Genomic DNA, 545888 nt, shown 5'->3' on the forward strand with positions numbered 1-545888 from the left:
CAAAATATACTTGTAATATATCTTAATGGAAAGAAGAGTCTAATGCCTCCTTTTCAATCCTGCTTGCAATTTCCTGAACTGCCTTCCCTCCCATTTGCCAATTGCATATACATCCCTGTGGCCACTTACAACACTTTCTGACAAGGAAAGTAATAGTAGGAAAGTATTTAATACAATTTTAACCATCTTTTAATGCAATATAGCAGCTGGAAACAAGAAAAGAAGTCAGCATATATCACCAGACAGCTCTTCCCAGGTGATCACATTTTGAACACCACTGGTTTGAAGTATATTCCTTTTTGCTCATGAATTTCTGGATATTAGAGGATCTCTCTTAGGTGTCTGTGCCCATTGTCTCTCCTAATTGCAGCATATAATACATGTTGCTTGGCCTAGTTCTAGAAACCGCATGCACAAAGTTTAACCCCAGTTGTCACTGCATCTTTACAGTCGCTGGGAAAAGCATTGACAAAGCAATGAATGCAAACAAAGATGTAATGAATGAACAAAGCACTCCATTTAGAACTCATTCATCCAGATAATAATTTGACAAGAATCTATTTGGAGTAGAAATAGAAAATGGCTCGAAATCTCCTTTTAACAAGAATAAATAAATATGACTTACTGAATAGCTTCCACAAACAAATGGCAATACAGACAACAGTGCTTATTAGTTATTGGTAAGGGACTGTATCGAGGCTTTGACATTCTAAATCACCACCTCAAATCTGATCCTAGATAGGTAGAGGTTGGGAGTTGTTACCACCTGATGACTGCTTAAATGACTTCACATAGGCTCAGGCCCTTTGCTAGAAAACAGGTGATAACCCTAGAAAAATTACAGCTGGAACCTTTGTCTCAATCTAGACACCAGTGGCTTGAATGGACAGGGAGAGCTGAAGCACCTTTGCTTGTCTGTATATATAAAGGAGGAGGGGTCAGTGCATGGATTTTGCATTGCTGCTGCATTTGCTTTGCCTAAACGGCAGACTTCAGTCTCCAGGACAATCTGGGATCTTTCAGCCAAACAAAATCCACTTCATCTGATCACTGCAGATTTCTGCTTGTTGTTCCTTAGCTGCTGGTGGTAGTGCACAAGTGTAAAAACCAAACAAATAAAACAACTTCGTAAGCCGGTGGGGGCTTGCTTTCCATGACACCATCAACCTTTAATTCACCTCTTTGAGTCATTATTCAAGCTTTGAGACTAATGTGGTCTTGAAGTATAGAAATTTAATAGCAAAAGCAGGTTAAGTTCACTTCTTCAGTGCCATAGTAATGCAGGCTAAAATCTCATCAGTTCTCACGTGCCCAGTAAGGTCGAGCCTAGCCAGTAACTTGAATAGGAAAACTCCAAAGCAATCCTAGGTTACAGAAGGATGTTCTGTTGATGATTCAGCAGGTGGTACTCTTTCCCCATGGAATCATATTGAATTGTTATCCCAGCCTGGTGCTAGGGGATCATGCATGTGGAGATGCCTCAACAAACCATGGTCCTTTTCATAAAGACTAGAAATATTAACCCTATCACTTGAGTAATTAAAACCTATACAAATCCCACTTTTAAAGTACTTAATTATCTACAGTATTCATCCCCCCCCCCCCCCCGGTCCCCGCACACACACTTGTTGTATAGGATAGTGCTACTGTGCACTATAAATAGTATTTGACACTGGTGCAACTACTGCTGGAACACTGTGTCAAGTTCTGGTGATCACAATCCAAGAAAAATGTTGATACATTGGAGAGGGTTCAGAGAAGAGCCATGAGAATGATTAAAGGATTTGAAAGCATGCCTTATAGTGATAGATTGAACTCCTCGCGTCTATTTAGTTTAACAAAGGGAAGGTTAAGGGGTGACATGATCAGTATATAAGTACCTACACGTGCAATCTAGCAGTCTAGCAGAGTAAGGGATAACCTGATCCAAGAGCTGGAAGCTGAAGTGAGAGAAATTCAGACTGGAAATAAGATGTAAATTTTTAACATTTAGGATAATTAACTGCTGAGACAGTGTGCCAAGATTTGTGGTGGATTCCCCATCACTGGCAATTTTTAAATTGATTGGATTTTTTTTTTAAAGGTATGGTCTAGGAATTATTTTGCGGAAACTCTATGGCTGGTGTTATACAGGAGGTCAGACCACAATGATCCCTTCCAGCCTCAGAATCTCTGAATCTAGGAACAGCTGTTATGTATTACCCTACATTGGGTACATTACAGTGTTTGGTGATATGTTGTAAATACTATGCAGAAATAGTCTGTAATTCTGTAAAATACTGTGAAGCCTGGATGATTACCCTATATCAATCAATACTTACAAACACAAGCACCGATTCAGGAAAGGATTGATTTCAATGGCGCTTAAACATGTGCTTAAAATTAAGCATGTGTAAGTGGTTTTCTAAATTGGGACCTTAGAGTGTAAATTCTCTGGGACAGGGTGTGTCTCTTACTATATATTTATACGGCACCTAGCACAATGGGTCTCCTATCTGGTTGCTTCAGTAACATAAACAGTAATAATCATGATCCCACTAGGAGATCTTGTAAAAATAATGAAATGAACACTGGAGTACCACTTTACATAGTGGTAAAGTGCCTAACTGGTTTCTTAAAACTATTGCTAAGTTGGGTTAGTGTTCCCATCACCTTCTTTTAAGTAACATTCACAACAGACCTGCAATACAATATCATCTGTCATGAACAGTCATTAAGATAAAAATTTCTCTAGTGGAGTAATTAAGAAATAAAAGTACATTATGTTATAAATCTAAAGAAGAAATCATATTCAATCATATAGCTCTTTTCCTTTAATTGAATGTAGTAAATGCACTGTATTTAAAAATATAATTGTGGAATGTTTATATCTTCTTAAGATTTTCTGACAAGAGAAGGATAACAAAATCACTGGTTAAGCATTTCCTGGTTGTTAAATGGTTTGGAGGTGTTATTATTGATGAGATTTTTATTGGAGCTATTTTCCCAAACAAGTTCTCAGTGGCAGTCCACTAGAGTGCAGTTAATTCATGAGAACAAGAAGAACTTGAGTTAAATGCATTATAGATGAACTGTTCATATGTAATAAGGTCAACTCATGCCCAGCAATTCCTTGCCCAGTTATTCAGAACTTGCTGTAGGATCCTAGCAACAAATTCCTTTGTTTTTCCTATGCTTGAGATGATTCCTGTACAATTATTGACTAGCTTTGCTTAAATTCCCTTTGCTGCTTATGCAGAGCAATATTTGTAAGTCTAAACATATGATTCTCTACTAAATAAAAATCCAGGGTCCAGCATTGGGCTCAAAGAGTGGGGTTTCATACCCAAAGTTTGATATTGTAATGCAATACTGTTGGTATAGATGAGATGATTAAATTCTACTTGACCATCCACCACCAGGGGTTTGATTCCATTGATTTTTTTAATAAAACAGAGGATAATGAAAAAAGAACAGATAGTGTCCTGGCTAATACACCTTTGTGAAGGTTGTGATGTCCCAAGATCCAGGATAATATTTGAGTAGCGCTCACGGCATTCCCAGGTATCTGCATATTTGTTTTTCCAACCCATGTGGTAGAATATAAAATACATGAAAACTTGATTTTGTACTTGTCTTAATCATCTTGTATATATTCTTAGACAGATGCATTTGAACTTCAGTGGCGATATGCTGATTTAGAGGATCTGCCCTATAAAATGTACTATACAAGTTACAATTAGGAACAAGAACCACAATTCCAGTAATAGGAATATTACCTTTGCTACTGCATCAGAGAGATGCTAGGCTTAATTAGCTGTTTGCAAAGGAGCTCGAAGAGGTAAAGAGTTATATCAATGCTAAAGGTTAGCTGGGTGTATTCTGAGTCTGATCTTTGGGGGAGGATAGGGAGAGGAAAAATTGGAGTCAAGATATGCTGTGCTGGATGCAAGAGGAGAAATTTACTCTTATCAAAAAAGCATGACAGAGACAGCTGTGTACGTGCCTTTCATGGTTCTGTTATTTCACAGCGGAGAAGTCTTTAGCTGGAGCTCTGAATAGTAAGGGTCATCCCCAACCCAGATGTCCATGGAGTTTTCAGTTCCAAATTCAAACTGTTCTTTTTTTTCTCCCCTCCCCCTTTAAGCAGAGTGTTATAATAACTAGCGTTGTGAGCCTCTTGCATCTCTCTCCCTGAGTTTTGACACAATAGTATGGACCCAAGCACTGGAATGGGTTACCTAGGGAGGTGGTGGAATCTCCTTCCTTAGAGGTTTTTAAGGTCAGGCTTGACAAAGCCCTGGCTGGGATGATTTAGTTGGGGATTGGTCCTGCTTTGAGCAGGGGTTTGGACTAGATGACCTCTTGAGGTCTCTTCCAACCCTGATATTCTATGATTCTATGATCTCTGTCAGCTGCTGAAATTATCAGCTTTCATGGGAAGACAAGTGAACGGGATCGGGAAGGGGAAGATAGTTTCTTCCCTGACTGAGACTTATTGCCAGTCAGGTTTCAGAGTAACAGCCGTGTTAGTCTGTATTCGTAAAAAGAAAAGGAGTACTTGTGGCACCTTAGAGACTAACCAGTTTATTTGAGCATGAGCTTAAGTGAGCTGTAGCTCACGAAAGCTCATGCTCAAATAAACTGGTTAGTCTCTAAGGTGCCACAAGTACTCCTTTTCTTTTTATTGCCAGTCAGTTTCCCAGAATGGGGTGTAAATTCATAACTCCTCCTTCACTTTGGTTCAGTGAGCTATTTCTGAAAGAACATGGGAATTGCCATTTATGACATCATCAGCTATCTAGTCAAGTAATCTGTGTCCAGCAATTCCCAGCGCCAGATAGTTCATGGGAAGGTGCAATTATGAAAAAGACCTGCTCACCAGGAAAATATCTTCCAAATCCTTAGAAGCTGTTTTATGCCTTGAAGCAAGCTCTTAAAAAAAAGCCCTTTACTCTTATTGTTGTGGGTGTTCCCATTGTCTATATAAATGTCAAAGGTGTAAAAACTGAGCTCTGATTAGATTATCCAGTGGTCCCTTCCGGCATTAAATTCTATGAAACTATGAAATACTTTTCTGAATCCTGCTAAATTCTTGGTATCTCAATGGTATATTGCTTCTGGCAATGAGTTCCACAGGTCAGTTGTTCATGGGGTGAGAGAATATTTCCTTTGTTCAGTTTCAAATTTGCTGCCTTTCAGTTCTCATTGACTGTCCTTTGTCCATGCAAAGTGGGAATGGAAGTGACTGGTCTACCTTCTCTTATGCCATTAATGTATATATCTCTATTGTGTTTCTTCAGTTAAAGCAAACAGTCCCCAGTCTCTTCAACTTTCCTTCCTAGTGATGATCTTAATGTTGTAGATGAATTCACAAACAGGGAGGAGGAAAAATTAAAAATATATAAAGTGGTAGTCATCCCTGAACTTGCAAAAACAAACTGAACACCATGGCTGATCCCTGCAAGAGATTAGCTCTGTCGTTTTAAATTGCTTAAGCTATAATGTGATGAAGAAAACAAAATGCCATTCTCTCAATGTGTCTTCCAGCAGGATGTCTTTGGAATTCCTCAGCAGCACTTTCTGTGTCCTCAGAGACGTCCAGTCATGTATAATGTGCTGTAACAGAGCTAGCTGCTAAACTAACCCTGATAAATCCAGGCCCTCAGAGACTGCCTCCGTGCTCGTAAGGCATGGACTAATTCCCTATCAGATACAGCTTCCACAAATGCTGCTGAGGTAAAAATCATGCCCAATTACCATGTTGTCTAAGGAGTGCAAAAGTAGAACAACAACAACATAAAAATGATTCTTTTAATTAAGGATAGTTTAGAAAAGATCCAGATGCGTCTAAAGCAAGACCCAACCTTGATGCCTTATCCTGGTTTAAGGATGTGACCATGATCCAACTGTCTGATCTCTATGACTCTAGAGACTTTGCTTTCTTATAAGTTAAGGAGAGTTCTAAAGTGGCAGGAGCTTGTGCTTTTGAGCCTTAAGTCCCCAAGTTCCCACTGATGGCCATGGAAATTGTTCCTTATGAAATGGGACCCCAGATGGGATTTGAACGACTGTGCAATATTTGGGAGAAGCTCGTTCATTGGGGTGTGTATGTTAAATGCTGGCCTAGTGTCTGTGGCCAGGGATCTGTCTAATGGTTTGTTCCAATGGCCATGTGAAGCCTCTTACTTTTTCGCAGCAAAAGGAATTTTCTGTAGTTCAAGTGGTATGTTTGGTACTGAAGATTCTGGATTTGATACCCTCTGTCTCTGTGTGAGTGAAGCCGTGACTTGTTATCTCTGCATTAAATGGGTACTCAGTCTTGTGCTTGCTGGATAGGTTTGTTGCGTCCCCCAGTAAGGCTGAAAGGGGGAGGTGGATATTTAACAGTGATACTGCCTTTTAACAGCTTGCATCTTTCTACTCAGATACCATGGTGATGAGTGTTTTATGCACAAATGTCAAGCTGGCTGAAAAATGGTAGTCCTACTCTGTGAAAAAAGTTTTGGGTTGTTTTTTTTTAGACCAAGTAGAAGTTTTCCCCCTTCTACTCTAGTGAAACTTTTTTTTTGGCAAAATTTTGAAATTTTACTTTGAAAATCTTTGACCAAAATGAATTTTTGTGTGAAAAGATTTGTGGTTGAAAGAGTATTTTCCATCAAAAAAGGAGTTGAGTTATAAACATTCTTTACCAAGCTCTCTCTAAATGTTTAGATAGTATAGCCCATTATGGGGAAGGCAACTCAGCACTCAGTCTCCAGCCACCTTCAAATTCTAAGATTGTTAATCCAGACCTTTTCACCAGATCTAAATTCATTTAATCTTCAGAAAGGGAAGATTCATCCATTATAGAGAGAGGCATTTTTTTAAAATTCATTAGCTTTAGGGATATTTAAGCTAGTAAACTGTATTTATCTAAAAGACATAAAAGGGACAAAACGAGCCAGGGGCAATGAGGAAGCAGTCATGACAATACTAGTTACTGACCTTGAGTTAAAGTAAACATGGCATTGTGAAAGCTATTGTGTGTATTGTAGACTGCAGACTCTTTAAAGTTTAGCTAGGTACTTTTCCTATGCTAAGTTCATTTCAGTGGAAATTTTAATTATTAGTGGAGTTAGACTGATCCAGGTTTACATCTATTTTTAGTGAAAGGGGCTGGTCAAGGGTACCAAATTATCTCTCCTGGAGCCTTAAACCCTCATACCCTTCAGAACAAAAACATGTGCAGAATGATGCAATGTTGGCATAAGATTTTTGCACGCATTATTCCCTATAATGTCTGGCCATATAAACACCACTACAGGAGGGTTCAATCCCTGGTATGATTTGGATCTTTGCTAAGACTTCCATTTAAAAAATATAACAAAACACGAGTACATTTTTGTGTATGAAGTAGTGATGATGGGATGGTATCCCCCGGTTTACATGTTCACATGGATTGCATATTTCAGAACATATTTCAGAATATTTCATTTTTAGGGTAGCATGGTTTATAGAGCAATAGATTTCCGCTTTCTCCATAAGTAATATAGGGCAAAGTAAGGTTAATGTTACACACATTTAGTATCCCACATCAAAAATCTTAGTGAAGGTGATGTTAGGATGGCAGGCATCTATGATTTGGTTTGAATGTGTATTACCTTTCAAAAATGTTAGTTTATAAACTCGTGATATTCAGATTCAAGGTCAACCCTGCAAAAAAATCTAGCTCCTTGAAATTATGAAAATTCATAGTTAAAATTAAATTTCTCTTTGGGGAGAGGAAGAGAGGTAGAACTAACACACGAGACACATGCTAGACATGTCACTCAATGCACTTCTGGAAGGTGCTCAGAAATTGGTGATGAGGGCCATAAAAATAGACTAAGTCTGCAAACTACCTGTACCGTACTCATTGCTATGAGGTAGCATACTCTATTAGATAAAGGCACCAACAGATTGTATTTTTCAGTCTTGTTAACTTGACTGGCTTGGAAGTAGCGAGCTAGAGGCAAAACACTTTATCCTATTTTTAATCTCCTGAGTAATGAGAGGTTGGGAGGGTGTCTGCTGTTCTACCTAGCGTCAGGTCACCATGACACAGTACTGCTGCAGTTGGAATCCCAATATACCTGACTTCACAATTGATGTACCTCTGAAAACTTTCCGAATCATGCTCTCTTCCCCTCTGCCCCCCGGGACAATTCATTCTGATTCCTTGTTAGTGAAAGATGTTTTGCTAGTCTCCTTTCAACTTTTGACTGTCAGCAGCATACCTCAACTAGTTCAAAAGGTAGCATCATGCTGTTGCAGATCAATGCACACCCCGCATTTCTGTCTTACTGTGCACTGCTCTTTTTGGACCAAGAAAAAAAAATCAAGTTTGAATACTTGAAAACATCTCGTAAATACTTGCTGTAACTTTGTTTCTATTCTTGGACTGAAATAACCTAGACTACAAGACATTAGAGAAACTAAGTCGTAGAAGGAAAATTCATAAAAGCTTTGAAGCCCCCTGCCCCTATAAATTGTGGAGCCGGGGGTTGCCTGTTGTTTTTCTTTCTTTTAAGAAATTAGTTTAAGCTCTGAAAAAAGTCTTGAACTCTGAGATTCCAAAGTGAAGCTGTGATTCTACAAGTAATTTCTAGTCACAAGATCAAATCTGTCAACTTTTTACTCTGATAACATTGTGTCAAAATTCCAAAGCAACTTTAACTCATCCTCTACTGTTAATTGAACTTGTGATTTCTGCACATAGAAAAATATGTCTCTCTCTCTGTGTCACCCTGCTATAGCCTCTGGAACTTGCTTCCTTCCTGGGTCTGAAATAGTCCAAATTTTGTGACTTTCCAAGTATGCTGCAAAATACCTCTGTTTAGAGAGTTTTGGGAGTAATGATAACATTTCTAACAACAGCACTTTTTATTACTAGATCTCAAAGTGCTTTAAAAAGGAGGTTAGTATGATTATCCCCATTTTATAGATGGGGAAACTAATGCAGAGAGAAAGTGACTTGCGCAAAGTCACCCAGCAGGCCAGTGTGAAGAGCCTTATAGAACCCTCCCGGTCCAGTGCTGTACCCATTTGGTCATACTCTTTGCTTTCCAGAGCAATGAAGTGGGGGAAGACTGAGTTCCATGAAGTTGTTACTGTAATGCTACTGGGATTTTTATTGTGATGTTGATGATGCTAGAGCATCTACATCCGTTGATATGTCTCTTTTCATACTTTTAAAATCTAAATAAATAAATATGCACTTGCAAATACTAATTTGTATGTACAAATGGCAATTAATACATTTGCATGTACAAACTCTGGGTTTAATGGGGGCTAATGCATTTGCGTGCATAACTGCCGGTAAAAAATTCAAGTGCATGAGTGTTCAGAGACAATAGCAGGCAACTCTGTGCAAGAAAGCTATTCCTTTCATGGATGCCATAGCTCCTGTTAGCATAAATGGGAAATCATATGCATGCACCAAGATGTACACAATCCCTTTACACATCTTAATTAATTAGCCTCTTTCTCCACCTTTTCATGTTCTCTGTATGTGTGTGTGTGTGTATATATATATATATCTTCTTACTATATGTTCCATTCTATGCATCTGATGAAGTGGGCTGTAGCCCATGAAAGCTTATGCTCAAATAAATTTGTTAGTCTCTAAGGTGCCACAAGTACTCCTGTTCTTTTTGCAGATACAGACTGACACGGCTGCTACTCTGAAAACAATCCCTTTAGTCTACAGCAATATTGTATTTGTTCTACATATTTAAAGGATTTTACTACAATGTGGAAAATTTGCCTATGTAAACAATGCCCTATACACTTCCCCATAGTAAAAGTAATTAATTACCCATAGTTTTTTATTTATCATGCACTCCATTTTTTATGAAAAAACTTCTTTAAATATAGTTGCTTTAATCAGCACTTTTTAGATGTGTGTTTCCATGTTCCCAGTAGATTATCAGTAAAATTGGTCTTTACATTATTTTAAAGGAGCGGGGGGATGCTTGCATATCTATACAATCTGAATTGGTGGTGTTTTTCCTCTTGTCCCTATATCATAACCACTGTATAATGATATGCCTACAAACCAGAGGTCCAGAAGCAAAAGAGAAAAGTTTGCTGTGGCTCAGAAGAGGGGGAATGCATTTGTAGAGCTATGGTTGAGGACCTTCAGGACTGGAATAGCTCAGGAATTGTAGACCAGGTTTGAAGAGCAATGGTAGAGTTGTACAGAGAGCCCAGGACTGGAGTAGCAGAAAGTTTTGCAGGTCAGGTAAAGAGGGATGAGGAAAGTTTGCACACTACCCATTTGCACTATGTGTACTAGTTCTTTACTTTCTTTGAAATCACACTGACATCTAAGAAAAGAAAAATTAAATTAAAAAAATAGAATGTAATTAGCTTCCATGAATCAATAACTCGTGTTATTTAACATGGTTAAATTCTTTGTTGGGTCTCATTTGTATTTGCCCGATTCCTTCTGATGCTGCTTCTGTTTCACTGTAAGGGACTGGGGTGGAGCTGAGGTATATGGAACATTCTATGATGACCTCAAAGGTTAAAGAGTGGGGACAGAAAGTCAAGGCTTTTCAATTCTATTCTTGGCTATGACAGTTAGTGGCAGTGGAAAATCATTTTACTCTTTTTCCTTGGTTTACTCATTTAAAAAAATATATAACATTGACCTATTTTTGGAATTGTAAAGCCTTTGAGAACTTTGGGTGAGAATTGATAAAGAAAGACAAAGAATTATTGATGCTTTCATTGCACCTGGGAATCCATACTTTTGAACTGTCTAGTTTGAGATCCAAACTTCCTTCCAAGTGTTTGATGGGTGTGGACAGGAAGGATGGACTGTATATTGTAATAATTGATATAATCAGAGTTCAAGGCCAGCAGGGACCATCAGATCAGCTTGTCTGACCTCTTCTATATCACAGGCCATTAAATTGCACCCATTTACCCCTATAAAAAACCAATAATTTATGTAATCTGCAGGTTTAGGGCTAGGAATAATGGAATGAAAATACAGGCTGAATATTAGAAAACATTTTTCTAGAGGTTGAGATCAATATTTCAGGGGCAAGTTAAATAGGAGCTTATAATTTTAAAGTGCCTCTTTAGCAGTGTAGCATAATATGTTCAACCCCTGTAATACTGTGCATCTCTCTAAGTACCACATGGCTGCCAGTCTGGAAAATGCCAGTATCCTAAGAGTTAACGTTGCACATCTTTCAGGGAGTATGATCACAGTGGTTTCAGGGGCTGTGCTGAAATGGAAAGCCCCCAGCATCTTCCTGCTCTGCAGGCTATGATGTTCACTAGAGCAGGGTAGGCTAAAAATGGATGCAAAGGGAGCAGAGTGTTTGCAAAGAAGATAAAGTGTAGTTCTTGTGACAGTGGGCTGGTATTTTCTGCCCTGCTTTTTCAACTGCCAGTTTATCATTCATATTCACCACCCCTCATGTAACAATATTGTATTCTCTGAAGGTTTTGATTTTTTTTTATGCTTAAAGCTTCTCCAAAGTTCACGCTGCTCTTATGGAACTCTCACTTAACCTTTAAGAAACAAGCTGAAGGCTCGGTCTATGACCTTGAAGAATGGGGGCAGAGGAGGTATGAAATATCACTGCATTTTGCTAAAGACACCTTTAGAAATATCTAACAAGGCATTTAATCTAAACTGGGAGAAAAGGATACTTACTGTAAATGATACCATCTTTTGGAGTGGGAGAGGGGGCATGCAACAGTGACTAAAAACAGCACCTGAGATGAATGGTGCCACAGACCTATGAAAAGAAATTAAGTACTGGGATTTTAGTCTGGTGAAGTTGTTTCAGGAAAGGATGCCAGAGAATTGAGGCTAGGAGCAACACATGCACAGGAAAGAATGAAAGCCAGCTTATGTGGCAAGATGATTTTTATGACAGATGTAAGGTTACCAGTCCTCATGTTTCCAGGCAATAAAGTAGTCGCAGGCTGTGGTCAGGAAGAAATAGCGCTCCCTTCTTTCTCCCTCCCCTCTCCCCTGCAACATGATACTGCACAGTAAGTTCACACCTTCCTTTGAAACATCTGGTATTGAGCCAGAATACTGAACTGTGTGGCTAATGGATCAGTCTGGTATAGCAAATTCGTAAGGCCTTTATGAGATTTCTGAGTTTTTGGCTCTAGCGCTTGATCCTCAGCTGGTGAAGTTATAGTACTCAAGGAGAGAAATGAGAGAATCATCAGTCTTCAGCACCATTCGACTGAACAGCGACTTTAAAATAGCTCTCAACACTGCAGCAGCTGGGCACCTCCCAGTCATTGGGTTTTGGGGTTTTGTTTGTTTGTTTGTTTTTAATGCTCACAACAACTCTGGGAGGTGGGGAAGAACAATCCTCAATTTGCTGATGGGGAACTAAAGCACAAGGAAGACTAAGTGGCTTGCTCAAGGTCACACAAAATTTGTGGCAGCGCTAGAAACTGAATCCCAGTCTGTTATGTCTAAGTCCAGAGGCCTATCCAGTTGGCCACACTGCCTATCCTTTCTGTGTCTCCAAAGAGCTCTGCTGACCTAACGAGGCCATAGTTACAGGCCTACACTTCCTGTGAAGGGTACGGTGCCCCCCTACAATGCAATTTTCCCCTCCACTTGTTGCATCATCATCCCACCCAGCCATCATCGGCCCAGGAGGGAGTCAACTGAAATCAACTTTTTTAACTCTCTTGGCTTGGCACAAATCTATTGATGCCCCCACGCACACCCGCCGTTGCATCCTCCCTCAGGAGAATGCAGAGTGGGAGGAATCGGTCAACGCTAAACAAAAATCCGTGTTATATAGCTGCTAATAATGACCATCAAAACATTTTACATTCCTCAGTGTCTGCTCTCCACTTTAGTTTCAGTGCAAGAACTACCTGCTTCACAATCATAAATACACTGCACCTCCTTGTAGATCTATAATTGAGTTAGGAGGGTTTCCATAGCAACTGCTGTGATTAATTAAAATACTTGGGCATGGTAAGTTTTATAGATGCAGAAAATATTTTCGTGTTTAAATAGTGCAATCTGTTTATACTCAAAGGATTTCTCTCCCCCTTTCTTGCTCCCAGTCTCTACTGAGAAATTGGGCTGTTTTTCCTTTTTGGTGTGGATAAATCATTGTGTTATTCCCCATAAACTCTATAAATAATTCCCAATGATTACTGTCCACTGAAGGCCTGGGGATAAATATGGTGAAATACAGAAATCTGTGTGGGACTTAAAACATTCAACTATTTGCATGAGGAAAGAGTGCAGACTGGGGTTAGCGGACGTGGGCAGCTGCCTACCGATATGAGTACATGTGCCTGCCATGGGCATGCTTCCATATGCCCTTCCTTGAACGTCACATCTGCACCACAACTCTCCTATTGTTTGAGTAGGCAACATTGTCCAGTGGTTAGCACACTAGACAGAGTTCAGTTCTGTCCCTCACTCTGCCACTGACTCACTGTGTGACCTTGAGCAAGTCAATTAAGGTCAGACTGTGATCCACTCACTTATAGTAGTAAGAAGTTACTTTGAATCATGGTCCAATATCTTTGCTGCCGTTAACCTAGCTGAACTTCTCGTCACTGTGGAATGAGCAACAACAGAACAGCGAGTCCATCAGTAACAGAATTATTTTCTCCAAAGAAAAAGAGCCAGGTTTTATTTGTTTTGTGTCCTTTATCGGCCTGCTGGCAACAACCTTAATCTCCATTCTCTGAGATTAAAAAAAAAGGAAGGAGAAATACTGACGGACAAGGCCTGATTGACAGTCATCTCCTCTAATCTCTGGGGTGTGTGTGAATGTTTTCCTCTTGTTTATTTTTTCCACTGGAAATGATGACCTGTTGTCAGCTGTCAGCATCAGACAGAATGCAATTGGGGGACAATATCATGAGTTAGTACAGCAAGAAATATGGGCAAGGTGAAGGTGAGACTTCCAAACAGAGTGACCAGTCAGACATTAGGAGCTAGCAGGTTTCATGTGTGATAAGGAAAGGAAATTGAAAGGTTATAAAATATAAGACTCCTTTTTTTCTTGTGCCTGTCAGATTGCTTCCTCTTGTACAAACCTCATTCTCTATTCCTGCTTCCAAGTATATTAACAGGCACTGCTGACTGGCCTGCTTCACTGGGTGATGTTAATAATGATATTCTGTTACTTCTAGGCTAGGATAAAAAAGCAACCACTGACAAAATCTCGGTTGCATACAGAATTGCCATCCTAACGTGGGGCCTCCACTGCCTCACGTCTTGTCCAGTCATTGACATCTCTGCAATTTGGGTATATAACTCCATCCAATCAGATCAGGGTGTAGCCTTTCACACTCACTTGGCACAGGTGTCAAGACTGCACAAAGGACAGGGCACTGGAGAATCAGCCCCAGTTACTGCAATTTTTAATGCAAATGACCAGTTAATGTCTATTTGCATATGCAAATAATCAAACTTCCCTGCATAATTCTGTGCAGCCCTGGGCTTCTGATTAATCTAAAAATCTGGCCAGCAGGTTTTTATCTCGGGATCTCTAAGTGGTTAAATAAACATGGTTTATTTAAGCCTCACAAACAACTGCCTGTAACCTTGTTTAGGTATTTCTGTTGTATCATCTCCACCTTGCAGGTGAGGAAACTGAAACACAGAAATGGGAAGTTGTCACAGTTCCTGAGTTAACTGCACTTCTGACCCGCTCCTGGTTTCCTTAGGGGCACCGCACTTGGGTCTCAGGCCTCTATCTGGCACCTTTCTCAGGGCAGAAACTTGCCATTCACTCCCTCCAGTGGGGACTGGTTGGCTGCTGATTCCTGCTATTCACTGTGATCATCCCCTAGCAGATCTAACTGCAGTTCAGCACTTCCAGGGCTACGACAGGATTAGTGACCAGCCAGATCTCATAAAGCAATGTGCTATTTATTCAGAAGAAAAGCATTTCAGAGAAAACATACTTTAAAAACCAAAAAAGCCCAAACCCCTCTGATGTATTCCCTAGCTTCCCAGGTCATCACCCATCTTCCACGTAGAGACCCTGGAAGCTCAAAAGTATTTCAGGTCCTCACTAGGGCCCTGTTTCTTGGTCATGGTCTCATACCTGTCAGAGTTCTAGGATAGAGTCTGAGTGACCCTCTCCTCTAGTCAGGGCTGATATTTTGAACAGTTTCAAGCTCTTTGTCTTCTTAGGCCTTTTGATCCAGGTCAAACAAGTCTATGCTATTCCCTGGGGGAGGAGAGAGGGGAACTTCAAAAGACTAGTTACCTGCATTGCTTCAGCATTGGGGATTTGCACTAATGAATCCCCATTGACTTTCGTGCCCTGCCCATAGGAAACATCCTTCATTTTATCAGTTGAGCTAGGGATACAATCCTTAGCAAGCCCATAAAGACACATGTCACATTTATAACATTAATAAAATAACCTTTTGAATATTCCATGTTTTCACAGCATTACATTTATCACAGAAGTGACTTGCCCCATGGTCAGTTGGTGAAAGAGCTGGAAACAGAACCCAGGAGTCCTGGCTCCCAGACCCCAGCTTGAACCAATAAATCAGACTTTCTCTTTATGTTTACTTTACCTTCAATATCTGCTAATGTAAGATATACCATCCTCCTTTACTGTGTGGGGCTGGGAAAAGACTTTTCACATGAGTATGATACTCTGTTACGGCCGTGTTTGCATAAGTGCTGGACCCCTACAACTCTACCTGTAATCTGGCCCCATTATGGACATTGGGTGCATGGTGGGTGCTCAACTTTTTTCAAGATCTGGCTCCATTTGGGTTTTACCTCTTTGTGGTACCAGCCATTATGAGACACCTGACACCAGACATAATGGGGCCAATGGTTTGATTCATACTGGTAATTCCCAGCTATGTTGCTATGTGACCTGGCTGATATAGGGAGCCCCTTATTAAGTGAGGGTCAATGTAACTGAAAACCCTGGAACTGAATATACTGCATATTAATCAAATCTGCTTATCTGGTAGAAAGGTCTCTACCAACTGTCAGCTAAATCAGAGGGATAAAGGCAGAGGACTATTGAAAAGATTGAGCTTTATGCACTAGGTGCTAACAATATTTTATTCAAATGAACACAGAAAAAGCCCTCCATCAGCTTCCATTTTCTTGCCCTGTTCCTGTAAGTTTATTCAAAAGAGTTATCAAAGCACAGAGCATAAACAAACTACGTAGTAAAATACTTCCAGCATCTAATGCAACAAATTGTTCAGTACTGTGTGAACAGATGTCCATTTGCAGGCTGAAAGTTTCCTCATTGAGGATGAGAGGTGAGGTTGCTGCAAATGGAGCTGAGAGGGTGTTAGGAATCCCAGGCTGAGTAGCAATCACTGGGTAATCGGGTCACCCACAGCCACCTGGCACATGGAAATTGTGCAGGGTGTATAGTCTCAAAGCCAGGCCCTACAGCAGTGGTTAGATGAAAATGATGATTAGCTGCCATCATACCTGATAATGAGATATCAGCATTCCGCACTGCTGCAAGAAGCAGAAGCACCTGTTAACACACAGCCCTGTGGCTGCCCACAAATGCATACAGAATGGACCTGATTCATCTTTACCATGGTGCCCCTTGGTGTGCAAATAGGTCATCGAGCTGGATTAAGGCCCCACCAGGATCTTTCTGCTTGTCACAGCTGGCTGTGCTTCCACAGCAGCTTCAGGAGGCATTTCAGGGTCTGGGGGCAGGAAAAGGAGGCTGATCAGGATATCAGATGAGCTGGATACAGAACTCCTGATCCTTACCCTCTTCTTAATCCTGCTCCAAAATGTGGGGAAGCTCTGATCTCTACCTGTGGCCAAACCATGCAGCTTAAGGCCTTTCTTGACAATGGGCTTGGATCTGAACATCCTTGAACTCGGAAAAAGTGTGTTTATCCAAAGGCTAATGTTGGGCCTGGTGCTTGTCTCAAATCCTGTAATTGAGAAGAACGCAGGGAAGGAGATAGCAGAGAAATAGGAGGAACATCTTTTTTGTGATCCACTCTTGTGGAACATTGCTGCCTGGAGGGCTAAGGGATCAAGCATCCTGCTGCCCTGAGGACTGCTGGACCTTGTCATAAAGTACATTGTTCCCACAAGCACAGAGAGAGATTCTGTTTCCTTCTTTATGAATACTCTGACCCCAGTATATACCATTCAGAGCCACTGGTTAAGGGTGTCACTGGGGCACATGAATGGACAGGAAAGAGGAGAGAAATCTGCATGTTAAAACACTATTTTGTAACAGGTTTCAGAGTAGCAGCCATGTTAGTCTGTATTCGCAAAAAGAAAAGGAGGACTTGTGGCACCTTAGAGACTAACAAATTTATTTGAGTATAAGCTTTTGTGAGCTACAGCTCACTTCATCGGATGCATTCAGTGGAAAATACAGTGAGGAGATTTATATACACAGAGAACATGAAACAATGGGTGTTACCATACACACTGTAACGAGAGTGATCACTTAAGGTGAGCTATCCCCCCCCACTCTCCTGCTGATAATAGCTCGCCTTAAGTGATCACTCTGGTTACAGTGTGTATGGTAACACCCATTGTTTCATGTTCTCTATGTATATATATCTCCCCACTGTATTTTCCACTGAATGCATCCAATGAAATGAGCTGTAGCTCACAAAAGCTTATGCTCAAATAAATTTGTTAGTCTCTAAGGTGCCACAAGTACTCCTTTTCTATTTTGTAGCAGGTCACTTGTACACCCGGCACCACGCTTGCCATCAGCTCTGAAGATCTGAGAGAACATGGGAAATAGAAATACCATAGCCAAGCATAACCATCTTCTATTAACAGGCTAAGAAAGGGAAGTTTTCTTTCTGTTACACTTCCCCTTCATGATTCTTAATGGCATTATGTGAGTGTTTCTACAAGTTTCTGTAGCTGTTAAATAATATCTGAGTATGAATTTAACACAGTTCTTGACATTCATTAGCAGACATGGTTCCATCTATCTCTGTCACTATTCTGCTCTGGGAGCCATCCTTGCATTGCAAAGAAATGTACGCAGAGACTATAAAGACCTGATGATAGAGTGATAGATCTTTTTTAAACACTGGGGCATTACACGGTTTTATGATGCAGTAAAATCTTCTCCAGGCATGACAAGTGCGGACTGACAGAGACCATTTTATCTATAAAGCATTAAAGTATAAGTGCCACATTGGACAAGCATAATAGAGGGGAAAAATAATCTCCAAGAAGACGAGCTCCTGCAGCAACAAAACAAATGGACAGGGATGTCACTTAGTGATGGAGCAGGCAACTCAGAGCTTGCTAAATTTCTAAGGACATGGCTGACAGTGAGAGAGAGACATTTTCTAAGAGTGCTTTTGTTCCTTCAAATTATTGTATATATTGTTCTTATTTCTTGCTTAGGATTTGATAAAGAAAGAGGAAGTCAGCTGTGTCATGAGGGAGTATATCTCGGTTTATCTCTTCTATATAGAGTATTTTCCAAATGAGATGGGCTTGAGTTGATGAAGATGCTCTTGACTGGAGTTTGAGAGAGACAGAAGTGTGATATAATGCATTTTTCTCTCCAGAATCTCTGCATGTGAGTCTCTATACTTTGGGGAAAGTGAAGTTTTATTTTTCTATGCTCTTCTCCAGTCCTCCCTATCATTTAGCCATTTTATTTATCAGCTTGTAGTCAAATGCACTGGGGATTCCTAAATGGTGTGTAAAGTGAACATCTGTCCACTGGCAAGATGGGCACATCTGAACCCACTAATTTTTCATCATTTCCCAATATTAGAGGTCAGCTGTTCACAATATAGTAATGTCCTGGAGTCTTTCACTGGTGGTTTTAATGTGTCTGAAGCGGATAATTCTAATTACAAGATGGTGTTAAGAATGTTGAAGCATCAAATACAGTCATATATCTCACTCATTATAATGCTTCTTATCTGAGGATATTGGAACACTTAGTCTTTAAGTTGCCACCGGACTCCTCGTTGTTTTTGTGGATACAGACTAACACAGCTACCCCTCTGATACTTGATATTTGGCTAACAGATTTATTTGGGCATAAGCTTTTGTGAGTAAAAAAACCACTTCAAAAGTGTGGTTTTTACCCACAAAAAAGTGGGATTTTTACCCACAAAAGCTTATGCTCAAATAAATCTGTTAGTCTTTAAGGTGCCACCGAAGTCCTTGCAAAATATCAAATTAACTAAGCTTCTCAGCACCCAGGAAAGGAATGGTTATTGCTCCAGTTTTACAGATGTCAAACTGAGGCTTCCTACGCAACCCAAACGATTGAACTTGCTTGCCTTATCTGCCCTCTGTTTAAACAAAGGATCATCAGCTTTCTTATTAATACAAGCAATTATGTCTAATGTTCCTAAGCACTGCCTGTACCATAGATACGTCTCCTTGCTATTCCATTCCCAAAGTTAATAACTTTTTTCTCTTTCTTTGGTCTGAAGTCTGCTAAAGAGCCGTTAGCTATATTATTATTACCCCTTTCCTCTTCTTTTCTCCTCTTCCACAGTAGAATTGCAGCACAGGTTCCTACTAGCTGGCTCGCAAACCCTCTCTTCATAAGGAGCTCTTCTGCTTTGCTTCCTTTCAAATGGCCACGTTACGTGGTGCACATCTTGCAAAAAGACAGCTGTAGGTGATGAGTTATAAATGTACTAATAAATGTTTACTTTAGGGCAGTGGTGGTATTTAAAAGAGAGAGAGGGTGAGAATCCCCCCCCTCAATATTACCCTTGTATACTCAGCATAGTAAGAATCCTTTCATAGGAACCATGTCATGTTAATTACAAATCTCATGGTGTATTAAATATCTAAAAACAACTATTGATTATTCTTCTACATGGAGAGCAATAAAAGCCATGGGCTGGGAGGGGATGGAAGCTACTGTACTTAACAAGAAAAAAAAATCAAGACTTGGACATAGTCCCAGCTTTTCACTTTTCAGGAGGGCAAAGGGGGATTAACAGATTTCACAGACAGTAGTGAAGTAAAGAGGGCTTTTTATTTTATTTTGCTATGCTTCACAAACCTGTGCTATCTTTGCAGGATCTGCTCAGGCTCTTCCTCCTGGCTTTGCACCATGCACTGCAAAGAAGAATCTCTTAAGTGCTGAGAAGTTACTAAAAGTCTTATTTGCAAATGTTTGACTTCTGTGGGCAAAGTCAAAGTCAACGGGCCCTAACTTTTACTCAGAGAGGCTCTTCTTTACCTCCTCCTTTTTTTCTTAGATATGTCTGAAAAATCTTAGACCTACTTTGATAATCTCTAATTCTTTCTTGTTTGGGCTTTGTTTGTGGGGGGGAATGCTTCTGGCACTCTTATAAATACATTTTTTAAAAGCAGCACACGCGAGCAGCCGTACAATAACAAACTGGCGTGGGTGTGCAGAGTGAATGGAAATTCATTTGGCGAGATGGCTTTCCATGTTGGCCTTGGAGAAAGTTAATAATTAAAAATTAAAACAGTAAGAAAAATGATTTTATAAGTCAGGAAAAAATGACGACCGTGTCCTTTGAATGACACTGCTCTCTCCCTCCCCCATCTGTTCATGAGTCTCTGTGTATGTGACAGGGGCCCAGATTCAGCACAGCTCTTGAGCGTATGCTCTAACTTTATGTGTGTTCTTCATTCCTAGTGAACCCTAAAAGTGGAGTTTGGGTGGCTGTTGCTTTAGTCTGCTCTGGGACGGGTACAATATCCTGGAGAAAACCCCCCTCTCTCCAGATTGTTCACCAGGTCTTTGGGAGAACAAAAGAGAAGGGACTGTACTCCTGAGAATGCTGCCCAAGTTTTATACTGGACCCAAAGCACGCTGAAGACAGGACTTGAGATTTAGATCTCAGGGCAGGGATGGTTCTTTAGCATATGTATGTACAGCTCCTTGCACTAAGGAGGCCCTGAGCTCAGCTGAGCTACAATAATCTAAATAACAGGGGGAGTTTATTCAGTGCTTTGCTGATGCTCCTAAAATGCAGAGACTATCCATAAAACTTGTAGTTATGCATCTCACTAGCGACTCCTGGTGCCTTATTTAAGGAACCACACAATAATATAAGAACTAGCACTTACCTGAGCACTCCCATTCTTTCCCCTGCCACGGACTGTATGCTTTACTATGTAGGAATTAAGTGGCGGAGCAGTTTGTCTTGGTGCACATAGGCAGAGAAAATATCGCAAAGGTCACCCAGCAACAAATGTATGTTGAATTTCAACTGTGTACTTGTTTAAAAAAAGAAGAAAAAAATAACCCCACACTAATTTGCTACTTGTTCAGAATGTTGCCTCAAGGTAGCCCCAGTGCCTGGAGCATGAGTTGGAAGACAAACTCTGGAAAGTTGAATGCCTTCCTGGATTGTTTATTCAGCCAGTAAAAGAAAATTATCCAGGCAGGGAAAGAATGAAAACAGAAGGGACCAACCTATACTTAGACTTCTGCAAGATATTTGACTTCATATCACACTACATTTTGATTAAAACACTAGAAAGAAATAAAATTAACATTGCACACATTAAATGGATTAAAAGCTAGCTAACTGATAGGTCTCAAAATCTAATTATGAATGGGAAATCATTATTGCCTGGGTGCATTTCTAGTGGAGTCCCACAGGGACGCATTCTTGGCCCTTTGCTATTTAATACTTTTATTAATGACCTGGAATAAAATATAAAATCACCACTGATAAGGTTTTGCAGTAGTAAAAAATTGGGGGAGCAGTATATAATGAAGATCAGAGTAATCTGGTACAGAGTAATCTGGATTGCTTGATAAACTGGGCTCAAGCAAACAGGGTGTTTTTAATATGACTAAATGTAAATGTATACACGTAGGAACAAAGAATGTAGGCCATACTTCCAGGATGGAGGACTCTATCCTGGGAAGCAGTGACTCTGAAAAAGATTTGGGGGTCATGGTGGATAATCAGATGAATTTGAGTTCCCAGGGCAACTCTGTGGCCAAAAGGGTTCCTGCAATCCTTGGAGGCATAAACAGAGGAATCAAGTAGGTGTAGAGAGGTTATTTTATCTCTGTATTTGGCACTGGTGTAACTGCTGCTGAAACACTGCATCCAGTTCTGGTGCCCACAATTCAAGAAGGATGTTGATAATTGGAGAGGGTTCAGAGAAGAGCCATGAGAATGATTAAAGCGTTAGAACACCTGCCTTATAGTGAGAAGGCACTCAATTTCTTTAGCTTAATAAAGAGAAGGTTAAGAGGTGACTTGATTAGTCATTAAGTACTTATTTGGGGAACAGCATTTAATATTGGGCTCTTTGATCATGTTATACCTTTCTCAGCTAGCTTAAATGGCTGGAAATTGAAGTTAGACAGGACATAGGGTGTACATTTTTAACAGTGAGAGTAATTAACCTTTGGAAGCACTTACCACAGTTTGTGGTGAATTATCCTTTACGGGCGATTTTTTAAATCAAGATGGGATGTTTTTCTAAAAGATCTGCTCTGGGAATTATTTTTGGGAAATTCTCTGGCCTGGGTTATGCAGGAGGTCAGACAAGATTACCATAATGGTCCCTTCTGGTCTTGGAATCCTTGAATCTGCTCCTACTAAAGTTGGTGGCAAAATTTCCATCTAATTCAACAGGAGCAGGCTTGGCCATAGACAAATGCACTCAAATCATGCACACATCCTTCACTCAGATTGTAAGATCTTTGGGAGAGGGGCTGTCTTTGTGTATATTGAATACTGTATTAAAATTACATGCTTTTGCTCTAAATGTAAGGTATTTCCTGTTCCTGCTTGCAGGCTGAGGGACTCTGTAGGGAAGCATGGGATACGGTTCTTGAGCATCAGTCTGTAAAGAACCAGCCTAGAACAAACTGGGTTGAGTTGTGCATCTCTGCCTTAGGGAGCAGCCTGCTTTATCTCTTTCTGCTTTTCATTATTATGTGTTAGGGTTCTGGATTCTAAGAAACAAAGTAATGTTACATTGCAACCTTCCAGAAAAAAGTATTTTGTTTTTGTATCCAATGTCTCTGTTTGCATGTTGTGAACATAGGTCTTGTTCAGTATCTGTACAGATCCTAGCACAGTGGGGTCCTGGTTCATGAGTGAGGCTTCTGGGTGCTACTGAAATACAAATGAATAATAATAATAATGAGAGGGGATAGATTTTCTTGTGGTTAAGATGTTGAACTTGGCTTCAGAAAATGTGGTTCTGCTACAGTCACAGCTGTGTGACCTTGGAAATGTTACTTAGCCTTCCTGTAAATCACCTGTAAACTGAGGCTAATAATGACCTTCCAAACCTGACAGAGGTGCTATGAAGGTGAATTAACGTTTTTGAGGCTCAGGCACTAGAATAAGAGTATGTTTGAGAGACATCCTGTCTGCGCCATCGCAGAATCTCACTCAGGGTGGAAAAAGAGTTTTCTCTGCACTTCCGGTCAGTTGGAGTAGCCTTTGTATATCAGTTTTGCCTTATCTGCTCCCTCTCCCCATTGCATTTCAAACATGAACTTGAAAGTACCTTTCCTGTACCTGCTACTAGTGATCTCCCTTTCCCTTTGCTATTATCTCCATGAACTCTGGAAAGTGCTTGGGGTTACAGTGTATATTAGAAATGCCGCACAAAATAAGCGTGTGTCTGCGCATACCACACAGTCATGTTGGTGTCTCAGTATCCAATTAAATAATCTAGGATTGCCTTTTAGTTAAGTTAGGACCTATTGATTTGGGGATTCTTTGATTTATCATTTTTAAGAATAAAAGGTTGGTCTGGGCAAAACCAGGGAGTAGGTTTTGGTTTTGCAGATGCTTCAGCTCCAGGTCAGGAACATTTCAGAATCCAGGCCCTATTTTATCCAAAACCTCAAAGTCTACAGGTGGGACCACACAGCTCTAGCTCATCTCTATCAAAATGCAAACCAATATCTCTCCCTCCATTATCTACAAGCTGTTTTAGATAAAAACAATGCACAGCTACCTACAAGTCTAGCCATCAGGCCTGGCTCTGACTGAGGGGGCATTTCTGCACTGCCATTTCAAAAGAGAAAATAAAACAGTTTCACCATATTGTGCTAAGAGCCTAGAGGTTAAAACAAGAATTCAGTCCCTTCGTTTCTCTACATCTGTTAATCTTGCACTTGACATTTAATGACATGCTTGGTCCCATGTCAGAGAAATGAATGATCACATCTTCTTGGCAACCTCTCACTAGGCTCTTCTCCACTCCCTCTTTATCCCAACCTCTCTGCCAGATGTCAGCCTAATGTAGGAATAACAATCCCTGCTGGTGAGACTTGAGGTGATAAATATTTCAAAGCGGAGAAATTGTTCAATCTCGTTTTCATTTTCTTTCCTATAATTGTGTGTAAAGAGCAACGTCTTTTCATTTAGCAGGGTCCCAGTGATGTTTTTCCCTGATATTTGGAACATTTAAATAAACAAGAGCTCCTCCCCCCTAGACCTACCCCTCAAAACCACATGTGTTGCTCATCTTAAAGAGATGGGAGTTCTGTATCATGTTTAGGGGTACCTTTCAGAAGGCAGATGCAAAGAAATGAGTGGGGAGGGAGTGCTTGAGTATGAAGCTTCTGATCTTTCTGTAAAGACAAGGAAATGACAGCCACTTGGGAAAAAAACGAGGCGGCTGCTCGTTGCTGTCTGTGTCAGTTTTCAGTTCATGAACAGCAGGACGAAGTTTGCTTATCGCAAATGTTCAGTTCACACCAGACTCTGGTGTTATTTCTGCTGGGAAATCTAAGAGGTGAACTGAGCCAGAGTTTCCACAATGTAGCAACGTGATGAGCCTAAATGACAAAACACTTGCACTTCTGAATATTTAAAAAGGTGTCAACTACTTGTTACTTTGGGAAAGGGAAGGGGAAAAAACAAGCCCAACACGTTTTGTGTTGTGTTTTAGCCTTGAAACAAAATGAGCAATGGGGCCAAAGTGTAAAAATTTACAAGGGGGACGGAACTTGATCAAGAATGGGATGTGGATCTTTTTGCTTCTGGATCCTCAGCTCCAGTCATAGAATCATAGAATATCAGGGTTGGAAGGGACCCCAGAAGGTCATCTAGTCCAACCCCCTGCTCAAAGCAGGACCAATTCCCAGTTAAATCATCCCAGCCAGGGCTTTGTCAAGCCTGACCTTAAAAACCTCTAAGGAAGGAGGGATGATGTGACCCCCTCCATGAGAGTTGATTGGTAGCCTGTGTTAATAAGCTTATGAGAAGAGAGTCTCAGGCCAAATGTTTTCAGACCAGGTGTCCAGATCAGATCTGTCCACCTTGTTGACAACAAGGGAAAGAGCGGAATGAGCCCTTGAGACTGAAATGGCCTCACAGTTGCCATTCCACCCAACGCTAACACCAAGGAAATCTTGAATTGCCACTTCCCATGCTGGATCTGTTCTGTGTAGGAAGGACTGTAATCTACACAACTTTCACTAACACAAAACTCACTTAAAATTTGGTTTGTAAAGTTCCATAAATCTATAGTGTGATTGGCAGTGGGGCTGGATCAGAGCCATGTAAATCATTTGCCCAAGAATCTATAACTTAGCTAAAATACTGAGTCACAAGTGGTTTTATGTAATGGAAGTATCAAGTTGTAGTGTCCCGTATGGAGATGGGGAGCCATCTGCTGACTCACCCAGTTAAGCCAGATCTGGATGAGTCTGATCAGCTCCAGTCAGGAATGTATGAAGCTTGAGTCTCTGGGGCAAGAGAGAAAGGCAGGAGGTCCTTCAGAAAGAGATCATAATCCATTGCCTTAAGAGGAAGCTTACATTTGTAAGTATAGTTCTCCCCTTGGGACTGGGCAGTCTCTCGTGTGTGTGAGTCTGTGTGTGTGTAGCTGTGTTAGAAGAGGGATGGGAACACTACCAAGTTACGCCTCTGTTCACAATCAGTAGAGATGGACCAAGCCCCTCCGCTTCTCCAAACACCTCTGAACTCTGGGAAAGTTCAAATTTGGATGGGAATCTGAAGGCTGCAGTTTGGGCTGTTGCTAATCAGCAGCTGCTTGATTAAAGCAGATCAGGAACAGTAGTCTGTGATCAGCAGGCCCTTCATCACACACATTGAAAACTTCATTCTCAAGTGCTTTTCCTAGTGGGTTATTATTATTTTCATTTGTATTATCCTTCTCGGAAGCTTCAAGAAATACTTTTAACTGGAACAAAGTAGGAGCTCATTCCCTGGCATGCAGGTCTGGCAAAGGCTTCCAGCATGGCCGAGACCCCTACAGAGATATGCAAGCACATCAGGACACACTTAAGTCCAACCCCTTATGGCCAACACAGAAACAGCTTTGATAGGCTGAGAACAGAGGATTGCTCTGCTGGGCTCTCCTCTGACAGCAGGGTAGGCTGACCTGCTGTAGGATCTTTCCTAGTGGAGTCAATGAATGGGAAAATCAAGGAGATCCCAGTGGATTCCCTTTATTTTTGAAACATAAAATACAGTTTCCTGCTCTTTCCATTTATAAAACAATTATGTAGCTTTTGGGGTCCTGGTCGATGACTGGGGATCTTCAGCACAACAGCTGTACAAAAAATAACTGGGACACTGGAAGGAACTGAACCTCAGGACCTCTGGCTGCAATGCACAGATTCCTACCACGTGAGCTGATGAACTAAGGCCATTGGAAAGTAGCTACTCACTCTGTAGTTGATCCACAGGGTTGGGGACACACATGCACTTGGCTAGTGTGGTCTGATGATTTCTTCCAGCCCCTTCTGCTCCAGAAGGAAATGAAGCCCGTGCATCGGCTCTATGCCATGTCCTGTCTTGCTTGTATAGTCAGAATCATCAGAGATCAGCAGGAGCATTGCATAGCTCTGGGAATGATTTTAATTATTTGTTATTGAACTGTCCTACACACAGTATGTATAGCTACAATTCTCAGAAACAGACAGTGGAAAATGGAGAGGACTTCAGTTTCTACTATCTGCCTCTGTCTTCACCAGCACTGACTTCGGGGGGGGGGGGGGGGGGGGGGGGGCTTGAACCGAGCCTGCTTGTGCTTCCCACACCCAGATTTGAAATTAAGTGTGCAGCTCAAAATCTCTTTTGTGGTGAGTCGAACGCAATACCCCCAAACCGACAGTCTGCAAGTGGAGGCACCATAAAGGGACCCTGGTTTTCAGAAGGTGGGTGCTCAGTAAAATCTCAGGTGAGGCATCAACACTTATGGAAATTTAGGCCACATCCACAATCAAGCACAGACTGAGCACATGTCAAGCCCACTTCCTCATGTCATTCTTGGCACATGCAAGCTACTCTCGCTCATCTTTGAGAATCTACTGGGCTAAAATCTGTTATCGAACTTGTGATCTCACATGACTTTAATTTCTCCAGACTGGAAGTTTCATTTCCAATACGACGGCCTCACTTAGAGAATTAATTTAATTTTTGTAAATCATTAGACTGAGGACCTTTAGGTGAACTATCAGATGTATTTAATTTCATTTCTTTTATGTAATCAACAGTCCGTAATGAATAAGTGACCAAATTTCAGGCTTTGAATGGTTGAAATTAGATGATAAAGACTTGGTGACCTTTTTGGTGAAACGGTCAAAGGTTAAAAAAAAAAAGTGTCCCTTCCCTACTCACCTCCTTGTATTCAGCAGCCTGTACGTGTAACATAAAATGACTCAATATGTAACTAAAATGTCAATATATGAGTTGTACCAAACCTCAAGATGCTAGCTCAATGGCAACATGGAAATGAATTGTCAGTCATTTCCCCATTATGACACTCTGAATAGTAATAGAGAAATTCCGCACCCTAGATCAGACAAGAGACCCATCTAGTCCAGAGGGTCTCACAACAAAAACTTTGGTGGGCTCAGTGTGTGGCCACCAACTCTTGCTGGTGGCCACTCTGACAAATTTTCCTAAAATACTTAATTAAGTTTAGGAAAAACAAATAAATATGTACATATACATGTCCAAATCATTGTCATTTATTTATGTAGGGTTTTTTTGTTTTGTTTTTTTGCAGTATCAATAATAAAAATAATGTACAGTTGTATTTAGGTGCCTTTGGCCCCCACCCACCACCCCCCTGGGCTCTCCATCCCCATCCCCTGGGCTCTGCTGCTTCCTCCTCCCCCCCGCCATTGCTCCGAGATCCCTTCTGCAGTTTTGCACCCCAGGCTCACCCTGCTCCTTGCCTTTTGACCATGGTGCTCAGTAAAGTGGTCCCTGCTGTAGTCCCACCACCCTGGGGTGAAGCCCAGAGTCAGACCCTGGGGAGGAGTCTGGAGCTCTTCAGCTGAAGGGGGTGGGGGGGCCTGAAGCATAGAGCCTGCTGCCAGAGCCCCAAGGCTGAAGGGGAGAGGGGGATTAAGCCCACCCCCTTTTCCCCACTGTTTAGCCAGGGATGGGGGGAGAAGGGGCTAAAGCCTGCCACCAGAGTCTCCAGCTAAAGCTGGGGGGAGCGGGAGGGTAAAGCCTGCTGCCAGAGCCTCTGGCTGAACCAGGGAAGGGGGCTGAAGCACCCCCTTCCAAGTCTTGCGGCTGAAGATGGGGGGCCTGAAGCCCTTCCCTAGAGCCCCTGGGCACTGCAGGGAGGGCCGCAGCTTTTAACCTTTCCCTGTCTCTGCCCATGAGGCTGTAGTGGCGGCAGGAAAAACACCTGGTGGCTGCATTTGAGAAATACTGCTCTAGTCTCCTGTCCTTTCTCTGACCATGGCCAATACCAGATTCTTCATAGGAAGATGCAAGAAAGCCTGTAATAGGCAATTATGAAATAACCTGCCCCTAGGGAAAGTTTCTTCCTAACCTCTATTAGTTAGAGGTCAGTGTATGCCCTGAAGCATGACATTGAGAGATTTTTCAGTGTTGGGTTTTCAACAGTGTGTGTGTGAGAGAGAAGTGTTTGTGTTCTGTAGAAAACTTGAATTTTTCATTGAAAAACTGAACATTTGATAACTGGTTTTTTTGGGAGGGGGGGCGGGGGGAGATGTGAATTTCAACTGAAAAATCAAAATGTTTTCACTGGAGCTTTCTGCAGTGGGAAAAAAATACTTTTTGACTAGCTGTAGTCTGGATCCAGATTTTTCCTGGATTTGGCCTATCCGAGAGGAAATTTTGAGCTGCGCACTTGGTTTCAGATCTAGGTGTGTGACCCACACAGGTCCTAAAGGGGTTAACATGAGCCTCAGAGGCCAGTTATGGGACCTGGCTGCACCTGGCGGTTAGCCAGGCTCATGAAGCCCAGCTGAGCAGGAGAAGGCTGGTTAGTACCTGCAGGGAGACTGGTCTGTAGTCACTCCCTAGAGGGAAACAGAGTTGGCTAGTAGCAGAGTAAGTCCTGCAGTTTTGCCCTGGACTGGGGCAGGAGGCTGAGAAGGGTGAAGTAACCACAGAGAGCAGAGGAATTGCTGGTGGTAAACCCCACAGATAGGCAAGAAGATAGAAAGGTGGGGTTGGCAGTAGCCCAGGAAAACAGCACCAGGGTCTGAGACTGAGCAGACCTGGATTGCTAGTCATAGGATTCCTGGGCTGGAACCTGGAGCAGTGGGTGAGCTGGTGTACCCTGCCAGCCACTGGCAAAGTGGCACAGGGCCAGGCGCGGGAAGAGAAGACTACCTGAGATGGCATACAGACAGCTTGTCTGGGACTTTGTTAACCCGGAAGGGGGACTCTAAAGTGACCTGGCTGGAGGACCAAGTCATGGAGGGGAAGTACCCTGAGTCATGGAGAGAGAGGGGCCATAGCATGACCAACCGATGGAAGGAGCACCAGACGGAGTGAGAGCTGATTCCCAGACCCAGCCACAAGAAGGTGCATGTGCGGTGAGTAGAATCCCCTTTACAGGGGAGCACAAGGGGCTTGCTTCAGGGGATTGTATGTAATTAGTGCTAGCAAAGACAGAATCAGATAAATTATGGTGGAAATTGAAGTCCTTTCCATTTCAAGGGTGTGAAGAAACAAAAAAACCCAAACCCTCTTTTTCTACCAGTTGTTAACCAGACAAGCAAGGAGGGACACTGGAATATATCAGGTTTCAGAGCAGGAGCCGTGTTAGTCTGTATTTGCAAAAAGAAAAGGAGTACTAGTGGCACCTTAAAGACTAACCAATTTATTTGAGCATAAGCTTTCATGAGCTACAGATCACTTCATCGGATGCATTCAGTGGAAAATACAATGAGGAGATTTATATACACACAGAACATGAAAAAATGGGTATTACCATACACACTGTAACGAGAGTGATCACTTAAGCTAATACCAGAAGGAGAGCGGGGGAGGGAGGCGGGGGGAGAAAACCTTTTGTAGTGATAATCAAGGTGGGCCATTTCCAGCAGTTAACAAGAATGTCTGAGGAACAGTGGGGAGGAATAAACATGGGGAAATAGTTTGTGTAATGACCCATCCACTCCCAGTCTCTATTCAAACCTAAGTTAATTGTATCCAGTTTGCAAATTAACTCCAATTCAGCAGTCTCTCGTTGGAGTCTGTTTTTGAAGTCTTTTTGTTGTAATATTGTGACTTTTAGGTCTGTAATAGAGTGACCAGAGAGATTGAAGTGTTCTCCGACTGGTTTTTGAATGTTATAATTCTTGACATCTGATTTGTGTCCATTTATTCTTTTACGTAGAGACTGTCCAGTTTGGCCAATGTACATGGCAGAGGGGCATTGCTGGCACATGATGGCATATATCACATTGGTGGATGTGCAGGTGAACGAGCCTCTGATAGTGTGGCTGATGTGATTAGGCCCTGTGATGGTGTCCCCTGAATAGATATGTGGACACAGTTGGCAACGGGCTTTGTTGCAAGGATAGGTGCCTGGGTTAGTGGTTCTGTTGTGTGGGGTGTGGTTGCTGGTGAGTATTTGCTTCAGGTTGGGGGGCTGCCTGTAGGCAAAGACTGGCCTGTCTCCCAAGATCTGTGAGAGTGTTGGGTTGTCCTTCAGGATAGGTTGTAGATCCTTGATGATGCGTTGGAGAGGTTTTAGTTGGGGGCCGAAGGTGATGGCTAGTGGCGTTCTGTTGTTGGGCCTGTCCTGTAGTAGGTGACTTCTGGGTACTCTTCTGGCTCTGTTAATTTGTTTCTTCGCTTCAGCAGGTGGGTACTGTAGTTGTAAGAATGCTTGATAGAGATCTTGTAGGTGTTTGTCTCTGTCTGAGGGGTTGGAGCACATGCGGTTGTATCGTAGAGCTTGGCTGTAGACAATGGATCGTGTGGTGTGGTCTGGGTGGAATATATCATGCTCTCCATTATGAAATGGAATTACTTATGATTGCTTGTTTTCTTTTCCTCACCCTGACCCCACCACATCTCTCCCCCCACCCCCAACCAGAAGCTTGACAGAGTATATTTTAGTTACTCCAAATTCATCTGCCTCTTCTAATCCTTAGCTGTCAGTTCTGTGCTTTCCTCAGGAAGTAACCTCCTGCTCAGTGACAGATTAACAGTATCTTCTTGTCTATCCGTCCTTCCTTCCCTTGTAAATTGCAGCCTATGGGGGTCCAGTGGCAAGTCACGTGTTTGAGTGAGGTCAAGAGTCATTTTACAGTATCTGCCACTCTGGGTGGCAGGAGGGCAGGGTAGCAGACAAATAAATAACCACTATCAATTAAAATAAATGAGAGAAACTTTTAAGACCTGAAGTTACAAACTCAAGAAGAAACACACTCAAACCATAAAATCTGCCTGGCATTCCAGAGCTTTCTCTATCGGCGCCGTGAGGGGCTCCAACTTGATCTATTGTGGCATCCATAATACATTTTATAAAGCCCAAGGTCCTCACAACTCCAGCCCCAATCTCAAAGTGTGTGTGTGTGTGTGTGTGTGTGTGCGCGCGCGCGCGTATGTGCATCAGGGAGGGAAGGATTTAAGTTTAAATGTTATCTACTGTCACCTTGGAGACAACAGCAGAAATAAGCAGATGCAATTTGTTACACTTGCACTGCTGACGAGATTACCATGGAATGCTATGGGCAAAGACAACAGCGAGGAGCTTACTTCTTCTGCCAGCCATTCTGTGTCTTCGGGGAATGTGTTTATTCACTGAGTTGACTGAGCAAAGCCATTTTGCAGAATGTATGAATCTTGCCTTAGATCCAGGCTCTTAATAACAACGTTGGGGATTGTGTTCTTGGTGTTGCACATGTCCTGTAACCTCGTAACAGCACTTTCTTACGCAGGGAAATAACTTTGTCTCCACCCACAGCAATGGCTAAGCACTTGTTTGCTCCTTAGGTGCAGACACCATGTAGTACAGAGATGGGGAAGAGCTCTGAGCAGCAGTGGCATTCTGGGTATGGCTGACAGGCAAATGAGAGAGGTTGGAGCTCTGAAGGATTATATAAATTAAAATACAGTTTTTAATCCTTAGGAAACTGTCATTTACACTTGAAGGGAAGGAGCCCTGTTTCTTGGATTTTAGGGAAGTGCTAATAGGACACTCAGATACCAAAGTGGTGAGCACAATATATACATAGACAGCTAGGGAATGCAGATAGTGGATGCAGGCCGAGAGGAGGGATTATAATCTGGAACCTTCCCCTCTGTCCCTTGTTTCCCTTCTGCTGGAATGCCTCTCCTCACAGTGTGGCCTGTTCCTCTTGCTGATAGAAGTACACGAGCCCAGCAAGAGGCATATTCCACGATAGTGGATGGTCCACATAAGAGGATAGGAATCTACTACTGATACTAGCAATGAGAGGTTATTCCTTTAACTCAGGTTTGTGCTTTTGGTGCTGGAGTTCAAACCTTGCTGACGACCCAGGCATTTACACTGGGAATAAGCAGCAGGAGCAGATACATTGCTAAGCAACAACCTTGTTTCTATGCGAGTGTCCCTACCATCACTCACAAGTGTTTTTTGTTTTTTTTTAAAGTGTGTGTATACACACACAGATTATATAAAATATATCATCAGAATAGCATCTGTATAAAATGTTCACCTAATTCCCTCATTGCTCTTTTAGAGAGGATCTATATTTATAGTATGGTTTTAGCAGCCTGTTTCATGAAGCTCAGCTTCCTTTTTACTCCTCTATAAAGGGGGGATAGAATAGTGTATACATGACAGGAGCTATGTTATATATATGTGTGTGTGTGCGTGCACACGCATGTTTCTGGCTTCCAACCACTGATATGTACTATTGATTCTCAGTCAAGAGAATTCTCCATGTGTCTAGCATGCTATTAAATAATATGTACACTACTTATGGTAGATGTAATAGTGAGAACACATTGACATTGTTAAAGTTAATGATCCGAGACATTACCACTTAACACACCTTTTGAAGTTCACTCAATTGAATTAATTGCATTATTGAAGAATGCTGAGTGCATTGGTTCCAGATGTCCTATAGCACCATTTAACTGGAACTTAAATGATAAAGCAGCATCTACTGCTACTTTTGGAAGTTGCTGAGGGGGATTTTACTTTTTTCTGACTCTTGTAGTTTGCTAGCACTCTGAATAATAATGATAATAAATATTTTTAAAAAGAGACTGTAAAGAATGGTGAAGATTTAGTGTGAACAGGTGCACTGGTTTCCTGGCCCATGAAATAAGTCAGGCGGTTCTCAGTTAGTTGTGGTCCCTTCTTCCCAGGGACACCTTTATGAGAATTTATAGAGAGTCCAAACAGAACACAACCATCAGGAACAAAACACAAACTTCAACCAGCAGTTTCCCCATATAGATCTTTGGGTGGGACTCTGCTGTTCCCCTCTACTACCTCCCAGGCAGTCCTTTGGATTTCCCCTGCTCTCTTGTAGGTCAAGGTTAACTGGCTGTTGCTTTAACCCTTTAGGGTCTGGGCTAGGAAATGCCTTGCAACCTGTCACATTTAACTTTATTTAAAAAAAAAAAAAAGATGCTTGACTGGTACTCACAAGACCGGGATTAAGTTCCTAGCCATAACACCTACTTTCTGTGTGACCCTGGGCAAATCACTTAATAGCTCTCTGGCTCAACTCCTAGTATATAAAATGGGCATCGTACGTTCTACATGGGCCCCATTACCTTAATATCCGAGTACCTCAAAATCTTTCATTTATCCTTATACGATCCCTGTGAGTTAGGGAAGTGCTGTGGTCTGTTTCACAGGTGAAGTATTGAGGCAGCAAGAGGCTAAGTAAACTTGCCCAAGGTCATATAGCAGGCCTATGGTAGAGCCAGGACCAGAACCTGGTTTTCCTGAGTCCCATGCCAGCATCCTAACCACTGGACCATCAAGCCTGTGTTTCTTACCTCCCAGATAAAGGTGGTTAAGTTAGCTACTGCTTGTGATGTGCTCAGTTGTTCTACTGAGAGTTATAGAAATGCAAAAATATAAAATGTCTACAACATGGCAGCAACCCAGCAAACGTGTGCAAACCTATGATATGGTGTGCCTGGCATACACAAGAGCCCCTACAACAATGAACTAATCCATGCATTCAAGCCCTAATGAAGAGCGTGATATGCCAGGCATACACAGATCATTGCAGGCCTGTCTCAGCCTACCAAGATTTAGCCAGTGCAATTAACAATGTTAACATAGCTTAGGTCCCGTTTTTCTTGTTTGCCTGTTCTAAATTATTTTCCCCTCAATACCTGATGCTCAATGCTCAGGCTCAGAGTGCCAGCTCCCCCACAGCCTCAAGATGTGGAGAGACTCAGGGATTTATCTTTCTGGTGCAATCTTTTCCCCTGAAATGAGATACATGTTAAATAATGTAGGGACTGTGCAATTTATTTAGATTCTCTCCATGAAATCAGAACTTCACTATAATCAAGACTTTCAAGCGTCAATTTGCTTCTCATTGTAAAAGCTCAGGGCCTCACAGCTCCTCTAGAAATGAAATCTTATGCATGAGTAATCAGGAGGTGGAAAGTGCTCCAGTTTGTGGTTTTTTCACCTAAAAAGAAATGTTCTGGTCCAGGGTGAAAAGTTACAACCTGCTATTTAAAAAAAGAAAAGGAAAGAAAGGAAAACAATTGAGTTTGTTTGTATTCTGTTTGGTTTCTGCATGTCAGAAATGACAAGCCCTCTGCAATATCTAGCTTAACCCCCTTCTCAGAACAGAGGGCTTCTATTGATGAAATTAGTACACAGCAATCAATCTGTTGAATATAGATTTTTTTTTTTTTTAAATTTTTTTTAACACAAAGTTCAGCAGGAGTATTCCTAGTAAAGCCAAGTATTGTGATATGAGTTCTGCATATCATCAGCATCCTTGGTTAATTGTTGGGGGCTTTTTTTCCCCCATGTTTATTGATCTATTACTCATAAATGCAGAAATATGACAAACTTTATTTTCTTTCAAATATCATTTTGAGCTATGCAAAACTTGTCCAGTGAAAGTTATTTTCCACGTGTCCCTTAGCTAGATGAGCATCAGACATAGGAGGAAGGCATAGTCTGTGGTTAAGGCACTTGGAAGATTAAGGTTCAGATTCTGGTTCTACTAGATTCCCCTGTGTGACCTTGGGTAGATCACTTCATTTCTCTCTGCCTCAGTTTACCATCTGTTAAATGAGGTTAATAATCCTGTTTTTCTCGCACCCTTTGTCTCTTCTGTTTAGGCCCCAATGTGTCCACATTGGTGGCTTCCCATTGAAATAAAAATTAGGAAATCCATGGTCTTCAAGCTTTGGAGCCTTAACTGGGAAGCTATTTGGTGCAAATGTGTGTGTATAGAACACTGATATCTAGAACCTCAAATTATGTTCTCAAAATACCAGCATATGTAATTTTCAACTTGATTTACCCGATTTTTCAAAAATGACCTGAGATGCTATAAATATAACTGAGAGCAAGCCTGATTTTCTCCTCCTCCCCCCAATGCGAAGACTTTGCCTTCCATAGTTCAGTTGCCGATAGGAAAACACCTGCAATACTTTGGAAGCTTTGCGCCTCTTCTCCCTAACTCCTTCGCCTCCTGTCTTGATTTGTGTTTGCTGCTCAAATGTCTTCAAAGGTGAAAGCAGGTAGAAAAATCTGTCTTGTTTTCTGTAGCTACTGCAGGTAAGCACACCAGCATGCAGTGCTTCCCAAACGGCTGTGAAGCCATTTGGCGTATCATGAGTAGATAAGACCGAAAACTAGGACAGGTCTGGATTCCTGACAGAATTGCATTAAAATGTATTCTACTTTGAGAGACACTTAATAAACTAGGAGTTGCAAGTAACAGGACATTGTGTAGAGGGTCCCCCTAATAAAACTCTGTGTATATTAGCAATGGCTCCTATAGAGGTTGAATGTGACGTTTAGAAATTGAACCATGTCTGGTTAGCTTGAAGTTTACAGCTCCTGCTTTTCTGTTACACACAGATCATAAATATAACCCCAAATGCTCTTAGTTACCTTATTGGGGCTGCCAGTATATTTGCTGTGGTGTAAAATAAAAGAGCTGATAATCATAAGTACATTAAAGGGGGAGGATGAGTTCTGATGCTGACAAATGCAACTCCAGTGCACCTTTAATTCAGGCCACCTCTGAAGCTTCTCCAGTGCATTTTCCTGAGGATCCCCTGCAGTGCCACAGGGCATATATAAGCACCACTAAAGAAGTGGAACCAAGATACTGTTAAGTGCGAAATACTTTAACTGAAGAAGAATAGGACAGACAAAGAGGCAACTCCTCACTTTCGGGGTGCTTTCAATCAATGCAATGATGTATTATTTACACAGCGTCTCTGGTCCATTAGATGCACACAAAAACAAGGTCGCTGCCCTGAGAAGCTTAGACCCCAGAGCCTCCATATTTTCCCCGGCAGCAATAGATTTGCTTCTGCAAATAATTACACCTATACTTCAGGGCAAACATACAACCACTTGAATGCATAATTCTTTGATCTGCAAGGGGACTACAAAAGTAGAAGATGCTTTTGAAAATCAGGCCTTAAAATTATCTACCTCAGCTGTTTCCATCTCACCATTTCCAATTATTCATCAGTTTTCTGTGGCTGACTTGATGGCAAAAATACATTATCCTAGTAGTGCCAGCAACCGAGGTACCCAGATAATGTAGCAGGGAGCAGCCAATGGCTCAGCCACATTTCCCAGCTGCCCAAACATCTAATTGGTTTCTGCTCAGCATTCCAGAACCAAATTTTGACAAGAAGCCTCCAAAGCTCTCAACCTGCTTGATTTAATTTAAAGACATCAGTTAGGTTCTGAGTTTGAAAATTAACATATTTAATCTGTCGACCGCCTTTAATTTTTACAGTGATGTATCACTTTAAGACAGTGATGTTCCTCTCTTTTTTTTTCAAGGATACTGTTTCAGTCAACCTATAAGATTAACAATTAATGGTCAGATTTCTAGGATGGGGTTTACTTTGATTTTAATAAAAGGCCTCGAAGGAAGGGTCAGTGAACTGTAAGGAATCAATCATGTATAAGCAGTCTTTGGTTCTCGTTGAAATATTTATGAACGATAAAGCTATCTTGACAAGGCAAAGTTCAGCACAGGGGCCACTTGTGACAACATGACAAGGTTTCATAACAGACAATGTGTATAATTAAAGCAAGAATGTAGAATGAAGGCAGAAGGAGATGTGTCCATTTCATTACATAAATCTTCAAGGAGCAATAATCCAATACGACTGTGTATAGCAAGAAGCTGTTCTCCAGTTAAATCCAATAAGGTTACCCAAAGAATATAACGGAACAAGTGAACAAAAGCCCCCTATCCATTTACACTTGTGTCTAATACTTTTTAATGATGGATGAGCAAAGAAGTTTTAAAAACTGCAAATGTATCTAACCCAATTGAGGTTTTGCATTAAAAGGCGGGGTATTTTTTAATCATATATTTTTGGATGGCGTAAAACTATTGGGTGACCTTAAAAACAAACAAACAAACAAAAAAAACCACCCCTCTGAGATAGCGTGGTGTTCCCTATTCTAGAATAAAATTAAGTGAGTTACCCTAGGTCACTCGAAGTCTGTGACAGAGCTTTAAATTAGAACATAGATCTCCTGAGTCCCAGGCCTTGTGCCATTAACTGCAAGACTGTGATGATCCTGTCAGCTGTGCAAAGGTCTATATGTGATGGGATAGGTCACCATTTCGTCCTGTCCCCAATACAGTCATTTAAGCCCTGAAGTATGAAGCTCAATTTCCTTTGTCTTGTAAAAAGAATGAAAATATAGTTAGTGGTTATAAAATATTCCCATCCCTTTTAAACATGTTGTGGCAGTATTTGATTCTGCAAAGTCCTGTGACACTCCGTTCCACAGGCTAAATATAAACTGCATGAAGTATTTGCCTTAAATGCTGGGAAATTCGTGTTAGAAAAGTAAATAAATCAGCCAGCTACTAACCCCCTCACAAGCAAAAACATTATTGCCCTGTAGCATGATTATTATACTAACAGCTTTGTGAAATCTCTTGTCATGTTTTACATTTTGTACAGGACTCTGTGCAAGTCTGTTCAATTTAATCTCTGCATTAGGCTCTCGAAGTAGCTATCTCTCAGCCCTAGAATCTCACCAGCTGGTACCAGTGGCAGGCTTCAAAGTGCCTGTAATTGGTGTGTCACACTGGGCAGCACTAAAGTCAATGGGAAAGAATGAACGGACGGAGGGAAGGTCTAAATATTTATAGCTACACCAATAGCCACTTTAAGAGTGTTTACCTGCTGACAAATGCTCAGACTGTGCATATACTTTTGGTGCATTAACACTAATTCTCTGTGGGATGAGAGTCTGGCATTCACATTTGATTACATTTTTAAGATCCTGGAGAAATGCTTGCATTAAAAGACACATGCGCGCACACACCTGTCTACTCATACAACTGGGCATCCTACTGCTGGTGGCCTTTCTTTTACTCGGATCAGGCTCTCACCTCTGCTACTGCTGCTTAATATTTGTATAACTTTTTGTTTTCTATTTCTCTTACAAAATATTTTTATTATATTTGTTTTTTCCCCTTCTTTTGTAAGAGAAATAGAAATTTGTCTCAAGATAGAGCAGAAGGTTAAAAGAATTTTGGAAGAATGAGGTAACTGAAGTGACAGATGATATTGAGAGTCTGGCCAAGTCTCATTTCATGCTCCCAGGCTCAAACCTGTCCCACTTAGCATGGAGTTTCCTTACTCCTTACCTCATTGGCATGCTGCAGGAGCCCCCTGTCATTCCACTGAGCACTGCTTTTCCAGATCAGCTCTGCCCTGCCCCGTCACACAAGCTTCTCTTCCTGCTTCACCATCTCCCCCTGCTCTCGGCTACCCCAGCACAAACGTGCCTTGCCGTGCTACTGCTCTTCTAGGCTTTTCTTCCCCCTTCTGCATGCTACACTCAAACTAATGGATTGCGTCTTCCTTAGCAGGTATTGTGGGAAGCATGGCTTTGATCCAGGTTTAAATTGTAGTCCTATTGATTAGTGGAATTGTCGGGGCAGCTAATCAGCCTGTCTGCAGGGGGCTGGTTGCCGTTCTGGTGCTTTCCCTTCAGTGTTTGGGAAACTGGAATTAAGCAGAGAAACTTCTTTTAAACTAAGTTTGCATACGCATACTACCTAGAGCTACTTTCACATTAAGAAACGGTGAGTATGTCTACACAGGGATAAAAAACCCACAGCAGGCCTGGCTCAGCTGGCTTGGGCTTGGCCTCTGGGGCTGAAAAATTGGTGTCAATATTTGGGCTCAGACTAGGGCCCAAGTGCTAGGACTCTGCAAGAGGGGAGGGCTGCATGCAGCCCAAGCCTGAATGTCTACCCAGTGATTTTTAGCCCAGCAGTCTGAGTCAGCTGACCCCTGCCCATCACAGGTGTGCTGTGGGTCTCTTATCTCTATGTAGATGTACTCAATGAGGTCTAACTAGATTCTGGTTTCATTAACCTTTAAATATGGAGAAAAGGGAGTTGTAAAAGTAATTTGCTGCCAGGGCCGGAAAATATCCATTCTTAGACTGTCCTGTTCATTTTGTGTGGTTTCACCTGCCACTTTGCAAAATGTTCACAAAATAAAACGTATGTCTAAAAGCCCACACAGTGCACATTAAGCATGATATATGGACTGAAAGGAGAGGAAATCTTTTGAAATCTTTTTTTGGCATTATAAAAAGTATTCAACATGTACAAAGCTTTAAAATAACAGATAAGGGAGCCTGAAGCTTGATGTCACCTGAATTTAGGTCATCATAGCTATATCAGTTACAAGGGGGAGGGAACCACGCCCCTGACGAGCATAATTACGCAGACCTAACCCACAGTGTAGTTGCAGTTGTGTTAATAGAAGAATGCTTCAGTGGATGAAGATAACACCATCTCCCCCAAATAAAGTTACTACCCTGATAGAAAACCCCCTTCCATTGGTGTGGCTGCATCCACGCTACGGGGTTATGAGAGATAGCTACACAGACATAGTTATGCTGCTGTAGTCTTTGTAGTGTAGCCACAACCCACTTGCTACTCTGAAATTTGTTATAGCTGTCATTCCCACTTGTGCAAAAGCGGGAGTTAAAACACTACCAAACCAGAATGGTCCCAGTTACAACCAGTGTGCGCTGGAGGTAATGATTGCAGAGGGGAAGGACGTAGGTGAGAATCAGGCCAACTATTTTTGCTTTGTCATTTTGGTTACTTAAGCAAGAGGGGAGACATGATGATAAATGTTAGTCAGTAGGTAAAAGTGCATGTCTTCATTTGAAAGTTGATTACCCACCTGAATGACATTAGGAACAAAGGATGTTGAAATCAATGCACAAAGGAGGGTAGGAGAGAGCCAGCTAAATTACATTATAAAACACAATCTACATCACAACAGGAATACATTAATTTAGAAGAAAATTAGCAACCTTCCACTAACAGAATAATGAATACTTACAAAGGTTTATCATATTAAATTGAAAAAAAGGCCTAATTGTGTTCATTAATTCACAGCCTTACCACTATTGTGGGGGAAAACTAAATGTGAACAAAGCAATAATCTGCCTCATATTCTTGGAAACCAACACTAATTCTGGTTATCCATTACCATTATTTCAGCACATCCCATTTTAATTACAATGAAAAACACAGAGAATGAAAGAGCCATTTCAGTTTAGACAAAGCTATTGGCTGCCTGAGCTACAGCATCTCAGAGTCCGTTGTTGCCTCCTTCGTATCAAGACTGATATACTGGCTCGGAGAACAAATGGCTAGTTAATTAACAGTACCCAAAGTTTGACCTGCTTTCATATTGTTATAAACTAGTGGGGGATTTTCTCCAGAATTTAAATAGCATTTTGTCCAGAATCTATAGAACATTTTTCTCTAAACTGCTATCTTTCTCTCGCCCAAATTTTATTTGTATCAAGAATATGCAACTATGGGGAGTAAGAAGAGAAAAATTTTGATTTCTGTCTCATTGAAATTATCACCATTTGCTGACCAGTTTTAATCTGTCTCCCTGATACTGTAATTTAATGTTGGCACCCATTGTGTAGCATCTGAGTGCTACCCACATACTAAGAATAACAAGGATATGGTTCTCAACTTCTTGCTAGCAGGGAAGGGTAACTTTTAGGGCTTGTAGTTTGCAATCTAGCTTATAGCAAAGGTTAGGGTTTTGTTGTGGTGCTACAAGGAGGAAGTATGCAGTCTGTCTTTGCACTTCAAATTCAGACTGACATAGCTGTGTGGCTCAGTGGTGCAAAAAATCCACATCCCTGAGAGAAGTAGCGATGCCAACCTAACCCCTGGTGCAGACACCACTAAGGCAAGGGAAGAATCCTCCTGTGGCGCTAGCTACCATCGCTCAGGGACATGGTATTCCCACATCAACTGAGGGATAATAAAGCAGACAATGGATCCATTAGCTGTCCTTGGAAAAGTCTGGTCTGATAGCTCTTAACGTTCTGAAACAATTATATATGCGGTAGAGCTCCTAATGTCTCTCTTATTTTGTTTGAAAGCAAGTTGTTGTGCTTTTATAATCTCTCTGTGCAGGCCATGAAATGCCCTTGATCCTGACTTAGAAAGGTGCAATTTTTATCTTGCTCGAATGGCTTGGAAATAGGACATATGGTCGGCATAACTCAAGGCATGGAGTGCTACATGACATAAATGAGAGGCTGTGATGAAAAGATGTGGGAAGTGGGAGCAAGGACAGCCATTTGGTAGAAATAATAGTTTTTAGTCAAAAACTTTAAACTAGAGAAAATCCTGAATAAGTATACTGAACCCAATTCTGCTTGGAGTGGGTACTCATTTACACCAGAGCAGTTACTCCTGATTCACACCAGTGTCATTGGGAGTTGAATTTTGTCCATTGGCTCTCATGAGGGCTCCGTGAAAAGAAACATATGCAGAATACACCAAGAAAGCACCCTGAGCAGTTTGGTCTGTAGAATTAAAGTTCTCTCACTGATGCATATAGCTTTATTCTGCTTTCACAGTGTTGTGAATCAGGAGATGGTGTAACAGATGAGAATCAGGCCCACAATACAGAAAACTGTGACTATATAAGTGGCATATGCACAGAGCAGTCTGACCACCCGCTCCAAAATCTGTCGCTCTCTCTACAGGAGAACTCTCATAATGGTTGGTGGTAGTAGCACTTCCCATATTCTCGGGGGGAGGCCCAACTGATGAAGCACATGCACACAAAGACAGTACATTGCCCCAAGACAGCTGCACTGAAAATTCTTACAAGCCAAGAGCCAGGAAGAACAGCCACAAAAGTTCCTGTAGCAACATTTGCCGAAAATACCACTTCACAAGTTGGACTTGATCAGTTAGCAGCTCTGACTTAGATGCTACCCATCACAGAAAGATGGCATTTCTTTCCTCACTGTACCCAACATGAGAGAGAGGCACAATCCTACTCTCCACATCACTGGGATGCATGTCAGTAACTTTCTTAAGGAAATGCACTTCTCCTGGCTTGCTAGCACATCACTCTTGTAACTTGGTTAATTTTAACCAGTGGGCCAGAAACACCCATTCAAGCTGTAACTGTTTAAAGGCATCACTCAGGAAAATATAGCCACAAATCATCCCCCAAAATAAGAAGGTCAACCAGTATTAATTTAACTCATTTACAGAACTCACTGGAATTAGCAATGTGTTCTTAAATTGCTTCTTGATTGAGGACATTTGTTTCATTAATCCTAAATAACCTGTGAACACCATTAAAGTCTAATAGAATGAGTGAGATTAGAGAGCGTGCACACATACTGTACTACAGAAAGGAACAGGCTACTTGGTAGTCTACAAAAAATTCCTCTTTACAGAGCCTCCCTTGTTGTGAATGCAAGAGCTAGAAGTCTCCTGCTTTGGATGGCTATGCACAGGCAAACATTGTCACGGTAGTTACTTGGGGCAAGGTGTTAAAAATGACTTTTAAACATGAGTTGTCTGGGGCCAATATAGTTGCTGGTTTGCAACTATAATGATTGGCCCCAGATGACTCGTGAAAACCACAGACCTGTAACTTGAGCATGCTGGAACCCACTTTGAAAATCTGGTCCTTTGCCAGGCAGAAAGTAGGGGTAAGCAAGAGGCAAAGTTAGGAGAAGAATATGGTACGATGATGTCGCTTCTTACTTACTGAGTCTGATTCACTGTTGTATTGCACCTTGTGTAGCTATTTACATCAGGCGGTGTCACATGTAAAGTGCTGCTATTCCGATTTGGTACCATTTTACACTGACTTTCCACTGGTGTAAATGAATCCAGTCCCCTAAAGCAGAAGCACACTAGTCTAATGTCGTCAGAGAAGGGCTGATCCTATATTTCCAGCCTGGTGGGTTCTGACCAGTACAGAAACCTGGGCTAATAATGTTCTTACATACAACTCTGTTCATGCAGAAGGCTCTACAGGCATTTAACAAGCATGGACATGCTTCCCTGGTCACTGGAAAGCAGTCACCTCAGAAGCACTGTTGGACGGATGCCAGCATTCTGCACCTCTTTCTTCTTTTAAGAGAAGGAGAATGCCATGCTCTCACCAGACTTTCCTGGGTCGCCTTTCTCTCCCCCCCCCCCCCCCGAAACTTGACTGGGTAGAAGAGGGATGTACTGACCCTTAATTCCAAATCTTTTTGGTGGGCATCTTCCTCAGTAATTTGCAGTAGCAGCCAAACACCCCCACTAGCTTATAAATGAGAATTAAATATATTTCTGCCCCCATTCTGAATTGTGGTGTTTTTCCCCTTGTCTTCCATCTTCAAGTCCTGTACTCTGATTGCCAGCCAATCTGTCCAGGTTTGATAGCACTGAGACTGAGGGGGTTGTGTAAGCTGTGCAGATATCTGCTAGTGTCGTCCGTTTCAGAAGCCGTGCCAGCTTAATGGTGCAGTATCATTTAATTTCCTCATGCCATTTATTTATATATTTATTGCTTCTCTCTCTTTGGAAGAGGTGAGAGCAAGAGAGAGGTCTTGCAGCTTCTCTGATATCTGAATCTCATGCCAGTTTAGTCAGGCATTCCATCCAGATGTGCACATACCAACAGTGAATTAACCGCATGTTGTTATGACTCTAACCTTTCTCCTTCCTCACCTCATTTCCCTGACGCATTGTGTGTCACTTTGACCCACAGTACCACATCTAAATTAGACTATAATTCTTCAGCACAAGGAGCCAGTCTTTTTAATCTGTTCTCTAAAGCATCTAGGACACTTTTGGGTGCAGTAAGAATAATGATGATGAGAGGGTGCTTCCCTTTCTGTGTACTACAAAGATGCTGTAAAGGAAGCAATAGGAAGAAATGCTACTTGAGGGATTGCCACTTTAATTGACCCATGATCAACAAGAGATTTCACTCAGCTTGTCTAACGGCTCAGGAGAGGCGACATCCTTCCACTTTCACTCTCCCACCTCCCATGCCTCTTCAAAATCAACATATTTGAGTTGATTGCTTCTGCATATTCCTCCACAGGTAGGGTTGTCTTTTTTGCCATAAAAAAAAAAAGACATGTTTTCAACCCTGCAGGGGACAGACCGCATTACCATCTGGCCTCATGTTGAGTTATTAATTTAACCAAAAATTTCAATTTCAGATAGCCCGAGGTTAGTCTTCTGCATTGGTAGCACTCTCATCATTCCAAAAGTGTCCCCAGTAATAACCTTTGCCTGCCTCATTACCTTTTTGCATGAATAATAGCACCACGTACTGTAGGATTAAAATAACCCTGGGTATAAAATGGTGCACAATTGCACATAATATTTTACTGCGGTCCCCTCGCCTGCTTAGAAAATGACAAACCGTTCAGCACAAATACTTGTTGCTCAAAGATTATCAGTAAAATATACAGTATTGTTTTTGTTTTATGGGCATATCCTCTTGCACATCCAAAATCTCTGTAAAACGCTATTGTATTTATTTTAATGAGGCTGCTATTTGCAAAGCCTCAGTCTGAGCATATAAGTCTATAGCCAGCCTTTGGAAGAAGAGTCATTAGTGAAAGAATAAATCCAAGGAAAAATCTCAGCACATTCTTCTTTGTATGTTAATATTTTAATTTTTTTTGATGCAGCACAAATTTTAAGAAGTTTCCATTTTTATTCCTAACTTTGAGATCTAGAAAAATAGAAGTACTGGAGATTGCATGACTCTATTACAGCTCCATACTTTGGTCACAGCAGATTCTTTCTTTAAAGACCCACGCAGCTTCATGGAAAACTTTGTAAATCAAGCCATTTATTTTGGTTTCTATACTCTGTGTTTAATACATTTAATCTTTCCTGGACTATCCTTATTATTGGCTTTTCCATAAAGACAGGGTATCTGTTGCTTATTTCCCACCATCTCAATTCTCTGCATCTCACTTTTTTTTTTTTTTTAAATAGGTGGCTAGTAGAAGACCATGGGGATGAAAAATCACTAGAAACAGACAAGCTTCTCAGCAATAAAGAAGCAAATGTTTTCATGTAGTGAGGGGGGCCATGTATTTTTTTTTTTTTTTAAATGAGGAAAGAGCAATGCAGGGAATTGAGGGACACACTTTCAAAAGAGCTCAGCACCCACACCAGGGAAGGGGGGGGTGTCAGATTTTTCAAAAGAGCTCACTCCTTTATTAGGCCCTAAATGAAGGGCCAGATTTTCAAAGGTGGTTGGCAACCCTGCAGCTCCCACTGTCCACAAAAACAGCACTGTTTTCTAAAAACTCTGATGTATGGGTTGCAATCTGGGTGCTGTGCTTTTTGGACTTGCCAGGCGCCTCTTGGGATGCTAGGGAGTGCTGTTCTTCCACATGGGTGGGGAAAAAAAATGAAAGGTTTTATTTTGATTTTTTTTATCCATTGTTAATATTTTGAATTATTCTGATATAAAATTGAAGGAAACTTTGAAACAAAAATGTGCTTTGAGCCACAACATCAAAATGTTATGTTTAGAAAAAACATCCTGAAATGTTTCCTGATTCCCAGGCCAGAGCTTTAAACACACAAACATCCATCCTCCTCCTTCCACTGTAGCTATATATAAGTGTGTGTATTGTGTATTTTGATATTTAGACACATGCTTAATTTTTCCATTTATTTATATTATAAACATTTAGGATCCTTTTCTTTTTTCTTTTATATTTGTATTCTGTATAGATAGAATAATCTCATTTTTCCTTTCAGTAATGACTCTTCAGAGTGCTGGCTTTTCCTAGACATCAAAGATCCCATTTTCATGCAAATGTCCCTTGGTAATAACTAAACGGGGGGTGGGGGGAATCAACAACCGTGATATATGCACAGAAGCAAAAATGTTTTTACACAGAATGGTTTGGTTTTCTTTCAGACCTTTCCATGAGGCACCTGCCACTCATTTAAGGATCAGGAGAAGCAAAGGCCTTAGAGGTTAAGTCTTCAACATCCACACGCCGTCAGAGTCAAGCAGTGTAGTGTCCCCTTTCAGGGCCGGCCCACAATGTTTTGGCACCTGAGGCGGAGAGCTCAAATGACTCCCCCATACCCCCTCACTTGGGCCCAAACTTTGAAACTCTGGGTCCTAGTGGCACCCCCCCCCCCCCACAGTCTGGCACCTAGGGCAGTTCGCGTCATGGTAAAGCCAACCCTGTCCCCTCTATCCATCTATATTGCCAATCTCTGGAAGCTTGGTCTGCTTCTGCAGTGGTGTTCGATCTCTTCCATTGCCCTTGGAGAAGAGCAGTTCCTCCCCACAGAGTACAGAGAGCAAGAGAGCATCCTGTCCATTCCAAATCCTTTAAAATCGTAGGTTTAACCTTTAGAGAGCAATATGGCTACAGCCAAAAAATTGTAAGGGTAAAACGGCAAATCCTAGCACAGGGATAATGCCAGTGCCACAGTCAGCCTTCGGCTATGTCTGCCTATGGACCTTACAACGGCACAGCTGTGTTGCTGTAAGGTCTCCTGTGCAGCCACTCTACTCTGTCAGGAGAGACATCTCCCGCTGGCATAATTGAACCACCCCCAACGAGCAGCAGTAGCTATGTTGGCGGGAGACGCTCTTTGTGTAGACAGAGCCTTGGTATTGTAACATCTCAATATGATGATTTGCTTGGTGTCCAGGGCGAACTACTATACTGCTAGGATAGGAAGCATTGTCAAGCACCGTGGAGCCATGTAAATGGAACACTCCCACAGGGGCACACCCTCACTGCTGGCTCTTCTCTTGTTTCTTGTGCAAGTAAACTGAACCGTGTCCTTACTGAACCACTCAGTGAGGACCAAAGTGCAAGGGTCAAAAATAGGAGTAACAATTTCAAGCAGCAAAGTTCCTCAGTCAAGACCTGGAAGGACTAAAAGAGGGAATGCAGTCTCCATACCTTGTTCAGATCTTGGCCTTTCCCCCTAATGAGACCACCACAAGGTGGGGTCAGTGGGTGATGTGGTGGTGGGAGTTATACTGATGCTTTCCCACTTGGAAAAGGGCACCAACAAGTCATCAGATCTAAAACTTTCAGTCATTTACACAGTGGAAGAAAGGACCAGTTGAACTGATGTCCTGGAGGTGAAAGATTCTGTAGCCCATTCCTGATCATCTTGAACAAACATCCACTTCAATTCAGTTTAACGGAATGGCCACATAAAACACACACTATCCTTTTCCTTAATGGCTTCACTACGCTTCCATGTTCCACTCTGGATTACTAATTGATCAGCTAATCACATTGCTTTACAACAATTCACATCCTGAAGTCACTGCTACAAAAATAGCACTTTTCTATCTCTCTTTAAAGGTTGACAAACTGGCCAGGTCTGCTTTGGCTTAGACATGTCGAACTCTTTCTGGTCGTCAATGTTCTCAATGACTTTGGCTCCAGATCCAAACTCTGCTGGTGTCCTGAGAACCGATAATATCAAAATTGTTCTAAAATGATGTATCCCCAGAGAGCTTTTTGCCTTAGGTTTAATAATACTAATAAATGAACCAGCGGCAAGAGGCTTCTATGGATAATGTTTGCAAGAAATAAAAAGACAAACTATTATTACAGTTGAAAGAGATTATATTAAAATCTCAGTTATTGTACCTTTCATCTCCTTAAAATCCCCAAATGTTTTACATTCCTTGTAATAGACAGTACTTGCCCATTACTGAAATACAGCCATCTCTCCTGCTTGGATTCCAACTGGTATTTTCAAAAGCCTCTAAGGAGGTTAGACACCATAATTCAATAGGATTTTAGGCATCTTGAGTTCCTTGGGGTGAGCTCTTCAAAGGGGTGTAACAGCCTGCACAATGGTTTAGGATAGGAAGTGAAGGAAAATACTGTCTAGCTTAAATACTACACTGTTTACTTGCACATTAAATTATTTCTTCAGATTTGCATATTGTCCATGATTCTAAAACACTTATTTCCCCATTTTTTCAAAATCTCAATGTGCTTAACTTAATTATTGTAATGTTTAGCTATATGATTCATATCCAATGTCCCAAGCTGCCCAATCTATTATTTCCTTAAATTGTTTGCATCATTTTCATTGCCAGTGTTAATTTGACAGATGCATTAGTCAGGTTTTAAATTTTGTGCCTTAGCGATTTGCAAAACCATTCTATTTTGGGGTCTCACTCCAGTATCAGAAATATCAATGACGCTTCACAGCATCACTCTGAGATGATTGATGCAGTAATGGCCCTTGATTATATTTTCTCCATTCTACAGATTGGTAAACTGACAGGGAAAATGTTGAGTGACTTGCTCGAAGTGTGTCAACAAATCAGTGAAAGACACAAGACTGGGAACCCTAGCTCTCCATCCCCAGCTCAAAACACTTGGTCACATCCCTTGCCAGACTGAACATTAGCTGTATTAATTGCAGCTACTTTGAGAGAGGCATTGAGGAGACAGCTCAGTTCCAATGGTTGTGACTCTGCGTTCCTCATTCACTTACCAGCACATACTGCTGAAAGAGAATTTAGTATCATTTGTAGTATACAGTGTGAGGATACTCTGTTACCATCACTAAGCAATAAAAGGAAGGAAGGTAGGCAGGCAGCTCCAAGGACCCAGGTTAATGGAGTGCCAAGTCTGTCTGAATCAAGGGAAAAGTAGCTTGAATTATAAAAGGTTTTTAAGCTGGATATGAATTTACTCTGTTAGAATGTACCTTGTTATCTTTCCTTCTAGTATCTTCAGGCTAGCTGCCAATGCCAAGCTTTTTGTAAGGGGACTTCCAGAAGATTCTAAAGGCTTTGTTTATCTATTAAACCTTCCATGGATGGAGGCCTGCGGATCGGAAAGAGATTCTAGTTTTTATATTTTTGTGTCTGCTGGTTTTCGTTGCTGCCCCCTAGAGAACCAGATCTAGGAAGAAAATTGGCACTTAAGCTTGACAGGATATTGGGAAGGTGTTTGTTCAGTTTTAAAAGAGAATCTCTGGGGTGAACTAGGTTTTTGTTTGTCCGTCCCTCCCCTCCCCCCCCCCCCCTTCTTTAAAGAAATCAAAGTGGACAAAGAAAACTGTGATGCTAACAGGGAAAAAGCAAACACCATTCATTTGGAAGATAGCAGCCATTGCCAAAAGAAATGAATGGTCCATCTAGTCAATGATCCTTCCTTAAACAGTGGCTTATACAAGATATTTCAAATAAAGGCCAATACATGGTGCATCTCTGCTGACTATGAAATCCTATATGATGTAGAAGGTGAGAAAAATGCTCTAAAAATACCCACATAGGAATCTGTGTGAATGAAATTCACCCCTTTAAGGAGAGCCAGCACAAGGTCTAGGCACCACTTACTGTCTTTTTCAGGGGTTAAGGGGTGGTTGGGGTGAATATAATCCTTTATGCCCACAAATACATGGATGTGACAACCCATAACTTTGATCTTTAGTTTCCTTTAAATGTGTATAAAATACTGTGGTGAGTGTTTTCACATACAAAGTTTTATAATAATCAGTGCAAATATTAGAAAAACTAATTAATATGGAAGAAAGAGGAAAGAATAACATAAAACTGGAGGAGTCTCTACATTCAGTCAGTTTGTTCCACATTGCCTTGCAATCTATACATTACCCACTCATATAAAACTCTTTCAATTAATGTGAACCATTCTTCTGTGCTCAGTTTTGGCTGTTGTAATTTTTGGCCTAGCTATCATAGTGTAATTGTGTGGATACTATTCTTATTCGCTATATAAATGCCTGTTTGTAAAATGCATGCTATCTGCTGTGCAGAATCAATTTAACAATTTCACCCTCTTAACAATTGCTGTGTGCATCTCCCCAGTGAGTTGCTGCCTTTTATTATGCCTCTTTTTAAGTTACTTTGTTTTGTACAAGATGTTTTTCTATGGAGTCCTTCAGTGCTGTGCAGGAGACATGAGACTTTGTGGCTATATTTATGTGGCAGTTGCTGATGTCTTTCCTAGTTGGCAATCGGTGACACATCATTTAGAAATTTACACTTCACCCCAACAGAGCATCTCGGCTTTTTTCCCCTTTGCATTGGGCCACTTCTGTAGAGGTGTCTCTGGTTTAATTTTCTTGCCAACCACACAGGCTGTTCAGTGGAGCCTGAAGCATTGGAAGGACGTGGACTTATGGCTCTGACCAAGCCTGCGAGGCTATCCATATGTTGCTTTGCTACTACTCCGGTTCTGATTGACGAGGGAAGATTGCCGGGGCATTGGGCAAATGTTTTCAGGTGCTCCTATTGGGGGATAACTCAGAGTTGCCTAATGAAGTCAAAAAGTTAATTTGTAGCTGCTAGCTGTTGAAATAGGAGTTATAAAGCACTGGCAGAGTGCGGCACTACCAAGCAGAGAGAGCACACTGAGGACTTCGCATAAATACAATCAGTGTGGCCAGCAGAGAAACTCAGACAGTTGCCAGGTGGCCTCTTGGAAGAGAGAGAATGGATATAATAGCTATAGGCGACTCTGGTTTTAGGATGGTTTTTTATCTCAGGGGAATACGGTGCTGTTTGTTTTTCTGTTCTGGCAAAAAGTGTGTAACTCTAGCCTTATACCCTCCAGAACTGGCTTGTGCCAGGCTTGATCAGCCTCTGTTACTGAACAGGAAACAGACGAAAGTATTCACTGGAGTTGGGATTTGTTTGGGTGGGTTTTTTTTTTGGTTTGGTTTTCTTGGGGTTGTTTTTTTTTTGTTTGCCCTGCTGGTGATTTTAGGCCTTTCCCTGCACTGGAGATTTGCCCCAATTTCAGTTACCCGCAACATCCATCAGTACTTTTAAACCTGGGCTGCACCAGTGCACCTCATGGCTTACAGGAAGTCCTTCTGTCTACAGTAAGAGTGTGCACTAGATCAGAGACATTGGAGATTTGCCTTGATTTCAGCCGTCAGTGGCTGGACACCAGTATAGACCAGGCCCTAGAGTCCTTTTATCCGTCAACTGGGCAACCCTTCACTGGCATTTTCACTTTCTTTTGCATTGAGGGATAGAAGGGAATAGAGAGTAGCAGATGACTATGTATGTGCCACAAGAGAATAATTTCAACCAGTCAAAATGCAGAAAAATCCAATACTATTCCTCCTTGTAAACCGCATTCAGTCTTTGTGGACACTCTGACTACACAGGCTTCACGGACACTTACTGGTCATCACAACACACCATAGAGGTAGCTAAAGTATTGTACACAAGCCCAAGGTCCCCAGTACCTGAAACTGCATTAGAAAACCATTCCCAGCCCTACATATGGACCATACACACACACACACACACACCTCCCCTCAAAGAGGGAGTCAGTGTGGTCTAGTGGACTACCTACTGGACTGAGACTCAGGAGACAGGGAATATCTAGTGAAAAGGACTAAGACTTGAGACCTGGGTTCAATTCCCTGCTCTGCCACAGGTTTTTTGGATGACCTTGGGCAAGTCACTTAACCTCTCTGTACCTCTGTTCCCCATCTGTAAAATGGGGATAATAGCACTGCCCTCACTCATTAAAGATTTCAAGGTACTCCGATACTATGGTGATGAGGACCATAAAAGTACCTAAGATAGAGACCTGGATTCCTGTTCCCCAGTTCAACCACTGACTTGCTGTGTGACCCTAGGCAAGTCATTTCCCTGTACATATGCATATATTCACCTGACCCTCCTTGTTTCCCTTGTCCACCTTAACTGCTTAGGCTGTGAGCTCTTCAAGAGAGGAGTTCTCTCTTACAGTCCCTTTGTACGGAGCCTGGCACAATGACCTTGAGCTTGGTTGCAGCCTTTAGGTGCTCCTGACAGGCTAGGGTTGCAATACAGCAGAGCTTGCTTCTTTCTGTGTAAGGAGAATGTCAATGGCTTTGAGACCTGGGCTTCAAGTTGGCATTTAATCATCTGCAAACCCCATTTATTGCCTCGTATAATACTCCACTGGGAGCATTATTCCTTCAGGGGACAGTAAATAATTTGGTATATATTTTCTCACCTGCCTGCATTCTGCCTCTTTACTGAGTCTTAGATCCTGCCCTACTCCAGTGTAGCCAAAAAAGGAGTGCCCTTGTGGCATGGTGATAGGAACATTAGAAATACTTCTTCTGAATAGATCAAAGTCAGATGTCCCATATTCTTATCCTCTTCTTTTCAAAACTTTCTGTAGGTCCAGTCTTTATTTCATACTTGATTAGCACACAACTGAGCTTCACAGACTCTCTGATCATGTGGGTGATTAGCTATTTTCTTTATGGATTCAATGGCCCATGAAGCACTTATAGGGGCAATGATTCATGTAGGGTTTTATTCACTTCCACGCAAAAAGACCAGTGCAAGGTCTATGAACCACTTATGCCTCCAAAATTACAATATGCAGAGTTCTTATTGTAAATAGTTTTTTTTATTTTTTAATATTTTTTAAAAAAGATATAAACCCAACTATTTTAGGGTTTAAACCAATCTCCAATTAATAGGGATTAGGAGGAAGCAGTTTATGGCATAAACATCTACTACAAGATTCATTAGACATTTTTCTAAAGCAGCTGATAATGACCATTGCTGAGACCAGATACTGAGTTAGAGAGACCCCAGCCTATTCCAGCAAGGAAATGCCGATATTCCTAAAGCAGGCCTTGTGCTGACCCTCAAGGGGGGATTTCACTTTCAAATCCTACACCCAGTTATATGGACTTACATTTGCAGAGAGGGTTTTGAGCACTGCGTTGACACTGGAAATAATCCAGGACTAGCTGGTGGCATTAGGGAAACCTCTAATTGCCCCGCACTCAGCTCTCTGTTCATACTGTGGTGATGTAAAGGTGCTTGCAGCCCAGCTGCTCAGACTGGTGTGTTGAAAAATGTTGAATAATCAAATAGGCCATTTCTGCTCAATTGCTCTAATTTATTATCCCACCAAAGCCAGGTATTGTGAATGCTAATGAAAAAATACCTATCACTCCAGCCCATGTCATTCTGTTTTATGACCTTATTAAATTGTACACTTTCTTAGCGCACAGTGACAATTACTGGAGTCTAGGACAGGACTCCTTCACCGCACCAAGCAGGGCGCATACACTTTTCCTTGTCACTGCTACAGGCGGAATGATTTAGGCCAAATGAGCAGCTCCAAGTGATATTTTCATACCCTTGACAGGATTATATAACTGGAGAAAGGCCATTAACAAATACAAAGGAATAAGCAGAAGGGAGAAGGCAGGTGAAAAATGGGAAAGTAAATCTTTAGAACTGTCACTTCATAATAAAATACCTTCATGTTAAGATTTAATGAGCTGGTTATCCCGCTAAAGAGAGAGGAAAATACTGTCATCCCACATTTCCCAGGGATTTTCTGCACAATATGTATCCACTTAACAAATAAGATTAGGATGTGTGTACACACACACCCCCACCCCAGGCGAACTGACTTACTCCCCTTATTAGTGTGGCATCTGTGTCACTAAAAAGCCCCATACCGAAACCTCAGTATCTGCAGACAAACAATTAGAACAAAACTTAGGTGCTCTCTATAATGGCACAGCAAGAATAAAAGATTTATGAACAAATGACCTCATTTTATTTTTCTATATTCCCAGAAAGCTATGTTGCTTCCGTTTCAGCATGCGAGTTTGTTTTTTAACTGTCTCATTCGTTTCAGTAGCTATGCCTCAGCTTCCCCACTCATTAATTCTTTGGGAGAAGTGGGTCTAGTGGTGTGTGGGACTGGGAGTTAAGACTTCATTTGCACATGGCCTATGCACAAGATTTTTGTGAGTTTTCACTAATAGCAGATTTTGAGGCATCTGTGATATTCCATTGTTCAGGCCAAAAAATTAAAAAGGTCTGACATGAGGAGGTAAAATTTTACAAAGACCAATTTTTTAAAATTGATTTTTAACTTGACTAATTGTTACTCTTTGAATATAGAAATCAATTTTTAAGCACTGTAATTTTAGAGAGCATGTTGTTTTATTCCACACATAACAAACACAGGTTGTTTTAGGTGCCACACTCAGCTTACCCCAAAATATGGAGCAATGACCAAACCTTCATGATGATATTACTTGTAATACAGATAGTGAGACGGTCCCATTGTGATAAGTGCTTCACAAACAGGACAGTCCATGCGCTCAAGAGTTTTTACAGACTGAAAGACATATGGTGATAGACTAGAAGGATTAATACCCCCATTTTACAAACGCGTTAAACGACTTGGCCAAGACCACACAGGAAACGTGTGGCAGAGCTGGGAATTGAACACAGACCTCCTGAGTCCCAGTTCATCTTAACCACATGAGAGTTCCTTCTGTCTCCTATTCTAGCTTTGTCAATGGCTTGAGATGCCTTGGGCAGGTCACTTCTCTTCTCTTTCTTTTCTTCACACTATGAAATGGGGATAACCTTCCCTGTATTACCTCTTGGAGGGTTTAGGCTTTTTTAGCGTTTGCAAATGCTTTGCGCTTCTTGGATGGAAGATCATGTAGGGGTGTTTGTTTTACATGAATTGGTATATGGTAATGAGCTAAAAGGCATTAATATGTTAATCTATAGGATAAAAGCACCCCAATATTATGAGCATGAGGAAGTTAGATATGGACATGGGAGACTGGACATCTGAATGAATATTCATGATAGTCCCCAGACCGTATAATAGGCCAGGCCACCACGTAGCTGGGGTGAGCTTTCCATCATTGACTCTTCATTGTTATCATCTACCTTCGGGGATTAGCGTCTGAACCATTAGACTCATTTGGCATGCCAGGTACAGGGCTCGTCCTTTGCCTCTTACCACCAGATCCCCAAGGAAGGGTGTGAATACATAAGTAAATGAGCATATGCGAGGAATATATCCAAGATATCCCCAGTATTGTATTGTTGCTATTTGTTTGTGGTTTGAAGCTTTCCTGTCTTTCCTGGTGGTATTAATAGTAGCTTAAGCTTTGCTTTGTCCTCAGTGTGTCACTGCTCTACACTCAGGGTTCCCTACAAGATAATCATAGAATCATAGAATATCAGGGTTGGAAGGGACCTCAGGAGGTCATCTAGTCCAACCCCCTGCTCAAAGCAGGATCAATCCCCAATTTTTGCCCCAGATCCCAAATGGCCCCCTCAAGGATTGAACTCACAACCCTGGGTTTAGCAGGCCAATGCTTAAACCACTGAGCTATCCCTCCCAGTTTTAATTCTGGTGCGTCCGATTCTGGGACTAAAATCCCATTTCCCCCAGTTCATTAATTTAGTATCAATTGGCAGCCAATACAATTATTAATCATTAAAGAAACAGGCTAGACCACCATTGCCATCAACCACTGAAGCTATTCAATCCTTTCAATTTTTTCACTCTTCTAAGCTCTCTGCCTGTGATATCCTTTATGGTGAGTCCTGCTCCCTCAGTTATCTAAGGATACATCTAAACCGCAAAAATAGCCCCCCTGATCAACTAACTCAGGCTTATGGAGCTCATGCTACAGGTCTAAAAATAGCTGTGTAGACTTGCCTGGTTGGGCTGGAGCTTGAGCACTTTGAAACCTGGTGAGTGGGGAGGGTCTCAGAGCCTGGGCTCCAGCCCAAGTGGGACTGTCTGCACTGCTATTTTGGCCCCGTAGTGAGCCTGAGTCAGTTGGGGGACCCTTCCTGAGAAGAGAGCTCCATGGAAAAGGTCATACAGCTGCAGGCAGTATTGAACTTTGAGGATAAGTTGCAAAGTGCTGGGGAGAGTGGTGTGCATCACCCCATCCACCAGCTCTGCCCCTCACCTACGCAGTCTTTTCTACTTCCCAACACTGGGACCAGAAGAGAAGAGGCCTCCCTGAGCTGGGGAGCAGTGCCATGGAGACAGTTGAACCCCCTTCCACACAGGAGCAGGGAGTCTGGCACACAGAGGGCCCCCCCCCCAGCATACCCGGGCCTTTAATAAGAATTCCCACCTCCCAACCCTACACCACCAAATATTACAATAGTGCTCATTTGGCTCTAGGTGACTTATTAAGGCTCTACTTTCCTCTGAGGCTACATGTATGGGCCACTGCTAGAGATATGGATCTAGGCAGCACATAAGCCATGCTGCAATAGTTTAAGCCACCAAAGTAAAAATAAATCTAAACCCAAATAAAGGCAACATGGCCCTGAAACTGAGCAAATCCTAGATTCAGCATTTAAATAAATATAAACAAACCAATATTTCCCATTTAAAGGGGAAACAAACAAAAAAATGCACAAAACTTCTCAGCAGAGGACAGCTTGGGATTTATTCAGTTTAGCTGAAATTAGTCTGTGGTATTTGTAACCGAGAGTAGCTCTCTACAGAGCTGCCTCCTGTCACAACAGAAGGGATCGAGGATTTGAGTAAGCAACCAAATGGCCTTAAAACAAACAGACTCATTCTTCCCCTGGTGTCCCCCTTCTCCTACCAAAGTTGCCCCTCTCACCAAACATTCTGCAATAGCTTCGTAAACAGCTGCTTGGAACATATTGTAACAGAGTCTTTGGCTCTCCACCACGGGGACTTGTAGAAAGTTTATGTCAATCATGAATCACAGGGGGTTCATTCAGCTGACTCTGTAAGTGACCATACATGCTATAGTTGTGAAAGCAGCTCATTTCCCCCCATTCATTATTTCTCTCAGGCTCCATGGGGAAGGATGGAAAAATTGAAAACTGGAGAATCTCACATCATTATATGTTTGGTTAAAACTGAGTCTCTGCCTATCTGTTCCTTACATCCGCTATCGTTCTTCAAATGAACATACAACACAGAAAGAATATGTTAAACATTGTATTTTCTTTGTTGGGGGACGGAGCAGTTAATATAATCTATTGCAAGTACAGTATTTCAGAGTTTAGAGTAGTAGCAGAAATCCAGCATAGTTTTTACTGGACATAGGGAGTAATCTTCAGACCAGGTTTACTGCTCTTATAAAATATTTCACTTAGTGCGGATTTAAGAACATTGAGATCTTTCAATATTTATGGGCAAATATGTCAGACTGAACATTTTTTTTTCATCAGTTTAATTTCAGGACTTGATTTAGAGGGCATCTCTGATACAATACTTAACCATATTGTTGTTCCTTTGTTTAAGACTGGAGCTTTTAAAGCTTTTAAAAAATTAACAAGATTTTAAACTGTTTTTTGAAATTTTGACAAGAGTTGAAAATTGAAAATTTTCATCTATCTCTATTTAACATCCTCCAATCAGCTTGAAAATAACCAGGTCATTTTTAGTCCTTTCCTAATTTGGGAAATATTAGTTTAGTTTTCTGCATTTTCAGTAGAGCACAAACTAACAGCTTCTCTTCTGTTAACTTCCTTCATTGCTTGTCAACGGTGCACATCTGAGCATAGACTGGTAAATTAACTGGTGCTCCCCCTAGTGCATGGCTTTTATCTGCTGTGAATTTTACAGTCACATGCTGATGAAATTAGAGTTGAGGATATTCCTGAAATGGATTTTCATGTAGTTTGTTTTATGGCAATGAAAAGGCAGGATTCATTAGCAATTAATCTCTTATGAGGCTGATTACAGATCAACCCAGTTCTTCACTTTGGCTCTCAAACTCCTTAGTGTCATCTTTAGTCTCGGACAGTACTATGTGGTTTTTAAAAAGGGACTTATTACTGCACCTGTTCAGGGTCCTCAAAACTTTCCCTTCACTCCCCACACAGATCTCTACTGAGAGCTACATATCTTCAGTTTTTAGAGACTGAAATGGATTTGCTAGTCAGTATCAATGGGCCCCTCAACATATGAAATAAAGGTTATTAGTTGTTTGCATTCCAGTTTATGGCCGCCTACAGTTGTAGGGTACTGATCTTCCTCTGGTAGTGCCCAAGGGTAACCCTGTCTCCACTCTCTTCTTAGATGGATCAATGTGGTATCATACTTGAGCCTGTGCATTAACATTCCATGAACACTGGAAACAGGTATCTACCAACAGCATATGTTTTAATCAGCCTTAATACTCCAACAATTCCTAAGTACCTACAACGTGTGAGGGATGAGAATAATTGTGTTTTTAATTACATCAGTAAAGATTACCTCCTTACTCTGGTGGGGAAAGATGTCTGTCTAATATTGGATTAGATAAAAGGCTGTTTAAAAGAGAAGAATTTAGCCTTCAAAATGGTAACAGATTTAACCTGTGGTCTTTTTTCTCCTGAGTGATTCTGGATATTAAGGGCCTGATTCACTGTTGCCCAGCATCTTGAGTGGTCATTTGCATCAAATGAGAATGGTATTATTTATATATAGCAGATCAGTGCCCTGTTAAGCTAAATGGGTACAAATACATGGTAAGAACCAATCTGTTTCTTTAAAGAGAGTTTACAGTCTCAATAGACAAGACAGGCAAAGGGCGGGAGGATAAACAGGGATGCAGAGAAGTGAGGTGACTTGCCCAAGGTCACACAGCAGGTCAGTGGTGGAGCTGGGAATAGAACCCAAGTCAGTATCCCAGTCTGTTATCCTATCCACTGAATCATGCTGCCTCTTAATGGTATTGTTTCAAACTCACTTCACACTAGTGTAAAAGATGACAACACTGCGCTGGACCTTAAGTCTACAGGTGTATAGTAAGTTTCTCCTTTGGGATACAGATGGGAATAAAAGTCTATGACACAGCTTGTAAACATTTCAGTGGTCAGTGAACTGCCAAGATAAATGGCATAGCGTGTCATTATGTCACCTCCTTCAAATATTGAAGACGTACATGGATGAGATGTGAACCGCTAAAGGTCTGGACTTGGATTTGGCCAAACACCTCAAGAGTCACATAACTGGGACATTGTAAGTCACACAAACTGGGGCTGGGATTTTAGGTGATTTGGGTGGGGGTGGAGGGGCACAATTCCACTGCTTATGGTTTGGGCTAGAAATACCAGAAGAAAATATCATTTCACTAGGACCCATTGGTTACATTAAACTTGCTGACCAACGTCCTCCCCATCCGTTTGCCCCACAGCCCTTAGATTCTTTCTTCAGTGACTAAAGTTTATTAATGCTATTTGGAATTGGGTGCAATAACCGTAAAGTTTTACTGTGAGGAACACTGGGTAAAACTTTCTAATAAATTGTTTTTTATATGGCACCTTTAATATACTGTAATCTATTGCATTGGTAATACTAAAAGGGAAAATCGGAGGTGAGCTAGATTTTTTTTTTTTTAACACAGTGATAATCTGGTTCCCAAACACTCAGACTTTATGAGGGAAAGAAAAGCAGATTAATTTATCCCAGAAAGGGCATTGAACTATGATCAGGAGAAAGGAGCTATCTTATTACAATGATTTTATAAGCCAAGTGTAAAAAAGCAAGTTAATTTTACTAACACAATAACTTTGTTTTCTGCCACCCCCCTTTGAGACTCAGGAGAACTGGGTTCAATTCCTGGCTCTGCTGTTGGCCTGCTGTGTTACCTGGGACAAGTTACTGCTCCGTCCCTCTGTCTCCCTATCTTTCAAAGGGGGGATACTGATAGGGACCTTTGAGATCTATAGATAAAAACAGCTATATAACAGCTGGGTATTATTATTGGTATGTCTACATAGCAGTACTAAACCCATGGTTCAAGCTCAAGCCTAACCCCCTCTCCCTCATATACACAGAAATTTTGCTAACCGAGGGCTCAGACCCAGTGTCCCAGGACCCCTCGGGGAAAAGGGGTTCAAGCCCTACTGGTTTGCAGTATAGAAGCAGACCTACTGAACTCGTACTCTGGGAGTTGGCCAAAAGTATCCGTAATCCCACGGCCCAACTTTCTTCATCCTCTGGACGGTCAAGTTGGGTGCACAGTCAAGATTTCCCACATTGCACCATGAACAAAGGGCTAGAGTGGCCACATTTTGGGAGGACGCTAGAAAGTCTGGGTTATGGGCGGCTGGTCTCAGGCCTGAGTAATGCAATGTAGATGCTGGAGCTCCAGGTTGGGACCCAGGCGGTAAGAATTCCTAACCTAGGGGTCACAAATGAGTTAGATGCTGGGCATGAGCGTCTACACTCAAGTTCCACTAACTCTGGTCTTATGTTGCAATGTGGACATGGTCCCCCACCTGGCTTTCAAGCTGAATCCCCCAATCCTTTTTCTGCTTCCAATTAGAGTACCTCATTCTTCTATTCCCTTTGAGTCACGTACTCCTACCTAAACCTGTTGCCTCCATGTAAACCCCTCCCAATTAGTATTCAAATGATAATTAGCTTGAGTCTTTCTTTAACAGCTATTTTAGGGAAATGTTAATAAGAAATTACTTATTTTTTTGCTCCGTTCAACTCATCTGTCTGCTATTGCACTGTACAGCTCAGATATTGACCTCTTGAATGTTAGTATACTACAGTATCAGGGCCAATTAAAGTGGCCAAATAGTGGGAAATTTTTCACCTATGCCATGATAGGCATCGGAAACCATATTTTAAAAAGTGCTCCTCTCCCAGAGTGTAGGAGGCGGGATCTCCTGGAGCAAATGAGGGCTCCCCGGTTGTCTCGAAAATCTGGCCATGTATGTCAGTGCTTGAATGGGAGCTGTTGAATATCTGGCCCTGGTGGATTAAATATGGGCTAATGAGCTGTGTGCACGCACAGAAGGGATGTGGCATGTAAATAATGAGACTGCCACCCCAGTTCTTTGTTCAGCAGAGCCCATCATTCTATTGAGGAATAATCTGACAGCAACCTCCACTTGCAGTATAATTTCTAAGTGGCTGTTCATTAAACCACAATACAATGGACTTCGTACAATATTAGACACTACCTCCATATAAACATAATTAATCATGATTAATACTACAATGAATATCAAAGGCATTTACGATGATGGCTCCATTTATTATAAAGTGTGGCCATTACATTGTATGGCATATGATAGCATGGTTGATAATAACTTAAATGAATGTAATAAAATATTTGAAGAATGTCTTGATTTATAACAGCTTGTCCTAGCATCCTCTGTTAAGTATGCATTAATGATGCATTTTATAATCACTTACTTAAGCATTGCTGCATCCAGCTATTCATAAATGTGCTGTGCTGATCTATTAAATGAATGACACTTAATTTTACATGTTAATGAAAACATTGGAGATCCTTTGGTACAATAGACCCAGAGAAAACGCTTGGTTCTATTAACTTGCTGACAAACAGAGCTTCTGCTCTCTGGTGCCCATCACAGGATAGCAATGGCCTGGCAGGGTGCGGCACTGGTTCTGTATTAAAGATCTGGAAGTTGGCAATAACAAAACAGAACCTCACTTTCTACTCCACTGTCTCAAGTAATAGGAAAAGGGTGAGGTGTCCGGAACTAACAGGCATGAGAAAAGACTTTCCATCACAAAGCAGACACGTAAAACTGTACCTGACCCTGAGAGAAAGGAAAAGTTGCATTGCACTGTGTAGCAACCAGTCTCCAGATCTGTATTGGACAACACTGGCAAATTGACCCGGGGGTTCAAACACTGGGTAGCCCTGTCCTGGGTTGATTTTACCTACCTGTGACACATAACTGGAGGTATCTGCCCCTTCTTTTTAAACTTTGCCTATGCTTGTCTAGCTCATCATACCAATAAAATCTTACTAAATCATGCAGCAGGCACAGCAGTGAGTTAGCATTGCCTAACACAAATGTATCTGTGTTCTCAGAGTACTAACGGCTAGGAGAAATATGCTCAGAATTTGTGGGAAGAAGTAGTTTTGCTTATCATGATACGGATTTAGTGTGTAATAGAAAGGGCTATTTCTATAATGGTACTACAGTGTGTATCACACTCACCCAAGGCTTCCTTACCAGGGGGTTGTGTGTGTTGAAAGGGTTTACCGTTTGCTATGGATTTATTACGGGCTAGATTCGGCCACCCTGACATGAAGCAATATTGCGCCTTTGAAAACAATAGGGGACTATTAAACTTGAGGGAAACAGGACTGGACCTTATATTTGCTCAGAGGATATTTATCTGTTCTCTGAAGTGGGATAAATGATAGCTTACTTTGTGAATATTAATCTGTGTAATGGGTGGCCGTTTCATGGCATGGGCAATTGCTGACAATTTCATAAATGAAAAGGTGTGTGCGTGCAGCAGAGGGGAAAGAATTTAAGGAGCAACCACTAATTGCTCAGGCAGTAGAGGAGATAGCTGAAGCCCCAGAAGGAATCTTCAATATACACACAGGCAGATATTGCATATTCCAGCTAGTGTAAGACCGATAACAGTGCGTGTGTTTGTACAGCGCCTAGCGTGAGGGTGCCCTGGTCTGTGACTAGCACAATCAGATCCTGATCCATGACAAAGATTCCTAGGTGCTGTGGGAATATAAACAATACAAGCAAGTTCATCATACGATGTCTTCAATGATGCATTCATGTTATGGCAGAACCCACTTACTGTGATCTTTTGATACAGGAACAAATTCAAATTATTTTGAAGTCACCAGAAAGTCTGATGACTTAAGCCCACAGTGAATCCTGTAATGAAAAGTAGAATGATATTCTTGGATTGTTTCAATGTACTTACTATTATTATGCTGTGTGAACTTCAGTTCTAGTCAGTCATGTAGACAGCATGTATATGAGGGGGAAAGTGTCTTTATAAGAAGACCCCCACTGTACTCCATTATCCCATCTAAACTCTAACAGATTCTGTCTGAGGCTCACTGTAAAACCACAAAAGTATTGGAGCTCTCCTACTGGAATGTCTTTCTTTATCTCACAAAATTAATGTGCCACTCGTAGAGTAATCTAAGATGTCAATAAAAGACTCTTTATTCATAAATAACTGATATGCAGTAATTTAGGTCTGTACAGTTATCTCAAAAGGCTATAGCCAGACAATTTTTGCAAACTCTACATAAAACATCCAAACTGTCCATTATTTTGTTTTTTCAATACAATATAACACAGCTGTTTGGCATTACCAAATATATATATATATGTATGTATATATATGTATATTTATGTACACAGATTGAAAAAAGACGCCAGTGCAGCCTTTTCCAAGGAGTCTTTCCCAAGTATTGACTGTACAACATTCAGAATTTATATTGATAGTACAAGGCACAGAAAGTGTGGTATGAAGCCAAGGCCATGCGGTCGCTTGTTGATCTTCTGGCTCATTTCCTCACTCCTTCAGTTTCATGTTAAAGAAAGCATTCAAACTTGGGCTCTTTTTTTTTCAGTACCAAACACACTTGAAAAGGTGGGAGGGGAGAGGGAGGAGACAGGACCAGTTGCTAATTTTCAGACCCTGTTCAATGCAGAAACGAAGGGGAGTAAGAGAGGAGTACCTTTAGAGTAGGGCTGGTTGAAATTTTTTGAATTTTGAGATCTTTATCAAAACTTCAGAAAAATTTGGGGAAATAATTACATTTTCATGAAATTCCTCTTTCCCCTCTCCACCCCCTTTTTGTTAGCTAAAGGGCTGGTCAAAGATTTCGAATTTTTGATAAATTTTCATTGTTCTTTCAAATGGACAGAAGGGAGGGGTGATTTCATGGACATTTTTGCAAATTCCCGCCATAACACTCCTTTTTCAACTTGCTCTACTTTGCACGAAACTTCTGATTTAAGCCCAGATACGACTGAGTGATATCAAACTTTACATCCCCAAAATTGATTAAATGTGTGTATTTCGCACTTCTGTATTTAGATGTAAACTGAGATGAATTTAACTCAGAGAAGGCAAAAAGCTGCTGTATCTCCCAAGTGACAAATCCCATGAGATCAGCCTTTCCCCATCCCAAAATATCTTCTAGGAGCATGCCATCTCCCCAGTGTAATTTGGGACAGAGGTAAATTCATCTTCCAGTCAAGAAGTGGGGTTAGTGATGCATCAAAGAATTTCATTGTAAGATTCAGTAAAACGTTTTTTTTTGAAAGTGGGATGTGTGTGTGCTGGGGGGGAATAAATCTTGGGTGACTTTTTTTTTTTTTTTTTAATTGCAAAATTTAGATAAATTGAAATTTTGGAAGTACCATTGAAGTAGTCTTTGCAGAAATTTTCAATTTTTTTTAACCATCTGTACAGCTAAAATTTCAAACTTTACTGGGGGGAAATAGGGAAATTAAAAAAACAAAACAAAACAGTTTTTGGTGAAGGTCAGAATTTGTCAGGATAGGTTTTTCTTCTTTGGGGCAGATCTTATTTGCATCTGCATCCAAACCCCCTTCAAATCAAAAACCTAACACCAGCCTTGGTGCACAGCCCCCGAAACTTCAGTTTTGTGCTGCATGTTTCCTTTTGGGATCAGGTGGTGGGATATACACACACACACACACACACACCCCGCAGGCAATGTGGGTTGACATCTTACTGTATCCACAAAGGACATTCCAGATCAGGGTCATCACACCAGAAGGCAGACAAACTAAGTAGCTGCTAACAAAACCACAGTTCTACACTAGGTGATTGTATAGTCTTGTTTGATTACGGTACACTACATGACAATTCCGGGGTGGCTTTCTAACCCACCCTATCTATCCCTTAGTTAAATTTTTCACAAGTGACTTTAGCTCTAGTTATCCTGTGACAGCAAGGCATGAAGGCTGCTAACCCTCAGATCCCGGCTCCCACAGACTCCCTTGTAAAGCACAAACCAGCTATTCAATACAACTGAACAGCATTTAAAAGCAGCTTTTGCAATAGCTTGAAAAGTACAATACAACCCTATCAACCCCCTAAACACACAAAACACAATCAGAATCTGTAGTATTTACCTCTAATACAAAAAATATACTGTCAAATGTCTAGAATTTATTTTAAAGAACAGTAAATAGGGAGACCACGTTTTTTCTTTCCATTGTGGCTCTTGACTATAACATCAGCTATGCTATGATTAATAATATCAAAGGACTCTTGAAGAGTTTGCCATAATCTTAAAAGTAGTATTTTGTTTCCTCTTGTTGGAAAGTAGATGTCACTCCTGTTCATACCAGTTTGGATAAGGTGAGAGTAGAGCTCGATTGTATATTAAAAAATAACTCCTGAATAGTTCTGCAAATAGGAGTGCTGAATCTGGTTTGCCACTACACGTATTAGAGTTGTTATACACCAAGAGGGTTAGGATTACAGTATTTGTTGGGGAATCCCTAAAGTTTTCACAAATTTTAGCATGATAAATGAATATCCATACAAAAATGCGTGCGTGCTCTTTGTCAGGTTGCTACTTCTCTATATTGAAAAGTTTTTCTCACTCCCTGAGCAATTATGTCACATGACCAAGTCTGCCCAATTACGGACCACGAATACTCCACATGAACAACCTTCATGGGGAAAATTTTTCAGCAAATACTAACAGGAAAAAAGAGTGAAAATTGTCAATGAATGACTAGCTCTACAACTATGCGAAAAGCGGAGAGTAAATTCCTTAGGGCTGTGTATATAGAGAGAAATCATTCAAATTAGGGACCTATTGGACTAGAAAGACGTGTGTTCAGATCTTTCCTGGTGGTTGTGGACTTTGAGATGAATTCCCAACTAATTACCATTCACACCATAATACAGTCCTTTGTTTCTGCGTGGGGAACGCAAACCGAAAAGAAAATTGGCAGCAAAAGCTCACAACTATTTTTATTTTCATGTTTCAACACCATTTTGTATCAAGGCTGTGCTTTTGGCAGTGGGAAAGCATTATCTGGAATTAAACAATTTACTGTATATTTCAAAGTGTTTCCTGTGGCATTGTCTTTCAAAGAGAAAAAGAAAGGAAGGGACTTTATTATATGATGTATAAAGCTTTTAATCCTCAGAGGCGACCTCTGCTTTAGTGATCAAAGCTTAGTATCGTCTCTCAGAATCTGCTGAAAGAAAACTGTGTACAGGCCACATAGAAGGATAATACCTGTTGTCAGAGATAAAAATAGTTCCTGTCTTTAAAGAAAACTGTGTGTCAATTCCTTTTCATCCCTTGGAAAAAACAATTTGGGGGGGGGGGGGGGGGATGGAGCACCATCCTATTTTTATGGGACTTCTTACACTGGTAAATGAAGTTTGCATTTACATCTACAGAGGCCTTCCTTTCCTTGTGGCTTAAAGGATTTTAATGTAAACTAGTAGGACTGCAAAAGCAATGTTGTAAAAATTTAACTTTATGATGCTGCAGTCTGGTGAAGCTGTGAAGTGCACCATTTTGGTCACATAATTGTAAATCATTTTAAAAGCACAACTATTAGTCTTAAATAAGCCACAGCACTGAATGATCTAGGGAAAAAGTGTTTAGTGGGAGGAAAACACATAAAGGCAGATACTGTACTCAAGCGTTGTAAATTGGACTTGACTTTTTCACCAGATCAGAATCTAGCCCACTAGAGAGAACTTTAAAGTTCTATACAGGATTAAGTCTCCATTTTTTGCTCCCCATAGTTCATTCTTCTTCTCAGAGCAGCCTGGTCTATAGATTAGAGGAGATGATTTAATTTGGGTTCTAATCCTGACTCAGACACTGATTTGTGTCCTTGGTCAAGTCATGAATGGCCAGATTTTCAAAAAGGCTTAGCACCAATCTCGGCATCTAAATAAAGTGTCCAAAGTGCTCAACACCAGAAACTCCCATGGGTCTCAACACATGCTATTTGCATATGAATTATATAGATGATGGTTCTATAGGAATACTGAACTACAATGTATCCTATATCGTCTTTCCATAAAAACAACCCTCTGACAAGAGCCAGCCTCCTGTTTTCTGTAGCATAAAGCACTTCACATGCATTATTTATGCTATGTAAGTAAAGATGCCGTTAATGAGCTGCTGGGTACTTCATTTATGTAACCAAATGGGAGCTGAGATTTTTTTTATCATTTTAAAAATCTGCTCCTTAACTTCAGTTTCTCCATCTCTAAAATGGGGGTAATACACACAAGAAGGGAGGAGACTTGAGGAAATTAGCATATGTCAGTAAAGCACTTTGAAGATGAAAAGTGTTTGCTCATAGATTCCAAGGCAAGAAGGGATTATTGTGATGATCTCATCTGACCCCCTATATAACCCAGGCTGTTGAACTTCCCCAAAATAATTTCTAGAGCAGATCTTTCAGGAAAAAAACCAATCTTGATTTTAAATATTATTCCACTGGTTAATTACTAAACGTTTAAAAAAACAAAAACCTATGCCTCATTTCCAGTCTGAATTTGTCTAGCTTCAACTTCCTGCCACTGGACTGTGTTGTACCTTTCTCTGCCAGATTGAAGAGCCCATTATTCAATATTTGTTCCCCATGTAGGTACATATAGACTCTAACCAAGTCACCTCTTAACCTAAATAGATAGACTCAAGGAGCTCAATCGCTGTATGGCATGTTTACTAATCCCTCCATCATTCTCATGGCTCTTCTCTGAACCTGCACCAATTTATCAACATCCTTCTTGAATGGTGGGCACCAGAACTGGACACGCTATTCCAAAGTGTGTTTACCTCTGTATTTGGCAGTGGTGCAATAACTTCTCTACTCCTCTTGACATCCCCCTGTTTATGTATCTAAGGATTACATTTGCTCTTTTGGCCACAATGTCATCTTGGGAGCTCATGTTCATCTGATTATCCACCACCCTCCTCTCCTACTTCAGAAAACTATCTGATAACATTAACACAAATGATCACAAGGAAAGAATCGCAGTAAAGCATCAGAAAGTATGTCTTCACTGCAGGGTGATTTGCACCCATATCTGGGTTTAGCCTAGTACAGGTAAGAGCAGCTATACTGCGAAAGTCACACACAATTTATTGTCCTGTCACTGCTGTTGCAAACAGCTGTGTTTCTTGCTTGACTCCTGGGGACATATCCCTTGGTGCTGCAGTGGGCTGAGCTGCTTGGATTTTTTTCCCCCAGTGAATTGTGGAGGAACTTGTCTAACCTGTGCATGTGATAGAATTGTTGGAAGGCACAGGAGGACACTCAGCACTCTAGGAAGTTAGCCTGAGTCCTTAATGAAAAGGGGGTTACAAGCCCGAGCAAAATCGGCATCTATGCTCTAATCTATACCCCTAGTTAGGCCAGCTAGCTTGTGTTTAAAGAACCACTAAGCTCAAGTGTGAAATGGTTTACTGGGTGAACAGGGAGGGAAGATAGGTCAGGCTTTTGCCTGATTGTTCTAACTCAGCAGAGAAGACATACCTGGACTGTTTTCTGGGGCTGTTCTTGGTTGTGTTCCAGTATTGCTGGGTAAACATCAGTCTAGAGGAGATGATTACTGGGACTCTCTTCTCTAAAACTCTTTGGTCTGGAAATGCTGAGATTTCCAGCACCTTCCTGCTTTTGAGTGATTTGGAAAAATACTGTCAGTGATGGCATTTCCATTCCTCGTAATGGACAAAACGATGGAAGTGGAGAGGGGCACAAAAATAAGTGACTATAATTTGCAAATATCAAAACGTGTTTTTTTGGGGGCGGGGGTGATTTTACGTATGGAGGAAAGAGGTCAGGAGAGATCATTTCATCAGAAGTGTCTCATTCTGTTGTGACTCTGACATGCTGCCAGATAGGGTCACATTAGAGATAAAGCTGGCCAGGAATCTGGTTACCACTTTAACCTCAACTCTGAGATCAGCAGTCAATTTTTTTCCTCATTCTGTGGCATTTCCATTTCCAGCTTCCTTGATGTTACAAGGGCATCAGAACCACTGTGCATTTAGAAAAGGTTGGCATTCTTAATTGAAATGACTCTCAAAAGACAAACAAGGAAATCTGGCAAAAATGAGTAAATAGGGTCGAAACCACACTAGACACAGTCTTTTAACTGAGGCAAGAGCCTGAGTTTCATGTATCTAAAAGATTGCAAGAAACTGACTTTCAGAGCTGTTCCTCTTCAGGTGCATAATCTAAAGCCCACTGAAATCAGTAGTGGCAAGACGATCATTGACCTCAATGGTCGTTGGATCAGGCTGTAGATTTTTGGTTTACACCCCAGCTCCCTTTAGTATGAAGACCTTCTCCAGAAGTGCTTTTGAATAACTCACAGTGCATGTTCTCGGAGTTCTCTCACTCCCAATAAGGGACCAACTTTTGCTAAACAGACTTCACAGGGCATTCAGTAACCTTATCCACATGATGAATGTCAGTAAGCAGGGTTCGGCTGCTCGGTGTGGCATTTCTTTTAGAAACAGCTGCAGTTCTATACAGCAAACCCTAAATTTTCTGAGAAAAGCTTTATACTCCAGATTCCCGGTAGCAGCTGCCTCTATCCCCTATATGCTTTGTGTGCATCAGACATATTTGTAAATCAACAAGGAAACATTCAGAACATTTGGAATGACAAATACATTACTGCATATAGAGAGAGACTTTAGGAATCTTTAGTTTGATTGCTTTTTCAAATTGGCTTAGGTTAGTTACCAAAATGTGTGAATGGCTAGAAGTCGAGAGAAAAGTTAACGGCTGGAAATATACTCTAGTATGTTTTGAAGAAAACTACAGTACATATTTCTTTTCTCTTGGTGTCATGGCTGAAACTTTTAATCCCTGACTCTTTGAATTTTGTGTCTAGTAACTTCAGTTCCTCCTCTTCTGTATTAAAGAGAGCGCCATGTGCTATGACAAGTGATAGGTTTGCTACTTTCTTGAGGAATAGGCTGGAATTTTGTTAGTTTTAAGCACATTTAAGAGCCACTGCTGCTTCCCATTGCCAAAAGAAAGGTATCTTAAAAAAAAAAACTCACTATGTTGCTTGAAATGAAATGCAAGAAATATTTCAGGCCCATGTCTCTCAGTGGGGTTGTCTAAGTATTTATTCTGGACTGCTGAGCAGGGGAAGCAAGGAAGGTTTGTACTGGAGATCAGTGAAAATGAACAGTTACTTGCTAAGTCACTGCTTGGAAGGGGGTTGTTAATTGTACAACCACAACTGCAATTTTATTTGAAGAAATGGCTTCAGATAATCATTAGGGTGCATGTTCTGTAAACTACTTTTTGGTTTGTCAGGCTGCTCCCAGCCCCCTCTCTAAAATCTGCCGGATTATAAAAAATTAATTTCTTGCATCTTCTTGAAACTGTTACAATAAAATGGGCTCCAATGACTGATACTCCTGAACTACACAGATTTGTGCCCACACCACCAATACTGATGATCTGTTTGCCATAATTGGCACTTGAGCTGATTTAAAACAGATGTCATGGGCAGATCTTGTTCTGCACCATGTCCATTAGAACACACATGAGAGAGACAGCCTTTTTGGTTTGTGTAACTTATTGTAGCTTATTTTTAAAAGATAGGGAACTTTCTCTGGTTTTCCACCGTTTTGTTGTTTGCATCAACATCACTAAACCAGATGAAACGCAGCAGAGCTCAGATTGTGAAACTCTGCCACAGTTCACAAAACCTTTAGGATGAAAGTGGGCCAATTTCTGGGTGTGCCCTTGGATTTATTGTTTCTGATTGCAGTTTTGATTATCAATGTTTGGCTTGGTTTCTATTTCCACCTGAAACCAGGCCAAAGTTACACTGCCTTGATTGACTGTCTAGGCTTAGCCCTGAAATTAGGAGCAATGCAAGAACGTACAAATTTGCTAAAACAGGTGTGGCTATTCCCAGTACTGCAGTTGGTTGTTATAAAAGTGCTGCTTTTTACTGCATTAAACTTGGAACAACTTCACAAAAAAGAGTTTGGGGGACTTTTTGCTATTAGAAGGACCAGGAAAATTCTACAGCAAATGTGTACGTTAATTACATGATCAAATTTTGAAGTGGATTGGCTGCTTGAGATCAGTTACATACATAAAACTGTATAGGTTCCAATTCCCAGGATGGCTGAATACCCTGGGTCTGATTTTTTTCTGGAGCCCTGCAATATATAGAGTTCACTTACACCAGTATAAAGCGAATGCACAGTGCTACCACATCAGCATGGTAGTATTTTATACCCTCTTAATTGTAAATTGACAAGGTGCAAGGCAATGGAGAATCAAGCCATGTGGTCAAATCTTGGAACCCAGAGATTCTAGTGGCTCTAAATATTCAATAACTTCTTGGTCATAGAGCATCCCCACTGCCTCCTTTTATTTTTCTCTGGGTTACATTACTGTTTCATGATATCTACAGCTTCCCCACCCTCTCAGCCCCTGGGAATCATAGAAAAGTAGACTTTATTTTCAATACTCTGACATGAGTTTTAATTCTGGGAGGATTGTGGAGTTGCAGAGATGATTGCATTTGCCTTGTTACTGTGCTGATTTACTCTGGGGTTTCTTCTGCTCCTCCAAATAAAAAACAGGTGGTAGAAATGAAGGTCTAATTCCCTGTATGCAATGTGCATAAAACCCTTCTTTCCTCCCTGCTAATGTCAAAGTCAAATCTGGCCATCGGTTCTTGGATGGAAAAGAGATGACTAAAGTCCGTTTTGCCTGCTGTAGCTGAAGTCGGTCTCCTCAATCGGAGTTTCTGTAATATTTGAGACTTTGGAGTGTGTCCGTCCTATCTCTTCCAGGGCACAGGCAAGAGAGTCAAGGTCACCATCATGCTGATGTCGGGCTTCCCACAGGTCCAGAATGACAGCAGATGGGCTGCTTTGTGTAGCAAAGTAAGAGAGATTCCTAAAAAAAAAAAAAAGAGGGGCAAGGTAAAACAAAAGGATTAGAAAGGAATTTATGCTGTTACTTCTGTGAATGTGAAACTGACCTTCTATCTATCATGTCTTGCTACAGATACATTTTTAGACAATGAAGTGAACTTCATGGACATTAAAGAATCTGGCAGCTGTCCCTCAAAATGCCAGTTTTCTTTACAATCTAGCTTTGTTTCTCTAAAACAATTTGAGACCCCCACCCCCAAAAATACAGGAGTTGAATAAGTGGGAGGGAGTAGTACCACAGGGAAATGCATTGCTGTGCCATGGGCTCAGTTTATCAGAGGAAGGATAAATGAAGAGGTGTGCATATAATAAGAATTTACCTATACTGCCTTGTCGAGTTGATTTGCTGCCTAAATTATGTAGCATTAGTGGCCATGGCAAACTTCATATATGTAATATATTTGTGTGTATACAATTGAGTGTCAAGAAATTGACTTCTTACTGATATCTGTGGTGATGAGTTATGGGTATCATTTGTTGGGCTGGGACTCTTCACTTGTACATTTTGATTTTCTTAAAAGATACATGCTCATGATTTATGGAACTTTGTTCTGCAAACTGGTTTTTAAATTTGTATTGTCCTAAGCCTCTGCCATGATACCTCAGTTTGACACATCCACTTGTATATTTGCTTTTCAGACAATTATCCGCGTATATCTATGGTGCTGACACACACACACAAAAAGATTAGGTACATGTATATGCGTAATATACACACAAGAGCAAGGAGAGGAAAGTGATTAAATCATAGAATAGAAATGAAATGTTACGGTTTGATAGACCTATTTATTTCTATAATGAAATGTCAAAACTGTAACTCAGATGCTTATTCCAAGTACTGCTGGATCATTTCAGTAGACTGCAATTTCATATGCTGCCTTTCCCACTGGATTTTTTCTAATGCGAATCCACTCATCTGATGAAACCGTCACGCATCTTCCCTAAAATTTAAAAGGCCCGCATCCCAATTATTACATACCATTGAACTCCCCTCCGCTATTGCGGACAACAAAGGAGCTTGGCCATCAGGAGGCAATCCTCTTAAGTAATTACCCATAGATCTTTATCACATAATTCCTGCCAAAATGTTATGACTAAATCTTCTGGTATTGGAGTTTAAATCAATATTTACTGATGAAAGCCTGCTGAAAAAAAATCTAACCTGATAATGAATCAACACCCACATCAGGTCATCTTTGCTCAGTTCCACCTGTGCATGTGAGAAAAGCCCTCGCTGTATCCTATAGCAGCTGAGGGAAGCATTTCCCTTGCTGAGATTATTTCAGTTTAAGTAACTGTACAGTTTGTCCTAACGACCCAACCCCTACTTGCAAACTAGAGTGGAGTTAATTTAAACTAACAAAGCACATCTGCACTTTTTATTTCTCTTACATTCAAAGGTGGAAATGGAACTTCCTATAATCCCCCTTCTCCAAACAAAGCACAGTATAGCTGAGTAATTTATCATTTTAGGCACAGCTAGAAAAACCTTTGCTCAAATGTTTGCCACCAAACACCTGGTGTTCCCTCTAACCTGTACCCATGTGCGCAACTTGCACAGAAGAAATGTTTTGCGCGCATGGCCTGTCAAAAATTAGAGGGAACATTGCACAGGGGTAGAAAAAGAACAGGCAAAACCCACTTCTTTTCACAGGTTTTTTTTTTTTTTTGCAGTATGTACAATGCTTTTTTAAATGGCAGAATGTTATACAGGAATAGTGAACTGTGTGTGTATAGACAGAGATGACTAATTCTACTTCACTATAGAGATTTTTTTATATTAAGTAACTTCTGTACATTGTCAGGTGTAGATTAATATCCATCTCAGAGTTAAAGCCAGATTGTTACTCATCTAGAATAATACCTGACTTGAATAGTTCCAGTGAAGTCACTATGCTACTTGCTGAGTAAGATACTAACTATTTTTATCCCCACAAAATTTCACAACTATATATTTAAAAAAAACAACTTTGTGTGTCTCTTTCTGACACCCCATCTTGGTATGATAGTCTCTCCTGCTCTCTTCCCCACCTTACTGCTACCAGAGAGTTTCCATTTAACCCTGGGTTCTGTGAGTCACTGCCTTTGAAAGATGGAAAGTCCGCATTTGTGTGTGTGTGAACGAGTGGCTGTACTTTAAAATTGCCAGATCACTGCCTGCAGACAAGTTGTTGTATAAAAGGCAGGTATACACGATGAATGTTAGCATCAGGGCTTTGATACACAATGTAGAGTTTCAGAGTAGCAGCTGTGTTAGTCTCTAAGGTGCCACAAGTACTCCTGTTCTTTTTGCGAATACAGACTAACAAATTTGAGCATAAGCTTTCGTGAGCTACAGCTCACTTCATCGGATGCATTCAGTAGGGAAAAAAAAGTTAGCAAAAATACCCTTGCAGTTAATGAGGGAAAGTAGTGTACAGTGACCTTGTTCATGCTTGTTGCTATGCTGGTGTGCCATTAGTGTATTGTAGACTGGAATAATAACTATGGCTCAGGTAAATGCTGTGTTCTGTCTGCTGCCAATGCTGGAATCACTCTTTCCAGTAGTAATAAAAATCATGCAAAAGAAATAACAAAGTGAAGCCCCATGTATTTGTTTGTTCCAAAAATATATCTCCATGTAAACTGCAGTGTGCTAGCCATTTCAAAGAGACAGACACCATTCTGGGATGTATTGGCAGGAGTGTTATAAGCAAGACCTGAGAAGCAACTCTTCTGCTCTACTCAAGCCTCAACTGGGGTATTGTGTCCAGTTGTGGGAGGATGTGGAGAAAATCCAGAGAAGAGTGACAAAAATGACTAAGGTCTAGAAAACATGACCTGTGAGGGAAGATTGAAAAAATTTGGTGCTCTTAACCCCTGAGGATAGGACAAGAAGCAATGGGCTTAAATTGCAGCAAGGGAGATTTAGCACTGGAATAAATTGCCCAGGGAGGTTGTGGAATCTCCATCATTGGATATTTTTAAGAGCAAAGGAGTGGTCTAGATAATACTTCCCTCTGCCATGAGGCAGGGGACTGGACTCGATGACCTCTCAAGGTCACTTCCTATGATTTATTGTGCATGGACTAGTTAAAAAAAACAAACAAACCAGAGGCAAACTGGAGTTGGAAAGACATGCCATTTCTCAGTAAGGTAGGGTCAGCTATTCCAGTTTGAGATCCTAACCTGCGCTCAAACTGGGAGCTCGGACGCTTCAAGTGATTGGCTGACATTAATAGAAAACTAGTTTGAAAACAGCAAAAATTTTCAATGGGAGCTTGTTTTATGGAGAAGCACTGTTGATTAAAACAGTGTGTTTCATTAGCAACCCCTGTGCTTTCAAATTCCCAATAACAGACACTGACCTCATACACTTCACAGAAGGACAACGACTGCTCCTAAGGGAAGATCATCTACCATGCTCTGCCAGTGCATCCTTATTTCCTCTAGCCTATTCTTCGGATGCTAATTTTAAATGAGTTTCCATCCCACCCCATGGATTATTATTCTAGTCTCAAAGTCAAATGAATATATGTAGATTTGTTTTTTATAGCACAGACTACCTGAGAGAAACTATCTAATAGTCTCTAATGAACAGGAAACAAATACTTTTTGAGGAGGCACTATACTTGTAATGTTTTCAATTCCCCCTTGGTACCATGAAAAATATTAATGTCTTCCATATTGCACTGGTTTCATTTAATGAAAGCCACTTATGTGCCCAAAAGCAAGTAATTGGAGAGACAAAAACTGCACTTGATTCAGTCTGGTTTTCATCTGAAAACCAGACTGAATCGACTCTCAGTGGTATCTAAAAAACTGCAGAGCAGCCTCTGGTCACGCACACACAGCTTGTTTCTGAATTTTCTCCAGAAGTGATGCCTGGCTTAGTTTAACATGAATCCTGCTTGTACAATATGTGACTATGGTGAATACAGCTCTGCAGTCCCTAAGAACCCAATGAATCATACTTTCTTCCTTCACTAAGTACATGATGGTTCAGTCTTATCTGGTTTCATGACTTTAGAAACCCGTGAAGAATAATCCAGTAAGGAGCTCAGTCTGACCTGACTTTGTTGGTGTTTTACTTAAGGCTAGATCCTACAAAGGATAAAGACTGGGTAATGTGAGAAAGCAGTGCACTGAGCCACTTGTAGGTTTGCCGCTGAGTGTGGTGCTTTAGTTAAGTATGAAGTACGAGAATGGAAGTTTCAGGCCTGAACGAAGGTTTTATTTCAGAGATACAGATCATAAAGTATGTTGTGCAAAGATACTTTCATTCTTTGTCTACTTACAATGTGTCTGTACAGCCCCTAGCACAATAAGATCTTGCTTGGAGCCTCTAGATGCTATCCTAATACAAACAATGAACAATACAAGTTGCCTTAGAAACTGGGATCAGGGGAAGAAGTCATGTGAGCCACCAATAGTCAGAAATACCTGTTAATCACTGCAAAAAGATACCAGGGAGGTCAAGAGTTTAGCGGACTTTACGTTTAAAAAAAAAATAGAAGGGCAATAAATCCTCATGCCATAAGAGAAACACTAACTGATGGAGGTTAGGAAGGAATTTTCCTCATGGGCAGGTTGTTCTATATTTGTCCATCATGAGGTTTATTGCACTGAAGCAGTTGGCAGTAGTAACTGTTGGGGAAAGCTACTAGAGTAAGTGAGTCACTGCTTTGGCCTAGGCTGGCAAGTCCTGTGCTGAGTGAGCAGCGTCTCCTAGTTCACACCACTTGCACTCACTGGAACACACAGCAGTGCCAGTGTAGACGTTTTCTCACCCTGTTGAAGGCTGGTTTGCGTTTCTCTGCACAAGTGTTCAGTGGCTACTCTGAATGGAAGGGTGAATTTGTTTTGCCAGTAAGACTACTTTATCACAATGATCTCAATCTGTGCAGCAGTGCTCCACTCATTAAATAGGTTAATTCTGCTGACTTCTCATTTTCTACTATGGCTAGACACCCAAGGTAACTAACTTAAAGCTCTCTGGGGCAGGGATCATCCTTTTGTTCCATGTTTGTATAGCACAAGGGAGTCGTGGTCCATATCTGGGGCTCCTATGGTAATACAAACAACATTAATAAGCTGGTTATCACAGTGTTCTTGATAAGTGGAAGAAAATATTGTCTAAAAGCCACAGCATTAACTGGTGTGTGTGTATCTACTCTCTCCTAGAAAGGTTAATGTCTTATAAAAACCCCAATGTATTAATTTCTTTGATTTCTCAATCTTTATTTACTCAACTGATCCTGACAAAATGCCTCTCTTCATTGTGACTCTACTAAAAAGTGACTCAAGCACCCATTGTGAATGAACCAGCACGTTCTCCAAGCCACTGTTTGTTTAATGGATAACTTGCATTTATAGCTGGCTGACTAGCTAAAAAAACCCATAAATATTAAATGGGCTAAGCACCCTGCACAAAAGAGGATGAACATGACACTCAGCCACAGTGGTCACTAATGCATTGACCCAAGTGTATTTCTGAAGCAAATGCAGGCATATAATACCATGTACACACTCTAAATCATCCCTTCCTTACAAAAAGAGGAGCTTGTTGCTTATGAGCTTTTACTGAGTACCAACTCTATGAGGAACAACCCACTGTTGGAGCAAGGGAGATGTCGAAAAGGTTTTATAAAAAAAAACCAAGCTGAGAAGTATTTTCCAAGTAGGAGCAGTTTAAATGAAAACCAGCTCTACGTATTGAAAATGGGAATGTGAGCTTCACCTAGATTGGGGGGCAAGGTGGGAATTAGCACAAGGACTACCCTGAATATCAGCTATACAGAGTGCTGCAAAGTTAGGTGAACTATTGGGTGGTTTAGATCTAAGATTTAGGCTTTATAAAAACAAATTCTGCAAAGACTTTCCACTAAAAAGTCAAGAGTTACCATACACTGTCAAGCATTTGTAGGCTAAAACACTCTTCATCAGATAAAGCCTATGCCCAGATAATTTTGTTAGTCTCTAAGGTGCCACAAGGACTAGACTTTATACAGTTATTTCCTGTTCCTAACTACGGGGAAGGTATATGCATGTATCTGAGCCCCCCCCCCACAACGTAGTACCTGATTCCTCACATGGATATAGTGAAGCAAAGAAAATAATCTCTCAAGTCCTCATTTGTAAAATGGGAGGCTAATAAGTGACTTACTAAGAGCATAGGTGGCAGAATTAGTAACTGAGCCCAGATTGCTGGAGTCCCACTCCAGGGTCTTAACCATCCTGCTTCTCACTAGCCTTCTTAAATTTTGCTTTTATTAGATCAATGTAAACAAGTTATTTGGTCATATTTAAATATTCTCCTGTACTATTTTCCTGAGAAGCAGAAAGTAAGACACTGACTTTTCCACTTGGACTAAACAAGCAAGCAGCATAAATTTTGATATTTCCCCACTCTAGTTCTCTCACGCTTAATAACGCTGTACTATTGGTAGGACAGATGGGGAAGTTTTTTAAACATACGTTTGTCAGGTTAAAAAAGCATCAGTTAATGTAATTTTTTCTTCACATTCCAATTCAAAATAGTCTGTGGAGAGAAGAGGCCAAACAATTTTTTCAGTGCGTGTCAAACCCTAGGGGACATATGATAGCCTATCTTTGTATCATACAGCAATGTAGAAATCTCTCTGCCTTCTGCAATTACCTATTTTGCTAAGCCACCATGTGTATGTGTTGGAGAAGACATTCCAGAACATAGATAACTTGAAAGTTCAGACTTCCTTAACATCATGCAGGATTGGCCCAAAACAGCAACTGTTTTCTCCTCCAGTTAAACTATAGTAATTCTTATTTGAATATCTTTTATAAACAGGAAAAAAAAATCACAGCAGCAGATTATTCCCATTGTGTATATAAATGTTCACCTTTCCAACTTGCCTTTCATTACCTGTTGATGCTGTTTTTCTGTGCTAACATCTGCCAGTCTTTGCCTTTAGCATTAGGTGTGTCAAATGTCGCACATATTCTCTGTCTAATGGAGTATGGGATTTTGAAGGCTTTTGGACCAGTTTGTGCAGGGAAGTTGCTGTCCTCACGTGCAAACAAAGTGATGGTTTCTCTCTCATTCTACACAAAAGATAAAAAACAAAACTGTTAATAGGTCAGTTGGTATCTAAGGTCCTTTTATAGTACACGTATGCTGCCTAGCACCCCTTTGAGGTACATCATTGCTATTATCCCATTTTATAGATTGTAGTCCACCTCTGACATCATTATCCAATTTGTTTTGATTGCAGGTTGCATTATCACTAGTGGTGATATTTGGTTTGGAGGCAGAGAGAGCCCAGCTTGATCTGGAGATCGAGTTGATGCTGTCAGCACTACAAAGTGGCACCAGACCCTGACAGAACAACAGATGCAAAACCTGCATATGTAAGTCCACTGCTACAGTGACCAACCCTGCCCCTCACATGTGGTATACCTCATCCAGTGCAATGATTGCCCCAATACCAATTATGTGGGTGAAATCAGACAATCACTATGCTCTCACCCATGAGTGAATGCTTTTCATAAAGTGATCACTCTATATCTGACCTACCAGTCCTCATAGGAAACCTGCGAACTTAAATTCATTTCTGTGCTAGACACCAAAAATGATGGATTGAGCAGACACACTCTGGCTTAGTACAACAATCTGTAACCCACTAATCTCCTCTTTGTCCTATGACAGCAGAGGTGTTAACAGGCCACTCTACCTTGAATGGTCTCTTGCTAACTAAACAGTCTGTTCCAACTTACATTTTCTTGTGATGCTGGGAGTTTCTTTCCCAGAACTAAAGAAGAGCTCTGTGTGGCTCAGAAGTCAGTTCAATAAAAGATATTACCTCGTCTCTCTAATATCCTGGGCCTGACACAGCTACAACTATACTGCATACTATAAAGTCTGTTATTTCCAGATCATATTGCCTCTGTTTTACAAATGCAAATACAACTATACTAGTTTTTCTGACTTAATTCACATTTCAACAGGGTGTCCTCTTCCCTCTGCCATCTTCATCTCTTTTCAGTTTGAGACTTTAAACTGTACAGGTCAGGGACTGTCTGGTTTTGTAGACATCTGAATTGAGGCCCTACTGGATGCTACTGACGTATAAATACTATATGAAGATACTAGTAACATCACTATAATTTAATATTTATGATACATCCTAGAAAGCATCCATGCAAAGTAATAGGAATGCTGTAGATACATTACTGTTCTTCTGCATGTTTAATTTAAACAATCAGAAAAGGTGGATTTTCATACCCTGCGCTTCTGAGATAAGCCACTGCTGTGGGAATTGTAAAGCAATGAGAAGTTCAAGTATTCAGTTCCCCCCCCAGTCAAGTTAGCCTCATCCTTCCATCACTTTTGCCATATTTAGAATATTCTCTATCTCCAAGTTTTCTTAGTCTAACATGTACCTGGGGTTTATGGACAGCTAGTCCTCCTCAAAAAACCCACCACTGCAACATTTAACTGAGGAAAAATAGATGACAGACATCTGCAAGAAGTTATGGCAAATAAGTAGTGTTAAATAATTGATCTGAAATTAGGGCAATCACAATACTGTTGGACTGAGTCATGTGGGGGAAACAGACGCAAGAAAAATCCCCAATAGCATACAAGGGAGATACGAAAAAATTACTCCTATTTATTATCTGTGTGCTCCATTATGCTAGATGCTGTACAGACACAGTCCAGTGGCCTGAAGAGCTTACAATGTAAATTGACATGACAGAAAATGCCTCCATTATCCCTATTTTATAGGTGGGAAACTGAGGGTACAAAGAGATTAAGTGACTTTCCCATGCAAGGAGCCAGGAACTGAACTCAGCGTCCCACTTCAATGCATTAGCCACAAGGGCTTCACCACAATGTGTAAATTGTTGCTCTGTACTTGTAAGAAACCACTATTCTCATATCCTTGAAAGTTTCAACATTCTCTGTCTAATATTGATAACCTCTTCCACAATTCATATTCCTTCTCTGAAATCCAGCACTAAGACTATGTATTATACATATCACAAGGCTTCAGAGGAGAAGCCTGATTATTCAGGACAGGTCCTTTCCAATGCTGATCACAAACTCACTCTTGCTGAACATTAATGCAAATCGAGACCCAGCATCTATCAGGGGTTTTTAAAAAATACCTGTTAGCCCTGAACATGATGATCTGTAAGACTTTGAATGCCCAAAATAAAAATCCAGCACTGAATCCAGAAACTGAGTTAACATGATAAAGCCACAATCCTGCAACAGCTAACTTCATCTAGAGGGGGAGGAAAGGACAGCCTTGTGGCTAAAACACTTAAATCTGTCATTGCGTTCATCTGCACAACACAATGTGCCTTACCTCTTCCCCTTTGAACACCTACTTACTTCAGGCCAATCTATCATTGGCACAGTAAACTATCGTTGTGTGGTATTATTACTTATTGTTGACCACCTCAGTTCAATGACTGGTGTGGGTGTGTAAATAAACCAAGTTACTTTTATAATATACCCAAACTCTGCATCAAAGACCTCTCCTTCACTGGGAAGCTGAGCTGAAAGCAGCAGCTCTCCAGAGGGGAAATGCTGGCTACAGATATAAAGGCAACACTATTTTACATGGGGTAAACTGAGGCAGGGTTGTCTCCAATGTTACACAGCAACTTAGTGACAGAACTAGATGAAGAAAAGTTACCTCTAGAATAGATGTCTGGATCTGTAGGATCTGCTCATGGCCCTTGACTTGCCGAACACAGATCTTGCAGGACAGGTGTGTGGTTGCGGGAGTGTAACGCTCCAGTGAAAAGGCACAGTGCAGTGGCTGCTGGTTACTGCACCACACACGAGAGAAAGGAACTTCCTGTGAAAGAAATACATCCCAAAGGAGAGAGAAGCTGTGACAACTGCAAAGCAGGAGACAAATAATAATTATATACACGATTTTGCTGGAATTGCTTTTGTAATAATGTCCCTGTGAATGTCGAGTAACAAAACTAATTAATGTCAATTCCAATTGAAAACTGCAATGTTAAAATTACTGCAAGCTTAAATTTCACTCAGCGACATGGATGACGAGAGAGAATTAAACTCCTCTGAGTGAAATACATTTATTACCCCCATCAGACTCCAGAATTCCAAATTCTTGCCACACCCTGGAGCTCTCTGGTTTTCACAATAAGCATTATAGAATCCTTGAAACTGGAGATGGAAAAGACCCCTCCCTTAGGTCAACCAGTCTTGCAGGATCAATCCGCACAGCACATTTTCCAGTGCCACCTTTAGTCCAATTTTAAATCTGAGTGATGGGGCTTCAGCCACTTCTCTTGAGAGACTTATATACAGCACATTACACCTCACAGTTAGGGAAATGTCTCCTGCATTCAACCTGTTTTCCTTTCTACTTTAGCCTATCTTGTTTTTTTCTTTTTGGACCATCTCACACTGCTCCTTTTTCAGAATTAATACCATCTATGAACAACACAGCCATTACTGTAATGGGTCAGTATAAAACTTCAGGTATTCCTGGCTACCCTGATTTCCTAGGACAATGAGGGTCTGGATATGCGCAGGAGAGCACATGCCCAATAGGAGCAATTAGAACTTTAGTGTTGTGAAAGGGATCCAAAGAAAACTATTACCCCACTCAGGGAAAGTTATTACAGGAGTCTTATATCCTTGCCTTGCAATCATCTAAACAGGGAAAAAGAAAAGGACTACTTGTGGCACCTTAGAGACTAACCAATTTATTTGAGCATAAGCTTTCGTGAGCTACAGCTCAGCTCACGAAAGCTTATGCTCAAATAAATTGGTTAGTCTCTAAGGTGCCACAAGTACTCCTTTTCTTTTTGCGAATACAGACTAACACGGCTGTTACTCTAAACAGGGAAAGTAATTCAAACAGTCCATTAATTTAAAAATATTTTAAAGTCACAACAAATTTACAAACTAGAAAGTATGCGTGTGTGTGTGTGGGGGGGGGGGGGGGGGAATAAGCATTAAATGGCTCAGATGAGGCATTATCTTAACATAAAGGAAGAGAATTGGGTTTCAAAGGCAGATTTAAATGTATTATTTTGCACCAGTGTTGGTTACCCTGCCAGTGTTCTCTTTAAATTTTAGCTCCGTAAATACTGAAAGAAAGACTTGATTTAAGAAGTGTGCGGAGCTGGCCACTGAAAGAAAGAACAGAAATCAGATTTAATTTGGTCATACTTAATATTATGGTTCCATTTGTAAAGCATTAATAAATTAATTGATGCTAAAGCATATTATAGACATGAGTGTGTTTTAAATGGCTATACTCATAGATATGATGGTCAGAAGGGACCATTATGATCATCTAGTCTGACCTCCTGCACAATGCAGGCCAGAGAATCTCACCCACCACTCCTGCAATTAACTTCTCACTTATGTCTGAGCTATTGAAGTTCTCAAATCATGGTTTAAAGACTTCAAGGTTCAGAGAATCCTCCAGCAAGTGACCTGTGCCCCATGCTACAGAGGAAGGTGGAAAACCCCAGGGCCTCTTCCAATCTGCCCTGGAGGAAAATTCCTTCCTGACCCCTGAGCATGTGGGCAAGATTCACCAGCCAGATACCCAGGAAAGAATTCTCTGTAGTAAGTCAGATCACAGGCCATTGGGCCTATTTACCATGAATACCTAAAGATCAATTAATTGCCAAAATCATGCTATACCATCGTACCATCTCCTCTATAAACTTATCGAGTTTAATCTTGAAGCCAGATAGGTCTTTTGCCCCCACTGCTTCCCTTGGAAGGCTATTCCAGAACTTCACTCCTCTGATGGTTAGAAACTTTCGTCTAATTTCAAGTCTAAACTTCCCGATGGCCAGTTTATATCCATTTGTTCTTGTGTCCACATTGGTAGTGAGCTTAAATAATTCCTCTCCCTCTCTGGTGTTTATCCCTCTGATGTATTTGTAGAGAGCAATCATATCTCCCCTCAGCCTTCTTTCAGTTAGGCTAAACAAACCAAGCTCCTTGAGTCTCCTTTCAGAAGACAGGTTTTCCATCCTACCATAGGCTTTGCACCTCCTGCCATTACAAAGACAAAAAGCAACACAATCAGCTCACCTCCTTCTCCCTAATACACAAAGAGGGATCTCACATCAGTAGAAGATGTTATAGATGACTATAAGCAACCATTTAGCTGCTGGACTCTAATCAAGTGTTTATAATTTAATCCTCATGTATTAACCCTCTTACAAGCTAATTATAAATTGAACCTTAAAGTGTGACCTTTAATATTTCATTTCAGTGGAAAACACATGAACTACTCTTCCTTACCTCCCTTCTGTACACCAGTTCTATCCAAGAGGAGCCCCTTTTTCATCAGTAGATAAGACTCGGTGCACGCACAGAAACCTATATCCCTATGAAACTAATTATATGATGATACTTTGTACATCTACCGCCCGCTTCCATTGGAGACATCAATTCACTTTCCAAACAAAAATATCATTGCGCCTTTCTGAAGGCTAATACAGATTAGAGATAATTTTACTCACCCCTGAAATGCAGCTAACTCTGCATCTTCTCAAGACTGTCAGGGTTTACACAAAATGATGCACTAAGTAGTAATTAGAAGAGCTATCTTAGCTCCTGAGTCCGTAGCAGTAGCAAGATACCAATGGTGATAAAGAAAACATTAAAAAAATATTAAAAATGGAGCAACTGTAATTAGATTTTTTTCCAGAGTAATCATCTTTGCTTTCATTTGGAGTGGAGAGGGACTCATGTGGGAACTCACTGAGCTGAGAAGAATTATGTGAAAAGTAATACAAGAGGACAAAGTATTGTGAAGTTATGAGTGTTGTGGAAACATTTTTAGTTTGATTCCCCATTATAATTAGGCTCCTAGCAGATGGAGAGAATGTAAATCATCTCCTATCAGGAGACAGGCTCTGGATCCTCCAAGACACAGAAGGTGCTGGGAAAAACAGCTGCTTTTTACTTAAGGAAGGTGGCTGTCTGGCTTCATACCTTGTTGGTCTGAGCTTTATCCTGATCTGACACTCACCGTCTAGAGGGGTTTCCCTATCATTTGTGAAAGTGGTGGGAGGGAGCCCCAGCTTTAAGTGTCTGCTTCTGTGGGATAGCTAACATGACCAAATGCAGCTGGTATATTACAGGAAAACACTCCCCCTGATACTGTTGGATCTTTTGGGGGATTAACCTCTACTGCTTTTCCTTTTGATTCACAATTTGTAAAAAGCATCCTACCACAGGTTTTGCGCCTCCATTGCAAAGACAAAAAGCAACACAATCAGCTCACCTCCTTCTCCCTAATACAGAGAGAGGGATCTAACAGTGTGCTTGCTGGGCACGACTCTGGCAGTGCACCATGGGGTGACACTTTATGATGACACATTGCCATGGCATTCGGTTACTTGATAGAAAGATTTTCTAAACTGGAAACCCGGATACGGGTTCCTCCTTCCTCTGAATTTCAAGTGGGCGGAACTGAGAGCCCATATACATACTGCCCCGCCTCTATATTTTCTGATTTAGGTTCAACATCCTGTTTTCCAGGCAGTTGTGCAGGTGACTGTTGCAAAACACAAGTTAAAGCAGCCACAGTCTAGGCAAACCTGGTGGTCTTAGGGCATCACAAAAGCTACCATAAGGGAGATGGGGCACAGCTTTCAGCACTCCCAGACCATGCTGCATTGGGATCTCATCATTAGGCAGGAATCGGGTGCCTTTTTTGCCGGACAGGAGCCTGCTCTGTCTGGGTGCTAAGTATGACATGGACATGCGCCTTATCTCACTCCCACTTCCAAGCCTCTTGCATACTGCCCACTCTGCGAGGAACAAAATCCCTGTCTGCTTATGAAGCCACCACTGGGTCATCATTCAAATCCCTTCCAACTTTGCCACGTGCTCTCCAAGAACTGAATTATTTCTCTCTCTCTCTCACACACACACACAATTGAATGGAACAATCAAGATGCACACACCAAACCCAATTATCTGCAAGTTAGGAACATGGGAATTGCCAGTCTGGATCTGCCCTAGGTCCATCTATCCAGTGCTACATTTAGCTCCTGAGTCAGTAGCAAGATACCAATGGTGATAAAGAAAACATTAAAAAAATATTAAAAATGGAGCAACTGTAATGAGATTTTTCCAGAGTAATCATCTTAGCTTTCATTTGGAGCACTAAATGTAGCATTTATAGACTTACTTGTGTGTAAAAACCCGCAGGAGGCAGACATGGCATAATATACTTCCCACAGTATGCCTCATTCTGGTCTCTGATGTAAGAGATTGGTTTACGGCCTGAAGTATAAGATTTTATAATCCGTATCTGAGGTATCAGTAGCAGTCATCCTCCTCTTCCACAAAGTCCGGTACCTTCCCCTTGTTGGGTCACATCTACAAAGATTGTAAGTTCTTTGGGACAGGGTCTTTTAATAGCTCTGTAAAGTGCCAAGCACACACTGAGTGCTGTCAGCATGAGCCTCTTTCAGTCCTCCTTGGTTGGGGGGAAAATGTTGAAGGTGGGACATGAAATAAAAAGGGAGTCAACATTGGAGAGAAATTTGCAGAACCCTGGAGAAACAGATCTTAGGGCTCGGGCTCACGCTTGGGCTTTTAGAGGACAGAAATTGGTGACATTTATTTGTTCACGCAGGGCCCAAACCTAAGCTGTCAGATGATCTAAAGATTCATCACAGACCACGTTTCACTGAGCAGAGAATATGAAGTTAGTGCAAATTGTGCTGCAGTTCCTATTAAAAATAATAATAATTATTTCTCAGCCATCCAAGTCGTTCAAATTACACACAATTATAAAATGCAAATATTTATTTGGCTTCAGTATCATCCTGTCAAATCCATTTCAATGACAAAGGTTTTGCAGACATTTTTGTTTGCCGCCAGTGCGGCGATTGTGGTTAATCTGAGCACTACATGTAAAATTCTGCAGGTTCCTGATCCCATCCATCCCAGGCTGCACTCATTACTTAAATGCTGCTATCTGGGATATGACTCCCTCATCTGATATTTTTATCTCTCAGCAATACATTTAATAGTTATTTTGGAGGGTGCCACTCGCATTAGATCCAGCGAAGTGAGGCCCTTACAAGCCATAAAGATAAATATGGAGAAATTTGCATGGCTATCAGGACTTATTTTAACAGCACCCTGCAGCTCAATTTGGCTTGGAAGCGCCAGAATATTGCTTGCCAGCAGAGTACACACATACCTAGGTTTAACACACCATAAACAATGTATTTATTCATAGAAATTGTACGTGGCGTTAGAGAAAGTGCTGAACCACACACAAAATGCTTTGGGGCCTCCAAGTAACTCTCACCACTTTGCACATACTCACATCCAGCAAGGAGATAATATCCTACAGACATCATTCTGTAGAAATAAACAACCACAAATAACTCTCACCAAAGTCTTGAAATACACAGAAACATGGGGAAGAGAGTTGGAAAGATCCCAGTGGGTCATCCAGATTATCCTTCCCTGGCTAGACTTTATCATCCAGTCTAATTTTAAATGGCCGATTCCTTCTCTCTTATGTAACTGCAGCCCCCCACTGCAGATGTCCATGCAATAAGCCACATCAGTGCTAAAATGTAGAATTCTGTGAACATTGAAACTACAAGCATTTGCACTGACTGCTCAGTATAGGAGTATGGGAACATACAGCCCTCTCAACAGTAGCATTATCTACCAATAACGTTGTTGAAATGAGTTGTTTTGCTGCACTAGCTGTGACCATGGGGACTGAATTCTCTCCCTTGTAATGTGTTGGCTTTGCTGTAGGTGCCAGGGTGTGCAAATTCATTTAAGCCACACCAGTGTCACCATGAGATCTGCTCTTGTGTACACTGGACATTTAAATGATACTAATTCTTTATAGTGGAACCTGTGAAAGACACTCCACCCTCTCTTACTAAAGCAATCTGAAGAGACCAGCACAAAGTACCCCAAATGTATTGTGTGCAACTGCATTCCACCTTTATTAGAAGAGTCTTCTGTAAGCAGGATATTTCTAATGGTGCCTTGAATCATTCTTGATTGTACTGCAAGGTTTTTACTCTCTGGGACGGGTTAATCAGGAGGTGATGTAGATTTGATATTAACTGAACTCTGCAGTGCCTTTGTCTATGGGTAAGCAAACCCTAACCTGTGATTAGCTGAAAAGTTTAGTAATGCACATAGAACTACAGATTTTAATGTGTGTTTAACACAAGTGGGAGGTGTGCCTATAGATTATGATAGGTTTGTTTTGTAAACTGTAAAATAAACAAATGTAATAGAACAAGATACTTTGATACTTCTTCAGAGCAGGTTGTGGGTAAACATTCTCTTTCCTCCTCCACTGAAATTACGTGGCATAAATTACCTTCATGCTCTATTATCTGTATTTCTAGCATAGAGCATGCATTCTGGCTCAGTTTCACTGATATTTAGGACAATCTGCTTATACATTTAGGGCTACTTTTGCCCAGAGATCACAAGAGACCCAGCTTTCCTCTTCTCTGCCTACTTGTTTGCAGGGTGTGTGAAATGACATACTAATTAAGCTCCTTTCTTTTATTTTAACACACTTTGTGCCAATGGATTGCATACCATTTTCAGGGACGAATGCATTTGATAGGCTCTTCCCATCTTAGACAGCCTCTTTAATTAATGCATCACAGGCAGGAGAACTTGCTGCTCTATCATTTCTGAGCCTAAATGGATACATGCCATGGTTTGAACCCATGACATTCAAATGCATGCAGACATGCACTCCATTTCAGCTGATCATTCACTGTTTGCATTAAGTCCAGGAATGACAACTCAATTACTGATATCGAAAACCTGCTCTTAACGGGAATGATGATGTTGAGCCTGAATGTAGGGAGTTAGTTGGGGCCAAATGCAACGTGGGGGGAAATAAAAGCATGTTTCTGTAAGCTGAGAGAGATTTACAACCACTGTGCTTTCCATGACATGTTTCATTCCTCATTTCTCACAATCATCGTTGCATTTTTTGTTGGCTGCTCAGAGATTAAATCCACGCTTTTCTTTCGAAAACAAAATAAAAGAGGCAGCTGCTTTGCCTGCACTCTGCTTTTACTGGTAAAAACTCATACTGCCTCTGAATTAAAAAAAAAAAAAAAAAGTAGAATATTGACAAGTACCTGACATGCAGTAAATGGTTTAATTCTCCAGAGGAAAGGGGGGATATCAAGAACAGAGATCTGAAGACTAAAGGTATTCCCTTTGAAATGCAGCAACTTAGGTTCCTCCAGCAACTGTCCTCCTTGTTGTCTTTCACCTGAAACTACTTCCTACAGGAGGCGGGAAGAAAAAACAAAACAAAGATGAGGCTTACTGGGTTTTTACTATTGAAAATATCAATATTAACACATGTGCATGCTCGTTAAAGGTGCTAGACAGACAGCCGTGGAAAATGAATCCATAGTGCTGCATGGTCCTGATAAGGTGAGTTGGCATGGATATGTAGGGACCACATTTTGACAGTGGAGAAGGGGGAATTCGGTCCCTGTGCCTCTATCAGTCCTTTATTCCCTGCTTGGATGGTGGCTCTTGTGACCTGGATGCCAGTCCCCCGGGATTTGGATTGAGCACATCAACCTGTTTCACACAGAAATCAATGGAAGTCAGGTACCTAGGTACTTTTGAAATTGCCACTGGGTTCCTAGCTGCATCTTTAGGCACCTAAATACCTTTATAAATTGGGCCCTGGGAGTTTTGCCATTGAATTGAGTGGAACAAGGATTGCACCCCATGTGTCAAGTACCACATGCATCCATGTTCTACAGAAAGAATAACACATGTCAAAGAATAGCAGAGGGGAAACATCTGATGATTCCTTTGGTTTGGGTCCTGTCAAAACTGCAGCATCATACATCTGGACTGGGCTGGCTGGGACCTTTTCCTATATGTCAGCCCCCTACACTTCTATTATTATTTTTATAGGGCTAAGTTGTGACCCAAGGAGAAGAGAAGGGTGCACCTGTGGAGACTGCCCAGATCAGAGTCATCGCATGGCTGCCACTCCTCATCCAATGGGGGAGCATTTACTCTGTCCCCCACATGCTGGCCAGAGCAGCTCAGGCAGAGCGTAGGGGGAAGCGAATTGTGCATGGAAAAGTGCTGGCACAGTTTACTTCCCTGCTAGCAGAAGGGGGAAATCAGAGATTGAATCTCGACACAGTCACAGTTTGGTCCCTGGAGCAGTGCAACCTTACTCAGGGCTTGCGGTTACTCCATGATGTAGCCTTTAGTGTTGATGATACTCTTGGCACCATCTGAGGTACAAAGAGAGACTACTACTGCCCCGAGGAGTTGTTATACCTCCCTACTGTATGTTCCACTCCATGCATCTGATGAAGTGGGTTTTAGCCCACGAAAGCTTATGCCCAAATAAATTTGTTAGTCTCTAAGGTGCCACAAAGACTCCTGGCTAAAAACACCTATGTTAAGTGAAGCAATATCTTCATTTTACAAATGGACAGATTGAGGCACGTAAGCTTGTACCCAGCAGTCCAGACTCAGACCAGCACTTCTATTTATCTATTGCTGACATTTTTTCTGATAATTACTCAATTTCTATATTTAAAAGGAAGCTGGCACTGAACTGACATAGGATATTTATAGAGAAAATAGAATTTCATAAACATATAATAGTCTTATGTACAGACAACGTGTGCTGGTTTCTATAAGTGGAAAAAAATGGTAATTATTCTTAAAACACATTTTTTTAAAAAATATCAAAATCTAAAGTATAAATAGACGTGTCTTATTCATTTATTTTCATTAACATTAAGGGGGAAAAACCCTCTAGTCGTCGTCTTTGTTTTTTTCTGAATGCAGCAGCAATTTTTGACCCAAAATGGTCCAAATAAATCAAGCTTTTTTGTTTGTTTTCTTTCAGTAAAGTGCAGGCTGGATGAATCATTCAGCAGGAGAATAGCATGCTATAAGAACAAGTCTGAAAAAACTAGTAGTAGGTTGCTTTTGCTCTGGATAAGACAAACTTGTTTCTGGTTTTCCCATATGTGCCATTTTCACAGTTCCTCTGTTGCAGAATACTGGTTTCTGGAATTTCTGCTTGCTAAAGTGCTTTGAAGCCCTGTAGTATTACTGTTTTGAACATTCTTTATTATGGCATACATGCACACAACAATGGGACAGACTCCGTAGCCAATTAACATTCTTGTAGCTCCGTTGAAGTCAGTGGACTACACAGATTTATACCCGCTCAGTTTCTGACCCAGTGCAAGTTAGGGGTGTGTATATGTGCCTTTGTATGCAAGATCAGAATTGGGGCCTTAGAATTTCACCCAGATTTACCAAGACAAATCTTACTAGACATTAGTTGTACATACCATCCATCTTTCAGCAGTCAGTGCAGAGCTACCACACTTCTCTAGCTACCACTAGCTTTTCTTTTGTTAAAAACAGAACTATATGAGAGCGTGCTTTGTTAAGAGCACCATGTTTCTGTGATGTAAAATAGGAATGGGGGAAAAAAAATTAGCTGTCTCAACTGTCTTCATCTCTATTCCCGAAAGACATGTCTTTTATTCCAGTTGCAGCCACGGCAAACTCCAAATAAGGCAATTTTTACAGAAACACCATGTGAAAAAAAATTTGTATTAATTTTGATTAACTACTACAGGGTTCCATTTGAGGTTTTTAAAAGATATTAGGCACAATTATTGTGCAACTCTTATGGAAAGGGTCAAAAAACACCGACCAATTCTTGCTGCAATTCAAAAAAAGGGAGACATGACTAATGAGAACGTAAAGGTTAATGATCCTGATAAATATGACACATCACAGGGTAAGTGGCTGGTATTTTAGTATCTGTATCACAGTAACACCCCATTGTACTTGCTGCAGTGCAAATGCATAATGAAAGAGAGTCTCTGGGCAAATCACTTCATGTCTCTGTGTCTCTGTTTCCTCTCCCACACTTTAAGTGCTTTGGAGCAAAGACACACTGCAGGTCAGTGGATGGGCCAGGAGTAGCGTCCTGGTCTCCGAAGTTCCAGTCCAGTGACCTCGCCAGTGAACTAAATCACATATGATGAGTGGCAGCATAAAGCTCCATGGGGCAGGAACCATCTTTTTGTTCTATGTTTATGTGGGGCCGAGCACAACGGCCATGACTAGGGCTTTAAGGTGCTACAGTAATACAAATAATAAACAACAATTCTGTAGAAAAATAACTACAATAAAATTCACGAGTTGAAATAATTTACCTGAAATGCACAAGGGGTGTTGTCCATACAGTACACTCTCAGACTGTAATCCAGCGAATTGCAAGACATGCAGCCAAACACTGCCACTTTCAGCTGTTTAACCGCGCAGTCAGAGATGGGCTCCCCAGCGAGCGCGTAAGTTCCAAAGCGGTCTAAGAGAATGTGACAGGCATAAGGATCCAACAGGCAGTAGCAGGAAGTAGTTTCCTCTTCCATGGACATCACTTCCTATGTAATGAAAATCATATTTCAAAATCAGAAGGCTTTTTAGAACAGGTGCTGGGACATTTCTGTTAGTTTCTTTTCATTTTTTTTCTAATTTGTTTGAAACATAAAATACTTTGTGGGCAAGGTCGCATAGACTTTACTCATTCAAGTATTCGCAGTCTAGCCCTGAGTCTGCAGCAGCACTTATGGCTGTGTGCAGAATCCATTGTGTGCAGAATGTAGTAATAATAATGATGCATAAGCAATTTTAGCATCTTCTTAAGTGTTCTTGGATTTCTAGCTAATTTTTCCTAATGTCAGGTTAAGAAATTACCTTGAAGAAGGAAGTCAATAAGCAAACCTTGAAAAACAGTCTGCAGCTAACATCCTCTTATAGCAACTATCAAGATAATGTTTATTCTGATCCAAAAAAATACAACATTTTGTCTTCACGTACTCTTTTGCCATGTTGTATTGTCATTAGATAAATGGTTTGGGGAATTTGCACTGCAATATTTCATTTTTCCTCAATAGTCCTTGAATACTGGCAACCAGTGCTGATGAAACTGACCGAGTACTGAATGCAACGGCATCAAGTATAGAAGAACTATGCTGAACTTGAAATGAGGCAGAGAAGTGCAACAAATAGGATAAAATCCTTGGGGAGGGGCAGGCAGAGAAGGTTAAGAAAGTCATGGATGGTTTTCCTGTTGGGCTTTCCCACAGCGTGAGGAAAAATGGGAAAACTCAATTGAATTGACTGATACTTTGAAAGCTTTTGAACTGAAAATGGGAACTACTTTATGCAGCATATAATAAACCCGTACACATTACTGACACAGGTTAATCCAATGAGGCAACCAATTAAATGGAATATAAAATGGCATGAAATATGTAGACCCAAGAAGACTACTCTAGAAATGTAAAAATATTAAACTTTATGCTTTGGTTCTTAAGGAATTCCTTACCTTTCTTTCCATCATGGTAAAGTTTTGCCCAGCTGGTCAGGTTTAGCTATGGGTGGGTCTCCTAGCAGAGTTTAGACCTACTTGAATTTCTTAATGGCTTAGAAACAGCAGACACAACAGTTGGGCAAAACTTTACCTGTCATAAGAAGAGGAGTACTTGTGGCACCTTGGAGACTAAAATTTATTTGAGCATAAGCTTTCATGAGCTACAGCTCACTTAAGCTAAACCTAAATCGTGTGACAGGGACAAGATCATAAAATGCAGTGACATTTTTCATCAGTTTTGAATTGCAGTGGGGGAAAATGATTTTAAAAACATCTGGATTCATCTCTTCCCACCATCCCCATTTGACTAGCTCTAAGTTCAGCCTGGATGGTTGTATCGTATATTTTTGTCGCCAGTAGGGCCTTTGGAAAGGGGCAGTTTAAACTTACCTCCCATTTTCCTTGTTGTGTTCTTTTTTTCAAGTGAATATTCCAATGTTCAGAATTTACTTCTGCGCAATGCGGTATAGTCAAGGCAAAAGGAGTGGTGACAGTCACATCTAGAGGGCCACATGTGACTTCTGGACCAAGAAGAACTTCTGTGCCTTCTGGCTGTAGACTTCACGTGTCAATAAATATTAGAAGGAAAAAAAAATCTCAAAGTATTTTTTAAAAGGAATGAAAACTTTTCTAGCATTTTTTTTTATCAAAATGGAATTGATTTATGTTAACTGCAATACACAAATATTTAAAATACTTGTAGCCAAAATCTGAGTGCCTCATCCATCTGCCACACAGACAAAATGGAAAGCCAACTGCTGTGCTAATTTCAGTATAGAATCTGAAGCTGGATATGAAAGATACTTATTAGGTCACATATAAGCTATCCTCCACTGGTCAGTTCAGGATTTTGTTTCTTTAAGTACTTTTCTATTTGAATAAATCAAATACAACATTAATATTACTCTATGTAAGTAAGGCCTATTTTATGCACCAGCTGGCAATATCACCATCTAATTCTTTTCTTGTCATCAACAATATTTTCATAGTAGTAAAGATAAACAAATTATGGTGTAAAAATACAGCCTCTCTCAAATTTTCCCAGATTGAGTATGATTTCCCTGGTTTGAGAACACATTTATATTCTGCCAATAGAACAAAATAGGTAATAGAGAGATAGCAGACATTAAGTTATAAATTTACAGTATCTGATACGAATCTCTTTCCCTGCTCATCCATTCAGAGCTAAATTTAACCTCCATCCCACACAAATCAATTTTCCCTCACTTTCTGTATTGTAAACACATATGCAAAACAATGACATTGAAGTGATAGGGTCCGATTCAATTTTTAGACAAAAATGACATTGTTTAAATGTTATGCCCTGTCTTTATTTTATCTGAGGACTATATTTTGGGTCCAGTCTCAACCTTGTGGATTGTAAAAAGAAAAGGAGGACTTGTGGCACCTTAGAGACTAACAAATTCATTGAGCATAAGCTTTCGTGAGCTACAGCTCACTTCATCAGATGCATTCAGTGGAAAAAATGCATCCGATGAAGTGAGCTGTAGCTCACGAAAGCTTATGCTCAATAAATTTGTTAGTCTCTAAGGTGCCACAAGTCCTCCTTTTATTTTTGCAAATACAGACTAACACGGCTGCTACTCTGAAACTTGTGAATTGTGTTTTTATTACTAATGTTATCATAACTGCTGGCCAAAATCTGCCCATAGAACTGAAGACAGTGACGTTGCACAGACATAAGTCAGGAAAGAATTGGCATATGCATAACCTTACTCATGATTTTTATTATTATTTATATCATTGAAGCACACAGGAGCCTGGTCAATGACCTCTGTACAAACACAGAACAAAAGGAGGGTCCCTGCCCCCAAACAGTTGACAATCTAAGTAATGTCAGTTAGACTACTCACATGAATAAACTTAGATATGTGCTTGAAGGATCAAGCCTAAATGGAAAAAAACTGGGTGGCTGATTCTGCTCTGCTGTTACAAGAGTCATAATAATAATTGTTCACAATTATTTGTGAAAGTGTTCACGAATCCCCAGAGTTGAGAAATCGTTACATTTGTTTATCTAAAAAGTCAAGCAAGAAGCGCATAATTCGGTACGTCTGCCATTCTCCTCTGTATAAAGTCTGTCATCCAACCAGGGAGCAGAAACCCACCACCACCAAGTGGCTTTGATCACCAATAACACAACACAAATAGGCCCAGCTTCAGTAAAGTATTTAAGCACAAGCTTAATGTTCCATATGTCAGTAGTCCCACTGAATGTAAAAATAAGCATATGCTTAAGGGTTTTGCTGGATTAAGGTCATAGCAAGTATTCCAAATGAATGGTTCAGAAACAACCCAGAGTTTCAAAATGTATTCATCTAAAGTACTTTAATTATGCTTGTGATTACTACATTTTTTCAAGAATCATGAATGGTTCACAAATAATTTACTACTATGAAAGTAAATAAGTATTTTCTCACATATTTCAATTTATTTATTTTCCAAGTAATAAAGAAAGCATTTGAAAAATTAAATAAATGAAATCAAGCAGCAAGCAATGCTACCCTTTACCAATCACATCTGATTTAAACAGCGATAAATAAATAAACCTAAGAGTACTGTGAAGAAACCCTCTCTACAGCACAAAACTTCATTCATAAACAACTTTCATAAAAGATGCACTGAGTTTCTTGCAAATTCATAGAAATGGTCTTGGCATTATTAGAAACCCTCAAGACAAACTGCTATTTATTTATTTTGGGTAAGTTGTTCAATTATTACTCCCTTCTCTGCTGTAACTCAGGAACGACTGGTGCATTTTATCTCCTTATCTCCATTTTGATGCTGCTGCAGGAAGTGATAACAATACCATATTTCCAGAGAGTGAGTTAAACCCTAGTTATTTAACTTGGTAGGTGCATCTCTCTCCTATCTCACTCACAACAGGCACACGTCCTTCAACTCCTGCCCTCTATGCCAAATGGATGCTGCTGACAAATGCACAAAATACAGGTGCATGGGGGGCAGGGGAAGAGAGGAGGGAGTTTGCCAAAGTTACCTCCAGCACAAAGTTGGACAATTCATTTCCGATAGTGGGAACAAAATATAGGTTAAGCTGCAAACAACACTACATTTACCCTCAGGGGCTGTGAATCGAGAGTTTTAGTCATGCTACTGGTGAGGATTCCCAACAAGTCACATTTTTTAAGTGTCAAGAAGAAAACAAAACACTCTCACAAAAAGAAAGGAAGACGTCTGTCCGGAGGATGATGTGAAATGGACTGGGACAATGCACCTGTGGCCTGAAACTCCCCCCCGAAGAAGTAAACTGTCACTGAAACAGAATAGCCTCAATAATAGTCACTGGCAGCCTTCCATGGTCACTGTGGCTCAGTGTAATTGCTGACTGAGTAATAGTAGGGATGTGTGTGAATGACCAGTGACAAGCTCTTCTGAAACAAGCAATTTAATTGCTTTCAGAGAGTCATTCCCGCTGTTGCACATATTGTACAAACATGGGAATTCTGGGAATTATTTAATGCCAAATGAACTGAAATCAACTAATTAGATGAACTTTCACACTTACTGCAAATAGCAGGAGTCTTTTCTATAATAACTGGCAAGGTATTAGGAATCTGATGCATTTCAGAGCTATTTATTAAGCAAGGCAGGGAAGGGAAACATTACAAGATGCAGGTATTTAAAATTCCCTTGGGTGCATAGTAAACAAATCAGTAACCAGATCTAATCCTTCCAAATCCATCAAAATCAAGAGCTTCACAGATTTCCAGTGAAGGAAAGAGAAATAGGCAATGGAGCTCTGCACAAATAGGAAATTATTTTCTGTGAAACTACATGAAAAAATGGCTATTTTATTTTACAATATTCTGCCTTTTGCACAGTTCAGAGGAAATGCTGGATTTTTGGTTGTGGGGGTTTTTTTTGGGGTGGGGGAGGCAACTCAATTACAAATTTGGAATTTCCATATTTTAAGATCAAATTTGATCATCAAAGTAAAATTTCAAAATTTGAAAAATGTCATTTCCTTTCTAAAAATAAAGGAATATCTTTTTGCTGAAATTGGAACAATTTTTTAATTTTACAAATCCCTACAAAACACGGCAAGGTTTGGCTCAGTTCTGTGAAACTCAAAAAAAACCAAACAAAAAAAACCCAAAGCAGCAACTACTAGGCCAAAGAAATGAACTTGCATTTTGTCGATTTCATATTAACACTACGTAATCTTCATATGATAGGTGCCAGAGGAAATCCAATATTTTGTGAAGCGTCATTCAGTGTTCACAAAGTCCTTATGAGGCAAATGTTATTCCTTCCCATTTTACAGAAGGCACAGAGAGGTTAAGACTCAAATGGAAAGAGGTGGCCTCAACTTTTGGGTGGTTCGGGTTTTGATTTCCCAATACCGACACTGATTTTCCAGGGGCACTGTGCACCCAAAACTCCAAATAAAGTCATTCGGAGCTCAGCACCTCTGGAAATCAAGCAAAAAAGTGTTTCATATTGGGCATCAAAAACAGAGGCACCCAAAATCTGATGCTAACAGTCTGATTGCATTGGTATAAACGATGACCCTGAGTTCCAGGCAATGATTAAAAGTTAGTTCACTGTGCTACTATTCCCACCTGGTAGCATCTTACCACCCAGTCTGCACTGGTGTAAACAACTATGCATGGTGAAGAGAAATGATGAATTGTGGCCTAATTGTGGTAGAGCAAGAGAGAACTTTGGAGTCCTCACTCACAATGCCTGGCTCCGCCCACTACACTGGACAACATTTCCCGAGTCTTCAAACATTGCACAATGTGTTTCTGCTCATATTAATTCATAAATAAAGAAATCTGTGGTTCTTCTATCTCTTTCTATGCTGTGGTACATAACTGCAGCATAATATTTTCCTCTTATTCTAACATAGCTGTAGGGTAGATTAATGCTGATCTGATCACCTTTCTAGCCCAGCTTTTGGAACCACATGCCTATCCGCAGTATAAAGGTAATTTTAATATGCTAAATACTGTCTTGATACAGAACACCATATTCTAATGGCACAGACACACAAGCAGATCAGAAGTGAGGCAGAAATTAGCCCTAAGAAATACAATTGAAGGAAAAGATGACTCCCAGGAGTGGGTAGACTTCCAAATTCCACCTACAGAGGAAGCAACCATAGATATCCCAGAGAGAAACTTAACAGTAATTTTTGCCACTGATTTTCCAGGCCCTGCAATAACTCTACATAAATAAGCCAACGGTGTGTGATTATCACATTCTTTACAACCTGAAAAAGACATTGAGCATAGCTGAGGATCTGGCCTTTAATTTTATTTTACCAGCATGCCTTCCTCAGTGGCTACATTTAGACTTGGCAGAAATTGATTTCTTTTTTTTTAATCATTTCAATGGATAATGTTTATTTTAAGTATATTTTCATTTTTATTGATGTAATTTTCACCATTGCACCAAATTATGTCTTAAGAATTTTTTATTTTTAATCCATTTAATTTTCACAACTGCGAGAAATTATGGGGAGGTCAATTAATGATGATTTAATAGTTGACATTGCAATATGGAAAGTTATTTCTATAACAGTTTAAACAAGCTACTTTGATATAAGGATATCTGCCAACATCACATGCCAAAATATACAAACACTATTACATACTAAAGTAACTTTTTACTTTGCCTATCTGTACATTTTGATTATTATTGAAGGAAATATTTTTTCATCAGTTAATGTGCGTTTGGTAAGATCAACGTTAACCGACATTTACTGAAAAATCTAATCCTTTCAAGCCTAGCTACATTGTCCAAGCATTCACCCCAGTGACTACAATCAGCCAAGTCATTCCCAGTACTTCTGCCTGCTTGTTTGCGGCCCATCCCCTGTGACTGCCATCCTAGTGCTCTCTCACTGAAGCTGATGCTGCCATGTTTTGAATTATTGCCCACAGGGTATGTGTGTGTGGGGGGGGGGAGCAGTTTTTAAGATTTCCTATTACAAAAACTAATAGTCTGTATTTCAATCTCCAAGCTACAGAGCTGGGAGATCTGGATCTTGAAATGGACTTTGGCTTCTAGGCTTGAAGTCAGTGTGAGGATGTTATGGAGAGGATTTAGCTTCCAAGAGAAGAATTGGCGCCCATTAAAAGCATGGTTTATGTTGGCTGTAGAAGTGGCTGCTCACATATCTTCTAGTGGGAAGGCAGATCATCAGCAGGGGCTACAGGCCAGATGTTCTTCTCCCCTTACACATTGCAAAGGCATTGAAACCAGAAAGATGGGAGTGGTGCTAAAGACGTGCGCACCCTCAAGCCCTAGCAGGTTCTTTACTTTAACTCAGTGTGGTTGGATGCAGGGTATGTTAGTGGAGGAGGAGAGGAGAGGAATTACGCTTGACGACTCCTATTTTTCTATTTTATTGCTACCAGCTAAAAACAGACCAGCAATCAATGTGATATGTAAAGGTAACAGAGCTGACGGCATCTTGGCTCTGAATGAACCATAGTGCCTAGAGAAAGGAAGCCAAAGAACTCCAGCTCTGTACATGGAGGGCCAAGATCTGTGCCTTGAATCTGGATTTCCCATGGTAATCCAGTCTCTGGGTGACAGGAATGCTAACTTTCATGTTACTTCAGACGCATATATAAATAAATAAATATATTCATATATACACACACACACACACACACACACACACAAGCCATTAAATATAAACAACAGAGCTGGTTTGAAAAAAAAAGGACGTAAATGAATTATTTAAAAAAATCCATTTAAAAATGAATATTTTGAGAAGTTCAACAAACAGCAAAATATATGCAATATGCAGTCACATGCACAGTTTCCTTTACAACAGAAATGTGATGATTTATTGTTTTTGGGGCAATCAATGTGGTAGGGGGTGAGGAATTTTGCCCATTTAGTGTAAAGTTCTACATTAACACAAGTCAACAGAAATATTGCATGTTATATATTATATCTAAATCTGAATTAATCTGTCTTCTCACACATTTATGGAGAATTGATTGATTTAACAAATTAGATGCTTAAAAACTACATGCAAATCAATTTTAAAATGGCCAGTTTATACACACAGTGTAAAGCAGTGTCCATACCTTACATGGAGGTTAGGAAGTAACAATTTAATGAGTATCTGAAATACATTCAGTTTTTCATGCAGTGTGGGTTACTGCATTTGATTATCATGGAATCATCACATTTCTGTTGGAATGCAATCAAACCAGAATGTCAGAGAGAGAAATAGACAAATAGAACCTTGAATTCTGGAATTTTCCCTCCGCCACTTTTCTTCTTCTAATCTTTTCAATCAGCTCCTTTCCTCCTCTACCTTCATACTCTGACCTCATTTGAATTCATTCTACTCCAGTCTGGGATATCTATAAGCATGTATGTGGGTGGTGTTTCTGGAAACAGTGCAGCTTTAGCACCAATAGTTTAATTTACACTTTTTCAAACACGTAAAAATGTATTTAAGTATATTACTACTTATGGTAGCACCCACAACTTGCTAATAATTTTCCAAACAATTAAGGAACAGTGGCCCCTGCTCTGAGTTCACAATCTAAGGAGCTGACCTGACCTGTACAGGGTATTTTATTTTAAGTGATACAGGCCAGCTATACTCAGATAATATGGTAATGGAAACTATACCAGTACCTAACACAGACAGATACATACATTTTCTCCTCCAAGTGTCTTTAGAGTCAGACGGAGCATTGTTCGAGAAAGGTGGGCAATTCAGGTATGGGCCACTAGACTTGTGTATACACAGCCCCGTGCCTTAAAATTCTATTACTCCTGCCAAATGTTTCCTGCTTTGTTGGGAGAATTCTATGAACACTTAAAACACAAGTCCACTGCCCTGCCAGGAAAGGAATGTCTCAAAACTCCAGTACTGTGTAGTGAGTGATCCTATTTCCTCCTTATATTTGTATGTGATACATCCATCTCTAATCTGAGCACACACCATGGTATTCATTTATGTGCCCTGTTTTCAATGTGGAACCAGCCACCTCGTTTGAGGAAATGACAATTTAAATGAGCACCATTTTGTATTTGCTACAACTAAGATAATGCAGTAGTTACTGGGTCCCATGTCACTCAGCAGTCTTTTGAAGCACAGAGTTCTGGTTCAACAGGTGAGAAGTTCTTACGTTTACTACTTTAACTATGCTGCAATTAACTGGAGTAGAAATGATGTTTATGATAAATCACCTTAATAGGACTTGCTATTTCTTCCAGAAGAACTGGCAATAAACGAAAGGATGCACACGAATAAGGCCTACTTACACTATGTGGAGCCCCTTTTCAAAATGCAATCGGATTTGCGAACCTGTGGTTTTCCCCTTAGTGAAGGAAGGTTCATGTTATTCAAACCTCTTCGTGAACACAAGCCATGGTTATCTTTTCAGCTGCATCTTTAATTAAGACTCATTTGGGCTATTCTCATCACTTTCATATTACAATCAATGTGGTATTAAAATACACTGTTAAAATTATAGCAATTTGGACTGTCAGAGGGATAAAGTTTGTTTAAAAATAAAAAGAGAGAAACCTAAGAAAATTGTGACCAGACAAGATTTGAACACTTGGGGGCAGAATCTGCCCCAGTAATAATTGGGTTAGCCCTATTGTTTGCATTTGGCCTATATTCTGAGTTGAGTAACTTTCTATTACTCTAATCTGGATAATTGTAGGCTAACAATATTTTGTACTTTGATAGAACTTTCCAGTTGAGCATCTCATAGTACTTTACACACATTAATTAAGTCATAGAAATGGGGAGGTATAGCAAATTTGCCCAACTCTTCAAAAGTGAATCTATCGCAGAGCTGAGACTAGAACACAGAAGTCCTGAGGGGCCCCCCTATAACCAGTAGATCCCACTCCTTTCACTATGCTGAGAGTTTGAAGTCTCATGCTTCAGGTTGTGAAATTATCACAAAAGATTCGCTCCTTGCATGTCATTTTCCCCATGCATGTCAGGTATTGGCCACTTCTGCAGGTAGGATGTTAGTCTTGGTGAATGAGTGGATTGGTTTTGCATGGCATGTCACACTCGGTTCCTCAACAGAGCTGAATAGCTGTATTCATTAGTTTCAGTTTTTAGTCTTCCCACTCCCTTTTAATTGTTTTTATTCACAGCATTGTGGTTCTGCCACAAGAAACAAAAGCTTGAATGCCAAATTGTCAAGGCTATGCAAAAACCATTAGCGTTTTGAGTGTTTTTATTACAGCAGTTGTCCTATTCTTTCTGAACCCCAATAAGAGATGGTATTGACTATTGAAAGTGCAGTGCTGGAGGACACACAGCCGGCAAACTTCTCTCTCCTCCCCTCCCCACCAAACTAATTGAATTCCAGCATGTAATTTTTATTTATTTTTCTTTAAAATCTCTCTGGGCTTGGTGTTGGCAGCAGGTTGTTTTGGAGTATTAGTATGTGAGAGACAAGAGGATCACACAAACTCTCCTCTCCCCCCAGTCCCTCTGCATAAACTGCTGTGAAGAGTGTGTGGGGTTCAGGAATCAGCTGCTGTGAAAGCAAGCACAATTTTTAGTCAAAATCTTACAGTGGATAAGGGGTTCTTAAATCATTTCCGTGCTCTGATGTATGGAGCTGCTGTCACTACTAATGAAGTACTGTTTAGCATTTTGTGACCTAACATGCTCATCTTGCTTCTTTTTTGAGAGGGGCTTAGAGGTTGTTGTGTAAACCCCTCAGTAAGAGTGAACCTATCATATAAAGTAGTCAAAAACCACTTTGAAATCCCATTCCCCACTGAAACCCCCCCTTAAAAAAACCTGGGTCCTGGATTTCCATCAGTCTCTTGCCAAAAATACTCACAGCACTGCCAAATTTCATTATCTGCTAAGAAATCCTGTTATTCCTTATGATCCAGACTACCCCACTACATCTGGCTTTCCAGTCCTACAGATTCACTTCCAATCCTTAAACATTACTGCTGATGAGGACTCTGGCACATCACTGGCTATTCCCAAAAGTAAGGGTAAAGGAAACTTATGCTGCTCCTAATAGATCTATTATTTCTCCTTTAAGTGTGTGCAAACTCTTTGCATGGAGAAACAAGTAGTCTGTATAGATCAGTCTTTTGCTTCTGAATGCAGATAATTTATTATTTGTATTGCAGTAGTATGAAGAGGTGCCACCTGAGACTGGACCTAGGGTTGCCAAGCCTCCAGGGTTGGCCTGGAGTCTCCCAGAATCAGCATAGATCTCCTGGTGAATATTGAAAGCAATGCAGGAGATTTTAATAGGATATTTTAAGAAAATAACATTACATCATGTTGGGGGGTGGGAATCTCCCAGAATTGCTTCAGTCACAGTTGGCAACCCTAACCAGATCCCTATTCTGTTAGGATCCCAGTAGGAGGTAGTCCCTGCCCCAAGGAGCTTAAAGTCTAAATGGACAAGACAGACAAAGAATAGGAGAAAGGATTCATTATTTCCAAGGGTATGTCTACACTGCACAGTGAAACTGGGCTCTTACCTACGTTTTAATCATAACACCCCCTCCTCCCTGCCATCCACACAGCAAAGCCTCTGACCCAGGTTTGGAGGTCCCTAAAACCCAGGTTAACTGATCCTGCTGGACAGGGGGAGGGGGTTTGTTAAAGCCCAGGCTCCACTGTAACTTGGACTGGAATCCACCTGCACTGTAGTGAAGATGCAGGGAAAAATCACTCATGTGCTGATAGTCCTCCAATGCGCTTCCCACAATTCCCCCAGCCATTGAAACAATTGCCTGGGAAAGAATCCCAAAGCGTCTCAGCACAAAGAACCATTGGCTGTGTCCCAGCCATACTCAGGCGGGAAGCAGTGAGGACGTACTTATGCAGATATGGCTTTGCAGTGAGGATGCTCACACCTGCATGCCAGTCTCACCTAGATGTAACTGTAGATGTAGCCTATATTACCAATGAGAAACTGAGGCACGGGACAACTAAGTGACTTGTCCAAGGCCATAAAGAGAATCGGTGACAGAGCTGGCATTGAATCCAGATTTCCTGTGTCATCCCTGTCTCCATGTGCCTATTAATTTATTTCACTAGGAGAAATCAGCAGTGGGCTGAGATAATAAATCCCCAGCACTGTCAGGCAAACAACATATTCCTAGCTGCACTACCTCCAGCCAGCCACAGTTCCCGGCTGTGTGTGGGTAAATCCAGTGAGGTGGCTTTTTGGGTCAGGGAGCAAAAGCCACCAGATTGCTGCCTTTTTTTTTTTTAAACAGTATGGCTCCTGCTCAGTGTTAGCGGCTTAAGCAGGTTTAAAGAGAGAGAATTAAGCAAGGAGGCAAGAGATGTTTCACTCTAATTCTCGCTAGGGCCTGAATCAACAGGGTTTTTGTTACTTTCTAAGAAATCAATATCCAGTGCATTTTGCCAGCATCAAAGGAAGTATGGTGTTTTGAGAGCAAGCTTGCCTATTTCTTTCCTCTCAGGGAGCCCTTCAATGCATACGTTATAAAGCCCCAGCAGCCAGCCCCATCCTTGAGGCTCTACGTGACAGACAAAATATTTGTGATCATCATACCTTTGGCTTGGACTCCTTTTAGAGAGATCACCGGTTCCATGGCTGATTTGGTCAGGAGTACTGTACTTCAAGACTCTGGAACATTTTAAGTTGTGGATTTCTTCTTCTTCTAGATTTAGCACAAGACCCATGTTCCAGAGGATTGTATGACACCAATTCACAGCTGACACAGATGATTTGTGATAAGAATTGGTATATTGCACAGATGATGGGGCAAAAAATTGTGGTTTTGTTTTTTAAATGATAGCAATGGAAACAGAGCAGGGGAAAAGATCCAGGCCTGATTCAGAATGTCTTTTAATGTCTACCTTCTCCCCACAGGGGCTGACAGAAGGAGGTGATAGTAATGATGAGTAGTCCATTATACTGAACAAACTCTGCCTTAATCAATGCATAAGATGACATGACCCCGCCCCAGATGGCTTCTTGGAACCACACATTAAAGGGCTAATGCAGCCCCTCATTCTTAAGAGGTAGATGCATCTGTTCATTCACCTAACGTAGACAACAAATTAGACTGTGATATCTGAAAACCAGGGAGGGTGGACAGTCTTTTGGATGAAACTTTCCTAGAACTGCTATTGAATCACAAATGATTACACAGAGCAGTCCTTTTGTAAGGAAAAGGGAACAAACATCCTTAACTTCAACCCATAATTTAACCTTTCATCCACTTCTGTATAGTGAGCTGTCCACATGGCTGATGACTTTCACTCGAGAGGTGGCTACTTAATGCATATGGTCAGTAAAGTGATACAGAACTGTAACTCAGTATTAACTCTGCAGAGATTACAGCTCCTTCTGCCATGGGAAACAAGAAACTTAGGAGCAACAAAAGGGAATCAGGTTTCCTGCATATCAGTACAGGATGCTGCGGCTGCTAAACTAGTCTGTTTTATTCCAGCAAAGCTAAGATGGCTGTATCACTGCTGTCCCAATTATTCGAAAAGGAAACACTGCCTGTATTATAATGGAAAAATAAATCTGTGTTTGCATTTGTTTCATTTGATAGGATTGCATGAAAAAAAAGAAAAAGAAAAAGAAAAATCTCCCTATGGTAATTTTCTGGTCCGGTTCTCACCACCCCTGTTTCTGCCCACAAAAATAAAACAGCAGGCAAAATCTGCTACTTGTATTTAATTAACCCATTTTAATTCACTTCTACAGAATCCTTGCAGATGAAACAGCTGTTTTTTTTTCCTCCTTCCCTTCACGTATCTTAATCTTTCATTGAAAATGATCAAAATACCATGGCAGCAGATGGGGATGGAATATAAAAGTTCTCACAAAGGAGTTCAGATATCAGAGAAAAGCAGAAAAGGGTTTCAGAAAATATCCCCAGACTTTAAAATTCACAGACAGCTCTTTCTCTTGGCTTTTAAAGAAAAACATCTGCAATTATTTAGCTATCTAAGCTTCTGTAACCAAATATTTACTTTATATGCAATAGTTTTCTTTTTTTACATCACTTCTTTTTTGAAATATTGTCCACTTTTCCTGTACCTATATTCAATGTAAAGGGTCTATCACCCCCCACAAAGAGAAGAATGACTTTGTTTAGGAATCTGGGACTAAGTGCTCCATTCCTTGGACACAAGAGCCTTCTCCATCTCCACTAATGCTTCACGGCGACAAACCTCTACGAATTGGCCAGTCTTGGACCACTATTCAAGTGTTAAAAATAGGGCTTGAGAGGTACATAAGCCTGCTTCTGGCCCCTCTTTCCAGGGGGTGCATTCCCGTCCCCCTCAAAAAAAAAAGAGAGCTTGAAATTCACCACCTAAATTATTACTGCAACCTGTCTGTTCGGCTCAGTTTGGAACTTAAATTATGAAAGCACAGTTGAAGGAAGCTAAAGAAACATGCAATAAGTGGGAGCTTATTTAATTACACTGTAAGAATGTTGTTTGGAATGTCCCACTGCATCTTGTACAGTGGTAGTGATGGAAAGACTAACCAATCCAATCCTCACACCTACTGAGCTAAAGCAGAGAAATTTGTTGGAGGCCTCAGGCAAAGATTGAAGGGGGGTTGGGTTTCAGAACAGTTCTTGGTAACACAGACTGAGAAAACAGAATTTGCGCTTAATGGTAATGGACCAGATGATAAAATATGAAAACAAGTCAGAAAATTACATGATGAAGTATAAATAGCATCAAGCTACTCTATGGAATTAACCAGTTGTGCTCTAGAGTACATGGGTCAGATCCCTATGCCAGTTAACACCAGTTGAGGATCTGGGTCCACATGTGTGTGCATGGACATACACAAGAACGACATAGACAGCAACAACATCCCATCAACTGTTGAACTGGGAAAATTAGGACCATTCATCTGAAAAGTCTGTTCTCTAAATGTTTAAATCAAGCGTGGATTTTTTTTCTAAAATATGTTTTCTAGGTCAAACTGGAATTAATTCATGGAAGTCCTATGGCCAGTGTTATACAGAAGGCCAGACTCAGTGATCACACTGGTCCCTTCTGCTTTTTAATCTCAAAACTATTCAGTTTTAAAAGTAAACCCTCCTTCCTTAGAGGTTTTTAAGGTCAGGCTTGACAAAGCCCTGGCTGGGATGATTTAACTGGGAATTGGTCCTGCTTCGAGCAGGGGGTTGGACTAGATGACCTTCTGGGGTCCCTTCCAACCCTGATATTCTATGATTCTATGATTAATACTTTGTTGGATGAAAAGCAAAAGGGAAGTGCAATCTCAAAGGACTTAGCACTCTCACCACTAGTCCAAGAGAGGTAAATGTAAAAGGGATCTATAGGAACCACTGCACTCACCCCTGAATCGTAATCATTGCTGGAGTGGAACACAATTGCTACTCAGCAGCATAGACAAACTCTACGAAACAGTCTTAGGACAGTGAGCACACAATACTATATACACTTGAAACTGAAAGGGAAAGTTAGGCAGTAGGATGTAATTCCACAGGTTTTAAATCAGGCAGGATGCTGGGTTAACATCCCAATCATTGCAAGAAGTTGCCATAATATCTTTAATGACTATAAATGGCAAGGACCTTTGCTGTTAGTCTTCTTTGAAAGGTAAGCCCTGCTACAACAGCAAAGCTTTATCTAGCAACATGTCAGGGCATTGTTTCAACACTAATTCAGAGAGGAAAGTGAGGCATAGGTGATTTGAGCAGGTATAAAAACCTAAACTGCCAACACTGTTCCCTACAGTACCTTAGAGATCTCATATCCAAGCACTAGGCTGACACTGCTTAGCCAGAGATTTGTCAGGATCACAAGATAAAGAATCTTAGTGTAAACAGTAGGAAAAAAAGGAAAGTTATACTCAGCAGAAGTGCAAACAAACCCTTAAATGATACATACTGTGGCTTAGTAGTAGGAGCAAAAGGCTGAAGTTAAGATTTTAAGTGTCCTGGGCTTACTGATTTTTATCTTTAATCTTAACATTATTTAATGATAAAATCAAGTTTGCTTAATTTAGAAAAATACTCCTCAGTAGTATATATTAACCAGAATTCTTGTGACAAACTCTCGATTAAAATATCACCGGGGAAACTAAGTGACAAGTTATATTTACCCAAGAAGCTAGAGTAACTCTAAGTCAATATATACAGAAAAAGGGGAAGAAAACAACCACTAACATGCCAGTTTGTCATGTGCATATCAAATACACTCAAATGGAAATATGTGGAAAGGAAAATAACTCATGTGTAACAGTGGTGGCACTAAAGGTAGGAAGTGTCTAGCAGTTAGATAACACTTAGCGCTGTTGAAAGTCCAGAAGGCCCTGAGTATTGTCTAAAGACTAGAGAGTAACTTAGAGTCAGGGATGGGTGTGGGTGTTTTTCCCCCCGTCTCTCTTCCACCATTATGATTTTAGGCAAGATATTTAGGAACAAGTTTTCAAAAGTGCTTTCATTCTGGATACCCAATCTAAAACTCCTCAATCCTGATATTTGGAGGTGCTGAGCACCCACATATCCTACATTTATTAAGTTGGGCACCTCAAATTAGTAGACACACGTGGTCTTATCTTTCCATCATAATTTGTCCACCTTTTGAATGCGTGTAAACTCGTCTGCCTTACTAAAAAGCTTTAACTAATGAATGTTTGAGAACCTGGGATGAAACATGCAAAGCACCCTAAGACTAGTGCAGTTCCTAAGATCTGCCAAGCCCCTTCAAGTCACAGATATCCCCTCAAGAATTACCCTGCTGAGACTCAGCTGAGGGACAAGGACCCAAAAGGAACCACACAAGAAAAATAATGCAGTAGCAGGATTATTTGACTTGGAATAAACATCACGTAGAAAGTCAATACTGTAAACTGGGTTCCTGACATAGACCTGATATTATTTTGTTTCACAATTTTGCATTTGAGGTAAAAGAAATTTGGGCTCTAAAAATGAAGGATTATCTTGTAATTAGTGACAGTTGAGAGGTAGGGCTAGCACCCTACCCACTTCAAACTTGCCTCCCCTCAAATCCTTGTACTAGCATTGCAACAATATGCTACATTTGTGACCTAAGTCTGCTCACTTCAGTTACTAGACCCTATTAAGTAAAATTTCACTTTGTAACTCTACTGAGTCTCCTGGTTTGAGAGCAAAGTTTCCAGACAGTTGTTTTTCAGAGCCCGATGGATTTTGTTGATGTGCAGTGCTAAGTCTGGCAGAAGTTATTTTCTAGGTTCTGCTAAGTTCTGACTGGTAGAGCACTGTGATTCTTTATAACCCATGTTGTGTGAAAAGTTAAAGCCACTGGGAAACAGAAAATGCTTTTATGGGAACAGCTATCAAAATCTGCTAAAACCATCTGTTTTCTCTGGCTGTTTTCCTTCATAACAAAGGGGAAAAACTAATCTGAGGTAAGATATTGGTCAAATTCTACTTTCACACTGATGTAGATCTGGAGAATCTCCACTGGTTACAATATAGTTACTCCTGGTGTAAGTGATAGCAGAATTCAGACCTTCCCCCATGTCTAATGGCCACCTCGTTCATGAAAAGGTCCAAAAGAGTAGCTAGAAACATTTTATGTCGCAGAGAAAATGGCAGGATATATGATACAACTGTACAAAAAACAGCTGTCTGGACTTACCGAAAGCCTAGTAACAACTTTCCTTTTCCTTCTGTTTCTAATTCTTTAAAGTGATTGTAATGGTGCTGGACTGAAAGCCTGGGAGAACCAACTGCTTTATTTATCCACAAAAGGGAAATAATGCAAGGCAAAAGCACTTCAAACACCCTGCCAAATGCAGCGCAGAAGGACCACACTTCTAATGGTCAAAGGGCAGTTCAGTTTCCATGGTCCACTCAATTCTTGCTGGGACAGTGTGACAGTATGTCATCACAGACAGCCAACAAGGGAGCAGACTCTGACAGTGACTTCTAGAACAGAGTTATCTATAAGTTAGGAACTGGACTATCTATGCACTAAGAACTTGAATGAGAACCCATTCATTCATTTCACATAGGCCACCGAATGTCCATAGGATGGTGATAACTATTCATCAGCAATGGGAAGAGTCAGACTGATAACCTAGAAGTGCAAGATTCCTTAGGGGAACTGGGTTTCTAGTGAGTTATCTAGTCCTTCAACAGAGTTCTCATAACTGAATGTGTTTTCAGAGTGGTAGCATACGCTATTGCTTACCCTAGTAATTCCTATGAAGTCAATAGTTATAGCAGGGTAGAAGATGGTGGAATGAGACCCACATAATCCAATAATTGGTATGATGGCTATCAGAAAAGTATTTGCTGGGATTATGCTTTTTTTGGGGGGGCGGGGGGGATGGTATTGCCATGTGATTTTTATTGGTTTCTCACCTGGACTCCCCTTGACAGATGGTAAGATACATTTCCCATGAGCTCTCTTCAGGGATAGCTCCATGCGGTATCAGCAAACTGACTCCTACAACAGAACAAGTTTAGAGGTTATTGTTGGACTTCCCAAATCCAAAGCTTCTGGAAATATTTTGGATGTAAAGAAAAACCTCACAAATTGCTTCTGAATGATATATAGCCCCTTGAAATGTATATTACCCTGGCAAAAAGCCTGTTTGAAAATGGTAGTACAGGGTGTGCCATTATCAAATTAAGGAAATACATCTTATTAAAATGGTTTGTTTGTACTACAGTATTTCCCAAAGGCCCCTATCAGGATCAGGTCCTCACTTGGCTAGGCTTTATACAAACAGGGAGCAGGCGTCCTGCCATCATATGAGTTTTTGAAAGAGCAGACTTTGAGGAATTTTTGCACCAGTGAGTGTTGTAGGACAGAGGTTCTCAAACTGTGGTCTGTGGCCCACAAGCTCCGTTCAGGTGGTCTGTGGATAGTTTAAGGTGAGAGAATGAAGGGCCACCCACCTAATTAGTGGAGCCACACAGGCATGGCTCCACTAATTAGGTGCCTGGACCCTGGAGAAGATAAACATGTAAGGTGAGGTTGTGGCCTTGGGGAGAGGGCAGTGGGATGAGAAGAGGGGGTGGGGGGAATTTGGGATGTGCAGGGCTGCAGCGCCCAGAGAAAGATGGGACTTCCCCCAGCTCCAGGACTGCAGCTGCCAGGGAGAGACAGCTCTCCTTTCCAGCCCCAGCTCGGGGGCTGCCGCAGCGGGGGACAGAGGGCTCATCCATTGCATTAGAAAGGTAAGACTACGGATATTAAAATATGACTTGTGTGCTTTTATTTATAGAACAAAAAATTTTAATTATTGTTAAGGTTTTTTCTTTAAATACAGTGCTTTTATCCAAAGCTCTTTACAATAGTTAGCTAACAGTACAAACAACATTTGGCTAGATCATTAAGTGGTCCGCTGAGACCCTCAGCAATTTTCGAGTGGTCCGTGAAAAAATAAGTTTGAGAACCACTGATGTAGGATGCATAGCCTTGATGACTGAACTCCTCTCTTCATCCCTAGGTACAGAAAGACTTCTTGCCCACTCTGCCATCAATGCCACCTGCACAGGAGGGACTCCTTTATGGAAATGAGAGGATTTCAGTCTCATGGGCTCATTCAGACCTTTGCTCCTTTGCTGAGACTGCCAGCAAAGGTTCTGTTTAGTTCCAGTTGTGAGGGTGGTCTCAAACCCATTTCCTAGTGGGGACATAATAAAACCACTAACTTATTTAACGCAGCCATCAGATTCAAACAACTTTCAATCACTTCTGAACTAGGTTTGAATGCAACTCCAGCCACACAAAGGTGAAAGACTCTGTATACCATTAAAAGTCCTCAGAGCCATCCAGTCCCCTAGGGAATGTACTTCTGTCATTGACTTTATTCTTAAAAGCAATGCCCTGTATGGTCAGATGGTATAGCTATTAAGCTTAAAAGAAAGAATCCAAATTTAAAATCCTCAGTAGCTTTTTCCAAGGTGTATACAGTCCATTGCAAAGCCAAGGAAGCTCAGCCCAACCCAGCCCCACAGTTCATGTGGAGTTCCTGAGCTTTCTTTTCTCTGTAGCAATTGCTTTGAAGTAAATCTTTTACATCAGCTAACAGATAAGAGCCCACAGAGCACAGTGCTTCTCTTTAATGCATCTTCTTGTTTATGATAAGAAATGAGCTGGTTACGCATGACAAAAAAAATCCTTTGCAAAAATAAAACCTCAGGGTTTCTTCCTCCCCCTCAAATAATGAAGCGCTCACCCTCTCTTTCATCAGAAGAACCAATACTAGAGTAGAAAAGCATACAACTTGGTGATTATAATTTCAGTGAAGAGATGGCATCCTTCTAATAACATTACCGATGCAGAGTGAGCTGCGCTCCTGTAAGCCCAAGAGCTGCTGTACAGTCATGCAGCCCAACGCTCGTTATAAAATAAGTTATTTGTGCTTTCAATTTATGAACATTATTCAGTAACATGCTGGTTATCATTATAGTCTCTTTTACTTGTGCTAAGAATGAGGCACATTAAAAAACCCCTGCTCGGAGCCTCCTGTCAATGAGATTCATTATTAACTAGGTTTTAATATCAATACTAGAGAGGCACAGCCATCATTACATTGGACAGACACCGTGTTTGTCATAATCCCCTAGGTACTGCTCTCCCTGTATTGTTATAGGCACGCACTTTGATAGTTAGGGCTCACTTTAGGGCAACGATTTTCCTCCATTTGAATGGGATAGAGAGAAGTTAGCTCTTTTGTGATGTTGAGAAAATCCACACGTGTTTAAGGGGGTGGATTTTCAAAGGCACAAAGTACAGTTTAGGCAGCTAATTCCCAGTGAAAGTGGATAGTGGTTAGGTGCCTTCTGTGCTTTGAAATTTTCCAGTTATGAAGCATTTAAAAATGTCTGCCTCTTTTCAGGGTGAACCCCTTTGGACAACAGTGAGTTCTGGTGAAACACACATACACACACCCTTCCTATAGGATAGGAAGAAATTGAAAGGGCCAGGACCACATTGTTGGATGTGCACAACAGTATTTGACATTCACAAACTTAAAGTCAAACGTCACTCAGATAGAGCTGGAAATTGAGTCTGAGCTTACTCACAGAGCTCAGAGGTGGCCTGAAATTATCACAGCTTCACCTCAATCAAAGATCCGCTACCATCTTTCAACCCAGAAGGAAAAGCACAGGAATCAGAACACAACGAGTGAATGCAGCTGAATATCTGTGCCATCAAAAAGGGAGCTCCAAGTTATGAAGTAAAAAAGGTAGATTGTCTGTCTAATATCTTGACGCTCTAGGACCTAAAAAAGTCTCTTTTTTGACATGTCACTCCAGCAATTAGCTTTGATTTGGGCAAGGGGAGGGAAACACCTGCTACCTGACAGCCTTTTATTTGATCTGACAACAGAACAACCTGTTCTGAGTTCTCTATTTAGTATTTTTTTGCATAACAAATGCATGCACGATTTTCTTAACCTTTAAAATGAGCTCTCAAAAAGCTGTTGCAGTAAACCAATTATTAAAAATTACATTATCTGTGCATTCTTTTTTGCCCCCAGGTTATCCACCTAAATATCTATTCATATTATGAATCTTGTCATCTGTAAAGCTCGTTATAGTTTGCAAAGCTCAATTATTGTTTAAGGTTTCTTTAAGCACCTTTACTCAATGCTACATTGGCAAACATTTGTCTTTAAGTTGAATCTGCTGGTACTTTTGATCAGGAGAAACTCATAATGGAGAAATCACTTACAAAAACAAACTGGATTTATAGAGCTTTTCATTTCTTTTTGTTCATACTCACAACAGCCATTGCAGCTTATGGTTTGATGCTCCTCTTACTTACAATGGTGTAAATTGGAACTTACTCTACTGTGGCCATAATTGAGTTACACTGTTGTAAAGTCAACATAAATGAGGGAGGAAAGAATAGATTCTAGATTCTTTCAATATGTCACCCTTGCATACCTTCAGATAAATAGTGAACCATTGAGATGCTACTGTGATTTGCAATTGTCTGCAAGATTTTATTTCAGCCTAGTGGTAGAGGGGGGGAAAGTAAATTGCATGGACCAAATACACCTTGAATTTATTTGCTTTGTGGGATGAGCATTATTTAAAGTAATTTGATGCATAATAAGAATTCCTTTGCCCATCATCACTTTTGATAGCTACACTCCCTTGATATCTTTGTAATGTTCATTCCTGAACATACAAATCCTCCATGGAGAAACAACTGCCTGGAATATATCATGCATTTCTGTAGGCTAAATATTATCACTTTTAATTACGTATTACTATCAATCTATTCTAAATATACTATGTTTTTGATGCTTTTTTTTTAAAAGCAGCAATGAAATACGAAGGGGAAGGCTGTAAATGCCATTTCATTCAAATAAACAGTAAGAGACAGGCCTGGATGCACAGAACAAAAGTTGTCAAGTGAAATCAAACTCTAGTCAAAAGTGAATCTCAACTCTAGGATCACTAGAATCTAAAAGGTGCCCAATTAGCTGGAAAGAGTGGCATCAGGCCAGTTCTGACACACATTCCATTTCACAATACCAAAAGGTGTAGTCAGCACCACATAAATGCACTGGCACAATGTAATAGGCTGCAGAGATGCAATCTTAATATCCTTTATTTGATTCTAATTTGGTTTCACACAGTGGCTGCAAGTTTAAAAAACTTCATTTCCTTTTAGCAACTAGCAAGCAGAGCTAAGACGAGAATCTCACGCTAAGTTACAAAGCTCAAAAGTCACAAAGCAAACTTCATCTATTAGTAATGCAAATTTAGCCCCTCCATTTTAAGCGAAGGTCTGATGCTCAACCCAGTACTGAGCTGGCAGTTAACTTGGAAGTGATGTACTCTGGAGATGTCCTTTCACAACAGAGCTAAGCTAGAAGGAAAAAACAACAACCTTGGAAAATCCCAAAAACAAACAACAAACTGATTAGACCCCAACAGGTGTAGCCACGCACAGCAGTTTTCATTCAGAACAGTGGCTGTCCTCAAAGGTCTCTCATCATTATGATATCCCACAGATTTTTCTGTCGCATCATCCTGATATCCATCAATGTTCACTGGGTCAGTCATTGATATAATTAGACCGTGAGAGACAAATTGGAAAGGGGAATCTAAGACCCTGATTCACCAATGAGCTCCTGAGAGGAGATCTATGGTGGGATCAAAAACCCGGTAAGAAAAAAAGGGAGTCTTCTACACTGGCATAAGTTTCATACTGAGGAGTCATGAGAAGGTGTTGGATTATAACAGCTCAGACACAATGCCGACTTATCAACATGTAATAAACCCCCATCTCTGAATTTGGCCCTGGCTGTAATCTTATTAAATGATCTGGTAGTAACAACTGTCTTCTGGGCGAACAAGATTCCTGTAATTTTCACATTTCCCAATAAGTGAGCTCCTGTCTTCTTTATATCATGATATGCTATAAAGCAAAAGGGTTTAAATCACATCTTTCTTGTGTGCTTTAAAAAGTAAATGATCGACCTACCTGTGTTTGGCATCACTAAACGGCCACCCAGGTGGCCAAAAATGCCAGTCGTTCTCAGCTCACTTCTTGTTGAAAGAGATGACAGATTCTGAATGTATGTAGTTTTGTTCCTGGCATGGATTGTCGTAAAGCCTCTGTTGTTCCCATGGGGAAATGTTCCAGAATGTGCCTTTCCGTGATACTCGGCCCGCTCTGTCACCCCCAGGGAAACCATGAATGAACTCTGAACTTTGACTTTGATGTCTGACAAGGGATTAAAGAGCGAAGATTCTGTCATGAGCTCCTTGTCCATGGGGTCCTGCAGGCAGATGGGTCCGCTGTACGTTCTGCTCACTGTCAAGTCAGGCTGCATGGATGAGTTCAGAAGCAGGGAGTTACCTAATGAAAGGAAATTGATTGAGTACTCAGTTACCATTTTACATGCAAGGGAAACTGTTATGTGCACAGTGGTTCCTAGAAAAATGCCTGCGTACCAGGATTTAATCTGAGTAATGGAAAAATAGAGGAGGGAGGTGGAGTTCCACACCCAAACAGGAAAAAGTCTGTTTATCCACCTTTCCATTTTATGTTGTACCTTACAATTTTGGAGTGTGGCCCAGTGGTTAAAGTAGGGGGCTGTGTGTTAGTTGCAAAATCAGGGATAGAACCTAGGATGCCTGATTCATTGTATGACCTTGGGCAAGTCACTTTAACTGGAATTTTCAAAAGCACCTTAGTAACTTTCGGTTGGGCTTGTGCTCATAAGTCACTGAGGTGCTTTCGAAAATCCCCCCTTTCACCTTTCTGTGCCATGGTTTCCCTATCTATAAAAATGGATAGCATTTTCCTACACAAAGAGGAGAGTTGGGAGGCTTAATTAATGTTTGTAAAGTGCTCAGAGATCATTAGATGAAAGTCGCTGTACTAGAAATGCACAATATACTTTTTGCAAAGGCTGTTGTACTAATTCTTTTGTTATTCACTTTAGCCCAAATTATAGGTTCCTTTAGGGTACTAATTCAGTGGCCAGTCTGGAAAACAACGGTGTCAGCTCTAGATTAACTACAAAATTTTGGGCGCCTGACTCTTACGTGGTATAACTCCTTTGGCTTTAGTGAAGCAATGCTGACTCACATCAGCTGAGGATCCGGCCCTTGATATCCATGGGCATCTAATGATCATTTGTTGCAACATATCCATCTCATATATTGACAATAAAAAAAACTGCTCTTAGAAGATAATGTGTCTCCCTCTTCTGTTTGCAGTTAAACTTTTAAAAGCAATCCAGGCAATATAACAAAGAATAAAATCAGAACAGATGCTGGAAAATTATTCTGTTGGGCTTCACAAATGTTAAAGCAGAATATTTTCTGATCTAGTTCCTTATCTTGCAATGAGCTCCATATAGGTAGATATAGGTAAAAAAATCCCAAGCCCACATGGAACCTCAGTCAAGTGGATATATGCAGGTGCCTAGAATCGGCTGGTACAAAGTCCATTGAAGGATTTGTGCTTCTTGCCAGATCAAGTTAAACTTTAAAACAAGCCAGCCTCAGAGGCTAAGAGATGTCTGAAAACATTCAGAGTCTGAGATGCAAGGTTTTATCCTTGTTTTGATAATTCCTAGAGAAATGTGCATGAATTCATCACATTGGCATCCTCCTTCTGATCTCTTCACTACCACCCATCCAGCTTTCCTCTCGTTTTCCAATGCTCTCAGAAATCAGAATCACGTGGCAACGTCCCAAAGGAGATGGAACAATGCAATAGATCTAAAGGATACTTGAACACCATGTTTTCCTATGCTCCAGTCGGTGTCAAGGCACATGTAACCAAGGAGTCAAATGTACATCAAATGAAAACATGTCTGAACACAACTCTTTTAGTGAGCCTATCGGAAGGTATGGATTCCGGCTTGAAGGAAACTAGGTTGACTAGACATGTGGGACCACAACTATTCAGAAAAGGTTGGCTCCAAATCTAATTCTGGGTGCTGAATGACTCAGAGAACACCCGGTGAAAGAGGAGGAGAATCAATAAATGTAAGGCCTAAATTTTCAAGAAGGACTTGTGATTTTTGGGTTCCCAACTTTAGACGTTTAAAAAGCATCCAATTTTCAGAAAGTGATGAGCCTACCCACCCTTTGAAAATTAGGCTCTTTTAATGTGTCTCAAGTTGGACTGGTAACATCACTAATCATTCTCAAAAAGTGTCGAGTTTGGATCCCTCAGAAGCTCCATTCTCACGTACTAGCAGATCCTTTCATTTCACGCTTGGGTCAACAGATCCGTGTCTAATCCGCTACAAAAACTTGAATTGCAGACAAATGTCCTCCTGCAGTTCTAGCATCCACTGAATATTTTCATCAGCACCACTGATAAATAAGGCAATAGGCATTTTAGCTGCTTACTCATTGTGGGTAATGACTGCTCTAATGCATATTTCTAACCAGATGCTGCTGCCTTTGGTATGATTTCTCTTTAGATGAAAATAAACATAATTTTTAAGCCTTTCTTTGCGGCTCTCAGCATCTTAAAAAAGAGGGGGGAGGGAGTCATTCCAAAGACCTAGCTTTTGGTTTTTCTTTTTTAAATGATGTTGCAGTCAGTATAACACAGCAGCAGAGATTCTTACTATATTTTCTCCAGCTCAGATGGTATTAAAGAAACGGGGTGTCTTTGGATGTTTGTGTATAACTGATTGTTCAGAATGATTAGATTCAAATGTAAAAAGAATTCCCATGCACACCAACTCTGTCCTATCCAAAAGGTGGCAATTAAGCAAGTTGCACCATTTCTCAATTAAACATGATAGACAGATTAGATAAAAACTTCTAGGCTTCTCTAAGCATAATGTACTTAAATTCCTCCTACTGCTAACCTCCAGCGTGCTAATTCAGAAGAACTAGTCTCTTCCTCTAAATGGATTAAGGATTACTAAAAAGAGATTATTCTAAACTAGAAAGGTTAAGATTTGGGGATATCACATGAAGCTGTCAGCTGAAGAAATCAAATCATGAATAATATGGGATGGATTCTCCTCTGCCATATTTGGGTCAAAATGATTATCTGGGCCAATATGCAACTACTTCAGCATAAAACAGAGTTGCCCAAAGGCTGCTCTAGTTTATGCCATATGGCCGTTGTTCCCAAAGGAGCATTCAACAGCTAAAAATTGCAGATTAGAGCTGCTCTTTCCCCTCACCTCAGATACCTCTGACATGTCTCTTACATCTTGGTACGGGAACGGAGTACACTGGCTTTACTCCAGTTAAAAGTCACCTTTCCACACAGACTAATGCCAGGTTATGACTTCTTTGAGCTACCTGTATCATTCCACAAAGCCAGTTTGGGGAGATAGAATCTGGCTCTACATATTTAGGGTTTCCAGTTTTAAAATTTATGCCAATAAAACCCCACCAAAACAATCTGCAAGAGATACACTGAGGAGGGGAAAAAGAACAAGCCAGATGTTTTCTGTTTTTTCCAGTGTTTGAGAGAGGATTCTATAGTCCCTAGAGGTCTCTCTGTCTAGATTTTTATATCATGCTCATCACCATGTTATCTGAGTATCTGAATCTCATTCCTAGCTGTGTGGAATTCTGAAGAAACTAAAGCTGTAATTGGCATAAGAACAAAAACCACAAATCAGAAAATCATATATGTACCTAAGTTCTAAGAGCCAGATTCCAAAGCCACTCAAGTTAATGCAAAGACTCCCATTGAGATCAATGGAGTTTGGATCCAAGACTTAAAACCCAGATCCACCAAAGCATTTAAGCTTGTGGCTAAAATATTTTAAACAGTGATTTATAGGTATGGCTGAGGGTTAGAATACATGTGAAATCTCAGACCGTTTTGGGGCTTTTTGTTTGTTTGCAAGTATTCATTTTAAAAATTCCCAAAACATCCAAAGTAGCTGCAACTGAACGAATGCATCCTAAAATAAAAGAAACTATCTGTGTGGGCATTTTTAATGTGCCTCCGTGAGGTGTCTGTGAACATTAAAACCAAACCAAAATCTCCCACACAAAACCCAAAACAAGATTTTTATAACAAATTGAGTTTCCAAATGGAATAAGAAGCTAATCTCAGATAATGTGGAAAAGATATAATTGCAAATTATATACCACTCCTCACAGGCAACTTGAACTTCCAGATAAATGAGTAAAGTTCCTCTGCATCCCAAAGTTTTTATTTATGCTCTGTGGAGCATGTCTCTCTTGGAAAGTAGAATGAATATGAGAGAGAGAGAGAGAGAGAGAGAGAGAGTGTGTGTGTGTGATCACGCACATACATACACACACCAATTGCAACATTTCACTTTCCTAAAGAGAAAAAAAATTGGGCCACTTTCACACCAACCCACCCACAATAAGGCCAGCATCTAGTTTAGAATACTGGTACCGAATCAAGAAATATAAGATTTTATAATGATCACCACTTTAGTTCAAAATCTCATTTTTTTTGGCCAAGGAAATATTCCAGGAAATGGACTGCTTTTTAGCATGGGGTTTTATTTATGTCTTGGAAAATCTACCAGTGACCTTCTAAAGTCCTTTAACAAAAAGAAGCAAATAAATATATTTTCACAACTGTGCGTCTTCGACTATTCTATATATCTTAGAATATAGAAATTTGCATGCAAACAATGTAACATAAAATACTTGAAAATTAGTTGTTTAAATTAGGAATATAACAAATGAAAATTTAATCACTTTCAGTTGGGAAACAGAAACAGAAGAAGTAGGAACTGAGCAGGAATTTACTAAATGCTAACGATTTCTGCGTTTATTAGTTGTCAATGCAGTAGGAGAACCTAATAATATACTCAACTTCTAACACACATACAGAGGGATAAACTGAGGCAAGCTGAGATTAGTCACTTGTCTGAGTTCATACAGAAATTGGTGGCAGAGACAGGAAAAGACCCCAGAATTCCAACCGCTGGGCCCAACCCTGGCCATGAGACCACACCCCTTGCTCTGTGCAAGCCAGCTCCTGTGGCGGTCTCATGCAGCGAGATGCTGCAATGCTCTTTCTCAAAGAAGCTGTGAGGGAAGAGGATGAAATCACAACACTAACCTTGCCGGACTGTTTTAAAATTAAATGTCTGGAAGCCTCCTGTCAGCGCAGATGAATCAATCACGTCCACGCCGTACTCGCTCTGGCTCCGTCTATAGAGCGTAATGCCGACTACCAGCACAGCTACAGCAATGACGGCAGCACCCAGACCTGAGTACAAGGCGATGTCACTGGCGTTCTCGATATCTGAAAGGAGAGAATGTAGGCACCAGATTAGCGACACACACTCGCATCGCCTCCACTGCCCCCAAACTGCCCACACGAGGATTGATTGGTGCATTTGGGAAGGTAAAAATTAAGCTGGGCTCAGACTAGATCTTAAAACTCATTTTTCCCAGTGAGGAATACGCTGAGATTTTTGGATGCTGTGTAGTGAGGGCATAGAGTGCCCTCTTGCCCAGCAACGTTGCCCTGCATGGGCATTGGTTTAATTTCTCTCCCTCTGTTTCACGCTCATAAACCTTCATGATTATTTAACACATGGGGAAAGGTGTTAAAAAAAAACAACATAACAGGAAACAACTGGAACATTAGGTGTTTCCAGGAAATGGCTGGCAAGTTGTCTGACGTTTTGTGTGACTGGAGGGTTCAGCATTCGCAGGTCCATGAGTGAAGAGAACTGAGCGCAAATCTCATCCGAGCTGAGTCCCCACCCAGCAGTGTATTCCACAGGTCGGGGGGAGGGGGGGAGTACAGTGGGGTTGACAAATATCATTCCCCATTCCAGCCTAGTGGAGATTAAGGGCTGAGTTACATTGTCTTAGTAAAGGGGAGACTCCAGAGCAACTATAGCTAGGCTAGGCGCTGTTAGGGAACAAAACGCCTCTTATAGAATCATAGAAGATATGGGTTCGAAGAGACCTCAGGAGGTCATCTAGTCCAATCTCCTGCTCAAAGCAGGACCAGCACCAACACCAGCTCTTGTCTCTCACTGGTCTCCAGGGACATGTAGGGTTTGGGGTTGAGCCCTGATGCTCATTCAGGAGAGAGCAAACTTGATGGAATGATTGGTGAAGTAAAGATTTCATATTTCACTCTCTCCTGTGGGCTTTACTTTACTTTACTACCTCTCAAACACAGAGCAAAGCTAAGGAGTCAGCCTACAGGGTTTGATAGCGTCCTACTAAGCTGATGGAATCTGAGACATCATCTGGAATCCCTGCAAGTGCTCTCTGCCATTAAAAACAGATATGAAACCAAACAGTGCTTATGTATGGGCAGCTTATGACCAAGTTTTTTACATTTTAAAACTTTGGTAGCAGGTGAGAGTAGCCCAGATGAAACCTGCAATAACAGAGCTGTCTGGGTCCAACTATGCATGATTGGGTGGGAGTTGGGACCAAGAACCGTGAAATTAAATTACTTGGCAAGACACTTTGTGGGCCCTTAGATAATTCCCCTTATGCTGAACTCTGCTTTAGAGAAAGAAATGGTCATGTATTTACTCTGTGCAGCGTTTACTGTCTCACAATATGGTGGCTGCATTATCAAATGCTTATTGGAAGAAAGCATATTATTTTAAACAAACAAATCATCGTGAAAATAAGTATGAATTGGAAATTCAGACCGAACTATTTCAATAACTGAGCAGTAAATAGAGAATACATTGTGAAGCATTGTAACAGCATAGAGGAAGAATGCAGTATTGTATAGAAAGCCAGTAGATGGCCTTGCACCACTTAATTCTTAGTCTGAGGGTTTATGTAGTGCATTATCTTGTGCCGAGCTCTGCACAGGTGGGAATTTCACCCTCACACCCTATACTGTATGCAAGAAACAGATGGCCAGACAATTTTAAGAGAAAGAGGACAGAAGGATGCTGATGATGTGTGTTGAGAAATTGTGAGCAGGGACCTAATTTGTAAAAGTTGCTTTTTCTGGTTTACCACTTAGTTATTTAAACTAGATGTTGGACACGTAACTTGCCAGGAACGCACACTAGCTATTCAGCCAAATGCGCCAGAGGAATACTGGCAGCCGCCTCATTTCAAGGGAGCTGTATAATAGGAGCAACCAGCAGCAAAAAAAATTGGAATTAAGATATGCGCTGCTACAAGTAGGCTGAAGCAAGTGGGCTAGTGGTTACCAAGCTGTCCTCTACAGAATGCAAGCCAAGTACTTAGAGATATAAAGCAAACTCTGCTCACAGAATCTCCATTTCCCTTAAACCAGTTCTCCTTGGATTGCATTACTTACTGAAGAGAGAGAGACTCTCAGGGCTTGTGTTTACAGTGGCCACTCCAGAAACAGTGGCAGAAAATCTCCAACATGTACGTACTCGTGCACCTGAGCTTAAAGGGGATATACCCATAAAGATTTCAAGCTTATGGTCCAGGAACATCTGTGAAGTGTTCAGATCTGTTGTATGAAGGCATTTCTCCTACTCAGGGTGGCTAATAGTTTCTGGGACTTTCAACATCCAGCTCCACAAGGGATATTGTAGATGCAAAGTGATGTATTGAGGAAACTTAAACACTATAACACAAATAAAAAAAATTCAAGGTCTTCGTAGAGTTTAATGTCCTGACATGATCATTCATTTATTGTATTTCTATCAGATGCCACCCTTGTTTTGAAAATTGCTGGCTCACTACAAAAGCAATTTCCCCTCTCTTGGTATTGACACTTCTCATCAATTATTGGGAGTGGACCACATCCACCTTGACTGAATTGGCATTCAACATTGGTTCTCTACTTGTAAGGTAACTCCCTTCTCTTCATGTGCCAATATAGATTTATTCTTGTATCTGTAATTTTCACTCCATGCATCTGAAGAAGTGGGTTTTTTTTACCCATGAAAGCTTATACCCAAATAAATCTGTTTGTCTTTAAGGTGCCACCGAACTCTCCGTTGTTTTTGTGGATACAGACTAACACGACTACCCCTCTGATATTTGGCACCTTTGTTTGACTTTCATAACTTAATGCCCCTTGCACAAAACATAATTTTCTTTTGGGTCAGAGTGTCCACATGCAAAAGAAGGCCGATTGTGGTGGCAGGGGAGACGTAGGCTATGACATAATGTTGACGATATATGGAGTACACTCAGTTATTCATGAAAGTAACCTTCAACAGTCTTACTTGTAGATCATCATTTCTAGCTAATTAAATTGCCTCTGCAGCACAAGTTCTGGAGGGTAGGTTTTTTTGATACCTAGTTTCTGTTGGGATAAGGCTTGGGGCAGTATCTTCTTGACTGAGGCTCTTCTGAAGGAGTTCTTCCAGGAAGGGAGTTGCATCAAAGCCCATTGCTGGTTGCTGTGAGGGGAACAGTGTCTCTCTTCTGAGTTGAATTCAGAGTTCTAGCTCCTGGAGAGGGCCAGGACACATTGAAGGAACTTAAAGTGAGCGACTTCTGTGTATGGTTCGTTCTCTAGTTCTTTGCCAAAGCTCTTGGAGTTTAGTGTCTTTCTGCTTGGACTGATCTTTGATGCCGGACATGCCTCTCTCATTAAGCATTAGATTGGATTTTTCAGTGCTGCTTCAAAATTGGCTATGGTAATGGTGTAAGAATCTGAGCTACCAAACAGAGCAACCTCAGGGTACAATCTGACCATGTTTAGCCTGTGCTGTCATTGGTTTGACAATGTGCCACAAAATGGGACTTTTTAAAAAAGAACATTTAGAAACAAGAGATGGTCAAATTATTCTTGTCTACACTTTTCTTGATTTTGTATGTGTGTGGAGGGTGGGGAGGAAGGCTGTTAAAATCAGAACTAGATTTCTTTTGCAAAAAAATTCTGTTTAGTTGAAAAGCCATTTTTATTTGTAAAAATACAAATTATATTTATTTTTACAATTTTAATATTTTTGAGGGGGAAAATATTCCTTTTCCAAGTAGCTTATTAGAAATAAAGCTCACGTGTTACTGTATAAGTCATTAGCACTGGTTGAAGTTTTTGACCAACAGTAGAAAGAGAAAGAGACAGAGCATGTATGTTTTCATATTTAGATGGTGGCAAAGGGGAAAAAGGGATATTTCAGGAGCTCCTGGGTTCTAAAAAAGACGAAAGAAAAATATTTCTGGAAACACAGCTCCAGTTTGTTAGCAATCTTTGGTCAGCTTCTTCCCTGGGTAATATATTACTGATGCAGATGGAGAAGAATATCTCTATGACTAAGAATAGATCAGCTATAGAGATGCTTAAGAACAGATGTGGAAAGGAATAGGAAATGATCAAAACAAGGATGACTTTAGTCATCCTTAAGTTCATGATGTTTCTTAACAGATTTTGTAGTTTACAAAGAAAATAATCATTAATCTTAGTCAGAGATCCCAGTTAGTCCATCTTGTGGCACAGGTTGTCACACAGTTTAAAAACAAAACAAAATCACCGAATTGACCCCTGACTTTTTTTTCTTGAAACTTTTTTTTTTTTTAAATTTTGGGTGAAATCAAACCCAAACCCACATAAGGTTTAAAAATACCTGGAAATAATTTTATAATGAACATATGATATCTTTAAAACATTTGATTCTTTTATATCTACTAAATTTTTCTTTCTACACAAACAGAAATTGTTGCTCTTGCTGTGTTAGGAAATGGGTTGGCTTTCTTTCCTCGCGTGATTGGAGAAGTTAGCATTTGTTGGCAGTTGTCATACAGAACAGGAAATGGAGGGAAGCTTTAACCTGCTATTCAATGGTCAATGTTTGCAAACCACCACTGTAATTATGGCATATGGTCTTAGGCAAGTACCCAGTTTTGACCCATGATTTGCCCAAACTTTTGCCATAACTACAATGAAAATGTTTCAAATTCTGCTCACACCATTTCTTGGAAAGTTTGTCATGCTATAAAATTTACAATGGAGTTTTGAGTCTATTTTATTATGAATTATGTTGGTGCCGAGAGGCTCAGTCATTATCAGCACCCTCTCCCCCTCCCCAGTATGGTAGGTGACATACATAAAGAGAGTAAGAGACATTTCCTGCCCTAAAAATCTGACAATCCAAATAGACAAGACCAACAAAGGAGGTATCATTATCCCATTTTTACAGATAGGGAACTGAGGCACAGAGAAATCATGCGACTTGCCCAATGTCACACAGTGGTAGAACCTGGAATTGAACCCAGATCTCCTGAGTCCCTGCCATTAACCACAAAAGTAACCCTCTTTCCTCAGTTTCAATCTCTAATACCAGGGTACAAGAAAGGAAGTCTACAAATCAACTACATTTCAATTTCTTCTCACTTATGTGTCCCCAAGCAATCTTTGTTGTTAGATAATTAACTCTGATACTCTATTCCTGACTTAACTTTTGTGGATAATCGGTACGTTGGGTAAGCCAGGAGATGTGTTGTTTATTATGAAACATCCTGGAGTGGTATATATCTCAGAGGGTACAAGTAATCAGTTAACAAGTGTTTGAGCTCCCCACCTCCACATTCCCGTCCTTTTGGGAGCTACATTGACCTATCCACTAGTTGTCTTAAACATATAAACTTTGTAAAAACTATCCCTTTTATACAGAAAAAAGTGGAAAATCTTAATTTGTTCCCTCCTCCTTTACAAATAGGTTAAATTCTGATCTAAACATGCATACCCCCGCTAATAATAAAAATCCGCAGCTGCCAGAGGTGTACAGGTGACAATAGACGTATAGTGCAGGAATTCAGAAGTTATTCTTCACTGTCAAAACAGGATATGTAAAACTGAGAATATTTTAAAAAGCTGTCACATTTTAAACACTGTTGGGGTAAAAATCATTAAGAAAATCCCTCAGCTATGTTACTAATAGTAATTCATAATTCTTAATTCTTACATTATTCAAACAAATTTACTTAGATAATTTACATTCTCATTTTCCACTCATCTTAGACAATAAAATACATCAGTCAGTTTCATTTCTGGTTTCAGCACAAGACTGCCATGTTTGGATTACAAGTGCTGAGGAGAATATTCAAATACTAATTAAAAAGGTTTGGGGGGAAAAAAACCCAACAGCATTAGAAAAACAAAAACAATTTACATTAATGAAAAAATATATATTTTTAAAAACACAACTGGGACCTAAATTTGATGGTTCTCTTCTTGGTATAAGGTTTATTTCTAGGATTCCTTATCTTTAATAAGATATTCAGTGTTCTGGTTTGTTTGTTTGGTTTTTTTTTTAAGACATGACCTGAAAGTGATACTCAGGTATTCACACAACTATTTCTTAGTCAGGGATGAAAAGACATAACAGCAAAACTACAAACAGTTGAGATTCAGGGGGGAAAAAAAAGAATTCACTAAGTATGACAATTTAAAGAAGCAAAATGGTACTAATTTTGTTCCAAGGGAAAATGCTGCTTATAAAAAGATGTGTTTATTCTTTCATTTCTATTCACACCACTATTATTTGTTTCCAAATAACAAATGAAAATGAAAAAAAACACTTTAATCTCTTTTTCCATTCTCACCTTTTATGCAGAATTTCTTTCCTTTGGGAGAATGGAGATTCAAGAAAAAGGAACTGTGGATTTTTTTTTTTGCTTTGGTACTTTGTGTTTTTTTCCAGATGCGATTCAACTGAAAAGAACACTTGAAGTCAACCAATTATTATTTAATGAACTGCATCTTCCTGACCCAGAGGAGGCAGTGACTTTCTTAAAGCAATAAGTTTCTGTGATTTTGTTCCAGGGTACGTGTTTGTGGTAATCATAACTAATATTTCACTCCATCTCCTGACACTGTTACACAACATTTATTGAAAGCATATTTGATGGTAATGAAGTTTCTATTAACTATGATTAAGTTTCATAAAGCACCTGAAGATAATTTAAGATGTGCACGAGCAGAAAATGAAACATTTGGTTTAGTACATTAGGAAATGTAATTGATTAAATTATCTCATTTACAATAAGTGCTTTCCATGAGCCATAGAGGGCACACATTTCCTCCAGTTTGCCATTACAGTTTGTTAGGAGATATCAAAGATTTCTCTAGCTTTTATTCTCCGTCTCCCTTCACTTTGCTCTCTTTTTGTACCCTCCAGCCTCTGGAAATCTCTCTCTCTCCATACAATCATTCTTTGAGCATGTGAAAGTCTTAACAGATATGAACCCAGTCAAAGCCAGAGAACCATGCATAAGGCTATTTTGCAGAACAGGTTGTTTCTTAATTATCTTCATAATTGATTGATTTCACATCAGTGATGATTCATGTAGTCTTAAACTAAGCCCCTGTTTTCAATGAACAGCAACAAGCTGTATTTATATAATGTACTTCTAGCCTCACAGATTAAGGAAACACCATTTAATTCCCTAGGAGCCTCATGCACTAAAATGGACTCCATTAAGGTTTTATTTTTAATAAATCAGAAATTAAAGCTGTTTGACAGATTCACTTTTATGATCCAATAATTAAGTTGGAGGTGCATAGATGAAAATGCGACAGTTGCTCAAGATAAGTTACAAAATAAAAGAGTAGTTCAGGGCAGAACGGGGATGGTCCCATTAAGACAAATTTAGAAGGGCATGATAATGCAAGCCAACCATGGAATGTTTTACAGTTTGCTTTTGATTTTGAATATCCATAGAAATATTTCATAATTGGAAAAAGCACAGGGGAAATGCTCTTATTCAAGGACTCTGCGCAACCCAAGCAATAAAATGTAATAACGATCGTTATATGTAGGACACCCACAGAACTTCAATGTGTTACAAGATGAGAAACTGAAGGCCAAGTTCCTTCAGCCTGCCAAGAGGTGCAGCTATCTAGGAGGATAATTATTCTTCTTTATTTTTACTTTTATTGCATCACATTTTTGAAACTAAGTTATACATCCTCAATCTGTGTGGATATTATAAGTATCAGTGGACAAGATGCATTATGAAAGAATAATTTTGGTTATAAATCCCTGTTTTTTAACATAGCAAAATACTCTGAACTGTGTTTACTGAACTTCCCATTATAAAACCCCATGAAAATTAACTGTCAATTTGACATCTAAAGCCTACTGCATGTATTCCTAAGAATATATACCTTGGGCTGGGATTTCCAAAAGATTGCCAAATAGATGGCCAAACCTCAGTGAATTTTAAATGGGATTTAAGTGCCTAATTCACTTAGGATCCTTATAAAACATGGCCTTCATGTCTGGGAATTTCAAATAAATAATATGCACTCATAGGGAATCTTTCACCAGAAGAATTCAAAGAAATGTTCACACATTCAGACACAGAACTAGTGCTTCTCAGAAAATAGATTTTCCCCCACAATATAATTAGGTCAAAAATATAATCAAAATATCTTCACTGAAATTCTGGACATTTGGGGGTGTTTTTGTAAAAAGGGAATTTCAGCTGGTTGGGCAAAACCTTTTGTTTATATAGAAATTTTTCATCTGGTCCTGTTTTAACCATAAAGCCACAACAGACCTCAAGAGAGCAATTCTAAGATAAGCATTACTGCAGAAATGGCCCACAATTTGATTCATAACTGATGAAGAATAGTCACTTTTTTATATTTAATCTAAAATCTATGATTACTAAGAAGAGGCTTTTGTTAATCCATTTGCCTTTCATATAACTTTGTTTTATTTAGCTCCTAAACAAATAAAGCAGAATGAAAGAGAAAATGAAAAAAAAAATTACAAGACAAAAAACAACTTACTTTGGGGTTTTATTTCATGAAGAAGTTTTTTATCTAAAAGAGAGAGAAAGAGAGAGAGAGAGAGAGAGAGACACAAAGTTGCACTTAATAAATTTACATGGAGTGTATCTATTTCCCATATCACTTTCTGTCTTGCTCTATAAATGAAAAGTTTTCTCCTTGTTTGCTGACAATATGAATTTTTTATGTTGTCCATATATTTTCCTTCATCATGTAAAAGAAATCTCTTCCGAGGTATTTCTTTCCAGTTATTTCTCAGTTGGTTGTTTTAGTTTCTTTGTTACGTCTCTTGGTTATTTTACACTTACATACATACATACATACACACACACACACCCACCCCTCCTCTTAACTAACTCCTGGCGAGCTCAGATGAAGTTAGTCAAGAATCCTCTATATTTCTCAATGAAGGATGATGTAATGAAATAAAAATTTAAAGGAAAACTGATTAGTTAAATAAAAATAAATAAAAATAAGCATGGTTAATATTCATTCTTATGTACCTGTATATGCAGCACACACAAATACAAGCGTGTGTGTGTGTATATCAGTCTATATTATATTAGTCATTCACACAATACATTAATTATTAATTTCCTTACTGATTTTAGAAATTACTGTGCTTACTTCCTCATTAGATGAAGAATAGTGCTGGTCTCTCTCTCTCTCTCACACACACACACGGCAAGCACTGCAATTTAGGGCCCACTCTTACCACCCTTAACTCATATGAGTATCTCATAGAATTCAGAGAGACTATCTGCATGGGTAACTTTCATTAAAGTATTTTTTATAACCAGTACGTAACTAAATAGTGCAATTCATGGCTGCAAGATATAATTGAGGCCAAGGACTTAGCAGGATTTTAAAAAAGACATATATGGCTAGGATGAAATAATCATGGTATGGGTATAAATCTACCTCTAGCTTCCTGGCATTGGGAAAACTTTCTCAATAAGTGAGCTATTCCATAATTTTCCATTATAGGGTTTCTTCCTCTGAAGCAACTGGTATTAGCCATTGTCAGAGTCAGGTTAACAGTCTAGATGGACCATTTGAATGCATGATAAAGAAAGGAAACTGGTTATGAGGTGGTTTCCGTTATTTTTATTGACAATAAAAAGGGTCAGTGCTACAGTGATTGAACAAAAGTCCACCATTATTCATGTTGAAAGACTCATTTTTATGTCCTGTAATTAAATGCTGAGCCCCTATGGTACAGTTTTCCTTTAAAAAGCTTTATGATGGGAAATTGGGTGCATAGATGGTGAATGAACCACAAATCATTGAATTTGAGATGGAAACAAACATACCCCTCCTGCAAACACAGATTACAATCTACAGTAGATCTGAATAGAAATGAAATGAGTTTGGTGTTCTCCTCCTGCTAAATGGCAGAACCAGAAGCCATCTGGCCAAAATCAACATGGCTGGCTGGCTGAGGTATGGAAAAGCAGAATGTTTTGGTGTTTATGATGCACTGGCAAAGGATGCTTGTAGTGCATCAGTTTGTAACCTGGCAAGCTTTTGTGGGCACTGGGAAAAAAAAATCAATGTTTTCTTCGAGATAAAACATGTAACTTTAAAGCATATAGATAAAAAGTAAAACACACACACACACACACACACACTCCTTCTCATTGGATTCTACATAAAAACCCACCAAGGAAACTATACAACAGAGAATAATAGTATGGAGTGACCACTGAAATAAGCAACATATGCACAAGAAACTGACAAAAACTTAGGACTGCCTCTAACCAAAGTGATCTGTCATTTTTGCTTTCACAAGTCAATCTCTGTTTTTCTCAAGCTTGGTGATGCCATGGCAACCTTTTCTAATTAAAAACACGCACGTGTGTGTGTGGGGGGGAGTAAAAAACCCCACAAAACTCCACCCTTATTCTGTTCATGAGGGGAAGGCAATCTGCTGTCTAATTTTTAAAGACTGAGAGAAAATGGATTAGTGCATAGCTTCTGCACTTGTAATGCCAACCAGGCATTACCCATCATGTTGTATCTTTACTTTACAAAAAACCGGTGTCCTTTTAGGCAAGAAGATTAGGTGCAAATGGAGAAATGAACCTTCATTTAGCTGGCAAATACTTCATTGATTTGCTGCTGTTGGTCTGAAAGCTTGTTTTAGAGTCACATCCTTATTGCTGGACCTCACTGGCCATTTTTGTACCCCTGACAATTAGCAATTTTTGAAATATAACTGTTCTGGTCTCTCCTAACTACTCTACATAGTTCTTCATGATAAACTCCTTCTCCTGACCTAGCGTGTATGAATTTGGTATTAATAGATGTCTTCATGTCATGTTCCATGACAGACAACAGATGAAATTTTTGCACTTTGGCTATGACTGACTGGTCTGTGAATACGGCCAAAACACACTCACACAGTATGGTATATTACCATGCACGCTATGGGGCAACTTGATATGGGTACTTGATGAGACCCCCAACATTAAGTATTTAAGAGGAGATTGGACCAAAAACGTATGGGTTTAGTATACTGAAAAATTCTGTGCTATTGATGTCAAATAGAATAGATGACCAAGGAATTATTTTCCAACAATTGTCTTCTATCATACTTATTTATGCAAACATTTAACAAAAGGTAATTTTAACTTTCCAGATGGTCGAAATGGTTAAACACAATCTGCAACTCATGTGAATTTGGAAAACAGAAAAAATATTTTATTGCTGAAGACAGGTTGATCAATCATTTGCCAAACATACTGTAGACTCCAGAAAAGACAGGTGGTGGATACAAAAATGACACCAAAAATTAGGACTTGATAAGTTCATATGCACTTATATTTAGAACTCCTATTAATACACCAGCCTTGCTCATTCTGCACTGCCCTTTCAATCATCAACATTCATACTGGTTATCATTGTGTAAACCTAGCATTGTACTCCTAACGGAAAGGGAAAAATGAATTCTGGAATAACACATTTACGTCAAGATCCAAAATGGGTTTAGTTTGGTGAATGTCAAGGGAATTCGCGGGAAAGGTTAGTTTTGTTCCCCATCTCCAGCACCTACATTTCTATTAGGCTGCCTCCCTGCCAATGCAGCACGGTTCTCCACAGCATAATATCCAGTCTAGTTTTAAACAACACAAGAAAGCTTCCAAACTTCCCTTGGGAGACATTCTCCAGTGGTGAGATGGAACAGTGGAATAGTTTCCTGCTAATTCAGCCCCATTTTAACCCTATCAGTTTACTGTAATCATTCAGTCTCCCTCCAGGGTTTTTAGACCCCTTAAATAGCTAATATTTAGCCTTGCTTCTCTTACTTATTTTAAATGAGAGCTGTGTAAGCAATAAGTATAGACATCTTCAGAAAACCATATTCACTACTGTTTGTCCAAAGTTTGTGTATTACCATGGTTTGGATTCGTTTTTTTGGAGGGAAGGTCCTTAGTCCACTACTTTATTCCTTGTTCCACCTCAAAGATTTCACTTCCTGGAGAACAGTTGTTTCAGCTGAGAACTGGACTCCCATGAAATCTACCTAACCCCCCAACTGGTCACTGAAATTTTCATTTAATGAATGAAAGTTTGAAAATTCTTTCTGAGGATTAGAACTTTTCCTACCTAGAAAGAACTGCTGGTATCTGCAAGAACTGCAATCCCCATCTGCAATTTAGGGTTTCCAACCTTGCCTTTGTAAGAGTCCATACTTCTTAAGCACAGAAATGTTTCATTTCTATTTTTGCCTCATGAAAGGAACAAAGTTAACAAGTTGTGCCTGAGATAAATAACCTCCAAGAGATTAGTTTTCTGAAGCACTGCACTGCATTTCCCTCACAATTCCCTGTGGGATGTAAAGCAGAGCTGGTAAGGCACATATTGGAACACGAAGGAAAATAAAAACCAGACGGGATAATTGCATCAATTCTTATTAGCTGAGAAAGCAATTATGGCCCTAAAAATAATTTGACATAACTATATACATACAGCATGACCCATAAAGGAGTAATATCACATCACACTCCAAGATGAAAGAGACAAGAGACACTTAATATTTCAGTCTAATTGAATTAACACATATGGAGATTCAAGTTTTGGAGCAAACACATGCTCCCCACCACCTGCCATCCCATCAAAACCAGGAGAGCAACCTATTTAAAAAATGAAACACATAATGGGCCAGACCTGATCTCAGCTCCACTGGTATACACCTGGAGTAAATACTTTTAAATCATTGGGCTTCAGTCTTCTTTCTCTTACAACAGCTTGGCATCATCAGCTTTCAGTGCAGTTACTCTTTACATAGAATGATAATACTGAGAACAGACTTGACCCCAAATTTTGCTACCTCAGGTACAACACCTATGGACCGGTTTCTGACCCCAATGTTGGGTGAGCAATCACTAGTGTGTGCAACAAAAAGAAATCTGCAGTTACAGTTTCCTCAGCTCCTTTTTCTCCTTGCAAAAAGAGTAGAAACCATAATCTATACAATGAGAGATCTGCATGCACATCAACCCACTATAGATTTTTATTTTTCCAGGTTAGGCATTATTCAGTGCCAGCCAAGAGTTTAATTCTGTTCATTTAAATAATATCACTTTGATGTCAATACCTATGTTCCTAATAGTCTTCTACTTAAGACTCATTTTAATTTCAGTAATCTAGTTTGCTTTTCACAATTAATCCCATTTATCCTTTTCAAATAGCTAGTTCATTTTCACTGTCCAAGCTGCACCGAACACTGTGTTAAATTTCATTTACTTGTGTTCATTCAAATACATGAAATAGAAACTATTGTTATTGTGACTTGCTCCCAACAATGATTTAACAACTCCTCCCCCCAAGCATACAAAGAGACCTCCAACTCATTCACATATTTCAAAATTATAAAAGAATTACTCACATAACGTTTTTAACCTTATTCTCCCATCACCACCCAATTTTTCTTTTTTAAATAAAGCTTGCATTTAGAGCCTAAATTATTTCACAATGCCCCTTTTCTCATTCAAATTTGTTGTGTATACTATTTTACAGACTTTGTAACTCACAGAATCATAGACCCATAAGGTTAGAAGGGACAGCAAGGATCATCTAGTCAAATCCCCTGCCAAGATGCAGGATTTGTTGTCTCAACCATCCAAGGCAGATGGCTATCCGGCCTCTTTTTGAAAACTTCCAGTGAAGGAGATTTCACTACTTCCCTAGGCAGTTTGTTCCATTATCCTACTGTTCTTACAGTTAGGAAGTTTTTCCTGAAATTTAATCTCAATCGGCTATAGTGTAGTTTGACCCCATTGCACTTCTCGTCCTGCTTTTTTTTTTTTTTTTTATGGCAGCCTTTCAAGTATATGAAAACCACTATCATGTCCCCCTTTAATTTTATTTTTTCCAAACTAAACGTACCCAGTTCCTTCAGCCTTTGCTCCTATGACTTCCATTCCATCCCTTTGATCATCTTTGTTGCTCACCTCAGGATCCTTTCCAGTTTCTCTACATCCTTTCTATATACTGGTGACGAAAATTGGACACAGTAGTCCAACTGAGGCCTAACCAGTGTCAAGTAGAGTGGTACTATCACCTCCCATGACTTGCAGGCTATGCCTCTACTAATGCAACCCAAAATTACATTTGCTTTTTTTTGCAACAGTGTCGCACTCTTGACTCATGCGAAGTCCCCTTTTGCAAAAAAACGATCTGCTTCAGAAGCAGAAGATTTTTGCTATGCTACAAACGGTTTGTTCCCAGGCCTACTCTATTTAGTTAATTACTGGACAGAAGAGTTTGTGTTGTTGTTTTCAAGAAAAATAATTATACAAAAAATTTAGTGTATAGAGTCACTGTCTCTTTAAATGTTAAGCCACATGGAAGTACTAGAATTCTGTGGGAAAAGGCAAGATAGCCTAAAAATAATTGCACTTCAGTAAAGTTTGGCAATGCATTTTTTTTCTGTTTACTGTAATGCAATTAGCCAGATGAGGCAGACATTCTAAAATTATTATTTGTATTGCAGTAGCACCAATGGGCCCCAGGCATGGACCATGATCCAGTTACGCTAGGCACTCTACAAACACAGAACAAGAGGCTGGTCCCTGCCCCAGAAAATTTACAAACCAAGTAAAGTAAATGAACCAAAATACACTAAATAAACCAGGGCATTACTGAACAAATGTTGTTGCCATGTCACAGCTTTTTGGCAGTCCACGTGAAAGGAGCTGCTGCGTTTCTTTCCAGTTTTCAGTTAGATAAATGTCCACGTTGTAAAACCACCATCAGTGACATTCACTGATCCCCTTGCCTGGGGACTGAATGGGCCTGGGATCTGAACTTCCTTTTACCCCTGAGAACTAGAGTTCCTCCTGGTAAGCACTGGGGCACATTAACAGGGTAGTAGAGTGAATAAAGCAAAAACAGTTAAAGCTGTACCATATCCATTCTGTGGATAAACAGAGGACTTGTGTCTCGCCCAGGGTTGTCAATATGACACCTTTCATTTAAATTTAATAAGAGAAAAAGTGGCTTTGCTGCACTGTACCTGCATCTGTAATCAGTGGTCTTGTATCTTGAAGCATAAGCACTTTTAAAAAAATATTATCATTATGTATTTGTTTCCCGACAAGGAAGATGGATTGGCAACAGGTTCTTTACATTCTGAAGTTTCTTTGCTTTCAATCACAATTGTGGAATTTCCTCAACTCAGATCTCTGCAAAACCAAAGGTGCTAATCCCTTCTAAAGGAAATCTGCTTTATCTTCAGGACCCAAAACTACTGGGTTTGTAGCTGCGGGAACAAGTAGAAAGAGTCAAACTCTCTTTTGTATGAGACTAGGTAAAAAGCACCATTCAGAACTGCCCACACCCCAAGAACCTTCTGTTTCTGCCAATGGGATTTACAATCAAGCTCTTCTCTAAAGGTACAGTCTATACAGATTCCAGTCTGAATGCCATATTACAGGGTACAGCAGCAGATGAGTGCATTACAGCTAAAGGTAGGTCATTAAAAGAAACTGGACTCAAAGAGCACGTTTTCAGTCAATTAACTGAGGTACCTAAGTGTGTGAGATTCACTCTGCAGAATCTTACAGATTTCTGTTTTTTGATGTGGAAAACATTCCCGCTTGACATGTGTCTGGTTTTCAGTGGTTGTTCCTAAATTTGAGAACTGGGACAGTGCAGAGGCTAAGCAAAAAGTCCAAGTTTCCTGGGTGTATCGCTGCCAGGTCCAGAAATAGAATTCAAATGTAATACGAGACAGATTCCCCCTCATCGACCATAGAAATGTGTCTGAGGAGAGTCTCTTGTCTGCTTCTACACAAAGCTCCACCAGTGCATTTTTTTGAAGACATGTTTTTTAAAACTCCTGGAGTCACTATCAAGTATCAGGTGTGGTCCTCAGGAGACACTTGGCTGGCATAGCCCTACGTTTCTGTGTTCCTGCAACATCTAAGAGGCACTTGAACCAATATTAAAGTGATAATTCACTGCAGACAGTCATGATAGGGTTCATTGTAATAAAATCTCTTCTGGCAAGGGCATTCAGAGACAAGGCTACAGATTGCAGCTAGATGGACTGCTCAGAAAGAACCAGAATGCCTAAGAAAGGGGAAATTAACCCTTTGGAAATGGTTGGAAAAGCCGCACAACAGAGACCCGTCAGATAACATGCACTATTAACGATACACCAATACTCAGATGCTCCAGTCAGGATCTGTGCCCCATTGTGCTCGGCCCTGTACAAACCACAGGGAGATTGTATCCTTGCCCTGAGATCATGAAACTACCACAATAAATACAGGTAAATTTATCAAGCAGTGATATTTGTGATATGCTCTTTTGACAAATTTAACCTCCCCTCAGACAATGAGCTCCTTTCCACACTGTCACGAAAACTCTAGGAGGCATCTCTGTCCCTCCATCTTTAATGCATAAGTATGGCATGGCACACTTTAGGCAAGGTACTGGTATTATACTGCTCAGTGTAAGTGGAGGGAATTATCATTGCAGCTTCCGGAAGTGAAAGCGGATCCCTTTACCTTTCTAGCAAAACTTCAGTAAAATCAACAGTCTTTAGGGACACTTTCTGTAAGAAACATCCAGATACTACTGATGAGGGCCACAGAATAGCTAGCAGGCCACCTGCATGACTGCCATAAACATGGATACGTACTGCAGTGCACAGCTACATCCTTGTATGCCCCTTTCAGCACATACTTCTGACAAGTCACACCATGGTAACAGGTTGAGATTGATTTTCAATGGATATACTAATATGCATATTGTAGAAATACGCAGGAAGGCATGCAGGACGTAGCAAGCATCTGTGGGGAAGGGCGTTCATCTCATGCATAGCAGGGAGAAAGAACAACGAGCATCTTACATTCACCACAGGTTGAGCCTCAAACGCTGAATGAATTCTGTATCCCACGGATTCTCACTCACTATTCTGCTTATACCCAAGAAAACAAATAAATCGTAAATCCTGCCTATGCCCTCTTAACCAGTTAATGGTTGTTAATTTAATGTCTCAGAAGCTGGACGGACCGTGCTGTAGGACTGGAAATCTCAGCTAACGAATGAGCGATAACATGACTACATTTAAATAAAAAAAAGCCAGGCCTAGGATCTTTAAAGTCTAAGGGGTGTAGGCACTGAAATACAAACTCTTTTGAAAATCCTATCTTAGATAGTGAAGCTTAAGGTATAAAATTATCTACAAAGGTTACTAATGGCCATAAAATAAAAGGTAATCAAAGCTCATGCTGAAAGATGAGCTGTTTCCCAGATGGGGTCCATAAAGGTACGACTTTCTTCCCATCAAACGTACACCTTTGTGCAACTGGTTAGGCACAATATACTTTTTTCTTTAATTCTTCCTTTGAATTTCTAAGTAGAGTAGTAGGCATTAATGGAAGACAGACACCAGTGGAAACCACCATACCAGATCAGAGTATTGCTCTCTCATTCAGCTAGCAGATGTTGGGCCTATATAGAGAGGATGTCCTACTAGGCAGAGGCATTTTAGACATGGTGCTGAGAAGGGGAAGCAGTGCAAGCTAGAGACTTCAGGCCGACCACCACATCCGAACCGGATTGTAAATGCCATTGAATTCAGCAGATCTGCACTAGGGAGGGATTTGGCTGCTGGGTGATGAAGCAACACTATAAATTTAGAGCAGTCTGAAAGAGCTCAATGCCACAGGTAGCCACAACAGCCAGTGCCAGTTCTGTGCAAGGCATGTTGCTCTACAGGGGATGGACCTACGTGGGAGACGTTCCCTTTATCATCCAATAAAACTGCAGTAAACTGCTTATAAACTATAGTGAATAAAAGGTGAGTTCAAACACGGAGTGACTAACACAGATGTCAGGAACCCTTTAGTTTTAAAAAAAGCAATAGATCCACAGTTCTCAAAACACTTTGCATAAGGAAGGTCATTATCCCCACTTTACAGATGGGTTACCCAGCAGGTCAGTGGCAGAACTAGGAACAGAACCCGTGTCTCCTGACTCCCAATCCAGTGCTTTAGCCACCACAGCACACTGCCACACTAACTGGATTAGATTGGAGCCTGAGCTCTCCACTTGTCTTGCTGTGACTAAGGAGGGAGGGGAAGACACTTCCATGGAAACAGAAACAAAGGAAACTATTTAAAAATAAAACAAACTTGGTTTGTTTGTTTTTTCAATTCACTTATTTCAGTCCTAAAGTCCCTGATTGTTCCCAAAGCTGCCATTTTATTGCTATAACGGGATGAGGTGACAACATTGCTTCATGGAAATGGAACTGAATGTAACAGAGGAATAAACTTGTTAATTTCTCATTTATTTCAAGAATATGCAGCTGTCCCAGATGTTGTGCACCTCTAGGTTGATATTTCAGCTGCAGGCCTGATTTTTCTTGGATCCTTAGTTGTTATGGCAGCAATCACAATGTGCTAAATGCTTTCCAAATGTTCAAAAAGCATCAGGATCTTGTTGCAAGGGGTTCACACTTACCATGCAGAGCTTAAATTAGCCCTTAGTTACACCTTTGAAATTTTACTGAGTTGCAAAGGTGCAAATGAGAACTGAATCTGACCCAAAGTATCTAAGGCACCAACAAGACACATGTTGGTGCTTCACCCATTTAATCCCATGAGAAGTTGGAAAGCTAAAGGACATGTTCCAATAGTGCGAGATACACTTCTGCTGGGTGACTCACTGGGGCAAAACTGTACACATACGAAGAATTTTTACATGGCTCACCAGAATCACCTGGTGCTGTCTATATGAAGTGAGCCTGGCCTGTACAGGTTACACTTCCTAAATCCTGATAAATTATTCACTTTGGGCCTAATCGAGAGGCCCTTGAAGCCAGAGTGAGCCTTATAATTGACTTCAGGGGGCTTTGCCTCGGGCCATAACGAAGAGCCAAGAGTCAAATGAATTTCAAATTGGCAGATACATAACTCCCTGAAAATGTATTCCAACATCTGTAAGGATTTCAGCCATGAGCCTCCTACGGATTTAAATGTGAGTGATGGTGTTGCATTCTAGAGCCCTGCAGTTGGGCATCTCTTTCAGAAGGAAATGCCTTCAGGTCACTGTTAATTGTCATGTCACCTACCTTGAATACAAAGCCCTTCGGTGCAATTCTCAGATTCTTGACTAAAGCCCTCACAGAATTTTCCTCCATTTCTTGGAGGTGGAGCTGTACATTCCCGAATTCTCAGATGCTCACATTCCGGGCTGCAGACTGACCATTCGCTCCACACCTCCCAACTACCGTCCACTAAAAAGGAAGAAAAGTAAACATGATCACTATGTGTTATCTGACCAGCCGGTGTGATCAGACTGTACTGTACTGAACGCTACCTGCTCCACTGGTTATTCAGACGTGTTCAGGGTTACTTTTAAAGAAACCTAAGTCCCCCACTCAGGGGGATTTAGCAACTGGAGCACACACTATCAAACTCAAGAGATGTCTGTACAGAAGATTAGCTTTATTTCTGGATAAGAGCTACATAATACTGATTTTAAAGATGCAGGCCATGTCTGATGACACATATCTAGCATCTATTATCCAGAAAGATCCTAAAGATCTTTATGATTCTAATTGTCTTCTCTCCCATATTATACACACAGATCTCCACCACTGAAACACAGCCACCTCTGGGGTGGAACGCAGCATCTTTCTGAGGCTATGTCTACTCTAACACTTCTGCCAGTAAAACTTATGTTGCTCAGGGGTAGGAAAAAACCACCTCCTGACCGACATAAGTTACACCGACGGAATCATCGGTGTGGACAGCGCTATGTTGGTGGGAGATGCTCTCCAGCCAAGTTAGCTACCACCATTCATCGACTGTGGTTTAATTATGCTGGCAGGAGAGCTCTCTCCCATCAGCATAGAGTGGCTACATGGGAGATCTTACGTGGCATAGCTGCAGTGGTACAGCTGTGCTGCTGTAAGGTCTCTAGTGTAGACATAGTCTAAACAGATTTCAGAGTAGCAGCTGTGTTTGTCTGTATCTGCAAAAAGAAAAGGAGGACTTGTGGCACCTTAGAGATGAACAAATTTATTTCAGCATAAGCTTTCGTGAGCTACAGCTCACTTCATAGAATCATAGAATATCAGGGTTGGAAAGGACCTCAGGAGGTCATCTAGTCCAACCCCCTGCTCAAAGCAGGACCGATCCCCAATTAAATCATCCCAGCCAGGGCTTTGTCAAGCCTGACCTTAAAAACTTCCAAGGAAGGAGATTCCATCACCTCCCTAGGTAACGCCACCCTCCTAGTGAAAAAGTTTTTCCTAATATCCAACCTAAATCTTCCCCACTGCAACTTGAGACCATTACTCCTTGTCCTGTCATCCGCTACCCCTGAGAATAGTCTAGATCCATCCTATTTGGAACCACCTTTCAGGTAGTGGAAAGCAGCTATCAAATCCCCCCTCATTCTTCTCTTCTGTAGACTAAACAATCCCAGTTCCCTCAGCCTCTCCTCATAAGTCATGTGTTCCAGTCCCCAAATCATTTTTGTTTGCCCTCCGCTGGACTCTCTCCAATTTTTCCACATCCTTCTTGTAGTGTGGGGCCCAAAACTGGACACAGTACTCCAGATGAGGCCTCACCAATGTTGAATAGAGGGGAACGATCACGTCCCTCGATCTCCTGGCAATGCCCCTACTTATGCATCCCAAAATGCCATTGGCCTTCTTGGCTACAAGGGCACACTGTTGACTCATATCCAGCTTCTCGTCCGCTGTAACCCCTAAGTCCTTTTCTGCAGAATTGCTGCCTAGCCCTTCGGTCCCTAGTCTGTAGCGGTGCATTGGATTCTTCCGTCCTAAGTGCAGGACTCTGCACTTGTCCTTGTTGAACCTCATCAGATTTCTTTTGGCTCAATCCTCCAATTTGTCTAGGTCTCTCTGTATCCTATCCCTACCCTCCAGCGTATCTACCACTCCTTCCAGTTTAGTGTCGTCTGCAAACTTGCTGAGGATGCAATCCACACCATCCTCCAGATCATCGCTGTAGCTCACGAAAGCTTATGCTCAAATAAATTTGTTAGTCTCTAAGGTGCCACAAGTCCTCCTTTTCTTTTAGTCTAAATAGAGTTCAGCAGCAATACTTAACAGTTTAGGGCAGAAAGTAAAGACCATCACTGACAGCCAATAAAAAACTGCAAGAGGGAATCTGATAGATATTTCTTCATAATGCAGCTATTAGCTCCTAGTGTTCATCCAAAATTCAGCTCCAAAGAGGCTGACGTGTGAAGGTTTCACACAGCTCTAGAGCAGGAACAGTGCTGACATTTACAAAAAGAGCATAGATGACTTTGGTGGTCTCTCTTTAATGCCCTGAGTGAGATCTAGGATCAGTATGTCTCGGACTTATCTGTAGTTCTCTCCGTCCCCACTCACACCCTAAAAGCATTCCACAGTCCCCTGTCTACACTTCTCACACACAAGTCAGGTGAACACAGGCACTTAAGATTCTTTTAAATCCCAAATCAGTAAATACTGGGCCAACGCCTATAAAAGTTAATGGAGAGACTCCCAGCAATTTAAATGAGGTCAGGTTCAGGCCCAACAAAAATATTAAATCCTAAAATTATACACACACACACCAGTTTTATTTACTCACATGTGTTGGACATACCCTCACTTCCCCCAAATCAGACAAATAGTGTTTCAGGTGAACAAGAGAGGCAACACACTGTCTCAAGGGACATAACTATTCTTCAGTTATAACCTGAGCTTGGTATACAAAGGGAAAATGCATTTTAAAGCAAAGCATTTGAAAACCGAATTATCTTTTATTTACTCATTATGTCCCGAGTTCAGGGTTCTGTGTTTCTCCTGCTAAAGTTACCAACATCACTAAGCCCTACATTCAGGAGGTAAGGAATGGAGTGCTGTGCCAAGTTTTAAGGGGGACCAGTCCTTGAATACGTGGAGACCTCTCTTTATATCATAACAATCACTGTTTAGTGCCTAAGCACCCAGGTGAATTCACTGGGCACCAAGCACCCTACCAGATCAGGTCACAGTTGATCGTAAGTCTTTTGCTATTGCACAAAAAGATAAAAAGCACAGACTATGAACTTCGGTCTAAACAAATGCCTTCCCATTTCCCTTTTGATCCCAGTAGCTCTGCATAGCACAGGAAGCCACCGAGCACTTCAGATGGAGAGAATGCTCTCTTGGTGTCACATTTAAAGTTAGACTTGGATATCTCACCAGGGCAAAGTGAAGTGCAGGTAATTTTCTGCACTGACATTCCCTCACAAAAAGCACCCCCGTTGAGCGGAGCAGGGTTGGTACAGGTCCGGGATCGCTTCTGCCAGCCTCGGCCACACCGCACATTGCAGTTAGACCACTCAGTCCATGACGACCAGCCTCCATTCACTGCAACACACATGCATGGCATTATGGATGGCATGGTAAGACTTAAGCATCAAGTCTTTATTTCTGATCCCTTTGTTCTCAGATTTTTCTTTTTTATATATTCTGCAAGATAAATTCCAAGCCCAAATAGGGGCATCACCACCTAAATAGCACCAGGATGCAATTACATAAAGGACACGGTGTCAAAGAACTGCTGTGTTTGCCTTTGGTGGGTTTATATGCCAGAAGGTGTAATGACTGACAGTGAGACTCTAAAGGGAATGTGGAGGCAGGCACCTCAGTTCTCTTCAAATGTGCTTCACTTAAAGGATAAACACAATCGTTTTTTTAAAAAGTGATGGTTTAGGCATGCCTCTGACTTCATCGATAAAATGTCACTCTCCAGTTTAATGAACACTGTAAGCAACAGGGTGTGGTAAAAATAAAAGTTTCTGCTTCTTTTACCAGTGCCATACAACATTTAAGGGCTTGTCTTCACTACCGGGGTAAGTCAATCTAAGTTACACTACTCCAGTCACTTAGGTTGACTTCCTCCTTACTCTTCTCGGAGAGGTGGTGTACCGGGGTCAACCGGAGAGCACTCTGCCATTGATTTATCGGGTCTTCACTAGACCTGCTAAATTGACCCCTGCTGCATCAATTGCAGCAGTGTCGATCTCCCCGCAGTGAAGACCAGCCCTTAGATTCATTATCCAGTGTTTGTATAATGCTACATAGGTCCAGTTAAGGGAAGCACTTGAGCATCTCTCTATTCAGAATGCTATTTCATAGAATCATAGAATATCAGGGTTGGAAGGGACCTCAGAAGATCATCTAGTCCAACCCCCTGCTCAAAGCAGGACCAATCCCAAATTTTTGCCCCAGATCCCTAAATGGCCCCCTCAAGGATTGAACTCACAACCCTGGGTTTAGCAGGCTAATGCTCAAACCACTGAGCTATCCCTCCCCCCCATTTAGACATGTGCTTAAGTGCTTTCCTGAATTAGGGCTTAAGAGCACCACGTGTAAGGCTTATTTCTTTGGCCAGGCTTATAAGTGGACCTTATTAATAACTGGAACAAGGATTATTTATTATTTTTGTCCTCTTGGAGTGCCTGGAAGCCCTCATCACAGGCAAGGACCCCCTTGTGCTAGGCACTGTACAAACAAATATGATCTTTATTTGCAACCCACTGGTTATTACGAATGCAAAGAATCCAGGCAGTAAATATTACACGTTTCCACTGACCATACACCACGACTGTCGCAGACATGCTCCTTCTCTTGGCCACTATGTTGGCAGCCATGCAGGTATAGTTCCCGGAATCAGACAGACGGGCCTGGCGGATGATCAGGTTGTGATCTGCCCTGGTGTCGATGTTCTCATCCTGGTTGGAATCGATGGGCTCCTCATTCTTAAGCCATTCCACCTGATGGGTAGGGAGATGAGAAGAGAATGAAGCAGAACAGCTGGAGAGAAAGATGCACAGTGAAAATAACCATGACCCAGGGATAGTTATTGTTACTGCAGAAGCTATCTGCAAGGCACTTGGACTGTTTGACTGACATATTAATTTAAGGCATGGTGAATTGGTGTTTTACAGAACTGAGAAACTAAAAACAGAAGTGGAATCTTTAGACCCTGTTAAGAGGCTGAACAAATGTGTCTCATTTTTATAGATAGGTTTTTCAGACTGAAAGGAGGTAGGGTTGTGTCCTGAAGTCAAATACCCTTCCAAGTCTCAGTTCAGATGGATAACCTCAGTTGGGAACTTGTGGAAGGACTTGCAACTTTGAGGTAATGAGCTTATGGATTTGCAGACTACAGGCATTCATTAGCACACTGTTCTATGCAGATGGTCTGCAATTTGTAGATTTTCCAGTTTATAAACAAATCTGCAAAAGCAGACCATCAAAGCCAATTAGATTTCATGCCAGACAGCAGGTTCCTCTTCCAGTACCATTAGTCATTTTGGTTAGCTGGGGACAGAAGGTGTGCAACTGACATACCTATAGTTCGTAACATCTCTGCAAGATGGCACAGTCAGATGGAAGCCAGCCTTTGAAGGGAGATGGGGTTTATGGCAATGTTTTTCTTATATGATACCCATGGATATAAGAAATTTATTGACAAGTATACAGGTCTACTAAGCAAGGGACTGGATGCACATTTGAGCCATATGACATATTTTATAAACACAATAGCTGAAAAATTCAAGCGTGGGGTACATTTCCTCCTCTATTTTTAACGTATGCTATTAGGCAAAAAAGAAATCACAGCAAGATGAGTTAAAGATACAGCATCATTGTTAAGTTTAGCATTAAGCATTCTAAACACTTCTATGTATCTAGGTACTCATAATGCTCCCATCACCATAACATTAGTTATGTATTTTGTGTTTCAAACCTTACCATTATTTAACATTGTTCCTTAACACACTCTTTCATGGAAACTAAAGGACAGTTCCTGGGACATATACTTGTGTGCTGCACGTGAGACCAGACAATGTTTAGAGAGAAACTACACAATGTTGGATGAACATCTAAGGTATGTTCTGTCACAGCCTAGAAGCCACCTCCTCTATTGGTCAGTCTTGATAGCAATCACATAGTTATAGACACCTTAATTCATCAGTCCCACTCCTTGCATTTATTCTCACTGGTGTTTCAGCTGACAACTACCCCTGAACAGAATCACCTCCCTTTTACCAACGCCTAATTGATAAGGGCTTGTTTCCACTTACCAGGGGATCGATAAGCAGCGATCGATGCATCGGTGGTCAATTTAGCGGGTCTAGTGAAGACCCACTAAATTGACCGCAGATCGCTTCCCCCGTCGACTCTTGTACTCCACCAGATCGAAAAGAGTAGGGGGAGTCAACAGGAGAACATCTCCCATCAACATCGTGTAGTGTGGACCCCGTGGTAAGTAGATCAAAGCTACGTCGATTTGAGTTATGCTAGTCACATAACTCAAATTGCATAGCTTAGATCGAATTTCCCCTGTACTGTAGACAAGGCCTCAGGCTCAAGTTCTGGCCTATTCATTTTACTGGGATTACATAGGATGTGTAAGCAGTATTTGTGTAAGCTTATGCTCAAATAAATTGGTTAGTCTCTAAGGTGCCACAAGTACTCCTTTTCTTTTTGCAGTATTTGAATGTACCTGTTAAGGTGTCTTCCTCATTTTTAGCTTTAGGGGCTATCCTTCCTTGTTTTACCACCTATGGATTATTTGATCATACTCTTCCTCCATCAATGATTATTCTTTAGACGGATTTACACAGGTTTATTACAGTTCCCTTTAGTCTGAGTGAGGTAGGAAACTATCAAGTGAATTGAAATCCACATCCTATTCATTTTCCTCCATGCAATTAACTTCAACACTTGCAATCAGACTATGCCTCATCAAAGAAACTAGGAATCCAAGTTAAACTGTGGAACACCAGAACAAGATAAGTGACAGAATTCCAATGGCCACAGTCAGAATTACATTCACTTTATATGCAAGGAAATGACAAACATGTCTAGTAATATTAAATGAAATGACAAATGTGACTAGTGCTAGTGCAGACTGGAGTTCATGATTTTACACCTATATATATTTTACATTGTGACTCTCTCACCAGATCAATTTTTTTTTAGTTCCAGGTTTCTGTTACAGCAGCACTTTTGGACTTCACGCTATTTTTCCTTTAGACAACTCAATATTTTCCAGGAGAGAGAGAGAGAGAGAGAGCGCGCGAGCGCACTGTGATCCATTGTTTACTGAGCCTGAGATTGCGAATGAAAAACGTTTACATTAACGCAAAGCATTTAAAAGAATGATGATCGGTGTGAAGGGAGAACATTAAACAGACGGAACATAAACGTGAAAACATTGAGAGATGTGCAATCAAAAGATGATTTGTAAGCGAGGGCATGCAGTGCCTTTTACTTTTTATCTGCATGTTTGACAGCACTGTGAATTCTCCTCACTAATCCCAGCCACCACTGCAAGACCCCCTTCTCCTAGAGAATTACTTTCTTTAAAACGGGAAGGTGCCTCTGCCACATCTGATTAATACTTCTAAAGCAGCAGGAGTTTAGAAAGCAATTTTTTAAAGGATGAACTGCTAACTTGGCTTTTTTTATTTTACCATTTCCAGTGATCTAGGTTCCCTTTAGATAACTTCTCCACAAAGGACACAAAAAGTAAAGGTGTGAGATAATTCACACATTTCCATATCCAAATGAAACCCTAACTCTGAATTTTTAACCTGGAATCTCTAAAGAGTTGACTTAAAATTCATTAGCATTTAACTTCCCTTGCTTTATCATCAGTGGATGTCATGCAATTCATTATAATGTGCTGAAAATAGCTGCCTTTTTAAGGATTAGACTGTCTGAAGATCTTTAATACTTGACTCATGAATGAAGTTTCAGAATGACTGTCTATAATGCAACTTAAGTTTTTATATATAAATGTTTTTTTCCCCCTGAAATCATGCCTGCTCAGAATTAAAATGTTCCCATAAATTTCCACCAAAGGCTAATCATGTAATGATCTACAAAAGAAATGCAGGGGCAGATATGGATTAACTCAGCTTTTCTACATTGGGTGGCAGAGGATGAATTAGCATAATCATAAATTTGTTCCAATTACAGAAGGCAATTATCAGAGACCAGCTTACAGCACTATCAAAATGAAATCAGTTAAGCACAGAATATCGCAGGTAGATTGTAGTGGGAGTTGGTTATTTTTAAGACAAAGAGTTCAGTAACTAAAAAGCTCATCCCTTTTTCTATTGAAAATATACCATAAAAATATTTCAGTGCCAACTTCATAGGCACAAAACACACGTGAGATGCTTTAAGTGGTGAAGTCTAATAATGCTTAGCCTGTGCAAAAAATTTAATCAAATTAATGTATGCATATGAATCGTATTTAAATATGTACCCGTATAAATATTATGGACACGCATCTTCCAATTTCCCGATTACAAATTCAGAGTACCCTGGGGACTTGTAAATGTCCATCAGAATATTAATGAAGGCAGCAATACAGATGAGGCAGACATTGCAGAGAAGAGTTAGGAAAGGTAGCATGACTCTTTTAAAACGCTGTCCTTTTCAAAGGTGCTTCTCATGCATGAGATGGCACAATAAAAAAACCTTACAGGCCAAAATCCTCAGTGGGTTTTAGAGTCTGATTCAAAGATCACTGAAGTCATTGGGAGGCTATCTGCTGCCTTCAAAGGGTGCTGGATTGGGAGCTTAAACAGGCATTAACCTGTTCGCTTCAATGATCTATGCCAATTTACACCTGGGGAGCTCTCTATTCTCCTTAGAGGAATATTTCAAGAGGGTGATGCAGACAAAAGTTTTTTGCACACAGCCCTGTGTGGAGACTGGCTATTTGTATGTCTGTTTAAGTAGCTATGTCATACTGGATGGGTCTTTGTCTGAATAAGAAACAGGTTTGGGAAGTGTTACGTTCAGAAATCCTTATTGAACTATATAATTTCATTCAATACATTGTAAGGTCTTTGGAGTAGGGACAGTCTCTCTTACATGCTTGATGGACAACACAATGGGGTCTGGTCCATGATTAGGTGCCACTACAATACACATAAATAATACTTCCCGTTGGGCTCAGAAATACTTCAAGCAACTGTCTATATAATTCAATAAAATGAGCAATATAAAAATAACAGCCCCAAGATTATTAAAACAAAATTATTAAATACCTAATTTACACAACATCTTTTTTGCATTTTATTCAGCTTGGACAATGAAGAATAGAATGATCAGCTTCCCCTTGTTCTGGTTATTTGCACACACTGGTTCCTAAGCACTGTCCCCACCTTGCCATATTCCAGTTTCACAGGATTTCAGGGGACACAATTTTTAAAATTGCCATAGGAAGTAATAATGGGAAAAATGATTTTAATAGATTTTGTGTGCCACACACCACTGTTGCCTCTCCACATTTTAAATTTTAAGCCAAATCTCCATTTTGAATCTTAAATTGGTTTGTGCAGTATCCCTTCCACACCAATTAGTATAGCTTATTCCCCTGCAGGACTGACGGATATGCCTGGATTTTATGTTCTCTCTCATGTATCTTGTTTGAGAATATATAGCCATTTAATAACCAACAGGAACAATGCAGACTTGAGGTCCTTTGGGCACAAATGATAATTTTATAGGTCAGAATACAAAAGACCTCAGTGTACCTCTGCATTTAGATTAAACTACCCTGCCCTTTACCTACAGCATCTGACTTTCTCATTTGGTCAATAACCCGGGTACACATATACCAGAGATAATATAGTTAGAATGTCAGCTCCCCTTGAAGAGAGAATCAATTGCCTTCTGGATCCAAGATAAATGCTGTGCAATCTTAAGATGGGAAAGGTCAACATCTGGCTAATAGCTGCAACAATATTTCCTATTACCTTGTCACTTTACAGTTTTTAAATAGACTCCCTTCTAAATTGGGAACATTAGTAAATATTCCCTTAACCTTCTACTATCAATTAAGCCAACACCATTGCTGCCTCAAGTCCTTACGAAACAAGCCATCATTTGCATCTTCAAAAGTGCATTAAAATTTTTGGATCAGTTTCATGCTTTAAAGACAAATCCATTCTATCAATGCTTGGACATTATGGTGGAGTGCACTTTAGAGAAACACTTAGCTATATTGCTGCTTGTGAGATGACTGCTGCTAATTACACTCATCACAACTCTCTCTCAGTTACCAGGGAGACACAACGGATAAGGCAAAATGTATCATTTGTTTTATACTTAGATTGTAAGCTCATTGGAGCAGGGTCTGTCTTTTCATGGTGTGTGTATAAACCTAGGCAGCACAACTGGCACTAAGATCACACAACAGTTTCACAGAAGACACTGATCAAAGAAAATCCTGCAGATAACTTTTGGCCACTCCTGACTAAAGACTAATTTAAAATCACTGACCTATGGATGAAAGGCTCCATACCTCACATCACCAACCCCCTCATCCCCAGTTCATCCACTCTTCACGCTTTGTTTTGTCCTGATTTACAACTCCCCCCCACAACACAATTTTTGTTTTCACATTACACACACAATATCAGATGGAATTATAGTTAGAAAGCAACTCTATGTAACTGTGACATTGCCTCTAACTTTGTATTCATTGCAGGAATCAAACCTAAACGTCTGGTAATAAATGGCACCAAAACACACAGACTGTTCTGTAGGAGAAATTATGTTTAATGTGTCCACTTTAAAAATATTTACACATGGTAAAAGCTAAGCACCATGAATCCTCTGATATTTACTGCAGTTTTTTATTGCAATATGATTCAAAATGGGGGAGAGGGGGATAGAATGATGAAATGCAAAGGCAGAGACCATACAGACAACAAAACTACAAGAAATAATCACACCTGCATTCTTTGTCAATAACAAAGTACTTCACACTGCCTTCTTTGTCAATAACAGGTGTTCCATCTATCAATCATCCATTTTTTAAATAACCCCCCAATGATAACTTTCAAATCAATGGTATAAAGTTGGCAGATATAATTTTGAGCTAGCACCATAAAACTAGCCAAAGGCTACACAAAATCAGAAACCAAGGGTCTTGGAGGCGTGTCTCCTTCAGTTCTTCATTCTACTTGCCTTCCTGTAACAACCACTGCAGAACAGCGAGCACCATTGTGAAGCTGTTTCAAGTGACACTGTCTCTGCATGGGTATTAGTTTGTCTGATATAAATAATACAAGAGATGCTTATACCAGAGCTCTAGGCACCCTATCAATTAACTAATATGACAACTTAATGCCTCCAGAAGAGCTGTGGGGAATATTTTTTGCCCATTGAAAATTTTGACCTTCCCTCTCTCCACAAAAAACAACAAAAATGTTGGCTGAAAACTGCCAGTAACCAAAAATCTTGGTTTTCAGATGAAAATTTTTGTTTTTCTATCTATAGTTGGACAAACAAAAATTTGAGAGAGAAAGAGAGAGAGCAAGCACAAGTAAAACAAACACTTCCCACAAGAAAACCAGTTAGTTGAAAGCAGAATTTTCTGCCAAAAGAAATTTTCACCAGAAAATTTTCAACTAATCCTAACCTAGCATTAAAAATGAACATTCAACAATCCACCTGGCCAGCCAGTCAGCAACTACCAGAAAAAAATAAAACAAGATTAAAAAAAATTGATTTTCTACTCTACTCCCCATCATTGTTCTGAGAACCATACCCTCTACCCTCTCCCCAAACTCTACTAAATACACGTCTTTTGTAGAATCCCCAAAGGTCACCAAATTCAGGCTATTTTGGATGAAGGGGATGGACCAAGCTCCAGAGCCCCTGGGCTGCCAATAGAGCACCATGCATTGCCCCCATCCCTCTTATAATAAAGGGGGGTCTGGCTCTAGAGTCCCTTACGACTGCACAGTTACAATGGGTGAGCACAGGCACATCAGATACTCTAATTACTGAGACCTTTAAGGAGATCCCTCATGCCTCGTTTCATTTTGTTTTTTTCTTTTAACCTAAAAAATCCAACAATTGTATGAAAAAGCCTCGACATCATAAATCATTGTAGATGATTAATGAAAAAAAAAGTTTGCCAGATCAACCCATTCACATCTACCTTTATGATCACATTGTTATTTCATCAGTTCAATCAAAAGGCATTAACCTTCATTGCAAATCCCTAGTATAGGACTGGGTCAACTATACCTACTGCATTGTCTAAATTATTTCATGGAGGGAATGCTGTTACCAAATCAGTTAATCATGGTGCCATCATACTGTTCTGGTAAGCATATGTTTCTGTCATTAGACTGAATGTACAATCCCATTACAAAAATCTGATGTGCCAACTAACTCATAAATCAGACTGGGCTTTTGTGTAAACTGCAGGGAGGCGGTGTGGGAACCTTATCTCTGGAAAGATATTATGTATGGTTTGGTGTAATAGTGAGAATTCTAGAAGGCAAGTGCCTGTGTAGGTATTTTCCTACACTGTCAATTTTCTTTATATTGACCTTTAACTGGCCCCCAGCTATTACATTTTCGTAGAAAAGACAGAGGATGGTGATGCTCAGACACGACACATGCCATGCTGCCCACACCTCCCTATCTCAGATACTGTGTTTCACCCACTTCATAATGACATATTTACTATTACACAGCAAGGGCACTGAAATCCATCACCAAAAATGAATCCATCCACAGAATGTTCCAAATGGACTGGAATTAGGGAGTTGGGGGGGAGGATCACAAAAGATAGCCATAAATAATTTCAAACATTGTGACCTGTTAGCTCATCTTTAGTTGCAATGTTCTGGGTACGGAGGTATTCAGTGTTGACTAAATCACAGCATTAGGACATTGTCCTGTAGGTTCTCAAGACAATCAAATTGGAAAGCAAAGAGTCAACTTACTGGCACCTCTCCTTTTGCAGGAATAAGAATCACATTTGAATTGGAATTCCATGCCTTTCCTTCATGTAAATACTGCACAATGACACAGCACTAATAAAACCAAAAATTATTATGTGGGTTTATATGGTACCTTTTCCAGTAAGGCAATGCTCATGGATCATTTGACTTTAATTATTTTCTGGTGAGCAAGAAATAAATGACCTGGCTGACACTGAAACCCGAAGTCCCCTGACTGTATACAGCTCAGGTGAATAGGAGAACAAATTAGGTGAGGCTCTTTTGGTGCTAGATAGCCTGCAAACAAAAGATATATAGCGATTCACAGACCTTATTTTAAAAGGGTACAATGTGTACTAAAAGTATATTTCTTGATACTGTGAATCAGGATTGTTTGAAAGATAGACAAATAACTCAAGGCTCCGGAGATGCTGTCCATGGTGCTACTAGTTGGACTTCATCTGTTTTTCAATGCATAGGCATTTACAAGGTAATTATAAATGTAGCTGACACAAAAACATTTTTAGATAAGAATATTGGGGAGTGTTCTTTACAATGTTTTGCAGATGTCATCCCAATATGCAACATCTCATTTTTACCAAGCTCTTGGAGATAAGAAAATCACCACAGAACACACATAGTAATTGAAACCAAAAGCTATAAACAAAGAGATTGCAGTGTCTTTTCCTTTTATATGCTTGCAATCAAACATTATGATGTGGCATTAAGGAAAACAAAAACAAAACAACACAATTCCTCCACTCTCCACCAGTTTATTTCTTTCAAGAAAATAAAGAATAAAGGCCTAATCCTTTGAACAATTGCTATCAAGTGTAATGCTCACATCCTACAGTGATGAGTATGGCAAAAAGATTCTAAATAAAATAGACTCTTGTGTATTTGTATTGTTTTCAACAGGAATTGTCATGGTAGTAATTGTCACAGCTCAGGATTAGCTGCACTTTTGACCACTTTCTGGTCTCTCTGAGAACATCCCCTCAGGTGTCAGGCCCTCTCCTCTCCTGAGGTGGAATTCCGCAAGTCTCCCACTCTTAGAGTGGACCCTGGGCTATTGCCCAATGTATCAACCGTGCTTACCCAGCAGGCCCAATTGGGTTTGACCCCTACAGTTCTACCCTTTGGGAGTCTGTGAACAGTGCTGTATATAGTGACCAAACAGCCTTCTTTAAACCGCAGTATTGTTTATTTTGCTGCTGAAACCAAACATTTAGATTAAAAAGATCTTAAAACAACAACCCACATGCATGTCTATCCCCTGATGGTAGCCTAGGCAGGGGAAACCTTCTTCAAACATCCCAGTGGGTCCTGTATGTCAGTCTGGTTCCCTCAAAGAACTTCCCCCATCTTCAGAAAGTTTTCCTTTTTAAACTATTACTGCCCTTTTGATCTTCTGGTTCCCAGACCTTGTCCATGCTTATCAAATCCAGTTTTGTAAGCTGGAGCCAGGAGGTCAAATCTTCAAAGATAATAGTTCAGACATGTCTCTTAACAACTTCTAAGCATTTGCCAAAGGGTAGATTATTTTTAGTCAGTGTTTCCCTTCCTGTTTGTTTTTTCCTGACAGCTATCCCCCTATTAAACTAAACCAACATATTCACGCTGTAAACAAGACAGGAACCAGGTCAACATACAGTATTCATAAATTATTACAGAGCAGCTCCGGTATCTACTGAAGCAACCACTATGCATGCCTGTGTTTTCAGGATCACATGCGAATATATCAGTCTGATACATTTAGGTCCATATATACTATTCAAGCAGAACAAGGATAATATCACTATTCAATCTATAGTTAGAATATAAAAATACATTGTGAATAGGAACCATTGACCCTATTAAACTTAAGAGGAAGAAGGGGAAAAAATCATTAAATGAAGACAGGAGTCTTGTCAACTCAAATTTTTTTTATCAGAACCATCAACTTGATTTCATAGGTCATGAACTTTGAATGATTTAGATAGTATGCAAGTTTTCAGAGTCAACATTGAAAATAAATACCTTTTTTTTTCATTTAACCTTTTATAACTTTGCCAGAAAATATAGAGATTAGGCAATAATGTTTCTGTTTTAAAATTCATCCCTTCAGCATGTTAAATGCCTGTTGCTTGTGTATCCTTAGCAACATGAAGAAGCATTAAGATAGAAAACAATTGGCATGTATTAGAAAAATAAAAGGGCTGTCATACTGTCGCCCACAAAATGGAACCTATTAGGATTGCACAACAAATTTCTACTTTTGATTCCCCCTGCCTTGCAGCGAGTGTCATTGTTAAACTTCTGCAAAGAGAGTGTAAGACACTCTGATTAATTAGCATTACACACCCATTTTTCATGAATTTTAAATAGGTGCAAGGCAGTGAAGAAGCAAGCCCATTACCTGGATCATCCGATATTGTTGAGAACTGGAGGGACTGGGAGACAAAACATCTTTTCAGTAATAAGAGGTGGATCAGAATTAACATTTAAAATTTACTCTAACAAAGCAGGGTAAGTAGTGACTGTCTTTACCCTGACTTTAAACATAATAGTCATAGGTTTAAGTCTTGATATTGGGACTTGTTTCTGCACCATTCAAGTCAATGGGAGTTTTAACAATACAACTATTACCTATACAGAGCACTCGACAAAGGAGGTGAATGACATTATCCCCATGTTGCAGCTGGGGAAACTGAGGCATAGAGCAGTTAAGTGACTTGCCTAGAAGACTAGTGGTAGAGTCCAGAGTAGAACTCAAGTCTCTTGAGTCCAAGTCCAGTGTCCTAACCCTTGGGTAACACTGCCTCATTTTGCTATTGCTCTCACTGGAAGCAGGCTTGCACTCTTCTCAACATTTGTCTTTCTCAAAGCAAGAGTATGAGAATCTTAAAACTATTTAATTCACGTTTACTTGATTCTGCTGGTTTTAAAAATCCTAGCAATCTTTCTGAAGTTTTCTTATGAAGCTGACAAGTTCATTAACAAGTAATATTTATTCAGATGGTTGACCTACATATACCTGCAGTTCAGAAACAGGATTGTTAACTCTAGCACTCTGTAGCATCGTGATAAATGTACTGGGACCATAGGCGATAAATTACTTCCTTTGGGTTGTTTGTGTGGGCCCCTATTCTTGATTACAGCAGCAACTTTCAATACTTCTGCAGTGAGTATAATAGCACAAGGGACTATATATGTATTATTCTCAGAGTTATGGCTTAACTGTTACGATGCCTGATACAATGCTTCTTTGGAAAACAGTAATCTTCAAATATTACCATTTTTTTAATAGAATACTGTAGGTAAGATCTTACTAATGGAACCATCATTAAGATCCACTAATGAATCTTTCTCCTATGCATGCTGGGAATAAGTATCTGAACTCAGGCACTATATCTACAGCTGAAGAAATACAATTATTGGTTAACAAATGAGTTACATTTAGAATATGTGTCCAAATGCATACTAAGTGCAAGAGAGCATCAGATTTGCTGCTAGAATAACTTTAGTGTTTTTTCCTGCAACATTCCCCTTGTAATTTAAACAGGCAAGGATTTATGTTTGGAGGGGGGGAAAACCTCTATATCTGTAATGCTACAACATTTTAGTTTTCCCTTTATTTTTATTAAGCTTACTCCTGATTGTTTACTAGCCAAATACAACCATATTGCATCTGCAGAATGGGACCACAGGAAACCCTTCCTATATGGAGACAAGCATAAGGTGTGTAGTTTAAAAAAAATGCAGCCAGACCTCACATGACAAATGTGTCTGCCGTAGAAAGTGGCTGAGCACATTAAGGGGAAAAGCTTCAGTGCACAGAATTATCTGCCACACTGTCCTTGCTTCGCTTTCCCACACTGGAGAGTTTGAATTATTTTTTCAAGTTAAACAGAAACCCTCCAAACCACTGTAATTATAAAGGGCCGTTTGTTGAAAGGAGAGAGGTTTCTTCCCTTACAAACCAAGTTTTTTTATTATATTGTTATTATTATTATTATTATTCTCCATCTCTCTGCAGTGAGGCAGAAAATGATGATGGTTCTCACTTCAGAAGTGAGAGACACAAATAGAATGAGATGATTTTTGTAAGTTGGGCTGCCTCTTAACCAGTTTTCTGCAGCAGTCTCTCAGCCCCAAATGCTTCAAAAGTGACAGTGCATCTCTGATGCATTTGAAAGTTCCAGGTTTCTATACTTGGGACCATTTAGTTATATTATTATAACACACTTTGTTCTATGGCCAACACCGAGTAAACACACTTAGATTGTTGGCAAAGAGTCCTGTGGCACCTTATAGACTAGCAGATGTATTGGAGCATAAGTTTCGTGGGTGAATACCCACTTCATTGGATGTAAGATTGTTATTACTGAAGGACATGAAAGCCGGTCTGCTCAAAGACTTTCAGAAAACAAGACTCATTGATGATCACACCATGCTAACGGCTCAATGTCCTGCTGATGTGCTTCAAGTTTTTAGTATTAACATTTACAGAAGTTAATTACCAGCCCATCCAAGGGACCTTCTGGATGCTTTACCCAAAAGACAGTAAACAGTTCTGTCCTTGCTGATCTCAGTTGCCACTCTTTGAAAACCTGTAACTCTGGTGCCTTCTCATCCTTAACACACATCAGAGCAAACTTATGACATCCTGTTAGGTGAAGCTCAAGACCGGTTTCCTCCTTGGTTTTGTGCATGGTTTATTGTTAATGTTGGTTTCTATTGCAATTTAGGAATGTGTTGGACCACGCTGCTTTAACATGCTCACATATATTTGTTGTTATATTTTGTTGAGTGTCTTTCACTCTCCCTTTTTTGAAGATTAGATATCATGGAATATCATTTTATATTGGAAATCCGATGTAGTGATGCAGAACAAAAGCATCAGATATCCCTCTGTTGCAGCTTTGCTAGCTATGACAGAGTGACCGTGGACTGATGATGGTGTAGCTGAAAGCAGAATTTGGCTCAATATCCCTAGTTGTTTCAATGCACTGAAATGCAGAAAATGGGATTCCAGTTACAGTGAGAACTCACTGTATAGTGTCAATGTTCGTTTTAGAAAGTATTGTATTTTGATTTACCCTTCTTCTTTTGCATTAGGAATCACATAGGTTAATATGAGTCAGGATGAGCCTAGTATTCCTTAATTGAACACAATGAATTAAATGATAGATTGATCACCTTGGATAGAGACACCACTGCTTCAGTTTACTAAAATACATCATGTTAATATTGCCCCTAAACAGGAAGGTAATCCATAATCTGAACCCAGACGAACCTTGATTTTATCAGAAACAGGGTTCCCTTTAGAAGAGAGAAGTTACAGGTCTAATCCAACAAAGTGCTGAGCACCTTCAAATCCATTTGAATTCAATGGAGGGAGAAGGTGCCTAACACATTTTAGAATCAGGCTCCGTAGGTGAAATCCTAACCCCATTGAAGTCAAATGGGAGTTTTGACATTGATTGCAATGGAGCCAAGATTTTACCCTAAATAAATAAATTTAAATGAAGGAGTGTCCAAATGACCTACCCAGCTTTAAAATCCTGATCCAAACCACATGGAAAACCTCAGTATCAGCAATGAAGACCTCTCAGAACAATACACAAGCAATATCCCGAGTTACCCACCTCCTGAGAAGGTACCTGTGAATGCGACAAATTCTGTTGTTCAATCTGTCCAGAGCCTTGGAGAAAAATGGATGCATTATAGTCTGAGTCCCCAGTGGGTGATCATTCATGTGCTCCCACTTCTTGGTAGAGACATCTGCTGACCTGTTGCAACCTCACTGAATAATGGCAGAGTGCTCCTAACGGAGGAAAAAGTTGCCCTGAATACTTAAAACATCTTTCTTGGAGCTGACGAAGTGCTGGAGCAGAAACAAGATTCTACAGAGAAAGCCTTCTATTGTTCTTTAAATTTATCCTTATCAAATTTTGACCCTACACTTAAAATTTATTGGACTAAATGGGAAAAAAAAGTCACTATTTTCCACTCAGAAACACTGATCAGAATTAAAGCCCTTAGGTAGGAAAGGGGACAACATTTCTTATACAAATAAGTGGATATTTACTGGCAGTATTTGCCAATACACACCCTTATTGCTGAATATTCTAGTTTGTCCTATCTGGTTCTGACCCATTGGCACACAGACAGAATCAGGGATTCTGTAAAAAGATAGCAGTGTAGAGTACTACACAAACTATAAATTCTTTTCCCCACTAGCTTTGACAGCAAAAGAATGTTCCTCTGAGGAGAAGTACTACAGAATTGGCAAGTACTATTATTATTACATAAACCTATGATATATTAAGGTAAGTATTACAACCCCCATTTTACATATGGGGAAACTGAAACACACAGACCAGTTGAATGACATGTCCAAGGCCACACAGCGTATCTACGATGGAGATGGGAACAGAACCCAGGAAGTTCGACGTTTTCTTTAAATACTACTTAATGTTTCCTGTGTGCATGTTCTCTAGTTAGCCTGGTCTGTACTGAGCCGTGGTTTTGTAGCAGACACAGAAATCCCAGCAATTTCCCCTGTACTAGCCCAACAGGAAATTGCAGTATACGCTTGGCTGCTGGGAGATAGTGTTAGGTGCTGTGACATTAAGAATCCTACGTTTTTTCTGCAAAGGAAATTCATGTACAAAAGTATTTGATGCTATCCCCCCCAAGATAAGCCTGTATCTTAAAAGCCCAATTTTGCAGCTGCTCCAGATGGGACACCCAGGGTATGTCTACACTGCAATTAAAAACCTGTGGCTGGTGCATGGGCTCAGGCTAAAGAGCTGTTCAATTGCGGTGTAGCAGTTCTGGCTCAGACTGGAGCCTGGTCTCTAGGACTCTGCAAGGTGGGAGTTTCCCAGAGCTCAGGCTGCCGCCCAAGCCCAAACATCTACAGTACAATTAAGCAGCCCCTTAACCCAAGACCGATGAGCACAAGTCAGCGGGCACAGACCAGACATGGGATTTTAATTGCAGTGTAGACATGCCCCCAGTGACCTCAGAAAAACACAGCTTCGGAAATCTTTAGAGCGCACTGATTTATTTAGGTTCCATTGCGACATGCACATCGATTATGCCTACTGTATCAGAACCGTAAAGTACTATGTACACTTGCAGCCCCTTGGGTTTGGAATGGTGACAGGAGATTCAGGCAGTGATGTCACACACTCTTGGAAATGGGTCATTAGAAAGAGAGGTGAACAGATACTAGCAGTAGTAGTTGAAACAAGGGAATATGATGCGGTCACCTAATGAAAGTGGGTTAAAGGGAAAAGGGGGCTGGAGAACAGGCCACACATTTGCAACATTGTCAATAAATATAGGGAGAAAGGGATGGAAGAGAAGTTGCAAAAGATTAAGCTGTAAGAGAGCAGCCTCAAGGTAGCATGACGAGGACTAAGCAGCACAGGAGTCCCAAAAACCAAGAGAGAAGAGGAAGGCGAAGAGCAATCAGCATAGGCATCTAACAGACCAAGAAGCACAAGTGACAAGGAATGCACAGGTTACACTTTATCAGGGCATCTGCCAGCATCTGACCTTCAAACCTGCAGTAAAATGCTGTGGATATGGAAATGCCCTTCTCCAAGGGCATTTAGCATCTTCACTCTAACTCCCCTCCTTCCGAATGAGAGGACTAGTCACAATTGTAAGTAAACTAACTGTTCCTGCGACCACCATGCAATTTAGCAAAATGGGAGAGGATCAAAAATTGCTAATGTAGCCTGACTTACTGCATGAAATATGCACTCAAATTATGGTGTTGCCCTGCTTTGGTATCAGTCCTCTGCCAGAGCCTGCCCTAAGCCTAGAACAGATTCAAAGGAGTTTGTTGCCTCTCTCACTCTCCTTCAGTTAACCATGGACCTCCTTTCATCCATTGTTCTGACTGAAACAGTATAGTATATTCCTGACACCGTACAAGGAATCTCCAACTTCTAAGCCCTGCTTGGAGACAGACTCCCTCTGTAGCTTTATCCTCTATGGCTCAGTTTCCCTATCCATAAAATGGGAGTGTGTGAAATAGTACACAGATGTAAAGCACTATTTACCTGTAAACAACAGTCCTCCACCTGAACCTCACCCATCTTTGCAATCTTGTTTCTTTCACACTGGCCTTATCTTCCCCGACTGACATGACTCAGGCAAATATTCCCCCAGTCAATGCCACTTCACCAATTAACCAGAAGAGAAGCTGAAAGAACAGCCGCCCCTCCCAAAAATCATCTCAATGACATGGCTGAGCTCCAGCAGCAAGAAAAGCAATCATGCAGTGTTGGCTCCTGAATCCAATCGCGTTATGTGGCAGTACAACATGTTTGTGCAGGGGGTGTCCCCCATCAGTGGATGCTTAGAGGATAATAGCCTGCTGCTTCTACCAGCTAATGGATTTAATCCTTTAACTCAAGTGACAGAGGTCTGTTTATGCTTTCAGTACTGAAGGGCGGGTGTTCAAAACACACTGAAAAGCCATCCAAAGAGATATTAACATAGTTCCACAGGAAAGAGGCCTAGATGCTCTTTGCAAATTCAGAAACACAGTTGAAGTGTTAAATTTCAGCAGGAAATGTAAAGTTGCCATATGTCCTGAAGGTCTAAACCTTAGGTTTCAGGGATGGAGCCACAGGCATACTGGGGCTGAGGCCTCTAGGTGCTTCCACAGTATTAATTAACAACTCCCCTGCCTCTACGTGTCCCTGAACAGAAGAACAGCTCTAGATAATGACCTCAGCAGTGTTTCCCTGTCAAACGCGAGCACAGAAATCTTTCGTAAATCCTTATAGGATTACTTCACACAATTTCCTATAGCTTCTTTTTATTTATAACCTTTCAGGACTAAATGACATCTTCTTATGAATTAAGAACACTTATGAAAAGAACAACATCAGACACACACACATAGGTCAATGCAGGACTGGAAAAAATTGAATCCATACAGCCATAAAAGGAGCTATCTAGTCAGATTGGAACCACAAGGTTCTCTCTCTCATTTTAGCAATCCCATTAAGCAGGAATGTGTTTTGCTTCAGCATTTCTGTTTTGTGACCTTTACGCCTCCTTTGTGTACTGACTTGCTTAGTGTGAATCAAAACTCAGAAGTAGAAATGTGCTCTCTACTGCAAGGAACCACAGGTGTAATGTTCATTTGCTTGCACGGAATCCAGAATCTACCTATATCTCAGGAGGGAACATACATGAATGTTTCAAACAAAGAACATGTTTGTAGAGACTAAGATGTATCCAGGAGCTGCAGTATTAACATACAAAAGCAGCAAAACAGCCAGTAGTAAATAGCACCGAGGACCCAAGCATAGAAGGGCTGATAAATACCATTGTACCAGACATCTGTGGTGAGGACAGATACCACAATCCCCCGCATTTGACAGAGCAGGGGAACAAAGTGCCATGAATAATCTAGTTCAGCCTAGTAGTCTAGTGGCAGCCACAGAAGTCATTCTGAGTTAGTCTCAGATTCTTCCCACTTCAGGTTGGCAGGGGGCCATAATTACAACATTCCTGTAAAGTAGTTGCTTCCTTCCCTATTGGCTGGCTGACTAAAAAACAGGATCAGTCTTTTAAATGCTTGGCTAACTATTACGACCGGTTTGTACGTGGTTTCAGTGAAGTTGCATCTGCTACTACAAAGGTGTGCAAAAAGACAGAGCCAAATAAAGTAGTGTAGACAAAAGCTTGTCAGAAAGATCTTGGCAAGGCAAAGAAAATCTTCTCAGGCAAGCCTGTCCTGGCCAGTCTGGATTTTGGCAAAATGTTTTAACTGTGTACTGTTGCATAGACACAGGTTTCGGTGTGGTGCTGATGCAAAACAGGGCAAAGTAACAAAAAAGCATCCCATCACTTTAACTAAAACGCTGACACCCACTGAACAGGGTTGTTCTGTCAGAGAAAAAGAATGTTATGCTATTGTGTGGGCAATGAAGCAGTTAAGACTAAGTATTTAACATAAAAATTCAGGTCCTGACAGACCATTTTCCATTGGTAAGGCTGCACCAAACCAAAAGGTACCAAGTCCAAACTGCTATACTGGAGCATTCTCCTCCAGGAATATGACTCGGAAATTGTGCATACTAAAGGAAGAGGGAAGGAATATCATGGGACACGCCTTGTCCAGGCAAGAGGGTTATGACCCAATGCCTACAGATCATCTAGTAGCTGACCCTGCTGCATCATTGTAAGAGGGGAGTTGTGGCCCAGAAGTCTTGATGTCAACTGGCAAGGGGTTTACAAGAATCTCCTGATTCTGGTCTGTACATTCTGGTTCACCAAAGAATGTCATTTGAGGTCTTAAATGAAATCCAGGGTCACACTGGTCATTGATGTCATTGTGAAACGTACGTACAGATAGTATGTAAGGAGTTATATATATAAACTGAAAATATGTTCTTAGATTCTGTATCACAGCAGACGTGGAGGAACAGGTTCTGTGAGACAAAAGATGTTTATTCACCTGTCTCTCTGTCTGATGTAAATTTAGCTTTGTAAGATAACGCAACGGATGCCCATTTACATATGAAGTTATAGAAGATATGTGAAAGCAACAGGGAAGAGCAGATAGGAAAACCAAGCAATGAGGAGGTGTTCCGCTGCCCTCTGAGTAAAGACAATAAACTAAGGGGATATAAATAGAAGGCAAAGACGACACCCTCTTATCCTGCACCTAGGAAGTAAATGGACAGCGTTTACATTAATTGAAACGGGATCTCTGCTACCTTGGCTGAAGTCACCTGCAAAAGGATTCGGGTGAGAAACTTCATTAGATAAGAGGTAGACCTAACAGTTTGGAGTATAGAAAGTATTTTGTTTTATATTTAACCTTTTGTTTCAAATGTCTTTGCTCACTGTCACATGAATACTGAACCTTTGGTACTAAACATATTCTTGTTTTCACTATAAATATATCTAAGTGCTATGGTATTAAGCAGGGGGCTGATGCTGAGGCGGGACAGTAGACTTGGTAATTCTGAGCAGCCAGTGTCAGGGGCTGGATATCACAGGTAAATGCTTCAAAGGAAATTGGTGACTGGGGTATATCTATTATATAACCTGCAAGGCAAAGTAAGTGGCCCAGAGGAGGGTGCTTGGGTGGCTAATTGGCTGGTGATATTAGGGAGATGACACCCACTTAAGCACAAGCAAGTCTCCCTCATGCTGGAGGTGGGGTGGGGAGTCACAAGGTGAGTCACTGTCCTGGGTACCCCGAGAACCATCACACTGGTTCAAATCACAGGTAACAGCCTGCTACTGCTGCCAGCTAAACAAGTTACTCCTTCTACAAAAGTGGCAGAGTTCTGTGTTGCAATGAAGGCTGTCCCCGACCCTGTAATGACAGACTTTAGTTGACCTAAGAAGTGATACAACTAACTCAAAAGAGAGGCACACCATTACTTTCTGCTAGGAGTAGGTGTTGCACACACTAGGCCCTTTGATGCAGTGAGGAGAAAGATCTTTCCAAGACAAAACATTACGTGCACTCCTGTAGCTTCCATATCCTAAACTGACTGCTCTCATCATGGCATTTTCTGAAAACGTGGTGCACTGCCAAATGACAGGCAGGTTGGCCAAGTCCCTCCAGTTCCCACCAAAAAGAACAGGAGTTTCCACTGGAGCATGATATGCAATAGCCAGAACCAGGATAGCTCGATTCCCAAGATAGACCACGAAACAACATGCTTTCCTAGAATTTAATTATCTTTTCACTAGGCTAACAACTTTGCTACACGATAAGCACATTTCAGAAAAAAGTGCCTCCAAGATATCAGTGCACTTCACATTTCCCCTGACTAGAAAACATGACTGGGACACTTGATTAGGCCTGCCAGATACAGGAAGGCTTGGGTTCAGCCACAGAAAGAATTCAGTGCAAGAGACAAGAGCATTACAGATTCACAACTGGATTTGGTCTAACACAAGCAGATCTCAGAATAAATAGTTTGGATCTAGGCAGTTCTTTGGCTAAAGTGCTACAACTCTGATTGCTCTCCTAGAATGCAACAGATTTTGTGTATGAGGCTGTGGGGAGAGGAAAGACGTTTATGATGAGCTGGAAGTCTGGAGAGTGATGCTGAATGCATGTAAAGTGTAAGGACCTTCACGAGGCACCAGTTAGAAATCCATCTTCTGACTCATACTCAAAACATGTTTTATCTGGGTAAATCTATGTTCTAGTATTCTTCCATTTTAAATATGATAAACCCTATGTCAAAATGCTATGAACAGGCTGGCTAAAATCCATCAAAAGCAGAGTAGCTTCGAGAGACGACTAAAAGGATGACAATTCCATTTTCCTGCAACTTTTGAGGATTAAAAATGTTTTGTTCCATACGGGAATTAAACCAAACCCTTTCAAATATTTTCACAAAAAGAGAAATGCATACATGTGTCCGTGTTCAGTTGGGCACATCCCAGGACTACCACCAGACGACAAAGAGCTTCTCTCTCATGAAAACGTCATCCATACTTCTGTGCCTCCATAAAATGTTTTGGGTTGACAAATCACCATATTTCAGCCAAATTCCATTAAGCAAAAAATGTTCCAATCAGCTCTTGAAGATCTCTGTAAGCTTGCAATGGTTTTATTATTAGGTATGTATTACAAATCAACAATGCAGGGAAAAATACATTTGCCGACATTTCACTACATATGATCATATCTTCCATCCACAGAGAACCTTGAAATGGATTCCTAGAATCAGCACTCCTGTAACGTGAAACAAGAGAAGAAAATAACTGGAAACTTAGTGAACCAATTATTCTCCCAATTAAACTGGTGGACACTGCAGCTCAGTGCATAGGGTACAGAATGTACGGTCAGGAGTCCTGAGTTCTATTATTGGCTTTGTCAGTGACCTGCTGTTTGACCTTAGACAAGTGCCTTCACCTCTCTGTGTCTAAGTTTCTCATTCGGTACAGTAAGAATAATGATACTTCCATTTTTTTTTTGTAAAGTGCTTCGATATTTATGAGTGAAAACACTATATAAAAGCTAAGTATCATTATGATTATCACAAATTCAAATGTACTGTGGATTTACACCACAGAATTTGGCTGAGTGTCTCTTTAAAGGTAAAGAGTTGACATCATCAAACTCAAGCAACTCTACACATGAGTAAATTCTAACAATAATTTGCATATAAGCAATAAGTATATTCAGTGCTTTACACGCAGAGAAGGAAGGATATGCCCCTGAGCCTAATAAAATAAAACTAGATACCGAGCAACAAGAAAAGGCACAATTACAGATATACCTGAAAGGGCTGTGGTGTAGATATGGTTTAGTTTGTTGCAGTATGACTCCATGGACATCAATGGCACCACACTAGAAATGGATATAGCTAAGACAGTTTGAATTGTTCTATACCACAGACTAAATTAGTCGTAGAAACAAGTATGAAACAAGTTCTTGTCTCCCCATCCCCTTCTTAACAGCCCTATTGCACAGATAGGGAAACTACCATGTTAAAAATAACAGCATGTGGTTGGTGAAGAGTTAAATTGCTTGTAGTTGCTTTTGAGCTGAAATGAAATGCCTCAAAAACAGCACTGGTCTGAAGGCTCCAACCATCATGTGAAGGGAAGATTTTTAAATATTTTTAAATGACTTATTGTGTTGGGGGTGGGGCATGGTATAAAAAGAGAGAAAAAACACCCTACACAAATAACCGGAAAACATCACTTCTATTGACATCCTATTTGCAAGTCATTCAAACTGAAGTCATTCAAACTCATCACACAATACACTGGAAATGACTTAGAACCATTCCAATAGCTGATGCTTCTCTGCTCCAGAAAGAGATCCAAACAAATACAAAATTCCAGCATAGATATTATTCAGGACCAGATCCACAACTGGCATAGAGAGGCATAGCCCCATTGATTTTAATGGAGTTTTAATCTTGTTAACATTTTACTACAATCAAAAGAGAAAAATTAAGAGCCCTGCAAATCGCTTCCATGTATGAAAAGACCCTTGCTGACGTGTGTGGGGAATCACACTCTTGCAGCATATCTGGCTGTAAGGTTATGTTTTACCGAGAACATGTGATTAGCAGTCACAACAAAATAATTGTAGCATTGTTTTGTTTTAGTGTTCATCCTTTTAGATGTTGTGCCCACGGGATGAGCTTTGTGCCATTTCACAGCTGCTGCTGCCCAGCGTGATGGGAACCAGCTTCTCAATAAAACCCTGGAAAACGTAGATGAGTCAGGGGGTGATAACAGAAAAATCATCTGACCATTAACTAAAGTTGCACCACCGGTGCCAAATAATCTATATCACGGCCCGTACTGCCCTGAATTATATATTGCTTAAACAAACAAAAACAAAACCCTAAGAAAACAAAATGCTCCTTGTAACATTTAAAAAAACCCAAAAAACTATCAGTGCTATGCAAAAACCTGTCCTTGCTTCAATCAGTCTCGAATTATACTGCATCACTATGAAATCTAACCCTTTTTTATTTTATGATATTGAGAAAGAGTATTAAAAAAGCTTCTACAAGCATTGGTGATCAGAAGACTTTTGCCTTTTAAACCTAGCTCTCTGTTTGAACCTCTACAGAGTATTACTCCAGGCTCTTTGCTGCGTCTGCTGTTGTAATACCTAATCCATGATTTAGGTTGACTAAAATATGCTCAGGGTATTAAAGATGAAGAGCTTTAGCAAGAAAATAAGAGAGAAAGATAGCACTGTGGCAGACATTTCTTTCAAAGGATACAGGTGATGAAGTGCAAGGAATGTAGGTCAGATCTGACTGAAGATGAAACAATATATAAAATAAATAAAAACTCAGCGTTTTATTTTGCCTTGGCCATCTTCCTGTGAATGCAGCCATCTCTCATTTATAAGGCTTAACCCAATGTTTTAGTTTAGCAAATGTCTTACAGGTAAAGAGGGGGCCACATGTTGTTAAATGAAGACTGCTGTACCCTTAACCAGCCCATGACCAAGACACTATATATTATCCACAATGGCTATAAATTGCACACTCTCCACTGTACATGTAGGCAACTGTAAAAAAAAAAATATGATGAAATAGTTCTTAAAAGTAGCTGAGGACATGCAGTGGCCTGCATGCGAGGTGAATCAACCAAAATTAGAGCAAGAATTACTGGATGCATGCATCCGATGAAGTGAGCTGTAGCTCACGAAAGCTTATGCTCAAATAAATTTGTTAGTCTCTAAGGTGCCACCAGTCCTCCTTTTCTTTTTGTAGAATAATTAAACTGAGCGATTAAGCTGTTGTACTGATTTGGTGGAGTAGAATCCATGCTTAAAGGTCACTGGGTTTCATTCAACAGGGTGTGTAGAATGTGGATAAAAGGATGTGTGGCTAGAACAAGGACTAATCTGATGTTTCTAAACACAGCAAGGACTCAAATAGATCTTGGCGTTCTAGATGGTTTCAAAACTGCTTTGGCCATACTTGCAGTCTGTCAGTTTTATTAGTCTAGTAACTTCTGCTGTGATCTGCGTGCAGCCTTTACTGCTGTACATATAGTGGAAGGTGGCCTAATAATTTGAATTTCTTAGGATTCTTAGGTGGAAGTACAGTAATTCTTTAAGTGGCAAAGAACTAACTGAATTAATGGTGTATATTCCTTAAAGAAAACCCCACCCTGACTAAACCAATAGCTGCCACTCAGATTGAAAGTGGTGCTCTGGTGAACTGAGATTTCTTTTCTCAATGATATGTTATTTTGTGAGCTATCAAATGGAAAAATAAATGAATAAGCCAACCACCAGCAACTGACAACTCAATCTAGAAAGAATCATGACCATTCAGAGGTTCATGTGATACACATTTACCCACTGGACATGCACCTTAGACACAAGTGTGTGTGTGTGTGTGTGTGTGTGTGTGTGTGTACAAAGCTGTTTATTTCTTTACATGAAAAATATTCACATCTGGAGTCCTACATGAGAACATCCATCCATTAGATATTTATTTGGCATCAGCTTGCATTTATATAAATAATCATTGAGACATATTGCATGCCCTGAGTTCACACCTGAAAGTACAATGTCTTGGGTGAAAAATGACACACACTTATTGTATTTGTAACTAATGTACCTTAGAAGTAAAACAAATATTGATATTCCAGACACACGAGACCCAGGATCTATAACAAAGCGTATAAAATGCATGCTGTTCACATTTAGTAATCACACTCTGTTTTCTATAACTGGAAACAAAGTTCAATGAGGCAATAATTCACAATCCTTTTTTGCAAGCACCACATTGTTTTATTACAATATGGTTATCCTGCCATAATACATTTTACAGTATGTCTACAGGTCCCATAAATACAGCACTCGGTCTAAAATATGCAGCAAGGACTCACTACTTTGGGGATACTTGCAGCTTTTGCATTTTATGTAGATTTCATGTTTTGTTGATGTGTTCGCAATGGAATATGTACTGCCCAGAAGAGAAATTATTTTACATTTCCATTAAAAGCAACAGCAGTAAATAAACCATCAGAGTTTATTCAGACACTCTCTAGAACATCTATAACAGTCCATTAAAATGTCAAAACCTATGTTAAAAATTTGAAAAAGCAGCACTTGTAAGGCACATTTAAAACTTTAAAAAAATTAAATGACAAAGATATTTTACAGTACTGTACAAACCACTGCACAGCATTCAAATCAACAAAAGTTTATGTTCATCAGTAATACAGCTATACATCTGAGCACAACAGATGCCCTTTTATAACATCAAAACTCAGACAGAGAAGAGGAGGAAAGATTTGCAAGTTATCACCGATACTCATGGACTATTGTGGGTTTTTCCAAAAATTTGTATGTGAGAGATTGGTTATCTATAATAAATGGGATTTAGAATCACCAATCAGCCAATTTCTGCCCTGATTTATGTCTCATGCAACCCAAACAACTTTAGTGGTATTACACAAGATGCAATTCAAGTTGGAATTTGACCTCTGGACTTAATCTTGCAGTCCTTCCTCACATCAATACGTCTTATACTGGGCAGGGAAACCACAGAAGTATTGCACTAGTAGAGATGTGCAAATTCCAACCCATCGTTTTATACCTAACATGTAGGACTGGCAAGTAAAGTACGACTGGGAAGTTTGCAAAAGTTAATCACCAAATCTTCATGTTTAGTTTGGAGTTTCAACATAAAGGGTCCATAAATCAGGGATATCTATTGAAGTTAGTGGAGTTAAACCAGTGCTAAATCAGTGTAGGAGCAACTCCGCTGATTTCAATGGGAGATAGAATCATAGCAGGACCAACTCCAACTAAATCATCCCTGGCGGGGCTTTGTCAAGCTACACCTTAAAAACCTTTAAGATTGGAGATTCCACTGGAGATAAAACTGTTACCCATGTGAAATAGGAGTATCAGGCCCAAACTGCTTTAAAATTTAAAGATTCCCCTAGGTTGATATTTTTAACCCAAGGCCTGATTCAATTCCCAAAGAAGTCAATGCAAAGAATTTTGTGGCAGCTGATTTGTGCATAGAAAGTCTGATCCAAAGCCCCATGATGTCAAGGGGAGCTTTCAATTGATTCCAATGGGCTTTGTGATGAACTCTTTAAAACATCAACAACATACAATAAGCTGAGCATTTCAAAGCTATGCTGGGCTTTGAGCCACATAACTTCCATTAAAATTGATGGAAGATGTGTAGCTAAAACACCCTGAACTGCTCTGAAATCTTAATTATTATACATATGGGAGGGAACCAGAAAATGATGGTAACTTGAAACTGAGGGAAGTGTTGTAGTTTTGGCATTTCAATCATTTTGGAGGAAAATTAAGCTGTATAAATGATGGAAAAGTACATTATATTTATAAATGTTATTTTACATCGATAGTGTTATTAACATAGAGGATTGTTGTGTCTTTGGCTCCCTATACAACATTAGGCACCAGGGTTAATCTAGCCGAGGTGAGAGCTTGTCACTGCAAAGTCCTACCCGTGTTACTGTGTCCTCACTATTTCTACACTCATTTGTGTTTGTCTGGGGGTTTATCCTATAGTTCTTTATACTGAGATGCTCTCAGACTTCTTCCCAGTAAATTGCAGGCGAACCTATCTGTCCTTTAAGGGGCATTTTGGGAAGGCACTGGAGGACTATCAGCTCTCAATTTATTTAGCCTGCATGATCACTGCAAAGTAGACAGGTACCTGCCTGAGTTACAATGGTTCTAATCCACACCCTGAGCTGGGTATGATCGCTCAGGTTAAAGCCCCCCCCACACCCACATCAGAATTTTCTGAGTGGACAGTAAGGGAGGATTAAGACTAAAACCTGGAAAGAGGTTCACTGTGCAACGTAGACATAACCTAAGAATACGAGGAAACCACATGGACCCAATTAGGTTCCAAATAACCATGTTTACAAGCTATATATAAATCTACAAGAATCTAGCTACATAGACACACTGTAATAGAAGACAGGGAGGCACACTAGGGGGTTCCCCAAACTATTTACATGTTCTACCCAGTTCCTATACATTACAACAAAAACTTTTTGTGGCTTAAAATATTTAAAATCCTATTAAAAACAGTGGATTACTACAAAAACATGAAACAGGTGTACCTAATTAAGTATCTATGACAGACAGATAAGCAGCTACCAGATGAGTGTACTGTCTGCTTATTTGAACATCTAGACGCGTGTATTGAAGATTTAATATTTATATATATTCTCTGTCACATGCAAAAAAAAAATCACTTTGGTCTTGATTAGGTGGTGGTGTAAATATACCTCTATAATACACACAGTACCGCTTTGATGAGATTAGCTGAAATAACAAACGGTTGATTATGCATCACAAAGATAAGGCCAAACAATGAAGGGATCCTGCAGGTCAATAAAACTAATGGAACACTGCACACTACAATGTTAAACACATTCTTTGCTCCTATGGTCAAAGAAATAAAGATTTTGCTCAATGAAATAGTAATAAGATGAAACAAACAAACATGGAGATGACCCAAAACTTGATAAACTGGATATTGACCAGGTGTTTTCTAGCTCATGGCTCAAGATTGGTTTGACAGCAACCACAAAACGGAACATCATGGCTATCACAGATCAGACAGTCAGAAGGAATTACCATCAATGAACCAGAGAGGATGTGATAATTTATCCTATTTGCTGACTCTATCACTAGGAGCCAGAATCCATTAGTCATATTGATTCCGGATGTTCCACCTTAGCTGATACAGAGCTGCAAACAATGACAGAATCAAGCTGTCCACATACTTCATTGTTTTACTTTGAAAGTAAATGAGTTTGTCACTGAAACACAGTTGTGCCAACATTCACTATATCCTTCAGAACCAGAGAGATAAAAGATCCTTTGGCAAGAATATACCAACACAGACTATATCCCCAGTACTTTGGATATTGAAGTCTCACCAAGTTGCTTTACGTAGTGAAAATAATAGATACGAACATCATATCATTTAAGGGTAAGACTGCAATGCATTGAGCATTTCAGTACACTAGGCATTTTGCAAGAAGTTGGGTTGGATATGCATTTAGAAACTAAGGGCCCAGTTCACCATTACCTGTACCTTGAATAGTCATTGACGCTGCGATTTTCAAAGAAGTTTAAGGTAATCTGACACTCAGGTGTGCCAAAATCCCTTAGACACCTTTGGAAATCCCAGCTTTCATTCTTGTAAATTTTTAAAAAATGGATGCAGGAGAACAGCAAATCCCAAACTAAGGCCCCAGTCCTGAAGTCTGTCCCATGCAGATACTCTCTTGCACCCATAAAGACTGCTATTGAAGCCAATGGGGCTTTCCACAAGCACCTGGATCCAACTGAAAGAACAAAAGCACAATATTCTAAGTGAACATTATTTACACTTAAGGGAGGAAATGTCAAAGAGAACATAAGAGAGACACAAAATGTAAATATTCAGCACACACAAGGGTGAGAGGTTTGCCAAGTACAACAGCAAAGGAAACAATACAAGGTTTTTGGTTTTTTTTTTCTTTTTAAAGAAGAGGTGTTTCAAGAAATGCAACAACAGAGTATGAAGTACAGAGAACACCACCTAGAGAAGGGGCCAAAGTAAAGGGGAACTGCGGAGACAGACTATATCAAGGAAATTCACTTGAGTGGATGCGTGTGAAAGGAAACAAACAGTTTTATTATATGTTTTACTCTACAGAAACAGGGCACTTCAGCAAGAATATATGAATTACATGAATAGAAAGATGGATGCAGTGAAAGAAGGTAGATCTTTACTACTTGTCATCTGAACCATATGGCAATTCTGGCTTCAGTGTAATACAATTTAAGAAATATGAACAAAAGGTTGTTTTTTATTAATTATTATTATTATTTTACACACAGCTACAGTACAGATCCTTTAATGAGCTGAAAGTCACTAATAAATATACGCATCTCAGCAGAGTTTAAGTTCAGGGGAAAATAAAAATAGCCATGCTGGGAGAAGGGTATCTACAGACATTCCTTTGCAATGACTCTTTGGTTACAGTGTTCATGATAAAAGAAAAGGAGGACTTGTGGCACCTTAGAGACTAACCAATTTATTTGAGCATAAGCTTTCGTGAGCTACAGCTCACTTCATTGGATGCATATACTGGAATGTCTGAGCACCAGATAAGTACATGTTACTAAGAGAGTAGGCGCTATACATAATCACTTTTAAAACAAGTACACTGCAAAAACCTCTGTTGATAAACCATTTCCACCACAACTGGAATGATTGGGGGGGGGGGGGGGGGGGGGGATCCGAGAATTTGGGAAAAGACGAGCAGAAGACTCCAATGAAATATATTGAGGATCACACCATCTTTTGGACCCTTATCAAATTATGATGAATTGCTGTGACTGATATGAATAAATGTGGTAAGCATGAGTTTGGTATGCCTGAACTTGCTAGAGGATTCTGAGAGCAGGATTCTCTTAGCATTATATAAATGGTGTGGAAAATTACTGGAAATGTTAAAACTGAACCTGTATGGTTAATAAAGGCTCGATCTGCATGTATGTTTCAACATCAAACTTTGGAATATATCAGCCGGGGGGGACCAGCTCACAAAGTAAAGAAAATGTAAAAACGCGATCAGTGGGCTTGGTACAGGCCGACCTGAGTCAAAATGACCATTGTGGATGGCATCACACTAAGAGCTTAAGTGAATGATTGGTGAGAGGGTAAATGGCGATTGAGCTTTGGTCTGTCTGCTTTGCAGTCCCTTCTAAAATATTAGAGAAAACCAGTAATGAACACGCACAGGGCATATTTCTGGGACATGTGACTCCTTTGGGAACAAAAGATATAAATGCTAAGCAAAGTAAATTAGCTAAGTTAGTTCCCCAATTAACATCTGAAGACACTGTGAGACAGAGGGCTTGGGGCAACCTAGGACTTGCTTCAAGAGACCTTTGTGAGATTCTAGAACCAGAAGGGCTCACGGTGACCTAAACCCTGCTTAGGGGGATCCTTGACAGACCAAGTACGTGGGAGGGGAAGAAGAGAAGTAGTCTCCCTCTAGGTTTGGTAGATATACCTGCTTTGTTTGCCAATCAGGATACTGTGTAAAGCCAATATAGTTACTGCGGGTTTATGCGTGGGGAGCTGCGGCTTATTGGAAAAAAATATATACTGTGTAACCTTAACTGCTTGTGTGATTCCTTCTCAAATAAATTATTATGCATTAATCATACTGTACCCGAGTTTTTCACTGCTACTGGTAACAATCTGCCCAGCTGTGGGCCACTGAAGAGCCATTTTAACACCATCCAGATCTAATGTACCTGTGCAGTGCTAGATACTATGGTTGTAAAGTGTTATGGAAAACTCTAAGATAGATATATGTGGGAATATGCCATTTGTCTAAGCATCATGTCTGAAATATTCTCCAGAGCCACTTATTTGAACATTTGCAAAATCAACTCAGCCCTCTCGCCTTCTGCAATAAATAAAAGAATTCTAATGTGCATGTTGAGCTGACTAGCTATTGATAAAGATTCTCAAAGCTCTTCAAGAGTAGGTGTTTGCTCATGCAATCCTGGCTAAAAAATTCTCTTCTCTACACCCTATGCTGTTGTGCAGTGGGCTGAGTGTTCACAGGTACCCAATGTCATAATGTACAATTCTTTTTTTTTTTTTTTTTAAACGAGCAAGATTTTATTTACATTAGTATTATTAAATCTTGTGCTCTGGTACAGAACATGGATGGAATGCTGGAGACTTGAGTATACATTTTACAGTATCAAAAATGACACTTACAAATAAAATACCTTCTAAATAAAGCCTAGCTATAGCTATACAGTAGAACCTTAGGGTTATGAACACCTCGGGAATGGAGGTTGTTCGTAATTCTGAAATGTTCGTAACGCTGAACAAAGTGTTATGGTTGTTCTTTCAAAAGTTTACAACTGAACATTGACTTAATACAGCTTTGAAACTTTACGAAGAAGAAAAATGCTGCTTTTAACCATCTTGATTTCAATGAAACAAACAAAAACAGTTTTCTTATCTTGTCAAATCTTTTTTTATTAAACTTTCCATTTTTCTTTAGTAGTTTACATTTAACAAAGTACTGTACTATACTTTTTTTTTTTTGGTCTGTTGCTGGTGCCTGATTGTGCACTTCTGCTTCCAAATCAGGTGTGTGGTTGACTGGTCAGTTTGTAACTCTGGTGTTTGCAACTCTAAGGTTCTACTGTAATATCATCTGGAGCATTAATAACATAGCACCTCTCTGTTTGGGTTGTCAGTGGGGATGGAACCCAGAACACTCTCATCAAAGCACAGATCTTTACAACATTCATTAGCTGCGAGCAGTAGCAGGCAAGTAGTCTCTATGGGTCAACTATAGAATGGGACTACAACATAAGACTGAAGGGGGGTATGATAGTGGTCTTCAAATACTTGAAAGGCTGCCATTAAAAAGATGGAGAAAAGTTGTTCTCTCCTGCCACAGATGGCTGGACAAGAGGCAATGGGTTCAAACTACAGCATAGTAGATTTAGATTAAATTTCAGGAAAAACTTCATAACCGTAAGAATAGTAGGACAATGGAACAGACTGACTAGGGAAGTAGTGGAATCTGCTTCATGGGAGGTTTTCAAAAGGAGCTGGATAGCCATTTGTTTTGGATGGTTTAGACACAACAAATCCTGCATCTTGGCAGGGGATTAGACTAGATGACAGTTGCTGTCCCTTCTAACCCAGAGTCTATGATTCTATGAATATATTAAGCCTGGAATTTGTTTTCCTTCTCACTCTTAATAGTCTACAAGCAAGATTTTAAAAGGCATCTTATTAATGGAGTTAGGGTAACCAATTGGCAAGAAAAAATTCTTTGCTTCCATGCATTAGGCATATATCTGGTAGTCATCACCAGCATGAATGTACATGCTTGTAGTGGTGCAGTTTTTCTATATCATGTAATGGATAAACATCATCAAGCATCCAATTTGAAAAAAATCATAAAAGTCACAAAAAGGGACATAACCCGAAGATAGGCTAATTTTGACCAAAATTGGCAAAAAGCTTCTAAATACAATTGATAATGTAACTATGTACTCAAAATAGTACACTGTTTTGGAAAGTTTGAGAAATATTTAGCCTCAGGTATGATATATTATGCATTCTCCTGTTTTTTTTTGGGTTTGGTTAAAGCAAAAGTCTGTAGTCACATGACAGTATGAGCTTGTTTGTACCATATATGGTACATCGAAATATTTGTCATTATTTGTAAAATGGACTGATTTGAGAAATATGTGTCTGCTATTCTATGAACATTGGCTATTGTCCTGCACCAGCAACTGACATAAATACAGCACGCACCATGATGAAATATTTTAAGGAACATCTTTAAAATATTTTAACCAACATCTACACTGCTTCAGTCATCAGCCATGCTGTAAGAGGGAAAGCACATAACTGGGATATTAGAATCCACAAACTTGTGAATGAGGAAATGAATTGCTTGAAATGGGTGGCACTTGGTGATTCCATGAACAGTTACATTCTCCCAGAAGATCACAAGAAACATCTTGGAGAAAGCTCCAATGTGCCCTGAAGCATCTGAAGATGTGGGGAAGGTACACAGAGAAAAGAAGAGAAGCACAGATTGATCTGGTAGACTTGATGAACAGTACCTAATGGCTCTGCCAGCTCAGGGACACTTACATTACCTAAGGAAAAAACAACAACTATTCATATACTTTTCTGTTCTGGGAAAACTATATAACGATTTCTCCCAACTACTGATGGATTTCAAAGCAGCAAAGAGAGACAATAACAAGTCCATGGAGCTTTTGACATTTGCAGAGATGATTCCACTTACCTTCTAGTGGGGTCATGTGAATTATGCTAGATGGGGTTGTGTAACTATAATAGAATCCAGACTTCTGGAGGAGGAGAAGCCAAATATACCCTACTTGATAATTAGGGAGCAGCATACCAGACTGCCAGACCCTAGTGTATGGCACGACCTGACTATCGAGCAATCTCTCAACAAGGACTGCATCAGGGTCTGTACATGGGCAGTCTGACCTAATGGGCGAAACCCAGAGAACAAGCCTGGTCAGGAGTCACACCCATGGTCACAGCTAGAGTCAGTCAGAGCTAGAAGCCATGCCAGGGTCAACCCAGAGTCGGAGCCAGAAGTCATGCCAAGCATCAGGTTGAAGGAGCAGGAGCAAGACAAGGTAATGGAAACAAGGAGTGTGAACCAGGCAAGGAGGTATGAGCTTGATCTTAGGAGTCTAGTCAGTGGCAGACCTTGCAACTAGTGGCTCAGACAAGGGGTGTGGCAGGAAGAGAAAGCTTTGTCTTAGAAAGTGACCAAACAGCAGCTGACTGCTAGTCAGCTAATCTTGCTGAGTCAGAGAATGCAGCCTCTTTTTTGTGGGGTATCATCTGAAGTTCCCCTCTCTGACCTTGTAACATGGTGATGCAAAGAGTAAAGCTCCTCTTCAGCAACTCTGGGATTAAGAGCTATGGTGCCTGACAGACCGTGGGAAGCATCAGCATCTTTGCACAAAGATAAGGCTCTGACCGAGTACTACATTTTAAGGCAGCTGTAACAGATATGACGAAACAAATGTGATCTCAGCAACAGATCTCCACAAAGAGGCTACCACCAAGGACATGGCTGAAGACAAAACTTCTGTCCAATATAGTATAGAAGTTGTGACTGAAAAAAAAAATGCCAAATCATTTTAGCATTAAACCTGGAACAATCCCAGACAACAGAGAGCCACTTGTGAACATTGCAACGTCTACTGTGGCCCCACCTGAAACTGCAGGAAGTTTGTGCATGATAAGACAGAATGGCACACAAGAAATGAAGCAGCTTGTAACCAGATTCCATAAACGGCATAATCTCAAATAATTTAGTAATTTTAACAATACTATCGAACAAACAAAAAGAAGCAGACAGGACAAGTAATAACTATTAATCGTCAGATAGTCAGCAAGCTGACAGTTATTACCCAGTCCAGAGACATTGCTATCCAGGGTTTGATGAAGCATGTGCTGGCACCAGTCCCACTTTTCCTCTTCAACTTGGATGACTCTCTAAGACAGACCCAAAAGAGCAACACACTGTCTTGGCTAGAGAAAAATCTGTCAGTGATTGAGCTACCAGCATCCGATGAGCCAACATTAGTTATTATTGACCTCATGATGCTTCTGCAGATGGCGTGCACTGACATTGCCAAGTGGAAAACTTTTGGGGAGCTGTATGATCAGCTGCTGAACATTATACTTGGACTACAATGTCAATATTCTGCTTTTGTTGGTGACAATTATGCAAATGACAAATCAATCAAAACAGCGAGAGAACCTTCCTGGAGAATGTCCAAAAGAAAGAAGTTTGGAACCCCACTGCAATACCACTATTATCAAAGCAATGCTTGAAGATGATACCAGTTTCCAAAGTTAGATTTAGTCTTTGATCGTAAAGGGTGAACAGAGATTGTCACCTGGTTGAAGTGCACCTTGCTGGTGGGTTTCATGACATTGCCCTAGCAGTGAAAGAAGTGCCTGGCAACTATTTTGCAATACCAGACCTTGAGGCAGATCATGAGGAAACTGATTTGCACATGTTCTGTAAGTCGTTCATGCAAAGCAAACACTGAGGGTAAACAGGGCGCTAATATGGAACTTGGGCACAAAGATACAATCTCTGAGTCCAAGATATTGCCCTCTTCTTGGGGTAGATGAATTCTATTTCAAAACTGGAGCTGGCCAAAAGAAGAGGTTGATTCCCAGGCATAGAGTGGCTGGGGAGCTGAGAACAGACATGTGCTTTATACTGCCAAACATTCATGCTGGCAATGGACGTGACTGTACTTCAGCTTTCAGTGGCATGGGGAAAAAAGAGATGGCTGAAGACAGCAGCTGAGCGCCCACTGAAATGAATGGAAAAGGAGTTTAGAGCTCTTCTCCCCACCACCAAGGAGCAGGAGTGTGGGGGAAATGGGAGTTCCAGAATGCTTCTCTCACACCCCCATTTGAACACCCCAGCCTGCAGCGTCAGGGCTCTGTGTCTAGGGCAGACATTGAGACTGCCTGTCCGCAATTTCCCACACTGGTGCTGGGTGCAAAGCTGTGGCCGGTGCTGAGGGTGTCTGTTCTGCATTCCCCACCCTGATCTCAGTGCTTGCGGCATTCGCAATGCATGCCCATTCTCAGCTCTATCATTTAACAGACAGCTTGCCAAGGTTACGGCAGCTGCGGATTCAAATCCCGCCTCTGCTCTTGATAAAGGACTTTGAACAGGCATCTCCTACAGCCAGGGTTTGTGCTCTAGTCTGTGGTGTATAATAAGGGAGGGTCTGTGATGTAGGGGTACCCTGCCTCAATTTCCCCCTCTGCCTGAGGCAAAAGAATTTGAAGAGGGATCTCCTAACGCCCACCGAGGGCCCTAATGATTGGAATATGGGAGATAGCAATGAGGGGGGCTCCTTCAGTCTTGCCTGTTAAAGCTGTTCCACTAGAATTAATTATTATTTGGGCCACATCCCAACTGAGTACCCTAATCCTGTTATGAAGGAGACCTGCTCCTTCTTTCAGCACACCCATCTGAGAGGTGGCAGATCCCTGTTCAAATCCCTTTTCCTCAAGGAGGTAGAGAGTGGAAACTGATCCATGCTGTCCCATACCCTGGTGGATGTGCTCTAACAGAAGTTGGAGGATTCATCTTCTTTAGCTGGTAGCACAGACGGATGCAGTCTGCTATCCAATTGGATATTTTCTGGATAGAGATGGATTTGCCTCTGGATCGTCCTGTGATTGAAATGAAAAGTTTCGGGGAAGTCCTAAAGGGCTTAGTCCTATCCAAATAAAAGGACAACGCTCTGCACGTCGAGTGTCTGCATTGGTGCTTTGAACATGTTCACACGCGGTTTAGGAAAGAGGGTTGGTAGATGGATAGGTGCATCTCTTAAAACCTGGCGACCCAAGCATAGTATAAACTGTCTGTCTGACAGAGTAAAAACTGAGAAGAATTTTTTTTTAAGAGAAGAAGGGGGAAATAAAACTTATTTGACTAAAAAAACTAGATAAACTGTATAAAACAACTAACTATCTAAAGCGAGAAATAACTGAGCAAGACTGCTGAGCTCTGTCTCACGCCAGGGACGGTAGAGAAGGAACTGAGAAGCGCGTTATTTCGGCATGTGAGGCAGGCACCGCGTGTGCAAGGCCTGTGCGAGTACTGCTGGAAAAATCTCTGAGTGAAGGCGCAGGGGAGCATCAACACCTGGAGTGGAGCACCCACAGGGACATCTCTCGAAGAAGAACATAGGCAGCTAAGGAACGTTTAGAGCAAAAACTTAGATGCCAAGTGAGTTTAGGGGGCTAAAGGAGTGGGTGGCAGCTGAGCAGGGGGGTTGCAAATCCCATTGTTGACTAAATCTGGGATTTAGGTACCTAGGGCCCTTTGTGTGCCTATGTTGCAGACTGAACGTACCTGTTCTCAGCTCCCCTGAATTCTGCATTGTGGGCCTGTGGCCCATACTGAGCACATTCATTCTCAGCTCAGTGCTGCAGCTCCGCTGCCTGTCCCTTCAACTAAAAATCTGCTGGATTTCCCTGGGTAGTTGGTCCTATTATAAAAACAGGTTAGGGGACAGGGGAGGATCTTGTTATCAAATGGCCCCCCAAATTGTACCCCAACTGGTATTTTGGGGCTTCAGCTGGCATACCAGTTTTTAAAGCATCCTGGCTCTGCCTTTGCTTTTTAGACCACTTAAAAATTAAAACACAGGTTATTTGCCCGGAGGGGAAGGGAGCTGTATCTCAGGAGCCGCTTGACCATGACCCCAAATTTGCACTACAAATGGTACCCAAGGCCTTTGCACTGCTCATAAAAATTTCCAAGCCATTCTGACTCAGTCTAGTGTTGCCTTTGTGTGTCTTTTGTACCTGTTGGAATCCCATGTCTTGCTCCCAACAGCCCCACCTTGTAGAATCAAAGGGAAAGTCTTAATAATATTTTGATTGTGGGGTTTTGGAATTGCGGGTTGGTCAGATCAGGGGAAGGCTAGTCACATATGTTCTGTGTGCATACTGCTTATTCCCCCCGCACCCCCCCAGCTCTGTGCAAAAGAAAAGTGATTTCTTTCTATCCCAAAAACAAGCTTGAAAGATCAGCTGTGGTGTGTCAGTAACCTAACTGCATGTTGTCATTTATAAGACTGTTCCCCTTACGTACACTCTGAGCAGTTTTAAGAGCAAAGAGCAGAAACACTCAGACATGGTCACACATCAAAGATAATCCAACAGTCCAAGAGGTACCTCTGTCTCTGGCTGTTGATAGCTTTATGAATTAGGACCTTTATTTTGAACTCATGGCATGGACAGACCTGATCTAACTAAAATGTTAATGGACCAAGCAGTAGCTGAATCAAGTAGTCCAGGCTCAGTACCAGTAGCAAGATTTGAAGGCAGGTAGCTTCAGTCCAACCCACTTCAGCTTTTTTTCCCAACTCAGCAGCCCACTAGTATCATTATTTTACAGTGGTAAGCAGCAAGGGTCTCTGGATAACGTGTGTCACAATTTGGTTGCAAAGAAGAACAGAACAAGTGAGAAACTGCCACCAACAATAGCCTCTTTCAGGCAGCGTCTGAAATCTGTAAATTATCAGTCACGCACATGGAATCATGCAACAGTTCAGTATCTTCATGTGTCTTCTTCCTAAATGATGGTGCTGGTACCAGCTCCAGAAGCCTTCTCCCCCTTGTGTAGTGTGAGCGCACTTGTGCAACAAGGAGGTGCAAATGCCACACAGAAGTTTTGGTGTGTGCTGATGCATGCAACTGTGACAGTGATTAGCCGAGCAACAGAGTATTGAACACATCAGAGACAGATTATGAGGGGGAGTAAAAATGTTTCAACTATCTGCAAATGACTATTTTTGTGAGTAAATATAGCTTGAAGGGGCGTTGCATTAAACATTTAGTAGCTGATAGTTACATGTAGGGGTTATTCACATAATACAGTCATACAAGACAGTATACAGCCCTTCTGCTACTATTATTCCTGATATATAAGTAGTTTACATGTATTGTCATTGTATTCAGAGATAGTAAGAAGATAATCCCAGTTGTACCATATGTGTGTTAGACTTATGTCGCCAGCCAAGGAGAAAACATCAAAAAATATATATTTTATAATTTGGGGGTAGGGATCTTATCTGCATAACTTCATAAAAATAGCAGACTGACATCTGTTCTCACATCAGTCCACTCTACAAATGACGACAAAAATCTTGATGTATTACATGGTACAAACAAGCTCCTACTGCCATGTGACTAGATACTTTAGCTTTAACTGAAGGCAAAAAAGTAAAGGAAAATGCATAAAATATATCACCTGGGGCTAAATATTTCTCAAACTTTCCAAAACAGTACTATTTTGAGCTAATGGCTGAATTTTATCAATTATATTTAGAAGCTTTCTTCCCATTTTTGTCAAAATTCGACTATATTTCTACAAGTTCTGGCTCTTTTTTGTGATTTTATGATTTTTTTCAGATTGGATGCCTGATAATGTTTAAACATGATGTTATATAGAAAAACTACACCTCCTCCAGCACCTACATCCACCCTGATGATGACCACCAGATATATTCCTAATGTGTGGTACCAACGACATTTTTCTAGAGGATGGGTTACCCCTTAGTGCCCAAAATGGGCCTGGGCTGGTAGACAACAAACATGTAAGGCTTCGTGCCTACATGATGGATGTTTTCAGCTGCGGGCACCCTTCTATTACCATTTTTTTTTTTTACTCAATAGCATTCTAGCTGTCTAAGCTAGTTATAGACAGCTGTCTGATAATAAATGGTCACCTTATTTGAAAGGGTTCTTTCTAGCTCCGACTGGCTGTTTATTACTAGCATGGTGGCCTATGTGTCTTCACAGAGGTCTTGCACTTTTCTGTATCGTGCAGTCTTTGGAATACTTTATATCTGCCATCATTGCCTAGCCCCTATAATCTTTCTATATCTTGTGTTCATTTGAATTAGCTGAAAGGATGTGGAGCGCCAGCCCTGTCCTTGCTGAATGCCGGGATATATTTCGCACAACATTTTACAACTGACCTAGAAGTAGCAGGCTCAGCATGAGGGACGCAGCATAATCTGACATGGTGCTTCTCGGATAAAGGGTTTTGTCAAAACAAAGAATTCAGAAATAGTCAGTGAGCAGTCAAACTAGATTACAGCCAGACGACCTGTTTTCAAACAGACATGCACATAAACCGGATTCCCTGTGCATGGATAGCACAGCATCACTCCAGTAAACTGTTCTTCTGAAAAGAGTAGAAAACTTACAGGACAATAAATTAGGATAGTTATTGCCGACTTCTGTTTTCCAGATAGTGAACACCTATTTCAGCCTGAACTGTATTTCATGTGCCAGAGACAAGTGTGGACCCACGGCCACATTTCCCTTCTCATGGACTCAGGGCCTTGGCTAATATTGAAAACAGCGTGTCTTTCATGCAAGGTTGTACATTTTTTTAGCTTGCCCTCAGTAAATGATGGAAAACATAGCTCAGCCTAGGCAAGGGGCATAATCTAAAGGTCCGCTCAAGTTAATGCAAACGGCGCACAGTGTGAACAGTGCAAGGGACTTGTCCACCAATAATGCAAGGAAGTAATAATTAATAATAAGCGTATAAAATGCAACACACACAGCCAAGCACAGGCACAATAATACACTACAGTTAAAACCTCTTTAAAAACAAAAACAAGTATAAAAACGTGAATAAGCTCATGACACTGTTTAAACAGACGCCAAGGACAGTCTTATGCAGGGGCTGACAGACATGAACACAAGCATATTTGTTACTATTTAGGGATGGACTGATAAGGATATCCAAGGGGCGAGTGCGAGAGGTGGTGTTCCAGACCCTAGAATGCAAGCACTTCCACTCTCAAGGTGCAACCAGGGTAGAACTCCTGGATGGGCAACTAGTGTGACAGCAAAGATACCCCTGCAGGGAAGGACTCAAGCAGGATTCCTTGAATATAGCCATGGCCTATGCCATTCAGGGCTTCCAAAGCCAAACAGAGCCGGATTAAAAATCAGTCCGCCACTTCGCTGGCGAGCTCTGTTTCCTTTACACTGATTGACTGTAAGTGAAGAAGCGATCCAACTTTGCCTACAGGATGCTTCAATCTGCTACTTCTGCTCATCCCTTTGAAGTTATCCTTTAAGTTAACTCCATGGCAGGCTCCATTTCAGAAACCACAAGGGCTTCGAGACAAAAAGGGGCTGAATTTGTGTTTTAACAATCCGTTTGGTGCCTCATAGGATCTCTTACCAATAGAAGCTGACAACCTTCTGTGTTAGCAGGTCAGGGTTGCCTACTTTCACCTTCACCAGGCTCAGGATGTTCATGGCATTGGTTCTAATGCACACCTTGCTATCAGGAAGGTGTCACACACACGCGCACTCTCTCTACACCTTGAACTTGTATTCATGCACTGGCACTGGGGAAGCTTCCCTACTGGTTCTCATAATACATCAGGCCAACGGTAGCAAGGTCAGTAGGACAGAGACTAGTCAGATCACTGGGTGAGACAACTTCGTGTCATTTTACTTCTCATGGAGCAGACAGTTTGCGTCACTGTCACACGGAGTGTTTGAAATGTCACTGGAGCAGAGAGAAGTTCTTCCCCGCTCTGGGTATCTGCAGCCTACATCACAAAGACACAACTGTGGCGAGCCGTCTGCAAGCACTGATAGCTGTGTAGTGAGTGGATAGGTCTGAATGATGAAATACTGGCAAGGATAAAGATGTTGCTCTGGAAAACTAAGTTATCGGTCCTGCGGCTCAAGGGAGAGAACTGAGCCTCATTTCCCCTTCACAGCCCGCCAGGGTAAATCAAGAGTAGCTCCACCGACATCAGTGGGGTTTAACAGTATAAGTGAGAGGAGAATCAGGACCACAGAGTTAATTGAGCCCAACCTGGCAGCCTAATAGCACCACCATTAGAGTGTTGGGTTTGCTCCCACAGTGTACAACAATTGCAATATTGCAGGGACTCCAACCTAAATGAGGCCCCTATTGCTCACAATTCCTAAGCATATCTATGGGGAGAATCTATTGTGGGGATTGGGAGCCAGAACTGAGTTTTCCATGGGCCAATTCAGAATCAACAGTGAAAGGAATGGCTCTAGTCCCGCCATGCTCGTGCCAGCAGAGACTCTGTTATGTTTAAATCAACATTTGCCACCGCAAAGGATTATCAGATGTTCATACTGACACATAAAAAAATAATAATTCACCATTCAACTCTCATAAAAACTGCATCGATTTGGGTTGGGTGCTGATGCCTGCAGCGCAGCTGCTCACCAGCTCCATTTTACTTGCTGTGCCAGTACATGCGAAGAGGATTTATTTTATTTTGTTTTAATTCTCCTAATGCAGTGGCAACGCACCAAGAATGCCCACAGAAATCCAGCTACCTCCCAAAGAAAGGGGCACAGAGTTTACCTCACCTTATCCGAATAATGGGGACACAGCCATATGCCCAACTGGGAAGATGGAATGTGTGCCGAATGCTGAATGTGCTGGAAGTTGAGGAAATGTAATTCCTGGAAGCACATGTAAAGCCCTTTCCAAAGACAGTACATTCTAGGAACAGAGCTAAGTTGCTCCTGGACAGATGGTGCGTGGGCTTTTCTTGTCACATCTATAGGCAGAGGCATATGGTGATGGTAAACACCCATCTCTACTGCTGAAGAATTTAAAATGTCTTTATATTCTCCTGGGGCCATCTAACCTATCTAAAATGAGAAGGCAATGGGTAATACACAAGTTATTCAGTTTTCTTACCACCTGTTGCTGCATGAGGTTTTTAGCACTATTAATAACAGGCACATTCCATTGCATCTCATATGCAAAGGACTACTTTCGTTCCATGTAGTTCGCAATTGAGTTCTTGGGAAGAAATCACATATTTAAAGAGATGCTCCTTTATATAATTTTTATTTAAGTCCTGCCTGACACTGGCAACTGAAATGAATCAGGACAGGGTAGTATAGTGCATTTTGAAGCAACATTAAAATCAATGCTGCCTCAGCAGGATTTGGAGCTCTTGATTCATCCCTGTGCAACGTTAAAGCTGAATTATAGTACCGCAGTTCCTTATTTGCAGGCTTACCTGATTATTTGCTTTTACTAATGTGTAATTCAGCTTAAAGACTATTTACTAAAACTAAACTGTGTGAACACACAGAGCATTGACAATGCTACATTAGCTTCTTTTATTTGTAAATTAATTCGATACAAGCAAAACACATATTCCAAATCTTTTGAAATGTGTTCTCCCAGCTCCTCCTCCTGGATATTAACATTTGAAGTATACTTAATCTGGCACCTTTCTCCAACAGCCTTACACACTGCACTCCTGTTTATCCATGGAAGAGGTGTTGCATGACCAGCAAAAATACATGCTTCCCCCAAACAATTTCAAAGCTGGTCTGGGAGAACTCTCTCTAAAGATGAAAGGCAGTTTAGTCACGATACCCACATGTTCTTTGGCCTTTTCATAACCCCATAATACTTGGCATCTCTGCTAAAGCTGCCAATCAGTGCTACTTAGTAATGCGAACATAAGAACATAAGGAAATGCACAGAGGAAATAAGAACATTAGGAAATGCACAGAGATCCACTAACTAATTTTTCACATAGGCAAACAAATAGCTAGCATTAATTATAATCACTTGGTTGCAAGCAGCATGGGGCAGGGAGAAGGAAGGATCATGAAAAGGAGAGAACGTCTCCTCATCTCCCAAAGCATCACATGCATCTGTCCTGATTTTTCCTACAGAAGCATGACAACTGCTGTCATGGAGAAACCCTGCTTTCCATTTCCTTTGGGGAAGGCGACCACACATAAGTGGTGGTTTGGGTCATTTCTGGCAAGAATGCTTACTTTTAACACCTCCACACTTAGCTGTAACCTTTACATTGCAGAAGAAATAATTCTAGAGATGAAGATTTATATTGCTGGCAATGGACATGCTCAAATGATTAACTGAACTGGATTTAAATTTCATTCCAGTTGTAAAGCGTTTGCTTTCTATTCAAGAGTGTTGCATGATCAGAGGTTTGATTATATCAGTCAGTCACAGAAATAAAGAGATCAATAGATTATCTGGGAACTAGCTCAACCACACGACATGCTGGCTCATCAGAAAAATAATAGTCCTGAATTTTCACCTCCTGGAATAGAATAATCAGAACCTTTTATAGGGGATTTGGCCAAATACTGGCATGATGATAGGAAATGGGAGTGAAATCTCTTTTCTACATTGTTTTCTATTTGGGTTCAGATCCATAAAGTTTCCTTGAAAAAAAAGAAGTGATGTCTGTACCAAGAATATATAATACTATTAGAAAAATGATGATACATGCAACTGTGGAATTTCTAATGACATAAAAAGCCTAAGTCTGTCATAGATTATAAAGCTAAAAGGGACCATTGTGATTAACTAGTCTGACCTGCTGCATAAACCAGGCCACAGAACTTCCCTGGATTCATTCCTGTTTGAACTAGAGCATCTTTTTTTAGAAAAAGACATCCAGTCTTGATTAAAATTGCCAATAATGGAGACTTTACCACAACCCTCGGTAAGTTGTTCCAATGGTTAATTATCCTCACTTTTACATGTGTGCCTTATTTTCAGTTTGAATTTGTCTAGATTCAACTTTAATCCAGTGGATCATATTATACCTTTGTCTGCTAGGTTGAAGAGTCCTCCATTCTCAAATATCTGTTCCCATATAGGTATTTATGGACCTGGACCAAGTCACCCCTTCACATTCTCTTTGATAAGTCGAGCTAAATAAATTGAGCTCCTTGAGTCTCTCTCAGTGAGGCAGGTTTAACAATGGTTTAATCAGTCTCATGGATCTTCTCTGAATCCTCTCCAACTTTTCCACAACCTTCTTAAATTGTGGACACTGGAACTGGGCACAGTACTCCAGTAACAGTCATCCTAGTGCCAAATACATAAGCAAAATAACCTTCCTCATCCTACTCAATATTCGGTGTTTGTACATCCAAGGATGGCACTTTTGGCCACAGTATCACACAGGAAACTCATGTCCAGCTGATTAATCATGACCCCCAATTATTTTTCAGAGTCACTGCTTCCCTGTGCATGCTTACTAATTTGTCCAAACTTCACCTTGTTACACAGGGCCTAATCAAAAACCCTGGAAAATTACAAAATTGCTATGAAACACACTTTGTTTAAACTTACATACCAACTTTGCTTAGTTGGGACAGATTTGTTGTGGCTACCTGCTTTCTGAATACCTTAGTAGCCCATTGACTACTTATAGTTACTTTGTGGCAACAGGAATTTTGAAAAAAAAAACTGGTAAAGATCCTTACTGTTTCTAACATCCTAGTTATTTATCCAATACTTCCCTTTCTTCAGAGTCCATTAGGTTTCTGTAACAATGTTAGACATTCTAATCAAATACTAATTATTGAAAAGGTCACCACTGCCAGATCCCTGATGTAAGGTCCATTCTCCATTAGTCCTCCCTGCTGTAGCTACCTCAGATTACAGTAATGTACAGCCTTCTCGTTGCAGTAACATTCTGGAAAGTATCATCCCACTCAAAGCCCCTAAGCCCAAATGAATGAGTTTTCATGCACAATCTGCACGAAAGCTTAAACTGTTTACAAAGGAATTATCAGGTCCTTTGCAGCATGGGATAAAAGGTAACAGGCTCCCCAAGAGGAGCTCAGCCTAACACATAACAGCTTTATAAAACATTCAATAGTAATACAACCACAGCCCTCCCAGTCTAAAATAATCCTACTGACTCCCACATTGCAGATTCCACTTAACAAATTACCCTTCTCGCATTCTTTGACTTCAACACACACATCTTCACGTCACTCCCCTTCTGATCTAGTACTAGTCTCTTCTCTATTCAACTGGTTGGTCCAAGAGTCTTCTCCCCTGCAGCTACCACTATTTGGAATAACTTTGCCATTTCTCTCACATTCATATTAGTTGGGACAGATTAGATTCATATTAGATTAGAAGTGCATACCTTCTTCTCTGCCTTGCCCAAGCCCCTGAATAAATCACCTATCCTGTGTGTTCTTGGGTACAATGTCCTTCTGAAAATCTGCATCCCCCAAATCCTTTGCAGAGTAAGGGAGAGATTTTCAGGAGCACCAATGGAAGCCTCTCTTTTACCGGCAGTTGTGCGCCTTTGAAAATCCCCGCCTTCTCCCTCACATAAACAGCTTTAATAGAAAAGAGGCTCAAAATTAGGCTTCTGTTAATGGGTAACTCTGCCTTTATACAGGACTTGGCTATTGATTTATTTATTAATCCCATCTGAAATCCCTTCTATTTATTGAGCTCTGAGTACTACACATTACCAGGGAAAGCGATGCACAATCCCCAACGGGCTGCAGGGATCAATTTATGAGCCTTTTGCCCCATTCTGCAAGGAGCTCTTTGCAGCTTCCGAGCCATATTTAGCTCTTTTAATCATCCCTTATATGTTAAACTCAGCTAAGATGCCAAAAGGAAACTACAAATATTTGAAGGGTGTAAACATGAAGGATGGAGAGGAAATATTTGGGGGTGGCAAAAGGGGATTCAAACTGGCAGTAAGAGGATGAAATTAAGAAAGGGGAAAATTAGAGTGAACCTTGATGATGGGTGCAGCGAGGACTTTCTGACAGGGAGAATGCACTTGATCAGGAAATAATCACAAACCCATCTTCCTCCTTCAAATCCCTTCTGAAAACTCTTCCTGTGCTATGTTGCCTACAAAATACTCAAAACTGCATGGCACATAAAGCAGCAGGCACAGCACAACAGCTGCCTAACCATCTTTGTGCTTTTCCTGTTCTATCCACCTATTGTCTTCTGTCCATACTTGGAATGTAAGCTCTTTGGGGGAAGAGACCATCTCTTTTTTGGGTGTCTTTATAGCATCTTAACATTGTGTGGTCCTGGTCTACAACCGGAGAGCCTCAGCATCCCTGCAAAATAAATAAATAATAGCCTCCCAATAGCTCCCAAGGGAAGCAGTGGATGCACCAGACCTTGGAAAATGTTCAGTCCAACTTCAGAAACCGTATTTCGGTGAACAGTCCTGCATTGACTGGGAGATAAAAATCACAGGAATTGGAGTCAAGGTTGACTGAATAGGAGCTATTGAAATTGGATCTAATAGGTATTTTCCCCTCTCTGAATCCAACTCTCAGTGCTGAAACAGGAAACTGTCACCAAAACATGGTGCAAACCATATAAATGTACTGAACCTCTGATACCATTCAGGAAGATTTGGCTGCTTCTTAAAAGCTTCCCATCCAAGTGCTGAACAGCCCTAACCCTTCTTAATGCATGAGAATTAATAAATAATAATAATTGTTTGTATTTCTGTAGTGCCCAGAAGCCCCAGTCGTGGACCAGGACCCAAAAAAATAGACAGTCTCTGCCCCAAAGAACTAATGAGTTTACAGCCACAAGGGCTATTGCCACAGACCATGATCTGTTGCTGGTTTGAATTTGGTACCCAGTTTCCAAAGGCACTGAATTATTTTAAATAGGCTGTTTACCTTCAAGTGAATAGAATTAGCCTTACACAATGAGCCTTTATATGAAGTTTTATTGTCCAAAGCAAATATGACCTGTTAAGATTTATAGGCTTTATTAACAGCAATAACCATTTTACAATCAACATCAGTAAATCAAGGTTTATTGAGAGCTGTACAATTTTAATGTGTGGAAAACCATTAAACTGTCAGCTTTTCATCTGATATAATTCCTAACTTTGCATGAAAGAGATTTTCCATTTAATTGGGGAGTATAAAGCAGCACAGTTTGGAATAATGAATTGTTCTGAAAACAACAAATAGGTTTTGTCTAACTAATGATGAGTATCAAATGGTGAAATGGTTATCTTTAGTTAGTACCATTCCCATAAGCTTAAGGTAAATAAAAAGTATAAACCCAGGCAAATTAGTCATGTAATAGTCAATATTCTGCATGGCCTGGCTCTGAACTTATAGTGATATTGCCAACTCTTGCAATTTTATTGAGAGTCTCACTATACTTAGTGTTTTCTTAAAGCCTCAGTGTCCGAAATCATGAGATAACTTGAGAATCTTAGCTTGTATTAGGGAAAAAAAATGTAAATTCCTAACTCTTTCGTGGTTATGGAGAAAAACTTCAAAATGTGAATCATAAAGCCTCAAAAACAGGAAGGCAAATAAAAAGAACCCAAATTCTATTTCTTTTAAGTCAATCTCATGGATTTTTGGAGCCTAATTTGTGAGTTTTGAACACCTGGGGTCATCTGAACACCAAAGTCATTCAGTTACTCCTGCCTCCACCCTGAACTGCCCCAACAACCTTCCCTGATTTTACATTTTAAGATTTGGATTTAATACTGGGACAGCTAAGCAGCGGAACAAGTTACCTAAGGCAATTTTGAAACTCCAGTCAGTTAAGGTTTTTAAGACTAGGCTGGACAAACCCCAGTCAGAGATGGTCTAGGTATACTTAGCAGTGCCTCAGCACAGTGGGATGGACTAACCATCTCAAAGTCCCTTTCAGCCCCACATCTCTATGATTTAAGGCTTCAGCTTGTCAATTTCTACTTAAGGATGGGGAGGGGGGAGGGAAAGAATGCCTATAACAAAAACTCTGAGTGCCATAATAAAAAATAAAAACGTACAACACTGATAAAGACCAGCAGCATTAAATTCTAATATACAAATAAATGACCTGAACAACTGGAATGACACGATTAAACCCTTCTGCTAAGATTCACCCCAGCACTCCCAGATGGCCCCAAAGCAGATATACTCTCTTCTCTCCAGTCTACACTGCTGGCGGGGACAATAACATCTAAAGCCTTGTCCCACTCTAAGATTCATATGATGTACATCCTCAAAAGGCAAGGGTTTTTTTAAAATATGCTAATCCAAGCCTTTAAGTGTTACTATAGAAATTTACTATTCTGAGCAATCATTTTATTCAGGGGGGAATTCAATATTGGTAACAGAAGCGTCGCTATGAAGTTGAACAGTCAAAAAAGAACATGCTAGTGTGTCTAATCTTTAACGCTTTAACAATAGAGATGGCACAGTGTGAAAATCCATTGGAATTACATCAGGGACATCTTTGGCCCAGTTTGTTTTAAAAGGCAGCAATTGCATAGAAATGAATCACCAATTACTGACCATGATCACACTTTCCAGGGTTGGATATCTATTTTCAAATGGAAAAGTGCTGATAATTCTCAAATCCTCAATAAAATTCAACACATGTCGGCTCTGAATCACCATTATTTCTTATCCCCTTTCTTTCAAATTACTGAACTCCAACAGTGAAAATGGTCTTTGACTGTTTAGCTATCTGCAACGGGAAATAGCCAAACTGATATAATTGTTCAGTCCAGCATACCATACTCGCTGGGTTGGAAAGCATTTATTTACCTGGTGGGTTAAAATTTGTTTCTTTTGTTTCCAAAGAAAATGCCTGAAATTTGCATAATTTTTCACGTATAAACTTTTTGCTCACTCTGGAGCCGATGTATATGGAGAATAAACGGCAAAAAACAAGTCTCTCAAGGATGTGATATAGTAAACTGAGTAGTGGGTGAAATTAGATACCATTGAGGTGGATGTAGTAGCAGAAATTCTCTTGATAGAGAAATGAGAGCTCTGTATGTAGATACACATTCCCCTCCTCCTTACCCTTATTTCTAAGCCAGCCTGCAATATCTGTTCATTTGTATCCCGATTCGCCTAATTTCTTAACTCTTCCTGGGTTTTTGACAGCATCTGTCCAGCCTGCTTTCCATCTAACGCAGAGACTGTGTGTTTTCTTTCTTTGCAGTTTATTTTCCCTGCTTCTTTTGTCCTGCCAGTTAGTAGATACCATAGTGATTTGAACCGAGATGAGAGACAAACAACTTCTAGTTGATACCAATTTCTCTGTTTATCAAAAGGATGCTAAATAGCAGCATCACAGATGCAGCTCTGGCATTTTTGAGAGTAAATACAGCACAGTACAGCATGGGCAGGCCCCCAGACTCTTAGCTCTGAGCCCAAAGGTGGATTAGCTAGCTAGCTAGTATTGTAATTCCCACAGGAGTTACATAGCCGCGTTTACTGATGTATCATACATGGAGTTGTGAGACCGCTGTCCACCCCTGCCGAGCATCCTGCTATTCAGAAAGGGAGGTTCCATCTATAATACAACAGCACTCCAAATAGCTACACCAAGCATTTCACTAGGCATCATTTAGTTAGCCCACTGCTTTACATGGGCTATTAGACAAGCCTTCCTCTGTACCAGAAGCAGAGAAAGTAACATCAACAGGGCCAAAATCATCATTAGTTCGAGTCCACTAACCTCAATGGAGCGACACCAGAGTTTATATGTAGAGCATCTACTGTGTCCCAGGCATTTTGAAGACGGGACTGAAGACAAGTGCTTCACCCTCATGGACGATGCACACACGCAAGAGGAGCAGCATGAAAGCAGTGAGATTGAACAGTGCTATTCCATGTGAATCTTGTTAGAGTCACCTTTTTCCCCCCTATATCAGGCACAAATTTTGGCCCCTCGCATATTTTAAAATAAAAACAGACTGGGATTAAGAGAAGGGGAGTATTCACATGAGGTGCTAACTATTTGACCCCCATACTGCGTGTGCTACTCCAAACTGCTCTTTTGGAGGTGGGTGGTTAAGTGATGGGGAGGGAAGAGAAACGTTCAGATAAGCACTTGTTTTTGTTAAGTAATTACAGTTTTCACCTGAAAAAAAAGCCAACAACCTAGAAGCCTCAAAAATCACCTGCCACTTCCTTCTGAAGGTGGGATCATTAAATAACATCAAGACAAAGGCTTTAAAAACAAAATTCTTCAGAATGGGTAAAAAAAAAAAAAAGGTAAAACAATCAGAAGTACCAAACAGAGCGTTTTACCCAGCTGCACTACTGGACATAGCTGAGTGTCCAGCCAGGTCAGTGTTTGCGCCGTGCTTTGAACGCGGAGGATGCTAAAGTGCTAAGTATTGTCGTTATTATATTCCATCCGTTCTTTATGCTCACGTTTCACCATTTCAAAGCAGAGGCTACCATCTGTTTCTCTGCATTTGACAGGTAAGAGCAGACTGATGCCTCAATGTCATGCAGTCTCACATATTTAGTCTCTAAAACAAATATTTAGATCCAGTCATCCTCGAACTCTCATGGGTGAAAAAGCCAGTTCTACTGATATCGGTGCCTTCGCCTCCCCGTTACTCTACTACTTAGGCACAACTTCATTGACAATAAAAATTAGAATTAGAACTGGCTTTAACAACAACATTTTAAGAGACCCTAGAGTAGAATATTGTAATGGCACTGGACTTTTACAAACACCCGGAACGGGCTTTAGTTGATAACTCCCCACTTCCCCTCCAAATATATCCAGTCCAAAAGAGACTAGCTAATAACAGTGATGTTAAAACCAGCATCTCCTCTCTCACCTCAGCTGCAGGTACTCCCTCTGGTGGCCGACAGTGCAGAACAATCATCCCTTCAATAGGAACTTCCTTTCCTTGTGGGTCTTGCTCAAAGTTTTTCCGTAAATCTGAAAAGAGGTAAATGCAGTTGTTATATCACCAATACAGTTTATTTGAACTAATGTCAAGCTCAACTGCTGGGATGTGAGGTTTTCTAAAAGCCATTCTTCATGCTGTTTTATTTTATATATGTTGTGAAAGATACTAACAATAAGGCTTATTAATTTTCTACCACTATGTTTGTTCAAAGCACTTGACAAACAATGACTAATATCCTCTCTGGAAGGTGGGTGTATAAATATTTTTATTCCTATTTTACACATGGGGAAACAGAGACAAAGTAGTGACTTGTCCAAGGCCACACAAGTGAATCAGGATTAGAAAACCTCTTTTCTCCCACCTTGTATGCATCCCCCCCAAGCCAAGTCAAGCCATTCTGGCTTTCAAAAGGTGCAGAATAATCTCCAGGAATGCTATGTAGTGACACTGAAACAACTTTAAAAACATCAGTATCCACTGGAAAAAACTAAGTCAAAGGATATTATTTTAAAATAAAACAAATGAAGCTGATCTGTATTTTATGGCAATATGATTAATTAAAACTTAGAATCATAGAATATCAGGGTTGGAAGGGACCTCAGGAGGTCATCTAGTCCAACCCCCTGCTCAAAGCACGACCAATGCCCAACTAAATCATCCCAGCCAGGGCTTTGTCAAGCCTGACCTTAATAACTTCTAAGGAAGAAGATTCCACTACCTGCCTAGGTAACGCATTCCAGTGTTTCACCACCCTCCTAGACTTATACAATATCAGGGTTGGAAGGAACCTCAGGAGGTCATCTAGTCCAACCCCCTGCTCAAAGCAGGACCGATCCTCAATTTTTCCTAGTGAAAGTTTTTCCTAATAATCCAACCTAAACCTCCCCCACTGCAACTTGAGACCATTACTCCTCGTTCTGTTATCTGCTACCACTGAGAACAGTCTAGATCCATCCTCTTTGGAACCCCCTTTCAGGTAGTTGAAAGCAGCTATCAAATCCCTCCTCATTCTTCTCTTCCACAGACTAAACAATCCCAGTTCCCTCAGCCTCTCCTCATAAGTCATGTGTTCCAGTCCCCGAAACATTTTTGTTGCCCTCCGCTGGGCATTTTCCAATTTTTCTGCATCCTTCTTGGAGTGTGGGGCCCAAAACTGGACACAGTACTCCAGATGAGGCCTCACCAATGTCGAATAGAGGGGAACGATCACGTCCCTCGATCTGCTGGCAATGCCCCTACTTATACAGCCCAAAATGCCATTGGCCTTCTTGGCAACAAGGGCACACTGTTGACTCATATCCAGCTTCTCGTCCACTGTAACCCCTAGGTCCTTTTCTGCAGAACTGCTGCCTAGCCATTCGGTCCCTAGTCTGTAGCGGTGAGTGGGATTCTTCTGGACTAAGTGCAGGACTCTGCACTTGTCCTTGTTGAACCTCATCGGATTTCTTTTGGCCCAATCCTCTAATTTGTCTAGGGCCCTCTGTATCCTATCCCTACCCTCCAGCGTATCTACCTCTCCTCCCAGTTTAGTGTCATCTGCAAACTTGCTGAGGGTGCAATCCACACCATCCTCCAGATCATTAATGAAGATATTGAACAAAACCGGCCCGAGGACCGACCTTTGGGGTAACTCCACTTGATACCGGCTGCCAACTAGACATGGAGCCATTGATCACTACCCATTGAGCCCAACAATCTAGCCAGCTTTCTATCCATTAACTTCCATCATTAACTATCCTCATGTGTGACTGGATTTGCTAATACAAAAATATTTACTTATAAAACATTGTGTCCAAACGTTCTTTGGAAACTTGGCAATAAATACACAATTAAAAAGGAGGCACAGTACTGTAACTAGCAATCTGAAATCTGTGCAGACACTGCAGCAAGTTATACCATTTCCCCCAGCACTAGACAACATGCCCAAGATAGACACCATTACAAACTGTCTGGTCAACAATTTAGTGGGTTAGAACTTTAAACAGTATTAATAAAGGGCTGACGGAAGAATAATCGTACTCTATGGGGACTGGCAGGTTTTTAAAAACTGTTTTAAGCCATTGTGGATTTTGTTTAGATCTGGCTATAGCTATGCTCAAGCATTGGGACTCACTAGGAAAATAGGGGGCGGGGGAGGACAGGAAAGAAGGTACACAAGTAACCCATCCAGTCCCAAATGCACAAAGAAACACCCACACAACCTCTCTTCAACAGCCAACCAAATATGAATGACAAGGAAAGAAAAGCAACTTGAGTCTTGCTCAGAAGGATTCCACTAAAGTTTAAATTAGGATAGTCATAATGGATGAAATTCACTCTGTACAGTGGGGCCAGCACAAGGTCTAAGCATCACTTAAGTACCACTTACATCATATTTTGATTACTTAAATGGTGCTGTACCTCTGCACCGCATTTTTATATCCCCGTATGTGTGTTTTAACAACCATTTTATGCAATACTCCTTTGGTCCTCCTTGGATATTGGGACATAATTCCACAAAGGCAAATCCTGATCTTACTTCTACAAATGCAAAAAGGAACTGCAAAGCGCCACTGTGCAAAAGGAAGGTCTGCAGGTGGGACGCATGGAGGAATGCACACCACTGGCACAGAGCCCACGTATGTGGGGACTCCACCGATGGTCATGCTTTAGGTTTGGCTGGGGGAAAAAGGCAGATGTAGCCAGCGGATTCACTGTTGGAAAAATTTCTCCATTCAAGCTGTGTTGTAGGGCTACAGGCTACCCTCTTAGGGTAGAGTTGCATCCATCACTTCTCCACACCCTTGGGAAAGTTTTCCACCTCTTCCCCAAGGAGATTCCCAGGTGACAGGTAAATCTCCTATTGCACAAATCCTCTAGTCCTTCTTCCCAACCTCTCCCATGCTAGCACTGCAGAGGATACTTGATTAGACTGGAGCAGCCTCCCCAAGTGGTTCCACCACTGATGTTCAGCCTTGGGAAAGAATCCCCTTACCCCTGGAGATCCCTGAGCCAGAGTCTGGATTTGCCCGGTAATAGATGACAGTCCTTGCAGCCATGCAAGCACGTGAGAGACTGAACAGAAGGAAGGTTATTTACAGCATGTACTCCAAGTGAGGATGCTTGTTAGAAAAAGTCGTTTTGTTTAAACAGAGTGCCTCAAATTCCACAATGTGGATTTATTGATTTAATTTTCTCCAGTGCTTACAACTGCAAGAAATATGTCCCCCTTAAGCAGCAGAGGCCCTGAATCAGTTACACTTTTATACATTTTATAAATACATTAAGATTTATTTTTAGCAAGTCAGCCACTCACTGGAAAAAGATGCAAATATCACATTTATGATTCCCTTTTCATGTTGTTTTTTTCCCCATGTAGGGCACTGTAAAAAGAATATTGGTTACCTATTTAGAAAGTTACCCATTAATACTTAGAATACAACTGTGTCCATTACAATACAACTGTGTCCACAAGGGCTTTTATCAGTAGAAGAATGGGAGCAAGATCCATCTTTTTGTTTTCTCTGTCTTCCAAGTTGCTCTACAAAAATAGCTCCCTGCTATTTCAGAGAACTATAAATTGCAATATTGCTTTAAACTTACGATTCAGAATCACAGGTTCTGAGTGAAACAGAAGGCCACATGAACTGGTGTAACAAGTACTGTGAGCCAGGTCTGAAATGAAATACTAGTGCTCTCTGCACTATCACAAATATAAGATCTGCACGTTCTCATCTGTGGTCCCCTAGGGGATATTCCCGGAGTCAAAAATCCATGCTCTAAATTAAGCAACTGAGTTGTTCATCAGAGACAGCCTGAGACAGGTCCATGACAAAGTGAGCTCCTGAAAACACTATCTATGGGGAGATAGTACAGAATCCTATTCAGAGACCATTCATTTTGCTTGTCTGAACTATGCTCAAGGTCCCACCATCTTTGATGCTCTAATTTCTGGAAGTGTTTTTGTGCTGTCCATCCCACCCCCCAAAAACACTAGTGCAAGAAAAGACATCAAAGGGAATGGTCAATGAAGCAATACCATTCTCAGGTGCACATCTCTACTGTGGTCAGTATATTACAGCAAACAGAAATGGGGAAGAACATGGTCCGCAATGCTTGCCAAATTTGTAAAATATCTGATATTACTTATGAGAGGTAGGCATGCATTATGCAGATGATCAGATACCACAGTGATTGGCATAATATATATATAAAACCAGACAGCTAAACCAATCCACCTGCTTCAGTTCATTCCTTGTTCTTTTTTCCACTCTGCCACGTTAGGGGGAGAGAAAAAAATTCATAGCACAGAGAAAAGTCAATAAAAATTCAATTCAGAATAATAGACTTTTGTAGCTCAGCAATAAGGGGGAATTATCAGCTCATTCAATGTTATGACAGTTAATGCAGTGAAATAAAAATTGAATTTACACATTCAAACTAAATCAGTCAATGAAAAATCAGTCACTTATAAAAATCAGGGGGTTGGTATGTTGTCCTATTAGTTTGTCCAACTGTTTTATTTAAATTGGTCCTGCCAAAGAAGCATAATTGTAGAAGCAAACTCCAAAACAATCTTCATCTGGGCCAAAAGGGAATACACAAATTTCAATGTGTTTGTAGTCATTTGAGTTTATGATGCTTACTTAATTCTGCAGAGCATTTATGGTCCTTGGATCAGAGAAATATTGTACCCATTTTACAGCTGGGTAAGCTGAAAGCACAGAAAGGAGAACTAGTCTGTCTGAAGTCACCCAGTGAGTGGATTCTGGGAACAGAATCCAGAAGTTCTCACTCCCAGTCCCCTACAAGAATCCTAACATAATAAGTGCAAATCAAAGCTGCACAATTGTTTCCTTCTTTTACAGACCTTTTTACTTACTTATTAATTAACAATGTAGGATATTTGCCTAATAACCAGAATTAGTGATTTAAAAGTAAAAGATAAACTGGGACCACAAGTATATTCCTGAATCCTCCACTAAGACCAATTCTGCAAAAACACAGCTCAGACCCTTCCACAAGGAAAATGCACCAGATGTAACTGTAAAGTGAAAACCAGATGAAGCTTTGAGTACCTCCAGTCGTATAACATTCTGTATTATAACACTCATATTCGGGTACTGTCCTTTTGGCCATTGGATTTTAATGTTCCTCCTTGCCAGAATGCCGTTTATTGTGTTTCCTACTTTCTCCTGCATCGAGATAATGATCTGTTGATTGTGAGTGATAACACTGCAGTGTAGCAATTCTGATATGAGGAGCAGAGATGGGCTGAGACAGAAATAGCTTCCCAGACTGAGGGAAACTACTGCCCGTTCTCCCCAGTATTTTACAAATACTGGCATTATGCAACCTGCCTGGTAGCTATGTTTCTTCTATACCGTTTGGGCAGTTAGGACAATTCATCTCTAATCTACGGTACAGTGGCTGCCATTAAAAGAAATTAACATTTGTCAGCCCAGATGAGCTGTATCTGCAAAACCACAGCCTTTCGCTATACTTATTACAAGAAAGAAAGGCAATGTACGTGCTAACTTGGCAAATAGTGAATTTTCAGTTGTGACTATTATAACTACACTGACTTTAGTGAAGTAACACTAGGGATGAATCTGGGATGAATTTAACCTTCAATGCAACATCACTAGCCTGAAAAGAAATATATTCTAAATTACTTTGCTTCTCTGCACATTGGAGTGCCTTTCACGCCCACCTTCGGGCAAGAAACTGACATATATGGCATGTTTTAGACATAGTTTAAACAGCAGAGCCTAAACTATACAGGCTATTACAGCAGGTCAGAAAACAGTTAAAGTTTTTAATGAAAAATACTGGAAGTACACTAGAACTTCAGAGTTGCAAACACCTCATTATGGTTGTTCTTTCAAAAGTTTACAACTGAACACTGACTTAATACAGCTTTGAAATTTTACTGTGCAGAAGAAAAATGCTGCTTTTAACCATCTTAATTTAAATGAAACAAGCGCAGAAACTGTTTCCTAATCTTGTTAAATCTTTTTTTAAAACTTTCCATTTATTTTTTAGTAGTTTATGTTTAACACAGTACTGTACTGTATTTGTGTTGTTGGTTTTTTTGGTCTGCTGCTGCTGCCTGATTGTGTACTTCCAGTTCCAAATCAGGTGTGTGGCTGACTGGTCAGTTTGTAACTCTGGTATTCGTAACTCTGAGGGTCTACTCTATTTAAAATTTTGACAAGCAGAACAAAAAATTTTTGACCAGATCTAATATGATACGCACATCTAGAACACAGAATTCAGCTAGCCTTGGCAAGTTAGCCAGATTCATAACAATGGTATTAATTTACAGTATAGCTGCTCAAGATGATTACTGTTGGTTACATTAAAATACAAGTTTTGATCCTCTTCACAATGTCCTCCAATCTGGGAAGCATATGTAGTGCTTGTCACTATCCCTTAAGTACAGCAGATGGCATGACCTTAGGAGCAACAGCTCCTGGTTTTCCAAGCCAATGGCAAAATGTGAAAAGAGCAAAAGAAGGAACAACTTCCCCTTGCCACATGAAGAAAGAGGAAGTTATTCCTAAATCTCTATAGAACTAGTTCAGAGGATAAATCCAAGCCACCTGATAGAGATATAACTGCAGCTATGTGGTTAGCAGGCAGTTAGTAGACTACTAGCCCAGTTCACAAATGAGATGAATAACCTCTTAGTTAGATGTACCTGACCTTTTCTTCAATGGCTTTTTTAATGTCTTAAAAACAAGGGCTCTTTTATAAAATGGTAAATTATATGTTTATTCCCATAGAGGACAATCTCTTCTTTCCAGGGACTCTAAAATGTCTGGCAGGCTGTACCCTAGTCTCAGTTCTAATAGGGATGTTTTTATCCCCTTTCTTTGTAGATTTGTCTTCTCATTTGGATTTGTTTTCTGCTGACTGTGTAACTAAAAAAAAATCACCCCATTTTCCTGTTCTCATCCTGCTTCCCCCACATCAGCCCACACAATCAATGATGTGTTTCAATATTCAAAAGCAGATCTGGAATAGCAGAACACAAAAGCCTCTAATGTATTCTTGCATATTTTTCTGAAAAATGTAGCAGACATACATTGTTAAATGCTTCTGCAGATGTCTTTAGACCTTTGCCATCAGCACAGAGCAATAGGGCACATTCCAGTAGGTTTTCAATTTGCATTAACATTTATTTTTGCATTGCATTGTTACGACACCTGTGTGCATGCAATCTAAGCAGAATCTCTAAGAGAAACAGACTTGCTGAGTGCACTTCAAAGAAAATCATCAACCAACATGAAAATAAAAAAGGAGCTCCGAGAAGGCAGCATCAGAACAAATATGGCGTGTTTTCTCTGACGCTCCTGTAGTATTTCACAGGGAGCCCTAAGAATGACAACAATACTATCCTAGTGCCCGGTTACCTTTAACCCTAGCATAACAGCCTGTTTCCATTCTTTGAAAAAGCTTGAATAGCACACACTTATTCCACTTACAGGCTATGCGGACTGATGCCTTCCTGCTTTTTGAGGTCCCTAAATGGCTCCATGCAACACACTGACACCAATAATCTTCTGGCCCATGAAAATCCTCCACTTGCTGCCTTGTCACATTGATGAACACCTCTCGAACCTTCAAGCCTGAATAGGAAAGATATAGGAAATTAGCTGATATAGGACATCTTACTCAGGCATAAAGCTAAGGTTGGCGAAACCTTTTCTCTTTAATTAACTAATTCCATTTTTAATCAAGGCAAAGCTTTAATTACTTTGACAATAACATATTACTGCTAATTAAATCTGAACAGCTGAGTAGGTCAGAATGCACAAGTCAAAAGAATTATCCACTGAGTTTGGGCTTTGAAACAATGTAATATCTGCCTTAGAAACCTTTTCTTTTGTGCCTTTGCTTTCCAAATGTTTTTATTTACTGATTTGATTTGTTTATAAATTACAATAAAAGTGCATCCCCATCCAGCCCTCTTGACAACCTGTTGAAAATACACTGACAGACCGGTCAATTAACGCTGATCAAATTAAACACCCGGAGACAACATAAGTGTGACAAGAATTGATTGACTGACGTTGCAACCCACCCCACACTCATGAGGAAGGGAGAAAACGTGAGCCTTGCACCGTGCACCAGGGTGTCTAAGACTGGCTGCTGCAGTCCTTGGGAGAAGTGAGTTCCCAAGGTCTGAGGTCCTGATGGAGAATGCCCTGCCAGCTGGCCTGTCTCTCTTGTACTGATGGGTTAAGTAAACCAGCCACCATTTAAAGCACTGCCTTTCTTTACAGTTATCACGGACAATGGTGTTCATACCATTCAGACAAGCATCTTGTTCGTTTTATTCAAGCTCCTTTCACAGGCCCCTATGCATGGTACAACCACCCTGAGTTCATCTGCAGTCCTACATTTAAGTCCCTCTTAAAGGCCCATTGGTGCTGTGCTAACTACGGTAAATTTAGCTGATGTATCTATTAAAACAAGTCTCAATTTGTTATTCCCCTTTCCCTAACTTATGCCCACTTATCTGTCTGTCCTTAGACAGTTCTTCAGGGATTAGTCATCCCTTCTTGTATCGCCTAGCCCATAATAATTATAATAAACATCAAATGCATTGATCATAGTATTCTAGAGTTGGTAGAACATATCTTATTGTGGGAGCAAACAGTATAAATTATTTTAAGGCAAACAGGGATCTGCCATATTGTTATGAGTGCTAATGAAGAGCAAGATGTACCATACACAAGTTGTTATGCGGACCATAAGTTTTCCCCAGATGAAAATTCTAGCACTGGTTCTGTGTTTGGGCATACAATTTCGGGGGGGGGGGGGGGGGGGGGGGGGGGGGGGGGGGCGAGAGGAATAATCTCTGCTGATAATACATCAGAGAAAAGTTTACAAATATTTCCTCAAAGTTGCACTAGTTCTAGGAGAAGCATGAGTGAACAGGTTCATTTTCAACTTTTACAGTGTTATAGGAGGCTCATTTTCATTACCAGAAAGATGCAAATAACTCAGAAAGAAGTGAGAAAAGAGTGAGACAGTGACCAGGAGAAAGGATTGCCTAATTAAGAATAAAGAGGAAGAGAGCTAAATGTTCTCTCTCTAATTGCTATAGTCTAGCATTCACAATCTGCTCGGCATGGGAGATATTCAGCAGGAGGTTCCTTCAACCCAGAGGGGCTTGACTTCAGGATTGAGGGCATGCATGGGACATACTTAGTGAGACCTGCCATTTCTGACACATGCTGCTGCTACAGCTGTTTTACCTGATCTAAGAAACACTCTACCTGAGAGTGGAGATGGTCTGCTTTGAAGACTCAGAAGGCTTTAACTCTGGTTCTAGCAAAATGGGACTGGGAAGAAGAGGAGGTGGTAGTAGAGAGAGAGTTCATTATGGGGATCCTTCTGAGGGTTTCAGGAGTTCATAGAGTTCCAGGGGACGAACAAAAAAGGTGATATTTCTCTTCAGAACTAGCACACTCATTCTCACTCACTCACTCACACACACACGGTATATAGCAACAGTGGTATCCTCATATTTTCAGTTCCACAAAAGCACAGAACAATTGGACTGAGGAAAGCAAAAGAAAAACCACACAGCTAGCAAAGCTGCCAAATGCCATAGAAAAAAATCCCATAATTCACTTCTACTGAGCTACTGCAAGAGAATTGAGGAGGCCGTAAGCAGAGTCGGTTAGAAAACCGAATTTCTGACCTATGGGAAATTCTGACATTTTGATATTTGTTTTTGTTCCAATTTGGAATGACACCAATATTTCAAATTTTTTCATAGAATGGAAATTCGGAACTATTTCAATCTGGAAATATCAAAATATTTGTTTCAATAATGTTGAAATTAAATTAACATTAATATTGTAATGCATATATTATACTTTACATTTTAGGTCTTGAAAATGAAATGAAATTAAATGTTTTTACCTAGTCAAAATGAAATAAGACTAAATGATTCATTTTAGCACTTTTCCATTAAAAATCTTGTTGAAATCTAAACATTTCCTTTTTTTTTAAACCAGCTCTAATACCGAGTCCATCAGGAAAATTGTTTTCATGTATAACTACTTCACGGAAGTAGATACTGTGGTTGTGTCCACTCCCTTACAAATGCCCTTTAAATGTGATTGCTTTCATCTTATTGTCGCAATGGCCCAAAGATTGCTTTGTGTCATCTTGTCTAACATTCTCTTTCAGAACTGAGCACTACAGACAGATGCATCCTTTCTGCTGTTTGCAAAGGGCATTTTAGGGGCTCCCAGCTATTTCCACCTTGGTTCAAGAAAGACACCATCTCACCGCCAGGGTAAAATGATATGCTAAGGATAGCCAAAAATCAGAGAGGGTGAAATAACACTTTACACTACAAAGTGTGGTCCTGATTCTCCTCCCCTTTACACTAGCAGTGGAATTCTATTCACTTCATTGGAAGGTTCTCTTTTCCTACGCAAGACTGAGAGGAGAGTCAGGGTCCATGCATTCTTCCCCTCCCTAGACTGATAGGCTGTTGCTGTTAGCCACATCTTTGACACTCAGTGTAGGACAATCTGGGGGAGTGGAGATATAATCCAAACCCAGTTAAAAAGGCATCACAAATAATTTGAAAGATCGCTGGTCATAAAAGCATTAATTTGAAAATGGTGCACATTCATTCCTGCCACTTTTTTCCCCTCTCTCCCCTCCTGTGCCATCCTGAGATACTTATTTCCCCTTGGCTGGAAATGAATGGAAACTCAATCTCAAAATATTTCATGCCTGTGAAGTTTATAAAGCAGCAAGGAATTTCTAAACCTGAACTCCATAAATTGGCTTCCACTTAATCTCAGGCATCATTAACAGCTGGGTATTTCACTTCTGAAAGGCATTAGGAAGTCAACCTGTTCCTTCAGTAAACAGTAGAGATAAGGCCCACCAGGAATACTAGAGGGGAGGTCAAATCAGCAAAACAAAATTTTTGCTACTTTGCCAGCAGCTGTTAGAGAACATTTTACTTTCTTTCACTTACTCTATTTGCTTTGTCATACAGTGGTATGGCCAAACCTGTGACCTTTTATAAAGGTGTCTCATTAGCCTTATCAGTCACTCAAATGCTCATTCTGTAACAAGCAAGCACACACCTTTCTTGTTTGTTTTGTTTAAATACGCACACTGACGTTGCAATTCTGAACAAAGCTGTTTATAAAGAGTTCCTGTATCTTCTGTCATGATGGAAACACAGCAAGGGATTATGAAACACACACAGCCCAGAGAGCTCTGCAGTGCTATCTGCAGCTTCCCTTCTCTGTAACACAGCACGGTGGCAAAGACACTGCATGCCCCATGATGAAAACGCCCCATCTCAATTCGAACCACTCAGAGAAATGGAGCCTTGCATGCTCAGCCAGGTATGTAGGTTGATCTCTGTTTTAAAGAGGAGGGCAGCTGCAATAGGCTCCATTGGGGCAGTCCTGAATCAAGGCAAGTTGCTAGTGCAGCTCTTAGCTGGACAAAGTGTGGGCACTCATGCCATATCAGGTGACTTTCAGATGCATATATCTGCCTAATGCAGCACATGATAAAGCCATGCTATATACCGCAGCAACTTATTATAGTTGGACTCTTCCAGAACTGCTTAAAGTGTTTCATAGCCCTTGTGCTGCTACCAGTTTACAGAGATTCTCCTTCTAACTTGAGTAGTAAGGGTCTGGAAATTAGTCATTATTACTATGAAATTTTGAGCAATCATCATTCTGGATTTAGCCAATTATGGCTTTAGTTTTGTTAAGATATGTTATCTCCAACCTAGCTTTCCCCTTCTCTGACATGTGATTTAATCCAGCCAGAGATATGAGCCTAAATTTTCCAAAAGCGATTAATGTTTTTGAGTGCCTAAGCAGAAATTCATTAAAAGTCCCTGGTTTTAAGAAGGCACGTGCTCAGAATTTCCTGAAAAATCAGATCCCTTTACGATGCTGCAAGCGAGGCAGCCAAAATATTTGGGAAATGCTTAGAAATACTTATTTCTTCATCAGAGTGCAATCCTATTTACAACTATTTTAGAAAAACTTGGGCAAAGTAGTCCTATTTGTGGCAGAAGGAATGCGCTGCAGTTCCTCATCACTGCAGTTCTCCCAATAGTACCAAGAAGGTATATCCACCTACCTCCTACATCTCAAGAGATACCAGCAAAATTGTTCCTAGGAAATGTCATAGGCAGAGCCCAAAATCAATGCAAACAAAACCTAGCATATCATAAATACGACCAGGATTCTACCTGATAACTTGCATAACTCTAATAAGCACTGAAAGTCCAACCCTTTAAATTATTGTGCAAATTATAACCGTCATCTTTTGTTATACAGTACAGCCTTACAGAAAATAAAATTAGGATTGTGGTACTGATATGCTAATAAGCTTTCTGTGCTGTTGGATGGTTTAGTTGCAGATAGACTAATGCTGGCAGCAGATGAATAATTGCTCTGTATGTACTAAACATAACGCAGCAGCACAGAACTTCATCATTTGTCAGCTTTATTTGTTTAAATGAGGAAAAATGCTGACAGCGGTTATTGCTGTAATCCTTGTATTTATCAGAAAAGAAAACTCTAGTTACTTTTCACAGGTCTGATCCTGTTGGGAACCCCAAAGATGAAGTATTTTAAAAATAATTTGAGGTGCGTTCTGGAATGTTCAAGCAAAAAAAGAAAAAAAAATCAGAGAAAGAAGTTATGCCTTAATTTATTTTTTTATTACAGAAGGACCTAGAGGCCCCAACTAAAGCTACATGTCACACTATGAGCTAGTTGTCATTCCCCTGCTTGTGTACACATACTCATCAAGCTAGCGTGAGTATAATTAGCCATGGTAGCACTGTAGCAGCCATTATACTATTCAGGTTTAAATATCAGGAATCAGAACAAGCAATCACATTCATGACCTGTCACATGCTTTCAGACATGCGACATTTTTGCCACGTCCTGAGAAGTGAATGCTTTGTGACATCAATTGTTGAAGACTATAGAATGCATCAGAACCTGTGGACCACAAAAGGAGCATTAAAGTAATTTTTCTGTATTTGAGAATCTATATACAGAAATAGAGTTTTACATTTTGTGCATCTCATTAAAATGCAAAGAAATTTTGAGATTAAAAAAATGAGGAGTCCTTGTGGCACCTTAGAGGTTAACAAATTTATTTGGGCATAAGCTTTCGAGGGCTAAAACCCACTTCATCAGATGCATGGAGTGGAACATACAGTAAGGAGGTATAAATACACAGCTTATGAAAAGAGGGGAGTTGCCTTACCAAGTGGGGGGTCAGTGCTAATGAGCCAATTCAATTAAGGTGGAAGTGGGCTATTCTCAACAGTTGACAAGAAGGAGTGGAAATCACTTTTGTAGTGCTAATGAGGCCAGTGTAAACAAGGTGGACCATTTCAAACAGTTGACAAGAAGGTGTGAGTATCAGCAGAGGGAAATTAGTTTTTGTAGTGACTCATCCACTCCCAGTCTTTATTTAGGCCTGATTTGATGGTGTCCAGTTTGCAAAGTAATTCCAGTTCTGCAGTTTCTCGTTGGAGTCTGTTTCTGAAGTTTTTTTGTTGAAGAATTGCCACTTTTAAGTCTGTTATTGAGTGTCCGGGGAGACTGAAGTGTTCTCCTACTGGTTTTTGAATGTTGTAATTCCTGATGTCAGATTTGTGTCCATTTATTCTTTTGCGTAGAGACAGTCCGGTTTGGCTACGCATGTATATGGCAGAGGGGCATTGCTGGCACATAATGGCATATATCACATTGGTAGATGTGCAGGTGAATGAGCCCATGATGATGTGACTGATGTGGTTAGGTCCTATGATGGTGTCCCTTGAATAGATATGCGGACAGAGTTGGCACCGGGGTTTGTTGCAGGGTTTGATTCTTGGGTTAGTGTTTCTGTTGTGTGGTGTGTAGTTGCTGGTGAGTATTTGCTTCAGGTTGGGGGGCTGTCTGTAAGCAAGGACTGGCCTGTCTCCCAAGGTCTGTGAGAGTGAGGGATCATCCTTCAAGATAGGTTGTAGATCCTTGATCATGCACTGGAGAGGTTTTAGTTGGGGGCTATAGGTGACGGCTAGTGGCGTTCTGTTACTTTCTTTGTTGGGCCTGCCCTGTAGTAGGTGACTTCTGGGTACCCTTCCGGTTCTGTCAATCTGTTTCTTCACGTCACCAGGTGGGTATTGTAGTTTTAAGAATGCTTGATAGAGATCCTGTAGGTGTTTGTCTCTCTCTGAGGGATTAGAGCAGATGTGGTTGTATCTTAGAGCTTGACTGTATACAATGGATCATATGATGTGGTCTGGATGAATGTTGGAGGCATGTAGGTTTCCGGTATAGGGTGGTGTTTATGTGACCATCACTTATTTGCACTGTAGTGTCTAGGAAGTGGATCTCTTGCATGGACTGGTCCATGCTGAGGTTGATGGTGGGGTGGAAATTGTTGAAATCCTGGTGGAATTCCTCAAGGGCCTCCTTCCCATGGGTCCAGATGATGAAGATGTCATCAATGTAATGTAATGTAATGTAAGTACAGTAGGGGCATGAGGGGACAAGAACTGAGGAAGCGTTGTTCTAAGTCAGCCATGAAAATGTTGGCATACTGTGGGGCCATGCGGGTACCCATAGCAGTCCCGCTGACTTGAAGGTATAAATTGTCCCCAAATCTGAAATAGTTGTGGGTGAGGACAAAGTCACAAAGTTCAGCCACCAGGTTTGCCGTGACATTATCGGAGATACTGTTCCTAATGGCTTGTAGAATACTGTTGAGAATAGCCCACTTCCACCTTAATTGAATTGGCTCGTTAGCACTGACCCCTCACTTGGTAAGGCAATTCCCATCTTTTCATATGCTGTGTATTTATACCTCCCTACTGTATGTTCCTCTCCATGCATCTGATGAAGTGGGTTTTAGCCCACGAAAAATTACACCCAAATAAATGTGTTAGTCTCTAAGGGGCCACAAGGACTCCTCGTTGTTTTTGCTGATACAGACTAACACGGCAACGACTCTGAAACCTGTCACCATTTGAGATTAAAGGGACCTCACAGCTCATATTGCCTAATACCACAGCTAGCTCAACTGTGCTTCCTGAGCTAAGAGTACATCCATCCATTCTGCAGATTAGGTGCCTGCAGGCTGGAATACCTGTAGCAGTAATTTAAACATGGATAATTAAAAAAAAGACATTCCATATTTCTTACTACCTTTTTTTTTTAAAACCCATCTAATGATTAAGTGAAGCTAAAATGGCTTTTGCATCTTCATCCTAGCAACAAGATTAAAGTGTACTTATATTAAATCAGATTGTATTTATTAGACGGTGACAGTATGCCACAATCTGCAGGTCCTTTAGACAACAATAAATAATACTCCATATACCTCAAAAGCAGTACAGCTTCCGCTTTGAGCAGAGATACCAAGAACTAAAGTCTTGCACTAAATAGATTCTCCAGTTTAGCATATTTTGTAAATTGTATACAGATTCCTCTGGAAGTAAACAAAGGAGGTACCAGTACCATCCGATTTAGCCCAAAGGGATAGAACATGCAGGGTTGTAGAGATACGTCTGGGCAAGTATTACCCAGTGTTCACGTCACACCTATAAATTCCTTTGTAATACACATGTACCCATTATCTCACAAGTATAGTTCCCAGAATTAATGGAATCTTCCTTTCTAGCTTTTGAATTGGAGATTCCACTGGTACCATTTTCTGCTAGAGGTATAAAATGTAAATTCTCAGAACAAAGAGGCACAGCTGGAAATCCGCTCTCGTCATCTGCAGTATAACACCCAGCAATAAATAGAGTAACGTAAATTTTTCAAGTCAGCAGGACTTATGTGGTTTTGGAAAGTTTACACTAAATTACAAAATAAACAAGTAGTTGAAAAAAAATGAACCCAGGTCTATCCCTCAATTTAAGGCTGCTGAGCTATCTATCCATTTCCACCCCAACTCAATTTAAGGCTGCTGAGCTATCTATCCATTTCCACCCCAACCCCCACCCTCACCATTAAGTGTCTCAGAACAAGATGTAAACATACAAAAAGACTAAAATACCCATAAGCTATTTTGGAACACTTTTGAGACAAATGAAAAATTAAAGTTTCGTTTACGGTTACGGTGTATGCAGTCTTCACTCGCATTTTGGATTCTGACGATCCAAACGAGAAGGATTCTGACCATATATCCATGTTCAAATAGTAAAAATTTTTGGTCAGTTCTAATGCTGGGCTTCATTCAAGCTTGCAATTTTTAGGTTCTATATCCAATGTGTAATTTCCTGGGCCACTAAGTCCAAAAATCTCAATGTTACCTGTGCAATTTTTTTTAAAAAAATTGTTGCTCTCTCAAACAATTTTTAGTTCAAGGCTTAGAAAACATAATTGCAGTGTGGACAAGACATATTTTCATTAACCATATGGAAGAAAAACATTTAGAAACAACATTTCTTCTATATTGATTCAGAAATGCCTTTGGAAGTAAAGGTTATGCCTATTAAATGCTTTTCAAAAAAGGTAACTGTAAAGATTAAAATTCATCCTGAATAGCATTTACAAAAAGCCTTTAGGGTGAAATCTCTTCAGAATCTATCACTTACACATGAATGTCTTACACCACCAGCATTATAGATATGAAACTTCTTTTTAAATGGTGGCATTTTCCCCCCAAAAAGGAATGTACTGGACTGACAGAAAGGATGTTATATCTACACAGCTATTTCCAAGACATGGAGTTGCCTAGCAATCTTGGAATTTAACAGGAGGAGGAAGGTAATAAAGAAAACAGAATTGTGAAATTACAAGAGGGTGCTGCTTTAAATTGGTTTTCAATACTTATCAAGTTGCCTGCAAATGAGAGGTGCTATAGGATGGTCTAGGAGCATGACAAAATCTGCTGATCATTTTTTCAGCACTCTCCCTTCTCTATTTTCAGACACACTTTTACAAGATGCAATGCTCCCACTTAACCTCATTAGCTCTCAAATATCCCACAGAGGGGAAAAAAAGCATTCAAGCCATACAGTTTAGTAGCACCGCCACAGACTTCCAAGCTCATCCCCGCTGGGTAGGGACAAGGGGTTCCACAAATGCACAGGTTTTCCCTAGATGTAGTTCATGCTACAGATGTCTTAACTGCAATATTGCGGACTCTTGCGCCCTCCAAACCTCTCAGTCATTCTCTTTCGAGGCCTAATCCTACTCTCGTTGATAGCAGCAGCAAGAATAGCAGCAGGATCGAGCCCCTAACCTCCTCTTTAAAACTTTGGCTGTATTAAACTTCATTCCCCTTTACACTTATTACTTCCTGCAGCCCCACTCATCTTTCCTCTCTCCCTTTCCCTTCTTGCTGTGTCTATTCAGACAGAATAGTTAATTACAGCTATACATTTCAAGGCTAACCTTTTCCTACACTATCTCCATTCACTGCTCTGACTTACTTTCTTTTAGGAGCTGATTTCCTCAACTTTCTGAAAGAGGTGCCCTTTATTCTTCCCCTCTAAATTTCACTCTCTCTCTACATCCTATTTCTCCCCTCTGCCTTTTGTATTTTGCCAATAAGCCATGTATTCTAAGATATTTTCACATGAACACATTAGTCCCACTCTTACCTGTACTTTCATCCATGCTTTCCTCAGAGACATGCTCATTTTGGTGGACCCATTCACCATTACACTTGAAGAAAATCTGCATAGCTGGCATGGCTTTGCATCGCAAGGCAATGGGGTTGCTTTTAATGATGTAAGCATCATCTGGTTCTTGCATAAAATGAGGCAATGTTCCAGGAGCGGATGGAATAGACTCAGGAAGGGCTTCACTGTTGTCATTTCCTGACAGGAGAGAAGAAAGGAAATGTTTGCATATTGGAACCGATAAGAGGGGACAATGACTTACATGTTTGCCCATAATTCAATAGGAATACTTTTGGTTTGGGTTCAGTTAATACTCTGTTTTCTACCATGTCATTTTGCTGCCTAAATAATACCTGGAATCTTCTTATTATCTAGTTGTATTATGGTAGCACCTACGGGCCTCAATTGTGATTGGAATCCCATAGTGGTAGGCATTGTACAGACCAATAGTAAGAAAGAGCCCCTTGCCCAAAGAACTTGCCATCTAAAAATAGTTAAGACAGACAAAGGAAGTATCATTATCCCCAATTTCACAGATGGGGAACCAAAGCACAGAGAAATTGAGTTGCTCAAGTTCAAACAGGAAGTCTGTGGAAGTACTGGAAATTAAACCCTGATTCCCTGAGTCTCAGTCCAGTGTCTTAACCACAAGAACACCCTCCTCTCAAATACTGCATTTAATTTCCTTTAGGTTTCAGAGTAACAGCCGTGTTAGTCTGTATTCGTAAAAAGAAAAGGAGTACTTGTGGCACCTTAGAGACTAACCAGTTTATTTGAGCATGAGCTTTCGTGAGCTACAGCTCACTTCATCGGATGCATAGCATATCGTGGAAACTGCAGAAGACATTATATACACACAGAGACCATGAAACAAAACTTCCTCCCACCTCACTCCCCCGCTGGCAACAGCTTATCTCAAGTGATCCTCAAGTAGAGCCATTTCCAGCACAAATCCAGGTTTTCTCACCCTTCCCCCCCCCCCACACACATACAAACTCACTCTCCTGCTGGCAACAGCCCATCCCACCATCAACCATCCCACCATCAACCTCAGCCTGGTCCAGTCCACACAAGAGATCCACTTCCTGGACACTACAGTGCTAATAAACGATGGTCACATCAACACCACCCTATACCGGAAACCTACTGACCGCTATTCCTACCTACATGCCTCCAGCTTTCACCCTGACCACACCACACGATCCATCGTCTACAGCTAAGCTCTGCGATACTACCGCATTTGCTCCAACCCCTCAGACAGAGACAAACACCTACAAGATCTCTATCAAGCATTCTTACAACTACAATACCCACCTGCGGAAGTGAAGAAACAGATTGAAAGAGCCAGAAGAGTTCCCAGAAGTCACCTACTACAGGACAGGCCTAACAAAGAAAATAACAGAACGCCACTAGCCGTCACCTTCAGCCCCCAACTAAAACCCCTCCAACGCATTATTAAGGATCTACAACCTATCCTGAAGGATGACCCAACACTCTCACAAATCTTGGGAGAAAGGCCAGTCCTTGCCTACAGACAGCCCCCCAACCTGAAGCGAATACTCACCAACAACCACATACCACACAACAGAACCACTAGCCCAGGAACCTATCCTTGCAACAAAGCCCGTTGCCAACTGTGCCCACATATCTATTCAGGGGACACCATCACAGGGCCTAACAACATCAGCCACACTATCAGAGGCTCGTTCACCTGCACATCCACCAATGTGATATATGCCATCATGTGCCAGCAATGCCCCTCTGCCATGTACATTGGTCAAACTGGACAGTCTCTACGTAAAAGAATAAATGGACACAAATCAGATGTCAAGAATTATAACATTCATAAACCAGTCGGAGAACACTTCAATCTCTCTGGTCACGCAATCACAGACATGAGGGTCGCTATCTTAAAGCAAAAAAACTTCAAATCCAGACTCCAGCGAGAAACTGCTGAATTGGAATTCATTTGCAAATTGGATACTATTAATTTGGGCTTGAATAGAGACTGGGAGTGGCTAAGTCATTATGCAAGGTAGCCTGTCTCCCCTTGTTTTTTTCCTGCAAACCCCCCCCCCCCCCCCCCCAAGACGTTCTGGTTAAACTTGGATTATTGCTGTGCACATTGTAAGATGAGCTGTTGCCAGCAGGAGAATGAGTTTGTGTGTGTGGTTTTTGGAAAAAAGGGGGGGGTGTGGGGGGGGTGTGAGAAAACCTGGATTAGTGCTGGAGGTGACCCACCTTGATTATCATGCGCATTATAAAGAGGGGTTTCAAAGGGGGATGGGCTGTTGCCAGCAGGAGAGTGAGTTTGTATGTGTGTGTGTGGGGGAGGGGGGAAGGGTGAGAAAACCTGGATTTGTGCTGGAAATGGCTCTACTTGAGGATCACTTTAGATAAGCTGTTGCCAGCGGGGGAGTGAGGTGGGAGGAAGTTTTGTTTCATGGTCTCTGTGTGTATATAATGTCTTCTGCAGTTTCCACGATATGCTATGCATCCGATGAAGTGAGCTGTAGCTCACGAAAGCTCATGCTCAAATAAACTGGTTAGTCTCTAAGGTGCCACAAGTACTCCTTTTAATTTCCTGTAGGCAGTTATTGTAGATTTAACAGGGATCAGCATGTTAACCATACAGAAGTCTATGATATGACCAGTGCTATTTTAGCATCCTGGCAGTGGAATAAACAACCAATCACCTCTAACAGGGTTTGAAAAAGCTTCAACACACTTTGAGGATGATTCCATTTATTATTGTCCTTTTAAAGATAACCAAGGAAGGGAAAGATCTCACACAGCAGCTTTCATAGAGCCAGAACCTGCAAAATGCTGAACCTGTCCAGAGAAGTACTGAGTACCCTCTCCTTCTGTTACAGTCAGCTCCTTGTAGGACAAGGTCATTTTCCCTCTGTACTCCCACACTTAGTCAACCAGATGCTCAAGACTGTGAATGGCAAGAGAGAAGAACTGTAATACAAGCCTGTAATTTGTTACAACTTTGTTTTATCTGAGGCAAATCCTGGTCCCACTCGAGTCAATGGTAAAACTCCCGTTGGTTTCAGTGGGAAGGGGATTTGGTCCCTGTATATTTACTTCAATGGCTTGGAAGCTTTGAAAGGGAACTCTGAGAATGGCAACAAAAAAAAAAATCAGTAGGGTCTGATTTACGAAGGAAGATTAAAAAGGACTGAGTATGTACAGCATGGCCAATTGATAACAGAGAACAGAGTCCATAGGCAGATAAAGAGAGCACACTGAAAGAGAAAGGAATAGCTGGCGGCGGTGTATGTGATTTAAATAAGAATAATGAGATGAAATTAAATGAAAGGTAAATTACAATGAAATAGCATGACAATTTTTTTAAGAAGACAGATCTATTATATTATGGAATAGTGAAAATACAGTGGTTATTTTTAATAATACATACCTCTTATTTTTCATGTGTGTGTGTGTTTATATAAACACCATTTTTCATTTGTGCGTGCGCGGTCACAACTCAGACAATAAATGCTATTTAACATTATACCCATAATTATGATATACTCATAATTAAAATAGTGTAAATATATTATAGGTTTATATTATATATAGTGTTTTATCATTATGAATATATTAATTATGATATATTATTTTATATGTAATGTATTACTTAATATAAATATAAGTAAAGATGTATTTCACAAACACACACACACACCAAACAAGATGTCTTTATACTATAGATGTAGCGTAAAGACATCTTGACCAGAAAAACAAAAAAAGTTTTTGGATGGACCAGAGAAGATCTTTGGCATGTTTTAAAGTTACATTCACAATGCACTTCATAAAATAGATCATAATTCTTAGCATTTTATTACTGACCATTTTTGTCAATTTCCATGACGTCAATCTTCAATAAATACCATGTCCCTGCAGGCTTTATTGAATCCAAGCATTGGAAGAAATAATAAAAAGGTATAAGATTTGATATGGGCATCAAACCTTCATCAATGTCTTGAATGCCTTACAAAGCAGCATACCCTTGCTTCTCCTCAAATAATCTATTAGGCAGTGAATGGATGGGAAAGGACAGTGAACAATTCGTTAATTATTCACATGTGGAGTTAGTCAAATAATTAGAACACACGCTGTACTTTAGTAGTTGCATTGCCCAGCCTTAATTTTGCTTAGTTAGGACTTGTCTATACAGGGACTTTGTGCATAGCAAGCTGGGGTATAAATCTATAGCACACTAGTCTGCCACATGCTAATTTGCTGTGTGGACCCTGGTGTTGGACATTAAAAAGTCTCATAGTGCACTCGGCCCTACCACTGATGGAGAAACAGCAGTACATCAAAGCACACTACAGAACTTTTTGCGCAACACGGCAGGCTCATGACTTAGTGCACTACAGATTCACGCCCTCGCTTGTCTACACAGAGACTTAACATGCGCCAAGCACTTACTGTGTTCATCATTTGGGGCAAAGGACTGATACTGTGAAAACCTAGCCCTATTGACATTAGTGGAGGGCATAATTTCCCCCTTGGTCCTCAGATGCTTGGTTGTTTGCTACCAATGAAAAGCCAGCTAAAAACAATAGCTGATTCCCCATTGAGGCAAGAACTTGGGCAATTTTTCTCCCTGTGGCCCAGGAAGACCTTGTGTTACTAACCACTACACTTTTAACATGCATACAATGTATCATGTCAAATTACAACACCATCTCTTCTTAATATTGCTATCAGTCTATCCTCCAACCCACCTCACCAGTGGCTACATTTTATGGACATAAGAATGGCCACAATGGGTCAGACAAATTGTCCATCTAGCTCAGTATCATGCCTCTGGCAGCAACCAGTGCCAAATGCTTCAGAGGGAGTGAACAGCGTAGGGCAATTTATCAACGGATCCATCCCCCGTTGTCCAGTCTCTTTTCTGGGACACCCAGTGCATGGGGTTGGTTCCTGACCATTTTGGCTAACAGCCATTGATGGACCTATCCTCCGTGAACTTAGTTAATTCTTTTTTGAAACCAGTTATCGTTTTGGCTTTTACAACATCCCATGGCAATGAGCTCTACAGGTTGATTATGTGTTGGGTGAAGGACTTCCTTATGTTTGTTTTAAACCTGTTGCCTATTAATTGCATTGAGTGATCTCAGGTTCATGTATTATACGATGGGGTAAATAGAACCTTCTCCACCCCATTGATGATTTTATAGACCTCTACCATATCCCCCTCAGTTGTCTCTTTTCCAAGCTGAACAGTCCCAGTCTTTTTAATCTCTCCTCATATGGAAGCTGTTCCATCCTCCTAATCAATTTTGTTGCCTTGTCTGTACTTTTTCCAATTCTAATGTATCTTTTTTGAGATGAAGCAACCAGCACTGCATGCAGTATTCAAGGTGTGGGCGTACCATGGATTTATATAGTGGCATGATGATATTTTATGTCTTCTTATCTATTCCTTTCCTAATGGTTCCTAACATTGTTTGGGTTGGTTGGGGGTTTTTTGTTTTTGTTTTTTTGACTGCCGCTGCACATTGAGCAGATGTTTTCAGAGACCTATCCAATTTCTTCAATATTTCTTGGTAACGGCTAATTTAGACCCCATCATTTTGTGTGTATAGTTGGGATTATGTTTTCCAGTGTGCATTACCTTGCTTTTATCAACACTGAATTTCATCTGACATTTTCCTGCCCATACACCCAGTTCTGTGATATCCTTTTGTAACTCTTTGCAGTCAGCTTTGGACTTAATTATCTTGAGTAATTTTGTATCATCTCCAAAAATTTGCCACCTCACTGTTTACCCCCTTTTCCACATTATTTATGAATATGTTGAACAGCACTGGTCCCAGGACAGAACCTTGGGGGACTCCACTATTCACTGCTCTCCACTGTGAAACTGACCATTTATTCCTACCCTTTGTTTCCTATTTTTAAAGAAGTTACTGATCCATGAGAGGACCTTCCCTCTCATCCCATGACTCCTTACTTTGCTTAAGAGCCTTTGGTGAGTGACCTTGTCAAAGACTTTCTCAAAAGTTCAAGTACACTATATCCACTGATCACCCTTGTCCACATGTTTGCTGACCTCCCTCAATGAATTCTAATAGACTGGTGAGGCACGATTTCCCTTTACAAAAGCCATGTTGACTCTTCCCCAACAAATCGTGTTCATCCATGTGTCTAATGATCCTATGCTTTACCTGAAAATCATTTCCACACAACATTTTACGCTGTTGGGTCTCATGCTGCAAATCTGCACCTGACAAATATAGTCCCACTGACTTCAGTGAATAAGGGCTTCCATTATCCTAAGCGTATGCAAGCAAGATAACTCATTACCCAACAGTTTTAACCAATTTGCCTAGTACAGAAGTTCGGCTTATCAGCCTGTAATTGCCAGGATTGCCTCTGCAATCTTTAAAAAAAAAAAAAAAAAACAGCATCATACTAACTATCCACCAGTCATGCTTTAAACACTGATCTTGCCAGACTCAGTAGAATGGTTTTCATTTGTGGTACAGGAAGATAACCCCTAAAGAAACCATTTAGTGCATGAACGAATGCCAATTCAAGCCAAACTGAGACTTTCCATCAACTTAAATTGGCTTTAGATTACAAGTCAATGGAAAGTCAAATTTTCAATGACTGTAATACAATGCCAATATAAATCAGTAAGACGACTCATGTTGCCTTGAATTGGCATTAGATTACATGTCCTTAAAGGGAGAATGAAACAATTATTATATTGAGGCGGCGGTAACAATCCTGTGTATCCTTCCCCAAATCGCTCACTTATAGATCTTGGAATATTTTTACACCATAGCTGCTTGAAATCATTTCCACACCACATTTTACACTGTTGGGTCTCATGCTGCAAATCTGCACCTGACAAATATAGTCCCACTGACTTCAGTGAATAAGGGCTTCCATTATCCTAAGCGTATGTAAGCAAAATAACTCGTTACCCAACAGTACGAACAGTTAGGCTGGAAAGCAAATTTGTGCCTCTGAAGTTACCTAATCTCAAGGAAAGCCACTAAGAAATTGCATTCCTTGGTTTTTGTTTATGGAGAGGTTACTTGTCTCCATATGGTTACCTAATTAGATGAGGACTGCAGGCACACCCATTTGGATGTGTACAATAACCAGACTTTTATATGTGAAATATTTAATGTGATTTAGGATACACGGGACTTTCTCTGTGGTCCCCATTACCATGCACAAACAGAAGAATTGTTCTGCAATACTTCTGACCTGTATGAAAGTAGAAATATTTTATATCCCACCTATTAGCCCTTCCTCTCATCCTTCTCCCCCACCCCCTGCGCACACACACACTCACCCTAATTAAGATGACATTTCCTGGCAAGTACAGTGCAAAATCTTTGATGAATACATGAAAAAGCATGGTGACAGCTCCCAGGGACTGGAATAGGTATGGCAGCATGCTGAACAAATGCTCCCGTCTCCTCAAGCATGGAATTTAGCAATGATTTTGGGATGTGTGCTCCTCCTGATGTGCAATTTTCACACTTCCTGATGCTTAACAGGAGTTAACATCAAGGACTGAGAAATACCCTGCTTTGTTCACTTTCAAAGTCAGGGCCCCTTTCTCTTACTCTTTTTATCTTGACTCTCATCCTTACTATATCTTCTCGTTCTTCCATCATCACCAGACTCAAAATATTCCTTCCCCGTGTTGCTTTTTTCTGTCTCCAGTTCATAGCATATCCCTTTTGCATCTCAGCCTGTCATTCTTGACTGTCTCCATGCTAAAACACATATTTAAAATGATGTGTGTGCTATAATAGGATGAACTTATACGATCGTCAAGAAAGAATCTCAAAGCACTTTAGAAAACATTAAGAATCACAGCTCAGGGTAAATAGAAGACCATGCTTTGGTAGGCAGCAGGGCTGACATCATGAGGTTTCACACTCCTTCCAAGAATCCGTACAGTAAATTAATGTATCCAAAGAGAACAATGGGTATAAGTTTAAAACATTGAACACCCTGTTTTATGGCACTAGCAACTACCTTCTGCCAATTTATAAAAATGAAGAGCTCTCCACAGTAAAATGTTCATTGCTTACAGCCTCAGTCATCTGCAAAGGGCCATTGGGATTGTCCAATACATCCCTCCATTCCCTATGGAAGTCCAGGTATGTTAGAATATCACAAAAAGAAAAGGAGTACTTGTGGCACCTTAGAGACTAACCAATTTATTTGAGCATAAGCTTTCGTGAGCATCCGACGAAGTGAGCTGTAGCTCACGAAAGCTTATGCTCAAATAAATTGGTTAGTCTCTAAGGTGCCACAAGTACTCCTTTTCTTTTTGCGAATACAGACTAACACGGCTGTTACTCTGAAACCTAGAATATCACAGGCACTGCTTCTTCAAGTGACCTGCCGTTACATGCACCTAGGCATTCACGGGTTTACAATCTCTTCTTTTCCTGTAAAAACAGCTACTGGGTCAGATTCTGTCGCCTTCTAGACTGTTGTTAATCTGTATGAAGTTCATTCAGTGCATTGTTTACACTAGCTGATTTCCGATTTCATTGACACTGCTACAACTCTAGAGAATAGCCCACTGTTTCTGCAACCCTTAGAAAGCCCCTACAGAAATAATGCATGAAATACCACTTTTTCAAGTTGATGGGCCATTTCGTAGAGACCTCGGAAATATCCGGTCTTTTGATTTCAAATGGCATCCCTCAGCCCGCTACACATTTTGATGCTGTGTGTAGAGCCGATGCCATGTCACAGAGTCATACAGCTTCAGTGGAAGGTAAAATTATGGGAGCAGCGTGATTAAGGCAAACAGGCTTTGGCCCAAAATGTTACTTCACATCCAAGTCCTAAAGAGTTCAGTTCCTGTAATCAATAGCAAAACAAGACTAGGCAGAGTATTATGAGACATTTCAACTCTCCTTAAAAACAATTTAAAAGGACTTAGTTGAAACAGGAAAAATGTATCGAACCTGCCAAATCTATCACACAACTCTCACCTCCCTTTCTGAATTGAGTGCAGTTCATTGTTTTCAGAGGTATACTTGCTGCAGATACACTGTAAGGCCACTGCTGCTAGATAGACATGAGCTGAATAAATTTAGAGTAAAGTAAATATACTGGATGTGTGACTTTGTATGTATGTATCTTTTTATCTATCCATGTCTATATAGAATAGTAGCCCTCAGAGACCCCAATCAAAATCAGTGACCCATTTTATTAGCAATGAACAGGCATATAGGAAGACACAACCTTATACTCTTCTAAGACCCAGATTTTGCCTACTCCCAGCCACCTTGCAGGATAAGGACCTAAGAAATAAATCAGCTTTACAAGATTATTCCTTATGCCACATGTAATATAAATACACACACACCCCTCAAGATAAATAAAACAATGTTCTGGCTGTGGTCACAGGAGCAGCTTTTGGCCAAAACAAAGCCTCTTCTAAATGTTATTCATTTATTTAATTTCCACCTCTTTTTTCACCCTGCAACATCTTTTTTGTGCATCGACTTGTTTTCAAATTCATCTGAAGCCTGGTGGAACTTCTAAAGGATTTTGCTTTCAAATTACTATTGCTTTTCATTTATAACTGTCAGTTTTCAAGATTAAGGACATTCATAGTTATAGAAAAATGGTTGTTTTAATGCAACTGTGAATGACAGAAGACCAAACAATCAAACACAATTCTTGTATTTTTCATTCTTGGAAAATTACCTTTCAGGAAGCGCTTTGAGTTTTATGTTCTGCACACTAATACAATGGGGACTTTAAATCTTTTTATGACAATAACAGAAACAAAAAAAAGTTAGGAACAAACACTAAATTCTTTATAGAACAAATATGCTGCTGTTAGTTGTCAGGTCATGTTTTAAAACCTTGATAGCAGCATCAGCAGAGGTAAATCTGCTAAAATTTAAAATCTTAGGAAGACATAATTCAGAGGTTACACTGAAAGCTTGGAATGAGACATTTTAAATAGGAAGCAAAGTCTGACTGTTGTAAATGTTTTTGCAAATTAAGGAAGTGGTGTTGTTTTAAAATGAAATGTTAGGGAATTTTTGGGGGGTAGGGGAAGATAGGACACAGAACCCACAACCAAGGGAAACTTCTTAGAATTAAACAAATATGCATGTTAACTTCATTACAGTCAATGCTAGATACCTATCAGAAAACTATATCCTGTATTTGTCAAGTTTACAGATTATGATCTGGTATTTTTTTCCATTTAACATAATCCTACAAAACCAAGTACTGTGTTATTACAGTGAATATGCTTAGTAAATTGCATATGAGATACCAATGAAATGCTTTTTGTTCGTTATAACAAACAAAGTCATAGAATTTTTTTTTCAGCGCACTGAGAGTGTCTCCCAAAGAGAAAAACAGACAGGTATATACTGTTGATGTCATAAGAAGCAAACAAAGCTTTCTCTGCATTCAGAGTGAGGTATCTAAGCAGCATACAGAGTTATGTGGGTCCACCACAAAATGTAATCATTGTAAATCTTCTGGATTTTCTCCCTACTCTGCCCTCAGATTATATAAATTGTATCCTCCCATCTTTCTTTCCTGTAAAAAAAAAAAAGATGTGAGGAAGGGACGAGCCCTGCATCTTGTCCTGAAAGCAAACAGAGTATGTGGCTATTCTAATCTCTACACAGAGGGCATTCCAAAGCCATGGAGAAAGTTCTGCACTATAAATATTGCCCTTGTTGTTAACAAATCCAGAGTAGTCAACTATAGAATATCAATCACAGACCACATAATAATCTGGGTTTAGTCAATGAATAGCTTTAAAGTTAAGGACCAGAACCTTACTTTCAGACTCAGTGTTCAATGCATTGACCACAGTGTTCTATTTTTATATGTATCTATATCTATGTTGTACAAGTTGTACCCTGAGGTTTTCTCCTTTATATTCCCGTCTCTATTTTCCTCTTCTACATTCCCGCTCCCCATTACCTTCCAAGACTTTCATGTTCTCTCTTTTTATCTATGGTCTTCTTACTTCAGTTCTCTGTTCCTAAATCAATCTTTTTCCTCCTCTCTGCTTCCAAGGAACTAAGTTTTTTCTGTCTCCCTCTTATGATCCCTTCAGATGCCAGAAAACCCCATTGCTTAGCCACCTCATTTGTCCAACATGCTTTTACAATAAACTGGTCCATCTTCTCTCCATTGTCACATCCCTCATTATGGCCTATCACATATATTGATCTTTAGTTCCAGACTCTAGGTTTTATTCTCTTAAGTGTTATTCAAGCCCCTTTGGACAACACCTGGCTTTACTGTTAGTTTCTTTTGATACTAGTTGTTCCTTACAGTCCCTCTTCCATCCACTTACGCTCCATCACTTACTGCAAAACTAAAGGCACCAACTGCCTTCTGACATTCAATTCATTTCTATAGCAAGATGATGGAAGATAGCAGGACAGAAAGGGTGTAGGGAAGAAATCAGGATTGAAAAGATTCATATGTTATAGGATACGTAAATTGCTCATGCAAGGAATGGTATTAGTAATGAAACCAGAACAATTATTCGGTCAGAAAAGCAACTGGAGTGGGATTTGTCTACATGCTCTTAATCAGGTGACCTTGTCCTCTATGCAATGATGTGGTTTTCTTGGAAGTCACTCAAGACATTGATGGGAGTATGAGGTTTTGATGCCGACATAAAATCTTTCAATACTTTTATTTCCTCTAATACATGGATTTGCTAAAGCCTACAGGGACATGGTATTTGGTAAAGATTGACAATACAGAAAAGAGCAAGAGTGGTCAGCAATAGAACATGCATGCTGATGTGTTTCATGGCATATTTTTTAAACCCTATATGCCGAAGGAGAACACACTTACTACTTACCTTGTTAAATGACACACAACTGCTTCATCTATCTAAATGGCTCACCAAGTGTTGTACCTATCTTTGGTGACTCACAGACCTGGAAGGGACCTCGAGAGGTCATCTAGTCCAGTCCCCTCCACTCAAGGCAGGACTAAGTATTATCTAGACCATCCCTGACAGGTGTTTGTCCAACCTACTCTTAAAAATCCCCAATGATGGAGATTCCACAATCTCCCTAGGCAATTTATTCCAGTGCTTAACCACCCTGACGGTTAGGAAGTTTTTCCTCATGTCCAACCTAAACCGCCCTTGTTGCAATTTAAGCCCATTGCTTCTTGTCCTATCCTCAGAGGTTAAGAACAACATTTTTTCCTCCCTCCTCCTTGTAACAGAGGGTTACAAAAAAGTGAAATGGCACTAGTTGGGTCAAGCCTCCCACTCTGCAGCCGTTCCCTCAATGCTTGCTGCTTTTCTAGTTCCACGTGGTTTGTGATGCAGATTTAATCTTACAAACAGACACTTTATAATGCTTTGTACATGTTTAAAAGCAATTCATGGAGTAAGTAAGTGTCTCCCAGCTCAGCCTCCCACTCTAAGAACTGAACTCTTGCTTCACTGGCACGTTTCTGCACGCACCAGCATCTGTGGCAATATCGAGATTTCGACTGTATCTATTATGACCATGCTGGCATTGCACCTTCTTGCATACGGAACATGGCTTCTGCAGATAAAATTTCATATACATGCTGCTTAAGATATAATTGCACTCAAACTCAAAACTGATGCACAAGCTGCCAGTCCTCCTTCCTCCCCAGCTCCATAAACCTAAGAGCAGCTTCTTAGAATGTGTTAAGAGCAAAGAACTGAACAGTGCATGAATTCTACAATGAACCTATCTGCGTATCTCAGGACGCTATAGATCCAATTCACTGATGCCCTGTGCCTTGTGTAGTCACGTACACCAGTGTATAGCCTGAATAAAAATGCTACCATCATTCTCATTAGACAGCATTTCACACCCACTTTCAACTGATGTAAATGACGACACAAGGTGGCAACAGTGAGTTGTGCTATATGATGTTACATGGAATAAACACAAAACCAAAGATTTTTAACTAAATTTATCATGAGAAAAACTGAACCTGTTTTCTTCCTTCTTGTTAGCAAATTTCATGGAGTCTCTGGCACCATTTGTCGACCATGAAAATTTGTGCAGGCATGCTCATTGATTTTAAATGCAGTTGAGATTGCCTATAACAACACTGATGTGAATTTCAGATACTAGCTGTTGGTAACATGGCACATCATAAGATTCTGGGAGAACATTACAGGGAAACTCAAAATGGGTATGAAAAGCATGGAGAAAAGTGCATAACTGTGACTGAAGTCAGGGTTCCCACCTGTCAAGGTTTCCCCGCTATCGTCCCTTTTTCTGACAGAACTGTCCTCAGAAATCTGTAAGGTGCTCAGTACACACTGCCAGATATTCAGCTTTTTAGACTCAGGATCATCCTGTATGTCTTATTTTTTTGTCCCTCAGAGAAAGCCACTCTAACTGAGATGTTTCACAAAAGGTTGTGAGATGGCTAAACCATTTTGATGGGGAAGGGACGAGTAATTGATTCTGAAGTATTTAGATTATTTACTCAATTTTCTTCCCCGGACATGTTAGTCTATTTCTATTTTCAGTGGGGTTTAGAATCATAATTAGGTGGCCAAGACAATAACCCTACAAACGTAATATGGTAATACAATGTCAAAATGGAAAACCATAAAGATGTCACTGCTGTTGAACAGAGAGAACTTTCTAATATCAAGATGAAAGGAAATAAACGTCCGTGCATGGCTGTGGAGACAACAGGACAATGTCAAGGCATTAAAAAGGAAAAAATATTAATGCTAACATAAGTCTGTGGATATGACCATATAATGTATACATAGTGACACAACATAAATGACATTACAACATCTAAATGCAAGAATGTGGTTAGAATCTACTCTCCTGTTTAATTTCCCCTCTAATTTGAAAGGATAAAAGAAAAAAAGGGGTTAACAATCTGTCATGCATTTGAGGGTTCACATCTCGTCCTCCAGAAGCATTCACAGCATCCGCTTGGATTCACAGCACAAACACATCTTAGAACAGGGGAGACGAACCACAAGACTGGCACTCAGAGCCTAGAATTTGAATTCAGCTCTCCTATAACAGTCTTCCTATAAGGCCTGGGGCAAAATACCTCATCTCTCTGGGCCTTAGTTCCTCCTCTGTAAAATAGGGGTACTAGTCCTCCTTTCCCCATCTTTTGTCTGCCTTGCCTATCTAGGCTGTAAGGTATTTGGGGCAGAGACCATCTCTTACTATGTTTATATAACAGCAATTAGTACAATGGGGCCCTGATTGGCTTCTGTAGGTACAATTATACTACTAATAGCGATACATTAATTCATTAAAATACAGGGCTGCAGTGCACTGCATGTAATTATTATTAATTTAAGGAAGGAAACTATTTTAAATGTCACTTGCAATCAGGGTACCGCACAACTATATGTTGTACTATACTTAGTGCTGGTGAAATAAGTTCTCCACAGCACCAACAGTAACACATATAGTGGTAATACTGCCTTATACACAGGATGGTTACAGATGTTTACAGATTTAAAGAATACTGAACACATCGGCTTAGAGATTCCTCCATGAGCTAGATGAGCCAAGCTTGCCAGGTTTTTTTTTATATCTCTGTTGTCTATACACTTGAGGAGCAACTTTCTGAAATAACAGTGGTATCTATAGCGGTACTGTGCTTACATAATGCCATGCCAGTCGGTTGTTAGCAATGGTGACTGCACTGAACTGAAGATCTCTGGATCTAAAATACATTGATGAGCACATCCTTGGCTATGTTGACCAGTCACCATTAAAAGGGAATAAACTGCCCTGTGGGTTACACTTAAGATGGGAAGGGAAATCTTTGAATTAACTGGCAATTGTTGATTTAACTTAGATAATTTTTTCACTTCATGGTCCAAGAGACACAGACAAGGTTTTCATCTCAAGGCCAAAAGACCAAAAACATCAAGACATTTGATCACGGCCTTGGATAGGCCAAGAGACTACTTACACTTGCTCTTAGCTCATAGAGCCAAGAAACAGTTTCCTCTCTCGAGAAAAAGAACTAAGGAAATCAGAAAATTATACACCTACAATTCCGTAATGTTTCAATGCACTTAAAGGAGACTTCTTTTCATTGCAATGTGACAATTGTCCAGCAGTGATTCACTAACAAAATAATGTTTAATGAGCCAAATACAAAAGATAATTATTCCAGTTATACTTGGAATACAAATGAAATAACAATATTTCTGGACTGTTTTTGTGAATTATACTGACTCCAGGGCAGATAATTGTTAAATGGAGAAACATGCGTTTGTATAAGTTAATACCTTTTTGCAGTAGCTCGTCTCCTTTCCAACCAGGAAAAAATAAATGTTTATATATTCCAACTGTAGCATTAGATGTTGTGAAGCACAAATAAAATACTATTCATCTTAAATACTCCAAATCAAACAACTTCAAACCCCAGAATCATCTTTAGAGATCTCTTTCACTTCATTGGAAAAGCCTGACCGAGACGGTGGTGAAGATTTTAGGCTGGTGTAATTATATTGCACCCAAATTGTTTCCATTCTATTTACAAGGTTCATTCCCTCCTATTGCAAAAGCTGCTCTCCAAAATCATTCAAAGCATCAGGTCTTTTATTAGGAATATGTTTTATCAAAAGGAATCTACTGAAATGAATGTTCAGGTGCCATATAATTCAGCTGGCCTAGTTGCAAGTAACTCTGCTTATGAAGGGAAATTATCTTATTGAGACACTCTGTACCCCAGTGATAAGAAATATTGGGAAAACAATGTGTTTTCAATTAGAGGACGTTCTATAAACCCAGCTAAACCTAGAAACTTATTGCTCCCATAGCTCCCCTGGCTGCAGTTAAGAAATATGTCAATCCAACTAGATTCAGGGTCTAGCTAGCACTTGGAAGACCTCCAGTAGAATTCCAGGTGCTGGAGTAGTTAATTTAAGAGGGCAAGTATTTCTCTGAAGAAAGAAACACTGTTGGGCAGTATAAGGTTGCTGAAAAAAAGAAAACCCTTTACCATTCTGCCCAACCAAAAATCGTGTGCACGTCATGTCTTTGTAGCCAAGGTCTCTCAAATTGTCCGCGCATGCTGAAAGTCACCAGTGCTGCATATGCACCTCAGCAAGTCAACCTCTGATATCAGGATATTAGTTTCATCAGACCCTCTTGCTTCCTATGGATATAAAGTCTCAGTAGCTGTGCCATAATCCTGCTCATCAAATATTTGGGCGACAGGTGGAAAATTGTTCTGCCAGCTGAGGAAGACAAAATCCATTCCTCCTGGCAATTTTCTGCAATGAAAACTCCAAAAAATGAATGTGCAATAAGTTGTGGAAATAAATCTAAAATATTATCACACAAAACCAGTGTGCTCAAAATCTCTAGCTGCAAACTAACTCCTGTTTATCTGACTTTTAAAAGCTTGATGTCTATTTATATGTGCACTGCACCAGTCTGGAGATATTAAAACTAGCTTCTTTTTGAAACTATTAGTTACGCACCTGTTAAAAAAAAAAACATAATTGCACTATGATGTCCTTCATCACTGCTCCTAGAGCATATTACTTGCATCAAACAAGACTGACAACAAATCTGGGTAACTCAGTATTATCAAATTAATATTAAAGATGGGTAAGCTGCCACTATGAAAAGGAATTGTGTGACTCAGATCAAGCCACAAAGTCAGGAACAAAATGCCCTGATTTCCAGTGCCTCTTTTAACCACTAAACCAACTAAGTGGGGTACAAAATTCCCTCGTTATTTAGAAGGGCTTGGGTTGCATGAGGTGCCCAGCTGACTGCATGGAAGGAGTTGCAGAGATTCAGGGTACAAGTAATGTGAATGAATGTGTTTGAATAGGATTCAAAATCAAGACAACTGTGAAATATATATGCGTGTGTGTGCACACACACACACATTTTATAAAATGTATATTTATCTGGCCACTTTACCAAATTCTCCTGTGTCCTGTACACTGGTATTTTAAGGGGCTCGGTGCTAATGATTTCAACAGAGATTCTAGAACTGAGGCAGTGAGAGTGATATGGGGCCGCTACGAGAGAATCAGAATAGTCCCAGTGTGCTCACAGAAAGCTCAGGAGCTGGTGAGCAGAACTGCTCAGAGGACAACAATCCCATTTCATGGCAACTTCCAGGTTTGTTTTCATTCTGCACTGGAACAAAAAGAAAACCTTTGACACATTTTCACAAACATGGAATATATGAAAGAAACAGACCAAGTGATTAGGGGAACTTACCTCTGGGATCTGGGCAACCCAAGTTCAAGTCCCTGCTCTGGCTGATCCAGAACAGTGTTTTTCTATCCCCAAACACTCCCAATTTGCATCCCAGATCTCTCTCTCTCTCTCTCTCTCTCTCTCTCTCTCAAACTTTCCTGGCAATATGTCCTCAAAACAGTGACTTTCAACCAAAATCATTCCAATCAGCTCTACTGGTGAGTGGCTATCCTCCCCAGATACAAAAGTTGTTGTTGGGGGCTCTCTTCTGTTTCTCATCCTGCCTTATTCTATGCTGCCTCATTACCTGCACCTTCTGAGCTTAAAAAAGAAGCAAGGGGGAATTGTATTTCCTTTCCCCAAGGCCTAGCATTCCAATGGGCACCTGTGCTGTTTTGAGCACTCATACCACACAGGCTCACTGACAGGACTCCACACTGTAGTTTATCCTAACCATGAAAGGGGTGAGATCAACCCCCTTGTCCATCTACTAAGGGTACCAAGCTCCTTCGAAGAGACTGACATCAGATATAATATTCCATAACCAGTGTGCAAGGATACATAAGAGAAAGGAATCACAATTGATGGTGAGGAAGATAGATAGCTGTCAGCATCCTGAGCGCTACTTGGGCCCAGTACTGCAAAAGATTATTTCAATAACCTAACCAAGTTGGCAACATGAATGATGAATAGCAGAGCAACAGTTGGTCACCTGCAATGCAATCAGGTACAGCTTGGGTGGTTTAAAGCTTTCTGTGAGTGCAGATGAAAAGGAAGGGAACATAATTGATTTGCCACAGTATTTTTTTCTCCCCTCCTAATTCATTAAATGGCGCCTGGCCAGGCATAAAAAAAACAAAACAAAACAAAAAACAAAATAAACCTCTCTCTCTTCAAACTTCCAAGAGAAGGAACATAATTGAAATTCGTTTTGTTTAGTCTAATTAATTTTTTATGAATAACTGTTGTCTTTTTGGAGAAGAAAAGCATGTAGTCCGGTAAGTTACAAAACAACTGCATCCCAATCATTCATTCCCTCTGCAGCCTGTAGAAAAGGGTGCTAAAGAAAGGATAAGAACAGACTCGAAGAGAGCAGGATTAACAAGAACAGATCAAATTTTTCCTTAAGTGTTTGAAACCACCAATACAAATGCAACATAATAGTAAAAAAAAAAAAAGAAATCTATTTGTAGTGCTGAAGATTTATTATTACAGTAGTGCCTAGAGGCCTTAATTAGATCAGAATACCATTGTCCCAGATGCTGTAGAGACAAATAGTAAGAGACAGTCCCTGCCCCAAATAGCTTACACTTACAAAGAGTAGATTCAAAGAAGGTAACCTTGAAGCATGTTTGAATTATTTAAACTGTGTGTGTATGCAATTTACAGTTGTATTAAGCCAATTAGAAGATGTAATCTCATTTCCCATAATGTGGCAGTGCACTCAAACACACTCTAATGACATTTGTGTGTGTACCCTTCATTCCCCACCCCCCATCTGAAATGTACTTAAATTGTTTAGATTTGTGACCTAGGTGACAGCATTGGGCTTCAGAATCAAAACCAAAGAGTATTCCACCTCTTTATCTTGCCCTGCTCTTCACCACACAGCCCGAGTAAAGAGGTGAACCAGGCAGGGAGTCTTGAAGGTCAACAGAGTGAGGCTCTTTTTGGACCTAGGAATGGGGATTAAATTCCATAGCTGAAGGTACTTCACAGAGAAGCATGCTGCTGGCAGCTACTTCTCTTTATAGAGAGGAAGTTCCAGTTCAAGTGACTGTGACTGCAACCACAGCACTGTGGAATGAGGAGAGAGGCAGTCTTGACAATGAGCAGATCCCAAGCAACGTAGGGATTTTTAAGTCAAAACGTACACCAGCTTCTCACTTTCAGTCACCAGACCAATCACCACCTAGGTGGATGAAGAGCAAAAGCAGTGACTTTTCACCATCGCATGGCCTTTGTATACTACTAGGCTGGCCTGGAACTTAGGCCTGGTCTATACTGGGGGGGGATCGATCTAAGATATGCAACTTCAGCTATGAGAATAGCGTAGCTGAAGTCGATGTATCTTAGATCGACTTAGAATCACGTACTTGGCATCCTCGTGGCACGGGATTGATGACCGCCGCTCCCCCGCCGACTCTGCTTCCGCCTCTCGCCGTGGTGGAGTTCCGGACTCAACGGCAGAGCAATCGGGGATCAATCTATCGCGTCTATATGAGACGCGATAAATCGATCCCCAATAGATCAATCACCACCCTCCAATCCAGCGGGTAGTGTAGACATGGCCTAACAGTACACTTCACACAGCCCAACCAGAGGCCCAAGTTCCAGTAGGAGTAGTTAGCAGCCTCAGCAAAAAGACCAAAGGCCGAATGGAAACTTCCCTTTTTAGCCCCTAAAGAGGGCTTCCCCTATTCAGGGAAGAGAAGCACATCAGCTGGGGAAATATCATGGGGGAACATTTACACCATTCTTCCTTTGTACGAGGGGTTATCAATCCAGCACCTTTCACCAGCACTATTCTCCTTCTCAAATTTAATACTTAATTGACATTTTTGGTATCTTCCCTTCAGCAGTTTCCATGTGAAACTTACACATTAGGGAAATTAAGAAGAGCAACTTTGCATAAGCTACATTTATAATTGGTTGCAGCAGGGTAGGGCATTTATCTCCACCAATGAGGATTAATATGTTCATAAAACACTAGTGGCCTTTCTCTTGCCAGCAGAGATGAATGTGTTATCCTGTTGTAATCCCTTATGTATTCTAAATCTATCTATATCTTCGTTATACATATTTATAAAAAATGATATATTGCATTTATTAAATATTAAGTGGATTACAGACTTGAAGAATCTTTCATGCATTTATTTAACATCTAGATTTTTTTTTCTTTAAGTAGTATGCAAGGAATATAAATCTTTAAAAAGAAAAAAAAGCAAGTTGTTTTTTTTAATTGGCATTCTAAATAGGCAAATCTGTATCAAAAAGGCTTCCAGCATGCACTGTGCAAAGACTATCAAACCAGAAAATAAAAAGATTTTGACTCTCAAGACGTAACAGGGAATATGTGGTATTGCCAAAGGGCATTCATGTGTTGAGAGAATCTTATGGGTGGAGACTGTGGTCCTATACTCAGAGCAGGAGCAGGCCATCAGGAGACCTACATTCTCACCAACTTGTTGTATGACCTTGGAACAGCCTCTCTGTGCTCAAATAATACCCCCATCTAAGCCTTACATAGCACTTTTCATAAATGAAGGTTAACCCAGCCTCACAACAGCCTTGTGAAGTAGGTAATGCTTGTAAGTTCTTTGAGATAGTAGCTATTTTGTTATAGGCTTCCAGTGGTGCAAGAAGGCTTCCACACATATCCCCACCATGTAATTAAAAATATATATCATAATGCATATACACAAGGGGTCTGAATTAAGGATTCAAAGACAACCTGGATTCTGGCATTTACTAAATTTTGAATGCTTGACTTCGCAAACTTACTAATAGGTTTCAGAGTAGCAGCCGTGTTAGTCTGTATCCGCAAAAAGAAAAGGAGGACTAGTGGCACCTTAGAGACTAACAAATGTATTTGAGCATAAGCTTTTGTGAGCTACAGCTCATGAAAGCTTATGCTCAGATAAATTTGTAAAACTTACTAATGTTCTTTTAACAGTGTGCATGTGTGTGTATGTGTACATGTGTGTAATTTGCAAGGTTTTTAGAAAGCAAACTGGAAAAAAACCCTGAAATTTCATCATGTGGCACCATCCTGACACCCACGTGGACCCATCAGTAAAGTTGGAATCCTTAGATTCTCCCCACAGTCCTCTTATCACTTGACCTAATGAAGTAAGTGATAGCAACATTAGGTTGTTATCCTGAATGTGAGTCCAGCACTAGAGCAGGATGGGACACTTTGCCCAGGGGTTTCACAGATATTTGCTGACAAAGGAAGGGTGTGGCTCAGGAATCTTGGGCTCCAGTCCAGGCTCTGGAGGGACGTGTGCACAGATGCTTCTGCTCGTGTCCCCTAAACTTGATCTCTTCTACCCCACACCCTCCAACCAGTCCATGTCCCAGTCCCGTCGCTTCCTTACCCCTGGCTCTTTATCCCAGTCCCATTGTCTTTGCCTACCCAGCCCCTGTTTCCAATCCTCAGGCTTCCCACACCAGTCCCAGTCTCCTTGTCCAGCCAATTCTAGTCTCCCCCTCTGGGCTTGCTATCTGAGTTCCAATCTCCCCCTGACTTCTAGTCTCTCCTCTTCTCCATACTCAGTGCCAATCCCTTTGCTGTTGCTGAGTTTGGTGGATGAATCATTTTAGGAAGCCTGAGTTTAGGTAGTCTGAACCCCCACGGGATCTTATTACTCTCTTCAGCAGTAAAGATATTGTCTTCAAATCCTGCTTCCTCTCCACAGCTCTAACACAACAGGTAATAGAATAAGTCCCTATGAAGTTCAAGGCTGCAGAGTGCCACCAGCTCCATACTATACTTATCTATTGGCCATTTGCTTCCGCAGATGCTGTGGTGACTACTGCACTCCTGAGCAAGCATGGATAGCCATGGAGAGGCTCCACTAGTGTTGCGGAGCCTGGGGAAAAAAGATAAACGGATTTCAAGGCCAGAAGGGACCATTATGATCACCCAATCTGACCTCCTATATTGCACAGGTGACAGAACTTCCCCAAAATAATTTCTAGAGCATAGAGGATTTTATTGCTCTCAGAGGAAAGAAAAACAAACATTCATGCCTGACTGTGCTATTAGCAACTGGCAGATTGGTATTTCTTCTTTAAAATGCTAATTTATGTCTACATTTATGTTTAAACTTGGCATTTTTCATCAACCCTGAAATGTGTATATATGTATGTATTTGTATGAGGCAATGTTGCAAACACACTCTATTAGGGACGAGCTCTGCAATATGATGTTTACTTGTTGCCAATTTGATATCTTCCTCTTTCACAAAATCCAGTTAGACTATCAGATGGGTTCCACCCTCCCCCCTCCATTTTCTGACATATGCCTTATGGGAGGGGGAAAAAAATAGAAATTGAAATGTTTGACTCAGTGAGATTTACCAAAAAGAAAAGGAGCACTTGTGGCACCTTAGAGACTATAAATTGGTTAGTCTCTAGGGTGCCACAAGTACTCCTTTTCTTTTTGCGAATACAGACTAACATGGCTGTTACTCTGAAACCTGAGATTTACCAGTATCTTTCAGTACGTGGTGCAGGATTCCATCTAACGAGGACTAACTGAGAAACGTGCAGTACTATTTCATATTGTTAACGCACTGCTTGGGAATTAAAAAGCCTGATCTAAAGCCCTCTGAAGTCAACGGACTTTGGATCAAGCCTTGAGGGAGGCACACTGTGCAGCTTCTGGTATGCTTCAAACCCACAGCTGGAACCCAGGTTGGAAATAGGCTGGCCCAATCGTGCACAGAACGGCCATGGAGATGTTTTTCAAGCTGGGGTATAAAGGTCATGATCTGCATGTGGGAGAACTCAAGTTATATCAGGCCAAAGACCCTAGGTGAAAGGACTTCTAGCTGCTGTTATTCTCACACTCCTACTTCCCCCATATAATACATGTTGTAGTGTAGTAATATCTTGCTTCCATTTAGTAGGGGCCCAATTCAAATCAGTTATGCACAAAATTACCTGTAATGGTTGAAAGGGAAACTATGGTGTCAATCCCCAAATTCAGAGTTTTGTAAAAACAAGCAATGAATGCTTTGCTAAACTTTCAAACAGTATGTTTCTAGATAAACAGCACTGACCTTTCAAGCATCTGTGACCAAAAAACCTCGTAACAAAATAGATCCATTAAGCAAACTGATTAGAAATCAATGAGGAATAAAAATGAATGGCTATTTTGGTCATTTCACTCTTTCTGGAGAACAAACAGAATGAAAACAGTAGAAACTTTTTTCTTTTTTTTAAACTGAAAGGGTATTTGAAACCCAGTATTACCTTTACTGACATCACTAACGACATAAGACAGTAGTAACTGAATAGGATTTATTTTATGGACGATTAACAATTCACTGTAACATTAAAAGTGATGCTATCAAATTAATGTGTTTTTAATTTCACTTTCATTTTAAAAGTCAAGTGATAGTGGTGGTAACAGTTTAATTAAATATCTATATCAGGGCAGTTTGCTACAGAAAGCGATAAGCCTACTAATATATATGGGCCTGATTCTTATCTCACTTACATTCATGTAACTATTGACTTCAGTGGAGTTAATGCTGATTTACAGCAGCACCAAAGTGCAGTTCCCTCATTTTTTAGGTAGAAATTGAATGAAAACCTGCACTCTTAAGTTTCTCCGGCGACTGGTACCGCTTAAGAGAGACCCAAAATCTAGCTACTCTTGCTTCATTGGCAAGAATGTAACTGCCATTATCTGTGCTACAATGTATCAAAGAGAGAAACTTCCATAGGGGAAACTAAGCTGCAGTAAACCAAGACTCCAATTTGCCCACCAATGATGAGTGTAAACTACATTTCCTCCTAAGTACAATTATTGACTTAACATAGCTGCTTATCATACCTTGGACCGAAGTGGTTTTGCTGATGTAACAGGGCAATAATAAATATAACAGAGTCATACTCTGTTCATAATTGCACCAGTGGTACAGTGCTTGTTCCTAGCTAAACTAGCATTTTATTTACTGAGCCCGTCAGTTTGAATGAACTGCAGAATTGGTTCCCCCAACTCAATTCACTAATCAATTGTCATGATTAAGGTTAAAGGCTTTGATGTGGCCAACTGCTGATTCAACGGCTGGAGGAAATGCTTACTGCTGGGTTATTTACATACTACTCGAATAGAGAGAGAGAGTCTGTTTTGTTTGCACCCAAGAAATAAGCATGCTCTACAACTGCTGATAGCATAGGTGCTGACTCCGTGGATGCTCCGGGGCTGGAGCACCCACAGGGAAAAATTAGTGGGTGCTCTGCACCCACCGGCAGCCAAGCTCCCCACCCCAAATGGAAATATTTTCTCCCACTGCAAAGGTATTTTTGCCCATTCCTAAATTCCCGTAGCAAGAATATCACTGACCTGCTTTTCTCAAGTACTAAGAGCCCAGAAATCCCTACTGAAGTCAGTGGGAGTTCTGAACACTTTGGAAATGTATATGTGTACATTTTGGACATACTTCTCTGGCAACAGCCTGACTTTCCCTAGCCAGGCTAGCTTTAGTTATGAGATCACCACTGTGGGCAAGCTCAAAATTGTTTATCCGCTCCCCCTTGATTTCATCTTAACCCCATTTGACAACTTTTCCTGGAATTTCCTAGGTGGTTTTATTTATGCTCTTGTATACACATTGGGGTTTCTTAGCTTTCATGCAGCATTGAGCAGTCATCTCTTAATGTCTCCCAAGTCTTTAAAAATTAAACTAACTACCAATATGAGCAATACTTTTTTTCCCCCAATTCTCTAACATAGGAGCAGCTGTTTAAGAGAGAAGCAAGGACTGATTTTGCCACAGTCATCACTGATGCAAATTAATTGTTAGTGAAAGGTGCATTGACAAAAGTAAAATGCTCATTTATAAGACAGGCAAAGTGGATGAGGGAATATCTTATATTGGATCAACAATCTTGGAGTAACATATGGGTTTATATCAAAGTCCCACAAATGTATTGGTTTCATCTGACATGACATGAAGCAGTGATTCAACCCCTCCCCTGACACAGACTGCAGTGAATAGGTGCTGCATAGGGTGACCAGGTGTCCAGCTTTCGACTGGAATACCCAGTCGAAAGGGACCTTGCCCGCTCCGGTCACTGTCAAAAGTAAATTACAGTATAGAAAAAAGTGTATACGGCATTTCAACCATTAGTATCTGGATATTTAGTAGTACAACCCCAAGCACAAAAGACAAGCTTTTTTTGAGAAGTATCCAGCTATGCAGAGAGAGAGAGAGCGCGCGCTCATGCACACATGAGCGAGCATGTAAGGGTGGAATAATATTGCATTTCTGTTTAGCTTTTTAAAGGTATACATGCAACAGAAAGTTACAATATCTTAATAAACCACTCAAGAGGTTATTGTTAGATCATCAGATCACAATATCTCCATTACTGAATTCATTTTTTTTCAGTTCATTACATGCATAGATCAAGAAACTCAAGCCACTTAAGTTATTATCCTTATTTGATTATGCTATAAATTGAAGTCAGGTCTCTCAATGCAACACATTGACACTAGTCCACAGCAATGTCTCACTTACAGACTATTAGAATACAAAACAACTGACACCTCTCTCTAACTGGAGATTTATTCTCAGGAATATAGAAAATTAAATTAATCCTTTCAGTTAGTTTGACTGAAAAAGGAGATATAGCCACATGCTTACAAATAATTCACACACATTCTCTCCCAACCTCCCATTATATGGTGATACAAAACTAAAATAGATGCAATTCCTTTGGCGATTCCCTGCTATACAGAAAGACAGCTGCATGAATTTTTTTCCAGTGCAGGAAGTAGTAGTACATACTATATCATAATTTAATATCCATACTTAAGAGAAAGCTAACATGACCCGTTTGGTGGGCAGGATAATGGTTTAAGTGAGATGTTTAATTGTGGAATTTTTCTCTTCATTTGGTATGTAAAGGCCAAGTTTGTGGGACTCAGTTTGTGTAAATGGAAGTAGTTCCACTAAGTTCAATGGAACAGCACTGACTTACACCAGCTGAGGATCTGGCCCTTGATCTTTCAATGACTTTGCAATGACAAAACCTGGCTTTTTCTCAACAGGTGGGTTGAGTAGGCATGTGGTAGGGATCAAGGAGGGTCTTGGCTTTAGAATACTTGAGTGCTAGTTGTTGATATTTTGGTAGTTTTAGTAAATATGAGTAAATTAAAAATAGCGCCTGAGTTGTGAAGATGAATAGACGTGTAGCTAAAAAGGGATGAGCTATAATCAAGGGTTAAAATAAAGGGGAACTGGGAACGAGGGAAAGCACAGCTCCCATTCCTCTGCTAAAAGCAGACTGAAGCTCCCAATTCCTACCCCCTGGCTTAGGTAAACAGTGTTCACCCACTTCTCCTTGGCAAGGGTGGGGAGAGATCCCTCTTCCTGTTTCAACCCACCTTATCCATTGGCTCGAGGTATACTATACATTTCCATTGTACTCCCCAATCTTTGGGGGGGTCTAGATTCCTGAGCAAAATTTATTAATTGGAAGCGCTGATCTGTTGCACCTTTTGTTCCATCCTGGAAAATATACAGTTTTACATGTCAGAAATCACATAAAGCCACTATGCATTTGCGGAGAGGCACCTCATCAAGAAATTAAGCAAAAAGAGTCTTCTACATATAGACGCTGCACTAATTATTCTCAGGGTTTTTTTTTTTTTGTTTGTTTTTTTCAGGTCACACTGGCACTGACTGGCAACTATTTACTGATCCAATCCTGACAAATGCAACCTCTGGAAGAAACAGATAAAGAGTCTCCCTTAAATTAATGAATTTATTACAGAAAATTTTAATCTTTGTATAACAAAAGGCAGTAGGCCAAATTCATTCCTGGTGTAAGTCCACTGAAGCCAATATTGTGATGCCAAGAATTAATTGGGCCCAACTAATCTATGGGACCAACATTATGAGACCCAGTGGTTCCCATTTGAAAGGAGGGGAAAGGTTTACAAAATGCACAAGAGTTTTAAAAGGACAATGGACTCAGTATCGTACATACATAGAGGCTGACAGTCTAGTTCCAGCGCAGGCAGTATAGTGATGGTGTCAGTTCAAAGTGCGAAAGAAATTCTGCACAGATCACTAGTGATTAGGCAGGAAATATTTTTGTGTTACAATTTAAAGGCATGACGATAAACATGACACGATGGGATTCCAGAGAGTTGAATAGCTACTGTAACATTTCATAGCACGTTTTCCTGTAAATGGAAATATTTAAACTTATAAGTTAACTTTGTCACTAGTCTTCCAACATTTTACCACAAAATTTACCTGGTATCCATAGTAGGACCTATAAAATCTTACATGTAAACTAACTGTCTAATTTGCAAAGGTGCTAAGCACCCATACCTTCACTGAAAAACAGACCCTGGATCACCAAATGCCTTTAAAAGTTAACTATTCTTTGCTTTTATTAATTTGTCTTTCTAACCATAGAGATCAAAAGACAGCAACCCATAAAATGAATAATGGATTATACAGTTAAAACTCCACCTGAGCGTCCTTGCATGGGATATAGCCAATTCTGATAAATGTTCAAGATATTGTATAGGATTTTGCTCAATATTAAGGGCAATGGATAGTTCACTGCTACATAAATCTAGATCTCAGAGATGCTATGCAAATCAGTGTCGGATTCCCTCAGCCTAAAAGGAGACAAAGGTCTCCAAAGATATGCCCTTTATTTTCATGCTGACAGTTTCCTTAAAACCTCTGCTGTAATGCATAGCTTGAAATGCAATTTAAATAAACTCAATAGCCAAGAGTGAGGTGCCACAGTGTAATTTGAGCAACAGAGCCTTAAATCCCTAACGATCTAATTAAAATTGAGTTAAAGAATTCTGTAGTTGACTTTTGCTTCCTCAGGTATCTCAAACTTAAAAAAAATACAAAAGATTCAGTGTTAACACATTCCAGTGAAATACATTCAAACCACAATATATGGCATGCAATTTAGACCGAAATAACTTAGGAAGAGGGCAATGCAAGATTTCTAAATTTCTATAAAGTACAGAAAAGCAGCAGGTATTTATCATTCTGTTCGAACTTTATCTGTAGCAAGTAGAGCTGTGAGGAAAAAGGTCATTTTGTTTCACTGAGGATTTCAATATTTGGTTTCAAATTCAGAACTAAGAACAAAAAAATTTGAAATTCTCCATGAAAGAAGATGGAGCCCTGGCTTGCTCCAGGAAAGTCTGTCTGGCGGGCTGTCCCAAAGACGCAGACCCTGGAAGACCTTGGGTTCCCAAGGGGCCCAGCTGTTGGACTGTTGAGGCACTGGGCAGGCAAAGTGGCAGGAAAGGTCCAACAGATCTTTGTCAAAATTGAACTGTCTTTCACAAAATGTTTCAGTTTTGACAAATCAGCAAATTCTGATGCTTAATAGCTGTTACGGACAGTAGTAGTATAGATGGTTAAAGGCATACCAGTAGAAAGTGTTACAGATGATTAAAAAACATGGACATAAGCAACCTATTGACTTGTTGGTCTCCATAACAATGGATTAACCACTTATTTAACCCTTTATAGACTGTTTATAATCTGAACCCTAGTAGAAATCAATCATAATTTGGGTCAAACTTTAAAGAAATTCCCATGGCAATATGGACACAGGCCAAAACTTTCAAAGCTGTCTAAAAAAAATTGATCCCCAATTTGTGTTAATTTTCAGAAGAACTGGGCATCTGACTCGGTGTCAAAAAAGAACAGAAAAAAGCAGCTCTCCATCTATTACACCCTCTCCCCAACCCCCACCCCCGCAATCTCCTGAGGGTGTTACATTTTCTAAGAATTCAGTTTAGTAGAGATGGAGAAAGTGACAATTTCATAAAAGGAAGTTTCAGTTACCAAAAGTGCATTACTTTTATGTAATTGTATGCATTCACCACCCACGAGGGATAAAGTTGCTTCAGCATTGATTGAGTGGAGCTGATGGAGTTTTAGATACTGATTCTCATTTACATTATGACCCTTTTACACTTCCAGACTGATGTAAAAGGGCCTTAGTGTAAATGAAAATCAGGCCTTGTTTCTTTAAGAAAGCCAAATACTTGGAAGCCATTCAAAGAAAGCCCGTAGTTACCTCCTCTCTATTGTGAAGGGTTTACTAAAATGAAACTTCTATTTAAATAAATCCTTAACACCTACTTCTCAAAGATGCAGGGACCATTTTCTGAGTTGAATGAATCTTCATCTCATGAACTCCACTTATTCCTGTTTTTAATTACAGCACATGACCTCTCTGTAACTTGATGCAGTTTTGGATGCAAGGAAAATTTACAAAATATAAACTTTCACTTTTTTTAAAAAAACAACAACATTGCTTTCTTGACAGATTATATCTTAAGTTTTTGTGATCCTGGGCATGTATATGCTTAAAGTTTCTAAAGGACATAAGTAATATTCTCTTTGTGATTATTTCTATACACATGTGATTTAAACCATCAAATGATATATTTGCATTTTATATTATTTATTGGTATTTGTAGTACAGTCAATAATCAGGATCCCATTGTGCTGAGCACTGGATAAGCAGGTAGCTGAAAAGAAGAGAACCACCCCTAACCTTAAAGACTTTATAATCTAAGATTATGATCTGATGTAGCAGGTGGATGAAAAATGCAAATGGGGGAAGGAGGAACTAGGTAACCATGAAGCAAGCATAATTTTGTATAACAAGCTGTAGTCTCTCTGGCTCTGTAATGTATTTGTACTGTGTTAACATTACTTCCCACTCGGTGTTGCAATGGCATTGTAGACTGGGGAGCTCTTTCTTAACCCACATGCCGTGTACTGGTCATTATTTATCTGCAGCAGCATTGCCCTTCGTATTATTCATGCACCCAGATCCCGCTCCATAGATGAGAATCATTCTAATTCTGAAACAGCATCCTAGCTGAAAACCCCAAAGAGCAATAGCTTATAAAAATTGCTTATATATTCCCCCATTTCCTCCAGAGTTAACAAATGAATTCACACAGTCAAACATAACATTGAAGGAAAGTTTAGGCAACAGAGTAAAAGAAAATGAAAGTAAAAATGCTCTAGACAGACCACCCAACACAATTATGAGTAATGTTACAAATTAGTATGTCAGGTTATCTGCACCACAATTTACTTGTGAAACATGCTGCAGGTACAAATCTTATGATACACTCTCCAAACCAGATTGACTTGCCAGACCCATCCTCGTAATACAATCAGGTCTCAGCAACATCTGGTAGTTTCTTATTTAATGTCCCAAAGGAGACAGAACCTAATTATTATCCTTGTGATCTCCATTATTAATTATAATTACCAATATAATAAGGAGTTGAAAGCTCAGATCCATTGCATGTCCTTTTCTGACTTTGAGCCGTAATAGAACCCTTTCCCCACTGACAGACCCCTCCATCCAGTTTAGATAGAAGCTTTGAAGGAATTGCAAAGTCTTGCTAACTGTGAGTGACCAATTAAGAGATGGAAGATTGGAGGCATAAAACACTATGAAAATCATAACAGTATTTACTTACCCTATTATCAGTATTTGCCAAGGATAATATTAAATCAATCTGTTTATTACTACCATTTCTGTTCAATGTATCCTGTAGCTTTATTGACCTGTTCTGATTAATCCAATACATTTGTAATTTACTAGTCTATAGGAAGTAGGTGTATTTTGCAGATACATGATTAAGTGAAATAAATATTTTCAACTTTAATACCTTTACCGAAATTGAAAAACATAACTGTATGGGGCTGCTTCTGCTTCAATATAAAGCCCAAAAATTTATAACGGATAGCCATAAAAGGATGTTCCAGCCTCCATCCAATATGTGCTTATCTTAATGTAGGTGCAATTAATAAGAAAAACATAGAAAGCATGGTTGTGGTCTGTTGCATCGTGATAACATTATTGGATCCTGGAGCATTAATTAAGTCTTAAATATGAAGAGATGAAAGACTGCACACACGGAAAATGGGAAAGGCATCATAGATAGAAAGGCAGAAAAAGGGGGAGAGAGAGAGAAAAAGGTGCATTTAGAAAGAAGCCATGTGTTAACTTTTCACTCCCTCTTTGTGAATTAATTGCTATGCTACCCTCCATGCAACTAAAATTAAAATAGTAAAATATTCTAGCACACTGTACTATTACAGAAAGAGACCTGCAAGGCATTTTAATTCATTTATGTTATTATAGTCTTCATACACTGCTTTCTGCACCAAAACATGATAAGCTTTCTGTAGTGCCCTCTAGTTAATTGGTTGAGCAAATAAAAAATTTCCTTTGCAATCCTTCCCCCACCTTTCTTCTCAATACCAGACAGCTGTTACTAAACCCTGAAAAAAAATTAAAGGAAATCCTACAAAGATTAAAAGCCCAGCAGGAATGATCCATTACTTCAATTTTTCCAATGGGCAAATATATTTGTAAATCCTGTAAACATAAATGGCTAAGAAATAATTTATCAACAAGCAGCATGACCAAAGTCACATATGGACTAGAAATACCCAGAAAGGTCCCAACCCAGCTAAGGCTGGGAGAAGGGGAAGGGTCAGGGAAGGGCTTGTGATCCATCTCTAATGGAGCTGCACCATCACCAGGGCCAACCCTGGTGCAGAACATATGGTCTCAATGTGGATGGCCCTGGTCTCTCAGAAATCTGCCTGGTCTGAAGGTGACAGGGCTGCAAACCCTTACTTGTGGCAGGGTGAGCTGCTCCCTCCTAGATCCAATGATGTTGGGGGATTTCCAGAAGAATGTTTCATCTTGCAGGCTTTAACGTGGGAGGGGACAATATGGTCCTTTAGACTATTTTAACAGATATCTCATGTAATTTCCACAGAGCCCTATTCAACACCTACAGAAAGTTACTAACTTCATTGTCTGTTACACCTTGTGGTTATTTTCCATAACAGGCAAAAAACAAAGGGATGGAGGTCGCAAACTATAGCATGTCTAGATGATTATTTCAGGACCCCTGCCTCTACCAGAAATGATATTCTATTGTTGCTTGGTACATGGATCATTTCTTGACATCCTTGCTCAAACCTGACTCCTTCAACTGTGGCCTTCTGACAATCACACATTTACACTGGGTGAAATCTGTTATAAATTATTAAGTTTTAAACTCACATTTGCCCCAAAAGAGAGAGAGAGAGTCCTGCTTAACAATGTGGAGACAACAATGGTCACATGAAATTATGTTTAAACTGGGACTATATGTTTAGCTCATGTCAGTCTTCTTTGACTTTTGCTAGATGGTGACACCTGTTATGAACGAAAGTGGGTTACTGATATTTCTTCTATAATTGAATAAGACATCACATGTTGACACATCATCTGTCAAAAACCTCCTACCCCACTCTCCTCCCTTATAGCCCATCTTCCCAGAAACAAAGGAAAGGAGATTGTTAATTTTAACCACCTGACATATGGCCCATCAGAATCACATATTTTTTGGAAAGACACATTTATGCCACTGTATGTCGCTATTCAAATAGTATAACCAGTTCATTGCTAAACAATTTTACACAAACACACACACACACACACACACACCCTGCCAAGACAACAATTTAAAAAATAATTTGGGTTGTGGTCTAGCCAGTCATCAACTGCATTTCATTATTTTAAACCTTATCTACCCTACGGATTGCAAGTAAATTGACTAAGCGCTGTGCACTTTGGTCTTCCATAGTACAGACAGTTTTACAGAGAAGACAAGTTAACAAAAGACCACTCCGCAAGATTTGAGATCAAGAACATTTCCCCATGTGAAAATTGGTTCTTTTGAGTAAAGAAACATGAATCATCCTACTCCAGCATTCCTCAAAATGTCAGACCAACATCCCAAGGGAGGATCTAACCTCTCCCTTAAACAAGCTTGGAGACAGATTGTTTAAAGAAAAGAATAGTTCTCTTTTGCTATTTTTTGCATAGGACTCAGCTAAAGTAGAACGTGCTTCTGTACTGCCCAATTAACACCCTCTATTTTTTTTCCTCCATGAGGAAATGCTGCTTGATAAGTTAGCCTGACAGTTGTGTTTTTGCTCTGAGTGGCAGAGAAAAATAAATAAATAAAAAAAGTTTTCAGAAGTCCAAGGAGGACACACTGACTCATAAAGATGTGAAGGAGATTGGAAGTTGACATTCTCTCACACCACACTTTCACATCGTTCAGGGGAAGGAGAAAATGCTTTCCCTTGTCTGATGAAATGTTATTTTTCTAGTTCTAGTCAAAAGAACACAATGGAAATAAGAAATATCTAGTGGGCAGCTTTAATGCAAATATTTGTCAGTTACAGGCAAATTGTCCACTACCATCAAAATCAAGCTACAAATATTCTTAACATGAACTATCAAAACAGGAGCCTCATTAGTACAACAGGAAGGTCCAGATTTGAAACAAGATGCTCCCAGTTTGACAGTGTAGTAAGGATGTTTGGCGAGAAATGAATTCCCTTCCCATAATCTGATGAATAATACATACCAATAATTGTGACGGATTTAGTCAGAAGTTTGTTCCCAACACAGAGCAGACTTCATATCTCCTTTATATCTTCCCTCTTCGGTACATGCCATGACCTTCAAGTTTTGTGATTTGAGTATCTGGGCTCAAATGTCAAAAGGTTTGCGCAGTCAAGCCCTGAAAATTTGACGGTGGCAAGACTGGATTCACTATGAATTTCAGAATTAATGCAAGTTCAGTAAGGAGTTCATACATCAACAACATTTCAGCATCCAGAAGTATTGGTCAGGGAATTAAGTAACCAAAATATTCTTAAGCAGACCTGAAAGGAGTGCCAAGTGAAAGCTGCAAGAGGATTTAGGAGTTCCACTGAATTTTCTCCTGGACACCCACGTAAATAGGGGATTGAGGGATTCAAAAATAAAACTTTGAAGAGAGAAGTAGATAGAATAATACCAAGATAGCTTACTGAAGTTATGATACATATAAAATTGCCATTCTCCCCATCTTTCCTTCCCCACCCACATTCCAATAGTTTGTTATTTCTTATTGAGTCATTGCCGTAACAACATGTGGCAAAACATTCTAAGCCAACACTGTTCTGTATCTGTGCTCCTTGAATTGCTATTAATTAAGTCTTTTGCACTGCAGTGGGCAGGGACCAATTCCCAGAGCTGCAGGGTCAGGGAGGACTATTTCAGTAAACACTAATATATTTCCATATTTCAAGCCTCTAGTCAAGTCCTTGGAGGGAAAAAAACTGAAGAGGTCAATAACCACCATTAACAGGGCTCCTCTGTGTTTTTTTGTTGTTGTTTGGGATCATTCACCGTAGATTACAGAAATGACCATTACTTTCTTTAAAAGTTACAGAAATGGCTGTTGAACATGTTTAGTACCAGAAAGCAAGTGGCTTTAAGATTACAGTCAAGGAACCCGCTGTTCTGCTGACATATTGGATTCTAGACATAAGGGATTCTATTGTTTTGAAGACATTAGAAAATCTTAAAGAGGATTTAAATATGTAATTATAATTACCATGTTGATATAACAACAGGTCATGTGCAAAACTCCCATTGACTTCAATGGGGACAGAATTTCACTCTTGAAATTTAGATCCTGATTGCTTATGGGTTTTTTTGTTTTGTTTTAAGACCCCAATGTTCATTACTTCTAGTTAGTTGAATTAAGGTATTACATAAAATAGGCTCAGGATCCAATGTGTTAGTGCTGTACAAATACACAGGAAGAGACCCATAGGAAGAGTCCCTGACCCAAACTGCTTATAGTCAAAATAGACAAGACAAGCAAGAGCTGGGAATCATGCCTCTCACAATGCTGTCCCTACATTCACCTTCTGCAGCCACATATCTTGGGCAGACTGATATTAGACATTCGAGCCTGCAATGACTGTTCAGTATCTCATTATTGACGGTATCTGTGCTGTTGCTGTTCCAGGTAGCATCAGGTAGCACTACAGCAAGAAACTGATGGGAACCATACTTAATATGCAATATAATTCCTATTTTCCCCCTATTTAAAATGAGAGGATTGGGTCTAGTAAAAAGGTTTCTGGACGAGTAAGTTTGATCATGTGGGTCTTGTGAGCATCTGCACTTCCACTGCACAGAAGAGCAATACACTTCAGGTACCCTTCTATTTTTATAAAAAAAAATTCCCCCCAGCATGTCAAGGAAAATTACGGAGGATGGTATTCGGATCCATCTCCTCCAAACTCCAAACTCCAAACGCATGACATTTCAGTTCAATTCCTCTACTGTTAAGAGACATGGTGCTTTATTAGCTGTAACAAACACCAACTTTCAGTTAGTATTTTGACAGATAAGGTGCCAATTATATTGACAGCTCTTCCAGCTGATGCCCAGCTGGGGTTTTGTCCTGCCTCACCTGCCATGCTTTTCATTAGCAGGTAAAGTGATGTCATGGGGAGTGACACAGTGAAAATCCCAAAGCTGATCCAGAAACATTCCCCTAATTCATGCATCTATCATTTAAAGCAGCAGCACATTCCTGCCTTGGATATTTTGTCTAAATTTTTATTTCTATTAATGTACTATCTGCCAAGGTACAAAACATTGGATAAATCTCCAGGGAAGAAATATCAGCGGAAGAATCTTAAAGTAAAGCAGGATTGGTTTCTATATCATAATAAACACCCTACAAAGCGTCTAAAACCTTATTTTCCTGATATGGCTCAATATAAATAAATCTAATGCAATAATAATGAGATGGCACTAAGACTCGAATTCAGCAAACACTGGGACGTAGGTGTGGGAGGGATAAGGGTCTATTTTGGCCTAAGAGGAAGGATAGCTGCACTTCCAACTGGTGACCCTGCTCACTGGTTGGAAGCAGTTGCTCCTTTCTTTTTAAGGAGGAAGAGCTGAAGGGAGTGAAAAGAAGGTATAAACTAATCAGATAAAGATAGGGCATCTGTTGTTAAAGGGACCGTGTATAATGAAGGACAAACTGAATATACAGTATGGAAGAACAGATTACAGTGTGCGACTGTTCACCAGACTTTAGCATCTGATCCTGCAGGAAGATAATGAGAACTTTGCAGGTTAACTCAAAGGACATTGGATCAGGCCCTTCATACAAAATATATGACACAAATATGGAAACAGCCACACAGACAACAGTATCATATTTAAAGAAGAGCTTTACACACAGCAAATGAACAACAGAAAATCTGGCCCATATTTTTAGGTACCTAAAAGGCAGCTGAGCTCTTTTGAAATCTGGACCAGGTGGCCCCCATCATAATATTATTATTTGCATTATGGTAGCACCCAGGATCCTCTAGCTTGGACCAGTACCCCATTGTGCTAGGTGCTTTACAAACAGAATAAAAAACCTGTCCCTGCCCCGATGAGGTTTCAATCTACATTCCCAGCAGTAAATATAAGGTGATTACATTTTCAAGATGAAAGAGACTGGAAACATGTACAATTGACACCAATTCACTTAGACTCACCAATACCTTAAACTCTGCTTCTGAATTTTCCCCAGTATACTTAACTACTGCTGTGCACATGGTATCTGAATGTCCAGAATATATACAATTTTGAAACATAAGCCTCTCTCTATATGAGCACAGTTCTGGAATGTGGCCTTTTTACAGGACACTAAAATACTGGAGCCTACTGCAAGTGCTGGACTTTATATTTTGTTCATGTGCTTCACGGGTAAACACCATTTGAAGGGGAATTAATCATATTTAATTTGCATTTTTCTAGGTTCTTCTTTTACTGGTCATAAAATTGAGATATTAGCCATTAAGAAAATCAATAAGTGCCAGATTTTTCCACTTACTCACATTGAGTTGTACCTTATTTTGCAAATAGCCCCATTGATTTCAGTGGCACTACTTGTGAAGTAAGGTACTATTTAAAGTGAGCAAACATAGCAGAATCTGGCTCCAAGCATAGAGCAGAGATCAAATGTGCATTTAAAACTAGATGTCCCAAAATAGCTCCTAAAATATCTATTTTCCATATTACCAGGACAGGGAAAGGTAGCAAAAATAGATGACACTTCCTATTACTTGCAAGCTTCAGTGAAGTAGATCAGCTAACCCAAGTGTCCCTGCAGACCTTTTCATAATCTCAGTTTTTGAAATAATAGGTGTTTCTGTGCTCAGTAGACAAAAGTTAAAGCTAATGATCACCATTTGGAAGCCTGGCATTTACTATATGTTCTTTCATCAATTAAAATGGTCGCTTGGAAGATATTCTCTCTTACCACCACCCCACCCAAAAGGAAGACAAAAAAGTCAAAAACAGAACTAACGGAAGAACTGGAATCGCCTCAGAAACAGTCACTCCATGAACACTTCAAGCATGAAACCTAGACTTCAATCTACCTCCTAATTTGATTCCACTGATTTCCATAACAGAAAAGCTAAGTAAAGTTTCTTCTTTAGCTCAATTTTCTCTGTATTACTTTGTATAGAGGGACAGGCATAGATTATTGCAGGAGAGATGGACTGGATTTGTGATGTAGGTTATCAGTGCTCAGGGGAATTAGGGGCTGATCCAAAGCCCACTGAACTCAACTGAAAGTCAGTGGGAGTTTTTTCAGTTGACTTCAATGGGCTTTGGATCAACTCTAAAATAGGAGACCAAACCAGAATTAGGCTTGTGTTCAGAGAGAGTAAAAAGAAAGTAGCATCAGTTCTCACAGTCACAGAATTCTGGATACAACTGATGAGCTCAGAAGATGTGTTACACATTTCTTGACCAGTGTAGCCCAGTGGGCCATCTTACCTCTATTATATTCACTGCTTTGCATTATATCCTGCTTTATTTTATTCAGCAGTAATGTAAGGAACCTACAGGCCTGTAGCCTGTAAGACATCGGCTTCAGCAGTTAGCATGAGGCTTGAGGCCGATGAACTTTGGCATAGATAAACTTAGGTAACCCATACATTTTGGGGAACTGAAAGTAGAGTGTAGGGGGGAATTTTGTCCATAATGACATCAGACAACTACAGAACATGAACTGACACCAGCTTCTGGAACGTTTTGGACGGATCATCCGACCGCAAGAGCGCCATGGCAATGAATTAACGTATATGATAATGAGTTAAAATCATAAATATACTAACCTATAAAAGAAGGAGTCCTTAACATTGTTAAGGGGAGGAAATACAAATAAGGAAGAGGGGAGAAACCCCTATTGAATATGGATTAGACATGGTGATGGCAGCATAACACATTATAAAAGTAGCATCCCAACTTGGGGCAGTAGGAGAGACAGATGTAGGGGAGGGGCCAGAATGATGGCCACTGGTGAGGATGAGGAAGGTGGAAATGATGAGGAAGATAATGGCTAACGTTTCAAGTTTTTCTGCAAGGGATGGTGAGAGTACGGACGTTCCGATGTACGTTCTGTATTATCTCTATCTACCTTACTGAGTGAGAGCGTGCGTGACTTTGCTAAACATATTAATAAATTATATATTTGTCAATATAAAAGAGTTCCTATAGTGAGAGTGTTGCACCTGTGCACATCGGGGTTCCCAACTATAGAATAATTTTAACAACATTGGGCCTGATCTGAGGACAAGAACCTGTTGACCCTCAAAGTGATAACTGGAAATTCTTATTCATAACCTATAGATCAGGCTACACCAGGAAAGGATGTCAAGGGAGTTGGTTGCCCAATTCTCATTTTAAATGGAGTTGAGACACTAACTCCTATAGGCTCCTTTGAAATTCCCAACCAACAAGCATTGCTCCAAAACAAGGAACACCAACAACTGGTTCTGGTAGCAAGGCGGGGTCTCTACACAGTTGCAGTATTAAGATTTCTGAGCATGGCACTAGGGTGAATATAACGTGGAAAGCAAAGAAGACCCGAGAAAAACTACAAAGGCACTTACAAAGGGAATACATTAGCTCTAACTAAATCCAGGCACTAGCCTATTTGCTACCCTTCTTCATTAGTGCTTTGTAGTTTCAGGCGTGAAAAGAAACTAAGTCTTGATTGTGATAAGACTTCCTCTTGAAATGCATGTCCTCTACCATCATTAAAAATAATAGACAATCTTACTATCTAAAGGATTTAATAGGTAGCTCTCTGCTCAGGATTAGAAGCATCTGCGGCTCTTGTTCTGCAGACTGGTAGAGACGAACTTTTATTGGATGACCCACACTTTCTAGGTTAGGGGTTTCAAGTGTGTCCTGTTGCCAAGCATAGCCAGTTGGTAGGCTGTACGCATGGCAGCTCTAGGAGCCTGCTCCAAAACCCACTGAAGTCAATGGGAGCATTTTATTTTATTTCAGTGGACTTTGGATAAGGCTCTAGAAGTTTATTGTTAGTCCTCGCGATATACTAACACTGCGCATTATACCAATGGCAGATTGGGAGAGGAAAGGATCAAATGAAAGAGGAGCAAGAAGAGGGGGAAGGCAATAGAAATGAGGTTTTTGACACAGTCTAACATGACATCTTCTTAAGCACACTAGGAAAATGCAGTGATGAAATTACTATAACATGGGTTGAAAGTTTGTCCTTAAAAAGCAGTTATCAATGGTTCGCTGCCACAGGGAGGAAGGGGAAGTGGGGGAAGGAATGTATATAATGAGGCTCTGGGTACTATTCAGTGTTTTCATCATTTGGATAATGGAGTGGAGAGTATGGTTATAAAATTTGCAGAGGACACCAAGCTGCGGGGGTGGAGGGGGTGCAAGCACTTTGGAGGACAGGATTAGAATTCAAAATAACTTTGACAAATTGGAGAATTGGTCTGAATTCAACAAGATGAAATTTAATATAGATAAGTGTAAAATATTTCACTTAGGAAGGAAATATCAAATGCACAACTACAAAACTGGGAATAACTGGCTTGGTGGTAGTGCTGCTGGAAAGGATCTGGGAGTTATAGTGAATCACAAATTGAATGTGAGTCAACAATGTGACACAGTTGAGAAAAAAGCCAATGTCATTCTGGGGTATATTAGGATCATGCTGTTATATAGCAAACAGGACTGCACCGGGAGTTCCAACTCAGAACCTTAGACCACACATCAGGAAACTGAGGAATTGCTGCAATAAGAGCAGGGAAAACTATCCCATCACTTAAGTGCTCTTAGCAATTTTGTGTATGTCTGATGTTTAGTTATGCTAAGCCCATATCAACTCACACATTTCACACTGGGAGTTGACAGCAGAAAAAAAATTATGCTGATCACCATAGTCTCATTAATAATTTACAAAGCCTTTGCTCTGGATCTATACTCTGCCTGAGCCAAAGGCATTTTCACTCCTTTAAAAGAAAAAGAAAGAAGAAGAAGAAAAAAGAGTACATAGGGCTTTTCCCCCTTATCAATGCAACCTGATCCTAAAAAGAACTTTTAGAAAAGTCTCGAAGACATTGTTTTTGGCTTACTTTTAATAAGCAGATGCTGTTAAACAAAAATCTATTTGCAATGGACATCTGACTCACCAAGACAGAGACAGATGGCTAACCCCTAATGTACTATTTATCTGTCTATTTACCTACTTATTTGGTCTCAATCATGGTAGTACCTCCCAAAAGAATGAACAATAATGAAATCTCTCTTTTTCTCTTCACTCTGCCAGGAAGAGGGAAGCTTGATGCTTTTTAAAAACACACATTCAAACAATTGCAAGATTTGCATGAAATAATCATGGAACCACAGGAAAAATATTTCAGTAAATTATCTAATCTATATATTTTTTTTTAAAATCCCACTGGTGGTCTGCGATCTGATTTTGTGTGTGCATAACACCAGATTAAGTTTGCTAAATTTGTGACAAAAACAAAACTTTTAGCATCTCAAAAAGTTTGCGTCCATATTTAATATGATTTTCCTGTTTAATGGCAGGCATATTTGCTTCCAAAATTTCCCCAGAACTTCCTAAAACCAACAGCATTTAGAATTATTTCAGGAGAAAGGATAATACTTTCAGACAGGGATGGTCTTGTGGTTAAGGGACTCAGATCTCGGTTTAATCCATAGCTTTGTCACAAACCGTGTGTGACCTTGGGCAAGTCACTCGATAGTTCTGAGCCTCAGGCTCCCCATCTGTAAGATGGGCATAATGCTATTTCTCTTCTCTTGCTCTTTGAGTTGTCTGTTTATATTGTAAACTCTTTGACCCACGGACTCTCTCTTGGTACATCTATGTACATCACCTAGCACAATGGGGCTCTGATTTTGGTTGGCATCTCCAACTGCTGCTGGAATACAAATAAATAATAAACAAAATATAGACAGAGAGAGACATACCACTTTAGAGCAAGCAGATAGATACAGCTCAAAACAGGTGAACCTTTTCAATCAGAGATTTTTTTTTTAAGGCTATGAATATGCAGCCACCCATTTTAAATTATTATGATTTGTTTTGTAAATTAATATACAGATGATGGGATCCTTTTAGCACAGGATTATCAATACTCTAAATTTCATCCATATGTTTCTGGAAGCGTCCCATGTTCTAGGACTTAAAAGATGGAAAGTCAGTCATAAAACCACTTTGATTCTTTTAACCAAGGCAAAGTAATTGACATTTTAAAAATATGTATTTACATGAGACTTAGGAAATACTGCTTTAACAGTTAAATTTGTGCACATAGTACAATTCAAAAATATGAATTATTTTTCCACATGGAAGAACTTGAAATCATGAGCAATATGAAAGATGCACATGCTGCACCCCAAAGCTGCTTCAGTGAGTTTAACTCCACTTTACATATTATCTTCACCATGAACTGAGAAACAAACTGAAGGAAAGCGAGCTGATATGCATTGCACATGACCCCGGGCTAAATATTGCCATTCTTACGGAGAAGTCATAAGGCTTAAGGGTTTTGCACAGAGTGGGGAACAACTTGTAAACGCTTGACCAACTAGGTGAAATCATGGTCTACCAACAACCGGCTGATGCATTTAGCCTGTTCACCCGCAAGGCCCATTTCAAAGAAATAACAAATGCTCTTGGAGTCAATCAACCTGCAACATACCTTTATATATCTCAATACAGCCTGTGGCAGATTGCCGGCACTACTATGAGGGGTCTCACGCTTTCTCTTCTTGGGGGGCGGGGGTTCGGGACACCGTTTCTTGCCCCTGAACAGGGGTATTAACTGCCCCACTAGTGTCCTAGAGGAGGGGAGTGGAGAGGGAGGGAGCCAGGCCCGCCCCCTACTCCAGGTCCCAGCCCAGGGGCCCTAGGGATAGCGGTAAGTCACTAGAACTAGCGATTCCTTCCCCTGGGCTACTTCCCTCTCCTGCTCTTCAGCTTGTGGGGCTTCCTGCTCTCCCTCTGCACAAACCAGGTGTCCCTTTACCTAGGGTCTTGGTCTTCTCAGCCCACCGCAGCACTTCTCCAAACTCTCCTCTGCTTCCCTCCAAACTGCTCTCTGCTCCAACGCCAATCCACTCTACTTCAACTCCTCCAGACTACTCTTTGGTCCAACACCAATCCACTCTGCTTCAACTCCTCCAAACTCCTCTCTGCTTCAACACCAATCCACTCTGCTTCAACTCCTCCTCTTGTCTGATTGAAGCAGGGTGTTTTTAATCATGTGACTGGCTTCAGGTGCTTTAATTGGCTTCAGGTGCTTTAATTAATTTATAGCAAACTTTCTTCCCTCTACAGGGAATAAGGCTCCCTTCTAACACTCTCCTGCTGCTGCCCTCTGGCCATGCTGTATCACAGTACACACACACACACACACACACACACACACACCCCTCCCCACAGGTCAATTCCTTGGGCTAGCAAATGAAAGCAAGCTGGTTTCTTGACTGAGCCCTATACTACCAAATATGTACAAACAAGTTATCCGTATCTTTTAAGACAAGCAATGACGATGACAGGGCATTACGCAGACATGATGTGCAAACATCCTATGAACAATACTGGCTTTTTGTATTTGCAAGATGCTAAAAATGGCCTGTTATCTAGCTGCAGTTTGACTCAATTGCTCCCTCCTCTCCTATGAAAAACACTATTATTAATCTAATATGTTTATCACTCACCCACTCTGTGATTGAAAGGACTTCTGCTCTAAGATTTGAAGACTTATCTGTCAAGTCAGAAAGCTCTGTTTTAGCCTTTCAGCTAGCAACAGTGTCTGAAAAGGCATACATAACTTGATGAACCCTAGAACATGACTGAGATCTTGATACAAGGGATTTGCGGGATGGGGAGGGATGTGGAGTAAATGACTTAATAAAAATTAGAGATGGAGAAGACCTACTGGAGGTGGAGAAGTTTTATGGGATTAGCTATATTATAAGCATCTGTATGAAACAGACATGTCTCAAACACCAGGCCACACCACTATCATTCTCTTTTTTGCCAAGTCTTTTCACAGGCACATCTAAAGCAGATATGGAGATCAATGGCCAGACATGGAAGAGATAAAGTCTTAAGTCTTGTCTACATAGGAAAATGGGATAGATTTAACTAAATTGTTTTAGCTGGTGCGAGCTCCTTGGGTGGCTACTCTTATTTCAGGAGTGTCATGTACCAGTTTAACTGAAGTCAATTTCTTAATCAGCAGTGTGGATCCATACTGCATTGTGAGAGATTTACTCTTCCAATTGTGTCCACAACAACTTAACTAAATCAGTTTCTAACCATCAAAGGGATGTAAACCGCCACCCCACTGATTATCAACAAGAGTTATATGCATGCACCCAGTATCACACTATCCACTTCATCGACAAACACCACCTTTCATTCCTGAGGCACTTCATTCTTCAGTCAATAGCTGTGAAATACACATTGGGACAGGATCATTTCATCTGCCCCTGAAATGCATCCACATCTGGGAAGAAACCTGTTTCCTGTTTTTCAGTGCACAGCAACTCTGCATGACTATAGGATAGAAATTGAAGAGTACCATCGTATCTAATAGAAACTGCAAAAGGAATCATGCAAATGGCTCTACCAGAAAACCACTAAGTGCCTAACAATACGGAGGGCTGCCCAAGCACATTCAACTCCCATTGCAGGTACTGGGAGCTCAGCACAGATTTGGGTGCTTGGTGCTTACTTTACTTCTTTTTATCATATTCTCTAGTTTATTTTTCTCCTTTAAATGCAAGTTATTAACCTCTGTAAAACTATTAGAATATATATTTAATACAAATATTCAATTACCTTAAATATATTTATATATAATACAAAAGAAACACTCACACACCATGTGATATACAACTCGTGTGCATATGATCATGTGCATTTACATACACACACTCTTTCTCTAGGCCACATCCTCACCTGGCGTAAATTAGCATAGTATATTGAAAATATCTTTGTCTGGTGTAAATCTGCTACCTCGATTTCAGTGAAGCTGCTTTGCACCAGGTGAGGATGTGGCTGGGAGAGGGGAGGGGGGCAGAGAGGGAGAGAGAAAGAATGCATATAATCACATATACACAACTCATTATCTGTATTTAGATGTAATATTGGCATTGATGTTGAACTTGACACTGAATCTGAAACCTGCCAGAATCTCCATTATGTGATTTAAACCTGTTTGAGTATAATAAAGAAGTGAGAGAATCTGCCTGAATTCTACATATCTAGCTGTAGATGGATAGTCTCCAATTACTCCAAAAGCTGTTTTGTCAATGTGAGAAGAATAAATCAGAGAAGATGCATTTCACCTTTAGGAAAGCCAAGCAATCAGCTCATTCATCATCTTCCATCAGTGAAAAATTTAGTAAATAGCTACAGAATAGGAGTCGATAAAATGTGCTTAAATACAATCCAGGCTTTTACTTGCTGTGCTTTTAATTTGGTAAATAAATGCCTTCCGTTGGGCACACACCCTAGAGTCTCTGCAGTGACGTGGATTAAGTGCTCTGTTAGCACTGAAGTGCTGAATGGATCTCCGAGGTATAGCTAACTATAATGGCCTTGAAACATTCAGCCTAAATCTCCCTGCTGTTTAATTTCAAACATTAAAAGGTGCATGTGGGGGTAACAAAACTCTGGAGTTAAAAATATTACCCTTTTTATGGTTTTATTTAGTCTGTTAACTGTACAAATAAGAAGAGTGTCTTACAGGCAAGAAATACAAGTGTAATAATATCTGAGAGTCTGGTAGAATATATTGTTAATTAAATTGAGTTTAGCCCCAAAAGGCGCACACGTTTTTGTTTTTAAGAAAAGACTTAATTAAGAATAAATATCAGGAAAAGAAATAGGTGCACACACACATTAAACAGAATGGGTGGGAAGAGAAGGGGGTTATAACTGCAGTCAATGGAGACCATTCTTATATTAAGTAGGGGTTTCTCATCTAGTGAGCTTTTTCATTGACTAGTTTTGTAAGTAATGTGTATTGTACGGTGCATGCTTATTGAGTTTTTATCCTGATGATATAAAATCTAATTCCTTTCCACCATAGGAAGAGAATGAAGCAGCAAAAAGCCATGTGTGCTAAAGACTGGATTTTCCAAAATGCTCAGTGCCCGGGACTGCTGCCAGACTTTTGAAAGTAGCTCAGCTCCCATTTCAGAACCAAAATAAATGGCCAGATTTGCAGGCAAACTTGGTGGGTGGGGACCCTTTTTGAAAATCTGACTCCCAACAGTCACAATGGGAAGTGCTAGGTGCTGCGTACTTTGGAAAACTGGGTTCCTATTGAGATTCCTAACTGGGAGCTGGGCTCTTGAAAATCTGGCCCCAAGTCCCTGGCCTTGCAAAAACTGATGCATATGTACCAGTTTCAATGCAAGTAATTCTCTTGAGCTGAATAGGACTACTCCTGCACCAAAAGTTAAGCACATGCATAATCTTCGCAAAATAAGAGCCTGAAATTACTAGCAATCACTCCCTTAGGGTCAGAATCTGTGAAGTATTGAACTCCCTTCATTCCCATTACAGTAAATAGTAGCTGAAGGTGCTCAGCACCTTTTAAATGTCACTGGCAGCCTGCAGTGATGCTGAGGGGCAACAGGGTGGTGAGAAAAGGAGAGAGAGAGGGTTCAAGAAGTTGCACTGTGTTGGAATGAGAAGAGGTGAACCCTGCATGCCCAGATAGAATAGCTCTGAGTGACTCCAAAAACAGTCACAGAGGGAGGGAGGGAGGGAGGAAAGGAAGCAGTCTGGGATGAGAAAGATATTTAAAACTATTTTCATTTTTTAAAAAATGGTAGGCAAAAATAAGGGAAGATGCTGCCAAGTACAGGTGGCTCCTTGAGTGAATACATGCAATTGTTTTAAGTGTGATGTTGAGCTTTTGCAAGAAATATGACCCATTATGCATGAAAGACACTACTTGTAGACAATACATACACAGTTGATAAGTAGTTTTATTAGCACTATGAGAGATTGTGATGGAAGACTTGTGTGCATTTAACACCAATTTATTTTGAGACGGGGTTGGCAAAGCTGCTAGACGTATGCTATCTGTAGATTTCTGCTTTCTGGCATGAAATGACCTGTACTATTTTTACTAATGTTATGCATCTAAGGTCACTGCTTCCTCTCCAGCCTTCTCCCTGAAGTGTAAGTCACAGTGCCCAAAGTCTACACAAAGGCAGTCAAGTGCCAACATGCCACAAGTTATGTTAGAGAGGGGAGGCAATAAAACCAACCGCTGCAGCATATTCTCATTTTGGAAAATTAAACTTTGATGGATTTGTTTCACACTACAGAATTGCATTTCCTCTTTGCATTCTATACTAGAGCAAGGGCAGAGAGAGCACGACTGACCCTACAGGTGAGAGGCTTTCTCCTGGCTCAGTAAACACACAGCTGCATGTACAAATTAAAAACAAACAAACCCAAACAAAACCCTACACCACACACACAAGATAACGAGAAAGAAGGAATTACAAGTGACAGATATCCGTTAGCCAATGATTACACGACTGGTAGGTGCTCATATACAATGGTGATGAGGAGTTTATACGAACCTATGCAGAGTAGAGTAGAATAGATATCTTACTTTGCCTTCAGATAGCACAGTTGGGCAATCAATTAACCATACTGCTTCTCCAAAGTTAGGTACATTAAGGAATGGGAAGGTGGTTTACTTTGTCTTTGGAGACAGCAGGGACTATACAATATGCCTAATATCCTCTCCTGCTATGCTAAATCTTAAATATTACAGAACTCATCACCTGGTGCACAAAGTCTAGTAGATACAGCACTATTTCAAACTAATTTATCTGGGAGGTGCTCAGATAATATTGTCAAAACCCTAAGATGATGGCTAGATTCCCAGTCTCTATGGGGAATATAGTTGTATGAGGTCTTGGCTCTTTGCTACAAGATCTTTATGAAGACACGCGGCTCAGCCTCTTACCAGGCCTGATCCAAAGCCACTGGGAATCTTTTTCATTGACTTCAGGGGGATTTGAATCAGAACTCTAAAGATAAGGCACATTTGAACACATTGTGGACAGTATGTATTTTCCCTAGTCCTACAACTTGCTGCAAATTAACTATTCTACATGTACACTGATTTCAACATAAATACTGTGGACAGCTACCTTTCTTGATCTGGCTGTTACCACAGAGCCCAGTTTGTGACAGTACAAGTGTTACAATGATGCTATGAGTTATTAAGACAGATTCAATTGACAACCGCCCCCCAGAAATTCCGGTTGTGCCTGAATTAATTTCAGTGAAACTGGTCCCATAAAACAAAAACAGCCCATGGAAATGATGGAGCTGTTCAAAATTTAAAGATGTCAAAATTCAACACAAAAATCAGGAAAAAAAATTGTTGAAATGTTTGCATTTTCCCCTTTCTTCAACCTGCTCTAACACTCACACACTTTTTTGCTTCAAAGAAGAAAGACATTTTTTTTAAAAAAAGGAGGACTTGCGGCACCTTAGAGACTAATAGATTTATTTGAGCATAAGCTTTCATGAGCTACAGCTGAATGCATCCGATGAAATTAAAGGAAATTTTGAAAAATGAGGAGTCCGGTAGCACCTTAAAGGCTAACAGATTTATTTGGGCATAAGTTTTCGTGGGTAAAAAACCCACTTCTTCAGATGCATGGAGTGAAAATTACACAAACAGGCCCAAATAAATTGGTTAGTCTCTAAGGTGCCACAAGTCCTCCTTTTCTTTTTGCGGCTCTAGACTAACACGGCTGCTACTTTGAAACCTGTCATTATTTTAAAACTATTTCAGTTCAGCTAAAATACTTCAGGGTTAGTTTAGTTCTAAAGTTAGTAAACACGCAAACGGAGAAAATCTTGAGTTCTGTGACCCCTCCCTCTATATCCTGAAATGCTTCTCTCATATGTACATGTAGCTACAACATCACGACGAGCATTTCTATAGAAAGTCGTCCTATGGTGAGTCTACCTCATTTCTCTCCCTGCCTAAAGCTACGCGTACACCAGAGCTGGAAGGTGTCATTTTCAGCTCAAGGACATATACCAGCATTAGCTCTGATTGAGCTAGTGCGCTAAAAATAGAAGTGTAGCCGAGGCAGCACAAGCAGCAAGAGGGGCTAGCTGCCTCCAGTACAATCCCATCTGAGATTTTAGGCACCTACTTGGGGCAGCTAGCCACTTGTGTTGCTGTGACGACACGGCTATTTTTAGCGCACGAGCTCTATCAGAGTTTCACTGGTCATTTTATGAAGCCCACTTCTAGAGTTCTGATGAAACACGCGAAACTTTCTCTACAAATTCAGTATTTTCCACACTGGGGGGAGGCGGGGGAAATTATCCTTAAAAAAAAAAAAAATCTGCATTTCCATTTTCTTATAGTGCTTGCAGATTCCGTACTCATCACTCACAAATGAGCTGGAATTATGGGCACTTCGAGCAGAGTTTCATTTTTTTCACATGGTCTCCATTGACGCTTAGCAATGCAATATATGAAACATACACACTGTCAAGCCCCATTGGGAAAAGCCATAAAAGCATCAGTGGGGAGGGGGGAAGGGAGGAAAAAAATTGCTTTAGCGAACTCTTTCTAGCCCCTCACCCAAACTTCTAAGAGTATCAAAGAGATTTTTAAATGGTTTAAAAAAATAAATCCCCCAAAAGTGTGAACTGGAACACAGCTAAATATAACAATATCCTGACAGTATTAGAACACTTAACATGATTCCACGTCATTTTACTGTGGGAGCTTTATCTCTATCAGATACCATCCATCCCTTTGTTATATCTAATTATCAAAGGAATCTTGCTTCCTTGCCTTAATTTGAGGCACCGGATTTCAATATCTAGCTAAGGTATTTATATGCTTGCCATTACCTAGGATCTGAGCACGTCTCAATCTTTAATGTATTGTTCTCACACTGTTCCTGTGAGGTTGGGCAGTGCTATTATCCTCATTTTACAGATGGAAAACTGAGGCAAGAAGAGACTACTTGACTTGTCCAAGGTAATGCAGGAAATCTGTAGTGGAGCAGGGAACAGACCCCAAGTCCCAGGCTAGCACTCTAATCCCTGTGTCATCCTTCCTCCTAATAGGGCAGGTGCTCAGCCCTTTCTGAACATCAGGCCCCTTTCCAGGACACAAAATCATTAGTCACTTTTGAAAATCTTGGCCTACTTAAGGAATAGAAAACCATCCAGTAAGTGTCCGATTTAAAAGGTATAGGGAAATAGGTCAGTAGCTGGTTATTAATTAGATTTAACATTTAAACATTTCCTCAGCTAAGAAATTTGATGAGCAGTTTAATTGGCATGACTTAGGATGCTGAAGAGCTGATTGTGAATCAACCTTTTCACTGTATATGAACACTGCATCTCACAGAATGTAGTGATTAGAAAGTAAATACTGATGAGCCTATTTGTTGCCGCAGTGCATGTTATATTTGGTAGGGAGCAAGGGGTGGAGGGAGGATTCTTCTGTTAATATTGGTTGCTGCAATCATTCTATCCCATCTACTTTCTCTAAAAATTTGCTCAGCTACTTACTATCTTTCCATGACTTCCCCCACAGAGTAACTAACAGTCGCATGAGCAGTTTTCTTTTTCTTTCCTCTTACTTCCTCTTCAACCATTTGGTGTAAATTGATCTGCAGAGATACAAGATTTATTTATTTTTGTCCATGAGATTTTCCTGGGAAATGTCAGAGTTCAAAAGTAGAAGATACTTGATGGCTGCAGAGAGGCTTCCGATCACAAGAAAAGCCTGTTTTAATACATTACCGTTGGGTTTCATTAGCTGAGTTTTTCAGAATTGTGAAGAGCATGGTTTTGTGGGGACCCAGAAGCCCTGAGTTTAGTTTATGGCCATGCTAGAGATTTTCTGTATGACCTTGGTCAAGTCACTTAATCTGTCTGTGCCTAAATCCTACATCTGTAAAAATGGGATAATAATGACCTCTGACCCTGGCCTATATAGATTACAAGTGCTTTGTGGCAAGGACTTTCATTTACCTATCTGTACAGTACCTAACACAACAGGAACACAATTTCAGATGGGGCCACTAGTGACTATATTTTATTATATATTATTAATTTATTACTATTATTATTATTATTAAATGTTAATGATTAGTTCAGGCCTAACACAAGGGAAGAGACACTGTAATTAACTGACTGGTGCATCCTTCATGTATTTCTTACGCTTAAACAGGATTCATAGCTTCCTGTTCCACAGAGGAGCATACCACTGGAAAAATATGCATGTTTGACTTTCCAATATGGGCTCAGTATCTGAACATGTAATTTAAATTATTTCCCCCCCTAAAATAATGAAAGATTCTCTCTCTCCCTCAAAACCTCCTCTCCTGCTGTTCCACAGAACCACCCCTCTCTGCCTTGTGCTCTAGGAAAGAGATAGATAATAAGACAGTACATATCATCATGCCACTATATAAATCCACGGTGCACAGACATCTTGAATACTGTGTGCAGTTCTGGTCACCCCATCTCATAAAAGATATATTAGAAGTGGAAAAGGTATAGAAAAGGGCAACAAAAATGATTAAGGGGATGGAACAGCTTCCACATGAGCAGAGATTAAAAAGACCGGGACTGTTCAGCTTGGAAAAGAAACAATTAAGCAGGGATATGATAGAGGTCTATAAAATCACGACTGGTGTGAAGAAAGTGAATAAGGAAGTGTTATTTAACCCTTAATATAACACAAGAACCAGGGTCAATTAAATTAATAGGCAGCGGATTTAAAAACAAAAGGAAGTACTTCTTCATACAAAGCACAGTCAACCTGAGGAACGCATTGCTAGGGAAACTATAACTGGGTTCAAAAAAGAATTAGATAATGTCAAAGTCTACCAGCCAAGATGGTCAGGGATGCAACCTCATGCTCTGTACCTCTAAGCCTCTGACTGCCAGATGCTGGGATTGGAGGACAGGGGACAGATCAATTGATTAATTCCCATATTCTGTTCATTCCCTTTGAATCATCTGGTACTGGCCACTGTCAGAAGAAAGGATATTGGGCTAGATGGACCATTAGTCTGGCCAAGTATGGCCAATACGTTCTTTCCCCTCAGTGACCTACTCATTTGTTATTCCCTGCCCTCCCAACAAGAAATCACACACTCAGTATTTCAGCAGGTTTTTGAGAAAGGTAATACTGCCCACCTAACTATTTAAATAGGGAAAGCTAAACATGGACGCTACTAAGAGAATCATCGGGGCTACTCCAGTTTGTTTCTTAAACGTCACATTTTAAGGCAGTGATACTATAGCTGTGAAATATCACCTCCTGGCAATGACACAGTGGGTAATAAAACCCCTCCTGTCCTGAGGATAACAGTTAAGGAAAAGGGGGGAATACACAAAGAGTGAGTGTGGAAGAGAGAAAGCACACAAGAGTTATTGCCTTTTATTAATATTCACTAGTACAAACTGGGGCATGCACAGGCATTTTTCAAGCATCATAAATGCTCCTGGCATCCCAGGATGGTACTGGAATGAAATAGTAGCAGTGGTTTCACATATCTGCAGAGTAACCACAGCGTCTCCAGTAGAAACTGCTTCCCTTGGGGCAGCGAGATCTGTAAATAAACAGCAAATTTGCAGGGGTTGCCTTAATAAAATCTTGAGATTATTTCTGAATTCACGGTTATGGACACTGACCACAGGCAATGAGTCAGGAATAATAGAAGGAAAATAAAAGCAATACATACATTAAAGAGAAAGTATGCTTGGACAACAAGATATCTGGCACTAGCCTGCTTCTCTTACTTTCCCCTCTGCCTGGAACTCCCTACCCAAAAGCCTGGGGCCACACCTCCCTTAGGTCCTTGCTAAAAACCAACTTCAAGGACTCTTATAAAACAGTTATCTATACTTTGTTACTCTCAAGCGTCCTGACTTTCAGAGCAGCTGAGCAACCCCTACCTCAGCTTCAAGTCAACTGGTGCTGGATACCTCTGAAAGTCAGCAACAGAAGCAGCTTCTCAAGAGACCACATGAACGTAGTTCTACTTCTGTACAGTGCCTAGCACTGTGAAGTCCTGAACCATAACTGGGGCTCCTAGGCATCACCACAATACAATTAACATCTCTGTGCCTTGGTTTCCCCATCCATAAAGTGGAGATAATCACACATACCTTTCTTTGTAAAGCACTTGGAAATCTCCTGATGAAGAGCACTCAGCGAGAGCTAGGTATTCATTATTAATTATTATTACTAATTAACAATAGTAAGACCCCCCTACCTTGTTCTTTTGCTTCTCCTATCTTTCCTGTGAAGTCGTATGCTCCTCTCCTCAGATTAATAAAAGGCCAGATTGGCACGAATTCAGCATGAGTAAGGAAGGCACAAATTCCTCAAGCAGCATCACTGATTTCATTAGTACTTTGAGGGACAAGGCCTGAGTAAATTAATAACATTCTTATTCACGATGGGCAAACACTAACTTTTTAAGAGCTTTTTTGACTGACTATATTTTAAAGACTTCAGAATTTTGCACTCAGTCCTACAAGGTGCTGACACTCTGGTCTTTATCCATTAGACCACTGAATTACATGCATAGGTTTAAGCACATGGGACTAGTTATATGATTAAAGTTAAGCATGTGCTTAAGTACATTTGTGGATCGGGACCAGAGTGCTCAGCATCTGGTAGGAGTAAGCCTTTTGTCACACATTATTGACCTCCACTGTTAAACTGAGCTTATGGAAAATGTTAAACTCCCATTGGTTTAAATTGTCTGTGCTATATTTCTGGTATCCCTTGTTCTCAGACTTTGTCCTCTGTTTGGTCCTTATTATACATAGAGGCTGGCCCATTCTCTTTTGCATTGACAATCTCACTGCCAACAAAACCATTGGTTACTTCTTGTAGTTTGTGCTGTAGTAAAGTTGAAATACAACATTCCGGTTTGACCCTTAAACTGTTCTTAAAAAAAAAAAAAATCCTGCTGCACTATTCAATCTTATGGTACCCTTGACATGGGCAGATACTGCAGGACACAAATACAGAAAAGAATATTAATAAGGTAAAACAAAAGGAATTTTTAGCATGGGGGAGACTTATGTATATATTATATTGACCCCTTGCTTCAAGCTAAATAAGACCAGCATTCTGTATTGATGCATCCGTTCTATGTTCTATAGTTTTTCTGCACACTAACTATTTTCAAACAGATTTGCTGTAGAAACTAAAATCAATCGTGCAGGCAGAGGTTCTTCTCCACATCAATCCTACTTAAAAAGAAAACCAAATCCTCAATATAAGTGACCTGAGTAAGCCCTTCTAAGAAGACTGATATTTAAAAATAAATCTATGGCACAGGACTCCCTAACCTCGCTTAAGTAAAATGGAGCTCTACGTTTGTTTTCTTCTTTTTTAAAAAAAGAGAACAAACTATAAACATGCATCAGTCAGGAAAGAGTGACCTTGTTATCCAGCACTAGAACAATCTGCACTACTTACACATCCACACATTTCACAAAACCCTTTTTTGCTATATACCCCCCTGCATTTTCCAACCAGCTCACAATGTACGAATGTTTAGTGTTTCCAAGTGGAGTGTAAAATAGTGCACTATGCAGCTATTAATTGAAACTAAGTAGCAAACAAGAGAACGTTTTCTTAGGGCATGTCTCCACGTACAGCGCTACAGCGGCACTGCTGTAGCACTTTAGTGAAGATGCCACCAACGCCAATGGGAGATCTTCTCCTGTCAGCGTAGTTAATCCACCTTCTAGAGAGATGGAAACCATGTTAATGGGAGAAGCTCGCCTGTCAGTAGTAGGAGCATTGCCAGCAGATCGAGGGAAGTGATTATTCCCCTCTATTCGGCACTGGTGAGGCCACACCTGGAGTATTGTGTCCAGTTTTGGTCCCCCCACTACCGAAGGAATGTGGACAAATTGGAGAGAGTCCAGTGGAGGGCAACAAAGATGATTAGGGGACTGGAACACATGACTTATGAGGAGAGGCTGAGGGAACTGGGATTGTTTAGTCTGCGGAAGAGAAGAATGAGGGGGGATTTGATAGCTGCTTTCAACTACCTGAAAGGGGTTCCAAAGAGGATGGATCTAGACTGTTCTCAGTGGTAGCTGATGACAGAACGAGGAGTAATGGTCTCAAGTTGCAGTGGGGGAGGTTTAGGTCGGATATTAGGAAAAACTTTTTCACTAGGAGAGTAGTGAAGCACTGGAATGCGTTACCTAGGGAGGTGGTGGAATCTCCATCCTTAGAGGTTTTTAAGGCCCAGCTTGACAAAGCCCTGGTTGGGATGATTTAGTTGGTGTTGATCCTGCTTTGAGCAGGGGGTTGGACTAGATGACCTCCTGAGGTCTCTTCCAACCTTAGTCTTCTATGACTCTAAGATTCTAATTACTAACAAAACAAAAGTAGCAACATAAGGAAGCACAAAAATAAACACTACACAGAAATGCTTAGTGAAAGACACGACACCCTCAATCTCTCCTTTGAAAAATTAACAGCAGTAACTAAAGCCTCTCACTAGATAAGAACATTAATTGACTTTCTGTAGATGGTACAAATGTTTTCAATTTGGGATATCCTTATTTGAACAAACAAGTGCACTAGAGGCCTACTTTTCCAAGGGGCTGAGCAACTGCTGTTGAAGTCAGTGGGAGCTGTGGTAGGTCAGCATATCTCAAAGTCACACTACAAGTATTTAAGAATGATGTAGCAGAATCTGCAATGGTGTGGGCACCAACATCTCTGCAAATTCAGGCCCTATTGGATCCCAAAGCCCAAACCATAATCCAAGATTTGCTCAGAGACCATCTCATTTTCTTCAGTGAGCAGGGAACTGGTTTTGAAGATAAATCCCTTCAGGGAGAAGATTCATGCTGGAACCACTCTGAGTTAAGTATGAAGTAAGATTAACAACAGTCAATTCAGAATAGATTTTAATTTTAAAACCAGGTCCACTATATTTTAATAAACCATATCCTTAATCAAGCCTCCTTCCCTGTTTTTTTTTTTTTTTGCTTCTGTTTCTCACCATTTGACATAGCTTTCATTCTGACAACAGAACAATTTATTCTGCTACGTGCACACAGAAGTTGGTTCTAGCCAGTTTCTGCCCTGGTTTTGTTCAACACTCCACCCTCTCTGTATATCAATGCTTTATCTATTCCTTTTGAGTCCTCTGCCATCTCCCATCTTTGTGCCATTTTGCCACTCATTCAGGGTTTAGAATCCTTCCAACTAATGTTTGCCAAGGGCTGCTCCTCTTCCCTTCCAACTATTGTCTAAGAGTACAGCCACACTGCAAAACAAAAACCACTCCACATCACTGAGTCTCATAGCCTGGTCAGATGACTCAGTTCCTGAGGGGCTCCTGCTATGGAACTAAAAATAGCCGTGTAGATGTTCACACTCAAGCAGGAACCCAGAGTCTAAAACCTGCTGAGGGGCAGGGGGAGGGAGGTCTAAGAGCCCAGGTTCCAGCCTGAGCGTGAACGTCTGTACTGCTATTTTTAGCTCTTTAGTGCAAGCCCAAATCAGTTGACCCACATTCAGACTCACTGCCATGGTTTTTTTCCCCCGCCGTACTGTAGATTTGCCCTAAAAGCCAAACTAGTAGGATGCGAAAATCAGCACCTCTCATTTGTTATAATCATGATGTTGTTTTATACCTATTCTATACCAAGGACATTGTTTCTATTGTTTTGTCTTCCATCCAGATTGTAAATTCTGTGGGGCAGGGACTGTGTCTGCTGAGTCGTGTAATAGCACAGAGCACTGTGTCGACAATTAATTGTTGTGTATTTAGACTGTAATCAAAGTAGTGCTTTGCCAAGTTCTCCAGGGTAAGGATCTGTCATTTGCTTGGCATACTCTTCCCTTATTTTACGCTGCCATATTATTTATTGAGGGGTAAACATGTTGTGATGGTCTGCAAACAAGATCAAGGTCACCAGCTAGTTTAAAGAACTAGGAATGCCAAATTCTACTCTGGAAAGCTTTCAGCCTGCCGTGTCTACATGTTACTCTCTGGTCAGCATTGGCTGCATTATGCTGACCTTACTTCCGAAAGAACACTGAAATGAAACAAACCAGTTCCCTACAGTATCAACAGCAACAGATCTTATGTGCAGCCCTTACTGTGAGCTCATTTAAATTCCACTTTGTTTATGTTTGAAGAAAAATTAGCATTTTCACATACAAAAAACCCAACAAACACTCTATACCATGAAGACTCTATCACTCAGCACTTTACCAGCCTAAAATAAAATCACCAAAGTCTTTGTGGTTTCTTATGGATTAAAAACATTGATCTTTTGCTATCAAAAGTTTCTTCAGACAAAAAAAATGTTCCACTTTCAGCGTTTATCATCAGTCTCGTATTCATGGGATAATATATCTGAAGACAGAGAGTACTGGGACTTTCATGTTCTATATCTAGTGTAAATAGCAGGCTTCTGAATGCAACACACTCAAGCCACTCTCGCATTTGGTTTACTTTCTCCAGTTCAGAATGTAGCAATCAATTATATATTGTGTTATGTGACAGAAGTACTAAAAAGCTGGTCAGAGTTTTGCCATGAAAATGGGTCTCCGGAGAATTATAAGATTAAGCAACTATTTAAAATGTGACTTTATGCCATTTTAAACCATGGAGACTTGAGAAAATTATGAATAGAGAATGCATTCAATGTTAAATCTTGAGACTAATCTAATATAATTTGGACCAGAACTTTAGCTGGTATAGCTATATGGACTTGAATGTAGGTCGCCCAGTATATCACAAATAAAACTCTTCAGTGAGATGCATGAATAGATCATTTTAGCACACGTCCATTTGCTGAGACCATCCATCCGAACTGTGCGTGTGTGAACAACTTGTGTGAAAATGTGTTTTACTACAAGCTTAATGTTAAAAGATTTAAAACTGAATTTGTAATGACTTATTCCTCAGAAAACAGAGGAGTAACATAACATTTCAAAGTAATCTTAGCAAACAAAAAACATTATTTATAAAGTGCTTTGAGATCTATAAGGAAAATGCTATAAGAGCGCTAGGTGGTATTATTTTTGTTTACACAGTTGATCCATGTTTTCCATTTAAAATGTCCACTTTTTTTTTTTTTTTTTTTTTTTTTTTTTTACACCAGAGCTACACTGCTTATCTTGTTACTTAATGCCAACTTTAAAACAAACTACTGTTAGGGAAAAAGGGTTTCCCTCCCGTCTAGGGTTGGGAGGGTAGCCTTCCCTGGACTTCTGTATTAGCCAAACAAACACAGAGTCAGGACTCTTAGATAAAGTGAGGCACTTTAATGCTAGCAAGTACGACAGCTGAAGGGCTCACCAATTCCTACAAGTACGACAGCTGAAGGGCTCACCAATTCCTACACAGAGGAATATGGCGAAGCCCAGAACAAAGAACAAGGTAGAGCTTTTATAGCTTGGTTCAACATACTTTGTGATATCTCTTCCAGTTCAGACCGGTCAACCCCTGTTGGTCTGAGTCCTGAGGTATGAACATGGAGGCCCATCTGTATAAGGAATTCTTTCCCCAAACGCGGAGTACAGGTTACACATAGTTCAAATTCTTTCTACCCATAAACATAGGGAAAGGACAGATAAGCATAGAAAAAAGACAGAAGCCTAGCTTTACATGATTATAGGGTTGTTTTCTGGTTCTTTTTTTTAATCACTACTACACCCCCTGTCATATTCCCCCAACAGTTTTCTCCTGCGAAAACCCTCTCTACCTTTTCTATTATTAAAAACAAAACAATTAGAACCACTGGTTTACATCTCAGTTACAAACTATATACTCTTTCCTAAGGTTCTGTTTTTCATATCTACTACTTAAACACATCATGTGAATAATTTCTTTATCTGGTGATTATGAATGTATGCAACACCTTTACACGTTAGGGAGGATACTTACTTGAAATGTGATCACGTCAAGCTGGAAAATTGAACTTCACTGAGAAGCACAAAATGAGCTGAATGCACATGCTTTAATCAACAGAAACCTACTGAAATATGGACATTGGAGACAAGAATTATAGAAAATCTGAGATGGACGAGACCTATCAAGTAGAGACAGGTGAAATTTTTCAGCCATTTTTTCCAGTGAAAAAAATTTAGATTCAGTACTATTAATGTTTTGCAAGTTCGTGTTAAATTTGGCAAATTGTGCATGTTGGAAAAAAAATTGAAATGTTTGGTTTCGATATTTTCCAAACACCACATTTTGATTTTTTGGTTTGAAATGACTTATTTTTTTTCAAATATCAGAGAGGGGTAGCCGTGTTAGTCTGTATTCACAAAAACGAGGAGTCCCGTGGCACCTTAAAGACTAACAGATTTATTTGGGCCTGTTTCTGTAATTTTCACTCCATGTATCTGAAGAAGTGGGTTTTTTACCCACGAAAACTTATGCCCAAATAAATCTGTTAGCCTTTAAGGTGCTACCGGACTCCTCATTTTTCAAAATTTCCTTTAATTTTATTTTTTAAAACGGTCATCATTGAAACTCTTCAATTTTATCAAAATGAAAAGTTTAGTTTGGCCTGAAACTATTTTTTCAGCTTTTCAAAATTTCCAATGTTTTTGTGGTCTCTTGAGCTTCTATTCTATTCGTCATCTTGTCCATCCCCCTCTGTATGGGTGAAATCCACGCAAATGTATTCCCATTACAAGCTTCTCTATGCATCACTTAATATAGGGCCTTGGTTAGGTCCTCTGCTCTGGGACAAACTTCATCCTAAACGCATAACTGTTTACTAGAGTATATTCAAGCATTTTGATCAGTTGCATTTATAAATTGAAGAGCTTCCACCACTCCCCCAGGAGACTATTTCCTATTCTAATAATTCTTCCTTTCAAGAAACTATTCCTTTATTGTAGTGCCCGCTTCTATCTATGTCAAAGAACCTGTTTCATGTTCTGCATCTATAGGTTGGACATAAAACGCTGACAATTTTTCCGAGTAGGTAGCAAAGGTTTTTATGAACAGTCTGAACTTTGCTTAAAGAAAAACAAGAAAGAGAAGCAGCGCTCTTACTCACTAGTTTATGCTGAATAAGAAAGTGTTCACTTCCCCTGAATCATGCTACAATATGGTGTCAGCTTTCGTGACTGATTCTGTGCAAAGACTTCATTAACAGAGTTGTAAACATACGCAATAGGTCATTCCTCAAGATGTTGATTATTCATGACTTGCTTCCTCCCACAGTGCCACAGCACATATACATTTTGTACTAAAAAAAAACGAACAACAACAACAAAAAAGCAAACCCACAACCACTCAATCTAACGTGTATCCTACAGGAGGAAAAAAATCTTCTATTTCAAGCTAACTAAAGGCTATAAAAATTTACAGGCTCAAACTGGAAACACCGAGTATTTTTCCTTTATTGTTTTTCCCATTTAATTATAATCTCACTCATACTCTCCTGTGAAGGGAAATCATAAAATTCATTTTAAGTGCAGTTTTGAAAGTTGCCAGAATGACACAGCCTAGAAGCTAGGTTCTATTTATGACACAGAGGGACAAACGATTCTACTATCCTTACCCCTGAATGGGACTCCTTACAGAGTAAGCTGCTAACCCCCATGAGTAGGGATAAGCACAGTCAACCCTACGCAAGTGTGGCAGCAATGCTAACTTCCCCTAAACAGCATTCCACCCATATGCCTCCACCTTGACCTGCAGAGACCACTTATAGGAATAAAATGGAAGTTCTTTAACATGGCCCATTCAATCTTTCACCTCTTACCTTCCTTGTTGGCCGACCCAGGAAATGCTAACGTAGGTATTTCTGAGATGAGGACACCAGTCTACTAGTTTCCAGAGACCCATCAACCATTCTACATAGGCCACTGAACAGCCATTAAGAGAGATAATGACTATGAGCTAGCATTTTACATTGCACAAAGTAATTATGCTTAGGAAGAGCCTCCCTGAATGGCCTCAACTAATAGCACAGTAATTTACTGTAACTAACATGTAATACATGACTCCAAGTTTGCCATTTTATTTTGTTTGCTTCCAAATTACAGCAGGTTTGTATTGTTCGCACTTTTAATCTCGTAAAAAACCACCGGCAGCAGCGTCCATGCCATACGAGAGCATTCCTAATTTATGTAAAGTATTACACAAAATGATCTATATGACAGTTTGGTATAAAACGCTAAATGCAAGTCATTACTCACTGAAGATCATTTGAAACAGTATTGCATCAAGGGAGACATTAGATTACAGAGGATAAAAAGTGGGAATAGGTATTCAGATACTTAGTCATATTTGCATAATCATTTGAAGGAGATAGCGGATTCTCTCCTGGGCCCAACTAGCACACAATGAACAGAACAGCAATTTGGAAACTTTGCATTATTTTCATACCACCACCACTACAAGGCAGATTTAAAAAAAAAAAAAGGTTTGCTAGAGGGACCCTGTTCTTACTCCAGAAACAAATCTTCTAATTCTTGTTTGCAAGTAGCTGACCAAGGAGCTGCAACTAGCTCAAGGTCACTTTGGCAGTCAGATGCTGCAAGATTACAAAATTCTCCTTATTGCTGGGATTGTGGGATCCATTGTCTATTCTCTGGCATTGAGAGTCACACAGCTCTCCCCATGTTTTCCATTAAGGCTACTGAAAAATGGTAGCAGCTTGCAATAACTCTGCCAGTAACAGAAAAAAGGGTAAAACATGGTTGGTCCATCGCCATTTAGAAACTTCAAGGCTATTGCAATGCTGTTCTCCACAGCCATGCAGAATTTCACAGCGACAGCTGAAAGAGCACTCAGATCCTCCAGGCCCATCTCATTATTATTATTTTTAATATTACAGCAGAAACCAAGAGGTTCCACAGGTAATAGGGGACCCCATTGTGCCAGATGCTACACTAACACACACAGTCTCCGCTCCAAAGAGTTTACAACCTCAACAGACAAGACAAAGAGAGGGAAAACAGGGGCATATAGAGGAGAATTAACTTTCCTCAAGGTCACAAAGCACGTGAGACAAAAATATCCACCAATGCGCGCGCGCACACACACACAAAAATGTTCACAGACCAATGGGGTTCCACATTAGTTTGAGGGTCTACCCATCTGGGGCCTAGGTTTGTTGACAGTGTATTAAGTTGTATTAGCAGTGGATAAATCTTGCTAGGAAACTAATGTAATTGTGCGTTCTTCATCTCAAGCCTTTCTTTTTCGAGAGATTTTATATTACAAAATGTAGCTGATCCGTCTAACGAACCTTAAGGGATACATGCCCTGATTTGAAGTCAAGTGAAATCACCAGAAAGGCACAGGGTTGATTTTTCAAAAATGGTGAGCTCCTACAGGGCCCACCAACTTCAGTTAAAATTGAAGGTGGGCAAAACCTCCCAAAATTACACCTCTCAGGGAAGGATGTTCCATCTTTCAAGACTTCTTTCTGGTGGGACTTAACACTTCAGAATGAGAGAAAGAGAACAGTCTGTGCAATTTTTTTTTTACAAGATTAGAATAGCAGCTAAAATCCATTACAGACCAATTACATCCATCAGCAGTAGCCATGGGTTTTCACGAATGAACATCAGTGTTTAATCCATCGAGCAACTAATGAGATATTTGAAAATGGAATCCACGCATCAGAAACTTTAGAAAGATTTCACTGGGATTAATGAACTGCCAGAACATCAACACATTGGAAAGCTATTCTCTCTAGGTTTGTTTACTGGCCAAAAGGAACTACTTGACTTCCCCCCCTTATTCTTATTATGTTTAATTTGGCTTCCACACCTTGAAGGTTTTGTTTTCCTTGTGGGGTTTGTGTGCCCAGACATCTTTTTGTTGTTGTGTTTTAACGACCCTCTCCTGGTTTGCCCTCTGCTGCAGCCCTTGCTTACTCTTTAAAATGGGTCTTTTCTGGAAAAGGAGAGCTGGTATAGCTGATTTTTTTTTTTTTATCTTTCTTAGTTCCATCTGTTTCTGATTATCCTAGATACAACACTAACATGGTCTCAGACCGGTAAAAAGCTCAATAACTTCCAGCATGCCTGTCAAGGTTCCTTCCCCACTCTGAACTCTAGGGCACAGATGTGGGGACCTGCATGAAAGACCCCCTAAGCTTATTCTTACCAGCTTAGGTTAAAAGCTGCCACCACCAAAGTGTTACACAAAGAACAGGGAAAGAGCCTACTTAGAAACGTCTTTCTCCCCAAAATCCCCCCAAGCCCTACACCCCCTTTCCTGGGGAAGGCTTGATAAAAATCCTCACCAATTTGCATAGGTGAACACAGATCCAAACCCTTGGATCTTAAGAACAATGAAAAAGCAATCAGGTTCTTAAAAGAAGAATTTTAATTAAAGAAAAAGTAAAAGAATCACCTCTGTAAAATCAGGATGGTAAATACCTTACAGGGTAATCAGATTCAAAACAGAGAGAATCCCTCTAGGCAAAACCTTAAGTTACAAAAAGACACAAAAACAGGAATATACATTCCATTCAGCACAACTTATTTTATCAGCCATTTAAACAAAACAGAATCTAACACATATCTAACTAGATTGCTTACTAACTCTTTACAGAAGTTCTGACCTGCATTCCTGCTCTGGTCCCGGCAAAATCATCACAGAGACAGAGAGAACCCTTTGTTCCCCCCCCACCCTCCAGCTTTTAAAGTGTCTCGTCTCCTCATTGGTCATTTTGGTCAGGTGCCATCGAGGTTATTTTAGCTTCTTAACCCTTTACAGGTGAAAGGGTTTTTCCTCTGGCCAGGCGGGATTTAAAGGTGTTTACCCTTCCCTTTATATTTATGACAATGCCATTACAGAGTTTAACTGTGGTTGCAGTAAAACAACAAGGAGTCTGGTGGCACCTTAAAGACTAACAGATTTATTTGGGCATGTTAGTCTTTAAGGTGCCACCGGACTCCTTGTTCTTTTTGTGGATACAGACTAACACGGCTATCCCCTGATACTTTACACCATGTGGTTGCAGTGTTGCTGCTATGGTGCATTACTGTTCCCTGCCTCTGCAGTTTTCACCTCAATTGCTATTAAACCTGTATTTGTCAATATATAAATGAAGAAGAGAAAAAAATAGAATCCCCCAACCTGAAGCCATGAGTTCTTTTTGACTGTTTTCATGCCAGCATGATATCCTCTCCAGTGTATTCAGAAAGATTAAAGGGTAGAGATTAAGTCAGCTATATATTTGTAATCATGCTAAGGACAGGTAGCTATACAGCAAACTTTTCAAATATATATTTCTCACGGTGCGAAAGGCCCTTAAGGATCGTCACACACAGCACTAAAGAGCTACTAGTTCCACCAACGTGCTTCTGCCAAGGCAAATCAACCATTTAATAACATAGTGCACATTGTCAGCTCAATATCAATTGTACATTTCATGAAAGATGATGCATTTTACCTTGTAGATTTCAGGTTCTCATTTCCTCAGCAGCAGAACTGAGCTGAAATTACTAAGCAGTTCAAGTTGGAGTTGGAGTCGGACTCCATGCACCATAAAAGGAGTATTTACGTCCCCTTAACTGATGATTGATATCCCAAATTTAAACATTGATTTAGGGGAAAGGAGAGGGCTCCTGTCTCATACTAAGAAAGAAGGACAAACAGCAAGTTATCCCAAGTGCCTATACACAAATGCAAGAAGCCTGGGAAACAAGCAGGGAGAACTGGAAGTCATGGCACAGTCAAGGAATTATGATGTGATTGGAATAACAGAGACTTGGTGGGATAACTCACATGACTGGAGTACTGGCATGGATGGATATAAACTGTTCAGGAAGGACAGGCAGGGCAGAAAAGGTGGGGGAGTTGCACTGTATGTAAGGGAGTAATATGACTGCTTAGAGCTCCGGTATAAAACTGCAGAAAAACCTAAGTGTCTCTGGATTAAGTTTAGAAGCGTGAGCAACAAGGGTGATGTCGTGGTGGGAGTCTGCTATAGACCACCGGACCAGGGGGATGAAGTGGACGAGGCTTTCTTCCAGCAACTAACGGAAGTTACTAGATCGCAGGCCCTGGTTCTCATGGGAGACTTCAACCACCCTGATATCTGCTGGGAGAGCAATACAGTGGTGCACAGACAATCCAGGAAGTTTTTGAAAACTGTAGGGGACAATTTCCTGGTGCAAGTGCTGGAGGAACCAACTAGGGGCAGAGCTCTTCTTGACCTGCTGCTCACAAATCGGGAAGAATTAGTAGGGGAAGCAAAAGTGGATGGGAACCTGGGAGGCAGTGACCATGAGATGATTGAGTTCAGGATCCTGACACAGGGAAGAAAGGAGAGCAGCAGAATACGGACCCTGGACTTCAGAAAAGCAGATTTTGACAACCTCAGGGAACTGATGGGCAGGATCCCCTGGGAGAATAACATGAAGGGGAAAGGAGTCCAGGAGAGCTGGCTGTATTTTAAAGAATCCTTATTGAGGTTAGAGAGACAAACCATCCCCATGTGTAGAAAGCATACTAAATATGGCAGGCGACCAGCTTGGCTTAACAGTGAAATCCTTGCTGATCTTAAACACAAAAAAGAAGCTTACGAGAAGTGGAATATTGGACAAGTGACCAGGGAAGAGTATAAAAATATTGCTCGGGCATGCAGGAGTGAAATCAGGAAGGCCAAATCACGCCTGGAGTTGCAGCTAGCAAGAGATGTTGAGTAACAAGAAGGGTTTCTTCAGGTATGTTGGCAACAAGAAGAAAGTCAAGGAAAGTGTGGGCCCCTTACTGAATGAGGGAGGCAACCTAGTGACAGAGGATGTGGAAAAGCTAATGTACTCAATGCTTTTTTTGCCTCTGTCTTCACGAACAAGGTCAGCTCCCAGACTACTGCACTGGGCAGCACAGCATGGGGAGGAGGTGACCAGCCCTCTGTGAAGAAAGAAGTGGTTCAGGACTATTTAGAAAAGCTGGATGAGCAAAAGATCATGAGGCCGGATGCGTTGCATCTGAGAGTACTAAAGGAGTTGGCGGATGTGAGTGCAGAGCCATTGGCCATTATCTTTGAAAACTCATGGAGATCGGGGGAGGTCCCGGACGACTGGAAAAAGGCTAATGTATGCCCATCTTTAAAAAAGGGAAGGAGGAGGATTCTGGGAACTACAGGCCAGTCAGCTTCACCTCAGTCCCTGGAAAAATCATGGAGCAGGTCCTCAAGAAATCAATTCTGAAGCACTTAGAGGAGAGGAAAGTGATCAGGAACAGTCAGCATGGATTCACCAAGGGCAAGTCATGCCTGACTAATCTAATTGCCTTCTATGATGAGATAACTGGCTCTGTGGATGAGGGGAAAGTGGCGGACATGTTGTTCCTTGACTTTAGCAAAGCTTTTGACACTGTCTCCCACAGTATTCTTGCCAGTAAGTTAAAGAAGTATGGGCTGGATGAATGGACGATAAGGTGGATAGAAAGCTGGCTAGATTGTCAGGCTCAACGGGTAGTGATCAATGGCACCATGTCTAGTTGGCAGCCGGTATCAAGTGGAGTGCCCCAAGGGTCGGTCCTCCGGCCGGTTTTGTTCAATATCTTCATTCATGATCTGGAGGATGGTGTGGATTGCACCCTCAGCAAGTTTGCAGATGACTGGGAGGAGAGGTAGATATGCTGGAGGCTAGGGATAGGATACAGAGGGCCCTAGACAAATTAGAGGATTGGGCCAACAGAAATCTGATGAAGTTCAACAAGGACAAGTGCAGAGTCCTGCACTTAGGACGGAAGAATCCCATGCACCGCTACAGACTAGGGACCGAATGGCTAGGCAGCAGTTCTGCAGAAAAGGATCTAGGGGTTACCGTGAATGGGAAGCTGGATATGAGTCAACAGTGTGCCGTTGCTGCCAAGAAGGCCAATGACATTTTGGGATGTATAAGTAGGGGCATTGCCAGCAGATCAAGGGACGTGATCATTCTCCTCTATTCAACATCGGTGAGGCATCATCTGGAGTACTGTGTCCAGTTTTGGGCCCCACACTATAAGGAGGATGTGGAAAAATTGGAGAGAGTCCAGCGGAGGGCAACAAAAATGATTAGGGGACTGGAACACATGATTTATGAGGAGAGACTGAGGGAACTGGGATTGTTTAGTCTGCGGAAGAGAAGAATGAGGGGGGATATGATAGCTGCTTTCAACTACGTGAAAGGGGGTTCCAAAGAGGATGGATCTAGACTGTTCTCAGTGGTAGCAGATGACAGAACGAGGAGTAATGGTCTCAAGTTGCAGTGGGGGAGGTTTAGGTTGGATATTAGGAAAAACTATTTCACTAGGAGGGTGGTGAAACACTGGAACGCGTTACCTAGGGAGATGGTGGAATCTCCTTCCTTAGAAGTTTTTAAGGTCAGGCTTGACAAAGCCTTGGCTGAGATGATTTAGTTGGAGATTGGTCCTGCTTTGAGCAGGGGTTTGGATTAGATGACCTCCTGAGGTCCCTTCCAACCCTGATATTCTACGATTCTATGATTTAAATAGCAAAAAGAAAATACTAAAGGGATATTTTCCACTCTCAGGAAGTCATGAATGCTCTGGAGAAAACATTCTACACTGGACAGAATGCAATTTCCTCTCTGACATATTAGAACTCTGGCAGAAACCTGCCTGCATGTGTATTGAAGCTACAGTAACAACAAAAGAGTGTGTTTGGCAAACCCTCCCTCTCATACCCAGGAATCTTAACAAATGGTCCCTCATCCCACCTGTCCTGGAAATCACATAGGTTGGCTGGATGCAAAAGTGAGATGTTCCTTTTACTACGTGGAATTTTGTACATCTCAGCAGATTTAACTATCATGTTTCTTGATCTAAGCTTATATTGGACCTTCACAATAATTTTGTTTGGGGATGAAGACTATTTCTACTCTCTGTCAAATGTTCCATCATTTCTTCTCATTTGTAATTCACACATGTAGTGGATAAAGAACTATTCTCGGGGCCAGGTTTTGCAGCCCTTACTTCCCCTGGTGAGCGCTTACCCACATGAGTAGTCCCACTGAAGTCATTGGGGCTACTCACCTAGTGCTTCCCAGATAAAGTATGTACTTCTCTTGTGTCTTCGTTCTTTATCTAATATTAAGAGTGTAGTGTACAGGAATTGGGTAAAAGCGGCAAAGAGTCCTGTGGCACTTTATAGACTAACAGACTTATTGGAGCATAAGCTTTTGTGGGTGAATACCCACTTCGTCAGATGCATGTAGTAGAAATTTCCAGAGTCAGGTATAAATATGCAAGCAAGAATCAGGCTAGGGATAACGAGGTTAGTTCAATCAAGGAGGATGAGGCCCTCTTCTAGCAGTTGAGGTATGAACATCAACGGAGGAGAAACTGCTTTTGTAGTTGGTGAGCCATTCACAGTCTTTGTTCAATCCTGAGCTGACGGTGTCAAATCTGCAAATGAACTGAAGCTCAGAAGTTTCTCTTTGAAGTCTGGTCCTGAAGTTTTTTTTGCTGCTGGATGGCTACCTTTAAATCTGCTATTGTGTGTCCAGGGAGATTGAAGTGTTCTCCTACAGGTTTTTGTATATTGCCATTCCTAATATCTGATGTGTCCCCATTTATCCTTTTACATAGGGACTGTCCAGTTTGGCCAATGTACATAGTAGAGGGGCATTGCTGGCACATGATGGTGTATATTACATTGGTGGACATGCAGGTGAATGAACCGGTGATGGTGTGGCTGATCTGATTAGGTCCTGTGATGGTGTAATTGGGTATTATCCCTTTAAATGGTTTGTAAGCCCTCTAAAAGGCCTTCTATTTTGGAAGATTGGGGGGCAGCCCATTAAATGTCTTACCAACTATTTAAAGGGATACTACCCAATTCTTATACTCTACAGCTTCACATCTGGCTCTTAATTAGCCTAATAATGGAGCATTAATGTTAAGTTACACTAAAATCCTAAAAAAATAGTATTGAGAAAAGGAGAAAATGCCTTTTCAAATGTTATGTTGGAAGCCTACATTTCCAAGAGATTGAGACGTACTGGGTCTGATTCTCTTGCCCGCTACATCAGTTTTACATCATTGCAATTTCACTGAAATCAATACAGTTTCACTGACACAAGATGGGCAAAATATAATGGTGAAGCAGACTCACAATTCTCACTGAAGTTGGTGGGAGTTGCATGGCTTAAATCCCCATAAAAATGTTACTAAAATGCAGGGCCAGAAACGGATTCCCTTATTTCACAAGCTGCCACAATGGAACTTTGTACAGAGTTTCATTTCTTTTAAGGTAACATCCTCACCCACACATTCTTTTAAATCATCGGCTGATACAGAACAAAATTCAAACTGTATTTCAAGATGTAAACACAGACCTGTTAGCCAGGGATTACTCCAATTGCACAAACCCTCCTAGTAGTCATATTATTCCCATACGTTTTTTCAATCCATTCATTTCATAGCAGCAAGTACCAGGTTTGCTGCAATTTCTTACATTTGAGGTTGTCCTAGAATACTTGAGGAGAAAGGCTTAGTAGGCACTTCTGACATCTCTCTCACACTCTCTCTCTCTCTATTGGTGGTACGTTTCTGATTGGAATTGTCTTTGTGTCTTTTCTTTTCAATCCTGCCAGCCTCATTCAGTTGCTGATTTAAAAAAAAATAATGCAAAAAAACCCAACCCCACACTCTTTGATAAAGTACAAACCGGAATCCTTTCCAACACAATATTCTCTATTTCTTTGCTATTCAAACACAATAAATCAAGGGAACCCCAAATAAAATCCTAAATAGGTCACAACTCCAGAACTCTAGTGAGGCTGGATTCTTCTCAGCAATAGGTTGATATTTATTTTGAAATTATAATCTTCTCCCCCATCTTAAAAAAAAAAATTCTCAGTCAATTGTCCTGATGAAAGTATCTTGGTTTCTAAATAAACAACTGCGTAGATCACTCCTCAATCTGTCTATTAAGGACAGTAAGTCATTTTTAAAGGCAGCCAATGGATTTACAAGCTTGCACTGATATTGCACTCTTTGGTAAGTAGAGTTTTATGCCTTACAACAACATTTGCACATAAATAGGTTCTCCTCCGTAGAATATGGGACTTTGTGCTTTCCTAGAAAATGTGCCTCTATGAACATAGCTGAGCCAACCTGTTCTCTATCACAGAACTGATAACTGCATTTGCTGGTTTTTGGCAAAGTATCACTTTTACAGTTAAAACATATGGTATTCATAACAGTAACTGGAATTTACAGTGCATATTTAATTTTTTTAAACAATTACCTCCATATTTATGGGTTCTAATGTATGGAGGCTGCTATTTATTTTATTTTTTTACTTGGGTTATATTTCATATTAGCTTGTGGATAATTTATCCCCAAATTATAAAGCATCCTTGTGCCCGCTGAAATGCTTTAAATTATTGTGAAATTTGTTGCCATCGAGACCATTAGAATTCATGAAAACTGAGAGAATCAGAAGTATCACCTGTTAATGGGAATTCAGGACCTGATCCAAAGCCTATTGAGTCAATGAAGAGATTCCTATTAACTTCAGTGGGCTATGGATCAGTTGCATGTGGGACAATTAGTATTTTTATTGTAATTTTCTTATTGACACTGGATTTGTTGATTTGGGCTTGGTTTAGGGGTTTTTGTACGTACAATGGTATGAGCACTTGAAAGCCCATTACACCATTAGTGTCCATTAGCACACTTTGCTCCAACCACCTGAGAAATATTTGGCTGAGAATGGACCCAGGGAGTAGGACTCAACTGGAGATGTAAATACATTTTATAAATGGAAGCCCTGGCAAATTCCATAGCCTTAATCTCACAATCAGATCCAAGCAAGTGGCCTCGAGGGATATTATTGCAGATTCCAAGCCTATATTTTTCCCCACCAAGGTATTCTGGTGAGGGTTTGGGCCGTTTTTTTGGGTCTCCTATCTCTGAAGCATCAGAGATTGACACAGCCAGAGGTGGGTCACTGGGCAGAGTGGGCTGATATTCTGAGAAGACCCTGAGCCTTCTCTCTTTCACATGCTTAACTGACTGGTTCTTGCTCATGTCTTCAGGCTCTAACAGATCGCCATATGTGGGTTGGTAGGAATTTTTCCCTAAGTCAGACTGCCAGTGATCTTGGGGGGTTGGGGGCGGGGGGAGGGGGGGGAGGGGAGGGTGTTGCCTTCCTCTGCAGAATGGAGTGTGGGTCACTTGCTGGAATAATCTGGGCATATCTCACTTAACCATTCCCTGACATTGCAGGGGCCTTGGGCACTGGTGCACCTTGGTCCATCCTACTCTCTGCCTGTGACACATAATAGTTTAGTCTCCTGTGGGCTGTAATACTTCGGTCTAATTTTGGTCCTTGGGTTTAATGTGCGGGTTCTGGCTCATGTTACATAAAGGAGATCAGACTAAATGTTCTGGTGGTCCCTTCTGGCCTCCAACTCTATGAATCTCGCATTTTAACTACATAAGGCAAAAAGAGAATAAACCTCTATGAGGAATTCACTCTGCTTTATTCTGCAGCATGGTGAGGTAGAGAAACACAGCAGCCAAAGCAACCAGCCCATCATTGATTCTACTTTACCCTTCCAAAACAGCAAGATTCAAGTGGTCAACCAATACCCAACGAAAAGACACAATTAGCCTGTGAGCACTTCGAAAGCAGCAGCAAATCAAAAGAAATTTAGCATGAAGAAAAATCAATAGCCTATTGCTAGAGTCATTTAAAGCAGAATTGGACTAAGTGCTGGAGAATACATTTTTGGGAACAGTCCTGCCCTGCCTTGGGAAGAGGAAAGGCCTAGCACAGGCCTTTCCATCTCTAAATCTTACTGTTCTGCCTTTTACTCTTTTTTTCTTTAGCGAGACAAGGTGGATGAAGTAATAGCTTTTATTGGACCAACCTCTGTTGGCGAGAGAGAAGCTTTCAAGTTTGTCTTTCTTCTTTGCCACTGTTTGATTTAATGAGACCCACTTTTTTTTAGTAACGGGGTGACATTTGAGCCCTGATCCTGCACCCATTGAAACCAACTGCAAAACTTCAATCAAAATGCAAATAAAAATAATCACAGGCTCTTTTGTAAGCACCAGAAACCACCGCCCTGGTCAAACCTCGGCAGCCTACTAGGGATTCAGAACCACAACACATCATTTAAGTAGACAGGCCCTAGGGCGTGTAACTGATTCTCTCCTCTCACATGCCTCAGTCCATGGCTAGGTCTTCATTGGGCGGGGGGTCGGAGGGAGGAAGTGTGTTTATACCCTGAAGACAGTTATCTTGATGTAAAATCTTAGTGGTGAAAAGGCACTATGGGTTTTTTCCCCCCTTAATGTTGCTAGGCAAGGTAAACTCCTGGTTAAGCTCAAGTAGCTATATTGAAGTACAAACTGCCTGTGCTTTGTCCCTACTAGGATTTTACATCCAGATAGCTATAGCTGTGTAAAAACACACACTTTTTTCCCCCTGCAGTGAAGACACAGCCTTCTATCTTCGTCCCCTTTTTAAGTGGTATCCTAAACACCTTTTTCTTTCATTCCAACAGGGCATTTTCACAAGTGTCACTGTCCAGGGCAACTGTACTCATATTTCCCCTCAGTGGTCCAGCAAGAGCACCTACTCTCAGACTTCCACGTCCCTGGGGCACCATCTCTCTTGGGTGGAGACCCGAGTACCTCTTCCTCCTGCCTGGGGTATTTCCAAGATGACCAGTTCCCTGCCTTCACTGTGTTATTCCCAGCGAAAGCAGTCTGCCAAAGCAGACCTGCTTCTCTTCTTTCCTCAGAGATGGCACAGAGTGTAATTGCTACAGTTATAAAGGTACCACATAGCTCTTTCTAAGCAAGCATATGTTATTCTTAAGGTAAAAGCACTATGGAAAAAGCATATTACAAACTTAAAAGAACCTATATTCATGCCTATAAATTTACCAAAGATCTCTCTCTCTCACACACACACACACACACACTTCCACAAGGGCTCCTTCCAACTCTTGCCTAAGGACTGGAGCACTCTCCTTGGACAGAAAAAAGTCCTGTCCCTTTGCTGGATCAGAACAAAGGCACCGAGTCATTAAATTCAGGCATTTATCCCAAAGTCCTTTGTTTGTCTGCTGGTCTTTAGAGAATCCAGTCTGAACCTTTGAAGAGACTGAATAGGTAATCAGCCAGACAACTGGTCCCTTCCCCAGGGTGATGCTTCAAATGGCTGATTACCAGAGGAATTACATTAGTATACCCCCTCCTCCTAGAGAAGGTACATATAATCTCATAACACACAAATAATTGCATTTTTAATACAAATGAACCCCAAAGGTATTAAACTTAATTTAATAAAGTTTAACTAGGACATTGCAGGATATTGTTATATCTGGCACAATAAGATGATTAGTGTCTGTATCTCATGACGCAAGAACAAGAGAACATCCCACAAACTTCAGCAGGCAAATTTAAAACTGATAAAAGGAAATACTTCCTCCCTTCACCCAAACAAAGTTGATGGACATTTCTTTTTTTTTTTTACCAGCCATAATAAAACCTGACCTAGTTTACAAATGAAAAATGAATGCAGAGGTCTCAGTCAAGTCCACGATGACGTGCAATTAACACTGCTTTCAGGAAGTGCACAGCACTGGATTGCCAGCTCTAAAGAGAGGGATATTGACAGAGTAAGCCAAGGGCTGCAGAAGAAACGGAAAGAAGCCAGCTACTGTAAGTCTTAAACTATATTAAGACCATCTGTATACCGATATAGTTATACTGGGTTAATTGGTATTTAAGGTTTTTCATAATGCTACTTACATTTCAACTTCATTCTTCATGAAGAATGATTTTAACATGCCATCTCATTAAAGATTATTCTTAAACACACACAATAATCCTGCTAAACACCCTACTAAAATCAGAAAAGTGTGTATCCCAAAATGCAACAGAGGACCTTTTGCGAGCTTCATTTTTCAGGGACAGTCTAATCTTTTTTGAAGCTGTAAATCTGGCCCCCGTTTATATCTGATATATATAGTCCTCAGTGTAAACTGTGCTTATTACAGATAGGACATCAGAAAATCTAGACACGCTGATGCCACTTCAGAATTAATCCCTGGCCTCAATATGTTGTAATCGAATGGTGTATAATACTATGCATATAGCATTAGCTAGCTAGAAAACAAACAAAGTCTTGTTTTGACCTAACTTCTGAAAAAGACAGACAGAAAAATAGAGCCTGTACAGAACAAAATTACAGCAGAATTTTACTGACATGTTACTAATTACCCAGTAAGTGAATACATGCAAAAAACCAGCCATGATGTATCATAAGATGGACTGATCGCTACCATCAATGGTAGCTTGTGTTTACTAGTATTTTTTTTAATTATGTGATCTATTTTGTCTCTCTCTATATATATATATTTGAGGGGTTTGTACTCTCAAGCAATGGTTATATCCAGGTGCCTTCCACTTCACCAGCTTGACCAGAGCAAGGCCCCTGGTGGACTGATGGAGTGTCTGCTCTTCAGTAGTTTAATTGGGTTGTTTTGTTTTGTTTCTTGGAAGGGTGGCAGAAATGGAAAGAGAATTTAGCAGTTTTGGGTACTTTACATTATTTCTGCAGAACAAGAGGTCTGCTAAGCCAGTAAACACAAGGTCTCACTGCTACATCTATGAATAAATCACAGAAAAGTGGAGGATGTCATCAACATGCTGTATGGATTATAAATTTGCAGTGCAGCATAGTATGGGTTAGAGAGATTCTCCCATACTTCTGCTATAACACTAGAGTGAATTGTAGGCTTGACGTTAGCAAGAGAAACATCATCTCACTAAGGCCCTTAATAAGGCTTCCCATTTACACTTGCACACTTTAAGGGCATTAGTGAGAAGGTGCTTCTCTGATTGTCAGGTAGATATTTTACACACACACACACACACACACACACACACACACACACACACACCCTTATCATTCCAATTCTACCTGTGCTGTAGGAACAGTGACATTTTTTGTTTAAAGCTGCAACAACAACAAAAACAGCAGGAACTTTTCTAATTCACCCTACGGATCAGGCAGGATGCTGAGCTCCAGGATCACAATTCTACAGTGCTCACCGCTGACCATGTCATTCTCAGTCCTTCAGCAGCTGCCTTAGGATCTATGTGTTTAAGTCTTATCAAATATCATACCATAGCCTCACTGAGGTCTGGCAGGGAAGGAGGCAGAAAATACCTTGTCATTGTTATTCCCTTATGGTGACATACACTCTTTTCTAAAGGGGTTTTCTCCCAGTAGAACCAGATTAGTCAGCCTTCTTTTCAACTGTGGGTGCTTTGTATACTGAAATGTGTGAATCTCCACAGTCCTACTGCAGTGCAACTGCCTACAGGATGGGTCAGGGATGTGCATGATATCTCAGCTGTAATACATGGCAGAAAGCAAACACCGTAGCCAACTGAAATCATGGGGGAAATTTAGAGGCCAGAATGAGAGTACCTGAGTTGGAATTTACCCAGGACATCAGGAATAGAGTTCTTAGCCATTCACCAAGGTCCACGGGTCCACTGATGTGCACATATGTTCAGGGCTTCAGTTTTCTCTCTCATCTGAAACGCAATATATGTTTTATATTGTGTAGCTTAGGTCAGAGGGTTTGAACCTTTTCCATACCAGGACTACCCTGGTATTTCCCTACCATGTGGCCAAGACCTATTAGGGACACCCTCTCCTTCCCATTTAGCCATATGAGAAGGGCAGGGTGGCCACAAATCCCAGGCTGAGAACTGATGGTCTAGGAGAGTTGCTTTTTCAAAGCTATTTTAATATAAAGTGGTTTCAATCCTTTTAAAATTAAAGATTGCATATTCGTAGCAATGTAGAAATACAGCGGACAAAGCAGCTTTGGGGGATGCAGGAAGAAGCCTGTGGCTGTTGTTGATTTTACATTCTGGTTTGCTAACTGTACCCCTGCCACCACCTCATACAGGTGGGAAGTGTGAGAATCACTGAATACCGTGAATTTTCCCAGGGTATCACAATCACAGAAACACCTGTGCTAAACAGTGCTATGCCAGAAGCATGCTGTTAACAAAAAAGTCAATGTTTAAATACCTTGACATTTCTCAAGTATCACCTGTGGGGTAGGAGGCAGAATACTGGCATGAACAATAACAGAGCTTTGGGGAACTAGTTGAAAGACCTCTTAAAATGGAGGACGTTTTCTTAAAAACCATGCACCGCCTGCAGGGTACACCTGTTTTTCGTTTCTGGAGCTGCAGCAAATGCCCTGATCTGCTGGTAAACTGAAGTGAAACAGTTCCCAAACTTCTAACTGTTCACCTGCTTGGCTCCTCCTCCCCTCTTATCCTAGGTGGCTCTTTTCACCTCATCTTGTTCCTGACCTTTTCGATGCCTCTCATTTATACGAGCAATTCTGGGCCTCTTCACTCCCCATAGGCTCAGAATGGAATCGTTTTTAAAACCACTGAAATCAGCTGAGCTATTATGGCAGCAGAGAATTTGGAGCCCGCGAGCAACCAAATGCAATCCCGACTAGCAAAACTAGACTGCAAAAAGAATAAAAGACTTTTTTTGAAAAAGAATTGTACAATAAGGAAAAAGTTTAAATGTTACTTTAAAGAGAGAGAGAGAGAGACAGACAGACACACACACACAGTGGGTGAGGTGATATCTTTTATTGGACCAACTTCTTCTAGTGAAAGAGACTCTTCTTCAGACCTGTCAAAAGCTTGTCTTTTTCATCAACAGAAGTTGGTCCAATAAAAGATATCACCTCACCCATCTTGCCTCCCTACACATGGCTACAACTCTGCAAACAACTTATTTAAAAAAAAAAAAAACACCACCACCACACAATTCTAAAACCAAAAATTCAGACAATTCCCAAACCCCAGGGACATAAATCTGATTGTACTGTTTCCTTTCTATCCCATGCAATATAGAAAAGATCAGATAGCTGACTGAATGAACTGCACCTGGTTCTCTCTACATTCTAACCATCAGACAGTGCAGCATGGTTCCTCGTGGGTATCTTTTTTGTGTTTGCAAAGCTTTGGTTTATACCTTCCATTCTAATGCCTTACTCCTTTACAAAACCATCCTTTTTTCTAATTTAACTGTACCTCCTCCCTGCTGTCCTCCCTCCTACACACACAAGTGACACATTTAATTTTGAACAACATGCAGCACCTGCACTGTGAGTCACACATGAGAGAAGGTGGAAGAGCATCAGTCTGAGAGTTTGTGAATCAAACATGCATCACTTATTTTTCCTTTTTTTAAAACACTAAAGTGACAGCTCAAGAGCCAACTGCATCACCATTTTGTTTTATGATTATATATTATTTTAACCTGAGTGGTACTGTTATTTTCCAGAAACTGAATGATGTTGTCTTAACTGAAAAGCCATAATAGTAACTAGTTAAGGGACCCAGATATAGTCATCTGGATTCTGGAACACCTCTGTTCGAAAACTCCATAGGTCTCCTTAGACAAGACTTTAATGCATGGAAAAATCTAAACTTGGATTTACAAAATACATCTTTCAAAATATTTGCTACCTATCAAGGTAGATTCAGTGCAAAAAACAAAAACAAAACAAAAAACCCCCACAACACTACATCATTGTAGAGGTTTTGGTGAGAGTATAACCTATAGAATTCTGGCACTTGGAAGCTACCATTCTCATGTGACAGGTTTCAGAGTAGCAGCCGTGTTAGTCTGTATTTGCAAAAAGAAAAGGAGGACTTGTGGCACCTTAGAGACTAACCAATTTATTTGAGCATAAGCTTTCGTGAGCTACAGCTCACTTCATTGGATGCATTCTCATGTGTTGACTCTATCCCATGTTGTCCGTGGTATGACTCTGATTTTCAGAGAAGCTGTGCTTCCATAGCTACTACTGATTACAAACCGAGTTGTTGATGTTCCTCAGCTCTGAAAAATCAGATCCAAAGTCTCTTAATTGGGCCCCTAAAGTCAGAAGCATCCAAAATCAGTAGCCAATTTTGACAACAGGGGCCTAGATTAATAGCATCTGAACTTTATGCCTTTTGTATGTTTTTTGTGTTTCTTACAGGAGTGCCTAAGGACCAACCAAGATCAGAGCCCCCATTGTCCTCCGTGCTGCATACATGTAGTAAGACACAGAACCTGCCTCCAGGAGTTTGCAGTCTAATAAAGTAAGACAAAGGCAGGGAAGTGGAGGGAAGAAAAGCAAAGTGAGCCATGTGAGGGGGCCTGCAGACATCATATTAGTGCACAATTTGTTTTCGTCTTTATTTTTTTGGTTGGGGTTTAGTTAGAAGGGGATTAGCTAACTGTAAAGACAAAGGCACAGACAGGAGAACAGGGAAGCTGTGGAGGGGAAGAGGAGGAGAAGTGTATGAAGGACAAATAGAGCAGGGGAGAATAGGAGCAAACAGTCAATCGGGACTGGAATTCACATTTTATGAAACATTTTGCCCAGAAGTACAAAATGAAATAGCAAACTGAACTTCAGGGTAGGGAACAGAGAGATATATTAATAACATAATATAAGAACTGCAATACTGGGTCAGACCAATGGTCCATCTAGCCCAGTACCCTGTCTCCGATAGTGGCCACTACCAGAGCTTCTTGGGTGGTGTACAGAACAGGGAAGCTAGAGTGGCCACGCCATCTTTCTTTCCCGGCTTCTGGCAGTCAGAGGTTTAGAGTTGCCATCAGCATGGAATTGCATCCCTGACCATCTTGGCTAATAGCTACTGAAGGACCACCATGAATTTATCTAGATTCTTTTTGAACCCAGTTATATTTTTAAAAAGAAAAGGAGTACTTGTGGCACCTTAAAGACATGCTCAAATAAATTTGTTAGTCCTTAAGGTGCCACAAGTACTCCTTTTCTTTTTGCGAATACAGACTAATATGGCTGCTACTCTGAAACCAGTTATATTTTTGTCCATCTCACGGCAATGAGTTCTACAAATTAATTGTTCTTCATGCTCACTTAAGTTTGCAACTTAATAGTAAAACTCCAAATAATAGCATTTAGAATCTCTCCACCTAAGTACGTTTGTTTTGTTTTGATTTGATTTTTAAAAAGGCTTTAAATCACTCAGTCACTTCCTTGCTTGCTTTTTCCTTAAGAAAAAATCTAAAGAAAATAAAATATGCCAAAGCGTGAAGCCAGCCTTGATCCTGGTAACCCTGGTGCTCAGCAGAGATAAGGAAGTGTCTGTGTTGATGGATTCATCTTTATATTTTCCACAGTGATAACACAAAAGGGAGGGAAGGTTTAGACTCAACACAAGTAGATAACTAGGATTTAAACTTTCAAGTGGTGAACAACTACAGTTGTTTAAATCTACCTATCTCCTCTCTCCATTCCCTGGCTCTTGGGCCTGTCCAGAAACTCAAAATGCATCTCTGGTTTACTGTATAAAAAGCAGAAACGAAGATTAAAAGCTCAGAGGTGCGTCCCTCTGCTGCCTAAATTTGTGTCTTATTGCACTAGACATATTAGTTAAAATTTCCACAGAGGTTTGCTGACACCAACAAAACTTCAGATCAGGCCCCTGATTCTGCAAGTTGTTCCACACTGGAAGAACCCTGCGCCTGTGCAGAGAAGTCTACAGGGACACAGCCCAAGACAGCTTGTTACACAGGAAAAAAATCTGTGTTAAAAATAAAGTTGACATAAAAAGAAGCACAATTCTGAGCCACCACATTGCTTCTTCAAGGAAGAGCCACTCACTTTTACTAAACAGAAGGCAGCGTTCCCAGCATGTTAGCGCATTTGATGCGGCACCAACAAGCACACTTCTCCCTCACTGGGCGTAGCTGCTGCCTATGAATCAGAAGGCTCTTCGATCGAATTTGAGTGGGGATGACTTGTAAGACACCCAACAAGTCCAGCCACCAGATGGAGGATTATCGTAATTGGTCAAGTCAATCTTCGAGTGTTTGGTTGGTAGACACAGTATTACACACACTGATTACGTGGTTGAGTTTATGACGATGAAAGGCCTTTTTTTCCTCTTAATTTAATTATTTGATAAAAAAAAAATGAGCCATTTGCAGTAAGTTAAACAGTGGGCAGTTCTAAAATGATTAATTTGCTTCAGCCCTTGAATTTTAAAAGCGTATCATTCTGCTTTTTTTTTAAATGTCATTTTTACTCCGTCCCTACCCATAACGTGTCATTTCATGGCTTCAGAAATACCTTCAACAAGCTTTTCCACTCCAGTAGCAATGGCTGGGATACACGCAAAGGCCCCAATATGGCAAACACATATGGATGTGCTGAATTTTACATGTGATTAGACCCACTGAAGTCAATGGGGAGGCAGTGCAGTCTAGTGGATAGGGCGCTGTACTGGGGGTACGTCTACACTAACAGTGCTGCTGCTGTAGCGTAGACACTTGCTACAGTGATCGAAGGGTTTATTCCTTCTCTCTAGTAAATCCATCCCCTCGAGAGGTGGTAAGAATTCTTCCACCAACCTAGCAGTGACTACATTGACGCTTAAGTAGGCATAACTACATTTCTCAGGGAGGTGAACTTTTCACACCCTGTGAGTAACAGAGCTAAGTCAAAGTTTCAGGTGCAGACCAGCCTGGGATTTAGCACACTTTGGTTCTATTCCCATCTGTGCCACTGACCTGATTAGCGATCTTGAACAAATCACTTCTCCCTCTCTGTCCTTGTTTTTTCCCCTCACATCCTTTGTCTGTTTTGTGTATTTAGATGGTCAGCACTGACGGGTATGGGACTACCTTTTATTTTGCGTTATTACAGTGTTTAGCACAGTTTTGCTTGTAGCTTCTATACATACTAATAACTGTAAAGGACCGTATATATTTGAATTCTGAAAACAGTTACATTTCTTCAAGGAAAATACTTTCCTCCAGTGAAAAACGTGAGGGGCACTTTCCTCATCTAGCAGCCACTTGACACTTGGGGAGCTTCCTACCTTATCTAAATTATCCAGCAAGTCCTATCTGAGTCAAGGTAAGCATGTGCAGACGTGCTTGCACCTAATTTTCTGAACAACTTATTCTCAGATGTTAGCGCCAATCTCTCGTATGCAAGGTTTGAAAACTATTGAGGCCTTCTTTTAATAGGGCATTTTCAGGAATTATCCCACTGCACTCGCATTGGTGGGAGCACTGTCATTGACTAGCCACTCACAGTTTTACTCCCATGATGTCTAGACTTGCAACTAAGTAACACACTAGTATGAACACCTGTAAGGTAGCCTAAACTAGTCCTCTTTTATTTCTCTGTTATATATAACTTGATTTATTCATTATCTCCCTTGTGACATTGAAAAGATTCTCCTACCCTGTTTATCTAAGAATATGTTTTGTAATTTTCAATTAAAACAAAATTAAATTGCTTAATAAATTCCTCAAAATGTAAACACCTATGCTCTTATTTGGGTCTAGACAGGTCAAGGACATTGGTACCTGCAATCCAATATTTCCTGTAATGGCCTTCACTGCTTCTTTGAGATATATATCAAATAGAACAGTGAATGCAGATTTTAATAACCAGAGGCCTGCCTATAACATGTACTATTTCTTTAATTTTTTTCTCCCTTCCAGCATTAATGGGCCCCAGGTGTTACAATCGTGATTAAGATGTATAAATCCAATGGCAAAGCAGTGTGGGCTATAAATCAGAAAGCAGCATAATTGCCACATTCTCTCTCTCTCTCTCTCTCTCTCTCCTTTTTTAATAGTCTTTTGAAATTAAAAATAAACTTTGTATGAAATGTTTTACCAAGTGTATTGCAGGTAATTCTGTGGAAGTTACACAGGAGTCATTACAGACATGACTGACAATGGTGATTTAATGCTTGATAACTGACTTCTTCACAAAATATACATACGTAGGTGACAGCTACTACTGACTCAGTCATCTTATGATGTTTGATAAATATTGCTGGACTTCAGTGCTAAGAAACAAAAATGTTTCACTATCATAATGGCTTCATGTGCTTTGCATTGTCACTAGGGTTGTTTCTATTCACTCTGTTTTCTGGCATGCAGAAAGGAAAGACAATAAAAACTATTTTCTTTTAAATGCAACATTCCAAACTGCACAAGTATGCGAATCATAAAATTTCAGTGAAATTACTTTTTTTCATATCCCAATGACTGTTTAATTTTAACCACTCAATATTCATATGAAATCTCCTAGACAATTATTTTGAAAAGGCATCATACATTTAAAGAGAATATGACAGAACACTTAGTTAAATGTTATATTAAAGATTCATTGTAAATTAAATATTAAAAAACATTCAACAGATCCCAGTATAGTTCAAATCCATCTGTTACGACAAACTACATTTTTTCTTTATCTTAATGTAGCCCATATGCCGTGGGGTAGTAACCAACATTTAAGTGTTCGGTTCAAATCTCTGTTTAGGATTAAACGTCCATATTTAACATACAACTTTGAGAATAATTAAACACACATTTTTCATTTTGCTAGAGGGCCTGAGAGAGAAGCGTCAAAATCATTTCAGGAGGAGAATATGGCATAGAAGCAGCTCTTTACTGAGCCACAGAGGACACAAGTGGACAGAGAAACTCAATCCTCAGACCACCAAAAGCTTGCAGAGGGGTGCTGTAAGGGAAAATATCCATCATTAGGAAAAAAAACCCATTGACTCTGATTACCCTAATGCTTAAGCTCGCCTAGGCAGCTGTCTGGAACAGGGCTTTGTGAGGTAGTCGTCTGTCTGTTGGGATTATGTGAAGATCCTCACATCAAAGCAGAGATGAATTCAGGTAAATCAAGGAAAAGAAAGAGTAGATTAAAGCCTCATGATCATCTTGTTCTCAGCAATTTACTCATCCAGTCAATATCTACTGGATGTTGAAAACCCTATGGATGTGTGCCTATGTAAAATTTGAGAGAGAGAGAGAGAGAGAGAGAGAGAGAAAGATCTCTCCTACCTGGATGAATGGGGCTCACTCCAAAGCATGGAGGCGGGGACAGGGAGATACAAAACCCATGCAGATGTGACATTTGGTGACAGTCAGAAGCCCCAGTGCCGGGAAGTACTACAGCATGAGAGTAGTCATGTGTTTAAAAACTGAAGCATATGCTTAAGCGTTTTGCAGGATTGGGACCTTACAGAGCAGTAACTTTACATTTAAAAATCACCCATTAGAGGGCAGGATTTTCTGTTCAGTACCAAATTAAAACGGTCTTATATGAGTTTTATACCACCAAAAGTACTGGATTAACTTTCGTGATTAACTTGCACTAGTTAATGAAAGTCGGTGATAAATTGCAACAACAAAAATACCATGAGCAATGCAAGATTAATTTGAAGACCGTCCTGGTTTACCAAGTTATGTTTTATCCGTCTGGTGTCGGTGTGGCTGAGATAAAACAGACCATCACCAAGCAACAACAAGAAAATACCACAAATCCAATCTAATCCTACATACCTATTTCCTCTACCATTGCTTCAAAGACCTGTTAATAAAACAATACCTTTTTATTACCCAGAAAGCCACTGATGGAAAACCAGCACTCTTACCATTGTATTACTGTGTAAGTATTTTGTACAGACACTGTCACTGCAGCATAGAGCAGACACCTTAATATCTTACATTATTTTGTTAAAGTTATCATCCTAGGAGTTTGATAAAGAAAGAATGCATGATTGGTGATGCTCTCTGTTATGACATGAGCTGAGAAAATAATTTCCATTAATCTGAAGTGATTAGAGAGTTCATCTTGCTTCTGTCTACCGCACACCATAGAAGAATGCATAATGATGTGTTTGAAGTTGCTATAACATCCATTAATAAATCTGTTTTCAGCTCACATTGTTTTAACATTATCACTACGGTTCATATATACCCTCACTATATTTTCCTAAAGAACTGAAATTAATTGATAAAAGTCTCCTGCAAATTTATATGGTAGAGTACATACTTGACTTATGAAGGCAGATGCAGTTAAAATGCAGCTATATAGACAGATAAAGACCATTTTCTTTCCTCGTAATGACTGGTAACCTATAGACACTGCATTAAATAAGACAGATTACAGAACACTGGCACACTCAGCATTCCAGAAGATATTAAGCCAATCAGTAGCTCTAGCAAAGCAGAAGATCACAGGCCACATCGTCCATAATGCTGATTTAATGAATTTCATAAAAGCATGATTTGGTTTTTAAGCAAAAGAAAAATGTTTTGACAAGGTTCCGATTATGTTGATTTTCTAATTAAAATATTAAAAAGGTGCGGAAATTCCTACACAATGACACAAAATAGAAATGGAGACAAAATTGATTTCTCGGTTGATTTTGGCATTAATTTAATTGAGTTTCACCAGGAATGAGTTTGGTCCAATGTGATTTAACACTGGTAGGTGAAGGTTGGGGGAGGAAGCGTGTGTAATTTTTTAAACTTTTAATAGAAGCATTTTATAAATATAAATGTCCAGCTCAAGTTTAGGCTTGGTAAGCGTTATGAAGATGAATACTTCATGTTTGGGAGGATCAAAACAAGGGACACACACAAAATGCCACCAAACTCTACATACCTCTGTCTGCAGTTACAGAAATTATACAGGTTTCAGAGTAGCAGCCGTGTTAGTCTGTATTCGCATAAAGAAAAGGAGGACTTGTGGCACCTTAGAGACTAACAAATTTATTTGCGCGTAAGCTTGCATCCGATGAAGTGAGCTGTAGCTCACGAAAGCTTATGCTCAAATAAATTTGTTAGTCTCTAAGGTGCCACAAGTCCTCCTTTTCTTTTTGAGAAACTATACAATATCTCAGGGTAAATCAACCACAACTCACCAAAAAGACTCATTCTTTTCTCTTTGAAGCACAAATCACTGGCAACAAGGATGAAGATTCTCAAAAGCGGCCACTGATATTGAGTGTCCAACTTGGGCCTGGGTTTTCAGAAATGCCAAGCAGCCAAAGTTTCCATCTAGGTTACTGGAAGGTCTGGGCGCTCGTGTCCACTCAAAATCTAGTTCTAGGTGTTTCAAGTTGGTCACCCTCTCCTGGAAGCACCCAAAATTAAAGTCCACTTTTGAAAACCGGACTGTGTGTCACGGCACTTTTTTTTCCCCATATCGGGCACATTTTGGACAATCCTTTTAATACCATCCCCATGCAGTCTGCATTGGGAAACGCATTGCAGTGCTAGGGTCCTGGCATCTGTGGGGGTGAGCAGAAATGCATGACAGGCTCGCAAATCTAGTAAATTTCCAGATAGATATCCTCCAAAGACAGGATCTCAGCCTTCCCCTAAATGAACTGCAGAATAATCCAAATAAACTCAGAGCACTAATTAACCTGCTCAGCCAGCAGAAGAGATTCACAGTCAAGTACAAGAAGCCAGACTTAATACTCATTCCAAAATATTTGTGCTATGGGCAAAAGTGACACCGATTGACAGTCATCATGGCTAATGGAAAAAATATGGTAGTATTTTTCCTTCTATTGCAGTAACTTGCACTATGCACATCAAGCTCTTGTGGCAGTAGCAGACTAAATGAAATGATGGCTTTGAAGAAACTAGTAGCAGAAAGCCTGTGCTGTAGCATGGGTGTGGCAGATAGGCCAAGTAATCCGCCATCTGTGCAGTCTCTCTCCTACAACCAGCAAAACTGTTGAATGCAAATTTCTGCAGAGTAAGGGGGAGGAGATTGGTTGAGTCACTTCTGATATCGCAATGGTCTCACACTCTTGGCATGGCAAGGAGACATACCTTACAGTTGCTGTACAAATTATACAAGTGCACTTTAAAGTCAAAATGATTGAGGATTTTAAAAAAAATGGACGGTAACAGACCGCAAAGCCAAATTACGATTGAACCTGGTGAACTTTCAGCTATGCTTGCATCAGTTTCCGACACTTTGCACTGACTCAGACTTTCTAAACTTGCGAATGACACACAGAATGATGATCCACACCTTTTCAAAAGTCTCTACATGACTTAGTCTCCTAAGTCCCATTTTCAAAAGTGACTGAGTCAATGGAACTTAGGCTCCAAACTGTCTCAGTCAATTCTGAAAATGGGACGTAGGCCTTGTAAGACACTTTAGGGGCTTTAGAAAATTCTGCCTCATGTCTGGAAGTGCCAACAGTAAGGCAGTTCAGTTTCCAGGAGTGACCTCAGTGCCAGAAACATTCAGCAGCTGCAGAAATAAAACACACTATTTCTGAGCATGTCCATTATGAGGCAGCTTTAGTTAAAGAAATGACCATTAATGAGCCACTTGGACACAGCATCACTGCCACCAGGAAAGGGGTGGGATTCTTACTTTGACAAACTTATCTGAATCTTCATAAGATTCATACTTCTTCATACAATGAACAATCACCTGTGGAACTCATCACCAGGATATGTTGTGAAGGCCAAAATTATAACTGATTTCAAAAAAGAATTAGATAAGTTCCTGGAGGTAGGTCCATCAATGGCTATTAGCCAAGATGGCCTGGAATGCAACCCCATGTTCTGGGTATCCCTAAATCTGTGTCAGAAGCTGGGACTGGATGACAGGAGATGGATCATCCAAAATTACCCTGTTCCGCTGATTCCCTCTGAAGCATCTGGCACTGGTCACCATCAGAGACAGGATACTGGGCTAGATGGACCATTGGTCTGACCCAGTATGGAAGCTGTTAAGTTATGTTCTTATGTAAGATGTTCCTGAATATCCTGAGTTATAATTAAAATTTTTATGTTATTCTTCCTGCCCTAAATTTATTCTCTCTTAAATTCTTGCAGTGTGTTTCTGTGTTCTGTGAAGTGCTTTATACGATAGTAAATTTCCGAGTCATGCTGTTGACCAACACTCCAAGGTGCTGGGTGTCTTTCTACTTCTTCAAGTCTAAATAACGACTTATCTGAGTAAAGAATGCAGGTTCCAGCCCTAATTTTATGTAGACTGTAGGATCTAGTTCTATTTTCTTATGCCATTTTATGGAGATAAAATTACATAAGAAATTTCTCATAAAATTACATAAGGAAAAACATGTTCCTTCACTCCCGTCAACATTCTGAGACTTGGAAACATTTATCACCTCAGTGTTGAGATATAAGTGATAGAGTTGTATGTCATAATCACTTAAAACCCTCTACATCTTACTCAGCAGGATGAGTGAAAACCAACACAAGGTCATCTTCATGGAGTTCCCCATCCATTCTTATTAGCGTAAACAACAATACAATACCTTTTACTGGTGGCTTTTTTTTTTACACTATAAATACTAAATTAAGATTTACTGCCTCTTGCCAGTGGAAATAGTGTACACAGAACTAAAGAGAAAGTGGTTTAGACGCTTGGCCGCCGAGTCAGCTGGAAAGCTCCTTTTTCAAAACAGATAAAGTTTATGGTAATTGCTTGAGAGCACATCAGAGAATACAAGCACAATTATTTGTAAGAAGAAATGGATTGTACACAAACATTTAAATTTAAAAAACTGAAATTAAATGTACAAACTAACTTCTACTTATGCGTGCCAGTTCTCAGAAACACTTGAATGTGCTTTTATTTATTTTATTTTTAAAGTGTTAAAAGACTTGAATTAGAGGCATAAATCTCCACTCGTAAGTGTTGACGTATTGCTTTTATTAGACACTTCTGCATTCAATGTGTTTTAGATGGAGATAATTCTAATGCATCTTTCATATTCCCTAAATTTTTGTGAGTACTAGGGAGAATATTTAAATAAAAGTTTATAGGGCAGACCAGAGACTATAAAAGAGCATACTATGTTGCTAGTTGTCTGACCTAGGTTTAAAATGGATTTATTGTACTTTTCATGCCACAGGTGGCAGACAACAAAAGGCATAAGCAAAGTCATCTGTAACCTTTTGGAAGGAAAAAAGTCAGTTTCCTTTAAAAGCAAGATTTAGTTTGAGTGAAAGCGGAAGCCTTCTTGACAGTGAGATCTATTAGACTGTGGAAGAGTTTGTCTGGAGAAAAAGGGTAGAAACATCACTTGAGATATTTAGAACTAGTCTAGACACAACATTAGAGAATGTTCTGCAGGGAACAATCCTGCACTGGCAGACCGCATGAATTAAGGTGAACTCTTAGTGCTAGCTGAGAACCAAAACTTTTCCTTTCCTGTCCGAAAATATGAGAGAGAATGTTAAAGAGGAGTGGGTGCACGCTCACATATGCTTGTGCCTATATACTGGAAGTGAATTTTAAAAATACAGGCTGATAGGAATAAACGCTGGCTTTATGAAATTCAGGTAACACATACTCCAATTAATATAATTGGACTACTTTGCACTCATTTCGGAAAATGTTCTTTTAGGAAATGCCTAAGAAATAGCAACTACTAAAGTTAACATGCAGATTGAACTTTGCTATTAGTACGACTTTAAGACGAATAGAGAAGCAATATAAATGGTTTTTTGGACCCACTCTCTCATCCAAATAATTTTGCACTGTGGAAAAATGCAAAGATTAACATTTTTTAAAAACATATTACTATTAACATCTAACTCGTACTCAGAGAATTAATGCCCGGGGGCGGGGGGGCGGAGGGGGAGGAAGAGTGTAATTTTTGCTGCCTTTAATATAGAGCTTCAAAAATAAAATCTGCATCTGTTAATGATGATATCTCATTTCTGCATAAAAGATACCAGGAAAAAAATGTATAAAATTTCAAAGATAAAATATTCAAATGGTTTGAAGCTAATGCCATTGCATCAAAGTGCTAGATAACCACTCACAGAAGCTAAAGATTCAGTGCTGTAAACCCCTTTATGAGACTGTAGTAGTTAGAGATGAAATTGTAAATGGGGAAGAGTAGATTGCTTTGATTTAGAAAATTGTTGCCATTAAACAGTTTACAAAGAGCCTAGTGTTTCTGCATCGTTATCCCCAATGTATCAAAGTCAGCGGTTTCACAATATTTAAAGCACTCCCAGCTTCCTCATAAATATCATTTATATTCCTAGGTTGCTATTCAATGTATCAAGAAATATCATTTACATTCTCTATAGTTATGCAGTGTGATTACCTGAACCGATATTTGCTAACCTGACATAAATAAAGAAAGCACAGAGGGCATCGGTTGTTTACAAGGTTTAACATATAATATAGCACATTGTGCGAGCGACGTACTGCAGTTTGTTTGAAAATTGTTTGTTCTGCGTCTATAAAAACAAACAAATATATGGGACATGTGAGGATTTCTAAGTGTGCAGGTCATTGTGCATATTCCTAACTTTCATTTAAGTGCAGTTGGCCACCCACATGCAGCATAACAGATGGCTAGTGTTGTATGGTGTATACTTTTTATTTTCCTTTTAAAATATCTAGGTAATTTTTATTTAGTGAGAACTAAATTCATACCCCTGGCTACAAGCAAGCATAATGAAATCAAGTTCTGTTGACTCTCAGTCCTGAAGTAGACAGATCCTTCCTGCAGCAAAGCTATTAGCCTCTGACTGCAGGGCAAACCACCATCACCTTCACATTCCTGGATACACACACACACCCACACACCCCTGTGCATTACAAAATCCCTTCGCTCCCCCTCCCACCCCAAATTCTCCCCAGCCTTCCTGCCCAGTCCTTCACATCTTAAGGATCACATCAACTTTCAACGGAAGCTTGGCATGTGCATTGGAATGAAAATTCAATCCCATCATTTGGAAGAGGAAACTTTTTTTTTTTTTACTAGCATAAGGAAAACTTTCCTTTCTGGACCATGTATCTCCTGACCTACCCACCTCCTAGCTCCATTCTGATCTCTAATGGGAGGGGAAAATGTTGGTACCAGATCAGCTTTCTCACTAAGGGCCTGATCTAGCAAAGCACTTAAGCATGTGCTTAACACAGAGCATGTGAGTAGTCAATAGGATTAGCACATTGCTTAAACATATGCTTTGATGGCTAGGGGATTAGAGTCAGGAAGACAGTCCCTGTGAGAGACCATGGAGACAAGCCATGTGAGAAAACTAAGTCAAACTTCCCATGTTACAAACTGTTTCATAAAGTTTAAAGCCAGAAGGGATGGATAGATCATCTAGCCTGACTTGCTAAATATCACAAACCATTGAATTTCACCCAGTTACCCCTAAATTAAGCCCAATAACTTGGGTTAGACTAGACAAAGCATTTCATCCTCAGGATACTGAACTGCTGTGTGCACAGGCAGAGAACAGGAAAGATTGAAGTGACACCAAAGGATCTTTGAATGCACCTAAAGGCTTTCTGTTCAGAGCAGTAGATCTCAAAGAACTTGGTTTCCAGGGGGTATGAAGTTTTCATAACACCCACTGACTTCAACTGAAGTTTTGGGCACTCAGAAGCTCTGAAAATCAGACCTAGTGGCTTTATAAAATGAAGGGCAGTATGTGCCATGCCCCTCAAATACAAGTCAAAACTATTCTCCAATCAACTGTCCCATCACAATTTTTTCTCTCTTCCCCCACTGACTTTACTTATACTGGATTCGCTCAAATCTCAACCATTGTTGTAGCTGCAATATCGCAAACCTCAGAGGTAGACAAACAAATCCGCTATTTGCACCTATGAGGCTAGCCCCCTGCTTGATCACTGATAAAAAAAGATCACATCTTAGCCTGTCTTCAGTTGGAGTTTGAACCAGTGCAGCTACTTCTCTTTTTATCAGTTGGAGACATCTCCCAGCATAGACACAGCCTACATTATGAAACCAAAAATTTATTGGGGAATCAGAAAGATAAAATTGCTTTTTACAAGGGTTATTGTTTTGGTAGCTCAATACTTTTCACTCTAAGGAAATCAAAACCAACAAGTCTTGCTAATATCCACCAGATGATCCACAGCAGATAGGAAAGCGGAGCAGTGGACACTCTGCGCAGAAAACTCAGATTCAATAGTTACCTGAAGTAGGCTGCTCTCTGTTAGGCAACTAGTTGGAGAATTCAAACCCATATTTCTAGTGAGGATTGTCAATGATAGAGGAAGTAGTGCATATGCACAAGGAACAGGAGATGAAACTCTTGAGTAATAGTTAGTTGGTATGGGAGAGATGGGTAAATGTATCACTCTAGGAATAAGACTACAGCAACCAGAATCTGCACACATACAAGTAATCCGGTATGGAAGAAGCTGAAATCCTTACGCAAAGCGGTCAGCTGGGTATTGCAACTTCAGACTCACCACCTCATAATGCAAGTGGAAATTGGCTGATTTAGTACCTCGGATCAGCAATAATCAAATAAGCTCTCTATAGCTACAAGGCATCAGCGAGGCACAATTTACAAGATGACAGGGCAGGCCATGTCAAATGTGTACGAGTTAGGCTGTTTAAACTGTCAGTACACAGCATGGCTATCCAACCATAAAGAACTTCAAGTGAGACAGCAGGCTAACGTGAAAGGCATAGAGCGATGGATGCTGACATACCAAACTACTGTAGATTAGGATGCTGGTGCAGGGTATACGTTTCCTTTATTGCTCCATTGTCAATCACATGTTGCTAACAGCTAGTTACAGCAATTTGTAAAAAACAACAAGAACAACAACAAAACCTTACAATCAGCTTTAAAAAGTAATAAATTATTGTTCTCAGCTAATGAAAAGATTTAATAGGAAAATTACAAGTGTCTTTTTGCAGGTGCTGCTCCCTCCCCCCATTTGGAGAATCTTTGGTATTCAGTGGGAGGAACGGCTGGGAATAGAAAGACAAAGAGAAGGAAAAGCAGTGTACATTGAAGCAAGCCATGTACTGAAAGACACCCAATGCCTGGGCAATATCTCCTCTATTTATGCAAACAGCTACTACCAGATAGCAAGAAACATGTTTTTTAAGAAGCTGATAGAGCTGAGGAAAGGATGTTTGCCAAGAGGATCTTGGCAGAGAGATAACAAATCCCACCAAAAACGTATCGGGGGAACCAAATGCATCAAACAAGAATGAATGATCCAGTATCTAAAATGCTTTACATACCATTTGTCATAGACAGTATTGCTGACCTACTAATTTACTTTCAATTGGGAGCAAAGGGGACCTTTACAGCTGCAATAGGCAAGGTGTGGTTCAAAGGCAAAATATTTAAGAATGAACCCTCCTGGGTATGATTATACCAATACTAATGTAAAAAAAGTTTCTTATGATCACTTCCAGGTAAAAAGCTCTGGAAACTGAAAGCCTCTGTTCACGGAGAAGGTACAATAGTGGCAGATTCCTTGGCACGTCCATGGATAAGGAAATAATTTAATAAGATCAAATGGCCAAGATTCATACCTCAGTAGCTATATTCTGATAGTTCCATAAGATACAGCAATTTCACTTTGTGTGCGTCAAGGTGTAAAAGGTTGCAGTACGACTGCCTTGATGGGTATAAAGGGTATGTTCTTCCAATTAAGTTACCCAATCAAGATCGCTTAACACGATTGAAAAGGCCTGTTAAGATGCAGATTGAGATGTATGCAGCAGTGTTAGTTGGTCAGGCTGTAGACTAGGCTCTTCCTAGTCTTTCTTAATGGGGCTTTTCAATCAAATGAGCTAACACTTTAAAAAAAAAGTTGCCCATCAGGCAAGGCCTAAGAGAAACAGGAAAACATATTCACTCATATGAGTACTCAGTTGCATAAATCCAGCATAAAAAGCAAGTCATTTTGAACATCAGATTCCTATTCTAAAATCCTTGGTTTCAATCATTTCCATATGGCACAGACAACTAATTGTGCCAAGACAACTTACTCAAATCTTTAGGCATAATTATTGTTCCCATATATCAAAGATATCAACATCATCACAGGTACCACTCAGGATTGTTATAAACACTGTTTTTAAAACAAAGTTTGAATGCCAGAAAAGGAGGACTTAAGAGAATCCAATATTTTTATACAAGGATATTTTGTCTAAGATGCTGTAAGATAGTGGATAAAACTAATATCAGCATAAGGCACCAGAAGTGGAAGAACTCCAGTGTGAAAAACAACAACAACTACGGAACAAGTGTGTTTCATTTTCTGCCAGTTGTAATGGATTGTCTCAAACATCCGTTTAAAAATTATGGCTCATTTGGATTACCCCCAATTCCAAGTCATGAGAGAACAGTTGCAATGAAACGTCAGCAGAATTCCTTCCTTGGAAGACAAGTATTTAACAAACAATAGCGTTAGAAGGAAGGGGATCCAGGTCCAATAATGGGGATCTAGATAGGTGACTGGGAAATAGTTTTACAATAGATTGTTACAACCTGTTAACTTACAATGAGCTTAGTTTGAATGCTGGTCACTTAAAATGGGAAATATCACTGGAATCAGCGATATCTACCAAAAAGTGAATTTTTAAGGTGTAAAGAATATCACAATTGCTTGAAGAATATTTCAAAAGTGAAGTGAATTTAAGTGTGACCACTGTAGTGCCTAAGATCTCACTCACTCACTCAGTTTTCCATACATAAAGCAGGAATTGAAAAGTGATTAAGGCAGGGGTGGGCAAACTACGGCCTGCAAGCCATTTTAAGCTGGCCCGTGAGCTCCCGCTGGTGCCGGATCAGGAGCTGCACCAAGGGTCGGGGCCGCTCCACGCGTAGGAGCTGGAGAAGGGACATGTCACTGCTTCTGGGAGCCACTTGAGGTTAGCACTGCTCAGAGCCTGTACCCCTGAGCCTCTCCCCACGCCCCAACTCTCTGCCCCATCCCGATCCCCCTCCCGCTCTCTAAACCCCTCAATCCCAGCATGGAGCACCCCCTGCACCCCAAACCTCTCATCCCCAGTGCCACCCCAGAGCCCACACCCCCAGCCGGAACCTGCACCCCTTCACCAGCCCTGATCCCCCTCCAAACCCCTCGGTCCCAGCCAAGGGCACCCTCCTACACCCCAAACTCCTCATCCTGAGCACCACTCCAGAGCCTGCACCCCCAACCAGAGCCCTCACCCGCTCCCGCACTCCAACCCCAATTTTGTGAGCATTATTGGCCTGCCATACAATTTCTATTCCCTGATGTGGCCCTCAGGCCAAAAAGTTTGCCCAGCACTGGATTAAGGGCAAAGCAATTAACTGAACTTTAACTATGGAGCCCCAAAATATGCATGTGTAATATGCTTAAGAGTGAATATAGTTATGTGCACACATATTCATACACTTTATAGTATTTACATAACACATTTATCAACAGACATTTACATTAATCTATACCAATATAAATATGTCTATGATATAATTATGTCAAAGTTCATACACTGACAGTATGCAATGGCACTGCATACCAGGTTGGTGGCACAGCATACCTCCCTCAGGTTGTTTTCTTGTTCTCCAGGATCTCAGCTTAAAATATATGCCACATGATCTAGTTTAGTATGCCCACATTATGCAGTTCTTCATAGTATGATACTTCCTCTCCTTCCATGTAGTGAAACAGTCGATCATCAACTGAGTGACCACTAGTTTTGATGTCACTAGTAGGTGAGTGGGCTTGGCAGAGAACCACCAATTACTTCCTGCACCCCAAAATCAGGTGCCAAGTCTAAGAAGCCCCTCTCAGAGCATCTGAATTTCCCCAAGGTGAAGCCAAGCCCAGCAGACTTCATGGGTGTATATGAACCCAAATGAAGTGGAGAAAAGCCCAAAGAACCTAGTGGAGCCTTAAGCATATGGCATTATCGTATGTTGAATATCTGCACAATCTATTGAGAGTGGGGTTCATTCCAACATTTTGATGAGGTGGAGCTTATTTTGTGGGTGAGGTTAAGAAGGACATCACTACCCCACCCCTCACACACAAGCTAGATGCCTATATAAAATACATACACAGTTCCCTTGCACCCCAGTTTTCCATCCTGGATGACACTGATCTTACAATTCCTATATAAATCGCTCACCCTTGAAGTGCTCCAAAGTGACTTTTCAGACTCGGCACAGATAACTTTCCACCTCTGTGGAGGACGAAATGAAGCAGCTGTTCAACAACTACAAAAAAAAAAAACACACTACACAAAAGTTTGGGACAGGAAGAGAAGAGTTGTTTACCCAAGCCCTAGGTTTTCCAGGTGGAATTTAGGCAGGCACAACTGGAAGTGGAATTTGGTCAGGACACCGGGCCTAATAATTTCACTCTTCTATGGGCTAGGTCTCAAGACCACTGAATCCAATAAGAGTCTTTCCACTGATGTCACTAGGGTTTGGATCAGATCCTATATCATCATCTTGAACTTTAATGGCCAGGATTTTGGTTTCACACCTTATCCAGAGAGACAGGTGGCGCTAAGCTGCTCAAGCTCCCAACACTGTGACTGGGAATTGTTTAATAAGAACGCAGATAAATGTACAACCTAATACAACAGCAGCACCACCTTTGGAAGCACATTTGGAGGCTAATCCAGTTTAGCTTGCGGGATTTGACAGAAACATGGCAAAAGGAAATAACACCCTGGGTAGCTTTTGCTTTATAATGTCAATAAACAAGCTATAGTGGGAAATGGATTTGCAGAGTCCATTTATGGGGACTGCCCTTGGCCATGTAATTCACAAGTGAATGCCATCTTATAGCCCCAATCAGAACCGGAAGGTACAAATTATCATAGGAAACCTTTGCCTCCCCAATTAAGTCCTTTGCTGCCAACAATGGCCGAATTGGTGTCCTCCAAACAAGAGCCGTACTGAATAGTTGAGAGTATAAGTAAATCATGAGTTTGCTCATCCATTACACGGCAAGAGTTTGATCAAGCTTGTTCTGTTGTTTGATGCAAGACCACTGTACATGCAGCTGTTTCTAGAGAGTCTTATTTGCAGAGCTCTGTATTTCTAAGCTCCTCTGGAGTCAGAGATTGCTATGAAAGGGTTTGTACATATGGCAAAACAGCTTCTGTATGGCTCAAGGTGCCAATTATGCATTCGGTTTAAATGGATTCTGTAGCAGTGACTACTACACTGTACACTACTGCTAGCAGTGGGGTACATTGTAAATAGACAAAGGTTGAACAGTTTGTCATGGAATAGTTTGTTGGGACTGCATACATCCAGTACTGATTTTTGGCATTAGACACATTAATTATATTTCTGATGCACCTGTTTATTACTTATTCGTAGCAACAGAAATCTGGTGTTCTGTTTATGGGGAGAAAGAGGCATGGGTCTGGTGAAAAGGATAGGAGTAGAGCTAATTAAAAGATATTTTTGGTGAAAAATCTTGAAATCATTTTTATTCCACAAGTTTAGAAGAGAAACAATTTTTCTCCCATTTCCTCTCCATCCCTTCTTCCCCCCATTTTGCTGCAGAAAAAGGAGGGGGAAAGGAAAAAAATATTTTTTTCTTTTCAAGTTTCATCTATAAAAACAGAAAATTACGAAAAGAGGGAACATTTTAAAGATCTTTTTCAACAACAACAAATATTTAAATTATCTCTAGGTAGCATAAATTCAGCTCAGAGTATATTTAAATACCAAATTCAAGTATCCTCCAAAGTATGGAGGATTGATGCCCAAGTTTAAATTTAAAATAAATTAGATAGTTCATAAACTTTTATAAAGTACAGCAAAATATTGACTACAATTTATCATCTCCCCACTAGGTATGAGTAAAATTCTTTTGCACTATAATTACACCCAGTCCTCTTACCTTAATCTGCTCTACTTAAAGTCTCCACCCAAACAACATTTCTTAGGAGCTTGGCTTTTATCCCTTCTATCCTGGAGTTGATGAGTTCTGTGTTCCAATAATCCCCAGCTCTACCTCAGAGCACTCATCTACATAAATGTGAACTTACAGCAACCCACACATCCTCAAGTACGTCACACCCCAAACACTACCTCAGCCACGAGCAATGGGAGGCTTTTTGAGATAAGCAAAGGGCCCGTGTGTGTTCCATCTTCTCCCTGAATTGGTTTGTAAATTCAATATTCATACAGACTCCATCTTACCACAGGCAAATGTGGCCATTGCGGTAGCCTCTGTTTTACTGAGCAGCCCCATGGTGTCTGTTCTACATGCTTTTTATTTTTCCCTCCACCACTTCACTGCAAAAATCTCTCTCGCGTTTCTCTAAGGGCAGGTCTACACAGTCTTCATACTTTTATATCAGTTTAGAAACCATTTAAGTTAAAGTGGTACAGCCCTCTAGTGTTGCCTGACCTACAGATTATGTATTAATTATATTTCGAATACTTAAGAATTCCTAGTTCTCTCTTTGAAGGTTCACAGGTTCTTGTCCCAAGATCAGGCCAGGTGTTATTCAAATCATTATATAGTTGGGAACCCCGATCTCCACAGTTGCAACACTCTCACTACTGGAACTCATCTATATTTACGAATAGTTTATTAAAACATTTAGCACAGACACAAACACTCCAACTCAGGAAGGCAGATAGAGATACTACAGAATGTACATCTGCATATCCATATACTCACACCACCCCTTGCAGAACAACCTGAAATGGGAGCCATCTTCCTCAGCATCATCACCATCCCCCTTATCACCAGCGGACATAATTCTGGCACCTCCCAAGGGTTACATCTCTTTCTCCTACTGCCTATAGGAGGGGATGCAACTTGTCTAATATGTTACACCAACACCACAATACCTGATGCATATTCAGTAGGCGTTTTCTCCCCTTATTTGTGTTTCCTCACCTTACTGATGTTGGAGAATCCTTCTCCTACAGGTTAGTATATCAATAATTTCAACTTATCATCATATACATCAATTTGTTGCCATGGCCCTCTTGTGGTTAGGTATTGGCGGACGTAGTTCAGGTACTTGTTATTCTGTACATCAGTTCGTCACCACGACACTCCTGTGGTTGGACTCGTTCCTGTGGTCAGAAATTCCCCTTAAACACACTAATTTCAGCTCCCTAATACGTGGAGTCTTCTGTTGGGCTGTTAATCTGTGCCAAAGTTCACAGGCCTCAAGCCTGATGCTAACTGCTGAAGCGAATATCTTAGAGGATACAGGCCTGTAGGTTCCTTGCAGTACTGCTGAATATACTAAAGGTAGAATATAATGGAATATAATAAAGGCAAGCTAGTCCTATGGGCTACAGCAGTCATACTCATGTAAAGGGGTTTATATTGGTATAGCTCATTGCTGTAACTGCAGCCACAATAGAGGATCGTGCCTTTTTAACTATATCAGTTCATAAGCCAATGTAGTTATAACAGTACAAAAACGGCGAATGGGCTCGCCCAAAGGCCCCTATTACCATGGTATTGCTGTAATCGGTTCTATATTTGATATACCTATTGCATGGAAAGAGGTGGACTGTGCCAAACAAGAACGTAAGGAGCTTCTCCTCTGAGATTTGAAGGGGAGACAGTAACAATGCAGGGGCAACTTGATCCTTTTTTTTAAAAAAAAAAAAAAACCTGGTATAGGTTCCTCCTCCACACTATCCCTGTTGAGATGGATGATCACATGGAAAAGGCTCATTTCATGAAAGTGCCCAATTCTTTCCCCCTCCTTCTCTGGTCCTTTGCTACCATATGGCTTGCTGGTGACAAGAGGAAAGCCATTTTGATAAGAAACAACAGTGGCACAAGGAGATTTTCCTGCTTTGTGAAGCCAGCAAAAACCCCTCAAACAGTTTTGTTTGTGCGTATGTGTAACGTGAGAGACCTGTGCTGCACTTGTCACTCAGCAGAGCAGCAGCCATTCCAACCCTATGAATCTGCAGCAAGGCCCAATTGCAATGAAGGCTCAGGGCAATTTCAATTTATAATTAAGCTGTTATGATACACAGGCTTATTTCATTGCAGCACTAATGCAAATTGCCTTTGTACTGCTTATCTTTTCGGGCAAGCATTTCTGGGTAGCTCCTCCTCCCCACACCCTTCTGTCCCCACTCCCATCACCCACACTCCTCCAGTCCCTAAAGCGCATTAGCGATCCACCCTTCCAACGTGATGAAGGTTTGGGAATACTTCTTTGAGCCCCATTAATGCTATCTGGTGTTACATGAAGAAAGATGCTTACTTGGAGAGAGACACTGAGGCACTGTTATAAAAATCAAGAAGAGCCTATCCAAATCAATTAGAATTACTTTATTCTGGCATTATATCTAGATCTGGGAAGGAACCAGATTTTCCATTTCACATGAAATTCTATGATTTTGAATTTTTTTCTTCTGTTTTAAATAAATAAATAAAAATGGCTCATAAAAAGAAATTTATAAAAAATATTTTGGATCAATTGAAACATTTTGATCAAATAGAAACATTCTGTTCCAATTTCATCCTTTAATTTTTAAAACAAAATATATAAAACTAGCATGTTATTTCAAAAAGTCATTTCAAAATGAAAAATCAAAACAATCCATTCTGAAAACGTCAAAACAAGACGTTTCATTTTTTGTAATAGAATTTCAAATGTGTTTTTCTGAATGTTTTGATTTTGATAAAACTTAAAAAAAAAAATTGTGATTGAAAAATTTTTCAGCCAGCTCTATTTACATAACACTAATTAAACCAGAACACACACTCAGCTGTAGCACACAACTCTGTCTTCTCAGCATTCACTGAGCCATTCATTCTAATCTGAAGAGTGACCCCTGAATACTCCATCCACCTTCCTCATATGTATAGAACAAAAGCATTTACTAATGGATAGAGCACTGACTAGCACTCAAGAGACCAGGGTTCTTTTCTACACTCAGCCACTAGCTGGGCTGGAAACCTTGGGCAAGTCACTTTACCTCCCTGTGCCTCAGTTTCCCCAGCTGTAAAATTGGGATAATAATACTTACCTCTTTTGTAAACCACTTTGAGATATGCTGATGAAAAGAGTTATGTATCATCATTCTTCACATAATGCCACCAAAGTGCTCTCATCCCTTGCCATCAAAGGACAGGATTTTTACCTTGACTCTCTTCTCTGACAATATAGTGGATAAGTGGCAATATTTTCAAAAGTGACTAATGATATTTGAGATCTCTACTTGAAACAATTGCAAGGGATCTGATTTTAAGAGGGTGAGTGTTCAAAGCATGTCTAAAAATCAGGTCTTTTTGAGGGGTCATAAGTTGGGCACCGGGCAATTAGGGTATCCAAAATCACTAGCCAGCCCTTGAAAATCTTGGCCAACTTTCCCATGATAAGTTGCATTATATTTGATGGTTTGTCAATTGGTCAGCTTTATGACTGACATTTTAGAAACATGGCTAAGGTAACCTGGACCTTGTAATTGGCAGGGTTACAGTTTATCCACTCTTACATCACGCTCCAGTTGTTTTTAAATTATAACATTAGCAATCTGTTTAAAATGTTGCATAAACAGAATTGAAGAGCAAGAGAGTTTGATCATTAACATAAAAGTGGTGTAGGTGGTGACTGACATGTAGGAGTTCGAAAAAGCTAAATAATGAAGTATAATACTGCAGAAATTGAGGAATCAGAGTTTGATGTGCCTGCAAGCATTTTACATTGTTTTAGTAGAGTCATGTATGAAAGAGAGGCTTAACCCTGCAAGATATCTTTAGGTTTGCCTTAGGGTTCGTTTTCAGAAACAAATAAAAGGGGCGTTTTGACCACAGGGTAACTACTGTGCATCCCGTGATAAAAAAAAAACCATAATGGAGACAAGACACTTGAGTTTCACTGAGAGGTAAACTAGGTGAGGTCAATCACGGGCAGGAGATAAGGCGCTGACCTCGCAGTAAACACTGCACATGCCTTGTCTCCACTAAGTTATCTTTCTGTAAATCCCACTGGGCATTTGTTTTCTTGTAAACGAAAGAAAACAACAACAAAAAATACCCTAAAAACATTGTATTACTGAAGACAAAGCCTTAAAATTTTTCTGCGTGAGCTATGTATGAGAAATGACACGTTGTAAACGGTCCAGATTTCCAGAAATGTTCAGCACCCACAATGGGACCCAGATTTTAAGACAAGCTCAGCTTCCATTTAGGCATCTCAATTAATATTAAGTTTGGCCAGATTTTCAAACAAACATTCTCTGAAAATCCTGTTGTTATCCACAGGAGCTGCTGGATGCTGAGCGCTCTTGGAAATCTTGCCCCTAATGTCTTCACTTTTCATTCTTATTCATGGCTAGTTGCATTGATGCTTTACATGCATATGTCACCTCTCATCTATTTCATTAGTAGGGTGGTGAAGTACTGGAATGGGTTACCTAGGGAGTGGGTGGAATCTCCATCCTTAGAGGTTTTTAAGGCCCGGCTTGACAAAGCCCTGGCTGGGATGATTTAGTTGGGGATTGGTCCTGCTTTGAGCAGGGGGTTGGACTAGATGCCCTCCTGAGGTCCCTTCCAACCCTGATATTCTATGATTATATGATCTTCAACTTTCAATGTACCTGACTGACCTGGGGTGATAGCTTCCTACCTCACAGGAACACTGTGAAGCTTAAATATTAAGCAATTTATCCAAGATTATAGAGCAAGTGAGTGGCAGAAACCATAAATAGAACCTACCAGTCCTAACGCCCAACCTCTTGTTCTAGTCACTAAACCATACAGATCTCAGCTGGTGTAAACTGGCAAAGCTTAGGGTTAGGGTTTAATGGAACGATGACAAATTTACACTAGTTGAGAACCTGACCCAATACTCTTCCACCCTTTATTCAAAATCTGGTTTCAACAGGTTATTCCCAAACTTAGAAGTATAACGTGCTAAACATCCAAAAAACCCTCTACTATTACAATTGAAACAGCCAAGCAAAATGAATCAGCTCAATTTAAAATAAAAGTAGTACCATTTCAATGCAGCTATTTTAAAAAAATAAGACTGTATAATGAGGGTGTTCTTTCTCTCCCAAACACATTAGACCCTTCTCACTGTATGGATTGCGAGTTAGGGCAGGTCTACCCGATGGCTTAAGTCAATCTAACTTACATTGCTCAAGGGTGTGAAACAGACATCCCCATGTGCCGAAAGTTTCAGCGACCTAAGCACTAGCCACACTAGCGCTGTGTCAGTGGGAGATACTCTCCCACAGAATTAGCTTCCACATCTCACGGCAGCGAAGTAATTTTGCCTATGGGAGAGCACTCTCCTGTCAGCATAGAGCATCTTCACCAGACCCACTACAGCAGCACAGTTACATCGGTGCAGCTATGCGGATATAGCACTTCTAGTGTTTTGGTCCAGTGTTCTAGTTGGGTTTTTTTTCCTTCTTGTTTCCTAAAAGCATCTTTATCCTACTCAGACTTCATTTTGAGGCTCACGTTGGGACTGGAGAATGTATAAAGACAAGCGGTTCATCTAAGTCAACATCAGGTTTTGCACTTCTCCAAGCTTTGTCAGTGCGACATTTTTAACAGCAAATTTTTTTTTTTTTCTTGCAATCTTCCCCATTTGATCTTTAATAGTAAAGGAACTTTGTGCTTTAAAGATGTTAAGTCAAGTATGTTGTATCTGGACTGTTAATAAACGTAAGTTGTCAGAGTGCTGTATCGTATTGCAGCTCATACTAGAGTGAAGTCTTAAAACCTAAAAAGAGGAGTAAAATGCACTGAAGGTTATTAAATATCTCAAAGCTAAAGCTGGATTAATATTGACATACTTTTCAAACTTCATCAATGGGGACAGCACTTCATGCAGTCGGCACTGTTAAAAGACAATTTGGGCTTGACGTAAGAATATTCATGTGGAAAGTACATAGTCATAATTTAAAGTATCAACAAGTATTCTCGTTGTTGCATTTAAGCACCAAAGTCAGTCACCTCAAGAAGAAGAGAATAAAGAAATATAGAGGTAAAGATTCAAGAATATGCCTTGCCAAGTCAGGTCTTTACTATTCCAATTGTTGTCAGATTCAATTTCATTGTTTAATCTTCCAGTAATTGGTTCACACTGCAGATAATACTAAATGAAAGGTTTGTGCAAGTGCCCAATTTCTAAATACTCAGCGCACCTTTAACACTTCTATCAGGACAATGAGCATTTCTATATTCATCTTCCTCTTTCCAGCTCACACATACCACCATTTTGACTAGCAAACGGGGGAGGTGGGGAGGGGCGGTGGGAATTAGAGACTTCAAGAAAATGGCAGCTGCACAAAAGAACCTAACAGGCACTTTTAAGGGAGGAATTGATATCGAGTTACAATCTGTTGCCCTAGGGTAAAATGCTTTACTATATGACAATGCACTCAACTTATACAATCATTTTTAAACTCACTTATCCACATTTTGTATAATACAGTGAAAGAATACACTTGAAAGCTGAAGCATCAGCACATTAAGGAGGCCTGTCATGGTTCATATCAAGTTTGATTTCATAGATTTTTATATTACAGCCCCCAGCTATATCGCTCTATGGTAATCAAAGCTAGAATGATAGCCTCCTATGTATATTTCAGAGCTTCAAAACCACTGAAAATTAGAAACCTAGTTGTATTTTGTTCTCCCCCACCACACAAAACATTCCCCCATAACAAAAGGATCTGCAAAAACATTTCTAGATTAGATTTTAATGGAATTATACCACTTTGGTTACTGCTGAATGAAGAACTGTCCTAGAGCTATACAGCGTATATTCACCCAGTGGCTGCTGTGCAAATGACTGGGTTGTGAGTTACTCATAGTCTGCCTTAAGGCTTTATGGCCCCCACCATCTATTCACATAGCTGCTGTACACCTCTGTTCTAAGCAATTTGTGTAGCGCTCCCTTAAAACTCAGAGCTCCACTGCACTGTTTTTATTGCCCAAGTCCATAGCATATAGTAAAGGACTCACAACAGGCCCTGCATGGGTCCAAGAATAACACTTGACTTTTTGGCTCCTTTCTTCTCCTCACAAATCTTGACTCAGTGGTCAGATAATGTACCCTTCCTCTCCCAGAAATATCCAGACTTTCTCCACAGCCCTTAGAAAACATTTTAGGGGAACTGTAAAGTATAACCTGAGCAGAAGCTCAATGCAACTACAGGTTTGGAAAAGGAGACTGGGGCCCTGATTCAGGAAAGCATTCCTATTGAGAGCTACAATGACATCAGTGGGATTTAAGTTAAGCACGTGTTTCAGTGCTACCCTGAACTGGGATGAATTTAAACACACCCTTTAATGCTGCACTGAATGGGAGTCTTAGACTGGGAATGCAAGGCTAGATTAGATCTGGTTAAAAAATGAAGTCAGTACATTTCCACTGGTGTAAAACCAATGTAAATGAAATCAGATTTAGTCCCGCCATATCAAAGCCCTGATGAAGCCCCTACAGAATCATAACAAGGAGTTGCAAAGGCTGCTATACAGACTTTTTGAAGTCTTGATGCCAATTATAATGAAGCTGCATAACTAAAATTAAGCAGGAGGCAGGGTTCCATTTCATTAAGTGGCAAGTGTATGGAAAAATTTATACTTCTATATCAGGTAGCTGGAGAAATTAATCATTTATAGAATAGTGGGAGCTTATATAACTTAATATAGAAACAGAAAGGAAAACACTTTTTTGTTTGATGCTACTTCAAATACCCTGTTTTTTTTTTTTATTGGGGTAATAAATAATAGCCAGTGCAGAATTTTTAACCTGCCACCCTATCAATCACATGAATAAGACCATTGGACAGGGAGAGCCCTATTTATGGATGTTTTATGCACACATCAGGCCATCAATAATGGAAGATTTTATGGTGCGTTTGTACATAAATCAAGACTTTGGCACAAGTTCTATTCATAACCACCAAATAAATACAAGATCCGTCTTTAGCTACCACTATGTAAAATAGAAATGACAAATATCCAGGAAGAAGGAGAAAATTGTCATGGTCACAAATCACAGAATTCTCAGCTACTTAAAAGGTCTTGTTGCAAGTCTCCCCTGAAGCTGACCTTGCAGAGTTCTGCAAGATACATTCTATAGTAATTATAGGGCTTAAGCCTACGCAACAGAGAATATGGGACTCTTACAACTACAAAGCAACTAAAATGTAACCAATACCATAGTCAATAAACCCATTACATTTACCATTATTTAAATCTATTTTTATACAAACCCTGATTTAGCAACTGAAGCATGTCCAGACCAGAATAAAACAATGCTTGTCAGTTACCCTCCATATTTCTAAAAGATGCATTAATTTAAAGTAAGATTGTCAAGCCTTTTTTTGTCTAAGCCCTGGCTGGGATGATTTAGTTGGTGTTGGTCAGGCTTTGAGCAGGGGGTTGGACTAGATGCCCTCCTGAGGTCCCTTCCAACCCTGATATTCTATGATTCTATGAATATATGCGGAAAATCAAGGGGTGACTTATACTGGACCGAAAAATGTTGCTCATAACACCACCACCCATTTTAAAGATAGGGAATTGAGGCACAGAAAGGGAGTGACTTGCCCAAGTAGTGGCAAAACTGGGATTTGAACCCAGAGCTCCTAAGTCCTGATCCAGTACTTTCATCACAAGACCATCCTTTGTCACCCCAGATAATTTCACCTATAATTAAGTCACCCAAGATAATGTTCCTATGTGGTCTGTATACAAAATTTATATTTTAATTAGTCTGATAATGACAGTTACACACCAGAACCCAAAGGAAAATAATTTAGAAATTTATGTAAGATGGATTCATCTTTTTCATTAAAGGGGAAAAATGAAACATTTTAAATAGCATCTTCTGTCTTTGGATCTCCAAGTGCTGAACAAACACAGAGTCTCAGCACCATGTGTGGTAGGTACAAGTATACCACAAGTCTAATATTTAAAACAAAGTTAGCTGGCAATTTCTGAAGACATACATAGTCCGCAGCGCGACAGCATACCTCAGAAAGAATGGAATTTAGAATATCAAAGATTCTCTCAATTCTTACCCCGGCATTCAGTTTCCATGTCAGATGCAGTGCCTCGGGCTCCATGAAAACCTAACTTACTCAGTTTTAGACCACCCCCAAATTATTGCAGACATTTTATGGAAAAGGATACATGGATACTGCTGAGGGCTGGCACAGCCAGAACCGCACACTTTCATTCAAGCTGCCCATGTCGATTCGGGTCCAAATCCCTAGCTCCACTGACTTCAGAGCTAGGCCACTTTTACAGCAGCTGAGGATCTAGCCCTATAAAAACTAGTGTAACTACCGTTCACATTTAGTAACTCAATCTAAGGCGACTTAGTGTGAGCAGACATACTCAGACGTGCTCTGATCGAGCCAGCATGCTAAAAATAGCAGCGCTGAGAGAACAGCACAGGCAGCAGCAAGCCGTGGCATGGGATAGCTGCGCCGAGTACAAATCCCCGAATCCCATGGACACATACGCGGGGCTGCCGCTCACCGCTGCCCATGCTACACTGCTATTTTTAGCACACTGGCGCCGGTATGCCTATTCGAGCTGGGAATCACACCTTCAGCTCCAAGTGCAGACGCAGCCTAAATACAGATGGTAAAAGTGTCAGGGTCGGGCTGGAACCTACAGCCTTGCATACGATTATTTTCCGTCTTTTGCAGAATCTCCCCCCTTTGTCAGGACGGAAGGTGTTCTATTCATACAACACTACAGCTATAAGGCGGATCTGTCAGGACACAAAAAGCCCCTTGCTCAGAGTATCCGGTGTCCATACTTCAACTAGCTTCAATAAAAGAGAACAGTAAAGACACCAGAGCTTAGCTATTTGCATAAACCATTCAAAGGCAACCTAAGGAGGCTGCCAATGCCCAAACAAATGGCAGACACAGTGTTAGTGGCTTCTTACTATGCTCTTTAGAACTCTTCTATCTCACCTCAATATTTCTGCTGTCAAAAATACATAGTGACACGCAGAGAACATGTTTGTGGAAAGCAGAGCTGAATGGCACAATGGTCAGAATTCCCAGCTTTTGCAAAGCTGGCCTTGGAATTTAGTCCTGGAGAGCACCCCAAGGGATATGGCAGATGAAACCTGAGGGGGTTTGCTCACCACCACTAGGGGATGCTGTGCAGACAGGGCAGGGGGGCAACTGGGCACTTCCCCTTCCAAGGAAATAGGAATGTAAAGGCAGCGTAACTCTACCACTTCTGCCCCTCCCAAGGCCTTGTAAGGGAAAAGGCAGGAGGAAAAGGGATAACAGAATTTTAACTAGGGCTAGGTGGGGAAGAGAACAAAAAAACATAAGGGTGCCTGCAGGGCAAAGAGCAGCAGGAAAGATGCCCAAAGAATTTATCAGTGAGGGAGACAGTAGGTTGTGGCTACTTGTCCAAACTCCAAACATTGTGGAGGCTCTTGCTGTCACAGATTTAGTTGGGCTGCCTTTACCGGTGGCTCTCCAGATTGCTCCGGGGCAGGGGAGGGACCAGACACTGAATCCCTCCCCTTTGCGCTTGAAGTCTAACACACTACTGCTGTTTAATCAATCATACAAGAAATACACAGATCTTTTATAAAAGTAAACCCTACATGCAGTTCCCTGCCTCAGTTTTCTCACCATTTGGAGGGCACTTCAGGCCTGTCCAGAGTCCTTCTGCTCCAGTGCACAGCCTGTGTTCTGAAACATGGAGCCTTCTCACTAGATCAGTATGGTTCCTCTGTCCTTGATCAGTCTGTACCCTTCCTTCTTCCTGCCCAAACCTCCTGTGTGACTCAGAGTCTCTTTCTATATCCTCCCTCCCAACACCTTGGCTTCTTTGTTCTGTCTTGGTAACTTCCAACTATCCTACTTTTGCACTCTCTTCTGACAGGAGAAGGAAGTACCGTTTCCCCAGGCAAAGCACCTCCCCAAAGTACTGAAGTCTGAACAGACAGTCATTGATTTCTAACCACCTGCTATTGTCCCTGGTCTGATAGAGAGGGGACACAATGCGACCAGCTCATGGTGGATACACATAGAGAGGGGCATTCATAAACACAGCAGTTTTTCAAAGTAAAAACTTCAAAATCTCACACCGAGCTCAAAAAATGGACAGATTTCCCAATGGTTACACTAGCCATTATTAATTTAGATAGATGGAAAAAGCACAATAGTTTTGAGTTTGAGTTTTGAGTCTCATTTAAAAAAACCCCCAACCCTAAAATTAATCCAAACACAACCTTTTTCTGGTGCCAGACTCTTGGCATACTTAAAAACAAATCCCTGCAGGGTGGGGGTGGGGGTGAGAAGGAATTAAAATGCTGGCAACCATGAAGCTGGGAGTCTGAGGGAGTAGCTGAGAGGAACTCTACTTCACTCCCCATTAGTTCTTAACCTGCATTTCAGGTGGTGTATACACTGGCCCATAGTGTGTCTGTCATCTGAAATAGATGGGGGAGTTACTTTACAAGTGTGGCAGGGCGCAAAATGTGGATGGAAATATATTCAAATGCTAAACAGTTAGTTTACAAGGACATATGCTATAGGGATTTTATTTATATATATTTATTTATTTACTTATTTATTTTTTTGCAAAAACTGAGGTAAGAACAACCCAGGCTCTTTTCTGAGTGGTGTTCACCACTTACTTTTCTTGTGTTTGTATGTTAAAGTCAACATCCATGCAGTCCCTTGGTTTGAAGAGAAGCACTAAAAAAAATCCTAGCATCTTCTTCCTCACATCAACACACGGATATGGGGAAAGGTAGCAATTGCCAAACTAGGCCGAACCACAAGTTGAAGTGGAGAAATAGAAGAAAACTACTTCTCAGCATAGCTGGTGATCAGCATTTGCCCTAAATGACTAGAAACTCTTAACATTTTAAGCTTCTCCATAATTAACCTTAACGTCAAAAACTCCTTTCAGCAGACCAGTGCTTTAGAAGTAGTGCAACTCTCAAGCAGAAGGAGGCAAGATACCGAGCACCAAACAGATAAGGGTTTTATGACTCTCAGAAATAATGTATTTTAAGAGGGAAAGTATCACTTTCTGTGAAAGCATATGTCACCTCTAAAGGACACAGGTCAATCCTTCCTTTCATCCACAGTGCACATTACCTCCAGGTCTCAGCCTCTCACTCTTACTTTGGGATAAAAGATTCCTGGCTGGGGCCTATGGAGCAGAGAGGGTGATTATAAAACTTACTTCACTGACACAGAGCAGGACAAGTTAAATGCATAATTACGAACTAATTTATTAATGAACAGGGTCAAGGCTACAGAAGACTAGCATGCTCAGAGGTTGCACAAGATATAATGGCTGCAACCTCAGCTACAGTGGAACCAAGTACTGGCTATTCTAAAACAAGAATTCTGATTTAAGGGGAGCCTGAGGGTGACTGTATAGCTAATATTTCAAAAATATATGTCTTTAATTTACCCAAATGGTCCTGCCATGCATGTATAACTTAATTCACATCCTAGTCTAAGATGACTATCCATGTAAATTAGTTGTGTGTAGGTGTTTGTAGGAACCAGCTCTACAGTTATACCACAACAAAAACTAAGCAAGTTGAGATGGAAGTACGAAGGAATACCTTTATGCCACAGGAAAAAGCTAGTTTTGGTGTTGACAACTCAGTACCGAACCAATTTCTGACATGAAATTAGGAGTGTTCTCTTGCTTTGGAGGTGTAGTCTCTCTCAGGCAAGATGCTGTCATTAAAGAATGTATGGCTATCTTAATGAAAATTATGACAGAAAGAACCATAACCATTTCTATTTCCTGCTTTCTGCACTAAGCGGAACACAACACCACACAGTTGTGTCACAGGAGAGGAAACATGTTGTCATTTCAAAGACATATGCATACAATCTATGGACCTTCTCTTAGTTAAGTGATTAGGATTTCTGCCAGTGACCACAATTGAAGCAGGAACAAGCTTTCTATATAGTCATACAATACAGCAGCATGGCCCATCATATTGCTGAAGCAATGTAACCACTGAAGACGCCACTGTTTTTCTGAAACTTAACTTTAGCCAATATGAAACAAATCCCCCAGCATTATGAATAACCCACTAGTGGGTTTACTACTCCCCTCTACAGGATAGAATTAAAATTCCTTAATTGTACTATAGACCCTATACTGCTAACAGATTTTTCTACAGTTCACCAACAAGGGCTTGTGTATTTGCAGCAGGAGGACTTTGGTTCTATCTTGACCAATCCCAGTTCAGAGTAGCCACATTGTGTTGCCTAGTAACAACTGTGAAATGCTCTATTACCAAAGGACGCTGCAATCTGTAGTTTCATTTAGCCATAGTTTGAAAAGCATAGGCGCCAAGGTTTGAGAACGAATGATTTGACCTTAGCACAAAAGCATACTCCATCGTGTTGGTTAGCAATGACGGTAGTTGGAAGTACCCCAATATCAAAGTATCATGATGTCCTACAAGGTATTTCCACTGAGTACATGGGCATTGGATTCTGAATTTTACTTGTCCACATGATTCGTATACATGAAGAGATGCTATAAAATTGGAGTAATTGATTAGTATCTGACTTTTTAAAAAAATATTACATATTATGACAGATCCTATCCTGAGTTCTTTTTAAGGCTTCCAAATCCATTTTCCACACACAGTGATTCTGGGCTGAATAGTCTGATATGGAGATACTATAGATGCTTCACAAACTTAAAAAGCATCACAAGTCAATAGAAAGCAATCACCAGTACACAAGACATTAAAATTTAATATCACCAAGGAAAATTGATGCTTTTTGATCACAACATAGGACATATATTGGACAGATATTTAACTGATTGCATTGCATAGCCTAGAGTAGTATTTTCTGACATTTTCAAGCAACAGTGAATGCTACAGTCTGTCAAAGCACAATTATGTATTTGACAATTATGTCATCGTGGTTAAGTGGTTTGGCGGTTTCTGCAAGCTATCAGGAAGGCTTGCATAGCAGAGGCCTTGGTTTCTGAGACTCATCGAGGGCAGGAATCTCAAGGGCTTCCTGCATATGAGGTTATATACACAATTAAATTATTCTTAAAATGGAAGCAACAAAAAAATGTTATATTCAGAAATGTTACTATACCTCTCAGGATGTAATAATGGTTCAAGCAGCCAAAAGGGAGCACGAGTACCCATTGTAAAGAGAATTTAACTCAAATTCACAGGCAAAACCCTGACCCCATTGAAATCAATGGCAAAGCTCCCATTGACTGCGGTGGGGCCAAGGTTGCATCCTGGATGCATACAGATCTGTTTCTGCAATTAACCTGTGTGAATCCATCTATCACTGACACAGTTCACAGCCAGTAGAATGCATCCTTCCACTTACAGATACATTATGCCATACAATATCTAGCAAGGCTGCTTTATACCGTAGGTAATCTGTTCCCATCTCAAGATATGAACAAGTTACTCATGTTAATCCTATATAGAACAGGCCAAAATATCTGTCCCATTCACCAATCAGAGCTGTACATACGAGTCAAAGAACAGAATCTGATCTCAAGAATTAAAGGGTATCACTTAGTTACTGTTACTAAAAGTAACACAGGTAAGTCAGCGTATATCTAACTTACTGTTTGGGGGAGGATAAGTTATTTCTTTTATACGAAAATACTGCCACACAAAATCAAAAAGAGGAATTAAATTCATGAGAAATATCAGAATTATACTACATAAATATAAAAACCACACTTAGCTAGGACTAATGAATTCTGGACCTGAGAGCCCTGCAGACTGAAGTTTGTCTCTCCAAAGAACGGTTATAGCACAAACAGTAGTGCCAGGCTGGAAGGATTCACCTAAAGTATGTGAAGCCTGAACTGGAGTGACCACCTTTAACGGTAAGATGGGAGTTTCGGGCTTGATGACTCACTCAGTTTACAGCCTCTGCTAAAACTGCTAAGGGTCCATTTTGAAGTTTTGACAATTGCTTCCACTCTGATCTGGAATGAAACCAAGACCTTTTCCATGCACAAGAGAGATCCACCCAAAAACAGGCAACTGCATGGTAGTTAAGGCACTCACGTGCCTCGTCCAAATGAGGCAGAGTGGGGTGCCCAAACCACTGAACTACTGGCTATTCTGGCTGGTCTTGATCTCTCTCTTTCTGGTCCTGAGAAACCCTCTCAACAGACATTTTTTGGTACATAAGAACAGGCATACTGGGTGAGACCAAAGGTCCATCTACCCCAATATCCTGTCTTCCGACAGTGGCCAATGCCAGGTGTCCCAGAGGGAATGAACAGAACAGGTAATCATTAAGTTATCCATCCTCTGTTGCCCATTCCCAGCCTCTCGCAAAGAGAGGCTAGGGACAACATCTCTGCCCATCCTGGCTAATCGCCACTGATGGACCTATTCTCCGTGAACTTATCTAGTTCTTTTTTGAACCTTGTTATAGTCTTGGCCTTCACAGCATCCTCTAGAAAGGAGTTCCACAGGTTGACTGTGTGTTACGTGAAAAAAAATACTTCCATTTGTTTGTTTTAAACCTGCTGCCTATTCATTTCATTTGGTGACCCCTAGTTCTTGTGTTATGAGAAGGAGTAAATAACACTTCCTTATTTACTTTCTCCACACAATCATGATTTTATAGACCTCTATCATATCCCCCCCAAGTTGTCTTTTTTCCACAAAAAGTTTTGGTGTCAAAGAATCAACATTTTCCAGACAAAAAGCATTTAGTTGAAAAGTTCCTGGCCAGCTCTATCCGTGTTGATAGAATGTACTTGTATTTTCAGAAAGCCCTTGCCAAGATCCACCACCAAAGCTCTAAAGGAAACTGAACAGTTCTGGGCTAAGAGGGAAGGTCCTATCATGGGTCAATAACTGGTTAAAAGACAGGAAACAGAGGGTAGGAATAAATGGTCAGTTTCACAGAGAAGAGAGGCAAATGGTAGGATCCCCTAAGGATCTGTACTGGGACCTGTGCTGTTTAACATATTCATTAATGATGTGGAAAAGGAAGTGAATGATGAAGTGGCAAAGTCAGTAGCCAACACAAAAATTATTCAAGATAGTCAAGTCCAAAATTGACTGCAAAGAGTTATAGATATCTCACAAAACTGGGTGACTGGAAAAAATGGCAGATGAACATCAATGTTGATATGTGCAAAGTAAGGCATATTGGAAAAAAATAATCTCAACTACATATATATCAATGGGTTCTGAATTAGCTGTTTCCACTCAAGAAAGAGATTTTTGAGTCATAGAGGCATTTATCGGAAAACCTCAGCTCAATGCTCAGCAGCGGTCAAAGAAGCTAACATGATGTCAAAAACTACTAGAAAAGGATTAGAAAATAAGACAGAAAATATCATAATGCCACTATATAAATCCCTGGTGCATCCACAACTTGAATACTTTGTCCAATTCTGCTTGCCTCTTCTCAAAAAGGATATAGGGGAACTGCAAAAGTTTCAGAGAAGGGGAACAAAGATGATGAAGGATATGAAATGGCTTTCTTAAAAGGAGAGATTAAAATGATTACGGCTCTTTAGTTTAGAAAAGAGACAACTGAGGAGAGAGATGATAGAGGTCTATAAAATCATGGAAAAAGTGAACACAGAAGTGTTCCCATAATACAAAAACCAGGGATCACCCAGTGAAAGTAATAGGTAGCAGGGTTAATACAAACAAGAGGAAGTACTTTTTCAAACAATGCACAATTAAATGGAGAACTCATTGACACGGGATGCTGTGACGGCCAGAAGTATAACAGGGTTCAAAAAAAGAATTAGATACGTTCATGGAGGATAGGTTCATCAACGGTTATTAGCCAAGATCCTGGTCCAACCCAGAATTTCAAGTCTTATGTTCCATTCCCTTAGCTCTGTTGGATAGTGTAAGAGTGTAGTCTCTCCCCTGCCCTGAAGCAAGTAGGAAATTCCTATTTTCATGGGTTTCAAAATGTCTTCTGGAAACAAGTACACCGATCAGGAGTATGCTTTGAAATGCTCCAAATAAAAATTTCTGGAGTTTTTCCCCCTTGCAATCAATGTTTTGCCTTTGACAGTAAATCAATACTGGTTGAAAAGTCACAGCATGGCATTTATGTGTTCCTGCATGTTTATGTAGCAAACCAAGGTCAATATTTATTCAAAAGCCATTCTGTTTTTACAAAGAACATGAAACTGATTTGCAAGGTTAATTAAGCATAAAAAGCTATGTTTTTGTCCTTTAACCCTCAAAACACACTGGTCTAACCTAGGTAGTGACGCATGCCTTAGAATTCAAATCTATTTAGAGCTTAATCTGTGATGAAATTAGTATGAAATAAAATTTACTCTTTCCATTTGTTTATAACAAAGAGACGATCAATCTGGTCATCTCCAGTGAAAGCAGCACCATTGATCTGAAGTCCAATTTGCGTATGTTATAATCATCTTGACATAATTACAACCTTGGCAGAGCAGTTGACATTAAATCTGTCAGAAGTCTCATGCAACTGCTTACAAAACATCATTTCAAACCTTCTCACAAGTAAGGATAGATTGTACTACTCCACATTCTCTCTCTCTCTCTCTCGCTCATCATCATCTGTAGGAATTTGGAGACAATAGAGGTCCAAGGTTTAATCTCTGTAAATTCAATAATTTCCTTGCAAATTAGGTGTAAAATTAAAAATATTAATAGCTGAACTATTAATTGTACGAATTTGCAAACCTACAAACATCTGCGCTGGATAACCTATTGCGTAAATTATTTTGATACAGAATATCAAACACTTTTATTCGTTAATACAAAGTCCAGATATGGCATATTATGCCTATGTATCAATACTATAATTTATCATACACACGTTCTGCTGCAAGCACATCAGTTCTTACAAACTAAATTTGTTTCAAGTCAGTACTTGGTGTTCCTTTTGGGTCCTAAAGTGCTGTAAATATAGATTTGGGGTATCAGTAGGTGATGTTCAATCATCATTAAACCAAAGTCCCGTGTTGCTAGGCAGGGGATGGTTGCTATACTGGAGATGCAGTCTTAAATGGGGATTTAAAATGTAGTAATAAAGTTCCCAGGGTGTATTTTTATTTATTTAAACAGATTATATATGTGTATGCGCGCGTACACGCGCGCAAGAATAAAGGATACTATTCTTACTATTCTTATTTTCAAACATACTACCAACCCTTCTATTTTTTTTTTTAAGCAAAACATTTACCACTTTTCTAGCTGTGCCCTTCTCTGAAAGCTCTTTTACTCCTTTGTATTTCAATGGAATTATAGGCTTGTCTCTACTTACAGTCTGCACTGAAGTTCAGCCAGGAAACCATACTTGCCAACTGGGGTTACTTCTTTGCCAGCTAAATTCTCCCAGCAATTTTCACTTGGGACATAGTATATTTCACATTCTGCCACTGTTTTGTTAGACCTGCCGAGCTCTACCTCCAGCAGCAAATGAAGAAGAGACCCTCCCTGTACATAGCTTGTTTCTTTTCCTTTGCAAAACACTCAGGAATTAGAAAGGTTCTATACAGAAAGTACGACAGCTAAATGATAGCTACAAAACCTTGGGAACTTACAGAGATTCTATTTCTGCAAGTCTTACTCATGATTACTAGTTATTTCTACCCAATTTGGATTTTAGGAACTCAAATAGGGATTAAGGTTTCATTGTACTGGGTACTGTACAAACATGCACAGTCCCAAACACCGCAGAGCTCACAACTTAAGATTTAGACAATAAACAGTAGACAAGACAAAACAAAACGAATGAGGGAAGACAGAACTTTACAGTAAACAATTGTGTTCCCTACGTTAAGATGAACAGTTGTCTCAGTCTCAAGTGATTGTTAACACACTTGCTATTCTCAGATGTCAGCGGAGCCACTCAGACGAGTAAGGGTCTTCGAATAGGGTACTAAGGAGTTTATTCATTATAAACCAAACATTAAGTTCAGAATTTACACAACATCAAGGTCCAGGAAATGTACGCAATAGTTTCAGTATTAATGAATTATTTCCCTAATGGGAAAATCCCTATTAATTTTTTGCTTGCTTGCCCTCTGCAACTGCAGTAAGCTTTGTGTTGTTGCTTTTGGGGTGTTTTTTATTTTTTTTTTTTTTTTTTTTGAGAGAGAGACACAGACTCTTTATAGTTACTTCATTTTCCCTGCTATCTTTCATTATTTAATTATGTGTGAACTTGCCTTTTTATCTCCATTCAACCCTTCTTAACATGTACTGTCTATCCTCTCCTCTGCCTTTGGCTTCTGCTGCATGTTCCATCACTTTTGATAAGAGATGTTTCCTTCAGAAGTGCTTGTGGTGGCCTAACTCTATTCAACCTGACACAGCTAATTTACTTACATATGAAAGTTTTTAAGTTCTCCAGTCTCATGAGGATGACCTACAGGGCATCCTTTGCTGTTTCTCCAGGGGGAGGGGAGGGAAATGCAGCATCGAAGCTTCTCAGAGTCTCCAGCTTAAATTAGTTGAATACATTTCTATGGCTTCCAGACTAACCTACTGTAAATGAGTCTAATAATTTTCTTTTGTTCATGACTGATTACATTACATCAGCAAGGCTTCTACAGCCAGCACCGCAAGACTAATTGGTTTTCACCACGTATATAATGGAACAGTTTATATCGTTCTCAGTCATAACTTTGGCAAGATAAAAAAAGTAAATAGGTCTGAGAAGTCACATGCTGCAAATGTAATTTAGGGGAGGCTATTTTTATACCTCAATTTTAATGCAATTTAATATATTAAACTAAAAATGGGCTCCTGTGAGTTGCACAACAACCTTCTAACTTTAACAGCTTCACTATTTTGAACAGTAATGCTTTGCTGCCTTGCTGTGCGACACTACTTTATTATTAAAAAGTCATTCTTGTTTAGGTTTTGATCCATTTCATTTTCCCTGACACAAAATTAAGTTATTACAAAATTAACTAAAATTGCCTGTGTGGCAGCAGATTTATTTATTTATCAGAAATATAATTATCCACCGGCAGAAGAGAAGGCCAAGTGAAGAAAGGGTCTTCTATTACTGAGAAATATTGCCATACATTTTTAACACAAGGAAAAGAAACCTACTGTCAAACATGCAAATCATTTACAAGGAAGTATCTTCCCCGGGACCTTGTTTACAACAGATAAACTCGTAATTGGGAATACAGCAAGTTTCGTTTTTATATTAGCCGGAAACAAAGCAGCATCAAAGCAATTCTCTGGTGAGGCTACAGCAAGGGAAGTCAGGTCCATGGCAATATTCCCTGCTAATCAAAGGATTTCCTCTGGATTTCACTAGCTTTGTAAGCCAGACCTCCTCATGAGCAGATCAATGCTCCTCCCTCAAGAAAGGCCGCCTAATAACCTTTGTTTTTAACATGAAAAAGACAATCAGATCCACTGAAAAGTCAAACTCCCCACACTGTTAATGAAGTGCAGTAGGTCATTGCTAGAAACACATACACACACTTTAGCTGACCATTTGGCTTTCTTCTAGTTTTGTCAGCAGTACTGACAGAGTATGTCTCACCTAAGAGGTTACCAATATCACCAACCCTGAGCGATCCATCATCATCATGACTCAGGACATTCAAACCCCCCTCTTTCCCCTCAAAAAAAAAAAAGTGGTTCGCTTAAAAATCATGAACATATTATATGGGTTTTTATTTGCTTTCTGGGTTTTTGAGCCTTTAAGTTACACTTGATTCACGTTTTCAAACTTTACTCTGCAACCACAAGGATAGAAATTTACTAGTTAAAAAAATGAAAGCTGAGATTTCCCCATAATCACAAGACTCCAAAAGATGGCGCTTTAAGAAAAAAAATCCAAGTATTGCAAGGCTCTCAATAAAATCACAAGAGCTGGAAATACTGGGTCACAATATCAAGTTTTCACAGAGAAATACGTTTTTGGGGTGACTCCTCTCAGAGTCCATGCCACAAACAATGCGCTCTTTTGCCATTAACGTTACTGGAGGTTGGGGGAGGAAAAATGAAAAGTCACATATGCCAAGCTCTGGAGGCTCCCAGCTGATTTGAATTCTTCGTTATAAGCAATGGGAAAATATAAAAAGGAGGAGCAGGAAGAGGCTGGAACAGGCACTGCATGGCTGAGAATTTGAGAGAGACTTACTATTTTTTCCCTTATAAGCAAGGATGGTCGGTTGATGCTTCCTTCTGTAACCAGTTGGAGCCATTTGTGCTGGCCAGAAAGGATGGCTGTGCAGAAACACATTTCTTCCTCTTCCTCCCCCTCCCCCCGTCCCCCAGTAATCAAACTCAGATTTCCCTTCTTCCGCACTATAGTTCATTGCCGCTATTAATATTGGCATTGTCTCGTCCTATACCCACCTCAATAACAGAGTTACCTTAAGACACATGTAGGCAATGAATTGTCACAGTGCATAAAGACATAACATAGCCTTTTGTCCCAGTCGTGGTCTGCTAGGATTACAAAGAAGAACTGAAGTAACCTTCATTGCGGAGCACAGTCAGAGGGATACGGCATATTTTCTAAATGCTCAAGAGGCCTCACAGTAAGAGGAGAGGGGACTCTAGCAACCCAGAAGTCATAAGAAAGGATGTGATAACATAACTGCTCAGTTTCATGTCAATTTTTTTCCAGCTTTTGTTTCCCAATGTATCACGTATTCAGGTTTGGACGACCTCTATTAACTTTCAGCATAAATTTCCCTCTCTCCCAATTTTTCCTTTTTGTGAGACAAACAAGAATAAACCATGTAATTTTCTACTTTCTTAGCTTCTTAATGGTCATTCTAATTATACAGGGAAGATTTCTGTAGCTTCCCTGCCTTTCTGTTTTAGGGCAAAGGTTTCAGACACTAATAAAATGTTCCTTTCAAGCCAAGGCAACTTCTGTTTGATGGGGTACCAAATTCCATTAGCCCACCGGCATGCAAAAAAAGATTGTGTCTATCAAGAGGTAATTGGGCATAAATAGATTTTTGTAAAGTTGGAAAAGGTCAGTTAGTACAGGTACTCTTGACTGCATACCAAAGAGCAGTGGAAAATCCCCTGCTTATTAATTAAAAAGTTAAACAGATGGTTTGCACCATGCATTGATGCCAAATGCTTTGCCATCTGAGAGAGATTAATAAATGGCAACAAACTATAAGAGGGAGTGAGTTCCACAGAGAAAGTCCTTCACCAAGGATGGCCATCTTCCAAGGCTATACAACTACGAGCATAAAAGTCTACAGACAACTCTGAACAGAGCTTTTAAGACTTCAAATGCTACAACAGAGCTAGAAGAGGTAAACAGGCAAGACCTCTGTTGCTCAGTTTGAAAAGGGAAAACACCAAACTTTCTAGAAGATACTTGACATTGTGAATGTTTGTGTATATGTGGGGGGGGGGGGGGGGGAAGAGAAAAAACACTTTGCACTCATTCTCTCATATTTGCCATTAAGAAGGTTGAATGGGCATTGTTCTGGCTTTCAACTCTATTACTATGTCTGCATCTCAAAATTCTGCATGTTACTATCTTTACTTTGTGGCTTAGATCCTCCTGATTCTTTTATTTACTTTAATTTTAAGTTTTGTATTTACTGAATGTAATGCTTGCAAAGAATTCTAGCCCTAGACGTCTTATTTACAGAACACATACAGCCCAGAAGCAGCAATACAAAACTTTCCACATACGATCCCTATCAACATGCTTCAACCTGGAGTGATCACCTTTAGAATGAAGCTACTTCAGAAGACACCCGTGTGACCTTAGGACTCTCTGCTAACACGACAGACACGACAGACAAGGAAAATAATTAATGCCGGTGATGGTGATGGTAGTCATGTAGACACCCATTCCTTTTTCATTTCTGAATGATCATGTGCGCGTGCGCACGCAGTCAGTCATGCGCACACACAGAGTCAGTCATTACTGATCCCAGGGTAGAGTTGAATCAGGTGTTCTCTAGAGCCAAAAAAAAAAAAAAAAATACAAAGTTCAAGCAAAGTCACTGAATGACTTCAGGGAACCTGGAATCCTAAAGTTACATCTTGTTTGCATTATCCCCAAAACAACTTTGACGTCCTGTCCAAAAATTGGGTGTGTTGAAGCAGCAGGTGAAGACCCTAAAGTGGGACACCCAGGAGCTCCTCTCCAAGTATACATCTAGCCTGATCTTCAAAGGTGTTGGGCATCCCTAATTCCTAGTGGCATCGACAGGAGCTTACCATGCTATAGACACATTATGTCCAGGAAACGTGCTCGCTTCAGACATGAAGGCAATTCTAACGGTACTGGATGGCCCTTGGGAATAAGAGTCAACATGCTCATCTAGAGTACTGCCAACTATCCTAACTGGCAATCCTAACTACGGCTCTGCTTAAGTCAGTGTAGGCTGGAGAAGAAGAAGAGGGTCCTCAGGATACCTGCTGCTCCATACAGCTGTGTTTAGTGACTGTAACATGATTAATGTGGCATGTAAACAAAGAGGCACCAAACTGATAAAGACAAGTAAGCACAAGTAGTGGACATGAGTCATCTTTTTAATCCCTATGCCTTGCATAATAGTTTAAAGCACCGGTATGGGCACTAATCAACTTGCAGGTCTCAGATGGTAATGATGCCAAAAAACAAATAGTGTTTATTGATCTAAGGTCTTCATCAGCATAGTACCCGAGCATCTCACAGTTTTTAATGCATTTATCCTCATAACACCCCAGTGAGGGAGAGCTGTGCTATTATCCGCATTGTACAGATGGGGAACTGAGGCACAAAGAGACTAAGTGACTTGCCCAAGGTCACACAAGGAAATCTGTGGTGGATCAGGGAACCAAACCCAGGTTTCCAGAGCCCCAATTCAATGCCATTCTTCCTCTTGTTCTGTCATCAATTCTGATTTTTCTTTCCCTTTTCAAGGCCCCCAGTATCTGGCCTAAAGTTCTACCAGTCCTTTTGATGAGTGGGAGAGGTGAACCAACATGGAGTGGGAAAAGAGTCGGCTACAGTGCTGTTCAAAAGAGCAGAAAAAGTGGAAAGGGGGAGGAGGCTGGGGTGGGAAACAGCAGGAATAGGAGAGAAGAGCAGCATCCCCACCAGGGTCTGAGATGAAGGGAGAACCAGGGTTGTGGCAAAATGTAACCAGACGTGTTGTCCAGTCTAGTTTTAGACAAGAGCGTCACTTTTAGCACTTCTCTTGCAGTACTCGTACAGTCTAACTGATCTCACCATTCATTACACCAGCCTTGCATTGTGTTCTTATGCTCATGGTTAGGTTAAATACCCTGTTTGAAAGCATTTGTAAACAGAATTGGTGATTTGATAGTCAACTTTTAGTTAAAACAGGAAATTATTTAGGACACTTAAAACTAACAGTGATGCTGTACAACTTCAAAAATCTACAGTTACAACACGGCATGCTTGTATAGCTCCTTCAAAAATAACATTAATTTACCCATTAATTTGTTTTTTTCAATCAAAGTAGCAGGCCAAGACAAGAGCAGATGTGTTGATTTCACCACCTCATCACAAACCCAGCTGAAATATCTGAGAGTTACTAGGAGAGCTTTAGAATAAAAAATATCTGGGAGAGCTTTAGAATAAAAATATCATTAACCTAAAAATTTATTCTACCCCATTCACTCTACAGCAACCCGAGTCATATTTATAATAATATTCTTGAATTCTTACTGCCTAAGAACAGCAGGCTACAGAACTGTCCTAACAAATGAAACAAATCAGAAAATATACATACATAAAACCTACAAACACTTTATAAATCATATATGTAGAGAAAACCAATTGGGTTCCTACTGAACTCCTCAGTCCCTGGAAAAATCATGGAGCAGGTCCTCAAAGAATCAATCCTGAAGCACTTAGAGGAGAGGAAAGTGATCAGGAACAGTCAGCATGGATTCACCAAGGGAAGGTCATGCCTGACTAATCTAATCGCCTTTTATGATGAGATTACTGGTTCTGTGGATGAAGGGAAAGCAGTGGATGTATTGTTTCTTGACTTTAGCAAAGCTTTTGACACGGTCTCCCACAGCATTCTTGTCAGCAAGTTAAGGAAGTATGGGCTGGATGAATGCACTATAAGGTGGGTAGAAAGCTGGCTAGATTGTCGGGCTCAACGGGTAGTGATCAATGGCTCCATGTCTAGTTGGCAGCCGGTGTCAAGTGGAGTGCCCCAGGGGTCGGTCCTGGGGCCGGTTTTGTTCAATATCTTCATAAATGATCTGGAGGATGGTGTGGATTGCACTCTCAGCAAATTTGCGGATGATACTAAACTGGGAGGAGTGGTAGATACGCTGGAGGGGAGGGATAGGATACAGAAGGACCTAGACAAATTGGAGGATTGGGCCAAAAGAAATCTGATGAGGTTCAATAAGGATAAGTGCAGGGTCCTGCACTTAGGACGGAAGAACCCAATGCACCGCTACAGACTAGGGACCGAATGGCTAGGCAGCAGTTCTGCGGAAAAGGACCTAGGGGTGACAGTGGACGAGAAGCTGGATATGAGTCAGCAGTGTGCCCTTGTTGCCAAGAAGGCCAATGGCATTTTGGGATGTATAAGTAGGGGCATAGCGAGCAGATCGAGGGACGTGATCGTTCCCCTCTATTCGACACTGGTGAGGCCTCATCTGGAGTACTGTGTCCAGTTTTGGGCCCCACACTACAAGAAGGATGTGGATAAATTGGAAAGAGTCCAGCGAAGGGCAACAAAAATGATTAGGGGTCTAGAGCACATGACTTATGAGGAGAGGCTGAGGGAGCTGGGATTGTTTAGTCTGCAGAAGAGAAGAATGAGGGGGGATTTGATAGCTGCTTTCAACTACCTGAAAGGGGGTTCCAAAGAGGATGGCTCTAGACTGTTCTCAATGGTAGCAGATGACAGAACGAGGAGTAATGGTCTCAAGTTGCAATGGGGGAGGTTTAGATTGGATATTAGGAAAAACTTTTTCACTAAGAGGGTGGTGAAACACTGGAATGCGTTACCTAGGGAGGTGGTAGAATCTCCTTCCTTAGAGGTTTTTAAGGTCAGGCTTGACAAAGCCCTGGCTGGGATGATTTAACTGGGACTTGGTCCTGCTTTGAGCAGGGGGTTGGACTAGATGACCTTCTGGGGTCCCTTCCAACCCTGATATTCTATGATTCTATGAACTACAGAAGAAAATCTCTGCGTTCAGGATGTTGATACATTAAAAGAAGTGATTAACACATTACTATGTAACCTCCCTTAGAGAAAATGCCATTAAGAAGAAAAACAAAGTTATCTGAAAATTGTGAAATCAAGGCAAACTGCATTGCTGGAAAGAAAAAGCATATATAAATAACCAAATCAAAGTTGATCATCATGGACTCTAGTGAAGTTCAATGTACTGCATCTGCCCGAAATAACTCCAAGGCAGGAAAACAATGAAAGAAACTAAGGTTGTAAACCTAAAAGAAAAATCAAATTCAGGAACCTTGACCAATATTGCAATATGCGGTACGTTGAGTCAGAGCAAGACTTAGGTGCTCCTTCATCTTGCTTTGGCGACCTGCAGAGAACCCACAGTCCACCCCTGTGGATGTAAGCAAGTATTCCTGTTGCCCCCAAAATGTTGATTTAAAGATGAGACTTTTGTGAATTACCCAGCGTCACTCAGCAATTCACTGGCAAACCTGGCATTATAACTGAGGATTGTCCTGTCTCCCACTCTAGCACTGAATGCCCACACCCTCCCCTCACGCCCTGGGGATCTTCCGCATCACCTCACAGAACGTCTCCTCTCTGTTCCACTGTAAACACCTATCCGGAAAAAAAAATTCTTCGAATGCAGAAAACCCTCAACAGCTCTACAAAATTGGTAAAACAAAGTTTTTGGCTTGTTCACTGGGCAGAGCTGTGAACAGAACCCAAGAGTCTTAACTCACCATTAATCTTCCCTAAATTACCAGACAATATTTGGGTTTCATGTGTATCTAAACAAGGAGAATGGTCTTGAATGTTGGCCAAAATCATGATCCAGGACATGTGAAAAGTCAGTTAGAAAGTGTGTTTTTACTTCATGCATTTCCTGAAATAGCATCCGTTGTCTACTGAACACAAAAAAAACTTTAAACTGCTGTTGTTGGCCCCCTTGAGGTATGTTCTGGGGTGTTTATGTCTTGATTATATAAGTATGAACACATGAATTCCATCTCCTGTTCCTTTGTCAGCTAGATTTCTTCTGCAGTTAATTGGAAGCCAGGGAACTCTGCCTATGGGAAAGCCAGCAGCAATTGTAGCATGCCTCTACCAGAATTTGTCGATATGAAGTACTGTATAGCAAGGTCATTTTAAAGAGATGCACAAAGACAAGGAGAGAGAGACATGCCAACATGTAATGAGGCAATACTGGTTATTAATTAGTCTAAGATGACTAAAAAGGGGGTGGTACTATTCCAGTTTTGCATCAAATACCTCAGCTCATTAGTCATTGCTTTGACATGCAACTAAAATACAATTCACGCAACTGTTCTTTATTCGGCAAAGAATGATGCAGGCTGGGAATAATTTACAGGCTATAAGAAATTGATTTTTTTATGCTCTTGTGTTTGTAATACAAGTACAGATCTACAAATACAGAGAGTGGTGTTTATTCCTGTTTCCTTTTCTAACCATAGGTGAGCAATTCTCAGAACTTTTCCTACCACTATAAATAAGTGCCTATTGCTTTTTTCTTGGCACCCGCTTTTTCCCCAATCAATGCTACCCTGGGAACAGATACCCAAGTCCTTTCCCTGAATGCTGTGTGGAGTGCTGCCACATAGTTTTCAGAACACCTCCCTTCAAAAACAAACAAAATAAAAACTAAGCTAAGATGCCAGTCACTGGTTATTAAAATAACTTTCCCCCTCTCCCTTTCCTTTCTGCTGAACCAAGTGAATGCTTAAAGCCTAATGGTTTATAGACAGTTACTACAGTAACTGTGGTAGATAAAACCATGGAAGGCTGAAAATGCCACAAATGGATTTTGCTAATACTGCAAATTCAACAGCTTCCTAACTGGTTCTAGTGGGGCATAGGAAGCAGGTATCTATTCACCAGTGTAAGAACTTGCTGACCATTATTTTAGGACACTATACCATTCATCTCTCTTAGGTACTTATCTGCCCTCATCACTATAGTATCTGATCAACTCATAATCTTTAATGTATTTATCCTCCCCACATCTCTGTGATGTCGGGCAGTGCTACTGTCTCCATTTTACAGATGGGGACCAGAGGACCAGATGGATTCAGTGATTTGCCCGAGTTCACACAGAAAATCTGTAGCACAGCAGGGACCAAAATGTAGGCGTCCCAAGTCTCAGACTAGCACCATCCATCCTCTCTGGGAGTGGTAGTTGTATTGGGGCCAATGACAATTCCCCAAGAGAAAAGCTCATGGGAGACATAAAAGCTTGCAGAGAAGAGCCCAAAGTTTCCCCTTCTATTTTTGAGCATTTTTAAATTAAGAGAAAAATCTGAGCACTCTCAGACTTGGAAATTCAGGGACAAAGTGCCTTGCAGAACAGGGTGAGGAAAGCTTTCTTTGTTACTCCCTATGTTGTACCTTTTCCAAGGCTGGAATATTTCAGTCCCCTGGCGTGTCGCATTTGCACTTTTAGCATGCAGAAATATACTCAATACAGCCCAATGATCGCTTAATACCAACTAAAGAGGATTTTTCCCAACAACAAATTATATCGACCTCCAAACAAAGCCCCATTTGTTGCTACTCTCATTTTACTCTTTACAGTTCAGCCTAGACCATTCCCATTTATCAAGGGCAATAGTGACCCTAAAAACAGATGCCCAAGAGCTGCAGGTGACTTACCAAAGCAAGGCTAAGGCACTGTACACTGAAGGATCACGTCCATAAGAGAATCCAGGCTAGATCCAAGTGTACTAAATATCCAAGTTCTCGATTCCAAGAGGGTAATTGGCTAAAAGTGGCCTAAACAGCATTCCAGCTTAAATGCGGATTTCATTATGTGAGTAAGAAGATGGTGTATTCTCAAGGTAACAGCTCAGGTATTGCTCTGTTAAGTACAGAGTACAGACTTTGAAAACTACACAAGGATAATGTCTACTGCTTATAAACTCTTACCCAAGTTTCCTGCTGTGGCAAGCACACAAAACTGAATTCCCACCCTCTGAATGAGCCACCTGTGAGAAGAAATATTTCACATTATGTGATTCTAGTTATAAATTTACTGACTCATTTCAATAAACCTTGAAATTTTATAGACACCTCTTTTTATATGTGCAGGGTAATAAACAACTAAAGAATGTTGGTCATTTTACTGCACCTCTCGGCCCTTAAAAGTTTACACTTGACTTTGGTCTAGTGGGCCTATCTGGCTAAAGCATAAGCCTGGAGACCCCTAGGTTCTATTGCAGGCACTGTGTCACTGTCTGAACTAGGCAAGTCATTTCATGTCGCTTAGGGTATATGGTACGGTCTCCATTATTTAATATCGTGGAGGATACTGAATAAATTTAGATAACTTGAAAAAATATCAATTTAATATATTGGGGAACACAACTGTCTTTTGGATAATTGAGGTTCAGATAAGCAACATTGTTATTTATCTAAGGCCTGGATTTACGGTATCTTTTGAGACGCTGAGACAAATGTCACCATGTCTGGATGAAGAATTAAGAGCCACATTTTCAAAAGTGGCGTCTAATTGTGGGTGCCCACCTGCAGCTCCCATATAATTGAACAAGAAGTGACAACGACAATAGATTTATTAGGAGCTGTGAGTGCTCAGTACTTCTGAATGTCAGGCCCTAGGTGTCTCAGCTGTTATTTCAAAGTTAGACACCACTTCTGGAAATTTGGGCCTGACTCCAACATAGCTGCCTAAGCAGCTAATCATCCTTTTGGACTCTTAATAGCAATTTCAGCTTCAGAGCTGCCCTCATCTAGGGGTGCTGAAGCAGACAACTGTGATTCATGTGAGTCTTTGGTTCTATTTTTAGTTGTTTAAAACAAAACAAAAACCTCCACATGCCTGGTGCGCATTAGTAGGGGCACTAAAGAGGTTACCTGAGTTCCTTACAGGTCAAGTCCACCTACATGAAAAATGGCAAATAGTTTGAACCTCTTAAAGAGAGGTACTGAAACTGAACTGTCCTAAGTACATTAAAGGGAGATCGCAAGTGAGCTGTAGCTCATGAAAGCTTATGCTCAAATAAATTTGTTAGTCTCTAAGGTGCCACAAGTACTCCTTTTCTTTTTGCGAATACAGACTAACACGGCTGCTACTCTGAAAAATAGCCATCTTGTTGTTGTCTTTTCCTTACTGAGTCAATATAGCTTGTGAAGACGCTGACATACTTGTCATGTCATATCGATGGAGTAGGTTACTTGGACAGAAACCACAGGGGATTTCCTGATCTCCAGCAGAAATAATTTAATGACAAGATGCGGTCAACATCGGTTTTCACTGCCCCAGCACCTCTCCCTCTTACTGCTCTGAGCAAGAGCTTCTTCATGGATTATCCTACATCTCACATGGCTAAAACTGAAATTACAGTGGTGATGCTGTTTTACTGAAAAGCTACTCAGCCACCAATATAAATTTTGCACAGACAGTATTGCACTTCAAGTTACAGTTAACTCATGCCGCAACCTTTCCATGACCAACACCATTACTTCTTCAGTCTTGAGCATGATCTTTCAGGCAACACCTTAAAGCAAATGATCCTCTTGTTTTTAAGTGTATTTGTAGATATCAAGAGCTCATGTATGGCCTATAGACTATGTAATAGATTAGCTGCCTTGAATTAACATACACACAGAAAAAAAGGAGTTGCAAAGATTTTTTTTTCTTTATCATGGTTGCTGTAACGAAGCCAGTGCGTGGTATAACAAAGCTAGAAATGGCAGTAAACTTAAACTAGCATTAGGATGGTCAGTTGTCGTGGCCAGATTCCAACGTGGACATATTTGCATTATGCCAGGTGGTTGTTCTTCACTTCCCCTACTTAAATAAATCAAATAATACTTGTGTAGTGTCACAGCCATTGTGTCCCCAGCATTTCAGAGTTAACTTAAGGAATGACTCAAACACTATCCATAAAGCATTCAGAGTTCCTTTAGGAACGAAAGGTGTTATTTACAAAGTAATAGGCCATTCCCACATCTCGATTTCCCAGAAAGTCCTGTTCTTGGTATATGTTTTAGACGGCGGGCTTTTTTGAGTTGGGGAAGCTTTTAGTTTTCTATACCATTATAGCTCTAAATATCACCTAGGTCTTCACCAAACCATCTTAGAGGTTTTCAGTTTTGTCTTCGATCTTGGTTTGGGATCCTTTTCCAAAATTCCAAAACAGATTATGAAGGCATGACTTCAAAGATGTAAATGTCACTAATCCAATACAATCAACACGGTTTGACAAATGGCTGGCCCAAATGGATAAATCCTGAAAATGAGGAACGGTAATAGACTATTTTTCAGCAATATACAACAATACTTTTATAACCAGAGCTGGGTGGAATTTTTCAGATGAAACTTTTTTTCCCCTCTTGAGAAATCCAAATTCAGATTGACCAAAACAGGTCACCAATTTGTGTTAAATTCTCCATATTTTTTACAGTAAAACAAACACCATTTATTTTCATCATTTTAAAAATTAAACTGACTTTATGATTCAAATGAATTTTTATTTTGAATTTTACTTCAATTTTATAGTAAAATGCATCGTTAAAAGGGTAAAAAACCCTTAAAAAAACAAAATAAAAATATTTTAGAGTCAAACAAAAGGTTTCAACTTTTTCAGTTTGGTCACCAAATTGAAAAATAGGGTACTCTCACAGCTCTATTCAAAACAAACTTTTGGGGGTACATTTCACTGGTAAGAGTAAAAGGAATAAAGAAGTGTTTTATGACTGCTGACACAGGTACCTTGCCAGAATCTTGAATAAATGTCTATGAATTCATTGTAAGCTATGAGACACTGTTTTAAATGGCCACGAAGCAGATGTTTTAAGTCTTTAACAGAGCTAAGAGATTAATACATAAATAAAATTTAAAAGAACCAAACAGACCTTATAACCAATTTTATTTATGTCCCCAAGCATAAGGGTCTTTTTTATTTAAAGTGTGTTGGGGGACTAAACAATTGCTATACATATCGCAACACCTTAGCAATCCAACTTAATCCCACAGAAGCAAGAAAATCTAAGGTTAAAACAAAAAGGAAATAAAAATGAAGGTCACTAGGCTATTGAAACGGGACTACCTAAATTCAGCCCCTCTGGAAGTTCTGTCAGCTGCAAATGTTTTTGCTGGGAGTGGCGGGATTTGGCAAGTGCTCTGGGTCATGGAGGAAAATGCAATGCAACATGTGAAAAAAAACCTTCGGTTCTGATGGTTAGTAAACTACTCCAAAGCACTGAGGGGAAAAGGAAACTTTCTTGTTAATGTGTAAAGTCAAACATTATGGACTGATTAGTCCAATTTAAATTTTTCAAGAATGTACTTTATCACTCCAAATTCAAGCTTGATTAAAGTCCTATAAATGGAAACACCAAACTCCCTTCAATTGTAACAGCCCCTGATGTTTACCTTGTGGATGCCATATATTCCAAATATACTTGGTTCATCCTTATTAATTTATCCTTTTTCCTACCACATCTTCTTATGAGAGTTACCTATTTTAACAGGTGACAATTTGCTTCGATAAGTAGCAAGACACTCATTTATTAGAATGCTTCCGTGGCACAAAATAAGAGGTTTTTTACTGATATTACTTCAGAAAGTCATCAATTGTGGAAGGTTCTGAATAGTTCAATGGGAATAAAAAAGGGTACTGGCAATAAATTAGAATACTGTTGCCTTCTTTATGTGTTTCAGGTATTTCTTCACAGTTGCTACTACGCATGAATTTTAAAAAGCCGCTTAGATGAGATAATTCATGAGAAGCATTACGAAACATTACCATGTATTACAGTCAGCTGAGTCTCAGTAGTAGGACTTCACCATATAGCCTCGTCTACACTATGGGGGTAAGTTGACCTAAGTTATGCAACTCCAGCTACATTAATAATGTAGCTGGAGTCTACGTACCTTCAGTCGACTTACCGCGGTGTCTCTTTTGACTTTTGTTCCTCATGCCTTAATTGCTTGTTCTACCCTATTCTAGCGTCCCATCAACTGCCCTTCTCACCATAACTCCATATGTTTCCCAAAGTGGACGCCCACTGGTGTCTCCATAGAGGTGGGCAGTATTTGATTTTGCAGCTGAGCCAAGTTTCACAATAGGAGGAGAGAGAATCTTGGGACAGTGGACTACTGCTTAAAGTCTGCAGTCCACCAAGAACTGCTACTTTGGCCAGGTGCATTAGGTGCCACCATGGTGGTTGGGTCTTAAACCATTACCTACTGGCTTACTTGCAGCTTTTTAGACAAAATTTACCATGGGAAATAAGGCAGCTTCAGGGTCATGATATTTTCCATCACTTCACTCATGCTTGTCCCTGCTCCACAACCTCTGCTGGATTAATCAACATGTCTGTCCCTCCCCAGTTGGGAAACTTAATTCCCCACGGAGCAAGTTTTGTTGCTCTTAACTTAATGATTTAATATCACACAAAGAGTGAAGCAAACCTCTTAAAACTGCCATTTAGATTCTTCAAAAGGGGTTTTTATTTATCTATAGCACTTGCATGCGTGCGCACGCACACACACAAATAAACATCAACCAAGGGGGGGGAATATCAAGCAGGCAAAGTCCTCTTTTCCAGGAGAGGCTCAGTTTCTCCTGTTAAGCTGCTCTGGAGGTTAAGTATGACAGGCCTAGATGATGGAACTTTGTAAGTTGCATGATAGTGCAGCAGGTGCAACGCAGGCATAATATAATGTGAGCATCGGGTGGCTGTTATTGGTTTCCAGCTTACAGGTGCACCTTTTCTCTCCACAGGATCAAGGAGACTATAACTATAACTGACACTCCGAACGCAAAAATTTACTCAAGAATAGCTCTGCTGAGTTACTGATGGTTATGATTTCATTCACAGGGGTTATAGGCTGGCAAGTCACTGCTGAAAGGACTTGCAGCAGTGTTCTGGATTCAGCTCCCGCGCATTCATTTTGGGTGTGTGTGGATGGGGTGGGCCTCTAGGAGGAAGGGGAGGAAAAGAAGAGGCAGAGAGATTTCACAATACATTTTTTGGGACAAGAATGATGTTCAGCCTTTGGAAAGAAGCTCCCTTACCTCTCCACCATCTCTGTAAAAGAAGCTACAGAATATTTATGGAACATGTTTTCTTGACAGCACTTTCAAAAAATAAAGGATAGAGCAGTCAGTTTTCTGCACTCTCCTCTTTCACTAAAGTTGCTACTGCCCTTTGAAAATATGAAAGCACTCAAGAGCTTTCATATTTTCAAAGGGTAAAAGTGCTAAAGAGCAGTCCTGTATTTCAAACACACAGAGAAATCAGTTCACATCTGCTGAAATTGTTCACTCGGAAAAGATAAAAACAGCTAGAAATGTCACTTAGTTACAGAGTCTACCTTATTTTGAAGGGATGAGGGACAAGAGCTGAGGAGCACAGTGGTCAACATTTACCACATTTTACGAGGCCCTTCTGTATCCCACAGCTACAGAATCCATCAGGAAATCTACGCCTATACAGCATTCATTATCTTTTCACATTTAAAGCTTTCATCTCAAAAAGTAGCGATTAGAAATAACAGCGCTTGTGAAAGGTGCTGGATGAAACAATCCTGGAGACTGAAGACCTCCAGTTAACCACAGAACAGAAACAGCACCTAGAACATTGTTGGCTTTCAATAGTCATGCAATACAAGTCATACATATGGACAGCAGCACTGCAATGCTTGGTCGCAACTGACCTGAGGGAAGTTCATTCCCTATTCACATTCAATCTTTGGTGTCTCTGCTGGAAGGACTAGGGAGCTGATCAGTGCTAAATGCAATGGTAACACCAGCCAACTAGGATATGGGCTGAGACCATCATCTCATTTCAGAGAGAACCAAATAGGCATCAAATGGAAACAAAGTTCAGTCATTACCCAGGACTCAAACTTGCCTCAAACCTTCTTCTAAAATAGCCTGGCCTTCCAGGCATGCTGCTGAAGGCATGACATGGTTTTGGGGGAAGGTTAAAGATATGTTTGGGCAGGTGAGGTCAGGGAGTGAAAAAGGGAACTTACTTTGTTGTTTTTTATTTATTAGCTAGCTCAGTGGATTCATTATTTGATGCTAGGTGATCACCATTCGCAATTGTAGATGTAACTGTTCAGCCACGGGGAGCTTTGTAAGGGCATTTTTGTGTGTTATTTAAATCTAAGGAACCAATACAATACAAAATACTGAGTTAGACTCTGTCTGAAATCAGAAAGGTTCTCTATCCGTTACGTTTCCACCTCCTTCCTCTCCATAGAACCATTCAATCTCATCTAGACAGAGAATGTGCTGTGCGGATTTTCTAGGAGACAACTGGATGTTTAAAACTATTTCAGTCTCCATTGTAGTCCCTAGAAAGAGATTCATTGACTTCAGTGAGTACGAAAGAATTCTGCCATTGATATCAATGGGAGCAGGATCAGACCTATAATGAGCAGAATATCAGTTTTGTTCTGTTCCTGCTCTTTCAATCCCATCCCATTTCCTGAAAAAGGGGAGCCAGGAATTGGCTGGTGAGTAATTTGTGGGATGTGCAACTCTAGTCATTAGCTTGAGCTGTTAAAAGGTTACATTTCCCTACAGCTCAAAATAAAATAAAATAAAATAAAGCTCCCCACAATTGTTATGAAGTGTTATAGAAGCAACGAATGGAACTAGCATTCAGACAATTAAAGCAAAGTTATCAATCTTAACAAAAGTCAAGGTAGCCCATTAACAAGCCCCAGATTCAATCGAAATATAACAGGAATATTTAAATTGTAGTATAAATTAGATCTGTAACAATCTTTATAGGAATGAGCAAGTCAAGTAGCAAAGTTATCTTTGGAAAAAATCTATTAGCACTAATGGAGCGATAATCCTTTTAGATTCATTGATGCTGACAGATTAAATACTTTCAATTCATTTTTTATTTGGTTAGCTCATTTGACATTGGATAAGTCCTAGATTCTATGTTACAGTGTGAACAGCAGGAGCTTTTCCGTTACTGTGACAAAACCGTGTACTACTGGCATGTTTTCTGGGGGGTACCAAGTAGTATCCTGTGGGTATGGGTAATACTACACACTACTCCCAAAAGGCAATGAGAGTAGATAAATTTGTTTTAATCTTCAAAATAGAAACACTGCGGCTCAAAGGTTAGAATAAAATTACTGACTTTGCTTCTTATATTAGAGAGGCTGCAAAAGAAAAGGAGAAATAAGAAAAAAATATTATAAAAGAATGTGTGTGTTTAAACACATACAAACACTCCCTGTAATAAGGGGTTGATATGAGTGGTCAGCCTCAATTTAGGACAATGGTTCTCAACCAGGGATAGGCATACCCCTGGGGTACACAGAGATCTTCCAGGTGGCACGTCAACTCACCTAGACACCGTATTTGCCAAGTTTTGCAGCAGGCTACAGGAATAGACTCAATATGGAGAAAAACTTAATGGTTGCTGTTGCTTCACAGCCTCCCAGAAGGACAAGGCTCACAAGTGAAAACCAGGCTCAAGTATCACATTAAAATGGAAGTATAATATGTATGTTCCAATCAATTTATTTTATAATTACATGGCAAAAAAGGAGAAAGTAAGCAATATTTCAGTCACCTTTTAGGTGAGGTAAAACTTGGGGTAGGCAAGACAAATCAGACTCCTGATATGGGTACAGTAGTCTGGAAAGGTTGAGAACCACTGCTTCAGGAGATCGCTTTCTCCGTCTCCAATAGAAGAGACAGTTGTGGGGAGGGGAAGGGGGGGCAGGAAAATGATGAAATCATAGAATATCAGGGTTGGAAGAGACCTCAGGAGGTCATGTAGTCCAACCCCCTGCTCAAAGCAGGACCAATCCCCAATTTTTGCCCCAGATCCCAAATGGCCCCCTCAAGGATTGAACTCACAACCCTGGGTTTAGCAGGCCAATGCTCAAACCACTGAGCTATCTCCCTGCCCCCCGCCCGCCAAATGTTTGTGTCTGTTGAAAAATGCAGTTTCAGCAAAAACAAAATATTTTGCAGAAATATTTCGAGAGAAAAAAACTCACTCCAGAATAGCCTGGTGGTTAGAGCACCTCTGCTCCAGAATAGCTAGTAGCCTGGCACTCACCTAGAATGTGGGAGACCCAGGTTCAAGTGCCAGTCCTTAATCAGAAAGCACAGGGACTTGAACGTCAAAGTATTTTGCAAAACAGAGTTGTTGTTTTCTGCCCAGCCCTATCCAGTAGAACTCAGGGTTCACTTAAGAAAGAACTAACCCTTATTAAATGGAGCTGTGCTGACTTACACCAGGTGAGGTTCTGGTCCATTGAGTCTAACAGGATTCCACTGCTTCCCAACAACAGAATACACAGTAAATATAGCATGGAGATCAATTTTCCAAACACATCCAATTTATGACAACTACACAACCCATCTCTTATAAAAGACCATTTCTTTGTGTACCATATATGGGAGCTATCCAGCCTTAAATAATATGCAATAGGCTGGGTAAAATAATTCAATTTCAGAAATAGAAGGATATTTTAATGTATCTATAAAAATGTACACGACTCTCAGAACTACATGATACATACAGCAGTATCTGGAAGCTTTCAGTTAGAACATAGTGCTAAAGAAGCAAGGCATGCATTAAATATATGCACCACCTACCGTCTTCAGAATATCCATTGCATTCATTATTCAATTGCAGTACAGTACTCTGACAGGGAAAGTGTTGCTAAATGCAATCTAGAATTAAAGTTTAAACTCTAAGCAAACAGTTTACATCGTATATATTTATGCTAAAAGAAACAAAAACCAGTCTCTCTCTCTCTCTCTCTCTCTCTCTCACACACACACACAGTTCTGACCATATATGCCAGCAGTAAATATCTCCTGAATTAGGAATTTCATACATAATATTTGAAGGGTAATGCCTATCCTCATATTTACAGCAGTCTTGGTTTTGGCCTACTCCCAAGAAGTCATGAGGCATCTACCACCATAAAAGTCATGGACACTTGTATGATTGTGTACACTGGACAGGATTTTATACAAAAACTTGAATTCAATTTAGTAGAACAAATTCATTTCTGTAATACAATTTATTACTACGGAGTGTGGTAGAAGAAGTGATTCTGTGAGTGGTTGGTTCACAATTCTCTCACTTAAGCTGTGTGTGCCTATTTTATGTTTATTCTCTGAAAGCATTAAAACAATTGACTTTTACTGGCACAAATACTCAAAAAAATGTTAGTTTCACAAAGGCACTTTTACCAGATAAAAAAAAGTTATACTTATCCAACTAGGGAACACAATAATAGCACGACTTGCAACCAATCACAAATAGGCAGCTCAGATTTTAATTGTTTGAATAGCAAGCCAAATAATAAGTGAAATTCTCTCTCTCACTGACCCACAAACATGAACCAATGGAAATCAAAAGATATTCTGTCTGGGCATTCTCCAAACAGAAAGGCAAAATTCAAATAAAATATTCACTCCAAGTGAGATTTTCAAAATTGAAAAATCCATTGGGAGTTGGGCATCTAATTCCCTTAGGCTCCTTTAAAACTCCCAGCCCTAGTTTGCTTTGTCGCTCTACTGAAAATCTCACCTTCAGCCCTTTACACTGATACACACTCCTCAGGTGGAGGAGATGCAATGATGGATACAATAACCCACTCCCCCCAAATGTTTTCCCCCACAAAGAAAAATAAAACACAGTCAACTGAAACAGTGAATTTACATTTCAGCTAATTGCAAGTTTGATACTGCCTCCTTAAATCAGATATCTGTTATCTGTGCCTCACAGTGGGGCACTGTTCCAGGTCACTCGGAATTATGAGAAGACTGTGAAGCTTCATTTTAAACTCAGATCAAATACCCGCTGTGGAGTCTTTGGTTTGTCATTCCTTTCCTCCTCCATAATTCTAATGAACGGCAATCAGGAGAAAGATTTTTGGAAGCTAACCTGCCCTTATCCTAAATTACCAAGATGAGGAACATTCTGCTGAAGTGAAGGAACATAGCCAGCCATTTTTATATCAGCTACAAGGTGGTCTACATTAGTCTGTCGATCCAAGAATGAGAAATGTGCACACAGTTTGAAGTGATGCCTTTTACAAATGAAATAAAAAGACTGATCCCTGCATATCTCTCAGAGACAATGAGGCAGAATCCCACATTTACTAGCTGGGTATTCTTTCAGACCTAGTGAACACTGGTCTTAATATGTACCTCCCAAATTAGAGAAAGACGATGGAACATATCAGCCTTATTCTGAGCACAGCACAAATGCATACTTCTAGAGACTACATAATAGGCTAGGGGTCCAGAATTCTTTGCTCATATTGCATCTTTGCATGTGCATTGACTGTTTTGATGTATAAGTCCATATTCTGTATTGCAGAGTAGAGTACATGCATGCAGACAAAGTATAAATGCTATGTTCTGAAGTTCTGGCCTTATATAACGTAAATATTTTTTTTCCACACCAAGGACACATCTCAGCAAACTTATTAATATTTCTTTTTCTCTCTCTCTCTCTCTGAGGAGAAAATTCTTTATTCAAATTTGGTTTCTGAGTTATCCCTTCTTTTAATCAAATCCTATGTGTCCACATGACATCTTGACTCCTTACATACCACAGAATCATAGACTATCAGAGTTGGAAGGGACCTCAGGAGGTCATCTAGTCCAACCTCCTACTCAAAGCAGGACCAATCCCCAATTTTTGCCCCAGATCCCTAAATGGCCCCCTCAAGGACTGAACTCACAATCCTGGGTTTAGCAGGCCAATGCTCAAACCACTGAGCTATCCCTCCTCTGAGGTCTGGGGAGGTAGTGTTGGAAGCAAGACTTTCATACAACTCTTTGATGCCCTTTGGACTCCAGTTGTGGTACCCAACAGAGCTGGACTTCTTTGCTTGAGCACAGAGACAGACATTTTCCATTCCCAAAACTTGGTTGTAAGGTTTCTTTTCTACATTTTATCCAATTCAAGAGGAGTTTTGCTTTAAGTGTTTTATGGATTGTAAAGTGCCTTAGGATATGCAGCATGATAAGCATTTGAGAATGGGCAGCTTGTGTTGTATTGCTGAAGTTCTTGTCAAGCACAATTTAAGAGACTTTAATCTCTTGTTATGATAATACCCTGAAAGAAGCCACAATTTGATAACAAAACAAGTTGGATTGGGAGAAAAAGAAAAGCTCACTAAGGAAGATTCTTATAACACTTTTTCTGTAAAGCTTTAGATCTTACAGCATGTTTAAAGAAACAATGAATGCTTTGATTTTTCATTTGTTTGCAATGGCTCAACATAGTTCTCTTGTGGTTCTGCAGCACTCGAAAGATTGTCATCCCAAACTTGAGGGAAAATAAGCAGCATTTTAAAAAAATTGGCTGTATTTAAAAAAACTAAACAAAAAACCTAAACAACACTTTTTCTCCCATTAATTTAAACGGAAATTTTCTGGATCCAGTACAACTATTGTGTTACCACAGCACTTAGACTCCAGCTGAGATCAAGGTCCCTTTTTGCTACATAAACTATAAGATCTTCTTATTGTGTATAAGTAGACAAAGAAAAGGTGGGGAAACAGGCACAAAGAGCCAAAGTCACTTGCTCAAGGTTATACGCAAAGTACGTGAGAGCTGGGAATAGATTCAGGTCCCTCTGAGTTCCAGCCCAGTAACCCATCCACTAGAACACACTGCCTCCCTCTCCTTTGTCTGGGAAGATTTCCTAGTTGCGATATTGTTAGCATATGTTTTCCTTTCTCTCTAGAATTACAGATGAGGGAAGCTGTGCATTCATGAAGGAACCAGACAGAAACCCTCTTTGTACACAGAAAGGATAAAGCCCAGGTCACGGTAGTGAAAGTTGCCACCATTGCCATGAAGAGGGATTACTCTCCAAGCCTGGCTGTTTGTGGGCCTGCTAAATGAGGCCTCTGCTAAAAGATTTTTTCCAGTGGTGGTGGTGGTGTTTGTGTGACAGGGACATTTGCCCACTGGGAACTGAATTGAGCCACCAATTCATTTCTTACAAGCCAGCCAGCCAAGCATTAGTTGGTAACTATTTTTGGTTACTACCAATCTTGGCAGGATGCAAAAAGATGAACTGGTGTTAGGGCATTTATGTCCCCTTACCAATTCCCAAAGTCTTCCCATTCCAGGCTTGTTATTCTATCACGTGCAAATAATTGCTTTTTCAGGAAGGCTTTCAAAGGCACAAACAGGCAGTTAGGCACCAAATTCCCATTGAAAGTCAACTGGGTTTCGGCACCTAATTCCCACTTGTGCATTTTAAAATCATTTTCTTTATTGTTAAAGAACTTCTCCTGAAACAAAATAGTAGTAGTCAGCCAATTATTAGTATCACACTAGCTCCTAGACACTCCAAGAAAGATCAGAGCACTGTTGTCCTGGATGGTCCACAAACACATGATAAGACAGGTCCTGTCCCAGAGAGCTTGCCATCTAAATGGACAAGACAGACAAAGGGAAGCCTTATTATTCCCATTGTACAGATGGGGTACACACACACACACACACACACAGATTAAGTAACATGCCCTAGGTCACAGAGGGAGTCTATGGCACAGCTAGGAACTGAACTCATAACTCCTGAAGGCACTGCCATAATCACAAAATTATCCTTCCTCTCTAAAGCTAAGGCCCGCTAATAATTCATAAGTGACTAAGGTCATATATCACATCTACCAATGTGATATATGCAATCATGTGCCAGCAATGCCCCTCTGCCATGTACATTGGCCAAACTGGACAGTCTCTACGTAAAAGAATAAATGGACACAAATCAGACGTCAAGAATTAGAACATTCAAAAACCAGTCGGAGAACACTTCAATCTCTTTGGTCACTCGATTACAGACCTAAAAGTGGCAATTCTTCAACAAAAAGACTTCAAAAACAGACTTCAACAAGAGACTGCTGAATTGGAATTAATTTGCAAACTGGATACAATTAACTTAGGCTTGAATAGAGACTGGGAGTGGATGTGTCATTACACAAAGTAAAACTATTTCCCCATGTTTATTTCCCCCCCCGCACCCCCAGTTCCTCAGAGGTTCTTGTCAACTGCTGGAAATGGCCAACCTTGATTATCACTACAAAAGGTCCCCCTCCCCCCGCCCACCCCCGTTCTCCTGCTGGTAATAGCTCACCTTACCTGATCACTCTCCTTACAGAGTGTATGGTAACACCCATTGTTTCATGTTCTCTGTGTATATAAATCTCCCCACTATATTTTCCATTGAATGCATCCGATGAAGTGAGCTGTAGCTCACGAAAGCTTATGCTCAAATAAATTGGTTAGTCTCTAAGGTGCCACAAGTCCTCCTTTCCTTTTTGCGGATAGAGACTAACACAGCTGCTACTCTGAAACCTAAGGCACATTTTGTTTCTCTAATCATAGTATTTTGATATATTGCCTTCTTTTGTGTTACTAAAAAAGTCTTCTCATTAGAACACTCCAACCCAGGTTATAAGTTGTGGAAGAGACAGTAGAAGCAGCTAACGGACTCTTAAAGGCAGCCATGAGGACAATATTGCCCAGCAGGCTTTTCCCCCTCTGGTCTGATTCAAGAGAGGATTAGACATTTATATAGATGAGACATCCACAGCAATTCTAGGTAGAATTTTTTGCAGGGTAAGGATAAGGGCATATTTGTTTACTTGTTTTGGAAAGAAGTTTCCCACATGGGGAAGTTCTTCCACGGCTGATCACTGCTGGATTTCTCCCAAGCATCTGGTACTGTTAGACAGGTCCCTCGGCTGATTGTGGCAATTCCTGTTCTCCTACATCACCAACATTACTGAATAATTGGATGTCATTGAGAGGTTAGGAGGACAAAACCATCAACTGAAGTTAGATAAGTAAGCTACAAAAGGTGAAATAAGAAGTTTAGATTTGCTTGAATTGTTAGCTATTTTCATAATCTACTCGCAACCGTGCATCACAACATTGTCTATTGTCTTCTAATGATCTGTAACAGACTATAAAAACAACATACTTGCAAATATCCATGCTATATGGGTAGGCCAGATGATACACTGTGGCACAAGACAAGTTCTTTAAAAGTAGAAATGGAAAATGAAACAAGTTTATATTTTCTATAAATGAATCCGACCATCTGCTCCATTACAATAGCAGCAACATCGAAAACAACAGAAACAGCAGCCTCTGGTGTTAAATTTCTGCTCTCAGTCTCAGACTCCACATTTCCTCAGAAAGCAAGACTAAAAATACAGAAAAGACACATCAAGTTGCCCTGCGGGATCCCTTGTACCATAAGTAATTTTCCATCTTAGTATATGATATCATACTATTCGTATTTGCCATCTGTAATTCACTATAAAAGTACCATTATATTAGCAATTTTCATTCTGCATTAGTGAAAGTCCATCTAGGTCTGAAATTCAGTTACGGTATCAAGGAGGACACTTGTTTTCATAGCATGGTAAGCTCATTTCACCTCTTCAGAGCTATTCTTTGCATATGAAGAGACAGAAATGATATATCCCCCCAGCAACTGTGAAGAAATTATGCATCAAGTAGCACTTGCATATAAAAAAAAAGAGACTAACCATAAAATCTCAGAAATAGGTTAGCACAAAGGAACTGTTATGCTAGTTCTAACTACATTAATGGAACATGTCCACAGAAAGAGGTCATCTAGTAAGCAAGTATATGATGGAGTTTATTTGCAGATCTGTGTGCCATGACAGTATTATATGTAACACCTTGATCTGATGTTTGGCCACAGAGGAGGGAAGTTACTGTGCAGAGCTACACCGACCTGCACTCAGTTAGAGGTAGTGTACTGTATTTTCTTTGCAAAGTAGTAATGTGCAGAAGTATTTTGCTATGCAACAAGTGTGCTGTTAAAAAAAACAAAAACAATGGGCTGCATCTACCTACTGCATTTAGATGTTGAAGTGACCGCTGCCCTCTGATGTAAAGAATTAGAGCCAATTCATGTTGGAAGAAATTCTGGCATTCTACAGGTGTAATCACACCACCCCACTAAAATTTCATGCACAATTTGTGGCAACATATTATCAGAAGATAATGAATTGGGAAAGTTATCAAAGAGGGCAACAAGGAAGTGAGAAGATGTCAGGAGTTGACTTGTAAGAATTATTAGAAAAATCTAGATTTGCATTCATAAAGAAAAAGGTGAAGGAAGATGGTCAAGTGGCCCAAATACAGAACTGGGACCAGGAACCTCCACATTCTAGACTCAGCTTTGACACAGAATCCTTTCTGTAGCGTCAGGCAAGTCACTTTACCTCTCTGAACCTTAGTTTCCCAATCTGTGAAATGGAGCGAATATGTTACTATGAGCATACCAAGCGTGCATCATTCTGAAAGATATAGCAAAGGCAGATATCAACTACTAAGTAATATGGTGACATGAACAGAAACTGCAGGTGTTGGCTCAGGAGCCATCTCTCTGCTGAAAAGGTAATTTCTGTGAGCAACTGAAGGAAGAGAGTGATAGACACACTCTTGAAAAGTATTACACACTGGAGTACCAAACAAATGGATGGACCATATGATCTTCTTTCCAACCTTGAGTCCATAAGCAGAATGCCCATTCTGAGGATGCCTTAAATGACACATTCAGAACTAAATCACACAAATGGACCATAACTATTATCCACGATTATTTCCTAACATTTTGTATATTACCTACATCAAATGATTAGAATATTTCATGTACATCTAGACAACACATTCACCACATATAGACTTTAAAAAGAACAAACAAATCAGTATGTTGACACTGTGTGGATTCAATTAGCACTTGGCAGGTCAGAATATCCCCCCCACATACTTTCAAGTTGTAAACTGTTAAATGTATTTTTAATAACCAAAAAGCTTCATTCTCAGCAAGGTACCAGGTACAAAGAAATGAATCTCAGTGAGGCTCTCCAGAAAACAACATACATAAAATATATTCCTTTCAAGCAGTTTTTTTTAAACACCCACTCTCCTTACTCCACATATTCAAATAAGTGGAACTAGCCACGCAACACAATAATAAGCCTCACATGAAATGCCATAGAGAACTGTTAGAGCACTAATCCAGTGACTCCAAATACTTAGCAAATACTAAAGAGTTCAGATGAACAATACCCCAATGAAACATAAGTCCCATTTACAAATGAGAGAAACTGAAGCAGACAGGTAAAATTAATTTGCCCAAGGTCACAGCAAATCAGTGGCACAGATGGGATTAGAACTCAGATCTCCTGACTACCAGTCCTCTACCTTAACTACAAGACTATTACAAATGGAATTCAGTATTTGTGCCTTTTCCCAGAAAGCATTTCTTCTGGTTCCATCTCCAAGAGTGATATCCTCCAATAATTGTATTATATGCCCCACTGGGCCATAGAATCCTGGCCAGGGTCTCAGCTATGCAACTATCTAGACTGCTGTTGTCCTCCGTTTTACACATTTATTACCAGACGTTTTAGACTGAAAGCAGATATTGTTCCAATACCTTGTTGGCCACAGATCCACCCTTATTCCATTACGTGGGTTAATGGTGCTCTTTATCTTCATAAAATCAGTAGCAATATGCAGTGGCTGTCATGCAGTTCTGTAAATGCATAGGCACCATTTGAAGAAGAAGGAAAACACTTAATGATTCTTATTTAGAACACAATGTACTTAGATCTGGCAATACCACCCAATGCATAGACGTGGGCTTTATAAACAAGACATTGAGAGAAGGATGTTTATATTTTGCAGACATCTTTATATCAGATATGGGGATGGACACAAAGTATAGTTTTCCATGCATCAATGAGTTAATTACCAGGGAAATATTAGTGACTTTCTATGTCCCATTTTTCAAATTACGAGCATCTCTCTGTACAATGTTTATTGTAAAATAAAAGCCTGCAGCTATGCACACATTCATTCTAATAGACTTAAAATGCAATGCGAAGATTATCTGCAATCATTCCTTTTTGCTTTTAAGCCCTACTCAGAGTGAAACTCTGGAATGCAATTTCTCTTAGAGGTGGCTCTAAGACAACTTCATAAACTGTAATCTTATAGCTCAATGGGTCAGTAACTGGGGTTAACTGCTCCAGCTAAAGCTACAAGTAAACACTATGCAGCATCAAAAAAGTGAGAGACTCTGCAGCCACTGAAGTGGTTCTAAAAATACCTTGCTATCCCTCATAATAATGCCTAAAAACAATTGCACATTAGCCTGGCACCTACAACATCCTGTACGGTACATTTTAACTAATTAGCTGAAGCTTGCTTCTAACAAGAGAGGGCAGAAAAAGAGTTGGCCTGCTGCACGTGACCTGTAGTGTGAAATTTCAGATGCTTAAAGGGGCCTGATCCTGTTACTATTGAAGGCAATGGCAAAAACTCCCAGTGTTCAAAATGTGCTGGAGAAAGTCCTTCAGCCTCCCTTCATCCCACACATTCTAATATTTCAGATTTAAATACACACACAGTTTCCCCAGGGAATCATATATAAATTATTATATTTATAGTCACATTGGGGGTGAAAAAGTAGTTAAACTGCATTTTGTTCCCTGTCACGTTCAATCCTGAAAACAAAAGTTCACTTTTTACGTATAGGAACTTTTGTCCCACGGCTCCTAAATACTTCGCTTCACCCAATTACACCAAAATCTTCCCACCTATCCCCTCTGCATTCACCCTTATCTTTATGCTAAACAAACCATTTGGTTTTATTGTGGAATAGCAGATGAGGGTGGACAGCTAAACACACAGGAACTACAACGAGATGTTACCAGCGACCTGCTAATGACTTATTTTATAAAGACTAAAACAACAAAGTACATGGGAAAGAAAATGGAATGATGAACATAATACACATGGCAAGGATGGAGACCTACACAGACATTATTACTCCTGCATAATAGACAGTCTCAAGAGATTCCTTCAGGATCTATTCAGACAGCATCAGATTTTGATTACTCTAATCTGGAAAAGAAGCCGAACAACAACTGATGTATCAATCTCAAGTTCCAAACAGTCAACAACAACAAAAGCCCCACCAAAACACAAAACAACACTAGCTTCCAACAGCAAATATTTTCCTTGAGAAGGATGACAAACATGAAAACACCCCCCGCACACACACACACACACACACACACACACACTTATGAGAAGTCCAGATAAAATAGCCAAGGTGTCAAGGATTCCAGATGCTGAGCAGTTGACATTCTTTGGCGAGTTGCTTGGCAGATTTTCTAATTGAAGAATTTTAGCAGGACGACATTAAATAAAAATGTGGGAACCAGTGTGTACCAAAAATAAACATATCCCAGACGGGAGTGTTATTTGACAAGTAATTAAGCTCTCATTGCTACAGGAGGTGGTAAAGTAAGGCAGGAGGCTTAGGGATTTTGTCCAATGGGTACATTTTCACACACTGGAGCCCAAGGGACGCTCATGCTACATCTTTCTCACCCACTTTAACAGGCTGGAGTTCTCTCTGCCTATAAAACAAGCAGTCTTGTGGTAAATCACCTCTGTCCTCAGTAAGGATTCGAACTACCGGTCACAATTTCCACTGCAATTCTGTCTCCCCCACACCCCACTCCAAATGAACTCCTGGACACGATGTCCTGCAGCAGGACATGCTTTTTTCTGATCTTCCCCCTCCCCCCATGGGGTCTTCCCCCCCCCCCCCCCCAAAACAGCCCATCCATTAGAGGTGCACCATACAAACAAAAAGGGTGATCCGTGTTCAGTGCATGCAAAGGACTCCAGGATGCAGACAGATACAAAAGGTGCCACTGAGTGGGGAGAGGAAGGGGGTAACCTCACCCTACCCTCTTTATTTTTTGGAAGCTGGTTGAATAATTTCCCTTGCACGCATCAAACGTACACACGCGCAAGAAGCAAACCTGTGAGACATAACGACACCCAGGGCTGCCGAAGCAAACTTTGCATCCCCAGCTAGCCGGGGACGCAATCAGCACCTACGGAGGAGACAGCTCCCGGCTCAGCGCTCTTCCCACTCAACTCCGCAGCCACCTCCCTGGGACGGACGGGGGCCGGGCTCCCGCGCACCATGACTCGCTGTCTCGCCCCCCACTTACCTCTGAGGGCAGCAGCCCAGCTGCAGAGCCCCAGCAGCAAGAGCAGCCGCCTCCTCAGGCGTGCGGGACACCCTCCTCCTGCAGCCCGTGTCCCCATGCTCCCTCCACGCCTCCTTTCCCCCTTCTGCACTCCTGCTTTCCTTCCCCCGCCAAGGGGGGTAACTTCCCGCCCGGCTCTCAGGGCTCGAGTGCCAGCCTGGGACTTGCCTCCCTGTTATGACTGAGCGGTGTCCCTGGGAGGGGCTTTGAGGCTCCGGGGACTGGGGAGGGGGCTCAGTGGGTGCCGGGTGCCCCCAGCCCTGCGCTTCCCGGCGCCCGCCTCTCGCCGCTCGCATTCCGCATCTCGCCGCTCGCCAGGCGCCCGGCTACAGACTAACCGGAGCAGCTGCGAGCCAGCATCCCTAATGAGCCCCCCGCCCCTCCACCGGCAGCCAGTTAGGCCAGGGCTGGGCGGGGCCTGGAGGCAGGAGGGGGAGGACGTGGTACCCGGCCCCAGGCACGAGCGAAGGGATGGAGCAGGTGCGCCCTGGCAGACAGGCGGGCGCAGGGACAGCTGCTGCCGCAGCAGAATGCGGGCGATTCCCCTCCCCGGCTCCTTTCTTCCCCTCTTCCACATCTTCCCTCCCGGCCCCGGCCCCCTCCTCCCGAACTGCTGCCCGGCCTGCTGGGAGACGCTGCAGCTTCATCTTGCTTCCCCAGAAACGTTACATCGCTTCCCCTTCGATCCTCGCTCCAGGCTTGTTCTGATTCCTCGATTGCCTTCCCAGCTATCCTCCTGCAAACCTCCTTTTCCCCCACCCCGACCCTTATTCTTCTTTCCCAGTGATCACTCCTCAAGATAAACCTTTCCCCAGACATACAGCCCTGGGGAGGCTGTTACACTGCCGGGGGCAGCTTTCAATCTTCATTAGGGGGTCTGGGAGCCTTCTAATTTCCTTTCGGTTTTTTGTTTGTTTGTGAGCCCTAGAGAACCTGTCTACCATCGAATCATGGTTGGGTATGCGAGCAAGACAGAGCAATACCACAAGTCATCTTATGGCTAGACTCTGCTGACTTTACACTGGTGTAAATCAGGAACAGCTCCACCAAAGTCCGGAGTGCAAAACTGGTAGAAGTGCATCAAGATCTGGTCTTTAGTTTAGTTTTAAAACATAGCGGGGGGAGTCCCAACTTCAAATGCAAATCTCAGCTTATCATTAACTATGGAGTCCTGACTAGCACCACCACCATGATGTGTTAAAAAACACTACAACAAAACCAGTCAATAAGAATACAAAGAGCATTCCTGCCACCTCCATCCCTTCCATAAAGCAGGTAGGTTCTGTGCCATACTCTATTTACATTGCATCTAGCTAAATGTATTTTTAAATACTTTTCCTTGCCAGCCTATAACTGTTCTCACCCACCTTTATTTTTTCCCCTCTAATCCTTCATTTTTTTCCAATCATATTTTTGATGAGGAGAAAAAATAAACAGGTGCACTGAAGTAGCTGAAACATGAAATCAACTGAGATATAATAGATTTGGCTGATAAAGTCAACCTGCAAAATTGAAATATTAGTATATGCTTTGTCGAAGAACCTTATGCATCAGCCACTGATAGAGAAACTTTCAGGTATGAAGAACAGCAGCAAAGCATGACCCCGGATTCTAAACAAACCAACATTTTCAAATCATAAGATTTCAGTGAGTATGAACTAAATAGAAAGTTTGAACAGTCCAAGTTATTTGTTACTGAGACCATTCAGGACAAAAATGGTCTAACACTTACTTGATGCTAAATTTCTTAAAGGAGCCATTTAAACTTATTTTAACCCAAAGTAATAGATTTACTTGTAAATTCTCAGGAAACTCATTCTGTACTCAAGGAGTGAGTGCTGTAATTTTGGGGAGGGTACATTATATTCTTCATACTTGTCAAAGCAGTTGAATCCCCACTTTAAGAGCAAACTCAACTCATCCTAAACTAGGAGCCATGATCAGTCTTCCCTAATAATATACAAACAAGCGATGACTATCTGAGGGTGTGAGAAAAAGGAGACCAAGACCAGTACAGGGGGCTGGACTTGATGACTTCTTGAAGTCCCTTCCAGCCCTACCTTTCTAGGATTCTATGAAATGGAGACACAGGAAAGCTGAATCAATTTGGGGGAGTAAGAATTTAGTCAGGGATGACCATGTTTTTAGGGGACCCAGAAATTCTGGCAATGGAACAAACACGCTTGTTTTAATGGGAATAGAAAGAGGGAAAGGAAAGGTCAGTACTAAAGGAGCACACATCACCTGATTCCTCAGCTACCATTGATAAGAGTGAGTGGATCATATTTATATTGCCCCTGCTATACAAGGGCTATTTATTGGGGCTGAGCATTTTGCGTTTCTAGACCGTTCTTTCCAATGCTGCCTAACTGTGTAGAAATGTATCTCCTGTTGGGACTCTGCCTTCCATATTTGGTACAAAATAGCCCAGTATGGTGTAGTGAACAAAATACAAGACAGAGTCAGGACTACTGGACTCTATTCCCATCTCTGAAACTGACTCACTGTGGGACCTTGTTTAATCTGTGTCTCAGATATTTGCCATATTTTACAGTTCGGGAAACTATCTCATGGGGGTAAAAAGACTTACAAGATCTCCAATTCCCTGCTCGTTATGTGTTTGTGAAACTTCACTGGCGCCCAATTAAGAGCAGATGTTGTAAAGACAGATCAAAAACAAATGTACATTTTCTGCAGTAGCCTTAGGGGTCACCTCCATACCAAGTGGGTTCCCAAAAACATGGAGCAATAAGCTGGGAAGCTATGCAGGAACCAAAACTTTGCCTGCTATACTGTATATTTCGGAGCTAGTCTGAGAAAAGCCCACCCAAAGCAGCTGCTATAACAGATGTGGGCACATCACCACCAGCAGCCCAGTTGTCATTATGTGGAGACTACTCTGCTGCAACACTTTCTGTGTCAGTGCAGAAAAAGAGTGCCTAAGATACTGCTTGTAGTGCCTTACACTCTCAACACTAAAGCACTCCTTCTCCTGGTCTACCCACCCAAGCAGATTTACTCCAAGCCAAACTAATTATCTATTCCTGCCCATGCCACTGAGTGAATGATTGATGCTTTGGATAAAAGTTCCAAGTTTCCTGCTTGTAATGCAATTATGACAGGGGCAGGCAAGAAGCACAAGTTTGAAAAAAGGCCAACATCTGGTAACTTCAATCAATACTCATGGAAGTACAATTAAATGGAATATTCAGCAAGAAATATATCTGGGTGGAATGCTGCAATTTTGAAGGGAAATCCTACTTCAGTCAGAACTTTGCATAATTTAGACATCTGTGCATGCTGATATTGTACATCCATATATAGACACAGGAGGGCCCCTGGCATGATATATGCAAGACCTTAATATATGGCTGTCCATGTCTTAACAATGCAGTTGGGATAGCCTTTTGCCATAAGGCAATGCACAGTGTTTAATAAGGGAGATACTCACATCATGACTACAGGCTGCTTTTTGATGTTAGGATCTAAGCAGGAGTGGAGAAGCAGTCAGGGCTTCTCCCAGTAGGGATGGAGAGAAGAAAGGAGACAGCCTAGTCAGGAGAGAGAATGGAGCAAAGGTTACAAAGGAGAACTCTACTCTTCCCTAGCGCTCTACGGGTTAAGGCTCACAAAAAGTAACATCTGTTTTCTGACCGTGCATCTTCCCCATCTGGGACTTACCTCCAAGAATCTGGCAGCTTGAAGTTCAGATGCAGCTGCTGACACAGAGAAATGAAGAAGGAGGCAACAAAATGTTTTTCAGCATCACCATCTTTGAACTTGTAAAGTGCTATAGAGATTCTGAGCGAGTTTGCCTACAACAAGAGATATTAGGCTGCTGAAGAGAGGTGCCCAAGTTTGAACACAGGGCTCTGTATCTTCCTTACAGGGCAATAAACTACACTTGACACTCAGTGGAATCTTCCAGCTGAGTTTGCAAAGGAGCTTTCAGACACTATTACTCTTCAAGTGAAACAGATAAAGTTTGCCATTGTGTGATTAATTTTTGTTTCTGATTTGAAATACAAACCTAAAGGACCCGATAGTGATTTGTAATAAATCAGTACACACATCCATGTCAGATAACAGGGGCATCCCAAAACACATTTTCAGTGGCAGATAGGGTACTGCTTTTTTTTTTTTTTTTAAGTTCACTTTGTGGTTCCTGCAACTAAAACATACATGGGATGTCACTGGGCTCTGATAAGATGTCGCACAGCTATGCATAATGTATCTAATAATGCAAAAGACAATAAGTGTATATCCAGGCCACCAGTCTGTACGAGAGTGAGTACTAGGTACTTACCATTTGACACAAATGCAATTATTCATATCTTGGTAATGGGGCATGCTGCTGGAGTATACATCAGGTCATCCGCTGTTTTACTTTTAGCTTGAGTGGGACTACAAATATGTAATTAAATAATCCAAAAGCACTTTGGAGGGGCTCAATTACTGGAACATAGAATACAATTAAAAAGCTAGTTGTCTTTAGCAGGTTTTGGATATTTCATGTCCCCCACACCCACGTCCATAAATGTTCCTAAATAAAATGTGAGCTGAAAAATACTAATCTTCTGACATCACAGGCAGATGAGCTAAATGCAGAGCAATCAGATTGCATTGAATATTGTAGCTAAAACAATATTGTTATTTCTACTGCAGTAGTACCCAGGGGTATGTCTACACTGCACAGTAGTACCCAGGAGTATGTCTACACTGCAATTAAACGCCCATGGCTGGCCCATGTTGGCTGACTCAGGCTTGCAGGGCTTAGGCTAGGGGACTGTGTAATTGTAGTATAGATGGTCAGGCTTGGAATGGAGACCAGGCCCACTCATGGAATAGACATACCCTAGGAGTCCCAGTCATACACCAGGACCCTATTGTGCTAGGAACTGTATAGAATAAACAGAACTAAAAGGACAGTCCCCACCCCAAAGACCTTACAATTATAAAAATGACCTGTAGAGGAACAGGACCAGACTGTTTCAGATGGAGGAAGAAAACTCCATCTGGATCGGTTGTAGCTGTGACAAAGTTAATCATTACAGTGGCATCCAAAAGCCCCAGTCACAATCAGACCCTGTTGTGTTAACCGCTGTACAATGACAGATGAAGAAGAGGTACCAATTCTCGCCAGGGCAGGTGCTAAGTCAGTTTACAGCACCCGAACAGGGAGATGGCCTGCTGTCCATTAACATAGTTGGAATATGGAGGAAAGGATTTCTGGCCTCACGTGACTAGACACAACCCCTCCCCACACCGAAAAGGAGGAGGTAGATCAAATTCCCCTCTGCAGTAGCACTCACCCCTTCCCTCAGGTACTATGGAGGGATCCAGATGTGCATAGCATTGGGACAGGATGGACTTCATGTCCCTTCATCCACACCAGGTCTAGCAACATGCACAAGGAGTAAGTTAGTACATCCCGTGCCTGTTCTAAGATCCTAGCTGAGACCCCCTCCAGACTGCAGAATAGCCTTAACAGGTGATACTAGCCCGAGCTACATAGAAGTGGCGAGACAGAATTAGGAGTTCCAACTGCTCACTGCCAAGGCTCAAACTACTACTGGACCACACCTCTCTGTGTAAGAGCTGATCCTGAAAGACAGCAGCAGTTGCAAATGCTGAGCAGTTTTCAGTGTCAGGAGCCTGATTCTTCTCTTGCTTAGAAGTATCTGAAGCTGAAGGAGCCATTACGCTAGTATGTGTGATTGGGTCAGTAGGCCCAAATTTCTACTGGGGATTGCTTTCGGCTAGCCATATTGCCGATTATGAAATAGGTTTTCATCTCAGTCCTGCTTCTTAGTCTCCATTTTACGAGGCAATACCATTGGAATTAGCAGAACACCAAGACCTAACACTTGTGTTTGGCACCCCACTAGGTACAGTTCCACATACATGGACATTCAGCAAGAACTCAGCAGATCCTTTTCCTTTGCCCTAAAGTTTATACCAGTTTGTAGCTGCAGCTATATGGTTTTATAGTTTTTTCTAATGAAATTTTTAATTGTTGTTTAACTCTTCTTTGGTCGGGGGTGGATGTGTTACTGTGGATGTGTTACTGAAAGATTGTCTGACAGTAAAAGGATACACTTAATTTTTTTTTAACCCCCTGGATATTTTCTATGTCCTCATTCTCTGATGCTACGTCGGCAATAAACAAACATTGCAGCTGTTTGACTTTCAAAAGGAACAGCCATATGCCATCTGTGTCTACCCATTTCAAAAACACTCATGGAAAGGTCTCTGCATCTATGTTGTACCTTAAGCATGAAATACCTGCCTCCCTGCACTGAGCAGCCCTCAACATTCTCCTCTACCACATCATCTATAGAAAGACTCCGCAAATTAATGATGGCTAAGCCCCGTCTTGTAACTGATTCCAGGCAGGTGACTCCCTGTGCCCATGGGGCACCCCACTGAAATCAGTGGGGCCCTTTGTGGGCACAAAGGTCCAGCTGCATGGACTCACCAGCAAAAATCAGGGTTAGAACTGGATCCATTTATAATTTTTTTTCCAAAATTGTTATAATGTAACTCTTTGATTGTATCTCCCTCCTCCTACCTTTCACACTCCACTTCTCTTCTAACGCCCCAATCCTAACACCCAGGCACCTTCTTAATTTTACATACTGTAACTCTTTGCAGGATCGAGGCCTTAGATTGTAAATGTTTTAGGACATATCCTCATGCATGTCTGTACAACCCCACAGCACAATGGGCCTTCATGGGGCCCTAATACTTTGAATGCTACCTTAATATAATATTCAACAAATGACCATATTGGGCCATCAAATGAATGGGAAATTCTGCTTAATACATGACCTGATGTCATAAATTACAAGAGCCTCCCATCACCAAGGCACTTCAGACACTGCAAAAATCAATGATAGTAACACATTAAGATGCTAATAATAATATATGATGATACATCATCATATAAAAGGACCTAACACCAAAACAGAGAATTTTCAAAACATCTATTCATACCCTTAAGAAGTCAAATAATTATGATCATGAACACGCAATCAGATCTGCATAAATGAACCCTTGTACCCTCTCAAGACACAGAATCACAGTTTTAAACAGGAGGCATGAATTTTAAAAAACTCAAACAAAACAAAAACCTCACCACTACAGAAACAAGTTTTCTACACAGTTTGAGTCCCAGCTTTCTATTTCTTGTTTACCAGGAACCACACCATCTAGTGAATGCATCCGATGAAGTGAGCTGTAGCTCACGAAAGCTTATGCTCAAATAAATTTGTTAGTCTCTAAGGTGCCACAAGTACTCCTTTTCTTTTTGAGAATACAGACTAACACGGCTGCTACTCTGAAACCATCTAGTGGTTGAATGATATACTGCATATAAATATATTAAATACCCACCTAATTCTGATGACCAGATTGTGGCTTATATCTATTTTCCAAAGCTCAGCAAAAGCTGCTGGTGACCGTCTTATGACATATGCCCATTTGAATGCCCTGCACTACAACACATAACTAATTGCTTGGTAAAGTGGTTTGAAGTACTCTGAGTATGAAAAGAATGTCAGGTTTCTAAAACCAATTTCTACTGTATCTTTCATCAAGATACCAGGGTAGAATGTTTACCTCTGATCTGTACTGCAGTCCTACTCTTTACAATGTACATAACACATTTTAGCTTGGGAAAAGTCTATTCTCAATTTTTAATATCTTACAAAGATGGAATGCTGCTCTTTGATTTTATGCTATTTTGCTTTCATATGCATCAAAAATTATGCAAAACCTTTTATCCAAAAAGGTACAGATCTAACATGGTCAATGATTTAAAAAAAAAAAAAGGCAATATTTTACTAACATCTCAAAAAGATTCCACATCCCTCACTGGAAAGCAAAGTAGCCATATGGGCAGTCATAAGCCATCACTTTTGAGGAGATACAATCTATATAATTTTTAAAATGATTAACCCAAGATGAAATATGATACAACTGTTTGCATTTTTCCTTTGTGTTTACATTTTCTACAACTGACAAACACCATAAGGCGAAGTTAATTTGATAAAAAGAAGAATGCTAAAGTGGTTGGATTTGCACCAGAAAGGGAATCTGTGGTTTAGAGTGCCAATTGGATGATCAAAATTTGAAATCTGCTAATGTATGTTAAATCATAACATTTGGGCATTTACAGAAGAGCGTAATCTTTCACATCTAATTCATTCCTTGAACAATAAACTTGGGCAAATCAGATCCACTTGAAAATTCACCTAGAGCATTTCCAGGAAAATACTGTATTTCTCCTCCAATGGGGCAGATGAGGTTCCCTGGGTATATTTTTATTATTATTATTTTCATGCCCTTGTTTGATTTCACTGCACAAATAAACACTGCTCCCACCACATTCGTCACAGATCCAGGACTTTTGTTTTTGTTGCTGCTGCTGAATTAAGGGTAAAAGGGCAAACCATCCAATGTGCTGAAATCACTGCACGAAGAGCTCAGTAGACAGATGCAAAATGTCCATCAGTGGTATTTTGTTCCCATCCCCCTTTAAAGTCACCCCGTAAGTGTCTATTACTGATGGAGCTTATTCTCTTGGTTCTTGCCGTCAGAGCTTACTTGGCGGGAGAAAGCTATTGACAGAAGCAGAGAATACAACAGCGGTGAGTATGTGCGTGCGTGCGTATTATATTTATATTATATATATACACAGAAAGAGAGAGAATGTGCTTTCAGAGAACACAAAGGAAACCAAAAGCAGCAGGAACCTAGACAAGCAATTCAGCAGCTCTGCTATTTGTAATTTGTGGTTAAAAAAAGAAAAAGGGGTTTCACTTGAGAGCTTCTTTAGAACACCGTATACATTCCTGTGCAGCGTGGCTCAGAGCTGGCAGGGTGCTGCTGTCTGCAAGGAGAAGTTTAGTTAGAGGGCAAAGGACAAGAAACACCAGGTGAGTCTGTTTCTGTTCTGCCTGCACAGAGGAAAGTGAGTGACATACCTACCCATTTCAGCCCCAGCCAGAGGTACTGTTGTTCTCAAAAGGCTATTGCTGAATGAGTTCAGATCCCTCTTGTCCAGTGGGAAGTTGTGGCATCTTTGCTGACATCCCAAGTTATGCAGCACTGGAAGGAGAGTTCAGTTAAAGATGTCCTCTGACAATTAACCAGTGGAGGCCAAGAGGTATTCCTTGACTCTGACTGAATGCATTTGTGAGTTGTGAGATGCTGATGAATGGGATCACAGATCACAAGACACTGAGTGATATGTACAGAAAGAAGAAAAAAAATTCTTTTCCCCCCTTCCTTCTTGAGTACAAATGCCCAAAATATGTACATACAGTACCTTGAAGAGAAGCTCCAATTAACTGCGGAGGAAGGGGTGTGTGTGCAGGGGGTGTCTCAAGAACTGAAGTTAATAAATAGATCTGGGTTTTAACCTGGACTCTGCCACCCACCTCCAGCGGAGCTTTGGACAAGTCACAACCTCTCTGGACTGGAGTCTCACACTGCTAGAGTGAAGGAGCCATACAGCAACCCTAAATGCCCCCAGGAAATTCCCCTAATATAGCAAATGTCCCCAAGAGGTGCACGTAGGCGTAGCTGGCTCCACAGCACTTCTTGCTGGTTCCCAGATGCAAAACACACATTGCGGGCACAGCAACAGAGGAAGGAAGGGATCCTGGTCAGGGAATTCCTAACCCTGGCTATTACCAGCTGCCAGCAAAGCCCATAGGAGCCACTGGAAGCTGGACAGACAGGTAAGGCAGTCCTCAAGGCTGTTCTGACCTGTGCTGGGAGCTGAATTGACCCCCTACCAGTCTCTGCCCAGGTGAGATGTAAAGTTGAATTTGGGACAGAGATTAAATGCAGCCAGGTGTGTCTCAGATTCCCTATCTGCAACAACAAGCGTAGGCTTCCCCTAGCTCAGAGGATTGCTGTAAAACTTAGCTCAATAATGGTTCCGAGCACTGAAGAAACACCAGGCACCACTGTGATGTGGGGTCTTAGCCCGGGTGATAAACTGGTTTCAGTGCTCTTTATCCTTTAATGTAGCCAATGTACAAGGTGCTGAGCACCCTCAGCTCCCACAAAGGATGCACTGCACCTCACAGGTTTGGGCCCTGATTCAGTAGCATCTGCACGGTCACTAACCTAGCCTCACTAATTTCAGCTGCTTGAACCACCTGGCTTTGTTCTCAGGCTCCTGCCAACTGAGCAGAAACTTAGCTCTGAGAGGAGGGGAAGGAGCTGAAACAGGCTCCTGGCACCAATCATTTACATTGTAAATGTGCTTGGCATGATTAAGGATAATTTGTCCTGCTTTCATTTGCTCAGCACATTGGACTGATCGTACACAATTTTTGTCCCCTCGCCCAGCTCACCAGAGCACTGAGAAGCTACTCAGCGAGTCATGAAAAATGGGAGATTATTTCCATCCCAATTTACATACAATGTTGATGGGACTGGAAATATGCAAAGCCTGTATTATTAAATTAGGCAATTGTGCCTTTGCAATGACCACATAATTGCATCTCACCAACAAGAGGGAAGGATGGAGGGATGGGGAGAATCCTTTGCTTTATTATTTTTGTCTTAATCTCCTACACAAAAGCAGAGTGCAGCCTCTTGGTAACTAAGCCCCTAAATTATTCATGGTTAGTAGGACATCATGAAATACAACTGTCTGCTGATATTGGGGTAGGGCAGGGAGAAGGGGAGCAGTAGTCATTAGATGGCTTCCTTCAGAAGTAGAGTCCATTTCAGAATCAAGTATGAGAAGGGGTGGAAATTCAACTTAGCGTGAGGTATACCAACTGCTGTCTGAAGAGGAAAGCATCAGCCAGCACACCTGACCTTAGTCCCAAGCAGCTAGCAAAGTCCCTCCCTCTGTTAATAAAGTTAGAAGACAAAAAACTGGATTCCTGACAACCATGCCCCCTTGTTCTCAACATTCACATGGAAATGCACTCTAGCTACCCGCTTGCTACTCCCTGTATATTGCACTGGTCTCGGCTATGGCGCACAGGACTTGTGTTTCCTGGGCTACAGAAAGGCTGGCCAACCTGCTCACACTGTCTGTCCATCTCCCTGTGGACTGCAATAAGAGTCAAATCCAATGAGTCGTTACCAGATGGAGATCACTGAGGGGAATTATGGTCTGTGGCTGCTCAGGGAATGCTCTGCCACCAAACTGACCAGGATCTACTCCAGTACACAGTTCATAAGACTTTGTGTTGCTCCAGAGTCACCATTTCATATTCTGAGGCTTAGAGGCCTATTTGTATGAACGTAGCCTTATGCCATCTGTGTCTGGGAGGTCAGGCAGACTGATTAGTCATCCACTCATTTCCACAACTGCCCAAGGTTTCTGTGGCAGCGTCCCTATAAAAGACTCAAAGAAGCTAATTCAAGAAAAAGCGCCGACAATCCTAAACTGGAGCTCCCAAAATCCCCACACTGTTTCACAGGCAAATAAATGTGTGCTCGGTGGCAGGAACAGGGGTTGAACTACTAATATGACCCTTTGTTTTTTAGAAGCTTATTGTAATTGAGTGAGTGATGGCTTGATGGAGGGAGGGGACAGCTGTTTGAAGACTCGATTCAGCTCCTGGATAAAGAGAAGAGTCACGTGGGAAGGCAGGTGGAGTCAGCAGACTCAGCTGAGCCAGTCCAGGGTATACAAGAAGCTGCCTACCCCATATAGGGACACCCACACCTGTACTGTCACTTATTTCTGTCAATTTTTTCCCCACAGTTCTGAAATATTTATACACACCTTCCTTTTGCTTCCAGTTTCCAGTGAAGGCCAACCAGAACCACCCCACCTGCACTGCACATCCAGCTAAAGTTGTTGCTCTCACCATGCAGGCCAATCCAGCTTTTTACTCACCGTCAAAAAGAAAATACCCTATGGCTTCATCAACACCTACAATGCAGAGGTGATCGGAAAGACCCTCAGTGCAGACAGGTAATGCACTAATCCCATCTATTATAATGAAGAGTAAGTGGATACGCTGCAAGGAATGTATACCTGTATAAGAAAACTTCTACACTATATGCAGTAAGCCACAAGAGTGGGGTCAGCTGGTCCTGGATTACGAGAGATCCCCAGGTCATCAGGGATACCATATAATAGATCATCACTGGAAAATCATGCCATAATGCAGTCTTTGGGGTACATGTTCTCAGGATAGGATACAAATTCAGCTTCCCTTTTATGGAAAATTCTGACAGAATTTCATTGAAAATGATCACCATTTTAAAGGTTATTTAAACCATCCTGTAGAATGGTAGACAGGTGACCATCCTCTGTTAAAGTCTAAGTTCTTCTACAGAAACCCAATTAAAATAAGTATCTAGAGAACCTATTGGTTTCACCCCTATTAAATTATACAGAACTTGCCTTGTAGAGGAAACTATGGGTATCCAGTAATATCTACACAAACACACACATTGCCCTGTTACACACACACACACACCACTGACATACTGATATTGCCTGTGGCAATTTTTTTCCAACAGTTTTCAGTGGGGCCAGTCTGACTCTATATAATCCTTTGTATCCCCTCAGGGTCAGAAGAAAAGAACTGTTGCAGCCTGGGGCATGTAGCAATAAGATGACACTGCTCATATATTTTTCTGTGTCACGGGATATCCTCCCTCCTGACCACCCCATGCCAATGACCACAACACTAGCCCCTTTTAAAAGCAGACATAGTCTTTTTTCCTCAGAGCCTCCAGCATACTAGTTAAATTGGGAGATCACACAAAAATGGATTTAATGTACCCAAGTTGGTAAATTTAAAAAAAAAAGTGTATTTACTGTAAATAAGAAATGACAGCAAAGGGTTTACCCAGTCAGCAATGGTGGTGGTGGTAAGTCATTTGCAAGTTAACCCTGTACTCCATGTCTCCTCTATACAATGTTATCAACAGTGTTAAGAATAACCCAGAGCTCTCTGAAGTTACAGCTAACAAACCTATCGCACGGCTTCACAGTCTAATTTGTCATGGGTCCACTTTACTTGATTTGGGCAATTTAGCTAGAGTGAAGATGAATCCTGCCGTCTATCCCATAACAGCTTGCACTGTTTGGAAGCTACTTGCGGGAATGAACTCTCGCTATTGCTTTCACCAGGGGTGGACAAGTGGGGAACATAATTCAATACAAATATCAGAATAGTAAGCGGTGCAGTCTTAATGTAGTATTTGGTGTCTCTTTTGTAGTATCGAAGATCCAATCTATAGGTATCAACTGAGAAAAGAATCAGTCAGTTCAGCATTTTGATAATCCCTTTACCCATCAAGCAAAACATCACTGTCTGTTCAAATGAATTAACCTATTCTGCTAGTCAGAAATCAGTTGAATGAACCCTCTTCTGAGATTCAACAGACACAATTCACTGAAAATTGGTAACATAAGTTGGCTGCATAAGTTGGTTGCACACTTCAGAGCTCTGCTGGCTTTTTGTTTGTTTTTAATTCCCCCCAAATCAGTAACAGTCTTATTAAGTGTTACAGTAGCACCTAGAGGCCTCAACCAAAATCATGGCCACTTTGCACCTCGGCCCCATTGCACCACTATACATAGACATAGTAAAAGACAGTCCCCACCTTGAAGAGCTTACAGTCTAAATACACAAGCCAGGCAAAGGGGAGGGGGGAAATGAGGCTCAGAGAGGGGTAATATCTTGCCCACGGTCACACAAAAGGCCTGTGGCACATAACAATAGCCAGATCTCCATTGCCTCAGCCCAGTGACCCGTCTACTAAACCATTCTACTTCCAAACTCTTTGAAAAACAAGCAGAAGCCTAGGAATATTATGTTATACACCATAGCCACCTGGGTCAGAGCCTCAGCTGGTGTGAATGGTCATAGCTCCATTGATTTCAATTGGATCTTCCCCCCTGGAGTTTCACAGTGTAATAGAAGTCAGATCCACTGAAGGGGACTCTCTCTTTGCAGTACACAGTTTCTGGCAGACATCTGAGTAGTTCTGACTTTATCCTGAAGAGGGAAGTGCTGTGCACACAAACACACACAAGCCAGTCCATTATTGTGTGCTGAAAAATTAATTATGTTCTCAAACAAAATACAATGGACTGTTTTAAACAATCACTCAAGGGACCATTAAGTCAGTTGCTTAGTTGTAGTGGCCTTCTATTAAAGGTGGAGTAGAATTTTACTCAGTGCCTATAGGAAAACATCATGATCTCTTAAAAACAAGAAAGTGACGTCCAATGCAGTTGAAAATGGAGTTCCTTTTTTCCTTTACCTGCCAACACTTGAATTTGCAAGCTGGTGTTTGACCTACAACCAACACCTAAAACAGAACAATTTCCTCTAGTCTCAGAGATGTCTTAGGGATTTATGATTACATCTGCTCCAGTAGGGGAACTGCAGACTCATGAACTCAAGTCTCGGAAGGTAAGCTTGAAATACTTTGCTTGAAAAGGTATTTTTAGGCTTGGATATATATTATGTTCTGTTTGGTGAAAATCACCTCTCCACAGGGGGTAGGCACTACTTAACCCCTATTTTGATATCCGCCGTGGATCTCTTCCCCCCCAGAGGCAATCACGGATCACAGGGCATTGAAAATGTTATGCTCTAAAGGGGGGAAAGAAAAAGACAAAACCCCTCATTCCCCCTACCCTTCAAAGTGTCAGAAATCCCACTGACCTGATGTGTGACCTTGGGCAACTCACTTCACCTTCCAGGGCCCATTTCCTCTCTTACTCTTTGTCTTTGATTATTTCAATTGTGAGCTATATGGGGCTGGAACTGTCTCACACTGTGTGATTGTGTAGCACCTAGCAAAATGAGAGCCCCAATTATGTTTGGGGCCTCTAGATGCGACTGCAATATAAATAATACCCATTCATTTCACAACACAATTTTATCTTTACAAAAAAGAGCGCACAACAGAACAAAAAAGAGTGCATTCTAACAAGCATAAAATCCATCAACAGCCTACTCTGAGTTTGTACCTATCTAATCCTCACCTAGCAGTGTTAGAATTATACTTCCCCCCTCACAAATTGCTGGAGCAGCCAACTCATTGATCCTGCAGCAAAGAGGATTTACCAGCAATGGAGGGGGTGTAGACCAGGGAAATATACCAGTTAAAACTAAGTACAGATAGGCAGACCAGGTCACAAGAGGTTCAGGCCATATGAGAAAACCTTTGAGAGCAAATTGCTTTCAGTGTGCAGAGAACAGACTTTTCTGACTTTCCAGGACACTGAAGATAAAATAATATTGAATAATTGCAGTCTCCTAAGATAGAACTAAAGGTTAGAGGAGGGTAATTACTGATTATTTAAAGGGTAATTGTAATGAACTAAGATAAAAAATATGTAGCATTTCTAATCCTGATACTGTATTTTTAACTAGGAAAATGATCCCACAGACTAGTATTACCCACAGGCAGTACTCAAGTTAGAAGCAATGCTGCCACTTTCAAAATAGTTTTTACAATTAAACAAAAATTCTACAATACTTGAATATCTACCTCCCTGAATCAGGATGCAGAGGTATTCCAAGGAGGAGACACTGGAGTTTGTATTTCATATGCAGTTAAATAAGAAGGGCAGGGGCGGGTTATTAAGAGAGGCAACAATGAAAATGATTTTATAAAAGGTGAAATTTGCACTTCAAGTGACCTGATCTTGATAGGGAAAATTCTACAGAACAGTTATCAAATAAAAGAAGAAAAAAAAACCACCCCTGGAGCAGAACACCCTACCAGGCGTAAAATGGAGTCAGGGAATGAAAGCTAGAGATTCAAACAGAAATCCACACGAAGGAGCATTGTAGGTCTGTTTGTTTCTAAATCAATTTCAAGGTGGGGAAGGGTGCACAACGAAAAAAAAAGATACTTTCAAAATGAAACAAGTGTGTCGAGAGAATATGAAAAATAAAGAAGGCAAGAAAAGCACCAGAGTTAATGTCAGAAATTCTTGTTCCTAGGCACCCGCTGTCAGAGAGCTCGAAAAGCCAGAAGCGTCAACTTCAGCCTTGCTGACGAGTAGTAATTTTTTTCCTTCCTGTCAGCTGATTTCTCTTCCCTTTTTATCCTATTGTCATCCAACATTATTTAGGACACCCTGTAACCAGCCATGATTGCATTGTGGAATTAAGAGAGACTAAAATTCCAATCCAGCAAGATACTAAGCACATGCCCAATGTTAAGCTTATGAATAGTTCCGCTAATGTGCTTAAAGTTAGGCACATGCTTAAATACCTTGGTGAATCAGCGCTCAAGTCATTTGGTTTGATTTTCACAGGTACTGAACACCCTCGAATCCCAGAGAAGTCCGACAGAGCACAGGTACTCCGCTCTTTTGAAATTCAGGCCAAACATTAATGCATAGACACTAGGTCTTCTTGGCCTCTCACTCCTTATCCAATCAACAGACACAATATTGGATTTTGGGCCTGGAAAAATGCCCCCACAACAAAGCACTTGCTGCCTCACAAACTATCACCAGCTATCAACAGCACTGGCACCTTACTGAAAGTTCTCTAACTACCAGTGCAGCAGGGAGTTCTATTGATCAATTACAGAGACAGAGCACTAGTGCGTGCACACGATTTGTTGTCGATATGAAACTGAACAGGTAAACAGGAGCAGAAACTGCTGTGACTTCTGGAGCTGGCAGCTAGGAACAGAAGGTGAGTCCTGGGGTCTGCATACTCTGGATACTGATACTTTGCCACGCAGAAGCCAGAGAGCAGCATTCCTGCCTTGAATTTCACTAGCAGTGGGGTATGAGCGGCATGAGGATCAGAGTTTCTGCACCGGCATGGCTCCTTATTTAATTCACAAATTCTGCGTGAATTTAGAAAGAAACAGGATTTAAAATAAACCTCTGGGCAGGGGCTCAATCCTGCCTGGGACAAAAGGATGTGTGTTTGGCCTTCTGTTAGCAGCCCTCCAATCAGCCTGCTGTAGAGCTTCTCACCCTCCTCGGAGATGAGCGCAGGCAGTACTTATTCGTATCGTCCTTAGCACCCACCACTCCCTGATGTGCTAGGTGCTGTATATATACATAAAAAGGCAGACCCTGAACTGAGGAGCTTACAACTTAGACTAAGATTTTTGGGGACAGGACTGCCTTTCTGTTCTGTGTTTGTACAGAACCTAACACAATAGGGTTCTGGTCAATGATTAGGGCTCCTCTCCGCCACTATAATACACCAGACAACAACAATCTAAGAATGAGACGACAAACAACAACGGGTGGGTACAGACAGGAGCATAAGGAAACAACGAGAAGAGATATTAGTCAGCATGGTGGGTAGTGGTCTTACCATTGGCAGGTTTTTTTGGGAGAGCTTTTAGGCAGGATTTGAAGGAGGACAATGAGGTGGTTTTGTGGATATTTATAGGGAATGCCTCTCATATACAGGAGGTAGCGTGAGACAAAACAAAAAGGTGCTTGCTTGAAAATGAAGGTCACCGGAGGTTTTCAGAACAGGTTGGACAAACACCTGTCAGGGAGAGCCTAAATTTACTTGGTTCTGCCTCCACACGGGGGGGCTGGACTTGATAACCTCTCGAGCTCCCTTCCAGCCCTAGTTTCTGTACCTCTATGATTGTGATCATCTGGTCTGACCTCCTACATCAGACAGGCCAGAGAATTTCACCAGCAGTTCCTGCCTCAAGCCCAATGACCAAATATCTAGGCATAACTATAGAACATAGCTGTAGCTCACGAAAGCTTATGCTCAAATAAATCTGTTAGTCTCTAAGGTGCCACAAGTCCTCCTTTTCTTTTTTCTGGTATGAAGGTCAGTCTGCATTAATGATAAGATACTTTATGATTTTTATAGACCTTCATAGACAGCTCACTTTAGAGGTTTCATATGTACAAAGTCCAGGACATGGATGATTACTGTATCACTACAATAGTTCTCTTTACCTCTTCTCTCTTGTACCACATGGAAGACATTTATTACCCTGTCTCTTTCCAGCCTGATGTTACAGAAAAGTGAGACTGGGGACGTTAACCTCAAGTGTTCCATATTGTCATTTTAATTAAAGCCATATCCTGTTAAAAAGCTATATGCTGCGAACTCCTGATAAGATCCTATTATCAGGAAAGCGCAAATTTGAGATGTTATCTGGGCCAGCACATGATTATCTGCCAGAACAAAAGGAATGTTATTAAAGCAAACTCTGTTAGATAACCGGGGGAGGACAGAATGAAAACCGTGCTCCAGTGAAATCCCTTATCTCCCTGGGGTCACACCTGCAGTGGCTGTTCTGTGCTGAAAGCTAGCGCTTGGTGAGGTAGAGAACAGCTTTCTGGTGCCTGTTGTGTTGTGGAAAGTTTTGTTTCTTTCCTGCAATTTGTTACAGGGAGAGATACTGACTGTAACATCAATTAATTCCTAGGGAGATTATGGTTTCCTGAGCACATTTTCACACATCTCATTATCAGGCAGAGTGGCTGGATTTGCCTTTCTAAATACAGGCATTAATTTTTAGGACTGATTTCTCGGTGACAAAAGAAAGAAAGCATGGTAACAAATCTCTCTTACCTTTAAGGTTTAATGATCTGCCACGAAACAAAACCAGGGGGGAGGGAATTGGCACACAGTAGTTTCTCTTCCTTAACTTCATCTTTTCAGTTCTTTGCCTCAGCTGAGTAGCATGTCAGCCCTCTCGAGGTGGATTCTGGTATTCTTCTTCATGCAGCCTCAGCCAACTGGAACTATTACAGACTAAGGAGAAAAACAAGGAGGGAGCTGTCTCTGGAAATTTTCATGCTCTTTCTGCTACTGCAGCTGAAACACATGCAACCTTGTATATTTCAGAGAGTCTCTTTGCTGAAAGTTAATGCTACTGCCTCAGTGCCTGGTTTTTGCTCCTAACAGGTACACAGCTAATGAAACACAGGAAAAATTGGGTTGTCCACTCAATTCCAGAAGAGTGATCTGTTCCTATAAACCTTACCTGGCAGTTATTGATGGACAACTACTGAATCATGGAGGGGAAACGGTAGCCTTTGCATCTTCCTGATCTTGAATTACCCCCTGGGTCTACTCCTTCACTGGTTAGGCTACATCTACCATGCCACCCCATACTTACCTTTCCTTCTACCATGGTCATTTAGGGGACAGTCTTTACATGCTGAAATCTCTCAAACAAGTAAGATAAAATATCTAATTTAATAGCAGTACTTCTCACAAAAACCCTGTCTCCATTCACATGTCCCCTAGTAATAAAATTATGGGAGTAATAAGTAATAATAGCAGCAGTAGGGTTTAAATCATGAAGGCAGGTCAAACTATGGGTGTAAAACATTGACAGTACCTGTAAAACGTGTACATTTATATGTAGGATGTATAGAAAAAGAAGGATTAAAGTGTACTAGCTGCATGTAAGAAAGATAATCAGCACAAATTAAAGTGTTGTAGGAGGCATACATTGCAAATGAATTGAGATTGGTTTTCTTAGAAATACCCTTTTTTTCCTGTAATTTGTATATTACCTGTATTATTGCAAGACAACAAATACAGGTATGTCAGTTTTATCTGACATGTGCATAACTCTGATCACAGCCAGAGTTATGGCATTGCAGTGGCCATCTCTGAGTGCAGCCCTTCATAATCGACTCTCTCTTGATCTGCTTTGCAACAGCTCCACCTATCGGTGGCAAGGTGGGAGGGGAAGGAGATAGGAAAAGAGTGGAACTTCAAGGTTGCCTTCAAATGACAGAGCTGTGTGCATTGTATGTCTGGGAGCAGAAAAGCAGCAGGACCTTGTGTGACCCATTGGATTGTTGTCCTATTCAGCCTTCAAAAGACTGGATTTACTAGACAGTACAGGCTGTCTTTGCAATTACCATGCATACGTGGAAAATGGGACTCCTTAAATTCAAAGTTTCTGATTACCTGAACTAGGCATTAATAACTACTGGCAACAAGTTTCTCGATTTCTGTCTGCCTACCAGATCTCTGCTGGAGCCTCCATTACTTCCCTGATGCCCGTCCCTCTGTTTCTTCATCGTGAGCATGTTTGTGGGGAAGGGAACCACCTCCAGATTAATGGGCTTTGAACATTATATTAGCACTATCTCGCAGCAGGATCTGCCACCCCTCATGGCTGAGGCAGCAAGAGGCTAGAGCGATGAAGTCTGCATAGTGGAATTCACAGGAACTAAAGCTTCCACCCACAAGCTTCTTGGCCATGGCTCTGCAAGTGACTTCCCCAAGTAGGGATGGCAAAGACAGAACCATGGATGGTAAGTGTTGGGAAGCAGATCAGAAACCTACAGTCATTTACTTGCTCACTGGCTATGGGCCTGGCCTGGAACACTGGATCCAAAGCTCTTGTCCCTGTGCACTATATGCCAGACCCAAGCTTCACCTCTTGAATTTATGGTTACTGCCCGCAACAGTATTGATGATCCAACAGTATTAGTCCCAAACCATTGCAGTGAGATAGCGCTTGGGAGGATAACACAGAAGCTACCACATCACAGCTCAGGAAGAGAGGGAGGAAACCCAGCTGGGGTTACCCCTTTCCATGGTACCCCCACACTAGAACAAGAACCATGAAGGGGGGACACCCCACTTCTGGGAGTATCAGGGCTAATGTGGCCTTCCCCTTTTCTCCCCCCAGCCATGTGGGTTTTGAGAAGAGGGAAACTGCTGGGAGGAGCCAAATCAGAGAGACAACCTGCAATGAAATACATGGAAGCAGCTGCAATAGGGAATCTCTGGCACTGATGTCGTCATCAGCTTCTCTGCCCAGTTTATATTCTGGACAGGTCTCCCCTCTGCGGACTGGCTGTCTCCTCCCACACAGCCACTTCAACCTCAGCCTCAATCCAGCCACCCTCCATCCTTGCCACCATGTCTCATCTCTCTTTCTTTCTGTTCATGCTCACTCCAATCCCCTTGATCCCCCCGCAAATAATAAATAAATAAATAAGCAAGCCAGAAACACCAAACCCGCACCACCTCCAAGGCACTAACGTAGCAATTGCAAGCCATCTTATTGCTCTTTACTTGTACGTTGTAACTCTGCCTACCCTCATACCTCCCACTTGTCTTGTTTATTTAGATCTTTGGGGTAGGGACTGCTTCATACTCTTATGTGTATGCTTTTGCTGCAAGAAAAGGTGTGTTCTTAATTAAGGTTAGTAGGAGAGGTGAAGATAGTTATGAAGACACAGCAACTCGGCTTTTTACTTGGGTTACCAGCTCAAGTTCAATGACCAGGCTGCCCTGTAAACTTGAACTCGAGCTGCTAACCTGAGTTAAAAGACAAGGTGGTGTGTCTTCATTGTATTTCATCTGAGTCAGCTAAAAATGCATTGCGGGGGGGGGGGGGGGGGGGGGGGGGGGGGAGTGAAGACTACCCAGTGCTGTTTTCACCCAACATTTATTAACATTATTATTTTTGAATCTCATGGTTTCATGGTTACTAAGTCAATATTTTGGAGAGAAAGATTTGGCTCATAGTTTCTGAATGTTTTGGCTCAACAAGACCGATTACTGTAGCACCTAGAAGCTCAATGAAATCAGGGTCCCACAGTGCTGTACAGATACATAGATGAGAGTGTCCCCTCCCCAAAGAGGCGGCATTTTTAAATAGACAAGATGGGTGAGAGGAAGGATTATTATTCCAAATTTTGCAAAATTGGAAATAAGGCACACAAAGAGTAAATGACATGCCCGAGTTCACGCTACCGGTCTGTGGAAAAATGAACCCAGAACCCAAGTCCTACTCCAATGCCTTAACCATCTGTCCTTCCTAGTATTCTATTCTATTATTGTAAGGTACTGTGACATTTTTATAGAAGGTGCCAGGGCTACAGCTATTAATGGCATTAAAATGATAAGATTGTTGCTCTTTGGATCCTATTCTTATGAATGGTTTCAGAGTAACAGCCGTGTTAGTCTGTATTCGTAAAAAGAAAAGGAGTACTTGTGGCACCTTAGAGACTAACCAGTTTATTTGAGCATGAGCTTTCGTGAGCTACAGCTCACTTCATCGGATGCATCCGATGAAGTGAGCTGTAGCTCACGAAAGCTTATGCTCAAATAAACTGGTTAGTCTCTAAGGTGCCACAAGTACTCCTTTTATTCTTATGAATGTGTGTTTCATACTAATAGTGCACGAACTAAGCATCCGATACTCAAAAATCCTACAACATTTTACAAGTCTTGTAACCTACCTCCCAAAGAAATATGAAATACTTTCCATTTTACAGACGGGGAAAGTGAGGCATAAAGAAGATATATGCTTGATTTTGAGAGGTGCCATGCTAAGTTTTCTGTAAGCTGTGCAGCCACGCAGCAGACTATTAAGCGCCATGCAGGCACTCAGGGAACCCAACCAAGCCCCAGACCTGCCGCAGCCGGGGAGGGGCATCTATCCTGCAGCCCCAGCCCTGGTGCTGCTGCTGGGAGAGAGAGCTGGGGGAGTCCTCTCTCCCCATGGTAGCCCTGGGGCAGCCTGCACCCAAACCCCTCATCCCTGGCACCACCCCAGAGCCTGCATCCCTAGCTGGAGTCCTCCCCCCGCTCCCCAGCCCTCTGCCCCCTCCCACACTCCGAACCCCTCGGCCCCATCCCCACCACAAGAATTTTGTTATGTGCCCCAAGAGGGAGGTGATGTATGACACATCACCTCCCTCTTGGGGTACATAAAATTCATTCCGCACATGTGTGGAAAAAATTAGAGGGAACACTGGTGCCATGTACACACAACTCCCACTGATGTCAACAAGAGTTGTGGGTGCTCATGACTTCTGGAATCAAACTTTAAGTGACATGCCCAAGGACACAGGCATAGAGCACAGATATAGAGCCAACAATAGAAGCCTGGAGTCTGATTCCTGGTTGTTTAGTCCATCTACTAGTCCACGCTGTCTCTCCCAGTTTCAATAATCTTGGTCCATCAGTATATACAAGAAACAGCATTTATTTGAATCCTTTGACCAGATAATGAACTAAAATTTTATACAATGCAAAAATAAAATAATTATAAAACACAAATCAATAGCATCATTATCTGATCATAATAGTATTTTATGAACAATTTCACTACTGCTTTGAGGAACCAAAGAATGCTACAGAGAGCTCTTTGTGTCTACTTTCTGTTGATGGGCAAGTCTGATGCTGTTCTAGCACCAGCTGAGATTTGACAATAGGCTTAATTAGCAACAAGATGCTACTGTTTGTGTGTGAAAAATACATGTCCTGCCTATTTTTCTAATTGCAACGCAAGCCTCTACTGAAGAGAGTTTTTCCACTCATTTCCCGTTTTCCTCCTTCCTTCAAGTTCCAAATCACTTCCTCATTCTCTGACCCCACATTTCCCAATCAAGAAGCATTAACAGAACCAGATGCAAAGACAGACTAGGGCATCGATTATCTATATATCCAATTCCAAAGTGGGTGTGGCGGGGGAGGGAGGAATCATTGTTTATCTAAATCCAGACTTTCAGTCTATTTCAGCTCGGATGGCATTAATTCTGCTCTGCAAATCCATTCTGTTCAGAGATTTAGAATATGGCTTTGTCTCTCCTAGGAACAGGAGCAGCTATTTCTCAAGGAAGAGTGAGTAAGAACTGTGGGGGGGGGGGGGGGGGGGAGAGTCTTTTGATAATTATCCCTTTTGCATCGAAAGAACTACAGGATGCAGTAAATTTATGGGGAAACACACTTTGCAAGTTAGGACATTGGAGTGGGCAGATCACCATGTAGAAACTTTGGAATTGCCAGGGCAGGTCAAAGCAGCAGTATCCTGTTTCCAACAGTGACCAGTGCCAGCTGCAATAGACAAAGGTTCAAGAAATCCAGTACCAGTCAGTTACAGAATAATCTACCTACAAGGAAAGTTTCTTCCTAGTTAGAGGTTAGTTTATGCCCTGAAGCAAAAGGGTTTATAGCCCTTCCAAAACTGTTGATTATTTATTTAATCCTTACTCTTATACCTCCAGATATTCTTGGTATCCATATAAATGTCTAATCTTTTTCTGTACCAAGAAAAGTTCTTAGTTTTACCACAAGAAATCACTGGCACATCCTCTCTTTTTTTCATACTTTCCTGGTGAGGAAAAAAGTAAATAAGTGATTTTTCTGATTTTCATCTAGTTCTTTTCTTATTTTTCCAGTGGAAATAAGTGGGGTGGAAGATTTTTTTTTTTTAAATGCAGAGAAATTGGAAATTTTACAATAATTTTGAAATGGACAGTTTCAAAAATATACGGAAAAAACATTCTCTCCCCCAACATTTTCATTTCAAAATGTTTTTGAATATGAAAAAAAGTTAAAAAGTTAAATTTAGTCAAGAAACATTTTGTTTTCAATTAAACCCCATTTTTTTATGAAAAAAATGTCAAAAATTTTCACTATGCTCTACCAAGTAGCCTCTGGTAATGGATTTGATCTGAAATACATCCTAACTACTGACTAGCATCCTAAGCACCCAAAAGCCTGAATCTGAATAGTGGGATTTCCTATGTATATAACTTTATCTACTAATGAACCACAGCTTCTGTTAGGAGGATGCAACTTAGAAGATACTGTGCACTAGCAACAGCAAACAACAGCACCAGTGAAGGAAAAGGAGTGTCAACGCATAATTTCTCCAAATGGAACTGCAGGGAAAATGTAGATCAACAAAATGTAATTTCCTGTGTTATAATTTAGCCAGGACACCCAGGATAAAACCCCTTGCTCATGAAAAAAAGTACCAGTGGATCTTAGCAACTTAATATCTGTTGCTGCTGCTGCAGTTGGCATGTGCACACCTGGGTTGAAAAACTAAATATCGTAAGGATTAATATGTGCAGTCATGCCATCTACAAAGTTTTTTTTTTTTTTTTAAAAGGATAGCAATGAAGAGTTAATGTGCAGGTCAGGGAAACAGGAGCTACTTCCCATGCCAGCCACACCAACTCTTTAACCCAGTAGAATCGATATAGGCCTTTATATACTGAAGGAGAAAGAGATTCACATTCAAGCTGATATTTGCTTCAGCCAGGGTCTTGAGAAGAAATGAGATACTCATTGGATGGCTCATCCAAGAATCTGACTTTTCTAACCCTGGAACATTGTGTCACTAGCACAAGGCAGAAGAAGACCAAGAAGCTCAGAAACAATGACAACCTGCCAGCTCCACTCTAAAAATGTGGAGACTCTCCTCTTCCTACCCCATCCCCAGTAGCTAGCAAAGATGTGATCAGTTCACATTGTGATTTTCCCCAGGTGAAATACAGATGCACAGAGCCTTACATAAACCAGAGCTAGCCTGAGAAAAGATAATTATCCACCGCAAGGAGCAGAAGCAGCCCAGATAATTCAAAACTACTTATCCATTTCACTACCAAAAATAAGAAAATAAATTGCAACCTGCTGCAATTCATTATTGTTCATTCACCTTCCATGTGTGCAGCAGACAGACAGTTGCTACTTGACCAAAAAATCTGCTTCTTCCATGCAATGAATATTTTCCAATTTTTCAGACACCGAGGGCTGCTCCGGCAACTTGCCATGAGATCCCCACACCCCAAAGTCAAGCCTCTGCTGCATATGAGAACATAGGAATCGCTAGCTTGGATCAGACTAGAGATCCATCTAATCCATTATTACATCTCCAACACTGGCCTATACCAGATGCTTCAAATGAAGATACAAGAGATCTCCAAGTGGGCAATTATGTAGTAATCTATCAAGAGGGAAATCTTCTTTCTTAAACCCATCATTTAGCACAACACAGACTTGAGCCTCAAATCAGTATCCATAAGAGAGAGTAGAGTAATTTAAGCAGTGGCTCTTTGAAATAACATTTGGGCAATTAAGAGATGTTTGTGCCAGAGTAGCTTTTATTTGACCAATGATGTAATCAACCCTGAAGGGTTTCATTTAACCACTTTTAGGCTGAATATTATTAAAGATGAAATATTTCTGATGGCCCATATTTGTCTGAAATATATACATGAAACCAGTATTATGAAAGCATCTGTATGAAAATCATTTTAGACGTGATTTACTGTAACTGCGTCCATGTAACTGAACTTAAGTAACTGAAGAAAAAAAAATGGTATTTTTTACATCTAAAGTGATTTTAAAAAAAAGATTAAGAGTTTAAGATGTCTAGTTAAGTTAATTAAATCCAGAATTTTTATCTACAATAAAAATAATTTGTTTTTTCAATTTGTGTGATGGGCACAGCACATTAAAAGAAAGCACAGGACATTACCAATGAAAGTTTAACAGCAACAAAAAGTGATACAAAGAATTCTTCCCACACACAAAGTGAAGAAAACAGACATTCCCAAATCAATGCATCTTCTCTGAGGGAGCCTGAACAAAGCCCTGGCTGGGATGATTGAGTTGGGGTTGGTCTTGCTTTGAGCAGGGGGTTGGACTAGATGACCTCCTGGGGTCTCTTCCAACCCTAATCTTCTATGATTCTATGAACAAGCAAGCAGGCCTTGCAACATGCCTAGAAGCTCCACAGAGCAGGGCACTGTGGGACCCAGAGGGGTAAGCAAATTTCAGAGTACAGAGTTAGTGAAAGCCCTAAGACAGGTCAGAGATTGTTGACTCGGAACTCTAGATTAATCTCCACTGCTAGTGAGCAGCGCAAAGAGAGAAGCAACATGCTAAATGCCCACTTCTGCCTCACCTTGCATCGATAGATCCCTATTAGATTTTAAGCTCTTTCCAGCAGGGACCATCCTTTTTATTTCTATTCATACAAAACCTACCATAGTTGGGTCCTGGTCCATGACCAGGGCTCTGAGGCACGAAGGTAATACAAATCAGAAATGAACAAATAATAATAAATGATGGTCTTGTGGTTAAGCCACTGGATTGGGATTCAGGAGTTCCCAAGTCTGCTACAGACTGTGTGAGAGCTTGGGCAAGTAGCTTGATCTCTCTGTGCCTTAGTTTCTCCATCTGTAAGATAGGGAGTAATAACACTTTTCTCCCGTCCTTGGTCTGTCTTGCCAATCTCTACTGTAAGTTTTTTGGGGATGGGACCTATATGTACAGTGTGTAGCATAATCAGGCTCCTATCAAGTGGAGAACCCTGGCATTACCATCATACAAATAATTTAATAATAATGAACTGAGACCACCAGTGATGTTGGAATACAAGTAATAGAAAGTAAAAATGAAGAGAGCCATCATTAATTTAGCTCCACTATAAACACTAAAGAAAATCCATCTTTGCCAAACTTAAGAGGGGGAAAAAAACCTAAAAAAGACAATTTCATTTCATAATACTTCTAAAAAGATATTCCAGTCAAGGGAAGGTGATATTAAACCAACCCACAATCAGAACTCTGGAGTAATATCGGGCAATGTCTCTTTAAGAAACTGTATACCCAGATGATACTTTAGTTCTTATATCAACTTTTGAGACACAGGTGGAAGAAGGGGGGGGGCAGTTTCAAAAATAAACTTACAAGTCATAACTCTTCAAAAGCTTTATGATTAAAAAATACATAATTTCCTGCGGGAACCACATGACCACAATTACCAGGATTGCGCCGTCAGAGCATGCTAATGTGCTACCTGACTGGGAAAACAAGGTTAATTCTTGAGACACACATGTCTAAGGAGGAAAACTGACCCCTACAGCTACACAATGTTTTAACATCAGAGGCAGCCACTTTCCTACCTCTCCTGTTCACAGGTCTGACTCTCAGGGGGTGCTGAAGGGGAGGGGACCTTCTATAGGCAAATTCCCCTTTACCATGGGGCAACATGCCCTGTCTGCAGCACTATTTCCTCCCTCTCAGTACCACGAAGAGGCCTCTCTCTATAGGTCCATGCTGGGGCTGTGGTGGAGAAAACGGGAAGGGAGGGGGAAATGGAGTAGTGGATCAGAAGCACTTCACTCACACCCCCCATGATAATGCAGCCTGGGGCTATGTTATTACTTCCCTTTAGTAATCCTAGGGCTTGCACTGGCAAGGATGGGTAGAAGAGTCCCTGCACAGGCACAAAGCCTCCATGCAGATAGCCTTAGTCTCCTGTGAATCGCCCACTATCTGCCAGGATTGAAGGTGGAACCCGCAGACTTCTCCATGAGTCATCCCCCCCTTCAGTTCCCCCACTCCTGGAAGGTATGATGTGGGAGGAGCATCATAATGGGATTCTTGTGAAGATTCTTTGCCATGGTTCCCTCTCATGGGGATAGATTATCTTTTTAAGGTCCTTTAGCTAGATCTTCTCTTAGCTTCCTTTAAAGGGCCCAACTTTTAGAAATGATGGACCAGATACCCCACTAGAATAAATCAGCATTGAAGCCTATTTAGCTAAGTCACTTCACACCAGATCTGGCCTTACGTTCTAGGGGCAGGGTGGAGAAGAGAGGGATTTACCAAACCTGAAAAGAAATTTATTTTGTTCTTTTTGTTTTAAATAATAAAACGTCAAATTCAAACTAGGGATGAGCTCAAATGGCAAAATTCAGACTGGGATCTAGGTTTTATACACCCCAAATCTGGCCAGTGTTCTGATCTGGGGATGTGGCTGGACTCACTTATAAAGATCAGGGGTTTTGCAAAACTCAGATCCAGATTGGAGTTTGAATTTCAACCCCAACGCCCCCCACTGTTTCAGAGCTGTTTGGATCCAGGATTTCTGTCAAACCAATCTCTTAAACACTCCCTGCAGTGTTATGAACCCCAAAAGCACTGTGCTCATGTAGAGGAGCCAGAACATTAGGCCCTGTCTACAGGTTTTCTAAGAAAGATGTATTTACACACAGGTTTCAGAGTAGCAGCCGTGTTAGTCTGTATTCGCAAAAAGAAAAGGAGTACTTGTGGCACCTTAGAGACTAACAAATTTATTTGAGCACAAGCTTTTGTGAGTTACAGCTCACTTCATCGGATGCATTCAGTGGAAAATACAGTGGGGAGATTTATATACATAGAGAACATGAAACAATGGGTGTTACCATATACACTGTAACAAGAGTGATCACTTAAGGTGAGCTATTACCAGCAGGAGAGTGGGGGGGGGGGGGGGGGAACCTTTTGTTGTGATAATCAAGGTGGGCCATTTCCAGCAGTTGATAAGAATGTCTGAGGAACAGCGGGGGGGGGGGGGGGGGGGGGGGGGGGGGGGGGGGGGAATAAACATGGGGAAATAGTTTTACTTTGTGTAATGACCCATCCACTCCCAGTCTCTATTCAAGCCTAAGTTAATTGTATCCAGTTTGCAAATTAATTCCAATTCAGCAGTCTCTTGTTGGAGTCTGTTTTTGAAGTTTTTTTGTTGAAGTATTGCCACTTTTAGGTCTGTAATCGAATGACCAGAGAGATTGAAGTGTTCTCCAACTGGTTTTTGAATGTTATAATTCTTGACGTCTGATTTGTGTCCATTTATTCTTTTACGTAGAGACTGTCCAGTTTGACCAATGTACATGGCAGAGGGGCATTGCTGGCACATGATTCCATACATCACATTGGTAGATGTGCAGGTGAACGAGCCTCTGATAGTGTGGATGATGTGATTAGGCCCTATGATGGTGTCCCCTGAATAGATATGCCAACTTTGTCCACATATCTATTTCTAACTATTTCCCCATGTTTATCCCGCCCCCCACCATTCCTCAGAAGTTCTTGTCAACTGCTGGAAACGACCCACCTTGATGATCACTACAAAAGGTTTCCCCCCCCCCCCCTCCTGCTGGTAATAGCTCACCTTAAGTGATCACTCTGGTTACAGTGTGTATGGTAACACCCATTGTTTCATGTTCTCTATGTATATTAATCTCCCCACTGTATTTTCCACTGAATGCATCCGATGAAGTGAGCTGTAGCCCACGAAAGCTTATGCTCAAATAAATTGGTTAGTCTCTAAGGTGCCACAAGTACTCCTTTTCCATTTACACACACTCTCTCTCACACCCACACCCCCCGTACTTTTCAAATATATGGGCCAAAAAATTTAAGGACTAAAGATTGTGGCTGCCCAATTTGAGACATTTTTAAAGGGTTCTTATTTCAGCTTCCCTCTGAAAATCAGACCCTTTAAGGTGTCTAAATTTGGGCACCCAAAAATCACATCTTGGATGTGAGTTTTATGTTGATAGTTTTCCTTTCGTTGCATGTTTTAGTAAGCTAGCTCTCACTATTAAATCTTTTATCACTTTTTGGTGACTTTATAGGATCCCGCTTTGAAAGATGCCAGCCTGAAGAAACAATGTTTAACTATTAATTCAGCTGACACACTGAGTTGGGATGTATCAAGATGGATGGTACAGTCACATTTCAATATATTACATGACCTCTACCTACCTAATATGATGTATCAACTAAAAAATTGCAAAGGGAAGAGAAAAAATAAAAAACAGAACAAAACAGCTTTTTAAAACTCAAATGTGATTCAGTGTCCAACCATACCATCTTAAATACTCCTTTGGAGTTCTTTTAAATATAAAAATCAGTAAACCAGATTCCTCACAAGAGGCTATTAAGGACAATAAGTAGTCAAATGTGTGAAGGCAAATTACTGTCATGGATTAGAAGATGGCTATGAGACAGAAGGCAAAGAGTAGGAATAAAAGGTCAATTTTCATCATGACAAAAGGTTAACATTATTATTTATCATCGTGGCATTTAGGAGCCCCAGTTAACAGTGGGATGCCGCAAGATTTGTGTGTTGTTTAAGGTGTGCATAAATGATCTGGAAACGGGAGATCAGGTAAGTGGCAAAAAACAGATAACACAAAATTACGCAGGTGAGTCAAGATAGTAATACCTAGTTCTTATTTAGTGCTTTGATCAGTAAATCTCAATGTTTTACAAAGGAGGTCAGTATCATTATCCCCATTTTAAAGATGGGGAAACTGAGGCACAGACCAACGAAGTAACTTGCCCAAGTTCATCCAGAAGGCCCAAGACAGATCCAGGAATAAAACCCAAGGATCCTGAGTCCCAGCCCAATGCTCTATCCACATACAGTGTTGCATCTTGGAATGGGCAATATGAATATATTTGTGTGTTCAATCAAAAATATATGTACGTATGTATTAATATATTAGTGTTGCACAGATATAGTATGAATAATTTTAGTAGATATTACATGGAGAATAGACCGACACTTTTTTGTGGTATTAGAGAATCTGAAATATCTGCCCCAACTCAACCAACTTCCAGAAACACGGAATGGCAAGTAGCAATAAAAGCAATGTTTTTCATTGGCAGTGATTCAGAAAGAAAAATAAAAAAGAGCTGCGTAGCAGTCACTGAAGGGCTCTTCTCATATGTAGCGTTTAGCAAGACATGGCTGTGGGTTGGTTTTTAATTGCCGCTTATGTCTTTTGCTTTTGTGCGTGATCTAGGAGTTTAATGAATGTTAAAACTACTCCACAACACAGTCTTGAGCGTATTGTAACGACTGACACAGCTGCTTACAAAATATTTGCATAAGCAAAAGCCTAATTATGTCTAAAAAAGTGAGACTATGAAGAAAAGAATCAAGGAGATGAATTAACAATTCTAAGAATATCGATAGCCAAGATTTTGGAAAACGTGGGTGAAAGGAAAATAAGAGATAGTTACACTTGATATTATTACCACCACAATCACCACAGTCTAGAAAGCAGGAACAGATGTTCCAAAAAAGTAGAACATCTATCCATTAATTTAAATGCAACTCTCTCGGGAGAGAAATTCACTAACTCACTTAGGCACCCTGCACCAGTTGGTTATTTAGCGAAGATGATGATATCCAATTTTCATGACATCCATCTTGCGGCTATTAAAGCAGCCCTTAATATGAATGGTTTAGAAGGGTATGACAACTATACACACACACCCCCCCAAATATCTTTTCCTCATTCCCTAGAATAAATATCAGATCCCTGGGTAGATTTCTGTTAAAGATCATATTAATTCTTTCTGCTTCCTCATGCCAAAATAGGCTAGTGTTTTGGCATTCTCACTACACAGGAGATAAAGTGCTCCTTGTTTATTCGCACTCCCAGCAAATACCATGTGTTTTGTTTACGACTCTTAAATGAAATAAACCTTTCACTAAATGTAGTTATTCTTGTAAATGAAGAGAACGCTGCAAATATGAAGGAAGGTTAAATATGGCCAAATAATAAACATCACTTGTGCCAGGGTAATTCAGGAGCGACTATTGACTTCACTGCAATGAAACCCACTCACTTTTTTCTTTTTTAAATAGCATCCAAAGAAGAAAAAAATAAATAAAATATTGGAAAACTGGCATCCATTTGGCAGCAAGGGTTACACCAGCGTAAATCAGGAGTAACTCCATGGAAATCAATTTGATTTTCTGCTGCTCTACAACTTTTGTACAGTTAGCAGTATTTTACATTCATTTTGCACACTGTCTAAATGACAAACACAAGGTGGAAGGCACGAGATGAATTAGACTTCAAAGTTATATATGGAAAACCTGTGTGAAAGGATACTCAGGCCACAGATTGAGTCCTTCCTGGCTCAAATTATACATGGAAAAATATTGCTCCATCTTCTATTGGAACCATTATAGGTTGCTTATCTTTGCAGGATATGTGCAAAGACATTATCTAAGCTTGAATCCTAAAATATTTTTAGCCCTCCTGGACCATCCCAGTAAAACTGGCATGAGGCAGTTGCAGATTCTTCTGGTGCTGATGCTGTAGGAGGAAGGCAGATGGGTTTTATTCTTTATATGTTTTCCTAAGACATTATTCTTTCCTATTACATCTCAAAAGAAAGGACTGAACACAATACTCACAGGCATTCCAGACTGAATCTCAGGGGAGCCCCATGATATTAGTCAGCATAATTAGTAGACAGTTTTCATTGCTCTTAACATCTCATTGTATTAAAGCACATGTATCAGGTTATAATCACAAGAGAGACTGAATGCTACTTTTTCACCTTAAGTAGAATGCAGGATCACCTCAACCAAACCAGATATCTCCGCAGAGCTTATTAGAGAGAGGAAGCACTGAGAAAAGAGAGACTCCAATAATCCCCAAAATCATGAGCCCCAATAAACTGAAGACTGAGTGTTCAGTATTACATTTTGTCTGAGCTGAGGGATGTAACAATGTACAAATAGCTGAATATTATTCAAGAGCCAGAGTGAAAGGGTAGAGTGGTTAGACTAGAGAACTGGGTGCCAGGCCTCTCACCTGCCCTTTGAACTTAGTCAATTCACACAAACTCTGCGTCTGTTTGTAAAATTAGTCTGAGAAATACCAGCCTCTCTGCTGAGAGACTTACTTGTCTGATGTTTAAAAGCAGCCTCTCATTTGGGGTCTGCAATTTTGTTGATGTAAATAATTGCAGATGCAATTTCATGTCATTGGGACATTTAAACAACCATGCCCGCAATTATTTGAGCTTGAAAAAATGAAGCGTGAAAAATGAGAAGCCATGTTGAGGACTATTCCTAAATCAGGCTGAGTAATTTAATGGCTCCAACATAGTTTGGGGGTTGTATACATCCCTTTCAAAGTATTCGTACTATTATTATGTCTGAAAGCTATCAACTGAGGCATAAGGAACTGAAAAATGCAAGGGGTGAAGTTACACATGGCACATTTTAGCCGTCGGGGAATGAGGTGAATATCCACCATTACAGATGTAAAGAAATTGAAAAACTCCTGGCAAAATTAACGTAGTGAAAGATCTTGCTATATGCTGCATGACATAACTAGATGGTCTTTTCCAGGCTGGTAATTCTAGGAGTATCCTGATTCTGATTGACTTAACTGAGTTGCTACAGTTTTATTTATTTTTTAAATTAAGGTAATGTATTAAACTTAAAAAATAATTTAGGAACTTCACAGCCTAAGTCCCATTGACTTTCAATACACACTTAGAAGTCATATGCTCCTAAATGCCCAAGTCATTTTTGAAAATGGTATTTAGACTTGTATGTCACTTAGGCACTTTCGAAAATCTTAACCAAGACCTGTAGTTGTAGCAAAATCCCTCTTTACATGTTAACTGATGTTTCTATACCTATTTTGTTGGTGACTTAGAATATGAAAACATTCATGTACCATTCCCTCTCTTTCTTACAGATCCCGTGACGTCTATTGATGTCCAGACTGCATGTTTTCAAAGAAGTTATAGGAAGGGAAGAGAAAATATTGAGTTCCACTATCACAAAAATAGTTTTTCCACTGAATGCATCCGATGAAGTGAGCTGTAGCTCACGAAAGCTTATGCTCAAATAAATTTGTTAGTCTCTAAGGTGCCACAAGTACTCTTTTTCTTTTCACAGAAAGAAATGTCACTCAGAGAAGCACATCCTGTGACCATTATATATTTTTATTGGTGACTGTTTAAAGCTGCCAGATCCATCACAGCCATTGCGCGCGCACGCACGTACACACTCCCCTACAATGTCAGTTTCCATACTCTCCAGATTTGGCAAGGAGTAAAGTACACTGGGGCTGGAGGGAATTCAGAAAGAGGAGATAAACCCCGGATTAAGTGGGTTCAGTATTATTACTTTCATACATGTTTACCCTGCTTTATGGTGGCTGGGCAGCATGATAAACATGTTATAAAACAAAACCAAACAGTGGCTCACTAACTAAAAAGCTGGTGTTTTCAGGGCTCTGCATTCCGCTCATACTAAGTCAAGATGATGTCAAGGTGAACCCATTGATTGTCCATCCCTTGCATCCTCTCCGAAATCTTTCTTGGCAGTTTTACTGAGCAGATGCTGCTGGCCAGACACAATTCCATTCTGCTTACTGGAATATCTAAGTATAATTCCACATGCTGTGAGAGGATTCCAAGTCCAGAATATTTGGTATATTAAGAAAAAGGCTTTAAGTTTCCGTTGAATACCATTATGTAGTTACAAGAATTTTCTGGAAGGAGCATTAAAAATACAAAGAAAACCAAAGGATTTATTAAATATGCTGGTTGTGTGGTTACATACAGTACTCCTGAAAATCAGTGATAGGAACTTCGGCTCAGGTTTGTGAACAAAATGGCCCTGACCCTGTGGTATTTGCTAGTTAGTACCCATCTTTGTTCAAAGCGATGTCTCTAGGAATATTCAATGTAACAATAAATTTACTGGCATAGCCAAGTTTAGCATAGGTGAGTGGATATTAGTCACAAGAGGAAGTTATCATGGGAATTTGTAATGCAAGGATTGTCTGCACAGAGGACATCATCTATATACTGCTGTTGGAGGCAGGTAGTTTTACCCCTCAGGCAGACACACATGGGGGATTAAGGGGAACACAGGACCCGGAGCTTTGCTCTCCTCAGAGTATTGTACAGCAGTTTTCCCAAAGGCCTGTAATAACTACTGAGAACTCTAAGCTAGAATTTTTAAAGTTGCCTTAGGGAATTAAGGCTCCAAGATCCCAAAGAAAATCCAAACCCTTGCATTTGAGTTCACTACTACAGAAAATGGTAGTGGTTTTATTTTTGCTTGCTGTTTTTTGTTTGGTTGGTTTTGTAACAGCAAAGCACTTACTAAACTTTCCCTCTTCAACAAAGCACAAGCACATGCCTAACTGTAAGCATCTGTCTAAGTCCCATTTAAATACATGCTTAAGTGTAGTCCTGAACAGATGGGTTAAGCACATGCTCAAGTACTTTGCTGAATCAGGAGCTCAATAACGCTGCTGCATTCTCATACCTTTTTCATTTGGTCTTGATGTAACAATTCTTGGATCACATTTGCAGAAACCACTGCACCCTGACCACAGAAAGGAACAAACAAATCAAATCACTGGTGGATTTTGTTAAGAAAATTTAGTGCATAAAGTAATGGTATCATGCACTGGGAAATTAATAGGATATGCAGCTAACTTCAATCACTACATTTCTCCCTCTGTGGAGGAGGCTTTATTGTACTGTATAAAGCTGCTCCTTCCTCTTTTTCGCCCTGATCCAAAGCCCACTGAATCAATGGAAAGACTACCACTGATTTCACTGGGCTCTAAATTTAGTCCTTTAGTATTAGACCCCCAAAAATGCAATACATCATGTACAGTAATAAGCAAGAACAGTTCACTCTGTGCACGTGTCCTGATCTCCCCCATCTCTCTCTCATTTACTCTCATAAGGGATTTAACGTTTATATATTCCAAGCCACTGAAATAAAAAAAATATTCCCTATAGAAGCACATAACACTGAAGAAATAATTCAGTTAAACTTTGATAATGACAGATTGTTGACACGGTTAACCATATAGAGGATCAAGGATTGTGCTTTGAAATGTATTTACGGCCATCCTTACCATGGCAAGGAACATTTTTTTCACTCATGAATGCATACAGTCCCTTGTGGGAATATTAAATTCTGGTCAAACAAAGGTGAATGGGATTTACAAAAAGCACAGCAAGAGACAGGCTTCATAGTAAAACAAGGCTACGTTCCAAATGGGAATCAGATAGGGAGATGTCAACCCTCCATTAAGAAAGATTTCCAGTGGAGGCAGGGAGGAGTCATGCAATTAGTAGGGTTTTTAATATAGATTTATTTCAATCTTTCAAAACCTATACTTGGCTCTAGGCATGCCCTGATATCAATTACGCTGACAATCTACAATAGGATCATCACCCAGCAGCGTAACACAGAAGCAGAAGTCAACATAACAGCCTGGCATTATAGCAACAAAACATAACCCATCCCACTCTACCCAAAAGCCCTTTTATCTGCCCATTCTTTCCTTCCTCTCTTCATAGTATTTTTTTCCCCGTGTCAGTTTCATTTGGTCTTTTTTCTCTTCTGTGATCTCTTTAAGAACAGTGAATGAACCTCTCTCCAACTTTAAGTAGTAATAAGTTGCACTCATCTAAGCATCCTTATTCTTCACGTCTGTCCCAGTGTCCATTTTATGGCAAACCCAGCCTAACAATATACATTAATAGCCTTTGCTCTGTGTATCTAAGGCAGTCTGATCTGGAGGAACAAGCACACAGTTGGAAGTCTGGAACCCCCTGTTAATAGCCAAGTGTCATTATTCAAGTAAGAGGCTATGACAACCTGCCTAAGGCTCAGATTCTCACCCAGCTGCACAGGCTGTGAGCTGGAGAGTTTGATGAGGGGAAAAGTGAGGAGAGCAGGTGGGGAGAGCAGGAGGAGGAAGATGGCTTTTCAGCTGTTCTATTCAAGAGTGGTTAGTCCAGCTTCTGTTCCTGCTGAACACTGTTCCCAGGGAGGGATTTGGGTGAGTAGATATATAGCAGCTGGAGATCCACCCTGCCTGCCCTACACAGGTCACATACAAACCGTCCTAGAACTGTGCATAATGGTATCCTTGGAATCCTTCCTCAATACTCCTCAGGCAGCCCATCTGCTGCATCCAGGACCATCCATGCTCCCAGAAGGGATGGGGGCAAAGGACCCTAACTGAAACCAGAATCCCTCCATATCCCAATTAGCATCTTTCCTTACTGCTTTGAGGTTCCCACGGCAAGAAGAATGCATTAGAGATTATACCCTCAAATCCTGCGGATATACTAAGAACTTGCTTATTCCCAAGACCCAAACACTGACACCACAGCCTGTAAACAGAGGTCCATGCTCTTTCGTGGCCCAAGTGAGGGCTTAGTCCCTCACTTTCAGTGAGCAGGATCTGGGAGTGCAATGAGTGGGGTGTCAGTGCAATCCAACACAGCAAACTGAGTGGGTGAGGGCAAAGGAAAGAGAAACTGAAGTCGTGTGCATTTCTTTTTAGTATTTATTTTGGCAGTAGGAATGAAATGAACCCCGGAACAGAGAGACCCACACAATCTTTGCACTGCTTAAGAAGCCCTGCAAACAGGGCTTACGTAGGCTATAAGCCATTTGCACACCTAGTGCCTTCACAAATGCTAAAAGCTACTATACCAAGCAGCACTGATTAGAGAAATGAGATCGAGAAGGGATGCTTTTCATGGCTACTCAGAAACAGACAACGTCTTCCCTCCCCTACTCACTCTGACCCAACATCATCTCAGGGTACCTCTACATAGCAGCTGGGAGCATGCCTCCTAGCCCAGGTAGACAGACTTGCACAGGCTCTACTTGAGACAACTCTCTAAAAACAGGAGTATGGACATCATGGCTTGGGCTGTAGCTCAAGGTGTCAAGGCCACCCAACGCTCTAGACTTGAGAGCCTGAGCTGCAGTCCCAACCGCAGCATCCACTCTCCTATTTCTAGTGGGCTAGCTTAAGCTCCATCACTGTGAGTTGGTCGACCCAGGCTAGAAGGGTCGCTCCCAGCTGCAGCGTAGACAGACCCCACATAGCTGTGGGGCTACAGGCAGGGGCTCAGCTAGCCATCTGAGTATATACCTGGGGGCTGGACAGGTTTGTACTCAGGGGCTAACCCAAGCTGCCACCTGTGCCACCACGGCCAGCTGCTATTTTCACCACGCTAGCTCGAGCGGAGCTAGCACATGTCTGTCTGCCCAAGCTAGGAAGCACGCCTGCAGCTGCAGCGTGAGCATACCCTTAAAAGAGGGGCCAACAAGATGCAAGAGTATGGAAACTGGAGACAACACAGGAGCACGCTCTTCACCCCATTAACCCCACAGACTTTTTCTTTGCGGTCTGCACTTTCTACTCCAGCTATTTTAATTGTGATTTCTTTTGTCTGCTGCCTCCCACACAGCTTGGTAAAACAATCACCAACAAGTACCCGCCACGCTACTGTATTTTCCCCACTAAAAACAACACAATAGGATCAAGGCAGTGCAAAGGTGCTTTTGTTTAATGTCCTGGATTTAAACAAAAACAAAACATCAGAGAGACTTCAGACAACACACGTAGGAATCTTTCATCAGGAAACAGAAACCGACTTCTGGCAAGCACCTCCCTTGAAAACCTGCTGTGGCAACGGCGTGCTTTAGGCAAGGTGGCCTGCTTAATGAAGTGCTGCCGGGTAATTTATTTGTCAGAGCCAGTTGATTTTAAAACTACTAGGTTCCTTTCCCCTGCCTTGGTAGCTGGGTACATTTGCTTCCCATTTCTAAGTAATATGGTGAACGCAAATCTTCTGCCCTGTTATTCTGAGAACAGCAGAGTTCTGCTGAAGCCTGGCCGGAGGTGCTTTAACAACTAGGCCCATCACTAGCTTGCTATTTGAGGCATGAGTGGCAATACAGTGGAATATTTCCACAAGATTCAGCTCCATTTATCCCTAGGTACCTGTTCCACCATATCACTGGGTGTATATGGTGCAAACGGGCATAACAGTAATAGGAGGGGAGGGTTGATCTCTTTGCCACCCCTGAATAAGGAGGCAAAGAGAGCACCATTTGGGTAGGGACCCCTGGATCTATAATTAGGCAAGGGGCATGAATTTTTGCAAAGGGGGCACAGCAGTCATACAGGGAGTATGCTGTAACCCTTGTTGGGGTCACGGGTTTTGGGAACCAGGGGGTAATTATCTGTAGGAAGGGTGAAATCCACTCCAATGCAGGGGACCAACATGAGGCCAATGCACCACTTAGCCCCTATGTGGAGGCCTTAAGTGATCCATGGGCTTTGCGCAGGACCTTCTGCCCAAGGGCAAATTTCACTTATATCCCGTTTTCTTGGGCTTGGTGAGGAATCAGTTTCATCCTTAGCGTTCATCGACTGCATGGCTCAGGGTGGTTTGTCACAGGATATTATTGCATCTTTTGCTAGTATTGCCATTAGGCTGCCGGTGAAAGCCAATGCCACTAGCTTCAGAGCTTTTGCACACAAGCTGGGGATGAACTACCCCGGTGCTACAAACATCGACCTTGGCCCTGGTGTACCCAGTTGCAGAGTACTGTGCACGACTGTGGACAAGCAACTGCCATACCCAGCTCAGACGATGGGAATCACCACAGGGACTTCAAAAACCAAAACCTCTACCATGGCTTTCTCTATTAGCAAACCTCGAACTTCCAGGTATCCGTCAAGATATAGCCAGAGCATGAGAACTTAGATGCACTGAAGACTACCCAGAACTTCCTATCCAGCAGGTTATGGATAACAGACCCCAACACCACCTGACATTGCGAAAACCCCTATGGGCCACACGGGATCAGTTCATGTCTCTGCACCTGGCCAGGGAATGGCAAAACGTCTGGAGCTCATCTACCATTCCAAATAAGCACATTATTACTGACCCAACAAGCTGCACTCTTGGTTTCAACCTGTCATGCAGACATTGGACCACATTGACCTGCATCTGAATAAACCATGGAAGATGCAGCTACTTGACTCTCAGATGGAAAATTAAAGACTTCCCTTCATGCAACATCCAAACCATTGAACACCTCTTAACGCAGTGCTCCAAATATGGTTTTCAAGGTAAATTGGATTATATCCCCAATATCACAGAGAAGGCCTTGACATGGCTCATGGATCTACAACTATTTCTATAGAATGTTGCTTTGCATGTGCCATATGCCAGAGAGAGAGATTGGACATTTCACCTTCAAGCCTGGCCACAAACTAGTGAGGACTAAAAGTTGTTACATTCTGATGCTTTTTCAGCATCCCTTGCACCTGTGAAGTGAGCTGGGGCGGGAGGGGGAGGGGGGTGTTTCAGCCTAGTTTTTAGTATGCAAGTGTTCACAAAACAAAAAAACCACAATCTTAACAAGCACTAATTAGTGCCCTCATTAGTCATCTTGACTTACAGGCCAAGGATTGAGTGGCAGTACAGACAATGTTATTTGGGGTAGGGACTGCATTTTCCTCTGTGTTTGGAAAGAGCAGATCACATTCTGGATGCTACCTCAATGTAAATAACTATATTCAACCCTAGAAGCATTCCCTCCAGGTCAGAACTGAGGCATGTTTTGGCAGAGTTTGTTAGGAATCGGGGGAGGGTCAATCTGTGGCACTACTGGCTGGTGGATCCATTTCTGGGGATAAATACAAGCCTACAAATCGCTTGGACTGCCCTTCCAGCATGATTAACTAGGGCTGACTTCAGGAAAACATTTCCACAAAACAAAACAAAAATGGTATATACTTCCATATACTTCTCATTCATGATGGAATGACTTTCCACACCAGTACATAAAGTTTTCATGAGGTAGCTTTCAACAGCAGATAAGATTATACATACATTTACAGTGGTTACCATCAGAAATAAAACTAGTAGAATGTCTGGTCTGCACTTAAAACTTGACATAGCTACAGTGCTCAGAGCCGTGAAGAAAGCACACCCCTTGAGTGCCATAATAACTTAACTCCTGGTGTAGATACGAACATAAGAACGGCCATACTGGGACAGACCAAAGGTCCATCGAGCCCAGTATCTTGTCTTCTGACAGTGGCCAGTGCCAGGTGCCCCAGAGGGAATGAACAGAACAGATAATCATCACGTGAGCCATCCCGTCACCCATTCCCAGCTTCTGGCAAACAGAGGCTAGGGACACCATCCCTGCCCATCTCAGCTAATGAACCTATCCTCCATGATGAACCTATCCTTCCATTCATGAACCTATCCTCCATGAACTTATCTCGTTCTTTTTTGAACCCTGTTATAGCCTTGGCCTTCACAACATCCTCTGGCAAGGAGTTCCACAGGTTGACTGTGGTTTGGGTGAAGAAATACTTCCTTTTGTTTGTTTTAAATCTGCAGCTAGGTCAATGGAAGAATGCTTTTGTCCACATAGCTGAGGGAGATGGTGTTCCAACAGTGATGGAAAAACCCCTTCCTTAGCTGTAGACTGAGTCTAGAGTGCAGGGTTAGTCCTGCATAGCTATTGTGCTGTAGTGCCTGTAGTGTAGACATCGCCTAAGAGATGCTTCCCCATGGAATAATTTCACAGAGACGTGAGAGTTTCTGGATTTTTAGTTATTATAAAGCACTGCTGCCACAGGGAATCCCTCAGGACATCACCACAGCAGGCATTTAAATAGGAGTGTCTGTGGCATATTAAAAATATTATATGAGAGCATTAACGCCTAAGAGCCTGCAAGAAATGTTTTTCCCTGGGTTTTATAAAAATTGGATTATAAATTAGAATATCATAAGAGTTAACATGCACTAAACCTATGGAGACATTTATGGATCTTACCAAATGAGTGATGCGGCCATGGATTCACTTTTCAGATGTCACGGATAGCTATACTCATCAGAAGTAAAAATCCTCACAGAAAAGAAATTAGAGACCAGTTTCTTTCTAGAAAGTTCCATGTCTTCCAAGGTATTGTTTATTAGCTCTAAAGGGTGGGTGAGCTGCTGACAAAGGGGCTGCCATAATATATGGAATCATGGTCCTTAAATAGAAGGCTTTATTAAAGAAAACAGATACAACTATGACACAAACAGGCTTCCACCCAGCTTGCGTTCTGTCTTTGTCTCCCCTGTTTACCAGGGACTACACCCTATCAGGGAAAAATCCAGACATCTAGAAGCTGAATAAAGTACTACACGTCACCATATCATTGCAGGGTTATTAATGTAGCTGGTTGGCGAATTGGGGATGGTGATGGGGTGAGGGATTGAAGAAACTTCCATCTCCATTGCTTGGGGGTGTGGGGTGTTTCCTGCCCTTTTCAGGCAACAGTGCTAATTGAAATGGGGTGGTAATGCATTTGCTCAGTGCCTGTGAGAACTTAAGATGAAAGCCAATCTCAGGGTCAACCTGACTGGTCTTCTCCTCATTCTGGCAATGCTGCCGTGTGCCCAGCAAGGAGCACCACATCCCTGACTGGTGTCTCAGCAACTGATATAGTCATGCAGCACTCCCTCAGTTTAGAGCATTTTGCCTCGATGTCCCTTCTGCCACACTGGTTTCAGTTTAGGAATCACATACATAAGCTACATAGCATTGAACAGAGCAGTTCCCAAGCAGACAGCTGGCTTGGAAAGGTAGTCCCTCTATTAAAGATGTCATCCTTTCTATGGATAAAATTCACCTGTTCAAATAGCAACACAAGTCCTATACACAATTAAATCCCACTAAACACCATCAAAACAGGGCTTAAGTGGTATATAGGCTTTGTGCTATATCTGAGTACGTCTACACTACAAAATTAGGTTGATTTTATAGAAGTCAATTTTTAGAAACAGATTTTATACAATTGATTGCGTATGTCCACACTAGGAGCATTAAGTCAGCAAAGTGCGTCCTCACTACCATGGCTAGCATTGACTTACAAAGCGGTGCACTGTGGGTAGCTATTCCACAGTTCCTGCCGTCTCTGCTGCCCATTGGAATTCTGGGTTAAGCTCCCAATGCCTCATGGGGCAAAAACATTGTCACGGGTCGTTTTGGGTAAATGTCGTCAGGCCCCTCTCCCTCCCTTCCTCCATGAAAGCCATGGCAGACAATCGTTTCGCGCCTTTTTTCCTGGGTTACGCATGTAGACACCATACCATGGTAAGCATGGAGCCCGCTCAGCTCACCATCACCATATGTCTCCTGGGTGCTGCTGGCAGATGCGGTACTGCATTGCTACACAGAAGCAGCTCCTTGCCTTCGCAGAAGACAGCGCAGTAGGACTGATAGCCATCGTACATCTCCTGAGTGCTCCTGGCAGACCTCATGAGGTCGATCAGGGGCACCTGGACAGACATGGCTATTCTCCTCTTAGAGTACCGAATGGGAGCCAGAGACTCCAGGTCATTCTCTCCTTTAAGTTTCGTCTCATGGAGATTCAGTCCTGCCTGGAATATCATGCGAGCTGGAGGCTTCTGCCTCAGGCTGCTCTCCTAGCCAGCAGCACCGCAGTCGCACCTACCCCAGCCTACCCCTTGCTCCCATGGCTCATGAAGCCTGGACAGTAGTAAGGAGCAGTTCAACTATAGGCTGAGCAAGTGTAGAATGGTGGTAGAATGTGCCTTTGGATGTTTAAAAGCTCGCTGGTGCTGTTTGATGACTACGTCAGACCTCAGCGCAACCAACATTCCCATTGTTATTGCTGCTTGCTGTGTGCTCCACAATATCTGTGAGAGTAAGGGGGAGACATTATGGCGAGGTGGGAGGTTGAGGCAAATCGCCTGGCATCTGATTTTGAGCAGCCAGACATCAGGGCGATTAGAAGAGTACAGCAAGGTGCACTGTGCATCAGAAAGGCTTTGGAAACCAGTTTCATGACTGGCCAGGCTTCGTTGTGACAGTTGTGTGTGTTTCTCCTTGATGCAAACCCACCCCCTTTGTTGATTTTAATTCCCTGTAAGCCAACCACCTTCCCCACTTCAAAATAAAGTAACTATTATTTTGAAACCATGCATACTTTCTTTATTAATTAAAAAAAAAATAACTGACAAGGTAGCCCAGGTGGGGTGGAGTGCGGGAGGAGGGAAGGACAAGGCCACATTGCTTATTGTAGCCACACTAAAAATCAAACTGTTTGAATGACAGCCTTCTGTTGCTTGGGCCATCCTCTAGAGTGGAGTGGCTGGGTACCCGGAGCGTCCCCCCACCACATTCTTGGGCATCTGGGTGAGGTGGTTTTGGAACATAGGGAGGAGGGTAGGCAGTTATACAGTGGATGCAGCAGGGCGGGGGGGGGGGGAGTGTGTGCTCTTGTTGGCTTTCCTGCAGCTCCAACAGATGCTTCATCATGTCCGTTTGCTCCCCCATTAGCCTCAGCATTGCATCCTGCCTCTGCTCTTCACGCTCACTTAATTCTTTCCTGGCCTCTGCCACTGAATGCCTCTATGCATTAAGCTGTTCCCTATCAGTCCAAGAAGACTGCATGAGCTCAGAAAATATGTGATTGCGAGTGCGGGGTTTTTTTGCCTTCTAATCTGCAATAACCTCAGGGATGGAGATGATAGGGGGAGCTTAGAAACATTCTACACTCTATGATTCTGGGGGGACTGCATGGTCACCTGTGCTGCTGAGTTCGCCACGCTGACTAAACAGGAAATGAAATTCAAAAGTTCCCAGGGCTTTTCCTGCGTACCTGGCTAGTGCATCAGAGTTCAAAGTACTGTCCAGAGTGGTCACAATGGAGCACTCTGGGATAGCTCCTGAAGGCCAATACCATCAATTTGCATCCGCACTACCCCAAATTTGACCCAGCAAGGTCAATTTTAGTACTACTCCCCTCATCGGGGAGGAGCACAAAAGTCGATTTTAACAGCCCTTTAGGTCGATGGAATGGGGTTGGTTGTGTGGACGCAGTCATTTTTAAATCGACCTAACACGGCTAAATTCGACCTAACCCCATAGTGTAGACCAGGGCTCTGTAAGCTGGTCAGTGAATTCAGGGGAACTGAAAATGTTTACACCAGTGAGGAAATGTTATTTGTATTATGGTAGCATCTAATGGCCCCAACCAAGATCAGACTCCACTGTACAAGGAGCTGTTATGAAAAGACGGACAAACCCTGCCGCAGAGAGCTCTCAGTCATAAGAACTGCCATACAGGGTCAGACCAAAAGTCCATCTAGCCCAGTATCCTGTCTTCCGTCAATGCCAGGTGTCCCTGAGGGGATGAATAGAACAAGTAATCATCAAGTGATCCATCCCCTGTTGCCCATTCCCAGCAGAGGCATGTTTTGAGGAGGATTTCTCCTTATAAGTGGACCTTAGGATTGCTGGCTTACTGGTGCTTTTGAGAGACAGATGATTAATCTTATTTGCTTAAATCATAATATCTAAACACAAAAAATATATAATAAAAGAGGGTTTTTTAATAACTTCATTTGTTAGAATCAAGTATTTTTTTTAAAAAAAATACTAGCATGCAAAAGAATATACCTAGCAGAGAACATACTTCAGGTAGGACATTCTCTCTATTACCAATCACAGGACTCTTACAATTAAATTCCTTTTAGCTTGTACAGCTTTGCTTCCATAGCTTTCAAATCTCCAAAAAGATCATAAAAGTTAAAATTTTAAATGGCATTTCTGCAAAGCCTTTTTGAATTTTGTATTAGATCTCAACTTAGCCTTGGGTAAAGCCGTTAGGAAAAAAAAAAATCTGATGCTTAAAAATGTAATAATCTTACAGGAACCTTCCAAAGTCAGCATCAAATAGAATTAAATATATTTTATTAATGATACAATTCACAAAATTACCAGTCCTGCCACTCTCTGTCCACAAGAGACACCACCTCCTCTGCCTCACTTTAATACATACACATCAGCCACTGGTGTTTGTTTTGTCTGATTTAACCTCCTGATTGCTTTGAATGCTTAATGAACTAGGGTACTTTCACTAATGATTCGACAGAAACTGGCCATTAGAACACTATTCTAATCAGAAGCCCCTGCTGTGATCTCAGTAAGGGAGACAGATGTCTTTTTCTTAATGAAGCTTTAGTCCGGGCAACTGAACAGACTAAAGGTGTAACCCTAAGAGTTGCTGAACACTTGCAGTTACCTTTAATTTTAATGGGACTTGTACATACTCAAACCTCTCAAGATTAGGTCTCAATACTGTGTGTAGAATGTCAGCTATTCCACACTAACAGGTTTCAGAGTAACAGCTGTGTTAGTCTGTATTCGCAAAAAGAAAAGGAGGACTTGTGGCACCTTAGAGACTAACCAATTTATTTGAGCATGAGCTTTCGTGAGCTACAGCTCACTTCATCAGACGCATCCGATGAAGTGAGCTGTAGCTTATGAAAGCTTATGCTCAAATAAATTGGTTAGTCTCTAAGGTGCCACAAGTCCTCCTTTTCTTATTCCACACTATTCGTTTAGGCCTGATCTTGCAAACTCTTAATTGTGAAATTAGTTCCCACTCACACAAGTAGTTCCACAGGGTTCAGTGTGACTACTCACATGAGTAAGTATTTGCGGGATCAGGTACTTGATCTGCAGCTGGTCTTTCACTCCTGTACACCAACACCACCACCTGCATTCATGCTGTCCAGTGTTTGACCTCCTTGAAGTGCTTTGCACACATTAGGAGATCAGCTCAGCAACCCTATACAGTGGATCAGTATCACAATGCCAGTTTCACGGAGGAGAAAGCTGAATACTAGAGATGTGAAGTGGTTTGTCCAAAAATCACTCAATAGCCAGAAATTCTGGATTGAAAACTCAAGAATTCCCATTTTCCAATTCCACTGAGCTGGGCTGTCCCTCAGGCCAGACTAAAATACCCGTATTCTGCAAAATATTACTACTTCAGGGATTAGTAAGAAAATCCATGAAGCTTGGGGAAGTTTGCATCTCAGTCCAAGCTTTGTGGCTTAGGACCAACTCATAATTCCATTGTTAACACAATTATATTCTTGCTTCAAAATTGGTGCAGTAACTGTAAGACAATGACAACACTCAGATGAGTGTGATACATATGTTTCGCTATTAGATAAACAGGCTATCAATGTCTTAGACGTGTTTGAAACAAGCCTGTGGCAAGGCACATAAGACCATTGTGGTAGTTTTCTTCCATCCTAAGGAGTCACGTGTCAGACTCCAATGAGAGACTGCTGAATTGGAATTAATTTGCAAACTGGATACAATTAACTTAGGCTTGAATAAAGACCGCGAGTGGACGGGTCATTACACAAAGTAAAGCTATTTCCCCATGTTTATTCCCCCCACCCCACCCCCATGTTCCTCAGACGTTCTTGTCAACTGCTGGAAATGGCCCACCTTGATTATCACTACAAAAGGTTCCCCCCCACCGCTCTCCTGCTGGTAATAGCTCACCTTAAGTGATCACTCTGGTTACAGTGTGTATGGTAACACCCATTGTTTCATGTTCTCTATGTATATAAATCTCCTCACTGTATTTTCCACTGAATGCATCCGATGAAGTGAGCTGCAGCTCACGAAAGCTTATCCTCAAATAAATTTGTTAGTCTCTAAGGTGCCATAAGTACTCCTCTTCTTTGTGCGTCAGCAAGACACCAGGACTACACCAAATGGCAGGACAGCCAGCTGAGCTGCGTAACCCAAACAAAACCTTGTTGTTCTGTCCTGCACCACAAGGTGGAGAGATTACCTTTTTACAGAGGCATTCAGTGTCTTTGCATATGGTGTTGCTACTTACAGTTAAACAGCTGCTACATCCCACCTCAGAAGTGGACGCATTTCAGTAGTAGGTACTATGGTCACTATAAATCTATCATCTACTTTGGGGGCAGAGGAGAGCTTACAAATGTTCTACAGGAGCATTACCACATCAAACAGGACTTTTTTAAAGTAGATTTTATAAAAGCTACAAAAAAATTCCACAAAAATTAGAAAAATATTCCAGTGGAAATAGTTCTCTTTTTAAAAAAACAACGAACATGGTCTCTGTAGGGTTTACAACCAAAATATTGTTGGGGCCCAAAAATCTTAATGAGAAGTTCACTAGAAAATGATTATCAAACAAAATGAAATTGACTAGTCTAGTTTCTTTTTCAAGCCATGAAAAAAAAAAAAAAAAAGCAAAGAAGTAAACAAAAAAGACGACCAAATGCTATAGCCACGAAAGTCAGGGAAAGTTTTTGCCATGGCTTCAAGGGAATCAAATTGTAGCCCAGTTTACTGAAAAATAAAACAGATTTTTAGAGACTCTTATTTACATTACAGCAGCCATTAGAAGCCCTAATCAGGGAGCAAGACTCCATTGTGTTAGGCACGGTACATATAAAACAGGGCAATCCATGCCCCAAATCAAACATTCATTTTTATTCATTTAACATCTCAATTCCAAGATAGGCAAGAAAACTTTAAAAATATATGTTAAGAACTTCTCAGCATACTTTTATGTTTGAGAGGTGCTTAGAGATCTCCTGAAAGGCCCTTTATGTGAATGAGAATTATCCCCCCTAAATAGCAAGTTACAGGTCTGATTCTCAGCTGCCTTACGCTTGATACTGTTGTAGAAACCACACAGGGTGGATGTAAAATATGACCATTCAGAGTGTGAATTGCCTTAGAAATAATAGACAAAACTGAAGACATTCACCAGCTGGAAGTGAGGGTGGCTCAGCAAACACCAACAAAACCCAAAATGGCCACTTAAGTACAGCTGCTTCTCTGTCCCAGATTTAAAGGCCCAGCCCCAGAATGACAAAATATAGGTATAAAAGAGTAACCCAGCCTTGGTGAGTGTTAGTAGGGACCAGGCAGTCCACAATGGAGGTGCTGATTCTGTGCACTACCAACCACCACTCCATTACAATCTATTTATGCAAATTACTACTACTACTCAGTGATGAAGTAGAGACCAGCAGTTGCAAGATCCTCAGTCTCTCATGCAAATACATTCTACCATTTCCATTGTACTGAGGGGCTCCATTTCCATTGTACTGAGGGGCTCCATTTCCATTGTACTGAGGGGCTCCATTTCCATTGTACTGAGGGGCTCCATTTCCATTGTACTGAGGGGCTCTTCTGAATTCGTTCTATTAGAACAGTCACCTTATTTTCCCCCTTTACCGGTCAGATAGGCATACTTTTCTCAATGGTTTGTATTAAGTGGCTGACGCTATGGAGCATCTGTGCCTCCTTAAAACAAGCATAATTAGTAGGCATTTTCTTACTGTTTTATGGCACGGATAGGATTAGTCATATTCTGTTATTTATTATATATGAGATGCTGCTCTAAAGTAACATAAATAGGAAATAATAGATTCTCTCCCTGGAAGAGAGAGTTGGTAATTCAATAATTAAAAGCACCTTGGGGCTGATATGACTGAACATCTTAGAACTTGTTCCTTCAGCTACTGGAGACATGGTAGCTACTTTTCATTGATCATCTTAGGCTAGCAGTCACCTGCTGGGAGGCAGTGTTGTCTAGTGGGCACAACACTGGATTGGGACTCTGGAGACTTGGATTCTAATCTTGGCTTTACTATTAGCCTGCTAGGTGACCTTGGGCAAGTCACTTCAGTTCTCTGTGCCTCAGTTTCTCTGTCTGTAAATTGGGGAGAATGATAACTGAACTCCTTTGTAAAGTGCTCTGAAATCTACTCCTGACAAATACTATACAAGAGCTAGGTATTATTATATCTCTGCTCCATAATTATTTTAATTCTTGAAAGCACCATTATTATTAATACTGTTATGTATTTGTATTGCAAAAGTGCCTAGGAGCGCTAATCATGGATCAGGACTCCATTGTGCTAGGCACTGTACAAGGTTTGCAAACAATCTCTACATACAATAGCATGAGCACTAATGTTTTTGATTTTATTGTTCTCTCTCTACTTTTGAGCAATGGACAGATTTCCATCCAGCCCACCTCTCTTGAATGACTCCTCACACCCTTTTTCAGGCCAGAGCTCAAGAGAGTCTTAGACTTGAGAAATTCTGAAAGCAATACATTTGTTGGTGTTTCCTAATTTCAATTAAAATATTTTACCAGGAAAAACTCACTGATGTGCCAGTACATGTTTGTTGTCAAATGTTATGTCTTGGAGACAGCTAATCGAAATATTTCCATCAAAAGCTATCTTTTTGACCGAAATTAAAAAAATATCTGTTGGAAAAATTATTTTAATTAAATTGTTCTGGGATTTGGGCGGGGGGGGGGGAGCCACAACCACCAATTTTATTTATTTACCAAAAACTGAATTTCTTCCTTTTCAAAATCAAAAACTGATTTGAAAAACTAAACAAAGAGCATGGGTTGTTTTTACATTTCCCACAGAAAAGCATTAGCATTTTTTGACCAGGTCTAGACCTGAATATACAAGTATAAAAAAAACGTGTCAGCAACATCCCCCACAACCCAAGACTTTGGGTGGCTGAAATCTCAACTTGAACTCAGATCAAATTTTTCAGCTCTAAATTCTGATACAATAAGATAGTATAAAACAGAGAAACAAACTTTCGAGAAATGTTTCAACCTTCAACCATTCAGGAAAGGATATGCACAAAATAAATAAATAAATAATACAGTAAGATTCCAAGGTGTCCGGTTCTGAGAAGAACAATGGCAGGGTTTCAGTTAAGCAATATGTTGCTGTAAATACATCTCCAAGACTTTTTTCTGCAATTAGGGAGGTAATGTGTCCAGTGCTAGGGCACAAAAATGGGAACTAGAACTTTTGGACCGAGTCTCCACTGCTTTACCCCTTGATTAGTCTTTTAGACCTGTGCATAGACAGTGTAAAAATGCTACCAACTTTGAATGTTAGGCTAGGTGTACACTGGCAAATGGACAAAACTTCTGTCTTTCAGAGGTGTTTAAAAATAAACAACCCTGAAAGACACCCACTTTTCAAAAGTATAAACAACTAAACAAGGGAGGAAAGCAGTGGACAATCAGTCTCCAAGATGTTCTTTATTGCCCTTTTTCACTACTGACTCTCTGAATGAGATGGCTAAATCACTTTACCTTCTTGTTCCTCAATTTACCACCTGTAAATTGGGGGACAATACCACCATAAGGGGCTTAATAAAATCCTTTACAAAGATTAAAGATCTTCACACCAAAAGTCCTATGCAAGTGCAAAATATCACCACTGCCTGATGAAAGTGCAGCCAATCTGTTAAGATACTTGAGGAGATTAATTACTTATTTTTTAAATCAGGTCTTCCTTGGGATTTTTTTATACTTTTTTTTTAAAATGATATTTCCAGCTCTGGGTAGGGTATTGATCAGGGACTCAGGAGACCTGGGTTCTCATCCCAGCTTTTCAACTAACCTGCTGAGACCTTTTCTCTGTGCCTCTGTTCCCCCATCCACCATTTCTGTGTCTTGTTTGTTTAGACTGTAAACTCTTGGGGGCAGGGATTGTCTGTTGATATATGTATGTACAGCATCTAGCACAATAATAAAATAAATAAATAGTAGTAATACCTCCTCACCAGTCAATATATTAATTCTTTTCAATTTTCTCCACAATAGTATATTGCAAACAAAAACAAACAAACAATAATAGACAGGCACCCTCAGCCTGTGAGTACACCCTTTAGAGTTGACACCTACATGAAAATGTCAAGTGCTGTAGCAACCATCCTTTATTTCAAGAAAATTACATATAGGCAGAGTGTGGAAGATGACTACAAGAAACTAAGAACTACTTGTTGAATAGCCTCTGACACAAGAATATAGTTCTCCAAAGCTGGATCATTTTCCTAGGTAAATGTATCTTGTGTCCTATTCCACTTCAACAGAACTGACAGTCTATATTGGATGCTGTCCGCACCAAGATTTATCATTTAATTATAACTAAGAACATTGACTCAGTCTCAGCTGCTTGGGGAAATTACTTAACAGAAATGCTGGATTCTCAATAAAACACTTGGAGCTTATTGCTGTGACACAAATCACAAGGTGGTTCCCTCCCAGCCCCCCCTCCCTCCTTCTCCTCATCTTTAACACTGACAAACCTTGTGTTTTCCAGTAAAGACAGACACCAATTATAAGGCACATAATACGTTACAGATTAAATCAGAGCAAATATATTGGCCACACACAAAGCATATAGCAAGGCATCAATGCTTTTGGACAACTCTAGAGATTACCACAGGGACTATTATTTCCCATGGCATGCCAGGTATTAGTTCTGCATCTGCCATTTATTTATTTAAAAGAGATGGGCAAAAAAAATCAGCCATTCTGAAACAGGTCCGCCTGAAACATGGGCCCCGATTTGCTGAGACATTTGGGATCCGATTCACCATTACAATCCACCTTGTGCGGTTATCTGTACCAGGTCAAAGAGACTACACAGGACAGCTTGGAATAGTGCATTTTTTTGGTTTGCTGGCAACTCCAAAACAATGAAACGGAACATTAATGTATTGAAAATTTTCAGCAAATAGGAAAAAAGTCAGGAAAAAAAATGCATTTTGGGTTGAACAAAAAAAGCGTGTTCCCTTTTGAGTCAGACTACTGTTGTTCTAGAGCTTTTAAAAACAAACATTTTTGAATTGTCCTTTCATAATATCAAATGAAATTCCTAAATGCAAAGTCATTTCAAACAAAAAACCCCAAACATTTTGAAAATATCAAGACATTGGTTAGATTTTGGGGGAATTTTTTAAGGTGAAACCAACATGAATTTGCAAAAGAGTGTAGTTGAATCTCCACTGTTGGCTGGAAAAAAAAAAACTAAGCCAAAAACTTTCAGCCAGCTTTACTGAATTCTGATCTGGCAGCACTTTACGTTCACTTTGCACTGCTGTAAATGACCACACTGGGTGGAGAACAATGGAAATGTTGCTAGTTACACACCAGCCACCACCTCCATGCCTTTTGGGGGAACGAAGGGGCGGGGGGAAGAAGAGACTTAATTTAATTGAGCCCATCTACCCTGAAAATCTCAATACTCAAAGCAGGCAGTTGTGGTTCTTCCCGCACCAAAAAGGAGTTGGTAAAAGCTCCCTTGGCAACCTCTGGACAGGAACTATTAGCCCTGTTAGCCCAGTTCAGGTGCGAGCCGGTGTGTCGTGCATCAGTGTATCTAAAGGGCAGATCTGAGGCATATGTGCATTTTGTCTTCGGAAAATTGTAACTGAGAGTTTTGAGATAAGTTAGAAAAACAAATGGGTTTAGAAATAGGCACTGAACTACACCCGGTGGTGAAGAAGTGCTGAGCTTCCCCCCCCTAAACTCCACCCTCTTCCAAGCGTTCTGCAAAATATCACATGACACACACAGCCAATGAAATACCAAGTTAGAATAAATACACTATCAGTACAAGCTTTCATTGGCTAATCATTTAGGGCAGGACACTTTAAAAAAAAAAAAAAATAGCTTCTGAAAGTTGCCTTTTCCAAATTAACCCTTTTGTGGGTACCATGTACACCACAATCTGTAACTGCACAAACTAGGGGACTATATATCACTGTACATAACAAGTGAGATTCAAAAACATGTAGCCTTTTCCTATCAAGTTTGGAAGGATAAAGGAGCTTTTACTTCCCCCACGAATACTTAGGAAAGCAGCAATTAAATGCAATTACAGTCCATAAAATCCCTTTCTATTGTCTAACTGTTTAGGTGCCATATCCTGTGAGTTTGCAAACTGTATTACAGAAACATTTTGAAAGAGCTGTAAAAACTTTAGAACATGACTTACCTCCGCAACGAGAGAGCATAATTAAGGGTATTTGTTGTTAATTTAAAAGCAGGGATGCTGCCATGCTGGTTCAAGAGGGTTGCCAGTGATAGCAGGGGACTAGACTCCATGATCCAGGAGACTCCTTCAGTCCTATGTTCCTAACATACTTTTCTTCACCTCCCAGTTGCAAAATCCAAGGGCCTAATTCTGTTCTTCCCCCCTCATGAAGGATACAAATTACTCACATTAACATTACTGAGAATTGTGCCCCTTGTCCTGTTCTCCATTTTAACAGAGAAATTATCTCCTCTCTGCTCTACCCCCTTCCAGTTGCAAAAACCTACCTCTTTATATATTGTATAGCCTAATAAATACCAGTTTAAAATAACCAATCCTAGCACAGATCATACAGTAACACTAATAATAAATAATAATAGGCTGATGCACAATAGATCCCTGATAAAAATAAAAAAATGAGATGTGACTTATCTCTAAAAATAATAGTGCACGGATACTAATGCTTCACCAATAATAAGTACCAGGAGGTGCCAGCCTAAGAATCCAGTGTCCATCGGCTGAAGAAGGCGTCAAGTGGAAATAACCAGAGGACCCCTGGAGGGCAGACTGGAATCCACCCAACAGCCTCAAGAATGGGAGAACTAAAGAACAAGATAACATCTGGCAGCACGGAGCCGTCAGGAATGGGACATCTGCCGATTGATTCAGCAACAGCATGATGAAGCAATTCCCATAGACTGGCATAGGAAGAAATTCCTATAAAATGGACTCTAGAAAGTGAGAACTTTGGGGTCTGATTCTGCAAACCAACTTCCAGGAGCATCAGATGTGCATCTGATGAGGCCCTGCTTCCTCCTCATGTCCAGGCCACCTGGCCAGTGGCTTGGCATGAGCAACTCTAAGGCTGGTAACTATGATAACAACCGTGCAGAACCTGTGTGCAAGTTTGTATGAATGAATGTGTGAATAAATATGAGATTGAATGGAATGTTATAGCTGTAACTAACTGCTTACTATGATTCTTTCTGTATTCACAATAAATGTGGTATTTTGCCTTTTCCCCTTTAATAAGACCCTGCTGGTTTTTATTTTATTGGTATAACAGCATTGCAAGGTATTTACGTGCCAGATATGCTAAACATTCATATGCCCCTTCATGCTTTGGACACCATTCCAGAGGACATGCTTCCATGCTGGTGACGCTCATTAAAAAATGTGTCAATTAAATTTGTGACTGAACTCCTTGGGGAAGAATTGTATGTCTCCTGTTCTGTTTTAACCACATTCTGCCACATATTTCATGTTATAGCAGTCTCGGACGATGACCCAGCACATGTTCATTTTAAGAACACTTTCACAGCAGATTTCACAAAATGCAAAGAAAGTATCAATGTGAGATTTCTAAAGATAGCTACAGCACTCGACCCAAGGTTTAAGAATCTGAAGTGCTGTCCAAAATCTGAGAGGGATGAGGTGTGGAGCATGCTTTCAGAACAAAAGAGCAACACTCAGATGTGGAAACTACAGAACCTAAACCACCAAAAACAGAAAATCAACCTTCTGCTGGTGGCATATGACTCAGATGATGAAAACGAACTAGCGTTGGTCCGCTCTTCTTTGGATCATTATCGAGCAGAACCCATCATCAGCATGGATGCACATCCTCTGGAATGGTGGTTGAAGAATGAAGGGACATATGAATCTTTAGCGCATCTGGCACATAAATATCTTGGACACCAGTTACAACAGTGCCATGCAAACGTGCCTCTTCTCACTTTCAGATTACATTGTAAACAAGAAGCGGGCACCATTATCTCCTGCAAATTGTAACCAAAAATCTTGTTTGTCTGAGCGATTGGCTGAAGTAGGACTGAGTGGACTTGTAGGCTCTAAAGTTTTACACTTTTATTTTTGAATGCATTTTGTGCATAATTCTACATTTGTAAGTTCAACTTTCATGATAAAGAGATTGCACTATAGTACTTGTATTAGGTGAATTGAAAAATACTATCTCTCGTTTTTTATATGTGCAAATATTTGTAATAAATTATGAAGTGAGCACTGTACTTTGTATTCTGTGTTTTAACTGAAATCAATATATTTGAAAATGTAGAAAACATCCAAAAACGTTTAAATAAAAATTGTATTATTATTAATAGCGCGATTAATCAGGATTATTTTTTTTAATCACTTGCCAGCCCTAATTCAAAGCTCAAATCAGGACGCTTGTTCCCACAGACAAAGTTTTCCTGAGTCTCCAGTTAATTGCAGCCACTAACTTTGTGCAAGAAACACTGTGATTGCCCATTCCTGTGACTGGGGCAAGAATAGCACGAGGGCAGGGAAATTAAAAGTCAAGTAAACTGTGTTCCTCATATTCTGGACTTGGTTGATGCGCAGTGTAATAAGAGCAACCTCAGAGCTCCTCTAACTTACCCCTCTAACCATGGGCCCCACCATTCAGCAAATAGCCACAGCGTAGTGTATCATCCACATCCACTTCCTGCTCACCTGCTCTTAATACCTGTCTATCCTAGAGACTGACAGCAGGGCTGGTATAGGGCCCTTACACCAGTTATACACCAGCCAGGTAGGCCTCCTGAACTAGGGGCATTATCAGGAAGCTGTTTCCAGCTCGTTTGGGCAGTTTTACGCAGCCAGAGCAAGGTAAAAGGGGCCTTAATGTAACTGAGAATCAGCCCCATTATGATCAGTAGTGATATGGAAAGACCAAGGAGACCTGATGATAGGTCTAAGAGGACTTTAATAAGTGGGGGCTGGAGTACTTGATAAATAAATTGGTTTGCCTGAAGAAATCAATATTTTTAACTCTGTTGTAATAACATACTTCAGCTCTGAGAAGTGTCTCTGCTGCAAAACGTGAAGTAAATAGGAGGCAAGTCATAAATATAATCTATTTACCACCAAATGTAGGGTTCCAGCGGGTAAGTCGCTGCTTGTTTGGAGTCCCGATTAGTGAGAAATGGTCCCTGCTGTATCTACAAGTCTACCTGCTTAGGTAATCTTTAGATAACGAAACATACAATGTGCTTGCCCTTCGGTGAGACTGAAGAATGAAAAAGACTTTAACAGCTGAGCCATTGAACCAAGGGGCACTTAACTTCCTCCTTCAGTTGATCAAGGACTGACAAAGACAAGCTTGATGTAGGGGGAAAAAAATCCGTGTTTCATTTTTTAATGCTCTTGAAGCTAAATGACAGGTTTCAGAGTAGCAGCCGTGTGAGTCTGTATTCGCAAAAAGGAAAGGAGGACTTGTGGCACCTTAGAGACGAACAAATTTATTTGAGCACAAGCTTTCGTGAGCTACAGCTACACTCTCATTACAGTGTGTATGGTAACACCCATTGTTTCATGTTCTCTCTGTATATACATATCCCCACTGTATTTTCCACTGACTGCATCCGATGAAGTGAGCTGTAGCTCACGAAAGCTTATGCTCAAATAAATTTGTTAGTCTCTAAGGTGCCACAAGTCCTCCTTTCCTTTTTGCGAATACAGACGAACACGGCTGCTACTCTGAAAACTGTCACTTAAGGTGAGCTATTACCAGCAGGAGAGCCGGGGAGGGGGGACCTTTTGTAGTGATAATCAAGGTGGGCCATTTCCAGCAGTTGACAAGAACCTCTGAGGAACAGTGGGGGGTGGGCAGGGGAATAAACATGGGGAAATCGTTTTACTTTGTGTAATAACCCATCCACTCCCAGTCTCTATTCAAGCCTAAGTTAATTGTATCCAGTTTGCAAATTAATTCCAATTCAGCAGTCTCTTGTTGGAATCTGTTTTTGAAGTTTTTTTTGTTGAAGAATTGCCACTTTTAGGTCTGTAATCGAGTGACCGAAGAGACTGAAGTGTTCTCCCACTGGTTTTTGAATGTTATAATTCTGGAAGTCTGATTTGTGTCCATTTATTCTTTTACGTAGAGACTGTCCAGTTTGGCCAGTGTACATGGCAGAGGGGCATTGCTGGCACATCTCACACCGGTAGCTGTGCAGGTGATAGGGCCTCTGATAGGGCCTAATCACATTAGCCACACTATGATGGTGTCCCCTGAATAGATATGTGGACACAGTTGGCAACGGGCTTCGTTGCAATGATAGGTTCCTGGGTTAGTGGTTCTGTTGTGTGGTTGCTGGTGAGTATTTGCTTCAGGTTGGGGGGCTGTCTGTAAGCAAGGACTGGCCTGTCTCCCAAGATTTGTGAGAGTGTTGGGTCATCCTTCAGGATAGTTTGTAGATCCTTGATGATGCGTTGGAGAGGTTTTAGTTGGGGGCTGAAGGTGATAGCTAGTGGCCTTCTGTTATTTTCTTTGTTAGGCCTGTCCTGTAGTAGGTGACTTCTGGGTACTCTTCTGGCTCTGTCAATCTGTTTCTTCACTTCAGCAGGTGGGTATTGTAGTTGTAAGAATGCTTGATAGAGATCTTGTAGGTGTTTGTCTCTGTCTGAGGGGTTGGAGCAAATGCAGTTGTATCGTAGAGCTTGGCTGTAGACAATGGATCATGTGGTGTGGTCTGGATGAAAGCTGGAGGCATGCAGGTAGGAATAGCGGTCAGTAGGTTTCCGGTATAGGGTGGTGTTTATGTGACCATCGCTTATTGCACTGTAGTGTCCAGGAAGTGGATCTCTTGTGTGGACTGGTCCAGGCTGAGGTTGATGGTGGGATGGAAATTGTTGAAATCATGGTGGAATTCCTCAAGGGCTTCTTTTCCATGGGGCCAGATGATGAAGATGTCATCAATGTAGCGCAAGTAGAGTAGGGGCATTAGGGGACGAAGCTGAGGAAGCGCTGTTCTAAGTCAGCCATAAAAATGTTGGCATACTGTGGGGCCATGAGGGTACCCATAGCAGTGCCGAGGATTTGAAGGTACACATTGTCCCCAAATGTTAAATAGTTATGGGTGAGGACAAAGGTCAAAGTTCAGCCATCATCTGGGATACTGTTCCTGATGGCTTGTAGTCCATCTGTGTGTGGAATGTTGGTGTAGAGGGCTTCTACATCCATAGTGGCCAGGATGGTGTTATCAGGAAGATCACCGATGGATTGTAGTTTCCTCAGGAAATCAGTGGTGTCTCGAAGATAGCTGGGAGTGCTGGTAGCGTAGGGCCTGAGGAGGGAGTCTACATAGCCAGACAGTCCTGCTGTCAGGGTGCCAATGCCTGAGATGACGGGGCATCCAGGATTTCCAGGTTTATGGATCTTGGGTAGCAGATAGAATACCCCAGGTCGGGGTTCCAGGGGTGTGTCTGTGCGGATTTGTTCTTGTGCTTTTTCAGGGAGTTTCTTGAGCAAATGGTGTAGTTTCTTTTGGTAACCCTCAGTGGGATCAGAGGGTAATGGCTTGTAGAAAGTGGTGTTGGAGAGCTGCCTAGCAGCCTCTTGTTCATATTCCGACCTATTCATGATGACAACAGCACCTCCTTTGTCAGCCTTTTTGATTATCACTACAAAAGGTTGCCCCCCCCTCCCCCCCGCCCGCTGGTAATAGCTTACCTTAAGTGATCACTCGCATTACAGTGTGCATGGTAACACGCATTGTTTCATGTTCTCTATGTGTATAAATCTCCCCACTGTATTTTCCACTGAATGCATCGATGTAGTGAGCTGTAGCTCACGAAAGCTTATGCTCAAATAAATTTTTTAGTCTTGAAGCTAAAGGTTCTCTTCTTTCTTATACAATACCAACTCAGATTTACACAATGCCTTTCATCCCTTGGGCTCACACAGTGCTTTGCCGATTATGGCCCCATCCTGGAAAGCATTCCTGAAACAGGAAAGCACTTAAGTGGGTGCTTAAAACCCACTGAAGTTGATGGGACTTAAGCAGATGGTTACATGCTTTCCTGATGAGGAAGAATGGATTTAAGCACATGCATAGTGCTTTCCTGAATCAGAGTCCTGTTCCTTCAAGATGGCCCATGAGACCAGATCCTTACACTCAAGTAAAGAGCCTCTTTTGAGCTTAACAATGCTCCATGCTGGTGCAAGGACCCATCAGCCAATTAGATCAACTTGCAAGAATGGGGCGAAAGGACTGAATTCGGAGGTCATTACTGAGCAAAATTCCTACTGGTTCCAATTGCATTCGTCCTGCATTCTTAGGCCTTGATCCCACAAGCTGCTCTGTGTGGGCAGACCCCAACCCTTAAGTCAATTGGGTCAACAGGGTTTTTCTTGGGCAGATGCAGTTGCAGAATCAGGGCTTTAGGGAACATAATCCAGTAGCAGGTGCCACAGCATAGAGTCCATGCAAGATGAGGGGCACTAATATAATATAAATGCTTATTACAATCCTGGTAAGCACATAGGTAAATCTTTGGAGGATCCAGGCCATAGTTTGTAAAGCACTTAGGGAAAAGCCCAATATATAACGATGAAATAATATTACTGAAAGGAATCTGGGTAGCTGTGAAAGAATTCAAAAGAAAATTTTCCTCCTCCCTGTAGGTCATTTAAAAACAACAAAATGAGGGAAGGGGGTTTGGAGGAGAAAATTAGTTTATGAAGGTAAATTCAAATTAATTTCCACCCCAATTCTCGAATCGGATGACCCATGCAGCATGCCATCCAGAGCTCACCCCTGCATGCTAAGTGTCATATTTTTCAGTCAGCCATCTCTCAGAAGTGAGTTTTACAAACTTTTTCCCCCTAAATTCTATTCAAATTTCCACATGTGATTTATTGCTCAGCAAGTCTACTAGAAAAAGATTTCACACACACGGAAAAAGTCAAAATGTGCCGTTACTCAGAAGGAGGAAACCTAGACGTGGCATGTAAAAAATGGTGTTAAGTACTGTGAGGCTATACTGATGCAAGTATAGAAAGGAAAAGCCATGATTTGCTTTGGTTGAGCGAACACCTGCTTGAAACTGAGGTTAGCTCACACCAATGTTTGAGCCCCTCTGTCTTTGGCAGAGGCTTCCAAGCTACACTGATTGCTGAAGCTATGTGATAGCAGAAAGCAGGAATAATCCTAAAAGGCACTAGGCAGCCAACTGAAGATTCAGGATGAATTTTAGGGAGTCAGAACACAAAACATGCTGTGGTTGTTTAGAATATCACCTTTACTCTCAGGAAAACTTTAATTACAGCTGGACAATTTTTTTTTGAAATTTCAAGATTTCTATGATAATTTTTCAGGGAAAAAAATTCATTTTTTTAAAAGCAGTTCTGTCTTTAAAATGATCATAAGCAATGAGGACCATTGTTTTATTTCTCATCCACCAGATAGCACCTTCAAAGGCACCGAACTCCCTGACACCATCCTGAGGAATTGATTCAGCACCTACTCAGTTGGAAGAGTGCCTTCTACTGAACTGCCCACAGCAGGACCTGCAGCACCTTGGCCTTCCATGGAAATCTTTCTTGGACTGACATTTATTTGAAAAATCTCAAAGGATCACAGCACAAAGCATGGATTCAGACCATTTTGATTTCTTCCACCCCTGCTAGAATAACTAACTAAGTATCAAATACAGAAGTAGGTGCCTTAGTTTTATTTTCACAAAGTGTCCCCGTTGGGGTCTATGTGTATATATTAGACAATGGGGAGTTCCTTTCCTCCAGCATAACCCAGTATTAAAATTTATTTTCCGATAAATACAGAAGCTTAAACAATGGAAAAATCTTTCAAGCTGAGAGTGAGCTCGTTTGTTTTGAATATTTTGCAAAAGCTGATGCCAAGCATCTGAAGAGCTGGTAAAAATTCAGTTATTTCTTGGATGATCTAGTAAGCCTTGTACTTCTCAGCACAGCATCCCATTAAATATTGATTATTAAACAGTACTGAAAATCATCATCAGGCAAGGCTTGCACCCAGCTGAGAGACAAATCTCCCCAGCTGATCCACTCCTCTAATTAAACAACCAATTTCTGTACCTGCAGGACTAGAGTAAAGAAGATGAAAAACAACAAAAAGGTACTGGTTAGACAAGGCTGTATCCCCAGTGCTATTTAAAAAAAAGTGTATAAGCAATGAACGATCATTATGGTATTTTTCCCTTCATAGTTTCCTTATTTCAAAACATACCCTCCACATTGGTAACCCAGGCTCCAAGCAGGCTTGTCAAAGTAACTGGTTAAATTGACTAGTTATGCCGATTCACAGGCCTGTTGGTAGTAACAGGGAGGAGATTGCTCTTAAAAGCAGGTAGATGGGGCGGGGGGCGGGGAGGAGTAGATTTTTAAAAGACAAGGTGAGAGAGAGCCATATATAAAAAAAAAAAAAGAGTTACAGGGTAAACTGCTGGATGACTGCACGTTTACATGTGTATACAAATATTTATCAAATACATTTTTCTACAGCCCTTTTCTCCTGTAAAAAGTGTTTCCAAAAGGGATGTTAGATCTCATTATCCCCATTTTACAGCTCTACGTTATCTTCAGTACTTGTGTGGCCTCCATTACTGTAGTATCCGAGCACCTCGGTCTTTATGTATTCATCCTCAACATCCCTGTGGGATGGGAAGTGCTCTTCTCCCTATTTCGCAGATGGAGAACTGAGGCAAAGATTAAAAGGAGTTGCCCAAGGTCAGAGGGAATCTGTGGGTATGTCTGCACTGGAGCTAGGACTGTCATTTCCAGCTTGAGGAGACATACCTGCACTAGCTCTCATCAAAAGAGCACTAACAATAGAGCCAAGCCATCCCCTTCCAATATGCTAAGTGTGTACTCAAGGCAGCTAGCCCCTCCCACCACCAAAGCTACACTTTTCTTTTTTTAAGCAAGCTTGCTCGGATATCTTCCCCCAAGCAGGAATTTATAACTCCAGCTAAAGGCATAGACATACATTGTGGCAGCTCAGGGAATTAAACGTGGGTCTTTGGAGTCCTGGGCTAGTAACTTAGCCACCAGGCCATCCTCCTTTTTGGGGTGGGGAAAAAACAAACCTGGAGGCACAGAGGGGTGAATGAACTTGACCAATATCACTCAGTAGGTCAGTGACAGAGCCAGAAACGGAACCCAAGTCTTTTGACTCAGTTCTAGGTCTATATCCACAAGATTGCACTACCTCAGATTCAATTAAAACAATATAACCCAATGGGAAAAACACATTATAGGCTGTCTAATGGTCAGCCATTCCATACAACCTTCAAAAACCAAATGGATTGTGGAAAACCTCTCTCAAATCATCCACGTTCACATCATTTTCCAATCCTCCCCCTTTTTATTTATTGGGAATAGTCCGAGAATCGCAGGGGGTTTAAGGATACATCTTTGGCTGGCTGGCTAGCTCATAAATGAGTGATTAAGGAGAGAGATTTCATATAGTTGCTTTTTTTCAATATCTTGTAAAGGTCAGTGACTATAATCTCTTATCCTCAGATAAATTCTGAGTATATTTCATAAAGATACGCTCATCCTCTTGAGCGAGTTTGCTGCTAGAGAGAGAATAAAATTTCAGAGAGAACTGCACCTTTCATATTCAAGGTACTGCAGCAAACTTTATCATAATGAAACTGGATGCCAGCAGCAAAAGGAATGTACAAGCAAACAGGGCAAGCATTGTGTGCTCATAAATAGCCCTGTATCAAGCCTTGGATATTAGAACCTGGTTTTAGTCAGAGGCTGAATAGCAGGCAGGACACTATACTCTTCACAAGCTAACCAACATTATTTAACTTCCACTTGGGTGCTCCTGTGATGGCTCATTGAAAGAAAAGTACCTTTAGCCCTGAAGTTCTTCCTAGGGCTGGACTGCACTCCTGTTCTTGTGGTTAAGGCACTGGTTTAAATATGTAAGAGTTGGGTTTAATTCCTGATTCTGTCCATAGACACCTGGTGTGAACTTGGGCAAGTCATTGAGGTGCTTAAGTACTTTTAAAAATCTGGGCCTAACTTTTGATTTCAATGGGAGTTAGGCTCGTAAGTACAATTAAAAAATCTGGGCCTTACTCTCTGGATATGTCTACACGGCAATTAGACACCCACAGCTAACTTGGGCTCACAGGGCTTGGGCTGCATGGTAGTTTAATTGTCTAGACTCCATGGCTCTGGCTGGTACCTGGGTTTTAGGACCCTGTGCGGTGGGAGGGTCCCAGAGTCCAAGTTGCAGCCTGGGCCTGCAAGTCTACACTGCAATGAAACAGCCGTGCAGCCTGAGCCCCAGTCAGCTGGCACAGACCAGCTAGGGCTTTGTAATTGCAGTGTAGACATACCCTGTGCCTCAGTTTCCCATTTCCAATGCTACTTCCTGACCTCAGAGGGGTGTTATGAGGGTGAATTTACCAATATATGTGATAAAGATGACAATCTAATTAGACAAGGAAAACCCTCCTTTGAATCCCTTCTTAAAATGCTCCTCTCCTCCCCCCCCCCCAAAGTTAGGTAGCTAGTACACTGAGCGCAGATTGTGCTGGGCCACATGACTTACGAGGAGAGGCTGAGGGAACTGGGCTTATTTAGTCTGCAGAAGAGAAGAGTGAGGGGGGATTTGATAGCTGCTTTCAACTACCTGAAAGCGGGTTCCAAAGAGCGTGGATCTAGACTGTTCTCAGTGGTGGCAGATGACAGAACAAGGAGCAATGGTCTCAAGTTGCAGTGGGGGAGATTTCAGTTGGATATTAGGAAAAACTTTTTCACTAGGAGGGTGATGAAGCACTGGAATGGGTTACCTAGGGAGGGGGTGGACTCTCCATCCTTAGAGGTTTTTAAGGCCCAGCTTGACAAAGCCCTGGCTGGGATGATTTAGTTGGGATTGGTCCTGCTTTGAGCAGGGGGTTGGACTAGATGACCTCCTGAGGTCTCTTCCAACCCAATCTTTTATGATTCTCTGACTAGCATTGTCTCACTGGTTACTTGCACCACCCTAGCTATCTGTACCCATTCATGTCTTGCCCTTTGATTTTAAGTTCTTTGGGGAAGGGACCATCTTTTTGTTTGTACAGCACCTAGAAGAATGGAATACCGCTCCATAACTGGGGCTCTTAAGCACAACCACCACTACACAACCACTTGGTGAGTTTTAAGGCAACAACTTTCTGATTCAGAGCCGAGCTAGAGTACTATATTATTGACGCCTGTAGTGCTGTGAACTCACACACAGTATACCCTTCTCCTTGCCCTCTAAGTAGATATTTCTTCATCCTCCCTCCCCCTTCACATGGTCTATTCCTTGAGAACTACTGCAGTAGTTCAAGTTAGAGCAAAAATGGGCATGCTGATAAATGTGGCCAACACTGAACATAGTATCAACCACTATGCCAGCAACTGAGCTTCTGATAAAAAACAAAAGCTTTTTACCTATTTATTTTCATTTCTGAGATATAAAATAAAGCCTCTTTGTTGCTTACACGGTCTTGGAGAAGAGGTATGTTTTTGTCACTTCCTCTTGCCGATAAGACTTGTATCAAGGTTGAGAAGGAAGGAATTGTAAATTTTTCAGTTTAAGTGACTGCTCATATCAACTGGAGTCTTGGTTAAACAAATCCCCTATGAAACAAGAGATAAGGAACAATCTATTCGTATATTAAACCAAAAATGTGTTTCCCATACTGTGTGACCCTAAAAAAGAATTTCTCCTGGTGTGCTCTGATAATTACTTATCAGTAGTGCAAGTAATACATTTTCTCGCCAATTAGCCAGAAACAAATATTTACAGTGGCTTACAATTATTATTTTGATGGCAAAGACACTTCTAATGCCGTATCTCCACTACATTTACCTGATCCTCAGACCCTAAGAAGTTGCTGTCAGCAGCTACTAGTCTTAGGCCCTGCCTATAGTAATAGAGAAATATCCAGTAGTGTAATTACAAAACCATAATGTAGACACATGAAAACAGTTTAAAATGGAACTTGCACCACTGTGGCTTACTCCGTTAATTTACCAGATTAAACTGCAATGCTGTGAAATTTGCTTTACATTGGTGCAGTACATCAGCATAAAGGAGTTTGTCTGCACTGGTACAAACTCATCCAATGTAGATAGGAGGCTAATTGTATTTTATTTGACATAATGTGTAGAGGTCAAAGGCCTCCAGTGCTGGAGAGTCAAGAAAGGCTTTGTCAAATAGGTTCGGTTTTCCCCTTTTGGTGTCAACACTAGTTGAAGTTTGCACTTGTAAACTGGAGGAGAGGTAAGAGCTCTTTAGGGAAGGAGTGCAGTCTCTGGTTCAGAACAATAGATAGAGCCAGGAATCTTCAAATCTCTTCCCAGATCCGTTAGATATGCCCGTAGTTGCTCAGAGACTGTCTCTGTGCCTCAACTTTCCTATCTTTAAAATGAGACTACTACTAATCTCCCTCACAAGATCAATCAATGCTTTTAAGCACATCATTTAACAGAGTGCTAGAGAACTAAAAAAAATATTAATCATGCTTCAGCCTATTACCAGCTGGGGTCACGAAGGAGTGTCCCTTTCATAGCATAAAATGGCACAAGTTGCATTATGGTGGGAGTGAGGAGAGAAGAAGGATTCCTCCTTTTTGTGAACCATCCAGCATTGGCTGCTGTCAGAGGCTAGGTCTATGCAGAGCATGTGTAGCCAAACACAAGCTAGCCAGCATAAGAGCAGTAAGGCAGCAGCATGGGCTGTATAATCTCACCTGGGACACTGGGTATGCACTAGGGTGGCCAGCCCAGTGCTGCCACTGCATCAGTGCTCTTGTTATTTGAGCTAGCGAGAACAAAGCTAGCTTGTGTACATACTGCAATCACCCCTCTGACGGCAGTGTAGAAATACTCTGGGTACGGGGCTAGACAGACGATTGTTTTATATCACTCTTACATCTTCCCATAATATGTGGTTTCTCCATGATATTCTGGCTCTCCCTCTTCAGACTGGCATCTCCAAAACAGTGACTGTTAGACAGTGGTTGGAAGGGGATGGGGAAGAGACAAACTAAGTGTGAATACAATAAGAACCTCATTATTGATTTCTCAGAGTGCAGGGGTAGGGGGGCGGGGCGAGAAATATAGAGGAAGCACTTTGAGATTTCAGGTAGAATCTTGCTTTGAAAAGTGTTGTATTTGAGACCAATCAACCGAAGTGTCTATACGTAAAATGATTTATGCCGATTCCATGCAACATGCTCAATTTGTATTGGCTGGAAGGCTTGGGGGGGGGGGGGGGGGGGGGGAGACGGAAGGAAAGAGAGGAAATAAAGGGTTAGACACATTGTTTCAACTAGCATTCTACATGGCACGTGTTGAATTAATGGGCTAAACTTATCTCTGGTATGACTCCAATGAAGTAACAGAGTTATTCCAGGGATGGAGGAATTCGGACCACTTAGTTTATAGGCAGAACACTATTTCGGAGCTGTTGCAGACTGCCGCTTCAGGAAATTGGTTAGACTGCTTTTTCAAGCTTTAGTTACTTGTAATTTTTTTGTTGTTGTTGTTCTTAAAAAACAAACAAAAGCCCTTAGGAAATCCCAAGGGGGCTGCACTGCCATCTTCTGCTATACAACAAATTCCCTGTGTTCAGTAAGGCAGTATTAATGCCTTTATGATCATTTTAACTAATTTTTCAGACTACTAAGCAGATCTCATTATCTTATTATTTTGGATATTCTGGAGGGCTGCAGTGTGACATTTCAGTCTCCAGTTATGAGCTAGCTGGTCCTTCGATCTGGGTTTGCCACATGACCTTGTTCACTCATCTGAGCAAAAAGGACTCAGATGATCCTTATGGAATGGGAAATCAAAGGCATTCAATTTCACACTTGTGAAACCAAACACAGAAGTGCAGTAACAGCCAAGCTCCTATCTTCCCTTGGAAATTGGATGGTTAAGTGTTTCAACTGGCAGTTTTTAGAGAGGAACAAGAGACAAAGTGTTGCAATGATAGCATTAATACCTCCGCTGATCAGTTTGTACAGCTGCTGAAAAACTGTTAGTTATGAGGGGCTGAGATTTCACTGAACATTTAGAGTAGCAGCCAACAACTGCTACATAAAAGGGCAAAATTCACCCACTGTGCAGAGATCTAGCACAAGGCCTGTACATCACTTATCTCCCAATTAAGTCATATAGGCCTGTTGCTGGCTCTCTGCACAGGGCTGAATTTTGGGCTTTTGACTGAAACTCCCACAATTCCAGCAGGTGTGCCACAATACACAGCAAAAAAGTTCCCATAACACAATGAGCCTGTAGCTGATGTGGAGGGCACTGTTACCCATCCACTAGGTTTTTAGTGATACAGCACGCTGTTGTGCGGACATACGCATCGAGAGAGGCACGGGCACAAGCGGTACAGTGTGAACTCTCTCTGCCGAAATTTTTTTTGATTGCATTAGATCAACAAACCTTATACCAGTGCAACTTCCATGTAGACAAGCTCTTCAGTCCCACTGCAGCAAAGCATTTGAACAAGGTCTTGAGTCCATTCCCCCTTCAGCAAAAGCACTTAAGCACGTGCATAAGCTATTAGCCTAAAGTTAAGCATATACTTAAATGCTTTTCTGAACAGGGAGAGGAGAGAAAATGCTCAGCAGATAACTGGGTAGAGAAGGTCGAGATCGCATGAAGAACAAATGCGACACTATATAAATTTAACCCAACATATCCAGGTTAAGGTTTTTTTTGAAATTACAGAAAGGTTCTAAGTGAATTTTAGATATGGGGAATCATGCTTGGTTATTCCTTGGAAATCCAGGTAGCAGGTATACCATGAAACACCATACTGTGAACTTCTCTTCTCACCCCTACCACTGCTGCCAGCCTCACCTGATGCAGACATGCCAATCCCATGGAGAAAAACACAGAAATTGGGCTTGTTTTTGGCTTAATTGGCTTGTGAGTTGCTTGTTGGCTAGTTTTTGGCTTGTAGCTTGTTGCTTTTTTTTGGATCGGCTCCCAGCAAGCGGGGGTGGAGGGGAGGAAAGAGAGAGTCAGGGCTGCACAGCAAGCCCTCCACTGTCCCAAACTGCATGCCAGGGGGACCTAGTCACAGGGTGTTGGGTTCTTAGGGATTAGCTTGTTTTTAAGTGGGATTAGCTTGATTTTTGACTTATTGTGAAAGTTGGGGTGCTTATTTACCCCGTGAAAGCTGGCAATTGTGAGAGGCCAGAAGTTGAATGGAGCATGGAAACTAAAATTAATATTTTCAAACCTGGATGCTGAAAGTAAGGGCACTAAAGTCATTTTTAGGCACAAATATATTTTTAAAACCCCCTGATTTTCAGAAGAGTTGAGCATGCACAAAGCCCACCAAAAGTCAATGGGAGCTGGAGGGTGCTCAGCGCCTTTTGAAAAATCAGTCTGGTTAAATATGGATTTAGTAGCCCAATGTTAAGCACCCAGGATTGAAAATTTCAGCTTGAACTCCCCTCTCATCCACAGGGATTGTTCCTTCAGGGCAAGTTTGAGGCATGTTGGTAGGGGTACAAAAAAAGGGAAGGTTGTATTTCTCTTTGGTCCCATTGTATTTTGTCTTACAGATAAGGAGGCGACTTCAGTCGCTAGGACTGTCTCTTTGCATCACTGTGAAATTCACTAAAGAAAGGTGTGGGGTGAAAAAGTGTATCCCTGCCACCTGTCCAGACTCAGCGGGTTTCAACTTGCATAACCCCCGGCTCTTAATGTAATGGAACTGATTTAGCCTTATTACCACCTTCTAGCAATTCTCCAACCTACTTCCGTGCTACCCTTAACAGTAGGATAGCCCTCTATCAGCATGGGTTATCTCCAATCCATTACATGCTGATCTAGTGAATGGGAACAGGCTGGACCTACTCGTAGCCTGAACCCTTTTGTGCATCAGACGCCACTTGTCTTATCTGTTACTAAAAAAGCAACAAGCAGCAGCAGACAGAGCTAGCAAGCTGGCTAAATATGCAGGAAACGTTATCACTACCTAGCTGCGCCTCACGTGTGCCCAATAGTTTTGGCTGGGATAATGAATTTGCAGAATAAATCAATGCTGTCTAGACTGACACTGAAGCAAAAATTCTTCTCGTCTGCATTTAGATGAATGTTCAAGCCTAATCAAAACAATGGGCGACATTCACCACTGCGAACAGGACCTGCCCAAGAGCTTTGAACTACTTAAGCCCCTAACACATACCCCATATCTGGGTAGAACTTAGGTGGTGTCCAGCAAGCTGACTACATGGGGGCACATTTCACCCTTTTGAAAAGGGATGGGTCAGTGCAACAAAACAAAATTAATCTCCTCACAGGACAGCAGGCTGGGAACTTGCTGCTTTATATAATTGCATCACAACAGCATGGCAGGGAAAACTCACATTGATTAAACAGGAAGTGGGGGGGAGCAAAAGAAAAGAAATAGCTGCATAAGAATAGCCATATTGGGTCAGACCAAAGGTCCATCTAGCCCAGTATCTGGTCTTCCAATAGTGGCCAATGCCAGGTGCCCCAGAGGGAATGAACAGAACAGGTAATCATCAAGTGATCAATCCCCTGTCGCCCATTCCCTGCTTCTGGCAAACAGAGGCTAGGGACACCATCCCTGCCTATCCTGGCTAATAGCCATTGATGGACCTGTCCACCATGAACTTAGTTTTTTTTTTTAACCCTGTTACAGTCTTGGCCTTCACAACATCCTTAGGCAAAGAATTCCACAGGCTGACTATACATTGTGTGAAGAAATACTTCCTTTTCTTTGTCTTAAACCTGCTGCCTATGAATTTCATTTGGTGATCCCTAGTTCTTGTGGTATGAGAAGGAGTTAAGGAAGTGTTATTTTTTACTTTCTCCACACCAGTAATGATTTTATAGACCTCTTTCATATTCCCACTTTAGTCATCTCCTTTCCAAGCTGAAAAGTCCCAGTGTTATTAACCTCTCCTCATATGGAACCCATTCCATACCGCTAATCATTTTTGTTGCTCTTTTCGGAATCTTTTCCCAATTGCAATATATCTTTTTTGAGATGGGGCGTTTTTGACGGCCGCTGCAGATTGAGTGGATGTTTTCCAAGAACTATCCCCAATGACTCCAAGATCTTTCTTGAGTGGTAACAGATAATTTAGACCCCATCATTTTATGGGTGTAGTTGGAATGATGTTTTCCCATGTGCATGACTTTGCATTTAGCAACAATGAATTTCATCTGCTATTTTGTTGCCCAATCACCCAGTTTTGTGAGAGCCCTTTGTCACTTTTCATAGTGCTCTGGACTTATCTAGGAGTCATTTTGTATCACTTGCAAATGTCACTTCACTGTTGACTTCTTTTTCCAGATAATTTTGAAGATATTAAATAGTACTGGTCCCAGTACAGACCCCTGGGGGACACCACTATTTACCTCTCTCCATTCTGAGAAATGACCATTTCTACCCTTTGTTTCCCATCTTTTAACCAGTTACCAACCCATGAGAGAACCTTCCCTCTTATTCCATGACAGCTTGCTTTGCTTAGGAGCCTTCAGTGAGGGACCTTGTCAAAGGCTTTCTAAAAATCTAAGTACACTATATCTCCTACACCTTGTCCACATGCTTGTTGACCCCCCCAAACTCTAACCCCCCTTGTTAGGGGAGGCTAGCTCCTGGTTCTGCCCCTTCCACCCCCCTCTCCTCACAACCAAAGCCCCAAGACCCCTTGCCCCTGCCCTGCGACAGGAGGAGCCCTAAGCGCCCTCCTCTCAGCTGGAGGAGCGCTGGGCTGGCTGAAGCCTCAAACCTCCACCCCCACCCACAGGTGCCCAGGCCAGCCGCAGCCACACCTCCCCTCCCCAGACCCTAAGCTGTGGCAGGGAAAAACCTCTCACTCTTGTCTGAAGACACTTTTGATATGCCCCATGCAGGTTCTGGGGTGGCTGAGGAGGCAGTATGTGCTATTCAGCTTCCTGGGTTCAACAGTAATCTCCCTGGAGTCCCTGATGAACCCAGGAAGCTGAATAGAAGATACCACCTCTTCAACTGCCCTGGAACCTGCATGAGGCATAATAAAACAAGAACTTCCCCCCCAAAACTCCACAATCAGAGGTCTAGCAGCAGCACCAGGGGAGGCAGGGCCTCCCCTGGCCTATTATACCCACCACCCATGTTGGAAAGGCATGGCTTCCCTTTACAAAAACCATGTTGACTCTTCCCCAACAAATTACGTTCGCCTGTGCATCTGACAATTCTGTTCTTTACAATAGTTTCAACCACTTTGCCCGGTACTGAAGTTCGGCTTTACTAACCTATAATTGTCAGGATCACTTCTGGAGCCTCTTTTTAAAATTGGCATCACATTAGCTACCCTCCAGTCATCTGGTATAGAAGCTGATTTAGAGGTCAGGTTACATACCACAGTTGGTAGTTCTGCATCCCATAATAATCTGTGGAACCCAGTTAACTGGGTTCACTATACACCCACTGGTAGCACCACCTTATGCAGCTCCATTCACTGTAGTACGAGTACACCAAGCATCAATCCTGTAACTCATTGTGAGCAGTCCCTGAAACATGGCGTTTGCTCCTCTGCTTTCGTTCCTGCCATTTGGTACTGAATTGTTCGGAACTGAATGCAATACTTTAAATGTCATCTCATGAGTGCAAGGACTATCCCTATACTGGTTCAAGAACAGCACTGGGGTTTAGTACTTTTCTGAAAAAAGAAATAGCTGATAGCACTAGATTTGTTTCTTTGGACGACAGCCATACGTTCTCAAAGGTCTGTTTTCTTTATGGAGACTTGAGATGTTTTCCACATTTTAGTCTTTTCAAACAAAGCCTCTCCCAAGTGCCTTATTGCTGTTATTTATTTATTTCTCCTTGCCTGTTCTCACCAGTCCGGAAACGGTTTTCCTCAGTCCCAAGAGAAAATCCTCCAAAGCTAATGACCCTGCCAGAGGTTCATTTGTCGCCGCAAAATGTCAGACAAGGTACTTTAAGGCAGTGGAATTGGCTGGAGAATGTGGCTCTACATTATTATTTAGAAAAAGAATTAAAGGTAGGTCTGTCAATTCCATGCATTTAAATGTCATTCTTGTCTGTTTCTGGGAGTTTTATGTCAGGTTGAATATAACAGGGACTCCAACAGTAGGAGCTAATGGCACTGATTCTGCAGCTAAGTACCATTTTCCAGGGATGATGTGGCAATGCAGACAGATTTGCTGAAAAAGCCACAGGATTAAAGAATAATTGTATAAAAAATAACCATGTCTTGTGGGGGGGGATCTCAGCCAGCTCCAGTGCAATTGCAGGTGTGGCCAACTAATGACTTGATTGATACAGAAACAAAACATCTACCCAAATACCCATACATATATCTCACAAGCAGATCTCCTGTATGCACATGGTCATCCATACCTGCCTCCAAAAATATATGCATACGCATACTGCTGTCTTTAGGATGCGGTTTAAAATCCAGGTCTTTACCACCCAGGGTTAAGTATCTCATGGCACTTTCTGCAAGTGTAGAAATGTGTTAACTCTGGCGACCTATGTTATATATTTGTTTAATTGCTAAAGTCAGTCTGTGTCCTGTTTGTGTTTTTATTCGTTAGGTGCTAGATTCACCCCTAAGTATCAGCATGTCACAGCACGGTCTCAGAGAGCCAGAATTCCTCCCCTGCACCCATATCTGGTGAGCTATGCCAGCAAGTTATAGAAGTGGAGCCAAGACTCTGCCCATTCTTCATCCCATCTCCATGCACTTGCTTCAAGGGGGATGTATCTGAAAAAGCAGGGACTGTCCCAGACACAAGGTCATGGTAGGTCTTAGCTAACCTGGGGGGGGGGGGGGGGGGGATGAGCAAGGCCTTAGTTACCCTTACTTTCCTACAACAAGGCCACAGTCTACAAAAATCATCCTCCCCCCGTTTCTACTGTAGACAAAAACTGGAAGAATTATACCAAACGGCTGGAATTTTCCAAAGAGCATAAAGGGAATTTGGCTTCCATCTCCTACTGAATTTTAAGGGGATTTGAGTTCCTAATCCCCATTAGGTTCCTTTGAAAAGCCCAACCAAAACCAGAACCTTTGAGAGAATTTCTCTTGTTGCTCTCATCTTGAGCTCCCTAAATGCACTTTTCAGTCCAGCATGATGGTAATTTTTAAGACCACGCTGGCCTGTCCCATCTCACTTACCTTGAAAAGGAATAAGACGACGACTATCCTGAAGAAATGAATTTGTCTCCGGCTTGGTTCAACCTTTACGATGTTGTGGACATTTTCAATAACCCCAACGAATTATCTGTATTAATAAAAGTAATTCTTAATTGCACTTTACAATTTAATATTTCATGGGATGACCCAAATCATGTTCATTTTTAGAAAGACTCAGTCTGGAGCCATAATGGCCTTGGTTCAATATACATAAAAATTCTCCCTCTATCTTACAGGCCCTGTTTGGGACGGGCAGGGTGACCAGCTGTATCATTGTATGTAACAAAACCACATCAGGAGCTAGCATAGTCAGAGGAGAGATTATGCTTTCATTAGTGGTTTGAAAAGGAAGCAGTTAGACTCGAGCACCAAAAGGGATTTATTTATTTATGTAATTAAGGAAAGAAAAATGCTGGAACCCAACTCTATCCCCAGTGAAACTCAATCGCCTTCAATAGAGCTACAGGAAGGATTAATTTTCCATTAATTGTCACTTTCTCCATGGCATTTACTCACTAGGGGCCTGATCCAAAAATCAATAGAAAGTCTTCCATTGACTTAAATGGGCATTGCATCAAGCCCTGGGTTTGTCAAACTTGCCTGGTTCAGGTTCCACACAAGACAAAAACTTGGGCACTCCCATGACTTCCCCATCTCTTGTCTAAGAAGGAGCTATTCACTCAAGCCAGGAGGAATAAGGGGGAGGCTCCCCTCCCCTATCTATATAGTGGACAGAATTCTGGATCCAGATACCCCTGAACTTGGCAGTTCTTCTCTATCCACATCTGAATTTCGCTACTTGTGTTATGTCCGGAGTGAAGGAACATAAACAGAAGTAAGGTCGTAATTACATTTCTGGGCATTGCATGCAAGTCTAATGTGTTAATAAAAAAGTAATCGCACCTTCTTTGTTTCACCAGGTTTGGCTTAATTACATGGCAGTTGTATTTCTTTCTGCACTTATTCACTCTCAGCAAGAGCTCTCCTTACCATCTGCTGATATTTAATTAATATACACTAAATGTCCTACTATATTATTAAATCTCATTTAGAAACTTTGTTGGTATGCCGATCCAGGGGAGATGAAAAAGGACCTCCGTCCTAGTGTTAAATTTAAAAAAAGGGGGTTTGTTAATTAACAAGAGGGAATGAGCGGGGGGTTGGGGGAGGCACGGGAGAGACACGGACAGTTTCTTCAAGAATAGGATAGAAGGGAAGGAGAATTCCTAGAGCTCTGTGTGCGGATGTGAGTTATCCAAGTCCTGTCCTGAATTCTTGAAAGATTTTACAAAGCTGCCGTGAAGACAACTGAATCAATTTCACAGTTGTGTCTTGCTGTGTAAACTGGCATGCATACATGGCCATATCGGACAAAAAACTATAGCTATCTCAGTCCCAATGCACTCTCAGTACCATGTACAGTGATCACCAACACAGACCATCACCAAGGATTGAACTCAGGAGGACTTTCAGTACTAAAAGCATAAGCCTCCGTCATACATAAAGTAGTAACTTCCCTCTAGCTGTAGTAGACCCACATTCTCTGCGGGTGAGCCACTAGAAGGAGTGTCACGGAGTGTGGGGGAGTCCAGGCCCTGCACCCCTCTTCCTGGGATTCACTGAGACTCTCAGCCAGCCAGTAAAACAGAAGGTTTATTGGACAACAGGAACACAGTCCAAAACAGAGCTCGTGGGTAGACCCAGGACCCCTCAGTGAAGTCCTTCTGGGGGAGCAGGGAGCTTAGACCCCAGCCCTGGGGTTCCCTGTGTTCGTCCACCCAGCCCCAACCTGAAACTAAACCCACCGAGCAGGTTCCCTGCTGCAGCCTCTGTTCACATTCCTGGGCAGAGGTGTCACCTCCCCCTCCCCCTCCTGGCTCAGGTCACAGGCTCTCAGGTCTCCCGTCCCCAGGGCACATTCCCAGGTCAACACTCCCCCCTCCCTGCTGCGTCACATCGTCACATCTCTCCCCCCTTCGAGACTGAACTGAGCGGGGTCACTCTGACCAGTGACCTGGGGAAGTTCGGGGCCCCCTCTCCGGGACAGCGCATCCGCTATCAGGTTGGCACTTCCCTTCACATGGACCACGTCCATGTCGTAATCCTGCAGGAGCAGGCTCCACCTCAGGAGTTTGGCGTTGGCTCCTTTCATCTGGTGCAGCCAGGTCAGGGGAGAGTGGTCGGTGTAGACGGTGAAGTGTCGCCCGAAGAGATAGGGCTCTAGTTTCTTGAGGGCCCACACCATGGCCAGGCACTCCTTCTCGATGGCCGCGTAGTGTTGCTCCCGGGGTAGCAACTTCTTGCTCAGGTACACGATGGGGTGTCTCTCCCCCTTTTCATCCTCCTGCATTAACACCGCCCCCAGTCCCGTGTCGGAGGCGTCGGTGAACACCACAAAGGGCTTGTCAAAGTCTGGGTTTGCTAGAACTGGGCCACTGACCAGAGCCTCCTTCAGCGCCCGGAAAGCCTCCTGGCACTGCTCGGTCCAGACCACCTTGTCTGGCTTCCCCTTCTTGCATAGCTCAGTGATGGGGGTGGCTATGGCGCTAAAGTGGGGCACAAATCTTCGGTAGTATCCTGCCATCCCAATAAAGGCTTGGACCTGCTTTTTGGTGTGGGGAGCGGGCCAGTCTCTGATCACCTCCACCTTGGCTGGTTCCGGCTTTAGGCGGCCGCTCCCCACCCGATGGCCCAGGTAAGATACTTCAGCCATCCCCACCTTGCACTTCTCTGCTTTTACAGTCAGCCCAGCCCCCTGGAGTCGGTCCAGCACTTGTCTAACCTGGGACACGTGGTCCTCCCAGGTCTGGCTAAAGACACAGATGTCGTCAATATACGCCACGGCAAAACTCTCCATCCCCCTCAGGAGCTGGTCCACCAGGCGCTGGAAGGTGGCCGGCGCTCCCTTGAGGCCGAAAGGCAGGGTCAGAAACTCATAGAGCCCCAGAGGGGTGATAAAGGCCGATTTCAGCCGGGCATCTGCATCCAGCGGCACTTGCCAGTAGCCCTTTGTAAGGTCCATGGTGGTAAGGTACCGAGCTCCTCCCAGCTTGTCTAGGAGCTCGTCCGGCCTGGGCATGGGGTAGGCATCCGATACAGTGATGGCATTGAGCTTCCGATAGTCCACACAGAACCGGACTGACCCATCCTTTTTGGGGACCAGCACCACCGGCGAGGCCCAAGGGCTGGCCGATGGCTGGATCACCCCCAAAGCCAGCATGTCCCGGACCTCTCTTTCCAGGTCCTGAGCAGTTTTCCCTGTGACTCGGAAGGGAGAGCATCTTATCGGCGGGTGCGACCCTGTCTGCACCCGGTGGACAGTCAGATTAGTGCGTCCAGGCTGGTTGGAAAACAGCTGTCGGTACGGATGCAGCACCCCACTGATCTCAGCTTGCTGGGCAGGGGTGAGCTGATCCGAGAGGGGAATTGTTTCCAGGGGGGAACCAGCTCTGGTCCCAGGGAACAGATCTACTAAAGGGTCATCTCCCTGCTCCTCCCACTGTCCACACACGGCCAACACCACATTCCCCCTGGCATAATATGGCTTCATCATATTCACATGGTACACCCGGCGGTGGTGGGCCCGGTTCGACAGCTCCACCACATAGTTTACCTCATTGAGCTGCTTGACGACCTTGAACGGGCCCTCCCAGGCGGCCTGTAGTTTGTTCTTTCTCACGGGGATGAGAACCATCACCTGATCCCCGGTGGCGTAGGCACGGGCCCGCGCCGTGCGGTCATACCAGACCTTCTGCTTCCTCTGGGCTCTGGCCAGATTCTCCCTGGCCAGGCCCATGAGTTCAGCCAGTCTCTCTCGGAAGGTCAGGACATACTCCACCACTGACTCTCCATCGGGAGTGGCCTTCCCCTCCCACTCGTCTCTCATCAGGTCCAGGGGGCCCCTCACCCTCCTTCCATATAACAGTTCGAAAGGCGAAAATCCGGTAGACTCCTGGGGCACCTCCCTGTACGCGAACAGCAGGTGAGGTAAGTACTTGTCCCAATCCTGCGGGTGCTGGTTCATAAAGGTTTTCAGCATCATCTTTAGCGTCCCGTTAAACCTCTCCACCAGCCCATTGGACTGGGGGTGATACGCTGAGGCCCAGTCGTGCCGGACCCCACATTTCTCCCACAAGCACCGGAGCAGGGCCGACATGAAGTTGGAGCCTTGGTCTGTCAAGACTTCCCTGGGGAACCCCACTCGGCTGAAAATGGTCAGGAGCGCATCTGCCACGGTGTCTGCTTCAATGGAAGCTAAGGGCACTGCCTCGGGGTAGCGGGTGGCGAAATCTACCACCACCAGAATGTATTTCTTCCCCGACCGGGTCGTCTTGCTGAGTGGCCCCACGATGTCCATGGCCACCTTCTGGAAAGGCTCCTCTATGATGGGCAAAGGTCTCAACGCCGCTTTCCCCTTGTCCCGGGCCTTCCCCACCCTCTGACAGGGGTCACAGGATCGGCAATACTGCCGGACGGTGGTAAAGACCCCGGGCCAGTAAAAGTTCTGTAGCAACCTCTGCCGGGTGCGCCGGATTCCCTGGTGCCCTGCGAGGGGGATGTCATGGGCCAGGTACAGGAGCTTGCGGCGATACTTCTGGGGGACCACCAGCTGCCTCCTGATCCCACAGGACTCCCCTTCCCCTGGGGGAGCCCATTCTCGGTACAGGAACCCCTTCTCCCACAGGAACCTCTCCTGGCAGCCTCTCCTCATGGTCCGTCCCTCACTGAGGTCGGCCAGGTCCCTGAGCTTCTGCAAGGAGGGATCTTTCCTCAACTCGGCCTGGAACTCAGCGGCTGGGGAAGGGATGGGGCCCGGTTCCCCCTCCGTGGCCAGGTCTGAGGCCGCAGCCTCTCTGAGCTGTGCCCCTCGGCACTCCCTCCCCACCCGAGTAGGGTCTCGCGCCTCCAGTGTGGTACCCTCCCCAGAGTCAGGTCGCAGTGCCCCTCGCCGGCTCTGGCTACGGGTCACAACCAGGGCGGTCTGGGGGTCGCTTGGCCAGTCCTCTAGGTCTCCCCCCATCAAAACTTCAGTGGGCAAATGGTGGTGTACCCCCACATCCTTGGGGCCCTCCTTGGCCCCCCATTTCAGGTGTACCCTTGCCACGGGCACCTTAAATGGGGTCCCGCCCACCCCCGTCAGGGTCAGGTAGGTGTTGGGCACCACCCGATCTGGGGCCACCACCTCGGGCCGGGCCAGCGTCACCTCCGCGCCCGTATCCCAGTATCCATTGACCTTCCTCCCATCCACCTCCAGGGGAACAAGGCACTCTCTCCGGAGGGACAGCCCCGCGCCCACCCTGTAAACCGAGCACCCTGAGTCCAGAGCCTCCAGCCCTCTGGCGGGGCTGGCTGGGGGTACTCTTCCCTCCTGAGCAGGTGGCAAACTGGTAGCCCCCCTTTCCTGGGTCGCCTGCCCCTCGTCCAGCTGAGTCCCTACCCAGTTAACCCTGGGTAGGTTGGGTCTGCTCAGTTTGTCCCTGAGCCTGGGGCACTGGGCCCGTACGTGGCCTCTCTGGCCACAGTGATAGCAGCTCAGGTCACGTTGGTCCCCTCGAGCGGGTCGGAGGGGCCCGACACCAGGCGTTCCCCTTTGGAGGGGGTTCTCCCTATTTCCCCGCTGGGAGGCCCCATGGTGACTCTCTCTCTGCATCGGGGGGGGCCTGTTCTTTTGGGACTCCTCCCGGCTACCCCCTGACCGACTGTTCACAAACTCGTCGGCCAGCTGCCCTGCATGCTGGGGGTTCGCGAGCTTTTTGTCCACCAGCCACAGCCTCAGGTCGGAAGGGCACTGTTCATACAGGTGCTCCAGTACGAACAGGTCAAGCAGGTCCTCTTTAGTTTGGGCCCCCGCTGTCCACTTGCGGGCATATCCCTGCATCCTGTTGACCAGTTGTAGGTAGGTGACCTCAGGCGTTTTACGCTGACCCCGGAACCTTCTCCGGTACATCTCGGGGGTCAGCCCAAACTCACGGAGCAGGGCCTGTTTGAACAGTTCATAGTCCCCTGCCTCTGCCCCTGTCATCCGGCTGTAGACCTCCACGGCTTTGGGGTCCAGTAAGGGGGTGAGGAACTGGAGCCTGTCTGCAGGGTCAACCCTGTGCAGCTCGCAGGCATTCTCAAAGGCCGTCAGGAAGCTATCTATGTCCTCCCCCTCCTTCCGCTGGGCCAGGAAGCACTTATCAAAGCTCCTTGCAGTCTTGGGTCCCCCCTCACTCACCGCAGCCGGGGCCCCACTGCTCCTCAGCCTGGCCAGCTCCAGTTCATGCTGTCTTTGTTTCTCCTTCTCCTGCTGCTCATGTTGACGTTCCCTCTCCTTCTCCTGACGCTCCCTCTCCTTCTCCTCCTGCTCATGTTGACGTTGTTTTTCATGATCCTCCAGCTCCCTCATTTTCATCTCCCTCTCCCATTCCAGCCGCATCCGCTCCAGGGACGGGGAGCTCCGCCGGGAGGATCCCCTGCTGGCTGCTGGGGTCAGGGTGCCCTCGGTATTCGCTGGGCTTCCCACAACCCCTCCCCCAGGCATAGGTAGGAAGGGTCTCGGGGTGTCCTGGGCAGCAGTCTGACCCCTCCCAGCCTGGTCAGGCCCCAGGGCCCACGCTGCGTCCGCCGGGCGGCTTCCCTCAGGGACAGGGATCGGGTCATCCAAGCGATCCCTCTCCTCCAGCTGGGCAATCAGCTGTTCCTTGGTGGACCTCCCGATGCGCAGCCCCCTCTGCCTGCACAGCTCCACCAGGTCGCTCTTAAGGCGTTTAGCGTACATCTCCGGCTGGCCACTCGCAGGCCGGGCAGCTGTCCACGGTTTCCAGGAAAAGCCCCTAGTGTGCCAGTCCTTCTTGAGGTCACCACCTCTTTGCCAGGGTCGAGCTGCAGACTCCTCCGCCCCTGGGACCGCTCGCTGCAATCCCCCGGGGGACCCTGTTACTGCAAAAGTCCTTCTCTCTGGTCACACACTCCCAGGGGTTAACCGCCCCCTGAAACCGTCTCTCTCTGAATCTTCAGCACACCTGGTCCCCGTCAATCCCCCTTCGTTTTACTGTTCCCCAGTCACTTACTGCAGGAAGCGCCGTTCACGGGGTGCAGTAGATCCCACCGCTGCCACCAGTTGTCACGGAGTGTGGGGGAGTCCAGGCCCTGCACCCCTCTTCCTGGGATTCACTGAGACTCTCAGCCAGCCAGTAAAACAGAAGGTTTATTGGACAACAGGAACACAGTCCAAAACAGAGCTCGTGGGTAGACCCAGGACCCCTCAGTGAAGTCCTTCTGGGGGAGCAGGGAGCTTAGACCCCAGCCCTGGGGTTCCCTGTGTTCGTCCACCCAGCCCCAACCTGAAACTAAACCCACCGAGCAGGTTCCCTGCTGCAGCCTCTGTTCACATTCCTGGGCAGAGGTGTCACCTCCCCCTCCCCCTCCTGGCTCAGGTCACAGGCTCTCAGGTCTCCCGTCCCCAGGGCACATTCCCAGGTCAACACTCCCCCCTCCCTGCTGCGTCACATCGTCACAAGGAGCCACAAAGTTAAACCTGTGCTGTAAGACAAGAATTGAAGTGAAAGGTTGTCAGGATAAAGGGTTTCATTCTTCAAGGCATCTCCTCTGACACAGCCTTCAAAAGTCTAATTTCCCTCTCCAAAAAAATATCACCAGTGAGATGTGTTAATTTCATTATAATAGCAGCACAGCTAAAATATGCCACTCCTCTATAAAAAGGGAGATCAAATACAGGTGTGTGTCAGGTTTGCCCAAACCTCATGCCTTAGGGAATAAACACAATGACTGAGATTTTCAGCACCGCCTCAGAGATTTGGGGATCCAAAATTACTTTGTGCGTTTTTCAAAGCCGCCCATCTCCTCCAGCTTCCCGAAGTGTAAAAAGTAAAAGATTAAAATTCATGGCCACCTACCTAGACACCACCTCCCCAAACACCATACACACAAAGCAACGATGCATGCTACTCATTAGGTTTGGTGTATCAGAGACTTAATAGGTCTTTCCTATCCTTAATACTTCTGTTAAATATTTTTTTTAAAAAGGTACCTTAAATTCTTATTGCCCACTTCACAACTTCTGCCATTTCAGGTGTAAACTGAAATGTTTGCTGTGCCTTGTAATCAGCTACATGCTTCTCAAAAAGCAGAACAGGGAAAGGGGAGTGAGCAAGGGTGTAACTTGGGAATAGGGCGCTGGGCCAAGAGCAAAGCTCAAGTGTCAAAAAGTAGATATTGGTCATTGCCAGTGGAATGATGGAGGATATAGAGGACTAATGTTTTGCTAAAATATAGCTAAAGATATCATCCTGGAAGAGCAGCCTTTAACCCAATACTCCTCAAGCCAACAGTCTACACTAACTGCTTACACTGATGAAAGTTACATTGCTCAGAGGTGTGGAAAAATACACCCCTCTGAGCAACATAACTTACAATCGACTTAAAGTGGCGACTACACCATGCTAGGTTGTCGTCAGGAGAGCATCTCCCGCTGGCATAGCTTCCGCCTCTCATTGAGGTGGAGTAATTAGGTCAACCGGAAAGCGCTCTCCCATCAACGTAACGCATCTTCACCCGACGTGCTGCAGCTAGACCGATTTAGTGCGGTAGTGAAGACAAGCCCTTACTATCTTCAATGAGTCCTTCAAATAGAAAGACTTCCACCAGCCACTTCTTTCCATCTGTTCCCCCATCCAACACTGAATTGCCTCTTTGCATCCCTGATACAGGTTAGATGCTGTCAGACTCAGGTCATTAATATGCCCTGTCTCCAGTTGAGAGAAGAGATAGATTAAGTCAGCAAACAGGAGTGACTGAAGAAATGTGATACTGAATTTGAGAGCTCGTCCTGCTCTCTCATTGAAGTTAAATAAATAAATAAGTTATTCACAGCATGCTACCCAAGATCTGCTTTTTCCACTCCCCATAATTCAGGTTACTCTTCATTTCTCCAAATCACTTGCATCTGGGAATCACTGTGTTGCAAATCCAAAGGAATTATCTATTTTTTCCCCCAGTTGCCTGCAGCTAATGATGCCCATTAAGGACCAAAGCTGACGGAGAGATTTTTTTGTTATTCAGCCTAACATTAAATCTGCTCAACAAAATTCTTTTCAATATATACAGGTTACTACCAATGGTGCAGCTGCAGTCAAGGGCAAACTATATACACTGAACAAACTGCCAAACACACATGGATTAAACAAAAAAAAATTCTAAACTTTTTTAATCCAACTTTTAAATAGTTGGAAATATTTGCAAAATTAGGTACAGTGGAAACTGAAAAGATCAGTACAAAACAAAATGAAGGACATTTAAAAATGCATCAACCCAACAAGCTCCCAGGGCAGCGAGGCAATGGATAGTAATCTGCTCTAATGTGGAACTTCTTACAGACTTCTGGACTAGCAGGCACCAATTCTATCATGCTTAGTGTCCTCAGTACCAACTTTGATGCACCCAGGGTGAAATCCTAACCATCTTTGCAATCTTGGCAAGACTCCAATTGACTTCAGTGGGACCAGGATCGCACCCCTTGCCAACCTAGAACATGAATATTATTTGCAGCTGGCTCTTTGGGGCAAGCCTTTCATACAAGACTATAAAAAACTGGAAACTAAGAAGCACAAGTGCATCTGATTTTCAATAGGACTTGTATTCCTATATCACTTAGGCACCTTCAAAAATCCTCCCTGATGTATAGTAATATTAAATATCCCATGGCCATTGTTATAGAGGGATTTCACCACCACTGTCTTTAGTTAAAATTTTGCCTCATCAGCATTGTGCAGCTTCCTGTGCACCCAGACTGCCAACTTCCACCCTCCACGTGGCTGCGTCTCAGAAGGAAGTGAAAGGTTTTTGGAGATTACATGGGCTTTGATCCTGCAAATCACATCTGCATAGGCAGACCCTTGCAGTTCCATGGAGCTCCTTGCAGGCACAAGGGTCTAATCCACACAGATCTTAATGCTGAAGAAGGGCTGTAGTTTGCCATGCGCTTTGGGGTGAAATTATAAAAACATACCTTGCATTGTTTTAGCAGGCAAAATATTCTGTTGAATAGAGCAGAAAGAACACGGACATGATGCCTATTCATCAATTATCCCACTCATGCAAACTGGGACAATTGCAGGGATTATAATTTGCAATATTTGTACTTCATGGATCTGATCCCAGACCCATTAAAATCAGTAGAAAGGTTCTGATCAGCCCCTCTCTGCATTCTCCTCTGCTTCTTTTACCATCACATCTTATAACTTTTAATAAAAATGTATTTTTAAAAGAGGGAGGAATTTCATAATTAGAATTATTCAGTGCATTTTATGAGGACTATTGTAATTAGATACACCTGTTAAAAGTTAAACTACCAAGCAGCAGCTTTGATGCAAAACTTAATAGCCTCTCAGACCGTGATAATCAATTACTAGATTTTCAAAAAATGATCATACTGAAAGAGCACTGCCTTGTTTGCACAGCTTTGGCCAATCAGCAGTGGCTGCAACAGCTCATTCAACTGAAAGCTGCTTAACCTTAGAGGGATATTTTACAGTCTTACCTGTGCAAGATTGCTTCAGAGCCAGTTTATAGATAGAGACAGCTTCTGCACTCCCGAGGCAAATTAAAAATGAAATCCATGAAGAATTGACAGGCAACTTCCTAGAACTCTGAACAACTCTAATTATGTTACAATACCTTTCATGGCTTACACAAAATAATCTCTCTGAGATTTGCGGACTCCAGGCTTGGTAGAATTTCCCTGAAGAGCTTCACTTGATATGCTCTGGAAGTCTCCTTCATTGCACATTAATGCAGGAAACAGTTGTCAGGTTTTGTACTGCTTAATTCATTACTTTGTTTTACTTATACACCTCCCCAGTAATATGGAAATGTTTCATTTTCAAATTTAAAGCCTGAATATTATTCTGTATTCAAGTCAGTAAGTGTGCATTAATGCTAGAGAAAGAAAATCTTAGTGTACAAAAATATGGGGCCACTAATTAAGAGCGAACTCCTGCTGATACCAGAGTTCTGTGAAGAAATTGAAATAAATGAGAGGAAGGCTAGTGCAATATTTAGGACACTGGGCTGGGACTCAGGAGATGTCGCTTCAGTTCCTGAAACTGCTACTGGTTAACTGTGTGACCTTGGGCAAGTTACCTTTCCAAGTGATTCAAACATTGAGGAGCTTAGGCCCCATTGACATTCAATGATGCTTTAGCTCTTATGGGTTGGATTCCCGGAGGTACTTGCACCCCTACCTCCTATTGATTTCATATACCTCCAAGTCTCAGCCTGTGTGCTTGAGTTGCTTTTGAAAATGGGACTTTGGTGCCTAAATCTCTAAAAGGTCTGTCTACATTGCAATCAGGAGGCAAGATTGCAGCATGTGTAGGTACACCTGAGTTAGCTTTGATTGAACTAGCTCACTAAAAATAGCAGCGTAGCTGCAGTTGCATGGGCAGTGGCATGATTTAGCTGCCTGAGTATAATCCTGCCCAAGACCTGGGGAACATACTTGGGAGGCTAACCCAGGGCTACACTGCTATTTTCAGTGAGCTCTCTCCAAAGCTAGCACTAGTATGCCTTTATATGCTCAATCATGCCTCCCAATTGGTGTGTAAACATACCCCCAGGAACTTTTGAAAATGCTAGCCTTAATCTCTCTGGTCCTCAGTTCACCATTTGTAAATTGGAAGAAAATAAATATTATTCCCACTCAGTCTTTATTTAGATTTCAGGTGAAGTGGGGAAGGGACTGTCCGACTGTCCGTTTGTAATGTTTAGTACAATCTTGTTTGGGAGCTCTAGGAGACTCTTGGGAAATAATTCTGCTTCCAAATAGTATTTAGGGACCTTCTATTCCCTCCCCACCCCCCCATAAACAGAGACATATGCATGAAAAACAGCAACAGACAAATTCTACTCTCAGTCCTGATCTACAGTAAGAAGTTAGGTTGATCCAGCTATGTTTCCTAGAGGAGTGAAAAACCCACACCCCTGAGCACTGTAATTAAGCCAACCTAACCGCCCATGTATATAGCGCTAGGTCAACAGAAGAATTTCCGATCGACCTAGCTACAGCCTCTTGGGGAGTGGATTACCTACCCGACAGGAGTACTCTTTCCATATTCATGGGTAGCATTTCCACTGATGCACTACAGCAGCCCAGTCCCACTAACATAACTTCACGGAAGTGAGGAAACTGATGTACAGAGAGATCAAGTGATTTGTCAAAGGTCACATATGGAATTAGCAGCAGCTCTCATGAGGTCCAGTGCACTGCCTGATCCACAAGCCCATCCTCAATGAGAACTGGGTACCAGAGTTCATCTACATTGTCTGTTCATTCTTCTGCCTGACATTAGGGGAATTCTATCCACTGGTCCTTGGGCAGCCACTGCTGCTGTCAATGGGATTTTGAGGGTGTGCAAGGACTGCAGGATAGCATGCAGGATCTTCGCTGTTAAGATATTACAAGCATCACCATGGCAAACAGTTACGATATCATAAAGGCCTCCTTGTGACAATAGGAGCTGCAAGGGCAGAAGTTACACTGCAACAAGAATCCTGTTTTCATGGTATTGTCTCTAGGGAACCTGAGAGAAAGGTAGGGGTTGGCAGTAGGGGGGAAGAGAGGAAATCACTATCTAAGCAGAACTGTGTTTAACAAGACTGTTTTTCAAAGAGGTCTATGGGGAGTCAGTCCATATTTAATACTTGTTGCATAATTTTTTTTATTGTGATTATTTTCCACAGCCATTTTCATTTATCAACAATCTAGTTAAAAGCTGCTGGGTTGCTCTACTTCTAATCTCAATGCCATTAAACTGATTATTCTTATTTCTTTTCTTAGTACTAAATAAATACCTAAAATTATAATGGGTGACGTTAAACCTCAGGAACCTGGCATTTTCCATTCAGCCTGCCAAATACATTGCCCCTCCAGATTATCTCGGCCCTGGTGAGTAACCCGCCTCCTCTTTATTCCTGTGCTGGGCAGTCTGCTCTGCCAGTGCGCCTCAGTCCTGTCCTGTAGCCTGTGACTCATTCAGCTCAGGCACACGCAATATAAAATAGCTGTGCCATTATCACTTTTAATGCTGTGCCAAAACTTCCCTGTGCCAAAAAAGCCAGGGTGTTTAATAACTAACCTTTCACGATGCAGCAGTGGTAAAACAAAAATAAAAAGTCTTGCTATATTTCACAGGCTTCCTTATTTGCTTCCACAAGGATCACTAGTTCCCACTGATTACTTTAAAAAAATATCTTGATTTAATTATCTAATATGAAGGAAGGGATGAGGATTAGCTACTGATTAAAAGGTTTACAGAAAATAGATATGATTAAGTGGAATAATCCTCTGGAAACCAAAAGGCTCCATCAGATAAATTTTACCATGTGGATTGCACCCAAGTAATCAGCAAAGCTTCCTACATAATTTTGCCAAGAGTCCAGACTTATGGGGGAATTCAATGAGATTTGACCTGCACTCTTGTAATAGGATAGTCTGGAGTGAAAAACAAAATTCTCTGTAATGTTCTCTCCTGCTACTTTTTAATGAGGCAGAACAAACACTCAAGGATTTATGCAACTGGATTTATGATGCAGAACTTTTCATGAGGTATTTTATTCATTAATCTTATTTACCAACCCAGTGAACAGCTGCCCTCTAGGTTGCCCTGTTCCCATTTTAATAGTAGACTCACAGTCAAGATAAAGAAAGTGTGCAATTTCTGTTTCCATATTTCCATCATTATTCTGAACTAGCAGACTAATGCCTTGGAGCGTGTTCCATGGCAAAAATACAGCCCTATAGCCCCGAAAGCCTCTCCGTTCAGACACTTTTTCATAAAACCAAAGGATGAAAGCCCAGAATTTCAAATAAAACTGGACGGCTGAGTTGCCGTACTGACCTTTACTCTGGTTCAATCCATCCCATGTACTGAGTAACCAAAAGTTGTAACCATCGGATGACTGTTTGGTGCTGTGTGAGAAACTGGTGTTCCAGTTCCCAGAGAACAAATGCCCCCCCCCCCCCGCCCATACAAAACTCACTAGCACATTATTAATTGTGTTACTGGAGCAGCTTGTGATGGGTTACCTCTGAGCCTGCTTAAACCTGAGGTCATCCCCGAACCAGAGCACAAAAGGAGTTGAGGCAAGACCTACAGGTAATTGTGATCGGCTGAACTCTAGTTGAATGGCATGCGGCCTATCTACAGGGGAAGATCCACCCAGGTGAACACAAGGCAGGTATAGAGGCTCCTCGAGGACCAGTGTCTCCAGTCTATTCAACAGTAATGCTTGGCTGGGAACACTCCCATTGCCCATAGTTTCAACAAACTGCTTCTGCTTCAGCCTATACCCAGAAATCCTGACAGATCTAGAGGCCCCGATCAAGATCTGGGCCACTTTGTACTGGGCACTACAGAACCACATGGTAAGAGACAGACCCTGCCCTAAAGAATTTACAGTCTAAATAGGCAAGACAAGACATGGTGGGAGACAAAAATCATTATCTTTTTACACATGGGGAACTGAGCCTTAAGTGAATTGTCCAAGGACAGCTAGGAAATCTGGCAGGAAAAGACACTTGGGCTCAAGAAATCAGAGTTCAATCCAGTGCCTTAAAAAGATTCACCTTCCATGTTTGTAACTATTTGGCCCTACTTGGATACAGAGAGAGGCCTTGGACTGAATGGGATTTAGAAGCCAAAAACCCATTGACAATGGGACTTAGGCTCTTAAGTGTCTAAATCACTTGAAAATACACAGGCTCCTAAATTAGGCAAACATTTCAACACCGAGTACAGCTTTAAAAATGTGGGCCTCATAGTCTACAGGACCTGCCTTGCTGCATAAGATGCCAGTTCAAATCCATCAGTTATTAATCCTGGCCAAGGCCTTAAAGATCTTGTAAGAGCACCAATGGGTCCCTCGAGAAATGGGGGCAATGGTATTTGAATATAATTCAGAGAGTCAGACAGACAACCAGCCTCTCTGTCACTGTGCAAACACTTTAAGCCGTGAGGGATGCTCAAGAACAGTAACAGTTCAGTAGCAGGCTGGAATCCCTGGATTCAGCATTCCATTCCCACTGCTGTAATTATGAACCAGGGTTGGAGGTGGTTAGACCCACACTGGCTCTGAAATTCAGAGTGGCTTAAGGTTACTGACTGAGTACTGCTCAGGATCAAAAGTTCAGTCTACATAAAAAAACCCTGATAATTCCAGGAGCCTCTAGTACCTCTCACACTTGAGGGTCAGATTAAATTAAGGCTCCCCCTCTGGATTCAGGACCAGGGCCTTTAGGAAAAAAAAAATAAATAAATAAAGGAGAGACTCCTGCTACAGCAGAATCCCTGCTAGCTTTTACACTGACCCCAATGGTTGCTGGAACAGAACTGGCAGTTTAGTAAGTTCTTTAGGACTAATTCATCTTCTGTCTCAGAATGGAAGATTCATACATTAAAATTTCACTCACTTTGCACTGGTATAGAACAGTGACTCTCAACCAAGGGAACCTGTACCCCTGGGGGCATGCAGAGGTCTTCCAGGGGGCACACCAACTCATCTGATATTTGCTTAGTTTTACAACAGGCTACAAAAAAAAAAACTAGTGAAGTCAGTAGAAACTAAACTTTCACACAGACAATGACTTGTTTATACTGCTCTGTATATGACACACCGAAATGTAAATACAATATTTATATTCCAATTGATTTATTTTATAGTTGTATGGTAAAAATGAGAAAGCAAGTATTTTTTTTCAGTAGCAGTGTGCTGAAACGTTTTTATTTTTAGGTCTGATTTTGTAAGCAAGTAGTTTAAGTGAGGTGAAATGTGGGGGTAGCAAGACAAATCAGACTGCTGAAAGGGGTACAGTTGGCTGGAAAGGTTGAGAACTACTGGTGCGGAGTACTATGCAAGGCAATGGTGAATCAGACACATGGAGCACTGACATGATCAATAAAGTTCATCTGAAATAATGTTTTTGTTTAAGCCAGAGGTTCTCAAACTTTTTCATTGTGAAGACCACACCTTAACATAGAGATTGTGTCATGGGCCCTGGAGTACAGTTGGCCACCACCTAAACACTCCGTTGTGGTCAGGGGGGCTTCTGCAGTGCCCTGCCTCTAATAGCCCCTCTCATACTGGCCCTGTAAGTCATCATAAAGTCTCTCAAGTGCTTACAGCACCCTTTTGGGGGCTGTTTAATACTAAACTCAGTCCTTAAATCACAAAATAATCCAACAAAATCCAAAAATCAAACTCTACCTGAAACTCCCAGTTCCCAGCCACCTCTGGCTTGATCTCAACCCTCTAGCCCTACTTCCAAGCTCATCATCAGCCACAACCTGGCAGTCCTTTATACTAAGCCACCTGATTCGCCTCACATGAGGCTCCTATTGTGATCAGGGCTGTTTTAGCACCAGGCTCTCCAGCATACAGGCAAGTCACCCTGTGTCTAGACTAGACGAGTAGATTGTGTTTGAAACAAGCTAACTTTTACACACAAGCTATTTTTGGAGCCTAGGACACCTCTCCTGCCATTTATGTCCATTGGGCTTCCTCCCTGCCTGCTCTTGAGAGGGAGCATCCTCTCAGCAGCTGCAGAAAATGTACACCTGGAAAAAATAACTTAAGAAAGCATCTCTGTTTTACAACTCTCGCTAGTGTAATTCGTGTTTTGTCCTGTCTGGAGAGGGAAAAAAATAAGCAAAGTCTCTTTGTTTTTAATTTGTTACCACCACCACCCCCATTTGTTCCATTCTTCCTTTTCCCCCTGAACATGTTGTTCTCCCACTTGCTACCTTTTCTTCTCTTCCCCATCACCTGATTCTTTGTTACTTTCCCTGCCAGTTCTGCCATTTACATCCCGGATCATCTGAACCCCACACAGTCTACACCCCTGTAGAACAGGTTTCTCTTTCCTCACAGACTTTAAGGTCAGAAGGGACCACCATGATCATCTAGTCTAACCTCCTGCATATTGCAGGCCACAGAACCTCACTTGAAATATTTCAGAGTAACAGCCGTGTTAGTCTGTATTCGCAAAAAGAAAAGGAGTACTTGTGGCACCTTAGAGACTAACCAATTTATTTGAGCATAAGCTTTCATGAGCTACAGCTACAGCTCACTTCATCGGATGTAGAATGCAGTGGTGAAAGGAGCTATGCGAACACAAAGCATTGTTACAGAAAAGAAAGATTTTAAAAAGATTTCTGGGATAATTCTACAGTTGGAAGAGAACACAGTACATCTGTGTAGGTTCTTATATTGGGCCCATCATTCTGGTATCTGAGCACTAGAAGAAGAGTACACCCTTATTTCTGAGGCAATGTTGCATTATCTACACAGAGACACAGTATTGCAGGTTTCAATTTCATAGCTGTTCCAGTACTTGTGGAAAAACAAGCAAAGTGCTTCTCAGCAGGAAGGTGCAAGCTTTTCGAGAAAAATCTGTAATTTGGTAGTTAGGAACTGTTATATCTCAAATGCTGGATGTTGATGCCCAATATTTTTCTTTAAAGCATTTCCCCCAGCACAGTTGCTACACTACCTGCAAAGGCTTCAAATGCTGATGGCCCAGGAATAAAGCATCCGAGAGACATGTGTCCGTTAGAAAAGCCTTTTTCCGTGACAAAACCTCCTAAGACATTATCTTCTTTAGGATCATTCCCTAATAAAATTGTAAATCAAAAATAAATACAGCAACAACATTTTCCCCACATTTGTCTTGGAAAAGAGTGAAGCGGAACTGCTTTTCTGAACTACTTAAGTCAGTATTACAGAGATGGTTGCGAATGGTCTGAAAGTGCTTTTACCTACTTAACGGTAATCACTTGTTTTCCTGGCACTTACAAGCTTGGACTGGGCTGTAGCTGAGATTCTGATACAAACCAAAAATGACATCTTATCAACTAGCAAAGGTATTCTCTTCTCATGCAGACTAGGGCTATATGGGAGTAAGGATGGTCTCTCCGTCTCGAGTACCACACAGTCTTGGAGTCAAATGACTATGGCACAAGAATGGGTGTCATGACAACGGGATTCTATTCCTCTCTCTAGCACAGACTTCTTTAGCAAGACTTTTAGGGCCCAATGCAAGATGCATTAAAGTCATTGGAAGTCTTTCCACTGAGTGTGATGGGTACCAAGAGGCGTGACTAACCTCTATGCCTCATTCTCCTCATCTATTGTCAATACTTTATCCTCTCAACATTCCTTTTAGCTGACAGACTATGGAGCCGCACACTGTACCTCCAATTAAGTTTGCATTCAGATAACGTTATAGTCCTGCTTTAATGACCTATCTTGCAGTTTTATAGAATAGTCTTAATGTTTGTAAAGATCCTTAGAGATCCTTGGATGGAAGAAGCTATAGATGAATGAAGTATAACCATTTATCATAGAATCCAAGGATCGGGGAAGAATTCTCTTGGCCAATTGTGCAATGCTACATGTTTTTATCCTAATGCATTACTGTATTAGGATATTTTGTATTCCATTGTAGGAGTCAGGGACACCCTACTGGATAGTCTAATTGTCTGGTACGGTGTGTGAAATCCTATGCAACTAGAGAAACTTCCCTGATTTCCTTGGCTAAGCAGAGAAAACAATATAAAAAGGCATAAAATAAAAGGCCTAAAGTAATCACATGTACTGGCCTCCGTGGAGCAGTTAACACTTTGCACTTCAGATAGAACGCAGCCTGGGGAGTTAACCTGTATGCTGTCATGGGCTAGACGCTTTGAAGTTACACTAAAATTTCAACATCCAAGAAAATTTAAACACAAAAACAGAGGAATTTATCTCCATGCTTTCATTTCCTCTTGCTGTTCCCTGAATCTCTTCTCACTTTGTGGAAAGAATTTGACCCCTGGGTCATTTCTCATGTTTGATTGCTACCTCCTCCTTCCCTCCCCACTTTAGTTTCTTGAAGCTTTTAAAGGGAAAAATAAAAAGAATATTTTGGTCACCATAGTTGCTCTGCCTGGCAGTGCCATTTTGTGTTCTGGCCTGGCCTATCACAACAAAGCATCATGGGCCTGATCCAAAGTTCATTTAAGCCAATGGAAAGACTCCAAATGATTTCAATAGGCTTTAGATCAGGCCACAAGGCCTATAACAAAATGACACCATGGAAGAATGTCCCAGTGTTGTGTTAAGAAGATGGAGATGTGGTCAGCACTACATGGGTCTGACCTGGGTTTTTTATGGAAGATCCCACAGCTCCAGGGTTTTCAAGTGTGGATTTTCTTAACAGGACAGCCATATCTTACATTTTAGACTTAGGTACATTAAGTGCCCTTTCTATATGCTTAAGGGACAATCTGAGTAGCCAAATCCTGGATTTCATGATCTTATTTATATCGCAGAAGTTCCTAGACAGAACATGGGAAAACGGTTATCATACACACTGTAAGGAGAGTGATCACTTAAGATGAGCTATATCAGCAGGAGAGCAGGTGTGGGGGGGAGGGGGGAGGAGGAGGAGAAAACCTTTTGTAGTGATAATCAAGGTAGGCCATTGCCAGCAGTTAACAGGAACATCTGAGGAGCAGTGGGGGGTGGGGAATAAACATGGGGAAATAGTTTTACTTTGTGTAATGACCCATCCACTCCCAGTCTCTACTCAAGCCTAAGTTAATTGTATCCAGTTTGCAAATTAATTACAATTCAGCAGTCTCTTGTTGGAGTCTGTGTCTGAAGTCTTTTTGTTGTAATATTGCGACCTTTAGGTCTGTAATCGAGTGACCAGAGAGATTGAAGTGTTCTCCGACTGGTTTATGAATGTTATAATTCTTGACATCTGATTTGTGTCCATTTATTCTTTTACGTAGAGACTGTCCAGTTTGGCCAATGTACATGGCAGAGGGGCATTGCTGGCACATGATGGCATATACCACATTGGTAGATGGAAAGCAGTTCTTTGGTCCTCCAGGTTGGATGTTGAGCTGTTGACCAAAAACCTATCCTCAAAAACAAGGTCAGATTACCAAAAAACCCCACAAAGTAGCCATTCCAGCAAACAGCGTGACAAAATAAGTCTGTCTTGGCTGAAACGTGGAGTCTTGCTGAAAGCCAAGACCCTGGCAGTTTATGAAAGGCAAAACAAAAACTATTAAAGTATGTTTCAGAAACATCAAAAAGCAAAGCTGCATAGGTGAAAGAAATAGACTAATATTCCAAGGATTTGGGGATAAGTGAATGTCAATAGCCAGGATCTGACAAAAAGATTTTAAAATGAAAATAAAGTCATAACATATATGGGGAGGCAAGATAGTTACACAGAGGGAGCAGTGTTAATTAGGACATCCAAAGCAGACAAAAATCACTGCCTTTCAAGGATAAGCCAGGGAAGACTAATAGAAAAGGAACAGCGACAGGTAAACCACTTTGAAGAGGTGTTAAACAGACCAACACCACTAGAAACTGTTGACTTTGGCAAAGAAATTGAACACCCAGAATTAGACATCAGAACATCTCACAAACAAAGAAGTGAAGGGGAATAGAAAAAAAAAGCTAAAGTTGGGAAAGCTGCAGATGAAGACCAAGTCAGAGGAAAGTTTTGAACAATTGGTTAAACAAAAAAAACAAAAACAAAGACACACACACACACACACCCCTCTTCAAAGTATGGGACCAAGAATTCAACATAGACACTTGTGTCAAACAAGGGGGTCTCTCTCTCTCACCACCAGGCTGTAGAGTCAGTCTCACTCTCACGGTCTCCGGCCAAATGACTATTCAAGTAGTTGAATACAACACTAGAACAGCTTCAAGAGGAAAGGCAGAGAGGGCAACTCCAGAACACCCTATAGCCTGGTGGATAGGGCACTCAACCGGGAGGGAAAGTCCTGGGATTTCCAGTCCCTGCCACAGAACAGGGATTCAAACTTGAGCCTGCTACATCGCAGCTGAGTGCTCTAAGCATGTGGCTATTAGATATAAAGGGGTCATGGGAGGCAGGGTTGCTTCTGTCTCTTTCTTGCTTGTATGAATATAACCCTTTGTTTTTATTCTGAGGCATTTTTAATCAAAAGAAAACAAAACAAAGTGTTGAATTTTGAACAGAAACCAATTTTTTAAAAATTACACACACTTTGATTTGCCGAACATTCCAAGACAATTAGTCTTGGTTCAAGCCAAACTGATGTTTTCTTCCAGAACTTCCAGCAAAAACAAAAACACAAACACACACCAATTCTTCATACAACTGTACATGCAAATAAAGACCAAAAGACTGTCCAGCATAAAAAAATTGTGGAGTTATTGAACAGTTATGGGGGGGGAATCTAATGAAAGCCTCCCAACTCACGTATTATTTCAGAAGGCAGAGGAATACAAGAAGAGGGTCAATTTACCATCAGGCTTGGCAGTAACATGCCTGTCAATAGGGATGTCCAGAAGGAAATAATGTCATAAATTGGAAAGTTGGCAGCTACATTTACCAGTTTAAGCAAGATTTGGTCTTTGAAAGTGTACAACAAAGTCCAAACTACAAATCTTCACCTTAAAATGTTATTTCCACTTTAACACATGGATGTGAAAGCTGGAAACCTACCAAAAGGCACAGATGGTGGTCTAAATTCCTTTGAAGAGAAGTAGGAAGTAAAAGGAATTAATCTATAACAGATGCTGAGATTAGTCAGAGTTCAACAATTTTTTTCTCTGAAGTTATTGATAAAAAAAGATGGAAATATTTGGAACATGTTGAAAGTGAAGCCAGAGCATCTGCCACAGTAGGTGTGCCATTAGGAACATGTGAAAGGGGCCAACCAAAATAATCTGTCCATCAAAAACTACTCAGAGAAGGGGAACTTAGGGGACCCAACAAAGAGGGTATGCAAAAAGTAGCTCAGTAAAGAGATGGCAGAGCCTCGCTTGTGCCCACGTGACATCTGAAGGCATACTCAGATTGTGCTTCTCGTGGTGCAGTCCTATGGGGGTGAGATTTCCAGTAGCATTCAGTGCTGACCTGACTCTACTCCTGCTGAAGTAAATGCTAAAAAAATATACATCACATTGACTTCAACAGAATCACAGGAGGAGAGTTAAGCCAAAACTGAGCCCTTTGAGAACCCCCAAGCTTACAATCCTTCTCAGGCCAGTGTCTTCCTGTGGACTGCAAGATTTATCTCATTATGATCAATCCCAGTTGATAAAAGTCTTCCCAAATTCTATCCATGCTTCATCATAATTCTCATTGGATTCTACAACATGCATTGTCCTTTTGGAGTATCCAAAGGAATAGAAAATGTATTCTGGTCTCAAAAATTCAACAAGTTTCAATGCACCCAGAGCCCTGGCACAGCAGCATCTGCCTTCCCTAAAGGGTGCGACATTCAGTCCCACCAACCACAAGAACATTGGGTTTCAGTTCCGATTCCCCCAGACTCTCTCAAACCATACCCAACTGCACTCTAACCACTGGGAAAAGGAAAATCCATTACAATACTATTGTACACATTGTGTGAATTCACCCCCATGACAAGGGCCCAAGCACCACTGAAGTTTCACTACAGTGCTATTTTGAGGACTTAATTGGGATTTCAGGGGCCATGTGCTGACTTTTTATCTATGCCTTGAACAAGTGAAGTGAAGTGGGTGGAAACTTGATCCTACAATAAAACTGTTCCTATGCAATTGCCAAATTATTGCTGTTTAGTGGCAAGAGTGAGGCCAAAGAGGGAAGTGTACAAGTGCATGCTTTGTTATCATGCCAAGCATCATGCTTTTGCCCCTGGGTTCTGACCCTCTTGTGTCCCCACTGTGCACCCAAGCAAAAGGAGGGGGACACAGGAAGGTAGAGACCTGCTACTGCCCAGTGCTGAGAACTCACTGGGACTTGATCCAAAGGCTGTTGAAGTTAATAGGAGGTTCCCCCCAATGACTTCAGTGGGCTTTATCTCATGCCTTTAGCATTAAACTTGGACCCATACTTTGCCTCCTCGCATGCATTGGAAGGCAGCAATGCTGCTCATTGAGCTAAACATTGCAGGATTAAGGCCCAAATGTGTACGTTACTATCATACATAGAGTACCAGCCTCATCCGCAAAGCTGGCATGGCACTTAAGTTTTTATGTTGCAAATTAACTAGACATGCTTCACTGCCATAGCTCAGAAAATTGAAGTGAAAAATTCACACTTGAATGTGCAAATCATTTTTTTATATTTTGCCCCAGACACAGGGCTACGACATTGACAAGCACAGTGTTGCCTGACAAGTATCTTTGAGAACAGGGGAAGACAAAAATACAGGGGTGAGGAGAGGTGGAGAGGGTTAAAAAGCACATGCAACTCCTCTGTGGTTTATTTTACAAGCTCTTTACTAAAAGACATCTAACATCTCTAGCATGCTCTGCTGATTGGCATTATCTGCAGTGTGTGAGCAGCAGAGCTGGGCAAAGATGGTGCTCTAATTCCATTTCTGCTCCCCCTGCCCACCTTTTCCATTTTCCTTTAGATGGCAACCAACTGTCTTCCCTTTCAAAGAGCATTAAAAGTCAGAAATGTAAGGGAACAGAGAGCTTAGCAGGCTAGCCATTCATTCCCTATGAATCATCTTGCAATTTCTTAGTCTTACAATTGCAATTATTTTGGTATCCGTTTCGAAAGAAGAAAGTGAATCAGTTCATTCCTTCATATCCCTGTAATTTCAGCTCACTCTTATGCATGAAGCTGACTTGGGTGAAAAGGTTAGAGGAAGATGGATCTCAAGTTTAAGAATTCCCACCCTGCCCCCTGGCCTTCCAGGAAAGGCCAATAAAATGTGCAAAAATCTTATTTGGGTTTCCACACAGCTGCAAGCACTTTTTACATTCACGGATAAGACATTGCATTATGTTGAGCTATCACCCTAACTCGGTATTCCCTAGAATCCTTTGCCTCTGGCAATCTGAGTCCCTTCTGACTGGATCACAGACTGCTATAAAAAAAAAAAATGAGGAAAATAACTGCCATCAAGAATGGAGATCCTCCTTCCTGCAGGCACCCAGGCAATCTCCACAATGGCCCAAAGATATGGAGAGAATGGCTCATCTCTCTCTCAGCTCCCTGCGTATATCAGCTGTGCCTTTGAACTCTATGTAGAATTTTCTTCACGCTGAAAGGGATCCCTCATAAGTCAGATGAGAAATCAGCAGCATTGGATGCCACGTCCCAAGTTAAATGGCTTGAGCTGCTCGCAATACAGCCCAAGGCAGCTCTTAAATCAAGACATGTTTGTATGTAGGCTATAATCCGTGTCCCTCTACCCCATCTTCTGTATCTGTACATTAGACACCACAGTTAGCTGCATTATCTGGTGGTCTTTAATGCAGCCACCATCGCATGCGAATGTGGGTATAGTAAGACCCTAACGTAAGGCTGCAGCCAATGTTGCCAACTCATGATTTCATTGAGTCTCACGGTAGGTGTTGTTTTCCTGATGGCCTCAACTCCTGGAAGAAATGAGAGGGGTTTTGTTTTTTAATGAACCTTAGTTGTCATGGCTGCAGAAGAAAGCTTGAAAACATGATCTGAGAGGAATCTCATCTCTCAGGAACTAGAGGGCAAACCACCCCAAATTTATCATTTTAAAAATTTCATTTTGGGGGGCACCTCTCATGATGTTTCAATGCATGGGGCTGGCAACACTGCATCTGTTCTCTTATTTTTACCCTGGTAAATCAGATGCTACTCAGTTCAAGGTCAGTGGACTTACAGTGGTCTGAAACAGATGCAAGTGACCACAGAACAGCCTCAATCTCTAACAGGTTCCCATCCCATATTCCCTGCAAAATGCTATTTTCTCCCAGCTCTTTGTTTTATAAGCTAAGCTTGCATGTGAAGGGCATGTTGTGTTTTGAGTTATAATTGGGAGGAGAGCAAGTCATATGGTTCATGGCCTGCCTGGAAAGATCACTCATTCCGAGTGTTAGGGCAGTTAATTAAATCCTCACTTAATCAATTTATATCTTCCCATAGACAACTACAACTTTGATTCATCATTTACCTGTTTAAAAAAAAAAAAGTAGTTCTTTGCAAACAGATTATAGTGAGCATGAACAGCTGGTAATTGGGGTTAAAGAGTGTGTGGGTAATTCTTTACCCGCGTTGTATGCGGAGATTGTTATGCGTGGGGGCATTATGGAAGACTCCCTCCTCCCTCTACCTATTCCATCCCTTTCATGTTGCCACACCTTTATTTTGGGTCCATAGAAGAAAGCTTCCCCATCTTTCCTCTTGCTATCTGGAAACCCACCTAACATTGTGACCCTTTAGTCCCAGTTAAATTGAAGGCTTATGATACTTTCACAGCCCAGTCCATAAAAGCAAAGGGTGTTGGGAGATTTAGATTTACTCCAGATAGCCTCCCACAAAACAAAAAGTATCAATAGATCAATTTACCCTAATTAAGAGCCACATAGGCTTGATCCAGATATTTGTGGTGTCCTTTAGCTTGGATATCTTAAGAACTTCCTGTTCAGCCTCAGCACTTTGGGAACCAGCCCATTAACGACAAGTGTGTAATTGTGCCCAGCCGGGCCCCTCCCTGCCTGTACTAACCCCTTCCCTGCCCTCAGAATTCATGAGGTTTGTACACCCCATCACAGTATGTTTAAACATTCTAAGAGGTCTGTAACTATACTCATGAACATGTTAAAATATATATATCATCCCAAGCAGTAAGGGACTCTGCTTGCCAGTTGGACAAATGCTTTCTATGTGTCATTTTGATATAAGACACTCCCATATCTGCTGTTATTAGATGCAAAATATTGGGGGGGAAACTGATGGTGGACTGAACTGAAATCTCATTACAGCTGGGGTCTGCGTTTTCAGAATATTGTCTTTTTCCTGAAACGGTCTTATTTCATTTACAGAAGACATGCTGACAACAAAGCGAACTACCCACATTATACACACACACACCCCCCATTGATTGTGCACACACAAATTCAAATACTAATCCCACTACACACACACACACATAAAAACCTTACTACACACCAACAAGCAAAACAGTTCTCATTGCACGCACAAAGCCCCTAATACATGAGCATGTGTGCGCAAACACCCAGCCACCTATTAGGAAGAGTAAGAAAGTACCTATGCAGTGAGTTTGTTAGAGTTAGTTACCAAACACCAGACCAGATTCTGATGTCATCTACACCGGTGCAAAGCTGCAGTAGCCATATTGGATAAACCTCTTCCCAGCTTTCACTGCCATTGAGCCAGATTCTGATCTCTGTTATACCAAAGCCAAAGGGGCTACTACAGTTTTGCACTGGAGTAACAGAGATCAGAATCTGGCTCAACGATATGAAAGCCTGGGAAGAGATTAACCCAATGTTTTGACTAATTCAGAAGGTTTTCAAAGTGTATGTTGCATAGTGTATCACCCACATATTCACTCACACACAGGTATATCCAAGCTGAAAATCCATTTTACTATTTCCTTCTTTCAAGTGTTTTTAAAATGTTGGGACAAATCTCTACTTGCTGTAAATGGGTGTAGAGAATTTGGCCCTTGATCTCCCCCACCCCACACACCATCCCAAAGCAAGTCCATGTTCACTTGCCAAGTATTCAGGATGTCCTTTGGGGGAAGTTTTTAAGTGATGCCTCTTCCTCAACCTTCATCTCCATTGAAACAGAGGAGATCACACACACATCCCCTTCATTTCCACATAGTTTTTTAATAGTCCATTTAATGCAGACTAGCAAGGTGGATCTATATTAATACTTCAAACTACAGCCTATGGGTTCAAATCCCTGCAACAAAAGCAGCTTTTAGACCTTCAAGTCTATCCCTACTCAGTTGGATAGAGTACTGCGCTGCTTTTCCATTAAAGCCATCAATGATATCCCCTGCTCCCCATCCCTTCTTCTGCATGCCCCATTACTACTTGTACATAGTTGCAATCTCGCTAACCTGATGGGGGGGGCGGGAGAGGAGAAAGAGAATGTTCAGGTAAGGTGCTTCATTAGGAACTGCTGCCTTCCCTCCTTTCAAGCTAGCTCCTATATTTTAATTTACTGGCAAGCACTAATGAACTCAATACAGGACCTAATGCTTTTCCTTGGGGTGTAGAGATAAATTTAGGCAAGTGCAGACTGAGGTTAGTAGGGAGGAGAGGGATGTGTTAGAACGGCACAAGTTTAAAGCTTGAATTCATGCCCCTTTCTAGTTTTGCAGACTTCCCTAAGTTTCCTCCCACCCCCATGGTCGGTAATGCAGAAAAGCTGAGCCAAGGTGTAGCTAGTGATTTAAACTGGGCATAATCAGTAATAAATCCATTGCCCCAAGAGTGGAGCCTTCACCTGCCCTTACTATACATGCTATAGGGTGAAATTCACTTCTGGAGTAGACAGCTGGGGCACCACTGGAGCCCTTTCCCTGCCCACATGAGGGTTTGGAGCAGCCATTGAGATACTGGGAGGCGATTTCCATCCTCTTCAACTCTAAAACAAATCCCACCCAACACAAAGCACAAGTAACTGGGACTTGTATGGGGTGGGGGGAAGAAAGAGAGGGGTTGTATTTTATTCTAAGGATCTCAAGCATGTTGCAAACATTCTGTTAAACTAAGACTCAAAACAATGAGAAAATTATAAAATGTTATCAGATATGGAGGGAAAGGAACCTCTTCACTGGGCCACCATGCCTATTAACCTGCTAAAGCTATATATTTGACCTACTGTGCAGGTTTAAATAGAGACTCATTTTCATTTTATTGCCCCCAATACACACACAGTACATGAAGGTACAGTTTCCTGTATATTGGTCAGCGCTCCTTGTCCCCAGCAATGATAGCATCGAGTGTCAGGCATGAATACTGGTGCTAAAGCAGTGTCCCTGCCTGAAATATCATTGGGATGCTACATCTGGCCTGTTTGAATGACATTCACTATAACTGGTCCACCAAGATAATTATGCCATTCATTTGCTCTCTAGCAAATTAGCTCTCCCTGCCCCTCTTTAGCTGGTGGCAGTGCAGCCTGAAACAAATATTGAGCTGAACAACGTCCTTAACCTTTAAGAATACAGACCCAGGGGGCGTAATTGTCCATCTTTCAGAGACTTCGCTACCTAGACTTCGGAAAGTTCAAGCTGCGGTGTTACCTTATATAACTAGAGATCTTCCTAAGAAGGGATGGATTCACATTTACACTACAGGTGACTTTACTACTCTGCCAGTATAAAGGGGCTTTAATGTGGGCATAAATTGCCTTTACACTCACTTTAAGGCCCATCTCGTGTGATTTGTCATAGCTCCATTGAAATCAATAGAACTATGACTGACTAGACCAGCTGAGAATCTGTTCTCCAGTGTGGTGTAAAGTGGCCTTTGACCAAATGAGAACTCAGACCATACTGTAATTACACACAATATACACTCACAGTGCCATCTTCAGGGCACAGACCCATACTCCCTTTATAGCAAATATACATACATCAATTTAGATACATCTAGTTAATTTTACCATATATCTATACTTCACACAATATGGGAAGAGAACTATGCTGTAATGCATCACATATGTAGAGAGGTATATTGGTATATAGGGTAACTTAGAGACCATTAGTTACTTTTTATAGCTGTGTAAGCTATGCAAATATTGCAAAAAAGTAATTATGAAGCAGATCTGATTAACTGATCAATGGCAGGGGTTCAAAGGGAGTCCTACTTGCTTGTCTCTTCCTCCATGCATTGCTGACTTGATAGAGAAGAAGGCTAGTCTTGCAGTTAGAGCATTAGATAGGGAAGTAAGCACATTTTAAGGTAAGCAAATACTTATATGCTTTCCCGAATAGGGATGGACTTAAAGATGGGTTTAAGTACTTCCCTGAATTGAGACTAGTATATCTCATCTGTAAAATGGAAAAAATACCTCCTCTCTCCTCCTCTTAGATTGTGAATTCTTCAGGACAGAGACCATCTTGTACTATATGGTGGGCATTGTACACACAGTGAGGCTGTAAGCACTACTGGAATACAAATAAAGTTGTTATGGGGCAGGTTGAGGTTTCATTCTTCCTTTGAATCACTACACTCTTAGAAACCATGTGGACCAACGGTATCAACTCTTAATCACTATATTATATATATTTATTTATATTATACCAGAAAAACACAGCTGTAGACATAATCTAAGGGTTTAGCTGTGGTCAAACAATTTCCAGATCAATGAGCCTAATGTAATATTTATGCAGTCTCCCTGCTTTAATTATGTCAAGATTGTAAGACTAAATTTGATATTTCTGCTGCTGATGTTCAGAGGTGGGCAGTTAAAGAAAGCATGTCCCCTTCAATCATAGCTTTAAAAAACAAGCCTTAGTTTAATAGTTCACAGCATAGGGATATGTATATAAGGAGAGTGTTGCCTAGATTATGAATGGCTACTCAAAACAAATTTCAGGCCACTGCCAAGGAGTAATTCTGATGCAGTATTTAAAAAAAAAAAAAACAAAAAAAAAAAAAAACAAACTGCGCCGCCCCCCCCCCCCCCCCCCCTTTGTTTCGATAAAACTTGCTGTTTTATCTTTTACCTCCTTCCCATGGAAAAAAAAAGCCATAACCATATGGTGGGGGGGGGAGGGAGGAGGGAGAAATACAAAACCAAACAAAAGCACCATGAGAAAATTATATCATGCCCAGTGGCACTAGTAGGAGCTACACCTACTGGATGAAATTTAACCCTGCTCACAAGTCCTGCACTGGACTATGCAGCACTTAAGCCGTCCAATAGTACTTAAGTGAACCACCAGACCTGGACACATAAGTGATGACTCCGTGGGTGCTCTGCACCCACCAGCAGCTAAGCCCCTCCCCTCCCTCCCCTGAGTGCACTGCATCCCTGCTCCTCTGTCTACCTCCCAGTGCTTCCCACCTGGCCACTCCGGGGGGGGGGGGGGGAAGAGAAGGAGCAGGAATGTGGCGCAGCTGGGATTTGGGGAAGGGGTTGGTCCTCATGGAAGGCATGGGACTGGGAGGGGAGTCCAGCAACCACAGGAAACAGGGGAAGTTGGCGCCTATGTCTGGCCATACATATGTGAGGGGAGAATATGGGACTGATAGGGAGAATAGGCATAGGGACACTTAAGTCTCCTGGCACTCACCTCCACATCAGCCTTCCCACCCCTCCACTCCACTCAAGCCCCAGCCTGTCTTCCCTCACCTACTATTCCTTCCCTTCCCCAAAAACACCCCTCCCTTAACTGCAGCCCCCAAATCCTTTTCCCCTAATTACCCCTCTAGGAAGTACTTATGTCTAGTTCTCCCCCTAGAAAACAAGGCTTTAGGGAGGTAAAAAGCTGGGGCCGCTATGTCTCCTTCATAAGAGCCTGCCCAACTCCCCCCCCCCCCCCCCCCCCCCCCGGCATCCATCCTCATAATCCCTCCCCCACTGTTTGCCCATTTCTCTGCTCTCTAATATCCCTTCCCTCCCTAAAGTACTTACATGTCTATTTTTCCTCCCCCTCACCATACTTGGATTACATACATTCCACCCAAAATGAAACTGCCAGCCATGACTCAAATTGTAGTGACCTCCAGCCACTCAATACAGAATTCTTTTTGGTGTAGGTGGGGGCTTATGATTAATTTATCTTTTGTTATGTTAACTGAAGGGCGAGTACACAGCCATCAAGAGATCTTTAGTACCTCTCAGATTAACAATACAAGGCATCAGAAAGATGGAGAAGCCTGTAACTTGGGAACCCCTTGGTCATGTGACCCAAATTTGGATCACTAACACTACCCCACATTTCTATGAGGACCACCACATTAAAAAGTAATCAGATTAACCATTCTGATTTTAGAGCACTTGCATTAAAGCGTATGAAGTGGTGGGAATGGAAACCTTTTAGTCATGTTTTTGGTATTGGCTCATGACCAGTGTAAATTTTTTTTTCCAAATACCGATCTCCATCTGGGTCCCGCAAAGACTTAGTGGGTACCATGCACTACCTTGCATAAAACCCAACATATGAGACCACACAGACTTGCATCACATCAATAATTTGATTTTTAGCCACCCCCTCCTCTCCTCCCCACCCCACCAAGAAATTTACTTTAAAGAGGGCTATATTTTCAGGGGGGTTACATCTCTGGAACCCATGGCTGAAACGACTAAATTTGGTTCTCTAAAACTTAGCCTGCACCCTCCAGAGGCATGTCCGATTTCAAAGAAATCGGACTGAGCATGTCCATTTTAAAGGACTTAGAGAGGTTGACTTTTGAACAGATGATGTGACACAACCTTAACTACAGTGGAGCTATAATATAATAAATTCCATGGACTGAAAGTGAGGGGTGGGGGGAAGATGTAATAGAGGGGAAAAAAAGATCTGAAGAAAGCAGAGGCTGCAGTCTAAACTGCTCACTTATAATGGGCACAGTTCAAAGAAGATGGATGTTCACCTCTTTGCAGTATTTACCTTTATCTCAGTACATGCAGTGGTCCCTAGACTAGGAAGGGTAAATAATGTGGTAGGTACTGTAAATGTCCAGGGTCCAATGGACCTACTTCACTGCAGTCTTTAGTTTTCTATTTTATAGGAGGACTGAAGCTTACAGAAAAAGCATACCAGTGGGTAGCTGTGTTAATTTTTAAGGTACCACTGGACTCGTTTGAGAAAAATAGTGATTTCAGTCACTTTAGAATACTATGCAATCAGTTTACATAGTCTCTCCTGCATCAGCTCTTCCCCGACATAGTCAAGTTACATTTCTTTTCTTTAAGGCTTCTCTATCTCAACTTCACATGCACATCATGCAGCTTCAGCTAATGTCTTAGCACTGCCTCAGATACCAAAGCTCCTGATTGGCCCTTAACAGGCAAGGCTGTTCTTACAAGAACCACCTTTCCTATTCATAGATAGCCTTAACCTCAGCAACAGTCTGGTGCATCCACTTACTCAGCTCCTACAGCTGTTGGGGGAACAAAACAAAATTACTTAAAGCAGCAATACCCAGTGAGGCAACTTCATAATGCAGCTTTTGTACTATAACAGATGAGACAGTAATAGGCATGTATTATGGGGGGAGAAGAGATGAATAATACTGGATGATGGAAAATTACAGGAAGATTGCTCTTGCTCATCATTTCTGTCAGTAATGCAGACAAATACTTTAGGGTAGTAGGAGAACAGAGGTAGCTGGTTCAGCTTCACCGTTATCTTCAAACGGGATGTTGCTACCTGTCTTAAAAGAAGCCAACAAAAACCTTCAGCATTTGAAAAGCATGGGTAATAGGTCTTTTTAAACTAAACTAATCAAAGCAGCACTGCTCTGGCAATGTGTTAAGCCAGTTAAAGTCTTCCCAGAGTCAATAGTAATTACAGAAATGTAATCACAGTTGCCAATCATGCTGCTTTAAACTGGGATAGGGATGACTGGTGTAGAGAAAAACTTAGGCTGTGTCTACACTGCCACTTTCAGTGCTAAAACTTGTGTTGTTCAGGGGTGTGGGAGGGGAAGCCAGAAGTACTTCACACACACAGTCAGCCTGTGAAACTGTGCCAAGGGATGTTGCGAAGGCCAAAAGTATAACTGGGTGTAAAAAAAAAAAAAAGCGCTCTGGAGAATAGGTCCATCGAAGGCTACTAGCCAGAACTATTAGTCAATCGTGAAGCCCTGTGGAAGGTGCTGGCCAGATTTGGCTGCCCTCCAAAATGTATTAAGGTCCTAAGTCTTCTCTATGTTCAGATGACTGCCATGGTTCTCTGTAATGGCCTTGAGACAGAACCTTTTGTCATCAAAACTGGGGTTAAGCAAGGATGCGTTATTGGCCCAAACCTGCTTTCCATCTATTTAGGTCCTCATTAAAGATCACCTCCCCAATGGAGTTGACTTTCAATATAGAATGGATGGGTGGCTCTTTAATCTCCAGCGTCTCCACTCAAAGTCTAAAGTCCTCAGGGCATCCACTACTGATCTTCAGTATGATGATGGCATCATCCTCACGCACACGGAGAAAGACCTTCAGTCCATACTGGATTTTCTTGCACAAGTTTACCGAAGCCTAGGACCCTCACTGAATATTGAGAAGACAAATGGTCTATCAACCTGCTTCAGGCCTTGCACATGACCCACCACAAATCATGATGGAGGGGGAAGAGAACTTAGCCTTACTATCATAACAGAAGCCTGGGAGGATGCCTGGCTTAATGTGAAAGCTATATCCTAGTCATTCTTCCAGAAGAAGGTATTAAAACAGATACTACCGGACTCCAAAACATTTGTTTAATGTTAGATTGGCAATGCACAGTGAATGCTGGAGATGCCAACCTTTCACATATCCTCTATACCAGGAGTTCTCAACCTAGGGTCCAGGATCCCCTGGGGGGCTGCAAGTAAGTTTCAGGGGGTCTGCCAAGCAGGGCCAGCATTAGACTCACCGGGGCTCAGGGCAGAAATCTGAAGCCCCATCACGCAGCGTTGAAGTCTTGGGGCCCCAAGACCCACCACCCAGGTGGGAAGCTGAAGCCTGAGCAACTTAACTCTTGGGGGGCCTCCTGTGGCATGGGGTCCTGGCCATTTGCCCTACTTGCTGTCCCCCAATGTTGGCTCAGGCTTTTAAATGCAGAAAAGCCATTATTGTGGCACAGGTGTGCCATGGAATTTTTTATAGCATGGTGGGGCGGGGGGGGGGGGGGAGGAGGAGAAGATCAGAAAGGAAAAAAAATTGAGAAACCCTGCTCTATACCAGTCCAAAAAAAATTAAAAAAAAAAAAGCATGTGTTCTAGAACACGAAAATCATTTCTCTCTCAAAAACTTCAGGAGTTTCCTATCTTTCCTTCTCCAAGTTTGTGTATTTTAGGCAGCTGGATGAGTTGGTATTAGCAGTAAACATTAAGAATTAAATTGCAGTAGCTATTTTAGTGGCTGAAAGTTACTTGGGGGAGGTGGGGGATGGAAATCTGCAATTCCTCCTTCATATATAATCTGAGTGAGCTCTCTACTACTGCATTAATGGGAAAAGATGACTGTATAATAGAAACATGGAAAAAATAGGAGAATGTCTCATATTTGGAGATGAGAAAACTATTACATATTTTGTTTATTATATATTAGTCCCCGATACTCATAAATAAGGCAGAACATAACTTTAGTCACTTTAATAATTGGTGCACTGCATTACCTCTACGGGTTCAAGGGTTGATGGTGGTGGGGAGTTGTTTGTTTTGGTTTCCATGTTTTACAAACAACAAATGGTGAATTTTGTTATTTATATGCTATTTCCATCCTATTTTATATAAAAACAGTAAAAATAAAGTTCATAAAGGCATCCAGATTTGATTTAAAGACAAAGTGATGGGCATGTCTCTCACATCCCTAGGTAAAACCAAAACCCTAGGATGCTAGCTTCCTCTCTGATAGATGTTTATTTTAAAAAGTGCTTAAAACTTAACACTCTAAGCCATTTATCTAATTAGAGAAGAGTACCTTTTTTGGACATCATAACACTCAAGGAAATCTCTCCCCGCCCCTCCTCCAGCTCATGTGCTTTTACAAGGGATGTTTTGTCTGCCTCTATTCTAGTTAAAAGCTATTGGCCTTCTACAGTCCAGCTGCAATTAGCTGTGAATGAGGCATGTTAAGGAACATGCATAATGATTAGCCTTCTATACGTTCATAAAATATTCAGCAGCAGGGTATTACTTCTGTTAGTTATCCTAATCTAAGTTGGGTGGTTAAGAAAATGGGACACTTTTTTTTTTAAACTTAGAGAAAAGTGTAACCATTTCCTTCCATCCTTTAAAGAGAAATATCCTGGAAGGGAGTAGGATGTGAGGATGGAAGGGAGAGATGCTCAGTGCTTTATTTAGAGCACCTTCAAATAAATGCTGCCCTACAGCTTGCAGAGGCCTAAGTGTGTTTTGCAATCGAAGCAGGTAAAGCAAGGCTGGGTCTGAGACAGCCTGTGAGAAAATGCACAGAAATCTTCAAGAATTAAAAGTGACTCTGTAGTGAGTTCCTCCTCCTCCCCCCCCCCCCCCCCCCCCGGCTTTGTCATAAGCGAGGACTGCCATCGGCAATTTGCCTCAAAGGGCTATAGCCGATTTATATATAATAGTGCAAATTGCAGACAGCTTTTCCTTTTATACACAAGCGCAACATAGAAAACTCATCCTCTTCTATGAAGGTTTTTACATCACTCACTGCAGTATCTCAGCACTTTCCAATCATGCATTAGATAATAAAGCAGCATGACTAACATTTATCACATAGGTTTATTTTCTCCCCCCTCAGAAGGAAAGATGTTTGCAGTGTGGTCTAGTTGTGGCGATATATACAGGTGTGGGTATGCACACATGCCTTTGCTGATATAAGCACACTGCGTGTGCAAGGTCAAAGAAGTGCACCCTGCACTTGGAACAAGAGGCAGGGAGGTTTGTGGTCGTTTAGTTCTAGTGGAAGTTGGTTCCACATTCCTGATGTGGCATTTTAAGAGGGAAGTTGTTTGGTGTGCAGAAAAAGTTCCTGAAGTTGCAAAGACCATGATAGTGAATAGTACAAAGAGCAGTTAGAAAAGAAAGTTGGGAGGAGCAAATGAAAGAAAAGTGAAATCCAAGATGGAGGCAGGGCAGGGCTATGCAGAGCCTTGAGGGGAAGCAATATACACCACTAACTGATTACATTTAGTCTATTACACATTTTAAATTAATTGATCAGTGATCAACAATGAGTATGAATACAGGAGGGACCAATTAGTTAATTGGGAGTGTTATTGCCTGAATTTGGGATACTGATTTCATCCCAAATCTTCTCAATAAACTTCTTCCAGCAAGGCACTGCTCCTGTTCTGATTGGCTCCCTGTCTCTTCTACAGAGCAGATCAGCATGGTTAATCCAAACACTAGGGATTAATTAGGCTACTTTCTGTGCCATGTGAGCATCTCAGGGAATTGGCAAACTTTGTCTGCTCAGACCCTTTATTTCAAATCACATGAATCACCCTCCCTTGCACATCTGTATCTATGAAGTGAAAGTGGAGTGGATGCAAAATGTCATACTTGTTTGCACTACTTTTAAAAAAAAAGTATCCTTTATTCTTTCCTCCTTCCAACCCAATCAGTTGTGAGAACACGGCCTTTTCTGTCTGTAATTTACTTATTATTAAAAGTGGTGTTGAGTAGAGGGCTGCACTAGTTGTGCAGAAAGGAAATATTTGAAGAACAGCTGAGCTTTGTCTCTCTACACCTCTAGACTCTTTTCGGGAAAAAGGAGTTGTACTCAGAGCGATGGGAGACGTCTTGGAATCTCTGGTAGAAAGACAATTGACATTGACTGGAAGTACAGTCTCTTACCTCTCTGATGAAGCTAGGGTTCAATTCTGATCTCTATTACAGGAGATGAAGTTGCATCTGATGAAGTGAGCTGTAGCTCACGAAAGCTTATGCTCAAATAAATTGGTTAGTCTCTAAGGTGCCACAAGTACTCCTTTTCTTTTTGCAAATACAGACTAACACAGCTGCTACTCTGAAACTTGTCATTACAGGAGTGTAAATCTGGCATGACTCCAACATCAACAAACAATATACAACCCTGAAAAATAGTGTTACTCACAACTTTAGTCCACTAGAGGATAGCCACCGGTTATTGCCAGCAAATTGAGTGCTCACTTTAGCTCAATTGGTGGCAGTCCGTGCTGCAGTGATGAAGGTTCTGTTTTCAAACTCTATTACTGACCCATGGAGGAGAGTTATAATATTCCAACTTTACACCAGTGTAACTGAGAACATGAATCTGGTGTTTAACAAAGAGGAAGTAGACTAATTACTCTTGCGCTACTGATTAGGCCAGCCCACAAATGCCACCTTTACAGGTGAGGATCTGGGAACTAGTCCTCAGTTGAAGTAACTGGGTATTTTACTGTTACTTGTAGGTCACCAGGAATAGGCCCTTAATGTTTGGTGATAATAGCATGACACATCTGACTGGTCTTGTGATCTCACAAGCTGCAAAACAGGCAAGAGACTTGCCAAAACAGAGCCTGGGATTCTTTGGGCAATTATTTTAATGATTCACTAGGTGGTACTCTTTCTACTGAGTCAAGGCTGGACCAAATGCCTCAGCAAGGTAGTAAGGGGGTGGGGGTGGGGGGTGGACAGAGAGAATCTGTGCTGCTGGTGATGTCATCTTTAATATGAGAAATTAAAAAAATAATAAATCAATATCTGGTCATGAACCAAGACCCAGAATGAAGGCTGAAATCAATAAAATAAAATGCTGCAGGAAGCCAGAAATGACATCTCTTTAATCTAAAATTTTCCATCATTTAGTATCAACATAACCCAGAAGACAAATGAAAATATTCAAAGTTTAAAATAAATAAAAAAGTGTTACATTTGAGATGCTTTAAAGTTTACAACATTTTACTTTAACATATTGCTTTCAATCTGGAGATCTCAAAGCACCTGAGCGTTAAGCATCGTTCCCATACTACAGTGGCACTGCGGCAGCATTTCAGCAGACACGCTACCTACCCCAATGGGAGAGATTCCCCCCCCCCCGCAATCAGCATAGGTTGAGAGAAGAATTTTTCTGTTGACCTAGCACTGTCTACACCAGGGGATAGGTGAGCTTAACTATGTCACTCAGGGGGTGTGGATTCTTCAGACTCCTGGGCAACATAGGTAAGCCAACTTAATTTTCTATTTTAGACCAGGCCTAAAGTGTCACAACCCAGAGAGTGAGTTAAGTTTGTATTACAGCTACTTTGCAGATGCAGACACTGAGACACAAAGAGCACAAGTGACATCACCAAGAGCAGCAGCTGACTCCCTGTCTCCTAAGGGTATGTCTACCCAGCAAAGACAAGCCTGTGGCTGGCCCATGCCAGCCAAATCAGGCTGCAGGGCTGTTTCATTGCTGTGTAGTCTCCCAGGCTCGGGCTGGAGCCTGAACTCCCCATCCCAGCACAGGGTCCAAGAGCCCAGACTTCAGCCAGAGCCCAGAAATCTACACAGCAATAAAACAGCCCTGCAGCACGAACCTCATGAGGTCGAGTCCACTAGCACAGGGGGTCTAGTTGTTGTGTAGACATACCCTAAAGTTCTGATCCAATATCCATCACAACCAACTGGAACCATTCCACTAACTTTGATGGGCATTGGATGTGGCTATAAAGCACACCCACTCTGGTCACTAGAAATCCAGTTTGCCCTCCTGGAGTTCTTTTCCTGACGAGACGAAGGTATAGTCAACAGCATTAGCTAAAAAATACCTGCTGTATACATTTGCACATTGGCTCTTGGATTAAATGGTCAACTGCTTTGGGGAGGTCAAGAGATAAAAAAAGGACAACCCAGGCAGAATTTGTTGGATCATCAGGACTATGCTATTGATTACAGGGGATTTTCTGTAACTGTGTTGAAGAAGATAAAAAGCAGGAGGAAAGAGTCCATTATTGACAAAAGAAAAGGCCGTTCAGAAAACCCCAGGCAGCAAGGATGTAGCTAAGATCAGTACAGGAGAGAGTTTCTGAAATCCATCAAGAGAGCGGTGTGCAAGTGACCCAAGAATCACCTCACACCATTGTACTTTGCAGCAGGCAGTCCTTGTTGGAATTTCCCCTCTGGGCAATGAAAGCACTCTATGTGACACCTGTGAATTTGCCCTTTACTGCTGCAAACCCAAGCTGTTAAATACCATGCTCTTTTGGCTTTGATTTACTCCATTTATGGACCTCCCTCCCCCCAACCTCTCTCCTTCACAAGGGATCAATTCCAGACAACAAAAGGCAACAGTGGCTTAATAAAAAGCAGAAGGACAGGGAAGATTGATTTAGTCAACAAAGACAGGCTGTAGCAATGGAGAGATGGAGGGAAAGGAAGCAAGCAGACAAGAACAATAATCATAAAAAGCCACATTGGTAGCTACACAGACCCAAAAGGACACTTACAGCAGATGAAACTAGTATGTTGTCCTTTTTCCTCCCTCTGCAATGGGCTCTTCGAGCTGGAAGATGGGAACTGAAAGTGTTCTTGGGGTTCCATCTACATGACCAGAAACCACTCCCCCCCCCCCCCAAAAAAAAAGCAGCGTATGGTCCAGCAGTTACAGCACTGGCATAGGATTCAGATGATCTGGACTATTCTAGGTTCTGCCATACACTTCTCATGAGACCTTGAGCAAGTCTCTTAACTTACCCTATGCCTCATGCCTCCCTAGGTAAAATGAGGACAATCACACTTCCTTGCCTCATAGCGGTTCTATCAGAGTACAAGCCATTCATAGTTCTGAGGTGTTCAGATCATACAGCAATGAGGATCATGTGCGCAGATAGGGAGGTATGATTGTCAGTAAAAATGGAACCAACCAGCTCAAATATCAAATACTTGCAATGTGCTCCTGTACAATGCATCATGCACAGAAGTTACTCCATTTTCAAACTAATTACAAACTGGTCTCCTTGTGCGCATGAGCAGAAGAGTAGTTGATTCTGCTAAATAATTTTTTTTGGCCTACACACTGGTGTGTCCTCAGTAAGAAAAATAACCGCATGTTCTTAACTCAAGTTGGCCAACACATAGTAACTAGCCAGGGGATAAGAGTCTGGTTATGAAGACAAGGCAGCTTGTAGTTCTCAGTGTTAGCCAGTAGCGTTAAAGTCTATGGAGGACCCTATTATTTACCGTGACCTACTAACTCATGAGAAAACTACATAAATGCCTTATCTTCACTGGAATTTTACCTCATGCTAGTTGCTATATGTTAGCTAAACAAATTAAAGACACCTTTTTTCCTAGCTAAGAAAAAGTTGTCTTGGTTTAGCTAAAGGTGCTATTTTAAATCCATTTAGTTAAAGTGGTGCAAGAAGCTATGTGAATACTCTTTATTTTCGTTGAGCCAGGCCTATTTTGGTTGAGCTAAAGTCTTTTCTACAGAGCAAACCTCCGCTTTACAAAGCCACCACAAAGTTCAGCATAACTGTCCTTCCCTGCTCAGAGGACTATCACTGGAATGTAACAGGTCATCACTGAAAGGCATTGGGAGAAACTGTGCTTGGCTCCTGCCTGCATTATTTGGTCTTCCACTTGATCAAGTAGAGGAATCAATAACCATTTGGAAAAAAAAGGATAGTTATTAGTTTGCCTCAGTATCTCTCTTAAAATTGTTTGTAAATGAACATCTGGGAGCTCGTCAAAGTTATCTTACAACCGTCAGCAATTTGCTCTGTGAACATAGACAAGTCACTTCAGTGTATTTCAGATTCACCATATGTAAAATGGCGATACCTACCTCACTAGGATTTTGTGATGGTTAATTAGGATCTGTAAAAGTATTTCATCTGAGGATCTCAAGGCAGACATAGTTTAAGTGTAATGAAAATACTAAGAGGCCCCAACCAAAAAAAAATAAAAATTAAAAAAAAAACAAAACACAGTTCTGTCCCCAAAAAGTTTATAATATAAATAGATAGAAAAGATAGGCAAGTGGGAGAAGGGCATAGTAATACTTCCTATTTTACTGATGGGGAACAGGCACAGAGAGATCAAGTAACTTGCCCAAGGTCACAAAGACTGGCAGAGTCATATACTGGACATAGACCTCCCGAGTCCCATTCCAATGCCTTAGCCATAAGACTAGCTTTCCTCCCTCTTTTGGGCATATGGTTCCCCCTGTTTTAGTATGTGGGAAGTGCCACACAGCTAAGCCCCCATGAGCATGTTTTGAAAATATAGCCGCTAACGTCTTCAACCAAAGGAAACAAAAAAATAAAATGATGAATCTGACATTATGGTCATTACCACTGCATATCAGTTTAATATTTAAAAGTAATTTCTAATGGAGTTTAAGGATCCAATTTTCATAATGATTCAATAAATATAAAGTAAAAATAAAAATAAAAAGCCACCAGAAGCCTAGTGACAGAAACAATACAATGCTAATACGGTGTGTAGGAGGCCACATTAATCCAGCTCATATGTAACTGTCTACCAGAAGACAATTTGCCTTTCATTGTGCTGCTAAACAAAATTACTACATGATCTATAGATTGAGACGTGTGGCGATCCAAACGGCAAAGCATTATACTGTACATATTCTTCCTTGAGGCTAAGGTTTATAACACTATGCACATTAGGAGTAAAGGACCATCAGTGGCAGGAAGCATGCAAAAATCATCAGGGTATGCGTTTCTAACAGACGAAAGGCCCTGCTTCTTTACTACATGTGGTATAAGTGGAGGACAGGGACAGACACAGGAAGCTGCTTATGACTCCCTGAACCTTGGACACCAGCAGACGTTTGGAGTAGGCCACGTGTTCTATTTCTGCCAGTGCCCAAAGCTCCACAAGGATTTTCCAACAGCAAAGGATCCGGTATAGCGATCAGCTCCACCCACTCCCTCCTCACCATTGCACCAGGGGTTGGGTGGGTGGCAACTACACCATTGTGCCAGCTTTACAGCAGTGGAGACACCCCCCCTGCAGAAATCCTGGTTGACATAAATTCACTTTCCACTACACAGCTGGTATAAAGTGGAACTTGGAAGACTGGAGAATCCAGCCCAAACTGTTGGAGAAATGCACATCTCAAGAATGATTTTAATGAAACCATAATTAATCCCCTTTTCATTCTACAGCTACCCACCCCAATCCCACTAACCCTATAGGGTGAAATTCATCCCTGTGCATGGGCCACCACAAGGTATTTGCACTACATAATACCTATTTCAAATGGCTTAAGCGGTGAATAGGCCTACTAACAGTCCTCTGAACAAAGGATGAATTTCACCTAGAATAGCTTTGTGTCTTTCATTCCCACTCCTGCATGCTCTCCCAGAACTGGAAATAGAACCCATTAGGACTCTACCTTCCTGGTTAAGCTAGAGTGAAATGCAAAAGTCCTGCTTGACTAGTTTGTCTGAATTGGTTGTCATGATGTTGTGTATTAGCTATTGAGCGAATCCCCAGCTAATGGTTTATAGTGATACAAGACTAGTTAGGGGATAAAAGCAACCTGAAGCCTGCCCTAGTTTCAGGAGCAGGTGGGCATACCCTGAGCCCTGTGTCACTGTGAAACAGTTAGGTGTTACAAGTACAGTGCAGCCTAGTTTCAGTCTTGCTTCAACTGACTAGTTGTTCAGAAGCTTGCAACAACATGTAAGTGGAAACCAGGGTTGCTTTCATTTTGTCATGCCTATCAGGTAGCTCATCAGGCTCACACTGTACAATCTCTCAAGCCTGCACTCAGCCTCCTTGCCATTTGTAATCATTTGCAAAACCCAAACATCTTCTCAAGCCAAATGAATCTTTAATAGGTGGAGTCAGGGGTGTCATCTCAATGTGCATTTAAATGTATCTGGCCCTCCCTGAAAGCCAGTCTGGAATTGCACAGAGGGAGAGAAGCCAGGTTTGGATTTTGCCAGCATTCATGTGAAACAAATGCATTGCTCTGAAACCTCAACAGCAATGTACTTTTCAAAATAGCCCAGGGCAAGATTTTCAAGAAAAATTAAACCTACTGCTACACAAAGCCACATTCAGCAGGCAGATTTTTGATTTCATGTCTTTGGAACAGTATTATATACTACACAGAAGAGAAATATATGAGACCCTCCAAAAGAAACTAACGCTCCCTCTTCTCCACACATACATATAATTCATCAATTGACATTTCTGACTAACATAACTGTGGGCCTTTGGGACACACTCTGAATAAGTGAAAAATGTTATTTTTGAAGAGATTCAACAAGTTGTGAACTGTATATTCTCCCAAGCTTTGACGTATCTCTTAAAAAAAAGGAGGGGGGTGGGGGGGAGCTGGAGCATCATTATGTCAGGTATCACAGGTGACATTCACTCCTATGCAAATGGTCAGTACAAGCAAGGCTTATGTGGCACATACGTCCCACTTGTGAGTGCTAAAGTGAAACTGAAATGGTGCACAGACTTCATATTGACTCTTTCCACAGGGATGGATTTCATCTTATTTAGACTATAAATCTCTCCAGAACCAGGATATAGTCTGGATATAAACACCCACATTCCAGGGTCTGTATAAGTAGTTACTGGCATAACTTAGGATGGCCAGGATTGAAAGCAGAGATATTTCAGTGGATCTACACCAGTGAGGATTGGCTCATGGTTTTCATATGTTAAACCAATATTCTATCCTAAAATAGATGCTGTCCTAGAAGGTTATGTTTGTTTCTTTGAGTGCCAAGATAAAATATCCTGTAACTCAACTGAGTAACAGGACCAACCAAAAAATTAGCTGGTTATGGTTCTTTTCATAAAAGCTATCAGAATGTTCAAAATGAGTGACATGCTGTTTTGTTATACACATCTCTCTGCAAAAGCTTTATGATGATGGGTCAAATCCTGCTCTTACTTACATTGGTATAAAGTCTACAGTGATTCCACTGAGGTCAGCAGAATCATTCCAGATTTCTACCATTCCATATGGGAGAATAACGTGGCCCCACCTTGTCTGAGATAAGTCTAATTGAGAAGTAAATATTCAATGAAAAAAAAAATAGTATATGGCAATGTTGGATGTTGCTTAAAGTAATATATACAATTTCCAGAGCAGAAACATAACTAAAAGTTGAAATGGAAACTAACTGGGGAACATAAATAAAATATAATTTAGTGCCTGGGAAATAATGTTGGAAGTTAAATATCTCTACTTCGCCTTGGTGCTCAGTTACAAAGCACAGGCTTTGAAGGACTTAAAGCCTTTTTAGAAGGCCAATTTGTGTAAAGCAAAGTGGAAAAAGCTGAAGAAAACTTGCTATTCAAAGCATGAATGCCCCTTCAACCTAATATTTCCATTGAATTTATAGACTGTTCTTATGAATACATGTCAGGCACACTGCTAGGTTAAGGGGTCTCTCATATATTGATCTCAGCACAATAAAGAGTAAGCAGAGCCACTGAAAATTTGATTTTTACATGATGGAAATGTGCCGAGTCATAGATTGTTATACCCATGTGTTTCAGGAACATTTATAAAGCAAGGGATTAAATCAAATCAGACCCAATGCATGTAGGATAAGGGTCTGCAGAAGGCATTGGAGGAGCATCAAAAAAAGAAAAAAAAAAGAAATGAAAAAACCCACCACAACCCAAAACACTAAAGTAAAAGAGAAAGCCAGTGACTGTTACAGAGACACAGAAAAAAGAATATCAAAAATAAAAGCATAAATTCTATTTCAAATAATGTAGCTTAGAATATGCATAAAATAATATTGAACAACAGCCATATATATCAGGCACAACCCTCTGGACTTTGATAGATTGCAACTGCTTACACCACTGGTGTGTTTGGTCTATTATGAGCCCAATTCTAAGACCACCTGAACAGCCTCAAGTCTGTTCTAGTCAGTAGACATTGGATGTGCTCAGAACTCTGCAAGTTCAGGCCAGAGAGAGCATGCTTAAAAGGTTTATTGTAAAAACCTTATTGGCATAAATGTGGGATAGTCACATAGCTTACCAGCAGCAATGCCATTGCAACGGTCATATAAATCTTTTCAAATGCACACCAGTAAAGCTAACAAAACACCACGCCATCATACACTCTGTATATGCTAATATATTACTGGAACAGGGTTCTCTACTCACCACTGGGGCTCTTCTCTGTGACTAGGGAATAGTTCCCCCCAGTTTGACACCCTCTTCCATCTCTTGTTCACATTGTGACCTCTTTCTCACCCCAGAAGTTACAGTGCTCTCTCTTTCTCTGTATGCTGTGTAGCCTCACCTTCCAGCCAGGTCATTATAGTTTTTCCTTCTAGAATATCAAAAAAATCACTGGACTAGCTTACTGAGTATTCTTCCCAGAAGTCCTCCAATTCAAGCCTATGCCACTCATTAGCAGCTCGTTGGGGATACCAGGCCCACCCAGGAACCCTGCCTTTAACAGTCAAGGTGTGTTCAATCCCAAACCTTGCTTCTATTTTCCTGGGCTGCTTCCTACTCTATCCTGCTTCCTTATCCACCCCCCTTCCTGATAAACCCTTCCCTCAGAACCAAGATCCCAGAGCATCTACTGTCTCCCTAAATGTCTTCCTTTCTCTCTCCCTCCACTCAGAAAGTAGCCACAAACACCCACACTACATGCTAGTGCTGCAAACTTCCTGCCTCTATACCAGCCCTGCCTGCTCCTGCCCAGCTGGGCTCCATTAACAATCAGAGATTGCCTATCAAGACTAATTCCCTCAGGTGTGCCCTGTTAGGTTACCTAACTGCTTCTGAGCCAAATTCACCCCATACCAGCCTGGAAAGTATTACTCCTCATCACATTTACATTAAACTGTTTTAAGAATATCTTAGAGAGTTTTGTTTTTTGTTTAAAAATGGGGTATGTGCTACTCTTGTATTCCTTTGCTCAGAGGTTTGAGGAGCATGATGTGATAAATTGAAAAGGTATGTGATAACTATTTATTATGTGTGTTAGGGGGCTTATTCCTTCACCCACTTACTTCCCTGGTCCTTCTCGCATGAACAGAGAGCAACAATACCCAAAGTCCAAAGGTGCAAACAATTCGATGTTTATTGGGGTGAACTTCCAGCAAGCATGATTCCAGTTTCCTTCCTTAGTATCCTCCTTCCCAGCTCTGACACCACAGAGCCTTACACCTGTGTCCCTGTTCCCATTCCTGCCCTTAGCAAAACATGATTCCAATTTCCTTACTCCCATTCCCTGTTCCCAATTCCCCCTTTAGCAAAACATGGTTCCAATTTCCTTACCCCCATTCCCTGTTCCCATCTCCCCCCCACACACGCCCATACCTGCCCTTACTTTAAACCTCTCACAAGCAGACTGAAGTGCCTCCTTTCCCTGGAAGGCATTCAGTCCCCATGGGCAGGGACCTTCTTCCACTACCCATATACCAAGGAGGGTGGGCTCCTCAGCCACCCCCCATACCTCTGGGTCCCCTAACAATATGCCTGTAGAATTTATCACATGGATACCAAGTGTGTGTATGTATACATGAAGTGTAAGTATTGCTATGTTGGGCCCAGGAAATTAGAAAGAAAAGGGTGGTGAGGAAAATATCTTTTATTGGGCCAGTTTCTGGTGGTGAGAGACAAGCTTTTGAGTTTACACAGAGCTCTTCTTCAGCTCTGGGAAACTAACCCTGAGTGTTACTGCTAAATACAATTATTGCACCTTGTATTTAGCAATAACACTGTGAGTTAGTTTCCCAGACCTGAAGAAGAGCTCTGTGTAAACTCAAAAGCTTGTTCTCACCACGAAAAACTGGCCCAATAAAAGATATTTTCCTCACCCACCTTGTTTCTCTCTCTGTGTGTATATATGAAGTAAAGGGAAGAATGACAAGGTCTAATTTTCTGCTCTCACTCATGGATGGACACTGAAAGTACACTAAGTTAAGAGTGATGTAAGTAGAGAATCCCACCCACAGTGAATAAGTCTTGGTTTTGTGATGACTGAGATTTTCTTTTTCTTTAATACAATTGTGTCTCTGATTTTTTTTTCTAAAAATGTCCTGATAGGGTAGTGGGTTTTTGTTTTTTTTTTAATGGGTTCTCCCCTTTTTTAAGAGTGTGGAAGCACAAATATTTTCTGGTTCTCCCTTACTTACCCAGTACTCCTGTTTTTCCTCTTCTGGAAGAGGGAGTATTAATACTTCATGAGAAGGTACTTATATTTATAAAGTTTTAAATAAAGTGAAGTTTCAAAGTAAAGAAATAATAGTTTGAGACTCTTATTTACAATCATTTGTTGCTTGTTAGGCTGAAAGTTAATTTCAATAAATTGTCGTCGTCCCCCAGCACACACACACCACTTAAAATAAATGTAGAATTACTGCCCTCAACTTTTAAAAACTTGAACTAGGCACTAAGCTCAGCATAATATCAAATAATAATAATACTTTGCCGTTATATAGCACCTTTAATCAAAAGGAACATAATTAATTTAGCCTCACAATATCCCTGTTTGGCAGGGAAATACCATTAAAACATATTTAGAGTAAATTGAGGCACAATTTAGAAAAGGCAAGAGACTTGACAAGGTCAGAGAGCCAGAAATAGAACTCAGGTGCCCTGACTCCCAGCTCTAAGCACTAGATATATTGTGCATCGCATATGCGTGTGTACACACACACCTTTTATATCTCATGAGTTGCTTATTCAGTTTTCAAAGATGTGGATTTTTAAGTGCACTGTTAAATAGCTACCATGTTTCACCCCAGATGGCAGCCAACAAAGGAGAACCTCAAAAATCCATCATCCTTATTATCATCTAGTCTCATTAGGGACCCCAAATTACACAATTTGTAGCGGTTTTAAATATATAGATATATGAAAAAAACAAATACAAGTAGGAGCATTGGGCCAAATCATGGTTCACTTACTCAAGTGATTAGTTCCACTGGATCAGATCAGCTACACTGATATAAACCAACATCTCATTTCACAAAGGTCAACTGTCATTTTCATCTTTTATCATCCAAGGGAGAAAAGCAAAATGTACTTGAGCCTGGTTGCAATACAAATGTAACACCACATGACATGACATACAAATGTCACTACATGTGACAAAATCCAAACAGAAACCAAGCATGTTTCCAATGGAACTTCGCCTGCCAGGCAGGATTCCATCAGAAACCTGCTTAGCTTCCTGACAACTAACCTGCCTGGCTCCTTGGCAGACCATCTGGCAGGATGTGGGCAATCCAGGCTTCCAGCTCCTCAGCTGCCTGCCTGGTGGGCTGATGGGAAGCTGGGAGCCTGGAAGTTGCGGGAGCCCCAGCTCCCAAGCTCATGACTCCTCGCCAGGCAGGACTGTTAGGGTCCCTGGATCCACCACCGCCCACCAGGTTGTACTACTGTAGATCTAGGGCTTCAAAGGCTCCCAGGTTCCCCAGCTCTGGGGGAACCGACCAGGCTGCGTTAGAGCTCGGTGGAGATCAGTAATTCCATTTCACAGAGAATTCAAAATTTTTGGTTATCATTCCAAATGAAATCTGATTTTGAAATAGTAAAATCCCCTGCAAAGTTACTGTTCTCTACTCAGCTTTATACATTAACTTAATTAGTTGTCATGTTTCACCCCAGAAGTAAATGTGTTTCAGGAACTGCTAACAAAAATACTAATTAATGCCAAATTCAATGACGGCTTCTGTCATCTGGACACCTGTCCATGAGGAAGTGGACTAGGACCTTCTATCTCATTTCACAAAGGTCAACTGTCATTTTCATTTTTTGTCATCCAAGGGAGAAAAGCAAAATGTATTTGAGCCTGGTTGCAATACAAATGTAAATGGCTGTTATTTACCTTGGACCAAAAAAAAAAATTTGAAGCCTTAACATGGCTTAGATTGTGCAACACAGAGTATGCACTGTGATAAGTGTCTTTATTTCCTTCTCCTTGTCAGGCTGTTACGTTGATCAACATATCCAGGAAAGGTGCAAAAGTAAATCAGGGCTGTGGAAGTGATCCCTTGGGTTAGGTTGGAAGGGAACAGAAGGGAATTCAGAGAATTGCCGTTTGGACAGGAATAAGAAATCAGGTCTTTCTAATATCATACAATTTTAATAGTGAAGGCTAGCATAATAAGTCATTCCATAAATCCAGTATTAACTACCAGCAGGACAAATAAATTACACTATCAGCCCATTATCTACAGTTCAAGCTGAATTCTGCTTGGTAATATAACTGCAGAGTAGGTGACCTAAACATGACAGGCATTCTGAGATAAACTGAAGGAATTCAAAGCAGCACCTGTGGATGTGTATTCAGCAGCATTTTCTAACCCTATTTTCCACTACACTTCAGGCAGGGCTACTACTTGAAATAGGAAGGTCATAGTTTGCAAACCATCTTGAATATGATTTTTTTAAAAACAAATCTACATATGTCCTCTGTAAACACTTATTCCCTGCTATCTATTTAGATTATTATGATAGTACTTTGTGTTATCACTAAACACACACACACACACACACACACCCTTCCTCTATACTCTTTCTTAAGTGGGGAATAAAGAACAGAATTTCCACATAACTCTAGTATGGTTTAAAAATAAAGGTACTGGATTATGACATTTTGTCTCTTGTAGATATAACTGTAAAACTGTAAGCTCTTTATTTTTGTGTGCTATAAAACACATCCATATAATTAAATCAAGGTTGAAAGTCTTTTGCCTAGAAGATTCATTTAAACCTCTATGGATAAAAAGAATAACCTTGAGAACACACTATACTGATGTGTTGATAGCACCTCAGCACATTTTAGTGAGCAGGTAATTCCCTTTCTGATGCCTGTGCAGGGAATATCTATTTACACTAGAAACTTTTGCTGTAACTTTTGGCCATGCTGGCCCAGATCCTCAGAGGTGTTTAGCCATTACGGGAGTGAGGGGCCTAAAAGACTTGGAGGATCTGGGCCGCTGTCTCTTGGCTTCTCTTTCTCATCAGTGGAGTCAGGCTGTGCAAATGGGAAATTGCTGCCTAAGGCTGGGAGAGGCCCAACTCCTCCCTGGGCTGGTGATGGGCTCTGCCAAAGTTCCTGGGGTGGCACCGTGGTCCTGGGGACGAGGGAAGCCAGGGTGGGCTTGGTGCGAGAGCCTGGGCAGCAGGGATGGGGCCAGGGTTGGCGCTGTGGGGAAGCAGGTGCAGGCAGGCTCTGTGAGCTGCTGAGGGATAGCAGGGGATGGTTTGGTCCCCTCTCCCCATAGGAAGAGGCCAGGGTAGGCGCAGTGGGAAATGGCCTGAGAGGTGAGCTCTGTCCCTTGCACCTCCGGGACCAGCTCTGCTCAGCACTGACCCCGCTGCCACCACGGCACCAGACACCAAAACAGCCCCGGGCACAAGGACTGGACGGAGCCCACAGGGGGCCTCCCGGGGGCAGGGCTCGGGCCAGGCGGGAATGGGTTCAAGAGGGAGGGCGTTTGGCATGAGGGAGCCCAAGTCAACTTGAGCCCAGGCCAGGGCTTAGAGTGAGAGGACGACGGGCGCCGACTGTGAGGCAACACTGAGACAGAACCACTGAAGCGGCACGAGCCGGGGCAGGGCACAGAGGCCGAAAGCCACGTGCCCAGCGGGGGCCCTGGTCTTCGAAGCGCTGACGCTGCTCCAGGCGCTCAGGGAAGGGGGAGCCCAACGGGGAGCAGTGGCAGAGGGAGGCCGCCCCAGCACTTGGAGCCGGCAGCAGAACCGTGCAGGAGCCCCCCGCCCCGGAGCAGCAGGAAGGTTGGTGCCAGATGGAACAAGTGCCACAGGCTGGACAGGGGGGCTCGGACCAGGCTCCCCCATGGGGGCAGAGCTACGGGGCTGCGGCGGGAAGAGGTGGAAGCCCCACAAGGAGGGGGGTGGGAAGCAGCGAGTGGTGCCACCTGAGGAAACTGAGATGTATGGTGGCCACCCTGAAGAGTATTGGAAAACCTTTTTCATTCAGCACAATATTAATTTTTCTCCTTTCTCTCAGCCCAGAAGAAAGTCCATTTTTGATACCAAAACAGTACTATAGCTATGATGCCATATGGAATTAAACTAAGTTTCTACCTATGGCCAATTAGAACTGATGTTGATTTCATGTAGATATGTAACCTAGTATTTAAAATGTATGTTTTAAGAAGGTGACTACCTGCTTTTATGTAAAACAGTTACACACGTCTTAGAAAATGTGTTCCTTTGACTTAAGTGTGTGACTTTTATATAGTTGGGCAACTAATACTTTATGTACCAAGGAATAATTGTGAATCTGTAATGCAGAGACCTTAAACACACAAGAACTATAGGAGCATAGCTCACTAAATCATAATTTCCGACTGGAAGTTAAAAGATGTAACTGAACGCAAGGCATGTGTTTGTATTCTCCACTCACTCCCAAACCCCTCCAAAAAAAAACTCTTCAAAGAAAGTTAAGGTTGAAAGGATTAACATTTACTCTAGATAACACCTAACTTAATATTTTTAAAGCTCTGTATCTCTCACACATTTCTAAAAACAAGCAAACAAAACTAAATGTTGTTCTGGAAACTGGCAGTTACTCCCCCCACTTCATAACTTTCAAACACCCACTCTACTTCAACGGTCACACCAACCAAACTGTACCACGCATGCAATTTTTACTTTGCACCCATTGTTTCAGAACAGAGAGAGTATTTTTGGTAGTTGTTTATATTGATGTAAGTGGTAATAGTGGTGTTTTAATGAGTTTTTATGCTTTTTGAATTAAGTGGATGCTCGAGATTGATGATATGGCTGTTTTATGGAGGTATTTTTTTTTTGTTAAGTGTTAATATTTATGGAGAGGTGCAGTATTTTGTGATGACTGTTTTTCAGGTATTGGTTTAGTGCGAATTGTTGAAAACTGTAGGTATTTTTGTATATGTACATTATTAGATGTACTTAGAGGGCGAAGTTGAGGTTGCCTGTTTGGTGCAATTTTATTGGTGTGAACGTTAATTTAGGGTAGGTGTTTAATGCAATGAGGTTTGATTTTAAGATCAACAGGGATCCAGGACCCACCCGGCTATCTCAGTAATTCCAAAATCTGGAATAAAGGTGCCCAGGGAAAATAAAGATATCTCCAGAGAGTTTAGCATTTGTGCAGCGTTTGGGGATCCCTTAAACCTTATTGAGCTTTTTAAAGTGTAATTAATTATGGCAAACTCTTGACTTCTATTTCTGCCAGTGAAGTGTTGTCCTGTATTAAAAGATTTATACTGGTAGTTAATTCTGCTCTGTACTAAGATGATTTTGTTAAAATCACCACTTTATGATATATGAAATGAATTAACTTGGTTTGAGTATATATACCTAGTTGATAAAAATTGGAATATTCCATGTTAAATTTATAGTTTTATGACTGTCATATCACCTTATTTTACTTTCTATAACTCCTTATTAAGGATGTATTAATATTTATGTAATTAATAAATTGTACACATTCAGGTATAGTCTGAATTCTGTCTTCTGGCTAAACAAAAAGAATTTGATAAAATTGTGAAGAATTTTGGTATCATTAATTTTAATTATAATCTTTTTTTACCTTTTTCAGTGGTTGTTGGAAGTAACTACCTTGTAATAGTGCAAGTTTCATTTTTCTCTTGCATCACACATATTTTTGCAGACTGCGGTGTGACCTTGAAATGCGGATGAAGCTCTCACTGTCACTTAGGTGCATAAAGTTGCCCTCATGGAGCTTCTGAGGTGCACAAGAATGGGACTTTAGCTCCTTTACTGCCCTCAACCTTGTAGATTGCTTGAGATCTGCAGGTCCTAGAGCTCACTTCGTGAGCACAATATATGAGTCCACTGTGTCTATGATAAGATTGATATAAAACTGGCAAGGTCCTCTGGTTTCTGCAGCATTCCAGTTCAGAATTTTTTTAAAAAGACTGAATTAAATATAAAAATGAATATTCTATTAATCTGATGTTTTTCAGAAATTAACCTTTATGGTGTGCTACATTTTCAGTATACTTCTACACATGAGGTAGTGTGGTCTAGTGATTTGGAGTACTGGACTGGGATTCAGGAGACTTGATTTCTATTCCTGGCTCTGCTACTGGTCACTGAGTGTCTTTGGGCAAGTCACTTCAACTCCCTGTGCCAGTTTCATCATCTATTTACAAAAAAAAAAAAAAAAAAAAAAAAAAGAGGGGAGTGATTGTACTGACCTCATTTGTAAAATGTTTTGAGATCTACTGAAAAAAAGCACTGAGCAGATATTCAGAATTTTTACTAAAAATGAGCCTCCATATGGGTGGGAGAGAACTAGAGATGAGCTTTGGTAAGGGTGCATGAAGATATAATTCACTATGTAAGTATTAATTGTGTTAATGCTCTGAAGAAAACTGTCTTGGTGAATAATGAACTAAAACAGAGTCTCTCTTGGTATTTGATAATTCATTTCCAGTGTACCAGATGTTTTTTTCCACTGAAATATGTCTGGGGATGTGCTTTTGATTTATTATCCTTGCCCTGTGATTTATTATTCAAAAATGAGCAACTTGGAAAACAAACATTCAGTATTAGGTGATTGTCCCGTCTGCTGTACAAAAAGCAGGTGTACAAAGTTTAGGGGAAAGCAGAAGCTGAAGGAAGCTGTAACTATATAGGTGGGATTAAGAAAGAAAGCCTTAGTATTCCAACAGTAATCGCTAGACGTTGAAGATGAAACAATTAAACAAAGCCTTTGTAAAACAGGCACCCAAAACGGCTTTAATACTAACGCAGAAGAAGGGGTTTCCAAATAAACTATCTTGCAACTGAAGTTGAATCAATTTGAATTTCATAACTGATCTACACTGCCCTGTTCCCAGTTGTGACCTGGTGCTATGTTGAATAATGGCACGTCCTAGGTATTAGAATCATTGGCACCCTTAAAGCCAGGATGGATCTAGTATCAGGGCCTAAAGGGCTCTGTGGCCTTGTCTTCACTAGAAAAAAGGGTGAGTTCTCAATGCAAGGTAAAATCCTAGTGAAGATATGGGAATTAATGATTTTGGCAAAAGTCAGCTGCTCAAGCTAAAGACTGTAGGGGAGTCTGTGGTTTACCTTGACCAGCTAACTTGTGCTAAAACTACAACCTGCCTTGTCTGCACAGCACACTTCATTCCATTAATTGGCACTTGAATTGGCCTAGCCTTAGTGTAGGCAGCCACACTGCAAAGTTGTACTTGAGGTACTGTGTCTAGACTGTTGCTGTACTTAAGTGAGGCTCTAAGACTTTTGGGGGAACAGGCAATGAAATTTTACCTCATGTTAACTCCTGTTAGCTAACAAGAATTAAGAATACACCCTTTTCCCCCCCTAATGTAGACACATCCCAGTGTCTAGCTGTACGCATGATGCCAAAGTATAAAAGAGGAAGATTTTCCCCACCCCAGATATGTCAGAGGAGGCTAAAGTTGCTTCTTTATTAAAAGGTCATTTATCATTCCTGATAACTCTCATGTACCCACATATTTTGAACAGTGAGACAGACACCTTCTATTTCAGTCTCTGCTGTGTCACATTGCTTCCACAGTCAGTCTTCTGTATTTGGACTATGCTTTTGGTTTCCCCGTGTCCTCTAGATTACGGTCCCTGATAATTTGTGAGACTTTGCCTTAGTTTTGCACAGACATGTTCTGAGTAGCTCCAGTCTCTCAGACTCCAGAAAGCAATTTTTGTGAGGTTGGCCCAGCTTTCTTACGGGTAGAGATACGTATCCTGTGTGCAGTTCCCGTAACCATCTTCCAGACAGCTCTGAGACTGGTTCATTAGTTTTCAACATAGGGAAATATTTAGGGACGTTTCTATGTTCTATTCCCAGTCCTTGTTGGCAACACTGTTACCACCAAGAATTTTGTGTGTAAGTGTTATTAGCGTCTGTTTGATCATCTTCATATTTAATGTATTGTTCCCCGAAGCCTGATTATAGTCCAGTGTTTAACTTTTAAAAACAGAACCTTTCTAAAAAGCACTTCTGTATTTTGTAGCCCTACTTCATGTGAGATGTTAATATCAAAACACACTACAGGGAATGTACTTCCCATTACACACTGTGACTCTCATGCCTTGTTTTGCTCCTCAGGAGTTTAGACAATTGATTGTGCTCTTCTTCTGATGAGTCAAAGTCCATCAACACAATTGCTGTGGCTTCAGAGAGCTTTGTAAAAAGAAATCCCATGGATTGATATGTTCAGCAAAATTGGGCTCTCAGAATCGAGGGCTACAGTAGTGACTTCAGTTTTCCTGAACCATTTTCAAAGGGACGGGAAAACAGAACCACTCTGAATAGATTTGAGAAAAAGTTTGTTCCTCTAGTCCAAATTTTTAGTCAAATTTACAGAATTTCCTTTGTTTGTTTTTTAACTTCACCAAACAAAACACCCTCAACAACCCATTTTCCCTATAGAAATCTGCATTTCTACACAGCTTATAAAAATATTAACTAGCAAACAACAATGAAAAATGAACTTCATTTTCTTTTGCCTTTTAGCAACATCAACAAAAGTCAGAATTATCTACTCTACCTATATACTTATGGAATTTATATGGCACTAATAACTTACCTTGATTGGTGAAAATAATACAAGTTACATCTGTGTAGCAACTTTCATACTGAAAGGTCCAAATGCATTTCATAAACTAAGGCCAGATCTTCTCTGCACTCGTGCAGATCCCAGCCCAGAGATGGAGATCAGGTAGCTTGCATATTCCCTGTTCAGAGAATAATTGGAGAGGGTTCAGAGAAGAGCCATGAGAAAGATTAAAAAGATTAGAAACCAGGCCTTATAGTGACAGACTCAAGGAGCTGAATCTATTTAGCTTAACAAAGAGAAGGTTGAGGTGTGACTTAATTATAATCTATAAAAATGTATGTGGGAAACAAATATTTAATAGTGGGTTCTTCAATCTAGCAGAGAAAGGCATAACACGATCAAATGGCTGGAACTTGAAGCTAGATAAATTCAGACTGGAAATAAGGTGTATATTTTTAACAGTGAGAGTAATCATTGGAACAGTTTACCATGGTTTGTGGTGGATTCTCCATCACGCACTGTTTTAAAATCAAGATGTTTCTCTAAAATATATGCTCTAGGAATTGTTTTTGGGAAGTTCTGTGACCTGTTTTATACAGGAGGTCAAACTAGCTGATCATAATAGTCCCTTCTGACCCTAAAATATGAATTGGCCACCACATGATTAATTTGGCCCTGTATACCAATGGCACTATAGAAGTGAATCTAGCTCTGGGGAGGTTGGAGGGAGATGAACGTTTGGCTACCAGAAAAAACCCTGGTCTTTGAAAAGAGCATTGGGAACTAATGTTTGCACAAAGCCCACACAGAAGCAATAGGGAGCTCAATGTATCTGACACAGACGGTTCAAGGTGTAAATCAATTTTACTGGGATTTAAATCAGTGATCCCAGGGAGTACACATATTTCACTGTTAAAAAAGCACCAAATTACCCATCAGCTCTATCAATGAGAAGCATATGCCATAGCCTCTTTTTTAAAAAAAAATATGTATGTTAACAGTGATAATTATGAAAGTTTGAAAATAAATTTCCATGAGTTTCATATCATAGACATTAGAGATGGAAAATCCCAATATAGTAGTTAAGCCTTTAGAGAAGCAAGAGTGTTCCCTATACTACATTCTCCAAGACGCTACTTTAAAAAAGATTAAATCTACAGTTTTTTTCAGTATAGCCAGAGTTCCCTCTGGGATCTCTCGCTTCATTTAAATTCCCAACTCCATTGGCTGACAGGCCCTGAATCATGGCTACTTTCACTCTGGCCAGAGGAAGATTAACAAGCCGCATTAGATCCCATCAGTGCTATTCTTCTGAGAAGCATTGCCTTGGACTGGTGTGAAATGCTCCTGCTTCCATGAGGGTATGAGGATGTCTCAACACTGCACTGGGAAATCTACTGGTGCAGCTTCAGTGATGGTGTCAAGTGATGGACATGCTAGCGTTGAGAGAACACAATAATTTTTACCACTGTGGCTAGGTCTTCACTGCCAAAGAAAAGGTGATGTATACAGTAAGGTCATTACTTTTGTTCAGAAAGCCGGCACAATGCCTATGCACCACTCTTTTGAGCCCTTACTTGGCACATAAGTGGCATATAGCCTTGAGCTGGCCTTTTGCATAGGGTTGAATTTCACCTTATGTTGCCAGGCCAGACTATATCCTTTTTCCTCTGTTCTCTTACAGAATTTTGTACCTATTCCCTTTCTGAGCAGTAAACAATCTCTAATATCCTCAACGTATTGCATGCATCATGGGAAAACATAGGTTTTGTTGCCCTTCTTGGAAACAACTGGATAAACTTAATTCAATTTTCTCTAGAGTAACTGTTTCCTTTAAAAATTAACTTGGTTAGAATATGCAATAAGTGAGTGTGAATTATTTAATGCCCATCTCCTTCTCCACTTTTTTTTTTTATAGTTGTTCTACTCTGCCCCTCCCCCCCTTTTAAAAAACCTAGGTATCAGGCCTGTTAAAAATTGATGAAGCATTTGTAAACCCTTAGCAAATGAACAGTCAAGTGACACCTGAATAAAACATCTGAAAAATCTCACACTCTCCTTGCCAGCTCACACTGTCCTGACAGCGTGTGTGAAACATATGGGTCACGTTACCTTAGAGCAACATTGTATGCAATGTGAAAATAAGGTTAGGGGAAAGGACGGTCCTCCTCATAGGGGACTTCAGTATAATTCCTTCTAATTTATTCTGGTGTAAGTAAATAGATAATCTGTCTCGCAACCTTCATTGCAATTTGCACCTCTTCCAAAATTATCATCAAGAACAGGCCCAGATTAACCAGTGTGCACTCAGTGTACTTGCACAAGGCCTCCATCCCAGGGGAGGAGGACCTGATCACCAAAAAATGAAGAAAAAAACCCCCACATGCACAAAAACGCCAAGGCCAGAAAGGAAGCGGGGTGGGGCTGCATGGCACCTGGCTAGTCCATTGGGACAGGAGCCACCGTGGGGTGAGTGTGGGGCAGGCTCACTCTGCAACCCTTTCTTCCTCCAAGGGCCTCCCACCCAAGGGACAGGACCCGGCCCTCTCCCCATGACATCACACCCCCCTGGGGGCAGGACCCAACTATCCCCTGGCTTCTGACCGCCTCCCCTCCCCCAACTCCCCTTGGGTAGGTCTCCCCCTGGGGCCTCCTATCCCTTCAGTCAGGGAATGTGTGTGGGGATGGATACCCAATTGCAATAGTGCAAAGGGCCTCTAAATTCTTTAATCTGTCATGGGTATCAGTATAGTTACATCTCTTTCTTAACAGATATAGCGAGATCAGTGCAACCCCCACAGCATGGATGATACTGGTATAAAGGTGTTTATATTGGTATAGTTTATTTCTGTAAATTTTCACTATACTGCAATAGCTATATTGCTGTAGCTATACCTTCATTACTTGCATCAGCCTCTCCTTATTTCCCAAATCCTCCTTGTTCCACACATGAACACATCTCTTCCTGGCTCTTCGTCCCATGCAAGCGTATCCTTTCCTATCAGTGTAAAAGAGACAGTGAAAATGATGTAATTGTGCAGCACAGAATGCAGAGACCAATAAAAGGTTTGGAAGTGACATGACCCTCATCACACTCAAATGGTGCCCCACAAATCACCCAATTTAACCTCTGTTGCACCTTGTTCCTTTGGAGCGCACCTTTCTCATTTCTTCCAAAGCAGAGCCCCAAACGTCTATCAAATAAACAAACAATCCAGCTCAACGTATCAGGCTCTTAATAGAGGGATAACTTAAGGACACATCAGCACTCAGACAGCAGAATTAAGATTTCATCATGCTGCCAATGAGAGAGGATTTAATTAACTCACTTTACCTGTCTTCCCTTGCACAAGACAAATGGAACGGTGCCTCTGCAGAAGAATAATTAATGTGGAGTTTAAAAACGAACTTGAATGTAAGAAACTGTGGCATGTCAGTCAGACTTATTGCTAGGGATGTGACTGAACCAAAACCCCATGTTCTCAACTCCCTAAATTTTGGTTCAGATCAGTGGTAGAGCTTGGAATGTGTGATTGAGGGGAGAAGGCCGCTACCGTTGGCATGGGAAGTCCATGATCACTGCCCAGCACTAGACAGAACAGAAGAGCTTAAGAGTTTAGTTCATTATGGGGTTTTCTTCTGTTTTTGAGGGTAATGAAAAAAGCCTCTTGGGTAGGATTAAGATTTGAGAAGGATTAGTCCATGCTGGGTGAAACTCACCCGTGTGCAGAGGGGCAGCACAAAACCCATGCACTGCTTTAATCATACCATACTTAGAGGGCTTAAGTGGTTCATTGACCTTGTGCTTGTCCTCTGCACGTTGGTGATTTTCAACAACTATACAGATACTCAGATTAGGTGTCTTCAATATACCTTACAGTTCATTATTTGAACAGAGACCCTCAACATTTTCATAAGTAGCCACTCATTTTGTGTGCCTCATATTTTGAATTGCCTTGGTGCTGATTTTCACAAGAGCTAAGCACCCATGGCTTTCAAGGCTATCCACTGGGGCTGCTCATCACTTCTGGAAATTAGCCCCAAGGAGTCTAAAGCAGTACTCCCCAAAATGGAAGCATCCTAACCCAGTGTCCATTTTGGAATATCCATGCCTATTTTTGTGACCAAGAGAGATACTTTGGTTGAGATTTTTCAGGGGAAATAATGAACCTGAAATGTACCTAGTATAGGATGAAAAACTATTCCTTGAGAAATCCACATTTACAGAGTCCATCTCTATCCATCTAAAAAACCCACATCCCTTCCGTGCATAATTAATATTGCTGGTTTTGCTAAAAGGTCAGCAGAAGCCACACAAGGTGCTGTTTCCATTACACACCAGTCAGATTCACTTCTCCCTGCATTTCTATTTGCCGGTTATAGATTTCCTGTATTTTTCAATTATGTTCTTTTTCTGCTAGGTTAAGTCTGCTGCTGGGGCAACAAGGGATTAATTAAGTGATCTCGGAATAATTATTTATTAGATAACAGTTCCTTTTAGCAGTGGCATTGGTTTGATTATTATAGCACTGCCATTACACAGGTGGAGCCAGGGAGGGGGATGCTGACTGAGTTCTCGGGAGGTTTGATCAAAAGTCAAAATTCATGTTTAGCTGTCAAATGTGCTATTAGGAAAGTTATTGCAAAGAAGAAAACTGGGGTGTGAGGAAAAAAATAAAAATCTGTCTCCATTGCTCAGGAATGTTTGTACATTTTAAGTGACAGCTTGAAATGTGATAACAACAACAACAACAAAACGCTTGAGTGATGCATTTTTTTAACTTCACTTCTAGTGCAAAAAAAAGGAAGGGAAATACCCTGATGGTCCTATGATTAGAGCCACTGGAGCAGAGACAAAAGGGCTTGTAACTTTAATCAAAGAAAACAATAGAGGGGGGTTATAAATGTGTACCACATAGTTCTGCCTTTAAAAGAAATTCTTTCCTGCAGCAATTATTAAAACACCATTTGGAGAAAGGTCAATGTATAATATACAATAGCAGAGCTTAAGAGTCTCTGGAGTTATCCATCTACCTGACTCTCATGTTGAGCTAACTGTGGGGCAGATTCTCAGCTGGTGTAAACGGGTGTGTGATGATCTATATCAGATGAGAATCTGACTCATGCTGCTTGGAAAGAACTCTAGTTTCACAAACTATTTGTAGCCAATAACAAATTTCTCTCCTTATTTTATTTATTGTAATCCTAATTAAAATGGTCACATTTCTGCCTGCCGTACTCACATTGAGTAGCATTGCATTCCACAGATAGTCCCATTAACATCTGTGGACTACTCACAGGAGTAAGGTACAACATGAGTAAGGGTATCAGAATTTGACCCTGTGACAATAAAACAAAACATAAGTAACATGATAGCCAGCATTAACAACTGCAATGTAATAATACGAATATCAGTCTAATAATCATAGGACTGGAAGGGACCTCGAGAGATCATCTAGTCCAGTCCCCTGCACTCATGGCAGGACTAAGTATTATCTAGACCATCCCTGACAGGCATTTTATCTAACCTGCTCCTAAAAATCTCCAACAATGGAGATTCTATAACCTCCTAGGCAATTTATTGCAGTGCGTAACCAGGAACAATCAGTAAAATCAGTGCTCAAATTAGCTTTAAAAACTCCTGATTGAGATATTCAAAGTTACTAGTGATTTTAGGGTTCTGAGGCGGGGGGGGGGGCCCAAAAGGTTTTGATGGATGATTCAAACTTTTATAAACAAGAGGAGGGAAACAAAACTGGCTTTTAAGGTAGCTGCAGAAAGGAGTCTTCACATGTAAACATATTTGCACTAGCATTTGTGAGGTTCACACTTTCAGGAGATAGTGCTTTTTTTTCCTTCCAAATGTGACTGGAAAACCAATAAGAGAGGCTGAAAATTTCATCAGTCTGTTTGTGGCTTTAAATCAACTGAATAATTCCTTGCAGCAATGACCCAGATCTACAGATGACCGAGGAAATAAGTGGTTTTAAAATAATGCTGCTTTCCTTTAGCTTACAACAGAGTCTAACAAGTGTTGCAAATCTCTTTGTACTATACTGTGCTGTAATGCCACATGTTCTGGCAAGAGACAAATATTTCAACTTGCTGGCCTATTATGAATTGAGTCTCGGTCAAGCATCCACGTGGTATTGAAAGGAGAAGAGTAGTTACATAGCATTCACTTAAGGTAAGAGAAAGTTTGTGCTAAGAAAGCTGACTGACACATCTTGGTCATGTAGACGCTGTAGAGTTCTCTGATTTCAATTTGTGCTGGAGTAAACAAATATCAAAACCCACTACTGCTAAAAGAACAGAGTGTGTGGTATACAAAGAGATTTATATGCAGTACATATCTAACGGAAGGAAGGAAGGCTGCTGTGAAGAATTTCTTGTGTCATTCTGAACCATGAGAGCGATGTTGAAGTTGGTTAGGATGCCAATATCACAAACTCTTGAAATATTAATTTCCTTGATCATAGTTTGCCTATTCTATTCTGTTCTATTCTACAAAGGTTCTCATACAGCCTTCAATCATCATATCTGAGTGCCCTCCAGAAGTGCATTAAGCAACATCACTAACATCTGTCATGTGTGATTCATTCTCTCTCATCCTCTCCCAGGGGAAAAGTTGAGAGTGCATTTTAGTGTTATGCTTTGGCAGGTTTTTGTGTGTATATTAGAGAAGATCCAGCCCCAAAACTGTGATTTGCACCTGGAGTGGAGACTGAGATGGACTTTCCTGCTTCTTTCCCTTTCTGCACTATGCCAGGTTAAACAATATTTGTTGAAAACTGTATTCCATGAAGTTTGTGATAGTTTTTGAATAAATTGTTTTCACCCTTGTTATAATCATAACAATATAATAGCTATCTCTTAGATAGTGCTATTCATCCAGAAATCTCAAAGCACTTTACAAAGGAGATCAGTATCATTCTCCATATTTTACAGATGGGGAAATTGAGATGCAGGGAGGTGAAGTGACTTACCCAAGGTCATCCAGCAGACAAGTGGTAGAGCTGGGAATGGAACCTAGCTTGCTTGAGTTCTAGTCAAATGCACTAGCCACTAGACCACACTGTTATCATCCAGTTTATAGAATATATAATTTCTCTCCTCTCTCTTATGCCTCTCTATTCCATTTGGAACATAAAGTCCTCACTACTGCCTTCCATATTTGATGGTCGCCTACTGCATTCTCAGCTTCTTCCCATGTCAATCTGATAGCTTTCAGTTCTGCTTCTATTGTGCATTTCCATGTTATCCTTGGTCTACCTTGTTGCCTTTTGCCCTGGGGGTTCCAATCCAACACCTGTCTTGTTATGTTACTCAGGTCTTTCCTCCATTTATGTCCTAGTCCTCTCCATTTTTGTTCTGTAATTTCCTGTCCTATCAGTTTCTGTTTTATCCTCCTACAGTGTTCTTCGTTTGTGATTTTTTTGTGGTCATCTGATATTGAGGATTTGTCTAAGGCAGAATGTTTATGAAAACTTGGAGTTTAGTAAGTAAGGTCTTAAGTTTGCAAGTTTCCACACTATGTAGGAAGACCAACTTTACAGCGGTGTTAAATATTCAAAGTGTAGTTTGGAGGGCAAGACTTCAGTTTCTCCAGATTGACTTTAGAGTTGCAAAGGCATATCTGACTTTCACTATTCTGGCTTTAATGTCTTTGCCTGTTCCACCTGTTGTACATACAATGCTGACAAGATATGTGCAATATCAGACCTCTTCAATGTCAGGCCAAGAAATATTATTGGTATTTCTTGTTGGGTGTTGATTCTCATGGTTTTAGTTTTCCGAGTACTGATTTTCAACCCTACTAATTGTGCAGTGGCCTGGAGATCATTTGTTTTCACTTGCTTGTCCCTGTAGGTCTGGGATAGCAAGTTGATGTCATCAGCAAAGTCAAGATCCTCTATCTTGTTTGTAAAAGTCCATTGTATGCCCCTTGATTGTTCTGCAGTCTCTCTCATTACCCCAATCCACTACTGGTAAAATAAATCCTGAGCGACATAAGACATCCTTATCTTACCTTCACAGTAACTTCGAAAGGCTTCATCAGTTCAGTGTTATGTATTACTCTGGCCTGTCATACTTTCATAATAGCACTGAATGATGTCTCCCTCAGAAATTTGTGAGTGTATAAAAGAGTAACATTTACCACTAGGCAGAAAGGTCAGTACAAGGCCTGTGCCCAGATCCACAACGGTACTTAGATTCCTAATTTCCATTGAAATCAGAAGGGGGTGGGGGCGGACTTAAGTGGTGCATGTTACAAGAGTGAGCTACAAAAGATCCGTCTATATAGTATCATTAGATAATGTGCCATTAGATTGTGATTAAGAATACATAGCATTGTTGATACGTTTTGTAGGAATCATAAAAATTGTGTTATGCATTGCAGTGGCTTTCAGTGTGCAGCTCTTTCCATTCAGCTTTTAACAGTATACATGCTTGATCCTAGCCCCTTTGCAAAGGGGAGAAATTAAACAAGCAAATCATTTTGAGAAAACATTGTGACATTTATCAGATAAAATGCAAAACAAATACATTTTTCCTCCCATCATTCACACAGCCTTCCTTTGTACCTTTCTCTCCCGCTTCCCTCATTTTTAAGATCTATTCCTCCAATTCGTGCATGTTACTAACCTTGTCCCCTACTAACTGTTTATCTCTGGTCCGTATAATGGCACAGAATTTAGATCAGCATGGACCAAACACCACTGGAGTGGATCATCTGCTGAGGGATAAGCATGTGATGGAGCAGAGTTCCTGCAAATCTAATCACACTGGTGCGCGTCCATATGTGAATGCATCTGAGCATGAAAACACATGCTACTGTTGCCTGAAAGCAGCTTTTCTCAGAGACTACAGGAATCAGAGCTCCTATGGAACTGAAGCAGCCAAGAGAAAAAAGAAAAGAGAAAGAAGTGGCTGGCTAATCAGTGAAGAAAAGAAACAAACAAACAAAAAATGCCAGGTGGCACAGCAATGACCTGCCCACCCTGGAAACTAGTGCTCAAGGCTATCACCCTTCTTACCCCCCGTCCCCCCTTAAAACCGGCCCTGTGTAAAGCAGCCTCCCTGAGAACTGGCACCTTAGGTAGTTGATCACACCTTAGGTAGTTAGGTAGTTCATTAGTTTTTATACTTATTAGATCATCCTTATTAATTACTATTCTTAATAGTTTCATTTGAGGGCCAACTGCACTTTGCCCAAGATAGGTTACAAATGGAAAAGAATCCCTGCCCCAAAATGGTTTCACTATTACAGGGTATAGAAGAGACACGGCTCAATCCTCAGGGCATTCTGGTCTTTGTGTACTGCTCTAAATTATGTTGAGGGCCAAACTGGTTCCTGCTAATTTTTTTTTCTTCTCTTCCTTATACACAGAGCCAGATTCTCAGCTGGTGTAAACTGATCTGGTTCCATGTGCCAAAATCTGCTCTAATTTAACACTTGTGTAATGAATTTACACTAATGTCAATGAATTTACTTTGCATTTATACCATATGCACTGAGAGCAGAACTGGGCCATGAATCTGAGTCACTGTCCAACACGAATGGAGTTGTGCTATTTCCTTGCTAGCGAGTTTCTCAATGAACACTTGCTAATCCAATATTCTGCAATTAGCAGTTGTCCCTGCTATGTATTTGGAGAGGAAAGTAACCAGGTATAAATCTTTGGCTCATCTCCATCAATACCTCTGTCTCGGTCTGTCTGTCTAATTGCTATCGACTGTGGAAAGTAGTTTTTGATCAAGGCATGAAGTAAAGTGATATTGATTACAGTAAATGAACTTTTTTGCAGTTGGCGAGTCAATTGGGGTAGAGGAAGGGCAATAGCCGGCATTTTCACATTGCGTATGGTCGGAAAATACGAATCCCACCTGGGCAACCTCTGACCCACTTCTAGGTGGTTGGGCTCAAGATGGCGTGAAGTAACCATGAATTCCTCTCCTTTAATATCAAAACCCAGCTGCCCTGAGTTTGAGTGGAATAAAAATCAGCTTGGCCTCCTTGCTCTTTCAAAATAGAACAGAAGGAAATTAGAACAAAAACAGATTTAACTTTTAATCCCTCAAGTTACGAGCTTTTGCCATGTAATTTTTTTATCACAACAACATATTTCATCCTGGAGAAATAGCGGTGACAAAGTAAAGTAATCCATATCAACAGCACATTTGATTTATACATCTGTCAGGACCTGGTGCCATGTTCCGCTCTTTTCTGATTAGAGATGGGCAAGAGTGCAAGCACCTCGCTGTGATTCCTTGATAGATTCAAAATAATGCCCAGGACATGCAGAACGCTGCTGCCTTTTTCAATATCCCTAAGCTGTGTAATCACCTCCCTTCTACCTGCACCTGCTCCCCCATTCATGTTAAATTGAAGTCTTTGGACCAAAGTCCACTGTCGCTTACCTTTAAGTATGTGCTTAAGTCCCATTGGTACAGAATTGACTCCTTCTCTCCCCATCCCCATCCTCCTTTAACTACTATAGAAATTATGAAACTACTTGAAACGACAGCTATTCTGCTCAATATAGGTTTAGTGTCTTCTGTTTCATTCATACAAGGCAGTGTCCTCCTTCATATCCTATGTTTGTTCCAGTGGTTGCTCATTGCATTGCAAAATGTGAGAGTGTAGATTCTTTTTTTAAAAAGGGACAACTTCATTACAATATCTACTTGCTATACTAATTTACTGTAACACAATAATTAGGGTAATTAGATTATGCCATATAATTAATCAAATCCTTACATTCCTATTTTCCTATGTCTTACAGCATAGACTGGAGCTCTTAAGAGAACAGAACATCTGTCAGGACAATACGACATTATGGAACTATGTATGTGGTTTAGATTCTAAACTCTTCAGTGCTGGCATGGTATACATTTTGTGTCTTCTTCAGCACTTAATGAATAAAATAAGTAACAATCATAATAATCAGTAATAAAACAAACATCAGGGATTTGGGGAGCCTTTTTGGATAAATTACAAACTGATGTGAACCACTACCTATATATTCAAACAGAATCCCACCCCAAATTCATAGGACAGCTTTGTTGGGAAATGACAAACGGTTTGTCAGAATCAGTCCAATTTGATAAGAAATATCAAGCCTGATCTTTGTCACCACCATCTACCTGATCCAAATTCTGTTGAAATCAATGGGAGTCTTTTCACTGATTTCAATGAGCTTCAGATCAGGCCCTCTTTGAGCTGCTACAGCAATGTAAATGAGACTTAAAGCTGCCTGAAGTGGGCAGCTGAGTATTTCCCCAGTGTGGAATAATTCTTGGCTATTGTACAGATCTACACCACCCCTCCATTCCAAGCTAAGAGAACATGATGAGACCATGGCTGGAGCACATTGGGCCCAGTGATATCCAGGGACATAATGGTTCCTATGGGGCCATTACAAGATGGCACAATTTAGAGCACTTTTGAAGCTGTTCCAAGATGCGTGAGGGTGGAAATAATCCTGAGTTCACGGAGGTAAAGGGTCAGGAAATTGAGAAGAAAAACAAACAAACTATCTTTACTCCTCATCTTTCAGGTACATCCAATATTGATCTGCTGCAGCTGAGGATCTGGCCCATTGATCATTTTATTTATGTAACAAATACACCCAGCATGCATCTGTTATTCCTCTCATACTTGTCATCCCTCTTTTCTTTCACAATTCCTCAGTTTTTTTTCTTTTGTCTTCCTTTGACTGTATTCATTTTCTCTCTCCCTTCTCCTCTTTTGCCCTATTTCTCTCATTCTTCTTGTTTCTTCCATGAGCTAACTTTTAAAAATTTATGCTTTTATTTCACTAAACCCTTTTGGTTCGTCCTGTGCTATTTTCCATGCCTTTGTTATTTTTAATGTTCAGTATTTATTGCTCCATCTTTATAGCTTTCTTAATTTATTGCTTTTCACACTTTTTTTCTATTGGATCATTTATTTTGTATTTTTGGCAGAGAGGATCTGATTTTTTTCTAATTTTTTTTAAATGTGAATGCTATTTTTATTTAATTTTCTTATTTTTTTTCCACATTTTGATCTTTTGACAACTTCATTACAGTAATTGTTCCTTGCTTTTTCTCTTATTCACTCTCATGTCTTTATTACCCTATAATAATATGTCTTACCGTATAATGCAATTAATTTCCCTTTCTGCGATGTGATGAGGAGTCAGGACTCCTGGTTCTAGTCCTATTTCCATCATTGACTACCTGTGAAACTTCAGGCAAGTCTCTGTGACTATTTCCCCTCCCACTTTTGTCTCTCTCGTGTTTTTAGATTATGAAGTCTTAGGGCAGGGAGTGTCTCTCACTATGCATTTGTACGACACCCAGCACAATGAATATATAATATATTCAATATAATATTAATATTAATTTCTTCCATTAAGTATCTCTCCTTTTTTTCCCATTTCAGTGCTTAAACCTAGATTGCCCACTCTACGAAAATAATACAGTCTAGTGTTAGAGTCCACTCTTATGTAACATCTTGGACATCATCTTTAAGCATCTGTCACACCAAATCATGCCATACTGCCTCACCGTTTCTGGCTGTCAGGTTTCTGACATTGTTTGGCACTGAAAGAGCCAGTGACCATACAACAGCTAAGAATGGTCTCATACTGAAATAGACATATTATATATATACCAAGCTTTGAAATAGTTAAGCCACTCAATACAATTTAAGAGAGAAAGAAATCTTTACTAACCATCTTGGCTAGATATACTCATATAGATTGGGACAGTAGGGTATGTGATTTCTTTATATGAGACTTTCATTTCACACATGGTATTAGTAGATTCATAGATTTTAAGGCCAGAAGAGACCATGTTGCTCTAGTCTGATCTCTTGCATGACTCAGGCTACAGAACCTCATTCTATAATTTCTGCATCAGCCCATACCTTCTATTTGAGCGAGAGCATAACTTTTTGATAGACATCCAGTCTTGATTTAAAGACTTCAGATGATGGAGAATCCATCACATACCTAGGTAAGTTGTTCCTGTGATTAATTACCCTCATTGTTAAAAATGTGCACTTTACTTATGTACCTAAATGGGAGATGTATCTGTATGAGAAATGCCAGATGGGTCCAATAATATGTACAGATTTGACTATGAGCGGTTATAAAGTTAGAATTAAGGCACATATGTTCTTTAACAGCATGGACCATAAAGATCTATGTCACTGGACCCCACATCACAACAGCCTGGATCTTCCTCCCTCTCTAGTAGCTGGTTCATATAAAAGATTAGTCTACCTCTGCTTCCAGTTTCAGGACTTGGGTAGGACTTGTGATTGTGCTTGACTGTGTCCTAAATAGAAACGAACATAAGCACATGCTCAAGTATACTGTGCCCATCACCATGGTATCTGGCCCCTTCAAGGGACACATTCAAAAGCCCAAATCTCCATATTGCCAATGTACTTTATAAAATACAGTAACACTCCCATCCCAGGTGCTTTCAGTTTATTTCCCATAGTGATTTAAGCAGTATCTGTTCCAGGTATGGATATTCACCACAATACTCACCACCAAGCAGAAATCCCCAAACCCCCTTTCTTGCTCAATTCATAACATGTGTGAGGAGGAAATATCAGCGAGGTTTCAAGTAGGGATTTTAAAAAAGGGCGCTAATCATCCTGATTTTAGAAATAACCATGGGTGGTGGGAAACAGTCTCTTGGTGTTTCAAATCTCTGTTAGCAGGAATCAAAGGTGCTCCTTTAAAAACAAACCAACAAACAAAAAAAGCACTCCTCAATATATTACAATCCTCCTTGATCAGGCTCCTGTACTTACATCCAATTCTCTTTCCAGGGGCTTTATTGAGATTTGTTATGGAAACATCAATAGTCTCCACCTCTCTCCGGACTCATTTAGTCTGTTTACAAAATACTATCAAATGTTGGTATCTCCTCTTTAATTCATTCCCTGACATTTAATTATTGTTCTGTAAATCACTTATCTGAGGAAAAGAAAAAGTGTAATGAGATTTTTAAAATATTGGTGATAATTATTTTCCACTTAGTCTTAATGAAGCTCCTTGGTGCAATAAAAGAAACTGAACAGACAACCAGAAATATGTCTCTTAAATTCTAGCTGTGGCAAGAGGCATAAAGGACTTATAAAGTGTCTTAGAAATACATTTAAGTAGTAAATAATAATGTCTTACATTATATAGTGTTCTTCATCCCAGTGGATCTCAGAGCACTTTAAAGTTTCTGGGTGTGGTTCTCCACTTCCATGCTTATTTATTAATTTATCGCTTAGGGCTTGTCTACACTACCGCTTAGCTCCACTTAGGGCTTGTCTACACTACCGCTTAAGTCGATGTAACTTACGTTGGTCAGGGGTGTGAAAAAGCCACCCCCCTGAGCGATGCACATTACATCGACTTAAAGCTGTGTCCACATCACACTATGTCAGGGGGAGATGCTCTCCCATTGGCAGAGTGTGTCTTCACCAAACGCGCTACAGAAGCACAGCTGCACCGATGCAACTGTGCCAATTTAGCACAGTGTTGTAGACTAACCTTTATGTAGGGTGCCAAGTGGGAGTAAGATACTTTCACCAGTATAAGGCATCCCTATTCAGCATAGCACGTCAGCGAAAGTTGAGTATGAGCTTAGGCATCTTCCTGAATCAGGGCCCAAACTAATGGAGAATTATGTTTCATTAGTATCTTTGCCCTCGCTTTGACCAGGGTGGAAATGCCGTGCACAAACAGGCTGTGTATAAACAAATGATCCACCACTCAAAAACAGCCACCAATAGTGTGGAATGTATCAACTGTTTTTCATTGTTGATACTATACAAAGATGTTGGGGATGGGAAGGGAAGAATAACGTTTCCATTCGCAAATGAAGGGACAATTTAACATGAAGTAATTACTGGGGCTAACTCCCTAACTCATGGGAAACTGGGCATGGGATTGTCAATGAAAAAAAAGAAATGTTACCATTTAGGGTGAAATTCTCCCCTTTGCAGAAGCCCAGAACTCAATTAGTCTCAAGTATTATAATAATAATTTGCTAATTAATTTTACAGTGTATTGGTTTTTATTTCAGTTTACTAAAGACAATCTAATGCAGTTTTTCATAGCTTCTTTTAAAACACATGGTTCATAAAATTAAGCAGAGGTCAGAAAGTCCTGCTGACATGGCTGCAATTATTTTTGCTTCTGAGAAATTTAGTCACAAGGATGGATAAGGAAATCTCTGTCATTTTTATTTCTGACCTTGAGGGACTGGAGAGTAGCCATCAAAAGCAGGAAAGTTTGCCTGCCCTCTTTGCAGTGTCAAGCTTTTAGCCTGCTGTATGACAAAATAGCAGATCCACTGGAGCAGGGAACAGTGCAGCAGGAGGTTATTTGAGTGGTTTGATTTTCTTTGGAAAATAAAACCCCAGGATAAAGTGTTGTAGGTTTATTCCTCCCCTGTCCTTTCTGCATTCATCAAGGGCTGTAGACAGAGTATAAAGAACCCACCCTTCGGGGCATAATTATACCAAGAAAATCAAACATTAGAGAAAATAGTTTAAGGACTCTTTATTTGACTATCATTAAATGAAGTGAGAGTGAAAGATGTAAATAACTTCACTAGCTTATAATCGTTATGAAAATTCAGTGCTAGAAGGAAGATTCCTCTGAGAGTTGGTTTGGGGATGATATTGAATTATGTTTTGTGCCCAATATTAAGATTTTCAATTATTGCTGGAAGAGTAGAGAGATGAGATAGCTAATAAATATCTAAACCATAGACATCCCCTCAGAATAAGCACATACATCTGTAGGGATAAAGCCCATCCCCACATAACATGGCTTGGATACTCAAGATGCGAGTGAACTTCAATCACTGATCATAGGTTGTTTTGAATATTTCATTTATAATGATGTATCACTAGTGCTTTGTGCTCGGCTATATACCTCTTTGAGATCTTCAAGTGCTTTTCAAGCATTAATTAATTAAGCCTCAAACCGCCCCTGGGAATCAGGGAAGTATTATTATAGCCATTTCATAGAGAGGTTAAAAGGTTTGCACAAAGTCACACAGAATCAGTCAGTGGCTGAGCTGCAAACACCAGTCCCCACACTCTGCTCCTTAAGTACATGGAATGCTAAAGCTGAACTAAATAGCATATTGAAGCAGGCAGGAAAGACCGAGATCCCTTCAGCACACACCATGCAAAAACTAATCAAGTGGGATACATATCCAACTCTTGTCTAAAACAGATACACAAGGAAAATTGATTGTTTGCCAAAAATACAGTTTTCACGATACCAAGAGAAATACCCTCTGTGGCAAATACTCTAAGGATTTGCTGCTAACACTATTTATGGGGAGAGTTTTTCTCTTTTAGATTCAATGATAAGAGGAAGGATGGTTGAGTGGTTAGGTCACTAGCCTGTGTGTTAAGAGAGACTCAGGTTCAATTTCTTGCTCTGCTGCAGCTTTCTTGTCTGATCTTGGGCAAGTCACTTAATTTTTTTGTGCTTCAGTTTCTCATCTGTAAAATGAGGATAGTAATGCTTCCTATTCCGGTGTGTTGAGAAGATATATTAAAGACTGTGAGGTGCTCAGATACTCCAGTACTGGGGGCCATATAAGTATCTTTGATAAACAGAGGGCATATGTTTCAATAAAGCTAGAATTTCAAGTTGTTTAGGCTACTCTGCCACACCCAGGGGCTGAGAGAGTGCAAATATTAGGACCTTCTCCCACCCTTGCCTCAACATGTGTCATCAGCAGGGTATGAGCCTAGCATACACCTCCGCCACTTGAGCTAAGGCAGTAACTTCATTATCCAACAGCAGTGATAGACTGTTATCCATTAGTGAATCACCCACAAGTGCAGGAGATAGCACACGTTTATACTTCCCCTATAAGAGGAAGCTTGCCCTGTTTGTCAGAGGCCTGCTGAAGTTCAAGTACATTGCTTTGGCTCCACTTTTGCAACATAACTCCCTGTGTGCATTGTGGGCAGGGCTGGAATCTGGGACCTTTAGCTGGGATAGTTGCTCTGTAATAGTTTCTCATCTGGTAACGGGGCCCTTCAACCAGGTCAGCATTTACCCCACCATTTCTGGGGTTATGAAGTCCAACAGGATCACTACCAAATGCCATCTCTAGCTGGTGTTCAGCCTCGGCTCAGGCTCTGTAACAACACTATACCAGTGACTGACCGGTGAATCCCACTCCCTGTTGCTGTTTCCCTGTGCTCCGTCCCACCCAGCCTCTCTATTTTGCCTTTTTCTGGGTTTGCCCCTGGAACTTATTCTACTCCCAGTTGCTACTTCATCCCTCCTAGCTTCTTGCAAGATTCCTTTCTCCAGAGCAGGATTCCAGGGCTTGATCTACCCCCATACTTCCTCCTTATCCCTAGCAATCCCCCTCCTCTGAGGGAGTGACTAAACTCATTCTGCTACAGCCCCTTTCTGTTCTCAGCTTCTTTCCCTTATAGCGCTGGCCTAGCCCTACCAGAGCTGGGCTTCACTCTCAGTCCCCTGGCTCTCCTTCTCTCAGATGACCAGTGACCTAACTGGCCTCTCAGGCCCTCGTTATCCCCATCAGCACAGGTGTGCGGGTGCACACTCATCACAGTCTCTGTTTTTTTCATGAAAAAATGTGAAAGGTCACATTTCATCCTATTGGAAAAACAGGCAGAAAGCTCTGAAATCTCAAATTTTTTTGTGAAACAGCCAACTCTTTCCCCACTCAGCTCCGCTACTGGTTTCAATATGATTACCCACAACATTAAATCCTACACCCACTAGTAAGTGTTTGTAACATCAGTCCTGCTGTGTTACTCATATGGATTGTGCCATTTACTAAGCCATACAATCAGCTTTCTGAACAAATTCTCCCAACCTCTCTTATTATTTACCCCAAAGAGGAAGAACCCTACGTCCCTTTTCCCATCTCTCCCTCATCGCATAGTCCAGTGAAGATATCATTCTTGTTGTCAATGAGAATTCAGTTACACTTGTTTAAAATCTCCCATTCAGGGCTTAATTGACTGTTTTCTGTGTCTCATTCTAGCAGCTCAGCTCATTTCCCACAGAATAAATTATGTGTCCCCACTGTGTTTTGCAAATGGCCCAACCTTTAACACTTCCCCCACATCAACAAGGCTGTAGGCGTCATTTCTTTCAGTCCTAATCCATGGGTAGGCTCGAGCACAGGAGATCAGAACACCACTAAAGAACAGAGATTTCCCTCCCCTTTCCATATTAAAAATACAAATCCAAAACTTGTTCATAAATTCTTAATGTTATGCCGGGAGCCTTAGCTGCCTGGACTAAATCAGCAGTCACTGAATGGGGCTGCATACAGAGCATATAGCCACAATGGGCATAATGTTGCTTCAAGTCACTATGTGTTAAAGAGACAGTGGGCTCACGTAGTTTAAGCCCAAAATAAAGGTGTCATTAAAAGAAAATTACGGGGTGAGATTGTGTTACCAAACCACAAATACACAGGGTTTTTTTTTTCATTGTCTGTTTCTTCTTAAATCCAGTTAAACACATAATTTTTACTCTCTAAACTCTAGTGGGCTAGTGTATCAGAACCAGAATAGGAAAAGGGCCAAGATACTTTCACCTTCTAAGATCAGGGAGATGTAAAATGTAAGTCGAATGCTGTCAAAGCAAGAAAGGTCCTATCTGCACATACGTACATGGCTCCCATCACCATAGTGTCTAAGAACCTGTGTGGTTGTGAAGTGTCATTTACCCAATTTTACAGATGGGAAACTGAGGCACGGAGCCTTTATGTAACTTGCCCAAGGTTACTCAAGAAGCCTGTCACAGAGCAGGGAACCAAACCCATGTCTTCCATTGTTCTTGACTAGTGCCCTAAACACTATACACAAGCCTTTCACTCCTTGGCTCATAGCTAGGAATTCTCCATGGTTTTGCAACTTGCCCCAATTTTAGTTCTGAAATAGCCTGAATCTGATGGTGACCGTCAGGGCATGTTGCAAAGCTTATTGCTTTCCCCAGTGATCTGGAAATGGGTGAGAATTAAGAACATAAGAACGGCCATACTGGGTCAGACCAAAGATCCATCTAGCCCAGTAGCCTCTCTTCCGACAGTGGCCAATGTCAGGTGCCCCAGAGTGAATGAACTGAACAGGTACTCACCAAGTGATCCATCCCCTGTCACCGATTCCCAGCTTCTGGCAAACAGAGGCTAGAGACACCATCCCTGCCCATCCTGGCTAATAGCCATTGATGGACCTATCCTCCATGAATTTATCTAGTTCTTTTTTGAACCCTGTTATAGTCGTGGCCTTCACAACATCCTCTGGGAAGGAGTTCAACAGGTTGACTGTGTGTTGTGTAAAGAAAATTGTTAGAGTGGGGAAATATTGGCAGGGAAGTTTTTTAGATGCTTAGCCCGTTGGTTCTGGATTATATTAAATTATAATTCGGCATATAGGATATGATTTACAATGGATTTTTAAACTATGTCAAGGGCAACCTGATAAATGGTCAAAAAACAGCATGAGGAGAGTTGGGAGGGAGGATTGAATGTAAATTTTGTTGAATTTTCTCCTCCCAATATTTTAAAATTCAAATTTTCATACGGACATTTTATCTAAATTATGGCAGTTGAAGATTTTTAACCAGCTCTAGTTAAATTATGTTTTTAAGAATGAGAGAAAACTTGAATGGTTCAGGGTGCATAGACCCTCTGTATAAGGGTGCATTTCACCTTTAAGTCTTATTGACTTCAGTTACTTCATTTACATCAACTCATTTGAGTAAAAACTGCGTGCAGGACTGGGTCATTAGAGTGAAATGCATCCCAGTGCAAAGGACACATATCAGGCCTTAGATCTGCTTTTACCTCATGTTAAGGGCATAGGTGGACCTTAAGTAGGACATGAGTCCTGGTGCAGATCTGTGAGAATTTCAATCTCTATTATTGTTTGTAGTGTTATTGTAGCTGTGTTGGTCCCAGGATATGAGAGAGACAAGGTGGGTGAAGTCATATCTTTTTATTGAACCAACTTCTATTGGTGAAAGGAACAACAGGAGTTGGTCCAATAAGTTTACCTCACCCATCTTGTCTCTCTAATCTTTATTGTTGTTGTTCATTATTTGTACGGTGGCATCACCTAGGAGCCCTCGCCATAGACCCGGACCCCACCAGGCTGGGTGCTGCACAAACAAAACAAAAAAACCAAACAGATGGCCCCTGCCATAAGGACCTTACAATCTAAATATAAGACAAGGGACAACTGATGGATACTTGCAGAGTGGGGAGTATAAAGAAACAATGAGACAATAATCATTAGCATGACAAACAGGGGTCTCAACACACCAGCAGTCAGAGTGTGTGTAGTGCCCTGAGCACCCACTGGAAAATGAAGGGCCTGCAGCATTAGCACCTATTTACTACTGAAGTCAAATAGTTAATTAATCTGGGGGCAAGTCCAAGTCACCATACTCACAGGAGTAGCCCCACAGATAAACAACTATTTCATCATATTAATATTTTATTAACTCTTACATAATTTTGCCCTGGGTAGTCACTGAGTGCATTTGCAAAGATAACTATGAAATGGGGTTTTGATATCCTCAGCTGGTTTCAGCTTTGCAAATAGTTTCATGAGCAGGAAGAATGTTTTTTGGTATAAGTGGAGTTATTCCTTCTAGGCATTCTACAGGTTAACAGGTATCAAGAGGTAAACATTAGAAGGTCTAATTTAAGTGTAGAGTTTGGATACTAATAATTATAATAAAACAATACTTTCCGTTATTATTAAGCCATTCCTCTGAGGAACTTATTTATTTTTTTATGTACCCTAAGGCTCAAATTTCCAAAATTGGCTTTCCTTTTTGGCAAATAAATACTATTGCTTATATTTCTCTTCCTCCCACATGGAAGGTTCTTAGGCCAGATTTTCCAGACAACTCAGGGCTACATTTCCAAGTTTTCAGCACCCACAACTAAGGAGAGATTTTCTAAAGACCATCACTCATATTTAGGCACCTAAATAAGGACAAGATTCTCACAAGTGCTCAGCAACTCTCATTGTGGAAATCTATGGCCCGTTTTTCAAAAGAGCATAGCACCTAGTGTACTGAAGACTTCCGAATATCTATTTTATAGATCTGCATTAGGTCTTTATGCTGCTCCACATCACCATAGTATCTGAGAACCTTCCTTGTAAAATCAATACCATGAACACAATAGATTTCATGGAGTTTCGCTCACTTCTCTCTCTTCAGGGTCAAAACCCTGCTTGAAGTAGGAGTATTGGTTGGGGGAGGTGGTTGGGGATAAAAGAGGTGCTCCAGTTGTGCGAGTCACGTCTGGTGGAAAGGCTTTCTCATGGAGAAAGGCCTTGCAACATTCTCTAAAGATGGTTAGACTCTCGAGCATGCTCTGCTCTGGAAGAATGTCCCATAGCCAGATCCCCTTAACAGAGAATGCTCTCTCCCCAGCTCTCACATACTTCCTCCTGGCTTTGAGATTTGCATTGTCCCAGAGGAGTACAGCTGTTGCGGTGGTTCACAGATGGAAATTAAATGTTTGATGTAGCTGGGGCGTGATCCATTAATTGCTTTGTTTAATTAATCTGGCCCCTAGGGTCCGATTTTCAGAAGTGCTGAGCACCTGCCACTCCAGCTGAGGTCAATGGGACTAAACAGCTGACCCCACAGGTGTCTCCAAATTGGTTGGATCATCAGCGTTAGGCGCTGCACGGCATTTTTTCAAGTATTAAGTGTTAATCTTCTCTCTCCTCTTTGGACATTGTATACTGGGCTTAGACTCTGCTGCTTTGAGCTTCCCTTTGACTATGTTGCCTTTAGATCTAATTTTGTTTGCTTGATTGCCTCTTCCTCCTTTTTTATATCAGACAGTTTATGGAGTTAACTTCAAAAGCGTTCTTTTGTCAGACATTCTTGTTTCTGCAGTTTGTCCTTTCAGCCACCAAACCCATCTACCCATTGGCAACTCTCTGTTCACTTTGCACTTTGATTCACTAGAGAATGACAATTTCACTTGATTTACCCTGACTTGTTTATGTCCTTGTCTCTCTCCAAATGACCTCAAGCATTAACAGGCTAACAGGGACAAAGGGAATAGTTACCTAACTGAAAAATAAACCACAAAAGCAAACTTAATAGAAAGACTCAAATGATAGCCCCGGGGGGGGGGGGAGAGGGGGGAGTATCCCCACTGTGATGTTTTCCAAACAAGATCAAACCAGAGAATACAGTTTGAGAACAGAGAAGTGAATTCTCCTAAGTAGCCAGCCTCTTACTTCTTCAATATATGCAAATACAGAGTATTATTTTGTCTTATTTTAGTGAGCTTCACAAAGCAAAGGAGTTAGACACTGGCAATATAATGACTGTGGACCTGATCCCAAGTCCACTGAAGTCAATGGAAAGACATAGTCTTTTAATCAGACCCTATGTAAGCAAATCATAATGCCCCATTCTGCACTCACAGGTAGCTCACCCAGAGCATTAGAATCATCTGTTAAGAGAAGAAAACATTGGCCAGGTTACCAGGGTTTCTCCCCCTATACTCATTGGCAAAATGCTCTGACAATTTGGAGCAGGGTTGCTTATAACTGAACCAGTATGTAAATGGAGGATTTTCAGAGGCACAGATGAGACTTAGGCACCCAGGTTGGCTAACTGCCCTATGTACCTTTAAAAATCTTCATCTTATACATTGTACATTATAGCAAGAGGTTAAAGCAATTTCAGATGTTTGTGAGTGCAGTGTGATCCTCACTTTCACCTCTTTATTTCTAAATATCCCTGTCTGTAAAATGAGGGTAAAATTACCACTCAGGGACAGTGTAACTCTTAACCAAACCTAAGGCCAAAAATTTCAAAAGCATCCTCTGACTTTAGGTGTCTAACTTGAGACACCCTTCTAGAGCCTGATTTGGGGAGGGTCTAAGAACTAATAATTCCAAATGACTATGGACAACTAATGATCAGGCTCCATGTGATTGTCTCAAGTATCCAACTATCAAAATACTTCCCAGATAAACTAAGTTCACATGGTGAGGTCCATAGAGAACTTAATGGAGCTTTCTTCTATTCTCCCTTCCCAGGTTATAGGATGCTCTGCTTGGGTTATATATATGTGTGTATAGATAGTTATGCTATTGACTCTATGAAACTTTGACTTGCTAAAAGGTCATAATCTAGACTAGGCTATGACTGAGATTGGTAAAATTCCATTTGCCAAATCTTAGTAGAGATAAGATTCTTCTTCTACAAGTTAGCAAGTCCTCTCTTTGGAATTTTGCAATGTGACTCCAAAAACGAACCATTTCCAAGTCATCTGCTGTAATCAGAGGAACTTGTTGTACATGCAAATCTAGTTTTCAAAGGTTTAGTCTCATTTTAATCAACTATACTAAACGGACCTAGTGTTTGCCTTTCATCTGGCAGCAAATTAATTATAAAAGAGATATGTTAATATTAATATTGTCTCACTGTAGATGAATGGTTTTTAATATCTTTGGTTCTAATATTACCCCTTTGATGACAAAACCTAGCTGTATGAATCCAGAAATGGAGGCTGGCAAATTCAGGTAAAGATTTAAATGGAAATGTTTTATCTTTTAATCTGTTGACCCAGTTTAAAGTTCAGAACTGTAATCTATATAAGATGAGCAATTGTTCACTTTTATGGAAATAATTTAAAAGAGTCCAGAATAGATGTTCATTTTTTTTCTCTCTTTCAGCAAAGCTGGCTGCAGGTTGATGTATAGGCAAGGGGAGGGGCAGGCAATATATCTAGAAACCCTTCATAGCTTTCAGTCCAACTTATTCACATTTTTCCTCATTCCCACTTGGCACAGGTAGAAGGTGGATTCTTGCGCTGTCTTTAGTCCTTCTTCTAGGAATCAGCAAACAACATCTAATTAAAATATTAGGAAAATATTTACTGTATTTAGTTGTTTTGTTCTTTTTGCTGTTTATTTAGTCCCTCTTTCTGCAAAGCACTTAAGCCCATGCTTAACTTTAAGCCTGTGCCTATACCACTGACTTTGATGCATCATTGCTTCAGTGGGTTTAACCACTCACTGAAGACCCTAATTCAGGAAGGTAATTAAGTACCTAACTTTAAACATGTGAATAGACTCATTGACTTCAGTGTGACTCCTTCTGTGCTTAAAGCTAGCATGTGCTTATTAAGTACATTCCTGATTTAGGGACTAAGTGCTTTTCTGATTCATGGCCTTAATCTGCCCTGCTCACTGATTGTCTTTGTCTCCCTTCTCCTCCATGCCCTTGGAAGTATTTCCCTTCCCCTGCTCACTCTGCAGTGGCTCCTAGTGGAGGCAAATGTCTGACTCCTCTTCTTCTTTCCAGTTGGTCCTACAGGCATCTATACAGACTACGTCCTACAGAGAAGAGCATAGGTGGAAACAAGAACAAGTCAGCATCATGTCACCTACCAGTTCTCCATGGTCCACCCAGCAAGAGCTCCACAGCCCCAAGTGAAAGGATGCTTTTATGAGAGGAGATATAGTCCTGTGGTAAAGCACTACACTGGAAATCAGGAGACCCAGGTTGAGTGCCCAGCTTTTCCAGAGACTCCTTGTGTGACGTTAAGCAAGTCCCTTAATCTCCCTATACCTCTGCTCCACATCTGTAACTTGAGGATAATAGTACTTCTGTACCACATGGGGGCAATTAATTAATGACTGACCGTGACAGAGGGACATGTTAGTAGATAGATATCTAGTGTGAGAACCCCTGAACTATGCAATGGGCTTTCTTCTCACCACGTTACTCCATAATCTGTTATATCTCATTTTTGCATGTTTTCCTCACAATAAAACATGCTAATTTCAAAAGAGCAGATGTTGCTGTTGGTTCTTTTTTTTTCTTCTTCTTCTTTTTTTTTTTTTTTTTTTTTTTTTGCATGCCAGGGAGGGAAAGGGAAGATAATGAAAACCTTTTATTGTTGCTTTTTTTGTGAGGCAGCCGTAATGAGCTAATGTCACATGGCAGCAGAACAACAAAGCGAAACTTTAGACTTTGCAGCTCCTGATATCACTGTGGGATCTGCAGGCTTTGATCTGACTGTTAAAAACACCTTGATTCGGTGGCAATACTTCACATTAAGGCTCTGTAGTACTTTGCCTGTTTCTTTGTCTCATGAAAGTTAGTCATATTGCAGTCATAAAGGCAATCCACCATATTTAGGTCACTCTAATTACTCATTTGTATGCAGGAAGTGGCCTTGTAAACCAACTTTTTTCGCTGTTTTTCTTCTTTTAATTATGATTTTGTTCATAACAAGGTGGAGATTAAATTGAACGCTCCAGATCAAGGCAGAGAAGATGGCAGTTTTAATGTGCCTTGAGCCATGGCTTTAGCAAAGCATGCTGTGGGAGTGTTTTATCTTCTGTAGTGAGTGAAATAAGCTGAGCATTAAATTGTTTTGTTTGTTTATGCAAGTTTATGTCCACTTTGTGGGCACTGGTTCACTTTCTTTATGGTCACATTTTAAATAGCAACAGAACTTGAAGGATGCAAGTCTTCTTAAAAATCATGAAAATTCCACCACAGTTTCTCCATCTCTCATTGACCTAAACTCCACCCATTAATCTCAGCCCTTCCTTCTGACCTCAGATCCCACTACTACATTCCTATCTTCTCCCTCTGTCCTGATCTTCACCTGCTCATTCTTTCCTGATGCCACTATTATCAATAATGTATTTGTTTGCTTTGCAGTCATGTCTAGAAGTTCCAGTGAAGTACTGGGGCTCTATTCTCTTAGACACTGTACAGACACAAAATGAAAGGATGATCCCTGACCTGAAGAGCTTGTAGACTACATATAAGAGACAGGAGGTGGATACATCAATCAGGTGTGGGGAGCACAAGGTAACAGTGAGACAGTCACGATGATCATAATAAGCAGTGGTCACAGCACATCAGCTGCCTAGCTAGTGTTGTGAGTATTTTAGAGGCATTGCACCAGAGGGAGTTTTAAGGAGGGATCTGAAGGAGAGAATAAAGTGGTTTTGCAGATTCAGATTTTTATGGGGCGCTCCTCTCATACATAAGAGGTGGCATGGGAGAAAGCAGAAAGGTGCTTATTGGAAAAATTGACTTATGGACAGAAAAGGCTGGCATTGTAGCTGCGTGTTGCAGGCTTAATAGCATATAAGACATGCTAGGTACAGATCATATCCACTCACTCTTGTCCTTTGATACTGGTCTCCTGCCCAGTCCTCTATACCTAACTCAACTTTGGCCATTACTCTTCCAGCTGTTCTGCTGCTTCTTCCTTCCTCCTGAATCTCTTTGCTTTTTCCTCCCCTTAAAAACCTTCCTTTTTCCTTTGACTCTGTCTATTAAAAAACTTGCAATTCTGCATTCTGAGGATATTGCATTGTTAAAAGGAGCTAATTTAACTACTTGGCCTGCCTAAGCAGATAGAATAGTCCAGCTGTTCAGAATTTAGACTGAACTTTCACATTGTTCACACTAGAACTTCTCAGGTGGATGCTGGATGGATAGGGTTCTTTATTTGAACATGTATCCAAAACTGTGAGAGACTCCTATGGACTCCATTATCCTTTAATCCAGAAAATATGATGTTATACCTGAGCATATTAGGAGGGCTCTGTGTTCTCCGGTAACCCTTTACTGTTGGAAACAACTTAATTATTGAAAATACTTGCTGCACATGAACTTGTTCAGAGCTGGAAATATGCCAAATAAATTGGATAGTTTCTTAGTTTTCATTAAGTAATGATTGGGGTTGGAAGTAATTTTTAATGGCTCATCTAGTCCATTTTGCTATCCCAAATGCCATCTCACATAGATGACTGTCCAATGTTTGAATAACCCCACTAGTGTCTATACAAGACTCTGGGCCAGGGACTGTCTTTTTGTACGGTGCTTAGCACTCTGACGCCCTGATTCTTGATTGGGGCCACTGCAAAACAAATACTGCTTCTAACAACAACAACAGAGTAGCTTGTCTCTGCTCAGATTCCGCAAAAGTGTCCCCAGATACCATGGTGATGGGTGCAATAGAAATTAGACATTGTTGTTAATATATTTTCTCTGACATTAAGCATGACTATTTTTTCCTACTACTGCAAGCCATGTTTTCAGAAAATGTCTTTTGGTTAGCACGTATGCAGCACAGCTGCATCTCTTGAGATTCAGTTTTCTGGAATATGTTTTGCACAGTATTTTAAGTTCACCTAAAGGTTAACGGAAATGCTTTAAAAATAAATTCAAAAGGATGCTTTAGATGCTAAATAAAAAAAGATACATATGAGTATTTAACAATTACAAATAAATATTGTTTGGAGATGAATTAAAAGGCTTTCTTTTACTTAGCAAGACCTGAGTGTTAGGATACAGATATTCAGACCTGTCTGCAAAGACCTATATTTTAAAAATTTAGGTATATGTTTATCATTTAGCTTGTTATAGAGGTATAAAAGAAAAAGAGAATCAAAATCACTGTCTGACTGTATAAAGTCTTTTCTCACTGTGACAGTCTGAGGCCCTATTCTTAGGCTAAGGCCTCTGGCTAAGAGGCAGAGGCAGCCATAAACTGGGAAGCGAATGGTCACATCCTCACCAGTCACACTGAAATAAGGTGCTATTGGGCTGTTAGGCATTATCAGGACAGGATTGTATTCCTATCGCCTCCAGAGAAAGGGAAGTGCCTAAAAGATGTAAAAGGAAACTTAGTTTGATAGCATCCTGTCTGGCAAGAACTCGCTGATCAATAGCGGGGATGTGAAATCCTCATTTCTTTGTTGTTCTGTCACTGTAGTCCCCATTTCCCTATTGTTTGTCTGTATAATCTCTGTCTGGTTCTGTAACTGTTTCTGTCTGCTGTATAATTAATTTTGTTGGGTGTAAACCAATTAAGGTGGTGGGATATAATTGGTTAAATAATCATGTTACAATATGTTAGAATTGGTTAGTTAAATTTCACTAAAATGATTGGTTAAGATATAGCTAAGCAAAACTCAAGTTTTACTATATAGTCTGCAGTCAATCAGGAAGTAAGGGCGGGGGGGAATTGGAATCATGTTTTGCTAAGGGGGGGAATGGGAACAGGGACACAGGTAAGGCTCTGTGGTGTCAGAGCTGGGAAGCGGGACACTAAGGAAGGAAATTGGAATCATTGCTTGCTGGAAGTTCACCCCAATAAACATTGAATTGTTTGCACCTTTGGACTTTGGGTATTGTTGCTCTCTGTTCATGCGAGAAGGATCAGGGAAGTAAGCCGGTGAAGAAATAAGCCCTCTAACACTGAGTTCAGGGCTTTGTTCTTTTGAAAGAGCTGATAACAACACTAACACTTAAAACAAGGCAGCAAGATGTTTTCTTTACTCTGCTTTAGATGATAGGGAGGTCACCAACTGTTGTTGGCGAACCATAAAGCAACCTTGAACTCAAGTCTTTCTGCTCAGAGATGGAGATAATTTAATGAGGTAATTATCTTCACTGAGATTACATGAAAACGCAGATTCTATTATAGCTGAGATGTAATACAGTGCTTTGTAATGACTCACTTATTTTTTGAAAAAGTAAAATATTTTGATTCCCTTTTAAATATAATAGGAAAATCAATTATATCTGACTTTTGGCCTGTCCTACAACCTATTACTCTATTTCTTTCATTTGTAATAGATTGCTTTATTCTCTAACTGCCAGTTAGTTAAGTATAAATGATGGAACACACACACTGACTTAAACAGCTGTTGCTCTGCTGTGTAATGCACCAATGCAGTGCATGCATGACCATGTCAACCCCTAGAGGAGGAGATTCTAACTATCTGTGACAAGTAAAGGAGCAGTTCCTTATCTCACTTGCTTTTGGGTACAATCCTTATCCTTGTATAGTCAATGGCAAAACTTCCATTGATTTAAATAGTGTGGGATTTAAGCTCTTGGAAGCAAAGTTCCTGAATGCAGGGTCCTCACTGAAGACTGTGCTTTGTCAATGTAGGCTCTGATTCTGCAGTCTCATCTGTGTGTTGGACCCATATGCCTATGTCACATTCTCTTCTTGTTATGAGGCTTCATGTGTGCAAAGGGCTGCCTGTGCCAATCAAATTGCAAGATCAGGTCCTAGGGTGGTACCATTGTAACATAGCCCCTCTGCATAGTCCCATATGCTTGGCCCAGCATTAAGGCTGGGATTTTCAAAAAGGTACCTAAGGGTGGTTAGGTGCCCAGCACCCACTGGATTTCAATGGGATTTAGGTGCCTAAAGCACAAACCAAAATTTAAAACTAGAACTGCTCAAATGGACCATGTAGGTACATATTTGAGTTGAAACTGGGAAAATGGGAACAAAATTTTGCAAAATTATTGTTCAGCTCCATTTAGAACATTAACATCGACCCACCTGACCTGAGGACAAATCCAAACTCCTGTTTTCACTCAGTCTTTGCTAAGGCAAAATTCCTGTGCAAGTCAATGAGAGGTTCTGAATGAGTGAAAAAAAAAAACATAATATGTAGAGAGAACCTCAGGATTAGGCCCCTTGGGTATTATGAAATTAATATGGGGTGCGGGGGGGATTGGTTTTCACAAAGGAAAGTTTAGTTTAAATTAAATATGAGCCAGGAGCTGCAGTAGAATGCTATGAAGTGCGCACCTTTGGCAAACAGCTGTTATCTGCATTTAAGATGGTTATGAACGTTACAGTCAATTAATTCAAAGATTTGTTCCTGGTAAGTGCTCAGAATGTTCAGGAGCTTGGGGCTCTGAATTGAAAGAAGCTCATTTTATTAACTCTTGGCTTTGTTTTTGTGTGTGTGTGGGGGGGTATTTTATATTTTAAAATTACGGGAAAATCAAACCCTTGAAGTCCATTCCCCTCCTCCTTTATACTGTGATGGGGCTGACCAATTCCCCACTGCATCAGAGCATAACAGTCTGTCCTATCACCCTCATATGCTATCAATACTTTGACTCCCATCTCTGATCCGCCTATGATGCCAGCCTTCATTGCTCACTTATTACATTTTCAAATAAGAACCTATGTGATCTCCTTCATGCTTGGGAGGAGCTCCCATAAACATCGCCACCTTGTCTTCCTTCAAATCCCTCCTTTTCCTCTGCCTTGATGCCTACAAGAACCTTGACAGCAGTTAGGCAGCTAGTGCACTGAAAATACTTCCTATCATGCTGACCAGCACTGTCTCATTGTTTCCTTGTGCTCCACCATCTATCTGTCTCCAATTGTCATCTCTTGTCATAGATTGAAAGCTCTTTGGGGTAAGGACTGTCCTTTGTTCTGTGTTTGTACAGCGTCTAACATAATGGGGTCCTGGGTCCATGACTGAGGCTCCAATTTGCTACAGCAATACAAATAAAAAATATATATACACATAGAACTGATATCCATGCCAATATTTGTGAAAGCAAAACCAAGGACCTTCCCACACATCTGCTCCTCAAACTCGATTCCCAACCAGAACGGCCGCCCATTCTCATGCAGCACACAGCAAGTCCGGCAATTCTCAGCATTTTAGATTTCCACTTAATTTAAAACTTTTCACTGAAATAAATCTGTACCTTCCTCATCACTGTTTCCCAGAACAGAAAATCATTTGATAAAATCCCAGCAAGGAAGAAAAAAGGGGCATGAACGCACACACACATTTGTGAAAATCAGCCACAAAACACCAATAAGTAAATTTCTGCTCTGACAGGAGACCCTATTTGGGAGAAGTGACCTGGCCAATATTCCAGTACATTCCTTTTCTGTGCCATTATATTATCTGATTGTTGTATATCTTACATATGTAACCCTTCTGCCACAGAGAGCCAGCAGCAACAAGGGCCAAGTTCAGTATCTAGGGGTTCCTTTTCAACAATACAAGACAAAACCAGCTCGAGCCCCCCACTCAGTGACCAGGGACAATTACACACCAACCCCTGGGCGCCTTTAAGAGGCAATACTTCCCCTCTCGCAAGCAGAGTCTGACTGTAGCAAAAACTTTTCATAAAAGGAGGGAAATAACTCAGCATTAATTTGGGAAAACACCACAGCTAGGGTTCATAATCATAAACCATGAGCAAAAGATCCACCCCAAGTAAGTTGGGAAGTGTCCTTTTCCCCTCAGGTTCTTAAGTCCAGCAAACCAACAGTCCCTTTAACGTGTCCGTCCTTTCTCTGCGCCCCACTCACAGTTGCTGTCCTTGGCCAGTGCAACCCTAGAGTTCAGAGGTTCATCCGCAGAGTTCACCTCCCACTCTGGGTGGAAGGCAGGGGTAAGGAGGCACTTTACTTGCTGTGCTGCTCAGGCACTCGCTTGTCGCCCCAATGGCCAACTGCTGCACCTCCCTGCGGGGCTCTACTATGGCCCTCTCCACCCCCGCCTGGCTGTCCACTTGCCAAGATGTCTTCAGGCCCCCCACTTAACACAGCTCTCAGTGATTTCAGCTGTTAGTGGGAGAGCCTCACTGCTGGTGCACACTGGGCAGTCTCTTGCAATAGAGAGACTGTCCCAAAGTAGGTCTAATACTTAGACCTAGGTATCAGCGATTTCAGTGCTGCAGCAAGTAACAAGACTCTCCATTTAGTCTAAATTAGCTCTTTTATTACATCGTGGAGAGAGAACGGGTCAAATGGTGTCTAGGGCCCTTATACAGGCCCACACCACCAGGTATATGCAAATAATTATTAATCTTTGATTCAAGATTTCCAATTAGATCAATCAGATGAAAACAAACAATAGGAAGTTTTGTAATTAATCTTAAAATATAATATTTGTTACCAACAACATTTGAAAGAAGGAGCATGAGGCAATTAGACGGAGACGTGTCTGGATGAGACTTCCACTATGCTTCCTTTCTCAAACTGCGTTTTATTTTCTATAAAATAGACTATGGTTAGAAGATGGGGGGAAATAACAGTCACCAACACCCCCACCCTCTCTCAACTCACTGGGCTTTGGAACCCAGGCCCACTGCCTAGTGAGTGCTGTTCACTTGAGGGTGAATCCCTCCATTGGGGTATGCCAGGTACACTTCTGCTGCTCTCAGTTCACACAACAAGGATAACAACCCTTTATTACTCCTGCTCCAATAACAAGGAGACTGGGGATCCAACACCAGCCACAAGTGATCATTTGGGCAAGGAGTCCCATCATGCTGAGCACCTAGGCAGGGTGGGTGTGTCCATGCAAATAGAATAAGCTCCCAAAGTTCTTTTCCACAGCCCACAACTCGATGTCAGGGGAGAGCTCATGCAGACTCTGCTTACACTACAAATAGTTAAAAAAAAAAAAAAAAAGAGAGAGAGAGAGAAAGAAAACGAAAACAGTGAGCGTGGACATGAGTGATCTTCTCATTCAAGACAGTTTCATTTCAAGACTGTCTTGGAAAGAGATTTTCAAGTAAATGTAGATTTGCAACTGCACATTCACAGACTAAACTAGTAAAGGGACCAAATGCATGCCTTATGTAACGCCACTGAAGCACGGGAGTTGCACCATGGATTCTAAAGGCTGAAGTTCTGGGTCAGTATCTGTCTGCTCCCAGTTGCCCTGGTGTAAACCAGATTTCAGTAGAGTTACTCTGGATTTACACTTGTGTCACTGAGAGCAGAATCTGACTCTGTCTTTATTCACAGAACAGGCGAAGAATGGTCAGCAGCCCTGCACACCTCTCTTCCATCCTCATGCTATTTGGGAACACAAAGACGTACATGCCATGCACAGACAGCAAACCTGAAGCTGTTAGAGTCTACTCTTCAAGAGGAGATGCTTTATCTGAAATTGAATCCCATGCCACTGAATTATCCAAAGATAGGATACAGCACAAAAATACACCCATGTTAGTTACCAGTGAGGGAGAATGTGTACTTTAGGCATCCAAAGCAAGTGGATAGGTAGGAATAAAGATAAATGAAGAACTTTCAGGCAAAGGTCAGCAATAAGATGGATTTTAAAAAAAAATTCTCATAACCCATGCAATTTAAATAAGATGGAAAAGAGCAACGCTGGGATGCAAAATGTCTAAGTCTTGCTTTTCCTTCCAGTATACAAATCCCAGGCAGTCAGCCTTTAGGAAACGTCTATCGTATAGTTGTTGTATGAGACGTCTCAGCCTGAAAATAAGTTTCATGCAATTACTGCCATTTGTGTCAGTGTCCAAACCGTTTGGACAGCTTAGCGAGGAGTATTCTTTTGTTTTATTTCTAGCTGTGGGCTGCTTTTGATTATTTCTTTTAAGTAAGTTAATATTAAGACAAAGAATATTTCTAGGTTCTGTTTGGAAAACTGCTTAGCCTAAAATGAGACAGAGGGTAGTGATGCATCAAGAGCATACGCTGCGTAGTCTCAAAAAGAAAAGGAGTACTTGTGGCACCTTAGAGACTAACAAATTTATTTGAGCATAAGCTTTGTAGCTCACGAAAGCTTATGCTCAAATAAATTTGTTAGTCTCTAAGATGCCACAAGTACTCCTTTTCTTTTTGCCAGTACAGACTAACACGGCTGCTACTCTGAAACCTGCGTAGTCTCAGGGATGTTTAAAATCTGCACTAATGTCTGAGCCAAAGTCCAATGAAGTCAGTGAGGCTGTAGATCAGGCCCTCTTTGTTGCTGGATTTCTTGAAAAACTTTCCTACGTTGTAATATTAGGGTCAGCGCAGGACTTATTCTCCACTTACATCCTCAGAACTGTGGGACTTAAGTGGTACAAAGTCCTCTGGGTAAATTTCTGATAAAGCCCTCTGGGTAAATTTCAATCAACTAGCCCAAATAGCGACTGATTTCAGAGCACTTTTGGGAAATGATTTATGGGAAATGAACTGGCAGTTCTCTGTCCAGTTGCTGATGGACAGATGTCACCATCACAAAACTTACCACTCTCACTCGCCAGAACCTTCATTGGCAGTAACAGCAGGACAGAATGGACCCTGAATTCACTCTTGCTCATAGAAGTGGTCCCTACAGATTAGGGTAGAAGCACATTGATGGTAGATACATGGGATGGAGAAGGGGAGAAGTTTCCTCTGCAACTGCCTGTGTCGTACCTGTTCTTTGGATAAATACAAGACCTCAGGTGGGGAGATAAGACTTGGTGATAGATGTAGTCTCCAAAGTCTATGAGGCTTGACTCAATCTCCTGTGCTGTTGATCTGGCACTTTAATATATCTGCTTCTTGTAATCTGATAAAGCACAAAACCTTGTGATTCAGCCACTAACCCACACAAATGGTGGACTGATTTCAATAAGGTACTGTTTCTTTTTTATATTGGGATGCTTGGGGCTACAGCAAGATGGCTTACTTCCATCTCCAGTACCTCTCTGGAGACTTATTTGCATGAATTGCTGGAAGTGTGCTAGCCCAACATAGTAGATACCTGCAGAATATAGATGTGTAATGGTTGTGAGAATAGTGCTTGGTACATCTCTCGAAGCCATTCAGATTACACGGTTTTGGGCACAGGATAAGAATATGGATATGATAGAATAGAATACATAGGAATAGTCAAGTGAATCACTAGCTAGCAAAGTTGCGATGGAGTGGGTGCATAATGGAGTAGGGACTGTTATTTCTCCCCATTTTCTGACCATAGTCTATGTTTTAAACAATAAAACACAATTCAAGAAGGGAAGCATAGTGGAAGTCTCATCCAGACATGTCTCCCTCTAATTGCCTCATCCTCTTTCTTTCAAAGGTTGTTGGTGACAAATGTTATATTTTAAGGTTAGTTACAAAACTTCCTGCTGTTTAAGTTTTCATCTGATTGATCTAATTGGAAACCTTGAATCAAAGATTAATAATGATTTGCAATACAGACTTGAAAGGATGTGTGTGAGAGGCTGTGAAATTTTGGCTATGTGTTTGCGTGCATGTGGGAATGTACTCTTTTCTCTGCACATCTAGTGAGCATATGCCTGGGTGTCCTGTAGGTATAAGAAAAGCTATCGCAACAATTTTGAACCTTTATAAACATTCTCAGGAAGCTGCATAAGGAAACTCAGAGGCATCGTTTCACAGGGATTCATATGAATATTTCCTTCAGTTTCAGCCTATGGAAATACACTGTCCCTGTGTCTTAGAATATCAAAGTGAAAATCACTCAAAGCCACCCAGCTGGCAAACTCATGAATGTCACACGGTTTTGTTGTAAACACAGTAATTAACCCTAGGTTTGCTTAATAAACACATGAACCCTTTGAATAATCCTGGGTTGATTTTTGTTTCAGTAACGAAACTCAGAACCAGTTGCAGCTCACCTGGCTTTAGGCTTCATTGCAAACATTTCAAAGAACTCTAGCTGAGAAGAAGAGCTGGCCTGTGGTTAAGACTGAGGATTATAAAATCAGGTTATCTAGATTCTAGTACCAACTCTACCAATGAATTTGAGAGTGACCCTGGACACGTCAGTTTTCCCCATCTATAAAACTAGCTAAATAACGTTAATCTGCCTCACAGGTGTATCTCCCTTCTTTCCTAATGGAGAATATTCAGAGGAAATTGCTGTTTCTCTCTTTTGGGAAATATCATATTTGCTTCACGTCTCTCTCCTTCTGTGTCTATTTACGGCACAGAAAACAAAGTCTGACAATATTAGTCCAGCCAAATCATGTCATTTCCATGATAGGACAACTACAACACCTCCGAGCTGTGGCAAGGGACATGAAAACCTACAGTTTGCGCTTTCATTCTAATAGGATTCCTTGTTCCTTGGGCTGGAAATCTCACTGACTTACCGGTAGCATCTTGCTCATTTCTCAGAAACTGGCAGGCAAGTCTTAAAGAACTTGGCTGAGGAGGCACAGAGCAATGTATCTATTTCCCTTTCAACCAGAGGATTTCTGTGTAAACCCACAAAGGGATTTGTTGTAACATACTTTTGCCTCTTGGGGAGATCATTTATATAGGAAAATATTCAGAGAGATGAAGTAAACTGCTCAGAATGTACTAGGCTTAGGTAGCTGAGCAACACATCTGTATTGAATAAGCCAAGGAAAACCAAATACGATCAAGGATGCATAAGAAAAATAAAGAAAGAAAGGTGTAGTTGTTAAGTTGGCAATTAAAAGCAAAATGAATTTTAATTTGTTATGCCTTCAGATCCTTCCTTGCCCCTGAGGTGGCCGTGTGTTATTCCTGATTTATTTGTATACACATGACATTGGATTATGATCTTGGTGAAGAAACTGCTAAATCTTCTCTAACTTCCTCTCTGGTTTGGTTCTTTTGATTTGTATAAATACTCTTAAAGCATTACAAAAAAAAACCCCACACAGCACTGATTTGAAATGTGCCTGTGACTGTTTGTTCTCTCTGTCTCCTTTGATAATAATTAACAACAATACTTTGTACTTATATTTCTCTTTTAATCAGGGGATATTAAAGTATTTTAGAAACATTTAACTGTAGTCTCAGAATGGCCTGAGAGATACTGGGTAAAATTTTCAAAAGACACCTAAGTGACTTGGGAATCCGAGCCCCATTAAAATTCAACGTGACTTAGGCCAAGACTTTCTAATGTGACTAGTGATTTTGGGTACCCAACTTGAGACACCTTAAAAAGACATGATTTTCAAGGGGGAGAGTCTCAGGATTTTCTAAAAATCAGGCCCCTTTAAAGTGTCTCCGAAAAATGAAGACACTTGAAGTCACAAGTCACTTTTGAAAATCTCTCTTGGGCTCCCTAAATCACTGGCACCTTAGAAAGTGTTACCCATTACTTCCAATTTTACATATTAGGGAAACTGAGGCACAGAGAGCCAAAGTGATTCACCTCAGTTCACAGAGCCACTCAGTGGCACAACTGGGGTCAGAACTCAGGAGTCCCAATGCCAACTCTCTGCTGTAACAATTAGATTTCTCAGACAGCCTAGGTGTTCGCATTCCACATTGCTGTTTTTTTTAAATTGATATACCAGTATATTCCCTGTTTTGTTACCTGAATGATTTTGTTTTAGCCCCACGAGGATATGCCCATTCCTGATGTGTCTGGCTCCATTCGTATTTCCTTTCATTCACCTTTCATCTGATGGATGTTTCTGATCGTCTCATCACATCTGCTCTAACTGTTCTTCTAATGCCTGAGGTATTATTATTTTGTGTTTTTACCTCAACCCTTACTTATATCTGTCATTGATTTTCAACATCTTCCACGTGAGCTTTGCTAGCACCCCATCCACCACTGTGCTGAGACTGATGTCCTTTGACTTTAGAGAAGTGCTGTAATTCTGCTTCTTTTTAATGTCTTGCGGCATCCTATCATCTTTTCCAAAAGGCACATTTAATCGCCATTGTATGCTTTCGACCTAGTTCTAGTTGCGATGACAGCATGAAAGCCTTTGGCCCATAATCAGAAAGCACCTGGATCCCCTCTATTATTTTATAGTGTGCCTGGCACCAGGTATTTCTCTATCTATGGAGGCCCACAGAGGTGCTGTACAGATCCAGCACAAGATGACAGTCCCTGCCCCAGTGATGATACAAAGCAAGTAATTTTAAAATAAATTACATTTCTAGCCCTCATTCTCATGGAGAAAAGCTTGAAAAATGTGGCTCAAGGGTGACCCTAAAGGCTCAGAAATCAGAAGACAAAAGAACACACAATATTTATTTTAAAAACACTCATCATTTTCTACGACAGTCATGTGAGTTTTTGAGTCCTGGCTGATGATTTTTTTTTTTTAAATGCTGGCCGTTGGAAATGCTCCATCCCTCTGATGCTAACATGTCAATTTCGTAACGGCTCTGGGAGAAGGGTGGCTTCTCTCAACAGAAGGGCATTTTCAAAGAGGTGTCCCGCCTACCCGCAGTTTGACCCTGCTGATTTAGACCATAATCCAAAAAAAATAAATAAAATAAAATAAATCTGCCAGGTCTTTCCAATTTTTTCTTCCATGGGCACTGGATAATGAAATCAGCGCTTATCCCATCTGGACCTGGGGTGAGTGGAGACACAGAAAATATTTCATTCCATTGCTCACTCTGCCTCCATTCTTCTTCATATTCTCTTTCTCCCGTCCTTCAGTGTAAAAATCAGCACAACTCTGCTAAGCCCTCACAAGGGGGGACAAGGATACAATTGCCTTTCGTTTTTTTGTATGTGATGCTTTGTGATAAACAACAATAATATTCGTTCCCTTTGTCGCATAATTACAATAAGCTGCTGTACTGTGGCAGTTAGTCAATTGCAACAGCCATTTATTGCCTCCTATACAACAAAGCCACAGAGATTTCCACTTAAAACACACATCCCTCTTGGCTATTGCACTCTCACACACAAGACAAATATTATAGTGGTATAAGGTCGACTGATCTATAAGTAAGTATATTCATGTAGATAAATTATAGACACTAGACATGCATTGTAATGATGCTGACAAATGTTAGTTTCTTTCGAATGAGCCACATGAAACAGATTAACAATATAATGGAATCCTATTCAGCATGGAAAGAAGAATATGGAATGGGAAATAAGTTATAGGAGTTTTCTATAAAGTGAATTCACCACTCAGTTGTTCCTCGATCTAGCTATCTAGACAGCTAGTAATGTACCCATTACTATAAGATCTAGATACTCTAGATACCGTTATTTGATAAAACCAAATATAAAAATAATGGGCTTGAGTCTTCTCTCATTTACACAGTATAAATCAAGAGGAATACCAGCGAAGACAATGGAATCACACCAGTATAAAACTGGTGTAAAAAAAAGAGGAGAATATTGCCCAGTATCTTATAGTGCCTTTCTTCTTAAATAGCCAAGCCAAACTTATTTGGAAAGAAATGCTCACCCATTGTTTAAGTATAGCCATCTCTGGGGTGGAACATTTTAGTTGTTTAACAGCATGCAGCAACACTGCACTACAGGTCAGGACAAGAACTGAATGAGGGTAGAGCATCCTAATGTAGAACAGCAAGCTGGGAGGGGTTGCAGGAACTCTGGAGGACAGGAGTAGAATTCAAAAGGACCTTGACAAATTGGAGAACTGGTCTGAAATCAACACAATGAAATTCAGTAAAGACCAGTGCAAACGTACTACACTTAGGAAGGAAACATTAAAATGCACAACTACGAAATGGGAATAACTGGCTAGGTGGTTGTACTGCTGCAAAGGATATGAGAGTTACGGTGGATCACAACTTGACCGAGAGTCAGCAAAGTGGTGCAGTTGTGAAAAAAGGCTAATATTCTGGGATGCATTAACCAGACTGTTGTATGTAAGACATGGGCAGTAATTGTCCCACTCTACTCAGCACTGTGTGGCCTCAGATAGAGTACTGTGACCAGTTCTGGGCACCATGCTTCAGGAATGATGTGGACAAATTGGAGGGAGTTCAAAGGAGAGCAAAAGAAACTATTGACGGTTTTGAAAACCTGCCTATGAGGACAGGTTTCAGAGTAGCAGCCGTGTTAGTCTGTATCCGCAAAAAGAACAGGAGGACTTGTGGCACCTTAGAGACTAACCAATTTATTTGAGCATAAGCTTTCGTGAGCTACAGCTCACTTCAGATGCATCCGACGAAGCAAGCTGTAGCTCACAAAAGCGTATGCTCAAATAAATTGGTTAGTCTCTAAGGTGCCACTAGTCCTCCTTTTCTTTTTGCCTATGAGGAACGGTTCAGGGGCATGTTCAGTCTGGAGGAAAGAAGACTGGTAACAGTCTTCATATGTTAAGTTTGCAGTGTTGTTGTAGCTGTGTTGGTCCCAAGATATTAGAGACACAAGGTGGGTGAGGTCACATCTTTGAAGACCTGAAGAAGGGCTCTGTGTAGCTCAAAAGCTTGTTTCTTTCACCAACACATGTTGGTACAATAAAATATATTGCCTCTTTCAAACATGAAGGGCTGTTATAAAAAGGATGGTGATCAATTGTTCTCCAAGTATGACACGAAGCAATAGGGTTAATCTGCAGCAAGGGAGATTTAGGTTAGATATTAGGAAAAACTTCCTAACTATAATGGTAGTTAAACTGTGGAATCCCCATGATTGGACGTTTTTAAGAACAGGCAGGACAAACACCTGTCAGGGATGGTCTAGGTTTACTTAGTCCTTCCTCAGCACGGGGAGGATGGATTAGATAACTTCTCAAGGTCCCTTCCAGCTCTTTGTTTCTCTGGAGAAAGTTCATCGGCAGAATGTAACAGCAAGAGATGGACCTTAGCCAGGGTACCAGAGAAACATCCTGCTACACATTTACTGTTTTCTCAATGCAAATAACATGGCTCTGACTCTCAGGCAGCTTACCCTGGGTTTGAACCAGAGTACCTTGGTTGGGACAAATTCCACTCTCTGGGTACATCTACATTTGAACAGGGAAGTGAGATTCCGAGCTCGTGTAGACGTACCAGCACTAGCTCAGCTCAAGCTAGCACCTATAGGTAGCCTTGTGTCTGCGGTTGCTCAAGCTGGTTGCCCTGGGTACAATCCTGACCAACCCCCTGGGTATGTAGGCAGGCAACTAGGCTGAACCACCGTCCGTGCTGCCACAGACACACTGTTACCTGTAGGTGCTAACTCAACTAGAGCTACCCCAGGTACATCCCACCTCTCTGCTCAAATGTAGACATAGCCTTACGCACACTGTTATAAATCCATAGTCAGTTCATTGGAAGAATGGAGTGATTGAAGATTTACACAGGTGACTCTGACGGAGTTATTTAGGATAAATATAGAACACTGCAATGAGCTTCCTCAGCAACACTGAGCACATCAAACCTGTTCACGGCCTACGCTGGCTTGCCACAGAATATCAAATTCAATTTCTCAGTCCTTCAGTTCAAGGTGCTCAGTGGCCTGGGCTCGGTTTCGAGGAGATCTCAAAAAGCCGAAAGCTCCAGGACAACGACTATGGCCGACAATTCCATTCCCCAAGCACAATAAAGCTTTCTGCCACAAGGGTAAAGTTCGTATATGCAGGAGACAGAGATTTCTCAGTGGCCAGTCTGAGGCGGTGGAATGAACTGCCACAGGAACAAAAGCCCATCCCAAATTTCACTCCCTTCTACTCCAATTACAATATGAACTTCTCCACCCTGTCTCCTCTAACAAACACACTTAAAAAACAAACCCCAAATTAAAATCCTTACCAGAACAAAATACACCACTGCACTCACAAGTCTTCTGCTGAGAGAAGATGCGAGAAACAATGATCCACATTGACAGAGATCATTCATGTCACTTAATGAACTACAGGAATGTGCAAAGACACCACAGTGAGGAGCGTGGTATAAGAACTTACATAGAATAGAACAATACCTCGGGAAAACTACATTGGTGTTAGCAATACGAGAATCAGGCCCCAAATCTTTCCAGGTTTTCTGTTCTGCTGCTTTTAGCTGTCTGTTCATTATGGGGCTTTTCCTGCATTTTGAAGCCCCGCATACCCTGTGAGTTTTGCTGAAGAATGAGCAAAGGGGAAATTGTCCTTCCTGTGGATGCATGACAAATTACTCAGCTGCAGTTTTGTTTTGGGTTTCCCCTTTTTTCCCATCTTCAGAAATGTCAAAGTGAGGGGGCAGGGACAAGGAGAAAAGGATATGGAATCTACTGGATATAAGGATAGAGAAAAGGGTGGCCTTCTTGGATACTGAAGAGGAATTTAAGGGATTTGGGTTCTGCTCTGACTCAAACTTCCTGTATGACATTGGGCAACTCACTTAATCTCCCTGAGCCAGATTTTCAGTGGGGTTTCAAAAGTACCTAAGTAGGCGAGGCACTAACTCCCTAGCCTGCTTAGGTGTTTTGGAAAAACCTCACTAGGCACCTATCTCATCTTTAAGCATCTTTGAAAAAGTGGCCTTCTGTGCCTCGTTCCCTGGATAGAAAATCGAGATAATGGTACTTTCCTAACTCACAGGGATGTGGTGAAGATAAATACTTGGGAAGTGCTCAGATACAACAACCATAGGAGTGGTATCAGTACTGAGAAAGCTAGCACATAAAAACCTATCTGCAACTAAAATATGCAGATAATGATTTATAGCTGACTGTATTATATTGTCATGTAATTATAACACTCCTACCCCTCCCTCAAAAATCAGACCATATGCCATTAAATGTATCATCTCTATATAGCATTAATAAAACCAAAACCACAGGCACATTGCTTGAGAATCCCTTCTGTTGAACATTATTGTCCAATGCTGCCTTAAGCCTCCAAGCTTGTCAGGCAGTGCAAGTTTGAGCTAAGTTCTTTTGGTGAATTCAGAGGGGACACGTGTTTCACTGATATATCCCAGCCTGTCCCACAGCTGTTCCACAGCTGATGTACAGTTCCCATAGATTTTATTTCTATACGCTGATAAATCACATGCACCCACAATGGGAAAAGCTGGTTACTGCCAACACAAAAAAGGGCAATAAATTTGCAAATTTATTATGTAATTTTGTCCTAGTTACAACAACATACAACTACGACAATCAAGGCTGCTTTCTACAAACAAATTTATTACCACTGGTTGCTCTTCTATTGCTTTCAATGAGAAATACCAAAATAAGTATGATTTAAAAATGCTATCAGCTGATTTGAATACTCAATAGATTCAGTGCATTACAATAAAATCCGCCTCTAAGTGTTGTACTTAAAAAAAAAAAAAAAAAGGAACTTGTATGGACCTAAATCCTCTGCTTGATGTTCCACATTTATGCCTTAAGTATTTACTGCAACCCATTGGAAGACAGTCTTTGGATTCTAATTTGCATATTTATAAGGCTGTCATACAGCTTGAAAGGAATTTTTTACTTTGTTATAGCACTTTATATATTAGGACTTTTTTATGCACAGTTTATGCAAATCCTAGCTTGAGCACATCACTTCCTTGATGTTGAGGTTATAATTCCATGGCAGGCTGGCCCATTAATTTAGGGGTAAAGGTGCCTTGTGTAAAATCACTGTACTGGAAAAGGCTATTTCAGCAGAAGGCTCAGGGGTCTTGGCACCCAGGGAGGATGAAAATAAGATATAAAAGCCAGTTGAACAGGATCCATGGCAGGAGCTCTAAAGTTCCTCACTCAGCAGTTGCTTCCCAACTAATATAATCCAAGCACTGCTAACAGCCTCTTTGGGCCTTCTCCGCACCCTCCTTACTGGAGGAGAGCAGGTACGTGGTTGGAACAGGAAGGGTTTAACTGATGTGAGTAAAGCAGAAGATTCGCATTTGTTCTGTGCACTTTGAGCAGTGGAGTAGATACGACTGTCTGGAGTTATAGCAAGGTCAAGTGGAAGGAGGTGAACGGGAATTCACAGAACAAATCTGGATAATACCATATGTTGAGAGAGCTCTCAAACAAAGAACATAAGAACGGCCATACTGGGTCAGACCAATGGTCCATCTTGCCCAGTATCCCATCTTCCGACAGTGGCCAGCGCCAGATGCTTCACAGGGAATGAATAGAACAGGTAATCATCAAGAGTTGGGGCAATATGTTTATTACCAGCCATGCTTGTCTGCTACCAGAATGCCCACAGACTTGCTGCATGGTGATTTTCCTCTGGGAATGTTTAAGTTGTTATTTACCAAGATTTAAAAGGAGCACTGGAGTTGAGTGGGTGGGGCACTGGACTGGGAGTCAGGAAACCCTGCTTTTTATTCCCAGCTCTGTCACTTCCCCCACAATGCCTCTGTTTCTTCTTCCAGATTTTGTCAGTTGTCTCTATTTAGATTGCAAGCTCTTTGAGGCAGAGATTGTTTATCACCACATGTCTGTACAGCACTCAGCACAATATGTCCCTGGTCTTTGGTGGGGCTTCCAATTATTCATATAAATTGAGTAACAACAACAAATTCAGTCTGTCAAAGACAGAGAAAGGAAAGCCTATGCTCTTTGAGCTCATGGTTGGATGGTGTTCCAAGTCTGCAGGATAACAGACATGACAGCAGGCCAAGATTAACGTGATGAGCCTGGAGTGCTCGATTTGGGACCTTCTGCACTAATGTTATGGGCCTCTGCCACTTGAGCTAAAGCAATAACTCCACTAACTGGTTGCAGTAGAAGTTTGTTCTCCTCGCTACTACTATGACCCTGATTACCAAAGCATCTGAGCACTGCACAGTCATTAACGGGACTTTATTCTCAACACACCCTTTTGAGGCAAGGTAGTATTATCCCCATTTTACAGATGGGGAACTGAGGCACAGTGCAGAAGGTCACATTGTACAAGGTCATACAGGTAGACTGTGGCAGAGCTAGGAACTGGCCCCATGTCATCTGATCCCTAGTTCAGTTCTATATCCACTATATTGTCTTCCCTAGACAGTGCCTTCACTGGAGGAGGACCTAGCATATCTTGAGCTATTGTGTGTTGCACGAACAGTAGCCCTGTCCAGTACAGCACTGTAGGTCCTGTAGAAATACAGTTCAGAAAAGACTATTGGGCAGCACTGGATTCCACAGCCAGGGCAATGCATGATTTGGATGCTACTGAAATGTTACCATCTAATGAGATTTATGTCACTGTCCAGATGTCTCCCTTCCCTACTGCACGGGAACACTGAGATAGCCAGACATCTGGATCATACACCATTACATCTCCCATTTTCCAGGGCACATTCAAGAGCATGAGACAAACAATGGCTTTCCTCCAGTGCAATGGGAAACCAGATGGCTTCAAAAGACCCTAGTTTGCCTCCGAGGCAGCATATGGAATATTAATTAATAATAGATTAATAGACCTTTCCCCACTTAAAAATTTAATCTCTTTGTTAGCAGAGCTGTTTGTGCCAGGGAAGCACTGCAAAACGATGGCTGCATTCAAATGGTCATGTCAGCTCTTCTGAGATGCTCTTCACAGGTCCTTGAGGAAATTACATCAGGTGAGGCCTGGAGACACAAGGCGAATCACAAACGCTTTTATTTATTTATTTGTTAGTTAACTGGAGCTGTTTGGAAACTTCACAGGAGTGGAGTGCGGGGTAGGCTGGAAAATTATTATAAAATGGGGAAAGCTGTGAGCCTTCAATCTACCTGTGAAATACAAGGTGCGGCAAGGGAAAATAATTTGCTGAGGTGTAGACAGTTAGGGTTCATTTCGGACCAGCATGCATGTCAAGTCTAGAGCTAACCTGTTACCATGTCAGGTGAAAAGCAGTAGCTGACGAAATCTTTCCTAGTGCCAAGCTGGTGGAAGATGCCTTTGGGTTGCCAGTTATTTTATTTGTAAGCCCGGGGTGGCAAAGAGGGGCAAAAAGGTGGGCAGTTGATTAACTTACAATGAATTTCACAAGGCTTATTAAATGATTTTTCCCTCCATAAAGATTTATTTAATTACTGTGTGTCAGTGCAAGTATGTGTACCTATCTCAGGTGCATATCACTTCCATATGATAAGCAGGGAGAAGCAGTTTTAGTTCAGTGTCAGCCCAATTTACTGAACTAAACAGGGCCAAGAAAAATCCTATTACTTTTCCCATACTGGGAGTGGAGGTGAATAAATGTGTATCTTGACTGATCATGTATTAGACCCTGGTATCCACTTACGGCCTGAAAGGAAATGTCTGTTCAGTTGCCTAGCAATATCGTCGTACATGAGTCTTAGCATTTTGAAAAAAGGGTCAATTGCTAAATAAGCACCCGGAATCTCATTTTTGTGCTTTTTTTTTTGCAAGCTTTATATTTGCTAAACATGATACAAATAACCAGCAAATATGAGAATCGAAAACTAGACAATTGAGAGAGCTCATACTTTATATGCTGATGACTCAGTCAAGACTCAGAGCTCACACTAGATAATGCAGCCATCTTGTAGAGAGGAAATAAAAAAGGAAACAGAAATGGCTGTCAAGACAAAGGGTTTGTTTTGTTTAAGCCTAGGGGTGGGTGATCAGACAGGGGCCAGATTCTCAGTTGGTGTCAATCAGAATAGTTTTCATGACTTCAGCAGAGCTGCACCAATTTGTAACCAATTGAGGAGCTGACCCATGGAGTCTGGAGGCCTGTATTCTATCCCTGGCTTTTCCACAGACTTTCTCTGTGACCTGGGGAAAGTCACAGAATTGCAATTGGCCCTTACTGACATGCCAATCCTTCCTCTCAAAAGAGAGAAGAAGATAGATGTAGATAGGCATTCCTTGCTACTTACTTGTAAACCATTTAAAAATGTTTCCTCTTGAAACTCCCCCCAGTGGGAGATTTGATTCCTTCCTCAAGAACCCATCTGGCTAGAAACTGCTGAGCGAAAGGTGCCTTGCGGGCAGTCATTGGGAAGACGGAGTAATTCCGTGATCTGTGGAGAACCCAAGTGTGTGTCATTAAATGTCAATGTTTTTCGCTAACAGCTGGAAAGAGAAATTCTCGTTTATCATCCTGCAGCCTCCCAGCCTGCACTGGGATGTAATTTGGTTCAGCCATGGGACTCAGAATATTAGTCACACTTTTAGATTATATTAGCCCATGTTGTTCTGCAAATCTGGCAGGAAAGACATTGGATTTATTCTCTCTGGTTTCTCCAGGAGCATGAATTTGTTGTGCATAGCTCTACACTGGAGACCTTCTGAGGTGGTCACACAAGATACAAACAGGTTTCAGAGTAGCAGCTGTGTTAGTCTGTATTCGCAAAAAGAAAAGGAGTACCTGTGGCACCTTAGAGACTAACAAATTTATTTGAGCATAAGCTTTCGTGAGCTACAGCTCGCTTCATCAGGGCTATAGCTCATGAAAGAGATTAACAAATTTATTTGAGCATAAGCTTTCATGAGCTACAGCCCTGATGAAGTGAGCTGTAGCTCACGAAAGCTTATGCTCAAATAAATTGGTTAGTCTCTAAGGTGCCACAAGTACTCCTTTTCTTTTTAAGATACAAACAATATCACAACACTCACAATGTCAACAGCTCTCCTCTCCCTGCATCCCTTTGATAAAAAGAAACAAACAACCCAAGCAGGCTTAAGAGCCAGCAATGCCTTGAGCTCTTGTAGTGGTTTTGCTATCTCCAATCTACTTACAATGCAAGATACTCAGATAGTTTGATAATGGGCAGTAGAAAAGCTGGTGTTGTAAAACTTACAAAGTTTTAAAGGTTCCTAAGGCATGGAATGTTGAAAACTACAGAGGATTCAAAGAAGAGCTACAAAAAAGATTTGAGGTCTGGAAAAAATGAGAGACTTAAGATGCTCAATATATTTAGCTTATTAGAAAGAGTTTAGAGGCTTCTTGATCACGGTCTGTAAGTACTTAGCTGGGGAGAAGATATCTGACGTTAGGGAGTCTTTTCATCTCACAGACAAAGGCATAACAAAAATCTAGTGGCTGGAAGTTGATGTTAGACAAAATCATCTTAGAAATTAGATTCAACTTTTTAACAGTGAGAATAATTAACCATTGGAACAGCTGGTACATTCATCATCACTGGAGTCTTAAAAAAGACATCTGATTTCAATTGTAAGTGCTATGCTCTAGTTCAAATGTAAACTATTGGGCTCAATAGTTTTAACTTACATAGTAGGAAAGCATAATTCGCTTCACTGCAGGAATAACTGGGTGAAATTCTATGGCCTCTGTTTTGCAGGATATCAGATGAGATGATTAAAATGAACCTCTCTGGTGTTAAAATCTGTTAATCACTTCTAGGCTCTCACATCTCTAAGTGTTCTGTTCTGCAGTGAGAGCAGAGATTCAAAGAAGAAACATAAAGCAATCACATGTTCTTTCAAGATTTCAGGTTAGTCAAAGAGATTATATGGATTTTGTAAAGTTTTGCCATTTTTTACAGAAGTAAATACTTTATCAGACCTGCCAATATTTTTGACAGTCAAAGTAATTGCAATACTTTGAAGATCTTGATTTCTAATCAGTTTTTTATTGCAGTGAAAAAACACTCTGATTCCATCTTTGTTTAATCTCTAGGTGGTACCTTGCGATACAGCTTTTTGGCAACTGAATTTTCCAAATTATTATTATATTACAGTTGGACCAGAAATCCTCAGCCAAAATCACAGACCCGTTGTGCTAGGTGCTGTACATACAAATAGTAAGGGAGACAATTCTTGCCTCAATGAGCTTACAATCTAAACAGACAACACAGAAAGTAGCATAACCCCCATTTAATAGATGGGAAACTGAGGCACAGAACGATTAAGTGACTCACCCAGGGAGTCTGTGGCAGAGCTTGGATCTCCTATGTCCTAGCACTAGTGCCTTAATCACAAGAACAAACCTTCCTCTGTCAGCTCCTTTTGCTTGGATGAATAGAACTGCCTGATTCCTTTAAATAGGTATCCAGAGTGACTGATGCTAATAGGAACTTTGGGTAAGGCACACTGACAATTCTAAGCACTCACACTATTCATAAAGCATCAGTGATGTCAAGGAGCGCGGAATAGCTATGATATGACCCGAGCTTCATAATGATCAAATTTGTTTCATTTTGCCTGAGAAGTTGCAGGGAGGGGGAAGAAAAAAAAAAAGTGTTAGCTCAGTGCTGTAGATTTAAGACTTGGATTTCCCACCACATGGATTCTAGGTCCCAGGCAACAAACTGCTGATTGGCCCTCAGTGAAAATGCTTTATTATATGAAACAAAAATGGAGAACAAATGTTAAATCCTGCCATTTAGATTATTTGTCTCTTATGCCCTGAGACAATCAGGCAAAAGGCCTGGCTGGAGGTTTAAAGCTCTGTATTACCCAGAGACTTTAATCAATGGCATGACCTCAGTTCTTTTCAGATGATCAATTATTCATGGGAGAAGGGGGGGAAAAAAAAATCAGGGATTTGTTCTAAAAAGTGAAAGGATTATATAATCTCACAGCTTTATTCCACAGTGAATAAAGCACACTTAATCCCAATGCAAATTCAAGAGGACATTAATGTTCTGGGGCTGGCTTTTTTGTTTGTTTGTTTGCCCTAGGTTTTTTGTTTATTTGTTTTTTTTGCAGGCTTCAGAGTGACAAGCCTCGATGCCGAACTATTGCGATTTGCTAATGTGCACTTTTCACCGGTTGAGATGACATAAACTGCGTTTTCCCCACCTCTCTCTCACAGCCCCAGTGTGCAACTTGCAAAGTTTTGTAGTGAAAGACCATCATCTTTTATTTCCAGCTGAGGAATCCAGCCTCCATCTTCCTTCCTTCCATTATTATTTAGAATTATTTGCTTTATGATAGTATTACATATAGACAAACATGAGTACACAGCTTTACGTGTATTATGGTAGAGCTCAGAGCAGCAATAAAGATTGGGACCTCATTGTTAAGGACCATATATACATATAGTAAGGGATAGTCTCTGCCCCAAAGAACTTATAGTCTAAATAGGCAAGGCAAATAAATAGTGGGAGAAAGTAGTATTATCTTCATTTTACAGATGGGGAATTGAGGCACATAACTTCCCCCTCTTGCAGCCCTTCAGCCACATTCCTCCCATGGCTTTGCATTCTTAGAATCTAACCAATTTATTTGAGCATAAGCTTTCGTGAGCTACAGCTCACTTCATCGGATGCATCCGATGAAGTGAGCTGTAGTCTCTAAGGTGCCACAAGTCCTCCTTTTCTTTTTGCGAATACAGACTAACACGGCTGCTACTCTGAAACCATTCTTAGAATGACATTCAGCCATGTGCAGATGGCTGACACAAAGCACTTCAGGTTTAAGTGGGATTTAAGTGGTGCATAGCATTGTGCTGGCTCACTGCATAGGCTGAATTTCACCATTAAAGGGCCATGGCCTGGAATGCCAGATTTGTTACAGTGGAGTGGAATTTTTTGAATGGTATATTGGACATTAACATTCTTGGGGGTGCTTCTAAAAATTTTAAAAGAAGACAAATGAAATCCTCCAGCCCTTGGAAGTGCAGCTAATGTATGTAGGACAGCAAGAACATTCCATTAATGCATTATGAATTCCATAAATATAATATGAAAGGTGCATTTGGAGTGAGAATCCATAGCACAGTTTGAATCTATCATGCCATATTAGCAGAATTTGCCAATAAAACCCTTTCAGTCACCAAAATATGACTTAATTTTTAAAAAGTGACTAATGATTTTGAACAGAAGACAGAAATCTCATTACACTGCAAACACCACAAAACAGACTTTACAAGCTCTGACCTTCGGCCACAACATGCACTGTTACATTAACCACTGAACAGCTGGACTATAATAATGGCAAGCCCCTTTGGGTGAGCTGGATGAAGAGTACCGAATCTCCACCAGCTCACATATCCTTACTGAATTTAGCCAAAACCTTCCATACAACTGGAGTGACAGTGAAGAAAGACTGGAATTGATACGTCACTCGCTCAATGCTGCTGAAGGATCAACACTCTCTTTCGCCAGTGCCTTCCATGCCTGTTAAGTTTTTGCTGCTTCTTAACCCCCCCCAAAATGTCTCATATGCATCACCCTCACTGCCCCCACCGCTATGGAAAAAGCACAGGAAAGTTAGCACAGCCTGACATAGCAGTAACTTTTCATAGAAGATTAGGGTTGGAAGAGACCTCAGGAGGTTTTAGTCCAACCCCCTGCTCAAAGCAGGACCAACCCCAACTAAATCATCCCAGCCAGGGCTTTGTCAAGCCTGACCTTAAAAACCTCTAGGGATGAAGATTCCACCACCTCCTTAGGGAACCCATTCCAGTGCTTCACCGCCCTCATAGCGAAATAGTGTTTCCTAATATCCAACCCAGACCTCCCCCACGGCAACTTGAGACCAACTGGCTGTTAGCTAAGGCTGTAGAGCAGACTCATTTTCTCTCTCTCGCAATGCAGTCTGAGTGCCACTAGTTGGGACAGAACACCACACGCAGGAGGTGTGTGGGTTACACCTACACGGGGAACAAAACTTTGATAATGGGCTCTTCACTCTAGCAGACAGAGATATAGCAAGAACTAATGGCTGTGTTATAGGGTCCACTCACCACAGTGGCCCCTCCTGCTATTTGTCTCAGGGATTAGCTCTCTCAGCCAGCAAGCTCTCTCCTATGCCTTCTCCACTCTCAGCCGGGACCCCAACGTCCTTTTCATTACTCAGCCTTCCAACTGTGCTACGATCTGTGTTTTCCCCCTTCCATGTGGTGGGATTAAGAATCTCCCAGTTCTATAATCCAGCCACTTCCCCAGCGGCAAGTGGCGGGGGTGGGGGAGGGACAGGAAGACTCAGGCCCACCCACTGCTCCAGGTCCCAGCCCAGGGATCTGGTAGATAGCAGCCACCTGCTGCCTCTTCCTAACTTCTCTGCCAATACTGCTTCAATTCCCTGGGCCACTTCCCTGAGACCCCAGCACCTTCTTCACCCTCTTCTCAGGGCCTCCAGCCTGTAAGTCTCAGCAGCCAGTCAATAAATGCCTCTTGCTCCCCCAGTCCTTGCCAGAAACTGCCCTGTCCAAAGGGCTACCTTTCTGTAACCTGCTAGTAACACAGTCCTCTCTCCTTGAGCTCCCTGAAGCAACTGACTATCTCTGGCCCTGTAGCTCCCTTTTATGTGAGCTGCTGGGCCCTGATAGGCTGCACGGAGCAGCCTCTCTCCAATTGGCTGCTCCCTGAGCAGCCTCCCTAGGCTGCTTTTAGTCCCTTCATTTCCAGTGTGGGGTGAACATCCCATCACAGACTATAAATTGAATCTTGACAAATTCAGACTGGAAATAGGATGCCTATTTTTAGCCATGAGGGTAATAAAACATTGGGAAAATTTACCAATGGTTGTGGTGGATTCTCCTTCACTGGCAAGCTAAAAATCAATGGTTTTTTTTCCTAAAAGATCTGCTCTATTCAAACAGGAATTAATTCAGGGAAGTCCTATGGCCTCTGTTATGCAAGAGGTCACATTAGATGATCACAATGGTCCCTATTAGTCTATCCCCAGTTCTGCCACTGACTCACTGTGTGACTTCCCTTCTCTGTGCTTTAGTTGACAGGCTTTACAATGGGGATACTATTGGAGTCAATGGGAAAATTCCCATTGACCACACCTTCTTGTGCCTTGGTTGCCAATCTGTAAAATGGGAGCAATAGAATTTGAGTTAATGGAAAGACTCCCACTGACATCTTTTCTTCTTGCCTTAACTGCCAACCTATACAACAGAGAGAATATTACTAACCTAGGGTCAAATCCAAAGCACCCTGCCATCAATGGAAAAACTCCCATTCCCCTCAATGTTAACAAGTAGGTTCAATTCATTTAAAACAGAATCAGAGAAATGAAGGCTTGGAAGGGATCTCAAGAGGTCATCTAGCCCAGCCCCTTGTGCTGAGGCAAAACCAAGTAAACCTAGACCATCCCTGATGGGTGTTTGTCCAACCAGTTCTTAAGCACCTCCAATGATGGGGATTCCACAACCTCCCCTGGAACTTTATTCCAGGACTTGATTGCCCTTATAATTAGAACATTTTTCCTAATAGCTAACATAATTCTCCCCTTGCTATACATTAAGACCATTGCTTCTCGTCCTACCTTCAGTGGACATGGAACACAATTGATCACAGTCCCCTTTATAACAGCCCTTAATATATTTAAAGACTGTTATCAGGTCCCCACTCAATCTTCTTTTCTCAGGACTAAACATGCCCATTTTTTTAACCCTTACTCATGGAGCAAGTTTTCTAAACCCTTTATCATCTTTGTTGCTCTCCTTTGGACTTTTTCTAATTCATCCACATCTTTCCTAAAGTGTTTGCACCAGAACTGGCCACATTACTCCAGATGAGGCTTCACCACTGCTAAATAGAGTGGGACAATTATCTCCCTTGTCTTACATACGACACTCCAGTTAATACACCCCAGAACAATATTGGCTTTTTTCTTAACTGTGTCACATTGCTGACTCATATTCAGTTTGTGATCCACTATAACTCCCAGATCCTTTTCAGGAGTACTACCACCTAGCCAGTTATTCTCCATTTGTGTTTTCTTTCTTAAGTGCAGTACTTTGCATTTGTCTTTATTGAATTTCATTGTGTTGATTTCAGACCAATTCTCTAATTTGCCATGGTCATTTTGAATTCTAATCCTGTCCTCCAAAGTGCTAGCAACCTCTCCAAACTTAGCATCATCCTTAAACTTCATAAGCATACTCTCCACTCAATTATCCAAATCACTAATGAAAATATTGAATAATACCAGATGCATGACTGGCTCCTGCGGGGTTCCCACTAGATACACCCTCCCAGTTGGACAGCAAACCATCGATAACTACTCTGAGTGTGGTCTTTCAACCAGTTGTGTACCCCTACCTCATAGTAATTTTATCTAGACCACATTTCCCCAGTTTGTTTTTGAGCAATTGTATGCAAAATGCTTTGAGATCCTTGGATGGATGATGCTGTAGAAGGGGAAAAGTAGTATGATTGTTACAAACTCTCTCTCTCCCTCAACCTCCCCACACTCCACAACAGAAATTTAAGAGAGAGTCATTATCAGGCATGTTCCAAGTACCTCTATTTTAACTAGTTTTTCTTTCTCATTTTAAAAAGAGTCCAAAACAGAAGAGCAACATCCATTGGATGATGTCATCCCAGCAGGAAGCCCAATTAGCTAAAAATAAAATCTCAAATGCTACTTAAAGTGGCGCTGGCAATCGGCCTCCTACAAGCACTGTAATCGAACTGCACTATTAGTAAGATTCTATGTGATCTTTTCAATCCCAATATGTTATTGTCCTTAGTGCACAAACCCTTGGAGGAAAAATTCCCAGAGTAAAACATGGGGTTTTTTTTCCCTCTCCTATTCCTTTGATTGCTATTGCTTACAGTTACCTGGGCAGAAAACATATGCTTTTGTCCCATTAAGGAGCAATGATTACTAGGTTTTAGTTAAACTTGGCATTATACAGTTATTTACTGGGACTTTGGAGGGGAAAAAAAGAAGTTGGAACCTAATTACACAGCAGATGCCGAGAGTAGTATTTATTCACCAAAACCGCACAGGTCATTCATTAAAATCTCAGTTTTAATTAGCAAACACCTGTTTTGTGTTTGATTTTACACTGATATGTACTGTCTGCAATTTGCTTTCTTCAGTACAAGCAATTAGATAGCCCTGACAGTAACAGTTAATCTAATTAGAACAGGGGTGCCCTGGGAGCCAGACACTGACTTCAAGAAATTACACGAACATGGATTACAGCTCTATTCCATTATCAATTGAGGTTGTTGTTATGTGTGGGTTTTCTCCCTTTTATGCTTATGCAAAGGTGTTTCTGTTGTTCCCAGTTCTTTTGTATTAAAGGAGCGTCCCTTAGAGGAAAATAAAGATGATTTTATCCTAGAGGAGGACACATGAGGGCTGAAGAAGCAGTTGATGTTTTCAGACTTGATCTCTTCTTAGTCCTGACTTCCAGAGCAAGGATGGAATATCACAACTGACCTGTCAGCAGAACCTGGCCACTCTCATTCCCCTTGATGTCATCTAATGTGTCTTCATCAGTTTAAGTTTCTTCTCTATCTCTTGCTTCCATATACTTGGTGGAGATACAAGAGGCAACTTTACCTCCCTGTCATCTCCTCTAGTGATGAGTGGAGTTCAAAAGGTTTTGGATCAAGATTCTGAAAGGTCTCCTTTAGACAAGTATAAAATTCAGTGCAGTAACTCTAGATGGACTTTAGTGGAGCTACTTTAGATTTATCCCAGCTCAGAAGTCTGACCCTTGTAGTTCAGGTTCAGTTTGGAGAAGCATGTAAATGCTTGATTGCCTGATCCAAAGTCCATTGAAGTCAATGGAAAAAACTCCAACATCAGTGGGCTTTGCCTCAGGCCTTGAATGCTTATCTGAACTATCGATATAACTGTGGCCAGATTAACTGCAGTCAGTGGGCTTGGACGGAGCATAAGTCAGGTTAGAGTTTAGCCTTGCAAGGTCTGCAGAATAGTGTTGGAGACCTCATAAGAGTCTGATAGGCTGTGTCAAATGTTTGGAACATGACAGTAGGAGTTTGGACTCCTGGCTTGCATTCCAAGCTCTACCACTGATTTGGTATGTGATCTCAGGTAAGATCACTTATAAAAAAAGGACCATGGGAATAAAAAGTGAACATAAAGTTGAATTTCATATATAATTATTCACCCATCTCTAGCATTAACCATGGTGACCTAGCCATATTTTATCTGCGATAGTTTCTGTATCCCTACATTATCCTTGCAGTTTCAGTTGGATAAGGCATTGTTTGCTTCCTTTCCTAAAATGTTGTGCCATGAGGCTGCATACTGTTAAACAGCTGCTAAACTTTACCTCAAAGGTGGTACATTCCTGTGGCGGGTAAAGTAATTCCTTATTGTACATACCTCACATGAAAGGTACTCAGCAAAGACAGAGTATTGTTTATTTATTTAATCGCTGGGGGACAGATATGGTTCTGAAGACAGTCTAGTCCAGAGTTATTCTGGGCAGGCTTTAGAGACAAATTTGGGTTGAAAACATATAAATCCAATCCTTTGCCTCTGCTTAGTTTCCCAGAGACGAAGTCTAGCCCAGGAGGGGAAAAAAAGCCTGCAACTGAGATATGGTACAGATTACATTTTAATATGAACTGAGGGGAAGAACATACACTTCCTCAGTAAACTTACAGGGAATCTTGTTTTTGCTTCATGTTTGATAGCCTTGTTTTGCAGAACCGGAGCATGTGTTACCAAAGAAAATGTATTTTTAACTGAAGTGCTGAGTTGATGTGTGTGGGTTTGGAAGAGAGAGGATTATGAGTTTTTGCTTGAAATATATATGTATTTGATGACTATATCCTAAGAACTATTATCACAAGTTTCACACTGCAATGTCTCTGGGCACTTGTACTCTTGTGTCACAAAGATACAGTTGTAAATTGCCATCATAACAAATATGTCTTAAAATATCCAGCCAAGGTTGTTTTAGGTGGGAGCAGCTTGTTTTTTCCTCTTTCTCAGATGTTGAGTTTTAATGGGTTGGCTTTAGCCGCTGTCCTGAATAATAAGTGCAGGAAACTATTTATGGCTGTTAATTCATGCTCTGGGTCTAAAACCTTTATGACTCCATGTAAGGGACTGGTGAATCCCATTGGATTTACACTGGAGGAAAGTCAGTGTAAGATTAGCTAGGGGACTGAGTGTTAGATGGGATTTTTTTTTTTGCCTCCTTTACCCTGCCCCTTTTCTGGCTGGGAGTTGCTACTCAAGCACTATTAGATGGGGACATAAGAAGTGAGGCTTCTATTGCTCTTGTAAATAATATAATAACCAGGGTATATAGAACTATGAGAAGAATTCAGCCTCTCTAGCTGTTAACTTGAACACTAAGGCCTTGTCCAGATAAGAATAAATGAGTGGTGTTAGCTAACAGGAGTTAACTAACGTCTGCAAAATCTAGTGTAGACAGAGCAGTTTATATTTTAATATGTGCTAAGCAGCATGAGTTAAAATGTAGTCTTTTATGGAGCAGTTTAGCATATGTTAAAGGGACCAAGATTTGTCTGCACTAGACTTTTCAAACATGCTAGTTAGAATTTTAGCTAGCACAGTCTAACACCACACACCTTTTATTCTCATCTAGACAAGGCCTGAGTGAAGGTGGTGCTGGGAAAACCCAGAATGGTCCTACAACTTGATACCCTCCTCATACTGAAAAAAAAATGATGCATCAGGAAAGAGAAGGATGATCTTGTGGTTAAGTCCCTGGACAAGAACTTTGGAAACCTCAGCTCAGTTCCTGACTGTACTATAGACTTCCTGTGTGACCCTGGAAAAATCATATGGGGACAGATATTCAGACGCTCAGCATCTACAACTGGGACCTTTAGGGACCTAATTAAGTGCCAGATTCTCAAAAGCACACAGCAGCTTCCATTGTGGCCCCAGCCAGATTTTTCAAAAAAGCTCCGCAACCAACATGTACTCAATATGACAAATAATTTTGAAAATCCTCACCCTTAATCTCCAGGTGCCCCATCTGTTATGTGGGCATAATAATATTTCCCTACCTCACATGGATGGGATGACAATATATTCAACACTGATTGGGAGATGACCATGTACCATGATGACGGGGGCCGTATAAGAAGATAGGTATAAGTGATACATGAGATCACAAATACATTAAACCTAGGTTTCAGAGTAGCTGAAACATTGTTAGTCTGTATTCGCAAAAAGAAAAGGAGTACTAGTGGCACCTTAGAGACTAACCAATTTATCTGAGCATAAGCTTTCGTGAGCTACAGCTCACTTCATTGAATTTTTTAGATTCCTTCTGAAAACATTCCATGCCTTTTTCATTTGCTCTGTTTTGTTTGTTTGTTTGTTTGAGTGAAGTGGTTTGGCTTCCCCATTGATCTTAAAATATCCAATGCAAAAAAATCTCCCTGGGGTGGGTGAGGAGGTTTTGGAATAAAGGAATAAGCTAATTAAGTTTAACTGTGTCAGCCTGGGTAAGCTGCATACCGTCATTAATTAATCCAGCCCTCTGATTGTCCTGGAGGGGAATGATGTTCCTAGATGCACAGGGTGAAATCTGTTTAAGCAGATATGGGGCAGTTCCAGCTCTCTTTGACTGAAGGGAGATGCAAGTTGCTCAGCAGGGGAGTGTGTAGGAACACTGAGATCTCATTAATATCTGCGAGTATGGCATGTTGTTGGAAAGCTAGGGAAGATAGGGAGGTGTGTGTGGATTACTCCACAAATCATGCAAATATGTCAGTGCAGAGAGTGAGTCCTGTGAATTAATACAAGCAGATTGACAGGTTTCAGAGTAGCAGCCGTGTTAGTCTGTATTTGCAAAAAGAAAAGGAGGACTTGTGGCACCTTAGAGACTAACAAATTTATTTGAGCATAAGCTTTCGTTAGCTAGAGCTCACTTTATTGGACGCATTCTGCTGCATTATGTTGAAATGCAAATCTCAGATGTAATGCACAATGTGCATTTTAAATCACTTTCCCCCAAATGCTTTACTCCAGTTAAAGTATCTGGCCTGTTAAGATTCAGCTGTAAAGTTGTGCTATGAAAAATGGCACACAGCAATATACTCATGTAGGCAAGACATCCCTGGATGGAAACAACTTCATCCACGAGAGTTCTCTCTGCCTTCTTGTTGATAGTTTGGAGCCAAATTCATCCCTGGTGCAAATCCTTTGAGATCGGTGGATGAACTTGGTCCCTTAAAACTAATCACCATGAAGTAGGATCGTCCTCCAGTTATGACTGAGTGAAGTTAAATGTCATTATGCCCACTTTGCAGAGGGGGTGCAAAGAAGACTTGGCCAAGGACACATACAAGTCAGAAGTTCTGACTGCAAGAGCTAGACCCTGACACCAGCGATCACTCCTTTGCAACACTGTGGGGGGGTCAAGAAGGGCCAGAAAGTTGGCTTAAGCTGTCAGCCACCCTCCTTTTCAGTTTACAGAACAAGGAGTGTGGCTGGATCATGCCATGCTCCAGAGATGCCTGGAGTGGAATGGCTTCTTTGGAGCTTCTGCACCTGGACATAACCTAGAGCAGCCCTAAGGCTGCTCCAGTGTTATTCTGGAGGCTGCCCCATCCCCTATCAGCTTCAGGAATTGGGGGAGCACAAAGGTGGTTTAAAGCCAACTTCATACAACCCCTTCAACTTCACGTAACCTAGATCTGGCACAGCTGAGGATCTGGGCCCAAGTCTTTTACTCTCAACTTCTATTCAACTATTCTTACAAAAAAAGCTTGTTAAGAGTCTCCATTTCAATATCAGTTTGAAATCTAAACGTTGTAATGCAGGGCACCATATACCCCTTTCTGATCGTGGGGGAGTGTAGGCTCTGCCTTGCTGCATCAGCAGCTACTGCATACTTACAGCACACCCATCTTTCTGAGAAGAGTGGAAATCTTCCTTGAACATTGGGGTGTAATGAGATGCATATGGTGCATTGTACCAGTCAGGAGATGTCAGATTTAATTGTGTCACACAGCATGATACAACCTGAAGGGATGTGACACCTGCCACTCTTCATCATTATGTCAATGACTGTCTCTCTCTATTTATAGAAGAAGCCTTTCTTATACAATGGGCATTTTGTTTTTGCCTCTTTGCAGTGATGTGCTGATGATATTTTCACAAAGAAATCATGAAAATCACCCCCTTCTTAACCTACCATAAACCCCATTTTCATACCGTCACAGGGAGCAAGGGGTGAGGGACTAGAATGCGTATTCACCTACAGAACAATAATTGCTTGCAACACCAAATGGCAAACAGAATGCAAAGATTATAAAACAGTGTTCAACTTCTGTGATTGAAAGTGTATGTGTACACAACTTGTAAGTGTGTGTGTGTGTGTGTGGGTGGAGGGGTGGGGTGTTTTGGTTTAAATGCAATTTAGTACATTCCAAAGGCAAACTACAAGAAGGATGGTCTTGACCATAGACTGGGATTCAGGAGACTTGATTTTAATTTCTGGCTCTGCTACAAACTTCCTGCATAACCTTGTGCAAGTTACTCAATCTCTGTGTACCTCAGTTCCCCATCTATAAAATAGGGATAATAAAATAATCCTTCCTTTGTCTGTCTTGTCTTTTTATATTATAAATTCTTCAGGGCAGGGACTATTCTCTTATGATGTTCAGCACCGAGCACAATGGGGCCCTGATCTCAGTTGGGGCCTCTGTGCTACAGATAATAACAATAATTAATAATTATAGCTATTTGCTCTTCAGCAGATCATATTATGAGCCTGCCTCTGGCAGATAAACAGGACATAAGAAGTGAAAGACTGGCACACTTTTCCCTGCTTCTCCAAACTCCGTGAGTCACAGAGCGGGTGGGAGGTTGGAAGGGAAGGGAGCATTTGCAAGCTCTTCTTATGCTAATAATCATTCCTTTTCATTTGCCATACAGCCACTGCTAACTGGGGCACAACCAATGACAATAGCATTCATGACCAGTAATTTGTGACTGAATGAAAATCATATAATGGTTCATTTGTGAATTGTGCTTTTTCCCCTGGATGTCTCCCTGAGCTCTCCTGAAGAGGAAAGATTCATTTCTGTGGAATTTCTCCCAGTGAAATATTTAAACAGATGACAAGGCCATTCTTTAGCATGCTTGGTACCAGCAGAAAAAACAAGACCCTCAAAATTTATGTGCTTAATTACTTTTAGGTTAACAAGTGCTGAAATGCCATGGAA

General features: G+C 41.0%; 1 protein-coding gene across 8 annotated transcripts; it reads right to left on the bottom strand.

The window, feature by feature from the left end:
• Positions 1-63784: 63784 nt before the first annotated feature.
• On the bottom strand, positions 63785-475991 carry UNC5D (unc-5 netrin receptor D). 8 transcript variants are annotated; one of them, XM_043536302.1, is made up of 19 exons: positions 475458-475981; positions 430875-430980; positions 375571-375753; positions 212834-213052; positions 202686-202829; positions 195142-195245; positions 144905-145085; positions 143509-143676; positions 140392-140556; positions 129801-129833; positions 121200-121385; positions 116136-116513; positions 111041-111125; positions 94073-94241; positions 92463-92690; positions 89370-89519; positions 81893-82057; positions 79111-79289; positions 63785-72192 (listed from the first exon to the last, which is right to left on the bottom strand). In XM_043536302.1, exons 3-19 carry the CDS (start codon positions 375650-375652, stop codon positions 71988-71990), a joined length of 2841 nt encoding a protein of 946 aa, XP_043392237.1. In that variant the 5' UTR covers positions 375653-375753; positions 430875-430980; positions 475458-475981; the 3' UTR covers positions 63785-71987. The 8 variants fall into 8 exon arrangements, with proteins under 8 accessions (XP_043392237.1, XP_043392239.1, XP_043392240.1 ...); XM_043536304.1 differs by lacking the exon at positions 129801-129833; XM_043536305.1 differs by lacking the exons at positions 129801-129833; positions 430875-430980 and having other exon boundaries at positions 475458-475991.
• Positions 475992-545888: the final 69897 nt, after the last annotated feature.

The sequence above is a fragment of the Chelonia mydas genome, chromosome 26 (assembly GCF_015237465.2).
Source record: "Chelonia mydas isolate rCheMyd1 chromosome 26, rCheMyd1.pri.v2, whole genome shotgun sequence".
Lineage (NCBI taxonomy): Eukaryota > Metazoa > Chordata > Testudines > Cheloniidae > Chelonia > Chelonia mydas.

Excerpts from the sequence above, each read along its gene's own strand:
- UNC5D (XM_037886503.2), bottom strand. The coding sequence starts at position 357,089 with ATGGGGACACGGGCTGCAGGAGGAGGGTGTCCCGCACGCCTGAGGAGG. Across the intron at positions 202,830-212,833 it reads AAGCATGGATGAAAGTACAG|GCTTGAAGGTTCGAGAGGTG; the intron begins GTAAGAGTGGGA and ends TTTCCTATTCAG. Across the intron at positions 140,557-143,508 it reads CTGCACTTCACTTTGCCCTG|TGGACGGTAGTTGGGAGGTG; the intron begins GTGAGATATCCA and ends CTTCCTTTTTAG.